At 41.7% G+C, this 546,586-nt stretch overlaps 3 protein-coding genes across 4 annotated transcripts; 2 read left to right on the top strand and 1 right to left on the bottom strand.

Moving 5' to 3' along the window:
• Positions 1-53,313: 53,313 nt before the first annotated feature.
• Positions 53,314-393,084, bottom strand: LOC126278060 (reticulon-4-like). 2 transcript variants are annotated; one of them, XM_049977879.1, is made up of 6 exons: positions 391,490-393,052; positions 102,061-102,096; positions 68,181-68,391; positions 63,808-64,016; positions 55,291-55,396; positions 53,314-54,957 (listed from the first exon to the last, which is right to left on the bottom strand). In XM_049977879.1, exons 1-6 carry the CDS (start codon positions 392,676-392,678, stop codon positions 54,903-54,905), a joined length of 1,806 nt encoding a protein of 601 aa, XP_049833836.1. In that variant the 5' UTR covers positions 392,679-393,052; the 3' UTR covers positions 53,314-54,902. The 2 variants fall into 2 exon arrangements, with proteins under 2 accessions (XP_049833836.1, XP_049833837.1); XM_049977880.1 differs by lacking the exon at positions 102,061-102,096 and having other exon boundaries at positions 391,490-393,084.
• On the top strand, positions 366,359-474,428 carry LOC126278061 (serine palmitoyltransferase 2-like). The gene is made up of 12 exons (XM_049977882.1): positions 366,359-366,435; positions 393,043-393,235; positions 393,536-393,730; positions 400,427-400,581; positions 414,420-414,565; positions 422,379-422,597; positions 425,646-425,809; positions 425,887-426,048; positions 426,151-426,277; positions 445,223-445,358; positions 464,968-465,097; positions 469,943-474,428. The coding sequence occupies exons 1-12, from the start codon at positions 366,374-366,376 to the stop codon at positions 470,045-470,047; spliced, it is 1,794 nt and encodes a 597-aa protein (XP_049833839.1). The 5' UTR covers positions 366,359-366,373; the 3' UTR covers positions 470,048-474,428.
• A 20,634-nt stretch (positions 474,429-495,062) lies between these two features.
• Positions 495,063-496,958, top strand: LOC126278550 (KRR1 small subunit processome component homolog). The gene has a single exon (XM_049978732.1). The coding sequence runs from the start codon at positions 495,688-495,690 to the stop codon at positions 496,732-496,734; it is 1,047 nt and encodes a 348-aa protein (XP_049834689.1). The 5' UTR covers positions 495,063-495,687; the 3' UTR covers positions 496,735-496,958.
• Positions 496,959-546,586: the final 49,628 nt, after the last annotated feature.

The following is a 546,586-nucleotide window of genomic DNA, read 5'->3' on the forward strand; positions in this document are numbered from 1 at the left end:
AACATGTACCACAGGAGGACTTACAGCAGCGGATCAAACCATTGTAATTTATAACAATATAACTTGGTGATATGTCTGCCTGTGTCTGTATATGTGTGTGTGTGTGTGTGTGTGTGTGTGTGTGTGTGTGTGTGTGTGGGCGCGCGCGCACGCAAGTGTATACCTGTCATTTTTTCCCCTAAGGCAAGTCTTTCCACTCCCGGGATTGGAATGACTCCTTACCCTCTCCCTTAAAACCCACATCCTTTCGTCTTTCCCCTCTCCTTCCCTCTTTCCTGATGAAGCAATCTTGGGTTGCGAAAGCTTGAAATTTGTGTGTGTGTTTGTGTGTTTTTTATTGTCTCCTATCAACATACCAACGCTTTCATTTGGTAAGTTACAGCATCTTTGTTTTTAGACATAAATTAGTAGTAGCTTATTCATGATAGAAACTTTTCAAGTAGTGTATGGAGCTGGTATGTGTCATAATTCTATATTTAATCTTACATTTTTCTTTCAGAAAACCCATATCATATTTGAATGTTATGCAAAAAACATCGAGATGGTAAATGGCTGGATTACATACAAAGGATGAGTGACCAATGGCAAAAGGCGAAGCGGACTGAGAGGAGAAAAAATGCTTTAAGTGTAAAACTTTAATTGTTTTTACTTGTTTGAAAATTCTTTTTGCTGGCTTTGTTGAAATGGAGGACAATAAGGATGATAATGAGGCAATTTATGCACCAATAAGTGATGACCTTAACAGTGTCCACAATAATATAAGGGTACGTTCACATTTTCGTGGGTTCAAATCAAGTGTGTGCGTTTTGGATAGATGGAGGAACAGAAAAAGTCGACTGATGAACATAAAATCTGTCTCGATCAAAAACTTGATTCTATTGAAAAGAAATTAGATGGACATGGGAACCAAATTCGTAAAACAAAAGATAGTGCAGAAAAATGTTGGGTACAAGTAGACAAAAATACCAAAAAGGTGTCAGTTACAGAGGGGGAAATTTCTACCTTAAAACAAGTACAGCAGAATTTTGAAGAAAGATTAGATTCTGTAGAAAGAAAAGACAATTTTGAAGAATTTGCAACCTCAGAATTTCAACAATTAAAAAAGTTTAACAAAGACGTGGTGAAAAGATTTACCAAAACCAATAAAAGCATACAAAATGTTGTCAAAATTGCAAACTAAAAGAAGGCATACGTACATGTTTAGGGCGCATTTCAAATTTCAATTAAAAAATCCAGGAAACTGAGGACATTGTTACTATGAAATCTCTCAGCAACAACAATCAATTTTGGAATAATATCAATATCAAAACCCTTTCAGGAGAAGGGTATATAGATCCTGTTGACTTTATGTTTCAAATTAAAAACAATTTTGAAAGTAATATGGGTGACAAATTAAAAATCAAATTCTTTAAAAAATTCTTGGATGGTGAGGCTCTTTTGTGAGCTAACGAGACAATCAAACCTGATATGTCTTTTTCTGATGCTGAACATGCTTTTATGAACAAATCCTGGTCAGAAACTAGACAAGCCAGAATCAAGTCCAAATTCTTAAATGGTCAAAATTTCAAGCAAGGCAATGGACGTATGAAAACATTTTTTGAACAGAAGTTAAAAACATTAGTGCATTTAGATAAGCCATTAGATAAGATGATACAAATTGACACCTTGAAGAGATGTCTGCCACAGAGAATACAGCAGAGTCTGGTCTATGGGCCTGATAACACTATTGAGGAATTTTTAAGATATATAGACAAATTAGACTTAGCCTGGGAAAAAATGAAAGGCAAGATGACAGTAGAAATAGAAACAACAGAGCTTTCAATGATAATTTCGAACATAGGGATAGGAGGAGAGATTTCAGAAATGAAAATTATAGCGAGAATACCAAGGGAACCATAGATTCAGAAATGATGACAGATGAGATGAGGAAAGAAATGATAGGCAGAGACCAGAGAACAGAAATTTTGAACCAAGAAGTAGCCAGTGGGGACAAAGTCAAGGAAATAATGGTAACAATTTTGATAATGGAAGGAATGTTCTGGGAAACTAAGACCTGCCTCTTTTGGAGCCTGGCGGACTTAGGCAAACAGAAATGGTAATTATGATCAGGCACATTGTGGTGATTTCAGAAGGGGAAGAGGTAGAACAAACAGAACATACCAAAATTATGTACCCAAAAGACAACCTGAAGTGAACAGAATAAATTTTGATAGGGAATTTTGGGAAAATTTTCTATCTGAAAACAAAGATAAGCAAAGAAGGAAAAGAAAATCTGAATTTAAAATAGAGGAAAACATTTTGACAAATTTCTTTGATAGTAGTAATGTAGTAGTAGTTATGGTAGTGATGAGAACAGAAATGATGAGTATGGTTCAGTGAAAATGTTGAGTGATTGTGAAATGAGTGAAAGAACTGATACTGGTGTTGTATGTGTGGAAACTGATGATCATGTATTTAGAAATGAAAGTGAGGATGACAGTGATATTCCACAAAAAAATTTCAGTAAGCAATAAACTGGAAAAAGATGAGAATGATCATAGTGTTGAAGTTGTTGGTGTATTTGAAGAAGTGTGTAAAGATGGGAATGAATTTAGTGTAGAGAATGATATTAAATGTGATGATAATGTTTCTGATAATAATGGTGATGTTGATGATAATGTATTGCTCACAGAATTGGACAGAATGGTTATGCAGAAGTTACGGTTGATGATTTTGTGCTGAATGATGCTGGAAACTCTGATGTAAGCTTGAGTGATGATTTTGAAATAAGTAGAAAAGTACATGATAGTTTAATTTTGCCAGTAGATGTTAGTGATATTGTGTCTGAATGTATTAATAAAAATGAGAGAGAAGATTTGATCAGTGATAAAGTAGTGAAAGTAGTTGGTGACTATAGTAACAGATGTGGAACCAGTGGATGTATTGAAACTGTAGAAGAAAGGCATGATTGTGACAAAGGGGTGAATTTCCAGGATATAGAGGAGGATCTGTTATTTGAAAATTAAGTCAATGTAAGTGGTAAAGAACTTGGAAGTCCATATGTTGTAGTATAGATTTTTGATTGGATAGGAAACTGTCTTTTGGACACAGGTAGCCCAATTACAGGATTATCAAAAAAGCTAGGAGAAAGGATCAAAAATAATGTGAATTTCACCTAATTTCCAGTAACAGGGGTAAGAATAAAAGGAGCAACAGGAAAAAGTAGTAAATTGATTACCAGACAAGTCTTACTAGAATTTAAAATTAATGACATGCAATTTGTACAAGTATGTTTAGTAATTGATGATTTGAATGAAAATTTTGGGTATGAACTGTATAGATAAGGCAAAAGTAAATTTTATCTGGGCTGACATGAAAATAACATTTGTTGAACCAAAGAGTGGAATTCATGGGAAGCTAGTACTGTAATGGAAGATCATGGCCAAAGTAATCTGATTAGGGAGGGTGCAAGAGACCAATGGTGACGGTTCTTGTGAGGAAGGGGAAGAATTGAGCATTAATGAGAATAGCGTTGACTTCTATAACGAACTGGTAGCTAAAAAAGTGTATGAAACTAAAAGCCTCAATGTAGAGAACAGAAGAGAACTTGAGGATTTTTTGTGGGATTACAATGACATACTTGATGTAAAACCTGGGAGAGTAACAGGGTATCATTGTAAACTGAAATTAAAAGTGCATGACCCATTGTTCTTTAAACCATATGCTATTCCCATCTGCAAAAGAAAAGAAGTAGAAAGAGAGCTTCAGAAAATGGAAAGGTGGAAAATGATAGAAATACAATAACCAATTAGAAGTGGTTTCAAAACGAGATGGGGGTATCTGTTTCGTTCTGGATTCAAGACATCTAAATAGATACTCAGAGAGGGAAACTGACCATCCTGAAAGTATAGATGAACTGCTTAACAAGTTTGAAAATGTAAAGTATATGACTAGCCTTGACTTAACTTCTGGCTTTCATCAGATTAAACTGGAAAGAGATTCTAGAAAGTAGACTGCATTTTTGTTTAACGGAAATAGTTTTTAGTACTGTGTTGTACCATTTTGTTTAAATGTGTCTGTAGCAGAATCCGTTAGAGGATTAGACTTTGTTTTGGGTAAATAACTCTTGGAAAAATTAATCATACATGTGGATCACATTTTAGTATCAAGCAAGACCTGGGAAGAACATACACAAATTTTAAAGGAAATTGGAGATAAACTGAGGCAGGGGAGTAGGACACTAAAATTAGAAAAACGTAAATTTGCAATGAAACAATTAAAATTTCTTGGCCATTGCATGAGTGAAAAAAGGATTTTACCTGAAGGAGAAAAGATTGAGGCCATCACAAAATTTCCAAAACTGAGGAATAGAAAAGATTTGAAGTCATTTTTTTAATTAGTAAACATTTATCAAAAATATGTGAAAATCAGGCACTTAATGTACCATGTTTAAACAACCTGCAAAGAAAAAATGCAGCTTGGGATTGGTCTGATGAGTGTCAAATAGCTTTTGAGGAAATTACGAAAGAGTTGATAGAAAGTAAAATATTTTATAGGCCTGATTTATCTTCACTATTTTGCTTGATAACTGACAGTTGTGATTATGGTTTGGGGGTACATTTGTTCCAAGAAAAGGAAATAAATGGGAAAATAGAACATCATTCTATAGCATTTGCAAGTAGAACCTTACAGAAACACGAGAGAAATTATATGATTACAGAAAAGGTACTTTTGGCAATAGTATGGAGATTTAAAAAATTTAAAAATTATTTGTTTGGGCATGAAGTCAGACTTTATACAGATCATAAAGCATTAACTTACATACAGGAATGTAAATTGTATCATGGGAGGATTACCAGGTGATCAATGTTCTTACAGCAGTTTAGATATACATTTCATTTCATAAAAGGAAAGGAAAATGTTATTGCTGATGCCCTGCCAAGAATGCCAGTGGGAAATGTAAACGATAGTGAAAATGATAGTCACGGTAAAATTTTCAAAATTATGTACTTTAAAGATGTGAAAGAAGAAAAAGAAATTAGGAAAATCCGTAATCAATTGCAAAGATACCAAAATTGTGATGATCATTGGAAGCTTGTTAAGAATTATATAGGAAAGAAAGGTCATGAAAAAGTACAAATGTACTACCAAGTCTTCAAAGGTATTCTGTTTTATAGACACAACCCGGACAGTAATGTATGGAAAGTTTGCTGTCCAGGTTCTCACATCAATACTTTGATAAAATATACACATGAAAGTTTCAGACAATATTGTGCATTGAAATGTATTTAAAAATCCAAGAATGTATATATTTTCATAACATGTCTAGAAGGATTAGAACTTTTCTTGCCAGTTGTCATCAGTGTCAAAGAACAAAAGTAAGTAACAAAACCAACAAGGGTCTTTTACAAAATGTGATACCGCATAAACAGTTAGATTTAGTGGGAATAAATTTATATGGTCAACTTCCGAGAGCTAAAGGAGGATTTCAGTATATTTTTGTTATTGTAGATTTATTTTCAAAATATGTAAAATTTTATCCTTTAAAGAAAGCAACTAGCAAGAAAATAGCCACCAAATTTGTGAAAGACTACTTCATTAAAGAGGGTATACCAAAAGCAATTTTATCAGACCATGGGAGCCAGTTTACTTCAGTGTTTGGAAGGAATTTGTAGAAGAATATAATATCAGACATATCCTAATTTCATCTTATTCACCCAAATGTAACCTGACTGAACGTTATATGAGGGGAAATTGGAAGATTATGTAGAACTTACTGTCAAAAGGATCACACTTAGTGGTTAAATTAAAACAATGATTTTGAAGATGTTATGAATAGCTTACAACATCTACCACGGGATACTCTCCTTACAAGATTATGTTTGATCAAAAGATGCCTTACTTAATTAAAGAACTTGTACAGTTTCCAGCTTGTAAAAGCATTACAGTAGCTGAAAGAGAGGAAGTAGTTAGAAGGACCACGAATGACTGTTATGAAAAAAGAAAGAAATGGCATGACAAGCACATAAAAGACACGGAATTCAAAGTTGGAGACCTAGTTTTGACAAAAAGTTACACCAAATCTAAAGCTCTAAATAATGAAATTAAAAATTCTTTGATATTTATGTAGGACCATTTGAAACTGTTGAAAACCCACACCCAAACGCATACAGACTTTATATCTAAAGTCCAAAAGGTTATTTGGACTTAGGAATGTTACACAGCTGAAATTGTACAGACAGCCTTAATTACTCATTTAGCATCATGATTTTTGTTCTTTGATATGTGACACACCATCAGAAATTTATCTGAAATGCCTCTTACATTACACTATCAACATCATACTGTATACTTTAGCAAACCCTACGGTAAGTACTTTAACCAAGTGAAAGTGAAGTAACTAATAGAAAGAAATTTATTCTAATCTCTGTCATCACTGAATATTTCAATTTTTTTAAAAATTCTTGTATCTATCATGAATTACGAATTTAAAAAGTGATTTGAGGAGTTGAGATTACATTCTGTGCACTATATAGTCAAGGCAAAATCTGGAGGTGAAAATCCTCTCAGAAACACTTTTCAGTAATTTTGCAGTTAAATGTAACAGGTAGGGGACCTGTGGTGCTTTCACAGATACACCATGTGGCATATGGTGCCTTGCCCCAGCCAGTGACTCCATATTTATTTTCTGGAATCACTCCCCTCCTACTATCCTATCTTGTAAGTAAAATCAGTTAGTATCTTTCTACTATCCTAGAGTATACAGAGTGCAACATGTAAGGCACAAAACTATATCTTGTCCAGGCACTTAACTTACAGTGTGGAGGAACAAAACGACCCAAATTTCAATTTTTTTTATTAACCAGTATTTTCAAAATGATATCCATTTCTCTTATTAAGATTCATCATGTAGAGACTTGCTACTGTGTACCAGTAAAATATGAATGGAGTAATTTAGTATATGGTCCATGTTGCAATCCAGTTATTGTAGGAAATGTGAGCAATCATGATAGGATTTGACTGACTGTTTGTGTGGTGTGGGTTTTAAATATCTGACAGATGTTGTTCAAAAATATTGTATGGTACCCTAAATAATGAGTATAGTTACCAAAGCAAACTCAAACATACATACCATGACTCCATTACACTATAACCATGTGGTCAAAGAAGAAGGCAAGACATAAACACAATCTCCATATTTATTCTTTCAAGGCTATGAATTCTGATGATACATGTAGTGACAGGCATAACAATTTCGTGAGGACAATAAGAACAGATGCTATTTCAAATGATGACAACCTCAAAACATCCTGACAAAACTTCCTCAGGAGGTTGCAAGCTCTTTTTTGTAATTTGGGAGTGGCAAACCCAAGGCTCTGAGCTGGTGTAACTCCTTCTTTTTCTTTCAAGTCACATTATCTCTTACTTTTCTGTCCAAACTGACCCTCCTTCCATTATCCATGTCCTCCAATAGTTAGTAACTCAATGATTAGTTAATAGAGAGAAAATGTTTAAATGCGTACAGCTGGTCAGAAAATGTAATAAGGCAACACATGTATGATTTTTGAGGAGAGTTGATCTGAATTTTACTTATGATGTCTGTGCAGTTTTAGTGAAGTTCTGTTACTTTACTTTTTGAATATGATGCTCTCATTGTGCTGATAATTTTGTGAAAAGTTGAGAAAATGATTAGAGTTGGTGTGAAGTTTACTTGTGATGTCTATGTAATTATAGTGAAATTCTATCACTTTACATCTTAGATGTGATTACAATTAAGTTAGATTGTCTATAGTCTCCTATATGTGTTCTGATTTAAGATTGAATAGTCATGCTAGTTTGTCCAGTTACTAAACCAATTACGTGAAAGTCACTGGATACGATACTGACTCACTATCAGATATGAAAATATTCTATGTCATGATCTTGTCTATATTATTCATTAGAACTACTGTGTAAATGACAAAGGAACATTTCTCAGAACAAAATTGATGAAGTTTATATTATTTGAATGCCTCCATCTGTGGAGTACGAAGACAATAGAAATTTGTGTTGGAGCGTTAACCTGAAACTTTGTTGTTCTACAATGGTCGAGTGCTACACCATTAACTCAAACAATGGACTCGGGTTTTGTGTCGCCAGACTGTGCTCACCAACATGTGAAGTGTGAAGTGGATAATATTCAGAACTGTGTACCTACCTACTGGTCATATAATGTTAAAAGCGAGCTACATTTGCACATGTACTTTGACTCTCAATGGGCCACAACAACAGTTACTGCCTAGCTATGCGCAACGCCGCCATTTGTGCAAAATGCACCTGGGCACTATCAATTGTGACCTGTTCTGGTTTTACCTCATTTGCAGAGTAACGATGGAGATTTTTGTGCACAAACTTCTCCTTGCTCACCCTCACAGACCTGTTGCTCAACTTTTCGATCACGTGGGTTCGAGTACATCTTTCAGCATTTCGCCTTCTAGGGGCGTCTTACCACAACCCAGCGATCTTCCACAAGTTCCACCGGTAATTTATAGTCCAACACCATGGGGCGTGTTTTCAATATGTGCAGAGAACTCACACTTTTGTCACATGAGTTACCAATCCATCCCCTCCCCCTGCCCCCCCCCATCCCCCACCCTTCCAGGGGGCCCCAGTTCTGACCGCTCCGCCACTTAGCTCTCCCACAGCTCCGCCTGTGTCTGCCACAGGCATTCTGCATTATTTCTGAGGTGGGCAAATTCAAATCAGTACCTGTAACCTATGGTCCAGTTTATGGGATCCCTACACGTTTTGCACAACCGCTCATTCCCATGGTACTGACCGTGCCAGCCGCATCAGGTTTTTGCGACAACATTCTTGCCAGTAACACACCCACGCCTACTGTGCCGGCCTACTGTACGGCCTCTCCTGCCGTGGACCTGCCGGTTTTCCACGGGACACCGAAGCCGCCTTCGTCCCCTCCCCCAGGTCATCTGCTGAAGCTACCACTTAATACGAAGAAAACCTTGTATCATGGTTTGCACTTGTCAAGCATCTTTTCAAGTTGCATCACGTGCCCCATGACCACTCTAAATTCCTGTGTCTCGTCACGCACCTCCATGATCACTAGGACTTAATTTGCGATCTACTCCTCTCGCCACCACCTCCACTGAAGTATGAGTTCGCAAAGAAAATGATCAAGAAAGACTCGCCTGCTCACCACAAGAATTAATCATCAAGATCTTGTACGAGGAACACCTGGGGGACCAAACTCCATCACAACTCTAGCACCGCCTTCAGTTACTTGTTAGTAGGCATACCATGCCAGACCTCACTCTGTGGGCGATGTGGTCTCACAAATTGCCTACAGATCCACCTGCTACCACACTCCTTTGAGTCAATCGGCTCTCATTTCTGCATCGCAGACCAACTGTATTCATTGCTATGACAACATAAACCAGCTCGCCACTCACCACTTGTTGGCACAACTGTTCCTGCTCTGCTGGCAGAAGCAGGGCTCGCTCTGCCTCTGTGCCTTCTACATCATCTGGCAGTATCTGCTTGCTCTCTCCACCGTCCGAGCACTCCAGGATTGCCCACGCACCATACAACCAGTATACATGCCAGAACAAATCAACAAGGACAAGCCTCCTCCGCTGTCGCAATCACCACCACTACCACATCCAGGTCATCCGTACTACTGGTACCACAAGATTTTCGACTATAGTGCCAAGAAGTGCCAATTACCTTGCCAGCACCCAAACGCCAACCACAGGGAACGTCCTGCAGGGAATGTTACAGGTGTCATCATAATTTGCGCTCCATCCACTTGTCCAAAGTGGTTGATTGTATGTGACTGACATTTCGTCATGGCTCATTTTTCTAGTTGACACTGGTGCTGACGTGTCTATCATACCTTCATTGATGCCCCCCCCCCCCCCCCCATCTTTTCACCAATGAAGTCACTTCTACAATCTGTCAACGCATCAACGTTACAAACCTCAGGTTCTGTCAAAGTTACGGTGCACCTATCTCCTTCTTTATGTTTTCTGTGGACTTTCTACATTGTCAACATCAATTAACCAATTCTCGGTATGGATTTTTTGTCCCATTACAAACTCTCTCCGAATGTAGTTCAGGGCTCAGTGCTGCACCATCCCACTAATACTGTGCTCCCACACTTACTTTCCACGTTCTATTTCTCTCGCGAAATGTGAGTGTTCCACCCTCGCGGGCAACATTGTGGTCTGCGTCACTAACATACTGTCAGAATAAAACTCAGCAGCACCACTCTGCCAGGAAAACAACGAGCTGAAACAACGAATAGCACACACTTACAACGAGCTCATCCACACTGATCAGTCTCGTGTGCAGGTCTCAGTTTCTTCCATCACTGCCAGAACAACACACAAGATAGTTCCCACTGCCAGCCCTCCTGTTAGGCACAAGGTTAGATGCCTCAACCCTATTAAGTTACACACAGGCCGGCAGCAAATTAGCTCACTTTTGGAGGCAGGAATCCTGCAATCGTCAAACAGTAACTGGTCTTCACCGATCTACCTCGTCATCAAACATGACGATTCTTTCCGAGTGTGTGCCGACTACAGACGTTTTAATGCTTGTACCGTCATGGACAATTACCCCGTGCCTAAAATTAATAATTTCACTCATATGTTATTGGGCGCTACAATCTTCAGTGTTATCGACTGTAAACATGCCTACCAACAGATTCCCATAGTGCCGGATGATATCACTAAAACAGCTATTATCACACCACTTGGTTTGTTCCTATTCAACTTCATATCATTCGCCCTAAAAAATGTGGCACAAGCATGGCAGCATTTCACTGGCTCCATCTCATGACAGTTCGAGTTTTGCTTCGCATATCTGGATGACATACTCATTTTAAGCAAGTCAGCCGAGGAACATGAAAAATCATTTATCAATGGTCCTCCAGACCTTGAACTCCAGCGGCATTGAGGTCAACAAAGAAAAATTCCAGTTGCGTCAGCCTTCCATCACTTTCTTGGGTTGCACCGTCTCCACCGACGGAATACAACCTCCCAAATCTCACGTGCACACCATCACTTCACTGCCGCCCCCGGCTACTTACAAAGAACTCCAACATCTCCTGGGCACAATAAAATACTACCATCATCATATGCCTTCTGCTGCCGCCATGCAGGCCCCCACCTATGCTGGAGGCTTCCAATGCATTCAAAACTTCTTTAGCTCACGCTGTGACACTCGCTCATCCCAAGCCCTCGGCTGAGTTGTTCATCACTACGGACGCCAGTGCCATTGCAGTGGGAGCAGTACTACAGCAACACAAGGCAGACACTTCAGTCTTCTCTAAAAAACTATCAACAGCTCAGAAGAAATACTCCGCTTTGATAGAGAACTCCTTGCGCTCTACGAACCCATCAAACACTTCCACCTCGGTGTGGAGGGTCGCTCGTTCTTCATCCTCACGGATCACAAACAACTCGCAGATGCTTTCTGCAACCCCCCCCCCCCCCTCCCCCGAGAGGACCCACCCCGTCGGCGGTTCCGTCACTTTTATCTAGTCTCCCAATCGATGTTTGCTACATCAAAGGCAGATTTTTTTCACAGATCAATACTTTTCATGCATCATTGACTTATCCAACCTGGCAGCCCTAAAAGCCTCCGACAAGAAATCTCAAGCTCTCCTCATGGACCGTCAGACCTGGGCACATAGTTGCATCCTCTGCCAACACAACAAAATTGGCCACCACGCCACCTCATCTCTGGGCAAGTTCAACATCCCTCCGGGAAGATTTCGTCATGTACATATCGATCTTATCGGTCCTCTTCCACCATCAGAGGGCCACAGATAGATTCTATGCACAGCTGACAGCACGTCCCGCTGGTAGAGTCAGTCCCCTTACCTAACATCACTGCCAAGACCGTGGCCAAGGGTTTTATCTCCTCATGGATTGCTAGGTTTGGTTGTCTGACCACCATCACCACTGACCAGGGACGGCAGTTTGAGTCTTCCCTGTTCACCATTTTATGCAACGTCTGCGGCATAAAGAAAATTCACACCACAGCCGATCACCCACAAAGCAACAGGTTAGTGGAACAGTGGAACCGCACTCTAAAAACAGTGCTCAGGTGCCATGACTGCCTCTGGTCCAAAGCACTTCCATGGGTACTGCTCGGTCTCCATTCAACTTTCAAGCCCGACTTACAGGGAACTATCTCAGAATTTGTTTTTGGGGAGAAGCCCGTCCTACCAGGGGAACTCATTCATTCAACCTCAAGTACCTGAGGACTCCCCCCAACCCCCCGGATTTCATAAGTCGCATCCACACCCACTTCAAACATGCCCACCTTTACCCACCTAACAGCCACTCCCTGCTGGCCACTTAAGTGCCAACGGCTCTCAACACTTGCTCCCATGTAATTCTGAGAGACGATTTAGTCCAACAACCTCTGCAACCATCTTATCTCGGCCTCTTTAAAGTCCTCTGACAGGGCAATACAACTTCCAACATCATTGTCAAAGGCTGTCCACAAACTGTTTCATTACACTGACTCAAACCAGCATTAATGGACCCTTAGTTCCCTCTGCTGGCTCAGTCGGATTCTGTTAACGATTCTCCTGCCAGTCTACCTCCCACCGAGGAGTCTGACAATGTTTCACCTCAGGCCACCACACCATTTTGTTCACCTGACACCTCCTCGTCACCTTTCGTGGGTTTCTCAGACACGTCACCCTCTACCCCGTGAGGGGGTTTCGCTACTGCCTCATCGACTACGGATATTGGGATACCCTGAGTAAATGTGGGTGACGTAAGCCCAAGGATATTTAAATCAACTGTAGTGTCGAGATAAGAATGGACGTGACATATAAAAACCCTTAAGTAAAAAAACATTTTTTGCACTTGGATCATCAGCCCAAAGAGACATTCCACTCTGTTTATTTATGGATCTGAAACTTGTAGTGATTTAATGTGATATTTGCTTTCCTTATTTCTATATTTTCATGTCTATGTACTAATTATGTTTGAGCTGCAACAGGTACAGAGGAACTGAGTATTTCTATACCTCGTTTTAGTCTTTTCATGTTTATGTATCAGTTATGTCACACGTTTCTATATTTTCATGTATATGTAATTAATTATGTTTGATCTGAACCAGATATTTGAGGAACTGCTTGTAAGTTAGATGGTCATACCTAGGATTTGTTACTTGAATTAATTAACACAGTGTTAAATATGTCAATTACTCTGTCTTCCAGAATGATAATTGTTTACCCTTCCTCGATCAGTCAATAGGGAGTGTTGGGGTTAATTTTCGGGGACTGGGAAGGTGAAGTTGTGGCAAGTCCGTTCTGCATGGAATGCCGAACACATTTCTCCCTCTGGCACCACAGTGAAGTACTGGAACAGTCGGTGTCCCGGGAGGGGGGGTTCCTGTCTTTGGGGGCCTGTCATCTTTTCTTCTTCAACTCCAATACTCCGAATCTTCTATTTCATTTCTTACTTCTCACCAGAGTACCAAGCTATCCTTCCCTCTCTCCAAATGCATATGTCTCTATTGCTGAGACCCTTCTCATTTATCATGTCAGCTCTTGGTGTTGTTGTTGACTAAAGCCTATTGTAAAGGAGGATCCAGAAAACAAGCCAACATTTCTGCAAAATTAAATATACTAAGTTCCAAAAAGTCACATGTATAGATAATCTTTGATATAATTGATGCAACACTTTCTGATAACTTGGGAGCAGATATACAATTTTCAACTGGATGTACTGATTACATATACTGAGTTCCAAAAATGTCCGGTGTACAGGTAATCTTTGATATAATTGATGATACACTTTTGCTAATTCTGTTTTGAGATGGAAGATTTAAAACCATTTTTCTGTCATGATGTGCCATTTACTTATGACTGAATTATTGTGTATTGACACCCAAAGTGGTGAACATTTATGAATGTATAGTGCCTAACCATATTTTTGTCGTGATGTGTCAGTCCCTTATGATTCAATTATTGTGTATAAGAAATTACTTGTACTATAGCACAATAATGTATCTAATGAACCAGGGAGCCCTGAAACAGTCTGTGTACTGTGACTTGGTCAATATTTGTACAGATGGTCAAGGTGGACTCTGTGGAGAACTGTATTTGGTTGGCCCAGATGGCGGTGTTTGGAGGTGTAGCTGTTCAGTATTATCTGTAGATGTTAGTGTAAAGTGCAGAGATTAGTGAAGTTGCACTTTAGAATTTTGTATTAGTATAAATTTTAGTGATATTCTATCAAACAACAAGTTAAATTTCAAAATGAGATTTAAGACAGGAAATGTTCAATATGTTGTTGTTGTTGTGGTTGTGGTCTTCAGTCCTGAGACTGGTTTGATGCAGCTGTCCATGCTACTCTATCCTGTGCAAGCTTCATCATCTCCCAGTACCTACTGAAACCTACACCCTTCTGAATCTGCTTAGTTTATTCATCTCTTGGTCTCCTTCTACGATTTTTATCCTCCACGCTGCCCTCCAATACTAAATTCGTGATCCTTTGATGCCTCAGAACATGTCCTACCAACCGATCCCTTCTTTTAGTCAAGCTGTGCCACAAACTTCTTTTCTCCCCAATCCTATTCAATACTTCATCATTAGGTATGTGATCTACTCATCTAATCTTCAGCATTCTTCTGTAGCACCACATTTCAAAAGCTTCTATTCTCTTGTCCAAACTATTTATCGTCCATGTTTCACTTCCATACGTGGCTACACTCGATACAAACACTTCCAGAAATAACTTCCTGACACTTAAATCTATACTTGATGTTAACAAATTTCTCTTCTTCAGAAACGCTTTCCTTTCCATTGCCAGTCTACATTTTATATCCTCTCTACTTCGACCATCATCAGTTATTTTGCTCCCCAAACAGCAAAACACCTTTACTACTTTAAGTGTCTCATTTCCTAATCTAATTCCCTCAGCATCACCCGAATTAATTCGACTACATTCCATTATCCTCGTTTTGTTTTTGTTGATGTTCATCTTATATCCTCCTTTCAAGACACTATCCATTCAGTTCCACTGCTCTTCCTAGTCCTTTGCTGTCTCTGACAGAATTACAATGTCACTGGCGAACCTCAAAGTTTTTATTTCTTCTCCATGGATTTTAATATCTACTCAAAATTTTTCTTTTGTTTCCTTCACTGCTTGCTCAATATACAGATTGAATAACATCGGGGAGAGACTACAACCCTGTCTCACTCCCTTCCCAACCACTGCCTCCCTTTGACGTCCCTCGACTCTTATAACTGCCATCTGGTTTCTGTACAAATTGTAAATAGCCACTCGCTCCTTGTATTTTACCCCTGCCACCTTCATAATTTGAAAGAGAGTATTCCAGTCAACATTGTCAAAAGCTTTCTATAAGTCTACAAATGCTAGAAACATAGGTTTGCCCTTCCTTAATCTAGCTTCTAAGATAAGTCGTAGGGTCAGTATTGCCTCACGTGTTCCAACATTTCTATGGAATCCAAACTGATCTTCCCCGAGGTTAGCTTCTACCAGTTTTTCAAATTCGTCTGTAAAGAATTCGTGTTAGTATTCTGCAGCCGTGACTTATTAAATTTTCAAATCTGTCAACACCTGCTTTCTTTGGGATTGGAATTATTATATTCTTCTTGAAGTCTGAGGGTATTTCACCTGTTTCATACATCTTGCTCACCAGATGGTAGAGTTTTGTCAGGACTGGCTCTCCCAAGGTCATCAGTGGTTCCAATGGAATGTTGTCTACTCCCAGGGCCTTGTTTCGACTCAGGTCTTTCAGTGCTCTGTCAAACTATTCACGCAGTATCATATCTCCCATTTCATCTTCATCTACATCCTCTTCCATTTCCTTAATATTGTCCTCAAGTACATCGCCCTTGTATAGACCCTCTATATACTACTTCCACCTTTTTGCTTTCCCTTCTTTGCTTAGAACTGTGTTTCCACCTGAGCTCTTGATGTTCATGCAAGTGGTTCTCTTATCTCCGAAGGTCTCTTTAATTTTCCTGTAGGCAGTATCTATCTTACCCCTAGTGAGATAAGCCTGATAAGCATCTACGTCCTGACATTTTTCCTCTAGCCATCCCTGCTTAGCCATTTTGCACTTCCTGTCGATATCATTTTTGAGACGTTTTTATTCCTTTTTGTCTGCTTCATTTACTGCATTTTTATATTTTCTCCTTTCATCAATTAAATTCAATATTTCTTCTGTTACCCAAGGATTTCTACTAGCCCTCGTCTTTTTACCTACTTGATCCTCTGCTGCCTTCACTACTTCATCCCTCAAAGCTACCCATTCTTCTTCTACTGTATTTCTTTCCCCCATTCCTGTCAATTGTTCCCTTATGCTCTCCCTGAAACTCTGTACAACCTCTGGTGTAGTCAATTTATCCAGGTCTCATCTCCTTAAATTCCCACCTTTTTGCAGTTTCTTCAGTTTTAATCTACAGGTCATAACCAATAGATTGTGGTCAGAATCCACATCTGCCCCTGGAAATGTCTTACAAATTAAAACCTGATTCCTAAATCTCTGTCTTACCATTATATAATCTATCTGAAACCTGTCAGTATCTCCAGGCTGCTTCCATGTATACAGCCTTCTTTTATGATTCTTGAACCAAGTGTTAGCTATGATTAAGTTGTGCTCTGTGCAAAATTCTACCAGGCGGCTTCCTTTTTCATTTCTTAGCCCCAATACATATTCACCTACTACGTTTCCTTCTCTCCCTTTTACTACTCTTGAAATCCAGTCATCCATGACTATTAAATTTTCGTCACCCTTCACTATCTGAATAATTTCTTTTATTTCATCATACATTTCTTCAAGTTCTTCATCATCTGCAGAGCTAGTTGGTATATAAACTTGTATTACTGTAGTAGGCATGGGCTTTGTATCTATCTTGGCCACAATAATGCATACACTATGCTGTTTGTAGTAGGTTACCCGCATTCCTATTTTCCTATTCATTATTAAACCTACTCCTGCATTACCCCTATTTGATTTTGTGTTTATAACCCTGTAATCACCTGACCAGAAGTCTTGTTCCTCCTGCCACCGAACTTCACTAATTCCCACTGTATCTAACTTTAACCTTTCTGTTTCCCTTTTTAAATTTTCTAACCTACCTGCCCGATTAAGTGATCTGACATTCCACGCTACGATCCATAGAATGCCAGTTTTCTTTCTCCTGATAACGACATCCTCTTGAGTAGTCCCTGCCCGGAGGTCCGAATGGGGGACTATTTTAGCTCCGGAATATTTTACCCAAGAGGACGCCATCATCATTTAATCATACAGTGAAGCTACATGCACTGGAGGAAAATTACAGCTGTAGTTTCCCCTTGCTTTCAGCCGTTCGCAGTACCAGCACAGCAAGGCTGTTTTGGTTAGTGTTACAAGGCCAGACCAGTCATTCATCCAGACTGTTGCCCATGCAACTACTGAAAAGGCTGCTGCCCCTCTTCAGGAACCACACATTTGTCTGGCCTCTCAACAGATACGCCTCCATTGCGGTTGCACCTACAGTACGTCTATCTGTATTGCTGAGGCACGCAAGCCTCCCCACAAACGGCAAGGTCCATGGTTCATGGGAGAGAGGTTCAATATGAACAGTTGGAATTTTGTTGAATTGAACTATATTATTCAAAATAATCAATTACATGAAACATGAGGGTCATACAGAGTGAAACATGAGCCGCATTCCCCCCCCCCCCCCTCCCCCTGCCCCGCCCCTCCAGTAAAGAACTTCCGATGAGCAGAGAACTACACTGAGCTTCAGTTCAGTGCTCCTCATTGCACATAGATAAGACTGAACACTTTGGTATATTATGGTCTATTGCTGTGCATTACTAAGAACAACTTGGTGCACCTACCTCAATTAGGAGGTTGCAAGTACAGTTTAATATGGATTTTTGAGTATTGTAGTATCCAATACTACCGCTTGTTCCACAATGCATCAACAATATTGAGAAAGAGTTATACACACTAGTCTCTCCATTGCATTCAGCAGAACCTGGAGGCTCTACTGACAGATATAATTATTCAGAAGCAAGGCCAATTCAGCTAACTTCCACTGGATAATTTTTCTGATTGAAATAGATTTACCTCATATTCATGCTGAAATACAAGCTACAGACAAATTCTGCAAATTAACTTGTTCCTTCTTTGTGCTATTAATTAATATTTTGCCTAATCTAGTTGAATCTGATACAAAATACACAGACACAAGCGCGCGCGCGCGTGTGTGTGTGTGTGTGTGTGTGTGTGTGTGTGTGTGTGTGCGTGTGTGTGTGTGTGCGCGCGCGCGCGCGCGCGCGCGCGAGTGTACACCTGTACTTTTTTCCCCTAAGGGAAGTCTTTCCCTTTCCTTCCCTCTTTCCTGAAGAAGCAACCATCGGTTGCGAAAGCTAGTAAATCTGTGTGTGTGTTTGTGTGTTTTGTTCATTGTGCCTGTCTGCCGGCACTTTCCCGCTTGGTAAGTCTTGGAATCTTTGTTTTTAATATATTTTTCCCATGTGGAAGTTTCTTTCTATTTTATAAACTAATAGTAGCTTTTTCATGACAGAAACTTTTCAAGTGTCAATTTTGCTTTATGCATGTAGTAGTTGCTCTTACAAATTGTAAGTTTCTTTAATACTGCGAGTCATGTAGCTCTCCACTTTCACAAATTTTGAACTTCAACTGTTACAGTTATAACGTCTTTTTTGTAGGCACCCTGGCGTGAACACTCCCATTTATCTTCCATATCAAATGACTGCACTTTTTGAACTTTAGCTGCTTCTACAGGATGACCATAATAGGGATCTGGTATTCCAAAGGCTCCTTTTACACGCCTCACATTTCTTGATTTGTCTACCACGTACTTTGATACTGACGGAATGTGAGTCAAAATTGTTTTCTTTGAAAATGTCTCTGGAGTAATAGCTAAAACTTGCACCTTTTCACTGTAGGATGCGCAATATTCAACAGCTGAATTGATATTTGTGAAAAATTTCTGGCAAAAGGTTCATTTTTTTCTGAAGATGGAATTTCTATTTTGAAGAGTGTGGTCAGTTTTACTGTAGTGTATTCACCCATAGTTTTAGTAATTTCTCTGCACTTTCTTTAAGCATAGAGCTTATGACTTGACTTCACTGACCACAGTTTCTTAACAGGACCAACACGTACCTCTCTAGCTGACTGATTCAAGGTATTTAATTCTTCCTCTATTGATGTAAAATTTGCGTCACTTGCACCTTGGGAAGCTTCACCTTGTTCAGTTACTATCATTGTTGTTATTCTGTCAGAACACTTAGAACACAATAAGTCATCACTGGAAACATCTTCACTTTCAAACAGTCTTCAAATGAGAACACCTATTCCCAACCTGAACAAAGTCTGTATCTTGTTTGTCTTATATATCACTCTTTTATGGATATGTAAATAGTCAGCACACTTCACTCTCCAGTCAGAAAACATTTCAAAGTCCTTTTCACAGAACACACTGTGACTGTGTCAACTGGCAAATTCCTCACATAAACACAGAACTCATTTGATGGTCTCAGATTTCTTAGAAGCCTCTTCAGTAAACAGATTAGCACTGAACAGCTATAAGACAGAAATCTGCAATGAACAACCATGACAAAGAAACTACAACAAAGTGTAAGAAATATCTGTCAATAATTTCCTGTCAGAAAGGCCACAGTTCGTAGTAACAGACAGGAAGCCAAAGATTAAATCAGCAGTAATATCTGGCATTTCCTCAGAAATGTTATAGGCTCTCTGCTATTCCTGATTTACATAAATGACATATGAGAAATTGAGCAGCCCACATGAGTACTAAAAGATATCCATGAAATTGCCGTGATATGACAAATCACACAAATCTAAAGACTGCAAATTCAGCTAAATGCTTAGGGATTACAACTCTGAATAACAAAATTGGAATGACCACATATATAATCATGGAGTACACCACATAAGGAAAAAAATTCCCGGATTTCCTGCTTAAAAATACACTTTCTCAGAGGTGAAAATACACCTTTTCTGTGTTAAGTGACAGTATACTTTTCCATGTAACTGTAAAACTTCTCAATCCTTTGAATGGTTAGGGTTTTATACACCGGTGTAGAACTTGCCTTCACTTGAGAAAACATAACTAAAGGGGGAAAAAAACACGTTTTGGAAAGATCTTTGATGTGCACAAACATGTACACAACATATTTTCGTAGAACAAAAGTATAAATTCGAATTCCACCAAACACCGCATGTTACTTTCTGAAGAATTGAAATCAAGTTTGCGATGTGCTTTGGTAAGCCAGTCACAGCTCAAGTCACGTGACCTCTTCAGCCGACGACAGCAGATATTCAGAGCATAGGACACGTCATGTAGTCAGCGAATAGGCCGGTATTACACTATCGGATTTCTTTGTCAAAGATTTGATCAAATATTTGTCAAATATACTTGAAAAAGATTTTTGACGTGGCGCTAAAAAGAGGTATTACACTGTCATCATATTTTTCATCAAAGTTCAAGATGGCTGACAACAATAACTTGCTGTTAACTGCAGCAGTTGCATGTACCACAATTTCACTGTGTGCACATGCAGAAGAGAAGCGGGGGGGAAAAGAGAACTTACCTGGGTGAAGCCGTGGGTTTCAAGATGACATGATAAAAGCATTCAACAAAACTTGTTACCTGAGCTTATAGTGGACGATGTCAAGTCGTACATCAATTACGTAGGAATGGATGAGCATACATCTCTGTATGTGCTGTGAGATGTATCCTTATGTCACAACACACAATACTCACTTACAAACTGTTATATCTGCAGAAGACAGGCTCACTTTAACACTCAGATTCCTTGCTACAGGAGAGAGTTAGGTTACGTTAGTTTAGGTCAGGTCTCCAATCTTCTTAATCTATTTTGTATTCAGAGTGCCTGGCGATCTAAAGTGCTTCATCAGCTTCATACATCTCTATTAATTTTGTAGATGTGGGTACACACCAATTGTATTTACCGCCAATGTTTATAAAAGCACTACAGGTAACAGAATGCTGCAGCGATGCTAGCGCTCCACGTGGCAACATGTCACATTGCTGTGAACAGAAGACAAGTGACTTTTTTGATCAAATTTAGAGCGAGGCCCTACATTTGATCAAATATTTGATGACATTTGACAAAGTTCCCCAGTACACCATCAACTTTCTTAGACAAAGATATTGAACAAAGATATTTGATAGGGTAATACAAATACACATACATAGTGTTGCTACAAGAAAAAAAAGCTTTCACATATGATGATCTTTTTTCGCATGTCGACTTGGAATTCTTCTAAATGGCCGTCCTCAAAGAGTTGATTTTTAAATGAGAGTCAAACGCTCTGTGATTTAAGAAATCTTGTGTGAACGGAAATTTACTTTGAAAGCAACGCTTTTCAAACAACCATTCGCAATGTTTTCCTGGAACTTGTTAGAAAGAGGTTTGTTTCAGCAGTTGCCAGAGAGCACCAGATAATAGGCATCACCGCGCTTGGGCAGCTACGATGACGCAGGAAGTCCGTTGTTCGTACGTGTAAAACATTGAAAGACCTTACATTATGTCATAAAAGAAACAAGACATTAGAGGATACTCCAGGAGCATCAGAATTTCATGAAATATACTAAAATGCATAATTCAGCTTAAAGTTTAGATTCGTATGTCCAGATTCGGAGGTAAATTTTTTTGGTGTACCAGTACTGTGTTCTCTCATGTTTGGTTTTTTATTATGGCATAATGCCACACGTTCTAGAATATGAAAACATGTACTTGAAATGCAGCAAAGAGTTGAAACTAGCCAATAGTGTTGAATTATACACTTCGTTTCAAATAAATTGACTGCCTCAGAGGAGCGGAAAAGATTAATAAAAGCCAAATTTCTTTAGCAAATCGACAAAAATAACTTCATTATTCTGCAAGGCGATTAATGTTTGACTGTCATAAAGGTGGTAATAAAATAAAATCTGATACTAACAACATATTTTAGTCTTCCGTAATTATGTGAATGTATTTTAATTCACTTGATAGCTCCCGGCCATAGAAATCCGTTTTGTTTTCATTTGACGTGAGAGCAATAAATGAAGAGGAAACAGCAAAATCACTAAACGTAAACCGGCCGGGGTGGCCGAGCAGTTCTAGGCACTACAGTCTGGACCCGCGAGACCGCTGCGGTCACAGGTTCGAATCCTGCCTCGGGCATGGATGTGTGCGACGTCCTTAGGTTAGTTAGGTTTAAGTACTTCTGAGTTCTAGGGCACTGATGATCTCAGTAGTTAAGTCCCATAGTGCTCAGAGCCATTTGAACCATTTTTTGAAGTAAACATAAACACGGGTCACGTGGAGACTACCCACCTCCCCACTAAAATAGAGATCTACAAACTGCCTATTCGCTTCTGTCTTGGGTTCTTCAGCCGACGTTCATCTAATGATTTTTCTGACGTTTCGCCAGCACGAGTGGCTGGCATTGTCAAAGCTTCACCCTCCTTTGCCGGTGGTGAACTGGAGCCGAGCTCGTGGCCGCAGACTATATGTAACTGGTGCGCCACCGTCCGAGGGCCTCTCTGCGGTCATTACCGGTGTGGTTCTCCTCTTGCTACCTGCGATGGTCGTTCGCTGCAGTACAGGAAGCCAGGATCCGTTTACCTTCTTGTTGAAACTGTTCATGTCTTTTTGTATTTCTACAGCTTCTCTGGAAAAGCGTGTGTGATAGTGCTTCTCTACAGCCAGAGCTTCCGTGTCGGCAAATTTTATTGCGTGGTCAGTCTCATTCAGTGCGTGCTCCGCCACGGCCGATTTCTCCACCTGCTCCAACCTGCAATGTTGCATGTGCTCTTTGATCCTGGTGTTAATTCATCGTCCAGTCATTCCGACATAAACTTTTCCGCATGTGCATGGTATACGGTATATTCCCGACGTTGCAAGTGGGTCTCTTTTCTCCTTCGCTGATCTAAGACACTCTTTGATCTTCTTTGTCGGTTTGAAAATCGTCTTTATGCCATGTTTTCACAATATACGTCCGATTCTGTCCGTCACTCTGGGAATGTATGGCAGAAAGGCCGTAGCCGACATTTCTTTTTCTGGTTCCTTACTTCGCCGAGTGTTTGGATCTGTTACACTTCTAATATAATTTGTGGAGTACCCATTGCTCCTCAGAACAGTTTCCAGGTGTTGCATTTCTCGTTTGAGGTGTTGTGTCTCACATATTCGTCCTGCTCTCGTTACAAGCGTACTAATCATGCCTCTTTTCTGGCTCGGGTGGTGGCTTGACAGTTTGTGCAGGTATTGGTCCGTGTGCGTCGGTTTTCGATACACGCTGTGTCCTTTGAGACCAGCACATCTAAAAATGGCAGTTTCTTGTCCTTTTCTACTTCCATAGTAAATGTTATGTTGGCATGGAGGCTGTTCAAGTGTCTTAGGAAGTCACCAAGCTGTTCTTCACCATGGCTCCACACCACGGAAGTATCATCGACGTACCTGTACCACACCTTAGGTTCGCAAGTCCCCAAGTCCAGTGCCAGTGCTTCGAATTGTTCCATGAAGAAGTTGGCCACCACTGGACTGAGAGGACTACCCATGACGACGCCTTCAAGCTGTTTGTATAAATCACCATTCCATGTGAAATAGCTCGTGGTGAGACATGCATGGAAGAGCTTTTTGATGTCTTGCGGGAAAATGGAACCGATGTGCTCCAGAGCGTCACTTTCGTAAATAACGAAACAACATCAAAGCTGACCAGGACGTCGTTTGGTGCAAGTTTCAGCTTCTCAACGAAATGACCTGAGTCCTTAATGTATGTGTCGATCTTCGCCACGTGTGGCTGGAGCAGAGAGGCCAAGTGTTTTGTCAGTTTATACGGCGGTAAGCCAGGAGCACTAGCGATCGGTCTCAGTGGAATGTTGTCCTTATTGATCTTGGGTAATCCATACAGCCGAGATGGCGTTGAGATTCTTAATGGCTTGTACCTCTTCTTTCTTCAGGTTGCAAGCTGGTGGTTTTGCTCGGCACAGCATCCTGGCTGTTTCAGTGCGTATTTCCTCTGCCCTTTCACAAGGAAGGGTCCAAATGCCTGCTTCGGTGTTGGCAATGATGTCCTCCATTGGTATAGTTCTCGGGATGATAGCGAAATTCCCTCCTTCTTGAAGAACAGTCACTTCCTCTTTGGTCAATTGTCATTCAGTGAGGTTGACCACTGTGTGTGGCACGTCCGGAACCGCCTTGTCGGACTGCTTCCGACTTCAAACTTCCCTCGGTGCAGCGCTCGAGTTCGTTCTGCATGCTCCTGTGAGTGATGCTGTCGATCTTGTCCCAGTCGTCTCGATGCATTCTGCTACTTAGTTGATAGGAAATGTCCAGAAGTTCCTGATCCGTTCTTGCCAAGTCTCTCCGTGTTGTATGTATTCGCTCACGAAGAAAAGCTCGTTCCATTCTGTCGTAGATACGATGTGCTTGGACGGTGGTGAATAGGCGCTTCTATCTCAAGAACTTCGGTGTAGCACATTCATCTCGGCACCGTGACAGAAAAGCGAGAGAGGACATCAGTCGCGCTTTCTTCTTCCGTCGTTGGTCAAGGCATGGGTACAATCTGCAAATCTCCTCCCCGTAGAGGTGTAATAAAAAACTGTAAAGGCTTTCGTGGCCACTTCCCTTTCATACCCCTCGACTCTTATAACTGCCATTTGGTTTCTGTACAAATTGTAAATAGCCTTTCACTCCCTGTATTTTACCCCTGCTACCTTTAGAATTTGAAAGAGAGTATTCCTATCAACATTGTCAAAAGCTTTCTCTAAATCTACAAATGCTAGAAACGTAGGTTTGCCTTTCCTTAATCTTTTATCTAAGATAAGTCGTAGGGTCAGTATTGCCTCACATGTTCCAACATTTCTACGGAATCCAAACTGATCTTCCCCGAGGTTGGCTTCTATCAGTTTTTCCATTCGTCTGTAAACAATTCGCGTTAGTATTTCGCAGCTGTGACTTATTAAACTGATAGTTCGGTAATTTTCACACCTGTCAACACCTGCCTTCTTAGGGGATTGGAATTATTATATTCTTCTTGAAGTCTGAGGGTACTTCGCCTGTCTCATACATTTTGCTCACCAGATGGTAGAGATTTGTCAAGATTTGCTCTCCCAAGGCTGTCAGTAGTTCTAATGGAATGTTGTCTACTCCCAGGGCCTTGTTTCGACTCAGGTCTTTCAGTGCTCTGTCAAACTCTTCACGCAGTATCATATCTCCCATTTCATCTTCATCTACATCCCCTTCCATTTCCTTAATATTGTCCTCAAGTACATCGCCCTTGTATAGACCCTCTATATACTCCTTCCACCTTTCTGCTTTCCCTTCTTTGCTTAGAACTGGGTTTCCGTCAAAGCTCTTGATATTCATACAAGTGGTTCTCCTTTCTCCAAAGGCCTTCTTAATGTTCCTTTAGGCAGTATCTATCTTACCCCTAGTGAGATAAGCTTCTACTTCCTTACATTTGTCCTCTAGCCATTCCTGCTTAGCCATTTTGCACTTCCAGTCGATATCATTTTTGAGACGTTTGTATTCCTTTTTGTCTGCTTCATTTACTGCATTTTTATATTTTCTCCTTTCATCAATTAAATTCAATATTTCTTCTGTTACCCAAGGGTTTCTACTAGCCCTTGTCTTTTTACCTATTTGATCCTATGCTACCTTCACTATTTCATCCCTCACAGCTACCCATTCTTCTTCTACTGTATTTCTTTCCCCCATTCCTGTCAATTGTTCCCTTATGCTCTCCCTGAAACTCTGTACGACCTCTGGTTTAGTCAGTTTATCCAGGTCCCATCTCCTTAAATTCCCACCTTTTTTCAGTCTTCAGTTTTAATCTACACTTAATAAAAAATAGATTGTGGTCAGAGTCCACATCTGCCCCTGGAAATGTCTTACAATTTAAAACCTGGTTCCTAAATCTCTGTCTTACCACTGTATAATCTATCTAATACCTTTTAGTATCTCCAGGGTTCTTTCCTGTATACAACCTTCTTTCATGATTCTTAAACCAAGTGTTAGCTATGATTAACTTATGCTCTGCGCAAAATTCTACCAGGCGGCTTCCTCTTTCATTTCTTAGCCCCAATCCATATTCACCTACTATGTTTCCTTCTCTCCCTTTTCCTACTTTTGAATTCCAGTCACCCATGACTATTAAATTTTCATCTCCCTTCACTACCTGAATAATTTCTTTTATCTCATCATACATTTCATCAATTTCTTCGTCATCTGCAGAGCTAGTTGGCATATAAACTTGTACTACTGTAGGAGACGTGGGCTTCGTGTCTATCTTGACCACAATAATACGTTCACTATGCTGTTTGTAGTAGCCTACCTGTACTCCTATTTTTTTTATTCATTATTAAACCTACTCCTGCATTACCCCTATTTGATTTTCCTACTGCCACTGAACTTAACTAATTCCCACTATATATAACTTTAACCTATCCATTTCCCTTTTTAAATTTTTTAACCTACCTGACCGATTAAGGTATCTGACATTCCACGCTCCGATCCATAGAATGCCAGTTTTCTTTCTCCTGACAACAACGTCCTCTTGAGTATTCCCCGCCCGGGATGGGGGGACTATTTTACCGCCCGAATATTTTACCCAAGAGGATGTCATCATCATTTAATCACACAGTAAAGCTGCATGCCCTCGGGAAAAATTACGGCTGTAGTTTCCCCTTGCTTTCAGCCGTTCAAAATGCAGTGCCACACCTCTTTACACAGCATTATTCTATTGTACGTCACCATATTTCGCTCTGTGGAATTCAAACGTATAATACACTCCTGGAAATGGAAAAAAGAACACATTGACACCGGTGTGTCAGACCCACCATACTTGCTCCGGACACTGCGAGAGGGCTGTAGAAGCAATGATTACACGCATGGCACAGCGAACACACCAGGCACCGCGGTGTTGGCCGTCGAATGGCGCTAGCTGCGCAGCATTTGTGCACCGCCGCCGTCAGTGTCAGCCAGTTTGCCGTGGCATACGGAGCTCCATCGCAGTCTTTAACACTGGTAGCATGCCGCGACAGCATGGACGTGAACCGTATGTGCAGTTGACGGACTTTGAGCGAGGGCGTATAGTGGGCATGCGGGAGGCCGGGTGGACGTAACCGCCGAATTGCTCAACACATGGGGCGTGAGGTCTCCACAGTACATCGATGTTGTCGCCAGTGGTCGGCGGAAGGTGCACGTGCCCGTCGACCTGGGACCGGACCGCAGCGACGCACGGATGCACGCCAAGACCGTAGGATCCTACGCAGTGCCGTAGGGGACCGCACCGCCACTTCCCAGCAAATTAGGGACACTGTTGCTCCTGGGGTATCGGCGAGGACCATTCGCAACCGTCTCCATGAAGCTGGGCTACGGTCCCGCACACCGTTAGGCCGTCTTCTGCTCACGCCCCAACATCGTACAGCCCGCCTCCAGTGGTGTCGCGACAGGCGTGAATGGAGGGACGAATGGAGACGTGTCGTCTTCAGCGATGAGAGTCGCTTCTGCCTTGGTGCCAATGATGGTCGTATGCGTGTTTGGCGCCGTGCAGGTGAGCGCCACAATCAGGACTGCATACGACCGAGGCACACAGGGCCAACACCCGGCATCATGGTGTGGGGAGCGATCTCCTACACTGGCCGTACACCTGTGGTGATCGTCGAGGGGACACTGAATAGTGCACGGTACATCCAAACCGTCATCGAACCCATCGTTCTACCACTCCTAGACCGGCAAGGGAACTTGCTGTTCCAACAGGACAATGCACGTCCGCATGTATCCCGTGCCACCCAACGTGCTCTAGAAGGTGTAAGTCAACTACCCTGGCCAGCAAGATCTCCGGATCTGTCCCCCATTGAGCATGTTTGGGACTGGATGAAGCATCGTCTCACGCGGTCTGCACGTCCAGCACGAACGCTGGTCCAACTGAGGCGCCAGGTGGAAATGGCATGGCAAGCCGTTCCACAGGACTACATCCAGCATCTCTACGATCGTCTCCATGGAAGAATAGCAGCCTGCATTGCTGCAAAAGGTGGATATACACTGTACTAGTCCCGACATTGTGCATGCTCTGTTGCCTGTGTCTATGTGCCTGTGGTTCTGTCAGTGTGATCATGTGATGTATCTGATCCCAGGAATGCGTCAATAAAGTTTCCTCTTCCTGGGACAATGAATTCACGGTGTTCTTATTTCAATTTCCAGGAGTGTATTTTGTAATGGATGCCATCAAACTATGTTCAAGGACAGTGGAAATTAAAAAGTCCTGTGGTGCCTCTCCTGCTTCCAGTCGGCCAGTTTGACAACCTGCCCCTGTTAAACAAACACGCAATTAATACTGAATGGGATTATTTGTAACCGGCAGAACAAGAATACTTCAAAAAATTTGCACTCTCTGTTGCCTATTAGCTAATAACTTGCTGTTTCGTCTGACATAAAATTAAATATATTGTACATAGATCCAGTAAAAACAAGAGACAAGCAAGACAGTACACATTTCTTCAATTCGTAAGATCTGTCATTTTTTCATGCTACAGCTTTATATGGCGTGCTTTCCTCTCTGGAAAAGAATCTAGTACCTCATCAAAGTTTGTCAGACGTTTGGCTACATGAGAAAACGAAATGTTCTCTAATTCTGAAAAAGCTGTTAAGACAAATAGTACCCAAAACAGGTGTGGTTTCTCGATCTGATTACGTGTATTTTGCCAATATGTGTTGGATAAAACTAAATAGGTCTGCCTAATATCGCAGCACTTGCAACACACACAAAATTATACTGTTTTGGCACAAAAGGTCATTTTTATAACCCAACAGAATATAATTCACAAAATATCAATACAAAATGCCCATTAGGTCTACTACAAACAAAAAGCTTTGTTAGGAAATAGTTCCACAGTTCATTCATACGCTCGAGTTTCTCAAGCATGAGCTCAAAAAATAGTGGTATAATTTTTTTATATAAATTTGTAATCGTCATATTCTTCCATAATTTATGTGATGTCCCCGATTCATCTCCTGCTTCGTTCTAATAAACAATCTTATCATCACTAATTCTGTAACTATTTCTTCCAGTGTCAAAACTTATTCTCTGGTTAACTTTACTAAGCCTGCCACAATCACCGGTTTAGTTATCCCGCGTTTATTCTCCGCTTAGGCCTTACTATGTGTTCGTACAACGCATTTTCCACGCTGCTCCCAAAACAGATCTTAGCTGCCGCCAGCCGGAGACAGTACAACTGGCCCTTACTAGCGTATCCAAAAATTTTCTGTCAGAATTTCATTTTCTCTGATACAATGAGAAGATAATACGTAAACCTTCTTACCTGTAATTCCTGTTAGTCGTTTATTTCCATTCTGGTAGTATGAATCTATGGATTTCCCTAGTAATTATAACAATGCTGATCATTCGCAAACCCAGCCAACCACATAAACAGCAATTGGCATTACCCATTCAGCTTTATTCCGCTCAGGTCGTATAACCCCGTCCCCTTTTGTCTGCAGGAAAGTTTATTTCTAGATGCGACGGGTATTCCCCTAGCAGACACATTACATACACTATGGATGCATTTAAAAATCAACTTATGATTCATTCAGAAACCAACTTAGAATGTATTCAAAAATCAGAAGGGATGTGTGTCAAAATCACATGAATAATCAACAGAGCAACGTGCCCTGGATGCTAGGTTGGTTTTTTTCCCCAAGATTTTGAGTTTTGCAGCGTCTCCCCCCGCCCCCCCCCGCCTCGAAATTGTCGCCCGGAGAAGTTACCCCCGTTGGCCCCCCACCCCCCTAAATTCATAAATCTGGTATTGTTGCGCATGTGTGAATCTGGCAGCTTGGGTGCCCCAGCAAAATTTTTCCGAGTATCTGGCTGCTTGCTGCTACTGCTTATACAGCTACACTTCTGTAGCCAGAAGCGGGAGAAGGTACTACTCACACGCAACTCAATTGCGCATGTTTAATAGCTCGTTCGCAACTGCTCAAACGAATCTAATGTAAACAGTTGTGACCTCACGCTCATCTGAGGCAATTTGTTTTTATGAAGCATTGCGTAGTTTTCCTGGAGCGTTTGACCATTTTGCTGTTGGCAAACGCTTGTATGAGCACTGTGATTTGTTGTGTATGGCGCATTTCCTTTGCAACAAAATTTTTATTTTCGTTTTTTTCCCTCTCGTCCATGTTTTATTGCTGCAGTATTATTCTGCAGTAGAGAGATATAATAATATCTTTTGTTAGAGTACTGGTACTCACCAGTCAAAATTACCAAAATTTAACTGTAAACAAAAACAATGAGAAGTTCCCGGAATTCTATATAATTCCCAGGATGTTCCCTGTTTTCTCGCGGATGAAAAAATTCCCAAGTTTTTCCCAGAGCTCCCGGTTGTCCTGTGTCTTACACCCCGATATTGTTGTGGGGAAAGCAAACCAAAGACTGATTTATTGGCAGGACACTTAGAAAGTGCAACAGGTCTACTAAAGAGACTGCTTACTGTAGTGCCTCGAGAATTTCGGGGTGAATCCTAGAGACCCTCGTATTTCCACCGTCTCGAACACGCATTATTTTAGAGATGAGTGTGGTAAAGTAGAACTGTGTCTACTGCAACACAACTGTATGTGAGTGAGTGTGTGTGTGCAGGGCTTACATGTATCGGACAGATGATCGGGCAGGTAGTCACTGAGCCCGCCTAAGGGCGGTTCCCACTAGGGCTGCAGCGCGTCAAAACCGTGCAGCAGCGGTGTGGTTGGAACGCCGTCAGCGGCGTGGCGCGGCGGGGTCTGCGTCGCGGTTTGCCGATGTCGAACCGCTGCCGCTGCCGCGCTCCAGGTATGCGCCGCCAATCACAGAACTTGCTGAGCGTGATGTCAGGTACAGAACCCCAGAGGCCAATGAGAAATACAGGCCCCGGTACGTGAACGTGACATCAAACTAGGCATCTTGTTTTGCTAGTGGAAGCAACGTGTGTGTGAAAGAGGATTGCTATTTGCTGTGTTTGTTTTTCGTACTACAAAGGTGGAGTTTAACTAATTGCATCAACAGAACACGATTGTATATGTGTATGTGTGGTGGTGATGCACCGACAATTTGTTATATTTATGGTGTTGTGTGTGAAACATTGATAATTGTAAGCAAGGTATGTTAACCTCAAATGCATCTTCGTTTACTACTTTAGAAGATTCTAACCGTCTGTGTGTGTTTATCCTGACATGATTTCGAGATCTTACAGCTCACTGTAACTTCGAGATAATGTATTGAAATACGGTTTCATTTTATTTCTAGATCTGGAACTCTTGAAATGCCATGTCGATGTAGTGTGTTCGGCTGTCGGTCTAATTATGATTCGGAAACAGAGAGAACGACTACATTTTCCTTGCCATCTGATGAGAGTCGACATGCACTGTGGCATCGAAATATCCCAAAAGACTTAACAAAACTAAAACGGCCAAATATTTGTGTAAAACACTTCGATGAATCACGTGTAATTCAAGTGGACATGATTATGGACAGAGGACAACTGAAAGAATTTCCCATAATAATTCCAAAACTCACCGAAAATGATGTGCCAACTATTTTTCCCAACACTACCTCATACGGTTCTAAATCAACTACAAAAGTGAGATGTCTTGCTGATGTGAAAGACGATAATCTTAATAAAGCTATTCAAGACAGTACTGAGTCAAACAACTTATACCTCCAACAAAATTCACTTTCGTGTCTCAATGATATTTCTGTATTTCTAGAAGGCCAGAAAATTTGCAGCAACAAGTGGTCTGTGATTAGAGATGGAAATCTGCATATCTGTCTTTTGGGATTAGATGGGGGAATACCTTGTGTTACTGCATTCATCGCTGTTAATAGTGATTTGAGCTTTAGAGTACATGTTAGTGAAGGAATTCATTTTGCAATTATGCATCCATCAATGATGTGAAGAAATTAACTTCCATAAAAGTTTTAGAAAATGTAGTGTCAGTGGTTGAGAAACGGGAAATTTTGCCTAGTGCTACAGATAAATTACACTGTGCTGTCAATTGCTTGCAGACTATCCCAAATTATGATGAAAATGCACAACTGAAATTTATTGTAGAATAACTCCAGGTATCACAAATATAAAAAACAACAGACATTATGGCAACAACACCATGATAGTGGCATCCTGCTTGTATGTACATTGTCAGTGCATACAATGCCTTGAGGACATGTGATTTAATGTTTTTACCCCACCCACGAACCCTGCAGAAACTAATTTGTAATTACCAGTTAGGCACTTCATCAGTTGAAATAAGTTCTTATTTAGAAAACAGGGTGAAATATTTAGAAAAACATGAGTTGTTAGTGTCTCTGTTGTTAGATGAGATTGATGTGGAGCCACAACTTTCATTTAAATCCGGCTCAATACATGGGAGTAGCTTTTTTCATCCTGAGACGTATGCCAAAACAGCACAGGTTTTTATGGTCTTTTCTCTTTTGTCTAAATATGTTGATGTTGTAGCAATTGTACCAGTAGCTAATATGACAAGTGAAGAGCTGAAATCTTTGATCATTAATGTTCTGTGCATGGTGGAAAGAGTGGGCTTCAAAGTTGTTAGTTTGATAGCAGATAACAATAGTGTAAACAGGAAGGCATATGAACTATTCACGCCCAGTAGAATTCTCCAACCCAGTATTGAACACCCTCTAGATTCTTCCAGGAAACTTTTTTTCATGTTTGACGCTCTACACATTCTGAAATGTGTCAGGAACAATTGACAGACAAGAAGAAGTGTTAATAAAGTGTTACAGTTTCCTGACATAACTGATCATTCAGTCATATTGACAGCACAGTATAAGCATTTGGAGTGTGGTATATGAGAAAGAAAGAAACTCTTTATTCAAATATGGCCACACACTATCAGCTAGAGTGCTGTATCCATCATCTATTCAGAAACAAAATGTGAAATTAGCTTTGAAAATTTTCAATGATAATAACATAGTAGCTTTGAAACATGCAACAAAGGATATACCTAATGATATTGAGCACAAAAATCAGACAGTGACTTTCCTTCAGGTGATTGTGAACTGGTGGAAGATTGTGAATGTTAGAAGTGTATTTGACGGCCAGAGATTCAATGATCCTTACGAAGAAGCCATCAGGAAGAAAACAGACAATCAGGTAACATTTCTAAATAATCTGTGTCATTGGCTAAAAGTTTGGAGGGTATCTGTACCAATAAGTGATGCTTTAACATAACAGACATTCCAGTCTTTAATATTAACAACTGAATCTTTCCTGCAGATAATTCCATACTTATTTGAGAAATATGACATTGACTACATACTGCTAGGAAAATTTCAAAGTGATGATTTAGAGGGCCACTTTGGGTGCTACCGACAATTGAGTGGGGAAAATTACTACATTAGCTACATCCAAGTTTTAGAAAATGAAAGAAAATTAAGGTTAAAAAATGATGTACTGTTTGCAGCTCAAAATGATAATGTACACTTGAAACACACAATTCCTGCCCACAGCAGCTAGACTGTGATATTGACATTAGAATTTTTTCTGATATTATGGACGTCACCTTCGGTTTGGATGATGTTCCACCTAACATGTTACCTATTTTGACATTCATAGGAGGTTATGCAGCTAGGAAAGCCCTTCAGAAATCTAAGTGTGACAAATGTACTGAATGGTTGCAGCTGAACAAAGAAGTTGATGTAGATTCTTCTTACAACTTTGTGAAGGAACTGGACAGGGGTAAACTGACTTTGCCTACAGAGACAGTAGTGATCACAGTTGGAATAGTGTGGCATACAGTCTCTCTGCTTGTGAATGACTTTATTCAGCAATTTGTCATGTGGCAGCTTAGGACTGACACATAAGTTTGAAGCCCTCTACAAAGATACCATTTCTTTTTTGGTACTTTCTCATGTTATCAAGTTTCACATATATCTCACTGTTCTTATTGTACAATTTTATTTCATTATGTAGCACACTATTTTTGATTTTTTCCTGTGGATGTGTAAATAGTGGCCAGATGTGGTTCAATGTTTGTGAAAGCAACTGTTGGTTGGGTACTGGTCAATATATTTATTTATGTATCTCACTGTTTGAAAATTGTATTCACATGGAACTGTCAGGAAACCCAAGTTTTTAAACAGCACTCTGCAGTGAGCTCTCTAGTTAATGTTTAATATAATATGTATAACCTTTTGTTGTAGTTGTAAGTGTTTCTATATTCTGCCCATTTACCTCCCAGAAGGTTCAGTTTTGTGATGAAAATTTTCATATCACTGCCAGTAGAATGATGTATATATAATATGGTTAGGATTTGGAACATATTTGTGTCCCATATGCTTATGGATGATATTTCTATACGTTTTTCTTCACTTAATGAAATAATGTCATTTTTGACTTCATACATAATGCCTTCCTTAACATACATGACCCATCATCCCACATAATGGTTCTGCTATACTGAAATGCTAGATTATAAGAGTTTAAACCACTAGGACTTATTTAAGGTGTGCTACATCAATCTTCTGTGATTTAAACGAATGAGTTGTCTATAGTCTGTAGTTCCACTTGTAGTTGATGGATTTTATTTCTCATGGACAGAATATTTTGGTGGAGGATTAAGAAACCTTACCTTGAAGGTTTCTTTCTCTTTTTGTCCTTGAGTAAAAAATCCTTTGGATGAAGAGCAGGCATGATTTTCTGTTTCCTCACAGTACTACACAATATTGATTCTATTGACTTCTCATCCTTCAAAAGTGCTGTTGATGTTGTTACTGCTGCTGATGGTGATGCTGCAGCTTCTGGTGTTGTTGAAGATGATGTTTTCAGTAACTTACAGATAATGCCATGGCCACACCATGGATTGTCAGGAATTTGTTTATTTCCTCTGTGAAGCATTTTTTGTCATTCTTGCATCTCCAACCTCCCATTCAGTTCATTTCACATAGTAGGAAATAGAATGTAAGAGATTCAATTCCTGCCATTATATTTTTGTCTCTATTCATGCTTTACTGATAATGAACAGGACACACTAGTAGCCCACTCACTTGATTGCTTGAGTTTTCATTTCTTTATTTTTTGTTCAGCCTGCATACATTACACAGATAATCTACAAATACACATGTTGCGTATACACATGTTGTTTCTGTGGCTGGTTTGTTACATTAAAATTACATTGAACACAGACGTGTCATTATGAGGTAGCATACATAGAGTGGAGCAGAAAATAAGTCTTGGTACAAATGCTTCCGTGTCTCCACACTTGGCATCTATACCTCAGATTGCATGTCCATATAAATATACAGCACGAGAAAGCAAATTCTACTGCAAATATTGTTTGATAAAGTAGTGATACTGCAGATATGGTTGTAAAACATTTTCAGAGAACTTTGTGTCTAATTTCTTTTATATAGTCAGGCATTTACTCTGCTTTTAGCATATGTTTTTGTTTTTATTGGTGTCATATCCATGGCAGAAACAGATTTTGTGATCATTTGGCTAATTCTGTCATATTTTCTACAATATCTGTACAGAATTTATTAGAGATGTAAACTGCCTCTAAATTTTTGAGAATAGTATCATTAAATGAATAATAAATTGACCTAAGGCAATATTGTATTGCCATGAAATGTATAGCACCAATAAGTTGGAACATCTTGTTTCATTAAAACCTTCAAAGGGGCAAGTAGGGTCACTTGTATTGGAAACTTCAAAGCTTACAGTAAGATGTAAAATTATATTTACAAACTTATCACACTACTGCAGTGAGCTTAAAACATGCCACAAATTTACCTGCCTAATGTTTATAAACTTACCAACCATCCTATTATCTTACCTCAATTAATATCAACTGTTGTGAGTAATGAAAATGTCTGTTTTTAAAAGCATTACAAATTTGTTACAATAAATTATGTATGTGAAATGTCTGTTCTTGTTCGTTATTGTCTTGATACCTGGTTCGTGCTATGCTACACTTGAGTTAGGAATGAAGTGAAAAGTGAAAAACATCTGCTGATGTTTATTCTTGGTATATTCAAGTCTGTGGGGGGGTGGGGGGGTTATTAGGACGGAGAGACCTTGGTATAAATTCGTGTTGTACAAAAAGCATAAACCTAAAGAGATTTTAATGTTTACCAAGTAGTGCTTGTTGTGATTTGTGGAAAATACCTGTAGTACACTGTCTGATGATAGTTTATCTCAGGTATTGCAGATGTAAGCCAACAAACACATGTGGGTATATTCAAAAAAGTTTTCAATACCACTGTCCTGGATATAGGGCCCCTTGTAAATTGAAATTGTCCTTTCAATTTGGAAATTCATTTCCTTTTATTCAGTTCCTTGTCCATCAGTTCCTTCTATTTGTAAATGTAGGTGCTGCTTGACAGTTAGGGGGCTAGTAGAGAAGTAAACTGGTAATCCAAGATGGTAAATGTTCAATTTTATATTGGAACTACTTAGAATATACAGTGAGCATAAAATTAAAAAAATAGAGAACTTAGATTATGCATTTTTTAGTGTCATCTTCAGACACAAACCAATATATATATATATATATATATTGACAGAGTGTAATTTTTTTACTTTGTACCCTTGTGAATGTCTATTAAAAATTACTACACAGTCAATACTCCAAGTGGAAATTTTTCCATTGTGGAGAACACTGAAATGATGTATCAGTTCTTCCAAAAAAACTAATAGCCCTTATTCCATAAACATAATATCTGCATCAACACTGACTTCCTCAAGAGACAGGTAAGTGACAAGTTCTTGTCAAACTACAGGTGAGATTTTTGTTTTTGGTAGAACTGACCGCCAAACAACTGCAAAAATATGTTAAAAGTTGCTTTATTTTGCACAACCTGTTTCGAGGAAACCTCTTCCTCATTATCAGGTGCCTTTTTCTAATTGCAATGAATAAAATATGCAAGAAAAACACAGGTGAGATTTTGCTTCTGACAATTCGATACATCAGGTTTGTTCAAATACAAGAACGTAATAATTCTTGTCTTAAAGTATTTAATAGAAGCAATTTTATTATGCCTCGTAGAAACAACGTGGCATTTGTGCAAAACAGGAAATAAGGTACATCTATTACGTTCAGGGGATCGCCCTACAAGTCTTGTCAAAACTGTGGCATAATACAAAACTTCGTCGAAATCATTCTGTAGAGATGAGCATCTCCTGTAATTAAATTTTCACTCATTAAAAATGTACCGCCTTGGACAAAAATCGGCGAAATATATCAGGAAAAATATCGGCTGCTGACATTTTCTTTCATGTGAGGAAAACACACCTACTGAAAGCAAAGGCGGTCTACCTATATTTCTCTGCACCTTGCGTGAATGTAATCTAGAACGGAAATGCCTATGACACGTCTATCTTTTAACTTGTTTCGATCACTGTGATTTGAATATTTCGCTGTCTGTTAGAAATGTTCATACACTTACAAATAATGTTATGAATGGAATTACATGTGAGAGCCTATCGAAAATTAGTTGTCTGTAACAGCATTTTAGAAAAAATTCTGATCACATTCTTTCCTTTCGTTCATGCAATTATTGTTTTGTGTTAATTACTTTACCGGTTACTGGCGACAAAAATGAACCACAAGCAAAAAATTTGTAAAACCACATACATCTAGACGTAAACTGTGCTTGGTTAGTAAGCAAACAAATTGAATAAACTCTTAATTGGGATGCATGTGTTTTATTTGTCATGCCAGACCTGCTGTTTTTCAGCTATTAAATACGTATGCCTACAACTGTGTTCTTGATTGCTAGGTTTCTAAGTATATCCTGCATCGAAGTTTACCAGTATGCAGAAATCCAGTATATGTGTACCCAGCACAACTTTAATTCATATAAAACTTTCACGGGCGCCTTTTAGACAGAAGTGCTATCTGCTCTGAAGTGACAAGATGTTAGGACGCTGCCGGTCACGTGACACCCTCTGTGACGTACGCGGCGCCGCCTGTCTTTCTCGTTGGCCTCGCGGAACCCCGGGCCACACGAACTTTCGCCGAACCGCTGGCGCGGACGCAGCGGCAGCTACGAAATACTTATCATCCGATTCCGAGGAAACTATTCGGTAGAAAAATTTGATTCTTGTGTATATTACAGCCTGATATCTTCTCTCGATAAAGGACCGAATTTCTTTTCGTTATTCGTCGTGGTTACTTGCTGTATCGCATTTACGTAAACCTTTACACGAAATTTTAATGTGTGTGCAGAGGTAAAAACGCATTGCGTGGACTTTGCGTGCAATTCATTTTAGGTAATACATCATTGCGTATGAAATTTATTCGACATATCGAAATTGTTTTTAAAGCTGAGAGCAGAACGATAGCTATCACCGTTCTCTTGATATTGAATGATATATCAGCGGACGGGCTGTTAGGTTAGCGGTGACCGCGCGCGGGTCGGTCGCGATGCGACCGATACTTCGTCCTGCTCGTCGTTAACTCTGTGGTTGTATCAACCGCAAATTTCGTAAACGGGTCAAGAAATCGAAACGTGTTTTTTTTGCAAACGATAACTTGTAAAAAGTCATGTATTTCGTCGCTTGATAAATATACAAAATCTATTTATCTACCGAGATAATGAAAGTAGCTACAGTTTTTCAGAAGGGATAGATGATTTTTTTTTTTTTAACGGCATTTAATAGCATGTGGAATGAGAAGTTAAACCGAAACTAATTTGATGGGATGTCATAAGATGTAATTTGCTAAGTATCTACAGCTATTGATCATTTCCGTTAGTAAGTAACAAACTTTTTTTTTTTTTTCTTGATCCGTGTACTTAATTTGTTCAAGACGCGTTTCGCCTTTGACTTTAAGGCATTTCGATGGAATCTAGAATGATATAGTTTTGTCTTGATATGTGATACTTGCAGATTATAAAACAGTTCACATCTTTTTTTTACGTGAATAACTGATTACTTACAGTGAATCGTGTTTTTGACGGACATCTGCGTTTCCCCTCACCTGGTCACATACTGGAGATTGAACTAAAACTTAGATTGTGGAACATAAGCACATTTTCATGTTCGCTATTTTTTTCTTCCTTCTCTAGCTGTAGACATTTTACCGAGAACACTGATTCGAAGTCGTAACTACAGTGTGTTCACCTCATGTCCCTTCCTGTTTGGTTTGTTTATGTACATGTTGCCAACCTAAAGAATTATGTGCTGAAAACTAATGTTTGTTTATTTCTGTCCTCCTTATATCTGTGTGTGTGTGTGTGGTTATAGAAAGTTGAAAGTGAATGCAGTAGTTGTCAGACAGTGGTTGAAAGATTTGGTGTTCAGCTGATTTCAGTTTTGGTTCAGATGTTTTGTGGAGGAGTGCATGGAAGATTAATTCACTGCTTACATTAATAGATAAAATAGTAGAATAGCATTTCAACAGATGATTATTATCAGAATACTATCACCCAACCTCTTTGTCCTCACTCTTTGACGCCTCATAATATGTACTGTCAACTAACCCCTCTTGTAGTCAAAGTTGTGCCGTAATTTCCTCTTCCTCCTCTATTTAATTCCATACCTCTTCTTTAGTTACATGATCCTTGTATCTAATCTTCAGCATTGTTATTGATCACCACGTTTTGAAAGCGCCCATTGTCTTCTTGATAGAACTGTTCATCGCCAACATTTCACTTACACACAAGGCTGCACTCCAAACAAATACGTTTGTAAAATAGTACCCAATCGTTAGAATTTATATTCGATGTGAACAAATTTTATTTTCAGAACGCTTTTCTTTCAATTCACAGTCTTCATTTTATATCCTCTCTACTTCTGCCTTCTCAATTACTGTTTGCCTTTCAAGTCACTGAAGTCTTAGAAATGCAGTTTGGTTTCTGTACAAGTTGTAGATAATCTTGTGGCCCTGTGTTTTATCGATGACGTCTCCAGAGCTTCAAAGAATGTTTTAATTAAGATTGTCAAAACCTTTCTCTAAACATGCAAACGCTATAAACACAATTTCGCAGTTCTTCAGTGTGTCTACTTAGCTAAGTGGTAGGATCAGTATTGTCTTGTGTGTTAAGACATCTCACAGGAATCTAACATTGTGCTTATCTTAGCTTGTACAACCCCTCACCCTCTCCTCTCTACATATTCCTTCCACTTTCTAGCCTTCTCTTATTTGCTTAGTTCTAGCTTGCCAAATGAGTTCTTGACAGTGCTTCTCCTTTGAACGAAGTTTTCTTTGTTCTTTCTCATTTTCATTCCACTATGTTTTCCAAGTGCAAAATCGCGTTGCAATTTTGGACTTTCTGTTAACGTCATGTTTAGACATTTCTATTTCGCCGGCCGGATTGGCCGAGCGGTTCTAGGCGCTACAGTCTGGAGCTGCCTCGGGCATGGATGAGTGTGGTGTCCATAGTTTAGTTAGGTTTAAGTACACTCCTGGAAATGGAAAAAAGAACACATTGACAGTGTCAGACCCACCATACTTGCTCCGGACACTGCGAGAGGGCTGTACAAGCAATGATCACACGCACGGCACAGCGGACGCACCAGGAACCGCGGTGTTGGCCGTCGAATGGCGCTAGCTGCGCAGCATTTGTGCACCGCCGCCGTCAGTGTCAGCCAGTTTGCCGTGGCATACGGAGCTCCATCGCAGTCTTTAACACTGGTAGCATGCCGCGACAGCGTGGACGTGAACCGTATGTGCAGTTGACGGACTTTGAGCGAGGGCGTATAGTGGGCATGCGGGAGGACGTACCGCCGAATTGCTCAACACGTGGGGCGTGAGGTCTCCACAGTACATCGATGTTGTCGCCAGTGGTCGGCGGAAGGTGCACGTGCCCGTCGACCTGGGACCGGACCGCAGCGACGCAAGGATGCACGCCAAGACCGTAGGATCCCACGCAAGTGCCGTAGGGGACCGCACCGCCACTTCCCAGCAAATTAAGGACACTGTTGCTCCTGGGGTATCGGCGAGGACCATTCGCAACCGTCTCCATGAAGCTGGGCTACGGTCCCGCACACCGTTAGGCCGTCTTCCACTCACGCCCCAACATCGTGCAGCCCGCCTCCAGTGGTGTCGCGACAGGCGTGAATGGAGGGACGAATGGAGACGTGTCGTCTTCAGCGATGAGAGCCGCTTCTGCCTTGGTGCCAATGATGGTCGTATGCGCGTTGGCGCCGTGCACGTGAGCGCCACAATCAGGACTGCATATGACCGAGCCACACAGGGCCAACACCCGGCATCATGGTGTGGGGAGCGATCTCCTACACTGGTCGTACACCTCTGGTGATCGTCGAGGGGCACTGAATAGTGCACGGTACATCCAAACCGTCATCGAACCCATCGTTCTACCTTTCCTAGACCGGCAAGGGAACTTGCTGTTCCAACAGGACAATGCACGTCCGCATGTATCCCGTGCCACCCAACGTGCTCTAGAAGGTGTAAGTCAACTACCCTGGCCAGCAAGATCTCCGGATCTGTCCCCCATTGAGCATGTTGGGACTGGATGAAGCGTCGTCTCACGCGGTCTGCACGTCCAGCACGAACGCTGGTCCAACTGAGGCGCCAGGTGGAAATGGCATGGCAAGCCTTTCCACAGGACTACATCCAGCATCTCTAAGATCGTCTCCATGGGAGAATAGCAGCCTGCATTGCTGCGAAAGGTGGATATACACTGTACTAGTGCCGACATTGTGCATGCTCTGTTGCCTGTGTCTATGTGCCTGTAGTTCTGTCAGTGTGATCATGTGATGTATCTGACCCCAGGAATGTGTCAATAAAGTTTCCCCTTCCTGGGACAATGAATTCACGGTGTTCTTATTTCAATTTCCAGGAGTGTAGTTCTGAGTTCTAGGGGAATGATGACCTCAGAAGTTAAGTCCCATAGTACCCAGAACCATTTGTTTCCCATGGCCTACTTTATTTGCGGCATTTTTATATTTTTCGCTCTTGTCAAATTTAATATATCACGTTTTATATAACGATTTCTACTGTACCTTCTTCCTGTTCACATACTCTGCTGCATTCACCACTTCTTCTCTCAAAAATACCCATTCGTATTCCAGCGCTTTCCTTCCTCTGTTTCAGTCAGTCGTTGGATTACGGTAACTTGAAGATTATCAAAAAACTGTGGGTTTTGTCTTACTCAAGTTCCATGTCCTTAATTTGCTACCGTTTACTGTCTCTTTAGTTGCAAAATGCAGCTCGTAACCAATCAATTAATGTAGGTTTGCGTTTGCACCGGAAAAGTCTTATAATTTAAAATCTGGTTTCGAAAACTTTGTTCCAAATATGTATTATTCTTTCATGATTCTTAAACAAGGTGCTGGCGATGATTACTTTATGCTCTGTACGAAATTCTATCAGGTGGCTTCCACTTTCATCCCTTCCCCCAAGCCTTTCTGTTCTTAGTGTTTTCCTGTACCTGCTACCGTATCATATTTTAAATTTTTGTCTTGCTTAACATCTGAATAATCCCTTTTGTCGTACATTGTTTCAATATGCTAGGAGATAGTGAACAATCAGGAACGGTAGACATGAAATCTGTTTATGGTGAAATGAGAAAACATGAATAATGAAATATGACATAACGATAGTGACAGCCCCCGGAATGTGTACAAGTCCCGCCCAATCACCCCCCCCCCCCCTCACACACACACACACACACACACACACACACACACCAATCCATATCCTAAGCTCCGCCCATGATCTGTTGTTTGTATCACAGATATGCCAGTCATAACAAGGGAGAAAATCAGTAATTAGCACGAAATACAGTTTTTCCGGTACCATTGAGAAAAGAATTAGAAATGTGTTCATAGAATATGCGAGTTGAAAAATCATCAATAAGAAAGAGAAATAAAAATGGTATCCACACTGTATTTTATTTCATGAGCTTTCATATGCACTATATCAAGAAATTTGGTATTTGTTAACTGCAGTGAGTGCAAATTTCCGTCACATCGCGTAGTGTAAGACATTCTGTTGGGAAATATTAATTGATAGTATCACCAAGGATGCTGTCCATTATCTCGATTGTCTAAAGTCAATGTTGTGCACAAACAATGGAAAGTCGATGTCTTGCTTTGTTTCTGATTACCTCATTGAGACTAAAGAATATAAGAGTGATATAATGTAGAAATGCCTAATGCAAGCAGTCACATATTTATACAGTGACATTCATCATTAATATTTGCCTGTGTAATGGGTGAATTTTTACTTGTGAACTCTTATGACTGCTTGCTTATAGCAGACACGAGATTACTTTGAGTTCTTCTTCAGTGTTTGAGAGCTTTAGAGTTGCCTATTGTTAAGTATATGTACATAATTTCGTCAGTGTCATTCCAACACATCTTATCGTACTTTAATGTCTGTTAGGTATCAGTTTTGACAGTAGTTGGCCACAACAGTCAAGATTAGGTACCTTGTGTATGATAACTTTATTGAGAGTGCATATCTGTGTTTCATTTTGACAGTATTACACAAACTGCTAAGAAGTACTAACAGCACAACACTGTTAGTACGAACAACCGCGGTAAAACAAAAAACGACGAACAAAAACAAGACAGCGACGAGGACTACCAAAGATCATATTGATGCGCTCTTGGTTGGTGTGGCGGGGGGGTAAATGAGCGGGCCTGTCTCTAACGTTTCCTGAAATATGTGAAACAGTACATTGTACAAAAAATGAAAAATCCACATGTCTTCACCCAACTTCGTCTTTTCTTCATGTAGGTGTAAGATATAGCTAAACAAACGCACTGGGCGTTTCAGTGGGTTCCGCCCCGTACCTCATTGGCTGTCCGTCATTGGCCACCGCTAGCGTCTGCCGCTTCCAGATGAGAACGCCAATTCCGCGAGCCGCAGCGTCAAAGCGGAAAACTCTTGCCGCCTGTACCCTGTATTAAACAGCACCAGCTCCCTCGACCCCGCAACAGGAGTAGCGATCTATCGAAGTCTAATTCGACCGATACTGGAATATGCGTGCCCTGTATGGGGCTATGCAGCCAGACCGACGATATGGGGCTATGCAGCCAGATCGACGATAGATCGCTTACAGAAGGTCCAAAACAGAGCGCTAAGACGGGCCTTACACGTCCCCACGCGCTTCCCCGCAGCAGACCTGCACGAAGCTGCAGACATAGAGCCACTAACAACACGATTCCGTGCCATGGCAGAGGCTTTCTACGCTACGGCACGGAATTCACAAAATGAGCTAATAAACACCCTTGGGCAATATGAGCAGAATGGGGACAGATATAAAAGACCGAAGTCGCTACTCCTGCAGTAGCACAAACAGTAAATTGACAACTCTCAAAAAACAGCTACTCACAAAAGCACAGCACTAAAAAAAAAAAAGTCCAAATCCGACAACAACCTCCACCAACACCCCCTCTAACAGAGGACAAAAGAGAGAGAAGAGAGAGCCGTTGCCGCACGCCGCGCTGTAGTGGGAACCGGCCTTAACAAGTTACACGTCCAGCGCAAGGAATAAACGCGACGTAATCCGTTCAACGTCAAACGTTATTGTGTGAACATTTGAATGTTATTGAAAGAAGAGAAGAGACAATTACTTACTCAGTCTTTCACTTACTTTCGTAAGGTTCGGACAGTTGTCTTGTTAAACTTGGAGAGATTTGAAAGCTGTATTTATTTAAAAATGAATGTGATGGCTTCTGACGGTCCGGAAGGTGTCGAGCTTACGAAAAACGTTTTAGTAGTATGAAAACTGCGGTCTAGTGAAACAAGGGACACAACCCGTCAACTTTGACCAATGACGTCATGCATTACTCATAGATAATGTTTCACTTTCATCCATAGATAATAAAACAGTTTTGTGTACCGGATAAGCGCTATCATTGTACATTAACGTAACTGAATGTGATTTTAAGAGAGATCGCTACACATTGCTCAAAATATTCTTCGTGTGCATTTATTATATTAATTGGTTGTTTCTAATTCATCCGGTACTTAATTTCATTGTTAGTGACACTGAGGTAATTTGGACTATTAGTTTATTTTAGAACAATATCTCGTTTTCGTTTGTAGGTGTGGATTTATCTGTTCCGATGAACCTTGATGATTTACTAGAGGTTATGGGCCACTTTGTTTTTTTGCAGATTTGTGGTCTCATTGCTGAGTATATTCGATGTCGTGAGTGCGGCGAACATATGCGCCTCACAAGTGTATCTCGTCGCCGTACTCACGACTTATTCGTATGGCGCTGCAGCAGAGATAGGTGGTGGCGATCCATCAGGAGAGATACGTGGTTCACAAAATCTAAACTCGCCTTGAGAGACATTATGAAAATCACTTACTGTTGGTGTCCAAGATATTCTGTGTGGCTGTGTGTGCATGAATGTCGTGTGAGTAAGCGTACAGGTATGGACTGGTATTCTTTTTGTAGGGAAGTGTGTGGGGAGTACATGAAAATAGGGGGCCGTTGGGGGGGTTGTGGTCGAAATTGACTAATCACATTTAGGCAAAAGGAAGTACAACAGGGAGGGAACCTCCGGTGGGATTATGGATTTTGGGGGCAGTAGTTTCAGGTCAGGAGTGTGACGATGTAGTGTTCAAAGTAGTACCCAATCGAAGGAAATAAGTTTTGGTTAGCTTAATTGATGACGCCGTTGCAGAGGGTTCCATTGTGATTTCAGATGGGTTTTCTTCATATAGGGATTTAGGGGAAAGGGGTTATCAGCATCTCGTAGTTAATCACAATATTGAGTTCAGATTATCCACAGGGGCTTGCACAAATAGCATAGAGGGTTACTGGTCAAATGTGAAACGCCAGATTTCCACACTTCAGTCACCTAGACGAATATTCATGCGGACGTAGTATTCCCCCCAAACATATTGCCCGTTTAATATTTTATTAAACATGTTGGGCAACTGTACCGCCCGAAATATGTTAGCTAATTTCACATTAGGATTGGGGGATATATATATATATATATATATATATATATATATATATATATATATATATATGTGTGTGTTTTTCGTTGATGTCTTTCTAGGCGAGCTTCTGTTCTCTTAGGAAATTCCCGTCTGTTAAGTTCACTTTTCCATTTTCTTCTTTTACTGCAATTGACTATTTTGACGTAGTTCATTATTGCTTTACACCAATACGTATGTTTTCGTGTAGTACAGAACGCAACAGCAATTTCGCAGTTGTCGTTCTTTCGTTTCCCAGCATTAGTATTATTACTTTTTTTTAATGTGTACTAGCAGTACTGAAGACGAAGCGACCAACACAATTTAAATTTGTATCCCGTCCCTCAGTTGGCCTTTACACTGACACTACCTATTCGAATAGAACGACATATGTAACATTGATAAGGTTTACCAGTATATGTCAACTGGAGAGCAGGATACAAATGTTGTTTATAGCTGCATAGCTCAAGTAAAGAATGGGATACTATTAGTATCGAAGGCGAAAAAAAATTAAATAAATACACTGTACCCCACAGTGAAGTACGGTATAGAAATTGTGTATTGGTCGTCTTATTGCCTCTTCGCGTAGTTCAACTGAGGTACAGCCGTATAGGTTGCAAATGTAACGTACATGCATTTCCACGTTTTCGTTAGCTTACATATATAGAGGTCAATGGAATTATGGGATACAAGTATTATGTACGTAGCTCGTTCTGCCCTCGGTAGTACTAATACGTAAGAACAGACTGTTAGCGACAGCGTAGGCGAAATAAACAACACATGTAAAATATGTATCCCGTGCTTCATTTAGGGTTTAGTGAAGCAGGGGATACATAGTTCAACTGAACAACGGGACACTAATCCTAGCGAAAACGAAGAAATCTACGTACGCCAAACTTTTATCCCGTACTGCACTTACGCAATACAGTTCGAATGAGGGTTGAGATACAACTCAATATGTGACGTGATGTATGCTATGCTACCAATATTTTCCATCCATTTTTTCCCTTTCATTTTCCAGAGAAATAGGATACAAACGCGCGATAACCGTAACGTGAAAATACCACTGGCCTTTGTATATGTCAACTATATTTTTCGTCTCTCGTATTCCTTTCTTTCTGAACAGCCCGGTCAGTTCTTTCATCTGTGCAATAAATGCTCTCTGGCCAATTCTGAAGTCACTTAACGTCAAGGCCGACGGGTTGTACCCCATGCTTCACAAGACCCCAATTTTTATCATATTTTCGTTTGTAGGCATCGATTAATCTGTTCCGATGAACCTGGAAGATTTGAGAGGGGCTATGGACGTAGACATGTTGGCAACGATTGGTTTTTTACGAACGTGTGGTCTCGTTGCCGAGTATGTCGATGTCTTGAGTGCGGTGGACATATTCGCGTCGCAAGTGTATCTCGTCGCCATACTTACGACCTATTCGTATGGCGCTGCAACAAATATCGGTCGTGGCGGTCCATTAAACGAGGGACGTGGTTTGAAAATCTTAGTTCGCCTTGAGAGACATGAAAGTCACGTACTGTTGGTGTTTGAGATATCCTGTGTGTCCATGAATGTCGTGGGAGTAAGCGTACAGTTGTGGATTAATAGGTACTCTTTTTGTCGGGAAGTTATGGTCGAAATTAATCAGCACATCTTAGTTAATCACAATAATGAGTTCAGATCATTATCCACAGGGGCTTGCACAAATAGCATAGAGGGTTATTTGTCAGCTGTGAACTCTCTCGTAGGGAAGGGGAAACGCCGGTTTTCCAAACATCAAAGCCACTTAAATGAATATTCATGGAGGCGTAGTATTCCCCGAACATATTGCCCGTTTAAATGTTTTGTTCAACGTGTTGGGCAAATGTCCCGTCCAAAATATGTTAGCTAATTTCACATTAGGATGGTTTGTGTGAGTGTAAAAGAAGTTCCCATATGGTAAGTTCTGTTTCACAGCTGTCGTTCTTTCGTTTCCCAGCACTAGTATCAGTACGATTTCTTCAGATCTGTACCAGCAATACTAAAGGCGAAACTTCCAACTAAAATTTGTATCCAACCCTTCATTTCACCTTTACACTGACACCACCTATTTGATAAGAACGACATATGTAACATTGATGAGATTTACTTATGTATGTTAACTGGAGAGCAGGATACAAATAATGTTTAGATATACAGCTCAACTAAAAAATGGGATACTATTGTCATTGCTGTGATCAGAACACTAACTTTCAGTCAATACTATTAGCATCAAAGGCGGGGAAGGAGAAAAAAAAAAAAAAAAAAAAAAAAAAAAAAAAAAAAAAGTGGAGTACGGGATACAACTTTTGTGTGTCATCTTATTGCCTCTTGCTCCATCTGCCATCAGTAGTACTATTAACGTAATAAGAGACTATTAGTGGTAGCGGAGGCGAAAGAAACAACACATGTAAAATTGGTATCCCATGCTTCAGTTGACCTATATAGTGCAACTGAACAACAGGATATTAATGCTAACAAAGAAACTGACGTACGCTTAACTTGTATTTCGTATTGCAGTTAACCAATACAGTTTAAATGAGGTTCAAGATACAACCCCACATGAAGTATGTGCTACCAATATTTCCATCCATTTTTCCCCTCATTTTTCACAAAAATTATATGATACATACACGCAATATTCGTAATGTGAAAATAATTCTTGCCTTGCTATATGTCAACCATATTTTTCATCTCTCATATTTCTTTGTTTCTGAACAGTCTTTTCAGCTCTTTCATCTGTGTAATAAAAGCTTTCTGGACAATTTTGATGTCATTGGTCAAAGCTGACGGTTTGTACCCCCTGCTTCACCAAACCTAAAAACATGTGTGATGAAAATACAATGAGATTGAGTTCAAAGTGTTCAAGTGTACAGAGTTATTTTAAAAGTATAGGAAATTCCTCCAATGTAGCATCTCATCTTCGGAGAAGTTGTGCAGGACATCGCACCTGGCTATCCTGAAAAGAAGATTGGCAAAGCAACTCCAAGTAAGTTTGATGACCAAGGGAGAGTGGGAGTCTTTTACACCAGTACCACACTGCCACCCTTAATCATCAGAAACCGCCAGATAACATGCTTTTCTGCCCTCTTCTGGAGTAATTGTGTGCTGTATGTGATCCACATCAAATGGGATTGACAGACGACATCGAAAAAGTCCAAAGAAGAGCAGGTCAGAGTTTATTATTGTGAAATGGGGGGGGGGGGGGGGAGTGCCAAGAATATACACAAATTGGAGTGGCAATCATTCATTCAAAGGCATTCTTTTGTTGCAACAAGTTCTCACAAAATTTCTATCACCAACATTCTCCTTAGATTGCAAAAATATTTTGGCGGTGCCCACCTATATACAGAGAAATGATAATAAAATAAATCAGAATTCGCACAGAAAGAGTTAAATGTTTGTTTTCCCCACCTGCGTTCAAGAGTGGAATGGTGGAGAAATACTGGTTTGATGAAGTGTCTGCAAAGCTCTTAATTATCAATTGCAGACTAATCATGTAAATGTCGAAAACTTGATTCTTTTGTTTTAAAGTTCACTTCAGAGAGCTTTAAATACAATACATTAATTGCCCTCATTACTGTCAAGCAATTTAATAGTTTCCCAAACTAGATTTGTTACTGGTTTAGTTGATACCCAGTTGTCCACTTCCCACTCTGGCTATGAAAGCTCAGACAAAAGTTTTCCCCTCAAATCTAAGTTTTTCTTAATTACCCTGATTACTTGCAAAGCTAACTGGCTCAGTCAGGCAGCAACTATGCACAGAACTCAAACTTCCTGGCAGATTAAAATTGTGTGCCGGACTGAGACGGGCAAGTACACTTGCATTATGTCTGTACACTTGCCTGTGAAAGGCAAGGGTCCCAAGTTAGAGTCTTGGTCCAGCACACAATTTTAATCTGCCAGGAAGTTTCATATCAGCGCACACTCTGCTGCAGAGTGAAAATCTCATTATGCACAGAACTGCAAATGACAGTGCCTGGAGAGAACTGGGACAGTTGTTTAAATACTGCATATGAATTTGAGAAGTATGGAACTCTAGGACATAACAGTTTGGTCCCTTATGAATTCACACACACTAACATTTTACGGAACACCTATAAGTACACAGGTATCAATATCTATTAATTCCTTTGTTCTATTAAACATAACTGTTACCAAATCTTGGTTGTTTACAGCAAGCTTATTCATATTAAGGGTTATAATGAAGTTTTAATTAGATATTATCTAGGAATACATCTACAGCTTTACAAAATTGATCTGAGCAGAGGTATGTCAGCTAATGGGAATATAAGAAGCAATACAAGACAGTGTAGGAAAACAGTTCTGCCACAATAAAGCAGCTAATGGGCCAGATCAGGTGACCTTTGTCACCAACACTGTCTTTTCAAAAGCAGCGAGCTTAATCCAGACATTTGGAGTAGTATACCAGGTGCCCTCTAACAAGCAGAACACCCAATCTGGAGAGCTCTAATGCATACGCATTGGATTTTCACACATTGCTACAACCCCTCCTTTTCTTCACAAAAATGTGTCCACTTCCATCATGAAGATGATTGTTTCAATCTCTGATAATTGCATCTATATTCACAATTTTCCACTAAGACTACTAAAACACAAATGAAAATATCGCAGGCCTGATCATCCTGGTACACTACAACACAGCTCACAGAAGTTAACACTGACATCCCTTCTGCATAGCAGTGCTTATCGTCATGCAGACCTACAGCAAATTACATTTCAAAAAGAAAATATTGTAATGTAAAAATGTTTCACATTCTAAATGGTCTCAATTTGTTATTATGAAGACTGGTTTTTCATCAATTTACCTTTATGGTTCCCATCTTCACTTAATATATTACTCTAGTTTACTGCAAACAGTCCAATCAAATGAGTCCAACCTCATGCCTGCTGTAGGCCAAGACCTGCATCTGTTGTGCTCCTTTCAGAATGTACAATATTGTATCAGCTGCATTTGTGCTCATATGACCTAATGGAATTCACTTCGAAGTTCATCACACCTTTTGCAATATGCATACATCCGTACTAATTAGACTGTAAGCTACCATTGAGGATTCTTGGCAGGTTATGTCTTACAGAATTGAATATAGTGTGGAAAAGTTTGGTAGAACCCAAGTAACTTAAGAGTAAGGAAGACCACTCATCACCATGCACACACAAAAGGGAAGTAAAGTTTGCTAACTTTCAGAATACATCTGTCAAGCAAGCACATGTGTTCCAGTTGGAGAGGCGTGGGACAAGATGGTATGTGGAGACTTTGATTGAGGGGAAAGTGAGAGGACAGACAAAATGGAAAATTGATGGAAGGTGTCGAGTCGGGGGCTAATGACAACTGACACTGAGGGTTACGAGGACAAAGGATGTGTTGCAAGGAGAACTCTCCTCTGTGAAGTTGGTAACAGCTGGTGCTGGAGTGCAGGATTTTGATGGCCTGTGTTTCAGAGCAGCCACCAAATTCCAGCATGTTGCTCTAAGTTGCATGTTATGCCACTGGGTGGTCAACTGTATTCTTGGCCGGTTTAGTGGTGGCCAATCATTCTAGTGGACAGTTTGTGTCATATTGACAAAGAGCTGTGGAGTGACTGCAGCAGACTTGGCAGGTAAATGACATGGCTGCTTTCACAGGTGGCCCTGTCACTACATTTACATGCGACATCTTATGAAAGATGAAAACCAAGTTTTGGAAACAGTTTTCCACTGTCATGTTTACATGTTAAGGTTTGAATTAGATTTACTAGCCCAGTTAAATATGGTGCCTGGAAAACAACTGATACAGTTTATGATTTATTGACTCAGACAAGGTGTAAACAACGTAAGTGTAATATTTTTGCTTACCTTTTTTCGCTGTGCAGAAGGCCACTCTTATTAGCCAAATTTTTTTAGAAGCAAGACAGAACCTGACAGCAAACAGATTTCAAAACTGCATGCATTTGGATGGGAACAAAAGTGTACAGCAGAATTGGAGGACTGACAACCAGAAGCAGATTTACAGAATAATTTTGAAGTGTTTACATGATCACCCAGAAGTGGTATTGGGAAATCAGTTTATGACATCTGATTTTGGGAGACCCAATCGATGCTGGCGGTTAAACAACGTTTAGGGGTGTAGAGGATATGCCAAGCCCATATGCCGAACATCTGGTAAATCCCCAGTGTCTGGGTGATAAGGTGTGGCAGCCCCACCAAGGCAATCTGAAGCGGTGGGCCCTTCACAAAAGAGAGAGAGAGAGAGAGAGAGAGAGAGAGAGAGAGAGAGAGAGAGAGAGAGAGAGAGAGAGAGAGAGAGAGAGAGAGAGAGAGAGAGATAATATGTAAAGGGGGTGTATATGGGACAGGATAAAGCTGTAATGGAACTTTAGTGAAATATGCTGGGTGGGTGGATTGGGCAGATCTGGCATCCATGTTGTCCACAGTTGCGTGATCCCTGTGTGTTGTAGGGGCATGGTGATGGACCAGGCTGTCTCTCTGGTAGGGTGGGTGATAGAATCTCACTTTAAGACAGAGGATGGATACCGGTGTGGCTATCAGTGACTCAAATTTCTGCTATCAACCAAGTGCTCTCCTTTACCTATGGTAGATGCTACACACTAAGTCAGGTACCCACACTTCACATTTAACAGCTTTATGTTACAAAGAAATACAAAGGGAGCACATATTATGCAACTACAATGATACATTCTTCTGGGTCACAGTTTAACGGGATATTAGTCGTTAGAGAAATATTGTGGCGTTTATATATAATATGTTCTTACTGTCATTTATTTTCTGAATCCATAAGCAACCCTACTAGCAACTGTAACAAATACTGAATAGGACAGTTTCATGATGACCTGCAAATTGTTATCCAGTTGTTAGCTGACAATGTCCTAATGCGCCAAAAGCTAGTTTGCGACAGAATAAACAATATTGTGCACTTTATCAGGAAAGTATTTTCTATTTAACATGATCGTCTACCTTTGTGATGCACAGACAGAAAATTCTGCTAAATTAAAATGTTGGACAGTTTATATTCAAACGTATGTAAGGGTATTATTGGTAGTGTTCTGTGTCCAGTGTTTTGCTAGCATTTCTACCAACTTAAATTTATACACTGAGTATCAAAAATACTGAAAACAGCTTTGTGAAATCAGATCCTCGAAGGTGTTTGTGATCCTCAAGACACCGCCAGACAGTACCAGAGTATTTTTTAAAGCAGTAGATGAATTTATGAAAAACACTAAGTCTGCTGTTGTGAGGACCATGCAGATATTACAGGTTTTTTTTTTTACAGTAACCACTTCAGCATTACAAAAATCCACTACACCATTGTAGAATTCAGACTCTACATTTAGATTGCAGAACTTACACATGTTCCTGGTAGAATTCTTTTTATTTGTGTACAAAGCACATCAATACAACTTAATATCTCCAAATTATACTTGACAAAAACCAGAATGAAACCAATACATACAGATTTCTTTCAACAAAACATTGCACCAATTCTCTTAACACTAGACCTGAATTAATAACAGCTACTTTCATTATTACGAGTCTAGATGCTGTATGAAAAGCATTAGGGTGTATTTATGTCAAAAAGACAAATATGCAGTATTATCACCATATCTTTCCAATTTAAATAATCCCAACAATTAATTAGGCTAAGAATAATCATCTATACATGTGCATTTGGCAGAATACTCGTGTGCTCGCCCACCAACCATTAAGCGAATTATGCGGAGGGCAGTAAGTAAAAAGATCAATAAAATTAACAATTTCACAAGCCATCTGATACTGTCCCCGGATTTCATATAGTTTTCGTACATATAGCAGAGATTCCACGTAGCTTTGTTATTTTTCAGTCACAAAGAGATAGAGACAGCAATGTACAACAATTTTCAGTGAGAAATTCATTTAAGTGACATCTCACAGATAGCAGCATAGGTGCTCAATTTTATATAAAAATTTGTGGCACAAATAGTATCTTCTTACACCAATCAGCTGATTCAGTTTTAAATTTGTGTTAAAAGCATCATTATTTAATGAATGTTCACCATTAAGAGCTTCATAAACCAAATAAGCAGCAAATAACTTTACAGCAACATATTCTGTTAATATTCACTTTTCACGTGAAATATTTGCAACACTTTAATAGATGAAACAAGAATTTTTTGCAGCTTACAGCGACAACTACATGCAAACCATTGCATCCAGACCTACTTTTAACAAGCAACACACACACACACACACACACACACACACACACACACACACACACACACACACACACACACACAGGGTACAAAATTTCCATATCATCATTTAAACACAGTAAGGTTGCGAGTTAGTTATCTCTCTCCAGTTTTTTGTCCAGTACCTATTCCTATTACGCAGAAAATTACAAAGACACACATTCAACCACACTTCATGCAAGCGAGGATTAATGCACCCAGTCTATAAAAATTTAAGGGCCTGTTCACACACGCAACCAGACTCAATCCTTCAGAGGAAACTTAGTTAAATGGATAATAAAAATACCATTCTCTCACACGTGCACACTTATTTTTCACAGGATATGCTACAAATCTGAAGCAGCATGGGGAACTTTGATAACAACTCTTCATTCTACAGTAGAGAGAAAACATTTAAAGAGTTTTACACTTACATGCTCTTACTCATATTTCAATCTTTGTGTTCAAAATTGAAATATTTACAGTAGTCTGAGCCAAGTGGAATAAATTACAATGTTAATAGAATGGACAGAATAAATTAGAAACCTAAGAAACCGTATGAAATTAATACAGCAATCACATAGTTGGTCAAGGTTTATTACTGTGTGATGATGACATTCAAACACATGGAATATATATGATGACTGCACAGAAGAAAGTGGTTGTTTTGTTCCAATTTCATTGCTGTTTTTGCAGTTCACTTTCAAATAATTTCCTCTGAAAAGTAAGTATTTATTCTTTCTTTTCTTCTGGTTTCTTCCCACCAACACGGATGGTTGCTTTAATCCTGTAACAGAAAATTAAAATTTGTATTATTTCGCACGCATGCATGCACAGGTGTACATTCCATCAGTTCTGTCAACCTTTCACAAACAATTCCATAACAATATTTGACTTAATTTTATGAAGTGATGTTGAAAGCTATAGTCACTGCTGTTAAGAACAGAACCAGATATTAAAAGCAAAGAGATAGTTAATATTTACACACTTAAAAAAAGTTGTGAATATCTATTATTTATTGGCACTTAATCTCTCATAAGAAGACAACGAGTAACTACACAGATGCAGTTCATAGTAGCTGAAGTACTTTCTTTGTTAGAATTAACTACAAATTACTTACTTTGATGAGATCTCTGCTATTTTGCTCCTCACTAAATCAATGTTCTGGTCAATCTGCACTTTGTTTGTTTCATAAACCTTTGGCAAGGTGAACAAGGCTACAAAAGCTGGAAACAAGAAATATTGAAATTTTATAATGACAGCATATAATTTGTGTAATCACACAAATACAATTCTCTTCTCTCTTAACGTTTTCCTTTACCTATCATAAGAACATATAAGGCAATATTAATTGGGCAAGGAGGGGGGATATTTCGTGCTAACCAATAACCACTTTGTTTTCAAGGGAGGAAACCATGATTGCTTATAGAGGTGTAGTAGACTCCCTAGAGCGTATCTTTTCATTTTCACAACAAAGACTCGCCATGTTGAATTTAGAATCCTGTCACATTCCTCTACAGTGACTACCAGCTGATCAACAACTCAATAACGATCTGCTAAAAGAATTTCAGTTTTTATTTCCCTCTCACACTGTTCCATGTCGTCTCCCCCTGACCAAATGCCATTTTTTCCATGTAACTCCATATCAGTCTCATTTACTGCTTCTCTTCTCAACTGAAGGAACCCCTTCTATCTCCAACACTTGACACGACTATCATCATTACCACTTAGGAAATATTTTTCTTGATTTTTTAGTGAAAGGCCAATTTGGAAATTTTTCTCTGCCAATATTATGAAACCTCTGAAGGATTTGTTTCAGTCACATATACTGACGTCTGAATATCAGATTTTTTGATGCTTTTTAGAGGAAGGGGAAGGAGAAAGGGAGTAATTTGGGATGTTTAAAGCAGGTGACAAGGTTGCCGAGTACTTGGCATGAAGTTTGATAAAGAAATGTGGTAAAGAGGGAAAAGGATGTATTTTTAAAAAGAACCCATTACAGCATTAGACTGATTTGGAAAATACTATACAGAGAGATGACAACAAATTTGAACTGCACTCCTCTTCAAGGTAAGCTTAGTGCATTAAGAATTTCAACATCTTACTCAGTTTTTCAGTTTAACACAAATTTACAATTAACACATGAATAAATTTTGGCTGGGAGACCTAACTAACAAAAAAACAGTGCTCACAGCTGCAAATTAGTCATGAAAAGCTGAAAGTTAACATTAAATCCACAGTAAGTAACAAAATCTGCGTTGAGAGTATAAGTAACAGTGTACAACACTCTTGGGAAGAGTTTTACTTTACAAAATTCTGTTTCTTCTTTTATGTCAATGTGCAGTAATGTTACTAGTGATTATATTATTTCCACAGCATCCAGGAGGGGGGAGGGGAAAAAGGGGGGGGGGGAATCAATTTTAATTAGGGACACCTTTTGAAAGTCTTAATTTCAATTCTTTAACTGCAGTTTAATTGGATAAAAGGTAAAGAATTAAGTTACACATAATGACAATGGCTGATGAAGGGTCCCCCTACATTATTATCCGTAACAGACCTGCTATTCAGTAAATACTGGGGTGTTCAACCTGAAATATTATTTAAGTTTTTAATAGAACATTTTTGGTACTTAAGAGGTAAATGAGCTTTATTTGGAAAATTAGGAGAATTGTCATGTGCTCCACTTCAGTGACTTTCACATAACTTCTCCATGGAGATTATACTTTAATCACTTATCAGCCAACAGCAACTTACCACAGTTGCTTTGGAAAAACTTGTTGCTACATCGACTGTTCATGCTCCACTATCAAGTGGAAATGATGCTGTAGTTGCTGCTCTCACTGTATCATGACTCTGCTGAAGACTAGGATGCTTATGAAAATTGGTTCCACCAGCATTTTGTCAAATTTAAGGTAAATGAACGGGATATTTAAGGTTTTGTTTTGTTTCTGTGTCCTCTCGTCTACTAGTTGTGTCAGTTTGCCGTCCTCTTATCACAAGTGCACCTAGTTTATTACTGCTCAAAGTTTTACCAGTGCCACAAGCTGCCCATCAATCTTCTTGGGCTTGGATGGCAGAGCTGCTGGGTTTGAGCCATAAGAATCACATCATTGCTATAACCTCTGAAAAATCCTATGCAAACACTATGGTTTGTGACCATCATCCTCCTCACACCCAACAAGGAAGTTCGTCAGAGCCCTTCGATGTGAGGATCTGTCCTTTGAAGACACTGCTCTGTCTTTTGAGGTATACCGTGCAGTAGGCCACTAAATCAAATAATTCAGCACAGCTGTTGTTGTTAGTGCACCACAGTGGAATGTAGCAACAGGCTCACCAAGCAAAGAGGAAGTCTGTCGTACCAACCAGAAAACCTGGCAGCAATGAGCAACCCCATCGGCAACAACAACATGCAACACATCCGTCATGCCCCTTTCAATTTGTGCAAGACGAGAGATCTGTACGACACAGGAAGTCATCACATCAAGTGTCGCAATAAAGGCCGTATTCAGTCTTCCTCTGAACAAATGTTTCATTGCTGTCAGCAGATCAGAATAAACACTTATTGAAAGATCCATCACCAAAAGCAGACGCCACAGCTGCTGCTTGACTGTTCAATTCTCCAACATACACACGGCTGTCCAACACTGTCTGGTAAGTTAAATGAACAACATATTCCTGTTATTGATCAATTTACTGCCACCACAGCTTACAAATCTGTAGCCCATCCAATCATCTATTTGACAGTCTACTAAATTCATACAGAGAATTTGTCTGGTTTAGACGATTACGTTGCTTTTGAATATTCTATTACTGACAGTTTCAATCTTATCATAGGATCATGTCCTTCACTAAGTTCTAGATTAATTGTGTAGCTCCGCAGCATTTTTTTTCTTCAGGCGTAGTCCATACCAGTGTCGTCCAGCAAGCAAGTTGAGTCCAAACTGGATCAGTTGGCATCACTATACATCAATCAATGTCAATGATTGAGTGGACTGTCATTAGCGATTTTTTTTTTTTTACAATCGGTTCAGCTCCGATTTTGCAGAGACTTTAAATTTACCATAAAAGCACAGTATTACTTACACACTCCTCTGCTTCTAACTGATGAATTACATGCAAAATTTGCCGAGGGTCAATTCTTTCCCAAAAATAACTTAGCTGAGGTCCTATTACATGATGCTTTGGAACAACTGCTTGAAGTGAAGACACCTTTCAGTCTTTGTCAATATCAACATTTGATGTTTAGGGTGAAAGAGTACAGCTATTTTTCCAATGCTTTTTGAAGCAACTCTCGGCAGAGATTCGTTGCTGTATTAACTATCTTGACGACATTGTAGTAATGGACACCTTGCCAGGCTAACATTTACGTAACCTCTGTTCTCTATTGTTTAGCAAACCATAGGCACTAAGTGTAATCTTACTAAGTCAGAATCTTTTAATCCGCTATGGTTTATCTCAGTCCTGATTTTTCCATGCAGGGTGTTGAACACTGGAACTGCATGAAGCTGCTATTACAGCTTTGCCTCGTCCTACCTATCTGCAGCAACTACTGCATTCATTGCCGAGTTATCTTACTATCACAAGTTTCTTCTGGGTGGAGCTATTCTGGCCGCTGCTTTGTAAAAAATGTCTAGTTCAAGTAGTAGCTGTCCTATCAGCATGCATTTTTACAGCTTAAAAACGAATTACACTCGGCACCTTGCCTTGCGACCGTCCAACAGAGTAAACCTTTATGTCTAGACCATGGACACATCCCACTATAGGGAGGGAGCCATTCTGGCCCACCATTACACATGTAGCTCTGAGCAATGTGTCGCATGTGCATCCAAAACACTCAGCACAGCTCAGAAGCAGAATCTGCAAGTCGAAAAGAACTCTTTGCAATTGTCTATGGCATGAGAAAATTTCATGTCTTCTTATTTGGTAACAAATTCAACCTAGTCACTGATCATAAACCTATAGTTAGTGTGTTTCACCTTTCAGCTGGTTTACCTGACAAAGCAGCTTATCTTCAATGGTGAGCCTCATTTTCGTCGATATACAATTACAAGATGTATTTCCGATGTATGTCGCAGCATGCAAGTGCTGACACATTGTCACGGACTACACAGGCAGACGATGGAAAAACTTTTGCTGAAAATACCTTATTCTTATGTTATTATGGTGGGAATTCCAAATTTGACACTGAAAAAACTGTATCACCCACCATTTCTTCACATTTTACAGTTCAGTTTATTAAATTAAAGCGATTTTTAAAGATTTCAACAGCTTTTATATAGTTAAGATAACCTTAAAAGGAAGTGTAATTAATGTAGATGATGTTGGTAGCACTGCTGACAACATTTGATGGCAAAAAAAGGGTCAATTCTATTTTTGTGTTGACAGATAGTGTTTTGTTCACTATCAAACTAACCTCACTTTCCCCGCTGCCTGTACATATGCTCAGTACAATGTCTAATCGTAGTTGTAACAACTCTGACAGTTTGTTATATTTGTTGTGATTCTGTGATTAAAAAGAGCAAACAGACATTACAGATGATTTAAATTCTATTCCAACAGAAGTATTTTCTGGTGTACATTCCGATTCAGATGAACGAGATGATGGTGAATTCCATTAGCCCAAATTGTTCACTCAGACCGAGCTTAACAATTTGGTTAGGGATATGGGCGTAACGAAAGAAGAAGCTGTATTGCTTGGCTCTAGATTAAAAGAAAATAACATATTGGCAGTTGGAACCAGCATATATATGGAGGGAGAGGGGGGAGGGAGGGGGAGAGAGAGAGAGAGAGAGAGAGAGAGAGAGAGAGAGAGAGAGAGAGAGAGAGAGAGAGAGAGTCAAGTACTTGGGAGAATGCATCTCAGCATGCGAGAGCAAAACCTTGACCATAAACGCCAGGTGCACCAAGTTCGAGAGGGCCTATCATTTCTGTAAGAACATCTATACCTCCAAGTACCTATCCAAGAACATAAAGTTGAAGAACTACAACTTGGAAGTAAAACCCACTGCAGTCTATGGCTCTGAGTGCCTCGGGTGATGAATCGAAAGGGCTCACTCAGGACACTAGAACTTAAAGAGAGGAAGGTCCTGAGGAGAATACTAGGACGCATAAGAGAGGAAGACAGCACCTACAGAATCAGGCACAATAACGAGCTCTACGAACATCAGGAAGACATAGTCACATTTATGAGGAAAAGGCGACTGACCTTTTATGGGCACAAGACCTGCCTGAATCACTTCAGGCTCACCAACAGGATCCTCACAGTGACAAGTAGGGGAAAAGTATCCAAAGCCAAGTGGATCACCTCTGGTATATCAGACTTGGAGGGGCTGCAGATCCCATTAAAGACAGACAAGAACCGAACAAAATACCGACAGGTCATCCTGCAGGGAGTCTTCCCACTGTTTCCCACAGGCAAAAAGTATACAGGCAACACCAGATCTAAGTGGACAGATGAGAGGAAGCAGGCTCACAGCCAGAAGATGAATGGATACTGGGCGAAGAAAAAGTAGAAGACCATAGCTGAGAGTTAAGACGAGCCCCATGGTCCCTAGTAGACCAAAAAGAAAGAAAGAGAGAGAGAGAGAGAGAGAGAGAGAGAGAGAGAGAGAGAGAGAGAGAGAGAGAGAGAGAGAGAGAGGGGGGGGGGGGGGGCAATTTCCCAAGTTTTTCCAACAAGGCGATTTAGTGTACTGCTCAGACATTCCCAGTCTGATGAATGAGTTTGGTATTGAATACAAAATGTAAGACTGGAGGCTATTTATTGATTCATCCAAAACTACTTTAAAGGCTGTTTTATTACACAGTGGTACCATGTATGCATCTATACTTATTGGACATATGAATGAAAGCTATGATAACCTAGAACTAGTGCTAAATAAAATAGGCTATTCTGCTCATGGCTGGATGATGTGGCGATCTAAAAGTAATACACGTGCTCCTTTGTCAGAAAGGTGGCTTTAGTGAATTTCCATGTTTCTTGTGTGAATGGGACAGTAGGGCTAGGGATCAACACTGGTGCAGAAATAACTGGCCTGTGAGGGAGTTTTTAAAACCTTGTGAGAAGAACATTCCGTGCAAAAGCATTGTAGATCCAAAAAACATACTACTACTGCCTCTACATATAAAGTTAGGCCTAATGAAACAGTTTGTAAAGGCTTTGCCTAAAGATGGACCATGTTTTAAGTATCTCTGCCAGAAGTTTCCACACCTTTCAGAAGCTGAACTAAAAAGTAGTCTGTCAGACCTGGCATTAGAAAATTGATGTTTGATGTTAACTTTGAATCCACAATGACCTTAAATGAGAAAGAAGCATGGGTATCATTCAAGCAAGTCATTACAAAGTTCGTAGTACAAGAAAGACGCAGAATATGTTTCTATTATAGCTACAATGTTAAAGAAGTTTAAGACACGGGTGGCCTGACCAACCTCTGGGCTTTCTTGTGAAACTTCTATGCTTTCTATCATCGTCTTTTACTCTAAGATAGGGTCATTCTCTCCACGGTAAAAATTACTACTACTGTTTCAATTCCAGCAATGCTGTATAAGAAGTTCTCCAACCTGTTATATGAAAGTCACTGGGAAGCATCCCTCACCAAACAATTTGGCTGTGAGCACTTGTTCTGGCCTGGTATTTGTCAGATGGCGAGCCTGGTCACAGCACCCACACTGTCTTGGGAAAGAACCCATATCAACTTAGCTTTAACTTCTCTAGACACTTCTTTAGTGTTGGTTGTCAATGCCTATTGCCATCTTTCTCATGCCTTTTGTTGTCTATCTACTGCTGCAGATGCAATGGCCAACAAGCTGCCAGCAATTTTTTGTATCAAGTGCCTACCTTAAATGGTGGTTTTTAACCATGGTCCTCAGTTTTTCGCTCAATCCTTCGAAGGTTTTTGCTCTCACAATGGCAGCTGCTTCATTTTGACACCTCCATCCAACCCAGAATATAATGGTGTGGTAGAACCATCCTATGGATTCTGGAAACGAAGACAGGACTCCAATTTGGGAACGAGCCCAGCTGAACACTTGCATGGTTAGCAGCCATAGATGCTGCTCCATCTCCTGCTGGTGCTGCTGCTGCTGCCAGTTTGCACCCAGAACTGTGCTACTGGCCCAAGGATTCAGACAGCAACTGCATTGGACTCTAGGCATCACCGATGCCAACAGGCACTATGAGTACCACGTGTTGATGCTGCATGTCGACAAGTGCCTTGTGGCGCACCACTACCATCAGCTACACCCTCAGGTGGGCAATGCTGCTTCCTCTGCGGACTGTCATCTTTTCCACTTTTAGCACCATTCACTGCGGGCAGCACATGCCATGCCCGCCCACCCACCCTCCTGATGTGGTCACCAGCTGCTCCGACAAATTGGCAACACACTGGCAACATGGCTCGATATCCCAACACCTCTGCAGTGCCTTCTCTTGCAGGAATGCTGAGGCTTCATTGGCACAGCTACAGGTGCCTCCTATGCCAACCACTGCTGCTGCCACCTCCACTCCCAGGTGCCTGCCAGTTACATCACCTCCAGACACTGCAGCTGCCCAGCTCACAGCCCCTCACATATGATCCTTGCCTACAGGGTGCCGGAGTTCACTGCCTGCTTTCCTACAGGAGAAGTAGTAGTAGTGTGTGTGTGTCCATGCTAGCACCATTTCTGGCTCTACCCCCTAGTTTACATGGACCGGAATCTGTTCACACCCATGACAACAAATTCTGACACTATGGATGTGTCAACCATATGAATGTTGCAGGAGGAACCGACCTCAGGGCATTCCTCTCCCCCCTCAGGAGCAGTGTAGTAACTATCATGTTATTACGCACTGTTCAGGGGCTCCAGGAACCCCACCAGAGGCCGCCGACCACAGCTGGCACCCCAGTCACCTGCAGCAGAAAGCTAGCAGACCTGACACGCAAATACCCTTTATATTGTCACTTACCGTCTCTTACCAGCCACTATTGTATGTGTCACGCAACTAGAACTGTCTACATATGCTGTCACAGTGACGAAGTAAATAGTTGATTTCTCATAATCATGTTTTTTAAATACGTTCAGAGTTAGAAAAAGGTACCTTATGCCCTGCAGGGAAGTTCCACATGGTAGAAGTACATTTCAATGGAATACTATCGTTTAACTGAAATTAAAATTGGATCTTCTGTGTATTAAAAGTAACTGTGCTAAAAACTAGAAGCTGCCCAACATACCATAGTAGCCATGATTGTTTATTACAAAAATGTATGTAATATGTTTCATAGGAAAATTCTGTTGTAAAATATCACAAAATGTAACAACCACCACCAACCCCCCTTCCGTAATTGTTTTAATTTCCAGTTTATGCAGTAGAGTCTAGGTGTGTGTGTGTGTGTGTGTGTGTGTGTGTGTGTGTGTGTGTTAATCTGTGTAACTTGTATGGACTCTTAACAGCAGCACACCCATCGGAGATTACACCACTTTAAAAGAGCAGTGTCAAATGTTCTGCAATAACATAAATAATATGGCTCAAATTAATCATGCATTTTCAATGTGAAAGCGCATCTAACAAAAATGGTAATGAAATAACTTTAAGATGAGTTCCAATGCACAACTGCATATAATGTTCTATGGGGTATGTTAAATTGCTGACAAAAATTACCTATGATGATTAGAGTCATGCCATTGAACCACGCCCCAACATATGTCAGGCACCACAGTAGAACTCCAAACTTAATTGAGTCTACAAGGTCCTCTACCAGGAACAGCCGCCTCAGTTCACATGCTGCTGCATTCAGATGGGCAACAGCTAAGTCAGTCATCTCACGTACTTTCTCTTGCGGCAGGGTCAGATCCAGTTCCAGTATGTCCCTATAAAACAAATTCAGATTATTTATTTGCCACTGACCGCATATCATAGAATAGGCTCTCAGTGACAGCATGTTACAAATACAAAGTATTTTAATATTCATGTTACACACATGAGGGCATGTTGGAAAGTAATGCCCTCAAATTTTTTATGTGGAAACTCAAAGCTTTTTTAATGAAAAACTAACATTCTATACCTCTATCCTTCATGTATACACATTTACTTCTAAACAGTCACTCTGACAAACACATTTCTACAAATGAGAAATCTGTTTATTGATACAATCACCATAGAATGTCAGACTGTTGACAGAGCCACAAACTCACCTTAGCTTGCAATGCTGGATCACTACAAAAGTGAAGTCTTCAAAGGTGTTCTGAAAACAGATGAAAATCAGATGGGGCCAATTTGGCCTATGCGGAGGCCAACTGATGGTAGTGAATACAAGGTGTCTGTATCAGATGTCACAGCACTTACGTGGTCCGGCATTGTGATACTGAAGAAGAGGTTGCTCCACATGTACAAAATATTACAGCACACTTTCTCAACATGCTACAACTGGGAGCACTCTAGTAGCACAGCAATGCAACTTACGTCAGTTAGGTGGGAATGTTGACCGAGTAGTAAGCACTACATGTAGCAACTCAACTGGTGTTGAGATCAGAATAAAAGACTGAGGCATTACCTTTCAGCACACTTTCATACAAATTAGATATCTTACTTGAACCAGTTATGCAAATTTAAATCAGAATCTTTAATATCAGTTTCAACATTACAGTATCAAAGAATTCCCTCATATTGTAGAATATGCTTGTCAACTAAGCGGCTTAACTGTTTAATGACGTGTTCAGATCAGAGTACGACAATTCAATCAGAATTCACAATTCATTTAAGAACTTTAGGCAGTTCACTTTTTGTGATTTTCCTTTGTGTCCTGCCTGTGCCCAAGACATTCTAGTGTCAAAATATCAAAGTATGAAGCAATGGAAGGACAACAACACAGTTTGAACTCTTGATGCAAAGAACAAATCTTGTTAATAACTTCAAATAAAACAAATTATCATCATCAATGGGTTACTTGAGGTTTCTCTGCAAGCATGATAGAGTAGGAGAAAAGGAAATACATTTTCAAGCTACATGATTGTTTATCACTTAAAGTGCTTTTTTCTAACAACAAAATTCAGCCTTAGAATTTTGTATGTACATGTAACTATGCATCATACTTAACAGTGGAATCAGAATGGAGAGTTCTTGTACCACAACAATCTACAAAACAAATATACAAAGAAAGCACAACTTACAATATGCAAATGCAAAATTCTTTTTCATGGCCACATCCAACTAATGAGAAACTCTAAATGGATTAAACATTAAATATAAATATCTCTCACAGACTGCTGGAATGTTAACATTTCTTCAAAAGGAATGAATTATTAAACAGAAGACTTATGAGATTTTTATTAAAGAATGGTAAAAATAATCATTTTGAATTGCAGCACGTGAAATATCTGCCTGACACTATTCAAGCGCAAGAAGTCAACTGCAACATTTGCTTAAATTGTTTCATTCCTGTGCATTCTAGTTGTGCAGTTGCACATGTAGAACACACAGATTTGGCAATAACCAATGCTACCTTCTGTAACAGCATTTGAAGACTGGCACATTACTGGAACAGCACACCACTATGATTCTACTTATATTTTCCAGCAAGCAGTAGAAAAGTTCATTGCACACAAACTTCAAGCAACTTGAAATTATCTTTCAAACAATTATCCTTATTCTTATCCAACAAAAAGAGAACTTGAAATACAAGAGAGAACAACAGGACTAAGTTGATTGCAATCACAAAACTCCATTTCCATTTTATTACAACAGGAAAAACTACTTGACACTTTATGTTTATGCGTAACTACACAGACATGAGAACACTCGCACCAATGGTCACAGCAAGACTAATGAAAGTAACTAAAGCAAACATCACAAGCGAAGACTGATAAAAAGCATTTTTTTTGGATGACTGGTTTTGGCAGAGCTATACTGTTGTCTAATTTTATGCTTCTGAATTTTTACAACATCAGTGTTACTAAACCAGTCGTCATCCTATATACGACTTTTTTTTAGCGGTCTTGGCTTGTGAATTTTCCTTCAGCTGCCACCAACTGCAGATTGTGCCCAGACTAACCATGTCAGTATTATTAACTTATGGAAGTGCGGTAATGAAATTATTACATATTTGGAGTCTGGAGCTGAACACGCTGTGCACTGGCTGTATGGTTTCAGAGTTAAAAATTCTACTTTTTAATATAATACTTCAATGACAAGCTTCGTTTTCTTTAGATACTCTGTGCCGTGCACTTCACGCTAACAGCACCTACAGAAGACCGGGTTAAAGTGTGATATGGTACAGCCTCCACATCCAAAATCTAAGGTTGTGGTACAGACTGATCTGTAATGTAACTGAGGGCTAGATTAGGTCGAAAGGTGACTATTTGGTTGAGAGTCCTAGCTAATGTATGTGAAAACCAAATAAAGGTTGCAGTAAAACACTGATCTGTAATGTAGCCTCATGTCTGCCTTTCCTCCAATATCAGTATTTGCACCACGAGAAATATTTAACATTAGGAAACCTTTAAACAATACTGTAAAATCTATCAATTTATTCCAGCGCGGTTGACATGATTTACAGTTCATGTCAATCTCTGAATGCCACTTTATGACTCCTTACCAATACAGTCCAATAGAGCACACAGAAGCTTGTAAGCTTATATCTAATGAAGTGGTAATCCTGGAAGAGATTTAAGGAATATTCTGTCATCTTCAAAAACTCAATGTTACTAGCATTCATTATGTTCAAACACACAAACTGAATGTAATTAGGAAATGTCAAAGTAACTCAATACTTAAGTGGAATGTACACAGTAAAACTAGATAACTCTTTACTGTGCAACAACTGGCAGTACATTCTTAGAAATATGGAATGAGACTATACTATTAGATAGTCAGATAAATCTGAAACCAACTTTTAAAGCAGCAAAATATGAAATGTATTGCAGTATTTGAAAGTATGACTTTTGAGTCATTAGTACTAGCCAATGCTAACAAGAGTAGCAGCATGTGCAGTATTTACACAGCAGGGCTCCAGACGGCACACCGTAACTCTTGACTTTCAGCATAATACTGTTTATTACTGAACTTTAGACTCTAAAAACCATATTTAATCTGATATGACCAGTGGCATAAATGTCTGAGATTGACTATAATCATAATCCTCACTCCTGCCATGACATTCCCTTTTCAAATAAGTACCAGTACATTCACAACTGACAGAAAACCGAATGCTCACCACCTAGGTTCCTCTTCCATTAATTTACTAATAACTGCTGGGGTGCAATTTAATCATTTAAGCACTGTACAGCTTTATTTGGAACACTTCTCATGATCTGCACTTTCAGTCAATCTAAATCCTTTGAATACTGATTATTTCAGACAAAGTTACTGTCACCCCTCTAAAGCAATGGAGCCAAACAAATTGACGCAAGTTTTTTTGACACACTCAAACACAGGCCAGTATCGAACGAGCTACCTTAGTATCTGGTCTATTTTGTTAACGCCGTTCCTGTAATAACTTTCCCCTGATTGATAAATCCTGCTAATCAAAGCTTGCCCATTAGGTTCTACACAATGACTTCGAACTTTGCTACATGCCACACATTTTTCACTTAGCAGCTCACAAGAAACACCATTTCCTGCAAAGTCTTGAAAGAATACCCAGATAAATTCATATAGTGGACGTCCTTTGTGTTGTTTGTAGTTCATGCACAATGTATGATCATAAGCATTAAAATACTTAGACTTGTGCATCATGTAATATGGGTTTTCAGGATTTATTTCGCAGTTTTGATTATGACAGAGTGCATTAAAAATGGTATGAATGTAAAAATTAGGCTTGCTACCCATCAGTCTGTTGCCACACACATTTGATTTGGTATTCAAGTTTGTTTGGTTCCCCAACTAGACAAAATTACCACCTTGCAACCTAACCTACATATTGTGCTGTTCTACAAACCAAATTGTCATCACAAGCGATATTTCAGAGAGCCATTACTTTTACAGTACTACTACTGCAATAATAATAATAATAATAATAATAATAATAATAATCTCACTTGAATGGATGTCCATCTGAAGTGGTTTTCTGAACTGCCTGCAGCACAGTCTTGTAAACACGGAAACTAATTGTTCCCGTCAGAATTGCAAGTGAGAGATAAGCGATAACACTGATGAGTGAGACATAAGTCAGAGACAGCAAAATTCCCAGAACACTTCCAAATACAATGCCAGACTTCTTTGGGTCCCTCCAGTAGATGAGCTCCACAACTGCAATGAGAAACAACCAGTCATAAGATTCAAAACTTGAAAAGGTATTTTTAATTTAATAATTTACTTATAAATCTTATAACAAAGGGTGTAATAAAACAATCAAAGCTACTTCATGTGATTTTAATTGTGTATATTGTTGACTCTTATGTAGTTGAACTGGACAAGAACAGATATTAGCATACCCACTCAAATTTAGTAAATGGCTCTGAGCACTGTGGGATATAACACCTGAGGTTATCAGTCTCTTAGAACTTAGAACTACTTAAACCTAACCAACCTAAGGACAACACACACATCCATGCCCGAGGCAGGATTCGAACCTGCGACCGTACCAGTCGCGTGGTTCCAGACTGTAACGTCTAGTACCGCTCTGCCACTTCGGCCGCCTCAAATTTAGTATTTGAGTTTATAGATACAGTAAACCCAGGAAGAGAAGGGTGACATCATAAATTATTATTATTATTATTATTATTATTATTATTATTATTATTATTATTATTATTATTATTATTATTATTATTATTATTTTAAATTTGGAGTAACTGAGTGAGTGCATAAACCTGACGCGCAGAAAGTATTTACAAGTTAAGGAAGGACAGCCCCACATTTAATGGTGAAACATTTGTTCTTTGGAGTTGTTCTTACCCACGTCATGGAAAGAAAAGTAATTACAGGGTCTCCCAGACCTGCACTCTGTTCAAATAACCTCTCAAAAGAAGCCAGAGGGGTTCCAATGAAAGACTACGAAGAGCAGAAATGTGTTTTGAACAAACTAGTTAAGTGTCCCACACGGCACATTTTCTATGAAAACAGTTTATATTAGTAAATGTAAACAGTTAGTGTGTATGGTTACATGTTTGTTCTTTCTTTATTACTATTACTGTGATATTATAAATGTCCTTAATGAAACATCCTTAAATTCAACACCAAAAGTTAACCGAAAGAAACACCTTTGCCTTGTTTCAAGAACATTATTGTTTTTATACAAATTCAGTTTTGAGATGTAATCCCATTCTCTAGCACGTAACTGAGCTCAAAGATGGTAACTAAGGAAAGACCAACATCTCAACTTTTTAGCTTATTGTTTCTTGACAATCTATAAAAAATGCCCAGTGACAACTTGGACACAGGTTACAAGCCTACAACATTCATTAGTGCAGCATTTATGAATGAATAAAAGTACAATGGAGTTATGTTCACACACATGGGAATTTGTACACCAATGTACAAATGAAGGCACCAATGTGGTTCTGTGTACATGTCAGATATCTGTATGTTAACACCTCTGTTATTTAATATATAGTATTTCTAATTGAGTTAGTTTTGTACCCTTTCCTTCTGAGTGTACAACTTCTATATGTAATACATATTTATGGCTTTGGTTTAAGCATTATTATGTAATGGATGAATCTGCCTTCCTTTATATGAAACTTCTATGGTGTTCTCTAATCCCAGTGCAGATTGTCCTCCCAGTCTATCCAATATGGACTGACTTAGCAGATGACCTTATAAAACTTTTTAAACAAGCAGAACATCAATGTGTTTGCCTTCAATACTACACATGAAGAATATTTCTGCCTTGCTGCTTGTTATATTTTGTTAGCTGGAAACAAAGAATTTTCACATCCAACGCTGTTCTCAAATGACAATTTCAGTGATGAATAATGAATGTCTTTTAGTGTTTTAGATTTCTATTTATTGTAGTCTGACAATATTAAAATTTAAAATAAACTGATTGGCTGTAATATTATCACTGCTTACTTTTGTATGATCAACACACTAAGTGATTTATTGCTCTAGATCATAGACTGAGTAAAATATGTAGATATCTTAATATGTTAGTTTGTTTCCCAAACCAGTAAATCTGCAACGGCTTCAGTTGCTAAACGTATCTGTTTCGCTCTATTCACAGATTCCTGTTGATGTGCGAAGTTCTATGATATTTTTCTTGAAGATTTAATATAGTTCATTCTTTGAAACAGAGAGTACATCTGAAATGAGTGACTCATTCATTTACAATGTCATCTACGAGATTGACAATGCTTTTTCATAGGCAAAATGGATATTGTATTGTTTGACCCAAGTTGTTTCCACACATGTTAGTAATATAAACGAGTACAAAATTTATTCGGGTACTGGAGAGTAAACATGACAATTTTGAAATAATTAACTACCTAGTACAACATATTGCATGACGCAGCAAAGGGGAAACAGCACTTAAGACCCAAATTTGTATTATTCTGAGACACGCGCATCTGCCAATATGAAGGCAACTCCTAAAACCCAACGAAAAGATGCAAGTAACACTGTCGATGTGTCTGAGAAGCTAGAAATGAGGTGAAAGCCATAAGAATTCTCTCTAATCAATGACAATATTTCGTTCGATCAGTACAGATAGAAGTTCATGTTCATGTTGCAAATGCTCGACATTGTTCGCCAAACCGCTCGAGGGAAGTTTCAGACAAGGAAATTTGGCGTCTTTGCTGAAATCAAATTGTTCACAGACAGAAGTGACCCCACGTGAAAACGAGCAGCTGTTGTGCGCTACACGTGGCAGCTGCGCCTCCCGTCAAAAAAACACGTGCGGTGCCACAGCGGCGTGCGGATGACAAAACGAGGGAGGCTTACCTGGCCCCCTGTCCACGTACTCCTCGGCCATTTGGCCCTGCGACAGCTGCTGCTTCGGCCTGCGACCCATAATGAACACGCACGCAAACACGTGTGGCCCTGCGACACGCACGCGCTCGACAGAACTGCGGCTACGCGCGCCGCGAGCGCCGACCCCACATTTCGCTGCCCACTCCAGCCGCGGCTGCCACCGGACCTGTCCGACTCCAGCGCCACCGCAACACAGACCAAACCACGGTGCGGCGCTTACTTTGAATTACTTGAAGCGCCCCAGTAACGACTTGCACTTGTCTCCACACCGATTATCACCCAGTATCCCAAAAACTTTCTTACAACCCCTTCTTCAAAGCATTAACAGCATGCTTTGATCTCTAACGTGCATCTCTTGCAAAGCCAGTGCGGACTCCGCACGCTAGGAGGCTCCACAATGAAACTTTTAGTCGCTAGACTCCCAATTTATCGGCAATTTCTCTAGCTTTGGTAAATTAGTCATTTTTATTTTTCGCGCTTTATTATCACGACATCTGGTCGACATTCCTTAGCGTCCAAGCCGTTAAGTGTTAGTAGGCAAACTAATTTGAAAGTGCGTATTACAGCAGGAACTGTAGTAGTTTTGACGAACTGTATCAAGTAGCCACTGAACGGTGAATGAAACAATACAGTGGAATCTCGATATTTCGAGTCTCGGAACTGCGAGTTTCCCATAAATCCCAGCCTCGCCGATTAAGTTTCCCCCCACCTGCACATACCATAACATCTACCGAACCATGCCTCTTAGTTCTGTCGTTGTCAATGGCTCAACGCATTTGCTTCTCCATGTTTGTAATTGTTTATACAAGCAAACCTTTGGCTGAAGGTGTTTTTTAATATCGGTACAGTACAGTGTTTCGTTTTGTTTGTTGACTGCTTTTGTACCTCTAGTATTGAGATTTCACTGGTTTTCGTTATAAAATCAATGCGAATTAAGACAGCTATTTCAACGCTCCTGTTGGCCCACAACTTAGCTCTAACTGACGTGCCAATCTGTACATGAACAGTACACACACTTCATTTCGTAACGAAAATAAACTTGAGAGAGCAGATACCTTGCAAAACGGCTGGCACTGTTTTCGGGAGGTGCTTAGGGGAATCCCTTACTCTTGATGTCTCGCATGCAGAATATTACCATAGCACAGTAAGTAAGGGCCCGCAGTGATCATACTGACGGGGACAATCAGTGGAACCATCCTACGAACAAGAGGCAGTTTATTTTCGGCAAATATTTGCCAGCTGCCTAGGGTACCCACGTGGGAGCACCGTGTTTCACAGTATATAGGACAGCAGTCTGAAGGACTACCTGGGCAATCATCATGTACTACCCCGGAAGCGACTCAAGCTAGTGGGTCAACATGAGAAAACCACCCAATTATTACAAGCTGGTACGAGAAGAGGTAATTAGGGCCAAGAGTGGGCAATATAGCATTCAGAACAACTTATTCAGCTGTAGTACAGAGGAGCTTACTGAACTTTTCTCGCATTGGACTCGGGTTGTGTAACTACAGCCACATACTAATCGCACTGTTGAGGACACAGGTGCCTTCATGCACTACATGTAACTTAAGCTAGGTCAGCTCCGAGAAATGAATCTTTAATAATAACGGAGCGCGCCAATTTGGCTTTTGTTAATATATTTCACTGACTCAACTTTGGTGCCTACATTGACCTTCACTCAAATCAGGTGTGTATATGCTTCTTACAAGGAGATCTGGATATTTTTAATGTGGGCTTACGTACAAGATCCATCCACTTTTCAATTCAAGTTACCTGTCCTCCACAAATCTATATTTTATGGAATGATTTTCTACAAACCATATTCTGTCCTCAAGAATTTCCGAAAGTAACGGGCAAACGCTGTGCTTCAATAGCTAGGAAACATACTTTAACAGATTTTAACACGTCTTCTTGATTTCGCTTTTGTGATACAGTTTCACTTCGGGCAAGATTTCTTTCATCCTCTAGTTACGATCTTTTATGACCTAACATTTTTGTGAGTGTCTCTGAGATAGAACAGCTAAGTGCAAGTACAGTAGAAAAGACTTGAGCCACTCTTTTCTCCATTTGTAATTAGGAAAGGAATAAAATAAATTACACTGGCTACAGTAGACATTTTGGTCACTAGGTAATCAACGGTATGTGCAGCGTATCTCTAGAGACGCTTGACAAACACAGAAAGTATCTTTACACATCATGAAATGAGCAACAGACGACTGTACAGCATACAAATAAGTTTGAAAATCATTTCCTAACTTTTTAGAAATCTCTATGTCCTGATTCTTTTCGTATTCAAGCAACAAACAGCTTGTTGGCAGTAAAGAGCACCTGTCACGCCAAAAGAGAAACCGCCGCTTTGTTGTTTATATTCCTTTAACATACGAGATTGATATGGTATCTTAAAATTTGCAGGAAATGTAAAACCATTTATAGAGAACACATAATTTTATATAGAAATGTGTCCTTATGAGGAACTTCACAAGTACAGGTGTTACCAAACTGCAATCAATGCACATCGGCCAAGGCGAGTTTGCCAACATTCTCAGCGGGCGGGTGCTGTGCAGGGTCTCCGACTAATTCAGCGGCTGCTATGGTGCATCGTGTGCACGCGCTTTTACGCTTTTAAAAAATCCCACACGCAAAATGACCACAAGTTTATATTCATACAGGTATCGACGGGAAAGTGCAAAACAGCAAACTCCGGCGACCTATGGATGCGGCAGCGCAATTTGACCACGCGGCTGGCAAGGGGCAGTGAGAAAGACATGTTGATGCCATCGCATGAAGTCTTTGCTGATCTCGTTTCGTGTACGCTTCGCAGACAGGCGCGTGAACAATACACGCAGATGGTTGGAATAAGAGGCGAATTGCTCGTCATTTTAATGGGAGCGATGTCATTATTCGACGATGTAGGCAGGAATGGGTGCACCATGGCCGAACACAGCGTCAAGACGGAAGCGGCACCAGGAGAGACGACAGGACGTGAGTGCCAAGTAACCATCAGAGGCACTCGATCCCCGGATCCACCATTATAATCGACCCGACGTGCAACTGGTGCTTTAGTGACCAGAAGGAACATTAACAGGCGGCTCATAGAAAGGCCACTGAGCTCACGACTGCCCTGACACACATTAAAGGCAACAATTAACTACCATTGACAACAAGCCTGTTTGCAATGGTGTCTGCCACATTAGGCCTGTAATCTCTGGCTGGAGTGGAATTGCCTTCAGTTATGAGTCCCGCTTTGAACTTATCACCAATATCCAACGAGGACGTGTCTGGAGACGCCACAGTGGCAGGATACCAAACTGACTCGCCCACCATACAGCGAGTCAACCGTAATGATGGTGCCATTTTATTTCATAGCAGGATCCCTTTGGTTGTCATCCACGGCACCCTTACAACACAGTGGTACGTCGACCATATTCTACGCCGTTTTGTTGCCCTTCATGGCAAGACATAGCGGGCTTAAATTTCAGCAAGAAACTTATAATGCCCGTCCACACACAGAATTTCCATAGCTTGTCTCCGTGCTTGCCAACCCTACGTTAGCCAACAAAGTCGCCGGGTCTTGGTTCAAATGGCTCTGAGCACTATGGGACTCAACTGCTGAGGTCATTAGTCCCCTAGAACTTAAAACTAGTTAAACCCAACTAACCTAAGAACATCACACACATCCATGCCCGAGGCAGGACTCTAACCTGCGACCGTAGCGGTCTCGCGGTTCCAGACTGCAGCGCCTAGAACCGCACGGCCACTTCGGCCGGCTCGCCGGGTCTTCCCAAATGACAAAAGTCTGGGACATTACGGGCTGGACCCTCCAGCCAGCTCGGGATTTTCACGACCTAACGCGCCAATTGGGCAGGATCTGACACCATATCCCCAGGAGGACATCAAACAACTGCAACAATAAATGCCAAGCCGAATAATTCTTGTGTGTGGACCAGGTGGACCAAAGCATTATTTATTTGCCCAATTGGTGAAGCTCTTTCTCTAGAATAAATTATCCAATTTGTCTGAAATTGTGACCATTTGTTTGACATTTACATCGCATCTACCGATTCCCATCCTATTCGGACAATTCCTTAGTAGTGCAGTTTTCTTTCTCCTCTCTAGAGTGTATATCCTTAAAAGATAATTCTGTTGTATGTTGATATTACGAAAGTACTGACCAACATTAGTAGTGCACTTTATTTGCATCTGAACATTTGAGCCTGTCCAGTGTTTCGGCACTGAAAGTCCAGTCTACTTCAGCATCCACCATAAACTGCATCCACAGATCCTGATACATTAAACTCAATTTTTTTTGTTCTAGGCGAACTGCTTCTTATGCGCACATCCAAAATCCTGCGTGCCCCACCCATGCTACCCCATTCATTTGTAGTCTATTTTTTCAAATTCGTTTACTTCTACATTCATGACGATTCTTAGTATTTAGACATGGCTTTCCTTTTCCTTCCCTCTTCTCATTTTATTAATTCAGAAAAGTATAGTAATCTGAAAAAGAGACTAATAACTTTATGATACTTTTATGTCTGTACAGTGTGATCAGTCAACAATTATTTCAAAGATTTGCTAGTTTCACTTCATTTGAAACTATCTTGTAATCCTACTGCACATCCAAGTACTAAGAGCTTATAAATGATCTAATATTTCTTCAAATAGTCCACCTGACCATTCAGTATTGTGACGAGCAACTGAACTGTGGGAAACCCCGTAACAATCTGTTTTGGCGTTTCTGTATATGCGATCTTCAGAGCGCTTGACCAGATGTGGTCTAACTATGCTACCAAAGATCTCTACGACGCACGAAGAGCTCTTCAGGCTATCCATCACATACAACCAGAAGAAAAATATTTTCAGACAATCCTCGATATTCTATCCCACATTTCAGATAAAGGGCAAGGAGGTGCTATACTGCTGTGTACTTAAAAGACTTAAGGACACAGGCTTGGAAAACAGTTTCCCACTGTGCTACTCAACACCCGCGGTTTGTCACCTTGCTGTTTAGACAACGGGTCATGCAACTGCGGGAGGAGTGACGGCTCGGGATGAGGAAAAGCTACAAAACAACGCAGCTATTACGTTCCACCTTCCGACCACTGATGCGGGATGAAGTGTCAACGATCCTCGGGCGCATGGATTCGCCTCCGACGAGAGGACCCACCAACGTGCAGTGCTTGTAGTGTACAGATATGACACCACACTGTAAACAAATGTGTGATATTCACATCTGATGGCTGCAACTGGCATTACCAGCTCCTCAGCCATCTATTTTAGGTGGTGATGAGACTAATGTGGACCGTATTTCACCGTTTTTGTGATGTATGACCTAAGTTTATTACGTAGAAGAGTTATTGTATTTTCTAAGTGGCTGGTCTATCCTGTTTTCTTGCACCTACCACCCTTCGCATTTCCTTAGATGTTGTGTAGTTTTAGTTTATGTGGTTTAACAATAGATTGAGAATGGAGGAGAATGGCTATGATTTGTAATTCTTATTTTATATTTGGTAAGTACTTTTAAACATTTCAGCCACATTTTTAATTCACTCTTGATTGTGCTATAACCACCATTAACCTTCCTACTCCTAAATATCTAGAATCTCTCGCGCGGTGTATATAGCCCCGCGTACCCGTAAAATCGCGCATGTCATTCCTGTTTAATAAAGAAGAACGGGTACAGTGAGTTACAGATACAAAAATACGTAACAGCCCTCTATTCGCACAAAAAACTGCACGCACATTCAGATAAACTGGAATTCGAAATAAAATTTGTACCATATCACCTAGTAACCAAGATACGATTATCTGTAGATATGCAATTGACTCGCCGAATTTCTGACTAATGGAAACCAGTGCGTTAGACACGTGGATCTTAACTCTTTAACAGTAGTAAACATATATATAATCGCTGGTCTTGACTGTTTACTACACTCAAATTGTGCTGGTATTAATACATCCAATAGTTGCTCTGACACGTATTGTTTTTAAGTCGGTTAGCTTGACATATCAAGTAACAAGTGAGTAATGGTACAAGCATTAACTGATGGCCTTAGGCGCACTCGTCATTAGAGCTGGTTTTGTGATGAACTAGCATTTCCTACCTAATCATTAAGCGTTCTGATTTTAATATACACGACCGAATTCAGTTCATAGTTACATACAATTTCGCTGATTGTATGCTTTGAAATTTTGCTTCTGACAAAGAATGAACACTGCACATAATACTGTTTCACAAATTATCACGAATATGTTGGCCCCAAGGATAAATTATTTCCGCTGACACTGAACATGCAGGAAAGTCACTGGAACACTAATGCAGTAGGCATATTAATTGCTCTGTTTTATTGTGAGGAGGATCGCACTGACATTCATGAGTAGTTCGTTTAAATCTGTAAGAATGACTTAATGGAGGTGGCATAGTTCCATGTCAGATGAAGTTCCGGCTGGTTCTGCAATGAATGCTCGTAAGAAGTTACAGTAAAGGAGGCAAACACTGAGGATTTGGAGAAGAGGCTGATGCAGATGATGTAGCTACTACATCTACCATATCAAACACTACAATGATTGATGGCAGTCCGGGTACCAAATGGACCTGTGTTGAAACGTCAGCAGGTTGCTTATACATCGCCTGTGCTTTAAGCATTTCACGAAAGCCATTGAACTTATTTATGCTGACGTGGCTGCAAATGCCGGTTTATAAACATGGTCTTAAGTTGACTGAACTCCAGTCCTTTGGGACATATTTTCCTCTTGTGTTTACTAACTGAAGCTGACAACTACCTGTTTTTTTTCCACATCTACCAATGAAGCTAAAATGTACGTTTGTGTGTTCATTCATTCCCCCTCTGTTCCACTCGCGGATCGCGCGAGGGAAAAACGACTGCCTGAACACCTCAGTACAAGCTCTTATTTTCTTTATCTTTGAATGGCGATCATTGTGCGGCTTGAAAGTTGGTGGTAATAATATATGCTCTACATCCTCGGTGAAGACTGGATTTCGGAATTTAGTGAGCAGCCCCTTCTGTTCAGCGCGTCATCTGCAAGTGCGTCCCACTTCAAACTTTCTATGAGATTTGTAATGCTCTTGCGACGGCTAAATGTACCAGTCATGGATCTTGTCGCTCTTCTTTGGACCTTCACAATCTCTTGAATCAAACCCAACTGGTAAGGGTCACATACATACGAACAATACTGTAAGCTATTTCCTTTGTTGAAGGACTGCATCGCTTCAGGATTCTACCAATAAACCGCAATCTAGAGTTCGCCTTACCCGTTATTTGTGTAACGGAAATTAGATTACGTAACAAGACATTTATAGTAGCAGATGAGTTTTGTTGTTTTAACAGGAAAATAACTGATGACCGAAGTAATCGGCAATGGCAAGGAAAGCGTTTCTGAAGAGTAATCTCTTAACATCGAGTATACATTTAAGGATCGGGAAGACTCTTCTGAAAGTATATCCACGTATGGAAGTTAAACATAAGCGATAAACTGTTTAGGCAAGAAACTTGTGAAATGTGATACCATCGAAGAATGCCGAAGATCAGATGGATGGGCCATGTAACTAATGAGAGTGCGTAATATAAATGGGGATAATACTTGACTGGAAGAAGGGATCGGTCGATAAGACATTGAGACATATAGGGATCACCAATTTCGTACTGGATGGAAGTGTAGGGGGATGAAAATGAGTACAGTAAGCAGATTCCGAAGGATGTAGGTTGCAATTATTATTCACAGATGAAGCTTGCACGGGGTGGAGCAGCATGGAGAGCTGGATCAAACCAGACTTCGGACTGAAGACAACAACAACAATCATCTGTTTCAGGCTTCCCCATGGTTACCTTCTTGATCAGAAATGAGGCAACAGCTTACCTCTATTCAATAACAAAAGTACTTGTATAGGACAGTAACGTTGTTTCGCGATGGAGGTTTCGCAGTACCATTTACCTACCATAGCAGATCGCATTCGTGGTCTCAGTGTTTCTGGTTATTAACTGGGTAGGGTGTTCTTGGGCGAGGGCCAATCAGTGCTGTAACGACGAAGACAAGCAAGAGCCCAAATAACTACCTGACGCCACACTGCATTACCGCGTGTAGTTTTACAGGTAACGTGCTTCTACCATACTACTACTGATCCGACAGGACAGATTTTCCAACCGTTTGCCACACGCTGTTCATGTAGAACCACGACAAACAGTATTGATTCACTGTCTTGCAAAATGAACAGGAGACACTTACTAAACGCAAACACTGCCAACAACAAAAAGCAAGGTTGACAGCGCCGATGTACGAATGCTTGTCCTCGAAATTTAACAAAGTGTCAACCTATAAAAACTACCTTGCAGACGAAAGATGGCGGGCATGAAAACCGCGACGGTCTTGGCAGCCGAGAAGATGAATCCGCTAGCAAGAATAATAATAAAGCGGCTACCTGTTACTACATTTCGGGAGCCAAGCCGTCCTAAAGATAGGCCACGCAAAGCGCTGCCCGCCAATACTCGTATGCGGCGGCCAGCGGCAGGGCATTCCTCGTCGCTAGCTGGACGCCTGCCTGCATCGCCGCAAGAGCTCAATGGTCGTTTGAGCCGTGACCCGGACCCCAAAAACGCTGTCGCGGCAAAATTTCCCCCTATCGCCAGGCTTTCCGTATTTCACAGTCAGCTAGTTACCAACCAAGCACATCAATTTTCCGCCATTTCAGTTATATTTGACGAGAGAGAGAGAGAGAGAGATATTAAGCTCTCTTAATTCCAATTGGTTACATCTAACTTGGAGAAACCACATCCTGGGTGCGTTGTTAAAGGAACGCATACACCTCACGAGACATTTACCTGAGACTTATCAAGAACAGTGATTGGTGCCTGGTTAAATAAAAATTCCTCCGTAGTCACGTGTTTTATGGAACATTATTCGTTAGTGTAACTGTTTTCCGCGTTGCTAAAGAAACCTAAAAATACAACGTCCGTGCGACGAACTTCAATGCAACCGATGAATTTCTGATGCCCTCTAACTTTTTACAGTCAAGCATTTTGTTACACTTATTTGGGTTACTTTCAGTTTTTTTTACTTTTAAATTGTGTATTCAACACGAGTTCTCCCTCACAGCTGATGGTTACAGATCTCTTACATCTGAAACAACTTTCTTTCAATCAAATGGCATTAATAAGGCCAATAATCAACACCCGATTTATGCAACACTTAGATGTCAGCAAGAAAGCTGCGTCTCACTTGTTTCGCAAGATCTGTTTCGCTTAGCTTAGTACCTCAACACACTGATCTCTAACCGCACACGTGGATGAAGTTCGGGCCGCGGTCTGCTTCCTTGGATGTGCCCAAATCATTACTCTTACGGAATATTAAAGGCAGCTTTCTATTTAGAACTTTTCATGCACAACAGTCTACACCAAAGCTGAAAGCCTATGTTTTAAGGTACCTGAAAAATGGTGCACGCCGTTCGGAACAATTGTTAATTAAGGGTTGTTCATATGCAATCGTTTCTGGATTTCTTCTGAATGAGTATTGACAACGAATCGCGGAGAACATGTACAGGGAGGCAAGAGTTGGTATTGAGACACGCGTGAACAATGGCTAACACCAAGCTCACTGAATCTCACAGCAGATAGTTCCGATGGCCTGTTTCTTTGGTCACTAGACTACACCTAAATGCACTGACTGCCCAAAAGGCTTACCAAAGCCCATAAGAAAATGAAAACTGGACGAAGTAAAGAAGCTTTCGGCTTCAGTGTGTCGTAACAGTAGTACTCAAGATTCCGTAAGTCTTCTGTAATGTTATCATCGAAAACATTTCAGTATATTTCTTTGACAAAAAGATGTATCATCAGATATTTGTCAATTTCTTTGACAAAGATCTTTGAGGTGGCGCTACAAAGGGGTATTACACTGTCGTCACACTTTTCGTCAAATTTCAAGATGGGGGACAAGTTGTTACGCGCTGCAGTTGTTAGTACCACGATTGCATTGTGTGTGTATTTCAAAGAAAATCGGCATAAGAAAAGGAAACTTACATAAGCATTACGTAGAGATAATAGAAGCATTTAGCAAAATTTTTTAACTGAAGTGTAGAATGTCTAGTCATACATATAAATTACTTACGAATGGATGAGAGTATTTGCTCAGTAAAGTGGCTTCTCAATAAGCTCTTGTGAAATGCTGTATGTGTAGAAGACAGGCAAACTGCAACAATGCGATTTCTTGATACGGGGCAGAACTACTTTAGTTTATAGCACTCGAAAATCACATTGCACGTTAAACAAAACAATTCCAGGAAAGTTTGAAGCGATTTATAAAGCACTGAAGGCAAAATTTGTCAAGGGAAATAAATGTTTGGTGCACTAAATGGGCAATATGAACCATTTTTATTTTTGAATAATTTAATGGAATTAGTGTTCTAACAACTACAAAATTAATAAAAAGTACGAAACAGATTAACCGCTTTTTAACTAGGGGCATCCAGAGTTCAAGAACAGAAAGAATGGAAAGCTATGAAAAAATATATTTTAGAGTGACCACAGCCTCTAGTCCGGCTTGCTGAAAAGCGCCCGCATGTTTCCAGATGTGAACGTTGATGTCTGTAACTGACTGTGGACATGAAGTCGCCTGCAACGTATTCCACCTGCCCATCAACACACAACAGCAGGCACTGTGCCCCTTGCTCACCCCCCATCCCAATCGAAGCCAGTTTGTTAAAATAAAGCCGAAGGAACGCCAAATAGATGTTGCGGTGCCAGCGCCGAAAGCAGTTACATTTCACATTGCAATGAACAGAAGAACGAAGGACTTTGATCAAATCTACGGCGAGGCCCTATATTTGATCACATTTGACGACAGGCGTAACCAACCTTACGAAGTGTCGAAGATGGTACCTGCGGTGGACAAGAGCACAGTTGTCGCAGCCTGGCAATTTGTTCGCAGTGTTCATACTTCGATCGATGAAGACAAGGGAAGCTAGGCAATGGGGAAAGTGTGCATATAGCAGTTACAAAATGCAGCTGTTACATCTAAGAAATCCTTATAAAAGGCCACTAACTTCTGACGGAAGTATGGCAGAATACAAAGTAACTGCTGAAGAGCATGGAAGTTTACTGTGACTTCTCGTAGTCATTGGGGACTAAGCACAAACCCAAGAAGGGAGGATAGGGAAGAAAAAGGCCTATTCAAAGAAGCTATTCCAGCATTTGGCACAAACGTTCTATTGGAACTACGAAAAACATCTGGGTAGGGGGGGGGGGGGCGGGAATTGGAACCGATGTCCTCCCTAATGCGAGTATCCGCTAAGGACCACGGCCACCTCACGCGGCAACACGATGTTCCAGACGAGGTGGCCAGCGAAGGTGTTTTGTTGTCAAATGCACAATTTCGACGAGGAAACAATATCTTAATCTTGTTCCTTATATGCCGCTCACGAACAACTGTCGCTCCCAGGCCTGTATTCATATATTGCTTTGGTACAAAGCTTTTTGGAATTAACGCCAGAGAACGGTTTCTTCCTCATCTCTTGTGCATTGTAAGGTAGTGCTGCTCAGTTCGTACTAGCATGAATTTCACAGGTTAGTTTCACAATCTAACACAGCGGCTGCCTAATGTATTATTTCCGAAACCGTAATTGTAACTACCTTTCACTTGCGTGAATTTTAATGGCCCAAGGAACAGCGAAGTGTGTAAGCATTTATGACTTAAAACCCACATAAATATATCCATGAAATACTATGTACGGTTTATTGAAAGCGTTCTAGTTGGGTTTTTATATACAATCCCAAACGAAATTCACTTCTTAACAGATTGTTAGTATAGTAAATACTTTTTGCAGCGTCTGAAGAAAAACAATACAGTGAAAACGGTAACACTCATTCCAACACTGCAGAGTTGGAATGGATCACAAGTTGCTATTTCATGTTTTCTGTTTTCAATGATATGTTATTCGCTAAAGACAGTTTTGTACCTGGAAAAGCTATCCTCATCACATGACACAGGAACGCGGTTCAAGGCGTTGACGTTACTGCAGGCCAACTTTGGTCCACTGTCTTACAATGTTGTGGCAATCGCAGGTATACTAATTCTGGGAACTAGAATATCCAGGATGTCACTGAAGACCACTTTGAAATTTTTTGTTTACTTTGTCAGCCATATGACGATGAGCTGAACCCAACTTGCTCTGTACATGTTGGAACAAGATCTAGGGCGTCACGCAGTTGTGTACCAGCAGCTTCCAATCATGTGATGGCTTTTGATACTGAAGTTTGCGTTGACATGGGCCAAGTTCCCAGACGAGGTATCTGAAGACCCCTCTCACAGTTTTGACAGATTCCTCGCTTCAAGCTCACAAAAGATTGTCTTTATCTTTGTGTATTTGGTGCAGTAATACTCAGCAGCATTAAGCCACCAACCTCATCGTTTAAGGCTGAGAGGCAGTGAAGGTGTTCGGTCTTTGAATTTCTGTACCCACAACTGAACTTACACATGGACTTACTTTCCAAAGGAATTGAATTTGTCCTCACCACCTTAATTTAATCGCAGCTCTTCTGCACCTCTGTGTAACACTTGTCTAAGCCAAATTACGTACACCATAGCGGGATAGAGAATCTTAAAGCCTCTTCGCTGCTTTAGTATGTATGAAGCAAAGTCTGTCACCAGCAACAAAACGTTGCCTCTGTTCACACCACGCGGCCACACTAGCTTCCGACGACTGAAACAAAATGACACTTGTGGAGTTGTGCTTGTCATGTAAAAAGGAACATTTCTCCAGACCTGTCAACTTTTAGAACACCCACTTTTCAACAACGCCCACGCCACATCGTTGTGTTCATATATGTAAATCCCGATCTTTTGGTCAGCAACGCTAATGCGTGTTTTGTCGAGTACCACCTCCTAGCACGAGAAATAGTTGTTTCTCAATGTAGATTCATCGTGAATTGGATGTGTAGTGTAGTTCACCACCAATTATCTGAAGAGTTGATTTTTGCTTCTCTAAGGGAATGTTGCCAGGAAGACCATCTCAGGCAAGTCCTTTAACGATTGGACTTTTGAAATGGGACCTGTCTGGTCAAATAACAGCATTGGTCTTATTTTTAGCACTTCTTTTCACAGAGCTGCTATGTATGGCGGTATTGCAATGTTGTTGCACAATGAACCGCTTTATTTTCTGTATCAACTCCCCATTGATTACAAAGTATTACTATCCCATCAGTGCTGAACTTTTCTCCAAAATCATGAACAAAATCACGCAAGCTTAATGCTGTTGAAACACTATTTTTCGACATGTTGAACCGCACCGAGATTTTTTTTGAACTGAATAGTGTAACCCTGTTTATCATCTTTATTACGTCGGAAACTGTCTTTGTTCGCTTCGTGAGAGTTCTGTCGATTCCGCGTAAAAATCTTACGTCAGAGAACCAAGGAGGGTGTTACGCTGCTTGTCCACTGCAGTCCTCATAAATAAGGCTTTGTAGTCACTTTTGTTTGTGACAATACCACCTGAAACATTGTCATGTGAGGAACATTTTCATGTTTTTATTCCTGTGTCCACAAATACGCTACAAAAATGCATTTTTGGCAAAATTTGGCCGAAGTAATGCGGGTTCTGATCGTTACTTACCTCACTATGAATGTTCACTAGCTACAGACAAGAACTGTTGTACGTTTATACACTACTGGCCATTAACATTGCTACACCAAGAACGAATGCAGATGATAAACGTGTATTCATTGGACGAATATATTATACTAGAATTGACATGTGATTACATTTTCACGAAATTTGGGTGCATAGCTCCTGAGAAATCAGTACCCAGAACAACCTCTGGCCATAATAACGGCCTTGATACGCCTAGGCACTGAGTCAAAAAGAGCTTGGATGGCGTGTACAGGTACAGCTGCCCATGCAGCTTCAACGCGATACCACAGTTCATCAAAAGTAGTGACTGGCGTCTTATGACGAGCCAGTTTCTCGGCCACCATTGACGAGTCGTTTTCAATTGGTGGGACATCTGGAGAATATGCTGGCCAGGGCAGCAGTCGAATATTTTATGTATCCATAAAGGCCCGTACAGGACCTGCAACATGCGGTCGTGCATTATCCTGCTGAAATGTAGGGTTTCGCAGGGATCGAATGAAGGGTAAAGCCACGGGTCGTAACATCTGAAATGTAACGCCCACTGTTCGAAGTGCCGTCAGTGCGAACAAGAGGTGACAGACGTGTAACCAATGTCACCACATACCATCACGCCGGGTGATACGCCAGTATGGCGATGAGTGCACTCTTCTAACGTGCGTTCACCGCGATGTCGCTAAACACGGATGCGACCATTGTGATGCTGTAAACAGAACCTGGATTCATCCGAAAAAATGAAGCTTTGCCATTCGTGCACACAGGTTCGTTGTTGAATACACTATCGCAGGCGCTCCTGTCTGATGCAGCGTCAAAGGTAACCGCAGCCATGGTCTCCAAGCTGATAGTCCATGCTGCTGCAAACGTCGTTTAACTGTTCGTGCACATGGTGTTGTCTTGCAAACGTCCCCATCTGCTGACTCACGGATCGAGACGTGGCTGCACGATCCGTTACAGCAATGCGGATAAGATGCCTGTCATCTCGACTGCTAGTGATGCGAAGCCGTTGGGATCCAGCACGGCGTTCCTTATTACCTTCCTGAACCCACCGATTCCATATTCTGCTAACAGTCATTGGATCTCGACCAACGCGAGCAGCAATGTCGCGATACGATAAAGCGCAATCGCGATAGGCTACAATCCGACCTTTATCAAAGTCGGAAACGTGATGGTACCCTTTTCTCCTCCTTACAAGAGGCATCACAACAACGTTTCACCAGGCAACGCCGGTCAACTGCTGCTTGTGTATGAGAAATCGGTTGGAAACTTTCCTAATGTCAGCACACTGTAGCTGTCGCCACCGACGCCAACCTTGTGTGAATGCTCTGAAGAGCTAATCATTTGCATATCACAGCATCTTCTTCCTGTGTTAAATTTCTCGTCTGTAGCACGTCGTATTCGTGGTGTAGCAATTTTAATGGCCAGTAGTGTATTACGACACTGAAAATCTGCAATGCACGTGAACGGTAACGGCGTTCCGAAAAATTGTTTCGTTAAAAACCTAGTATTGCCCTAAAGGAAAAAAGTAGACAGTGAAAAACTGACGACTTCCAGCGAAGCACCGTCGACGACAATGTCATTACAGACTGAACACTGATCGGGTGACATGGAAGGAAACTAGTTCCCCTCCCCCTAAACCCCCGATTTCTCTCTCCGCGCCCCCCCCCCCCCCTTCCCGGTTTCTTGTTGGATGCTTCGATTTCTCCGAAATGGATGTGCCATCTCGTTTGGTACAACAGACAAGTTGTTTAAGGCATCGTTATCAAAGTCGCAAAAAGAGCAAGTCTAAACAACAGTCTTTCCTTTAAATACTGTTCTACTCCATAGTTGAAATAGCTTATATCAAGCCTTTTCTCTTCGAACAGTTCTTTGCAGTGCATCTAATTCCCCAAACTAACTTCGACTAGAACTTTTACTATCAAATTTGTTTAAGCCCTTCACACCACTGTGTCATAATACTGAATCTATGAACTACGATGTGACGCGAGGAAGTTCGTCTAAGTTTAGGGTATTTCAACCTTAATGTGAGCTGAAGTGATAATTTAAATTTGGACGTCTACCTATATGTAGAATCGTGTGCCTCTTGTAGAAATCCTGGAGGCAGCTGCAGCGAGCGCCTGCACCTGCGACTTCCCCTGCGCAGGCAGCCAGGGGCCACGTGACCTTGGACTGCGTACACTCCCTGCCTGACGCACACTGCGCTTTCCCTCCCACACACGTTCTGACGTCATAACACAAACGCAAGCGCAGCGTGCTGATGACACACGAAACATTCATTACGCTTTTCCCTGGCGCATGACAGTCATCTTTCACCTAACGTATATATGTCTAGTGAACAGGAAATCTTATTGAAGGAGAAACAAAATACACTACCTATATTCCAGACCACAGAACATGATCTAGCATCTTTGTTGCCGTGATAACGACGTACTTTCTGCAGAGGCACGTAACTCTTATGACGCGCGCAATATCTAACATTCTAACAAACATGTATTATTTGAAATGTTACTGATCCTTACAAAAGTGCGTGAAGTGAACCCCTAACCACAGCACGATTCTCCGAAACATTACTCTGATGCGGAGGACGTCTCGGATGACAACTTTCGTACGGTGTGCTCAGTTTCCACTGCCGCAACTAAAAATTAACCGACGCATAATTCTGCGAACAGCGTATCGTAATATGCCGAAAAAGCTGCTTCGCAGCAATTTAATGCTACAACAGAAGCTTTAGCATTACTGTCAGTTCCCTGCAGTATTTGGCAAACTGTATCCCATTTGTTGCTCTGCTCCGACAGTCCTCCCTCGACTACTTAAGAACAACGTTCTTCCGGCTGTCCAAATCAACACAGCTGATCGTCTGAGACATTATGATGTGACATCGTGGGCTGGAGAAACCACCTTGTCATGCCTAGAACAGAAGCGCTAGGGTACAAGACGCGATACTGAAAAGCAAGCTGGTCCGCGCACAGCGAAAGCGTCCCACTGTTGAACTGCCTGCCATTCATGGCGCTCGCCGGTTAGCCAAAGCCAAGGTCGTACCGGACAGTCGCTGCTTTGCAGCGTTCCGACGCCGTTTCCACCCACCAGTTGCCAAGTAGGCCAACTGTGTAAACCTACTTCTGCTACAAAAATTGTGCTCACGGCGTTAAAGGAACTGCTGTTTGCCCCTCTGTAGTAGACCTACCTTGGTCCAATGATACTCCCAGAAGTTACTAGTAAGATCACTTTAGTGCAAAAGCTGCTTCTGTATTAGCATCGCAAACATTTAGTCAGATGGATAGATCCAGGTCCCCAAACACCCGACAGCGGGTGGGTGTAGCTTTAAGACGGCGGGAAGTCTTAACATGGGATTTAAAGGTGCACCAACAAAACCTCATAGAACCGTCACTAAAAAAATATAATGAATGATACTTTAAACCTGAAAGTTTTCTCAACAAGTCGAGATTACGAATCACTGCTGTCCTTACATCCTTGTACGTAGACGCGAGCTTAACGGGGTTCGAAGTAGGGCTTTTGATAAAATAGACATATCTATATTAAGTATCTATATATATCCGCGACTTTTTATATCCTGGTAATCTATACATCGTTATCGAAATGGAAATATGGTGTGCCATTATTTCTCTTTTATATTATATTTTTTCACAATTGGTAAATATTTGGAGCTGTAGTACAACTATTTTACTTTCACTGATGTAATCTTACTCATTTTTTCTGCTTTTATCACTGGTTGTGAAGCGGGTATATGTGGTACAAAGTAGTCCAATTGCACTGGGGAGCGGCGGTGTGACTGGAGTAACGAAACTTCCCATGCTAAGAAATAGCACACCGGTTGCGTAAAAAAAAATTAACGCAGCTAGTGTGCTATTTCTTCACATCTGCATTCTTGAAAAACAGTTGCTGAAAATGAACAAAACTTTAAATGACAAGATTGGTCTTTGCGGTGGGCGGAGACGTGCGAGGGGAAACGCTGACTTAATCAGCGCTCGGCGGTACCAACAGGAAGTGCAACGTTTAACTTCATCTCGCATTTTGGCAGAACTGCTAGGTCGCTGGCGTTTGCAGAAATAAAAATGGAGAAGTAGACATGAAGTGTTCCGGACAAATCCGATACGTCACGAAATCGAACGACGGAGCCATCGGACACCTATTACTGTGCTACTTACATGCTGTTACCGTTGTTAGGGTAGCGGTTATCGCCAAGCGTGGATGTGCATCGTTTCCTTTCAGCTCTGGCTCTAAGGGTGATAGCTTGTTGATGTACACAATATCAATTATAAATACTTAAATACACAGCTTTAAACGCGGCAGTATATTTACAATCTGCAGCCGATTTTTCCGTTGATATACCGATACTTCATTGTAATTTTTTTTAAATATAGATACATTGGATTCCCGATATTTTTAAAAACATCAGGCTTTCTAGTTAGAGTATGGCAACACATCTTGGAATGACTAGTCACTCCTTAGGATCTTCATACATTTCTCGAAGTGTCAAGCGAATTATCTGGTAGCATAAATAGTTTAGAATGACGCAAAACGTTGCACTGGCCGTAGATTGTTTCTTGATTATGTCGAAAAGTTTTTCGAAGTAGACTTGTTACATCACTTAAGTTCGTCGAGACGATAGGACTGAACGTTGTTTCTGGAAACAATGAGGCTATGGGGCAGTGTCTGCGCCAGAAAATAGGCAAGTTTACGGAGTAGGTGCGTGTTTGAACTCTCACGGCAGGTAACGCTAGATCTCTATATGAACATGTTTTTTGAAATTTGTTGTAATATACCTGTAAGATACACTAGTATACTTAGTTTACGAACTAGTCTTTCAAGTCAGATTCTATAAAATTTCCGCTTATACAGTTTTAACAGCATCAGAAAATATTCCGGAAATACGTGTTCGAGGCTACAAATAAATATCCCCATTTGTGAGGTAGAATGCTCTCCGATAGTTCTCGGGACTGGCTGTGGAGCACACCATTTCCGTGCAATGCTTAGCCTTCCCTGAGGAAGTGCGCCCCCTTTGGCGACTCATTAATGAAGACAAGTCGTTTGCGACAGAGCGAAGGTCCCTGCTGGCCGCGCCGTCGGTGACGCAACCATTACGTGGGCGGGCAGACTCCACCGCGCAGTCACATGCAAACCAGGCGCCATTTTACATGGGAGTTACCGTCCGCAAAATCGAAGTTACGCCTCTCGGACCCACGTTTTTCCGCAGTTTTCGTAGATGTAACTTAAAGTCTTCATAAAATATAATATGCCTAATTCTGAAAATTCTCAAACATACGCTTTGTGGTTTTAATAAGAACAAAATCAACAGTGAAGTTCTATGCGGAAAAGGGTAAAATGCCAAACAACTCACGCATTGCGTAAATAGCTACAGTACACGAGTAGAGCCCAATGTAGCGCCCAAAACCAAACTCCTTCACCATAAGTTTTCGTTCAACTTTTACTGTGGGGGCTGAAATCTGTGTGTCGCACTGTGGACATAGTTGGGCCTAGTTTGTATCTGCGGGAGCCACTAGCAAGTGCTACATTAACATTCCGAGGAAAGAAGTCACAGGAAGTCGTTCCGTGTTCATGTCACGTCTTATGACGTAACGAGAGTCTAACAAGCAGCAAAGGAGGGTCACCTCGCAAGCTAGTCTTAATATGTACGTGGCTTTGCTTCTTCACAGTGTTAAATCTGTTCAGATTGCAGCGGACACACACACACACACACACACACACACACACACACACACACACACACACACAGAGAGAGAGAGAGAGAGAGACCATGAAATTAACGTCGTGTTGTTCGTACTGGATATTGGTCGTACTTCTATATGTGAAAAAGATGAGCGCCGTGTCCGTGCTGACGTCCTGGCTACGACAATTATAGACAAGAGCGCAGACACAAAATATTAACTTTTTAAAACTAGTTTGAACCGATTTAATAGACATGCGTCGGGCATACCACTCGCAGAGCTATACGAACCTCTACAAGTGTTTACAACTTCAGGACTGAGCTAAAAAAATTGGGTATAGGCATTGTCATTTTTACAACTGAATATGCAGGATGTCAGAATTTCGCATTTATTCCCATAATTATCAATAGTGATCTTTTACAGAATTTTCTAGGCTTGCAATGGCAGTTTCGTCACGACTACCTACCAAGAGTGCAATACCAGTAACACACTGGTGCACCTTATACACAACGCACAGAGTTACCATACATTACTTTGATACTGACCAGTTTGGAAATTTAATACAAAAGTTACTGACTTATGAGAATACTAAAGACTATCTGACGAAACTACAGCACTTTACTATTTCAGAAGTGACATTATCAAAAACATAAAAGTGAAAGAGCAAGTTGTTGAACTTTTCTTCATCGCGCTTACGTTACATAGCTTCAAAACGAGGTAGCAGAAATTGATGCCTTGGAAATGGACTTCTGTGGCGTCGCTAGTCACCGATGAGGGTGATAGTCTGTGTAACAGCACATGCTATTTGAGAAACTGTCCTCACACTTTCCAAATCAAATCATAACATCGTCATAACATTTTCTTCCTTTTATTTCGCTTCGCCGAAGTGAATACTGTATGGGAAGTCCAATGCTCGTCGAAGCCCTCCAACTGCTGCGATCCTATGAAGAGCCCGAGACCCCACTGAATCATTTCTGGGTTATTTCGAAAAATATGAAGTCCCTCTATTAATTCTATGCAAGCAATAGCCATCTAAGCTCCCAAGGGCTTAAATGAGTAGCAAGATACAGAGAATCGCGCTGCTGGCACGGTGTCAACGCGGTCACTTGGCACAGGTACAAGACATTCCCAGGCGCGCTCGTGCCTTTACTTACAGTCCTCCTTCGTGATAGGCCTCATGCCGGCGCCTCTGAGTGCACGTCAGTTAGTCGTCGTGAGCGGTTCGTTCCCTCAGCGGAGTAGGGAGGCGCGACTGGACTGTACGGGCGGCGCTGCGTTCGCTGGTCCCACGCACTGCCGGCCGGCGGCGCTCCGGCCGCTCGGCTCGCCGCGCCAGCTGCCGCGGCCGCGCCGGGCACTACGCCCGCCATCCTTGGCACGGATCCCGGCGCCATCGCTTCTGCTAAATATAAAGGGAGGTGGACTCGCCGGACCGCCGCGACGCTACGGGGCGGCCAAAGTCGGGGCCACCGCCCGGGGGGATTTGCGAGGAGAGGGATCGTCGAGTAGGGCGCTAGCTACTTAGTGCCTCCGCAGAAATGCGAACGGAGCGAGCCATTGCTGACAGCGCGGCCCCACTCGACAGCAGGTGCTGCAGCGCTGCCGATCAATAGCTCGCCCTGACCCGCCACGGGCGGCAGCACCGCCGCCGCAGATCGCCCCGGGCTGCACAAATATCACTGCGCAACCGGCACGCAAAGCCAGACCGCGAACGCTTCTCTCTTCTTCGAGACCAGATTCGCGTATCTCAGGTAGTGTACTGCTGTCGTCGGCACATTTTGCAGATGTTTGCGTTGTAACACTCATTATCACCGTGGTTCGTATTAACTGGTCGTCGGTGTTACCTCAGAACGGCTTTTCCACACGACGAACGTCGTGGTGCATTCGCCCACTAGATGACTGCGTATTTCGAATTTCACTTAAAAATTATGATTTAAGCAAAGACAAAGCTCTCTGCGTCGCTTATACTGTCCCGATTCCAGTCTCTGCGGACACCGGAATATGGCAAAACTCACGTGACAGTTGCAAAGAACACATGTTTAAGAAATAACCGTCGAGCTACATGTACATTTGTAGAAGTATGATTGTTGTGTGACAGGACCAAATTGCTTTCATCGAAGCCATTCGAAAACCGTTTTAAAAGGTAGTCGATGATGCTGACGATTGTTGCTTCTTCGCTGAACTAGCACATGGCTGAATGAAAAGAGGGGAGGGGGAAAAAACATAACACTTATTTCTCTAAAGGAGCAAAGTTATCGGTAAATGGTTGTGCTCTGAGGGCCCCGTTTCCTTCAACATGGCAAATAATTGTTATTTAAATATGGTCTTTTGAATGGGAAAATTTTTTGCCACTGAATTCGAAAAGCCCTTAGGAAAGACGAGCTCCGTGATGTAACGCTTGTTGTTGCGTAAGATTTCGCTGAAGTAACAGAAACTTGACGAAACAAAAGGCAGCCGGCTGGAACTCGCTGTTTATATATACCTCCAACCTCCTTGCTTCCTGCAACGGCGGAGCTTATCGAACGAGTCCTCGGCGGTGTTTACACTGTGATATCGAATTTGAGTCACTTTGCCTCTATTTCATAATATTTCTCAGGTTGATTCGCAAAGCGTTTGAACACCAACTGCAACAATAACAATCTTTTATATTATTTAACAAGGTAAGTCTCCGAATACAGGTTCAATTTGAGAAGTTGTATTACTTTCGCAACCAGTTTCGGCAGTTCAATATGCTATCTTCAGGCCTCTTATGCACTTCATGTACCATTCAAATGTATCGATATTGGCACACTAGTCATCAGTATGTGGATATCGTGAATTGATATTAAAAGTGCTGCCTTCGAAGACTTAGCAACAACCATCATTTTACACTGGAAGTTGTGAAGTCTCACTTAAAATACGTATTCACGAATTCCAGATACTGATGACTCCAGTATGCCAACATCGATACGTTGGAATATATATACATGAGGTGCGTATGGGGCCTGAAGATGGCATACTGAATTTCCGAAACTGGCTGTGAAAAAATTTCTCAAATTGTACGACTGTTTGACGATTTTCCTTGTATATTTGATAAGCAGTGGTTCCGTCACAATCGTTATATTACTCTCGTCGTCCACAGCTTTTGACGCTGTTCGTCTCGTTTGACAAAGAGTTAACAGCATTAATCATGTAAGATAATTACGTACCCATTTGCTCATAATATGCGGAACATGTGGCTTTGATGTCTTCACCCTTTCGAAATAATTGATATATTACACGCTTCATGTTATGTGGAATTCACTGAGGATCTTTCATAATATGCTTCGCCATTTACGAAGCCATCTACGGATCAGTACACATTTTCTGTAGTTATGTGAGATTTCAATAAAGAAGGATGGAACTGGTAATCCGAAGACTGATTTGAATATCGGTGTATTTTACTAGGCATGATCTCATTCGAGATGACCTCGTCCTCCGATTTTTTCAACTGACAGCTAGTTCTACGTGGGACCTAAAATTTTTAGGCGTTTTACTATTAGCCACATAGGTCTGTATGCTAGAGTCGTTTAATAGTGTCTTCAATGCCTTGAAGAGGCTTTGTCAACAAACTTACCTCGCAGGTGTTAAACGATACAGAAAAACCAGTCCTGATTGGAAGATGCGTATCAATTGTCAAAACTTGTTATGAAGTGTGATCCGTGGAATGCAGATTTCAAGAAAAATTGAATTAACTGCAAACAGCAGCGAGTTTTTTGGCACTCTTGGTTGTGTCCACTGCGATCATCTCATGTGATTATGACGCCGATGTTCCCACGTTTGTGCGCTTGAAAATGAGATTTTATGCAGTAAACTGGCCATCAGTGCTGAATAAAGTACTCTTTTGAACTAACAGCCTCGTGAAAATGACGTTGTTTGTTCAAGAATACATACATCATTTATACGGTTGGTAATAATGAATGCGCGACAACATAGAACGTCTCGAACTCCTAAGAAATAACTTTACTTCCATTTACTAACAGTTTTCTCGCGCATATTAGATGCTTACTACACTAACACGATTTTGGTTATAAATATAAGGAAAATCGCTAAGAGTGTGCTGACTTTTCTGTAGCTCTTTCACTTTTACCAACTGAGAAAGTCATCGTCCAATTTAGCGTGCGGAGACCTGTTTCCATTCAGATTGCAATAACTATGATGTACAGGGGGGCTTCATAACATTCTTATATTTAGCGTTTAGAATTATTAAAATGTAAAATCTTTTATATGGACGCACGCACAAGCCGAAAATATGCAAAAAGAATCACAAATTAAACATTGTGTAAAGGAAAACACAAAGTAGATCGGAGTGAAAGAATTCTGCAACAAAGTAGCAGTTATTCATGAGCTGCAGTTCTACAGCAAATGTGTGTTACCATTTCAGTACTACGGCTCTCAATAAAATACCGACCTAGTAACATAAAAAGCTGCCTACTACGAAAACTGTTTGGCATTACAAATTCCATGACAGAAGAAAATGATTCGTTTCCATATGAAAGGAACTGCAAGTTTACAGCAAGTGGATTCGCAATTGTAAACCAAGTCGTAAGAAATACCACTGACGTCTGTCACCGTTTCCATTTGCCAGATGCACTCCACTTTGCTAGTGATTTTCGCTTCTATTTTTACACATAAATGTGTAAACTTTTCATGGCTCTAGATTCCCGTCCAAAAGCACGTAAGCTATCTTATTTGCAACAAGTAACTCATCAAAAGTTTAAATTCAGTGACAATGAGATGAGACGTTTATCTTCGATTGGAAGATAATATAGGATAGAAACGATATTCACAGTGTTACAACAATACATAACAGCATCACAAGAGTTAGCATACAGCAGAAACATGACATCCTGAGTTTTTTTTTACTGTGTACACACAATCTGATCAGAAGTATCTGAACACTCATATAATGGAGACTGTCGCGCCAGTATATATGGAGTATTGTATTGTCAGTAGAGAACCAAGAACAGCAGAATGTGTGTCAAATGTGCTCAGTGACTTCCATCGTGGGCTTTATGTCACTTGAGCAACAAATACATTAGGGATATTTCACACCTTTACTAGTTGCTCTGGTCCATTGTTAGTGATGTGACGAAGTGTAAACGCCTAGAAATAACCAAAGTAAAATCACCACCAGGTAGACGTCACGTGCTGACGGACAGGGCTTGTCGCCCACTGCGGAGGGTGGTCGTGAAAAAAAAAAGCAAAAAACACGAAATCAGCGAAAGTAATCGCCTTTGAGTTGCAAAGTGCGTTCAGACGTCCGTCCTCCACAATGACGATGCGTAAGGAATTAGAACAGCAGGCTAGCAGCTCCTATATGCCCGATCTTCCTGTATTTAATGGTACACGAAGTTTGAAGTGGTGTAAAAGGCGATACCACTGTGCTGCAAAAGTCTGGAAGCGATTGATTTGGTGTGAAACCCTGCGGCAAATCAATGAAAGGATTGGGGTTGGGCGAATGCCTGGACAATGTTTCCTGCCATCGTGTATAATGTCAAAAGTGGAGTACGAAGGTAGTGTTGCTATGGAAGGCAGTTTTTGTGGTTAGGGTGTGGTCCCATTATAACGCTTAAAGAAACGCTAAATCCAGAAGAATACCAACACATTTAACAGCATTAGGTACTGCGCACAGTAGAGAAACAATTCGGAAGGGAAGCTATGATTGATTATCAGCATCACAGCGTACCCTGAGGAAGCATCTATGGGACAATGATTTGCGGACAACAGCATTCCAGAAAAACTGACCGATACCGAGTCCGAACCACAACCCAATCGAACACTTTTGGGAAGTGTTTGGACGTCAATTTTTCTACAGACTCCAGCTTCTGGTTGACTAGATTCTCTGGTTTTGGCTTTAAGAATGCGCTGCCATTTGTTCACAGACATTCAGACGCCACTGGAAGTGTTCCCACTCCAGTTCAAGCCATCTTTAAGGTTAATGGTGGACCCCTTACGCTGACTTCCATTAATAGGCGTCCGGATACTTCTGATCAGATGGTGTAGGCTCTATTCTGTATCAGCGTGTCATACGCTGTCTGAAGCGTTGGTTTCATCCTCGTAAATCCACTGCCGAGCTACTGTGAATGATGGACTAACCGCAACAGCTATGTCGGTAAAGTTGTGTTCTGAACTTTATAAAATTGATGCTGTTTTGAGTTGAAGCGCTTCGCGCCAGAATAAATGACATACGTTTAAAAAACAGTTATACATCGACAATTGCTTCTTAAGTTTGCTTGTCTGCATCATGAGAGAATGCCTCCGAAACAGATGTTAGACAAACGCAGTAATGACAGGTACGCGAGGATCCCAACTTCAGATGTGTTTGCTGAAGAATGTTGCGTATACGGCTAAGATCGTAAAACCAAAGATCTTCGCCCTGGAAGGACCCTGTACATCAGTAACGAAGTTAAAGACTGTGCGTTTGCTGCTTTGAAACCGGATCATTTATAAATATTTAATCCCTTAGTGTTCTAAGTCGTTTAAGGAGCATGTGCAAATTGTTGACACTTGCTACCGTCTGCCTGAGCTCTATCGAGGGAAAAGCCTTTAAGGTAAACGACCGTTCAAGTGTACTTTTTCATCGATCACGATGTCATGAATGATGGAGCACATGTTTGATAAGAGGCCACTTAACATTTCTAAATGTACAATTCGTAAGTCTTTCGCGACCCTGAGCTGACAGGGCAAACACGCTAATTCCCAGTTTGTGATTCTTTGAGGTCAGTCTCTAACGTGTTGGAGACTACTGACCACAGCCGTGTCTAGCTGCCCCAACCAGGCTGGCTTTTCGAAAATCATAGTTTCATAACTGAATGCAAAAAAGTTGACGTTTTATGTGAAATAATGAAACCTGGTGCACGTATTTTTTCTTCACAGCTTACGAACTCCTGCAGCGTACTCTAAACAACCTTGCCAACATGTGGGCCGGACCACATGCTGCCTACGTTCTTTCTACTGGGAAGCCTTTACACCACCTCCATTAAGTTTTGATCTCCATACGATTTCCATACTTCTGGTGTCTTGGAGAAAGACACTCGCGGCCGTCTGTTTTCTTCGTAACAAGAATGGCACGACTCGCCAGAATCAAGCCGCGAAAGTATCCAAGAAAAATCCCATTGAGTGATAAATGTACTAACCGTTTTGGCGATTACTTTTGGAATAACGAACGGGCTACTTACTTTTTTCGATCTGTCTCATTTGGCTATCCCTTACACAAAATGCTTCACTGAATCATTTTGTTCTAAAAAATTTAGACAGTTTTTACGCACGGCCATACAAAGAAACATATTACAATGTGGACACCGCCGTTTCTTTTGAGCACAGTTTCCCCTTCTAGCCGTTGCTAACATCGTAGCACTTTCAGATGTGTGTGACAAGTTTTTCCTCAGTAGGACTTATCTTTCCGGCGAAGCCTCTCCCATTAAGTCTGCTCAGTCTAAGAAATGGGAAGACTCGGGTGCCGTCTGCTTGATTAATTGTCGCTGCCCGTGTCGTCCTCACGTTCCGTCCACAATGTGCTACGAGACAGCTGTATCGTATTGTCCAGTCACAAATCCTTACAGCTGTATCGTATTGTCCAGTCACAAATCCTAATTAAGATCTATGAGAAAGTATTTTTCGCGAAAGCACCACAGCAGAAGAAAATCTCGAACTCTGGAAAACAAACGAGCTACAGTGTGAACCGGACGAACTTAATTCAGCAAGAATATTTTAGGTTGTATATACCCAGATAACAGTACGGTTAACAAGATTCAGTGCGATACGAGTGTACGTAGGCCTCTATTCTTTATCAGTTGCCATGGCCCATATTCTATATATTCGTTTGAAATCTATAACCTGCGCTCAAATGACTGCGACGAAGCCACGACTATCAAGAATTCGTTTTTTCTTATGGAGGATGTCCTTTCAGAGGATCTGTACTGCGCCTTAAGGTAACTCTCCCAATTTCGGTGCTGTGTGAATATAGTTGCATTTACTATTTTGTATGATCTCTAATTCCTGACTTCTCCATGGATGTTAAAATGAATTAAGGGAATATGGAAAGTGTGTGTAATTTACTATTAGAGCAGCGCCAACACAGACTTAAGATGATTCCACAGGTGACAGACACGTGACAGCCGGAATAGATGAATCAGTCAAGATAGAACGCACGACGAAGTCCTGGTCAAACGAACATTCCAAGACAACCACGACATGTAGAACTAAAATGTTTAGTCCTAGTAAAGCTTGCTCGTATTTGCTCGACTAGTGGTACGTTTGTATCAAGTTCATTTTATTGTGAACCATTTAAGAAAAACACACTATGGAAAGAACCAAGGCCATGCAAATTATACGGTGATTCGAATTTGTTAGAAAACTGGGAGCATTCAACTGCCAGCTACTCGATACGCATGCATTTCTGTTTATGATACATTAACTGCTTTTTCATGTACTGTTTAACCTTGAAGCTCAAAAACTAACGAAAAAATTTATAGTAGATGATAGACTGAGGCGAATTGCTGGGGGAACACTCATAATTAATGTTCAGATAGAAACAATGGACTTCTACCGTGTGAAAATGTTTCAAACTAAAGTCAATGAACCAAACAGTAGTAATCAACTTTTTTTTTTGCAGAAATAATGCTGGACGACTGCCTCAACTTATTTATATATTAGAGCTCTGAGCTCCTGTAAATTTAACTATAGCTGCATCTTACGAATGCAAGACTAAAGTTTTTCGAAATGAAAATCGAAGTTTTCAGTACGGGGAAGGGCAAGAGCATTACAGCTTGTATCAGCAGTAGTAGCAGAATCCAGTCGGTAGACTGGCTTTATGCAGCTCTTGGTGCTAGTGTATCCCGTACCAACAACCGCTTCACCTCTGTAACTACTCCAACCTAAATCCATTTGAAACAACTTTCTGCAGTAAAGCCTTCGTTTCCCCTCTACAATTTCCAGCTCTCCCACTTCCCGCCATCACCGAAGTTAATTACTACTCGTCTTCAGATTTGCCCTATAAAGTACTGCCTTTTTTGGAAGTCAAGCTTCCCCATTACGTTAGTTTTTCGCCGATTCGATTCTGGACCGTAAAACAGGTATTCTGTAACAACCTTGTTAGGTATAAACATAGTTCCTCTTAGTCGCTCGCCATAACATTTGAGAATTTGTACCGGACTGGGACTCGAACCCGGATGTCCCGCTTATCGCCTTTACTACTACGACTATCCGTACACGCATCCCAGACCGACCCAAAGCTCGCAATAAGCGGGAAATCGGGGTTCGAGTTCGAAATTCACTACATTCCATTAAAACTTTTTTGTTGATATTTGTCTTAATTTCTTATCAAGACACTATTCATTCCCTTTAACTGCTCTTAAGTCCACTGCCGTCTGTGACAGATTTACCGTATCAGCAAACCTCTTTTGCTCCTGTAATTTCTTATTCGAACTACTACTATGTTTCCTTTAACGCTTGCTAAATGTACATATTAAGTAACCTGGTGGGAAAATGCTTACATTTCTGACCCACTCCATTATCTGCGTCATTTACCATGGCAAAGGGCGTTGTATTCACAAAAACTGATGATCGATGTTTGCTTCGTGTTTTGACAAAAGCAAGCGAAAAAAGTGACAGCGGAACCGCTTTGTTCAATGTAACTTCCATAGAACTACTGAATACAACACTAAAAGTGAACTTTGGCAATTTCTGTAATGAATAATAAAGGGCAGTTCAGTAATTCCCCATTGAAGCTTATACTAGTAGTAATTTCTTTGTAATGCTCCTACAATCTTATCACCAGGTGTGGTTACTCGAACCAAATGAAGCCGTTTGATGTATACAGCGCATCCGCATATTCAGGTCAGAACGACGGTTGGCATAGGTTCTGGATATGAGAGTATATTTTAATTCCAGCTGTTCTTCTTAACGGTCACATGCATACGTTGCCGTTCTCAAATGTTGCCGCGGAGACCAGGAGGAGTGAGCGAGGGGGGGATCACGAGGAGAGAAAACCAGTTCGTATCGTAACCTGGTAACTGCAATTTTCCAGAGTAAATCGTTATCTGCGTACGTGGCTGATAACTTGTTTAATCACTCACACACATAGTTCCATTTCAATGCAACATGTGCGCGCGGACAATCACTACATAACGACGGGCTGAATGTTATCTCTGAACGACAATGTAACAAAATCCTCTACTAGAACGTGTCACTCTTGCTACCGAGGGAGCTTCAGGAACGTATTTTCTTGGTAACTTTTATTAAAGGCAAGACGGTTTTATTGGAAGAATAGTACACACAAATTCTACCCGTCCACTTTTACGACCTATCAAACAGTGATTCATACTGAGTATTTTAGAGTAACTACGTTAACTGAAATACCGAAGTAAGAGCGCTGGTGCTTCTTACAGCATTACTGTGAAGCTCCGAACGAAACTTACCTCTCGCCCACCGGTGCCGTTCGCGCCATCTGTTAGCACACTGAGCAATCACAACTTGCCTACCTTTCGATCAGAGTTCTCCGCGATATACAAACAGTTTACATGTATTGAGTGGTACTGTACGAACCGTAAATCTACAGGGAAGCTTAGCATGTCTTTCCTCCAGTTACTCCTCGACGTTAGACGCCTTTTCCTCACAGGCAAGTGTGCTGTGAATGCATGAACAAATGAGTAACATATTCGGACTAATAACAAGCAATTCGTAATGTGTAGTGTCAGATAACTGTATGCGCTGACTTATCAACAAACAGCCATTTCGTTAAGTAGCAGCACGTTGACGCCTGAAATGTTCCAGAAATGGTAGCTTGTTTTTAACCACTCCCCACCCTTTTGTCTTCAAAATTGAACAATTTCACATATTTTACAATTTCATTTGTTTATGTGGTTCACCTGGGGTCTGCAATGTGAGATACAGCACAAGAGAAGCTCAAAAATTTACATTAAGAACGTGATAGTGAACAAGAAACATGTTTTTGGTTGACTGGAGAATTGACAGTACATGGAAGAAATCAGGCACAGAAGCTGGACTTATAAGATTGTTCAAAGCACAGAGGAGGAAGAATCTTTGTTATTAAACAAAATGACGGCCAATCAGTTTTCCAGATTAATAAGCTTTCCTCTGTAAGACAACTGCCTTCCTATACGAGGATACTATGAACTAAGTTACTTAAAATTTAAGCTGCTGTTTTCTGGAAAGATTTGGGAACAGTTGTTACTGAAGTTTGGAACGATAATGCTGGCAAACTATTTAAAATTATCTTTCACTTTTTAACATATTAAATTATTAACATCGATATTTTCTTCCAGCATCAGTACTGGGGAAAGTTCCCAATACTGTGTTCTATTTGTGTATCATATCACTACTATAGCTTCAGTAATGAATTCACACGTTACTGTCGTCACTTAAAAAATCAACAAACAAGGTTATCTTGAAATGTGACAACACAAAAGCTGAAGAAGCTATTTTATTACCAAATTATGTAGTCTGATGTGTGTAACATGCTTATCAGTAAGTTCATTTCCATCATTAAAATAATAAAATAGTTAAACTATTAATTGCAACGCACCAGTAAAATAACTAAATTTAAAATTAGTAGGTGTTATGGTAGTTTAAGTATGTTACAACGAAACTTTATAGTTAACGACACTGGAAAGCAAGTCCAAGACAATGTATGTTACTTTATTACATTACCTTTTGGATGAAGTCTGTCTGGCTTAAACCATGCGTCTGGAAGAGAAGTGAAGATAACTGTTAGCGAAAAGATTTTATGATACAGAAAGATTAAAAGAAGAATTAGTTGCATCTACAGGAATGCACTGAGGGCACTATCGAATGCTTCAACAGTGTCTCATGAGCACAATTTATCCAATTTCACCGTTCTAAGTAAGTAGGCCCCTCAGTGCATTCAACACAACAGGATAAAGCAGGTTTAGTATTAAAAGCTTTTAGCCTCAAATGCACACGAAAATAATCATGCATAGCATATATACAGACGTTTATTTACAATATTAAAGAGCCAGTTTGAAAGAAGACAAAAGTACTCTCAGTTAAATGCCCTGCAAACTTACTTCTAAACACACCTCATTACATTTACAACAGGTTTTTAAATTATCTAGAATAGCACACGGCTTATTTCACTACACATCCTAAGTATAACTGATCCCACAACAGTAGCATTACTGTATCCATAATCTGGCCACATGCTCACGATTTGGAGAAACAGATGGAGGAAATTTTAACTTTGACACATCTGCACCAGGCCAACCGTATACGAGAAACTAGGTGAATGTCCATGAACAAAGCGATAATTTGTACGGTACAGAGTATCTAACACTTATCAGTCCCATGTGAAACAATAGTGCTTACTCAGCGGTGGGTGAGTAAATTTTTAGAGATAAAACCAGTATGTGCGTGAGGCATTTTTCTTGTCGGCGAGTTGTTCAACGAAACAGACGACTCAATACTAGGAGTGCAACCAGCAGTAACATTCACAATTTGTAATCATGCCATTGTAGCTAACCTCAGCCACGTCCATCTTAGTCATCTATACTTTCTAAACAATAACTTCATCCAAGACACTCCTTAATAACGTGAACGACACAGTAAGAAAGAAGCACAAACTCTGTGCAAAACCAACTACTGTTTTACTTGACAGCCTCTTATATGCTAAGCAGAAAACAAAATTACGTAGAACGCCGTGAACCAGTATGGTCTGCTTACTTCGACCAGGAAAGAGAACTACTCCAAACTGAAAACAAACCTCCGAAAACATGCCATGGTTAAAGAGCGTAACAAGCTCATACAGAAGTGACCGTATTTATACTATAGACTAAAAACGTGAACAGTTAAGCAGCGATGGGAACCATAGTCCCAAATTGACTAAGGAAAAACGCCCGCAAAATTTTTTTCAATCGGCCAACTTCAAATCGTTCCAAAACTTATCAGCGTAGTATTTTGGACATCGGGCGAGATTTGTTCGCGCGTACGTGCAATTTATGGATCGCTCAATAGTTTATTTTGAAGAGGAAGCAAGTGTGTGCCCTCTACTTATAAAATTAGAAATGGGCAAAATATTGCCTAGATGGAACAATAAGACCAAGCTAAGTAAAATATCAGTTCAGTGGGTCTTAGAGTGAAATCACACATACAAAAATTCTGTTATGTATTTCATCTGCTGTGTCATGTAACTTGCAATTATTTTACCTCATATGCCAATCAGAATGTCTTCTCCTATTTACAAAGTTTTTATTTACTTGATATATTAATCGAGGAAGGCTATCAATCATTGCTCTCAGGCGTTTCATTGGCTACGTTTAATTCAATCAACGAATACGACCAATGAATATGCGGCCGGTCATGACAAACTATGTACGACCACCTTGGTCACTGACTATTACCCGATAATTGTGTGCGTTGCTCGTGATTTCAGTATCAGCCGATTTTGATGATGAACGTAATCTAACACTACGCAACAGAACTACATTTTGACGCCTAATCTCTCTGCGGAGCAACGTAGACGAGGACGGAAGACCTATTTCTATTAGATGGATTCATCTTAACACAAGCAACAATATTCAGGGAAAGTATATAATAAAAATACTTGACTCCTACAATGTAACACTGTTAATTTATAAGGCGTTATGTCGCACCATTACGATACCCGCTGACCCATCTCGCCTGTTTTAAACAATTTTTCCTTTTCTTTTTCAATGTAGACGGAGGGACGGAGGGAGGGAGAGCTAACTTAAGACATCTACAGTTTGATCGGTAACATCTTCCAGGTTGTGTTCAACAATATGAAATTGTCATTCTGACACATTCACTCTTCAGCAGTGTTCGCTATGTTTGAAACTTCGCAACTGTGTCCAGACCGCGACTTGCACCAGGAACTTTGCTTTTTCACAGGTACTCGGGTTGAGAGGCATGCCTGTACAGTTCATTCAACAAGTGAACAAGATTCAGTATTCGAGTCACGCTTCAGCACAAAATTTTTGATCTGGCAGCATATTGTATGAAATTGAATTATTCCAACAAACTAATGTGGTTTCGAAATGAAATGTAAAACACGCTATTAGAACGACTATTCGCGCGAATGGTGGCAACTGATTCGTTATTTTGTTAAGGAATGAAGGCCAGCAATATTCCACAGTACGACAAAAGCGACACTTAAAAATGTGTCCGCTTAATTTTCAGCTGTGTTATAACAGAATCCCACACTGATGCGCCATAAATAACGAACTCTGCTGCATTACATCAAACTGTCAGGTAGCAGTAACGTTGGCTGCAGTGGCTACAGCCGCAGTCCCATTGATTTTCACTCCCTGCGGTCGCGATGCACGTGAATAGTTAAGTTTTTGCTCCGCTGCTTTCCGAAACACACTGGAGTGGCTGATACACCTCTAAAAACAGTAAGCGCCAGAGACCAGCAAAACCGTTCGTCATGCCTTATAAAAACTACGAAAAATGCGCGCGCGCGCGCGCGTGTGTGTGTGTGTGTGTGTGTGTGTGTGTGTGTGTGTGTGTGTGTCTCCATCACAACACATTCTGAAGTTAATGAACGCGATTACAAATGCAGACTGAAATACATTGTTCTCAACCAATATGTGAAAATAGTGAACAATCGAGAGCAGGTAATAAAACACGGCGTAGAGCGTGGCTAGAGTCTATAAAACTTAATGAACGCAACGTTGCTACTTTCTATCCCTACCGACTCTCTCTCAACGATTTCTCACTACTACTCTCATCAAACAAGGAAGATCATTGTGCCAGGGCCTAACAATATTCGCTGTCGTCCCTGCATGTGTGCCATTTATTTCTCTACGAATATATAAGTTATATTTAGTTACCCGACAGGAAGTTAGGCCTTTCACTCCATACTTTTTCGTGTCGAGAAGTTCTTGAGTCTGACAATGCAGTGGCGTCAGTTACGGATTCAATTTGCTTCTTTCTTTAGTAACAGGTACAAAATATCTTGTCTCACGGGCCCAGCAGCCAGTGAACTTGCCAAGTGGCAACGAACGCTGAGTATCGACCAAACTTACTGGCTAGGGAGTGTTTTGTATCGGGTGCTCAACAACTGACAGGCCTCATTGTATACAGGGTGTTACAAAAAGGTACGGCCAATTTTTCAGGAAACATCCCTCACACACACAGAAAGAAAATATGCTATGTGGACCTGTGTCCGGAAACGCTTACTTCCCATGTTAGAGCTCATTTTATTACTTCTCTTCGAATCACATTAGTCATGGAATGGAAACACACAGCAACAGAACGTACCAGCGTGACTTCAAACACTTTGTTACAGGAAATGTTCAAACTGTACTCCGTTAGCGAGGATACATGCAACCACCTTCCGTCGCATGGAATCCCTGATGCGCTGATCTAGTCCTGGAGAATGGCGTATTGTATCACAGCCGTCCGCAATACGAGCACGAAGAGTCTCTACATTTGGTACCGGGGTTGCGTAGACAAGAGCTTTCAAATGCCCCCATAAATGAAAGACGGTTGAGGTCAGGAGAGCGTGGAGGCCATGGAATTGGTCCGCCTTTACCAATCCATCGGTCTCCGAATCTGTCGTTGAGAAGCGTACGAACACTTCGACTGAAATGTGCAGGAGCTCCATCCAGCATGAACCGTATGTTGTGTCGTACTTGTAAAGGCACATGTTCTAGCAGCACAGGCAGAGTATCCAGTATGAAATCATGGCGGTGAATCGAAGAAGTAAAGTACATACTGACGAAACTAAAATGTGCTCTAACACGGAAATTAAGAGTTTGCGGGCACATGTCCACATAACATCTTTTCTTTGTGTGTGAGGAATGTTTCCTAAAAGTTTGGCCGTACCTTTTTGTAACACCCTGTACAGTTGACAACGAGGAGTTTGGTAAAGACGTCACACGGGCCGTGGCATTCAACGCGCCGTTTCAACGTGCTTCTGTACGTGTGCCTCACCCTGTGAACGAGACCGCAGCGCGCTCCAGCGGCAGTTGGCTGTACCTGGCTACCAAATCGCACAATTTGTTTACGAAATGGACGGGTGTAAAATTTGTATGTTTACGCTATTAAAACGCACATTTCCTCCCTCGCCCATATGATAGTCGTTTTGTTCCGTCTCTAGGAAACTCAACTAAGAACATGATGTAAGGCGAAACGAAAGTTTCATGTCCAGTCTGTAAGGACATTCAGCTTATTAGAAGATCCATTGCAAACAGCAAGATAAAATTTACTATAATCTCGAACAGAATTTAATTATTTCATCATTTACACTTTACAGTAATACCCTAAGGTCATTCTTACTTTACCACTGCTTCTCTACAATAGCACAATCTTAAGAACATGGGAAACAAGACTTTAAACAAATTGCGAACTATCTTAAAGCATGTAATGGAAGCTCTTTTTTACATAAAGCCAATCCAACGAACAATACATAGAGTGCACTTATATTTACATCACATCGGATATTACGGAACTAACTTCAATTAAAGCAGTGACAGAAACCGCGATGGAGAATAAAAAACATTTCTTGAAATTAGCAAGACGCGAACGAGCTACACCCTGCACACATCAATTACGTAACGTTACGTCTATTATTCTATATTATGTCTTGCAGGATTTAATTGCCGATACGTTATTAACTGCCAATAACAGTACACCGCACGAAGAACACTTCCTGATGGATCTTTAACATGCCGTCAAGGCGTTGGCACGTTGGTGCCCGCTGTAGCATTAAGCCGCCCCTCGTAAAGCGCGCATCCAAGATAGCGCGCGCGGGGGGTTGCAGTCATGTACCAAACATAATAAAGTATATTTCTGATGTACGAAATTATTATTATTATTATTATTATTATTATTATTATTATTATTATTATTATTATTATTATTATTATTATTATTACTTAGTGGAGGGGGGCGGGGCGGTGAGGATAACGAAGTAGGTGGTATGCGGGAATACAGAACGCGCATCGGTTCCCAGCTCAGGTAGTAAATGGACTTTGCGGCCCGAAGACGACAAAAGATTTCGCCACAACGCCGGAGGGAAGTCTTCCTACGATACTCCTCGCAGCAGACCGCATAGCTAAGCGACCGAGTTCTGCCGAGCAGCCGAACCAACGGCCATCACGATATAAAAATTGTTTTACGATTTGGTTCGGCTTTAAATATGTTTTCTATCCACACCCAAAATGCCGCCCCGACGAAGTCCGTAATATTCGGCCCTAGGCGAGCTTACAGAAGACGCGATTTTTCATATTAAAATTCTTTACAACAAACATATTTCCCGCGTATTATTACACAAGATAGCACCAACAACGTGTTTCTGACACTGCCAATGTGCTGGCGTTTTGGACGGCATAAGTTCTTGTTGTTGTGGTCTTGAGTCCTGAGACTGGTTTGATGCAGCTCTCCATGCTACTCTATCCTGTGCAAGCTTCATCATCTCCCAGTACTTACTGCAACCAAAATCCCTCTGAATCTGCTTAGTGTATTCATCTCTTTGTCTCCCTCTACGATTTTTACCCTCCACGCTGTCCTCCCATACTAAATTGGTGATATCTCGATGTTTCAGAACATGTCCTACCAACCGATCCCATCTTCTAGTCAAGTTTTGCCACAAGCTCCTCTTCTCCCCAATTCTATTCAATACCTCATTAGTTATGTGATCTACCCATCTATCTTCAGCATCCTTCTGTAGCACCACATTTCGAAAGCTTCTATTCTCTTCTTGTCTGAACTACTCATTGTTTATGTTTCACTTCCATACATGGCTACACTCCATACAAATACTTTCCGAAGCGACTTCCTGACAAATCTATACTCGATGTTAACGAATTTCTCTTCTTCAGAAACGAGGACACTCATCATAAAAACCACTGAACATGGACTTCAACTGAAATCCAATAGCGTGTCTCCCAATATTGTAAATTAGTACTGGAAAGATAGTTTGCACGTGACGTAGGTGGCGTTTTTAGACCCCATTCGTCTACGTACAATTGCGCGTTCAGGATACCTGACACGCTTGATATTTCTCAGCACATTTGGTAAGATTCCGCAGCGTGCTTTTTCCACGCTGTGGTGTCAGGAACTAGGCACGCTCTACGTTGACGTTCGAATGCACTGTCCCTGTAACGACGGCTGTACGTTTCCCTTTGACACCAGTTACATTGAAGAGAACGTTCTGAATGCGTAAAATTGTGTGTGTCAAACATGGGGATGCCCTACTGTAAGTATGTAAAATGCAGTTATAGCATGGCGCACAGAAACCTGTACGCCAACATAATTGCAAAACAGTGTGCTCATGCCGTAGAAGGTGGTCAGGCGTTAGGAAACTAAGCAAATTCTCAGATGATAGGTTTTTCTTAATTAAAGTTGCTTTTAAGTTTTCCAGAGCCAGATAAAATTTTATAGTCCTAATGGATCTTTTGTATCTTCAATGAATTTTCTTCCCGAACGTCAAAGGGACTGTGACATACATATCCAGACATTTCTAAGATAGCAACACGTCGTCAGCATAATGCACACGATGTTAATTTCTTTGCGCATTCGGTGTTACAGTGCGACTAACTAGAGTCAACGACAGTAATTTGGATCGAGCAAGCACAGTCTTGGGTCAAGTAGTGTGAGCAACTTTAACTGAAACAGATACTGTTATCTGGAATTGTGTGTCACTGCGACTAACTAGAGTCAACGACAGTAATTTGGATCGAGCAAGCACAGTCTTGGGTAAAGTAGTGTGAGCAACTTTAACTGAAACAGATACTGTTATCTGGAATTGTGTGTCACACCTGGCATTACACAACTTGAGGAAATTTCACATTATCTCCATCACCAAAAATATTCTGCCGACATTCTATTTTACATACTACTGTGCTTTTGTTCGAAATTTTTATTGCTGACAGACGACGTAACGTTCGATTGTCGTCAGAAGATACCGTGCACCTGCAGCTGAGAAATCATTCTACCAATACAGTTTAACCTCTACATCAAGGGAGCACAAGGGATCAGGATTTTTTTTTGTTTTAGATGTTTCTTACTTTTTGACGTTCAGATATGGCTTTCTTATTTCTAGAAGTTCTCCTTAACCCAGCGTCACCAAATGCATCTGGTGGGTGGGTGGGGGGGACAGGACAAGGAATTTGGAAGTAATAACCTAGAAAGGAATAATTTTTCATGATACATACGTTTTTACTTTGAGCTTTCACAGCTTCCTACTTTCGTAATTTTAAATGTTTTTGAAGCTATGGATTCTGAAAGTATTATGTGGATTACACTATTAGAATTGAGAAATCATCAGTCCACTGTTTAAACACAACTTGATCGGTCTATTTTCTCCCCCCCCCCCTACAAACCCTTTTTTTTATAAACAGCGAACCGTCATCTGAAGTGGTCTGTATCCCCAGTTTAGTAGCTAATCAGAGTCATGAGCCTTTCCCTTCAACAATCATCCTCTTCTATCGCAGCACTTGTCTTGCATGACCATCAGCTAAACCAAATTCAGCAAGCACCTTCACGATACGACGCCTTCCGAGCCCACGAACAAGACAATGCCCGGACATCAACTTCCTGAATAAGTATGAGGAAATTGAGCTCTAAATAATCAGCCTTTTAAGATTTTGGAGCACTGAAGTATAATACATTTTGCAATTTAAACCTTCCCCCCGTTAACTGCATATTGCTGTTCTGCTTTACTTTTATTTCAATTCCGTAATTACTTTCATCAAATCGAGACAGTAACATTGAATTATTTTGTAAGAAAATTTTTATTAACAACCACATCAAAATCAAAATTTAATGTGCATATGCGAAATGTTTTATTATACGAAAAACTATTTGAAGAATATTGCATTGTTCAATCACTATAAGAAGAAAACTATTTCTTTTATGTTTTGCATTTTGTGCCAAAGTTGCAATTATTGTGAACATCTGGACAAGCCAGCAATTACCCTCACTATGAACACACCCATGCTGGCCCGCCTACCAGACCAATAGTCGTTAATCCAATGCGCGGATTCAGTCCGTGTCTTGTTAACCTCCCTGTCTCATCAGCTAGGGAGCATATCAGGCACATCGCATGGGTACTGCGGGAAACGATGTTGCCATTTCAAGCATCGTGATTATAATCTGCAACTTGATACATGATAACATCACAGTAATTGTAAACCCAAGTCCTGGTTCATCAACACATCGTGCATAATGTGCTCCAATTACACCAATACGAGTGTCTCAGCCGGTAATGTTCCTGATTTCAAATGTCCAAGTATTTAAAGTAGTTCAGAAGAGAAAGCCCTTTTGCGTTCTGCACATTTGTATGCAGCTGCTACGAAAATGATGAACACAAACTTCTGCACGTTCTTTAATTACCAAGAATCTTTATCATGGACGATTTTTGGATCCAATACTATCAACCAAAAATAAGGGAGCGAGTAACGATTGGCACCATTCCTTACACATACGAAAGAAATTGCGATAATATCTGAGTGGGGAATGTTACGCTGATCCTTTGAGACAAATATGGCGTCAGCATGCAGTATTACGTATCACGACGGCCACTTACTACCATATCACACGACGGCAAACCGATTTCTATCAAACCCACACTACTAATAAGTCCATCCAAAATCACTGCAATATGTCACTGCACGGCCGCCTTCTGGCCCATCTAACAGTTTTAACTACCATATGCCTGAAGTTTGAGCGACTTCCGCAACCATCGTACTCCCTGACCTTCATTCGTAGAACTGCTTCCCCTTATTACGACCACCCTAAAGAACTCTTGGCGGCAGTAAGTTTCAGTATGACAACATACGGCAGGGAGCATGTAAGTGGTCGGGGCGACCCCGTAATTCCCTTGTGTGCAATCTGTGTCACTATGAAGAGGAAGGCATCAGACGCGGCCAATCCTGAAACGAAAGACTAAGATTTTGGCCCGACATCCACCTCTCTTTTTAGAAAACCAGCCCTGAAGTTCGTAACTCGCAATCGACTCAAAGTTGACGGGATAGATAGGTAACCGAAAATTGAGCATTTATCAGCATGTTCTATAAATCGGCAAAAGAAGCTTCTGCAACTGCCGCTGCCGTCGCAACCGAGACATCTGGGCAGGGAGCAGAGACTGCTCGATTTCCAAAGGCATTCTGCAGATTTTTTACATTTGTATTTTCCGAATCTAAACTGCTAGGAATAGAGGGTTTAATAAGTAAATGAATCAGAAACAAAGTAGGCAATACTCTCAAACGAATTGGTTTAGTAAAGAAATAAAATGTGTACCCTCGTTGTTTGAAAAAATTCCGAGGAAGACTGCTGCGAATTCTTAACGAGGGACCACCGACAGCCGATCACGCGACGCTTCTTTCTAGATGGGCGTGGGACAGAGCTCTATTTCGAGGCTTCAAAATCGCCATGTGCAGCTGGAAACGTGGCGGAAATGACCCAACCGAGCGGATGGGACGACTCATGGCGTGAGTCATGATCAACTGAACTGTAGCAACGATAGTGGCTAGGTCATCGTATGCGTGATACGCATCAGTACTAAATTCCGGAAAAGAAATATTTTAAATGTAAACCAAGTCTGCTTTCCGTCGAACCTTCAGAAAGAAGGTAATTGCGGGGAGATTATATTGATCAGATGTTTTTCTTGGCGCGAGTGTATTTGCTTAGTAAGCTTCATGTAAGTGTCTTTCACGTGCTTGTTCGAAGGAAAGTGTGAGAACCGTTGTAAGGCGACCATGATTCACGTTTTACTTCTTTACTAATCCAAGTTGTTTGAGAACTCTCTTCGCCTACCTTATTATTCCTTTACTTACCTTAGTAACACTCCCTACTCCTACCAATCTGGGAAGGAATATAGGTTCTCTCCTCCTCCTCTGCCAGATACCTCAGTCACTATGCCAGCGTCGCTTTCGTCGTACCGCGTTGACCTTGTAGGTACATTAAGCGGCAGTCTGAACTTTCCTTCCTTGATTTCCACGAAAATTGAGGTTTACGGATACACACGTTGAAAATGCTCAATTACATATCGATTCCGTCCATTTTAATTCAACTGCGCGTCATGAACTTCAGGGGTGGTTTCCTAAAAACGCGGGCACGTTGTGCCAAAATATTTTAATTGAATTTTAGGTTTACACAAGCGACCTACTCAAAATGAATCTGAACTGTTGGCCGTGTCCGAAGCCTTCTCCTTAAAGGTGGGCGCTGGCGTCAAAAAGCCTTCGAAGTGCGATCACATACCTGTTCAGATATATCATGGTTTTTTTCTAGATGAATGTATGGACGTGTCTGTCGATTTCTGTAAGAAACATGAAATTAACCAGGATACTTATCTACACAGTTTTGGTTCTCGCTAACGAAACCTCTCTGCGAACTTGGGAGGAAGCGTTCAATCCCAGCTCACTGGTAAACACCTTAGAAAGACGCGATTCACTCCATAGCCGCTTAGGCCCTGGAGTAGTGCCTGGCTTTCACCGTGGACAAAAACCAAAACCATTATCAAAGCCGCCTAAACATCCCGGCCAACTTGAGGCCAATTCGTGTTATCTGAAACCACCGTAATGCACATTACACCAGCAAACTATGGCCATTCGGTTCATCTGGCGCAGGAAGTTCATGACCTGAGCGGACGCCTCGAGCCCACTACCAGCTGCTGAACCCTCCACCAGCATTATGGAACACAGTTGCTGGAGTATGTCGCCGTAATTCATGGGCCAGGTTTCGAGGGACAGTGCGAGCCAATGCTATTTTGTGACAAACTCTATATAAATCACAAAATTTATAAACAAAGTAAACTACAGATTTACTAGAACGCGGTAATTGTGATGGAACACACAATAACGGTATAGGGAAGTTAACAGGCGAGAGGAACTCATTAACATCCACAGGGAAATCTTTCAAGTTGGATTTGAATACTTTGAGTCTGTCAGTTTCATTTCTTCAGGAAGGCTACTGTATATGAAACCTGCTGGATGGTGTACGTATTTCTGTGCACTTCTTAAGAGATGACTGGAAGTTTAGTTTTTTTTCTGAATGAGTCAATATAGTCAAGTATAAATCCCCTGACTGAGCAAGTACAGGAAAGGCAGAGTCAAACATTGAGATACACGAACAACGGCGTACACGAAGTTCGCGAACTGTCACAGCAGATCAGCCCGAGCGTCATTATGTACGGCAAGAATATTCTTGAGTGCACGGAGTTGATCTTAACTATAATACGGGAGATAATAGTGGGAACATAAGCGAAGTACATAAGACGTCACATTTCAGCAACAAACAGTTGATATTGTTGTAATGAAGACAGCATTAACGTGGTAGACTGTGACGCTGTCCAGAATCCTGTACTGTGACTAGAACGCCACATGGGAAGCGACGTCCCACAATCCAACTGCAGCTAAGTCACAGGCGTTTCCTTCCTCTCCTTTTTCTCTCAAAACATTTCAGGGAGACAGTAGCATCCTTTGAAAAAGATGCTTGACTGTCTCTCAACCATCAGGACCAGGCACTCTCACCAAAAAAGAAAAATCATGGCGCGTGAGGGACACACCTCAGAGCTCCAGATGCAACACGACTAAATCTGCTGGCATGATAAACAGCACCCGATGAATAAAGGAATGGTAACCATAAAGAAGCAAACTTGATACACTTATTTACGAAAATTGCAGCACCTCTAAGTAATATCCTAAAACACTTCAAAATCAGATTAGCAGAACAGTAGGACCATAGGAACTCTAAGATTGCAGAGAGAGATGGCGTCCACATAGGCCCAGAAATGTCTTGTGTATCTGGACAGATAACGCAAAACTGTCAGAGAGAGAGAGAGAGAGAGAGAGAGAGAGAGAGAGAGAGAGAGTCGTACAGAGGCAAGCCGACCACACAAAGTGACCACAGGGCGGGATGACAGCCTTCTTGTCAGCATGATCTCAACCAAAAGAACCGCTTTGCCAACAGTGTTGGCTCGATGTTTGACTATTGTAATGTGCGTAGACATGTCTACGCCCACAGTAGGATGCTGCTTGCTGAAGTCTGGACCGGTGGCGCGCAAGGCAATGGGTCGGCTTCCAGTGACCAGACACCACCACTACCTCAGACCGAATTGGGCACGTGACATCGTCCTGCCATGCAAATTAAGAAAATGTAGTGCTTTTTGGAAGAATCACATACTAACTTGTCCTACGCTGACGGCCGCGTACGTGTTATATGCTACCATGGCGAACACAGGACGGAATGCATAGTTTTACGGCCTAGCGGGCAAACGCCAAGAGTTACGATTTTGGAATGCCATTATTATATCTTGCCTCTGAAGTACCGAGGGGAATCTGAATTGCAGCCACTATATGAAGGACTTTTTGGAGTCTGACACGCTTGCAGGCACCTCCACATATATCTGAACAGGACAAAGCCAGTCCACATGTGGCGAGGAATGTGGACTCGTGTGGCAGTGGAAGTGCATGTTCTGTAATTCTGATCATTTGTATGTAGTTACATCCCTAATCCGTGGAATAAATTTTATTTGAATCACATCTCCTATTGTGTGTTGCAATTTTCACGAACAGCAGTGTATTTGTGCACCGAACAAAAGGGGAAAAGCAGAAGGCTGCGGACTTCAGGACACTGAGGCCAGACTGCTTGCTTGCGCACGCCGGTCCTGTTCCGCATTCGCTAGCAACCCAACCCCATGGGCGGCGCCTGGCGCGGGCAGCGGCAATCGATCCCGCCGACGCGACGCCCGGAACGAACGGGAAAGTCCACTGCCTCACCTCTACCTCCGCTTCCTCCCTATCACTCTGACATTTCACTTTTTGATTCCAGCTGACACTCTACGCTACTGCTGTAGAGTTTTCCTGCTTTTACTATAGTCTAACCGAAATATGGTGCTGTGAAAGAGCATCGCACTGAGGTACCCATCGCCTCCATCTATATCAGTATCCGGCAAATCAGCTTATGGTGTGTAACGGAGAGTGCTTTTGATAATACTATCCGATCCCCCTCCCTCCCTGTTACAATCGCGAATGGCGCGTGGAAAGAATGATTGCCGGAAAACCTCTGTATTAGCTCTATTTTCTCGTTCTGGTAATTTTGCGATGCATGTCGAAGTCATATGTTGTCAGACTCTTCCTGGAACGTACTTTTTCGGGTTTAGCACCTTACGACGAAACGCACTGCTCTTCGTTGGCTCTTGTCTCTTCTACTAGTCGCACGTGGTAACTGCTACACAATCATGAACAAGAATCAATCGAACAAGTGTTTTCTAAGCAATTTCTCTCGTGGGTTCTCTTCTTTACGTTTTGTCCTCTGAGTCAGTCCGTCATCTTTTCCTACTATTTGTTTTACATGGTCATTTCAATTAAGGTCGTTTAATATTTTCCTACTCCTAGGTGTTTTACGGGGTATACTTCTGCAGCAATTTGTTGGTTCGGTTGGAGAAGAGTAAAGGGACCAAGCTAAAGGGTCGTCACTCCCTTCAGCAATTTGTCGTCAATGGTGTAGTTTTACCCAAGGGATTTTCTTCTATATATGCGCAATATGTTACATTCATTCACGTTAAACTTCTAGTGCCAGTCCCTGCACCATTCATCGATCCCCTGCAGGTCCTTTTGCCGATCACCACAGTCTTCTGGCGTTGCTACCTTCTTGCAGACACCCGAGTATTCTGCGAATCGCTTTATGGAACATCCACAACTTGCTGCTAGATTCTTGGAGTGTGTTTTAGAGTGTAACGGTACCGCCACACTTCCTTAGGGTATTCCCAAAATTACCTTTACATCTGTCGATTTTGTTCCGTTAAGAGCGACATTTTAAGTTCTGTTTGCAGGTAAGTCTAATTAGTCGCAAATCTGGTCCGATACTAGGTAAGCTCTTATTTTTTCAAATATGTCTCATTCCTTCCGGAAGTCTAGGAACAGTATCAAAGAGAGCGCTGACGTCTATAGCAATGCTAATCTCACGGAGGAATACAGCGTGCTGAGTTTCGCAACATCTGTTCGCAAAATCCATGTTTATTTTTACGGAGATTTTTCGTTCTGCAAAAACTTAAAAATACGTGAATATGAAACACATTCTATAATTCTACAACGATTCACAGCGATATAGATCTGTAATTACGTCCATTTGTCCTACGATCCCAACTGAAAACGGGAATGACTTGTGCTTTTCTAGATAAACTCCTGCTAGAATGTGAGCAATTTCTTTGCATAGCCGTTTTAGAATCTTACATGTACATCTCATGTGGTGCTGATGCCTTTCCACTACTAAGCTCTTTTTCTACTATACGATCGGTTATCCCGACAGCAGCCATTTTGACGTTCGAACGATGATTGAAAGGAAGGACCGTACTATTGTCCTCCCTGGTGCAATTATTTAGGAAGAATTAATTCAGTATTTCGGTCTTCTGTCATCTTCCGTTTCGGTGTCAGTGTGGTCCCTGAGTAACAGATTTTTTCGATCCACTTACTGTTTTTCGTGAGACCAAATCCTGTTAGGATTTTTAGTTACGTAGGTTGGCAAAACCTTACTTTGAAAGACACTAAACATTTCTCTCACTACCCTCTTCACGTTTATTTTTGCTTCATTCAGCTTTTGTTTTGTCAGTTTTCGACATTTCTTGAATTTGTAATGAAGCAGTCGTGGCAATGACAAGGAATCGACAAGCTTACTAGCTAGCCTCAAATACTATGACCATAATGGCTACCAGTGGAAGGCCCAACTTCAACATTTTTATTATTTACAACGCAACCTATTTCGAAGCTATGTGACCCAACTTAAACCAATGATTTATAAATACTTTCCCCCATACTCATATTTGCTATTTAAATTTACGAAAATCAGCAGATTTTGTCTTACATAATTTCGATAGGAATTTTTTACAAATCCATTCTTTGAAGTGACGAGGAGTTAGGACAATACGGTTTCAGAAGTTTATTTTTGGCATGGTACAACCGGAAAAAAAATTACGGGTATGTGCAATGCCATTAGACCATTTCTCACCTCATACTTTGTATCACTTCATTTCCATGCACACTACAGTGTTTCTGGAGGATGTTTTCTTGGTGGGATGGGGTTACAAACCTAATAACGGCTGGAAACGATTGTTTATAAAAATACTGAAATAAATCTATTTTGTTATACACCACTAACTATATCGATTTCTCAGCTGTCCAATGGTATACAACATGTCAAGCCATCTATTAACGGAGACCGACTCTGCCCGTCTCGCAGCCGACAATTTAATAACGGACTTAAAACCTTCGACCAGCTGTGAGCCGGTTGCAGAAGCCAATGGGTTAAAGAAGCTCTGTGGAAGTACGCCTAACCCTAGCAACTAGCACGGTTCCAGCCTTCATAAACATGAACAAAAATGCCTACAAATTCCTTGGAAGTTCAGTCCAGTCTTGTCAGAGAGAACTATCGTGATCACTAGAAACCGACTACTCTTACTTAGCGACCAAGTCCGTGTGCGCGATTTTCACCTGCAACACCTCTGTCTCCATGTCAGAACACCGAACAGATAGGTAGCCACCCCAAGTGACATCACGATAATATGTGAACATTGTCTCTGGCTTTGGTAATGACTCAATCCAGCGAAGAACAGTACATCACAAGCTTCTACAGACGTAACATTGAGGGAACCCACTGATCAATGAATAGATCCCACAGAACTACCAAATTGTGGCTAAGTTGACGGTTACGTTTCACTCGCTTTCCAATGAGTCGAAAATATTCTCTGTGGGATTAAGATTGCGTAACTAGCGCAAAGTCGACGTATAATAAGATACCAGAGTTTTTATCAAACCAAGAATCCATCGAGCAGGGATGTGTACACACCTGTTATCTCTTAGGACTGGAGTGTCCAAAGCATAATCAATATCGGTAGGTTGCACAAAGGTCACAGAGAACGTTGAACTAAACCTCCATGTTCACTGCAACCTTAGTGAGTGGATCAAAATTACGGTACGAAAGACGCCCCAAAACATCAGAGAATGATCTCCAGCGTGAACTACGAGAGCTATTCAGAAAGTACGCAACGATCGGTAGCGAAATAAACTACAGCGACAATCTAAACTTATTTGCAACAGTTACGTACACCTTCCAGCTACGTCTCTACATAGTCGCTGCTCCGATTAGAAAGTCGTCGAGCGCTGTACCAACTGTTCAACACTCGTCTTGGAAGGCAGCCTCCTGTGCTTTTCGACAGATTAGATTAGATTAGATTAATACTTGTTCCATAGATCATGAATACGACACTTCGTAATGATGTGGAACGTGTCAGGTTAATAAAAGATGTCTGTACAAGAAATTACATTACACAAAATATTGCATGACACTAATGATTAAGTTTTTTTTTATATCTAAAAATTCATCCAATGAGTAGAAGGAGTTGTCATCTAGAAATTCTTTTAATTTATTTTTAAATGTTAGTTGGCTATCTGTCAGGCTTTTGATGCTGTTTGGTAGGTGCCCAAAGACACTTGTGGCAGCATAATTTACCCCTTTCTGTGCCAAAGTCAGATTTAACCCTGCATAGTGAAGATCATCCTTTCTCCTGGTGTTATAGCTATGCACACTGCTATTACTTTTGAATTGGGTTGGATTATTATCAACAAATTTCACAAGGGAATATATATACTGTGAGGTTACTGTGAGGATTCCTAGATCCTTAAATAGATGTCTGCAGGATGACTGTGGGTGGACGCCAGCAATTATTCTGATTACACGTTTTTGAGCAATGAATACTTTTCTACTCAACGATGAATTACCCCAGAATATGATGCCATACGAAAGCAGTGAATGAAAGTAGGCATAGTAAGCTAATTTACTGAGATTCTTATCACCAAAATTTGCAATAACCCTAATAGCATACGTAGCTGAACTCAGACGTTTCAGCAGACCATCAATGTGTTGCTTCCAGTTTAACCTCTCATCAATGGACACGCTGGATTGCAGCTCGTTGCCTGTGACAATGTTCTCATAGCCTGCGATTCATCAGAGTAGAGATGATAGAGGGAGCCCATTCCGGGCTCTATGGTGGATGATTGTACACTTCCTAACGAAAACACTGCAGGGGAGTGTTCATTGCCCCTGTAGTGAGGGACCGAGAGCTGTGAAAAATGCACGACGGGTGCGGTGCGTTGGGTTGCATGAAATCAAGCGAAACCCAGCGGGCACCCATACTGGGGGAGGAGGAGAGGGGGGGGGGGGGGGGTTGTTGGGATGTTTAAGGGGGACTAAACAGCTAAGGTTATCAGTCCCCAATTCCAAAAAACCGGCGAAACAAAACTGACGGAACAGGTAAAACCCCAAGGGGGGAGGAGACGCCCCTCCCCCCAGTCACTGAAAGAACACCAATGTGGCAGCAAACACTAGAGACAAGAAGAGGACACACGAACACCGGACAGAAAGAAACGGAAGAAAAGAAGAGGGTCGGAGACTGGTTGACTGACCATGGGAACAAAAATTGGGAAAGAGTCAAGCATCCGAATACACACATTAAAATCTGCGACCAATGAGACACTCGAGGACAAGATACACAGAAAGGGAAAGGGACAGGTCCCCCCCTAAATGGAACCATAAAAAGGACTACCACGGGTAAAATTTAAAACGTCGTCAGCCATGGAGGCATCGTCGCATAAAACCAAAGGCAACGTGCCTGGGAGATTAAAAGTCTGCCGGAGGGTGCGCAGGCGGGGACACTCCAACAAAATATGGGCGACCGTCAACCGGGACCCACACCGACACAGGGGGGGATCCTCCTGACGCAAAGGAGAGGGGGGGGGGAGGACTAGGCATGTTAGTGCTCACTGCGTGCTCAGAAATGAAAAGAGCAACCTGACGCGATCAACAGGTATACTACAGTCAGACTTGTGCAAAGCTTTACTGGATTTTTCACTGTTTCCATTTCGTGACCTATCGGGCCTTCCTTTCCGAACAGCCAAAAACGCGGCTAAAATGCCTCCTTGGGTCGTCGATACATTCGGCGCCTTGGTCATTTGAAAAAGACAAAAAATAGCAACCCGTCGGAGCACAGCACAGGCCAGGCCGCCAGCTTGCTACTATCCTCTTCGGTGTTTGGTGCAAAGAAGTAGTGCAGCTATATGTGGCGCTGTGCGCTGTGATCGAAGTCCAATGCACACAGTTCTCTTCGCAAGGTTCGCTCGGCTATTAGTTGAAATGGACCTGCATTCACTGACCACAGCGATTTCTGGTTGTTTAAAACTAATCATCTACGTGTACATAAATACTCTAATTCAGAATTTAGCTGTCGGAAGGTTCATCGAACCACTTTCCGATTTCTCTAGCGTCCGATTCTCGACTAGCACGTACGAAAAATTAAAGGGTAAATCTTGCCGTGCGAGGACTGATTTATTTCATTACGGTGTGATAAGCAGGCGGGAGTCAGCAAAATATTCTCATTCGGAGGAGAAAATTTGTGGCTGAAATTTTGTAAAAGACTTCGCCGCAACGAAAGAAGTGTTTTAATGACTGCCACATTAACTCGCGTTATCAGATGCGAAACACTTCCCTATTCCGCGATAGTACAAAACAAGCTGTCGTTCTTTGAACTTAATGTCCATCAAACCTACGTGGTAAGGATTAAATGCCGTGCAGTAATACTTGAGATTAGGACGAACTACCCTAGTCTACCTAGTCTTTTAGATTTGTTGCATCTTCGAAGTGTTCTGTCAATAAAACCAAGTATCCGGTTCGCCTTCTCCGTATCGTTACCTATGCGGTCGTTCCAATCAGTAGGTATTTAGTTCAACTGACAGCCTTTAAATTGTGATTTATCATGTAACCGAAATATAACGCAATTCTTTTCGTTCTCATGAGGATGAACTGCTTTTCATTCTTTAGTGTCGAAAGCCACTTTTCGCACCATGCAGATATATTGCATAAATCATTTTGCAATTGGTTTTGACTTTACTGGACTGTAAACGGCAGTATTAACTGCACACAATCTAAGAGGGCTGCTCAGATTGCATCCTAAATCTGTTTGGACCTATTAACAACAGCCCAGATGCTACAGCACTGCCTTCGGGAACACCAGATTTCACTTCTGTTGATATGTTTGCTTTTCCACTAGTTACTACGAACTATAACATTTGTCACAGGAAATTGTGAATGCGGTCGCAAAACTGCGACCTCACTCCTTAAGTACGCTATTAAAGGGTAGCCGCTTGTGAGGAGCGACATCAAAAGCATTCTGGAAATTTAGAAGTATGAAATCGACTTGACAAACCACTGTCAAAAGAACTCAGTGGGTATGGAGTTACGGTCACGAAAACAGCATCCGAGCTGAGTCAATGTAGTGGAGTCTTCGATCTGATCAATATGATTCTCAGTTGTGGTTGTCCATATCAGTGTTCGATTTGTTACACAATGTTTTACGATAGTATATATTCCAGAACTCTAATGCACATTGAAGTCAGTGATACAGGTCTGTAATTCAGATCTCGCCTGCTGATTCCATGCAATCGACTGTCGCATACACATCACTTCAAAGCCGTAAATTAAGTTAGGAATGGATCACATGGTCGCCTGGTACGAGTTCTACGTCATATACTGTACTCCAAAGAGACCCGTGTCCTCTTATAGTGACTAATATTTTGTACGATGAGCTATCTAACCAAAATTCCTACGGTGGGAAACTTTTTCCATGTACTTTCGTAGAAGTTATACCAGTAAATCAACGCGCCATACAGTGACGCAGACAGGATTTTCGACCGGGACAATGAAAGTGTTATTTCTGTTTTAAAACATCAGAAAATTATTTTCCTGTTACGAGAATCTTTGTCATGAAATCATGCAGTAACCCAAAGAGATTTAGTGATCTGTACTGACGCCAGAACATTACTACTACATATACTACTACTGCCGCCAACTTTGATCCAACGGGAACAGTTAAATTCTATGACAAATAGGTTGTTACTTCTTACACTGTCTTCCCGCCGAACAGAGATAATTATAGACTCAAAACTAGAGCTTGTCCTTAATGAAGATTCATCCCTGTATCTACCGAAGATGTTTCAAACATCTCTGTCTGGAGTTCCAAAACCTCACTTGCACATTTTGCGTCTTCGAAGGTTATCTCCCTTGTTATCTCCCGTCTCACCCAAGCCTTTATTTCTTTACTGACAAAATGTTAGAACAATTAACCCTCGCACATTTGCTACGCGTCTTAGTCACCTTACCCCCTCGGTATCTCTGCGTCTGCAGTATAATCAATTCCTCTTCCAATTGTAGCCGTTTAGCTAGTATGTCGGAAAGGTTTCATTTAGGTGTGTTCTCAGATACGGAAAGGGAAGATTACAGTGTAACGAGTACCACAAACTGGCTGTTACTACGCTCTATTCTGGGCCAATTTGCTGAAGGGAAAGAAAAAAAGAAAAAAAAACGCGACCCACAATTACATAAGAACAAAATCTAATTTTTGTCATCAGGACAAAGTCTACAAATATACATGGAAAAAGGAAACAGTTGTTTCTATATGGAAGTTTAATCGTTCCTACTGGCAGATATGGGTATTTTGCTAGATCTTATTGTAGCGTCCCACCATCATCGACTCTTACTACTTCCTTCCCTGTGGACTTTCCACGATACCTCAAAGGTAACAACAGTGAGGCCTAATTAGTCGTGTCCCCACGAAGCGCCTGCCTGAGATGTACCCTCTGCCGTGGAGAGCCCCGTGCTGAGGTTGCACAACGAGCTGTGACGTCACCAGGCAATAATGAGCTGGCCAATGCTGGTCCTTCGCTTGGCCTTGGCACAGGCATACTCTGCAGCGCAAGACATGGCAGTCTTATCTTACGCGGCTGCTCTGCTTCAAAGTCCGCGTAAAAGACATCAGCGACATCAGAACAGGAAGACCACGAGACGCTGAACCGGTTCAGATCCGCCAGTGGCAAATCACACGGTCGCTGAAGTCACCGGAAATTTTCCTGTTGGCGCGCAAGCAACTGTACTTAATAACTTTGTAGTCCGCACATTTGGACAGCTTATTCAGCTATAACGGAGAAATCAATCTCTCTACAAAGGTGACAAAACATGTGCTCAAATACCGTGAAGTATGGTAATTTCAAAGCCACCTCACACTACAAGACTTCTCTGTGACTACACCTATCACTACAGAAACAAGTTTTTCCAGCTTTACTCGTTTGATTCTTTTAGTATCAAATTTCATTATATTTTGCAGGTTCCAAAGTATGACATTCAGCTTTCTGAAAACCTATTACTTCTCAGGTTTTCATTCGCTAGCTCCACACCAGACCTCCTTGCAGCGAAACTGACTATTAATAATTAGCATTTCTTATTTTCTACCAACGGCGCTATCACTGTCTGCATACTAAACAAGACAAATGTAAGTCCGGAAGAACGCGAATACCCCATCTACAATTCATACGGAAATTTTCCACTCGCATTCCTAACTCTTATCTTTTCGTTAATAGAGCTGTGAGAGATAAATTACATTAAGCGTATGGAAATTCGAAAATTTAAATATACGGACGAATGAACTTTGTAATAGGCGTAAACCATCAAACGAAATGGACTTCGAAAACCATCTACAGGTTTCCCAACTAAGTTTCACAATCGATACAGTGGCTAGTGCAACAGTCACATCGCCCTTCCGGATATGGGAGGTAAATTACGTAAGAATTGTCGAATCGAAGATGTATCCTGGTTATAAGAAACGGCTTATATAAAACATTGAAATCTGCGCTGACCTAGGTCTACTGTTGGCAACCATGTAAGCCTCAAACCACGCCACGTAGGTTTCAAGAAGCGGCTGTCTATCATACTAGTACGCTGAGTGATATATTACTGGAAAAAATGCAATACGTAGAGTAACTACGTAACAGGCCGACGGGACCACCCCCCCCCCCCCCCCCCCCCCAACTACCAAAGGAAGCTGCACTTACACTCATTATCAGGAGATTTAATGCAGAAACAAAGAAACGACTGCAAACTGCTGACGTAACCGCACTGGGTGGGTTCTTACACAGGCAAACGAGCCATTTATGTTATGACAAGAACATTTACTCAACTCCAAACTACGCCTACAAAGACCCGTGAAGTCGCCATATCCAATACCACCGTAGAAATATCCTTTCTCGTCTTTTATACTGATGCGAAAACGATGTTTTCGTTTGAATGACACATAGGTTAGGCCTGATGATGAGTGTGTGTGTGTGTGTGTGTGTGTGTGTGTGTGTGTGTGTGTGTGTGAGAGAGAGAGAGAGAGAGAGAGAGAGAGAGAGAGAGAGAGAGAGAGAGAGAGAGAGATTACGCCAATCATACCTTAGTAGCGAATGATTAGTAGAAGCAATTGGTTACAGTTGTACAAACTGTTGATGTTCCGGTGTTAACATGACGTCGCCAAGCGTAATTTCAGTTTTCTCAGGCCTGTGTCTAAAAATTTTAATAAGCAGTGCCACAAATCACATATGCTAACCGAAGTTAGCTGATCGACCACCGTCTCAAAGTCCACAATTCAAAGTGAGTGAAACCGACAATTTTAAAGATGCCATACATTATGTTTTATTTATTGGCATTTGGTGTGTGCTAGCTACCGATATCACCTTATAATTACATCCGATAATTTGTATATATAAAGCACACTGTAAAGAATTGTATGTGTAGATTGCAATCTCTTTAAATTCCACGTTTTTTTGCGTTTCCGGAGGCATCATGGAAGTACTAATGAGAAATTTAGTGTTCAATTTGTTTAATCTTTTGATCAAAGTTACTTGCTAATGGACATGTCACTTCGACGAAGAATCATTTTAAAAAACATTCTGAAGTATCGTTCCAGTCGAAGTGTACGGTTACGTGGGTGCTTAAAGCGTGTACCGATTCTTAAATCCAAACAGGGGCTTGCCCATTTCGCAATACAGGAAACTCGAGATTCAGCCGACTGTACAGAAGATAGTAGGAAAGTTCTGAAACAAGATGCAACATGAAGTCGCAGGAGGCTGATTGTTGTGTTCCGAGAATACTTCACACTCACATTGTAGCCGCTGTGCTAAGTCTGTGGGCGCAGTCGTTCATTAGCAGCGTTAGTTCGAAGTGCCTGCTATGGCAGCTCGGTCACGAAGTGAGATTCGGGCAGTCTTGCTGAACAACTTCGCGCGTGGTTTAAACATACACTAGTGCGTTGAAGAAATGACTTTCGCATTCGTTGGCGTGTGTCCACATCGTACAACTAGGTTTAAGTGGTACAATATTCCAATGAGTAAATTTCACTCTTGGGGACGAGAAGGCCACGATCGTCAGTTACGGAGGAAAACAATGACGCTATGACAAAAATGCTTGAAGTCAAGCGAATGACCTATAAGCAGATAGAGGACAGCTTAGGTCTACATGCACCGGCAATTCTTTCGATTCTGTATGATCATTTTCAAGTACAGGAATTTTGTCTCTGGGTGCCTTTGAGACTGCCGGAAGAGAGATGACACGGCGTGTGACTTGATGCCGGGAGATGTTAAATAAGTTTTCTAAGGGATAATCTCAGTATGTGATATCTTGACAGGTGACTTTACGTGCCGGCTAAGATTCAAAACAAAGTTTGAATATTTGAAGATGACACGCCCATAGCTGTCACAAAATCGTACTCAGTGAAGAAGAAAAGGCTTTTTTTTTTCAAATCCAGTGGACTTGAGAAGTGTGTTGTTTTGGACACGCAGAAGATAGTCACAGCTAAGTGGTACACTCAGAAGCGCCTACCCGAAGTAATGAGCGGACACTTCGTTCCTCTATCATGACAACGAACGCTCCAGCTCACCGCGCCGAAGTATGCACCGAATATTTGCAGAGTACAGGACTAACTTCTTGGACACCCTCTTACAGTCCAGATCTTGCTCCTTGTGACTTCGCACTGTCCCCGCATGTGAAAATAAAGCTGAAAGGGATGCAGTTCTCAAGTGATGAAGACCTCATGAGGGTCTTACTCCATACAGAAACTTGAGAGAACTGGTTCAGGGACAAGCTGCGGGGGATGGAGAGGAGTATCCAGTGCGGCGGAAATTACTACGAAAAAATTAAATAAAGCGCTACTGCAGAACGATACTAGTTCTCTTCGTACGAGCGCTCTACACTGACACCGTATATTATGGCTCACTCACGGCAAAGCACATTTAAATCTAGTGGAATTACTTCTTCCACTGAAAAGCCATGACTCGGTTAAAGTCAAGTATGGAGACTATGTTCAGGAGTTCATACTGGACATTCACCTATTCTTTAAATTTTTTCAGCATCAAAGCCATAATTTTGCTATGTTTGGAAAAATAAGTCTTCACTCTGTACTGGGATGTGGACAGAAATGCTCTTCGGCCTCGCCCCAAAGCGTAGCACTTCGTGATTCTTTTCTGGAGGTTGATTAATTTTGAACACGCTCCGCTTGCACTTTTAATCATTTGATCTATAAACTGCATGTAGGCAATGGTCTGTACAAGGTGCAATGTGTGAATTCCTGGAAACTGAGAAAACGAGTACCGCACAGACCCACAACTCACGTCAACCGAAATTGATAAATATGTATGGTGACCCTTCTTCGCCAATATTGTGAAGAAATGGGCTGCCGAGTTTAAACGAGATCGTGGGACCGTTAATGATACAAATGAAGAAAACCACATGCCAGTCAAAGACCATGTTCGAATAGGGGGAAAAACATTCGCGTAGTCGCAGAGTTTTGTACAGTGGCAGGAGGGAGTGTCACGAACGACATAATAAATGTCGTGACCAAAGGGGTGTAGGCGTGGGAAGTGGAGAGTTTAATGCCTCTTGCATAATTGCAAAAACCGCGGCTTCTAGTTAAAATGTTTCCCCACCACGAAACTGAACATTAAAATTCCTACAAAAATGTATTTTTCTCTATGCCTAATAGTGCCTTGTTGCACTAGATGGAAATACCTCACATCATTAAAAATATTGATTCAATGGTATAAAATTAATGCTTATTGATATTGTTTTAATGGTATAAAACTGATACTTGTTAAATGAAGTGGATTAAGAAGAAATATTAAATGTGTTTACAATATCTAAATCCTATTCAAGTGTCCGACAACTATGATGCATATATGCAGGCTGAAGCGATGAATGAAAAATTATAGCAACTATTTCCGGGTTTCAGACAGTATCTCCCGTTTCGCTAGATGCCAAGGTGTTATTCCAACACAGCTGAATAGCATCTGCGTGAATACCAAGTGGGCTGAGGCGTGAATGGAAAATTTGGATTAGGGAAGGAGACGTGCTAGTGTATCCGTGGATTTGTGCAAAGCCACAGTGCCAGTATAGCGTGGTGGTTTGCGGATTGGCCTAGTGAACAGGAGACCTGTGTTTGAACCCCAGCCTTGGCACAAATTTTTATTATTCACTTCAGTCTGCAATATACACCTTTACGTATGTCGATCTTACAACCTGTTTCTTCTATGCAGATATTTTCACTCGTTATCACCGGGTGGCAGTCCGTACACCAAAAACTTGCCCAAAATTTCATTATCTTCTCCTATTTTTTCCGTTGACACACTTTCTAGCGGCAGATTTACTAACACGGACGACAGCAAACAGTGGCGCCTGTCCGTCTACACTTTGCTCTTGGCGCGACTGTCCCGTCAAGTGACATGTTTCAATTAATGCTACGATCGGGTCGATACTTTGCTTTTGTGGCCTTCGAGTAATGGCTGTGAAATTAGTTATTTGTACCGTCCTTTGCTACAAGCAGTGACTACCCTGCCGCCTCAATCCAGCGTTAATAGGTAAGGGCCGCGAACGACAATTCTGGGTGCTTCACGATGTTCTCAACTTCCCATTCTGCACTTGAGCGGAAAAAAGTTAAAATTACAGGAAGGGGTTACACACTGTTTTACCCTGCATGCTGTCGCAGGCATTTACGGCAAAAAACATCGGGAGCCGACTGCGACTTCGGCAAAGCCGAGCCACTTGTGCTGGCGGAACAATGCGGACCAAACGAAGGATCAGGGTACAGTCGTCGGCTCAATGCATTCGCCCTTCACGTGCCCGCTGACCGCCAACTGCGTGACCACGGCATGGCGCACCGATAACGTGAGTAGAGGAGAAACTTCGGAATGGCACAATCCACAATACTCTGCATCCTGGAATTTTACCGCAGTATTGTAGGATACAACCAGTTATCTACGGTAATTCACAACTGACACTCAGTTCTCTCTGTACTCTCAGTGAACGTCTCTAACAACCAACATCTTTACGAATAATATTTTATTTATATCCAATAAACATGAAAACCGAGTCAACAAGTGATAGGATATTAAAGAGAGACTGTATTGATGTATTTTCTTATAGTTGTAAGAAGTTTTATTAATATTCTTAACTTACTGGATACTGTTGACTTTACGTCTGATAGGGGAGAAAATTGCAAGTGTGTGCTGAAACGTAAGAAGTCTTATTTAAAGTTTGCGACATTGAAACAACTTGTCAGTCTCTGATCCATTAAGAAAAACTAGAAAATGGAACAAAAAATACAACGAACAAACCTGTAATATTTGAATATAACATTAGTATTGTGCTGCTCGATACGGCGCCATCGATTAAATACCGATGCGTAATGTTGCAGAGCGACACGTAACGGTGTGAGCCCGTCAGATTGTTGGTCGGGAAGGCGAATGCTCGACTTCATTCATGGGGAGAATTTTGGGAACGTGTAGCTCATAACAGGGACATTTCATAAATAACACACACTAACTTTTTAACTTACACCTTTATTTTTTCAGTCTCTCTTTACAGTCCTTCACCATAGTCTCCCTGATTCTCGATGACTATGGGCTATACTACCGGTAGTTAACCCGGCAGTGGTTGCATGGATTACACATGTAATCCACCTGTGGAAATTCAAATAAATTTGGAAGCACAGAAGCGACAACGCTTCGAGCTTCTGTGTACTTTAAGATGAATTGTTGGGGACCCTCTCAATGTCACGTGTGGTTGCCTCACACGACCTCGTCGAAGTCGGCCGTCAACCACTGTAGTCCGCGCAACCTGTCACGTAAGTATTTTCGAAAACAGTTTTTTTCGTAGTCCACTTTTTCCACTTATTTGTTGGAATACGTATTCCATCTATTCATTTTTGTTTTACAATATTTTATTACGTAAATTTGGATCATAGGGAAGAAGCTCGGATTCTGACATGGCTGAAGGAGACTGAGGATGAGAAAGATATTCCCGACCCAAGCTCCAACGATGAACATGACGCCCTGGAAGAGCAGGACCATCATGCTGCGCCTGAACAAGAAGGGGAAGTACCAGGTGAGGCAAATGAGAACAGTCCTGAATTTTCATGTGATGAACCATCCCAGAGAAGCAGACAGGTCGATTTTTATACTGGTGTAGATGACAATCTGGTCAAAGTCTCCTCTCACTATAGGAAGAACTAGAGCTCATAACATTGTATGTGTTCCTCCTGGTCCTAAAGGAACCGCACGACAAAACTACTATCCACGATTGCATGTCCCTGTTTTTGGACGATAATATGTATCATAACCAAATGCACTAACATAAAAATAGACTACATCAAAAATAATTTTTCTAGAGATATTAAACATACAGATCCAACTGAAATAAAAGGACTTCCTGCGATTCTGTTTAGTGAAGTCCTGAAAATAAGCCGATCGAGCACAAACATACTGGAACTGATGCAATTTATTTGCTAACTGTGCGAAGATTTGAATTTATCAGGACTTTGCGATTTGATGATATTAAGGATTGTGAAGCGCGTGCAAAAATTGGCGAACTGGCCCCAGTACGTGAAATATTTCATCTGTTCCTTACAAAGGTTCAACAGTACTTTGTTGCAAGTGCTGAAATGACTTTCGTTGAACAACTTTTTTGCTTTCTGGGGACGCTGTCTATTTAGGCACTACATTCCCAGGAAGCCAGCATAATATGTAGTGAAGGTATTTGCGCTCACAACCCCTAAACTTTCAACTTGGAAATATAGGCATGAAAACAACCGGAAAGGCCGGATCGCTTGAGGAACGAAAGGAGTGATGTAATTAGAGTCTTACGTCCTGTGTTCGGCAAAAACAATATAACAATTGGCAATTGGTTCTTTTGGCTCCATGTTGCCAAGCAGCTGTTTGGAAACAGAATAAGCACGGTTGCCACCACACGGAAAAACAAAAGCGAACTGCCCAGGGAATTTCGTGTGGCAAAAGGAAATCCAATAAATTCATCAAAATTTGGCTTCTACCCTCTTGCACATTGGTTTCTTACGTGCCAAAACCTAACTAAGTAGTGATTTTGATGTCAACAACGCACAAAGACGCAAAAATTGTCGCCGATATACGATCTAAACAAAAACCAGAAATAACGCACTACAACCGTCCGAAGAACGGTGTGGATCTAGTTGTTGGTATGCTTTATGGTGTAGCCAAGAAACTCTAGAAGATGCCTTCTTACTGTATTTTATGATTTGCTGAAACTTAGTGCCCTCAATACACTTTGCATTTATACAGCGAACCGAAAATACACTGTTATTCAACGTAGAGATTTTCTTGTTTACCTGTCTTGGATGAAGCCTCTGGCTCAGCGGAGATTAGACAAAAATTGTTGCCAATAAGTGTGTCCTTCAAAATAAAGGACTTTCTTAGCATTCCTCTTGGGGAAAGTAAGCCAGCAACTTCAGGAATGACAGGATTTCTGGGGGGCGCTGCTAAGACTGCGGAAATCAAGGAATAGAAGTACAAGAAAAGAGTGTAAAAAATGTTTGACCCGGTCATTCCAAGATCGTCTGTATTTCTTGTTCAGAAAATCATGATTAGATTTGTTTTCACACAATGTGTTTTTTGAAAGTAAATCAAAGCAAATGATGCTCTCTTCCTTGAAATTGTGACTTGATGTAAGAAGTTTTTTCTTCTTCAAGTATGAGAACGTATGTATACTTTTGACAGTTGTTAATGAACATTACTATGGGCAATACATAAAACAATATTTGAAAGTTCATTGGCCTCTTTAGTTGAGAATAGGGCATGAATATGTAATCCAAGCTACCACTTACGTTTCTTTTTAGAGCGCGACCACTGCAGGGTTAATTAAACCCCGGAACTGTAAGACAAATCTTCAATATTAGGTAACACCACCATTCAATACAGCCATTCAGAATGTAAAGAGAAACTCCGGTTTGGAAGGCAAATCCGTTCAAAAGATCTCAGGCTCAAAGATCTTAGTCGACACACACTATCCTGTTGTTATCGGCCCTACGAAAGGGCGGGGGCGACTCAAACCGAGAGTTATTCCTGCCTGATTCAGCCACAACGTAGCCCGTTTGTCACCAAACGGCGACAGCTAAATGAAGAGAGAGAACCGTCGATCACGAAGTAACGCTCACAAACTTAAATTACTAAACCTGTCGACACAGTGGGTGGGAAAATGCCTAGCTCCTTTGTCAATCTATTTACGAATATACCGCCCGACCCACGAGCTGACAAAAATTATTCTGAAACGCAATCTTTTTGTCGTAGTTTCACGGAGTGACGGAGAAACGGCTTTCTATGAACCTCCATACGAGCTCTTATCTTCGTGTTCATTACGCAAAATGTACGTTAGCGGCAATAGAATCTTCCAGTCGGCCTCAAATGCGGATTATCTAAATTTCCACAAGGTGGTCACCACCTCCCTCCAGACATTCCCACTTGAGTTCAGGAATCATTTCTGTAATACTTTAATGCTGTTCGAAACAAGTAACAAATATAGCGGCACGGCTCTGGATTGTTTCGATATCTTCTGTAACGGACCTTGCTCGAGTTTCGGGTACTATGACTGTCGAAGGCAGGAGGTCGTAAATCAAGATCGAAAGTTTACACGGCTAAAACCAGATCGAAATCAAAAGTGCGTTAAGTTAACTTTGTGGTGAATTTACAGTGGTCTGTAGTACATTTTTACGTTTCACGTTGGGTTAATCATTTTCGCGTTGGTCGTATGAGCATAGACTATAATCCACGACCCGGAAGGCCAAAAACGTCAACATATGAACAAAGTGCGAAACTTGGGGACGATGTTTTTGAATATCGCAGTGCGACTTGGTAGGAACATACTGAAGCCACGAGAATTCCCCAACAATATTCCGTATTCTGACAACTGATTTGAAGAATAGAAAAATTTCTGCGGGATGAGTCCCACAATGTGACTACTAAAGAGAAGAATAAAAGCCAGGGCATTGTAAATTTGCTCTAACAAAGATTCGACCTTTAAGGTCAAGTATTCTTGTATCGACTTGTCGCCACTGACGAAACGTACATTAGTGACTTTCAACAGGAGTAGAAAACACAGTTCAATGACTGGAGAACTTCAGATTCTCAATGTCCAAAGAAATTTCGACCCGCTCAATAAAAGCGCAAATGATGTTTACTTGTGACCACCAAGGAATTATACAGACTGCAATATGGAGAGTATCACAGCCGTCCAATACCTTAAATTCACGCAATACCTGCGCAGAAAAATGCTCGAAGCTGGGCCACTCATTCACCGCGACAATGCTCGCCAGCACATCGCCAATGTTGTAGCCCAAAAACTGCACGAATACGGATGGGAAGTGTTGCCGCATCCCCCCTACAGGCCGGTTAAGAGTTTACCATGCCTCAACTTGTTCCCGAAGTCGGTAAAACCTATGCGTAGACGTAGTTTCTTTGGAAGAGCTTCCTGCCACCGCTACCAGAGCCATTGGAAAGTTAACAGAAGTGGTGTCCTGGATAGAATAATAGAGCTACCGACACGTTGGGATTCAGTTATGGAGAAGCAGAGGTGACTGTACTGAAGGACTGTAAAGATGTATCGAAAAAACTTGAGTAAAAAATGTGCATTTATGAAATATCCCTCACAGATGAGATGCACTTTTCTGAAATTCTCTCCTCGAAAGGAAGTCCAGTATTCGCCTTCCCGACCATCAACCTGAGGAGCTATTCCACTTCGTAACTTCGTATTACTCTGCAACGTCACGCCTGGGTATTTAATCGATATTATTTTGTTTCTATGCATCCGAATTAAGTTTTTCCTACATTTACAGCAAGTAAAACAAATTTTAAAATCTGTGTCATCTTGCATCCTCCTGCAATCACTCGAGGACGACTCCTTACAACCACACGACACCATAGCGTCATCAGCTGACAGTTGTACACTGCTATTCACCCTGTTCGCCCGCTCCGCAAGTACTCTGCCAGCCTAGTAGCTGCTTCCTATGTATAGAGCACCCCTGGTCTATCGACGGGAGTCCCACAATTCATCTCGTAACGCAGGTCTAGAAATCTGAAGCCAAGACAGTCATAGAATCAGCGGAGCCTTTCGTCGAGATCCTTCACTCGGGTCTAAGCGGAAGGACACCAATTCTATGCTTGCACCCCACGCGCGAAGCCAACTGTCTTCACCACTTCCGTCGGCTGTCCGCACCAAATGAGGATGGCCTCAGAGGCCAAGATACAGACTTCATTGGTCCCGACGAGACAAATTGCAGACTACTGACCCCCGATAGCCGTAGGCAGGTCGCCTCCACATTTCGGATGAGGCTTCACGCAAGACATACCGAACAAGCAACAGCTTTCTTTTCAACCCTGGACGCTATTTCCTAAGGGGCTCCGTAACGCTCCTCATGTTGGAGCTCACGATTAGTGAACCTCTCCCCGTGTGCCTGCTCGGACCCTGCAGAAAGAGGCTACCTGCCCACTCATAACGGACGCACGAGGCCAGACGGCCAGCCTCCACATCCTCGAACGACCCGAACGCGTTACAACCCGCAACTCAGCCTGCATCCCGCGATGGGTACGCTGCTCGGCAACAGAGCCCGTGGGCGGAACAAGCGACACCTCAAGTGTTCCGTGCGACACCAGAAGCAGCAGCCTGCAGATGGATGACAGTGGTCATAATCGTCTTCAGTTCTCGCGAACTGCAGACATTTCCAGTTGCGTCCGCACGCACCACGTACACGCTCTAGGGAAAAATTCAAGTACGTGACCTGCCAGTTTCCTGGAGCTTCACCAGCGGAGGCTGGCAGCTGATTGGCTTTTATTAACGATTACTGGCTGACCAAACTGCGCTACAGACTGCGTGAATGTACTACCCGACACGATATTATTGCATTTACTCGTTTGGCCCTTATCGGAAAGATGTGATGACTTTACAGTAAAGAAGTACAGTGGCGACTAAAGAAAAAGCATGACAAAGATTTCGAGACAGTTTGGATATACTGACGGATGTTTCATCGTATCTCAAACTGGCAGTAAGCCGAGTGAAGCGATCTCTCAGGTGCAGTAATAACGCGGTCAATTTTTTTTCACGTTGCCGTCACTAAAATGTGGTACTATATCCCTGAAACACAAAAACACCCAATAAATTTATGAATTAAACTATGCAAGCACACCAAAACAAGAATTAAAATAGGAACACGACAAATGCTAAATATGGTGCTTCAACAAAGTTTCATGGGCGACGAACTGGATGCTGTGTGTACTGTTTTGGAAGTCAACTTCTCGTCGGCGTGACTAATGAACTGAAAGTACAGAGGGCTTCCACAAAAATTAGCGTAAAACAATTGATTCTGAATTCAAATATTTTGGATAACTAAACAACGGTTGGTAACTGATCTTTCCAGGTACGTGATGTCTAGACTGAGTAATGCGTATAAAAGTGTGTGTAAATTGCTAAGTTGAACTATTACTCCTGCAGCGTCGATGTTTATGGCCATTAAATCAATACTCGATCTTAAATTTCTCTTCTTCAGAAACGCTCTCCTTGACATTGCCAGTCTACATTTTATACCCTCTCTACTTCGACGATCATCAGTTATTTTGCTCCCCAAATAGCAAAACTCATTTACTACTTTAGGTGTCATTTCCTAATTAACAATTCTAATAAACTGGGAGAAAATTGGCTGCAGAACATTCGGATACGCCTATTTATCTACGTAATCTGTTTACATTCTGGAAACATTCTTGTTAACATAACATTAAGATGCATGTCGGCACTCGCGCAGCATCTCTTCCTCCTCGTCCTCTTACCCCCTTTAACTTGCGACGATGGCGTTTTATTGTTTACATGAATGTGTTAAAACCAGGTGGAGGACGCTAACTAAACCAATTGAGGCGCTTAGCTCTCGTTGTTACCAATGTTCATCACAGCTTACACTCAGCTGAAGTGTGTGTACCTGCACGAGTGACTGTGGTACCATGACGGTTAAACACACATTAGGCTGCATGCCGAAGTAAGTTACGTAATAATGCAGCATAATTCAGACTTCTTAGTGGCAATGGAAGGAGACCTTAAGACAACCACCTTGACCGACGGGTTGCTTCTTCTGTTACGTGTTACCCGATCAACGTCTAAGACGCTCTGCGTCATGGGGAGTAACACTACCCGCTACTCACAAGCCTCAGCGTCTTGTTAGCAGCTGACAAAACCGGTCCCCTCGTCACACACAATGTCGCGAAAGCCTCGCCAGCAGAACAGAAACCGCACGTGTGAGCATGGCAGAGTGGAACTAAAGTATCAATGTGCACACGAACAGAATTTAAAAAAGCCGACCGTGATCACCGGCTACATGTCTCAAATACCGCAGTGGCCGTACATATATTCGGTATCAGTTGACAGCGATCGAAATTCACGCACGGTCTGTAAAACCGATCGTAATGTCAGTCGCCGAACCGCTTAATACTTACGCAATGCCCTTGACCGATTCAAGGGCAGCTTGCCTACAAACAACAGGTAGGACGAAAAAGGGCAGTTCAGTCCCTGCTGCAAAAGCTGGCAACGTTGAACGCGCCAGCTGATGGGTCTGTTGGTGCGCAAGGTTGCAACGCCTAAGACCAGACCAGATGAAGTGAGGCAACCAGAAAATTATAACAAGGAATAGCTCACAAACCCATGTGAAAGCACAGATGCCATATCTGGTTATTCGTGAGATCCCAAAACAGGATATTGTTGAGACCAAGCACTTTCAGGCGTTTCCCCTTACATCTCCAAGACCAGAGCGAACAAAAGTAGAACGAGCACATTGAACTAGCAGCAGGAAAAATCAGAGTTTTCTAGATGTGGTTAACGCTCCTTAAGGACGTATATGGCGGGGAACCTGATTCACTCTGAAGCGTCCGATCAAGGTTCCGTCCAACCTGTGATACTGACTCACACAGCAGACTGACGCCATGGCGCAGTGTTACTGACTCACGTCCTGCTGAATCAGTCGCTGAACCCAGCATGAAGCAAATATATCCGAAATTGAAATCAAATACATCCGAAAGTAAGATTTCGATGCACAATATTGTCACCAGAAGAAAAAGCCAGGAAATACTCTACCCCTGATAATGTGTCTACTACTTATCCATCGTCCTGCAATCAAAAGATGTTTTTAACAATTCAACCGTGTTTCAACATGTTACACAGTACTTTATACTTTCCATTGTTTTCATGCTGGCTGACCATGATCAAGAACTTTGTACTAAGCTGTATTCCTAAAAACCAACAAACCCCCGAACCCATTGAAATAATCTGGTAAAACGAGTAGCCCTCTTCTAAACGAACACCCATTAGCCAAAACAATCGCCACTTAAAATATCACTGAAGAGGCCTGTGTCATCAAACTGTGCGAAAACGAGAAATAAAAACGATAAATTCCAGCTGCAAGTATTAAAAATCAAGACATTCGATTTAGGGGGCAGCCGCGAAAAATACAAATAAGATACTTTAAAGTGTCTCATTGCTTTGAAATTAATTACCCCTCCAAACTTTCAAAATTTTTATACTTTTAAACTTAGGACTTGGTTCATAGCTGCTGGAAAATAACTATATGAGAAGGTAGCTGACTTTTCATTGATAAACGTACGGGTGCACCTGCAAAACACCTATTTTGACAATAGCGTTCCTTGTAGACAGCCTCCACGGTGCTTACTGCCCATTCTACTGTAAGATCAGTTACAATGATATAGTGGTCACCGTCACCAGAAACTATGATAGGAGTAATGTGTAATGCGACGACCTTAATTTTTTTCACCACCACTACCGCCACCAAAAACTTTGTGGATCGAGAAGCACAACCACTATCAACCTACTATTAGCGTCGAACACCCACTAATAAGCGCACGAAGCATCAGCATCTACTTCTGCATCCATACTCAGCAAGCCACCTGACCGCGTGTGGCGGAAACACCCTTGAACGGGACAGCACTCAAACCCACGACCTCTGCAACACCGCGCCACGCGCATGCCCTCCCTGCTCGAGCCCCTGTTCCTCCGCCGGCCGTTGCAGAAGCCACATCCCCACCAGTTGCGCAGTGAACCCTCACAAATGCGCCGCCGGCCCGCCCTATCCACTTGTGTCACCCAAGAGCTTGTGCGGCTAGGGTGACATTTATAACGGTACGTGCACTTCCCACCCTTCATCACAAAGGGCGCGGTCCCTTTTCACTGCCGCAATTGAGTCAATTGCTCACACGGAGGCTTTGTTTGCATAAAATACCGACCAACCTTAAAGTAACAATGCGCCAGTTTCGTTTACTGCGACGTCGTTTGCGTCCAAAAAGTGAGAATGCATACAACACACACACACACACACACACACACACACACACACACACACACACACACACAAGCTCTAGGCGACTGATGACCTCAGAAGTTAACTCGCATAGTGCTCAGAGCCATTTGAAGCTTTTTTGTAACAAATGATCAAAGATACGTCGGTCACATCCGTCCCATCCTGGAAATACACCAAGTGGATTCATGTGTCGCATGCAACATACTGCACGCGCAAACTAAGTTGACACTCAGCGCAAAGGCTGTCCGGAGCGGCTGTAAAGGCACATCCCGTTTATAGGCTCTCCTATCAGCCACCGCGCCGAATGTCTACTTAGCGCGAATACTACAGCGACAGCGAAATAAAAGTTGTGTAAGTACAACCATGCTAAGATTTACGCCAATATTATCAAGGGCACCGTTTCCGTGCCTCCCCGGTCCGCGTAAAACCTTGACAAGAATCAAGTTTGAGGTGAAGCATGTAGAGAGTAACAAAGTGCTGGGAGAGAGAAAGTTTACAGATTAACATCTCTCCTAGAGTGATGTCTTTAGGAACGCAGTTCAAAAATTGCACCACCACCAGTCAAAAATGAATCTGCTGCAATTATGAATTCTTACGGCAATTCGGCTTAGGTGAATTAGGGAAACCGATAGTTGATAGATGTCCCGTATCCTGCACCTCGCGATTTGAGAATAGTGTCATTAGCTATTTCACGCATCCAGCGTTTGGGAGTTTCCGGCAAAATCGTAAGCCTACTGCAACAGCTCCAAACATAACTTCCAAATCAGAGCACAGTGTTTAAGTGTGTAATGTATTACAATGGGTTCAGGCAGATTTTTGAGGTTCGCTGCCCATAAGTTTGCTTTGGCAGCTCCCACGAAATTTTAAGTAGCAACTCTGTCCCCCTCCCCCCAAATATTTGCTATCATAGAATCCTATCAAGAATACCTAGAATACTGATGACACACAGCCATATTTATTTTCCTCGTCAACGAATAGGATCACGCAGCCTGTCAGTGGAAAACCTATTGGTTAAGAGTCAGCGTAATGCTGGATTTCCATTTCTGAGAGCTCGTTTGCGATCATGTTGCAAGTGAAAAATTAATTTTTAAAATGTCTTATATGCTCCTGTCATTTAAATTTAAACCATCTTACTGATATGTTTAGTTTCTGACTTTTGTAGTCTCCCTTAACCTCCGCACTCCTTCCACCGAATCGCTTCCACTTGCTTTGTCCTGACCGGCAACTACGAGAAGAAGCGCAGTCATGACGTTTGGCACAGTTTTGTACACTAATAACGCATTCTAGATTTAACACATTCAGCTACGAACGGGTATTATATAGCTACTGTACTCCAAGTTTCCCCTTCTGGGTGACAAACTTCGAACGAACGACTCCCATTACGAGACTATAACAAGCTCATTTAGCTCCTCCCATTTCAAAATAAATACATATTTGTTGCCAATGCTGAACCTTCCTAATTGATTACTCGCTAGCACTGACCTTTCTCAAAGCTTCACAAACGTTTTCAATTTTGGCGCGCAACCGCTTATTGAGCGCTCTGGATGCGCATGGCAGTGACGTCATACGACTTGGTCACGTTATTCCTAGTAGAATGAATAATTTTATGTCCCATTTAACATACCCAATTCTGAAGTGTTTTTACTAGTAAAAAGGAAGAATGCAATTTCTTGAAAGTTGGCATGCAGTAAGTGCTTCAACCGCACCCTTTCCAGTTCTCTGTGGAGGTTATCGATTTCGGCACGAATCCTTTACGGTTCCCTGTGGCAGTTATCGATTCCTGCACGAATGGCAAGTGACAATGCGCTTTGACTCCGTAAATGATGTACAGATTTCAGTTTAGGCGCAACGAATGCTGTAAAAAGGAGAAAAACCGCTTAGCTCTGAAACGAAATTAGACGAATAGAAAGTTAACTAAATTAATTCTTATAAAACCTTGTATTTTCTATTTCTCACCCTCAATTTATACTTTCATGAGGAAAAGCAAAGATTTTCCATTCTTCAAATCTAACCAAGAATCTCCTCTCTAAGTTTTCTCGAACGTACCTGTATACTAAAATACTTAGATCACCAGTCTTAGCTCGACAAAGTAAAAAAAAAAAAAAAAAAAAAAAAAAAAAAAAGATCCCGCAGTTAAAAAAAAAAAAAGACTTGTCCAGGCAGGAAGTTGTCAACTTACCACTAGGACAAGGAGTCAAATATTGTAACTGCTGAGGCAGTATTTCACATGTGCTGCATCGGCTGTTAATTTCTCTTAACAACATCTGCTGGTACTGGTTACGTGAGAGGGTTTAGTACACTTACGTGGGTCTAGCGTACTCCACAGGTACTTGTGGCTGCCATCTGAGCTGGATACAACCGGAGGCGACAGCGGTTTAGAAGAGGCTCCATTCCTTAGCAACGTGTTCACGGTGTCCGCTACGAGCTGTTCAGGGGCCGTATATGATTCAGACTGCATTGTCTGTGTGATGATTGCACTAGTCACTGACTACTGTCTGTGAGGACACACGTAATCCTGGCCGCTCTCACCACTACCCGGCGAAGACAGAATACTGGCCACTGACGGTTGCTTCTATCGACCCGAGCCGCACGGCCTTCCCCCACCACGCCGCCGTCCCGTGACCTCCCCACTACCCAAGACTCGGATACGGCATTTTCCCGCCAAATTACCCGGCGACCCAGCAACGCCATGACTGATTACTGACATCTACCTACATACGCTTTAAAGCAAACGTATTGCAGTCATGCCAGGATCTGTTGAGTACGTGTGATTTTTCTATACACTAATTCTGAAACAAAATCGCAGTGTCCCCAAGTCCAATGGTGATAAGGAAAGACGACGTGCACGCCAGCACGTCTGCCATCTATTGGCTTCATGCGGTACCTGGAAGCACGCTGACCTGGGAATGTACTTGTCATTAGTTGACTGGAACCAATTTGTGAGCTAGTGATATTCATAAATTTTTTATCTGAAGCAGACAAATACTTTCACCAACAACGTTTGAATTATCCACTCAGGGGCATGAATACTACACATCGCGAGAAACACATACACTTCTCAATGGGCCTCCAACATCACTGGCAAATTTAAAGAACAACCGATGCCAAAAGCGGAACTACAATAACCCTCGCCACACTTATTTATTGCTGTTCCTACTCTCAACTAAGTTACGCCATTAGCTCTACATTTATAACGTATTTTAACTTTCTTCAGAAATTTTCTTGCAAAATTGACTATCGTAATGCCAAGTCGAATTAAATACATTTCGCTACTGCTTATTATTATTTATACTTCATAGAAGTACTGAGAACCTGTAACAACTTACGGATGCGAGTGCTGGAAAGTTACAGGAAAATATGAAAACGGAGTTTTAAAATTGGACTATCTTAGAAGACTATGTAGACGTATAACATACGATTAGGGAAGTGACCCAGGCGCAAAAAAGCGCCAGATAGAAGAGCGCCAGCGTGGTATGGGCACATACAATCGGCGCCGGATCTACAATATTTTCGAACTGGGGCAGAAACTTTAGAGGCGCAATCCTCTGGGAAGGATGACAAAAGAAAGACTGATGGTTGCCTATTTAGAATGGTACAGATTTCAGATTTTCAATTGGTACAGATTCGTGTATAAACTGGGAAAGAGTTCATTTTCTGCAGTTTAACTTCGTTGGTACCTTCCCAAGCCTAGCAATCTAAGAAAGAAGTTGGAGTTGTGTACTGAAAATTGGGGCCCGATTAACCATCTCTAGAGTTTTATCAGCGAACACGGTTGCGAAACGATTCAGCTATTAGCAACTATGGTTGGGAGAAATTTAAATACTGTAGGTGCGTGCTCCATCTCTCCACGTTGGGGTAGTGTTTGTAATATATCTGAATGTTGTATACGGACACGCGGGGAGGGTCGGGGTGTAGAAACAGAACTATATTCTTCCATCCGAAAACGGTTTCCCCTGTTACCGTATCTCATTCCTCTACTCGTACAGGGCAAAAGAGTTTGCTAGATATCTACACCAGTAAGTATATTATGGTGATCAACACCAACATTTCCACCGCAAAACCATCAGTTAATGGCACACGCATAATATTCTATATTTTGTCAGCCGCACGTTTAGAATTTCCATATCAGCAGACGCCGTCAGACAAGCTGCATTCCTGGGCGTTAGTCACCTGCTATACACCTGCCCAAACATGTTTACAAACAGCCTAATCTTCAGTCTCTTACGGGCGGGAAATAGCTAACAACCGTACAGCAATTTCCACATGTTTCGAGGAGGCAGTTTACGAACTCTGGACTGGGCGAGGCGGATTGAAAGGCAAAACTAATCTTAATTCATCATTACCCGTTTGAAATTCAATACTGCTTTAGGGATGAGGGAAAAAATGAAATATTTTAAAACATTGTTCGGCACAGAAAACCAAACTTGAAAGATGTAAATGCTGAACTTAAGCACCGACGTGTTGCTTTCTTTTAACTATAGGTACCCTGTGAGGCATATGTGATGGGCTACGTACAGGGTGTTTCAAAAATGACCGGTATATTTGAAACGGCAATAAAAACTAACCGAACAGCGATAGAAATACGCCGTTTGTTGCAAATGCTTGGGACAACAGTACATTTTCAGGCGGACAAACTTTCGAAATTACATTAGTTACAATTTTCAACAACAGATGGCGCTGCAAGTGATGTGAAACATATAGAAGACAACGCAGTCTGTGGGTGCGCCGTTCTGTACGTCGTCTTTCTGCTGTAAGCGTGTGCTGTTCACAACGTGCAAGTGTGCTGTGGACAACATGGTTTATTCCTTAGAACAGAGGATTTTTCTGGTGTTGGAATTCCACCGTCTAGAACACAGTGTTGTTGCAACAAGACGAAGTTTCCAACGGAGGTTTAATGTAACCATAGGACCGAAAAGCGATACAATAAAGGATCTGTTTGAAAAATTTCAAGGGACTGAGAACGTGACAGATGAACGTGCTGGAAAGGTAGGGCGACCGCGTACGGCAACCACAGAGGGCAACGCGCAGCAGGTGATCCAACAGCGGCCTCGGGTTTCCGTTCGCCGTGTTGCAGCTGCGGTCCAAATGACGCCAACGTTCACGTATCGTCTCATGCGCCAGAGTTTACACCTCTATCCATACAAAATTCAAATGCGGCAACCCCTCAGCGCCGCTACCATTGCTGCACGAGAGACATCCGCTAACGATATAGTGCACAGGATTGATGACGGCGATATGCATGTGGGCAGCATTTGGTTTACTGACGAAGCTTATTTTTCCTGGACGGCTTCGTCAATAAACAGAACTGGCGCATATGGGGAACCGAAAAGACCCATGTTGCAGTCCCATCGTCCCTGCATCCTCAAAAAGTACTGGTCTGGGCTGCCATTTCTTCAAAAGAATCATTGGCCCATTTTTCAGATCCGAAACGATTACTGCATCACGCTATCTGGACATTCTTCGTGAATTTGTGGCGGTACAAACTGCCTTAGACGACACTGCGAACACCTCGTGGTTTATGCAAGATGGTGCCCGGTCACATCGCACGGCCAACGTCTTTAATTTCCTGAATGAAAATTTCGATGATCGCGTGATTGCTTTGGGCTAACCGAAACATACAGGAGGCGGCGTCGATTGGCCTCCCTATTCGCCAGACGCGAACCCCTGTGACTTCTTTCTGTGGGGACACTTGAAAGACCAGGTGTACTGCCAGAATCCAAAAACAATTGAACAGCTGAAGCAGTACATCTCATCTGCATGTGAAGCCATTCCGCCAGACACGTTGTCAAAGGTTTTGAGTAATTTCATTCAGAGACTACGCCATATTATTGCTACGCATGGTGGTATGTGGAAAATATCGTACTATAGAGTTTCCCAGACCGCAGCGCCATCTGTTGTTGACAATTGTAACTACTGTAATTTCGAAAGTTTGTATGCCTGAAAATTTACTGTTGTCCCAAGCATATTGCAACAAACGGTGTATTTCTATCGCTGCTCGTTTAGTTTGTATTGCCGTTTCAAATATACCGGTCATTTTTGAAACACTTCCATGATCGATTTTCAGCCCCATGTAAACGCACTACTACTATTGAAACGAGCTTAATTTACGTACCTCGATTCATACATTGCACTCCATCAAGGCTTGATCTTTTGTCCTGTGGTGAGGTTATGTCAAGTTTTAAATACAGACAGTCCCATAAAGGAAGTAACAATTTAATAATGAATCACGTAATTTATTTGAAAATTACTAGTGTTATCTCTGTAAGTTCCGATCGCCATTGCGATCTCTCTCTCTCTCTCTCTCTCTCTCTCTCTCTCTCTCTCTCTCTCTCTCTCTCTCTCTCTCTCTCTAACTTGGTTGTTTCAATGACACTGTGACAGGTTGCTACATTCTGTTGGAACCATGGGTTCCACATTCATTTCTTGTAACTTCAGGCATAAAAACTGTATTATTATATGGCGATAACGATCACCACTCATATACCGCTTTTCCAGTCTCGCGTTCAAAAAATTATGGCCCAATTAGTCAGCCAGCCCATCAACCGCACCAAACAGTGACTTGTTCTGGATAAAGACATATCCCACGGACCAGGCGATGGTTCTCTAAGCCCGAAATTCGCCAGTTTTGTTTATTCACATAATCATTAAGCTGGAAGTGTGCCTGGTCACTGAGAATTTTTTTCTTATGAAAATTCTTTTGATAATACCCAGTCGGCAAATGTTCGACGTTTGAAATGGTCCATCGGGTTCAGCTCTTGTTAGGCTGATCATAAAAAGATGCAAATGCAGATCTTTTGTGAAAATAAAATGCAAACTGCTTCTGGGAATGGCTAATTGCTGATAACGGCGGTAAATCGACTTCACTGGACTCGCTGCGACGCTCTTACTGGCGAGAGCAACGTTCTGTAGCGACCGACGTAACGAAGGCGTCCAGGTGACTGATGTTCACTGTCTATCCCGCATCTTTAAATTTCCTTACTTTAGGCGCAGTTCGCCTTCCAAAAATCACACATAGTCTTCTGTCTCCTACAACAGCATTCATCGTACCTGAAACGCACATTCAAACTCTGTATGCGTTGATGCAGTTAATGATAACACGCACTAATGCCAACAGACAATGGCAATCAGTAACCACAATATCAACACGTGACAGTGGCTTAAATTACAGGTCCGGGAACCTAACAAAATGGAAGAGGCACTCAGTTTAGAAATTGCGTTCTTTACGGGTCGCCCCTTAACGTCGAGTAACCTGGACGGCCTGATTCACTGAAGAGAACAGGTACCATGCTGACTAAATTAAAACCGCGACAATTGATTTCACGGGGACGTTTGTGTAGAACAAGTGACGATCGTTGGCCGGACTAGCAAAATTGCTTCGGGCTGTTAACATGTAAGCACGACAGGGAGCGACTTTCAGAAATTCGGTTTCGTGTTCCGTGTTCGTATGTAAACGTATTGATAGTGACACCTAGTAACCATCCAAGGAGGCTAGGTGGCTATGCAGTCATCTGGATTGTCTCGACATGGCCGCAACATTTACATTGTTACCCAGTCCCCCGGGCCTTGGTCAGATGTGAGCAGTGGCAGAACACAACGGACGGCGACCTTTGTCGTGTTCAGAAAGCCGTGTAACGTTTTTATGATTACTGAATGATTGTTACATTTACCACTATCGCCTCCACTGTGATACGCTGGTCTTTGACCATTACAGCCTCCACTTCTCTCCCGATTCCCGGTTCTCCACAGAAAATAACCTGCCACTACCTTCGTCTTAGTTTCGTTTGACCACACAGCAAGCGCCTGCACGATAATGGGAATGGGAAAAACCGACCAGTTAAAATCGATACTGGCATTGCAGTTCTAAATAACCATTATTTTTCCGTATTTGTTTGGTCTTGGTTTTAACAGTGCTTTATTTTTTACTATAACCGTGTAAAAAACCTAAGTATCAATTATCCATAGCAGCAGTGCTAAAATTTTTTGTTTTTAAATGAACCTTTTTAAAAACGAGTAATTTTTATTCGTAAAATTTCCACTGCTTCGGAATATTGCCCTATAATAGAACATGGGAAAGGCGATTAGTGCTGTTTCAATAACAATGCCGACAGCAACGAGCAACAAGTATTACATTACATTAATACTTGCTCCATACATCACGAATATGGCACTTCGTAATGATGCGGAACAGGTCAGTTTAACATACGGTTTCCTAACACGATATAACCGATTTTTTTTTTCAATTACTACTTCATATCTAAAAATCCATCTATTGAGCAGGAGGAGTTGTTATTCAATAATTCGTTTAATTAGTTCTTAAACGCTGGTTCGCTATCTCTCAAACTTTTAACTTTATTTGGTAAATGACTAAAGGCGTTTGTGCCAGCGTTATTTACCCCTTTCTGTACTAAACATTTAATCCATGATGGTGAAGATCTCCTTTATTCTTCTGATGTAGCTATGGAACTTTCTGAATTGGGATGGGTTATTAATCAACTTCTTAACTGAATATATGAATTGTGAACGTACTGTGAGTATCCCTTATAAATGACTGCAACGTGATCTGGAGTGGGCTCCAGCTATTATTCTGATTACACGGCAGAAGAACTGGTGCAGTGTCACTGAGGTAATAACGAACAGTTACCACGTGGCGTGACCTAATTGAGGATATGCGTCTACAAGCAATGAGCAAGACTTGCCCCATCGTCTCCACATGGTAGTTTCTCAACCGTCTTCGTCGCATATCATTTGTATGACAGAATGGCACCATCCCTCGTCTCCAAAACTCTGCTGCCTGTCTACATAATATGCCTCTATCTGTCTGGTAGTCCTTAAAAACTGACATATTAACACAAATATACGTGTTTTTTAACCTCAGTTTTCATCCTTTGGCACTGAATATTCGCAATGCCCAAATAATGGTACATCCTCGATGTAACATGATTTTGGGTAGGGTTTCCAAAACTTATAATCAATAGAATATTAGTGATTTTTTGTAGTATTCCACCATTTACCAATTTTCGAGACGGTGGAGAGAGAAACGTTTTCTTTATTTGCTTCTTTAACTTAATATTTTTTGATTCTTTGTATCATGAAACGAGAGTCCAAATTTTGCAATCTTTGTTCGATTTTTGCTTTTATTACAGCAAATAACAGGAATAAAATACCTAACATCGTTTATTTCAGAAACCGGTTATTTGAGCAGTTTTGATACTCAGGTTAAACTGGCGCTGAAAAACTTTATAACTGAAAACCGGTTGTTTTAGCGATAACCGCCATCACTACAGGATAACCCATTTTATCAATGTGTTACGCCGTTTTGTTTGGCACCTTCAGCAGCATGCTACGGTACTGTGACGCTGGAATTTCGGTGTGTAAAAACATGAACCTGCGAACAATTTCGGTGGGAGGGGAGTGGAATGAATGAAGACTGGAGTTTGAAGTACCATCGAGGAAGAGATCGTCAGACTAAGCACGAGCTCGCACTCGAGAATGAAGGCCGCGTCCTTTTCAAGGAAATCATTTGCCCGAAGTGCAATTTAGGAAACCTCAGGAAACTTAACTGTGGATCTCCGACGAGCGTTCGATTCCTGCTCGTTACCTCACTCAGTGGATTGATGGTGGTGATCGCTGCCGTTAAATTTATCGAATACACGAGTGTTCGGTCACGCGGACACTGTAGTAAAACTTATGCTAGAGCAAAAAACTCAGCTATCACTGTACTGAGTACACAATAAGAATTGGGCTGGTGGATAAGTTCGTTACGTTTTGTCATAAGTTTAATAAACACAACATATACACGTAATAGCGACTACAATAATCAACAATATATTCTTCACTATTAACAAGTCCACGAAGACTGGGGTAACTTTTTGACTCCGCAACGGTAGAAGCCACGCAGTTTTGAGGCGAGATACTAGTCGAGCCACGTTCGGGGCGCATTTTCATTCCGATAGGGAGTTCCTTGAAATATGTGCAACCGAGAGCGGGAAAGGTGAAAATCTGAAGGCACAATTTCAGGCGACAAAGCGGGAGCGGAATGACTTCCCAACCCAACACCCATACAGTGTTTTTTTGTCAGTCTAATAGGACGCGGGCGACCGTTATCGTGGTATAGCATTACTCCACGGAGCCTTCCCCTGCGTCTGCAAGACATCTCAGCTGTTGACAATAAATGTCAGCAGTGTGGGTTACACTTCGGGGAAGCAATTCGTAGTACAACACACCGTCGCTGTCCTACCAGATGCAGAATATTCTCTTTTGTGGATGCGTGCAGGTCTTTGTACGGACAGTTGCTGCTTTGATTGTGCTCAATCTTTCTTTCTTTTTCTTAAGTCACCATAAAGACACCATTTCTCGTCGACAATAACGATACGGGATAGTAATGGACGGTGTTGTCACGAGCCATACTTATCTTTGGAATCATTATCTGCGAGTCCATACCAACCAAAGAATTCCTTATTTTAACGAAATCTTAACTGAAGAATATCCTGCACAACAGACCGCCGTCCTGGACAGTTTAATGAAAAATACGTTGCCAGGCAAACATTGGCTTATCGGTACCGGTATGTCTTGTAACGACTGCCTAGCCATGAACCCATTTAACATAGAGAACATGGGAATATAATGGGAGTATAACAACCCAGGAATTAAACTACTGCATGAACATATGCGAAAACTACACCAATATCAACATCATCTCATACATAAAAAAAGAGCAATTTAAATCCCCGCTGGCATAACCGCTACGCAATTTTCAAACACTTCATCACATACTCGTGAAGAAACACAATGTATTGCACTACCGAATTTCTATTTTCGAGATTCTAGAACAATCTGGTAGCTTTTATTAAAATCTAATACACGGGAAATTGGCGAGCACATCAATGCGAAGTTTGACGTGATGCATGCAACAACAATGCATGGTGGCTCCAAAGCAAAACAACAAATTTAATGAACACAATAACAGCAACCATTGCTCATCACTAAAATTTCTTTTGGATTTGATTATTCGAATTCCTCTGGGTGTTGCACCGCGTCATTGCATAAAACACCGGCTGACTAATTTAAGTGCTGTTACTCACGGAGGTCCAATGTGGGCCGTAATTAAAGTATAGCAGAGAAACACAGTTGGCATATTAATGAATTAGTGCGGAACCGATTTACTCAGGAGAAAAATAGTTCCAATTGTGGCACCTAGGTTCCACCCAGGCGCTGTACACTGTTTGTATTACATCAACACAGTCGTCTGAAAAGCCGTAACGTGGATAAACAGTAAGGCTATCGAGAAGAGAGATCGTGCGCTGTTAGTGAAACTCTTAAGTGAACGGCAGCAATTACAGTGTTGCATTGAGAGAGTGTAGCTGATTGCACGGTCTGAGGAGCGGTCCGGTATCATTAAATCGTTTAAAGATAACAGAATTCGAAAACACGGGTGAGACTGGTGTGGCACCTGAAAAAGCAAGGAATCCTATCCCAGTGGAAGTTACCGACGTGCTTGGTGTTGCTATAACCGACTACGCAGCACGTGCCCGGGATAGGGCTGGAGCTCATGCAGTGACACGAGAACTGTCTACCCGATGGTCAACCATACGGAAAGCTTAGCGCTCTATATTAAAACGGTACCCGTACAAGACGCACACGGTGCAATAACTAAAACGCACGATCCCCAGTAACCTCTTCGGTTTCCGACACGAATCTAAGTTGAAGGCATGCGTCTGGACAATATTCTACGTACTTGATATGGATTCGCAAACACCTTTGTTCTCGGTCCGTTCTTTGAAGAGAGAACCTCAGAGAGCCTTAGTCGTGTGTACTGTGATGTCTGTATGTTGCCCAGACCTCCTTGTACAGCATGTGATTCCTGCTTTGGAAGAACGCAACGGTGTGGGAACCACTGTTTCCATGCAAGATGTGGTAACGTGTCGCTCGCCCAGTGAAATATCTGCTTAATGTAACCTTCCACGAACGTGTCATTTCCAGAGGTTTTCCTGGTGCATGACCTGCAATATCTCCCTATCCGAATCCCTGTGACTTTTGGCTTTGGGAATATTTAAAATAGAAGTGTTACCAGGGACACGTTCGGTCTCCTCATGTTGCTCAGATTCCGCCAGTGTTGGTGGGGACAACTGTTGAGCACGTCGTTTTACGTATGTAGCATCAGGTCGACGTCTACGGCGCTCATACTGAACAAATGTTGTAAGCGACGGTTAACAATAAAAAATCAATATGCCTTTCACACATGTTTGACCTTTCCTGGCCACGTCCCATTCCTAATCCATTACATAAGTAAACATTTCTGTACGCCTGTCATGAATTCGCAGCGCCAGATTTGCACGTAGTTGCCATAATTGGAATTTATTTTTTTCCGTAGCTGCACTTTATTTTGTAAGTGGTTATAACTAAACTATAAAACCGAAGTTTCGACTGTATTACAACGGTCTTCTTGAGGGTAAGAGTGATTGTGCAGGAGGAAAGGTGCTCCTCTATTTATTGCGGACACTGAGTGTTGATACATCATATTTGTGAATACGTCGGTTTTATGGTTTATCCCTAAAGAACTTTATACAATGACACGGTCCAACATTCAGGAGAATTTTAATCACTATGACACCGGCTGCGTAACCCTGCGTAGTTGTGTTTTAAACTTATCTATGCTACTTTAAACAGCGATGCAGTGTGTACTTGTAGGGGGAAAAAGGGAAGCACTGTATCAATATTAACAGCGCATATGGTAAGCCCCACTATGCAAGGGAGGAAAAGCTGAAAGTTGGAATGAGTTTATATAAAGGAAACAAACTTGACAGTATCATGGAAAGGGACGAGGAAGCCAACGAAGACAATATGCGAGACATAAATGTGCGACCATAATTTGTTGGAGCACTGAAAAACCTATATCGTCACAAGAGCCCTGTAGCAGACAACCATTCCTCAGAATTATTGATATGCCTGGAAGAACAGGCCTTGACAAAACTATTTTCATATAGCATGCAAGATATGAAAGGCAAAGGTTACAAGATGTACATAATAATTCAAATTCCAATAAAAGCAAGTGCCCATGGTTGTCAGCATTACATAACTATTATTTTGGTAAGTCATCTTTGCAAAATACTGACAAGAATTATTTACAGAAGAATTGAAATACTCTTTAGAAACTGACATCGGGGAAGATCAGTTGTGATTCTGTAGAAATGCACAAACACGCAAGTCTTAGGATCAGTATTGTCTCATCTTAGAAGGCAGTTAAGTAAAGGCAAATCTACGTTTATAGCATTCGTAGATGTGGACAAAGATTTGTGACGATGTTGACTGCAATACAGTCTTTGAAATTCTTGTACAGAGTCCTGACTGGCAGGTATAAAAAATCGGAGGACATGGAAGAGAAGCACTAGTTGAGACTGGAGGAAGGCAGTATTGTGACCTACTCCCGGTTTTATTTAACCTGTACACTGAGCATGCAGTAAAGGAAAACAAGGAGAAATTTGGAAAGGGAACTGAAGATCAGATAGAAGAAACAGATAATAAGGGTTGCCTATGACACTTCAGTTCTGTCAGATACGGCAAAGAACTTTGAGGAACAGCTAAACGAAATGGATGGATGGTGTCTTAACAAACGCTAAAATTAACATGATAAAAAGTAAAATTAGGAAATGTGATAGTATGAGCAGCAGAGGAGTATTGCTATTTAGGTAGTAAAATAACTAAGGATGGCCGAAGAAGAGATGGCATAAAATGAAGAATGGCAATAATAAGCAAAGCTTTTCTGAAATAGAAAAAAATGTAACCATCGAATATAAATTTAAGTATTAGCAAACGCTTAAAGTTTTTGTTTGGATTTTAGCCTTAAGTGTACAATGAACAGAGCAGACAAGAAGAGAATAGAAGCTTTCGTAATTTGGTGCTACAGAAAGATACAGCAGACGAGATGTGTAGATCGAGTAACTGTGGAAGAGAATACCGAATCGAACTGGGGAAAAATGGCACGACTTGCCTATAAGAAGGAAACTGTTGGAGGACGGACACACACACACACACACACACACACACACACACACACACACACACACTACTTCCGATGAATATATCGGATCTGCATACTCTCCAGTCGACACACTAAGTGTACTGGCACGCGCGCACGACACAATCTTTAAGCAAAAAGACTCCGCTTGGCAATACCTGAGAACTTTTGGGACGATTTCAGAAGGAAAATTCTGCTGATTGTATTTGACAGGCGAAGCGCATGTCCAGTGACTGACTGATCAGCAAATTTGAAAGACAACCTTTCGCAAATATGAAGTGCATTCAAAAAGAAACGAACCGGAAACAACACCGGATAACGATGTCTTCTTACGGAAGAAGGTGTGGTCCCTGTAACATCGCCAAGACCACAAACTCGCCGCTAGAGGAACATGGACACACGCACGTGGCGTCAGGAGCGAGCACCTGCACACGTCGACCGTCCACCGCACTGTCACGCAGGCTTCAAAAGAAGTGCAATGAGATTTAGTGCATCGCCTGACAGCGAGAAGAGTACGGGGAACGGAAATTCATCAACGAATGGCAGAAGCGTACCAAGGGCAATGCATGTCCGTAGCAAGGTTAACGTATGGCCCAAGTGATTCAAGAAAGGGCGGATGTCGCTGACCAGTAATGCATGATCAGAAACCCACACCGCATCACCGACACTACCCGTGCAAACCCAGTAGGCACTCAGTCCGGTGGCTGATGGGAGAGATCGTAAAGGCACCTTTCTCTGTTTACGGTCGCTTCCATTAGCAAACGCGCCAAGCATCAGTTTAGCGGGTGGACGCCTTTAACAGCAAGTTACGGACGCAGCCATTGATCAACATGTCGGAATTTTAACGGACATGCAGTGTTCTCTGTACACTAGAGCCATTCTTTGATGAATTTCCGTACCACGCACTCATCTCGCTGTAACGAGAGGCATTACACCCCTTTGCTCTTCTTTTGAAGCTTCCATTTCTGTTTTCTGCACTATTGAGTGCAGCGAACGATCGACTCGTGATCGTCCTCGTTCTGTCGCCGTGTGGGTGCGCGCATGTCCCTCTAACGGCAAGTTTGGGACCTCAACGCTCTTAAAGGGACCACATCATCTTCCCTAGGCAACGGCATGATCTATTCAGCGGTTTTAATTTTACAGCCGCCGATTCTTTTCTTATTTAGCTGTACGCTATTAGCGCGAATCATCTTTGCGCATATTAACCTGGATGACTAGCAAAGTTTTCCTGGAAAGAATGAGTCTCAATTGAGAGCTTCCTGGAGAGCTGCACAGCCAGCTGTCACCGGTAATTACCTTTCCTGATGCCTTTGGCTTTCATCGCCCAAATAGAGTGCATTTTCTTGTGATACCAACCAGTTAACCATCGCTCCCTTTATCTTTAAGCAACAACAGACTATGAACACTTAAGTTATTCTCTTAGCACAGTAGTAAACAGAATCTCAAAATTTCAATACCCTTGCAACATCCAAGAAGAACGTCTCATACCAATATGAATCCAAACTGAGAACTCGTGGAACAGAAGTAGGTGTCTCTTCAGATTTTCTTAAAGTGTTCAAAGATGCAAAAAGAATGATTTCCTTGTCAGACCGTATCACTGCTGATTCATCGGACGAAACGAAAATGCAAGCAAGATCCAGCGTCTCGGCCAAGTCAACGTTTGAAGACAGTAGGCAGACCCAAATGGCTGTAAGCTTCTGTATTCGTCAGACATGGAGGGTGGTTGCACAGTGTAGACTTTTAGGACCGACGACAACGAATCACACAAACGCCAAGTTTATAAATTTCACTTTAGTAGTGTGCAATACATCGGGGTGGCTTTATGAAAGAAGATTAGGGTTTAATGTCCTAAAAACTACAAGTCTAGTGTCTTATACTGCACCTCTTCGATCGGTCGCAAGTTTCAGAGAGGGAAACACTAACAAGGGAACCTCCCCATCGCACCCCCCTCAGATTTAGTTATAAGTTGTGCGCAGTGGATAGGCCTTGAAAATCTGAACACAGATCAATCGAGTAAACAGGAAGTTGTGTGTAACTATGATAGGCAACATCAAGGGCAATGGGAGTCAATGAGCGCAGTGCTCCCATGGTTAGCAAGAGCAGCTACGGAACCACAGATCCTAGGTTCAAGTCTTCCCTCGAGTGAAAAAGTTTAATTTTTTATTTTCAGTTTATGTGACAAACTCTTATGTTTTCATCACTTTTTTGGGAGTGATAATAACATCCACAAGAAAACCTAAATCGGGCAAGGTAGAAGAATCTTTTTACCCATTAGCTAAGTGTACAAGTTAGGTGGGCCGACAACATATTCCTGTCATGTGACGCACATGCCGTCACCAGCGTCGTATAGAATGTATCAGACGTGTTTTCCTGTGAAGGAATCGGTTGACTTATGACCTTGCGATCAAATGTTTTCGGTTCCCATTGGAGAGGCACGTCCTTTCGTCTACTAATCGCACGGTTTTGCGGTGCGGTCGTAAGACACAGATACTAAACTTATTACAGTGAACAGAGACGTCAATGAACGAACGGACAGATCATAACTTTGCGAAAATAAAGAAAGCAAAATTTTCAGTCGAGGGAAGACTTGAACCAAGGACCTCTCGTTCCGCAGCTACTCACGCCAACCACGGGACCACGGCGTTCCTGAGCTCATCTCCTTGATGTTGCCAATGTTGCGCATGGACTACTCAGTTTGTATATTTTACTAATTTTTTTCATAGTTCCACACGACTTCTTCCTGTTATCTCAATTGATCTGTGTTCAGTTTTTCAAGGCCTATCCACTGTGCCAACTTATAAATAAATCTGAGGGGGTTGCGATGGGGAAGTTCCCTTGTAATCAACGCCACAAGCCGTTATTTTAGCAAAACAATGCACAGTCCCACGCGGCGATATATCTCCCCACAATGACCATTATGAATTATGGAAAGCTAAATGGTTTCTCAAGGAGCTACAGTGGCCAAAATCTTCCTTTTAAACTGAATAGTTTCTTCAAAATCGATTGAGAGACGTTACACAACTAAGAAAAGGGGGGAGGGGGAGAGGGAGAGAGGGAGAGGGGGAGGGGAGAGAGAGAGAGAGAGAGAGAGAGAGAGAGAGAGAGAGAGAGAGAGAAACCGATTCATTTTCACGAGGAAGTAATAGCTTTTGAGGAAAATATAGGTTAAAAACCATGTGGCGTAGTCATACGAGTATATACGTTCCAAGTTTTTTTCTTCTTCTTCTTCTTCTTCTTCTTCAGTCTGAAGATCGGGAAAGCGGTTCAAGCGGACGCCTTTCCCGGCCCAACACCCTGTGCCTCAGGTGTTAATGTTATCACTCGTGCGCACATTTTGAGGAAGAGGCACGCACTTACACAGGTGCGTCTACTTGCAGTCAGTAAGGCAACGGCTTCCCTCAGGTTTTTAATGAGTTTGTCTTAATAAGAATATCTTTGCTGATACGTGTACTACAGCGATCGCACTAAGTGTCACGAATGTAAACTAAGGTTCTTATGCAATCGAGAAAATACCCAAGGTTTCCACGAATTACAGACCACGTTAAGCTGGACACTCTCGAAGTCTAATCTTATTAAGTTTTTGTTGTTATTCCTCCGTGCTCACACGCAACACCAAGCGAACAGGTTGTGTCATTTCTGTCACAGCATTGACTCCAGGAAAAAAACAGGCTGTTACAATTCCACCCTGACTGAATCTGGGTACAAAGAGAAATTCTTCTATGGTCTACCCATATTATCTTTCCATGGAATGTGAAAAATTAGAAAGTGATTGATGGGCAGGATATTAATCGAATCTGTTGCCTCTAATTCAATATGTATACATTTGGTGCCGGCCAGAGTCACCGAACGGTTCTAGGCGCTACAGTCTGGAACCACGCGACCGCTACGGTTGTAGGTTCGAATCCTGTGATGTCCTCAGGTTAGTTAGGTTTAAGTAGCTCTGAGTTCTAGGGGACTGATGACCTCGGATGGTAAGTCCCATAGTGCTCAGAGCCATTTGAACCATTTATACATTTGGTCTGTGCCGGTGAACAATGAGCATTTGTATCTCAGTTCGCTCAATGACAATCTCATTCGTAAATCACCTCTTGTACCTAGAAAAAAGCGCTTTCATAAACTAAAATTTACGACATATACCTGCATGTCCGAAGATTGTAAATAATATAATTTAAGTCCGCACTCATTTTTGGCCAAGTCGTTTTTAAGATACAGTAAAGTTCACGGAACAGCAGGAAAGTATTGAAGTGATTTTGCCTTCACAAATCCATGAAGTGATTTCTCCGTAGGGAATGCAAAGTGATGCGGAATTAACATGAGGATTGTTTAAGAAGTGAATTTTATAAAAAGGAAGCAAGTATTTAAATCATCATAATGAAATACAAGATGACTTAATGCGATATGCAGTTATCCAACTAACACAAATATTGCTAAAAATGACACTAACAGAATGTAAATTGCAAAGAAAGCTCCAAGCAATTTGCCAGATGCTGGCCAGGCTGCAGCATCGTGCAGATGCACAAAAACTGGCGCAGGAACAATGTGGCTAGCTCGCTACATTTGTGTTCTTTTGAACTCTACAATGCTTTTAACTGATACATTTCAGCCTCAACAGCTACTTCCATTGTGGCAAATTTAGTTCTCTTATTGGGTTTCTGCGTATTCAAAGTTTGAATCCTTTTTAAATGCATCGGAGAATGGTCGATACATATCTGTCACAGCAGCATGCCTACAAACGAAATATAAAGTTAGGAGAGTGAGGCGTCCAAGACCATGATTCTTATCCGGATCAGGCACATCGCGCTGAAGAGTTCAGGAAAGACCGCAGCGATTTGAGCAGAAGTTTTCAAATTTCCAAATCTACATTTGGAAGACAATCTTGTTATAGATTAGGGTCTATTTCCTATACAGCAATGGTATATATGACAGACTAGAGTCCTTCAAAAACGAGTAATATGAAATATAGAGCCTATGTCACATTCTGAAAATATGACAAACTTTTGAAACAATGTCTCACTCCAAAGCATACAAAAAAACCGAAACGTCTGCATTACAAAATTTATTTATCCTGGGCTATTTGTGTTCCTATATAAGTAATACATGAACTATTCCTATATTAATTTAAAACTATTCCTATATTAATGTAAAGCTTTAGAGTTTTGGATGAATATTACACATTCTTCAGCATGATGTTAACATTGCCTGCGACATGATGTGACCTTTATGCGATATAAATGACAAATTCGTTTTTAGTTAACTCTGTTATACCAAACTAAATAAACGCGTCGAAGACTTCGAAACATTTCAGCACGTTACTGTTTCAGAATAAGTCTAGTTCGCTAAATGATATGATGCGGAAAGTATTAAGCAACAAAGCTGAAGACAGCCAAGTTATTTGTTAGCAAAATAAATTACAACTACAGCGGAGAAGACCGAAATGTCGCCTATGGCAGTCCAGGAAAAGAATGCTTAACGCGAAGTACTGGGGGGGGGGGGGGGGGGGGGGGGGGAGGAAGGAAAAAGAAAGCCTGAGCTGTTGCTGCCAACTTCAAACACAGTGCCATGTTCCAAATGAAATTGAACGTACTTTTTCAGACGAGCGTTACAGATTTGTTGATAGATGACAAACGTCTTTTAACATCTTAATAGAAAGGAATTTGTCAATGCAGAAATCACACTACTGTCCAGATGAGATACGCAACGAGTGGACATATTCGTATTAAGTATTAGGTTCGTTCAATACTGACTTGCATTCCCCCTGTAACTCCTGCATAGTAGCAGTTTGGAATGTATTCGATGCATGCATGACGACTGACTACATGGTGTTCGGAAACTCCCGATACAAATTGGTAGGACGTGTAGAGGGGAGTGCATAGGAACCAATGTCCGAAAACGCTTCAGCTTCGATGTGTAACGCTTCCACATCCGCAGAGGGAAAGAGGTCACTTGAAGATATGCTTATCCTGGTATGCAATATGGCAGACGTGTACAACGTAGACTGTTACCTGATAATGTCTGCCTTGCAGTGATACATACTCATTACCTGTGCGTTTCCAACGTACGTCAAGATACAGTAAACATTACTCGGTACACGGAATATATAGACATCATTCTCGTGTATGACGAAGCTCGAGGTAACGGAAGAGCTGCTTGCCTATATGGCGAACGTTGTCCGCAACGCAGAACGCCGTCGCACAAACTTTTTGCCGGAGTTATGCAGCAGCTCCGAGAAACAGGTTCCTTCACATCGAGGAGACAGGACTGTGGTGCTCCACGGCAAAGGCGCACGCTTGAATTTCAAGAAGATTTACCGCGTCGCGTTGAAGAAAACCCGTCAACGAGTACTCTTAACGACTGAGCGTGATATGAGTGACAGTCACAGTATCTTCTGGGACCTTTTGTGTGAGCAACAATTACGTCCTTATCACTTACAAAGGTTACACGCTATGGATCCAGCATAAATTCCATAACACGTTGCCGAACTGCACGGGTTCTTGCACTGCTGAATGAAATTCCCTGTTTCTACAACGAGCTTTGTTCACAGATGAATGATGAATGTAAGTTCACAACGTATTGTGTTCTGAATTCAACAGCAGCCATGTCTGGGCAGACAAAAGGCTCGGGCCACTAGAGATGGGTCGAACTCGTTCATTCCCGTGAACTACTTCATTCATTTCACTCTTTGCCGTGAAGGGTTCAAATGTAGTTCATTCATTAAGTACGGAAGCCTGGCGAAGTTGCCCAGATCGCCGCTAAGCCGCGACTTCGCTCGCTTCGCCTCGCTCGTACAATAAAGCTTCGTAATACTTCATAATTTTACCAACAGATGGCCGAACTATGCAGCAACGTGCACGCAACGTTTTATGCTCTTACAGCGTCTGAATTAACTTAAATAGAGCATGGTCGAAGGGGACAAAGGAAAGATAAACAGAGAAGCCCGTGCCATATAAAGAAGGTATTAAATTTAATCTTGCTCGACATTTTCTCATGAAGCGCCCAAACGAGTCTCTATCTGCCAAATGAAACATTCATGGACTGAAAACTAGGCCTAACAACGAAATGCAGTCCAATTTTATGTTCCTTTAAAATTTAATCCAAAATAGAATGAGTATGTTTACCACTGTCAAAGTCTATATACCTACGTTAAGTAATTATTCAGAAGTTTTCCTGTATATTTTTTTTTAAAAGATAATAACCCTCCAGATTCAAAACGTTAACTGTCACCTGTAGTCATTGGTACGGTTTGAACCTCCCCAACCCCTCGTTCCCCACAATCACCGCGCGATTCGTCGAAAGGCAGTAGAGGGAGGACTGGAGTGAAGGGAGGATGAGTGACGTAGCGCCAATGTAGTGGGAGCGGGAGAAGGAAGAGAGTGAGTGAACTAGAAAAAAGTGTGGAGTGTGCTATCTGTGAAGAGTTTAAAATACCAGTTCACTGAAATTGAGTGGTTAGTTCACACTTCACTGGAGTGCAGCGTTCATTTGAACGACTCATTCACGAGCTCCCCATCACTACGGGCCACGCATGTTCATGGATTTCAGCACCGGTTTGGTATTAATGTGTGGGCAGATATTCTTGACGGTCATGGGATTGGGACATACCTCCTTCCACTGAAGCTAACTTGCCCTGCATACTTACTTTGCCACAAAACGTCCTGGATCCATTCTTGGAAGCTTTGCCGCTGAATGTCAGTCAGGAATTTCGGTTTCAGCGCGATTGGTGCACCACCCCACTTCTCACGTGCGGTTCAGACACATCTCATCAGACGATATGGTAACAGATGGATAAGCCGAGCTGGTCCAAACGCGTGGCCGGGTCCCTGCACTGGAAACTGAAGAAAAATCAGGTGGGATGGATAGAGAGAGAGAGAGATAGAGAGAACCACACGCTTCATAGGTACCATGTCTGTAATAACGTTGGCGGTCGCCACGTCGAGTCGCAGGTTGTAATGCAGTGTGTTGGGTTCTCTTTTGTATTGGAATAATGTGAACATGTAATACTTAAGTGTAAATATTAAAAAATGTGCGTAACTGGTAAACTGATCTTTCGTTACGTTTCCTTTCGAATTGTTACCTGATGACAGTACTGCGTCACGCCTAATTCAATTCCTCCAGCAGAAGCGGATGAGTTATGAACATTGGTTCCTACTCAAAATATTAGATGCTCACTCCCTCTACAAGTCCTAGAAGTTTGTAGCGGGAGTTTCGGATCTCCTTCGGTAGTACTGCCTAAGGTGTGCAGAAAAGAAATGCCGGTCTATGGAGCGGAAGCGTATTGTCAGCCCTAGTCCCAAGAAGTCACGGCTGGGACTATTCGCAGAAAAAAACGGCGACTATGTTCTGGGATCACGAAGCGATCCTGATGTTGGATTGCTTCCCTCTCAATACGACCCTCAACAGTAATAGTTACTGCAGTTCAATGCACCAACCCCGCCGACGCATGCAACATGCCGCCACGGAAAATGGGGCCGCGGCGTTCTTCTCCAACACAATGCGTGGCCACATGCCAGTCGCCAGACCAATGCCCCCTGCGTGAATTAGGGTTTACTGTGCTACCACATCCTCCATATTCGCCGGATCTTTTTGCAAGCGACTATGCCCGATTCGACGCAATGAAAGGGGTGATGTGGCATAGCAAGTCCACGAATTAATGGCGAACTTCATGCAGTTGTCCACCAAAGGCGTCAGGCTGCCCCCCAAAGAATAGTTCACTACGCAAATACGTAAGCCGCCAGAACGACGGCAAAAGTGCACAGACATTGGTGGGGAATATCTGTCATTATGTGGGTCCATTTGTTCAGTAAATGCTTCCTGTGCACACAAAAACTGCAGGGCCAATCATTTCTGAAAGCTCCAAGTATTTTTTTCGCTCGAGGCGTTTACATACTTTATCGCGAAAACTGTTTCCGAGCCAATACAGTAATCAGCCGGAGCTACATGCTGCATTTTAGATGATCATGAAGTGTCTATTTTTGTTGCATTAAAATAACAATTCTGTATATACGTTTAACCAGGGGACGATATGGTTGGATCAATTTGACACTACACATTTCGTTTTGTGAAAAGATTTTTGTTCCGCTGTTGAACGCTATTTCCTCAATACTTGGAAACTATTAAACTCCTCTCACTATGCGCGCCACCACGAAGTCGCTTACGCCCGCGAGAACGCTAAGAGTAATTAAGACCCTTCCACAACCGCAATGTAATAATTTTGCGCCTTTTTCAATTTATTATTTGTTGCACAGATCAGAACGGGAGGCTGAACTCAAACATCGATAGCGGCCCGAGCCAGCAGACAGTGAAGACTACTTTCTGACAGATGTTAACTAAAATGAATATCATGTATGTGAGCGGAGTCACAGTACTCATACCGAGTAAGATGCAAGTGAGGGTTGTGAGAGCGAAGACAACATACCACTGTACGAGTTGCGAAACACTACTCAGGATCCAATGTTATCAGAAATAGTCGAGCGATCGGAAAGTTGGGTACCCAGTTCGTTTTGTTTGGTAAAGATTGAATCTCACCGACTGGACCAGCATTGTCTTCAGTGATCAGTCCCGCTTCGAACTGGTCCCCAATAAACCAGAGAAGACGCGTCTGGAGACGCGCCGGACAGCAGTAACCATGACTCATGGTCCATTCCATCTTCTCTCATAGCAGGACACCTCTGGTTTCATCCGCGGAACCCTTACAGCACAGCGGCCACTTTTGTTACCCGTAATGGCAAGAACATCAGGGACTTACATTCAGCAAGAAACTCTCAATGCCCGCCCGCATGCGGCGAGAGTGTCTACTTCTTGTCTTAGTGCTTGTCAAACCCTACTCTGGCCAGTAACATCGCTGAACTCTCCCCAAATGAGAAACTTTGGAGCATTATGGACAAAGCTCGTCACCTAACTCAAGCTTTTTAAACGATCTAACGTGCCGACTGCACAGAATTTGGCACTACTCAGCATAGCCAAAGAAACTAGTACACTTGCCTAATATCCTATAGGAACCCAGCGAGTACGCAGAGATCAGCAACACGACGTGGTATGAACTCGACTCATGCATGAAGTAGTGCTTAAGGGAATCGACACGGTGAACCCTGCAGGGCTGTCCATAAATCCGTAAGAGTACGAGTGGATGGAGGTCCCTCTCTAACAGTATGTTGCAAGACACCTCCGATATGCCCAATAACATTCGTGTCTGGAATTTCGTGGCCAGCGGAAATGTTTAAACTCAGAAGAGTTTTTTTTTTTTTTTTTTTTTTTTTCTGGAGCCACTCTGTAGCAATTCTGGACGTGTGGGGTGTCGCATTGTCCTGCTGGAATTGCTCACGTCCGTCGGAATGTACAATGGACATGTATGGATGTAGGTGATAAGACAGAATGCTTACTTACGTGTCACATGTCAGTCGAATCTAGACGTATCAGGGGTCACGTATCACTCCAACTGCACACGCCCCACACCATTACAGAGCCTCCACCAGCTTGAACAGTCCCTTACTGACATGCAGGGTTCATGAGGTTGTCTCCATACGCGTACACATCCAGCCGCTTGAAACAATTTGAAACAAGACTCGTCCCTCCAGGCAACATGTTCTCAATCATCAACAGTCTAATGCCACAGTCGACGGGCCCAGGCGAGGAGTAAAGATGTGTGTCATGCACTCACAGAGGTTACACGACTGGGCATGAGGCTCCGAAAGCCAGTGTATGTTTACTTGAATAGTTCGCACGCTGACACTTGTTGATGGCCCAGCACTGAAATTTGCAGCAATTTGTGCAAGGGTTGCACTTATGTCTCGGTGATCGATTCTCTTCAGCCGTCGTCGGTCCCGTTCTTGCAGGGTCTTTTTCCAGCCGCGGCGACGTCAGAGATTTGATGTTTTACCCGATTCCTAATGTGGATTCCTGATATTCACGGTACGCTTGTGAAATGGTCGCACGGGAAAATACTTCATCGCTAACTCGGAGACGCTGTCTCCCATCGCTCGGGAGCAGACACTAACACAAAGTTTGAACTCACTTAAATCTTGATAACCTGCCGTTGTAGCAGCAGTAACCCATCTAACAACTGCACCAGTCACTTTTCTTATGTATGTGCTGCCGACCGCTGCGCCGTATTCTGCCTGTCTACATATATCTCTATTTGAATACGCATGCCTGTACCAGTTTCTTTGGCACTTCAGTGTATATCCATCAGGAGGGTATCCAATAGCTGTATCAATCAGTGCCAAGCCGAGCAACAGCTTGCAAAAGGGCCAGATGTGGAGCAACGCGTTACTGGCTTGCCCAATTCGTAAAGCTCTCTCTCTTGAACAAATCACCCAATTTGTCTGAAATTGCAGTGATTTGTTTGTTTGTACACGTACAAAACATCTATTTCCGCCCCATTCTGAAAATTCCCCCCTAATGAGTTTTCTTTACTTTTTCTGTTCTTAGAGTGGATTTTGGTTGACAATGACACGACAGCGTTTTCATTTTATTGAAGTCTGTCTTCATTTTTCACCATAAACCCACAAGCGAAGAAAGCAAACTATTGGACAACGTGGCACGAATACGTCCGGTATTTGAAACGTTCGAAGAAAACTGCGAACAAGCCTATGGCCTAGGAGAATACACAGCCACAGACGAAAAGCTGCTTGCATTTTGAGACAGACGCAAATTTAGACAAAACGTACCACTGAAATCGGCCAAACATGGCATAAAAATATTATCCTTCATCGACGCAAAGAACGTTTGTCTTCTCCCTCGAAATATATACTGGAAAGCAGTCAGATGGACCAGTTTCCGTAAGTAATAAACCATTTGATGTGATGAATCGTCTGGTACAGTCCATTTCAAAAACCGGCCGTAATGTGACTTTCGATCATTGGTTCACGAGCTATGAACTATTGTCACATCTGCTCAAAGAACCCAAATGGACTTCTGTGGGAACAGTTCGCAACAACAAGAGAAATCCCTCCGGAGTTTTGCAAAGCTCGTGGTACAGATGTCTATCCATTATCTCACACGAAAGAAAAACAAAGTCGTCTTGCTCATGTCTAGTCTTTACCACAATGTTCAAATTCATGAGCCCACACGCACAGACGCATAATGTGTTCAAAAAAGTGTAATACTTTGAGAGATTGTAGTACTTTTCGAAACAGAAAAGTATTAAACACTGATCAGAAAATGCATATTTTTCTGAGATAAGCAGGTGTTTACAGGTGGTGTTCAACGCAGCGCCCATTCATGACTTCGGCGTACGAAATAATGAACCCTTTGAAGTGAACCAGGTTTTTGTTTTACTTACTGGCACGCATTGTAAGCGCGACACTGTAGGGTCCGCACATCGTTAGTGTGGCGTAGGCCAATTTCTTCAAGTGTCGCCATAACCAAAAGTCTAGATGACTGAGGTCTGGGGAACGAGCAGGACAAGGATCCCCCTTTCTCCGACCAATCCGGCGGTCCTGAAATGAATGCGTCAGTTGTTCGCGCATACTGTGACCAAAGTGTGCTGTTGCACCATCATGCATGAACCAAATTTGTATTCGTTGCTGCAATGGCACAGCCTCCGGCAAGGTGGTCACATATTAACGAGAAAGTCCAGATAATGAGCTCGGGTTAATCTTTGTGATAGCACGTATGGCTCTATTGATCTATTGCCAAGTATGCCTGCCTATACGTTGATTGAGAATCTGTATTGATGCCCTCTTTCCTGAATTGCTTGGAGATTTACATCTGCCCATACAGCCTGGTTCTCTACACTACCTCTTGTGAATTCCGCCTCACCGACAAATAAAATCTTGGATGCGAATAATGGATCTGCTGCACACTTCTGTAATAGCCACTGACAAAACCGCCGTCTGCCATGACGATCCTGTAGCCTTAAGGCCTGAACGCGCTTTGATGATGTACAGCGATTGTTCATGAAATACTCCCCCACATAAGAACAGTGATACATGCCATTTGCTGCTGCTAATGATCGCACATTGGTGCCAGGGGTTTCTTCCACCGAACGTAGCACACGCTCTTCCATGTCAGGTGTGAGGACTGTGTGGCGCCTTCCACTGTATATCTTATGAGGTGCAAGACAGACGCTGGAGAAGTCTGTCTTAAACTGCTCATCAGATGGCACTCGGCGCTGTTGATACTTTCATGCGTAGAGCGCACAGGCTCACAGGCTACGTCATTCGTTCAACCATAGCAGAATATCATATGCGTCATTTCACTTGTCTTGCAGTTGGCTTCCATAGTTAACAATTGGTGGAGGGGAGAAAATGTAAATGTACTGCACCATTTGTACGTACAAACAGCGCAATAACGAAAATACGTAAGTGAACCCGAGTATGGAAGAAGTAACACACGTACCCAGGATTGACAGTACTATACAATAAGGCACACGAACACGACGAAAACTAAAGTAGTCTACAAAACGACTCGGACTACACTATTGGCTGCAGACCACGTATTGGTAGACAGAGTACTTTGAGTACGACAAGGACATGCGCCAATGTAACGGCTGTGTGCTAATACAGGGTGTTTCAAAAATGATCGGTATATTTGAAACAACAATAAAAACTAAACGAACAGCGATAGAAATACGCCGTTTGTTGCAATATGCTTGGGACAACAGTACATTTTCAGGCGGACAAACTTTCGAAATTACAGTAGTTACAAATTTCAACAACAGATGGCGCTGCAAGTGATGTGAAAGATATAGAAGACAACGCAGTCTGTTGGTGCGCCATTCTGTACGTCGTCTTTCTGCTGTAAGCGTGTGGTGTTCACAACGTGCAAGTGTGCTGTGGACAACATGGTTTATTCCTTAGAACAGAGGATTTTTCTGGTGTTGGAATTCCTCCGTCTAGAACACAGTGTTGTTGCAACAAGACAAAGTTTCCAACGGAGGTTTAATGCAACCATAGGACCGAAAAGCGATACAATAAAGGATCTGTTTGAAAAATTTCAAGGGACTGGGAACGTGACAGATGAACGTGCTGGAAAGGTAGGGCGACCGCGTACGGCAACCACAGAGGGCAACGCGCAGCAGGTGATCCAACAGCGGCCTCGGGTTTCCGTTCGCCGTGTTGCAGCTGCGGTCCAAATGACGCCAACGTTCACGTATCGTCTCATGCGCCAGAGTTTACACCTCTATCCATACAAAATTCAAACGCGGCAACCCCTCAGCGCCGCTACCATTGCTGCACGAGAGACATCCGCTAACGATATAGTGCACAGGATTGATGACGGCGATATGCATGTGGGCAGCATTTGGTTTACTGACGAAGCTTATTTTTATCTGGATGGCTTCGTCAATAAACAGAACTGGCGCATATGGGGAACCGAAAAGCCCCATGTTGCAGTCCCATCGTCCCTGCATCCTCAAAAATTACTGGTCTGGGCTGCCATTTCTTCCAAAGGAATCATTGGCCCATTTTTCAGATCCGAAACGATTACTGCATCACGCTATCTGGACATTCTTCGTGAATTTGTGGCGGTACAAACTGCCTTAGACGACACTGCGAACACCTCGTGGTTTATGCAAGATGGTGCCCGGTCACATCGCACGGCCAACGTCTTTAATTTCCTGAATGAAAATTTCGATGATCGCGTGATTGCTTTGGGCTAACCGAAACATACAGGAGGCGGCGTGGATTGGCCTCCCTATTCGCCAGACATGAACCCCTGTGACTTCTTTCTGTGGGGACACTTGAAAGACCAGGTGTACTGCCAGAATCCAAAAACAATTGAACAGCTGAAGCAGTACATCTCATCTGCATGTGAAGCCATTCCGCCAGACACGTTGTCAAAGGTTTCGGGTAATTTCATTCAGAGACTACGCCATATTATTGCTACGCATGGTGCATATGTGGAAAATATCGTACTATAGAGTTTCCCATACCGCAGCGCCATCTGTTGTTGACAATTGTAACTACTGTAATTTCGAAAGTTTGTCTGCCTGAAAATGTACTGTTGTCCCAAGCATATTGCAACAAACGGTGTATTTCTATCGCTGCTCGTTTAGTTTGTATTGCCGTTTCAAATATACCGGTCATTTTTGAAACACCCTGTATCTGCAACCAAGTGGTGCGCAATCCTTCCTTTGAACACGTGTTTATATCTGAAAGTATGAGCTTCCATAACTATGTTTACTGGACTTCTTTTTCTTATTTCGATGAAATGTTGCTGATGAGCTGTCTGCGACATTTGATGTACACCGCAGATAAAAAAACCGTGGCCTCAGCCAATGTTCTATGGAGTATTGTGTATCAGTGGTATAAACGCTGATACTGCTCATCGATGAAGTAACAGTACAACCCAAAAACATCGAAATTTTATCTAAACATTTTTCCTTACGCTCCCCAGAGAAAACACAAGTGTCCGAAAAGAAGTGACTCAAATTTCGAGCATTTTATGTAAGAGAATCAGAGGAATATCTTCACATGAATTGACTGCCATTGTCCCAGGTGTACGAGGAAGATGCCAAAATGTCCCCATGCCAGACATCGTGAGACACCTCTCACATTTGCGAATGTTGTGAAGCACGTTAGCCATGAACACACTATTCCTTTCTGCTACGACGAGAGATGATTGGTATCTCATAAGTCTAATTTATTAGCGATTCTGTGACTGAAGGAAAGTCAAATATTTATAAAAAATGCTAATTACTGATACAATAATTGTTATTGATGATTTTGAAAAGAAGTAGCGAAAAATCGTACTTAGTATTATTTTTAGCTTATGTATTCTAATTATTAAACATTTGTGCGCATTAATGCTGGTTTTTATGAAACTCCTTTAGTTAATGACTAATTCATAAGTTTACTTCCCGTCCTTTGTCTGATACTTCAAGAAATATGACCAACAGGGGTCGTCATGGCCCTCCAAATCCTTTATATACTCTGGTACCACATCCTCGCCGAGTTAAGGTTTACAAATGCAGGACTCTTTCCTCATGCGATGAGCGGTAACATTTTGAAATCAATAATTTTTCCTAGGGCCTTGTATATTCAGAAGTAAGGCTCACGACTTCATCGACTGGCAAATATTTTAAATTGTACGTCATACAAATTTTTGCAGTCTTTAGAAACATACACAATGTAAATTCGGTATTGCAACATGTTAGTAGATTTATGCAAGTACAATTGCAAAGATCGACCTCACAGTGAACCAATTGTTATTTGGGCTCGCTCACTCACTCTCTTTCAAACACATGGACTGCAAGTTTCAAATTCTGCAATGCTAACAAGTGACTTTCTGCATATTAATTGCAGCGGTACATATGCTCTTGTCAACTTTTTCGTTTCCAATATCCTGTATATTTTTCACAGTACAGTAGAACGATGAACATTGCAATAAGGTATACGTCAGTAAACGTACCGTATCGGACACACGGATTTGTGCAAGTAGAGCAGTCTGAAAGCACAAAAATATTTAAAATTCTAATTCGAAATATGAAATATACATGATGTTAAAAATTGCAATTCAATGGATAAAAAATTAATTCAAAAGTGTTGTTACTAAACTTGATATAATTACAGATCGTCATGTCACTTCCAAGACACATTCAACGATGTACCTAGATCTATGCACGAACTAACTTATGTTTCTCACGAATTCTGAAATTAGCTGCCTTTTTGAAGAAATTTTTTATTGATAATGAAAAAAATCGGCTAGTCCTCCGGAGAGAATATGGAATCACTTCAAGCCGATGTTACGCAGTAAGTTACGAAAATCTACTGTATCTAATTTTTATAACGTAAAAATTAATTTTCATCCAGTTTACGTACCGTATTGTTTCTCCATTACTGCATTTCCAACGGTATTGAAACCCATCGCAAGGGCCACACAATACACAACACGTAACATCATCGATTTAATGCCTCTGATCACTAAAGTTTCACCTCAACAACATGTCTGTATGAAGATACCCACATTTTTGTCAACGCAGTTGCCGCCATCACAGATAGTATTTAACGTGCACCAGCAAGCCAAAGGTAACATCTCACAAATCTCTCAAAAATGCGTCTTCGAGTGTGTGATCACGTCGACCTTGCCATTATTAAGCAAAATTGGAAGTAACTAGGATGAACATACGAAATCAATTTATCAATTAAGGCGAGGAAACTAGGAAAAAACTTTTCTGTCAAACTGCATAACGTAATCTGATTCTCCTTATTGATTTTCGGTAAGGAATCACGATCTGTGCACTCCGTTTTACCAAAACAAAACAGTGCTCAGAATTTTCATTTTCTTTGTACAGCTACAGCCTTACACGCTGTATCACCTCCAAATACAGTATATCCTCCACTTCGACTAATCGCTGCATCCTTCTGTAAGTCTGTACTGTAGTGTACTGCGCTTCAGAGTATCTTAGTGCTGTTCGTACAGCTATGATATTCATCTTCGGTTTAATATTTCTGAGAAGGAATAAACAGACTACCGCACGATGATGTATAATAGAAAGCTCTTCCAGTTAATTGCTAAATGTCAACATTTAACACACTAGCGAGAACAGAAGTTTCTAACAAATATTTGACATTTTAGACCAACCGTTCTGTTTTGTCCTTTGGCCTGTCTACGAGCTTACAAACGATTTTGCGCGAAAATGTCTAAGTAATAAATTCGTTCAGTTCTTGCTCGAAAAGTGAACCTAACCGACGTGGCCTGACACGGCCGACTAGAGTATCTATGTCGGTCGTGTGGCGTGACAAGTGACATTAAGCCGCGTCGTGGTAGATACATGGCAGAGGCATGACATGTGTGTGACTAAACGCAAAATAGAAGTGATTCAGTGATAGCAGTGTGGCAGGATGCTGAAGATTTTCTGGCTTCAATCAACTTCATTAATCAAAAAAAGCCGCAAAGATGTTGGTTACAACGTAACTGGCATCGTAATGTGAAAAAAAAACTGGTACTTTAAAGGTGTCTTAAAAGAGTTTATGCTTTTCGAAAGATTTCGGCCATTTTACAGAATAAAATGAGATACCTTTGATTTGTTGCACAGAAATGTTAGAGCATCGATTTCCAAACAGGATACCAACTTCAGAGTCTCATCGTATGCAGAAGGGCAGCTGTTAATAACTTAACAAAAACAAGAATTAATAACACACAAATTATTATTGGTTTCTCTATCTTAAGCTGTAATACAAAACGCCGTTTTTAATCTGAAACAACCAAAAATATAGAAACACAGAAATACTTTGTTAATAAAAGCAAAATGTCTGGTGTAAAATTCTCTTTATTTCCAGTAAGATTAAGACGGAAAAATCAGTAATAACTGATTTTATCAGCTGCTGTAGATGGCCATGCAAACGAACATATTGATGAAACAGTTTCAAGAATATATTCCATTTTTTTAAGCGTAATTTACGATGACAGTGAGTAAAATAAATTCATATTCCGCGCCACTGTTATTGGTCGTAATTAACACTAACTAAACTGACAAATAAGTTTTCATTGCCTCATTTTTGAGTAAGCAATATGTTTTTAAGTATGGTTTACTTTCGATCTAGTGGTAGTGGGTAATAGAACAGTATGGCTCAGATGCAGCGGACATTTACAAAAAATGTAAGGCCGCGCAGTGTAATTTAATTGGTCTATTACAGAACTCTTTCATTGTGCCAAATTTTGCTGTCTTTGACAATGCTGATTCGGCTGTCACGGTTACGGCTGTTTAAATATAAATTTGTGGTCTGCAGCTAGCTTTTTATTTAGTTTTTATTGGTTTCTGAATTTTTACATAGTCATCTTAATGATAGTTTTGTATTACAGTATTTTAGCAGATGCTATGGTGGGGCGTTACGTTGGGTTACTAATGTACAAATTGCAGCATCATTCAAATTTTCACAGACACTGTATAAAATAAAGATGATTAATTACATGATAAGTGCGTATTGCAACGCACAGACGAAGTAGAAGTCTAGCATTTCCGCACATACAGCTAAGGTACTATTTTTGCGTATCTGTAACAAACCTAAATTATACGCCTGTATATAGTTTTAGTAATGAGTCTTCCTCGAGAATCACTAACTGTGGAGAAGCCCAGACACTTGATCAGTTCGTATAGTTCCATCCATGGTGATTTGAAAATTTTAAGCTTATCCTAACATCAATTTACGGCGATATTTCATACGGGCGTCCGTTATTCGATGCAAGTAAAGCTTTCCATATCTCTCGTTTCTCAGTTTCTGGATATCCTTATATAGTTCATGTAGATGACAATGATGAAGACAGCAGTGAGTTGTGGTGAGCACAAGATTGCTACCACAATCACTTATCCTCACTTAAAATCTGCCCAGCCAAACTTAAAACTCCAATTTTGAAGCGCCTTTTTTGATCCCCATTCATTTCTTTCATATCAGGAAGAACATTTATAAAAAAGCCAAATCTGGATCTTCCATTTTGTTACTCTCAGTACATGCAATCTTTATAGACTGATTCTTCGGCTGTAGATGTTCACACGATCAGTTGTCGACATCTGCAAGGGACATTATATCTGTTCTGATGACCTTTCTGTATCGTTTTGGTTCAATTGTAGCTGATGCACAGTGTTCGATACATGGCATTGACTTATTTCTTGCCGGCCGGAGTAGCCAAGCGGTTCTAGGCGCTACAGTCCGGAAACGCGCGACCGCTACTGTCGCAGGTGCGAATCCTGCCTCGGGCATGGATGTGTGTTATGTCCTTAGGTTAGTTAGGTTTAAGTAGTTCCAAGTTCTAGGGGACTCATGACCACAGCAGTTAAGTCCCATAGTGCTCAGAGCCATTAGAACCATTTTTTGAACTTATTTCTTGACTGATTTTCACGGTCACACTGGTTCGTAACGCCACATTCATTACCACTTTCAGTGCTCTCGTGCGCAACTTCTTGTTTGTGTTCAGGTGAAATGCTCACCGCACTTGTGACTGAAATTCTGCTCTTCATTTTGCGAGTTCGTAAATGGCTGTAAAAACTTAATGTATTCGACAAGATAGTAAGGTTTTCTTTTTTTAAATGCTGAACCAGATGCAGACTTCAAATGTCTAGTGTAGCTCCCCCTTAAATTCTCCCATCGTTCTCGACAATCTTCCACTGCAACAAATAGAAAACACAAACTTTGGAGTAGACCTATCTTGGCACTAACATTTCACAGTTATTTTCAGGTATTTTGCTACTGTGTGCTTGCTCACGGCTTTTTTTTATTGTTTTCTCCGAGGACATACAATTCTTCGAATTGTGGTCGAAACATCAAAGGCAATATGGAAAATCTGCAGTCTGAATATCTGACACCAGCTCATGTAACTGGCAAGAAATTCGATCTTCCTGAGAAGTATAGAATCTACCAGACTGTTTAGTAGAACAAACGGGAAGTTTATCAGCGTAAAGCTCCCGCTAAACCTGTTTAAATATTTTATGGTTACAAGGGTTTTCCTTCCTTAGGTACGTAAAATATGCTTTCGGCTGTTGGAAAATTCAATGAACTGTGACGCGAATAAAATTAGTATGTTAGCTACAAACATAATTTTATACAGATTGACAATGCTGTATATTCTGTCACCCGTGAAGCACTATGTAGCCAACCCTACCGAGAACGCCAGTCAACATGAAGGAAACCGGAACCTACTAACAATGTTCTAGAGTTGAGAAATCGGCTCTGTAGTTTCTGTCTTAATTGTTAGCCCAAGTGGAGCATTGTCCTGACGGAACACAGTAAGCCAACAATATGCAGCTACAATGCTAAAGGATTTAGTATTACATCCAGCAAATCCGTACAATGATTTGCAGGCGTGTTTTTATAGGAAACCACATTCGCATTTATATTTTCTTCCGATTGCACAAATAAACGAATTATAATTACTGTACCTGTTTCTGATACTTCACTTGCAATCATTTCCCAAACTTTATCTTTAAGAGCTTTCCTGTTGCTGTATTCCGCACTATTGCGGTCGTCAATACACGAGTATTTCTCGACAACACCAACAAAATGGATATTGAAATCAGGATCCTATCTCATTTTCCAAGGTTGAGAGGCTCTCACAACCACAGCCGGAACGTTCGTTGAGTGTCGCTAGCACAGTCGTGCCTGTCAAGTGAGGAGCACGCCGCATTGACCTGTCATTCACGTGGCACGTCGTACGAAGCAGTTAACGTCGTGTCTCTGCGGTAGGCGCTGTCCTGTGTGTGTGTGTGTGTGTGTGTGTGTGTGTGTGTGTTCACTGTAAGTTGCAAGCTAGATGTAAGCCTTGTGCCTTGCCGTGCCACGCCACGCGCTGCAGCAGTTGTCCCCCACTCCGATGAGCTGCTTGCCTAAAATGTCGATGGAAGTAATGTTATAGTGTACATCATGGACATGTATGTTAGCTACATCTATCTTCGAAGAAAGATCTGGAAGTGTTTTCCAACTGTCTCAATATTATCTGGCGTATCTGCTTGTTAAGTGTCAACGGTGACAGAGCCACTATAAGTGTAGTGTAGTGTAGTGTAGTGTAGTGTTGACGCCTGAAAAGAATGGATGTTCTGCTAACCTTAAAGGCATAAACAATTACGTTAGTTTCAGAGATCTAGAAATCAGACTAATAAGTAAAGTCGCACTTTTTGCAGTACCCACCTATACGGGTGTTTTTTTGTATGATCATACGAATGAATTTACAAATTCCTGGGGACGTCGTTCCTACTACTATTCTATTACCATGATTAAGGCATGTTTGTTTTCTACGTACGAAGATCTTGCATTCTCACGCAAAAACATAGCAATTTACCGCACGGTGCTAATTTAACCTCAACTTAGGCATGGCCAATTTACTTCTAGTTAATGGTATGTTAAATGGCAAGCCACCCGAACGAGCCACTTCGTCATGGTGCAGCGTACTGGCAACATTTCAAACAAGAGCGCACAGTGGAAAATCGGCGAAGAAAAGGCCTTACACTTATCTATTCTCAAATGCGAAACCTAACTTCTCAAGTTGTTTCTTATAATAAAGACCGGCGTCTGCACAATCCTACTAAACTACGATGCTTGTGTTAACGTGTTCTCTTTCAGTTCTGTCTACTGATAACAGATGGCGTTGGCCCCATCTCTGCTATAATCATGGCGGCGCAGTCCACTGTCGCTGCTGCCACCTACCGCCGACGTCGAGAAATACTGGTCACCAGGACCAAGAGCCACGCCCATAATTTCCGCGTCCGGACTTTTTGAAACTACAATTTTGCACAATATTAAATGTCCAAGTATAATAAATCTTAGAAGCCTTTTGATGATAAGTAAGATACTTACAATATTTTTAATTTCATTGAATATCCAAGCCATTTTACTATTTCTTTCATTTATGGTAGTGCCACTCCGCCCGCCGCCCCGCCCCCCCCTCCCCCCCCCCCCCCCCCCCCACACACACACACACCCCTAGTGGAATTTCGCTGACAATACGTTTCTGACTGTGCTCTAATTCGCTTCTGAGTGTGGACACTTTATTAATTTGTTCCTGCTCCTCTCATATGAGGTCCTCGTATATTCTTATCACATTCTTTTTTTTCCTGTTTTTCCTAATATATTCAGTCACTGGTACATACGACCGTAGATATTTCTTCCTTCTTACATTCAGATATTTCTTCTTATGCGCAATGTAACTGTCATTTCTACAATCGGCTCAATCTTTTGCTCGTCACTCAATAGTTACGTGGACCTGAAACTTGATCCGCGTCATGTTAATTTCGGCGAGGCTCTTGTTCCGTTTTTAAAAGTCGGCGATGTATGTTAACCACTGAAAAACTAAGATAGCAATGGTTATGAAAAGCCTGTGCAATATCTGATTCCATTTACTCGCCATTACACTCTCTTCCTAAAAGAGCAACGGTGGCGAACTCACGGCCTACCGTAAATACTTGACACACACTTTTACATATTTTTTTCAACGGTTACTTTCCATGGATAGCTGTACAACTAGTACAGTTGTTTCTTTCATTATGCACCACAGTGGAGCGACAAATCGTTTCTGCGGAAATGTGTTATGGCTTAAATCCGAGTACACAGTGTTAAGCATTTAGATAAAAAAAACTAGGGCACTTCCATGTAAAATGATATCTAATAGACTTTATCACTCATTATAGTCACTGGAAATCTTAGAAATATTGCAACAGACCGCTACACGTAGAAGATAAGAAGCTTTAGATACGCAGACAATTGCGTAACGGGGAAACGATGCAGACATCACCTGTGCAATGACGAGAAGGCTATGTAAATCTGCCTACGTCGTGTGACCTTGTACCACCCATACTGTCACGAGATTTACTGTGTAATTATGCTCCTTCACCCGAGGTAACTTCTCAGCCGTGAGTAAGGAAGCGTAGAAGATAAGAAATTGCTACAGGAGACAAAGCAGTAAGACCTGGGAAGGCAAATGTGAAAGTCTTCACGATCTGACTAACATACGACATGCCACTGACCTCTTTCTACAGAGGAGCCCAATAAAATCGTATGAGCGAGATCTAGTATTTGACTTGCAGTCAACTTGCAGTAGCGTTATACTAGTACGAAGCCGGTGCAAGAAACTCGTTGCTTGGCTCAAAAATTAAGATAGCGCCAGTGAACATGAGCAGAATTACACGGACGAATACTAGGACGCTAATGCACAATTCATTCTTAACAGAAAAAGCCAATAAAACTCAGATTTTGTAAATAATCGAACCCCCAAAGTATAGAACTGCGTGGAACTTCTAATTATTTTACAAATAGTTTGTTGGAAGTTGCTAAGTGCTGTAATTAGCAAACTCTGGATGGGTACAGTCTGACTAACTTACGCTCCGTTTTAAGCTAGAGTTGGTTTTTCACGCTTAACAATTTTTATGTCATACTCAAAAATGTCTCTTACAGTGATGTTTTCTGCACGCACGTTCAGTGATGTATGTGGATATCGTCCGCAAAATGCACTGTAGATAGTGTCAGCAGTAAAGTAGTAGTAAATTAGAACGTCATGCCTTTGACAGCACTAAAAACAAAAATTCAGCAAGCGATGAACTTTTTTCCTTTCATGATGTTGTGTGGATATCAGCGAGAAAAAGTTTCCAAAGGGTTTGAAATTACGGGTAAAGTTTGTTGCAACTAATGAAGTGCTCTTATTTTCGAATACACTGGATGAACATAGTCGAGGTATTTGGGTGCTGTGAGTTAGGCTGCCCTAATACATATGCACAATATCTGGCAGTAACACTTTCCTTCCTATATTAAATCGTTAACGTAAGTTATACCTCTGCATAATGACAGCATTCTAAATTTCTGAATTATGTCAATTATATGAAATACTGAAAATCAAATGTTTGGTGCCCCCAGAAACTGTTAAGACAGTGAACCTGCAATTGGGACCGTGCACCAGTTTAGACGATTGGTACTCTAGATTTTCGGCACAGAGATTGACGACTTCTTTTCACATTATCAGAGGTGAAAGGGTCTGAATCATAAGCAGAAACAATTATTTCGCCACGGGCCTTACCATACACTAACTGTTGGGAGTCCCTATTCAGTACAGATAGGAAAAGCCGATACTGGTATTTTAATTCTGAATAACCGGTATATTCCGTATTTGGTCTCTGTTATAACAGGAGTTTCTTTTTTTGTTTTTACTAATAACTGGGCGGAAAAACCGAAATATCAATGATCCATAACAGAAGCGCTATTTTTATTAAATAAACATTTTTAAAAAACGAGAAATTTATATTACTAAAATTTCCATTCGTTTGGAACACTGCGTTATGACAGAAAATGGCAAAAGCGATCAGCGCTATTTTAACAAAAATACGGACAGAAACGAGCAACGAACACATGGGATATGAACTGGTACAGCATTGCTGAGACAATACCGTACCTGTTACCATGTGGCGTAGCGTATTTAATGGTACTAGTGAAAATTTAGTGCCCGAGTTGACCCATCTGGTTTATACGGTAGTGTCTCGTTGTTGTTTTAATTGTTGATGTCGTCGTCGTCGTCGAGTATTAGTTGTATTACAGAATATGACCATGCCTAGTCTGGAAGTATTTTACGAAGGGCGGTGTCAGTGAAGCACAACGCACGATTTGCTTTACAAGGTTACGAACGCGATCATTCACAGTTTACAATAAAAACAGAAGTGTCTGATCTGCTGCCTGCGTCTACGTACTGTCTATCTGCTTGTAGCCTTTTAAAATGGCAAATTAACCTCTGTTTGCACCCTTGCTCACTATTCGTAATCTCCGAACAGTGGTATGATTCTCGACTACAACATGATATTTGAACAGAGGTTCCAAAAAATTAAAATAAACACTTGATGCTTTTTAGTATTCAGTGATTCATCACTTTCCTCGAAAAGCAATGAACGGCGGATGAGCTAAGTTTTATTTACCTATTTAATATTTTGATTCTCCGTCTCTTGAAACTGAGGGAGTCAATTTTTCCTAGATTTCTACGTTTATTACAAGATATAATAGAAATAAAAAACCGAAAATCGGTTATTTCATAAACCACTTATTTTCAGCAGTTTTAGCATTCGGGTTTAATTGGCGTTGAAAAACCGATGTAACCGTCCCGATAGGATGACGTACGCGGTCGACTCAACATCGGTGTGACTCTTTCGCTACTTATAGTACGCACCCACGACTTTCGTAGAACTGATGTTACGTGTTAAAAATAGACGGATGATCTACCTTTAAAAACTATCTGCCAAAGTTGCCGAGCACTTCGTGACGGATTTGCATGGTCTGCATGAGAGCGACACACAGACGCGCGAACTGCAGAGAGAGAGAGAGAGAGAGAGAGAGAGAGAGAGAGAGAGAGAGTCGCTGTGCGCTGCAGGTGATTCTCAAAACTGCGATATGACTTGTTCCAACACGGGTTAAGGAGCATGCTACTTCGATCTTACAATTCGTGTAATGCACCGTGAAGGCAAAATTAAGAGAACCTTGGGTTATTGGATAGGGGCACTGATACTGAAACCTCCCCTCGAGCCAGCCGCTACTGAAGAATGAGGTAAGGAACAGAATGGTACACTGCACGCTCTGACAAAAACACTGCGAAGCGCAGGTGGAGATTTAGGAACAAAAAATCATCTGTGGACCATATCAAGTTATCTAGAAGGGAAGAAGAGTACATTCCACGGCGGAAGCATTTTATCAGCTGACGCCCACACAAATGAGCAACCTGTCCCAACCAGTTCATTGGCGTAACACTATCGTTGCGCAACACGCGATGTTCCCGTCTACGCACACACTGCTAGCCATTAAAATTGCAATATGAGGAGACTATCAAATAAAGAATTTTTACTTATTGTGCATTAACAGTGTAGTAGAAAAAATACACGATTAAATTTGAAGGTGATTTGCGGAAGTACAGGGTTCAAAATCTAGTCAGAGAGCTGACACCTGCGACAGTAACGGTGGCTCTAACCTGGCTAGACGTCGATTCAAACTAAGCTTGGTTAACAGATACGGATATCACCATTCTGTGATACTTAACTTTATGCTAGGTGTCATTAATCGTAGTGTGAGGACTACCTGCATGCCAATTCTGAATGACTGGGGCTCAGACCATTGAAAACTTTTCACCTTTGAACTAGTCGCCATTGACGATGATTACGCTTTACACTGTCACATATGAAGTGTCAGAGCACGTATATTACTTTCATACACTTAAGGGCGGAGGGGCTGTCCATGGACAACTTCTGATGATCTCTGCCGGCCGCGGTAGTCTCGCAGTTCTAGGCGCGCAGTCCGGAACCGTGTGACTGCTACGGTCGCAGGTTCGAATCCTGCCTCGGGCATGGATGTGTGTGATGTCCTTAGGTTAGTTAGGTTTAAGTAGTTCTAAGTTCTACGGGACTAATGACCACAGCAGTTGAGTCCCATAGTGCTCAGAGCCATTTGAACCATTTTGATGATCTCTGTGATCTTCCACTAAAATCTAAAATGCAAGTTATCACAAATATACGAGACATTTTTACTTTAGGTACATTGAACACATTTCTTAAGCTGCGTTTACCATCTATTTTCATTTGATCCACTATTGGGCACCACGGTACTGTTATCATCCGACAGCTGATTAATAGTGAGTTCTATAAATACAAGTTAGTCTTCTGTTGAGCACGTTTTTCGAAAATTTGTGGTTGCTAGGTGTTTTAAAACGTATTATAGGATGTAAGTTCCCATTTTTACAAAAACTCTTATTTATTTTTACCTGAACATGTTTCGGCACCTCTGTGCCATCGTCAGTGGGTTCTGTTTATTGAAAACAGTAAAAAGTGAACAGTGAACATATTTTAGGTTGTAACTGATCTGACAAGGCGAGGCCTAAAAAAGCTTTTCTTCGTTTTTCTTCTTACCGTGATTTTACAATATATGGTTTTGCAGGACCATCTGTATGGGGTCTTTCACTGATAGCTTGTCATCTGCAAATCAAACGATGTAAATACGAATTTCATTGGCGAGTTAACACATCCCTTGGTTTATAACTGAACTGTAAATACGGGAAGGAAGACAAGAGCTGCAGATCCAAAAGATGAATGTTTAAAATGTATTTTAATATGATGCCGTCCTAGCTGGTTATATAAACTGGAACAGAACATTCCTGTATTCATAAAAAGAAAGCCGACACGAGACCGGAACATTCATGACAACCGATATCCCCCTCTCAGGCACAATCGTCAGTCATCTGTTCGAATTCATACTACCAAATTTTGCCGCATTCAGGGTGTTCCATAGCATATCATTCACTGATATTGTCTTTTGCTCACTGAAAGAAACCTCGCGTGAGAACCGTTCTGCAGAATACCGCCATTGGCACGACAGGGAATACTTTCACAGGCACAGGATGTGTAGCGTTGATACACAGTTATAAATAGGGACGACTTCAGACGTATTATTTCTGTCCGAAACGTACAGTCTTCAGGAACGTACAGTGTGTAACTGTAGTAACGTACATTTTCTTATAACTTGAGGGTCCATTACTGTAAAACATGTATAACATAAAACAAACATAATAAAAATGTGGTCCTATTACGGGCGGGGGGGGAGGATGTTACAGGAAAGCAATATATTTTTCTCGTCGACAAAATCCGACCACTCATTAAGAATTATGTATGAAGAACGCTACGTCAACCCCTATTTCCAGGCTTTATTCGATCTTGTCAGTTAGCGTGTTCGAGTTAGTAGTAGTCACGGCATACCACCATAAAAAACTAAGTTTTCAACGATTGTAAGCACGCGCTGGGCGCTTCTGACGGAACTGGAAATCTGTGAATGCTGTATCTTTGTATTGTGTGGAGTTATGGCGAGCACGCAGGCATCTTTCACTACACACAGGCAGGGACAGTAAAGAGCTAGATTTTACCTAGAGGCACGGACAGGAAAGAGCTAGAGATTTTTACCTCAGAGACCTCTCTGTTACGCCAAAAAGTAAACACTGCCACCGTGGGAAGGACGGACTCCCTCCAGCAGGCTGAACAACGTAGCCTGCAGCTGCAGCGCTTGTGTGCACCGCACGACATAGCCTGGCTTCAACCACGTCTGCCAGGCGTGGATGAAGTTTCACCGGGCGTCCTTCCGCAGATCTGGGTGAAGGTCTGTGTCGGGCGATGGGAACTCAGCAGAGCTTTCTATTCAACTGGAAAGGCAGACTCCAGGCCAGATGTGCAATTTCCACGAGGCGTGAGATACTGCCAATGTCAAAATGCACACCTACTTAAAAAGCCAATTTAATTCATTTTCGAGTGTTCACAGGTAGAAGTGAAAGTCAGGTGTTCGCCACTGCAAGCACATTTTGTAAGACAATAGAAGCGCACTAATATAACAATTTTTTTAACATTGTGTTTTGTCAATTGCGTATGGTCAACACATGTGAGTCATTTCTTTGAATGGTGTAGCACTTCTTTTTGCACTGGTAGGAACGATCCACATTAGGGGAACTATTACACTAGATACGAAACACTCATCCAAGTTATCCCGTACTGCGTAATAATTTTGTAAGAACGTCATCTGTCTGTACCGTAACTGCGTTGTCTCCCCGTTAAGAACGCAATACTTTCGTCCATAAAACTACTTCGATCATATTGTACAACTGTTCCAATATTCCGTAACCATAGATGTAATTTACCAGGCGATGATCCGGCCGTGTATAAACGTATTGCCGGGAGTCATGCACAAGACAACCAAGGCACATTCGTAAAGGAATGTTTGCTAATATTTAAATGTTGGCAGATCTGCACGAAGCTGGGCGAATGCATGGTTATCTATTGAAGCCACAAAAGTTGTGATTTTCATTCAGTAGACATTTGAAAGTGTGTCAATGCAAACAACGATGGTTTCCATAATAGTTAACCCATCCAATTGTAAAATATGTGCAACAAATTCATTTTTCTGCGCAAACAGATCTACAGTTGGCCAAAATCATCAGCAGTTTTTTTTTTTTTTTTTTTTTTTTTTTTTACTTATGATCTGGCACTAAGAGTGAATGAGAGAACGAATAAATGAAGTAACGCTTAGGCAACCGCACCGAACCTTTAAGAGCGGCCGCACGGAAGTGCATCGTGAACAGTGTAACGGCAGATTCAGTATTCACACCCATTAGTCGTGCACCAAGTGGACCAAAAATTGCAATCTCACCTTAGACGGGGGCTCTGGCCGATACATTTTGTCGCGTATGACGCACCATCACTTACACGATTATTACTTGAAAGCTCTGATAAGCTACATGCAACGTGGGGACTTACAATGTTTACTAAGACCACTACGCATACCACTGATAAGATTCAGCAGTTCCACTGGAAAATTTTCGGTCACCCACCCTACACTCCCTACCTGCTCCTCCGCGCTATTTGACTTCTTGCACTCTAAACAATCGTCTCAAACAGAAAAATGCTTTTGTCTGCATACAAATGACCGATCTGCCACGTTTTACGAGCCTTGCATTTGTCTCCACAAATTAAGTACAGCGCTGGCATAGAACGCACCGAGAGGTAATACCAATACTGAAGAATTCTGCACTGTTTTCTTTGCATTCAGGCGCGTGGGGTGCTTTCTAATATGCGTGGTTCCTAGAACAGCAACTTCAATTCGTATTACAATTACGAACAACTTAAATTGGAAAGATAACACAGAAATGTTGCGGGGAGGGCTAACCAAAGGCTGCGTTTTATTGGCAGGACACTTAGAAAATGCAACAGACCTACTTGGAGAGCGCTTAAACTACGCTTGTCCGTCCTCTTTTAGAATACTGACGCGCGGTGTTGGATCCTTACCAGATAGGACGGACGGAGTACATCGATAACGTTCAAAGAAAGTCAGCACGTTTTGTATTATTACGAAATATGGGGGAAAGTGTCACAGATATGATACGGGATTTGGGTTGGACATCATTAAAAGAAAGGCGTTTTTCGTTGCGACGGAATCTTCTCACGAAATTCCAATCACCAACTTTCTCCTGCGAATGCGAAAATATTTTGTTGGCACCGACCCACATAGGGCGGAACGATCACCACGTTAAAATAAGGGAAATCAGAGCTCGTACAGAAAGATACAGGTGTTCATTATTTCCGCGCGGTATACGAGATTGGAATAATAGAGAATTGTGAAGATGGTTCGATGAACCCTCTGCCAGGCACTTAAATGTGACTGCAGAGTATCCATGTAGATGTAGATCACTGGTATATAGATAAAGGTATTCACAGCAAGGAATTAGTAAAGTGTCACAACCCGTACGTTGGTAGGAATACAAAAATGCGTTACGAGGCATGATCTTATCGGAGACAGTATGTCATTGTGTCCATAACTACTGCCACCCTTTGCAAATTTATTAGCTAGGTTTTTGTGTGGTGTATTAATAGTTCAACTCCGAACACGGCAACTTACGATTTTCCGAACACTCTTGTTAATGCTCGTGCTGAAAGAAACGTCGATCGGACCATACACCTTTACGTTTGCAGTTTGATACTAAGCTACTGAGCCAGACACAAATTCATACTTGTACAAATTCAAGGTACATATATCTCTAAGTAGGAGAAGGGCAACACGATTCAGATGGACAAGGCGCTGAACCATACTGCCTGATCTTCCCTCCGGTTTCATCAAGACAATGAGTAACGCTTTTTGTCAAAAGCTCCGATAACGGATCAGTGACTCGCTCATTTATACTGCTGAAACGCCGCCTGCAACGTCATCACTGAACACGGGACCATAAAATAATTTATCAAAAGCTATGCTTGAGGAACAGTGTATGGGTGTCAAACAGTGGGAAGAAAGAAATTAAACAATTAGAAACACTCTAAGGGTGGCAGTACAGAGATTGCTGAAGATGAGGTACTGGTCGAGTAGGCAATTAGACGTTCTGGAACGATCGAACGCAGAAAAAAGAAAAACGAAAACAAGCAGCTGGTTTGTAAATGACTATAGAGTTGCAATTTTCTGTGACAACTGTCATTAGAGTGCGTTAGTGTTATTTATGCTGAGTGTTGGTACAGAGCCTGGTACCTTACATAAGGGGACGTGAACAGCGTCCCAGTTTGAAAGGGGGCCTCATTTGTGTGTCTCGATTTGGCCGGCTTCTCGAATCACGCAATATGCAGTCTGGGGGGGGGGGGGGGGCATTCGAATGTGTGGTATTCAAGATTCCAGTCGACGACGCTTGACCACTGCAAGGTACGATCGCCAAACCGTGCACCAAGCCCACGGTCAACAGTTCACACCAGCGACAGCCGTCCGAGAAGTAATGGACTGCCTGAAACACTGTGTCATCCCATACCAGTGATCGAAGCCCAGCAGCAGCCAGATTGGGGAATTACCGTTCACTGCATAGGCTGCCGTTAACACCACGAAACAAACTACTGCCACGACCAAGAAGCTCTGACTCTGATCGCGTTTAGCGATTAAGCGCGGTCCCGTACTACCCTGGATGACCATTGTCGGCGTTATGGCGGCGATCTGGGCCGAGGTTCTATTCTTCAAATGTTTGATAGATGTTACTCCTGCTTTCATAATGTGGGGAGCCACAGGGTATACTTTCAGGTCGGGCTGGTAGTGACTGACTCAACTCTGACGGTACAGCGGTACGTCACAGACAAAAAAATGGCTCGGAGCACTATGGGACTTAACATCTTCGGTCATCAGTCCCCTAGAACTTTGAAATACTTAAACCTAACTAACCTAAGGACACCACACACATCCATGCCCGAGGCAGGATTCGAACCTGCGACCGTAGCAGTCACGCGGTTCCGGACTGTAGTGCCTAGAACCGCACGGCCACGTCACGGACATCCTGCGTCCTTGTGTGTTCCTTCTCATGCGACAATTTTTTCAACAGGACAATATTCGTCCACACATGCCACGCGTCTATATGAGTTGGCTGATGTTGAGGTACTTCCGCGGCCAGCAAGATGCCCCGATCTTTCCCCGGCAGAGCTTGTACAGAGCAGCTCGGACGTCAACTACGCCCCAGTGACAGTATCCAGGGTATCAAGGGCCATCTTCTACAATTGTAGGGCAGCTTGCCTTAGGACATAATACAATGGCTTCATGGCACCCTTCCCAACCAAATCAGAGCATGCATATAGGCCAGAGCTGGTGTAACGTCATACTGATAATTGAGCTCATAATCCCATGTTCGAAAACTTGACTATTTTGTAATAATTGAAATACTAAATACCGTCTCAACCCATTAAGTTTCACTTTGTTTTCTTCTCCCCCCCCCCCCTTGCGTGCTTCACTTAGTCACGCAGTGTGTCTATAAAGAAAGGTAGAACAAGTCACTACGTAAGTCGTCGATTGAAACTATAATTGAAAGAATGGTGCAGGACGAGATTCGTAGAACACTCCTGGATATGAGTACGTAAAGGATGTAACCGATTTGAAGCCTGATATTTATGCCGAAACGCGCAGCTGGCAGGCAATAAGAATTGAGAGCTGCAGCAAGCAAAACTTAGGGCATGACCTAACTACAGTATAACAACACAGGTGTCCGGACAAAATACTAGTCACCCGCAGATAGATTGCTTTGGAGCGGCAGATGTACAGTTGGGGCCATGCGGCAGTGTGATTCTCCACGTGGTTTGTATGTGCCAGTCAGTTGTATTGAAACAGCGCAGGGAGGTTCGTCGACAGAATGGCAGAAGAGCTGTCATATTAAGACGTGTCCATGACTACACCGTGTCCCAATAGGTGGTACATCAAAGCGGGCTAATCGAAACGGAGACTACTGTCTCGCCTTGTCAGTGACAGTTTTGTTGTGTCCACCATAAGAGATGATCACAGCGGTAAGACGATACGGCGCGGCCAGCCTCCACTATGGCGTAACAAGACAGTTACGCCCAGACGCCATAAACGGCGGACTTGACACTGACCATATCACGCTCCTGCTGGACGTCACGCAAATACTTCTGAAGCTAACATTCCCCCGCCAATCGCGGCGGGCGGTTCCACTCAGTCGGTGTTGCATTATCCGCCCAACATCCGCTGCGTGTTGCAATGAGCGTGTGTCAAAAGTTCCCCGCCTGCCTCCGTACCTGACTGGTAAACGCGGCTCACTGTCATGCAATTGGGTTCGATTACAAGCCGGGCCGGAGATTATGTCCACTCGGGGACTTACCATCATCATCATCATCATCATCATCATCATCATCATCATCATCATCGGCGCCCAAGTCGCTCAAGTGGCGCCAAATATAAAGACTTGCACGAGGCGGCCGAAGAACCCCATATAGGTTCTCCTGGCCAATAATCCCTTACGGTCATTTCAAAACAGTGCCCCCTACCAAGACAGCATCAAGACGTATCTGCCGTCGCCGCCAGGAGACCCCGACTGGACAGTCTATGTTGCCTATGTTAGGCAACGTTCATGAGAGTCAGGATTAGCCCAGTGAATCAGTGCAAGTGATCTTTAAGCCACATTTACGCGCACATTATCATGCTAAAATTTAGTAGTTTATTAATTCCTTTAAGAAATTGAGTGTTGTTCATGTGTGTTGCCAAAATATACCCAAACATCGATGGCCTTGTGAGGACTAATTGGTGCGTCCTAGAAAGACACCTCAACAACAGTATCTACTTTCGGCGATTGGAGGGGGGGGGGGGGAGTGTTCCCTTTCGCCACATTTATATTCATACATACTGGATGCCAAGTGTATTTGGAGTGCGCACTAATTTTCACTCCATATATATTGTTGCTGTAAACGAATATAGGTCCATCTTAATTTTGGAATGAACTTTACTCAGGGAACTGCGTGCAATGGACATTTGCTGTAGGGTACCACGCAGAAGGTCATTGTCCACAGTGGCAAAGCTTCACAGCTTCAGTGACCCGAACAAACCAGACTGTACAGTAGCGTGGAGGCCTGTAATGTCGAACAACATCTGTTATCTATTTCGAAGAATGGGAAGTGTCGAGTGCATCGACGGCGCAATGAAGTGTTCAACCCACGGTATGTGGTAGATGTAATGTTTTTGGTGTTTTTCCTACCACGCCTTGGGCCCACCCATCAGAGCTACAGTGAACGTGAACCACGACGTTATTTTACCGTTTTCGGTGGCCAAGTGTTGTCCTTCCTGCTACCTCTTCATGATGTATGGCTGTGATTCCAATATTGCAAGATGCTAACAGTCGTTTTCACGGAGCTGTCTTGTCTGACGAACTTTCATACGCCGCATCCCATCTAAAACGACCCACTTAATTACACGATATTTATCATATAGAAAATATCAGAGACTACATGGAAGAGCGGATGAAATATGAAACGTAGCACTCCACTTCCCCGCAGTTCGGTAACCGCGTGGCATCTAATCTACAAGAATGATTGTCCCTGAAGAAACTTGTGGACCCACTTAGAGGCGGTGTTTCACGGTATTGATTTGATGTATCCCGCGGGTGGGGTGACGAAGACTCCGTCCTGTGAGCTTATTAAAAAAAACTGTGCGCATTGCTCCAGATGCCTGTATTCACTCAGTTGGCGCCCTCTGCTACAACAACATGCATGAACTGAAACCACTCCATACCAAAGAGTCCAACTACAATGTTCCCGCTGCCCTGCCTGCCCGTGTCCGCCTCGACCTGGCGACGCCAGCGGCATCGTGGCTCGGGCACCCGTCGCCTTATCTCGCGGCCGCGATCGTGTCTGCAGCCAGAGTTCGCGTGCGCAAGTCCGGCGGCGCTGCAGAGGCGGACTGCCGAGGAAGTCTTAATTGTGATTTATTCAGAGCCCCCCTGCGCTATTTCTGGCCGCTGCTCCCACCCAGAGGCCTTGACCGACCGGGAAACCGCCAAAGAAATTGAGGATACTGACAGGCACCGTAACCAATTCGCCCTCCGCGGCTGCAATGGACAGGACCAGAAGAGAAAGACGCTCCACTCCGCTGGGCGAGGGCATGCTCAAGCCGGACTTACCGTTTCCATCGGAGCCTCCGTCGCAGTGAAATCTGAGTGAACTGTCGTACTCACCTGAAACAGAAAGCAAGTTCCACGTCACCCAGAGGCTACACGACCCCCTCCACAAGATAAATTATACTTATGATACACTTAAGCGCCTTTTCCTGAACATGAATTTAAGTCACACGAAAACTAAGACGAGAAAAGGAAGATTAAAGATTATCAACAAACAGGTAATTAGAGACGAAGCAACTGCTCGGTTCGTAGAACATAGGGCGCAAGAAGGTCGTGGCATCGTTAACGAACAAACTCAGAATTTGAAACTTCCTGGCATATTAAAACTGTATGCCCGGCCGAGACTCGATCTCGGGACCTTTGCCTTTCGCGGGCAAGTGCTCTACCATCTGAGCTACCGAAGCACGACTCACGCCCGTTGAAAGGTAGGAGACGAGGTACTGGCAGAAGTAAAGCTGTGAGTACAGGGCGTGAGTCGTGCTTCGGTAGCTCAGGTGGTAGAGCACTTGCTCGCGAAAGGCTAAGGTCCCGAGATCGAGTCTCGGTCGGGCACACAGTTTTAATCTGCTAGGAAGTTTCATATCAGCGCACACTCCGCTGCAGAGTCAAAATCTCATTCTGGAAACTCGGAATTTTGTCTGACGGGAAGAGATAAGCACTTTATACATTAAAAAACTGACTGCACGGTACATTAATTCAATATAACTACTTAACTGTGATCAAGTACTAAATATTTATTTCCATTAGTTTTCAAGCCCTTTCAGGTCTTCAGATAAGGCCAGAAGTTAATGTTAGTAGAATAATGTTGGGCACTGGAGGTTCCTTCTTGCGGTAGTGGCATCAACTTCCATTTTCGTTGCCTATCCGTCAGAGAATTAAGTTCTATTCACTACAACACAGAGTGACCAAGAAACGGTCAGCATGCAGACTTGGGAACACACTATTAACAACCTTCACAGGTTGGTGTGTGCCAAGACGGATGAAAGAACCTGCTGCCGTGACACACACTCCATGCAACGTAGTTCGACTGTATTATGGACACTTACGCGGCCAGCACACAGCACTTCCGGCCGTTTTGCCAACTTTTCAGACGTTCAAGCCGCTACTTCGCAGTCGAGTAGCTCCCAATTACTATCACAGTCTTAAGTGAAGCTCGCGCGCGATAAACTACCTACCTACTGTCACGGTCTCTGGCTCCTTGTGTTGCTCCGTCCTCTCCTCTTGATACGTAATACTTCCAACAACAAAGGAGTTCGGTTGTGGAACAATTATATTACCGTTCGTCCCTGGCCACTCGGTCTGACAATGCAACTATTGTGTGCGACGGAGCACCCAGTGACTATCAGCGACTCTCCTCTCGGACGGGGAAAACTGTTCCCGCAACTTCCGTGTGATAACCGGGAGAGGCAGTCCACGTCCTGAAGACTCTTAGGTAGGAACACCGAGTTCATAAAGCATGTATGTAACAGCAGTCTGTCGGAGACTCCGAGACGACCAATTCGCAAATTATTTTAAGAGAAATGCTCAATCTGGGTGAATACAACGAGTGAAGTATGTAGATATACACTCCTGGAAATTGAAATAAGAACACCGTGAATTCATTGTCCCAGGAAGCGGAAACTTTATTGACACATTCCTGGGGTCAGATACATCACATGATCACACTGACAGAACCACAGGCACATAGACACAGGCAACAGAGCATGCACAATGTCGGCACTAGTACAGTGTATATCCACCTTTCGCAGCAATGCAGGCTGCTAATCTCCCATGGAGACGATCGTAGAGATGCTGGATGTAGTCCTGTGGAACGGCTTTCCATGCCATTTCCACCTGCCGCCTCAGTTGGACCAGCGTTCGTGCTGGACTTGCAGACCGCGTGAGACGACGCTTCATCCAGTCCCAAACATGCTCAATGGGGGACAGATCCGGAGATCTTGCTGGCCAGGGTAGTTGACTTACACCTTCTAGAGCACGTTCGGTGGCACGGGATACATGCGGACGTGCATTGTCCTGTTGGAACAGCAAGTTCCCTTGCCGGTCTAGGAATGGTAGAACGATGGGTTCGATGACGGTTTGGATGTACCGTGCACTATTCAGTGTCCCCTCGACGATCACCAGAGGTGTACGGCCAGTGTAGATCGCTCCCCACACCATGATGTCGGGTGTTGGCCCTGTGTGCCTCGGTCGTATGCAGTCCTGATTGTGGCGCTCACCTGCACGGCGCCAAACACGCATACGACCATCATTGGCACCAAGGCAGAAGCGACTCTCATCGCTGAAGACGACACGTCTCCATTCGTCCCTCCATTCACCGCCTGTCGCGACACCACTAGAGGCGGGCTGCACGATGTTGGGGCGTGAGCGGAAGACGGCCTAACGGTGTGCGGGACCGTAGCCCAGCTTCATGGAGACGGTTGCGAATGGTCCTCGCCGATACCCCAAGAGCCACAGTGTCCCTAATTTGCTGGGAAGTGGCGGTGCGGTCCCCTACGGCACTGCGTAGGATCGTACGGTCTTGGCGTGCATCCGTGTGTCGCTGCGGTCCGGTCCCAGGTCGACGGGCACGTGCACCTTCCGCCGACCACTGGCGACAACATCGATGTACTGTGGAGACATCACGCCCCACGTGTTGAGCAATTCGGCGGTACGTCCACCCGGCCTCCCGCATGCCCACTATACGCCCTCGCTCAAAGTCCGTCAACTGCACATACGGTTCACGTTCACGCTGTCGCGGCATGCTACCAGTGTTAAAGACTGCGATGGAGCTCCGTATGCCACGGCAAACTGGCTGACACTGACGGCGGCGGTGCACAAATGCTGCGCAGCTAGCGCCATTCAACGGCCAACACCGCGGTTCCTGGTGTGTCCGCTGTGCCGTGCGTGTGATCATTGCTTGTACAGCCCTCTCGCAGTGTCCGGAGCAAGTATGGTGGGTCTGACACACCGGTGTCAATGTGTTCTTTTTTCCATTTCCAGGAGTGTATGTTCGAAAACATAGTATACAGTCACGGGGGCGGAAGAATGTAAATTAAATATCGAGAACGGAGTGATTGAGAATACAACTTTATGCTTACATGGGCGTCACACTGACAGTAAGTTTGAAGTACTGTATGTTCAAGACATACAGGACGGTTTCCAGAACTGTGTTAAGCGTAAAGTTATTAAGTTCTCTGCGGAAAACTGTTAAAAACACCGCTTTTCTTTCTTTTTCCATCTGTTTAATGACACTAATTACTTTTTTTTTTAAATTGCCGCTGGAGCCGCCAAAACTAAATGTTGCAGCCCACAAACGAAGTGGAGTTGGCTGCACCATTCTGTTTTTGAGACTCTAGCGGCGTTTACGATACTGTGGTTCGGGGATTCCATTGCGTGGCTGGACTGCATACATATATTTGCGAAAGAGCAGACAGTTATGTACTAATTTTTTTCGGTATTGTAATTAAAATTTTATCATTACCTCCTTGTTTATGCCTGAGCTTTTCCTTCGGCACTCTGACACTTGCGTAGTATTACAAGCCCAAAGGCTTCTGGAAGTAACTGCTGTTTCCTTCATTGACCTTAGCAATAAAACATTATTGAACTCTGAACTCAATAACAGTGCTATAGTCCTTGTGGGAGCTATGGTTTTAAGGAATCATTTCCATTTAAGAGCAAATAGTACTATTTATGACCTATTTACCCAAGGCATGAGAATGGTAGTTACGTGTTCTCATACTATATCTACATGATTACTCTGCAATTTACAATTTGGTGTTTTTGTTTTAAGGCGCAAAAACCAAGTACGCCATGGAGTAACGGAGGTCCAGAACTAAACATTAAATGGCCTTCGCCATACTGCTACGACGGATAAGAAGTACAATGCGGTCGACAGTCCGCGCGTCGTTCGATAAAACGGCCGGTAACTCTTATGGCTAATACAAACGAGAACCTAAGCGGTTAAAGAGGGGGTATCCCGTCACGAAATGGCACACTGTCAAAAGTTGAGCGGAAAGTGTACAGAGTGGTGGTTACAATTAAGTGAACTGACTTTCTCTACCGTTACACTCTCGAACGACGAGCGGGAAAAACGAGCACTTGAATCTTACCGTTCCAACTCTTATTTACTCTTTGATAATAATGATCATCATCATTCATCCTTACTTAAGAGGGAGCCAACAAGATTTTTTGACACTTGGGAGAAAGTTGGTGATCGGAATTTCATGACAAAGTTCTACCGCTGCGAAAAACGCCTTTGTGTTAATATGTGCCATCCCAATACGTGCACCATATACGTGGCACTCTCTCCCCCGTTACGCAATAATACAACAGGGGCTGCCCTCTTTTGTACTTTTCCAATGTTCTGTGTCACTCTCGCCTGATGCGGATCCCACACCGCACAGCAATGCTCGAGAAGAGGTCGGACAACCGTAGTGTAAGCAGTCTCTTCAGTAGAAATGCAACATTTTCTAAACGTTCTGTCAATAAATCGCAGTCTTTGGTTGCTTTTCCCACAACGTTATCTATGTTATCGTTCCAATTTAAGTTATTTGTAATTGTAACCCGGAAGTATTTAGTCGAGTTTACAGCATTTAGATGTGTGATTTATCGTGTAACTGGAATTCAGCGGGTTCTTTTTAGTGTTCATGTGAATGACTTCACACTTTTATTTAGAGTCAACTGGCACTTTTCGCACAATACAGATAAATTGTATAAATCTGTTTTGCAATTGCTTTTGATCATCTGACGACTACACATTACAGTAAATGACAGCACAGTCTCCAAACAATTTAAGAATGCTGCTCAGATTGTCTCCTAAATCGCTTGTGTAGATCAGTAACCACAGAGGGCCTGTAACACTTTCCTGGGGAACGCCGAATATTACTTCTGTGTAACTCGACGCCTTTACGTTAATTCCTTTCTTGTGGCACCTCGTTTTGAACAAACTTTCCTATCCGCTTGTCGAACATTCTGACTTTGTAAACAGTATGTGACGCGTTCTACCTCGCGATACTTCCTTTTTAAGTCCTCTTGCATCATCATTATAGCGGACAGGGCAATAGGCAGCAGAAGAACGAGGGAAGGAAGGGCTGAAGAGGGCAGGGCCCTGATTAGTGCTGACATGGCGGATCTGCGGCGCCTCGTCCAGCGATTCTGCTTCGGCGTTACAGCTTTGCCATAGTAGAGTCGGCGAAAGACGATCCCCTACAGTTGCACTGAGTTTTGCGCGGGTGTTCCGCGTGCCTACCTCAATAATCACCTAACGTGTTTCTGTATACGTAGCTATGACGACGACGCAGTGTGGACGTAGCTCTGTAGAAGACTATTGTTTCGCCTGCAGCCGTTTGCACTTTGCAGCTGAAAGATAACAGCGCTGCGAGCTGTCTGGGGATCATCTTTCGCCGACTCTTACAGTACCTTCGTTTCTCGCAACTAGCTGGGCAGTATCATATCTGGCACGTGACACGGCCGGGAACTTCCTCCCAGAACGCTGGCGTGGGGGTAGGGTGGCGCACTTACTGGCAGGCGAGCAGTCGTTATCTTTATAAAGCGATCGCGCGGGACAAACGATTTTACAAGGAAATGGGCCAACAGTCGCACCAGTGGTCGTGGACACTCAGCATTCTAAAATCGGGAGGAATGTTGTGAAGGGCTGATCTTTTCGTCACCATGTCTGATGCTATTTCTGTAGTGCCTCCGCCAAGTTCTTGTAAGTGATAATGTTGGTAACTGCGGTAACCTTAAGTACAAATTCAGATAACAGGACTAAAGAAAAAAAAAACAATGTTTTTCTGCTGGTTCTCACCTGCACTGCTTTCACTGTCTGTTATGAAAGCGTCTTCCATTACACAAATCCTAGCACTGTCAATGCATTACCAATAACGTGTATTACAGGGGTTACTTGTTTTTACTTTAATTCACAAGACACTTTGTAGAGAGGTAATTACGTCCAAGAAGAGTACTGAACCTGAAAAATATTGACTATGGGAGTCGTCGTCAAAGTCTACCAAACGTAGCTATGTTTAACTGAAAAATTTAAAACATTTATGGACTCTGGTAGAATATTTCGTTAAAGGCAAATATATTTTAAATTTTTTTAAATACAAAGTGCCTGACTAGATTACAGTATTTTGAAAAACTGGGCATATAGTGGAGGTATTAATACTGTGTTTTGTACTTGAAACAAATAGTTGTGTTCTTGAGCCAGCGCCTTCACTATACTGATGGCGAAGTTTTTAACCGAAAGATTAGTGAAAATTGCTGGTATCCCTTGTCCACACACTACGTCTGTCTCTCTCTCTCTCTCTCTCTCTCTCTCTCTCTCTCCATATCTGTCCATCTCTCTATCTCTAGTCTCTCAAACCACTTTTCTCTTTAAATGCTTACGTCTCTCACCAATACCTAAATCTCGCCCCACTAACCTTTAGCGACTTTCAACTCATGCTAGCGCCCTGAAACTGTAGGCGACTTCCTGCGAGCTACTGGCAGCCGGTGCCACTATGGCTAGTGGCGTCTCACTGCACCAGCGCGCCACACGAAGTCAGCTGTGTGCGGAAAGTGCGCCGTTACGAACAAACTTTTTTCTATACATCCTCGTTCGCGACAGTTAGCACGCTGCACTTTTATTAAGTGTAAACGGTATTAGTCTCCTCGTCCCACTACCCGTATTGATCTTTTGTGTGGTGTCCCGTAAATCACTTACAACTGATGCCGACAGGTTCCTCCGAAAAAGGACACGGTCATACTATTGCGCCATCGTGAGTTTGTCTTACATTTCCAGTGACAATGGGGTTTTAAACCATCTTCCGTAAAACTTTTCATATTTGTACCGAAGTGAAAAGATACTGAAAGACAATTTAATTTTGCATCTTGGTTGTTACATAATCACTGTCCTTTGTATCAAATGACCAGCTGATTTCGGCGATGCAGGATTTTCAAGTTCTACGCCCATCGGCGCAATTTAACACTGTCATTCTGTTTGGGGATATACAAATGCGCATCTGTCCTTTAAATAAACAGGAACGATCAACGTGAAACCGGATACCTACCGTAACGGCTACAGAATCGATAGAGCATATTAGAATGAAATTTTCTGAATGATAGATAATTTAAAAGTTGCCTCTGTCACCATTAGTACAAACCGTAATCAAAATTATCACCCTGGGCATCGATCATCGTACTCAGAGCCGTCTCACACAAAACATTATCAGTTGCGTTGGTTTCTCGTTGAATGTTCGCCTTCATTGCATCAGTACTGTGGGGACTGGCTGCAGCAACTGCCTGATGTAACACTTTCGGGCCTGCGATGCGAATTGTTTCTTGTTGTGGAGCAGCGCGTCTATTCATGCTTTCCTTCAACTGCCGGCGATATTGTCCCCGTTACTCTACGTGGGTGGCAGTCTTATTCCAAATATCTAGGCTACTACTTAAATACAGGATGTCCACAATGGGACTCCCAACATTTTAATATCCTATATCTTTCTCATTTCAGATGATGAACCTGTGAAACCTGAAGAGGCACACACAACAACTCAACAAGTTTGTGGTGTGCAAATTTGATACGCCAAGTGGCCGTAGTGGAGCTGCAATCAATTGTTTTAGCAGAATGGAGGATATGAATGAGCGTAGACAAGTGATCTGGTGGTATGCAGTGAGAAAATCCGCGACCCAAGTGCAAACAAACTTTCGTCAAGTTTACAACAAAGCGCCCCGTCGTTCAAGACTAGAAGTGGTGTGATCAGTTTTTGGCTACTGGGAGTGTTGCGAAAGGGCATGGTGGTGGTAAGCCTGGGATCAGCGAACATCATGTGGAACAAGTGCGGCGGTCATTCGAACAAAGTCCACAGAAGTCAGTGCGACAGGAAGCACGAGAAGTTCGTATGAAACGTTCAACAGTGGACAAAGTGCTCCATCAGCGATTACGTTTGTACGCATATAAAGTGCAGGCTGTGCAATAAATCAAGCCCGATGATCGACCAAAGCGAGAATAATTTGCATGTGTCATGTTAGATCGCATTGCTGTGGACGACACATTTTTATCACGCGTGATGGTTACTAACGAGGCAACCTTCACGCGTCAGGGGCTGTCAATCGTCACAATGTGCGCATCTGGGGGTCCGAAAAATCCACATGCACCTAGGGAACACATGCGCGACATTCCGAAAGTTAATGTTTGGTGTGATTTGATGATTAATCGCATTGTTGGGCCGTTTTTATTTCAGGAGCCAACTGTGGATGGAGCCATCTACCTGGACATGTTGGAAAAATTTGCCGTGCCACAGGTAACAGACCTGCAGCCACTTGTGATGTTTCAACAGGACGGTGCACCACAACATTGGAGCCTTGATGTATGAAAATTTTTAAATGACACATTCCCGCAACAATGGATTGGCCGTGGAGGTCCAATTCCTTGGCCGCCACGTTCGCCCGACATAACACCCCCGATTTTTTTTTTTTTTTTTTTTTGTGGGGTTATGTGAAAGATCGGGTATACGCTACACCACTAAAGGACCTGCAAGACTTTAAACAGCGCATAAGAATTGTCGTCAACTCTGTCACAGAACAGGTGCTCCGCAACACATGGCACGAAATCGATTATAGACTTGATATTCTTCGCGCTACCCGTGGCGCCCATGTTCAAGTGTAATGAACCGCCCAACTGTGTATGAAAACTTGATGAGCTGCTATATGATTTCCCTGTATTTGTTCGTCAATAAATTGTGTTTCCTCTCAGATTTTATGAGTTCAAATGTTGGAGTCTCATTGTGGACACCCTGTATATTTACCTGTTATTTTGGAAGTGGAATAACCCATCCTTATAAAACGAGATAGCGTACTGCTGGTAGCATAGTTGGTAGAGTTGAGCGCTAGCCGCCGGTGCTAAGCGCCGCCCGACGGCAGGATCCAGCATGAGCCACGGTACTCGCAGGCTTTAAGCAGTCCCAAAGAAAAAAAGCAGACAACTCTGGTCAACGTGGCGGCCACAATCCACTGTCGACAACTCGCTCATTCGTGAAAGCTGCTTGAACGTGACTGAATGAAACACTGTGTGAGAGAAGGAGCGCCATCTTGTTTGCAGAAGCTATTCTCTTGTACGTCACAAGTAAATTGCCTGTAGAATTCTTCTGAAGTTGTGAGGTAAGTTTGTGTATTTCCAGTCTGTTTAAAACTACTGGGCCCCTTACACAACTATCGGAAAAGGCACATAAAACACTTTTTGTACTGCAGTGGACGCTCTAACATTTCCTAAGGATTCCTTGCAATCCAATATCTGGTGATCTGCGAATTAACGCGGCCTGATGAATTAAACCAAACTTTGTCTCACACGAAATACAACATCTCGTCTGTCCATTAAGAATGTTTTTACCAGAAGCGAGTTGCAATAATCAATTTGTTTTACTTTGTCTCCTTCAGCTATTGTCCAGCTGGTACGCGGTACGATTCAATTCTAATGCATAAAGCGTTTTACGACAAGATTTATATTTAACATCAGATTATTGGGATAATTTGCGTACTAACTTATTTTTTGGACTGTCAATAATTTACCTTTCACTAGGGGAGTGGCCTCTGGAATCCTAACGATAGCTTATCTATCTCGTCCGAACCTGTTGATCGCCATTCTTTAAACAAACCGTGTTTCCTACTCTTCACTAGGCAATCTGATATTTTTCTGTGAACACTTAACGTGTTTCGTCAAACGATGGAGAACAAACAGTGCCTACATGCATCAACTGCAGCTACCCCCCCCCCCCCCCCCCCCCCGGACTGAATAAAGCATTTTACAAAAGCACAATTCTGCCCTCAATCTGGACTCCAATGAGACGTCTACCGCACCGACAATCACAGACGGACGGTAGCAACGATCAGTATTAACAACCACATCACCTAGGCACGCTGCTTGTGCGAATATCTTGAACAGTACCGAGTTTCATGGTTGGATGAGGTTTCATGTTGCTCGCTTTGTACAACTGCTGTCGTAATAGACTTTTGCGAGAACAAGCGTTGACGAGTACTGAACGTTGTTCTCGCCTGAGTATGTATAATATTTGTATGTATATGTGTAATATTTATCAAGTCAACAACTCTTTCTACACACACTAATCGTACACGCATGAATGACGTATCTTCCTAGATGTATTATTTTTACCGGCTTCTGACATTGCATACAGTTTTATTTGCGGAAAATTCTAACACAAAAGAGACTTAAATAAAAGCCGGCCGCTGGTGGCCGAGCGGTTCAAGGCGTTTCAGTCTGGAACCGTGTGACCGCTACGGTCGCAGGTTCGAATCCTGCCTCGGGCATGGATGAGTGTGATGTCCTTAGGTTAGTTAGGTTTAATTAGTTCTGAGTTCTAGGGGACTGATGACCTGAGATGTTACGTCCCATAGTGCTCAGAACCATTTGAACTTAAATAAAAGGAGATTTAACGATTATAGGCAAAGGACGTTATTAATCTCGAGTGGTAGATTCACTTTTCATTTTATCTTTTAACAAATACTGTTTTATTTGTCCATCATCTCTGCCCTTCGTAAAAATTGACTTTTCTGTAAGAATATACTTCCCGTAATGACGAACATGCTGCAGGACCCTTACGGTAAGTAGGTCCGTCAGTATAAGCCCCAGCTAAATTTAAACTTAGGAAAGAATAAATAAAAAATAAAAAAGACGCTATTGTCATATTGATAAAAATCTGAACGCTGAACAGGACCTAGCCGATTTAGCACGCATGGTTGTAGCAAAACTCAATTTACAACTAATCCTAAGCTGATTAGCACCGGGAAAATTGTTGTACCTCTAATAAACTTCACAGCATGTGATCCAAGCAACCCCTTTCAACTGACTAGAATTCCGGTGCATTTGCTATCACTATGAAGAAGTCGCAGGGACAAACGTTTCAAATAGCAGCATTCTAGTTATCATATCCCGTCTTCACCCAAGGACAATTGTACGTAGCCTTTTCAAGGTCAGCTAAACTAACTTTTCTGTATCCATTAAAGAAAATGAAAAGGTACACGACGATTACGTATTAACGTCAAATATCGTTCACGCTAAGGTATTTTAATGTTCTGTAAAGGATTTCGTTAAAGATAATGTGCATGGAAATGTATACACAAGGATGTTTCACAAATCCATGATTAGAATTTCACGTCGTTCGGCGCATTTTTCCAACATGTTTTCTCTTCAGTCCCACAGCTACCCATATTCCAATGACTACACTTATTCCAAATACTGTTTTTATTTATAACTACAGACGTGCGAATATTCGAAAGGGTGCCGTGGCAGCCCGCCGGTGTGGCCGTGCGGTTCTAGGCGCTTCAGTCTGGAACCCCGTGACCGCTACGGTCGCAGGTTCGAATCCTGCCTCGGGCATGGATGTGTGTCATGTCCTTAGGTTAGTTAGATTTAAGTAGTTCTAAGTTATAGGGGACTGATGACCACAGATGTTAAGTCCCAGAGCGCTCAAAGCCATTTGAACAATTTTTTTGGTCCCGTGGTGTCTATAAATGACAGTTGTCCATTTGTATACATCCAAGCACAGTGACTGTTAAATTACGATGATAAGAGTAGCAGTTGAGAATAGCACATCGTCAGCTGACTGTGTGATGTACGCAATAGTGACTAACACCACGGTGGAAAATGTAACTGTTTTCCCGAGTAGAAAGGGCGGAGATGGGGTCAGACGACGCACAAATCATACACTCCTCTCTTTAAGCGTCTTTACTAATGTGACGCATATCTCTCCTCTGTTTCTGGTCGTGCGTTAAAAACTGATGTTCGCTTCTCTGGTCTAGTCTCACAAATGAATGCAGTAATAAGGCCTGAGAAAAATACTTCTAGCTACACTAATACCGTAGGACTACTGTTCTTGAGGACAACTGCCATCGTTCCACCCGAGCAGCACAGCCTCTGTGCTTGCTCAGCCGGGAAGAGAATCAGACACGGCTGCTGCTGGCAAGGACGGCGTGAAAGCTAGTGTCTGCAGTCCGGCACTTCACTTCCTTGTGTGCCACGTTGTCGTACGGGAAATGCCCGAAAAGGCGGAAGCGAAATTGGAACTATGGAACCTTTCTCCTGTATGCTAGGGCATTAACAGCACGTCGTGGAAGGCAGACATTCAAAATGAAAACCCCCGCTAAAAAAGGAGTCTGATTTCTTAAACTGGTGAGGTCACGACAGCGTACACGATGCAACACTGGGTGTTATGAATCGCCCAAGCAACTTTTGTTTTTATCTAACACACATATGACTATGAACTTCTGCGAATGGTTAGGTTGCTAGAAACGCACTGTAAATGCACGTAAAATAAAAGGAAGATTAGCTTTTAGTAGCTTCTCGATGATGAGGTCATTAAGAGACGGAGCACAAGCTCTGGAACAAAAACGGCCCTTTCCTTTTGAAATGGGAACATTGCGGCATTCACGGCCATCGACACAGGGCAACCACGACAAACCCTAATTCGGATGGGCGGTCGGGTATTCATAACCCGTTCCTCCCAGCGAGGATCGAATGTGTTTACCACTCCACCACCTAACTCTGTGAAAATGGATACCGTGTATGAGCTTCTAGACAGACTTGCCGGAATGCAGCAAACCGCGTCGAACACGTAGTAGTAGTAGTAGTAGTAGTAGTAGTAGTCTTAGTCCTTTATTTTACAAGGATACCGACCAATGTTATTGCAGTTTCAGAAGAAAAATACATATAAATAAGCATTACTGAGTTAAAGGTATAGCCTGACAACGACGGTACGGGTAATCTGCGATGCCCTTATAATACCAACTATTCAGTCACCGAGTTTGGGGAAACCACGGTTAAGCTTAATCAGGATGGCCGTATGGAGATTAAAGCTTCCATCCTCCTCAACAGGAACCCAGTCTGCTAAAAACAATGCAATTGTCTGATAATTTAGTATCTTTTATCTAAAAGCTGCAGCACCACTCGCAGATCATTGCTTTCCCAGTCTTCGAAGGCCAACGTGTAGCAAATGCTAGGCAGGGGACCCATCTGAAAATCAGTTCTGCAGCTTTTAGGCACTGGTTTTCTTGACGTGCAGAGGAATCGCCGAAATTTGTTGGGGCTGTCGGGCTCAATTTTGGTAATTAGTGTGTCACTTCCTTAATATCCACGTAGCCCACTAAAAAGCGCTTAACACAGCTGCGAGAGTTTCAATAATCGTGTAACTGCGTATTCTCTGTGGCGTTATTGATTGACTTAGCTGTCTTGTAGGTAAAGAAAAGCTCGTAAAGAAACCTCTACCTGGCCTCTAGACTCTCGCGACGCGCTAGCACCCAACTGATTGTTTCTTCCCGTGTTGCCATAGAGTCTTACTTTATCGACAAGGTTAATTCATCTGGCAGAGTGCAGTATTAAGTACATTAGCTACTAAAAAAATAAACTAGTTTCTTGTACAATCATCTGAAAGGATAACCAAGCGGTATGCACCACATATCTACCCCACACGAACTTGGGCATACACCAAGTTGTTCGTACTTTGGTGTACTTCAGCACCACCCATGAAGCACACAAACGTTTGGGCTGCGTGCAAATGAGAGAGGAAGAAGTTCCTGAAATGCAAATACTTGGTTATATAGTGAGCACTGTCATCTGCTGTGGCATAGCTTGATTGGGTGTTATGGTGGAACTGCTCACCATGATCGGGATTTAAAATTTTTCTTTAAGGATGTCGAAAAAATTCAGTGTCCGCCGGCAGGAGTCTCTTTACGCTAATTCATCTTCGCAAAGACTGGGGACGAATCTTTCGTCGTCCCCTTGCACCATCCATAGGACTGTTGCAATACATGCTAATGGCCGCCACTTTCATCCACGAAAATTCATTGCCTGACTGCAATGAGGCAAAGTGGACGAGATAAAACTAGCCGATCAACAGAACAGACCTGCACTCGACCAAACTGTAAATACGCATGGACTGAGTTTATAAAAATTCTTTTGGAGCAAAAAATTTCAAAAAAATTGTGATATGGTTCCATTAGCATAAATGTAACTAACTAATACGAAGTAACGGGGCAAAGTAAGTACTTGGGAATCTTCTATCGACCATGACATGTTTTTGCAAAGAGCAACAACATCGTTCATCGTCGTCATACTACAGCTCACTAGCCACCGCACCAAGACGTGGAAATCTTTTGTGCCGAAAAATACAAGCAGGAAGCTAACTCGATTCATATGGCCATACCTACATTAAGAAGTACAACCACACTCTAAAAGGAAATAAGTAACAAGCGCGGAGTACGAAAGAGTTTTCCTCTTAAAGGACTGAGCAATCCCTCTGGGTGTCCTTGCCTATATCGCCTTACGACCTTATTAATACTAGGATGAACTTATCGTCTATGAGCTGGCGTACAGAGAACGGACAAAATTTATCAGCCGATTCGCAGAGACGCCCATATCACTCAGACTTTGCAATTGATACTTCACGCGAAATTGCGCCATCCGTAATCAATACAGACATCCACCATACAAAGACGCTGCAGTGATTCACGAGTGGAAAACAGTGGCGAGCAGAAGACGTCCTGTGACGATACAGACAGGGAAGAACTTAGCGGTCACTAATCCACGACGAATTTACGTGCCAACCAATGAGCAACGGTTTAATATGTCTTCCTCAAGAAGAACACGAGCAGTGATTGTTACGGGAGCTGCACTTGTTCGAAGAAGAATGCTAAGTAGTATTAGATCGGTTTTGCGACCACCATTTTGCACCATTGCTTGTGCATAACTGGAACGAATTTGCCAGCGCCAGACCTTAAGAAGGTGGTAAGGGTTGTCGCGATGAAGGCTGAAATCATCGTTCTGATACTATGCAAACATGCAAGGAGCCTGGAAACCATTGTGTGTACAGACATCCAAGATTGATTCCGTTGAGCAGTCTCTGAGAAAGGTAACGACGATTACTCATTCAAAAGCAAGTCCCGTACATAATGGCTACCAGAGCCTAGAAAACTGAATTTTTAAAACCATGGCGATACGCTACTCAAGAAAATGCACTACCATCTGCATTATTTCATCACAAAGCGCACTTCAAGTTTCTCTTATTTATCGAAAAGCTCTGATCGACAAAGTACACGTTAAAGGTACTCATCTCCGACTTGAGGCGAGAGGGGTTCGAATACCGTTAGTTCAAATGCTGTAAAGCGTTTGTTGACACAGGTAAATGAAATGGAACTCTGAAAAACCCTAATTAATATACAACAGAATACATTTTCCATTATGCAATCACAGAGAACAGTGATTCAGTTCCAATTAACTCAAAAGACCTTTGCACATCAATTACTACACTTAAGTGGTACTGAAATGAACGATAGGACCTTTTAATCTTTACATACAGTTAGTCCAAAAGGTTTCGATAATGGATTAATAAACACAGAAACATTAACACTGTGGCATCAATGCTTCAGGCGTTTTAGTCCTTTGGCACGATGTTTAATTCGCACGTAACACCGGCCTGAATTTCTTGTACTGTCGAACCGGTGACCTTTCTTGTGCATCGCTCCACTATTATTTTTTTTTTTTGTAGGTAGGCAGGTACTGTTAACAGTCAGTATCTTGTCATCGTGATTTTTTCCGGAAAAGAACTGCATTTCAATTGAGCCGCGATCTTGTTCGGGTGTCAAGGTGTGTAGGAAGCACTTCACCCTTCTTCAAAATATTCTAGCGAATGTCTTTAACACTTGATTTGGAGGTGTATATCGGATTTGTAACAACGTTGGTACATTAACGCCGCATGTCCAATAATAAACACTGCCTGCTCTCAGCTGACTCGCGAATGGACATCACCTGTTGTCTACAGCTGTTGTTAGTTCAAGCTGCCTCCGTAGCTACTGCGCTGACGTCGTTCATACGTCAGTGATCAACTCAGTCTCCGAATTTTTTTCACGGACGGTGTATTCGCGACCCAAGGTCTAAATTACTTTGGTTCAAATGGCTCTGAGCACTATGGGACTTAACATCTGTGGTCATCAGTCCCCTAGAACTTCTAACTACTTAAACCTAATTAACCTAAGGACATAAACATCTATGCCCGAGGCAGGATTCGAACCTGCGACGTAGCGGTCACGCGGTTCCAGACTGAAGCGCCTAGAACCGCACGGCCACACTGGCCGGCCCTAAATTATTTTGCATAAATTTAAAATATTAAGGTTATTTCACACTATCTTAAGTGAGGAGCTTGTCTCAACTATGCATTTAAGCAAGGAAGTGCTGCAGACTTTATCGTCGCGTCCACGAAGAGATCCTTACACAAGGAGCTCAAACTGATTAGAGGAAGAAACCTAACGCTGGTCAGTCAGGCGGGGATCTGAACCGCCGCCCTCCCGAATACAAGTCCAGTGTCTTCCCAATGTGCAACATTTAGGGCTCACTCGCGAAATTTAGAATAGCTTGCGGCTGAAAAAAATTCTTAGAATTCTCGTGGTGTTATATTTGTTTTGATAGATCATTTGGTAATGCACTTTTTAGGACTTTGCAATCTTTTTCTACTTACACGAAGCGTTGATATACAAACATGCTTGGAGGCGGCACAGTTTTTTCCTCTCTTTTTATTCGGAGTCGACTGCATATCACTGTAGGCACAGCAGATACACTAGGAGCTCAAAAGTATCCTGACACCTAGCTAAAAATCTCTTACATGTTCGTGGTGCCCTCCATCGGTACTGCTGGAATTCAATATGGTGTTGGCCCACACTTAGCCTTCATGACAGCTTCCACTCTCGCAGGCATACATTCAATCAGGTGCTGAAAGGTTTCTTGTGGAATGGCAGCCCATTCTTCTCGGAGAGCTGCACTGAGGAGAGATATCGATGTCGATCAGTGAGGCCTGGCACGAAGTCGGCGTCCCAAAACATCCCAGAGGTATTCTACAGGATTCACGTCATGACTCTGTGCGGGCCAGTCCCTTACAGGGATGTAATTGTCGTGTAACCACTCCGCCACGGGCAGTGCATTATGAACCGGTGCTCGATCGTGTTTAAAGATGCAATTGCCATCCCCGAATACCTATTCAACAGTGGGAAGCAAGAAGTTGCTAAAAACATCAGCGTAGGCCTGTGCTGTAATAATGCCACGCAAAACAAGGGGGTGCCAGCCAGCACCTCCATGAAAACCACGACCACACCATAACACCATCGCCTCCGAATTTTACTGTTGACACTACACACGCTGGCAGATGACGTTCACCGGGCATTCGCCATACCCACACCCTGCCATCAGATCGCCACGTTGTGTACAGTCATTCGTCACTCCACAAATCTTTTTCCACTGTTTAATCGTCCAATGTTTACGCTCCTTACACCAAGCAAGGCAACGTCTGGCATTTACCAGCGTGATGTGTGGCTTATGAGCAGCCGCTTGACAATGAAATCCAAGTTTTCTCACCTCTCGCCCAACTGTCATAGTACTTGCAGTGGATCCTGATTGCAGTTTGGCATTTCTGTGTGATGGTCTGGATAGATGTCTGCCTATTACACGTTACGACCTCCAACTGGCGAGGTCGGCCTGTACGCTTTTGTGCTGCACGTGTCCCTTCACGTTTCCACTTTTCACAACATCATTGGAAACAGTGGACCCAGGGATGTTTGGGAGTGTGGTAATCTGGCGTACAGACGCATGACAAGTGACATTCAGTCACCTGACCACGTTCGAAGTCCGCGAGTTCTGCGGAGCGCCCCATTCTGCTCACTCACGATGTTTAATGACTACTGAGGTAGCTGATGTTTATTAGATGGCAGTACAACGCACCTAATATGGAACCGTATGTTTTTGTGCGTTTCCGGATACTTTTGATCACATAGTGTACATTGCAGGTGGCATATTTTACTGGTAGCGTAAACGCTCCAAGTACAGGGAGTCCAAAAATCAATATATACACTCTTTGAATCTCTAGCCGAAGCAGATAATGTTTTGGTGAGAAATAATTTAGACGTCAGTCAAAAACTCAGCAACGCTTCCATCTGTTGCAGAATTAGAAATAAACATTGCGTTGTCGTTTAAGAAACGGGAGTAGGTACTGAAATGTTAATGGAAAACAAAGAGCGAGAGTTGAATTTCGAACACACTCCACGATTAACAATTGTAGGATTCTAGAGAATTTTTAAGTAGATTAAACCATGAACGATGTGAAGGGACGTAGAGGAAGAATGAGACGTTAAACAGACAACGAAAGTGTTGATGCAGCGCTGGGATCTGCAAAACCAGCATTCATAGACACACATGCACTCATATGGAAACCTTACATTCTTACACTTTCCCATGCTCTGTGTGAGAACGATACCGATAGGTGAAATTAATTTTGTGAGTGGTTGTTCAACGTGGGTTACGAAAATGGACGTTTTCAATATATAATTCTTTGGTCGAATGAAGCGACTTTTAAACTTAACCGAACAACTAACCATCGTAACTGCGTATACTGGGCTAACGAAAATCCACACGTAAATTTAGAAAGGGACGTTACTCTACCAGCATTATCCGCCCGTTGTGGTATGCCTCGATGGTTAATCGGACTGCATTTCTTTGGTGGTACTGTCAAACGTTACCCTTATCTACAGTCCAACTGAAATACAGGTAACTTTACGTCTGTCACTTGCCAATACAGTATCGGCACACCCGCTGCCGGTTACCGCTCAGCTGTAGGAGACACACAAACATGGCGGGTCACTTCACATATGCTGTTAATAGGTAACGCGGAACAATGTTGGAAGCGGCCGCCGGGAGATAATGGAAACTGGGGATTCTCTGTCGACAGCTGATTTTAAACGACCAATAACTGAACTGTAGCAGAAGGCGGATTTCGTAATCCTGAATTCAAACTCGCGTCCTAACCTAGCCACAACATCGTGATGGGCACTATACCCGAGAAAACAGCGATCAACAATCTGCGGCATAACTAAAATAATGATCTGTCTGTTCACGGCGTTTAAGGTTAACCTCTAGGAGCGAATTCACGACAAAAATTTCTGGCTCTCATTGGTTACGTAAAATATCCTCATACTGGCTACATGGCACGCAACGTTACTGGCTGGAACTTTGTTGCTAATTATAGGCGAAACAAGCAGATTCCAAACGAAAACCGAATGATAGGAAGAAAAATTAGAGCAAATAAAAGTGGCAATACGGTGATGAAAATGACGCGGCAAAGTAATTAGAAATAAAAGATTCATTAAAATCAAGCAATTGAAAAAGTGATAAAATCTTTATTAGTTTTAAAAAATAAAAACAGCTGGATTTGATGAGATCAGCGTGGCGGACGCTCTACACTACGCTAGGCCATTATATCGGAAAATGCTTCTGTATTTGTCTCTGGCATCCCAGTCACAACGATTAACTGGCAGCTTTCAAAAATTACGTTTCATGCAATGTTGTGCGAAGCTTATCTACTGTAAGCCGATCCCTGTGGTTATAGTAATTGTAAAAATGTCGCTGAATGGTGTCTTTTGGGGAAGGATCCAGTAACGTTTGGTTAACGCTGTGTATGGCACGTGTGAATTTTGTTAAGTGTGTGTGTGTGTGTGTGTGTGTGTGTGTGTGTGTGTGTTTTTTTTTTGTTGTCAGTGTGGTTATCATGTGTGATCGCAACGACAAACAGTTGGGGCGTGACGTTGAACGTTCTGATTGGAGTAAACCGGCTCCAGTGCGTTAAATGTCAACTATAACGTAATTTTAACCAAACTGTAGTAATGTTGCACATGACAACTCCAGGTTCGAACGCTTTTGACAGTATGGGGCGCAAAAAAGAAAGTGCTGTGTAATATCTAGCTCGATCACTTGATTTAACCCCTTAAGACTATCTTTGAGGTACTGTCAAAAACACAGTGTACGCCGCAAAACCACAAACACTTTGTGATCTAACAGAGCAAATTGAGGAAGCCTGCGATACTACTCCATCAAGACGAATCCAGCTGATACGACGGCCCATTTTAATTTATAAATGACAATTAGTTGAAACCCTCCTCTGCCGACAGGTGTTGTTGATATACCTCGATGGGGACAGATGAAAATGTGTGCCCCGACCTGGACTCGAACCCGGGATCTCCTGCTTACATGGCATACGCTCTATCCATCTGAGCCATCGAGGACACAGATGAATAGCGCGACTGCAAGGACTTATCCCATCGCACGCTTCCCGTGAGACCCACATTCCCAACTGTCCACAGTCTACACACGTAATGTACCTAAGACATTTGCCCATCCACTCATTACTTGCGCACACCAAGTTGACGATTCCCCTAAGAGTTCGGGCAACCTGTGAGCATTCGCACAGACGAAAGTCAATGGCTGGGTAGCGTTTAATGATATACATGAAGATAGTAACTGTTCTCGAACTCTTACGGAAATCGTCACCTTAGTGTGCGCGAGTAATGAGTGGATGGGCAAAGTCTACCAGGTACATGACGTATGTAGATTGTGGACAGTTGGGAATGTTGGTCTCACGGGAAGCGTGCAAGGGATAAGTCCCTGCAGTCGCGCTATTCATCTGTGTCCTCAATGGCTCAGAGCCGGCACGGTAAATCAGCGTGTTCGGTCAGAGGGTTAGCTACCCTCTGTAATAAAAAAAACTGAGTTAATTGATCGACAACGAACTTAAACGGATGTCTTACGACGTCCGCCACGAGCAGATTCAACGAACAAATGCGAACAAAATTGGATTAAAAAAGTGGATAGAGCGTCTGCCATGTAGCAGGACATCCCGGGTTAGAGTCCCAGTCGGGGCACACATTTTCAGCTGTCCCCATAGAGGTATATCAACAACACCTGTCGGCATCTGAGTGTTTCAACTAATTATGATTTATTCTAGAGAATCTGCACGGTTATAAATGGTATCTGTTCTTTCGAGAACAGTTACTATCTTCATATATATTTTATTTATTGTCGACGATATAATGCGGTGGGAAGTGGTCATTTTCGGCATGTATCACCTCAACTAATTGGACACCAAGAACGCTTCGTTTCTATCTGCTTTAATTAAAGAGATATTCTGTCTGGAAGACTGTATGGATTATTTTGGGGCAGCCTTCATTAAGTTTTATTCGGTTCGACAGTCGCTAGTGGAGAGGCGGTGTAGAGACACTCAGTGAATTATTCGCACTGACGTACGCCACACATGAGTGTGTGTGTGTGCACACTAGCTGGCAGCAGGCTGATGTAGGCTACTGCAGAGGGCGATGCGCCAGCGCGCACTGCGGCAGATCGAAGCCGCTGCAGCCTCTGGCGCCGGCTAGACTAGGCGCCCAGCCGGCACCAACAGGCATCGCGGCTAATGGTCCAGCACCGGCACCCGACGCTCGCCGCTACGTCTCTCCCCAGGGAGACCGCACGTGCACGTCGCCACCGCATTAGTATTAATAAGTCCTGACAAGTACTTCTGGAAGCAGACAGGAATTATTTTCACTCGGTAGCAGAGACTGGTTACCACGATCAGGGACAGAGCACCGCGCCAAGTCGACCAGCCGTCATGTCATCCACTGCCATATGCCCGTTTTCAAGAAGGGACGTCGAACAGATGTGCAGAACTGTAGACCTATATCTCTTCCGAAGTAAGAGTGATTTCAGGTGTGCCGCAGGGGAGTGTTGTAGGACCGTTGCTATTCACTATATACATAAATGAACTTGTGGATGACATCGGAAGTTCACTGAGGCTTTTTGCGGATGATGCTGTGGTGTATCGAGAGGTTGTAACAATGGAAAATTTTACTGAAATGCAGGATGCTTTGCAGCGAATTGACGCATAGTGCATGAAATGGCAATTGAATCTCACTGTAGCCGAGTATAATGTGCTGCAAATACATAGAAAGATCCCTTATCGTTTACCTACAATATAGCAGGTGAGCAACTGGTAGCACTTAATTCCATAAATTATCTGGGAGGACGCATTAGGAGTGATTTAAAATGGAATGATCGTATAAAGCAGATCGTCGGTAAAGGAGATGCCAGACAGATTTATTGGAAGAATCCTATGTAAATGCAATCCCAAAACAAAGAAAGTAGGTTACAGTACACTTGTTCGCCCACTGTTTGAATATTGCTCACCAGTGTGGGATCCGTACCAGATAGGGTTGATAGAAGAGAGAGAGAAGATCCAACGGAGAGAAGCGCGTTTCGTTACAGGATCATTTAGTAATCGAGAGAGCGTTACGGAGATGATAGATAAACTCCAGTGGAAGACTCTGCAGGAGAGACGCTCAGTAGCTCGGTACGGGCTTTTGTTAAAGCTCCGAGAACATACCTTCACCGAAGAGTCAAGCAGTATATTGCTCCCTCCTACGTATATCTCGCGAAGAGACCATGAGGATAAAATCAGAGCGATTAGAGCCCACACAGAAGCATACCGACAATCCTCCTTTCCACGAACAATACGAGACTGGAATAGAAGGGAGAACCGATAGAGGTACTCAAGGTACCCTCCGCCACACACCGTCAGGTGGCTTGCGGGGTATGGATGTAGATGTAGATTTGGATCATGGAGGCCCACGGGACCAAGCGCGTCGCTCTCCCGGTATTTTGTCGCCTTTCCAGACCATGGTGCCGCTACTTCTCATTAAATTATCCTCTCGATTGACATCATGAGGACGAGGGGACTACGTTCCAGTCCTGCCATCAAGAAAAAAATCCACGGTAATACTGGGAATTGAAGCCGGGTCCTTCGAAAGGCAGCCAGACGCGCTTACCACTCACGTATGCAGATGGACACAAAATAATGTACAGCTGCTCAAATTAATCCGGAAGCGTGATACGCCTAGAGTAAAACGCATGAATGTAAGCTTTTTAAACAATCTTATCACAAGCAGACCGAAAACTGATGGTTTCTCCGTCGAATTTCCTCACGGAAAATTTGCTACTATTTACACAACTTTCAAACTGTACTCTGCGCTAGGCAAGTACCGAAAATGCTTGCAGGACAACTCTAAGGACAAAGAATGTGGAGGGAACGAGTGTGCCTCCCGAAGTCGATCTCGGGAAACAGTCTAGCATCATCGTACTCTACAATGGGCGTACAGATACCGCTGACCTTACCAGAGATTAGACTCGGCACTTCCGTCAGGAAGCTTTCCACCTGCCCACATCGCATCCAGCGACTACATACGACTCTATGCAGATTAAACAAAGACTTTTGGACAAGAGCAGAAGTGACCAATCGAGACCACCGTCCTCGACTGGTGCAATTCCCATACAGGAAATTCCTATGCAGAGATGGTTCACGAGTTCCTTTACTCGAAAATGGTTCAAACGACTCTGACCACTATGGGACTTAAAATCTGAGGTCATCAGTCCCTTAGAAGTTAGAGCTACTTAAACCTAACTAACTTAAGGACATCACACACATCCATGTCCGAGGCAGGATTGGAAACTGCGACCGTAGCGGCCGCGCGGTTCTAGACTGTAGCGCCTAGAACCGCTCGCCCACTACGGCCGGCTTTAGTCAAAATTTCATGGAGACAATCACGCATCTGTGAAGATGGCTGAACCTTTGTTACTAGGGATGAGATAGTACATCGTTCAACGTTATTTGAAATCTAGTTTAACTGCATCTCCCTGCAATATTTATTGTGAGAACACAGAGCTGTGTGTTACACTGCTTTTCTTCCTTCCTGAATGCTGCTTATTCATTAACAGAAGCAGCCCTTTCTTTCAGGAACGTCACAACGTTCGTCTTTAAGAAACACTTTACTATCCTTCAACGAAATGCCGTTAACTATATTGATCTCTAACTCCATGCACTCGCTCTCGCTGTGTATGGGCGGCCATCGTCTTGCTGAATTGTAAGTCCAGGCTGGAGAAAATGGGTCGTGGAGTATCGTTGACGTATCGCTGTGCTGTAACCGTGCCGCGGATGACAAACAAAGGGGTCCTGCTATGGAAAGAAATGGCACCCCCACACCACCAGTCCCCATTGTCGGACCGTACGGCTGGTGACCATCAGGCTGGCATGCCACCGCTGTTCGTGGGATCTCCAGACACGTCGCTGGTCATCGAGGCTCAGTTCAAAATGGGACTCATCACGTAAGACAATTCTACAGGGTGCCGCACGAAATGTGTTACCATTTTGTTTTTAATATAAACTTTATTGTCAATACAATCTGAAAGGAACATATACTACAATGAAGAGCCGTCCATGGAGATTTGTTCTACAACAGCACATGCTCAATATGTCCATTTCGTTTCCTAACTTCCTTCAAACGAACACTGAAGTTAGTGATTACACTACGGCACATGTCTTCCGTAATTTCACAGCAAGCTTGAAGAATAAGTCTTCTGAGATCATTAAATCACATGGACGTTTCGGGAAACTTTTTTCCTTTCGGTACCACCCAAACAAAAGAGTCACAGATTGAAGTCTGTACTATTGGGGGGCCAATTTTGTCAGTCATTGAAGTGACCTGTAAACTTGACTGAAATAATCAGCATGTCGAAATGCTCGTGTAAAAACTCCAACACAGTGTTTGCAGTATGTGGCCTTGCTCCATTCTGCATGAACCACTGCGTGTTGACGGGATAGGCACTAGCAAGCTGCTGTGGAATGAAGCTATTGCGAAGCATGCTCAAATAACGCTCGCTGTTCACAGTTTCTTCAAAGAAACAGGGTCCAATAAATCTTCGACTGGAAACTGCTGCCCACGCTGTAATCCTCGGAGCATAATGTCGTTCATGAAGCACTTGTGGGTTTTCAGTGGCCCCAAAGGCGTACATTTTGTTTGTTTAACTACACCGTCTGAATGAAAATGCGCCTCGTCTGAAAACCAAACTTTGTTGAGAGTTTCTTCCCTACCCTCCGCCCACTGAGCAAACAGTAGTCTCTGCTGCTTGTGTTCTTCAGTGAGCAGTGCACAGGTCATCTTGTATGGGTACATATGTAGGTCACTTAAGAATGCGTTGAACAGAGTGTGGATATTCCCAGTTGCACTGCTGCCTTTCTAAACGATTTCCCGGTACTTCTCTGTTCAACAACTCGTACCGCTTCAAGATTCTCCGCCGAACAAAGAGGCTTAGGCCGAGGTCGCTTCCCTTCGAATACTGTTCCTTCCTGTACAAATTTATCGTACAACCTGTGAATGGTCTTCTTGCAAGGACCCATCGCGTGTTAAACTGTTGTCGAAAACGCCTCTGAGTCACAACGAGGCTTTCCGTTTCATGAGAAAGTAACAATTGCCGATGATTGCTATGTCGTCGGTCTTCCATTGTCAGCCATTGCTGCTTACTAGTCTCCTAGCGGCAGTATCATGAATTACACGTCATTTCGTAACTCATTTGTTTTTCCAAGCTCTGCTGGTACTGCTGTAGAGATCCCATCGGGATATCTAATGTGCGTCGTAAATTGTGAAAGAAACAATTAGGTAACATTTCGTGCGCCTCCCTGCAGAACAATCCATGAGATTCAAGGCCAGCTTTTTTGGCATTCATGGCAACCCATCCTGGGCTTACATTCCACTTCAGCGCTCTTACTAAACGGAGAGGAATGTTTCTTAATGTTTAAATGTACTTAGCAAAAGTTAAAATATGGGATACAACTCTCATCTACTGTTCCATTCTCACTCACTCGCAGTCTCTCTTTCACACGGAATAACGTAATACCTCAGACTCTGTCACTACTTTTATATCATCCACTGTTGCACTAGATGGACTACAAGCACGTAATAGCTAAAAAAACTTAACAGGGAGCTCCGGCTGATGCACCGCTGTGGACAAAAAGAATGCAGCACTCACCGTGAAAACTCTTTCAAATTTTACCTAATAACCTTAGGTCAGATAGGAAACAAAATCTTAAAACATTGCCCAGATGTCTTTAATAGTTTCCTGAAATAGAGGGCTGATCAGCTGGTAAGTCATTTGCAGCCCTCATATCTACGTACAAATCACATTCTGCTTCTGTAGTGTACAGATACCTGTACACGACAAGCGCACACTGATGGGTCCTCTCGCCGGAGGTGGAATCCATGCGTCAGAGGGTGGTGCCATATCCGGGGGCGTCTTGAGTTCCTCCAGCATCAGCAGCCGAAAGGAAGAACTCAACAGCCATGTCCTTTTTTCACCGACCACAGCGCCTTGTTCCACACAGTCGTATGCTTCGTTGTCAGAAACGCGAGGTAACTTCACGTACGAGAATACCGTATTGGGATACTGTATTTCATCAACTGATCCGTCTGCTGTTTGGTTATTCTGAACTCCCACATGCCCTGATACACAGCAGTATGATAGCACCATTTCCCACCGTAGGTGTGAAAGGCTGTCGAGGATTCTCCATCCAAATATATTTTTTCTACTTGGTCTATATGACGGATAGCTGAACGGCGCTTACGGTATCGGTGCAGAGGTAGCGTGATTACAGCACAGTTTATCTGCTCAAGCACTGTCAATATCGCATAGAATTCAGCTTCATACACAGCTAGGGTAGGTATTAGCTAGGTAGCGTATGCAATGCTAAAGGTTATGTGAATATAATATTAAGTGTTTTTTTTTTTTATGCGACGACCCCATATCTAGAGAGACGCAAAGCCGTGGGTCCATTTGCCTGCCAGCCGGAGCTAGATAGCGCGACAATCCGCCTCTCATTTGGCGGGCCATAATTCAGAGGTCCATCAGCGGCGGGAGGATTGCACCCGCGCGCCGGCTGGTGCAGTGGACAGTCGGCGACCCGGTTTGATCCGGCCGGAGGCAGTTTATCAGTACGCTGCCGGCGGCGCCCGGCTCTCGGATTTAGGACGCAACAATCTGCGCGCCCGCCGGGATTTAGCGCAGAACAATCGCGGGCTCGCCCACGGTACTCACAAATGGCGCCGGCGGCGGAGCTCACTAACTTGTCTTCTGGGCCGCCTCTCCTATGGTATTAAATCACTAGACGCATGCTGCCGGATTTTGCTTCTCGCTTACGGAAAGGAGCTCAACATAGATTTGCAAGATCCATAGGTGAGTGGTTTTCTTCAGTAACATGAAAATTCTATTAAAATAGCTTTAACGTTAAGCACCAGGTGTACTGGAATGTAATGAGCGTTTTTGTGAAAATGAAACACTAATTTAGAATTGTAAAGTAAAAACATTTTATTCAAAGTACTGACCTTTGCTTTCTACAAATTTTGACCACCTTTCTGGCAATTTGTTGACACCATGCCAATAGAAATGTTCGTCTCTTGAAGAAAACCTACCAGCCACCCCAATTTTCTACTTCTTCGTAGGAATCGGAGTGTTCCTCAGCCAATGCGTGTCCCATTGATGAAAACAAATGGTCGTCTGGAGGGACTAAGTTTGGTGAATACGGCGGGTGGGGTAGCAGCTCTCAGCCAAGTGTTTTGATTGTATCCTGGACCAGTTTTGTTTTGTGTGCAGGTGCATTGTCGTGTACAAAAATACTTTGCCATGTCTTCTGGCCCATTCTGGTCTTTTTCAATCAATGCATATTTCAAATTGATCATTTGTTGTCTGTAGCGATTAGTATTGACAGTTTCACCGGGTTTTAGAAGCTCAAGATACACAACACCTTTCTGATCCCACCAAACACAAATCTTTGTCTTCTTGCCGACTCCATCTGGTTTTTGCAGTCGATGTTGGTTGTCCCGGATTAACCCACGATTTTTTCCGTTCACAATTCTTAAAATAAATCCTTTTTCATCGCCAGTAACAATTTGATGCAAAATTGATTTTCTTTCGTGTCTTTGAAGCAAAATTTGACAAATCGTTTTTCGGTTTTCTATCTGTCTTTCATACATTTCACGTGGCACCCATTTTCCACACTTTTCGATCTTTCCCAAGGCTTTCAAACGTCAGAAATTTTTTGTTGTCCAACATTTAGCATTGCTGCCATTTGCTTCTTGTTAAAAGAAAGGAAAAAATTCCTTGACGTCTATTTTTATGTGCTGCACCATGACTCTGCTGTCAATATCTTTATTCATGGCTTGTATGTAACTTCTATGTTTTCTTTCAGTAAATGTGGTTTTTTTCGTATCCAGGGTGTAATTATGAAGTTAATAAAATGTTTTCTTGCCTTTAAAATAATATTTTTATCAGGTTATGGGCCCAGCACTCTTCCACTGCGCCGTATCATCTTCATCCAATATTGCTTGCAATTCGGCATCTTCGAACTTTTTTGGTGGTCTTCCACGTTCTTCATTTCTTACATCAAAATCACTATTTTTGAACCGTTGAAACCATCTTTTGCATGTTGCTTCTGATAGAGCATGATCACCATATGCCTCGACAAGCATTCGATGCGACTCTGCAGCACTTTTCAAATGAAAACAAAAAATTAATGCTTTCCGCAAATCACTTTCTGGTACAAAATTCGACATTGTTAACACGATGAAAACATATGATATTGTTTGTTCCGTGACTTTATGTATACTAAATACCTTTGACAGATGAATACCAACCAAACAAAAAAAATTAAGGCTGGTTCACAACAAATGTTCCCTATCGACACATTTGTATCGTAACGCTCATTTCATACCGGTACACCTGGTATAAGTGTAAACAAGTTTGTTCGGAGCCCTGAGAGAGCGAACCCTGCTCGTTCTTTGGTTTTTTCTTAATTTCATAAGGCTTAGTCTTTCATTCCCCCGTTGCCCTTGAATCTAAACCAATACAAGTTTACGGGTATGCAGACGGTGCGTAACTCTTTTGAACAGTTTAGTAAGCGGATAACGCATGCGCTGATTCGACATTGTTTACTAATACAAAGTGATTCCCCGAGTATTTCTTGTTGCTGTGTAACTCCGATGAGCGGGTGGTGGGCGCTTTCCTCGGCTGCCGTGAAAGGGACTTTACCTCGAGGTGTCGGCTGCCTGCTGTGGGCAGGTGCCGGTTAGGTGCCTTCTGGCGTAAAAAAAAACTACGCTATTTGTTGTATAGGTCCTCCACTGTTCGTGATGTGTAACACGTTTGTGTGAGGGGGTAGTCAAGTGCAGCCCAGACACCCGCCACAGTGACACCATGGAATTTTCTCTTCAAAAATAATCACTACACGCGTTGAGACATGTATCTCACTGGGAGGTCAGTTCCCGTTTCGCAGGAAACGGTCCGCATCCAGAGCCGCTCCTACTTTTGCACGTCGTCGTCTGACTGATATCGAAGTCCATGCATGTCTTTCTACAGGATGCCACTGATGTGAAAATCCCACGACGATAGGTCCCGGCTGTACGGAAGATTTTGCAGTGTTTCACAGCCAGATCGCCTTCTTCCGATTGGCAGTGTGGGAGCGGGCGTTATCTTGCAACAGGAGGATTATGTTTGACAGCACTCCTTGACGTGCTGACTTACCAGCGCGTCACTGTTTCTGCGAAGTGTCTTCATAGCACTGCGCATTAATTGTGGTTCCACGCTCGTGAACTCGATATGCAGAGGGCCCGTGCAGTCGTACGAGGAGATTATGATCCAACCGGGAATTCCTTTGTCGGGGGAAATGCGGGATGGCTCCAATACTGACTCTGCCACTTGTCCTTGGGCTCTCGCAGTGGCGTCGGACAGGATCATCCTGCTGCACGGTAACGCCCACCGCCCCCACACTGCCAATCCGACGAATCCTAGTATCCGGCGAATTGGTTGGGAAACACTGCAACATGCTCCGTACAGCCCAGATTATCCATCGTGTGATTTTCACATCTTTGGCGACCTGTAGACAGACGTGCGTGGACATCGGTTCCACACGGAATTGCAGGAATGGGGTGTGGGTAAGTCAGCGGCAGACTGCGTTTCGCAAAATAGGATATCGTCTTGTCTCTCAGTGGTATCAATGTCTTAATGCGCGTGCTGGTTAGTTTTAAATGTGACCATTCCGGCCGGCGTTCCGTTTCCAGTTGACTGCCTCTCATACGAGGACGTTATACATCACGAACCGCGAAGGACCTATACAACAAACAGCGTGTACTATTTCTTTTCTTTTACTTTACGTCAAAATATGAAACATCATGTTTTGCAGTTGGTCTGCTGCTGTGAAAAGACATCTGTGCTCTTTACTAACATCAAGAATGTAAATTCTCCTGAAGACTATGGTGTGAAGAATCCAACGTCTACTGGTACAGCAAACTACAGTAGACTCCCAATCATCCGACATCTGACAGTCGGACACGCTCGGTAGTCCGACGCCTCATCTTATGTCGGCACTGCATTTGCTCCAGACACAGGCAGGCACACACTTGTCGCGACAGGCGCCTGCTCCCGTCTGCCCCATGCCTCACACCATATAAATTTAATCTTCGTATATCCATAATTGAAACGGACGATTTGGGATGTCAGCTAGTATAATATATGTTTAAAAAATGACGAAATTCCTCCAGGTGTATTAAGGTGTTGGTTTTATTGGCAACTAGTTTCGATGTTGTTAGATCATCTTCAGGCCCATACTTGTTGACAGCAGGTACTACCTGCCTTCCGCACGGAACACGCCTATCTCACCACTAACTTCTAGTGTCAGACACATACGATTGCTGTATGGGCCTGACGATGATGGAACAACATCGAAACTAGTTGCCAACAAAACCAACACCTTAATACAGCTGGAAGAATTTCATCATTTTTTAACATATATAAATTTAATGCGTTATTGATAGTGCTCCTTCCATGTTAGTGCATTTGGGTCCAGCTACATGAATTAACTGTTCTATTTTAATTTTTGTGTTGAGAAAAGTTGTGTGGTGGCGAGCACAAGTGGAGACGTTAAACGTTAGCATAAAACTTTAACTCTTATTAACTACTGGGAAATTATTAAAAGGAATGACCATGGTGAATCTCCAACTCCACTTCTAAGGCTTTTGATATCGGACAATCTACCGTTTACGTAAAAAATAGGGGTAAAATAGAACAATTTATAAAAACTGTAGAAGATGACTAAGAGAAGAAAGAAAAAAAGAAAAAACCTTCGCCTGAGCGAATACCTCAAGTTGAGGAAGCTCTGTGCGTTTGGTTTGAACAACAAAGAAGCAGACATGTCCCTGTAACTTCCTGGCAGATTAAAACTGTGTGCCGGAACAAGACTCGAACTCGGGACTTTCGCGGGCAAGTGCTCTACCAACTGAGCTACTCAAGAACGACTCACGCCCCGTCGTCACAGCTTTACTTCTGCCAGTACCTCGTCTCCTGTCTCCTCGCCTCATTCTGGAGACATGTCCCTACTTCGGGAGCTATTTTAAAACAGAAAGCCCAGCTTCTTTTATTTGTGAAACAAAGATGATTTTCGTGCCAGCGATGGCTGGCTTGAAAACTTTAAGAAGGGGCATGGTATTAGTGTCTTGCAAATGAACGGAGAAAAACTATCAGGTGGCATGACTGAAGTTTCTCAATTCATTCAAGATTTAAACGCCAAATTCGACGGACTAGGCGTTACGCCAACAACTGTATGATGCCGATGAAACAGGCTTCAACTGGCAGCAGCTCCCAACAAACTTTTATAACGGAGGAAGGAAAAATTATTCAGGAAGAAAAACCTCAAAAAGAGCGTATTACGTTAACTGTGTGCGCAAATGCGCTGAAAGCCATATATTAAAGTCTTCGCTGTGGGCAAAGCAAGTCCTCATGGGCATATAAAAACATAGAAGTCGCATCTCTGTAAGTGATATACAAACATCGAAGCCTAACACGGGTTACTGAAGATTTTTGAGACTGGTTTCCCAACTATTTCGTACAAGAAGTCAAGAAACACTTAAAGAGGAAAAAGGCCCTTTTGTTGTTAGATAATGCTCCAGGATACACGGGCACGGACGAATTGAGAGTTAAGACGGTTGATGGTTACATGGAGGCTTTGTATCTGCCAAAAATATTTTGCACTGATTCAGCCTATAGATCAAAATGTTTTCCAAACATCGAAAGCAGAATACAAAAAGCGCCTACTGACTGATATCGTCAGCCAAACTGACGCAGACATCACAACAGTCTTGAAAAAATTTAACATCAGGCTTGCCATTGCCACTGCGGCGTTAGCGTGGCGCGAAGTCAAACCTTGAACTTCGATAAAATCTTGGGAAAATATTTGGCCAGTGAACCCACTTCTTCCAAGGAAAGACGACAGAGATAAGAACTCTGAAGATAATAACGAAGTTGCCAAGGCTGCGCTTATACTTTCTGATGAAATTAACATTCCGCAAAAAGATGCAGGAGAGTTGAGAAGATGGGTGTTCACTTGATAACCTTGATTCTGAACTGACAGAAGAGGAGATAATCCAGGAAGTTGCGGCTCATGCTGTACACGACGACCCAACTGTCAGGCGGCCACCGAAGTGAAATGCACTGGCAGCTGGCAGGTTGGTGTGAAGAGAGGGAACTTGGCTGTCAAAAGACATTTAAGAAAAAGCCATGACGGACTCTTTACGAAAGAAAAAACAACAAATTATACAGATTTTTAAGTGATAAATACGCCCTCTGTATACATTTGTATGCATGTACGTATTTGTATACATCTGTAATAGATACATACATAATACATTTGTCTAACATGTATTTAAGTATTTTTTATAACATCAATGGCCGTAAAATACATACGTATGAACTCAACATCTATTGTAACAATAGGCTTATTAAGGTACGTACAGTAGATACTCAATATTTATACAAAACAAATTTTCTAGCCTTAGAAGTCTAAATTCAAGTTTAAAAAGTCTACCTTTGGAAATCAGACATTTTTTTGTTAATTCGACGTCTCCTCGGTCCCGTAACTGTTGGCTTATCTCGAGTCTACTGCTGTGACTGCCAGCTGACCCACAACGTTAATAACTGTAATATTCCGCACCCGTCCTAAGCGGAATAACCATGCACAAATAATGGGATGCACTTGCCAGTCAAATTCACTGGGAGAATCTTCAGGATATGTCCTTCATCAATCGGCAGTCATCCTTCCAACACACCACTCGCTAAACGAACAGGGGAGGTAGCAAATTGTAATGGTGCCAGATGTACTCTCCGCCATGCACTGTAAGGCGGGTACTTGAGTAATGATGTGAATGTGATTTCAGTCTCACATCTTCGAAATACACAGATAATTCTTATGCAGAGTTTAGCACTCATCAAACAATTAATTACTCGCTCAACAAATATAGCAGCACACTACAGTGCGAACTTTCACGAGTCGTGCGGGCCATACACGTAATGTAATTCTAAAAGGCAAAGAATATCAGAAACCAACGAATCCGTTGATTGTGTGATCACTGTTATGTTCACTAACGCTGGAGTGACATGTCTACTTCTCAATTACGACATTTCGTCCATACAGTTGGCTTGCACGTGTCCTGTACCCTTCGGGAAGTCTGACATCTATTCTGCTGTCTCACAATATCAGAATCAAATCTATGGTCTAACATTTCAGTAACGTTATAAGTTCGTTATTCTACATGGGATTCCGCAGCAGATTTGTTCACCTATGTTCTGTCACGGAACAACGGTTCTGAATGAACCCTGGTGCGCAGTAACCATGGCAGTTACGAGCTTACAGTTAGTACCGGCTGGCAACTGGCTTGCTTCATCACATCCAATCTTCTTGCTACATCGCAACTGCAAACCACGATTGTTTCCATCCATGCGGCACATCCTGAAGAATGGACTATCAAATCCCTACGAGGTCTTTACTCTCCTGAACAGAATATGTTTCACATTGAAGATTATTAATCAGTAGCGCGCGGACTAGATGTACGAGGATCCCACAGATGCAATTACAGGTACTTTTACCGAGTGCTTTCTTTTCTTAAGCTCGTACTGTAAACTGAAGTTTCCCCTTTTAAGCGTACATCAAAAAATTTGTTCGATTGGAGTACTGAGATTTCAACTGTTCACAATTAGCTCAAATTCTGCTTATCCACTACTTTGCTTTTTCGGCAAAAGCTTACTGAGTAATCGGGAGACTGGTGTCTGACTACTTATCAGCTCTATCAGCCAGTCATGCGGAACTGCATTTTAAGCTAACCATATTTCCATATACTATTTTAATGTTGCACAAAGTACTGTCCCGTATGAATTTTAAATTTAATTATAAATAAAAGAAATGAAATGTGAAATTCTTTTTAGCAATAGCAAGAAGTCGGAGAACGTAGCATTTATTAATGCCAAATGAGCAACCAAGGGTATGCCATGAAGAGACCCTCTGCCTTGGCGTACATAATATCTACAATCCACAATATCTACAATCCACAATCAAAATGTTAATTCGGATTATTGACTACGATATACTTATTGAATAATGAAACAATCTGTTGTTTCGTTGTCTCAGTCTGTCGTGACTTGCAACCGTGATGGCATCATTAAATTTTTGTTTTGTGGAGACAGATAATGGTAAACAACTACAGGTCGATCAATTGAGATACATCGATCTTTCCAATGACAATGCCGCTGCTTATGCCTCGCATGTAATTCGTTGTTCAGTTTAGTAAACATCCACAAAATTCTGGACTGAACGTTATTACCAAACTAAAGAAAAGTTAAGTGTGTGTAGAATACTCATGAACTATCTGGAGAACCCTCCTCCTGAACGGGACTTCGGATACAAACGACATAATATAGTATTAAGAATACCCATTAAACTGAGGAAAATACAGTCCAGTAACAAAAGATTCTTGTTGTCTACGAAACGAGGTTATTGAAACTAGGAGTAAGTCAGAAGTAGATTGGCGAAAGCTATGGTAGAGCTGAAAAATATTGTCCATGGTAGAGAAATGAAGGAATTGTACGGAAGACACTTGTTTTGGTGAGTACCGTTTTTCGTTTCAGGGTCACTTCCTTCAGCACTTGTTCGATGCAAGCTTTGTAGCAACTACTTCGTCGTGCTTTACTTTTTTCCTCTCTTCTCCGCTCCAACAGACTGGTGCATAATATCAACCGCTTTATCGTATGCTCGACTAGTCTACATTTTTGATCTTGTACCTCATTTAACCTGGTAAGTACCCTCAATGATTTTTTCGTTTCATGGTAGTAGTGTACGTCGCCAGCGCTACATTTCGAGGTATTAAATTTTAACGCCTATTAAAACGCAACATTAGGGTTTACGTCCCGTCAATGAGGAGGTCACTATCATAATTGACGACGTGCCTTAGCAAACATGTTATCTAGGTTGGTAGAATGAACGGAACAAGCGCTGCCTCCAGCACTGTTCTTTGGTTAGTGACAACTGTTCCCGATCTGACAAGCATGTCATCTTCAGATCCAACTTAGACCTAAAGATGATCTGCTATTAAGCTCGAAACTGGTCATCAATTTAAAAACAAAAATGTCGCCGAGACCGTGTCACATGTTCTGTTTAGGGAAGGATAAAGAAGTAATTTACGGCGGAGTCAGTACACAGAAGAAACTAGTCCCCAGAGCACGAAAGGATGTGCTCAAGCGCACGAGATATAGCCACCAGCTCTGCAGTGATAACACTGCAGCCATCGGGAAAGGAATGCTGCTCAAAATGTCTTCCATGGACATACGCGAAGCCGACGTGACCATCAGCCATCGAGCCGTCGGTGAAAACCACTTCATGGCCTCGGTACATGTCAAGAATCTAGAGGAAGTGGCAGTGGCGAGCCGCGGGGTGAACTGAGTCCTTAGGGCCACGTGAAAGGTCCAGGGGAAGCCGCGGCCTAGGTGTACAACATGGAAACATGGAGGTGTACGCGAATGGACCTCGAGTGAATGTGGCAAAAGCAAGGACTCCAGTTCAGATAGAAGGGATCAGACGCGAACTTCAATTGTAAGCCATGACCTGAACCGACGATGCGGGAAATGAACTGCTGTGGGTGGGAAAAGGAGACGGTAATTCGGATGCGCAGGGTAACTACGAACGTGTGCAACGCAACTGGCGAGCAGTTGCGCACGCCTGACCTGCACTGGAGGGATTCCAGCCTCCGTCAGGACTGGTCACTGGACTAGTACTAAAAGTTCCCGTCGCTAGTCGAACGCCACAGTGGTGCACTGGGTAGAGTAAGCGCAACTCTGAGGGCGCCGCCTAACCATGAACCACACTCCCACAGTCAAGGTGGGATTGAACGTGGGCTCTGTAGAGCTGCAGTAGCGTAGAGCGATCTGCACCCAGTTGGTGTTGCTCAGGCAGCGGAGGGTATTGAGGTGCTGCCAAAATTCCGCTTAAGCTGATGAAGGTGAAGAAGCCAAGTCAATCTGGCGTCGAAAACTAGTCCTAAGAATCGAGATGTCTCCACTACAGTGAGGGGGGTCTTCAGTAAGACAAAGTTCTTGTTCCGGATGAACGGTACGACGCCGACGGAAGTGCTTAACACACGAATTTGCGGCCGAAAACTAAGCCATGGACTAGAGCCCATGACTGCGTCTTGTGGATGGCTCCCTGTAGGCGCCGCTCAGCAACACCAGTACTGGTGGAGCAGTACGAAATGCAGAAGTCGTTGCATACAGAGAAGGTGAGGCCGATGGCCTTACAGATGCTGCCAGACCATTAATGGCCACAAAAAAGAGAGACACTCGATACAGAGCCCTGCAGGACCAGATTATCCTGTATACGGGGACGGTCTATGGGAGGCACCAACGTGAACACAGAAAGTACGGAGAGACAGAAAATTCTGGACAAAAATCGGGAACAGGCCTCGGAGACCCCACTCGTATAATATGGCAAGGATATAATGTCGCCAGGTCGTGTCATACACTTTTCGTAAATAAAAAAAGACGGCAGCAAGGTGTTGGCGTCTGGAGAAGGCTGTTCGGATGGTAGACTCGAGGGATACAAAATTAACACTGGTAGAGCGATCCAGGCGGAAACAGCCGTGGCACGGAGCCAGTACGCCACGTGACTCCAGGACCCAACTCAACTGCCGACACACCATACGTTGAACCAGCTTACAAAGAACGTTGGTGAGCCTCATGGGCCTATACCTATCCACATCAAGCAGGTTTTTGCCGGGTTTGAGCACTAGTAAGATGGTGCTCCCCGCCAGTGCGATGGAAAGACGCCATCGCACCAGATCCGGTTGAAGATGACGAGGAGACGTCGCTTTTAGTCAGATGAGAAAAGTTTACATCTGACTGTGGATATGGCCTGACCAAGGAGCTGTGTCAGGGCAATGTGCAGGGGCACTGACGAGCCCCCACACTGTAAATGTGGCGTTATAGGGTTAACTGTGACGTGTAGTGAAAGAACTTTCCCTTCCATTCGCCGTTTGAAAGTGTGAAAGGCTGGAGGTAATTCTCCGACGCAGAGACGCGAGCATAGTGCTCATGCGAAGTGCTCGGCAATCGCGTTTACATTGGTACATAACACACAATTTATGTTGACACTGGGAACACCTGTTGGGGGTCTGGTACCCGAAAATTCTATTGATCTTTGCCTAGACTTAGGAAGGTGATGTATGGCACCCAATGGTCGAGACATATCTCTCCCAACAGTCCTGTTTCCGTTTTTTGATAAGCTGGCGAACGCCGACACGGGCCGTTTGAAGGGTATGAGGTGCTCCAGGGAAGAGTGCCGCCTATGTCGCTCCTTAACTGCCTCAGCGACCTCCGGCGACCACCAAGGGACTGTCTTTCGCCAGGGGCACCCTAAAGAACGAGGGATCGCATTTTCCGCCGCAGAAACGATCGTTGTAGTTACCTGCTTAACCACCATATCGATGTTACAATGTGGAGTAGACGCAACGGTGACAGCAGAGGTGAAAGTTTTCCAGTCCGCCTTGTTTAAAGCCCATCTGGCCAGGCGTCCTTGGGCCTGACACTGGGGCAGTGACAAGAAGATGGGGAAATGGGTCGCTACCACACAGGTCGTCATGTGCTCTCCAGTGTACAGATGGGAGAAGGCCAGTACCGCAAACCGAGAGATCAATGGTCAAATATGTGCCATGTGCCACACTGAAATGTGTGGGGGCACCTGTATTTAAGAGGCAGAGGTCGAGAAAGAGGTCGAGTTGTGACACTAAATTTCAGACATCTCTGCCTTGGCCAGTAAGCACGGTAACACCCCACAAGGGGTTATGAGCGTTCTATCTCCGAAAAGTAGGAAAGGTTTAGGGAGTTGATCAATTACTGCAGCCAATGCGTTCAGGGTACTGCACCATCTGAAGGAAGATATACTTTGCATACAGTTATTTCCTGCGTCGTCTTTATCCTGACGGCCACAGTTTCAAGAGGGGTTCGAAGGGGCACAGGGGCACAGGTTCACAGCATATTGATTTCAGGACATCGACACCAATTCCACCTGACACACTATTATAGTCACTACGGTTCTTTTAATATCCCGGTCCTCATTTCTGGGAACCAAATTTACTAAAGGGCAATGCAGAAAGCAGGTGTAAAGCTTAACAGTTGCCGCAACTCAGCCAGGTGGTGGTGGTAAAACCCACTGCAATTCCACTGGAGGATAACGTTATGGTGAGACTGGGAAGGCATGAAGCACGCAAGGTGGCAGGTTATGCCTCGGGTTCACCTGCTGCCACCAACTGAGTATTTGTAGCCATTTATATTGTGGAAGAGGCATCAGTGAGATCCAGGTCCACTGGAGATGCCAAGATCTCCACCACATCCTCAGATGCAGTATTGATAAAGCGCGGTGGTGTTGGGGCCACCAGAGGGTCCTGTTTCTTAGAGACTACTACTAAGTTTGATTGCTCTCTCGCTTCTCGTTAGGGTCCTGCTGGGAATATTTATCTGAAGCAGCATCAGGCACGGAGGAAGACCATGAAGCTCTTTGTCCAGCAGCTTTTGTCTCCTTGAGCCACAGCCGAGTGTCCGCCGTGGCCTTAGTGGAGACCTTGGAGAGAGGGCCCCAAGGGACCCCTTCCGCACGAGAGGAGCTGGAGGTGGCTGTTGCTTCTCTGGCAGGGGAGAGGGGACCGATGTCCCCTACGTTTGGCGGGGCCTTGCTCCCGAAGTAGGTGCTTTGGGAGCAACGGAGGAAGATTTGCCGCCTACCACCAAGGTGGCGGATGTATTCTGGTGGCCCAGAGGGCCCACTGTTCGTGGCACAGAGTGGGGAACCACTGACATTTGGGACGGCTCTGGTGACGTAGCTGTAAGGTATGTCGATGTCAACCGAATGGGGTGTTATCTTTCAAATTTATGTTTAGCCTCTGTAAATCAACTGGTCCAGGGTCTTCAACTCCGTATTTTCCGCTCCTTTTTGAGTACTGGGCAGTCTGGGGAGGAGGGAGAGTGGTACTCCCCACAGTTCATGCAAGTGGGAGGCGGCGCACATGGCATATCTAGGTGCAATGGACGTCCGTAGTCCCGACATGTGGCGCTGGAAGTGCAGTGGGAAGACATGGGCCCAAACTTCCAGCACTTAAAGCACCGCATAGGGGGAGGGGGCGGTTTAACGTCACAGCGGTAAACAACGAATCACCCTCGAAGGCCAAGATGAAGGCACCAGTAGCAACCCTGTTGTCTCTGGGTCCCCTGTAAACGCGCCGGCTGATATGAACACCCCGCCGTTCTAAATTGGCGCGGAGCTCGTCTTCAGACTGCAAGAGGAGATCATGATGGAGTGGCGGAAACAGGAATATCGCCCAGCTTGTCATATGCGAGTAACGCTCGGGATTCGGCTGGGGATGCTGTGTGTATCAAGACTACGCCGTTTCGTATCTTTGCCAATGCTGTTACTTCTCCAAACTTATCCTCAAGGTGTTCACCGAAAAATTGCGGCTCCGTAGATAGGAGTCACCATCAGTTCTGCTACAGACTAAGAATCGAGGCGAATATGGCTATCTCCGTTCTGTAGCCCTACGCTCCTCCCATGATGTAGCGAGGGAGGGAAACGATTTAGGGTCGTATCTGTCAGCATTGTACTTATCTTGCCCTTCTTAGAGACTGCTGGTGTCATACGGTCACCACCAAAAGATGGCTTAGTCAGTTTCATTGCAGGCCATCTGCCCTGATGCCACTCACTCCGATTAGGGGCTCTCCCCACAGGCGCCACCCAGCCACAGTGAAGGCCAACTGACATGACGGCCACTGCTGGGAGTCCTGACGCTCCAGGAAGATAGGCATCTGCTCCTTAGCACACATGGGGAGTTCACAGCTCAGGCATCAGCAGTGCCATCTCTGTGTTGTCAGGGGGGCTACCACCAAATGGGTACATAACGGCCCCACCACAACGGACTGGCTACCGTGCTCGATACTGGGCGCAGAGAAATCCAATATTGTCATGGGGGCCTAAGAGGACAGGAGAAAACAGAAGAAGATGACATATCCCGAGAGTGTCCTCGCCCAAATAGTTGAATCGCAGGTGGAGATGCAAAGCCATGACAAGCGATTCAAGAGATCGAATCTAAGGGCACTACGGGTAACTCGTGCTCCACGTATGGTGTCCTTCCCCATATGGCCCGCAATTCTATAGAAGCCTCTTACGACAGGTAGAGAATACCTCTGGCCTATTCTAACCACTGGATCCACAGACGGAGATACAACGAGGAACGACTGCCTATCAGACACGCACGCGCACAGTGTATCTAGTATCAATGAGCGTGCTGCCCGTGTGTAGCATAATGGGGAAGGTGTGTGATCTAACTGAGTTCGACCGAGGGAGGATTGTGATGGCCCGGAAGCTCGGCACGAGCATTTCGGAAACTCATTATAAATGATGGGCGTCATGGGCCGGGCAGACTGGTAAAACAGGACAGACGACGAACTGTGGCGGAACTAACATGTTTTAATGCTGGGAAGACTACAAATGCGTCTGAATGCACAGTGCACCAAACATTCCCAACGATGGGCCTCCACAGCCGACCGTCCATGCATGTGCCAATGTAAACAAGACGACATCGGCAACTACAATGAAATGCGCTCGTGACCATGGGCACTGGACGTTGGCGCAGTGGCATATCATTGCATGGTCTGATGAATCCACGATACGTTCTTCATTATGCCAATGGGAGGGCGCGATTGCGAAGCCTTCCGGGGAACAGCTCCTTGACCCCTGCACTGCGGTACGGAGGCGGGCTAGCGGCGACTCCATTATACTTTAGGGTACGTTCACGCGGGCATCCGTGGGTCCTGTGGAGCCCAAGCAAGGCACCGTGACGGCGAAGGAGTATTGTATACTGATTGCAGACCACGTACACCCTTTCATGACGATAATGTTTCCCAGTGCCAGAGGCATTTTTCAGTAAGACAACGCGCCATGTCACAAGACCAGGAGCGTTATGTAGTGGTATTAGGAACACAGTGATTAGTTCCAGTTGATGTACTGGCCCCTCCATCTCGCCGGATCTGAACCCGATCGAATACATCTGAACGTGGGCGTCGGAGCTCATAGTCCGCCTCAACGGAATTCCAAGCCACGACCCGTTGCCGTCGTTATCCGTGCCAAAGGTGGGTATTATGTAGGTGGTCGTAATGTTCTGGCTGATTTGTGTACGTATATACACTGCGCGTCCGACGATGCCTCACCTGCACATTTCAGAGCCATACACGATTTACCTCATAGCGGAGAGGCATGCAGCTATCAACAACTTTAACCACATATTTGAGGTGTCAGCTTCTGGTTGCTCGTTAATTATAAACCAGCTTACATCTTTGCTGCACTGGTATTCAAGCGATATCTGGCAGAGGGTACGAAATGCAGAATCATTTTATGATCTTATTCCTTATGGTGGGAAGGTCTGGAAAAGGTGTTTATTTTAACCCTCTCTATAGCCCTTAAATATAATTAGAACATTAGGTTGCACACACACACACACACACGACGAAGTAACGCGTGTAAATTCCTTTTAGAGTATTATTATTATTATTATTATTATTATTATTATTCTTTCTTATCTCAGATGTTATGTCTGGTGAGAAGTAGAAAGTGACGCGGACCTTGATCAAGCGTGACTTCCTTTTAACTGTACAGTATATGTTATATTGCATTTAGGAATTTTCGGGTAATTGAACATGTAGCAATAATTACGGATTTCTGTAGTTGTATATACAAGTTTGGATGTAGTTGTATTGCATTGATGTACTGGTGGATATTGTGTGGTATGACTCCTGTAGTTGACAGTATAATTGGTATAATGTCAACTTTATCCTGATGCCACATATCCTTGACTTCCTCAGCCAGTTGGTTGTATTTTCAATTTTTTCTCCTGTTTTCTTTCGTATATCTGTTTGTTATGTGGTGTTGTTTTATCTGTTCCACTATATTTTGTATTCATCATTCTCCAGTACATTTTGTGGTGCATACTTGTATGTGGGAACGTGTATTATTATTATTATTATTATTATTATTATTGGGAAATGGGAGTCATACTACACCTAAGGGTGTTCTGTAGAACATGACAAGATGGGTCAAGTTGCACCTCCCAGAGCACCCCCCTGAGAAGGTCGACACCTCATCCGAATGGCACTGCAGGACTGATCTGCGTCCTCCTCGGCTCTGGAGCAACAGTGGTACAGTGTTAACACATCGTACGCTGTCAGGGGTGACAGTCCATCGCCTTTTATGACGGCATGGGTTCCGTAGGCGTCGTCCACTTTTACGCCTACCTTTGACAAATGTGCAGAAACATGCTAGATGGCAACTGTGTGTGGAACGACGTTACTGGCGACGGAAATGGCATCAGATAGTGTCTTCGGAAGACTCCAGGTTCTGACTGATTTTGGTTCGCCGCAAACAGGGAGTGTGGCATCACATTAACTGCATTCGCACAAGACATACAGCGCCAGCTCAAGGCCTCCTGGTGAGGCGTGCTGTTGTGTGTAACCACGAATCACAGTTGGCACGTGTACACCGCACTGTGACCAGTGTGACCAAGGTCAATGACATCCTGCGATTCGTAGCCGTACCCTTTCTGCACAACACCCCAGACGCCATTTTTCAAGAAGACAATGCACCACCCTGCCTTCTTTGTGTGGTAGGGTGTCAGCCTTTTTCCCTGCCCCACCAGATTTGTCGCCAGTCGAAAATCTGTAGGATGTGGTGAAACGACGGGTCAACGTTGTGACCCAATGCCAACTACCACAGATGAAATTTGGAACAAGGTGGTGCAGCATGGATAGCTATATCACAGGACGCCATGTGCGCCTTATAAGCGTCGATGCTATCACGCAATGGGACAAGCCAACAGGTCTCATGGCGGAGTTGTGCCTACTAGGCAACAGATTTATCCTGAAGCGAGGTGACTGAAATGCTAATCATTTCTGCACAACATACCTATGTACGTGTCCTGTCAGTATGAAGACCGTATCTAGTTGTTCACAGTGTTCTGACTTTTTTCTGAACGTGAGTGTACAATGAGCCGTAACAATGAAACATGCGTCACTTTCCGCAGTAGCCGATAGGGCATTCCACTTTAATTGTAGCATAAAGTCCCTCTGTTCGTGATCCCACTGCTGATTGTTCGTGAGGCATACGTGTCCAAGGCGCGTTCAGCCTTTATTACTGGCACAACGTATGTACTGTTGCGTATCTTTTATTTTCGATTACTTGTGCGACAGAACGTGTGCCCAAATAATCGAGATAGCCGCAACTGAACTAGATTTTTCTGTAATAATGCAACGTTGTAGTATCTACTATACGTCCATGGTGCATCGAATGTGATCAAATATAAGTGGAAAGTGCCTTCTTTTGTCATGGCATGCGTGAAAAACGGAAATTGTGTCTGATACAGAAATGCCTTTGCAGTTATTATGAGTAATACGATTTATTAAATGCAAAATATGCTAATTACGAATCTTGTCTTCTATCATAAAGCTACTTACAAAGCACGAAAACCATCAAAGCCAAAGAGCCCAGAATTTTCTTCCCTCTGCGGGACCGAATGTACGCCAGTTTTGGATCACTAGTTTTCGATATCTTAAAGGTCCTTTGTCGGATGGACACCGACTTCCTTAATTGCTATCCTCTGAGAAACTACGCGTATCAGAGCTTTCGTTCCCTTCAAGAGATACTACATCCAGAAGGATGGTGTATGTTTATGCCACTGTGGTGAGCATTTCGCATAGGCATTGTCAAAAGATTAACCGGAACACACTGATGGAGACACTACTGACTTCTACGCGGAGGCGTAATGATTATAAGCATCAACCGCACGCTTTACAGCTGGCGGTATTATAAACTGACAGTCCTTATCCGGTAGACAACGCAATCGTTGTTATAACTACTGCTTTCTCACATTCTGCCGTCTGGACGACAGAGCAGTTGAGCTCTACTGCACCTAATTTCTCTCGAAAGCCACAAGGTCGCTCTCACTAAATAAAAAATTTTAAATGCGCACGGATGGCGGGCGAAATAAATCAATCTCAAAACGAATCAAGAAGTAAAAGGCAAATAAGGCAAATACGTGACCATTGAACACTAAGTACAATTAGAAGTATCAAATCAATAATCGTGTAAGCTATCTAAAGGTGAGGAAGTGGGGGGAGAGAGAGAGAGAGAGAGAGAGAGAGAGAGAGAGAGAGAGAGAGAGAGAGAGATAAAAACTTTTTAATTCTCATTATTTCCATTCTTAAAGTTGCCGCACATAAGAGAAAATCAACAGCACTCCCACGGTAGTGCATCTGCTGAAAACTGGGTAGGTCAGTCAGTAAACGCGGCCTCTCGACTGGTTTAAAATCGGTAAGCTTCTGCTGGATAAAGATGGTTAAACTTCAGGCGCGTGAATGCACGCGCGACACACGTGGCAAAGCACTCCACCGTCACTTTCATGATACATACACCGAAGGCGACGATTACAGAAGAGTATACATTGTGGTAACTGGAACCATGTTGAATTTTCGAAGCCTCCAAATGCTGTGGCAAAACGCTACGAAACCTAGCACATGCGTCCACGGAATCTTTCTCCGCGTTGTACCGGAGTCCGCTAAGCATCAACAGTTGGAGGGCTTTGACAGGCTTCCTACCAATGAAGTCAAAGGGGTTTTTGACGGGGGAGCACGTCGATGAACGTACGGGCTAGAGAAACAGTGATCTCAGTCAGTCTTGGAAGGCGGCTTTCTACATTCCTCGGCTTGTGTAGCGGGGCACTGTCCCAGTGAAAAGCGGCTCCAGGGGCTGCTTCATCGACACACAGTAACATCGGATCAGAAGTTACACGAAACAGTGTGTATACCCGCTCAAATTGTCCGCAATATGTAGGAGTCCATTTCGCGTGTTGTGGAGAATGGCGCGCCTACTTAACTGCACTTTGATTTGTCGGTTATGCCGCTCAACAACAGCGGCTAATGAGTGTGCGGTCATTAGCGTGGGACACTGCCAAGCTGGACTACTGAACTTGTCGGGAAACTTTGCCAACCACTGCATGGCTGGCCGTTGGCGGTTGCGGAGTCTAAATTCTGAATCCGAGAACGCGGCATGATGGCGCCTACGTTCCGAAGTGTTACAGCAGGTCAGAAAGAATTCACTTTTCCGAGGCCTACCTTTATGCCACGTCTGAACTACAAGGAAATATTGCGCACTTTGATATCGTCGAGGCACACTGGCACTTTGATATATCCTCGCATTGCTTTTCTTCAAACTCTGACCTTGCCGTCACAGAGGAGTGGTCTGGTACCGAACGGTCATACTACTTATCGCACTAGCATTGTTGTTCACGTCCTTGAGGTTTCGATTGATCCCAGCCCTCTCCCTGCGTGTTCTAACTTATTCGAGCGACTTTTTTCGTTTTAGTGATAACATTTTCTCTTTGCTGAGCTACAGTTTCTTCACTATTCCCTCCCTTCCCCGCATCTCCCTCTCTGCGTCGGTTTTATTCCTTTCCAAGTCTGCTCATAATTCAAGAACGATCCAGGATGAAAAGAGCTACCGAAAAGACGAGACCATCACGTAAAATAAAAGGGACGCCGAGCGACAGAGCTGCGGTGGGTGAAGGAAAAGACGCGGCACCCTCCAGAACAGCGGCGGGAAGCCGTGGTTAGATGTTTGCTGTGAAGTTGCGAGGAGCCGTCCGGACGGGCTGGTGTGCGTTATGCCGACCATTAGCGCGCACCACGGCTGCTAATTGCTACCCGCCTTCCGCTCGCCGGATGCTTGCCCAAGTCAGCGAAGAAATGGGGATGCTTCTCTGCTTCGAAGTCAGCACGCACAACGCTGTCAGTTTCAGTATTGTAATACCGATCAGGAATCGCACTTCTGGCAACAGGGGGATACGAAGCAACGTTTTACTCCCAACCCCTGACTTGCTACAGGAATACTGTCATAAAAAGCTAATTGGCCACGTAAATAGCCAGTAGAGGGCGAAAGATATTGTGCGAAACGTCTGGTTAGGATCCTCGCTGTTGGAGCACAAACTCTGGCTAAAAAAGTCGAGGGGAGGAAGTAAACTTCGCGTTGCAACAGGAACCATCTTCGCTTTTGCCTCGTTTGGGGGAACGTATGGCATGGTTTTAATTTTTTTAATATTAACTGCGCGATCACACGGCAGGCTTTCGTCTGTATGTCTGCCCTTCTAACGGGGATCGGCAGGTGAAGCTTCCAAATAAGGAAGTGCAATTCATTAACATATTTCCACTCACTTTAAAATACACACACACGGGCTTCGCTGCTTCTATACCAGTGGTCGTCAAATGTTTTTGGATAAGAACCAATATTGCCATTGTAGGTTAGGGCGACATCTCGGGCCGCATAGGAAGGAGGACAACAACAGAACACAACACAACACAAGAGGGCAGTCAAATAGCTTATATCAGTAATCATGGCTTGCTGAATTGAATATCTAACCCCGTTACACATTCTGAATCTAGATTTCTTAAGGCGTCTCAACAAAAAAAAATTTAAGAGAAAAAAAAAAGATAACCTACTGGATCTCTATGCACTTACTGAAGGTTACATAGTGACCACTTTTCCCCACCTTAGGGTGTTCTGAGGTTAGTGCCACCGCAACAGGATCCCATGTCTGTTGTTCTGATTTCCCGGCATATTTTCTAGAAATCATCAAGCCACAAGTATCTTAGAGAATGACAAGCGGCTGCAGCAGACAGTTTTCAATCGGACTTTTCTATTAGACCAAATATAACACAACAGAAAAATGGTTCAAATGGCTCTGAGCACTACGGGACTCAACATCTGAGGTCATCAGTCCCCTAGAACTTAGAACTACTTAAACCTAACTAACCTAAGGACATCACACACATCCATGCCCGAAGCAGGATTCGAACCTGCGACCGTAGCAGTCGCTCAGTTCCAGACTGAAGCGCCTAGAACCGCTCGACCACGACGGCCGGCACGGTTTTAAGTAATGTAAATTAATTTAAGATTCTCACTAAGGGGTAGGTTAGCGGAGGACAGCTTTGCATACAAAAGGAATTAGAAATGTTTTATCTGTTGTATTATGCATGTTTCCTGGAAGTAACTACTCATACTGGGGTAAATACCTTGGCCACTTTTTCCGACAAGTTGTGTGGCAACTTTTCACGATCGGACGCATGTCTGCCTTAGTGATCCACAAACTATCATACTGAAATAATGAACATGGAACCACATTTTTACGCCAGAAGACATTGTTTAAACATTGATATTGTGAAAATTATTTCTTTCCACAGAAGTGAAGGAATTAGAGTAATGTAAATCACTTATTTTACATCAGACGATTCAAAAACAAAAGAGCTTTTACTAAAAAGTAACGGAACAGGCGTCCGTTGTCAATCTCACTGACAATACCGATGTATATCGGAACTAACCTGCAACAAAATGGTGAATTTTTGCGAACTGTCCACGTATCAATCTGCTGCGACCGCTTCTTCAGGAGTCTGGTCTGACCACAATATTTCTGAAGAATTAAATGAATGAATTGAACAGAACTTCGTTTTGCTTTGTTCTCGTCGAAGACGTCGAAAAAGCCGAAAAGTATCCACGATGTCCTTTCCTTTAATTGTAGCCCCATATTCTAGAAAGCCAATGAGCAGCGAGCCCTGATAGTCAAAGAAAAAGGTGATTATGACTTTCCCGGCACCTAGTACTATTACTGTTTCGACTATGTTACAAAACTTCTGCTGGGAAGCTCTTACACACCGTTCATACAGTCCCCGATCTCCTCCCAGGCGATTTCAATATTTCGGGAGCCCTGACTAAAGACATTCGTGGCCATCTGCTTGCTTCGGACGAAGAGGTGCACAACTGGGTACAACCATGGTTGCATAGGCTACCGCAAAAATTGTCTCATGAAGGCATAGAACTTCTCATCTCTCAGTGGCGTAAAAGTCTTTAGTTATTGCGATTACTTTTGAAATAATTTAACGGTTTACTTACCTTTTTTCGCTCTGTCTCGTTTTCATTTCACTGCCGTCATACGATTCCTCTAACAATTAAAATATTATTGCTATTTTTTCTCTTTTTTAATAGATTTATGTGACTGCATGTAATCGCTTTTCCTAGAAACAAGAGGTTTCTTGACTAATTAGGCAGTGCGCTTGTGTTGAACTTATTTTCTGGTGCTTATATAACGAAAAAAAGCAAGGGGTTGAGGAAAGACGGTAATGGTGTTTTAAATGTCAGTATAAAGTAGATATTCCCGACTTTTGCCATAAAGCTAGGTACCTTTATCCCTTATCAACAGTCCTGTTTGCACAAACGCTGTTATCTACCGGGTAGATAAAAAAAAACCTCCTTCCAAGTCCTATATTATTACTAACGCAAAACCAATCTCTCTCAATTTCATTACTTGTGTCTCAAGAAATTCAGAGAGTAGAAAGAGTTTCTAAATGAGTAAGGTATCTGTAGCATCTTTCGATGGAATGATACACTGGGCTTTCAACTTCCTGCAAGACTTCTACACACTGTGCAGTATTTTTATTGTTTTTATACAGGAAACAGACATATTTTCTCTCGATTCACGGAAGGTTCCAGTACCATAAAGCTACGAGGTGGTTTACATGCAAGTGTGTCCTCACAAAACACTATTTTCTATCTAAATTGAGGAACTAGTTAAAATTTACTATCTTACTTCACGAGGACAGCACAGAAGTTTCGACGTGACAGAGACCAGTTAGGCACGTCACGACCGTCCTCTGCGCACGTTTAGGCCAGTGCATTCATGTCATGCTCGAAGTCTGTACACCCTCCTCTCAGATCAGATCGTGTCTTGGACGCTGTTCAGTTAGGATTAGCAGACATCGCTGTCGACTAAAGGCGAGGAATTCTGCGTGACAGTCCAGTTCCAAACACCTGACGGAAACTACGATTTGTAACACTTCAGATTTCTTTCTCACGCATTACTCTCACGAAAACAGTGAAGCTTGTAAGAAAGTGTCTCACACAAACGAAAGAAGAGAAAATGAATCACTTACTGCTTGCCGAATGAAATTAGAAGTCTCTGCGAGAGGCAGTAAGAATGGAAGATTGCGGATTGCTGCCCCGTCCACGACGGAGCCCTAGACGCGATTGAAGAAGAGCAGGCCATGACCGCTCCCTCCCTTGAAGCAACCATGTCTGAGGGCACTGTGATGCCAAGAACTCAAGCACATGCTGGAGCATCAAACTCAGCAACCTTCTCTTGGCACACAATTTAGACGCCGCTAAGGCGGCAGCTTAAGGGATGTAACACCTATGAAAACAACACTGACTAGTAGGGTACGGATGATTTAATCTGGTCAGACTGAAAGGTTAAGCCTGCCAGATATCGGCATTGCATCATCATAATACAATGCCGCAGTCCGTATCATACGATCGCAGTGTTCGCCATACCGATAACATCACGGTACATCGGAGGAAAGCCGGTGGCTTTACAAAGTCCAGTTTATCGCGGCAGCCAGCGACGCCAACTTAATTCTATAAAACAGGATCAGGAGAAAACCGGGAAGGTGACTTTTTCCTTTAACCACTTTTCGACATTATTCACATTGTAGAATTTTGTTTACCTTAATGATAATATAGAAGTAACCATCTTACCGAGGTCATTCCGTTGTTAGCGTATGTAAAAATGTTTCTCCCGCTAACTTAACAACAGATCAGTTACTTTCCGTTCGTGCCCGACGTGCGTCAGGTGCTTGTTCAAATCTTCAAATGTCTACACGAAAGTCTGCCACGAATTTCACCACATTTCGTTTAGTGTCTATGTCTTCGTTGGCTGCGTAAAATAAGCTATTTAACAATATAATGCTGGCTACTTTGCAGGAAATGCACAGGCATTTTCAGTGGAGAAACAAGAGCCAAATTCGCGTAAAGCATACATATATTCGTTTTTCCACATAATGATAATCCATTTCGCTGTCCCTACCGACACAACGACTCCACCAACATTAACGGTACAGCTTATCCCTCTCATCATTGACCCCCAATGAACACTTTTCCTCACACACTCTCCATATTCTCACTGCCTGCCAACTTACACTCGACGGTGTATTACGTAATTAGTGGAAGACTCCCTCTGTGACATCTTCTCTGCGATAACTGGAGGTAGATTATTATCGGCCGCTCGTATGTTGTACGTAGGGACTTCAGAAAGTACGTTACTCAAGTTGTCCCACGCTAAGACTATTGCGCAACAAGAGAGATTAAGTGTCTATGAGTAGTTTCCTAGTTTTCTGCAAAGGAAGTGAAATGGCGCGGCAACTGGAAACGTAAGAACGCGGGACAGACTTATTTTTGTGGTCAAAGCTTTTAAATTACACATAAATTCACGCTGGAATTCTGGGATTACGTTGAATAACTAGAATGTCGCGTCGTGTCTCGACCTCGTCAAATGACGCGAAAAAATTGACCACAGTTGCACAGAGGTGGGTGATGCTGATCAGGGAGTCGCGATCTTTTACCAAGAAATTTCGATCTCTTCGGCAAGCTGAAAGTTTTTTTTGGGTGTGGGGGGGGGGGAGGAAGGGGGAGAACGCAGTTTTCGAACGATGAGGGCGTTCACACAGCGGTTCTCGATTGTCTCCCCGACCAAGTAACGGATTTCTACGCGTAAACGACTGGCAGAACATAGTAAAAATGAATGCTCTAGAACTACCTGCCATAAGGTATTTTTTATTTTTTAAATATTTTACACGACAGGCCTGCTTCGGCTTATTGCCATTAATTGACCTGCGGAAATAACACTGACAAGATTATATGTATGTAAATCGTGGTACAACGTTTCGATCGTCGTTCGCAGAAGCCTGCTGACTGATCACACGTTATGTCACGTACCCGTGTCATTTTGAACAGCAGTGCAGTTACCTGGACTGTCATAATTATGTTTTAACTCACTTTCCGAAATCCCATCGCTTGAAGCAGATTTTTTTTCATAATGTCCGTGGCTTTGCAGGTCATCTTAGCCAACAGTGAATTAACGGGGCAGCAGTCTTTAGACACAGTATGAAGCCATTTCGTAACAAAACTTATCTTTAGTACCCTGACTGTAAAGGAGAACTATACAGTTCAGTACTTCGTAAGAATTTGTTAGTCACAACCGTAGTTGGTAGTGTCAACAAACCTGCAAAACAGTAGTTAACATACAAGTTAACTAGTTACTCAATTCAAAATTTGCTCTAACGGGGGGAATTTATGCTTGCAGTTTCCTAATTCACTGCATCGGTCACTTAAGGAAAAGAATGTGCTGAAGGCGTGAAACTTCGATCGCGATGCGACTTCATACACTACTGGCCGTTAAAATTTGCTACACCAAGAAGAAATGCAGATGATAGACGGGATAGACAAATATTATACTAGAACTGACACGTGATTACATTTTCACGCAATTTGGGTGCAGAGATCCTGAGAAATCAGCACCCACAACAACCACCTCTGACCGTAATAACTGCCTTGTACGCCTTGGCATTGAATCGAACAGAGCTTGGACGGCGTGTACAGGTACAGCTGCCCATGCAGCTTTAACACGATACCACAGTTCATCAAGAGCAGTGACTGGCGTATTGTGACGAGCCAGTTGTTCGGTCACCATTGACCAGGCGTTTCCAATTGGTGAGAGATCTGGAGAATGTGCTGGCGAGGGCAGCAGTCTATCATTTCCTGTATCCAGAGAGGCCCGCACAGGAACTGCAACATGCGGTCGTGCATTATCCTGATGAAATGTTGAGTTTCGCAGGGATCGAATGAAGGGTAGAGCCACGGCAGCACATCCGAAATGTAACGTCCACTGTTCAAAGTGCCGTCAATGCGAACAAGAGGTGACCGAGACGTGTAAATAATGGCACCCTATACCATCAAGCCGGGTGATACGCCAGTATGGCGATGACGAATATGCGCTTCCAATGTGCGTTCACCGCAATGTCCCCAAACACGGATGCGGCCACCATGATGCTGTAAACAGAACCTGGATTCATCCGAAAAAATTACGTTTTGCCATTCGTGCACCCATCGTTGAGTACACCATCGCAGACGCTTCTGTCTTTGATGCAGCGTCAAGGGTAACCGCAGCCATGGTCTCAGAGCTGATAGTCCGTGCTGCTGCAAACGTCTTCGAACTGTTCGTGCAGATTGTGGTTGTCTTGCAAACGTCCCCATCTGTTGACACAGGGATCGAGATGGGACTGCACGATCCATTACAACCATGCCGATAAGATGCCTGTCATGTCGACTGCTAGTGGTGCGAGGCCGCTGGGATCCAGCACGGCGTTTCATCCAAGTCGGAAACGTGATGGTACGCATTTCTCCTCCTTACACGAGGCATCACAAGAACGTTTCACCAGGGAACGCCGGTCAACTGCTGTTTTGGTGGTGGTGGGTGGTGGTGGTGGAAGTTAGTCCGACTGAAGAAAGCAGTTTACAATCGAAGGAGGACTGAACCTTGGGTCTTGTACAACTGAGCAATTACGCAACAGCTCACAGAATATAGCCATTTTAACACTATTTTAAGTCCTTTTACGTCTTTGCGTCTCATTCAGTACGTGGCCAAATACTATAAAATTGCTATCAGTTCGAAATTGTGACGAAATGATACTTTTCTCAACTGAGGCAAAGTGAGAACAATCTAAACGGCAAAAATGTTCAATAAGAAAAATTTATAGAATAATTTCTAGTCTAAGTCAGTTATGAGGTGGCACAAATGTGGTGGTCTTCGGTATAGTACGACTAGTGGGAAAATGCTTTCAAAGAAACGCTTTGTAAGACGCTGCAGAGAAACACGTAACAACAGAATTTACTATACATACAAAATACGAGAGGGGATTATTTTCTAAATGGAAAATTGCAGCTATTTATGATTTCAGTACTGCTTAGTGAACCGACACACCGTGGCTGTAATGAGGAAAATACTTGGCATTTGACGGTGGTTACAGGCATATGGCTGCAAGCAGTAGCACTGGAAAGGCATTTCCCTCGTTTGCGAAATTAAACGTACGAGGAATTATCCTGAAAGTTAGTATTACATGACCACCACACATCGACGGCCATGTGTGACGCAAAGTTGATCCACGCTCTTCAGTTCTCACAGCTTGAACGTAGACGGTCTTCTTGAATGTATGTCAAAAGGTTTGTCAGCTCACCTCAGCCAGGTGTCTTCTATTTGCTTACGTTTCGATGTAGTCTGTTACTGATGCTATAAAACTGCTGCACTTTGTTATAGAGGCTACTGTTTAAGTGGATTATAAATACTTATTTCTTCATGGTAAACGGATTAGTTGCCGGTCTTATTAAGGGTGGTTGTCTTCGCTCAGTACTGTTGCGTTATTAAAGGAAACTATCATCGAGGAATTTATTGATCTGTAGCAGAGGGTTGACGAATTTTCTTTGTTTTGAAAACAGTGGTCGGCATACGCAGACCGACTGGACGAGTATCCCTCGTCAGATGTGATAAGCAACAATGGGAGTGGAAGACGTCGTTTGAAACACATTACATTCATTTCCCATACACATCTTATTTGTTTGTGCATACGGAAGTGCTCCAGTTACAGAGACATGAGCTGAAGGCGGTAACGATTTATCGCACAGCCAAACGCACGGAGAAACGCAAGAATCGTTAAAACGTCTAATCCATCAATTTTATGATTGATGTTGGCTACTGTCCGGAGCTGTAGGAGAGAAATCCTGACTGACTTCTCCGCGTATTATACACTGAGAACTCAAGTGCAGCCCCAGTGTTGTTCACTAAAAAGACGTTGCATTCTTGTATTAGTGTCAGCGGTGTTGAGAAAACGCTGAAATTGCTAAAATGGAGCAAGGCAGCATAGCCCGACGTAATTCCAATCATATTCGACACAATAGAATGGGTCAGCGAAAGAAAATGTTAACCCTTCTGTTCATTTAGATAATGTTATCTGTAATCCAATGCACTTCATGCTGGTAACAAATAATTCCACATGTCTCGCTAGGAAGCGCTGTCTTATGTAAGTTGGTTTGTGCACTGAAGCGCCAGAGAAACTGGTATAGGCATGCATATTCAAATACGGAATTATGTAAAATGGCAGAGTATGGCACTTCAGTCGGCAACTCCTATGTAAGAAAACAAGTGTGAGGCGCAGTTGTTAGACTGGTTACTGCTTCTACACTGGCAGGTTATCAAGATTTAAGCGAGTCTGAACGGCGTGTTTTAGTCGGCGCACGAGCGATGGGACACAGCATCTCCGAGGCAGCGATGAAGTGGAGATTTTCCTCTACGACCATTTTATTTCACTTATGAACTGTGAATGTCAGCAATCAGGTAAAACATCAAATTTCCGACATCGCGGCGGCCAGAAAATGATCCTGCAAGAAGGGGACCAACGGCGACTGAAGAGAAGCGTTCAACGTAACAGAAGTGCAACCCTTCTGCCAATTTCTGCAGATTTCAATGCTGGGCCATTAACTAATGTCAGCGTACGAACCATTCAACGAATCATCATCGATACGAGCTTTCGGAGCCGAAGGCTCACTCGTTTAGTCTTGATTGCACGACACAAAACTTTACGCCTCGCCTGAGCCCTTCAACACCGAAATTGGACTGTTGATGACTGGAAACATGTTGCCTGATCGGGCGAGTCTCGTTTCAAATTTTATCGAGAGGATGGACGGAACGTGTGTGGAATCCATGGATCCTGCATGTCAGCAAGGGACTGTTCACGGCTCTGTAAACTGTATGAGCAGTTTTTTTTTTTTTTTTACGAAGCTGTATGACCAATTTTTCTTCTGCCAAGACAATACCTGAATAACGAACTTTCGCATCGGCTAGATTGCACGAACAACTGTAGCCGATGAGATGCCACATTGCCATCCATAAAAAGTCCACCGTTGTTTGTTAACATGAATTCCATAAATGGCTGTACTTATTCTCGAAGTAGCCGAACGCAATGTTCTGCCAATGATACATTATGGAGCCACCACAATCTTTCTCACTGCCTTGTTGACAACTTGGATCCATAACTTACTGGTGTCTGCGCCACACTGGAACCCTAGAATCAGCTCTTAACAACAAAATCGGTTATCTGACGAGACCACAATTTTACAGTCGCCTAGGGTCCACCCGATTTGTTTATAAGCCCAGGAGAGGCGTTGCAAGCGATGTTTTGTTAACAAAAGCACTCGCATCAGACGTCTGCTGCCATAGCACATTAGCGCCAAATTTCGACGCACTGTTCTAACGGAGAATAATGATGTTGATGATTGGTATGTCGGGCGCTCAACTGCGAGGTTATCAGCGCCCGTACAAAACCGCAATCTTTGCACAGTCCAATCTCGCCACTTTCACGGATGATGATGAAATGGTGGGGACAACGCAAACGCCCAGCCCCGGGCAGAGAAAATCCTCAACCTGGGACCCCTTGAGTCCTAACGAGTACATTCGTCTTGCGTCCCACATTGATTCCTGCGGCTACTGCGCGCAGTGCTGTTTGTCTGCTAGCACTGTCAACTCTACACCAACGCCGTTGTTCACGCTCGTTAGAGGATATACCGTTGGCCATTGCTCTTTCCGTGGTGAGAGGTAATGCCTGAAATTTTGTATTCTCGGCCCACTATAGACAGAGAGCAGTCGGAGGTTGGTCCACACGACAGAGGAAGATGTGGAATTGTTAAAAGAATTAGTGAATTAAATCCAGCTAGTTGTTTTGCTATCCCGAAGAACGCGACGACACGGCTAATTTGAGGTAGTTTCCTGACTTGATAGGCCGCAAGTGTCCCTTATCAGACTGTTGATCTCAACTTGCTACCTCAATGCGCTATCTCAAAATGGCCTACAAAATGTACGTAACCTACAGCGCATGCGCATCGAGCGAGTTTTTCCAACATTCTCGCGCGCTCTCCGCACAAGCCATTAGTTCTAGAGAAAAAATGAATAGGGCCTTTTTTGCAGGAAATTTAATATACTTTAATTTTGTAGCCGACAAGTTTTCACTGCAGAGAGCGGTTTTCGAGTAATTCAAGAAAAACGTACGAAACTGATATTAAATGTGGTTCCATCTCGGAAACCATTCGAAATAAGACATACGTCCATATGAAGTTTTTTGTTAAGAATCACTAATACTTTCACCCCTCAAAGCATGTGCCTACCCTCCTCTGTGTGTGTGTGTGTGTGTGTGTGTGTGTGTGTGTGTGTGTGTGTGTTTGTGTGTGTGTGTGTTTGTGTGTGTGTGTGTTTGTGTGTGTTTTGGTTTCTCGTGGGAGTAGCGACCTTCGCAGTTTTTTTTATAGCTGCCGGCTGGGGTAGCCGAGCAGTTATAGGCCCTGCAGTCTGGAACCGCGCGACCGCTATGGTCGCAGATTCGAATCCTGCCGCGGGGATGGATGTGTGTGATGTTCTTAGGTTAGTTAGGTTTGAGTAGTTCAAAATTCTAGGGGACTGATGACCTCAGATGTTGAGTCTGGTAGTGCTCAGATCCATTTGAACCATTTTTATAGCTCTTCAGTCTTCTTAATCCGTTTTTGTACTGAGGGTGTCTCACGTCGATAAGCGCCTCATCAGCTTCATACATTACTATTAATTTTGTACATTTCTATTGATTTTGTACATTCCTGTTAGTTTTGTACATTTCTGTTAATTTTGTAGTTGACGGCACACACGAATTAAACTTCGCAGCGATATTTACAAACACACTACTGGTGACAACGCTGCAGCGATGCTAGCGCTCCAAGTGGTAACATTTCACACTGCAATGAACAGAAGACAAGCGACTTTTATGATCAAACCTATAACGAGGCCCTATATTTGATCATATTTATTTGACTACAGGCGAGATTTGACTGGATTCCCTATTACACCGTCAAATTTCTTTGTCAAAGTTGATATGTCAAGTATTTATGTCAAAGAAATGACAGTGTAATAGCGGCCTAACAGGTGGGACTTTCCCCCCACTCTGCACAGAGCCAGTGGCCGGTGTAATGGGGCGGCAGCAAGTGGTGACCCAGTACGTTCTGCGGGGTCGGCAGACACCCCGGATGAGTCACTGGGCCCCGCCGCAGCTGGTATCGACCAAGCCACGCGGCACTGCGCTGCGGACACGCCACGTCCCGTGATACGGCGCGCTGACTCACACGATCCCGGGACTCCAGCCAGCCAGGCTGCTCCCTCCACCCCTTCGGCCGTCCGACCTCGCGCCGCCGAACATAAATTTATGATACCTCGTACTGCATGCCCCAGACCAAGTCCCAAATCCGGAGAGACTTGTGTGACTTATTTTTTGAGGGAAAATCTAAACACGGGAACTTCAGTACTCCACGACACTTATTTCATGAGAGGCAAACATTTAAAGTACCCGTAACGGCCAATAAAATAATTTGCACCGATTTCACTTTTCGTTAAACCTAGATCGCATTTCGATACGAGTGAGTCGTCTCTCCAGATGCGTCCTGGTTATGGATGAATCGGAACCCAAAAGGAATGAACTGCTTTCGATTAATTCTCTCCTTTCTTTGCTGTGCACTTGCACTTCGTAACATTATAGAGGAAAACACTTTACTTAATGCAATGACAATTTTTGGCACAGTTGTAACTTTTCATTCCACACATGTTAAGAAACTTCGATATGAACATATTTTAAGCGCCATCATTAACACGAACGCGACCGCGACCATGCACTACACTACACCCCACTCTCGCCCACTGTTAAGGGTGTAAGGACTTGACGCGAAAGCCTTTCGGGTCGGGTAACATCCTCTTTGAAGGCTGTACACGGACAGTCGAGTAAAACAGTAGTAACATTTGGCGTTCACCAAGGAAGTGTTTAGGCCCTCTCTTGTTCCTCATCTACATGAACGACGTAGGAGACAATCTGAGTAGTCCTACACTGTTTGACCACTACGGTCGCAGGTTCGAATCCTGCCTCGGGCCTGGATGTGTGTGATTTCCTTAGGTTAGTTAGGTTTAAGTAGTTCTAAGTTCTAGGGGACTGATGACCTCAGATGTCAAGTCCCATAGTGCTCAGAGCCATCTGAACCAACCTAGATTGTTTGCAGATGATGCCGTCATGTACCGTCTTGGAAAGTCATCAAATGGTCAAAAACAACTGCAGCATCTCTATTGTTCGAAAAGTGGCAACTGACTCTAAATAGTGAAAACTGAGAAGTCACACATGAGTGCTAAAAGGAATCCCCTAAGTTTCGGTTGTACGATAAATCACACAAATCCGAAGGCTGCAAATTCAACTAACTACTTATGAATTACAGTTACCAAGAACTTAAATTGAGGCGATCACATAGATAACGTTGCGGGCAAAGCAAACCAGAGACTGCAATTCATTGGCAGAACATTTAGAAAATATAACGGGTTCACTAAAGAGACGCTCACATTCGCTTCTTCTGAAGTATTGCTGTGCGATGTGGGATATGGGATCCACATCAGATGGGATTGACGGAGGACATCGATAAAGTTCAGAGATTGGCAACTCGTTCTGTATTATCGCGAGAGTGTGCCACGGATATGATACACGAATTGGGGTGACAGACATTATAACAAAGGCTTTTTCGCTGCAGCGGAACGTTCTCATGAAATTTCCATCACCAACTTTCTCCTTAGAGAGTGAAAATATTTCGTTGGCTTCACCTACACATGGAGAAATGGCTGGGCACGTAATTGTGAACTGCAGAGTAATCATGTAGATGTAGATGTAGATACATACGAAGCTGAAAGCCACGGTAGCACAAAAAAAAAAAAAAAAAAAATACAGCGACATGCACACTGACAGATTTACGTATTTATCAACGTATGCTATTACATACTGATCATTAGGTTTTGCTGTTCTCGCAGTGGCCGTGTTTGCCGATAAAATTTACTGGATACAAGGTCTACCTGTTATGCGAATCACTTTTCCATATAGACCCAAACATGTTTCAACACCCTTGTGCTATCCTCAATGGGTTTTCCTTATTTAAAATCATAATTTTCGTACATAACACTATACTGTAAAATTAAGATTTAAATAAAACTCACTGAAGTTGGCACAATGGTGCTGGCACATGGTGCGTAATTGGTGTTTTGCGTAACTGGTGGACCTTATATGCAGTAATGTTTTATTCTGCTATAGTTCGTATACGTCGCCGGTGTATCAACAGTTACGGAAACATAGTTTAAGTTCAGAATTTTCGGAAAGTAAATGGCAATCTCAGACGAGAGGGGAAAGAAAGGGCTTCGGTTTGATATTTACTACCAATTCAACGGGGCGCTTGAAATGCGATGGTGCTCCTTTCTCGGTTAGGACAAATTTGTTATTTTCTTACAGAGTTCGTAGGAAAAACAAAATCTCTGAAAGATACGTACATACGTGAAATTTTTTATGAGTATGTATCGCTTAATCCCAAACTCAAAACGTTGTAATTCTGCTGTTTTAAGCAGATGTTGACACGAGCCTTTACAGTTTCTTGTTAACCTTCCCTCTTTTTCCTTCTCTATCTTAAGGTTCCCAAATACTACAAACAGAATGTTCAAGCAGTGGCCAACTGACTCGGTTGGACACTCAGAGCGTACAGCGTACAGTTGCATACTCTGACGCGTAGTTTACTTTGCATTACCGAACTCGACACATCAGTGTTGTATTGTCTCCCTCAATGCTGGCGCTGTTCGACTCCTCTTCAAACGTATGTTGCACTGGAACAAGAAACTGGAGAACCGAATCGAACTAATGTGGGTTTTGTTGCACAGACGGCAACAACATATCCCACTGACCAACCAGGCTGCACTGGTATAGAGTTAACTATACGTACCACCAATTATTTGATAATCTCAGCCAAGTCTTCGTTCATCTTCCGCACAAAACGTTGTGTACAAAACTTTTCTAATGGTTCAAAAATCAGGCTGTTTCCTTTTTAATATAACTGTTCTATTATGACATTTTGAATACACAGCCACGAAATTACACAATTTTTAATATACTTGAGTAGCAGCTGAAGTACCTATTTTAATAGTTTCAATACTGCAGAGTTTTCAAAACACAGTAGCTGACTAAATATCCGACAACACAGTTCATTTCTTTCTTAAAACCGGAGCGACTGATACTAAAATGTTTCCCGCCATTCGTTTTAAGTAAGTCTGGAATGCCACGTAAAATGTTAATCTGGATAACGGACAGGTATTTTAAATTACCTTTCTCCAGAATGTCAAATATTTCTGACAGCCACAACATCTCAGAAAAAACCATCATACACTGGACGTTTCAGAATCTTGTAAATGTGTGGCGACGTTGCAATATGTACATTCTACCGGTTCGATATATATAGAGATATCGTAAGGTGTTTGAACGAGAATATCACACCCGCCATGCTTGCTACAAGGACTTGAGCCATGTATATCTTTCACTATGTAGGTCCCCGTAAAGTATCACGTTACTGGATAAAGAGCATGAAGTGAAAAAAAATACTTGCTTCTGATGTCGTACCAATACAAAACAATTAATTGAAGTCTGGAGTGGGCAATTTCCAATTTCCGAGAAGAGTCCGACATCGTATTACTTCCTACCACATACGCTCACGAAATGATCATGACGAGAAATTTGAGCTAACACTTCGCCACACACCGCTAAGTGGCTTGCGAAGTATGAAGTAGATGTAGATATAAAGGGAGATTCACGTAACATTGTTTTCATTTAAGGATTTTTTTTCTGTTTGATGCCGTAATTATGATATTCCGTTTTCCTTACCAACTTTACACTGTTTATTGCTTAGCACTGCATAAATCATATGTTTAGTCTAAGTAACGCAGTTTGCTACAAATTACGATGTACTGATGTGACGGTACAACGCCGTAAATTTCTTTAATATCGTACAGACATCTAACTCGATCTGACGGTTAGCTTGGCGGCGGCAATGATACCAAGGTGCTCTATTTCAGTTCCTGTAACTACTTTAAAAAAAAATTTTCCCCTGTTGAGGATGAATCAGAAGCTAGTTGAGTAGAAGTAGCACAGAAATTTACCCGTAAGCAGCCGAATTGGCTTCACGTATGAAGGTCTGCCTTAGGCTGAATTACGCAGGACACAACGTTATGGCTACACTAATATACCGACGCAGCTGGTCCGATTCTTTCACGACTCAGCGAACTTCCTGCTGTCACAAGTCAATTCTCCAAGCTCCCTCCCACGTTCTCCTTCGGAAGTACACTTCATTAGGGAACTCCCAAGCTAAGCGCGCCCTGCTGTACTCACCGAACTCCAGCAACGCCATTACTTCACGTGGCTTCCAATTTTGAGTACTCACCTACAACAAGAGAAACATCAATTGTAGTATATCCACATAAATACAAGAAATTAAATGTTACAACTCGACCGATAGGAAGATGTAAAATAACAGACTAGTGTTGCAGTTCGAAAGAAAGAAAAAGAAGAACACCAAAAAGTTTCTTAAGTACGCTATGGTAAGAATAGGAGCATAATAAAATTATTTCTTTGTTAAAATGGTAAATCAGAACAGGAAAGACTCTAAAAGAAGAGAAAATACGGATGTACATCGACAGATTTCATATTTAGTGCGTGCACATCAAATCACGACCTGGAAGTTATACTTTTAACACATGACGATTGCGCGTACTGTGGAAAACACTTGTTAGTGTGGCTCCATGAAATTGCTACCTGAACAAGTTCCAATAAGTTTCCCTTACGTCGGACCATTCCCGGTACGATGATTCATTTTACAAAGCATTTCTAGTTCACAGGTTCACAGTACAAGTTTAAACGAGGAAAGATTCTCCAAATCAGTTCAAAAACAAGAAAAATACCCTCAAAACGAAGCCACAATGTCAATGAAAAAAACCGTAACAGGTATCGGAAGATAGAGGTTTCAAATTCAGAACTAATTAGACTCTTTCGATAAAAGATTCAAACTTCGTTGGTTGTCGAGTTTAATTCAGGACTCAGGTATGTAGATGTAGCACACCATGAATTTTTATGCTTGTTCCTTGTGTCCATTTCGTTGTGTATCGATGACTGACGCCGTCTTATGTCGAGAGTAAAACAGTAATACGTATTCCTGTTGTTTAAACAAAGTTTAACACTTTCATAGATTTTTGAGTATCGACACCTAGTTCCGTACGACGTGATTCGGCAATAGGTGGTGGTGATGATGGTGGTGGTGATGATGATGATGACCACCACCACCACCACCAATATAGTACGTACGAATTATTTTTTCTAATTATATTTGCAAGAAATGCGATGACCTAACAGTCACTATTGTCGAGCGTGCCTACAAGATTAAGTGGAAAAGTTTAAATGCTTTCACCCAGAAATCTCCTGCGTATTACAACATTCTGTACTTGTGGGTGTGTTATGTCGGGTGTGGTGGAAACAACTTCTTTATTTATGACATACAGAGCACGAAACAAAATGAAAGAAAGGACCAACGAAAGTTAATCACCTAACCTCACTGGCTTACTCAATAATAAAAAAAAAGCTCTTTGGCAAATGTGATCAAAAAAAGAATAATTGTAGAGCCACCTGGCGACGGTAAGCGTCGTAGGGACTTTAATATTGCTACTAAAAGGTGACAAACAGAAAACTCACTAATGAACTTCATTAGATAATCTTAGACCTAGTATACATTTCTGTAACAGTAAGTTTCAGAAACAGACTCTTAGGCTGATGCAATGTTCGTTGACTTCCGGAAGGCATTCGATACAGCTCTTCACTGTCATTTAAAGAACAACTTACTAACTTAGTGTCGGAACAGATTTATGAATACTAAAGAGTTTTTAGCATATAGAAGTCGCCTCAGTCTTAACGGGACGGAATCTACTGATGTAATTTCGGCAGTATTTTTGGGCTGTTGCAGTTTACGACGTATATAAATGATCGAGTGAATAACGTCGAAATCTGTATGAGGCTGTTCGCAGACAGTGCTGTTTCGAATCGTTTCGTTGGAAGGCCAGAATACTAGCGAAATGCAGGAACACATGCACAGGATCGATGATCGCTACGGGGACTGGCAGCTGAAGCTGAACTTCAAAAAATGTAGCGTACTGCTTACGAACAGGCGAAAACATCCGAAAACATCCATCATTGTTCGTGTACGTTATTGCCGATAAATCACTCGAGAAAGTACATGTCACAGAAAACCGGAGGAGTAACCGCCCAGAATGACCAACAGTCTTCTCTTATCCTTCCTCCTCCTCCCTCATTTCACTATGGAGTCTGCATTGTTATTTCGACTTCGGTTATGTTCGTGGTAGTGGGCGGCCAAATACCCTTCCCCTTCCCCTTCCTCTCCCCCCCCCCCCCCCCGAAAGCCATTTGTACACCTTATCTGTCGACGCCTAGTGCACGTCTAGTGCAGATCCCATGTTCAAGTGTGTTAAGCTTTTCTAAATGCTCGAGTACAGTGTGCAGGAGCAAAGTGTGTAACGGTACGGCATTTAATTAGTTGGACGTGGAAAACCGCCTAATATTTTAGGAAAAATTGATACCAAGCACAATATCGCAGGAAGAATCTTAATGAAATTTAAATCGTCCATGGAACAAGTAGTTCAGAAAACAAGATCGAACCTTAAGTATTTGTCACCATTCCGGAACCACTACCGGCTTAGATTAACAGATGATTGAGGAAAATCTAACGAAGAATAACATGTTTCGTTACGGGATCGTTTAGCAAACGCAGGAGCTTCACGGAAATGCTACACGAACACCAGTGTCAGACGTTACGAGGTAAACGTTTCTTATCGAAGATTTACTGTTTAAATTCTGACTGCGTACACTGCAACAAGAGCTGAGCAACATCAATTCCTCGCTCACGTGTCTCGTGAGATGATAGTGACGAGAGAAATTAAAATTCCTAATGACACTTTTTGGGCAGACTTTCTTCACATTCACCATTCACCACTGGATCAGGAAGGGGGTAGTATGATGCAAGATATAAAGATAGGAGGAGGTAGGCCATTCCACTTCCTGGCGAGCAAAGAATTCCCAAACGTCCGACCGTCGCCTTAAGGACACTAGTAGCTTTTTATTATCATGTGCATCCAAGGAAAATAACGCATTTCTTGGCGGTAATGACGAAGGGTCACTATAATTACGCAGTGGTATTATGTATTAATACTGCTCAAAATACTACAAACGTTATTTATCATAGTTTTCCTCCAAAGATGAGCACTTGCTTCGTTAATGACTAATTCGATGAAAACGCGTGGAAAAAAATTAATATAAAAACTGCACGTGCGTGTTCATTTTCAGACTAAAGAATATTAACAAGGTTTGAGAAACGAACTTTTAGAGTTACTTCGAGAAAGAAGCTATTACGTATAGTAATCGCCAGCAATAACATTTCATACTGGAATGGTGAAGATATTACAGAAAGCAGAGATGGAAGCGGAAAGATAAGAAATCCATACACGAATAACAGTGAAATTAGTTGTAACTCAGAAATTACCTTAAAATAAACAAATTTAATGATTTGTTTACGCGGTACTAGAATACTCTACGACGATGAACTATTCACTATATTGTGTAGGAAATAAATACCGTTGCTTAGGTTTGTTAGCTTTTACTCCAGGATACTGTAGGTTCATTTCTCGCGGAATTAGCAATTTTTTTTTTCGTGTTCTCAAGATGTGTTCTACCTATTTCAATGTAATAATATGGTACAACTCGCGATTGAGCTCTTATGACTTCAAATTTCGCATGTCGCACTAAAGCTTTAACGATAAGAGTAGAAGTCTCACTGGCTGCGTAGCTAAGTTGATAAGACTGAGCCTGACGTGTTTAAGGTTGAGTGTTCGAAATCTGTGGACTACTTTTTCAGTCTTTAAATTTTATCTAAGTAATTTATCGCGGCGATTTATGTAACTGGTATTTATCACTTTAATCTGTAATTTATTTCATTAATAATGAGAAATGTTGCTTTACAGTACTTAGTAAATAATTCTAGGAATAATAAAAGTAATTCCTTGGAGATCTGGAAGGCCTGCAGAACACTGTGAAATAGCAAATTTGAAAAGACGAGCTTTGACGATTTTAGGAACTGTCTCACCGAAAAAATAAATAAAGTCGACGAGTCTACAGGTAGTTTGAGCTCATTGAAATGGTGAGTAAGGATTTAGAAATACTGGAATTTAGGACCGAGATTGAATTTTTAATAGAAGTAAGTGCAAAGAAAGAAGCAGCACCAGAGAAATAGGGCGTAGTCTTCTGAAGGAAGATAAACGGTCTTCGCCATGTTCTTTTGTTAAAGCGGACAAAAACGTCACCCGACTTTAAATAAGAATCCCAATTACACGTTTGACCTATGTGTTGTCAAAATGTTTACATCGCCACAAATACCATGTCTGCTGAACGAAAGCAAAGGATAAAGCGCAAATCAGAGGCAACTGCCCATGCGTCGACTGCGACAACTCAATCGGCAAAAGCATATGCTTATTTGCAAAATCGAAAAAAAATTAAGTTGCGAAAGGTTTCAAAAATGGAGAAAGGATTTGGATGCAGACCGAGTACTCTCGAAGATATTCTACGTTTGCTAAAGGCTACGCAAGACACTCTTACTTCGCAAGAGAGACTAGCAGTTTTGAAATTTGGCGAAATGAATGTTTATGTTTTCATATGTTAAGATTCGTCGGAAGACATAGTAATCGGTGCACATTCCAAAGTTCAACTTTAAATAAGCTTTAAATAAGCGGTGGAAGCAACCCGTTTGTTACGACTTCCACACAGTGATGACTAATTTTCCTTCAGAGTATCATTAACGCAGTTGAGGAATCGGGAATAAAGGCAGTAACTGATCTGTGATATGTGATACGAACAGACAAAATTTAGAACTCTTGAAGAAAGTTGTGTCGATACACACAAAACAACGTAAATCCAGCTGACAATACCAGGAATGCGAGTTTTCTTCGCTGTACTTCATCTGTTACCCTGTATGTAAGTGGCAAAACGCTGACAAACAGCTAGGTTTTGCAGGAGCAAAAGATGTAATATCTGAAGGAGGATTTGCTTGTCTTCATAGAAATGGATTGTGAAAATAAAGAATGGAAAGTCTCTGTGCTTTAGTTTGTAACTAAAGTTTCCTGAGGTTCATGAGACAAGAACATCTACAAGAATTGGGTATCTGAATCGAGAAGCAAAGTTGGAAGCCTTGAAGAAACGTGCCATAAGGAGGAAGCCGGTATGGGTTTCATCTTCATCTAGTGAACAGCAACGGAAGTCTGGAACAGACTACATTAAGATCTGCTTCTTGATAAAACGTGCTATTTTTGATCTCTTAAAGTATCATATTTGTTTCTAATATGTAATAGATCTGTCATGCCACTTTATTTGCCGCGCGGTCTCGGGCGCCTTGCCACGGCTCGCGTGTCTGCCCTCGTCGAGTGGTAACCTAACCTAAGCTCCCTCGTAAACTACTTTACGTCAGATTAAGTATTGTGTAAGCCTGGGGACTAATGACCACAGCAATTTGGTCCCATAGGAACTTACCACTTGATTTGTGCAACGGTATACCGAACCAAACCGAAACTAAAATGAACGATTAACAGACCACAGCGTCTGTGGTGCGGCGCCTCTGTCGTATAATCACACGGCTGCGCTACGCAACCTCACAGTGACGTCAGGGGGCTCCATCTAATAAGTGTTTCTGCCGGAATGGTCGTGTCGCCGCCGCCACCCCCCCCCCCCTTTCCCACCCTGGATGAAATAGTGGTATACGCGTACTCTCGTCGTACACCGGAATGGTGTTTGCGGAGTTCGTAGATCCGTGGTGGCGATGATGGATGTAATGTTCGAATATCCGTAGCTGACGCCGTTAGAGCACTGTGGGTGATGTAACACAGGGGGGCCCCACGGCGGAATACGTGGTGAACCCTTCACCGGCGGGCTCGCGTGTTAACTGCGCAGCTCTGGCCGGCCGTCGCCATTACGTAGACGTGGAGGACAGACGGCGCACCTCGCTAACACAGGTGGGCGTGGCCGGCCGCTGACTCACCCAGCGGGCGGCGCGCCGCCGAGGCGCCACGGGGGCCCCAAGACTGTACACCTCTACCACTGCATCCTTGCTCCTCTGTGGTCGCACTACCTGGGAGCATGGTCCAGTACCTGTTTCCGAAATTTTAATTTACTCATACGGAAATATACTAGGCGTAATCAGCCTTTCCTCACCACCTCGAGAAAAGAGTCGACTCCTTTTACCTCTTTCCAGAAGTACATATCTGCATATATCTTTCACAAAAAAACTCCGAGCGTCTAAAACTTACAACTCCGTTAGAGGATCCAAAACAAAAAAGCGCAGACAATTAAAAAAATGGTTCAAAGGGGCTCTGAGCACTATGCGACTTAACTTCTGAGGTCATCAGTCGCCTAGAACTTAGAATTAATTAAACCTAACTAACCTAAGGACATCACACACATCCATGCGCGAGGCAGGATTCGAACCTGCGACAGTAGCGGTCACGCGGTTCCAGACTGTAGTGCCTAGAACAGCACGACCACTACGGCCGGCAATTAAATGGGGTATCTTGTGGGAATTCATTTTCTGCATTTGAAGCAGAACAACGCCGCAACAACGTTGAGATGTTGGGGGTGATCGTGGTTACGTGGGGCAAAAAATTCCAGGGTACTGAAGTCTGAACCAGGGAGAACGAAATGATATATATATATATATATATATATATGGCCTATCTCTCTCTCTCTCTCTCTCTCTCTCTCTCTCTCTCTCTCTCTCTAACACAATCTAAGTGCGAGGCCCTATGTCGAACACAGGTGTAATACGATCGATGCGATAAAGGAGGAAGTGGAAATCAGTCGTGGATGAGTTTTCAACGTCTTGCACGACATTTTGATCGAGAAACACTGTCGCCAGCTGGGCTCCGCCACTGAACACACCCACCATTCAAGAAGCCCTCCGAATCGAGGCAACATTTCCACTGCTGCAACCGTATCGCGCCAATCCAGATGCCTTCTTTAGTCGTTTAATCGTCATGGATGAGTGCTGGGTGTATCATTATATACACCGAGACAGAGGAGCAAAGCCTGGAGTAGAAACAGATTCACCACCGTCGAAAAATGGGGAGATACAATCATCGGCCTAAGTGATGATAGCTTTTTTTAATTGTTTTGAGACTGTCACTGACTGCTAATGGATTATGCTTGTAGGAGCAAACTGTGCTTGGAAGATAGTACCGAAATATAAGAAGAGGTACGGAAGGCTGTCAATGTGAAGCGTCGCGGGGAAAAGTCCAAAGCAGTGCTTTTTTTAAATTTATTTAATTACAACATTCCGACGGACGGATCAACATCAACCGTGTCACATGCCGTCACTTCATGACACACAGCGGAAACTTTTGGTATTTTAACCTGGACATTGCCGCTAACTCCGATAATTAGAAACTTTCCAGAATGAGATTTCACTCTGCAGCGGAGTGTGCGCTGATAAAACTTCCCGGCAGATTAAAACCGTGTGCCGGACCGAGACTCTAACTCAGGACCTTTGCCTTTCGCGGGAAAGTGCTCTACCATCTGAGCTATCCAAGCACGACTCACGCCCCGTCCTCACAGATGTACTTCTGCCAGTACCTCGTCTCCTACCTTCCAAACTTTACAGAAGCTCTCCTGCGAAACTTGCAGAAGTAGCACTCCTGAAAGAAAGGATATTGTCGTGTTGCCAGAATGAGACTTTATAGCTGTGAGGACTGGGAGTGAGTCGTGCTTGGGTAGCTCAGCTGGTAAAGCACTTGCCCGCGAAAGGCAAAGGTTCCGAGTTCGAGTCTCGGTCCGGCGCGCAGTTTTAATCTGCCCGGTTTTCCTTATCAGAAACTTTACGCCCCCACCTCTTCTCCTTGCCGGCCAAATACTCGCAGTCAATTTTTTTTCCACCACCATGATTCGATCCAGCTAACCCCCCCCCCCCCCCGCCCCACACACACACCCCCACCTCCCCCGAGCACAAGAATCCGCTAGCGACCTCGGCCACGGAGGCGATTTGAAGCGGTACTTTTGCTCTGTGACAACGTCCCAGCTCATCCTGCTTAGGTTACAGTCATGCCACCCAATGATGTTCCCATCTTTCTTCAGGTGAAGGAACCATTGCGCAACAGGCGTTTTCAAGATTACAATATTTTTGAGGTGGAACATTTCCTGAACAGCCAAATGGAATAGTTATACATCCAAAGTCTCCTATATCTATATCAATACTCTGCAATTAGCAAATGCCTGGCACAGGATTCTTCGAACAATCTTCAGTCTACTTCTCTACAATTACCCTCTCCAATAGCGAGTGCAAAAACTGAACCCTTAACTCTTAGTTCGCGCTCTGATTTCTCTTATTTTATTATTATGATAGTTTCTCCCTAGGTTGGTTGACGACAAAATACTTTATTGTGGAAAAATACGTTGCACTGAAGGATGAATATGTAGAGAAAAACTAACACCATTACCAATTTTCATGGTAGTAGCTTGCTGTTTTCGAGGTGATAAATTACAACCAATCCTCATACTACTTTCCTGAGAGCTCGGTCGTCAGTGAAATTGCGGCAAACTATATCAAACGTTGTAGAGCTGCTTTAGATCCCAATGTCAGTGTAATTTCGTTCAGTAAATTTAAATTTACATAAAACAGTAGGCCTACTTATCTTGAGTCCACGATAGTGGAAAATCGTTCATACACTACCATCTAACAAACTGTTTTCTTTTTCACTGAATACTGCATTTTTCCTACCGCCAGGTGTTGCTCCATCAAACAGGCTACGATATTAGAAGCTGCTAAGCACTGTGTACACTCCAGTCTGTGGAACGGCAGGCAGGCTAGTAAGTAAAAAAGCAAAGCTGTCTGACTAGGCACAGTCCAATTTGAAGCAGTTTGTCCTTGCCTTGCCCCGACCTCTGAACTGACTGACCAGTCATTTTACGGGGGGACCTACAGATTAACGTTAACTGCGAAGTACGCGGAGGCGAGAAGTGAAAGAAAAAAAAATCCTAGGGCCGACGCAACTGGAAATAATCATTTCAGACCTGTCTGACTCATTCAGTCATCTACGTTCACGTAATTATTTTCGGTACTCATGTGTAATGTGAATGCCCCTAGGGAAAAGTCAGAAAACTTATCAAGTTCTCTTTTTAAACATCAGTACATATCCCTTCCGACAGTCCCGTCAAACTAAGGCGAATTGTCGACTACAGTCTCTCTGTCACGTCACACAGACGATAACTTTTACGTCATTTTTTGTTAAAATAATCTAATATAGCGAATATGCTGCCTTCTTGCGTTTTTAGTAAAAGACAAGTGGAGTGGCACTGTTCACCCAGAGAGCGTTTGTTGTGCTTTGACCTGACCACCTAGTTGGGAAGCGTAATGGCATTTGCCTCAAACAATTCAAGGTTGGAAAATTTAACTCTGAAAATAGAACTCCCCCTCAGTTTCGGTAGCAGATATAAGGAAAGAGTGAAACTAAACAGGGCGTACAGGACATTCAATCTGCTGGCACGAAAGAATGCGCGCCGCCTTCATCTGACTGCCACTAGACACCTGTTACAGACACCCATCAGCTCTCACAGGGCGTGGTATTCTTACATTACCTCGCTCTCAAATGAGGTTGTCTGCCGAGGCGTAATCTACTGCCTGCTACGCCACTGGAATTCTCTTATGTCGGTTATACACGCCGTCTGGCAGTAGCAACTCTACACCATGTTCGATTCCTTCCTGTAAGTCAGAAATATTACTAACTTGGACCACTCTTAGACTGACATAGAACAAATACAACAACATTTACATTTTCTGCATTAATTTCATCTAGACTGATGGAGGAAATAGGAAAGATCCAAAGAAGAGCAGGGCGTTTCCTTACACGTTCCTTTAGCATGCACGAAAGCGTCACAGACAATCAGCCAATTCCAGTGGTTGACGCTTCAAGAGAAGCGTTATGCATCACGATGTGATTTATTGCTAAGGTTCCGAGAGCGTACGTTCCTAAATGAGTCAACGAATGCATTGTTTCCTCCCACGCATATCTCGCGAGAAGACCATGAAGGTAATAGGAGAGATGTTCGAGCCAACATGGAGGCTTACCGGCAATAGCTTTTCCGCCAACTATTGGTGACTTCCAGCAGGAAAAAGGGTGGACGGGGAGTGACGGTACCCTCTGCCACACACTTCAAGGTGGTTTGCGTAATGTAGCTGTAGATGTATTGCTAAGAATACTTGTTAAACGTGTTTAACCTTTTTCACACTGATGTATTCGTTACTTCCTACGCAGCAGCTGTATCGAGAAGCAAGTCCTCTCGCGTCAAAACTATTGTGGAAGATAGTGGTTTGCTACCGACAACGATCATCCGGGTTGTTCAAGACTTTGCTTTGGACCTACAACGCAAGACTATGTTCTATTTGAATATTCACAACTGGAACATCCTATCCTGCTGTCTTCTGGTTGCCCATTATTTCAACGTCTCTCGCGCCTGCCTTTCACCTAGTCTAAGCAAAACCTTAATGCGAACGTTCGCTTCCTGGCGCGCATTAAGAACGCTTTTGCTGGAGCGGAGTTCAGTAGCTGCTATTAAAGAACATTTCCTCCTTACTTCGCACACTAGTGTACTGTATGAAGTCAATTTATAGACAATGCTTTGACATAGCCCATTCTATCGCTTTCTTCATTACTCCACGGTTACTACAGCGACAGTGTAGGGTGCTGCTAGCTTGCGATTGCGATCGAATCAGTAAGTTGGATTAATGACAGATTTGGAATTAGCAATGAAGCCGATTTGTTTAACGGAAATTGTTACAAAACCAGGAAACTAAACAATACATAAGCTACTAAGAGTTTCGTAACACAAGCGAATTTTACTTTTCTTTATTTATAACTGACAAACACACAAATTACTTACAAAATCGTGTCGAAGTTTAGCTGATTTATTCCTTACTGTAACACCGACTGAACGCGAATTTTTTGTGTGGCTCTAAAGGCCAGAACAACGCATGTTGACGTCTGCAAGGGTGACAAAACGCTCCCCTCTTCGGCACTGAAACCAGAGTCTATTACAACAGGATGTACTCGCTGGCAGCTTAGTGTGCTGCGGTGGGGCAACGAAGTTCCACCTGTGCGGGAATGCCAGCGCCATAATGTTAGAACGTGCGACACCCCCCCCCCCCCCACACACACATACACCCCCCCCCCCCCCCCCCCACACACACACTAAGTGGATTGCTCGATAAGTCGATATGAAGTATATCACTATTTACAAACAGAGGCACTAACCTCGGCAACCTGATGTCATAACAATACGAATGATTTCTCGATTTTATCGTTTAACTAGGTGGTACTTCTGCTTATTTCCTCGCAAAGTTTCCGACCTCAGCGGCACTACCAGAATTATGAACAGGCCGTGTCGGGAATAGTGATACTGTGTTCTGTGTCCAGGCATCCGGCACAGAATGACTTAGCATTCTTGAAATATCCTTATATGCCACGAAGGCCCACCCAATTGAGTTGGTAACCGTGCCTGGAACGGAATGGAGCACGATGCAGACACAAAACGTGTCTAACCGTGTTCGGGTACGCATAATCCGTAATTTCCTGATTAACAACGATACCTCTCCAGACAGCGCATGCATCAACCAGACACTGCCGTAACTAATGGCGGTCATCTACCGCTGCATCGTATGGATGATCGTTCATGTCATTTCAGTGACAAAATCTTGTTCAATCTTCACCATTTTTAATGATCTCAAGTTTCGTTAAAGTAAACCCGAATGATTAGTGTCGTTATTAAAACGTTTGATCTTTGTCGTATAGTTTTCTACATTTACTTCCCTTCCTCTCATAACAGCAATTGTCCCAAGTATGATATTTTTAACTTATACTTGTTTTCATTAATATAGTGTACATATAAACGCAAAGAAAACTTGCGCCACCGAACACTTACTTGGGCTGTTATGGATAGCCACCCACAGCAGCTTCTGTCGCCCTAGGTGGTCTGCCAATTTGAATCGCGTACTTTAAACGTCACGTAGCCGTTACTGAAAGTTATTTAGCAGTACCTGTTACTCGAAACTCAGACCGACCCATACTGGGCCCACCTTCCAAAACAGGTTTCTCACTTTCTTCTTGGTAAGAACTATTACAAAAGAAATCACTGCCTTCATCTAAAAAAGTTACCGATAATCAGTAACGATATGATAAGTGGCACGTGCTGTGGCAAACCCTTGGTTGTAACTCTTCGATATCGAAGGAGATTATCTGAGGTCATGAGATAATTGAGATGACAAGCAACCGTGTCTCGCGCTGTGGCTGAGTTTTCTTGCACTATTTATGGTAGCGCAAACTCAATAATAGTAAAAGCAAAAGAAAAATATGCACGACAGATTTACGAAAACAACGATTAAAATGAAAATTATAAAGTTTTTCCTTAACATTTAATAGTATTTTTGCTAAGACTGTACGGTGAACATCGTGAAGAGGCACCCGTCTGAGTTTCAGCTGCCTCTGTACTACGCAAGTAGGAGTAGTCGGTACTTCTGTTTGCCTGTTCTAGCCACTGATTTCTGCAGTTTGATAAGCCACATATTACAGCACCAACTGAACTAGCAAATCTGTCAACTGCTTGAAACACCGCAGTCGTGCGCACGCTTTCCAAAATACAGGGTGGCGCAAGTGTCACTAGAAACTGGGCACTGATTTAAACAGAAAGGTTGAATTTATGTTTAATTAAAAATACAAACAATACTTACAGTTATATTTTAGTTCAAGCTCTTTTCCGTCTTCATTAATACATCTCTGACGTCTTTTTGGAACACTGTTACATACTCTATGGCATAGTACGGTATCACTGTCCAGATCATGAAACGCGTCGTCCATGTAGTCTTAGTACAGCAGTGGGCTGAGGCTTGAGAATAAACGGAGTCCTAGACGACACCACATAGCAAAAAAATCCATCGGCGTGATATAGGTGAACGTGGAGACATGTCAATATCTGGTCTTCGACCAATCACATTTCTTTGGAAAGTGTGATTTGTACGACGGCAGTAGCATAATGTGATGGAGCACCACAGTGTTGGAAGTAAATTTCTTGAACGTTTACAACACACGTCAAAGTCCTGGTACCACGTAATTCTGAAGCATACCCAAATAGTTCTATCCTGTAACTGTTCCTTCAAAAAAAAATATCGTGCGAGTACGCTAAACGATGATATTGCCCCCAAAACACTCATATCAGACTGATTTATTGGTCTAACAAAAGATTGTGGTTGTCACTATACCATAAGTAAAGTTATGTACAAACTGACCGCTTAACTTAAAATTGGCCTCATCAGACCAAACAGTTTCACTGAATAGGTTAGAATTATGTTTCTGTTGTTTAAGAATCAATTCACAAAACTGACGACGTAGATCTGGATCATCTTCAATATAACCCATCCCGTAAACACGGACTGTAAACTTTGAACATCTTTTTGTCTAACATTCTTTGCACTGACCTTCGTGATAAATCCAGCTCGGTTACTAATCGTCTGATTTTCGCGGACTTTGGGTCACAACTAAATATACGCGCGATGAATTTCCCTCAGTTGCAACTGATGTGGGGCGGCCAGATCTTGGGGCATTCGTAATAAATCGATATTATTCAAATCAGTCTTTTATGTCCTACACTATGTCTAGATGGTGGTCCTGATCTAAAGTGGCTTCCCCATTCATTAACAACTACAGTAGCAACGCTTTTATAAAAAAAAATTTAACGGGAAACTCCTGTCTTCTTTCGTTAACATCGCGACAATTCGTAAAACTATAGCTGTAAACATATTTCACAGATCCCGCTTTCAACACTTCACTAGTTGGATTATTGTGTTTGTTTTGTTTGTCACTACACTGTATACCAAATTGACAAGACATAATTATCACTATTTGGTAATAAGTTAACGGGTTGTTGCTTTCGTTTTCCTATAACCAGCTGTCCAGTGACTCTTGCGCCACCCTTGGTGTTGCTACCACCACTCCTCATTTGAAGAATGTGTCCTGTGATCATCATTCTTTTCTACTCTTCTCATCACTGCCTGTTCGATGTTTCATGATCGACAGAAAAAGGATAAATCTGGTTATGCTACCTTTATTATCGCAGAACTGTTATTTTAATGCGTGACCTATCTCCTAAACTTGTCACTAGCTAACCGACTGCGCGAAACAATCTAAACGCTGTAGCGGGATCGGAAAATTCCATCTATATATATCTCTCTCATTGCTGCTACTAGATTCTCACTACTTCCGCGCCTGATTCCCTTGGGGAAGAACAAGAGAAAAAACCCGAGTCAGAATATACTTCTCATTACGACAGTTCCGTGAAATTTTCCTTTAAAGCAAGTAGTTCAGAGGCAGCAGTCATTATCAGTACAGATGTTCCGGAAACTGACACGTTCGCCTACATATTCTTGTTAAGTAGGCATGCACCAAGGACGTATCCCAAATTGTCGCCATTCTTTTTAATTGTCTGACACTTGAGCTTGATTCTCTTAATACCTGAACTGTCAGGCTTCAGTTATCAAAGAAACTGCGCAGTAGACGTAGCCAGCTTAATCCAGTGCAGAGAGGACGGATTTCAATGAGGTGACATCTCTTGAGTTATTTTTATTGCTCTATCTTCATTCAATGATACTGTTCAATACTGCACAATGTTCCACGAGATCTACAGTACGACGCAGGATTATGGTTTCATGCACCTATTTGTCATACTATTGCACAATCTAAGCTTCTTTGTTGTTCAAGGAAGATGAAATTGTTGGATTCTCCCAAGGAAATTTGTCCCCTAAAATATATTTACAAATAACCAACCAAGGCCCAACACACGTAGAAGCTACACACGCTATTATTGGTGTTTTGCCCTTAAAGAGCGCATTTGGACTAAACTACATGGCCAGTTCCTTTCGCTGCCTTCTTTGCTGCCCAAAACTTCCCTCATTCGCTCGCTGTGTTTCTGTTTCCGGTCCTCTGTCCATGCTTCTTGTCGGCTTCATCTTGATTGCCTTTTTGGTTGCCCATATTTCTTTCATCTTCTGGCTGTGATCTTGCTTGCGTTCTTCGGTCCATTTTGCGCCTGTTCGTTTGTCACATTGCACCTCATGTAGTTTACTTTTCTTAATGATGTTTCTGAATTTTATTCTGTGGTTTATTGTGTCTGCTTTTATGCTGAGTTGGTTCAGGTCGTTTTCTACCTCTGCCACCCATTTGTTGATTCTAGTGGTTACCCAGTCAAAGATCTGTTTGGTCAGCCTGTGTGATGGCATTCTGTGCAAGTGTCCATAGAATTGTAGTTGCGTTTTCTAATCTTTTCCGTGATTGTCTCCGTATGTTTGTACAGTTCCTCTGTAGGTTTCTTGATCCACCTTCCATTGTCGTTAGTTGCACCAAATATTTTCCTGAATATATATATATATATATATATATATATATGCGATCGTGCTTCAGCAACCCAAACCAAGTTTGAGTATGCTGAACACGTTCGTACAACAGCTTTGTGAACTCTGAGTATTATGATACGAACTACCTTAAACCTAAGCCTCAGAAACGGACAAGCAAATAAAACTTTTAATTTTAATTTGGAGGGGACCAAGTTGGAACACTGCTTTTTGCCTAAATACCTTGGCGTCACTTTAACATACCGCAAACACTGCCTCAAGACTAAGCTGAAAGTGCCAGCCCGAAATAACACTATTTGGAGACTCACTGTCAGTAACTGTGACCCTAACCACAAGCAAGAGTCTCCGCCGTAGGACTCCGTTTCTCTGCTGAAAAGTATGCGTGCCATCTATGATACAGTTTTGTCTACGCAATGCAAGTGAGTGAAACTGCAAGACTGAGAACTACATGTCCGATACCGGCACCCGCAGTTTATTGCTTCGCAGCTACCGCACCAGCCGACAGACGTCGTAAAGTAACTGCAGACGCTGAAAGGAAGAAGGATGAGCCAAATCATTTACATCACTCCACAGCTACCAATCACTAAGACCAGAGTTGAAATCCAGCAGAAGTTTCCTTAGTTCAGTGCCAGCACTAACTACACCTACACGTGCTGCCAGAGAACACGTATGTAGGCAGACAGATGTGTCCAACTTCAAGCGTGGATGAAATCTAGCGCACGCGGAGGGAAGAGAGACACATCGGATCACCTGTGCCACTGCTCCGAGTCCTAAAATTGATGAAAAGCTGGTGAATGCTAAAGGCGGTGCAGTTGCTGCTGGTACCACCGGACGAAGATCATTTAGTTCGTTATGTGATCTACAGAAACTGTGGATTGTGTGTTTTGTTGTTGTTTTAGTACTATCCGTTAACATGGTACAGTTACGTAATGTAGAGTTTAGTACGGCTTGTGACAAAAGAAAGTGGGTAACTTAATACGCTGCCTTTCTGCAGATGCTGTAGTAAACATGCCGAATGGTCGCGAAATCTAGGGAGACCTTCAGAAGATTAGTGCTTGGTGAAGGGACTGGCAGTTTACCCGAGATGGTTCTTTTACGTGTCGTCTTATACAAGAAGGTGTGTCTTGGTTTCTGCATTTGAAAATTGTGTTACATAAAATGTGAGTGATCTAACAACCTCTTTAACAACAGTGCAGAGCGCAATATCTACTCACTCGCCGACTAAATCTGCGGAAAGTAACGATATGAAATCTTTAAAAAAATTAATGTGTGAAGAGTTTTCTCCATTTATTACATGACAGTCTTCAGATGATGAAAGAAAGCAACTTTTACCTTAAAATTTTATAATCTCTCATTGCTTTTCTCAAATGCAGTATACCTGACAATGGGATGAACTATTGTAGTGTCCGATTATCTCGGATTTGTTTCGTATAGTATTCCACTGATCCACACTTCTTGCAACCCATTTTTATTAAAATTTATAGGTTTTTATGTCTCCATTAATACAGCTAACTACAGACAATTTCTGATAACTAGAACTGAATTCTTACAATTTCGTAGCACGTTTTTTTAGCTGGTTTAGGTAAGTCGTATACGTTATTTCCGCTTAAGTATGCAGAGAGATTGGTTAGAACGAAGATTTGGGTTCGGACAGCAAGTTGTACTGGTGGTCATTTAAACTGGAGATTAAAACATAAAGAAACAATACTGATACGGAAGGTACGCACTACACAAGTAACTCAATAGTGGATTTACACGTCTCATAAGTGCTACCAATACATGTGGTGCACTGGTTCTAGATGGGTCAGTCGACGGTAACTGCATGAGTCGTCTAAATTAAGAGGCGAATTCTAATTTACAAGAATCTTCCATTTATAAGTGACTGACCTGATTTGATTTATCTACATTACATATTTACTTTTTATGCACACAGGGATAGAAAGACTTCCTTCTATACTCTGTAGTCTTTTGTCGTCTGGAGAGCAGAGTTGTTGAAAGAACATATTAACACCACCAAACGCCGAATCAATTATGCGGATTGTTTTCTTCGACTGTCTTAGAGAACAAGTGGTTCACATCCTCTGTGTTTCCATATTAACAAAGCTGGTGACTCCGCAACAAACGCGATGCAGGTAGTGTAGGAAGTGTGCATGACTGAAGCTCATCCGTGCAATATTGGATATGAACATCCTGCAGTAACTGCTCTTCGCATATCAAGGTTTGCTTGGCATTACTGGTGATCTAATTGCATAGTTTCAGTCTCTTGATTTCGAAGTTGTGGCTATTCTTTACTCTATTCATTTCTGGTTAGTCATCTACAGTTTGTAGGTAGCCAGCAGCAGCACATTCGAATTTTACCCCCGGAATAGTCTGCTTGTTAGTTCACATTCGCCAAGGGAGCCAGTTATCAGTTTTATCTGTAGGCATTACACCGACAGACATTTCCGTACTAGAGAAAGTAATACGTTGTTTCATCCACATACCGTTTTCCGTAGAAAACTAGTTGTTCTTGTGGTGTTCAGTCCTGAGACTGGTTTGATGCAGCTCTCCATGCTACTCTACCCTGTGCAATCTTTTTCATCTCTGAGTAACTACTGCAACCTACATCCTTCTGAATCTGCTTAGTGTATTCATCTCTTGGTCTCCCTCTACGATTTTTATCCTCCACGCTGCCCTCCAATACTAAATTGGTGATCCCTTGATGCCTCAGCACATGTCCTACCAACCGGTCCCTTCTTCTAGTCAAGTTGTGCCACAAACTCCTCTTCTCCCCAATTCCATTCAATACATCCTCATTAGTTGTGTGATCTATCCATCTAATCTTCAGCATTCTTCTGTAGCACCACATTTCGGAAGCTTCTATTCTCTTCTTGTCCAAACTGTTTATCGACCATGTTTCACTTCCGTACATGGCTACACTCCGTACAGATACTTTCAGAAAAGACTTCTTGATACATCAATACTCGATGTTAACAGATTTCTCTTCTTCAGAAACGCTTTCCTTGCCATTGCCAGACTACATTTTATATCCTCTCTACTTCGACCAATATCAGTTATTTTGCTCCCCAAATAGCAAAACTCCTTTACTACTTTAAGTGTCTCGTTTCCTAATCTAATTCCATCAGCATCATCTGACTTAATTCGACTACATTCCATGATCCTCGTTTTGCTCTTGCTGATGTTCATCTTATATCCTCATTTCAAGACCCTGTCCATTCCGTTCAACTGCTCTTTCAAGTCCTTTGCTGTCTCTGACAGAATTACAAATGTCATGGGCGAACCTCAAAGTTTTTATTTCTTCTCCATGGATTTTAATTCCTACTCGGAATTTTTCTTTTGTTTCCTTTATTGCTTGCTCAATATACAGATTGAATAACATCGGAGAGAGGCTACAACCCTGTCTCACTCCCCAACAACTGCTTCCCTTCCGCGCCCCTCGACTCAAGTATAAATACTAAAACCACACAATACGAGAGTATCATGACAAAGATATTATCCAATACAACCCATCTCGATTCGCTTCGATCAGCCAATCGCAGTGCTAAGATCTGACAGTTGTCAATAGCCGTTTTAAGTGATTGGTACCGAAACCATTTTCAACTGTGCTAACTGACATCGCATAGTAACCGTTCAGCTCACCTCCCGCAGAGTATTCACCTTCGAGAACAATGCGAATCGTGACAGCCGCTCTCTGGCCGCGAGGCAGACCGGATGGAAGGCGGGAGGTGGCGCAATGACGCACACTTAGGGGCGGCGATCGATCTGCGAGCCGCGCCCCCGCCCACCCACGCGGTGGCCAAGGGCCAAGCCGGCTGCCACCGCCGGGGCGAGCACGCCGCAGCTTCAGGCTCTTTCTGTGTCCACGAGAACAGGCTGGCGCACGAGCTGCGGAAACTCTCCGTTGTCAAACACGGCTGTCGGATGCGGCAGCAGGCACTCACCCTCTCACACCGGCTGGAAATCGTGGATTCCCGCACATGTACTCGACGAAGTGCCAAAGCAGTTCATCAGGCATGTCTAATGCATGAGCTGATCTCTTAACCAGATGTTGCGCTGTTGGTGACGGAAATTTTTCAGTCATGAAAACGAAGACCGCCTATCGTAGCAGACAGATTAACGTCTTACCATACCGCACCAGACAGCAATCATCCTTAAACAAACTTAACTCTCATCTATTGAACAGCATCATTATCTCATAAACTGAGGTCTTGACTATTTGAAGTTAAGCATATTGCTGTTCCAGTCTTCAGTCCGAAGACAGATTTGATGAAGCTCTCCATGCTACTCTATCCTATGAAGCCTCTTCATCTCCGAGTAACTACTGCAACCTGCACCCTCCTTAATCTGTGTACTGTATTCCTCTCTATGTACTTGTACCTCGCCCCCCTCCCTTCCTCCTAATTACCTTCAGTACTAAATTGGTGGTCCCTTTGTGTCTCAGAATGTGTCCAATCAACCGAACTATTCTTGTAGTGAAGTTCACCCACAAATTTCTGTCTCCGAATTCTAATCAGTGCCTCCACATTAGTTACGTCATCAACTCATCTAATCCACATACATACTCCGCAAGTCAATGTACAGTGCAAGGCGGAGCGTCCTTTTACAACAGCTACACTACTGGCCATTAAAATTGCTACACCACGAAGATGACGTTCTGCAGACGCGAAATTTAACCGACAGGAAGAAGATGCTGTGATATACAAATGATTAGCTTCTGCCGGCCGCTGTGACCGGGCGGTTCTAGGCGCTTCAGTCTGGAACTACGAGACCACTACGGTCACAGGTTCGAATCGGGCCTCGGGCAAGGATGTGTGTGATGTCCTTAGGTTAGATAGATTTAAGTAGTTCTAAGTTCTCGGGGACTGATGACCTCAGATGTTAAGTCCCATAATGCTCAGAGCCATTTGAACCATTTGATTAGCTTTTCAGAGCATTGGCGCCGGTGGTGACACCTACAACGTGCTGACATGAGAAGTTTCCAACCGATTTCTCATGCGCAAATAGCAGTTGACCGGCGTTACCTGGTGAAACGTTGTTGTGATTGCTTGTGTAAGGTGGAGAAATGCGTACCATAACGTTTCCGTTTTTATAAAGGTCGGATTGTAGCCTATCGCGATTGCGCTTTATCATATCGCGACATTGCTGCTCGCGTTGGTCGAGATCCAATGACTTAGAATATGGAATCGGTGGGTTCAGGAGGGTAACACGGAACGCAGTGTTGGATCCCAACGACCTCGTATCACTAACAGTCGAGATGACAGGCATCTTACCCGCATGGTTATAACGGATCGTGCAGCCACGTCTCGATCCCTGAGTCAACAGATGTGGACGTTTGCAAGACAACAACCATCTGCACGAACAGTTAGACGACATTTGCAGCAGGATGGACTATCAGATCGGATACCATGGCTGCGGTTACCCTTGACGCTGCATCAGACAGGAGCGCCTGCGATGGTATACTCAACGACAAATCTGGATGCAGGAATGGAAAAACTTTTTTTCGGATGAATCCAGGTTCTCTTTACAGCATCATGATGATCGCATCCGTGTTTGGCGACATCGCGGTGAACGCACATTGGAAGCGTGTATTCGTCACCGCCAGACTGGCGTATCACCCGGCGTGATGGCCGGTCATCTCTTGTTCCCGTTGACGGCACATTGAACTGTGGACGTTACATTTCAAATGTGCTACGACCCGCGGCTCTACCCTTCATTCGATCCCTGCGAAACCCTACATTTCGACAGGATAATGCACGACCGCATGTTGCAGGTCCTGTAGGGCTCTCTCTGGATACAGAAAATGTTCGATTGCTGCCCTGGCCAGCACGTGCTCCAGATCTCTCACCAATTGGTAACTTCTGGTCAATGGTAGCCGAGAAACTGGCTCGTAACAATATACCAGTCACTACTGTTGATGAACTGTGGTATCGTGTTGAAGCTGCATGGGCAGCTGTACCTGTACACGCCATCCAAGCTCTGACTCAATGCTCTGGCGTATCAAGGCCTTTATTAAGGACAGAGGTGGTTGTTCTAGGTACTGATTTCTCATGATCTATGCAGCCAAATTACTTGAAAATGTAATCACATATCAGTTCTAGTATAATATAGGTCCAATGAATACACGTTTATCATCTGCGATTCTTCTTGATGTAGCAATTTTAATGGCCAGTAGTGTAGCAGTTCCCTTTCCCGTTCCTCTCGCAGGTAGAGCGCGGAGAAAACTTTATACCCGCCTCCGTAATAACCCTAATTTCTCGTAACTTATCTTCGAGGTATCTACGCGAAATATATGTTGGTGGCAGTAGAATAGTTCTGTAGTCAGCTTCGATGGCCGGTTCTCTGAACTACTTCAATATTGTTCTTCGAAGTTAATGTCTTCTTCCCTCTAGAGATTCTCGCTTGGGCTCCCGAAGCATATCCGTAACACTTGCATGCTGATCGAACCTACGGGTAACAAATCCAGCAACTCGCCTCTAAATTGCTTCTATGTCGTCTTTCAATCCGATCTGGTGCGGATCCCGAACAATCTAGCAGTACTCAAAAGTACGTCGCACTAGCGCCCTGTATAGGGTCTCCTTCACAGATTAACTACTCTTTCCTAAAATTCTCCGAATAAACCGACGTCAACCATTCGTCTTCCCTACCACAATCTTCACATGCTCGTTCAACTTCATATCGTATCTCAACATCATGTCCAGATATGTAATGGACTACTAATGCTGCATCCAAACATTACGGGTTTGCTTTTCCTACTCAAACAAACTAACTTACATTTTTCTATATGAAGGGCCACCTGCCATTCATCATACCAACTAGAAATTTTATCTCTTATCAACCTACAGTCACGTATCTTCGACACCTTCCTGTACATCACAGCATCATCAGCAAACAACCGCAGATTGCTGCCCACCCTGTCTGCCTGATCATTTATGCATATAAACAACAACAGCTGTCGTATCACGCTTTCCTGGGGCACTCCTGGCATTTCGGTTTTCTCCGATGAACACTCGCCGTCGAGAACAACATACTGTTTAAGAGGAGTTAAAACGGAAGAAAATTTTTTCACATTTTCCGATTTTTATCTCATAAAATCGGAAATTTTCCAAATAAAATGATACATATATCATTTCTAAACTGACATGGGGAAGTATTTTATTTTATTTTTTAAATATAATCCACACGGTTGAAAATGTAAATTTTTCCGTGCATAATTTCAAGATCTAATAAAATCAGTTTTTTTTATAAAGAAGGCTGTGGATTGCTTTGTTATAAAGGTCATGTCCAGAAGAGGATGGACACCAGGTTGAGGAAGCTGAAACAAAGTTTGAGAGACATGAAACTATCTGATGGTAAAACCGTAAGAGGCAGGCTGACAGACAAAATGGTTGATGAATCACAGCAGTATTATGGGATGGCCATTAGAAACAATACTAAGGATTTGTTGAAAATGAAGCAGGCATTATGGGCTACCTTCTTCCACAGACTGTCGGCTGATGAAAATCCATTACACCGCCTTTGCCCTCCTGGAGCTGATGCATGGTGCTATTACCGCAATACTCAGTACTCAAACAGTTCATTCAACCATAAACATTCCATCCCAGCAGCAGTCATGGATATCGTAAAACCTATTTACAGAGACCTGTAGAATCCTGAATTACTGAAGAAGTATCTGCAAGGTCGGACTCAAAATCCCAATGAGTCGTTCAATAATCTTACATGGACTCGCTTGCGAAAAAATTTTTTTGTTGGAATGAAGACACTAAAGTGGGAGGTCAGTGACGCAGTTATTGCTTTTAATGACGGCGAAATTGGTAGGGTGGGAGTGTTACAGCATATGGGAATTAATCCTGGAGCATACTGCATCAGAGAACTTTAACGGATGGACAAGGTTCGCATTGATGAAGCAAAGCATGCAGCACAGTTGGTAACTAAGGAATTCAGAAAGAAGAAAAAACTTTGAAAAAGATCTAGAGGATAATACAGTATGGTGCAGGGTGCTTCTGAGTGACTAAAAATAAAAAAAATAAGCACTTACTGAGTTACAGTCTCTTCAAACTTTAGAATCCGTTCCTGGAAATTTACATTTTGTGTTGCAGTTCTTTCTAAATCTCAGAAATTACTTCGAGTAGAGTATTCAAATTTTTAGAGAGTAATAACACACATATCCTAAGTCTACTGAGCTAAAAGAAGAACATAATGTTATGTATAATTCGTATTATTTAGGGTGCTTTCATAAAAGCAACCAAAATTTTAACCGTGTGATTAAAAAAAATTTCTGACAGCAGTGGCTGAACTGCAATTATTGTAGTTCAATAGACTCTGAACACACAGTTCAATGTCCTGTAAAAGTTTCACGTCAATGGCTACAGTGGTTCCTGAAATACAGGGAAGCCACATCACTAATTTTAACATTGTCGGGATATGGCGTTCCAACTCCCCTTGAGAAGTCTTCGAGCCACTCATATATCTGAGAGCTTATTCCATACGAACGTATCTTCGTTAACTTTGACTGGGGTAGCGTGTCGAATGATTTTTCAGAAATCTAGAAATATGGAATCTGCCCGCTGCTCTTCATACGTAGTTCGCAGACAAAAGGCCAAGCAGAGTTTCGCTTGAGCGATGTTTTCTAAAAACATGCTGAGTCAAAGACAAAAGCTTCTCCGTCTCCGCAAAGTTTAATATAATCGGACTCAGAATATGCTCCAGAATACTGTAGCAAACAAATCTTCAGGAGATTTGTTTGTAATTTTGCGAGTCCTTTCTTTTACTCTTTTATACAGGAGTCACTTGCGTTTTTTCCAGTCGCTTGGCACTTTACACTGATTCACGATCAATGCAAACTAAGTAAGGGACCACGATCTGTAAAACCGAATTGGGATTCCGTCAGGACCTGGATTTTTTTTCCCTTCAATTCTCTCAGATGATTCCTTACACCAGGGATGCTTATTATTATGTCATATACACGGGACTCCCTGTAATGGTGAAACTAGGACACGTTTGTACCAGTCTCTTGAGTGAACGGTTTCCTAAACGCGAAATTTAAAACGTCAGCCTTCCTTTTGCTACCTTCTACTGCCAAGCGAGACTGGTCAACGAGTAACTGGGTGGAAGCCTCAGACCCGCTTAGAGATTTTACATAGAATATTCTCTTCTCTGTAGCGCTACATCACAAAAGCTATTTTTGTGTAAACTGATTATTGTCAGGTTTTACTTTCAGACATAGCTACGCTCCATAAATACCTTCAGAAAGACTTACGAAAACTTAAATCTACATTCGATGTTAATAAATTTTTCTTCTTCAGAAGCCTTTTCTCGCTTTTGCCAGTCTGCATTTTATATCCTCCTCATTTCGGCTTACTTTACAAAGAAGTTCATGTGTCGAGTATCTGATGAACACGTGATAATTTAGAAATTATGTTTAAAGTTTGTTGGAAGTAGATTATTTGTCTCATTATCGAATGCTGATTAATTTGCCCTCCGTTTTAAGCAAAAACGCTAGCTTTTCAAGCATCTCAGTGTTTATGACATCTCCCCTGAACTGGAGGTCGTGCACAGAGTTCAGTGGCAACAGCAGGTGCTGATTGCAAAATGTGTTGCGAACAGAGTTGGTACTAAAGAAGAAATGGTTAAAACGTCGTACCCAACGCGAGGTGTTACTTCAAGAACAGCGAAAATTTAGTAAGCGATGAACTTTCTCCCTTTCAGCACTTAGTATGAAACATTTACGAAAATTTTTCTCGTTGATACCCTCGCTGAGTGTAATTTGTTGGAAGTCACGAAGTGATATCATCTGACACTGGATGATTACGGTCTGGTTAGTTTTGAGTGTCACGAGTCAAGCTGCCTCACGACGTAAATTATGTAGCTTCTGACTGTAATACTTGTCTTACGGTGTTGAACCTTAGACGTAACATAATCATAGCTCTTAACTAGCTGATTATGATCGCATTTTAAATTCAGTTATATGAAATACTGGAAATCACATTTTCGTTGCCCCTGGAAGCCCTTACGCAGCAACGTGCAAGTGGCACTGTGGCCCGGATCAGCTGTTCAGTAATACTGATATAGACAGACAAGAACCTGCTCCTTTTGCTTCTCCTCGACGATGTTTCCAGTTTCAGGCTCACGCAAGGCGGGAATTCTGACCTTTCCCCTGAAGAATTACAATTTAAGGCTTGCTTTAGTGTCCTGCTCACCGACATGAACAGAACAGACTCATTTCTGTTCTGTGCGCCTTTTTCAAAGACCATTTCACACCTAATCCTGCTTGTGTGTTCCTGATTTTATCTTCAGGTGTTACAGTGTTTTATGATGAAAGAAACTTCATTCCCGATTTTTCTAATTGCCTTAAGTCGATCTTTCTTCCTGTCTTGAGCCCAGCGAACTGGTCCGTATAATAAACAGGTAACTGTAATTACTTCATAATTTTCCCCTTATGCCTCTTTCCTCACTTTCCATTTGTTCTTGCAAGCTCCTCATATCTATATTACTAACACGGTGAAACGTGCGTAATTCCACATGCTGGTTGCCGTAACGGCTTCCCAGGGCAAAAGATCTTAATATTCCATATTTAATACTCGTGCTGTTATTCGCCAAACTTAAAAATTTACATTGCCCTGAAGGACGTGTAATAGGGTGAAAGTTTAACACACTACGTCACGTATTATAGTAGTTTACAACGTCACGCTGACTGTGAGGTAATTTACTGTATGAGCTCAATGTCGCTTAGGACTGCTACATCTAAACGCCGCAACCCACCTTATGGTATACTGAGTACGGTGCTTAACTGTTCCAGTTGCAGCCGGTACGTGAAAAGAACGAGCGTTGGTTGGTCCCTGTCTGAGCTCCTGTGCCCGATTTTACTTTCATTACCTTTTCCGCGAGATGTAAAAGCAACGTGAAAGTTCAATTCTAGTTGAGATGTAAGTTTCTGGCATTTTAATAGTAAACTACACCATGATGCACAACGAGTACTGTGCTGCGTCTGTCACAGGAGACGCAAGATCGTGTCCGTGGCGCTTGCGAGTTTACTCAAAAGCAACCACGGCAAAAACGGGTTGGCCCGCTTTTATTCCCCGTGAGTGGGAGATTCTTCCAATGAATCTCTGTTTAGTATCTGCTTTTCTTATCACACCAAACTCTCTTCAGCGCGCTCCGGAGGAGTACCTATCTGCCAGGCTGGCGTCGCCTACGGCACGCACAAAAACGGTGAGCTAGGCAGCTGCCGGAAATGAAGCCATGTGCCAGATTGCGCTATCTTGCAGCCCACAAAGACCAACGGCCGTGTCAGGGTCGCGCACCGTGGAGCGTAGCGAACTGTCCGAAGCATCGAAGTAATTACTCATGCAAGGTTGTGAGCCTTTTTGTTCCTCATGCTGCACTCACGTACTGGGTGTCATTTGTCCAGTTTCTGCCTGTCTGTATGAGATCTTGTTTGTTCAGGAGGCACTTGATGATTTAGAAAAAGGTATAAAGGTTAATGGAGTGTATACCAATATTCGCTATGCTGATGACACGGTGCTGACAGCTGATAATTCAGATGACCTTCAACAACTCGTCAGCATAGGAGATTACAGCAGTACTCTAGGTACGAATATTAACATCAAAAAGACTGATTTTATGATTGTCACACGACATTCAGACTCATTCAAAGATGCAAATCTACGATTTCAAGGGCCTGTAATATAAAGAGTCAACAAGTTTAAATACCTCGGAATCTGGCTTTGTGAAGACTGGCGAACAGACTTGGAAATAAGATGTCGCATAGAGAACGCCCAAAACACCTTCATAAAATTTAAGAATATTCTTACAAGCACAGACCTAGACCTAGACCTTAGCGTCCGATTTGTGAAATGCTACATCTGATCCGTGCTTTTATATGGCTCTGAAGGATGGAAACTAAATATGACAAGAACAAAGTTGTTAGAGCCTTTGAAATGTGGATTTATCGCAGAATGCTTAAAATATCGTGGACTGCAAGAATAACCAACACTGAAGATCTGGAACGAATGAACAAGCACCGAAAAATGTTGACAGCGCTTAAAAGAAGATAAACTGCATACCGAGAACATATAGTACGGAACATGCTTCTGCAGTTAATAATTGAAGGGGAGACTGAAGGAAAAAAGAAGACAAGGGCGAAGAAGAACATCCTGGTTGGACAATATAAAGCAGTGGACAGCACTACGAAGTGTATACCAGCTATTCAATACGGTGGTTCACGGAAGAAAGATGCAACATGGGGGTCAACACCAAATATCTTATACTTATTTTCACTTCGGCAGCATTTGGCGATAACAAAAAGTAGCTAAGAAACACTGCCGTTTCTCTGTAGCATGATTGAGTTTGTAGTTTGAGTGAAACTTTAGCTCTATCACAAAATAATTTGGTAAGGTAGTTATCTCTGGGGAAAAGCAGCGACAACCACCGCCAAAAAAGAAAAAACCTCATCTGATGCGCGCTGTTCCTACGTTAATGTATTTACTTTGCGATGGTTGTCAGTGTAGTTTCAGGGCGTTCGAAAGTGACGCTATTGTTGAATACGTACGGTACTTCTACATCTGACACACGAACTCTTGCAGATTGTGCACTAGGTACTGACTGAAGTGTGCCGAGCACAGCTTTCAAGTCCTGCGCAAACAAATGTCTCATCCGTCGATAGGAAAGACGACATTCAACGTAGGACAATTTCTTATATAGGAGTCTACACCGAGCCTACCGTATGATTCAGTGTTCTGTGTGGATCGTGACAGGAAAATGACTGGCTGTTGCACGAACTACTAAAGGACAGCGTTCGAAGTATTTTTCAACTGTGCAATTGAAGTTGTTTCGCTGCTCACTTTTCGAAATCTGCAGATCCCTGCAGTACGAAAGAGTCTTCTTATACGTACACAGCCGTCGTCAGTTCTCGTTGAACGGTTGGGAATGTTATGTCAAATGTAAGAGCAATTTTATATCGAAAAGCATTCGCACAGTTAATAAATGAATTTCAGTTTACCGTCCCGTTGATGACGAAACTAGGACTGCGCAAGACTGGGACACCAGGACTTCTTACACTGAATCGTCCCTGAATTGAACTGGACAGATTCTGGATCACCACTGAAAAATTTTAGAAAGGCTGGCTGTGCGAGGATTTAAGCCCCACTCCCTGCCCCATCTCGCTTTCCCCAGCAAATAGTGTGTGTGGCGTGAATGGAGTGCACTTCTGTAGGGGTAACTGAATGGATGCATAAAATTACATGTCAACTTCGCATCGTTAAACTGTCGGAAAATCCTAGAATTTCTTTAAGGATTTTGCACGAAAATTATCTGGTATCAGAGTAATGAACACCGAGTTGGGAAACTGGAGTCGCGTTATATACGAGGTGTGTGAGAAAAGAATGAGACAGACAACGCTGCGAGTGATCTGGCAACGTTGTTTTCTTCTGCTTGTGTAGACCTGTGCGTTTATGCCTTCCCCGTGCTCAGTCCGACTTTCAGCTCCGCACAGCCATCACCACGAATGGTTCGGTTGCGTCAACACAGGTTGTTGAGACCGATCCCGAGACAAAGTGGCGAAGTAAGGCGTGGCACAATGAGGCATCTCCTCAACCAGATAAAGCTCTAATGAAAACCTGATTTGCTCTTTTGACAGTAGAGGTACCGTGGGGGTTGGGTTGTTTGGGGGAAGAGACCTAACTGCGAGGTCATCGGTCTTATTGGATTAGGGAAGGATAGGGAAGGAAGTCGGCCGTGCCCTTTCAAAGGAACCAACCCGGCATTTGCCTGGAGCGATTTAGGGAAATCACGGAAAATCTACATCAGGATGGCCGGACGCGGGTGAAGTACCGTGCATAATGAATTTGTTCCTCCAGAACGAGCTGGCAACGAAGTGTTTTACTAGGATGTCCTTGAAAGGCTCAGGACAAGGGCTAATCGACTGAGATCGTACATTGCAGTGTATATTCTATCATGGCAACGGTCCATATCGCACAGCCGCTTCCAACACGGAATTTTTGACCTCAGAAAGACTACTATTATTCCACAGTTTCCCTATTCACCTTATACGAGTACCCGTGACTTGTTTTCTCGAAATTGAAAAATGACTGGAAAGTATGTCATTCTAGCACTGTGGAGAACATTCAGAAGACTGTGACCGGCATGCTACAGACCCAACCAGCTGAAGTATTTCAGCGTTGTTGCCAAGGCCGTGAACAACGACTGCGCCTGTGTATAGCTACCGAAGGGATCTACTTTGAAGGGGTCAATATTGATTTAAAAAAACTGTACTAGGTAAAAGTATCAGCCATTACTTTTCTCACACAGCTCGTATGCCAGACAGCACTGGCTGTCGCCGGAAGGATTTGCCCAACGGCACGCACTAGAGTGGACGCTGCTACGGCCACTTTAAGACGGCGGAGTGGCGAGTGGTGGGCAGGAAGGGCGGCCGTAGTGCAGGAGTGCAGAGGCGGTGGCGGGGCGGGATCAATACGCGTGGCGGTGCAGACTGCAGCTGCAGCGGCGTCGCCAGCGCAGCGTCTGGTCTGAAGCAGGCGGTGACCGCGGCGGACGCGTCGCCGCCTCAAGGGCAGGTTAGACGGGCACCCAACTACCGGGCGGTCGCTGCTCCTTGTATGGCGGCGTGCGGCGGCCGAGCCGAGCCGAAGCAGAGCAGTGTCGCGGCCATTGCTTGCCGCAAGCTCTTTCTACTTAATACACCGTTGCCCACTGCTCGCAGAGACATCTCTAGCACCTGCAACGCGAAGCTTATGGCTGCCTGAGGCTCTTCGCCTCTGCTGGCTGTTAGCCTTTTGGCTACTACAGATGCCATCTTCGCATTCCATGATGTGGTGCTTTTGTCACGGTTCTAACTGCTCAAGGCGTACGGCCGATATGAAACACCCAATTGTTCCGAAAGTATGTGGCAAACAATTGATTTTTGCGCGTCTTCAGACTAATATAGTCGCTTGATACAGGGCTAAACTTTTCGTTATATGACATAGCTACCGTGCTGCATCAAATTAACTAAAACATGGTGCGAAATTTAAATATTTTGCAGAGGTAAAAATGCGCGCCTTAAGCTTCGCGTATAGTCCATTTTAACTGATACATTGCAGTGAATGAAATGTAGACAAGTTATAGAAACTTTATTTAAAATTGGGAGCAGAAGAATTTAGTTATCTGGTTAGTAGGTTTTATTATCACAAGGAGCCTCGCGCGCCACATGCCTTTCACGTCCTTGTGCACTGCGAAACACGTGGTCATGATAAGTGTCATACCTCAAACGATTCCAGATGTCCAAACATGGGACCTTTGTTTTTTCTTCTTTTTTTTGCACATGACAGCATGTATTGAGGCACCTAAGTTGTATGATAAATACTAACTTTTTTTCGCCGTGATATGGAAGTAATCGTCCGCAGCTGTCAGAGGTCGGCGGCTCTGGACGCTTTCAGACATCCATAGCACTACAGGAACGGCACTGCAGAACGTCTGTATACACGACCAAATCAGCGAAAGAATTAAAAGTGGAACACTGTGAAGACAGCATAAAAACATGTCAAAATGTGCTGAGACGCAATTGTTAAGAAAAATATTCGATACGTCGCACAGTTTCGAAGTTTATTAGTATGGAAAGTAGCTATTCAGGCCGTTGCGCGCGCAATTTCAAGCGGCCTGCCACAGATGGTGTCGCCAAATGTATACATTGTTTGGTTTCCTGAACCCGAAAAAGAGAGATGAAAAAAGATAAAAAACAAACAAACTGGACATGGTACGGTTGTAAGGATCGAGCCCGAGCAGCCTCAGCAGTATCATCTACATTATGAGAACAGACACCAATTTTATCTCCTGGGCCACCGTATTTTTGCGGGCGCAACAGCACGATTGGCTAACCTCAACTTGCCATGGATCACCCTCACAAGCTTTAGACCGTTTATGATTACGCTGTGTAAGAAAAGAATGCGTACTAGGTCTCTCATCCAGAAATCGGCCTTTGCATGTGATTTGAGCGTGAAGACAATGTTATGCTTCGTGTAAGGAGGAGAAATTTCAATCAGCACGTGTCCGAATTCGACGGTGGTGGAATTGTTGCCTACGGAGATCGTAGTTTTTTATTCCATGATACTGCTGCTCACGTAAAGTTAGCCCCCCCCCCCCCCCCGACTATTATATTAATATACGAATGTTTGGGATCAGAAGGGGATGGGGGGGGGGGGGAGAGGGACGCCATGAAAGATGTAGCCGACCACAAGAACCTACCAACTGAAAGGACTTTTACTTGACCGTACAGGAACACACAGCCACGTCACGTACCTTGAGACAGGAAATGGGCTTCAGAGCAGAATCTGAATGTCCACACGGATACTGCGAATGAAGTCTCGAGCATCACGAACTGTCATTCTAAGCTCTAGGGGACTGATGACCATAGATGTTAAGTCCCATAGTGCTCAGAGCCGTTTTTGAATCAAACTGTCAACACGACCACCAATGTCACAGCTGAAACGACAGGCGCAGCCTCAATCGTGCGCTGAACGATAGGAATCAACACAGCACAGGCATCACCTCGTATTATGTAGCCGTCTGTGCAGCCCCGAGGAGAACGAACGTTTCATATCACATTTGTCATCGCCATACGGACCCAACACCAACGCGTGACTGTATGCAATGTCACTCGATGCATAACATGAATCACTTCTGCTCCGTATAGCCGTTTATATGGACAACAGTCTTTACTCTTTTGACTAGTTCAGGACAATGGTTGTGCACTATCTTCGAGGTGTCCGTGACATCTTTCAACAAGATAACGCAAGACCGGACGCTGTCCGTGCCGTCTTGAGCTACCTCTATATCGAGAGTAGCATGCTCTGCAGATCTCTAACACGCTGGAAACATCTGGTCATGGGTGACACACACTGGTATGCAACCATACACCTGCCAGTACAACTGAACTCTGCAATAGAGTAGAATCAGCATGGAATGACATACCCGTATCTGCCACCGAAGTCCAATTTTAAACTCTTAGCCCAGCTGGGCTCTAGCCATCGTTGTTGCCAGAGACAGCACTCTGTGTATTAAATTTTGCACCCTGTGTTACCCCGTATCACGTACAGATTTAATCTGTGTCTTGTTCCTATGCACAAAGAGTATAATTTCATTATTTGATATCCTTCCTAGAGTTGCACATTTTAACGGCTAGCAGTGTATTTGAGAAACTCTACAGAGGCACTAGCACCACCCGTTCCGAACAAGAAATCTCTGAAATAGGGTGTAGCGGAAGACTGCTTACCCAGAGACAAAGATGGATCGATAATCAATTTCCAGTCGGTTTGCAGTGTAGTGTCCGCAGAGGCACAGCATATATAGCTATGCTATCAGTTTTTACCCTTCTGGGGTGCTACTCATTTATTCATCTTTACGTATCATTCCGCTACTCCCACAGAATTTCACGTACACAACACACTGATATTCTTTCGTTATTTCTACAACATTGATACAAAAAAAATTTGGTCGATACAACAAACAAATACTTTATTCGCCTTTATTTGAAGCTCAAGTTGAAGATTATTATTGAATGTAGAGAGAACAGAAAGGTGTCAGGTAATTGAATATGGTGAATGTTGTTAAGGCAGCAATTAAAAACTTCACAGCGAATCTGGCATATCTCTAAGAGGAAGTGTTAGTTCAGAAACCGTCAATACTTCGGTATGTCTTACGTCTCTTTGATGACGGTTCAAACCCGCGTCCGGCCATACTCATTTAGGTTTTCATTTATATCCCTGAATCGCTTCAAGCAAATGCCGGCATGGTTCCTTTGAAATGGGACGGGCGATTTCCTTTCTCATCACCCTCTAATTCGAGCTTATGTTCAGTCTCTAATGACCTCGTTTTCGACGGGACGTTAAACACTAATCTCCTCCTGCCCCCCCCTCCACCTCTGAGTCTTAAGCGATCTCACCTGCCAATTGAAAATATATAGTCATATAGCTGAAGGAATGTCCTTGCCGTCTGCTAAGTATCAGCAGTTTCTCAACCAATTATGACGGAAAAGCAGCTATACAAGGAACACGAATTTTAGTGCTGTTCCACAATTTTTACAAGCCCATTACTGTCAGACGTGAAATTCAGTAATTTAATAAAAAAAAAAAAAGAATACGGTTAACCAACCAGGAAACTAAAGTAGCTTACGTTGAACTTAATGCAAACCAATAAATTGCGAAGCACATTTGTTGTTGTTGTTGTTGCTGTGGTCTTCAGTCCTGAGACTGGTTTGATGCAGCTCTCCATGCTACTCTATCCTGTGCAAGCTTCTTCATCTCCCAGAACCTACTGCAACCTACATCATTCTGAATCTGCTTAGTGTATTCATTTCTTGGTCTCCCTCTACGATTTTTACCCTCCACGCTGCCCTCCAATACTAAACTGGTACATTTATAATAATATAATGTATAAAAAGAAAAAAATATGAAAGCAGGAAATATTTGTAATCACAACTGCGCAATTCTGCGAAAAGTCTTAGGATTGATAACTTGATCTCGCAAAGCACAGAACTATTTCCTATTAACTATGACACAGCAACACGAACTACTACTTTCACGACTTATTTTTTTCGTTTGTTTTATGTGGGCTCCAGAGTTTAATCTGCTTGCTTCGTGAAGACATTAACTTCATTACAGCGGATGCCAGCGTGGGACTGCACCCACAGCAGAATTATTGTCTGCCCTCTCCGTTCACAGTGACTATACTCCAGTACCACATCCAAAATGTAACGGTTGGTTGTTTTATTCCGTCTTCGGTGGTTAATGCTTTTAAGAACACTGCCAGTCGGACACGGTTAATATCTTTAAGAAGGAAGTTGAAGATACGAACTAAATTGCATCCAAAATTTACAGTGTCTCCACCTTAAAAATTGAAGCCCCTTTTAGATAGTTTAAATTTTACTGACTGAGCTTTCAGAATGAGCTTCATGTGCTCTTTTCTACAAGTTGTTTGAATACTTTATCCTCAAACACCCCCCCACGAACCATGGACCTTGCCGTTGGTGGGGAGGCTTGCGTGCCTCAGCGATACAGATGGCCGTACCGTAGGTGCAACCACAACGGAGGGGTATCTGTTGAGAGGCCAGACAAACGTGTGGTTCCTGAAGAGGGGCAGCAGCCTTTTCAGTAGTTGCAGGGGCAACAGTCTGGATGATTGACTGATCTGGCCTTGCAACATTAACCAAAACGGCCTTGCTGTGCTGGTACTGCGAACGGCTGAAAGCAAGGGGAAATTACAGCCGTAATTTTTCCCGAGGACATGCAGCTTTACTGTATGATTAAATGATGATGGTGTCCTCTTGGGTAAAATATTCCGGAGGTAAAATAGTCCCCCATTCGGATCTCCGGGCGGGGACTACTCAGGAGGATGTCGTTATCAGGAGAAAGAAAACTGGCGTTCTACGGATCGGAGCGTGGAATGTCAGATCCCTTAATCGGGCAGGTAGGTTAGAAAATTTAAAAAGGGAAATGGATAGGTTAAAGTTAGATATAGTGGGAATTAGTGAAGTTCGGTGGCAGGAGGAACAAGACTTTTGGTCAGGTGAATACAGGGTTATAAATACAAAATCAAATAGGGGTAATGCAGGAGTAGGTTTAATAATGAATAGGAAAATAGGAATGCGGGTAAGCTACTACAAACAGCATAGTGAACGCATTATTGTGGCCAAGATAGATACGAAGCCCACACCTACTACAGTAGTACAAGTTTATATGCCAACTAGCTCTGCAGATGATGAACAAATTGAAGAAATGTACGATGAAATAAAAGAAATTATTCAGATAGTGAAGGGAGACGAAAATTTAATAGTAATGGGTGACTGGAATTCGAGTGTAGGAAAAGGGAGAGAAGGAAACATAGTAGGTGAATATGGATTGGGGCTAAGAAATGAAAGAGGAAGCCGCCTAGTAGAATTTTGCACAGAGCACAACTTAATCATAGCTAACACTTGGTTTAAGAGTCATGAAAGATGGTTGTATACGTGGAAGAACCCTGGAGATACTAAAAGGTATCAGATAGATTATATAATGGTAAGACAGAGATTTAGGAACCAGGTTTTAAGTTGTAAGACATTTCCAGGGGCAGATGTGGACTCTGACCACAATCTATTGGTTATGACCTGTAGATTAAAACTGAAGAAACTGCAAAAATGTGGGAAATTAAGGAGATGGGACCTGGATAAACTGAAAGAACGAGAGGTTGTACAGAGTTTCAGGGAGAGCATAAGGGAACAATTGACAGGAATAGGGGAAAGAAATACAGTAGAAGAAGAATGGGTAGCTCTGAGGGATGTAGTAGTGAAGGCAGCAGAGGATAAAGTAGGTACAAAGAAGAGGGCTGCTAGAAATCCTTGGGTAACAGAAGAAATATTGAATTTAATTGATGAAAGGAGAAAGTATAAAAATGCAGTAAATGAAGCAGGCAAAAAGGAATACAAACGTCTCAAAAAAGAGATCGACAGGAAGTGCAAAATGGCTAAACAGGGATGGCTAGAGGACAAATGTAAGGATGTAGAAGCTTATCTCACTAGGGGAAAGATAGATACTGCCTACAGGAAAATTAAAGAGACCTTTGGAGAGAAGAGAACCACGTGTATGAATATCAAGAGCTCAGATGGCAGCCCAGTTCTAAGCAAAGAAGGGAAGGCAGAAAGGTGGAAGGAGTATATAGAAGGTTTATACAAGGGCGATGTACTTGAGGACAATATTATGGAAATGGAAGAGGATGTAGATGAAGACGAAATGGGAGATACGATACTGCGTGAAGAGTTTGACAGAGCACTGAAAGACCTGAGTCGAAACAAGGCCCCCGGAGTAGACAACATTCCATTAGAACTACTGACGGCCCTGGGACAACCAGTCCTGACAAAACTCTACCAGCTGGTGAGCAAGATGAATGAGACAGGCGAAATACCCTCAGACTTCAAGAAGAATATAATAATTCCAATCCCAAAGAAAGCAGGTGCTGACAGATGTGAAAATTACCGAACTATCAGTTTAATAAGCCACGGCTGCAAAATACTAACGCGAATTCTTTACAGACGAATGGAAAAACTGGTAGATGCAGACCTCGGGGAGGATCAGTTTGGATTCCGTAGAAATGTTGGAACACGTGAGGCAATACTGACCTTACGACTTATCTTAGTAGAAAGATTAAGAAAAGGCAAACCTACGTTTCTAGCATTTGTAGACTTAGAGAAAGCTTTTGACAATGTTGACTGGAATACTCTTTTTCAAATTCTAAAGGTGGCAGGGGTAAAATACAGGGAGCGAAAGGCTATTTACAATTTGTACAGAAACCAGATGGCAGTTATAAGTGTAGAGGGACATGAAAGGGAAGCAGTTGTTGGGAAGGGAGTAAGACAGGGTTGTAGCCTCTCCCCGATGTTATTCAATCTGTATATTGAGCAAGCAGTAAAGGAAACAAAAGAAAAATTCGGGGTAGGCATTAAAATCCATGGAGAAGAAATAAAAACTTTGAGGTTCGCCGATGACATCGTAATTCTGTCAGAGACAGCAAAGGACTTGGAAGAGCAGTTGAATGGAATGGATAGTGTCTTGAAAGGAGGATATAAGATGAACATCAACAAAAGCAAAACGAGGATAATGGAATGTAGTCTAAGTCGGGTGATGCTGAAGGAATTAGATCAGGAAATGAGACACTTAAAGCAGTAAAGGAGTTTTGCTATTTGGGGAGCAAAATAACTGATGATGGTCGAAGTAGAGAGGATATAAAATGTAGACTGGCAATGGGAAGGAAAGCGTTTCTGAAGAAGAGAAATTTGTTAACATCGAGTATAGATTTAAGTGTCAGGAAGTCGTTTCTGAAAGTATTTGTATGGAGTGTAGCCATGTATGGAAGTGAAACATGGACGGTAACTAGTTTGGACAAGAAGAGAATAGAAGCTTTCGAAATGTGGTGCTACAGAAGAATACTGAAGATAAGGTGGATAGATCGCGTAACTAATGAGGAGGTATTGAATAGGATTGGGGAGAAGAGAAGTTTGTGGCACAACTTGACTAGAAGAAGGGATCGGTTGGTAGGACATGTTTTGAGGCATCAAGGGATCACAAATTTAGCATTGGAGGGCAGCGTGGAGGGTAAAAATCGTAGAGGGAGACCGAGAGATGGGTACACTAAGCAGATTCAGAAGGATGTAGGTTGCAGTAGGTACTGGGAGATGAAGCAGCTTGCACAGGATAGAGTAGCATGGAGAGCTGCATCAAACCAGTCTCAGGACTGAAGACAACAACATCATCCTCAAACAGAGCTATCCTGTTTAATTAAAGTACGTACATTATTTCAAAATCGATTTATTAGAACAATAAATGCCAAACTAAGGGTAGCATCACTTCACGGAAACTTGTGAACACAATTTTACTCTGATGATAATCACACTGAAGTAATTCTACATTGACAGGAAATGATCGAATAAGGGCACATCATACAGAAAACAGATTTTGAAATGATATGTGAGATTATCATGCCTATCCAACCAAAGATCTGAGTTGTTACAATGGGAAATAAATTCTGAAGAGAACTCACTTCCCTGTATCTAGCAAAATAGTTTTGAGACTATGGTGCGCACACATTCTGCTACGATTTGTGTATAGACACTGCATCTTATGTCAACGGAACAGAAGATGATGTAACTGAATTAAGAGTTTGACAGAGCTCTACATGATCAGATTTCGAACAATTAAGCGAAAGTATAGCATATACATATTCGTAATTACAGAAATGTGTGAGAGGTTACTTTCTGATATTGCGGACGTTGGAAACTTGGGGGTAAGTTCAGGGGAGAACGAATAACCTACAGAATCCAGTTGGGAGTAATGAAACCGGAATCTCCAGAAGGACAAGTTCGTTTTAAGAGGAGTATAGAGAAAGGTTGCAGCTTAGCACAATTTCCAAAGTGAAAAACTTGGAAAGAAACATGTCAGCGGGAAGCAAATTTAAGTTTTGCATACAATACAGCCCTTCTGGAGAATACTTAAGACACGGTGAAAGGAATGGAAAGCGCAGGTAACGCATTAAGTATAACTCTAGCATAGATAGGTGATGAGTTTTAAGAAAGTGAAATAATTCTAGCTATGAAGAAACATTACACAGAATGGATAAAGCACGGAATATGTCAGACGTAGACTGTCACAGGCGAGAAATCCTTTCTTCAATCGATGAGCACTGTGTCACAGATGTTAATATGGAAGTGTGGACCACAGGTAATGTGGAGAAGAAACTGGAAGCTTTTCAAAAGAGATGTTATCTAAATAAGTTGCAAAAGCGGACAAGTGAGGTATAATGAAGTATTCAGGAATAAGTAAAGGACCAAGTCTGCATGGTGTCTCAAACCTTCTGGGTCAAATTTAAACAGACGACAGTTGGTCCACAAACGGTTATATTGAGACGGGGACCCAGTGGGTGGAAATGCTTGTTTCTTGAGTTATGGACATACACAGCGAACACCGTGTAACTACAACGTAGCTCACAGTAATTTTTTAAAGTGACGACCTCCAGTCTCAATGCATGCAAGGCAACGGCGCATGAAGTTCTGCTGCACTTTTTCGATGACGCCTGGTGTATGTTATACTGGGAGAGTGGCAGTCTGGACCCTAGCAAGCGGGTCTTCATACGTTTCTACGGGGTTTTCGTACACCAACGGACCCCAAATGTTGGAGTCTAGACGTGTGGGATTCGGCGATCGCGCTGGCCATGGAACAGGACCTCCGTTCCAACCCAACGGTGAGGGTACGGTTGTCCCGGTACTCGTGGATATTAACACGGAAGTGGACTGTTGCAAAGTGATGTCGAAGCCACATCCTTTCCCGGACAAGGTGTACAGTCTCCAAGAACTGTGGCAGCACATTGCAGTGCACGTATTGAGACTGGCAGTTGTCACCATAAACTATTACTATGAGCTACGTTGTTATGCGGTGTATGCGTGTATAAATACAAACATTCATTTCCGACCACTTTCTTTTATTTTTATAATTTTCATTCCCACACCTGAGGTGGTGGGCGGGCCACTTGAGAGAGTCTCGCTCTATTTGGCCTTAGCTTAACATTTTTGCTTGCTTTTTCTTTATTGACAATGTTCTTACAGCTACCTCTTACATCTAATTACTTCTAATATACAGTTCTTGTTACACATTTTTCATATATTTACAATTCTAGCTGCCCTTGTGTATATTGTTTCGACAATCGGACATTTTGATATTTGGACATGGGTACAGTTCGCTGCTGTGTATTTGAACTTTATGGAATAATGTAATGTTATAGAATTGACAATAAGAATTAAGAACTAGAATAAGGTTAACAGAGAGAAATTTTGAATTTAGGTAAAATTATGACATGGTTGGTACACAATTATTAGGGTTATAAATACTTCGATGGTTGACAAAGTGAACCATTTAAGTTGGAATTACAATGTTTATGAATAAATGAGTGACCAGCTTGATGTTATTCCTGGCCTATGGCTGTGCAATATTTAGATTGTGCAATATTTAGGTTGTTCACGTGTGTGGGAGTTCACACTGCATCGGCATATAATGCCAGTAGGTGCGGTGGTGCTGGTGTTTCCTGTGCTACTAGTATCATCTGTGCCGAGAGTTCATGGTCGTGAATAACGTCTAGAATGTTGTGTATGATTGTTCGGGGCGGAAATGTGTATTAGAACTTCGGTTTATTTTTATGTTTAGGTCTGTTTGTGACGAGTTTGGTGAGATCGGGGCGACTTGTTAGTATGCGCCGGCCGTAACGTGCGCGGAGGACCGTGAGTCTCGACTGCAAGGGTGTGACCATTTCGTCGTACGCTTCTTGTCGGGGACGGGGGAGGAGGGGGGGAGGGGGGAGGGGAGGAGGGGGGAGGGGGGGGCGGTGGGTGGTAGTCTCGGTATACTACGTAGTAGGCGTCTTTCGGTCTGATATAGTCTTTCTGTTTTTGTTTGTGACATACAAGCTAGGGGGGGGGGGGGGGGGCGCAACTGCATACTCGAAGAGGGGACGGACAAATGTGTGTTTTGTAGGTGTTAACTGCTGTTTTATCATTGCAGCCATGAAATTTTCCGTGGACTCGTCTAATTGTCTTACTCTGTTAAGTGTCTCTTTGACGTGGTCGTCCAGGCTTAGGTATCTGTCTAGACTCACTCCTAGGTACTTGGCTTTGTCGGTCATATTCAGTCTGGTTCCCCACACCGATAGACCACTGGTTCCCTATCTCAATAAAATCGGTTATCGATCCACTATCACGTGTTTCAATCTGACGCAAAAGGTTTGAAACACCCTGTATAGAAGCCCCTTAACGGAGGAAGGAACAGCTTAGTAGGTTGGTTGGTTTTGGGGTTTGATGGGGGCTAAACATCGAAGTCATCAGTCCCCTGTTCCCAACAGACATACTTGTAGAAGGCCTATACAGTAAAAACGTAACCTCTGCACCCAGAGGGAGGGAACACCAAGGGGTACAGAGCTAAAATGAACACCGCAATAACACAAAATAGAAGACACTTAAAAGGAGCAGAGCAAATAATTGACTCGAGTAAAAGAGACTACAGTGGTTGATGGATCAGGTAAAAGCTCAACTACTGAACTACAAACGAAGGAACTCCAACTGGAAAGCGTTGACAGAGGTACCAACACAATTTGTTACCATAAAAGACACTATTTTGGTATCCACGTCACAATTAAAAGTCGCTGGAGTGGGTGTAGCCTGAGAAATCATGCGAGTGATAAAACCAAGCTGCACGGATAAAACGTAAAACTGAGTCAGCTATAGAGGCATGTCACCTAGAATTAAAGGAAGTGCAACTGGTAAATTAAAGGACTGCCGCAAGGGGGCTAAAAGGGGGCAGTCCATCAGAAGATGGACCACTGTCAGCCCTGCATCACAGCGACATTTGAGCGGGTTCTCACGGCGAAGGAGATAGCTGTGGGTCAACTGCTTATGCCAAATTCGGAGACGGCACAGAACAACTGAATCCTACGCGTGCTCCTCGAGGATGAGTTGCATACGGCCGTGCACGACTTTACCACGCGGAGCTTATTTGGCGACAGCTTAGTAGGATGTACAGTAGTAAACTTTAGGCTGAAAAAGAGATGTAGAAAGGAAGAAGAATAGGAACAGACGAAGAAATGAATATGCTAAGCATAGAATAGAGGATGTCACGACCAGATGACAAAATTAGGAGAAGATTATGAAACATACACGGCATCAACCCTGTGTGAAGTTTGCGAGATGAGTGCGACGCCGGCCGGAAGGCAACGGGACGCCAGGTGGCTAGACGGCAGACATCTGCGCTCAGCAGGCCGTGGTAAGCTGGACGGGAGCATCGGCCGCGGCTGGCACACTTTCCCCTGCGCCCTGCTGAACGATGCACGGCGCAGCGGCTGCAGCGCGCGTGGCCGCTGCCTGCTTCAGTCCGCACTCTATTACCGTCTACACCAGAAACTGGTTTTCTTTGGCGTACACCCAACAGTGGCCTACTCATTTTCAGGTTCAAGCTCACTTTTGACGTTTAAGTGTGTATATTCTGGTCACAGTGATAGTTGGCCGAACTTCCTTGTTTGACAAGGTTAACCTCTAAAAACAACGAGACTAATAATCCGCAAGCAATGGCTGAGCCCAGAACGGATAGATCATGTCTGCAAGTGTGTCTCAATGGAGCAATAGTAAAGGAAGATGGCGCTAAATACTTACACTGTGGGGCATGTCAGATACCAGGTTATTTTTTAGGTTAGGTATCAGTGTAGACGCATTAGCGTCCTCGTTTTGGATTAGCTTTGTGTGAAGCGTGGAAACCCCTTAGCTGAGATATCAATTCGGGTGTCGCTTTGAAGAGCTTGCGAGGGCCCAAAGGTGACAAAAATATACGCTGAAATTTAATTGAAAATTGGAATATGTAAATTTGAATTAAAGTAATGAAAGGTGTTGTCTCCTAGGGTTCGTAAATATGCTCAGAACTATAGAAAACGCCAAGTCACAGGTAAACTCGTGTAGAAAGGGATCGAAAAAGCCTGATTTGTCCAGTGCCGTGACAATGCGAGAACTACGGCAACATCAAACGACACGAATCAGTGAGCAATGCCTTTGTGTAGCTGGCCTATCAGGCATACAGCGGCCAGATCGTGTGTAGGCGTCGTTGGAATGCCCTTATTCTTTCAAACTTCCTCACTCTTCTGGAAATGACTTAAGTTTTTGTCTCGTCGTCTTTCATTTCTCGTTTGCACTCTTTTCACTGGGCCCTCTGTGCCATTTTGACAAATGTGTTTTCCAACTAAGCCTCCTTACTCTTCCTTTAATCTTTCTGGGTCCAATTTCTCTCTTGGTTTTCCCTACTATCACTCTTCAAGTTTATTTGCAAGGCCGCCGCCACCAACAAGTTTTCGTACGAATGTGTGTGTGTGTGTATTCTAGGGTATGCTCTTGCATTTTAGGTAGTTTTTGTACATAATCGGAATTTTGGCATAATTAATTTGGTATCTATCGTCGTTCAACGTGGATATCCAAGTATACCGTCTTCTGTGAACAATTACAAGAGAATTTTATCTGCAGAAATTATCCATCCTTCCACCCCTGTCGTTTCTATTTCCCAATCCAAAGCTTCCAATCACTCCCCGTCCTTTTCCCTCTCCTACCACAAATCCCCATTACGATAATGCAGGAGTTTTTTTCCTGGTTTATCCGTAACACTCTTAATCCACTACATCAGTATGTTGACATGTTTGCATGCGTATGTGCAGATGCGATAAACTTAAGATTTATCCATTCTGTAACCATTGTACTACTCTGCGAAATAATTGAATTAACGCGAATAATAATTAAATTAAATATTAACACGAAAAACATGTTCTGATTTTATCCAGATGTTTTCACGAAAATCGACGGTGCGTACCGGAACTGAGCGCGCAACCTTAGTCCCGTTTGCTTTCATATGAGGTGGTTTTGAAGAGACTTCTGCCTTGAGAGAATCATTTTCCTCTGTCCTACTTTCCACTCGATAGCTTTAACACGCATTCCAATAATATACTAACATTTCTCTGAACAGAGACATGAGAACTTACGCTTACGCTAGACATCATAAGCATTAAGTTGTCCGTACCTGTAACATGGAACGCACTGTACAGGGATCGATCAGTCCTGTACTCAATACGGTTTTCGAGCGAGCACAACCAATATTACTGATAGCGGCAGCTCAAAAAGACGGCAGAGACGGTTTCTCGAAGACTGGCAGTATCAATCCCAAAGCAACTCCGCACTGCTGTTGCGTCTTCAACTACCCACCGTCTCCACGGTGTAATCAACTTGTTTGCTACCGAACTGATTATTTTCATTTACAATTATTTTAATGTATTGATTGCAGCGCGCTGACATACCACCCTGTAATTTCTAATGCGTTGCGCACTTAAAACGGCGTCTCCTGGACTTTTCCTGAAAATTCAAACAGATATCGGCTTCCATATCACTACTATTCCCGTTATGTGGAACTACATAACACTATTAGCGATTGGTACGATTTAGAAGGTGAAAGTTCTTATATTTTTTTCTTAGATTAACTTTTAGTCATATGGATAGATCCGTTGCCAAATGTGTTTCCAATTTCATGCGTCTTTGCGAAGGGGAAATTCAAAATTTGAACTTTTCTTATATTTTTGCAGTGACAATGTGCTTTGTAAACTAAACATCTCGCGCAGTTAAGTTTTATATCTTTTAATTCAGTCAGATAAATTTCCTTAGTTATTTGACTTAATTGTATCTGGTTAACTGTCTTTGCCGGAAAGTAAAATAGAACAAAAATCTCGATTTTCATGAAAAATTAAGTAGAGATAAAAGAACTTCAATATTGCGGTGAACAAGAAACTCAAAATCCAATCAGCAGTAGACAAATTTCTTTTGAGCCAACTACAGCAAAACGTTTTAACAGTTTACGTCAAACTTTACAATAATTCCATGAGTAACATCACTGCATCCTCTATCGAAACCCGAGACCGTTCTCGTTGTTGTGTTACGGGGTGGTGAGCCATCGATTTCCCTCTTATACTTGCTTTAGTCGTTTTACCCAGTTGTCTCCGTCTTCAGACCAGCCCGACTGTCTGAGATCCACTGCCCTTATTGTTAGTGTCAAACGAACGTCAATCACCGCGGCCGATCCAGTAGCAGATTTAGTTGACCCACTGCCCTCCCGGGCTAGAGTGAGCCGAAGTCGCAACACACTGAAGTAACACTCCCACTCTTCCAGTCAACTGCATCTTCTGGAACGACAGCGGAATATACTGCAATGGATTTACGTAAGTGTGGAAGTATGCCGCACGTATTAGATATTATCTTGTTACAGGATAGTACTTTATGTTTTGTGATGAGCATTTACATGCAAATTGCATACCTCCAGCAAACATAACCAAAAAAGATGTACTATAGACCAAGCCATCTATGGATGCTAACATATTAGAAACAAGTTCTTTCTTCATCCTGCTGATGAAATATTCGGAACTGACTACTACAGTTTATACTAAAGGTACAGACAGTTCTACACAATTCAAAACATCTTTTACCACTATACGCTACCTACTGTTTACTTAAGACCTACTCAGTTGAGCCCTGGTTCGGATATTGTGAACAGTGGATCTACATTCTTATAGATTAGATTAACAGGACAATACATCTATATTTATACTCTGCGAATCGGTGAATTGGGGGGCAGAGTACACTTTCTGTACTATGATATACTAAGCTTTTTTCCCGCTGGGAGCGTGGGCAGAATGTCTGGATACACGTTTCTGTGCGAGCTGTTATTTGGCTAATCGTGTATGTCGGAGCTCTACGGGAAAGATACGCAGGGGCAAAGAATTTTCGGGCGTATCTGACCTGAAAAAGAAGATTAAATTTTTCAAGCAAAAGCTCGCGATATGTGCGGGGTATTTCTTCGAGTACCTGCGGGTTATGAGTTTTGAACATTCGCTACAATCTCTCGCCAGGGATTCGAGCCAACAATTGCATTCCCCTTCACACATACTACGTCCCCTTTTAGTCTGCCGTACGGATCCCATACACTTCGGCACTATTCAATAACGGGCGATACAAATGTTTCGTACGCCATCACTCTTTTAGACCCAGAAATCCCACCAATGAATTTTAGCCTTTCGCTTTTCCTTTAGTTACATGTCAGCTTCATCGTTCCATTTTTTTATCGACGAAGTCAGTTTTACTTCCACAGACCATGTATTTCCACAAAAAGTGCTTTGTAGTGCACCATAGGCCTCAAGAAGGTACCCCGATATTTTTCATTTTGGACGCACTGCGTGCGCTTTCTACAATAATTTTTTGTTTCAATGCGCCGCACGTAATGACCACACCCAGATACATTAGTATTTCTACGGTTGATGCCTTTAGTCTGTCTCTGGCAAAGTCGTTACGTGTACACCGTATACATATACACCAAGAAATAGAGTGATTACCTACGCAGGTTAAAATGAAGATGATTTATGTAGCATCAAAGAAATCACAAATATTATTCGGTACAAGATTACTATGATCTGCTCCTTAGCGCTTCTTTGTTGCGGCCCAAGTTACGTGCACACCTGTACGGCATGGTTTAGTAGGGCCGATGGAGGTATGTACGTTTTGTCAGCTTCAATTTTCTCGCTTTTGTTCTACGTATAAGGAAAGATTAACTAATATTCCAATACCTGTTGCTGACTCGTCGAGAAGGCAAGGCCAATAATACCTAACACGATTTCTTTCCTGAGAATTCCCGGAATTTCACTGATGTGATGGGAGACTGCGATCGTTAATCTCCAAAATCATGTCATCGCAGACTGAGCGTTGGTTCACTTTTCTGTTGTGGGGTAAGCAACATTTCGACAGTGGCTACACTGAACATCGAAATTACAATCCTCCCTCCCAACCAAAGATTATGATCTCCGCAGACAAGAACGAAACGTGATAAGAATCGAAGGGATCAACCGTAAATGCTATTGTATCTCACTGTTTAGAGGCACAAAACGCGTGGGTGTTTTCAGCTCGTTACTAAATACAAATAAGTAGGAGGCCGAGTTGATAGGAGCTGAAGAAGTGCAGGTTGCAATAATATGCAGTACGGCACAGTGTTAGAGAGAAGGATTATTACTCAAGAAACACATAGTACATACTTATCTCCAGTAGTTTGTAGGACTGCAGCTGCGGCTATGAACTAATACAACATATTCTCAGGGGCTAAGCCTGTTGGGCTCTGCTCAGAGAATCAATGCAAACATTACAGAATTGGCTGGGGGCCGATTATGAAACTGCGTCTGCCTAGATTGAAATCCATCTAAGAAGTGAACGAGGCACACTCCAGTTCCGTGGAGCTGTACAGCCCGATAGAGTGCGCTGTGCTCGGCACACGACGGGCTGCTAACGTTGTGTTGGCGCGGCGTTGAAGTATCTGGTGCAATGATACTACAAAGGCCTATACGAATTTTAAAATTTTTGGGGGCCCGATAGCGAAATTTCGCATTTTACCACCAATAAAAATGTTTTCCACTCTGCCTCTCAAAACAGTCGAGCTTAAAAAGCGTCGCTTAAGGAAATATTTCTTCGGAAGATTGCGACGTGCTGGTTACAAATTTAGCAACAAGACTCTAGGTTCCCTCGATCGATTTTTATAAGCAACCAGCTGCAAATCCCAAGCAGTAACACTTTGGTGAAATCCCTGCAAATAAAACTCGGACTGACAGATGGCTCGCATGACGACTGCCGTTGACTGCTAGGATGTTTGTCTGCGGGGAGCTGTGTAGGTTTTAGTACGATAACCCCGGTGTTATTTTTCCTGTTCGATTTCTTGAATGCAACCTGTGCTGGCAAATCAGGACTCCCGTCACCGCCTGACATCACAACTTGAGTTAGAGGTCAATCTCTGAAGAGGAAGGAGTGAAGAGAGTACACTGACGGAAAAAAAGTTTCGAGTTGTGCGACATAAACGAAAGTTGGTAGGCGTGTTTCTATATCTGAAAGATGATTTCGAGCGAGCCAATAAGATTGGCGCGGCTAGCGCCACTGAGGATGCAAACCAGGTTTGCTTTAAATACATGCCTACCGGTCGTGAGCGTTCTTTGGGACTGGACGTAGTGAGTTGGTCTCAGTAAAAATGCCTTTACAGCGGCAAAGACGCCGTTATCAAGATCGCAATATGTTTGAACGAGGTCGTGTAACAGGACTATGACGATGTGGATGTTTCTTCTGTGGTACTGCTTGGTAGGAATGTATCCACTGTGCAAGACTGCTGGCAGCGGTGGTCACGAGAAGGTAGGCTCGTAAGAAGACCGGGCTCCAGACGGCTACGTGGCACTACAGAGAGGGAAGACGATAGTGTTCGGCGTACGGCTCTGGCGCTTCTTACTGCATCTGCAGCAGTTTGAGCAGCTTTAGGCACCACAGTGACACACAGAGCTGTTACAAATTGTTACTTCAAGGCAGGTCCGAGTCAGACGTCCTGTAGCGTGCATTCCACAGACCTGAAACCACGGCCGTTCGCGACTTCAGCGGTGTCAAGCGGGAGCTCTTTGTATGATTAGGGCAGGGTGGATGTGTGTTGTATTTGTGTGTTGAAAGTTGGTTCTGCCTCGATGCCAGTGAACAACGCGTGTTGGTTAGGAGGCGGCCAGTAGTGGGCCTCCAAGAAACCTGCCTGCATGATAGACACACTGGACCTAGACTTCGAGTTACTGGTGCGCGATTTCGTATGATAGCAGGAGCACTCTCGTGACTTACCCACGCACCATGAGTGCAAATCTAAACGTCAATCTGGTGATCCGATCTGTTGTGTTGCACCTGATCTGTCTCTAATAGAGCATATATCGGATATCATTGGACGACAACTCCAGCGTCACCGACAAACAGCATTAACCCTCCCTGTACTGACAGATCAAGTACAACAGGCACAGAACTCCATGACACAAACTGACATCCCGTCAACTGTACAGCACAATGCAAGCTCATCTGCATGCTTACATTCAACATTCTGGCTGTTAGACCGTGTTTTTAATGTACCAGCATTTCGCATATGCAGTGGCTTATCTCACTCTCATTAAACTGTGATCGTGCAATGTTAATCACAAATGTGAAGTATGCAAATGTATTCCCCAAATTTCATTGTTGTACATCAATTAGTTATTGGTGCTGCGATTGTTTTTCGGTCAGTGTGTAATCACTGTAAACGACGCATATAGGGGATAGTAGTGCTTATACACTACTGGCCATTAAAATTGCTACACGACGAAGATGACGTGCTACAGACGTGAAATTTAACCGACAGGAAGATGATGCTGTGATATGCAAATGATTACTTTTCAGAGCATTCACACAAGGCTGGCGCCGTTGGCAACACCTACAACGTGCAGACATGAGGGAAGTTTCAAACCGATTTCTCATATACAAACAGCAGTTGACCGGCGTTGCTTGGTGAAACGTTGTTGTGATGCGTCGTGTAAGGAGGAGAAATGGGTACCATCCCGTTTCCGACATTGTTGCTCGCGTTGGTCGAGATCCAATGACTGTTAGCAGAATATGGTGGGTTCAGGAGGATCATACGGAACTCCGTGCTGGATCCCAGTGGCCTCATATCACTAGCAGTCGAGATGACAGGCATCTTATCCGCATGGCTGTAAATGGATCGTGCAGCCACGTCTCGATCCCTGAATCAACACATGGGGACGTTTGCAAGACGACAACCATCTGCACGAACAGCTCGACGACGTTTGCAGCAGCATGGACTATCAGATCGGAGACCGTGTCTGCGGTTACCCTTGACGCTGCATGACAGACAGGAGCGCCTGCGATGGTGTACTCAACGACGAACCTGGGTGCACGAATGGCAAAACGTCATTTCTTCGGATGAATCCAGGTTCTGTTTACACCATCATGACTGTCGCATCCGTGTTTGGCGACGACGCGGTGAACGCACGTTGGAAGCGTATATTCGTCATCGCCATACTGGGGTATCAGCCGGCGTGATAGTATGGAGTGCCACTGGTTACACGTCTGTCACCTGATGTTGGCACTGACTGCACTTTGAACAGTGGACGCTACAATTCATATGTGTTACTACCCATGGCTCTACCCTTCATTCGATCACTGCGAAACCCTACATTTCAGCAGGATAATGCACGACCGCATGTTGCAGGACCTGTACGGGCCTTTCTGGATACAGAAAATGTTCGACTGTTGCCCTGGCGAGCTCATTCTCCAGATCTCTCACCAACTGAAAACGCCTGGTCAATGGTGGCCGAGCAACTGGCTCCTCAATACGCCAGTCACTACTCTTGATGAACTGTTTTATCGTGTTCAAGCTGCATAGGCAGCTGTACCTGTACACGCCATCCAAGCTCTGACTCTGTGCCCAGGCCTATAAAGGGTATCAAGGCCGTCATTACGGCCAGAGGCGGTTGTTCTGGGTAGTGATTTCTCAGGATCTATGTACCAAAATTGCGTGAAAATGTAATCAAATGTCAATTCTAGTATAACGTATTTGTCCGATGAATACACGTTTATCATCAGCGTTTTTTCTTGGTGTAGCAACTTTAATGGCCAGTAGCGTATTATGGGAGACATCTCCATTACTACAACAGAAGGCTGCACCCTATAGAGACACTTTGCCGCCAAAAGTTTTTTTTAACGCTCTGGGACACGAGCCGCCACTCGGGCCACACGAGGTGCCGCGCAGTGGGTGTCGCCGCTCCGCTGTGTGCCGCGCCGCCTGCTGGCCTCAATAGGGCGTGCTGCAGGCTCGCCGCGCCGCTGGTATGCGGGGCAGCTGCGGGCACGCGCCAGCGCCGCCCGGGCCGCGCGCTCCTCCTGCTGTACCACGTGCGCTACTGTGGCTACCACCCAGTACTTAACGTCTTACCGTGACAGACGGCGACGCAGAGGGATCGGCTTTTCGAAACCATCTGTCTGGTGTTCTACGATAACGTACCCGATATAACACCCTGCAGCCATTCACTCTGGTGGACCCTAGTTTGCAATTAAGTATTAAATACACTCCTGGAAATGGAAAAAAGAACACATTGACATCGGTGTGTCAGACCCACCATACTTGCTCCGGACACTGCGAGAGGGCTGTACAAGCAATGATCACACGCACGGCACAGCGGACACACCAGGAACCTCGGTGTTGGTCGTCGAATGGCGCTAGCTGCGCAGCATTTGTGCGGCGCCGCCGTCAGTGTCAGCCAGTTTGCCGTGGCACACGGAGCTCCATCGCAGTCTTTAACACTGGTAGCATGCCGCGACAGCGTGGACGTGAACCGTATGTGCAGTTGACGGACTTTGAGCGAGGGCGTATAGTGGGCATGCGGGAGGCCGGGTGGACGTACCGCCGAATTGCTCAACACGTGGGGCGTGAGGTCTCCACAGTACATCGATGTTGTCGCCAGTGGTCGGCGGAAGGTGCACGTGCCCGTCGACCTGGGACCGGACCGCAGCGACACACGGATGCACGCCAAGACCGTAGGATCCTACGCAGTGCCGTAGGGGACAGCACCGCCACTTCCCAGCAAATTAGGGACACTGTTGCTCCTGGGGTATCGGCGAGAACCATTCGCAACCGTCTCCATGAAGCTGGGCTACGGTCCCGCACACCGTTAGGCCGTCTTCCGCTCACGCCGCAACATCGTGCAGCCCGCCTCCAGTGGTGTCGCGACAGACGTGAATAGAGGGACGAATGGAGACGTGTCGTCTTCAACGATGAGAGTCGCTTCTGCCTTGGTGCCAATGATGGTCGTATGCGTGTTTGGCGCCGTGCAGGTGAGCGCCACAATCAGGACTGCATACAACCGAGGCACACTGGGCCAACACCCGGCATCATGATGTGGGGAGAGATCTCCTACACTGGCCGTACACCTCTGGTGATCGTCGAGGGGACACTGAATAGTGCACGGTACATCCAAACCGTCATCGAACCCATCGTTCTACCATTCCTAGACCGGCAAGGGAACTTGCTGTTCCAACAGGACAATGCACGTCCGCATGTATCCCGTGCCACCCAACGTGCTCTAGAAGGTGTAAGTCGTCCTGGCCAGCAAGATCTCCGGATCTGTCCCCCATTGAGCATGTTTGGGACTGGATGAAGCGTCGTCTCACGCGGTCTGCACGTCCAGCACGAACGCTGGTCCAACTGAGGCGCCAGGTGGAAATGGCATGGCAAGCCGTTCCACAGGACTACATCCAGCATCTCTAAGATCGTCTCCGTGGGAGAATAGCAGCCTGCATTGCTGCGAAAGGTGGATATACACTGTACTAGTGCCGACATTGTGCATGCTCTGTTGCCTGTGTCTATGTGCCTGTGGTTCTGTCAGTGTCATCATGTGATGTATCTGACCCCAGGAATGTGTCAATAAAGTTTCCCCTTCCTGGGACAATGAATTCACGGTGTTCTTATTTCAATTTCCAGGAGTGTAGAAAGGTGTGTACAGACCGATTGCGTAGTCTAATGATTATAGTTCAAGCCCCAATGCAGGAAGTTGAGAGTTAAAATCTCATAAGATGCCTTGAATATTTTTTATCGAACTGACTGATCATTTTTTATTCATTAGTTTAAACGTAATTTTTTATTTGTATTTCTTTGTCAGTGCATTTTAATGTCCGTATTAACTTATTCAATTGCTCTTATTTTTCCTCGCATCTTTCTTTTTGCAGCTGGAATCTCTGAACTTCTGAATTTAATTACTTTTCTTTATCTATCACAGTATTTACATCTTTTAAAATGCCCACCCATCGTTTAAAAAACAGGAGACGAAACATTCCGTTTTGGCTGTGCTTTGCTGTCGTAAATCTTGTAACTAGAATTGAATTTTCATTTTCTCGAGTGGTGATCCTCACACAAACATTTAAAACATAAAATTTTAAAGCTTCCTGGCAGATGAAAACTGTGTGCCGGACCGAGACTCGAACTCGGGTCCTTTGCCTTTCGCGGGCAAGTGCGCTACCAACTGAACTAACCAAGCACGACACACGCCTCGTCTTCACAGCTTTACTTCTCCCAGTACCGCAACTCCTACCTTCCTAACTTTATTGACGCTCTCCTGCGAACCCTGACAAAAGCGAAGTCGTGCTTGGGTAGCTCAGATGGTAGAACACTTGTCCGCGAAAGGCAAAGGTTCCGAGTTTGAGTCTCGGTCCGGCACACAGTTTTTAATCTGTCAGGAAGTTACATAACAGCGCACACTCCGCTGCAGAGTGAAAATCTCATTCTGGACATAAAATTTTATTTCATTACGGACAAAGTAACTCAGATGAATTTGTAAACGAAACAAGTGATTGTAAGTGAAACTAAATTCACGCAAAATTGGGACTAGAAATAATGAATTACTTTTGTTTCAATTTACTGGCTTTCGAGCTGTGATAATTTACCAATCTCAATTGTAATGTCGAGTATGATGATACGAAAGTAAGGGCGACAACACCCAATCGGACCCTGGCTCATTCGCTTAGCAATCCGTCGCTCTGATGCCGCAGCTACTGAGGCTGGCGAGAAATAATGAATGTAATATAACATGGCCTAATAGGATGATGAAACAGAAGAAATTAAATCCATATCATGATGTACAAACATTTCAACATCACACGCTCAGAGGTTCCAAGAAGAACAAGCGTTATCGAAACACTAAATGAGAGCAACTTAAAGTTAAAACGGTGATGAAAATGTGAAAGGAGCAACTTTCAAACCAGTTAATTGAACAAAATGATAGAAGTCATTTTGTAAAACATTTTAAAATAAATATCGAAGCAGCTGATTAGATTTAAACTCACGACCTCCAGCCAATGAGGTGTGCACTATAAGAATTTCACTACGCAATCTGTCTGTATATTATTTCGTTTTTAAAACCGTGGAGCATCACGCGAAACTCCGATTTTTTTTTCGTCGATCACTCGCAAACGAGGGCCCACCAGAGTGAATGGGTGTCGGGTGTTGTACCTGGGACCTTACCCTGAAACACCGTACAGATGGTTTCAAGAAGTCAATCCCACCGTTGGGAACGTCTCCTTGTAAGCACGATAAACTTTTGTCGAATGCCATTTGGACATCATTTAGCGAACAAACCGGGCTGAGATTTAAGATTGGCAGACTGAAGATACGTCTAACCAGCTTCCTTTAAGTTCTTACTTCTCTTCCTCGCGAAATGGAAGCGTTTCCACTCACACGTTCAACACATCGAGCGAAGTGGCGCAGTGGTTAGCACACTCGACTCGCATTCGGGAGGACGACGGTTCAATCCCGCGTCCGGCCATCCTGTTTTAGGTTTTCCGTGATTTCCCTAAATCGCTCCAAGCAAATGCCGCGATAGTTCCTTTGAAAGGGCACGGCCGGCTTCCTTCCCTAATCCGATGAGACCGATGACCTCGCTGTCTGGTCTCCTCCCCCAAAACAATCCAATCCACACGTTCAACAGCCAGAGCGAGCGCAGAAGAACAATCCTCATCGATTACGAATATTGGAAGAAAACCACGATATTAGTCGCTTCATTTCTACATTTACAGCCTGCATGTAATTTTACTGGTAACACAAGGGTACTCCGGATACAAATATTCTTCAGTCCCTTTTCTGTCCAAAGTCCTAATTGTGCGTGTGAAGATCTATTCGCAAGACACACTGTAAGTTCCAGTTTGGTAACTGTGTCCTTTATGTACGTGGTAGGCAGTAACATGTACACAACTGTATTTTATCATACACCTCTGTGGTACACATGTGTCTATGCTGTATCTGACAGTGGAGTTTGATGACGCCTAGCTTTTACAAAACAAACTCTTGACGAAACGCGCCGCTTACTTTGTATTATCTCTCTGCCTTCTAATAACCTGGTAAAGACGCAGGACTACAGATTAATCCTCAATAGGCGAAAATAAATTTTGGAAGCTTCCACTACTTATAGAATTTTTGCAATTAAAGTCAATCTATTGTAGTATCTGTTTTTCCCACAATAGCTTTTACGTAACAACTTCACACATTTCCTTTCCGTTGTTGCCTTACTAGTCCATTATCGGCAATCGTATAATGTTGTTATATTGGTTATTTCCACCAACTGATGGAAGTACGTACGCTACAGGGTCAACGGCCACTGCAAGAGATGCAGTGTCGCCAACACGTACGAGGGGCGCTTGAAAAGTCCGTGAAAATTAAAAACTACTTACGAGTTTGGGGAAAACCTTTTTTTTTATTTTTCGACAGTCTTCTTTTAGACTTATACACTTCGTCCAACGCCGATCTAATTTGTTGATCCTTTCCGAATAACAGGAATTGTCCAAATCTGCAAAATAGCTATTAGTTGCTGCAATCACCTCCTCGTTTGAATAAAATCTTTGTCCTGCCAGTCATTTCTTCAAATTGAGGAACGAATAGTAGTCCGAGGGAGCCAAGTTTGGAGAATAGGTGGGATGTGAAACGAGTTGCAATCCTATTTCCATTAATTTTGCGACCACAACTGCTCGGGTGTGTGCTGGTGCATTGTCGTGATGGAAAAGAACTGTTGTGCGGTCGTTTTCATTGCAACTCGGTTGTCAAATGGTCCAACAACGATCAATAATATGCACGTGTAATAGTTTTACCCTTTCCAGATAGTCTATGAGGATTATCCCTTGCGAATCCCAAAAGACACTAGCCATAACCTTTTCGGCCGAAGGAATGGCTTCGCCTTTTTCTGGTGCAGATTCTCCCTTGGTAACCCATTGTTTAGACTGTTTGACTTCAGGAGTATAGTAATGTATCCATGTTTCATCCACAGTGACGAAACGACGCTTGAAGTCCTGCAGATTCTTCCTGAACAGCTGTAAACCATCCTTGCAACAATTCACATGGTTCCGTTTTTGGTGAAGCGTGAGAAATCGGGGAACCCATCTTGCGGATAGCTTTCTCATGTCTAAATGTTTATGCAAAATATTATGTAGCCACTCATTCGAGATACCCACAGCACTAGCAATCTCAAGCACCTTAATTATTCTGTTCTCCATCACCATATCATGGATTTTATCAATTATTTATTGAGTCGTAACCTCCACAGGGCGTCCAGAACGTTCAGCATCACTTGTGTAAATATGGCCACTCCGAAAATTTTGAAACTACTTATAAACTTGTCAACTTGGACAGGGAGCGTGAACTCTTACGATCTGAACGAAGATTATCCGTGAAAATATTTGCAGAACTGAACATGAATCGAGAAACGGTGCACCTAATAATAACTGAAGATCTTGGTATGAGAAAGATTTGTGCGGAAATTGTCCCCAAAAATCTCACACCACAACAGCGAGAAATACGGAAAAATGTGGCAGCCGATCTGCCAGAGCAAACGGAAATCAGTCCAGAATTGTTGAGCCGTGAAATTCGGTTTTTTCAGAACGATCCACAGACTAAACGCCGAAGTTCGCAATGGTGCTCAAAGGTATCACCCAGACCGAAAAAAGCTCGCATGTCAAAGTCAAAAGTGAAATGCATGCTTGTGTGCTTCTTTGATTCCAAGGGAATTGTTCAGAAAGAGTGGGTGCCTCCTGGACAAACAGTTAACCAATATTACTACAAAGAAATTTTATAAAGACTTCGTAAAAGAGTTCATGTCCATGCTGGTAATTGCATTCTGCCTCACGATAATGCACCATCCCATACTGCTATCACCACAACAATTTTTTACCTCAAAACAAATTTCCGTACTACCACAGCCACCTTATTCACCAGATATCGCTCCGTGAGACATTTTTCTATTTCCAAGAGTCAAAACTGCGGTCAAGAGACTCCATTTTCAAACATAAGATGTCCAAAAAGCTGTAACGTGGGTCTTTGAGGATATTACAAAAGATGTGTTCCAGAAAGGTTACCATCAATGTCAGAAGCGCTGGAAACAGTGTATGCAATCAGAAGGGAATTACTTTGAAGGAGACAACACTAAACTTGACTAAAACGGCAAGCAGCATTTTTTTCCACATCAGTCCAATTACTTTATTATCCCACCCCGTACAAATTTTTTGCTCTTTGGGCACGGTATGTGGTTCACTGAAGGAACTGGTGACAACAGGACTATTAACGTTGGTACGTAGGATGTGTGAGTCTGGCTATTTACCACCTGACTTTCCGAAAAACATCATCCACACATATCCGAAGATATCAACAGCTGACAAGTGCGAGAATTTTAGCACAATTAGCTGTACACACATCCAAGCCGCTGACAAGAATAATATACATAAGAATAGAAAAGAAAACTGAGGGTTTGTTACGTGACGATCAGTTTGGCTTTACATTTCTTAAAGACATCGAAGAAGCAGTTCTGACGTTGCGGTTGATAATAGAAGCGAGACTTAAGAAAAAACACGTTCATAGGATTTGTCGATCTGGAAATAGCGTTCGACAATATGAAATGGTCGGAGATGTTCGAGATTCTGAGAAAAATTAGCGTAGGCTACAGCGAAATATGGGTAATATGCAATATGTAGAAGAGCGAAGAGTGAATAATAAGAGTGGACGACCAAGAGCAAAGTACTCGCATTAAAAAGGATGTGAGACACACTCACACATGGAGTAACTTATCTGAAACCTAAAGATCAAGCAGACACAGAAAACCCAGCTAAATATCGCCCCATAACATGCCTACCAACAATATACAAAATATTAACTTCAGTCATTACACAGAAATTAATGACACATACAACACAAAACAAAATTATAAATGAAGAACAAAAAAAACTGCTGCAAAGGAGCAAGAGGATGTGAAGAGCAACTGATAATAGATGCAGAGGTTACATATCAAGCTAAAACTAAAAGGTCACTACACTACGCATACATTGATTACCAAGAAGCTTTTGATAGTGTACCCCACTCATAGTTACTACAAATATTGAAAATATACGAAGTAGATCCTGAACTGATACAGTTCCAAAACGTAGTAATGAAAAATTGGAAAACCACACTTATAATTATGGATATAATATTACTGGAACATACCAACCCAACATCACACATTTGCTAGACACTGACGATCTAAAACTACTGGCAGCAACAACTCAACCAATTACTAAAGATAACAGAAGTATTCAGCAATGATATAAATATGGCTTTTGGAACAGACAAATGTAAGACAAATGTAAGACAAATAGCACAGTCAAGGGAAAACACACTAAACAAGGTGATTACATATTGGATAACCACAGTGACTGCATATAAGCGATGGAAAAAACAGCTGCCTATAAATATCTAGGATACAGACAAAAAATAGGAATAGATAATACAAATATTAAAGAAGAACTAAAAGAAAAATATAGACAAATAGTAACAAAAATACTGAAAACGGAATTGACAGCAAGAAACAAGACAAAAGCTATAAATACTTATGCTATAGCAATATTGACCTATTCATTTGGAGTAGTGAAATGAATTAAACACAACTAGAAGCACTCAATACACTTACACGATCACAGTGCCACAGATATAGAATAAATCACATACATTCAGCAACAAAAAGATTCACACTAAGCAGAAAGGAAGGAGGAAGGGGATTTGTCGACATAAAAAACCTACATTATGGACAGGTAGACAATTTAAGAAAACTCTTTATAGAACAAGCACAAACTAGCAAAATACACAAAGCAATCGCTCATATAAATACATCAGTTACACCATTGCAATTTCATAACCACTTCTTTAAACCTTTAGATCACATAACATCAACAGATACAAAGAAAGTAAATTGGAAAAAGAAAACACTACATGGCAAGCACCCGTATCATCTAACACAGCCACACATCGATCAAGACGCATCCAACACATAGCTAAGAAAAGGCAGTATATACAGTGAGACAGAATGATTCACGATTGCAATAAGAGATCAAACAATAAACACCAGGTATTACAGCAAGCGTATTATTAAAGATCCCAATACCACAACAGATAAATGCAGACTTTGCAAACAACAAATAGAAACAGTAGATCACATCACAAGTGGATGTACAATACTAGCAAATACAGAATACACCGGAAGACATGGCAATGTAGCAAAAATAATACATCAACAACTTGCCATACAACATAAACTAATAAAACAACACATTCCCACATACAAGTATGCACCACAAAATGTACTGGAGAATGATGAATACAAATTATACTGGAACAGAACCATTATAACAGATAAAACAACACCACATAACAAACATGACATCATACTCACCAATAAAGAGAAGAAATTAACACAACTAATCGAAATATCCATACCCAATACAACAAATATACAGAAGAAAACAGGAGAAAAAAATGGAAAAATACCTCCAACTGGCTGAGGAGGTCATGTGGCATCAGGATGAAGTTGACATTATACCAATTATACTATCAACTACAGGAGTCATACCACACAATATCCACCAGTACATCAACGCAATACAGCTACATCCAAACGTATGTATACAACTACGGAAATCTGTAATTATTGATACATGTTCAATTACCCGAAAGTTCCTAAATGCAATGTAACATATACCGTACAGTTAAAAGAAAGTCGCGCTTTATCAAGGTACGCGTCACTTCCCATTTTTAACCAGACCTAAAGTCTGAGAAAGTAAAGAAATAATAATAATAATAATAATAATAATAATAGTTAATATTCGCTGAAGACATTGCTGTCTTCAGGGAAAGTGAAGATGAATTACTGGATCTGATGAATGGAATGAACCGTACAGGACATGATTTGAGAGTAACTCGAAAAGGGCTAAATTAATGAGAAGTGCAAAAATTAGAATAGCGGGAAACTTATCGGAATTGGAGATCACGGAGTAGACGAAGTTAAGGAATTATGCTATCTACGCAGTTAAATAACCCGTGACGATCGATGCGAAGAGGACATAAACAGCGGACTATCACTGGCAAAAAGGGCATTCGTGGCCGAGAAAAATTTACTACTGTCAAACTTAGGCCCTGATTCGAGGAAGAAATTTGTGATCGATGGTTGTTGCTTTAGGGCGCAGATCTACTACGCTTTATTTGCTAAATTATGTGATAATTCAGATGGCAAACATACTTTAAAACGTAAACTGTTATTCAAAATCGGCATTGCGTTTGAAAATGGTCCACTGTCTGAGTGGACCAAACAAGTGACAGAAGGGGCAAGATTCAAAAGGAGATGAGCCAGTATTTCTAATTTGGGTTTCTGGAACGTTTCAGCAGTGTTGCAGCAATATGCAGACGGGCATTGTCGTGCAACAACACAGCAAGGTTTAGGTGTTCGTTTTTCCCGCTCGCTGTTCGGGAGTGGAATAGTAGAGAGATAGTATGATTGTGGTTCGATGAACCCTCTGCCAAGCACTTAAATGTGAATTGCAGAGTAGTCATGTAGATGTAGATGTAGCACCTTTTGACAGCAATCCTCGGCGTTAGCTTCGAATTGCAGGCTTTAGCCTGGCAGTAAGCATCTCACCGTAACGTACACTGTTTATTGTTGTGCCCCTTTCGCCATATGTCCCAGTACTGGACCGTGTGCGTCCCAGAAAACCCTAAGCATCAGTTTTCCTGCGGACGGTTGGGTCTTTAACTTTTCCTGGCACGGCGAATTTGGACGTTTTCATTCCATTCGTAATGATGGAACCATTTTTCGTCACCAGTAATGATCCTGTCTAAGAAGTTGTTCTCTTCGTTACCATAGCGATTCAAATGTTTCTTGCAGATGTCCAAGCGCGTTTGTTTATGCAACTGAGTTGTTTTGGGACCCACCCTGCACAAACTTTATGACATCCGAGTCTGTTGTGGATTGTTTCGTAGGCAGAACCGTGACGAACTTGCAGACGATGTGCCACTTCGTCAACAGTTAATCGTCTAAGAGAATCATTTCACCTGAACACTCAATGGTTTCCTCATTTGTGGGTAAACGGTCGTACGGCTCCTCCATCGCGCGTAACACTTGTGCGACCATTTCAGAATTTTTCAATCCATTCGTAGACACTCCGTTGTGGCAAAACACTGTTCCCGGCTGTACCGAAAGTGTTCGATGAATTCTGGACCCTGATACGCCTTCCGACCGCAAAAATGTATCAATGAACGTTGCTCTTCTTTGATGCAAATAGATAGCGGAGCAGCCATGATTAACAAGCACGGCATCGATAATGGAACTAACCTAACAGCTTGAAAATTGCAAAGATATAACAAGAAATAAAGTATCCTTCATCAATGGAAAACGATAGTACTACCAAAATGAAGAACAGTAACTAACGAGCCGTTGCCGGCTCGTGTTGATGCCGTTTCTTTGGCATTTTCTCACAATCGAGTGGCATCTTATTGCTCCCAGAGTTACTACCATAACGAGTTGCTGACCTGCCTCCGTCAGTGGCGGCAGCAGCAGTGCTTATCGATACTAGTACTGCTGTACCATCTTTGGTGTGACCGCTATATTTCCGTGTGGTGGTACGTGTGAGGTAGGAGGCCGGTTGCGACAGAGCAGCGAGGCAATCTCCACGGCGCGAGGTCAGGTCGCGGCCCCTGGCGGCGTGCACGCGCGGTCGGATTTGTGAGTCACTAGCTGCGAAGTTCGTCGCCCACCGAACCTGGATACTGAGGTTGAGTTATCAGTTAACCTGTTATGCAAGCTCAACTGCTGTGACATCTCTTCGTTCATTGCCGGTTGTTGCTTCCCGTGCGGTTGCCGCAAGTAGCTGGTGTGCTGGAGTCGACAAAATTTTGCAGCCCTCTTCCTGTATGGTGTTTAACTAATGAATTGATCGTAACTTATTAGTGAAATTCACGAACCTTGTGGCGGTTAACGTTCCGGTTACCTGCCCTGGTCATTAGCATAGTTTTCCGTCAGTGTATTTTCCTCGCCATGTTGATGCTGTCCAGCACGGCGCGTAGTTCGACAGCCTTTATGTTCAATTTCTTTTGAGTGGTTATTGTACCTTGATTGTATTTAGATGCCAATTGTCAATACGCATCTTCGTCCTCGTTGATATTTTCGGTTGTCGTGCCGTAGGTCGGGTGAAAGGGAGTTGATAGGTTCTTCAGCCATCCCTAGGTCGTGTTGCCATCCTATTATTTAGTATCACGTTTGGCTGTCTGTCTCACTTAAACTTATGTTAGTTTCCTCCCCAGGCCGGGCTTTGGAAGACTTCTGAGCACCACTGTTCTGTTTTGGATTGTGATTTTCTTTTAGTCTCAAGTACTGTGTGAGGCGTTCAGCCGTGTATTAATTTAGTTTGTTTTAATGTTCAGTATATGGCCTTCAGCCGAACTTTATGTGAAATATTTTAAGGTAAGGCCTTCAGCCGTCTTAAATTAAAATTTGAAAGGTCATTTGTTAAAAACCTTTTAAAATTTTCTTACTAAAATTGTTATCCAGGCCTTAAGCCCTCGGTTTTTCTATTATGTACCTAAGGCCTTCGTCGTGTGTTTTCCTTAGGCAATTTTAATAACTTGTGTTCTGGCCTTCAGCCGTATTGTTTCTGAATTCTTTTAAGGGCATGTGTGATTAGGTGTTTTAGCAAAATAAAGTTTGTATGTTTGTGCAACTAACAGCAACTGATTTGGGCCCCTTTCCACAACCTGATCGACTCTGTCCTGCAAAACTAGATTTCAACTAAATTGCGGATAATAGCTGACTTACCCTCGTATTTTCTCGAGACGAGAGGGGGCGAGAGAAAGTCGTCCAAGCTGTTGGGAGGTGTTTAATTTCCGGGAGTTTGTTCCCACACCTGAGAAGACTAGTGTTCGGCCCAGAGGGACAAAAGGTTCGTGCGTGCAGCATCGGAGATCATCTGAAGGGACAAAGTAGCTAAAACGCCTAGATAGACAGCATCCATGGTAACAGCATCGGCACTCCGAGTGACCAGGGACCCACATGAACATCACGTTGACTTTCATCAGTGAGCGAGTGGATTCCGTGGATTCGAGGTATGTGTGCAGTGCACAGAGGCTATGGAGGGCACTAACTGAATGGGGACATAATTCGCAACTGAGAAGCCTGTTTCGTCGGGTGTTCTGAGTGGCCAGATAGAAGGCAGAAAGCTCTGCAGTAAAATTCGAGCACTGGTCAAGAAGACGGTATCTAAAATGTTCGTTGCCAGTGACAAAGGCGCATCCGACACCTCTGTCGTTCTTAGAGCCATCAGTATAGACAAAAGTGCTACCTCCCAGTTGTGTGCAAAGTTCAAGAAACTTACAGCGATAGGTCGAATCCACAGTAGTGTCAAGTGAACGAAGTCCATGATGAACGCAGACCTCTGCACGAACCCAAAGTGATGGAGGGCTCGCAGCCATCGCGAACGTGGCAGGTAGTGCGAGGTATACGAAAGCGAACAAACCTGCGTTTACACCTTATTGGCGGTGAAGGGAATCATCAAAAATGGACGCATACGATGGATGGTTTGGTACAGAGCACAGATGGCAGGTTTATGTGCTGAAGAGAATATCACGCCGATAAGACGGCGGTCGGTGTTTGGTGTAAAAACAGGGCGGAGGAGATCAAACTACGAGGTCATCGGTCCCTTGTTCTGAATAAAACAATGCTACGAAAGTGTGAGAATACAACGGACGAGACATATAACACAAAACGGAAAGAAAGTAAAAACCACAAGAAAGAAGGAAAGGCAACCAACACTAAAATGATCGAGCGAGATGGCGCAGTGGTTAGCACACTGGACTCGCATTCGGGAGGACGACGGTTCAATCCCGCGTCCGGCCATCCTGATTTAGGTTTTCCGTGATTTCCCTAAATCACTCCAGGCAAATGCTGGGATGGTTCTTTTGAAAGGGCACGGGCCGACTTCCTTCGCCATCCTTCCCTAATCCTATGAGATCGATGACCTCGCTGTTTGTCTCTTCCTCCAAACAACCAACAACCATCCAACACTGAAAGGAACAAAAGAGGACAAGAAAACGACAGAGACTCTAGAAACAGGAGAGAGTAAAACAAGAAAGCAGATTACAGTGGCTTGGCTGGTCTACCAAGAGAATAAAAAGGAAAAAGCCAGCCACCCAGCAACACATTAAAACCTCCACCCTAAAAGCATCAGGGTGAAGGACACAGAGGGACAAAGGATGTGTGCTAAAAGCTACATAGAAGCATAAAACCCACTATCACGGATAAAACGTAATACTAATGCTGCCGTTGACCCATTGTCGCCCAACACCGAAGGCAGGGTGCTGGTAAAGTTAAAAGTTCGCCGCAGGGCGGCTAAAAGTGGGCAATCCAGCAAGAGGTGGACAACTGTCGTTTGGGAGCCACAGCGACACAGAGGTGGGTCCTCGCGACGGAGTACGTACCCATGCGTCAGCCATGTATGGCCAATGCGGAGCCGGCAGAGGACAACTGATTCCCCACGAGAGTACGGCATGGAAGACTTCCACACATTCGTAGTCCCCTTAATGACATGCAATTTTGTTGTGCATACTGTTATGCCATTCCGTCTCCCAAACCCGGAAAACCCTGCGGCGTAAGACATAACGCACAGGTCAGCTTCGGAGACGTCCATCTGCAGAAGCGATTTCCGCGTCGGTTGTTTGGTCAGCCTGTCGGCAAGTTCGTTGTCGGGGATTTCGAAGCGTCCTGCGGTCCACACATTAACACCACTGAATGGCGGGACCGTTGAAGGGCATAGATGGACGCTTGGATGGGCGCTACCAGAGGATGGCGAGGGTATCATTGGTCGATGGCCTGTAGGCTGCTCAATGAGTGAGTACACAGGAGAAACGACTCTCCAGGGCATGAGAGGATGTACTCAAGAGCACGAGATATGGCCGTCAGCTCTGCAGTGAAAACACTGCAGCGAAGTGGCAAGGAGTGCTGTTCAATATGTCCTCCATGAGCATACGCCAAGTAGAAGTGACGATCAGCCCTCGAGCCGTCGGTGTAACCCACGTCAGAGCCACGGAATACGTCAAGAATCGACAGGAAGTGACAGCAGAGTGTGGCGGGGTTAGCGGAGTTCTTGGGGCCATGCAAAAGGTCCAAACGAAACTACAGCATAGGCGTACCCTGTGGTGGCGTATGCGCGAACGGACCGCAAGTAGAGGTAGTGAAGGACTCCAGTTCGGAGAGAAAGGACCGCACGCAAACCGCGATTGTTAGCCCTGACCTGGGCCGCCGATGCGGGAGATGACTGCCGCGGGCGGGAAAAAGGAGATGGTAATTCGGATGTTCAGGAGAGTTATGAATGTGTGCAATGAAACTAGCGAGCAGTCGTGCACGTCTATCTGCAGTGGAGGGACTCCAGCCTCCCCTAGTACGCTTTTCACCGGACTCGTTCCAAAAGCTCCTGTCGCAAGTCTAGCTCCGCAATGGGTCAATGGGTCAAGCAAACGCAATGCTGAGGGCTCCGCTGAACCATAAATCACGCTCCTATGGTCAAGGTGCGATTGAGTAAGGGCTCTGTAGAGCTGTAGCAGCGACGAGCGATCTGCACCCCAGTTGGTGTTGCTCAGGCAGCGGAGGGCATTGAGGTGCTGCCAACACTTCCGTTTAATCTGACGAAGATGAGGAAGCTAAGTCAAATAAGCGTCGAAAACCAGACCTAGGCATCGTTATGTCTCCACTACAGTGAGTGGATCGTCATTAAGGTAAAGTAGTGGTTCCGGATGAACGGTACGACGGCGACAGAAATGCATGACACACGTCTTCATGGCGGAAAACTGGAAGCCATCGGCTAGAGCCCATGACTGCGACTTTTGGATGGCTCCCTGTAGGCGACGCTCAGCAACACCACTACTGGAGCAGCAGTACGAAATGCAGAAGTCCTCTGCATACAGAGAAGGTGACACGGAGGGCTCTACAACTGCTGCTAGACCGTTCATGGCCACTAAAAATAGACACACACTAAATTCAGAGCCCTGCGGGACTCCATTCTCCTGGATATAGATGGAAATATGGGAGGCACTAACTTGGGCGTGGAAAGTACGGAACGACTGGAAGTTCTGGATAAAAATCGGGAGCGGGCCCTGGAGACCCCACTCATACAATGTGGCAAGGATATGATGTCGCCAGGTCGTGTCATATGTTTTACTTAAGTCAAAAAAGAAAACAAACCAGGTGTTGGCGTCTGGAGAAATTTCTTCGGATGCAGCGTTGAGAGAAAGGAGATTATCAGTGGTAGAGCGACCCAAGCGTAAACAGCCCTGGCACAGAGCCAGTAGGCCATGTGACTCCAGGACCCAATCCAACCGCTGACACACCATACATTCCAGCCACTTACAAATAACGTTGGTGAGGCTGATGGGCCGATAGCTATCCACATCAAGCGGGTTTTTACCGGGTTTGAGCACCGCTATGGTGGTGCTCTCCCGCCATTGCGTTGGAAAGACGCCATCGCACCAGACCCGGTTGAAGATGACGAGGATATGTCGCTTGTAGTCAGATGAGAGATTTTTAATCATCTGGCTGTGGATCCGATCAGGCCCAGGAGCTGTGTTGGGGCAATGTTCAAGGGCACTGAGAAGCCCCCACTCTGTAAATGGGGCGTTATAGGATTCACTGTGGAGTGTACTGAATGAGAAGACTTTCCCTTCCAGCCGCCGTTTGAGAGTGTGTAAGGCTGGGGGGGGGGGGGGGAGAATTCTCCGATGCAGAGGCTCGAGCAAAGTGCTCGGCAATCGCGTTTGCGTCGGTAGATAACAATCCATTTATGATAACAACGAGAACACCTGTTGGGGTCTGGTACCCGAAAACACGTTTGATCTTTTCCTAGACTTCCTTCGTTTGATAAGTTTGCAAACGCGGGCACCGAGCCGTTTAAAGGATATGAAGTACTCCGGGGAAGAGTGCCGCTTATGGCGCTGTAGAGCTCGCCGAAGCTCCTTAACTGCTTCAGCGACTTCCGGCGACCACCACGGGTCTGCCTTACACCTCGGACACCCTAACGAGCGTGAGATCGCAGAAACAATTGTTGTTGTCACCTGCTAAACCATCGTATCGATGTTACCGTGTGGGGGAGATTCAATGGGGACAGCAGAGGTGAAAGTTCCCCAGTCCGCCTTGTTTAAAGTCGATCTGGGCAGGCGTCAATGGGCCTTACACTGGGGCGGTGACAGAAAGATGGGAATGTGGTCACTACCGCACAGGTAGTCATGTGCTCTCCTATGGATAGATGGGAGAAGTTCTGGGCTGCAAATTGATAGATCAATGGCAGAGTAACTACCATGAGCCCCAGTATTTGGAGGCAGAGGTCGAACTGAGACAATGAAGTTTCCACATCCCTGCCTTTGCGAGTAAGCACAGTGCCACCCCACAAGGGGTTATGAGCGTTAAAATTTCCAAAAAGTAGGAAAGGTATAGGGAGTTGATCGGTCAGTGCAGCTAATACATCCAGGGGTACTGCACCATCTGAAGGAAGATATGCGTTACTGACAGTTATTTCCTGCGTCGTCCTTCTCTGACAGCCATAGCTTCGAGACGGGTTTGAAGGGGGCACAGTGTCATTACAGACAGAGTTTGGGACATAAACGAAAACTCCACTTGACAATCGATCACAGTCGCTATGTTTCCTATACTATCCCTTATAGCCGCGGAGGGCAAGGGTCTCCATTGTTAGGGACCAGGTTTCCTGGAGGGCAATGAAGATAGCAGGTGTAAAGCTTAACAGTTTGCGTAGCTTAGCAAGGCGGTGGAAAAAACCGCCGCAATTTCACTGGAGAATGACACCATCATGAGACTGGGAAGGCATGGAACGTTCAATGAGGCAGTTTATGCCGCAGTCACCTGCTGCCATTGACTTATTGTCTGAGCAATCTATATCCATTGTGTCTGATGGTCTGGCAAGATCTAGGTCCTCAGCGGACGCCACAATCTCCACCCCATCCTCAGACACAGAGCTTGTAGGTAGTGGTGGTGTGGGTGCCACAGCAATTTCCTTGGTCTTAGGGGTCTTGTTTTTGGATTTCTCTCGCTGGTCGTTGGGTTTCCCTGGCTGGGAGGACTTAACTGGCTCCATCTCCGGGACTGAGGATGAGTGTGAAGCCCTACGACCAGCTGCTTTTGAGCTCTTCAGCCACTGGCGGGTGTCATCTTTCCCACTAGCAGAAACCTGGGAAGGGAGTGACCGAAGGGACCTCTTCCTAGCGAAGAAAGCCGGAGAAGGCTTACGCTTCTCCGGCTCTCCAGCTTAGAAGTGAGGACGGACGTCCCCAAAGTAGGTTTCGTGGGAGCAACAGGGTGAGTAATTCCCCCCACCATCAAGGGGGCAGGTGTAGTCTTCGTAGGTCAGCCGGTCCAGGGTGTTGTACTGAATGATTTTCCTTTGTCTTGAGAATCCTGCGGTCTGGCGAGCAAAGCGAATGGTGCTCTCTGCAGTTAACACAGATGGGAGGCGGGGCACAGATTATTGGAATGTAACGGGCGTCCGCAATCTCGACATGTGGCACGGGAAGTACAGTGGGAAAAGAGACGGCCGAAATTCCAGCACTTAAAGCACCACATCGGGGAGGGATATAGGGCTTTATACGACAGCGTTAAACCGTCATCTTGACCTCGGGCAATGTATCACCTTCGAAGGCCAAGATGAAGGCACCATTGGCAACCTAATTATTCCTCGGACCCCGGTGGACACGCCGACAGAATGTACACCTCGCCGCTTTAAATTGGCGCGCAGCTCATCGTCAGACTGCAACAGAAGGTCCCTGTGAAATATGATACCCTGGACAATATTTAAGCACTTGTGGGACGAGTAACGTCCGTGACTGGGCAGAGGATGCTGTTTTGATCAAGACTGACCCAGATCTCATTTTGGACAATCCCTCCACCTCCCTAAACTTGTCTTCTAAACAGTCAACAAAAAGCAGAGGCTTTGTAGTCATGAAACATTCCCCATCAGCGCTCTAACATACAAGGTACTGGAACAAATAAGATCCGTTGCCATCCTTAGCCTGACGTTCCTCCCATGGTGTGGCCAGGGAGGGGAACGATTTGGGGTCGTAAGTCTGTGCGTTCAATTGAGCTCGTGAATGCTTAGAGACTGCTGGTGCTTCACCACCAGAAAGAGATGATGGCCTACGCTTCATTGCGTGTCATCTGCCCCGATGCCACCCACTCTGACGAGGTGCTCTCTAGAAGAAAAGTTTCATTGGGTACGCGAGCGCAAGACTTTAGTGGGCCTACAATTTTATCCACGGGACGAACTGGTTCCAAGAACAAAGTTATGACCTGCTTCTGTGCGTGACACCGTGAGGTGGTAGCATGCAACTGTAAGATTCATTGTGTCTTTGGACTCAGTCTAATTCCGTTTATTAAAAGGAGGTTGCGCCGATGGAGTTTACGTGCTCGTCGCGGCTAGATCCCCACGATTGCCTACATCTGTGATGGTGCGCCCCTTCTTTCTGCTGCCTCCAACCCTAACAGCACACTCACCTGAGGTGATTGTTCACACCTCAAGGCACACCACCTGAACTCCAGACAGAGGGAGCAACCGGCAGTTGGGAAGATTAACATCTCAGGCAATCACCCGTCCCTGGGCCTGACGTTTACCAGGGGGTACGCCCAAGTCTTATCTGTCGACCCAGGTGCTGCCAGTTACGCATTGCCCACTCGCCCTTTAAGTGTGAAATGTGTGAGCTGACCTTCAGGCAGACACAAGGAGGAAGAAAGAAAAGGGAGACCTCAAATGCCGAAGCGGATTAAAGACAGGAAAAGTCAGAACAAAAAGGAGACTGGCAAAAATGAAACCCACTTCAGTCTTTCGACACTTTCATAAGTTCTGGTTTCCCGATTCCAGGAGACAGTTTCCCCTACGGAGGGGAGAAACAATACGAGGAGGATCGGCAAAAGGAAGGAGTACTGCCAGGGCAGGGGCCCCATCTATGCTAAGCATTTACTCGCGAAAGTTTTGAGTCCCCTGGGGAGAGGGGGAAGAGAAATTTCTGAGAAGGTGTGTTTGGAGAGCAGTATTGTTTGATAGTGAAACATGGAGTGTGGGAGAACTGGAAGAAAATCTAAGCATTTGAAATGTGATGCTACAGAAGAACATTGAAAATTAGGTGGACTGATAAGGTAAGAAATGAGATGGGGTTCTCTGTAGAATCGACGAGAAAAGGAATATATGGAAAACACTTGCAAAAAGAAGGGACAGGGTGGCAGAATATCAGTGCAGACATCACGGAATAACCTGTATGATACTAGATCAAGCTGTAGAGGGTAGAAAGTGTACAGAAAAACAGAGATTGGAATACATCTAGGACAATTTAGGGCGTAGGTGCTATTCTGAGATGAAGAGGATGGCAAAGGAGAGGAATTTGTGGCTGGTCGCATCGAGCCAATAGGGAGACTTAAAAAAAACACGCCTTTTTTCCACGCCTCTATACAACCAACAATGCGGTAAGTAACTTTACTGATTTGTTGCTAAGTGCAGCGTAAATTCAGATGTGAGTTTTTTATATACTTAGGAACACCACGGAGATCTATATCGCTTGTTTAGCTTTCTTGCAGCTCGTTTTATTCTCTAATGCTAATTTTTGTATGTCGGCATTCATGTTCTTCCTTATACACTTACACAGTTCTGAATATTCTATCCTGCCCAAGAAGTTTTAATTTTCATCTTTCGTCTTTTTACGAGTAAATCTTTGGTTCCCGCCCTTCCCTGGTTATTTAGTAATTGTTTCCAGTCCATCTATTCGTTTTGCATTTTCCATTATTTCAGCTATATTTTCTTCTGTTGACTCTTCTAATCTCACTCGAAGGGCATACTGAAAATCTTTTTCCTTTCGTTTAATTTATGAATACCTATAATTTCTTTTCTCTGTGATATTAGTTTTCTTCGTCCTTGTTGAGTATTAATGTTCATTTTCGCTCTTACCAGTCTATGGTCACTACCAGTATTAAATTGATTTAAAACTAAAATATCTGATTATTTTTTGTGATTTGAGGTGATAAAAGCAATTTCTTTGTGGGTCCCTTGATTCAGGCCTCTGCATTTCCTATTATGGTGCTTCCTAAAAAAAATGTTAATAAGGAATAATTTATTTTCTTCCGCAAATTGAACTAGCCTTTCACCTCTCATCGATCCCATGGCTGCCTACTGAGACATCACCCTTTTTTTTTTTTACCGACCTTGGCATTTAAGTCACCAGTTACCATTTTGAAGTGGCAGTCTCGTCCTTGGAAGGTATAACAGAGACGGTCAGGGAACTGAATTGAGAATCCCTGCAGGAAGATTACGTTCTCGTGAAACCATGTTCGGTAAATTTAGAGACCCCATTTTCAAGACACACTGTGCGACTATTATCTGAAATATGTATGTACCCAATTAGATGAGATGTTTTATAGTGAAGTTCACTTTTCAAGAACATTTGTGGTAACCAGGAGAATATTTAATATTAAAATCAGTGATATTCTTAATTATCTCGCTAATAACTCTTGTGAAGCTATATCCCTGTGTTACTTTTTGCTATAAGGGTGATCTAGTGGTGAGGCGTGTGCCTGAAAACAGAAGTAGTAGGACCTAATCCTGGTCGGAATACTTAAATTTATAGTTGACCTTCAATATAGCCTTCACCTCTCAATGTGATCAGTCGCCAGGACGACACGTGGTTCTTTTTCCACGTTAAATTGTTAAGTTCCGTTTTTGCAGTTGGACAACTGTAATAGATTAGGGACACCCGAGCCGTCCACTGAGTCACACGAAATTATTATTAATGAAAGGCTCTGAATACAACAAATGGCCGAGGTCGTTGGTAATACACTAATGTGGCCATTAAAATTGCTACACCAAGAAGACAGCTACGGTCGCAGGTTCGAGTCCTGCCTCGGGCATGGATGTGTGTGATGTCCTTAGGTTAGTCAGGATTTAGTTGTTCTAAGTTCTAGACGACTGATGACCTCAGATGTTAAGTCCCATAGTGCTCAGAGCCATTTTTGAACCAAGAAGACATACAGATGATAAACGGGTATTCATTGGACAAATATATTATACTAGAACTGACATCTGATTAGATTTTCACGCACTTTGGGTGCATAGGTCCTGAGAAATCAGTACGCAGAACCACCACCTCTGGCCGTAATAACGGCCTTGATACGCCTGGGCATTGAGTCAAACAGAGCTTGCATGGCGAGTACAGGTACAGCTGCCCATGCAGCTTCAACACGATGCCACAGTTTATCAAAAGTAATGACTAGCGTATTGCGACGAGCCAGTTGCTCTGGTCAATGATGGTCGCATCATTGACCAGACGTTTTCAGCTGGTGAGAGGTCTGGAGAATGGGCTGGCCAGGGCAGCAGCCGTACATTCTCTGTATCCAGAAAGGCCCGTACAGGACGTACAACATGCGTTCGTGCATTATCCTGCTGAAATGTAAGGTTTCGCAGGGGTCGAATGAAGGGTAGAGCCACGGTTCGTAACACATCAGAAATGTAACGTCCACTGTTCAAAATGCCGTCAATGCGAACAAGAGGTGACCGAGACGTGTAACCAATGGCACCCCATACCATCACGCCGGGTGATACGCCAGTATGGCGATGACGAATGCAAGCTTCCAATGTTCGTTCATCGCGATGTCGCCAAACACGAATGCGACCATCATTTTGCTGTAAACAGAACCTGGATTCATCCGAAAAAATGACGTTTTGCCATTCGTGCACACATGTTCGTCGTTGAGTACATCATCGCAGGCGCTCCTGTCTGTGATGCAGCGTCAAGGGTAACCACAGCCATGGTCTCCGAGTTGATAGTCCAGGCTGCTGCAAACGTCGTCCAACTTTTCGTGCAGATGGTTGTCGTCTTGCAAACGTCCCCATCTGTTGACTCAGGGATCGAGACGTGGCTGCACGATCCGTTATAACCATGCGGGTAAGATGCCTGTCATCTAGACTGTTAGTGATACGAGGTCATTGGGATCCAACACTGCGTTCCGTGTTACCCTCCTGAACCCACCGATTCCATATTCTGCTAAGTCATTGGATCTCGACCAACGCGAGCAGCAATGTCGCGATATGATAAAGCGCAATCGCGATAGGCTACAATCCGACCTTTATCAAAACGGAAACGTGATGGTACGCATTTCTCCTCCTTACACGAGGCATCACAACAACGTTTCACCAGGCAACGCCGGTCAACTGCTGTTTGTGTATGAGAAATCGGTTGGAAACTTTCCTCATATCAGCATGTTGTAGGTGTCGCCACCGGCGCCAACCTTGTGTGAATGCTCTGAAAAGCCAATCATTCGCATATCACAGCATCTTCTTCCTGTTGGTTACATTTCGCGTCTGTAGCACGTCTTCTTCGTGGTGTAGCAATTTTAATGGCCAGTAGCATATGTAGCAGTCGTAAGAAGAAATTGGTCTGATGTGGGCCACAAGTAATTCCTATCGCGTGTCAGAAGACTAAAGAAATGCCTGAACATGATTATGTACTGTGGAGTTTTAAAGAGCCGAAGCCAGAGTAATCCGATTAAACGTCTGTGAGCACGAGCGGAGTTCACCGCTGCAACTGGAGCTCGTCGTGGAGTGAGTAGAAGCGAAGTCCGACGTTGACGGTATTTGTCAGTAGCCCAGAAGTTGGTCCAGAGTAGCGATATCACAGCAGTTCATCACCAGCAACGACCAAGTCCATTAAGTGTGGAGAGGGAGGTGTTTTTCCGCCAGGTCGGGGCACCGCTAACGAAGCTGGAGGCGCGTTTAGACGGGGACTGTTAATCGGCGGCGTGCGTTTGTTGTGCCACAGGAACTGGCTGGGCGGTGGGCTCGACTGGGTCTGGCTCTCGCCCCTCGGGCGCCGCGGCTGGTCGATAAGGCGACGCCACAAAGGCCCGCTTGCTCACGACACGTCGCAGTTAGGGGCCGTGCCACGGGCCAAAGGCGCAATCATGCGCCCGCCCCGTTGTACACGCGGGGTGTTAGCTCTCGCGCCTTCACTTACTTCGTCATTACTTCTCTTCTGAGAAGCCAAAACGAACAAGCATTATAATAATTGCGTCAACTGTGCACTCCTATTGTGATCTTCAGTCCAAACATTCGTTTGATGCAGTTTTTCTTTACGTTAATTATTACGTACAATCATCCCCCATATCTCCATGCTTACTGCAATCGATACAGTTTTCTGTCTGGTAACTGTAATCAGTAGTGAGTCTCCCACTACAATTTTTGACCCTCCACCGTATTTGCTTCCATAACCAAACTGACAATTACTTCATGCCTCCGTAGTGATCAGTTAATAGTACACACCCTTTTAGTCAAGTTGTGGCATACACTTAGCTTCTCCTTTGATTCAGTACCTCTTCAATAGTCATCGAACGTAGCCACCTGATCTTAGGACTTTTTCCGTAGCACTACATTTCAAAAGCTTCTACTCTTGTCTTAACTCTTCATAGTCCTAGTTTCATTTCTGCAGAAGCCTACACTCCACATAAATACCTTCAGAGAGTGTTTCAAAAAAGGTTCAAATGGCTCTGAGCACTATGGGACTAAACATCTGAGGTCATCAGTCCCCTAGAACTTGGAACTACTTAAATCTAACTAACCTAAGGACATCAAACACATCCATGCCCGAGCAGGATTCGAACCTGCGACCGTAGCGGTCGCGCGATTCCCGACTGTAGCGCCTAGAACCGCTCTGTCACTCAGGACGGCATAAAGGGTTTCCTGACACTTACACATTTATATTAGATGTTACTGAATTTCTCATTTTCAGATATGCTTTTCGTGCTACAGACAGTATGCCTTTTATGTCTCCTCGGTTTACGCCGTCGTCGGCTATTTTTTCTGCAAAAATGGCACAAGTAATCTAATTTTTGGTAGTTCATTTCCCCTCCGCTAGCCGAATTTAATTCTACTACAGCCCATTACTTTTGTTTTACTTCGTTGACATTTTATCATCTCTTTTCAACACACTATCAGTTTCGCTCAACTGCTCTTCCAATCCTCTGCCGTCTCTAATGGAGTTACAGTATCATCAGCAAATCTAGAAGTTTTTAAGTCCTTTCCATGAATATAAATTACTTCAATTTTTTTGGTTGCTTTCACAGCTTAGTCAATACTCATACTGAACGATATCGGGGATAGGCCACAAATCTGTCTCACTCCCTTCTCCATTACTGCATACTTTTCACGTCCTTCGACTCTCACTAAGTGTACTCCAGTCAACATTCTTAAACGCTTCTTCTTGAACTACGTATGCTATGAGTCCAAGTTTGCCTCTCTTTTAAGATTACTCTTAATGTCATATTGTGTCGCGTGTTCCTACATTTCAACACGAATGTCATGTAGCACACATATTTTTCAACAAATAATTCGTGTCAGTAATTTACAAGCGCGACTTATACATTCAATAGTTTTATGGCATTCACACCTGTCATCATCTGGATCCTTCGGAACTGAAATTATTACATTCTTCTTTAAGTCTCATATCTTGCATACCAGGTGGAATACGTTTGTTTAATATGTTGTCCTATTGATCTCAATCATTCTGAGGAAATGTGCTGCAATCCATGGGCCTTCTTTCTACATCGAACTTTGTTTTCTAGTAAATTATTCTCGCAGTATCATTTGTCCAATGTCATCCAATAGGGAAATTAAAGAGATCTTTGGAGGAAAAAGAAGCAGCTGTACGAATGAAAATCAGTAACTCAGATAGCAAGCCAGTTCTAAGCAAAGAAGTGGAAGTTAGAAAGCGGAAAAAATGTGTAGAAGAGCTGTAAAAGAGAAACTAACTTTAATAAAATATTCTAGAAAGAGAAAAATCTAGTAAAATCAAATAGGACTAGTGGCAAACATCTGCAGTACATCACAATGTTTAAGTATTTGGGGTTAGTACCACGAAGTAATATGAAATGGGACAATTAGATAAAAGCAGAATTCATGAAAGCGAATGAAGATTTGTTTCGTTTAAATCTCTCTGGGGAAGTGAAATTCTTTATTAAAGTCATGATCCTGCAAGCATACCAGCAGAGATCTAATGGAATCAGAAAAGCGCTATTACGATCGTAACAGGTTGGTATGGCTCATGCAGGAGAGTAAGAGATGCTTTGTCATCTTAAACTAGAATCCCTCAAGAAAGGCGAAATTATTCTCGAGAAACCTTTTCTATTAACTCTGGAGAACCACTATCCCAGAAAGATTGGGTGACCATTATGCTGCCCCCATATTTTATCTCTCATGCAGATCATGAGAGTAAGGTGAGGGACATCAGGGCACGAAGAGAAACATATCTAATTACACATTCATTTCGTGCTCTCAATACGCCCACGGAATAGGACACACAATGGATACTGGTACGAAGTACACTCCGCTACGCACTAAGTATTAGATTGAGTATATATGTACATTTGTTGGCAAATTTAATCCAAAAATTCCTCATCGACACCAAACACTACCTGATGTTTCTCAACATAGTGTCTATGATACGTATGCAGCGTGCTGTTATACTGCTTTGCTAGGTATGAATCGGTACACCGACAACCAACGCATTCCTGGTAGTGTTTGGAGCCATGTCTCTTTACCTGTTTGTCAGAGAAAGAGCTGGCATCTACGCAATAAAAACGAAGTTGCGACAAAGTGAATTAATGTTTGGACCTCTGGAAGATCATCGCATCTCCGACTGTTACGTTTCCATTCAGCGCCCAGCCACTGCAATTAATTTGTACTAATTCTCTCTACAACGACTTTCACGAAAGCACTTTAAAAGGCCGGTCGTCAAACTGTTTTATGTTATTAGAAAGAGGTGACCAACTCCTCCATGGAAAACATCCCCGCTTCTGTCACTTCTGATAATAGCTTTGCACCCAAGTCGATAAACTGCACTGTACCGTCCACGGAATTCTTGCTCCAATAATATTTAACCTGTTTTTTGCAAGCTATCGTGAATGTGAAGCCAGATGAAGAAGAAAGTTGGGCGCATATTTAAGAAACAGCGCGAGTTGATGATGATGATGCTGCCTCTTCTACTACTACTACTACTACTACTACTACTACTAACCCACTAACCCCCCCCCCCCCCCCCCCCCCCCCACACACACACACACACTTTACACTGTATTGCTGAAGCTATTCCGGATGTAGTTAGCTAACGCCGGATGTTGCTTTGGAGGAAATACGCGAATAAGATAAGGCTTATGTCACGCAGTTTATACGAGACACTGGAGGAGGAAGTGGTTTTCAAATGTGTGCGTTAACTTCAAGCGTAAATCTGACGGATTTATGAACTGGAAGGCTTCTGATGTTTGTACAGATAAGTAGGTTCCACGTCGTCCTCAAATGAGAGCAGTCCTTTCCAGCAAATACTTCAGTTTCCGCGGTCTGTGAAAACAGCGTTTTTATAATCGGATATTATTTCTGGGCAAAACCCGCCAAGTTAGCAGAGAGCGCTAATGCGCTGCTTTCTGGACTCTGGTAGACGTGCCAGCCCCGGATCGAATCCGTCCGGCGGATTAACGACGAGGGCCGGTGTGCCAGCCAGCCTGGATATGGTTTTTCGGCAGTTTTCCACATCCCACTACGAGAACACCGGGCTGGTCCCCACGTTCCGCCTCAGTTACTCAACTCGCAGACATTTGAACATGTTCGCACTCTCTCGCACTATTCCATGTTTTACATTAGACGCATACAGCTGGGGTGCACTCATTATGTGCCGGGGGTATGGGGTGGCGGCAGAAAGGGCATCCGACCACCCCTTCAAATTAACCAAGCCAAATCCGTACTTAGCCCTTCCGACCTTGTACACGATGCGGGACACAGGCAGCAGCAAAAGGAAGATTATTTCTTGTGCAAAGCGTTCTGTTTTTCGCATACGTTGTGTATTTCAAACAAAAATACGAAAAACTTGTGCGGAAGTGGCGAACTGGAAGAGGCCTGGAATGACGCAGAAAGAAAGTACTGTCACTCCAGATAAAGTGTCCATATTTATTTGGAGAAATGCAGCTCATTGCGGTGAAACTAATATACCACGCTTCTGCAATGTGTTCCAAACTAAACGCACGTTTTTAATTCTGGCGCAGTAGCATTCCTCATGTCACAAGCTGACTATGAAAGATTTCGCCCAAAAAGGATGCGACGTTTCGTAAATTAATAAGTACGTCATCCACTAATTCTTGTGGTTAAAAAAAAAAAAGAAAAAAATATTAGAGTACGGCTCACTGATGTCAGAGGAAGGGCACTACAGACGGAGAACTAGGTCCGAGCACACGGATGGAAACTATTGGACACGTCACTACCCGGGCATTCTTCTTAAATGATTTACGGAAACTACTGAAAATATATGGTCGAACACTGGATGGGGCAAGGGTTTAGCTTCTAGAAACCGAAAAGTTAACTTGCTTTGTAGTTGAAGGTCGTTCGAGGATTTGTTTCAGCTCACTTTACCGCGGACATGCGAAGGCTCCAGTGATGTCTTAACTGCAGCCTCTACATATGAACAATTTTTCCTCATTTACAGGACTTTCCGTCTAGATGATATCAAGATTGCCAGACGCGTCGTAACAGCTCAGTTTCTACACGAACTTAGGCTATCGGTCTTTTATAAGAGACCATCCCAAAACCTCTTGTGTCTTCGATGGGAGTTACACGTCTTACCATTCATTTTACATTTATTAAAATATTTGTTCCAAAACCAGGTTGGAGGTGTTTGAGAAGATGATGCGAATGCCAACATGCATTCGGACATCAATCACCAACCCGGACGCTGTAAAACTCTACAGAAGCGCAAAATTACGGCTTTTGACAGGAGATATGTGCTCTCCAATACCTACATGGGCTTCATACTGAATATTTTCGCAAATATATGACTGGCTGAATGAATATTAGACTAACAGAGCTCCGCATTTTATACAAGGCAGTGAATTTTCCACAAAAGAAGCAACACCTGGACTGTTTCATGGAAGGGTAATACAAATCGTCGTTGCACGATTGTAAAGAACTGTGTAAATAATGGCAGCTCCTCTTAAATGTGGACCTGTGTAACACACCGTCTACAAGAAAGTTAAAGAACCCAGTACTGATCATGAGATTAGTGGTGAACATCGTGAGAACGTCATATAGTGAAACCATTTACGTGTGGTGCCAAGGAGCAATACGAAGCGGATTGATTACCTAAAATCAGATCAGTAGTGGCGAATGAAAGATTTGTTGTAGGGGTTTTGGTAAAGTGTGTTGCATCTGTAAAGTAAATCACATAGAAGGTGCTTGTGCGACCGATTCTAGAGTACTGTTCCCGCGTTTGAAGTCCATATAAAGTAGGCGTGACAACCAACATAGGAAGATAACAAACGTAGGATGTGTTTAGAGATGAGCTGCTAGGCTCTTAACAGATCCCTATTGCCCATATAGAAGTGTGATGGGGATTTTCGACGAACTTACAAGGGAATAAGGGAATCACTGGAAGAAAGACTCAGTTCTCGCAAACCCCGGTGGAAAAATTTGGAGAACATGTATTCGAGGATGACTGTTCGCCCATTACGCTGCCACCAACTTTATCTCACGTACGGATCATGAGGAAAATATGAATTAATTAGTGTCCGTACTGACGTATTTAGTCATTTTTCCTTCGCCCATTACGCAAATGGACTAGGAAAGAAAACTGATAACACTGGGTCTCTGTCTAGCTGTCTGAGAAGTACAAGTATTTCTGAATTCTGATGTAACTTATCTTCAACCAGCTTCACGCTGTAAGAATGTGTATTTTCCAACTCTTAACTGTATAGTGTGCCGTACTTGCGCTGTTATCAAGGACAATTCCCAAGTGATCTCCCCTTACAGGATCTTTGTCATTTACAATACAGTAACACACTCCGCAAACAATCGGTATAGAGTACTAGTCAAGCGTGTCAATGGCTCAGTTAGCGGGCTTTGTCAGATACACGATAGCCAAATATTCAAGTGTCAATGAAATACGACGAAACTCTAGCCAGTGTCGCCAAGATGAAACCAGTAACTTCATTAACCAAAATACATATCAAAACAATGTCTCGTGATAGGGAGTAATAGCCAAAGAACACGGCCGAAAAACGTCTGAAAATTTCGATGCGAACGAGTTGTGTTGCCAATAACAGCCAGACACAAATTACGCTCATTTCTCTGACTGCCTAGTTAACGTTTTTATCGACATTGTCGCTTTGGCCAGCGGCATGTAATCATGATGGACTGTGAATATGCTAGATTGCAGCGTGTGATGTGCAGCGGAGTAATACACCGTGATTATTCCAGAACCTGTTCGCAGTGTCTCTTACGTAAAGAGCGCCTCCCACGCATGCAGATCTCCCACATCCCTGTTGGCACTCTGCCCGTGTAAGTTCGGGAACACTTATTCCGCGCCTAATCGTATATCTGAAACAAATTATTTAACTAGAGAGAGAGAGAGAGAGAGAGAGAGAGAGAGAGAGAGAGAGAGAGAGAGAGAGAGAGAGACCAGACGTCAGATATGGTCAACTGACTATACCACATCTGGCAGGTAACTTGTGTATCACCTAACATGAAGGACTACGATAGTGAGCTAAATTATCAATTCTGTTTTTGAGAAAACCACTCCTACATTAAAATCTATTTTAAACCGGTGCGATCGATAGATGACTGAAGATTGAGTATTTCTGATCAAACATAGGGCCCGAAAAAAATACGTGTATTCTCAGAGAAGCTAAGAGAAAAAAAGGTTTAAGACTCCCGGTTACGTACGCATACTGCTACGTCCACTAGAGGTTAAGCGTCATTGGCCGAGCGACCTAGGGTACTGGAGAGGAGGATCTGTGTTCGATTCCTACATGCGTTCTCTGCAGTATTTTTTCATACGTATTTTTCTCCTGTCGGAATTGGTGATAATAGGAGGGTTAGTAACATAAATAAATGAGGAATAAGAACAAGGTAAGTAAATTTCTGAAATAACCTTGATTAGTGAACTAAAATTTTTATCCTCATATGATAATCCCGAGAAGAACTACTCCGAATGCGATCATAGGATAACGGAAAGCTTTACCTCGTGGCTTCAAACTTGCAATTCGCTTCTAGAAACCGAGAGAGAATGATACAACAGGGCGGATGTAATAATGATGCGTAACTTTAGTCGTTATTAAATGTCAAGGTCGCTATCATGAGGCAATGTTATCGTACATGTGCTGCGGAACAAAGAAATGTTTTTAAACCTAAAACAAGTCAACTTTCCTCTATATCTTACGAGGAAACTATGTCGTTCCACTATCAATCTATTCGAGGAAATGTCAGATGTGTAACAGTTTAGAAGAGTGACTGTAAAACGAACAGTATTTAAATTTTGTGTTTCTCTCAAGCAGCTTTGGTAAGTGAGGAATTACTTACTGTTATTCGTTATTGATTTAATTACTTTATTTACCGTTCTATCTACACCAACTTCTATACGGAGAAGACACACGAGAAAGAACTTCAGAACGCAAAGGCTCCTCCGCCGCTCCCCAGACAGCTGTCTTGACGGCTCGTCCAGCACAGCTTTCCAGCACGGCGTTATCCTTTTCAGTACCGGAAAATACGCAGCAGTTTTACAAGTTTCATTTCTCGATTTCTAGCAAAACCCCATACGTGATCCCGGAAACTGCTCTCTTTCCAATAGAGTACGTTAGTTTTTTATCAGATTGCGCGTTATTAATTTCAGGGTTGATTGTCTTACAAAACTGGGTGGCGCCGCGGGTTTAGCGAGCTAAAATATCTTTGATGTTCACAAACGACCTACAAAACAGCTCAATCGGTTGGCCGTATCCAAGGCCTTTCCATTTTAAGATGGGAAGTAGATCAGGGATTCAGAAGTGCCAAAGCTGTAACTTACTGTATGAATTTCATATTTTCATTCGCTTTATACTGCTCAATCAAATCTTTAGAAATTACTCGTCAAGATATGAGTGAAGTTTTTAAAGAGCACACTTTGGGCCATTTTCCTCGTCACTTCCACTCAGAAATCTATTATGGCGCCAAATGCCAGCTTTTTCCCCAGACTCTTTCCTTCTTGAAAGACAGTGCCAACTGCCGCGACTGTTAATGCCAGCAAGGTGTGACTGGGATGACTCATGCGCACATACCGAGACAGAGCGACGCAGCTACACGCAAACAATTCTTCATTTCTTCTGGGCGACACCACCACGTCAGTGAGATAGCTTCCATTCACCCTGTCTGCTGCTACTATTAAAACATATCAATTTTAAACATCGTACGGCTTTGAATTCGAGAACAGACAAATCTATAGAGCCACTCCTCTCACAAACAAACAGCAGGTAGTACATCTACGTCATTCTTTTTCCTTACTTCATGACCTTTTAAATTTATTTTCTCATTTATTAGGTCTTTCGATGTTTTTCCTGTAATACGAATTATAATCTGAGGCTAATTTGTGAAGTTGTTTTTGAAGATTCGTTCACACTAATTGCTGCGATAGTTTATTTTATCTTTAACTGGCTCCACACTATAGCTCTTTGCGTAGTATTTTCACTTCTTGGAGAACAACTTTTTGCTTCGTAGAAGCATCATTTCGGCACTTTGTATTCGACATTTTTAACCACCTTTCGCTGCAATGTAAGAGGAGCGGAAACGCCTGTGTTTTATTCAACTTTGTCCTCTTTTCTTCTTCGATAGTGCCGAATAAGATAGTACAATGTGTATTTTCTGCTTACCAACAACGGGTACGTTCCGTAAGGAAACCGCATCAGATTAAACAGAAGATCGCTGTTGAACACTGCCGTGTATTTTATTTCAGAGGTCAAGGAACGCTGAACACGGTATACGTACAGACAGATTACTTATCTCTGATACCCGCCAAGTGTCGTATTAATACTCGACACCAAATTGCAATACAATGTGCACGAAATTAGCAGAGCCGGCACAGCACGCCATACAGGCGCCCAACGCCTGCCTAAAGAATCAATGCTTACCAACTTTTTAAACAGTGAACTCATTTTCTCAAGTGGAACTTGAGACATTAACTTATCTTGCCTTCAAATAGTCGCGACATTCATGCGAACAATGTCTGCAGTAAGGTGAAAATTAAGGGAACTGCCACTGGTTACCGAAATATTTCCTTACGCACTTCTGTTCGTGTCATCCTATGCAGCATATACACCTTACTCTTCATAGGTTATAATCAACATGCCATATAAACAGATATCCCGAGGAAAAGATAATCCTACATTAAAGAAGACTGCCATGAATAGAGATTTACAAATTTTATTTTCATATTGTACTCTTAAGACCTATGAATTGGCGATATCTAATCCTCGCAAGCATCTGCTCGAAAGCAACAGCAAGGTGACAATGCAACTGCTGCCTCATCCGCTGCTATTAATCTTCTAGTATTGATTGGCGACTCCATGGAGTGCTGTGAGCACAACGACCGTATATGTTAAATTAAAAGGAAGGTCAGCGTTGGCCGTAATATTCATGGTTTATTGATAGCAAAATCTATTTTCAATCACATAGTGATCATCTTCAGTGCTGGAAGTTAAAAGTTTCACACAGCGACCAGTGAATAAAAACAATCACAAATACACAAATATTACGGCCATCACTGACCTTCCTTTTAATTTTTAATCGTTTAGTACTTCTCTCCCAGCCTTCTCGCCTTTCATATCACGTCCCACTAATACACTAAGACACCTTTCGAACTGCTCGTAAATGTTTAATTATATTGTCAAGTATCGCTAAGAAGACCAATATTACATACTTGATACTCTGGTTCTCCACATGACAAAATTCTCACATAAAATTACGTTTGACCGAATATTTATCAGTTTGTTTTAATGCTTAGAAGTTACTTAGGTGCACGTGACCTAACAGGAATTAAACGATTTACTAAATAACGAGAGTGCAGCTGTGTAAACTTCAGTATTTATAAAATTTCGGCGTGCGGGATTAGACGATCGGTCTAAGGCGCTGCACTCATGGACTGTGCGGCTGGTCTAAAAAAGATATTAAAATTAAATTTACCAAAAATAGAAAAACTGAGAAGAAATTCAAAGGACGAGCGACAGAGGTCTTCCTAAAGCTAGAGAGAGAGAGAGAGAGAGAGAGAGAGAGAGAGAGAGAGAGAGAGAGAGGACGCAACAGACGTTGCAAAATCTCGTAAAAGGAACATCTCTCTGGACGAAAGCGGAACAGGAATTTTACCTATACTCTGCAGTGTAAAATGCTTTATCCCCTTAGACGACTTGCATCTTTCAGTGTTGTTCCGCGGTTTAGTCCATCGCATTCCTGCGCGTCATATTTTGTCAAAGCCATACCTCGAAGATACCTCAACTGGACATCAATGGGTTTGAGGATACACCGAACTGGTCTCGTCGACATCTGCCTACCGCCAATATGAAGCGTTGCCTCACACTTGCTGGCGGTTTCAAACAAATGCAAGCTCTGACACTTTGTTCCTTGTCAATAGTTCTCGGTCTCCAAGTTGAAGCCAACGCTGAGCACATACGATCTGTCCAACGCGATATAAGGGTACATACAGAAGATATCATAGTGCCCGCATGAATCTGGGCGGCCACACACACACACACACACACACACACACACACACACACACACACACACACACACAATGCTCCACTTGGTAACCACTTGAGAGACAAGAGCAGACGTTAATTACATGGTGAAATTTTCCTTATCTCCGATAAGGTAGAACAAAATGAAGAGCTCTGTGGCCTCGTCTTCCAGACGCTGCATGCCCAGCCTTCAGCGGAGATCTGCTTCGTGGTCTTCCTCTTGTGCTGTACATAATGTAAGTGTACAAATGCAATACTGCGTACTACAATGGGCTCAGACCTAATTTCCATATAAATGACAGCTTCTCCTGCAAAGGTCTCACAGGTAGAGCTTAGAAGTTTTTATTTTTATTTTTAGAGTTACACGTTCCTTTGACAGTGAGATTTTGGAATAATTACTCCCCGAGATGTGATTAAAACACTAAAGAATTTTAGTTCACCAAATGTAAAGTTATTTTCAGTGAGATGTGGTTTCCGAGAGAAAACATTCTGCAGAATAAAAATCAGGGAACGCGTTTTTTCCTTTTTCCATGGTGACAAGCAGACAGTTTTGTGGCTATCTTTGCAGTAATTAAACACTGCTCATTGCATTCAGTTCGAATTCTACTGTCTCCGTCCTCTTGTACAACAGAGTCGTCAGCAGTATCCATAGGCTCATAGATCATACAGTCAACGAGCTGAACTCTGAGCAAACTAAGTCCAAAATATTTTTCACGCTACCCAGTTTCTAACAGCGTTTGAGTGAAAGTCAAAGATTTGGTAAGTGACCAACAATTCGTTCCTGGAATGTTCCAGAGTCTTGACATCCTAAGTTTTACGAACGTTAAGCTCCATATAGTGGTCGTGTCTAGCAAAGACTATCTGTTGGAAATTACGGTTACAGTAACATCGTACACGAGTTGAAACGGTATAGTTGTTTTCAATGTGACGAACTACGAAAACTTCCATTGTATCAGTTTCATCATTCAACAATGACAAAATCCGAAATATCTGATCATTTTTTGCAGTCCGTTTACCATGTTGAACATCTGCTGTGCTCTAGAGCGAAAGCGAACCACCCTCAACCCCCCCCCCCTCTCTCTCTCTCTCTCTCTCTCTCTCTCTCTCTCTCTCTCTCTCTCTCTCTCTCTCAATTTGCAGTATTATCATTTTGATTTCCTGTTGAATGAACATTGACTTTTACATACTTGTCGGTAAAACTCATACTGTCTTTTTATCATCTCCTTGTACGAAGTATGGTGGATGAAGCAAAAGGATTAAACTAAATCTGACCTGCAGCCTTTCTGGGAAAGGAAGACGAGTCACCTGTTTCTCGCATAGTGTAACTGAGCACCTGCGTACACTGTCCAAAGTCGCCGACAAAGAATTATACGCCCGTGCCGACAAGTTGCCCAAATACTACGATGCAACGACGCTGTGATCAGAAAACCAGGCGACGACAAATTTTCGTACAGCAATATTGTTAAAATTCCAACTTTAACTCCGTTTCCAAGATACTGTCTACAATGAACCATCCGCTCGTATAAAGATTTTACTCCCACCGGCGATGCACACCTCAGGTTCCCCCACCCATAGCAACAGAGAACAGTGCACTACACCCCACACGCACTAGCGAAGGAACGCTGCTAATTAGGAGACATACTTAGGAGTGGATTACCTACAGGTTTTTTGGTAAATGAACGTGGCTTAGGTGATATGTTGCGAACAATACCATTCGATTGATTTTTAGATGTTACAAACTAAGCCTGTTTCGATTAATTGGTTTTTCAACGAGGAATGCAATAATATTCAGAAGTGAAAAAACGCAAGAGGCACTTTACCGCTACACCTCCAAAATTATATACACGAACCAAGATGTTACGGCGGATTTTGTTTTTGCTGTTGATAGTGAGTTCATTACACATTACGCAAATCACTGCTTTCCTTCAGGTTTCATATGTATCATTTGGTAGTACTAGAAGGCGGCACTGTAGATATGCAGGGTGATCCAGCACGCTTGTCATTTTCATGTTTTCTTGCTGGCGAAGCGCTCCTGCTATATAACGGACAGGATCTTTTGTAGGTAACTTAACGGAGTTAAATTTTGTACTGTATGTAAATTTTGTACTGATATGCGTTTTCGCTGGAGTCCGTAGTTTTCGAGTTATTCAAGAAAAACGTAACAAAACCTACCTTCAAACGAACCCCCAATTCCCGCATTGGTCCCCCCCCCCCCCCATCAGGATTTCTAGTATGTTGTTCATGGCACACCGTCCTACCACTGCACAAAAATTTACACCTGCACGAATTATTTCCCATATTCGACATGTTTTGGTCTTCATTGACTGGCGTTATTATGCCCACAGACTTCGTCGAGCGCTTAGAAATTTTAGAACTTAAGTTTGAGAGAGTTTGGCTCGAACTGTCAACATAATTTGTTTTAATGTAACGTTTACAAAAGTCTTTTCTTTCATAACCATCACGGGCACGTTTAAATTGATAATGTTACATGAATAGCCGACTACGCCGGTGGCGTAATAGCCCAATCAAGAGAGATCAAGAAAGGTGGGATATCTGGGATGATTGGTGTAGTCTAAATTTTTTATGCGGTGGTAGGGGGAGGGGTTTCCATGAACAGCACACAAGAAATCCTGACTGGTGAGGGATGACTGTGGGGACGGAGGTGCGCCTGAACAACACTTGTTTTTCTTGAATAGCTCTACAACCATGGCCTCCAGCGAAAACGTGTACCACAGAAAATTAAGCAGCATTACATTTCCTACAAAAAGGTCCTGCTAATTTCCTTCCATACGACTAAGACTTTCTGCGTAGCGAGCGTGAGAATATGAAAATCTCCCGTGTCGTTTATGGCCAACTATAATACAGCGGGATACTTAAAAAGAGAGATAGGGACAGCTGGATCAGTCCCTATGCTAGAGAATTTCCTGTCTTGTTACCCCAGTGTCCGCTCTACGAAAGAAGTCTGCTAGTAGATGCTGCAGCTGGTAATTCTACTACATACGCGCGGCTGCCACGCCTGCGACGGCTGAAGACGTAGCAGACACTGACTGTGCTTATTAGCTTCGGTCATCCAAATACGGATTTCGAAGGTTCAATCAATGATCGAACACCGAGAGGGACCAACTGGATGTAATGAAGTTATTTATTTAAATCTCGTCTGAAGTGCATCAAAGTCATCAATCAAAAGTGGATTACTGTTCACCAATGCGACTGACCTGGGTTCCATTCCGTGTATGGGCGGCGATATTTCCTCGTCGCAGTCCCTCTAGGACGGCCCCAGGTCAACACAGTCTGCTGTCAAAATGATTCCGGGAATATTTTCCGCGGATAAAAGGCGACTGGGGCGAGAAGCCTGCTACCCCTCGCCCCTTGATGCGGGGGCGAATAGAAAGGCTGCACTCTAGCTGTATGGTCTCGTCACGGTATTACGCCAGACTTTTTGCACGAAGCCTGGAGGAGACTATCAGTGTGGCCCTATCACACTTGTCGTTTGTATCCCTCTCCGACAACCAACTATAAACAGAATTGGGAAGGCCAGATTACAAGCACGGGCCTTGGCCTCTAGAGTTCGACTTACTATACGTATCGGCTCGTGTAACTATCATTAACCGCGCATGGTATCAGCTCTGGAGAAACATTTAAAATGTAGAGGGTCTTTTTCGTCCCCAAAGTGATTCTAGCAACTAAATGGCGATAAAATGTAAAATATTTCCACAAAATGATGACTTATTGCGAGATAAATGCACGTTGTAGGCATTACAACTCCATTGTTGCATACTGTAAGTTGGAAAAAAAGGATCAATGGAAATGTTCCTACCACTTCTCCTCAGGTGATCAACTACAACATGTACCCCAAGTCGTTTCCCTTGATTTATTTCGTTTCATTCAGCAGATTTCCCTGTATGCAGTTGTGCGTTTATGAGACTAGTGGTCTCACAATCTACAGCTCCGCACACTTTTATCCTGCACTGTCCAAGTTTTGAAGGAATGTACACCTCGGACACAGTCCCCTGGAAGTACACAGTTGCTCATGAACTGTGATATAACGCCCAGGGATGTATGACGAAATGCATGCATCAATGAACATTTCGAACATAGCCCTATAGGTTCAGCTTTTGATCCATAAACTGCTTTTCTTTCTTCCCTTGTTAGTTTATGATCGAACCGGAGGCACATCAAAGCACCACGAAATCTTGAAAAGCTCGTCTCATCGTGGCTCGTCTGTAGAGTCAAGTTCACTAGTACTACATGATGTGTGCAAGCAGGCTTCTAAGAGTATAATAAATGAAATGCACTTATTCCACGTCACCTTGCACCACAAATACAGAAAACCGCAGATTGCCTCAGACTTCATATCGCCTGCAGAGTGTAATAGTAATGTATACTAACAATCATGCGGATGACAGATCCTTTGGATCCTCTCTAAATCCTCTATCAATGATGTCCGCGAAAGATTCCAGACTGGTGTACAATATTCAAGTATTGGTTGAACGAGAGTTTTGTAAGCTACCTCCTTTGTGGGTAGACTACACTTCCTGTTTCTTCCACTGAATCTCAGTTTCGCAACTGCCGTAACTGCCATTACCTTTAAGTGGTCGTTTCAGTTTAAATCGCTCCAAATATTTAGTGACTGTGACTGACTGCCTGCCTCCAGTGACAGTTATACAATTCTTCAACGGGTCTTGCAGTTGACCCTCGACATAAAGAAATGTGACAATGTACATAAATAACCACCGTGTCCCCGCATCAACGGTCGATGGTCCTCTGCAGGTTCTTCCTGTATCTTGCTACAATTTTCACACACACACACACACACACACACACACACACACACACACACAAAGAACAGACATTGTGGCTACGAGGGACGTAACAAAGGTACGGAGTATAATTAGAGACGCTGTGACATGCAGCACTCCTTGCGAAGCCACGCAGGTTTACTATGCGCCATATTTTCCAATGTCTTTCCCTGCTTGTTTTGAAAACGAAATGGCATGCATACAGACTTTTACGATAATCTATTGCCGAATTTTTTCGATATTACGCATAACGTTGGCGCAACGTCTAACTGCAGGCACAAAAGCAATAAAACTATGATTGTGCACTGAGGGGACAAAAGTCATGGTTACCTCGTAATATCGTGTCCGACCTCCTCCTGCCCGCCTTTGTGCGGCAACTCTACGTGGCATGGACTCAACAAGTCGCTGGAAGTCCCCAGCAGAAATACTGAGCCATGCTGATTCTATAACCATCCGTAACTGGGAAAGTATTGCCGGTGCAGGATTTTGTGCACGGACTCACCTCTAAAAATGCTCGATAGATTTCATGTTAGGCTCTAATTGTCCAGAATGTTCTTCGAATCAACTGACAGCAATTGTGTAGCCCAGTGACATGGCACATGGTCACTCAAAAAAAAATTTTTTTGCTTGGGAACATGTCGTCCATAAATGGCTGCAAATGGTCTCCAAGTAGACGAAAAAAACCATTTCCAGTCAATGATCGGTTCAATTGTACCCGAGAACCGAGTACGTTCCATGTAAACACAGCCCACACCATTATGGAGCCACCACCAGCTTGCACCGAGCCTTGTTGACAACTTCGGCTCAGGGCTTCATGGGGTCCGCACCACACACTAATCCTGCTATCAGTTCTTACCAACTGATATTTGGACCTATCTAACGAGGCCACAGTTTTACAATCCAACCGATATGGCCATGAGCCCGGGAAAGGCGTTGCAGCCGATGTGCTGTTAGCGAAGGCACTCGCATCGGTCATCTGCTGTCCTAATTCATTAATGCCAAATTTCGCTGAACTATCCAAATGGATACGTTCGTCGTACCACATTGATTTCTGCGGTTATTTTAGGCAGTGTTTCGTGTCTGTTAACACTGCAACTCTATGCGAGCGCCTTTGCTCTCGGTCGTTAACTGAACATTGTCCGTGGCGAGAATGCATGAAATTTGGTATTCTCGCAATACTGAATACCCTAACAATTTTGCAAATGGAATGTCCCATGCATCTAGCTCCTACTACCATTCCCCGTTCAAAGTTTGTTAATTTCCGTCGTGCGCTCATAGTCACGTCCGTATGCTTTTCGAATAAATCACTTGAGTACAAATAACAGCTCCGCCAATTTACTGCCCTTCCATACCTTGTGCACGTGATACTGCCGCCATCTGTGTAAGTGCATATCTCTCTACCACGACTTCTGTCACCTCAGTGTATCTTATTTCAACTCAGTGCTGTTAAAAATATTATCTTACTAGGTTTTGTGTTATAAACAAGCACAAAAAGAACTTACACGTGTTTAAATGAATGTGTGAATTATTTTACGAAAGGTATGGTGTCACCGCCAGACACCACACTTGTTAGGTGGTAGCCTTTAAATCGGACGCGGTCCGTTAGTATACGTCGGACCCGCGTGTCGCCACTATCAGTCATTGCAGACCGAGCGCCGCCACACGGCACGTCTAGAGAGACTCCCTAGCACTCGCCCCAGTTGTACAGCCGACTTTGCTAGCGGTGGTTCACTGTCTACATACGCTCTCCTTTGCGGAGACGACAGTTTATCATAGCCTTCAGATACGTCATTTGCTACGACCTAGCAAGGTGCCACATTCAGTTACTATGAATGTATTCGGAACAAATATTGTGAATCATGTACCGTCAAGAGCGACGTTCATCATTATTGGATTAAAGTTAAGTATCAAACTAATTACGTCCGCTTTCTGAATTCTCATTCCTCGTCATGTTCCAGACCTCACGTCAGTATAGTTCTTCCCTCCACACGCCAGCCTGCGTGAGTTAAAACGCGTGCATTTCGGCCTCCATTCGTAACAATGTTGGCTCTTCTGCTAACACAAGAAAGGTTTATTTCCTTACGCACTATCCTGTACCATGCCCGTTTGTTTTGAATTCCGAAAACATCGCTGAGAGTTGCTCGATTTTCTTCACTCTGGTCGCGGTGTTGCCTCTTTCTGGTATTCTAAGCTCGCACTGAGTTGTGACGAGGAAAGAAGTCTGACGTGTCCTTTTCAATGGGAACCAAGCAACTGACTTCTGCCTGATGTGACTTAGGGGGTGGCCGAGCTGTGACTAGACTTGCTGTTACAGGTGGGGGCAAATAAAAGTGGTCCAGACATTTTGAAACCATCTGTAGCACCATTAACGGAGGGAAAGACTTAACGTCACTTCCAGCATGATGGAGCAACTGCCCATACAGCCGGGCGAACCTTACTATATGGATCTTATTATAACACTGAAAGTGCCACACCAGCTGCAATTTTAGCGTGATGCTATAGGCATCTGTTACGTAGCAAACATAAAAAAACTTTGCCCCACCACGAGAAGTATAGCGCTTCTCATTGGATAGACCATTTTTGTAGGCAGAGCTTAAGGTTAACATTGAGACCCTGACTGATCAGTTGAAAACACAGCCAGATAGCTATTCTTAAACCAACTTCGGTAAATTGTAGTAAGAAGTAGTTAGAGTTGCTTCCGAGACGGCGAGGTTTGTGGAGCTGCGCCGCCCACCGCTCCCTGACGTTGCCTAACCACAGACAAGGTAATGAACGCACGCGATGCCGCGTAAAAGCGGATAAGGCTTCACTCAGAACTGCAGAAGTCTCATCTGCTACACCCCTTTTTTGCGTAATACTAGTGTCGATCATCAATTAAACTTCCTGCTATTCACATTTGCTACTAGAAGTTAAAATCTGAAACGCGATGATTTTTCTGTTATGTAGTAATTGAGAAGCCACGTCAGCCACTATAATTTACGACAAGTTAGATAAGTAATTAAAGATAATTGAGGGTCACTGCAGACCATTTTGATTGTTCTCTCTTTTATGAAACTTCAATCTAGATTATATATGTGATATGGCATACGTCATCCTTCGATCGATTGTAGAACTTGGAAACCCATTCAGGGAATATTCGTTCACATTTTTGTTGAACGCAGCTGGTTTTTATCATCCTGTATTGAAATATTTCCTTTTATCAATAGTGCAATTTATAAACTATGTTTTGTGAGTAGAATAAAAATTCCAGTGGTAAACTTAACTACTTTCTCGACGTTATTCTACCAGCTAACTAAAAATAAGGAAGCCTTGAACCCCTTCCACTAAATTTAGTTAGTATTAAGATTCTTCTACAGGGAGTGCAGTGGAGCTGACGCTGAAATCATTAAGTATTTGATTATATCATCGCTAGTCTCACTGAACTCTTCTGAACTCTACATGCCATGTGTGGTCTGGCATCTCCTTACCAGCAACAAGTCCCAGGTTCAAACTAGTCAATTTACTAAAAAACACGCTCAGAGCGTCGTTGCGTGAAAGTGGTAGGGAGACACGATATAGAACAGACAGACACCACGCAGAATGTTAGACCATGCCCGACAGTTGCTAGCAGAGGTCAGTCTGTTCCCACCACCTAGGTCACCTGGTCTGTCAGGGTATGTGTGGGGATCCCTCAAGTCTAAGGTGTATCGCAACAACCCTCAGCCTTTAAGAACATTTCGGTTGAGACTGCAGAAATTCCAGCAGTCCACCTACGATCTGCCTTCAGCAACTTACTGATCACGGCCCTGAAGTGCCAAGAGATGAACGGTGGTCACTTCTGCTATAATCAGATCGGTGCCGTGTTTTCTTCCCTCTGCTGTGTTTCTTTGTGCCCTGGAACTCTGTTCTCTGGGACACTTATTTGCCCGGGACGGGCTGGGACTGTGCGATGAGGCCGCGGCGCAGCGCGGCGACAGAGGAAGCTGGTGGGCGGCGCTGGACCGCGTGCTGCGGCGCGACGTAGCACGGCCGGCGTGGCGTGACCGGCCGGCAGTCGCGTCGCCGCACGCGCCAGCGTCGGTCAGCCCCCACTGTCTGCCCGCAGGATACGCCGCGCGACGCGCCTCCACACCACGTGAGTACACTCAGAGACAACCCCCAACACTCTTCTCCCTCTCACCAGGGGCGGGCGACGCCCTAGCTACGAGGCTGCTGCAACCGTGCCCTCCGAACAACACCCGTTCTCACTCTAGAGCTTTCAACTCACCGTCACAGTACTGTTTTTCTTCAAATTATCTCGGCAGATAGAGTACGCCACCTTTCGGACTTGCTTCCGAGATAATATTTCTTATCCCGATATTTCGGTTGATAACCATACAGCCATCCTCAACGTGACTTGAGGGGATCTCAAGTTGATTCCGTACTTCTAGATTTCCGGAAAGCTTTTGACACCGTTCCTCACAAGCGATTTCTAATCAAGCTGCGGGCCTATGGGGTACCGTCTCAGTTGTGCGACTGGATTCGTGATTTCCCGTCAGGAAGGTCGCAGTTCGTAGTAATAGACGGCAAATCATCGAGTAAAACTGAAGTGGTATCAGGTGTTCCCCAGGGGACTTCTGCTGTTCCTGATCTATATAAATGACCTGGGTGACAATCTGAGCAGTTCTCGTAGGTTGTTCGTAGATGATACTGTAATTTACTGTCTAGTAAGGTCATCCGAACACCAGTATCAGTTGCAAAGCGATTTAGAAAAGATTGCTGTGGCAGGTGGCAGTTGACGCTAAATAACGAAAAGTGCGAGGTGATCCACATGAGTTCCAAACGAAATCCGTTGGAATTCGATTACTCGATAAATAGTACAATTCTCAAGGCTGTCAATTCAACTAAGTACCTGGGTGTAAAAATTACGAAAAACTTCAGCTGGAAAGACCACATAGATGATATTGTGGTGAAGGCGAGCCAAAGGTTGCGTTTCATTGGCAGGACACTTAGAAGATGCAGTAAGTCCACTAAAGCTTACACTACACTCGTTCGGCCTCTGTTAGAATATTGCTGCGTGGTGTGGGATCCTTACCAGGTGGGAATGACGGAGGACATCGAAAGGGTTTAAAAAAGGCAGCTCGTTTTGTATTATCACGTAATAGGGGAGAGAGTGTGGCAGATATGATATGCGAGTTGGGATGGAATTCATTAAGCAAAGAAGTTTTTCGTCGCGGCGAGATCTATTTATGAATTTTCAGTCACCAACTTTCTCTCCCGAATGCGAAAATATTTTGTTGAGCCCAACCTACATAGGTAGGAATGATCATCAAAATAAAATAAGAGCGCGCTGTTCGGGAGTGGAATGGTATAGAGATAGTATGAGTGTGGTTCGATGAACCCTCTGCTAAGCACTTAAATGTGAATTACAGAGTAATGATGTAAATGTAGAGTCGCTGGCAAATTGTAAACCACATGACAATAGTGTCGAGTAAAACGCGCATGCATCAGAGTCAACACTATCTGAAACCAGAGCGTCTGTCATAGAACTGTGTGACTAAGTAAAACAAATTAAGCGCAGTCAGCACTTCCACAGTGTTTACGAATTACGTGCTTGATTATTAAAATAGATGGCGTGTGCTTGAATGCCAGGCAGTGAAGGCTCACAACAATAATTGCTCAGAGGCCGCACACGTGAAATTAGTGGTTTTCCACAATTCGTCGAGCTCGAATCCCCCATCTCGATCGAGCAGAATATATGCTTATTGCACTTACACAGCTTCCCTAATCACTGATACACCTGAAAGCGCCAGCCGGGGTGGCCGAGCGGTTCTAGGCGCTTGGTCTGGAACCGCGCTATCGCTAAGGTCGCAGGTTCGAATCCTGCCTCGGGCATGGATGTGTGTGATGTCCTACGGTTAGCTAGGTTTAAGTATTTCTAACTTCTAGGGGGCTGATGACCTCAGAAATTATGTCCCATAGTGCTCAGAGCCATGTAAACCATTCTTTTTAACACCTGAAAGAGACGTCCAGTAAAAATAAATACACGAAACATGAAATTAAAAGAGTTCTGCATGCGAGAGCGCCAGACTAACCAAAGGAAAAGCAAGAAGAAAGATGTGATTTCTTATACTTCCCCGGTGATTCGTAGTTATCTCATAGAATCGCGTGTACTGCGGTGGTCCACGCCTTCTCAACACGATATTTAGACGTCTTAACTCTGCGTCTTCATCGGGAGTTTCTCGGAAACACCTGACGATGAAACTGCCTTACGACATCGAAATATCGTCTTGGGAAGACGCGGACCACCGCAGTACACCCGATTCTACGTGACAGGAAAGTGACCTGTTTTTAGGAAGTATGAAATTCCTCGCGAGTGTGGTAAAAGGCATATAGGACCAACAAGACGCACTGTACAAGAAGGGTGCATCAAACAATAACAGTACACCCGCTTTCTACAACCCAACAATTCTGCAGTGGCTGAACATTTTATTTCCACTCGCCATTCCATGACTTGCCGATTTGAAGATATTGGCCACAGCCTCATCGTGCTGGGATCGAGGAAGCATTGAAAATACAATTCGCAGCAACCTGCTGAACCAGCTCAACAGATCATGGAAAACCCGTCATTTCATCTCTGCACTTCTTAGAGGAATTATTAAGCGAGTTCTCACCGCCTGGGATTCTAACATATGCCACCCATTTAAGTAATCAACCACATAATTCATTGGCACTGTCGACTTCACAACTCTCCGCTTGCTTTGTTTTATTCTTAGAAGACGAAGTGTCTTTTACTCTTAGACGCATAATTTTTTATCTATGACCGACGCTCTTGTTAACAGTTATCTCTGGCGCACATGCATGTACTCTACAGTGCTATGTATAGTCTTAAGTTTTACCAGCGACTCACCTTGGAGATGGCGTTAGGTTATCAGCCGATATATCGTAATAAGAAAACACTATCTACGATGCACGCCCGATATATGATGGAATGTATCATCGTATTGTTAGTCACGTTCACATGGACGTCCAACGCAATCAGGAAATTTCGCTGAAGCGGCGCGACCGATTTCCTTCCGAAATCAGAGCTTGTGTTCCGTCTCTAATGACCTGGTTATCGACGGCACAGTAACTAACTTTCATTTTTATTTTACCATGTTGGGTTAAATGAATCCACCAGCGAGGAAGGAGTGAGTCGCAGTCTCTTCTTACCAACATTCCACACTGTCAGTGAATCTGGTGCACTTTCACGAAGAATCGGTTATAAAAATGTGGTCTTGGTTGGGGAGCCTGAGGAGGATTTTGTTGAGCGAAGCAGGCTCTTCGGTCCACCTTTCTTCCTTTCTGCTTCAGGAGATTTTGAGTTACAACTTCATGTCTTCACTCACAATTTAGTTCCCGGAGAGACAGCTAAGTAATACGCATTGCGGAGAAAAAAAAAAAAAAAAAACAAAGAAGTCTATCAATTTTTACCGGCCATGAGGTGGCTGATGCACTGCATTTTGGTCCTTCAGCCATAGTGTAAGGTGTGTATGGTTCAGTTACCTGCTGACGAAGAACGGAGAAAGTAATGTGCATACTGCTGCCGGATGTTAGAAACGGAGTACTACGGCCTACTTAGTATCGTGGTACCAAACGCCGCTCCACCTACGCAACGAGCTGAAACCGAGGAAGCATGCTCTCATAAAGGAGTTGGCGCTCAAAGTGAATAACTGTCGTTACCAAGTAAGACGAAAAAGTCTGGTATCTTACGGTGTGATAAGATTAATTTTATTCCCTTTTTAACCATCTTGTGCAAGTTACGTAACTCTGCTAGATGGTTGGAGCACGTTACCTCCGAACTTCGTCGTCAGGCACTAAAGGCAAAGCATCCCCGGTCCCTCGCCATTTTTACCATTAGGATGTAGATGCTGCAGTTCATTCTACTAATAACGCGCCGTGTAAAATAATGATCAGCATTACTGTACACTGTGCTTGAAGCTGACGACACGAAAACGGTGAATACGCTTGCAGCCCAAAGAGAAAAGAAGTGAGGCAAGGGCGCTGGCATACCATATTAGCGACGCGACAGGATACAGGAGAAGACCCGCACGGGTAGCAGGCGATAACACTGCCTGTGTCAGCGAAGCGCCTGTATCCAGCTGACACTGCTATACGCTCGGGTAACTGCGGGGAAAAAAAATCTCACACCTGGAGTGGCTACTCCACGAGAGGTAGTCAAAGTTTAAATTGTAGCCTAAAAAGTTATCTAATTACTTTTTCTCTTTGTTGTCATGTACTTATCCGTAGCCAGGTACTTAGTGAAACCGTCGCGCCGCTACCTCCCATCTGTACTTTATCAGTAGACCGCACTATTTTGTTTGGCTTCCTCTCGCGATGTGCTGCTATACTATGGAGAAGGGATTTCACTTTGTACGAGGACTACAGGTATGCACCTCCAAACAAAAAAATTAAGTGGATTTATGTTTGCGACGTGATAATTAAAACTTTATGGCAATCTCGTACAGTCCGCCACCGGCTTCTCTGTTTCTTGTATTATAAATCCCGTTTGTGCTGCATAGTTTTCAATTTCCGGGAAGATAGAAGGCACCGTGTGTCCCAGTGTGTTACGGTAAGGCGCTTACTGCACCGACGTGGTTAACTAAAGCAACCACAAAACTGTTCCGAGTCTTGTGGCGCATGATTAACAAACACAAACGTTCGCTCGCTGACGTCTCAATCTTCGAAGATTTCCTTGTACCCTTAGCGGGACTTCCCATTGCGTTTGTACCGTGATTATTCTAGGAGCTTTCGAAATGTTTTACGTCACCGAGACACTTCAACGAAGTTTTTCAGCAGCGTAAGATACTTCGCATTTAGCGACTCAGATTACCCTCCTTTTGCCTGATCTTTCCTTTAACGGTAGATCCAAGTCGCAGTCGGGTTCTCTGTCGTCCTTGAGACAGTTCCTTTGGAAGTGTGCGTTGCATTCGGCTAAGTGGGGATTAAATTTCGTCTGTGGTGCAGTGCTAAGTCAATGTGGAAATGAGTTGCTCTTCTTTCGCTAACTACGATGTAATTCCTCCGTTACGCACTATTTTGTCACTTCCAGACCGCAACAGTAAACTGCCGGCAGTGTTACAACGCGCCAGTTCAGGCCTGCGCTGTATCTTCGGCTTAGAAGACTGATAGACACACCTGTTTCATTGCATCTCCTAAGCAGATTAGGCATCGCTGCCAGGGCCATTGTACCTTGTACGGTTTCCTGACTGCGGCGTGAAGTAAACGGCCTTGGAACGGCCGGGAAGTGAGCCGAGTCCTCGGCACGCCTTTCATTAAAGACAACATTTATCCACTAGATAGTAAAGACTTGGTCCAATGACGCATCAAGGTACTGATCACAAATCGTTTAACGAAAGAGCCACATTTAAGAACAGTAAAGCACTGCCGAAAGATTTTGGATGACGTACAGTAACCACGATCTGGTGAGTCTGTACCACAACCTCCTCCTCCTCCTCCTCCTCCTCCTCCTCCTCCTAACTGAGCGTTACTAGTTTAGTCTGGGACCTTGTAGTCCACAAATTAACGGTGCCAAGTGTGTGAATTTACGTCTTTCAGCCGACTGCGAAGGATAGCTACGGACAAGATTTGCGAGATAATGCCTACAGTTTTAAATTTGGTACACTATCTCATTTGATGACGTTTTTGTGTATCTTAGATGGCTGCGCCGTTATTTGACGAACCTTTTGACGACTATTTGTTTCAGAAAATAAAGGCCCTGTAAATGACTTTGGGACCGGCGTAACCACCAAACTACACTACTGGTCATTAAAATTTCCACACCACGAAGAAGACGTGCTACAGACGCGAAATTTAACCGACAGGAAGAAGATGCTGACATGAGGAAAGTTTCCAACCTATTTCTCACACACAAACAGCAGTTGACCAGCGTTGACTGGTGAAACGTTGTTGTGATGCCTCGTGTAAGGACGAGAAATGCGTACCATCACGTTTCCGACTTTCATAAAGGTCGGATTGTAGCCTATCGCTATTGCGCTTTATCGTATCGCGACATTGCAAACGGCCTCGTGTAACTATCAGTCGAGATGACAGGCATCTTATCCGCATGGCTGTAACGGATCGTGCAGCCACCTCTCGATCCCTGAGACAACAGATGGGGACGTTTGCAAGACAACAAACATCTGCACAAACAGTTGGACGACGTTTGCCGCAGCATGGACTATCAGCTCGGCGACCATGGCCGCGGCTACCCTTGACGCTGTATCACAGACAGGAGCGCCTGCTATGGTGTACTCAACGACGAACCTAGGTGCACGAATGGCAAAACGTCATTTTTTGGACGAATCCAGGTTCTGTTTCCAGCATCGTGATAGTCGCATCCGTGTTTGGCGACATCGCGATGAGCGAACATTGGAAGCGTGTATTCGTCATCGCCACACTGGCCTATCACCCGGCTTGATGGTATGGGGTGCCACTGGTTACACGTCTGTCACCTGTTGTCGCACTGACGGCACTTTGAACAGTGGACGCTACATTTCAGATGTGTTATGACCCGTGGCTCTACCTTTCATTAGATCCCTGGAAACCCTACATTTCAGCAGGATAATGCACGACCGCATGTTGCAGATCCTGTAGGGCCTTTATGGATACAGAAAATGTTCGACTGCTGCCCTGGCCAGCACATTCTCCAGATCTCTCACCAATTGAAAACGTCTGGTCAATGGTGGCCGAGCAACTAGCTCGCCACAATACGCCAGTCACTACTCTTGAAGAACCGTGGTATCGTGTTGAAGCTGCATGGGCAGCTGTACCTGTACACAGCAGCCAAGCTCTGACTCAACTCCCAGGCGTATCAAGGCCGTTATTACGGTCATAGGTGGTTGTTCTGGGTACGTATTTCTCAGGAATTATGCACCCAAACTGCGTAAAAATGTAATCACATGTCAGTTCTAGTATAATATATTTGTCCAATGAATACCCTTTTATTATCTGCATTTCTTCTTGATGTAGCAATTTTAATGGCCAGTAGTGTAATAATAGTAATGCATAAGAAATCTGTGTCACAAATAAGGAAATAGTTACGTGCTTGATGACCAAGTTAGAGGGCCATTAAAAGTCGTCTGTATCTTATAAAGCTTCGCGGTCGTTAGGTCTCCACATCGTTACCGGTCATAACATTATGACCATCACCTAATAGCCACGTTTTTAAAGGAAAAGGTGAAACCGTTGTGGCGTGTTGGGAAAGTGGAAGATGGAGCAGTCGCTAAGATTTATTTATGATTCGTGGGCATCCCTAACTAATCTTTACACTCTTCGAAGCACGAAAAGAATATTCTGACTTTTTGCATGAATACCAGTCCTATTCGAAATGCCATTTTTTTGTCTGCATCTATGCTCTGGATGCCACCTTGCTGACAATGACAGATGGTGCTTCTGATACTACTGTTACACCTCCCCTCCACACACTTCTAACCATCCACGCCGACCAATTTTTTTTTTCTAAATACATTTGCTAATGGGACTTGCGAAGAACGACTGTGTACAACCTCCCTACGATCTCCAGTTTCTCTGCTTTTCTCGTCGTGAACATTCTGCAAGACGTAAGGTAACGGGTGCTAATAACGTCCCCCTAGGAATTTCCCGTTTCCACAGTTGGCAAGAAATGTTTAATAGTGCGTTCATACGTGACCTCAGTCCACAGTTTAATTGAGTCTAATAGGGATGAGCAATGAGGTGAGCTAGTGGAGCAGTCAAATTAACAGCCTGTTTTTCATCGTGTGAACACTAGTTTGTATTCAAATATTGGGCTTTATTTCAGCCGTGTGTTGTAATTTATGGCGTTTAATCCCTATTATCAACGGTCTGGCCTCTGTTGCTTTAGCGTCCATTGTAAGAAATTTGGTTATGTTCGTAATTTCATCCCCTTTGCAGTTCCAATTTTTGTCCCGAGGACGAAATTTGGAACATATTAAAAATTAATTTTATTTGCCATTTACAGGTATTATTTTATTTTTCTAACTGAAAAAGGGAAGCGGGGAAAAATGGATTCGTTGCACAAAATGCTTGGTTTGTTATCACGTAACAAGCTCTTCATCTACCCAGACACACGGAGTCATGTATGACAATGTTTAGAAGGCTGGAAAGAAACTGAAAACAGTGTTAATTTATAGCTTTCAAGTGATTTACAACACAACGTTTTGGCAAGGTTATAAGGGAAAAAACTATTTAAATTAACTATCATGAGAATTTTTATGGGGGACCAAGCTGCGAACACTGTTTTCCATTTCTGTTTTTGCAGCGTTTTAGTGTAACAATTTACTTGTATGTTTCCTGCTTACGGAGAATGAATACAGGAACACACACACACACACACACACACACACACACACACACACACACACACACACACACACACACACAGAGAGAGAGAGAGAGAGAGAGAGAGAGAGAGAGAGAGAGAGAGAGAGAGAGAGAGAGAGAGAGAGAGAGAATATTGAGAAACTCGTCTTGGGATGTGCACTCTCAAAATGTCGAAAGTAAACCTCTTCGTGATGGGCAACACCGCTATTGGAGCTTCTACCACTGCAATCTGTTGGCCATTTCTGTAACGCTCTAACGCCAATTAAACAGTTTTGTTACGAAATGGGTCGCTCTTTCTTGGATCTCTTGTCTTTTTATTACTCCAACCAAATAAGGACCAGAGACTATAAGCATTACTCTAGTATGAGTCTAACATTGTTTTGTAAACCACCTGTTGTCGGTGTTTAATAGCAATTCCGTAAGATTCATACCTGCCATCAGCTTTTCGAAGAATTTGATGTAGTCATGGCACTTTTGGTAGAGGGCGCGCAAAGTAAGTGGCCAGTACACGTGCAGTCGGCAGGGCACGACTGAGGAGACCGGTAGTAGTGGGGGGTTACGGACAGGTGCTGTAGGAGAAATGCTGAGAGCTGGCGGGGAAATGCTGTTCTACACTGAAGCCTACACTTACATTTTTTGTAAATATGAAATGGAGCCCATCATCGCCCACATTGGTATGGTGACCATTCAAAAATATCTGTCACCTCTGCTTTGGTTAGTACCAAAAAATGAATTCCTCTGAAAATACAACAAAAGCAGTGATTTATTTTCTCCTGGCTTGTGAACCATTTGTAACTTACAGAGAAGCGTCAAGAGTGGAAATTTTAAGTAAAACCACACGTTTCTCTCGTTGCATGTTAGAATTAGCTTCTTTTGTCAAAACACGAGAGTTTACACAGTGTCGCCTCACTGACAGCTTGTGCACTGTGGAGACGCAACTGCGAGAGAATTCTGAAACAGTGATTTATTAAGTTTACAAAGTAAGGAACAGAAGAAAAGTAAGGTCGATAGCTTACAAAAATAGACATCCTCTGTACAAAAATGAACTTATAATGTCTTCACTAGTGTTGTTCCAAAGCCCATAGCATATCTTATTTCACCAGCTACCGATGGTCCTTAAGACGTTAGGTAATGAAGTTTCGCATAACAACTATATGGAAAAATACTCTCCTCTTTGCGTGCTATCATTTGCCAAAATTCCATTTCGATAAATCACGCCGTTTATGGAATGAGGAATGTTGTGGATATTTAACGCTGGCTTCATTACGTAAATTAGTCCGCTACTTTCAGATAAGTTTTCCTCGAGATTGGTGACGGAAACCTCCACACAAGTCTGAAGAAAAATTCGATATATCAGCTGAATTTCATATGCAGCAACGTATTACGTAATATGCACCAAACGTAAAGTCATAGCGATCCCTACCTTCTATTACAAACTTTTTCAAATTTCGCGGCATGTCTGACAAGCAAATACCTCAGTAACTATGACCATTACGGAAATGATGGCTTATCATCGTGAACCTGACATATGAGGATGCAAGTAAAGCAAAACTGAATTTTTTTAACGAATAGTTTCTGCAATATCTTTTTTCAGTTCTGTTATCGCTGACAGGCTAAAATGTCGCAATGTCTGCCTCTTCTTCCGAACAAACCTGTTATCTCGCCGCCTGCTTTGGACGGCCATCGTATCCAGTGCGGACTCGTGCTTACTTCTGTGTGTTTCACGGCAGTTCCTGTTTGCACTGGTATGCTGCCTACTAGAATAGTCTAACCGTGGTAGATTTCTTCGACTATTTATGCGAAATACGTCACTTTTATTTACGCCCGTGGTCAACTTCCAGTCCCTGCATCGCTCTTCGATCATTTGCAGGTCTTCCCGCATTTTGCTAGTTTCCTGACGTCTCAACCCGCAGACCCACAAAGGCATCGTCTGTATATACTAGTACACGACTGCCAGCGCTACGCACTAGATTTGTAATACACCTCATAGACAGTAACGACACTACAACACTTTCCTAGGGTACTCCCGTAATTACCTTCACGTTCGTAGGTTTCGTTCTGGTAAGAATGGCGTGTCGACTTCTGTCAGGAATGAAAGTCTGAAGTCAATCATAATCTCATCAGATACAAGGTAACCTCGTAGTTTGTCCACTACACGACAGTACAAAACAACTCTTACACCGAATGCCTTCCGGAAGACAAGGAACACGGTGTCGAGTTGATCGATCGCCTTGTCTACGGCACTCTGGATATGGCCGACAGTAACAATGAGTTGACTTTCGCCAAAATCGCTGTTTGTAAAAATCTATGTTGGTTTTTGCTGAGAAGATTTTGTATCTCGAGAAATTTCACAATGACCATAACTCTACGACAAACTGACGTCACTGATAGAAACCTGTAACTATGTTCCTCTGTCCTGACAACTCTTCTTGAAAACTGAAATCCATCACAGGTGAGGCTGGTCAGGGATAATATCTATCTTGTTCTCACCTTTGATGGTGTCTACTGTTACAATCTCGTGTATGTGTGTGATGTTCAACACAACGCAACATCACCTATACAAACCTATTGTCTCGTTGCACACGAGACCAACAGCGATTATCCTGGAAGCGGCCGTCCTCAGACACGACCATCAACAAGTGCTCCATTCTACTAGTTTCCGCTGCATCACAGTCTATTATCCCGTGCCGTCTACAATCTGAAAATATTTCTTTTGCGTCAAGTAGACGCCATGTGTAAACTTCACAAAATTTGCTGCACCTAACTAGCCTTACTGGTTAGCGAAACACCTAAAAGATTAATTATTATGTCAAAGCAATTCAGATTCAAAGGCTGACAAAATAAACCAGTGATTATATGTGAATGGCAAAAATAAGTAATAGCAAAAATATGTAGTAACAGAAATAAAAGATTTCTTAGAGAAATGGATCCCCTGGATTCAGGTTTTGTTTGGTTGAGAAGAATACTCGCATACAACATATTGTATTCGGTGTTAAAGTTACAGTTTCCACGTAATTCTCTAGCGAGTGACGGTTAACGTTAAATTGTGTGGCAGTGATCCACTTGGAATGCCGGAGGGTACACAGCTGTCAGTCTGTTGAGAACTTGAGATTATCTTAATACGGCCGTAGATACTGACATGGAGTCGGGCAAATGTGGCAGCACTGTTGCATGCGACGCCAAGCGGAAAGGCACGTTAGCACGCAGCGGTCCACGTGGTATCGCGCTTCCGGACAGGAAGCTATATAAAAGGTGGTGGAATAAATGCCGCCCTATAGCGTCCCCATTAAGTATATACCTCAAAGGAAATACGTGTGATGGCTTCGCAGATAAACCGTCAGGCCGTAAATTCGTATTTGCCTACCAATTGTGTTCGACACACACTATTAATTGGAGCTACTCTTTTGCGTAGTGCTAGGAACGTCCTTTAAACACCGCGGCCGGCAGAGGCGTTAGTGAAGCAGAAAATGTTACAAAAATTATGCGGCGGGCACATCCCCTGATTGTGTTACAAATAGAATGTCGCGCACAAGAAATTGTTTTTTTTTCTTTCTAATAACGAAAATCTGGTTGGAAACACTAAATTTGTATCCTCTATCGCATGGGAGAAACTAAGAAGTGCTGCCAAGCACGACTAATAAGCGCACTCTACGGACCAGTGCCGTAAGTGTAAGTTGACCGCTGAAACCGCAAGCGGCGAAAGCAATCTGTAGTGATCAAGTTCAACCTGGCAGCCACCCTCAATGAGGGAGAAAGTATAATGCTGGCTTTTCGTGGATACGAACTCTCTTCATCAAGAATACTGCGAACACTGTGCCATATTACCTGAAGGAACAATCACAGATAACAGCGAGCTATGTTATCTCCACATGCGCGATCGCTTTGCTGATATGACCTTGATCTTTTATTTCTTTAAATGAATTCTGTCATTGAAGCAACCGTTTTAAGATAATGAGAATACGGCGGAGATTTTAAAGATTGCATAGGAAAACCAGACGAAATAGTCCTCTCCAAACGATAGTGATCGCTTGAAGGTCACTTTCGCAGCCAGTTATAACAAGTGCCTCATCTGGAGATTAATTTGTCTTCGTAAGTGTCTGCCTTCCTCTTCAGTCAGTTACATCAGCCGTTCGCCGATTGGGCGTAGGGATCACTCCTCTTACTCGACTGGATTTCCTGTCCTTTCAGAAATTTACAATACTAACCTACACTACGAGTCTGAAATAAATGTGCATCTTATAACGGAAATATTTACAGTGCGTTACACAGGATAGCGGACGATCAACGAAACTAATGTTAACATCAGATATGCACGAGTGAGCTTAAACAAATTGTAAGAGAATAAATTAATCTTGTTTGCTGATCAAGATATTGTCCACGTGAAAATGTCCTCTGGAAGATCGGAAGGAAATACTAGGTGACCTAAGCTGTATTTTCATTTTGTGTACCGACACAAACTTCTCGAAATGTGGATAAAAGCAGGGTAAAGCGCACAAAAAGTCTGACGCGTACTGAAATTTTGTTTTAACTCTTTGACTCCCATAAATCTTTGAGTCCCACAATGATTTCTGTGGCTATTTCACGCAGTGTTGTATCACAGACCACCCTACGCAAACGCCGCTGCTCTCTGTCATTAAGTGAAGGCCGTTGGGCACTGCGTTGTTCGTGGTGAGAGGTAACACCTGAAATTTGGTATTCTCGGCACACTCTTGACACTGTGCGTCGCAAAATATTGAATTCCCTAACTATTTCCGAAATGGAATGCCCTATGCATCTATCTCCAACTACCATTCCGCGTTCAAAGTCTTAATTCTCATCATGTGGCCATAATCGGGTCTGAAAACTTTCCACATGAATCACCTCAGTACAAATGACGGCACCGCCAAAGCATTGCCCTTTTATATCTTGTGTGCGCGATGCAACGGCCATCTGTTTAAGTGCACATCGCTGTCCCGGCCACGTCAGTGTACATTGATGAGCAGAACCATTGTGACTACTTGTTTAATAGCTTGTTAGTCCGCCTTTGGAACGAAATAAGGGTGTCCGCAAAGTCTTTCCCTGATTACATAAATTGATAACTAAGGCTAGAAGTAAGATACAAAAATGAAACTTGTCTAATTTTTTACAAACTATCGAAGTTTTTTTTCACACATCAGTAAACTTCCACTTCCATTGTTGCCCAATGACAGTATACGTCGATATGACTTTGCGGTCGAAATGCTATCACATATTGAGGACGCTGATGGTTATCTCAGACGAATTGCCTTTTCCGACGAAGCGACCTTTTTTGTCAGTGGAGTAGTGAATCGCCAATAATGTGCTAATTTGTGGTTCACAACCCCCTGGCGAGGTCATGAAGTGCACCAGAGGTAGTCCAAAGGTGAATGTTTGGTGCGCGCTATTACACGATCGAATGATCGGGCCATTCTTCTTCGGTGAGGCTACCATCACATTTGGAGTGTATCTGGACATGTTGCAACTGTATGCTGTTCCTCAGCTGCTTCAATATCACCCCGATGTCTGGTTTCAGCAAGACGGTGCACCGCCTCATTGGGGTTTGGACGTCCGTGCCTATCTCGATATGACCTTTCCTGGGCGATGGATTGGTCGTGATGTGCCAACGGTTTGGCCTCCAAGCTCTCCTGACATAACCCCATTAGACTTTTTATGGTGCTATGTTAAGGACGAAGTCTAACGAACACGTGTACCAGATCTTGAAACCCTGCGGCAACGAATAACCACAGTCGTTGAATCGATCCCTCCAGTGATGTTGGCTAATGTGTGGACGGAAATTGAATATCGCCTAGATGTGCTACGTGCTACCAAGGGTGCTCATGTTGGAAGTTTATTGATGTGTGAAAAAAAAAACATAGTTTGTAAACACCAGTTAGACACAATTTTCATATTTCTATCTTACTTCTAGCCTGAGTTATTAATTTAGGCAATCAGGGAAAGACTTTTCGGACACCCTTTGCGTCACTACGCATCAGGGATCCGACAGTTTGTAGGTAGGTATATGGAGTTACGTGGCATTAGATGCCTAGGCACAGGTCATGTAATTCGCGTAAACGACGGGACGCTGATATGCGTATGCGGCGATGGCCACCAACAGCTACCCACGTGGGTCGCATAGGAGTCAGGCGAATATGATCGACAAGATGTCAACCTGAGTTCACTGCAATGCTCCTCAAAACACTGTAGCATGGTTCTGCCTCCGGGAAACGGACAATCATACTGCTAGAAAGATGACGTCGCCTTGGGGAAAGCATCAAACATGAAGGAATGCAGGTGGCTCGCAGCTGTCGGCGTGTCTTCGATTACTACCAAAGGTACCATGCAAGCGCAGGGCAATGTCTGCCACCAGCCGGCGTACGTGGCGCGCTGCACGTTTCGAACCGCTGTTCACTTCAATGACTGCGTTTGTCGAGACGACCATCGACCTAGTGTAGCTATAGTGTCACTCATCCGAAGAGCCGACACGTTTCCATTGATCGACGGTCTATCCTGATAGTCCCGTGTCCACTGCCATCGTAATTGATGATGTCATTGCTTTACATGTGAACACGTAGAGGTAGTCTGCTGCGGAGCTCCATGTTAAACTTTGTACAATGAACGGTGTGATCCGACAAACTTTTGCGTGCACCAGCATTGCGCTCTCGGCAGATGCCACAGATCACCATCTATCCTGCTTTGTAGAGCCAACGGTCTATGAAGAGTCGTGGACGACCGACCATTTAGCGCCTAGTGATATTTTCACTTTCCTACCACTTTCCGTAGATGCTCACGACAGTAACAAGTAAACATTCGACCAGCTTCGCCGTTTTCGAGATACTCATTCACAGGCTCTGCGTAATAATAATCTGTTCTTTGTCAAAGACGCTTGTTTCAATGGATTTCACTATTTGCAGCCCGTATCCTCGCTAGAGTGATTCCCCGTCCGTGTGCGCTCCGCTTAGATAATTTGTTACAACATCACATGCTCGTAACGCCACAAGGCGGCATCCAACGTCGCGGTGAGCAGTTGTCAAATGGTTTGGTTATCCGTGTATATTCAGGTGTCTACGAGCTCAGGTTTTCCACCACGTCCGTGACGCTCTGCCATGTTCAAACCCGTGCCCATTCGTGCTACCCTCGATTATCTGCGTTCTACACTGAAGCGGCACAGTAACTGGTATAGACATGTGTATTCAAATACACAGATGTTAACAGGCAGAACATAAGACAACTATGTGGCGTAGCTGTTAGGTCGTGTACTGCTGCTATAATGGCATCTTTGAGGTAGCGATGAAGTGGGTATTTTCCCTTACGACCATTTCACGATAGTACCGTGAGTATCGGGAATCCGGTAAAACATCAAATCGACAGCGCTGCAGCCGGAAAAAGATCCTGGAAGAACGAGACCAACGACGACTGAATAGAATCGTTCAACATGACAGAATGGTTCAAATGGTTCAAATGGCTCTGAGCACTGTGGGACGTAACAGCTATGGTCATCAGTCCCCTAGAACTTAGAACTACTTAAACCTAACCTAAGGACATCATCACAACACCCAGCCATCACGAGGCAGAGAAAATCCCTGACACCGCCGGGAATCGAACCCGGGCAACATGACAGAAGAGAAACCCTTCCGCAAATTGCTATAGATTTCAATGCTGGGCCATAAACAAGAGTCAGCGTGCGAACCATCCAACGAAATATCAATATGGGCTTTCGGAGGGGAAGGCCCACTCGTGTAACCTTGATGATTGCACTACACACAGCTTTACGCTTCGCCGGGGATCGTGAACATCGACATTGGACCGATGATGATTGGAAACACGTTGGCTGGTCGGACGAGTCTCGTTTCAAATTGTATCGAGCGGTTAGACGAGTGCGGGTATGGAGACAACCTGAAGAATCCATGGATCCTGCATGTCTGTAGGGGACCGTTCAAGCTGGTGGGGGCTCTGTAATGGTGTGGGGCGCGTGCAGTTGGAGTGATTTTTAACTACGACTCTGATAGGTGACGTTCTTTAATACCCTGTCTGATCACCTGGATCCATTCACGTCCACTGCGCATTCCGACGGACTTGGGCAATTCCAGCAGGACAATGCGACACCCCACACGTTCAAAACTGCTACAGAGTGGTTCCAGGAACACGCTGAGTTTAAACACTTCCGCTGACCAGCTGACCACCGAACTCCATAGACATTAACATTATTGAGCATATCTAGGATACTTTGCAGCGCGATGTTCAGAAGGTATCTCCAACCCCACGTACTTCTACGAATTTATGGACGACCCTGCTGGATTCATAGTGTCAATTCCCTCCAGCATTACTTCAGACATTAGTGGAGTCCATGCCAAGTCGTGTTGCGGCACTTCTGCGCCCTCGCGGGGGCCCTGCACGATATTAAGCAGTTGCACATTTCTTTGTGTCTTCAGTGTGTATCCCCCGATAGTACTATTTGGTCTGGGTTGAGCAATATTCGAAGACGAGTCGCACGAGTGTCTTCAAACCAGTATCCTTTGTAGACTTCCTGCATTTTCACAGTATTCTGCCAAAGAACCCAAGTCTACTATCTGTTTTAGCTACGATTACGTGTGCTTCATCTTTAAGTTCTGTAAGCTGTGACATATATTCCGGCATTCATTCATTGAATCCTTCTACAGTTGCGCGCGCTCGCGCGTGTGCGTGTTTTAAGCTTTACATACGAATCAGAAAGTTGGTGACACTGTACTGGGAGTTTAATCTAAGGTGAACTTTCGACAAGTGCTGCAAGTAAAAACTACTAAAACTGTAATATGCAGACTCGTGGAGAGACGGGTGAACTTATCATCCTTACTTCGACAAATCCTGTAGGAAATTTTGTTGTACCAATGGCAAATTTACGGGCAACACGTTTCATACTGAATTTTCTGTTCAGCTGAATGTTTGGTGTGTGCCGTTTAAGTAACTACATTAAAAAATTATATTTTCGTATGGTTTCGTAATTAACAACACGTCCGTTGGAACTACGGCTTAGTGGTTCATTGGTAACAATGACAGACTCAGGCTGGGTAAATGAAAGTGTATTTTCGAAATGGTTGCATCATTTTCAAAGTCTTAGTATTCCTGGGAGATGTCTGTTACTTCTGAATGGACACACTTTCCATTTAAGTTTACAGGCAATGGAGTTTTGCGAGGAAAATGACTGTCACACGGTTTGTTTACATAGCCATACAACTCCTTCACTTCAGCAATTAGAAAGGTAATTTTTCAAGCCGCTGTTGTCATTATGATAACGAGTGTAATACTTTCGTGAGAAACAAGCTGCGGAAGGAAAATTAACAAAGATATTCAAAGCAGCCTGGTTTAAAGCAGCGAATTAGCAATAAGAACGTGTAGAGAAGAGTGAACAGAGAGGCGTCCTCTTTTTAGCAGTGCTGGGAAGCAGCGTTTCTCAGGGACAGGCCAGGTTGTTTACCCGGCGCCCGTCCTCCGCGCGGCAGTTCTAACCGGTACCGCAAACCCCAGCGCCTCTGCGCACGTACACCTGAACCGAAAAAGCCTGGGGCCAGAAACTGTGCTCGCCGCCCAATCACTGGCAGTCAGCACTAATAAAAATTACTTTATTATACCTTACGTTGCCCAGTTACTTATTTCTCCTCTACTCCTTCCCTAGGAGTGCTAGTGGTGTCTTAGTCCCACAGCATCTTTTTCCATATGGTTCGTTAGATTCACTTTGGGTGAAATTAGTTCAGCCGTCGAAGGTTACACTTAACATGGAAGGATATCTTACAGACAACCTCACCCTTTAGCATTAAAAGTTGTCAATGCACAAAAAACTAAGGACTCCACACTAATATCGTTTTCGAAAATTTTCCATGAACCGATAGCTGCAGGCGGTGTGTACTCATTTACTAAATTCTTATCGTCTTAGGTCCGATAATTAGTATCTTACGACCCAGATGTAAAGAAAATAGCACAACATAAAAATTCTAGGCGTCTAAAAGTAATTGTAGTGTACGAAAACCGACTTCCAAGGACTCAACTACACGACAGGGTAAGCTCGTGACAGTGGCTGAATAGGAACACTGGTTCCCTAGAAGAAATCCACTTCAAATAAGAAGGTGCTAATATCTCCAGATAATAGTCTGTACCTCATGTATCAGAAAACCGCCAAATACGAGTGCCAGTTGGGCTCTGAATTTCTTCAAACAAATACCAGTTGTTAAAGGAACAAAACTCTTCATATTTCTAACATTTTCTTTAAATATCGTGTAATTATGTAACATTTACTCTGGTTATGTATTCGCTCGTGGTGGATTTTAAATCCGAGGTCTGAAGTGAGGTTATAGTTCTTGCCCTGTTCATGGAAAATAGTGTCAGTGTAACCAAGGGAGATGGAACTACTTTTACGTCTAACAAGAAAAGCCATTAGTGCAACAGATGCTAGGTTCTCGGCATTCGGTTTGGGATTGCATTCTGACATTTTAAGAAAATTGTTTTTTTCTTCGCAGAGCAAAATAGAATCGAAGTTATTTCTACAACATCAAATGGCAGAAATTTTGTTGGCTTATTGGTTTCCGTCAGTGCAATCCTGAAACAATACACAGGAAGGCTGAAGGTCTCTTCATGTCGCTTTCCAGGACCTCCTTACGCATTAATGAGACTGTCAAATGAGTAATACACCAAACAAAATATTTGCAGCGAAAGATTACAAAGCTGACTATTCGCAGACACGTGGAGAGACGGGTGCACTTAGCATCCTTGCTTCGACAAATACTGTAGGAAATTTCGTTGTACCAATGGCAAATTTACAGGCAAAAGGTTTCATACTGAATTTTCTGATTCAGCTTAATGTTTGGTGTGTTCAGTTTAAGTAAGTGCATTAAAACATATTTTAGAATGGTTTTGTAATTAACAACACGTCCGTTGGAACTAAGGCTTAATGGTTCTTGGTAACAATGGTAGACTCAGGCTGGATAAATGAAAACGTATTTTCGAAATGGTTGCCTCATTTTCAAAGTCATCGGTTTCCTGGGAGATGTCTGTTACTTCTGAATGGGTACAGTTCCCATTAAAGTTTACAGGCACTGGAGTTTTTCGAGGAAAATGACTGTCAGACCATTTGTTTGCATAGCCATAAGACTCCACTTCAGCCATTAGAAAGGTCATTTTTGAAGCCGCTGAAGTCATGATTATAATACTTTCGTGAGAAACAACCAGGGGAAGGAAAATTAACAAGTTCTCTTTTGAAAAGATATTCAAAGCAGCCTGGTTGAAAGCAGCGAGTGGATTCACATCAACAGGGATTAACTATTAAATGCAAATGTTCTCTCTGAACATGATTTTCTTCCTGGCTGCAAAACAAAGATAGCTGCTGAACATGTTACGGTGCCAACAGTTCCAGAAACCGGTACCCAAAACCAGACAGAATCTGTGTCACCTTCGGAATCTTTCAATGACCTCCTTTCACCGCTAAAGAAACAGGCAGTTCTTTTAACATCTCCCGAAAGTGTTGGCGCAGAGAGGGGAAAGTGAAGAACGAAAAGGGAGCGTAGAGAAAGAAGAGGGAGGGAAGGCTGCTTCCAAAATAATCGTCAGAATCACAGAAGACACAATGTGTGCATTTTGTTGCGTAAAATACGGTGTTCCCATATCATCGAAACTGGATTAATTGCCAAGGTAAGGGAAAGTATCATCAAAGTGCAGAGGTTTATGGAAAAAAGTAATGTTTTGTAGTAGATATGTTCTTAAAAGATATAATCCGAAGTACAGACGTTGTCCTGAGACGCCCAGTATACCTCTTTAACAAATATGACAAGTACATGACAAAAGAAGCAGAAATATTTAAACACGGTCCCGATGCACGTAAGTGATTGTCCTAATTCATCCTCACTGGCAATAGTAAATAGGGAGATTAGTACCTAATTGGTATCTTTAATACATTCTCTGTGTACAGCATTTAATTTCAGAAGTAATACGCCCAGCAATTTCCCAATACCGCTTCTGGTTGGTCATGTAAACAATCCAATTTTGTTGCTGGAAATGCGATTCTAACTGTTGGATTTCCTCCTCCACAATCTCTCCCCTCGCTCCCCCCCCCCCCCCCCCCCACCTCAACCCCCAATGGAATCGCACAATTATTTTTGAAACGTACTTTGCAGATTGCGTTTCGTTTTTAAAATTTTCTATATTTTTGTCGTATCCCTGAATGTGTCCGATTCCCTGTTCTACACCGTAGGAATCCTGAGACGGGAGTTAAATTTATCTGTGGTATTCAGCTGTGTGGCATGATGTTATGGTTCAAATGGCTCTGAGCACTATGGAACTTAACATCTACGGTCATCAGCCCCCTAGAACTTAGATCTACTTAAACCTACCTAACCTAAGGACAGCACACAACACCCAGTCATCACTGGCATGATGTTCGGTCGCAAAATACGACTGAAGTAGCTGGCTTTCGTGCTGATGAGGAGATCCCACTGACACACTGTGCAGCACAAAGAAGAGAAACAATAATACACACTTTTAAAGAAATGTAAGTCAACACAGGCAAGAAATAGCAACAGCACGTTTTGGAACGATTTTCTTATCAGTCCGTCTCATCACCATCCCAATGTATAGTATGGGTACCTTACTCCCACAGCACTTTAATAAAAAAAAAATAGTCATGTATACCCAACATTTGGTCGAATGCGCTCCAGACGTTCCTGAATTACGCTTCTTTGTCACGCTGTTTTCCATCTCCCCCTATGGAAAATAGATAGCTCTTACTCACACACTGTCTCTTTAGAGACAGTAAATGACATGCCCACCAAGTTTAGTTGAAATCTATCCACTGGTTTAGGAGGAGATGTGGGGCACATTTTTTTGTAACACACACACACACACACACACACACACACACACACACACACACCAAAACATACCTAATTATCAAGTTTCCTTCTCAAGGGACAAGTATTTTGATTTATCAAGAAAGTCGATTTCTTCAGGTTCTAATTATCGAGATAGTGAAAATTAAAGTCACATTACATCGTAGCTTAACCGTAAATAGAAATGTGCTGAGTCGGTAATTCCTTAGCACAAATACTGGCTCGCGATGTAAATCCAGACCAGAAAAGCAGGAACGTGGTCAGATGGCAGATCCGGCTTACAGGTCTTCCCTTATCCGGCTGGGCGGGAAGTGCTCCAAGATGGCGGGAGGCCAAGCTGCGAGGCGGTTCAGTGTAGCGTGGATCCGGCGGAATCCCAGGCACATCTGCTGGATTCCCTGAGTAATGTGTTGCCTTGCGCGCAGCATACTGTCGTGTGCCTGATACTGATACTATACGTCACCTGATTAAGTTTCCGAACCTGGAAACCAGGCAAGCAATGAAATTCAGTTCAACAAGACTACGTCAGGAGTGAGAGAATACAGCGGTGACAAAAGATGTACGAAATCCTGATAATATCCTTGAAAGAAAATGTAGTAACTTATTCGTCATTGTAGAGTTACTGGGTGTTCAAAGCTTAAGGGGCTGCTATCGGATGATTAACACTTTCGATGCCTGTAAGCGGAGAGCGAAATACGGCTGTCACAGTGTACGGCAAGATGGCAGCGCAAGACCCTCCGCTACGTAGCCGCCGCGTCTTAAATGGAGACGATTTGAATCCTTCAATGTTCCCCACACGCAGAACTCAAGTAGATCTATAGTCGAGATTACACCTGCGACAGAACAGTGGAGGGAAGCTCACGACGAAGGCACGACATGCATTTAGGCCTGTAGCTGCAGCAACCAAATGCTTTTACCACACCACCTCAATCTCAACCACAACCACACTTCCTGCTTTCACTGTGCTGCAGTTTCGGCCGGCTTGATGTCGTATGGGACCGTCCATTGCGCTCCGCGATTCCTTATGTTTTCATTTTTTACAATCGCCGGGTTAATATTTTATCTGCAATTACAGTTGCGTGTAGTGCGACACTGAACAACGTTAGAATCAAGTTAGTTAAAAGTTGTTCAGTCAAAATGTCGGACGTCGGTCTCCAACAGTGGACTGTCGAAAGAGGCCAGTCAAGAAAAATAATATGCACTTTATGTGGCTACATCGTCAACAATGCTCTTGATAATGTTCCCATCCATTCTCTTGTTGTCGACAAGGCTCCAACAATTGTAAAATGACAGGTGGTGTTTGGTCTGTGCGTCGTAACTATAATAAATTTAAAAAGGTGGATCTTCTGAATCAAATCTCTTCATAAACCACTGTTCCCGATATATACAAGTGGACGAGCTCGCAAAGATATACTGAAATACCGTTATTAGGCTGCCTCCCTGTTACTGCCATTTCAATCCAGTAAAAATGGTATGGACTCAAAAGTTTGCGTTGTCAGCAACAAAAATTACGCTATCTGCAAAATTACGCTGTCTGCAGTTGGGGCACTCGGCAACGAAGCTGTGAGTGGAGCCATCTCTGAAGGAAGCCGCCAATCTTACGCAGCGTATAGTGAAAAAAACATAGCAGAATGAAAATATTTAAAAAAGTCGTTATGGGAAATTACGTGTCATAAAATAACGGCAGTGGCAGCGTCACTTCAAGTACGTGTTCTTACGACGAGTGTAATGTCAAAGTTTATCCATTGTCACGAACAGGTGGATTGAACTGAATGTTCGGTGTGTGATGTTTAAGTAACAGCCGGTGTCAACAGCAGAGTCTGAAATTCATCTCGGGAACTAAGTATTAGTAGCGCAAAATAAACCCGTCGTTGTTTGCACTTTAATAGCTTAAAAATGGCTGTTGCATATTTAACTATAATGAATACCTAGAGCAGCTCTTTCAGCAGATAATGACGCCAGTTCCATTTTTAACATCAACTAGTTTGTGAACTGACTGGAATTAACCTTTGCAACTGTTCTGTGCGACATGTGGCGATTCCACTCTCTGCCAACCGTGCGCCTGCGAAAGTGTCAATCTTAAAGCAAATTCAACCTTGAGAACCGTGCTATCAAACCACTCGGCACTGATGCCTTCGATACGGGTCGACGTCACTGCAACGTGACACTCCTGAAGTACAAGGTTTCCTAATTCACCATACACGTGATTAGTCTGCCCTGATGTGTGCACACCGACAGATGTTTCCGGTGAATGCGTAAGTGTTGCAAAACCGCAACACCTGCTGATGGATTTTTTTCAGTTGGTGGTGCTCGAGATCGTTGCTCACAAACATTATGGACAATATAGTTAGCTTCAAATTTCTCCAAAATACCGACTATTCTTCTTCTTAGCAAGGAAACTCGCAGCTACTTTATTCTTTCCTTTTAGTAGCTCCGGTTAATTCTTTTATGCCTTATCGACCGATGCCCCAACTTTCAGCTACTGGTAAATCCTTGCTTTTACTTAAAAATGCCCATGTTGTAAATGTTTAATCGCGCGCCAGCTCTTGTGAGAATGCCGAAATCTTAAAAACTAACGTGGTAAAGCAGCAAACATTTGATAACAAAACAATATTTCATAACGGTATCCATCCACGACTACTTATGTGGAACAACTAGTTTACTTTTTTCCATTCTATTGTGAAAATTATTTTTTTCAACTTTACGAAATGATCTTCTGCCAACAACCATTAACAAATTTCATACAATTTTTTTTCCGCCAAAGGAAATCTTGAAGTTAGAAATAACAAGAAGTAGTCACTTCGAGCTAAAGAGAAAATGGGGGCTGGGGGATAAAGGGCCATTTCGAAGCCCTACATATTCACTTTGTCAGCGCTGCAGTGAAGGACGATGCATTAGCCTGGAAAAGAAACTTTTCCGCGTGCCAATCTTTATCATTTTTCAGTCTACGCATGTTTCAAACAAATCAAAAATAGGGTCTGGTTATAGTTACGCACTTTTCCAAACCATCCCTCACGAATATACGCTGGAAATAATTTAGACGGCCGTCACGTCACTAGCTAACAAAATGGTCTTTTGCTGCTTCGGTACTCTTGCGGGTCTTTATCCAATCTTTTGACTATTTTAACTATCGTGTAATGATGAATCCAAGTTTCATCCACAGCCATGAATCAGTGCAAATAGGCCTGTGAGCCGTAATTAATACATGGTCAAACACCGCATTGTAGCACTCTTCCGAGTGAGATTTTATTCAACCAACGAGTACATAGCGCTATCAATTTCAGATTTTTGTGGACGCTATTACGTGCTCGTTCGGTTGAGGTAAATATGGTCTCAGCCAGGTATCCCGCACACTTTCATTTTTTTGACCTGCATTTCGACACCATGCATTTATTTAATTATCTCCGTGCGGTGATCTCTATTGGGCGATCAGAGTTCTGGTGTTCTACAGTGCTTCTAAGACACGATTAAAATCATTAACGCAAAAATGAATTTAAACCTACTCGTATTAATCACAACACCAATAAGGCAAAAAATTAGTTCTTTAACACGAACACTGTCTTAAATTCCTTGAGAAACGCAATATGGTAATTTGGAGAAACTAAGTTGCTCTGTTAACAACTAAATGCTCCGACAGGTTTACACTAACGTACCCTGGCCGCCACTGATGCCAGACGCTTACGAGCTTTGCCCAATCCTGATGGCCGTTCATCATGCAGCGTACTGGATTCCGTTGTTTCATAGGCGATCAAAGAAAGTGGTGGACATCTGGAACATATATATTCCTATGGAATGGCCCATTTGCTGCACTGATCGGATTGTGTTCCTCCTACTACTTATAGAAACACTGTCAAACCAAACGCAACGCAGCTGGCTAACTGGAAGGTTCGGTTAAACACTACACTGCCCATCAAGCGTAGTCCTTGAAGTCAGAGATATTTGTAGTGAGAAAGCCCAACATTACGTATCTCTCACAGTGACAAGTGTTCTCAGGATATTGTGTTAACTACCAGAAAAGAAAACTGATAAGCTGAAGGCCAATCTTGACGTACTATACCAAGATAAAAGGTGATTCCTAAAGTCTGCGAACATTACGTGGCAGACTTGTCGCGCACCCAATACTGAACGCTGCTGGCCCACCGCTCCAAGCTAAACTTGTCTCTACATCCTCAATAGCGAGGCCACGACAGCTATTAGCAGCAGAAACAGCGCTCATTTTCTGTAACACACTAAGAACGGCGCCAGCCAGTAGAACAAATTCGCCCCCTTTTGCAGCGCGCTCTCTTCAGCGGGCTGCAAGCCGGACGAGATTATCCCTTTACGTAAGCAGGAATCAGCACACTAAAGCCGCTTGGTCTGTCTGGCAGTTCATGGCACTGTCTGCTGCTGGTAACACCTCTGGTATGCGAAAGAGCAACAGCGGCTCCTTGTGGTGAGTGTGGCTTTCAAACCATTCTGTCTTTCAATATCAGACACTTTCTAATCAATGTTAAATGATCAGTAAGATATTTCCATAGATAAGAATAAAAAGAGCGTCGTAAGTGATAGGTTAAGAATTTTAAAATGTGGACCACGTCACGTAGAAAAAACTGAACTGAGGACAGTTCATAATTTACGGGGCTTGGGACTCGTGCAACAACACTCAAGTACATTCATTACTCGGCAAGCAAATCTAAATGTAATCTTTCAAGCGCTGCAGATTTAGCTCTTTCTGTACGTCCAACTGATGATTCTCCTAAATAATCAGCCGATCAAATTAAACAGAAACAGAATACATGTGAGGAGGATTCTCGATGCTGTTCGGGAGATGAACAGCTCATATGCACGGATACATTATGTCTTGAATGAAGTTTTGCTTGCGGAGAATCTGTGCGCGCAATGCGTATCACTTCTGTTGATACCCTATCAAGAAGCTTGATACGGACTATCAGAATCATGTTACGAAACATCTAAGGGTAATGAAAATGTTACGGCGCCGTTACGTGAATTTAGATAAAATTAGTTTATTACACGCACCCGACAAAACTCTTAAAGAAGTTGTATGGCGGAGAAGAAAGCAAGAAAAAGCATGAACAGTTCTGCTTGCGGCGGCCGATATACAACTTCCCAGTAGTGCCTTTAGATGAGATCAGCTTTTGTCACCCATTCACTGCATTGGTATGAATCTTTCTCCACCAGGGCTCTTCTCGACAACGTACTCTTCTGCGCAAGAAGTGCCCGTACCGTTTGCCTGGAACCTATAAAAAAGCAATCAGTGCTACTTTCAAGCTACCGCTCATACAGTGTGCGGCCCTTATCCTTGAGGTTGACTCCACATGACAATCGCATCCTCCGAATGATGATTAGAGCGCAGAAATGAACAACTTCGCAACGATAATGGACGTGCTCATATGTGCCCCCCCCCCTCCCCTCCCCCACTCTTTCTGCACGCGCCTGAGGAGGGCGGGGGGGGGGGGGGGAGGGGGGAGATCGTGGCCTACCAAGACTTATTGTTACTCGAAAATTGCTGCTCGCGTTGATCGTGATCCCCCGACTGCCTTGCGAATATGGAATCAGTTTCAGCACCTCAACATCTCGCAGGACCACGACAGCGTTACCTGACTAGCACCCGCGAAAATCGACATATGCTCTAGACTCGTCACATAAGTAGCAAGGAGAGGCACTCAGCAGTGGGATCTACTTTTTGAAACCACTTATACGGTGATGTAGGTTACAGATCGCAAGTATCACGCCCTGGCTGGCTCTCGTTTACAAGTAATCAACGGAAAAAATTCGGATTTTATGTGACGCTCACTAGCCTTAAAACAGTAGTAAAGTAACTAGTTGCATCGTGCAATAGATGTAGATAAATGCCTTCCTGTGCAGAAGGTCGTGGTTTCGAATCACGTCGTGCGCTTTCATTTTATTTTTAAATTTTTCTCGAAATGCCTCATTCTTATTTAAATAATTGGTTTACATGTATTTTTTATAACTATTCCTCTTTCACATTTCAATAACTGTATGATTTTCTTCACTTGTTCTCTTATTTATATCAATTTCTCCACTCGGAATTATTGTAAATGTGAATTTATGTTTGCTAATATTTAAATATATGACAGTGCCGATCTATCGGTTTAAAAACAACAAAAGACGAAATAATCTATATCGACTTTGCAATGTTATGAGAAATGTATTTTTTCGTTACTAGACACGCAATGTTTTTGGGTCAATGGGGAATGGTAATCGTCTTACATTTAAAATATAGCCTAAATTCATATTGCACTATTGACAAAATAACGCAGATGATTTAAACAAAAAGAGGCAGTATAAGTAAAACGAAACTGAAGCAAAATGAGGAACAGAAATGATGAACACAATAACAACATGAACGAAAAAAATACAAAATAAACCGAAAGAAATAAAGTCCCAATTAATATATAATATTAATCACTTTAACAAGAATTTAAAGCGCCTAAAGAATGATAGGAAGAGAAATGAGAGTAAAATGATGTGAAAGAAAAATTACGTTTAAGCCAATTAACTGAATAAAGCTGACCAGGGCGGCCGCGCGATTCTAGAGGGTACAGTCTGGAACCGCGCGACCGCTACGGTCGCAGGTTCGAATCATGCCTCGGGCATGGATGTGTGTGATGTCCTTAGGTTACTTAAGCATAAGTAGTTGTAGGGGACTGACGACCTCAGAAGTTAAGTCCCATAGTGCTCAGAGCCATTTGAACCATTTTTGAACTGAATAAAAATAATGAAATTTATTTCAATAAAAATTTAAAAATGAAGTTATGGCTTTCAATAAAAATTTAAAAATTAAGTTATGGTAACTGAGTTGTTGTACCTGACGAGATTCAAACCCATGACTTTCTGCATGCGATAGCTAGTCCTATCCATTACACCACGCAACCAGTCAATATTATAGTTACATTTTAGTACTACTGAGTATCGCCAAGAATTGCGATTTTTTTTCCGTCAGTTACTCGCAAACTATATTGAATGGCTGCAGGGTGAGATACCTGGGATCTCAACCTACAACGTGGTGTAGATGTTTTCAGAAAGTCGATCACACTGCTGGGGACCTCTTCTCTTGACTCAGCAAATGCAGTCGTTTACAGCAAACAGGCGGCAGAACGTCAGGAGCACCACAGACTGTCGCAACGATAACCATGTTAACGGATACTGCCCACGCGGCAACAGATGTGCGCACCCAAGGTCAACACTGCAGGCAGGAGACGCACCACATTCTTTCTCAGTGTAGTCCCGGTTCTGCTTACAGCATTACAACGTAAAGTATCCATGTTTAGAGGCACCGAGGCGAACCGACGTTGCCAGATTGAATTCGTACGTCATGCGGACCCAGCAAGACCACCACTGGTTCCCATACCTGGTAATTAAGACAGGAACCACTAAATTTCGGTCCTGAGATTGTGCTGTTTCTTCGATGCATCTGTACCACAATCTTTGGAAACGTCGCGTGTTGCTCGTGCTGTCATCAAGAACAGAGGGTTTTCGACTGCTGCCCTGGTCAGCAGATTCCCCACATATTTATGTATATACCAAATATTCTTGTGCATTATTCCTAATTTCCTGTATAAGCACCATAAACGAAATACCAGGTGTACCGGTATGAAATGGGCGTTTTTTGTGAAAATGAAACACTAATTTTGAATTGAAAACTAAAAAATTTATTCATTCAAAGTACTGACCATTGCTTTCTATACACTTTGACCACCTTTCTGCCAATTTGTGGACACAACGCCAATAGAAATGTTCGCCTTTTGAAGCAAACCAATCACACACCCAAGTTTCGCATTCTACGTAGAAATCGAAGTGTTCCTCAGCCAATGTGTGTCCCATTGATGAAAACAAATGGTCGTCGGAAGGGGGGGGGGCAAAGTCTGGTGAATACGGCGGGTGGGGTAGCAGCTCCCAGCCAAGTGTTTCGATTGTAACTGAACCAGTTTTGCTTTGTGTTCAGGTGCATTGTGTAAAAAAAATTACTTTGCCATGTCTTCTGGCCCATTCTGGTCTTTTTTTCGAACAATGCATAGTTCAAATTGATCATTTGTTGTCTGTAGCGATTAGTATTCACAGTTTCACCGGGTTTTAGAAGCTCAAGATACACAACACCTTTCTGATCCCACCAAACACAAAGCATTGTCTTCTTGCCGAATCGATCTGGTTTTGCAGTCGATGTTGATGGTTGTCCCGGATTAACCCATGATTTTTTCCCGTTTAGGATTCTTAAAATTAATCCATTTTTCATCACCAGTAACAATTCGATGCAAAACTGATTTTCTTTCTTGTCTTTGAAGGAAAATTTGACAAACGGTTTTTCCGTTTTTCATGTGTCTTTCATTCAATTCATGTGTCACCCCTTTTCCACACTTTTGGATCTTTCCCATAGCTTTAAAACAGTCAGAAATTGTTTGTTGTGCAACATTTAGCATTGCTGCCATTTGCTTCTGACTAAGTATCATCTTCATCCAATATTGCTTGCAGTTCGGCGTCTTCCAACTTTTTGGGGGTCTTCCACGTTCATTTCTTACATCAAAATCATTATTTCTGAACCGTTGAAACAATCTTTTGCATGTTGCTTCTGATAGAGCATGATCACCATATGCCTCCACAAGCATTCGATGCTACTCTGCAGCACTTTTTTTCAAATGAAAACAAAAAATTAGTACTTTCCGCACATCACTTTCTGGTACAAAATTCGACATTGTTAACACGATGAAAAAACATGATTTTGTTTGTTCCATGACTTGATGTATACCGAATATCTTTGACAGATGTCATACCAACCAAACAAAATAAGATTAAGGCTCGTTCACAACAAATGTTCCCTATCGACACATTTGTATCTTAACACTCATTTCATACCTGTACACCCGGCAGTTGTTTGCTATCCTTCTTGTTGTGGCAGTTGTTATGGCCAACAGTGTCGCTCTCACTAAAGGCTTTTGTGAACGGTATCGTTGGTCGCACTCAGTGCTGACTCAGTCCATCAAAGACTGCCTGGATGCCTCTGCTACATTAATAAAACAGCGAGTGCGTTCCCAACGTACATCTTTAGGGTAACGTCTTGTTCTTGACTCGCACAAGAACAAGGGTTGCTGCATCGCATGGCCTTTCAACCATTATTCCAGTATTTCGGGAAGCTTCCGACCTCGAGCGACACCTCTCCTGCTGCTGCGGCAAGGCCCGCACTGGCGACGAGCCAGTCCAGTCACGGACACGGTGCAGTGAGTCAGCGACGAAAGCTCCGGAGACGGGCGTCTATAGGTCTGGCCAATGACGTGGTCAACAAGGCGCGTTGCGCCGTCTCCCAGTAATCCATAGTTGAGCTGACTATCCTCTGCAGATAAAACACGTTTCCTATCTTGCTGGGAGGTACACCACATTTCCTGTGGTCACATCTACGTTGCACCAGTACTGTTAGCCGCCCGACTGTAGAGTTGCTCAAAGTCCCGATAAATACAAAGATGACTTAATTCACTGTAACTATCAGATTATCGAACTACTCACTACGGTACGCACGCGCCGAACGATGATAAAAGATGTGTTATTTCTAATATTTCAGCCACGTTGCAGATGCGCCTAGAAGTTGGGGAACAGGCAGAGGTAGAAAACTGAACATTCTCATGCTGGGAAATGAGCACGAGCGATCTGTTATACTTGGTAAAAAATTTCCAATAGATCGCAGAAATATTTATTTTTGACAACCGATTTAGATGGGCTTTGCTGTCATTTTCTCGCCTTCAAACATTACTGCAAACGTTTACATTGTGTGCCAAGTTCTCAAAATTACTGGATAAAATGCTGAACCTTAGCAAAGGTATGTTGACAAACATAGAATTATTTGCTAAATTTTATCCACTAATATCACAACTTAGCATGAAGTTCCAACTCACAATGAACACGTTTTGTAACAATTTTTGAAGACCAGTAGATGACCGCAAAGCCTGTCGAAACAGGTTGGCGAAAATAAATATTTATGCTATCTTCGCTGTAGAAAGTTTACTAAGGGATACAAAAACTGCAACATTTCTATACTTTGTTTATAGTTTTGTTTCTGTGCCGCCTTGCAGCGATGTGTGCTCTCACTTCGATGTTGAAGATATTTTCCTACTTCCGTCCTGATTCTACGGAAACCAAATTCGTCATCAGTCCATCCCGAATGTATTTTCACTCTGCAGAGGAGTATATACTGATTTGAAACTTCCTGTCAGGTTTCACTGTGATCCGGATCGGGACTCAAACCGACAACTTTTGCTCTACAGACTAAGCTATACACAAGCAAATCCAAAAGTCTTTCTCCCAGCGTTGCTAATCCGGAAAGAGGTGCAGGAAAATGTAGCTCGAAAAGGAGAGTACTGGCAGGCAAAACTGTGACGTGGGTACTGAGAAGTTTGCCTAGATCGCTCACCGACCAACAGCGTTGCCTTACACTTGCAAGAGTGAGTGTCACAGTCTCGCAGCTTTAAACATTCTTCACAATTTTTAAATGTTTTCCCTCGTTGCTCAATTGCTTCTGTTTCCTTGGGCATCCAATACATAGAACCCAGGAAGACACATACTGACTAGTAAGATCACAAAATTGTCTGTAAAACGATGCAGCACATCAACCTTATGAAACCTCTGGTAAAAAAGTTATTTATTAACAATAACAAAAAACTAATATAAAAACTTACGTGGGATCATTAGGTATGTACCACATGTAGTATACATAAAACACATTAGAGGTCACTGAAAAGGTTTCATAAATAAAAAGCGAAACGTCTATGGCACAATAAAGCTTTTCGTTTAGTTACATGGTCGAGCCACATCGCCAATAATACTTAAGCATCTACATTCTTCAAAGAATTTTACTTCGAGTCTATAGCCCTACCTTTTCTGGAAATAATTCTTCCATGCGCGTTTTATTTATATGCTCACTACTAGCTTCTATAGCATGGTAAGGAGACACACATTAAATACGATTTGTCGTTTTTGCGCCAGGCAGTAAAATGTAAGCTTCAACGCGGATCGACACTTGGTAATAAGGCTACAGTCTTTAAACTAGTAGCGAGTACGTCAACAGCCTAGCTGTGATGTTATAAAAGAAAGTGTTAGAGAGTCCGTAGTTTAATAAATCTAGTCCTGCCTTTGCCGCAATCAGTGAACAAGAGATGAGAGGAAAGACAGTGGGCGACAGTAAGCAAGTGGGAAGATGGTCACATGCACACTTTGAAGGTGCTTAGTACATGCAGAATGGAGTACTGTATGTCTTCCTAAGCTTTTCGGAAGTATTAACTGGAAATGGCGGGCTTGTACGAGATCGTGTTTAAACGAACCGCTCCTGCTTTTGCGGTGAAACCATTAGCATTTATTGGAAAGAGCTTAAATCAGACTCCTCCGGATCTAGACCCCATATTTTTCTCTTGCAGTCTATTTTTGGTCTACGGAGACTGCTGTGCCTCCGACCACCTCAAGGTGGTCCCAAGCAGTCTAAAGAAATTTAATACAGAAGCTTCTAGGCACATGATATTTCGCTATATCTTCATCCCATTTCGTATGGACTTTGGTAATTAGCAGTTACCACTAAACCGTATGGAGGCTCTCTCTGCTGCTGTAATGCCACGAAGTGACTCCTGTAACGTATGCTATGAAGTGGAATCTCTGGAAACCCTATGTTTAAACAGAGACTCAAGGCCAAATCATTTGAAATTTTTAATCAATGTTATACAATATTTATTTTTACGAATATTCAAGCCTGTAAACATTTCTTGTTGATTTTATTGCACTAAATAAAGCCTGCAATACTATTTTTACCACACTATCACTTTTTGCGGTTTTTAAATAGTACACAAACGAATTTTTAGGGAACTGAATTTTACAGTCTGAAAAATTATAATACTCCTCTAGTAAGTAAAGTGCCAAGTCAAAATTCTAGAGATTAAATTCATTGTGTGACCATATTAAACTCGCACATAAAAGCTGCCCTCGATAGGCACAAAAAAGGGGAAGTCTGCAAATTTGACATTCAGTGCCGGAATCTACATTTTTCTTCACGACCAGCCAGAACACGTTCGATTTTCACGAACACTTTATGCATTTTATTGGAGAAACAGAAAGGTGTCTATCACAATTGTCCGGAAGTCAGTCTGCTTAATGATCCTCAGCTAGCAGAACTGATTACTTGCTATTGTGAAATCGTCTTTTTCGTACATTTCTTGATCTGCATGACTAACAACTTCCTCTAACCATGAACTAACAATTCCATCAAACTTAGTATCGTTAAAGCTGACATTTCTGAGATTCAGTTGCGTACTATACTGAGGAAAACTGGTACGTTGTACACGAGGCGCGGTCCAGGAGATACCAACAACTTAAGAATAACTAGGGTTGCCATCCGTCCCGAGATATCGGGCCCGTCACCGTTATGGAACACTTTTTCTCCAGACAAGATCCAGTTTTGGCACGATTTTGCGAAATACTGTTACAAGCTCGGCTCACGTACTGAAGTAAAACCACATGTAAATGCAGCCTCAGTCTTATCTATGTCAATAAGGTCGTCCCATGTGAAGTCACATGTTGCGTACCCTGTATCGACGATGCATGCACCTTCTACATCTAGCGCCATCATACGACGTAGTACTAGTTTTCTCCAGTAATATGGGCTGTAGCCTTGCGGAAGAATCTGGCAGTTCGAATTTCAACAGCGATCTGATAAGACTATTCTTTCTAAACGTAATACGAACAACGAGTGCAAAAGTATCACTTTCATTTCTATACCCCAGCGCTGATGACCTCGATGTTGAGCACCCGTAAGGACCCCCCCCCCCCCCCCTTCTATACCCCCATCTCACTGTGTCCCGACGAGGTCACAGCAAGATACGGGAACCCTAGACAGTAACACGTGTTAACAAACAAAGAAGATAATGTAGCCGACAACTAAATGTAGGGCTGGCGATTTAAGGAGGGTACGGGGGTGGGCGTTATAGGAGCATTCCGCTAGAACTGAACTTTGAGAGCGACTTCGAAGATTTTCGCGCGGTTCTGGGAGGATTCATTAAGATACAGTAAAACTTTGCTTCTTCTAGGGACGCAGGTTTGACATCAAACAACGGCATGAAGACGTTCGACTATCACTTCGTCACTGTAACGTGTTTATGCTCGTTTCTCAAAATGAGTAGTAGTAAGCGCTCTCTCTCTCTCTCTCTCTCTCTCTCTCTGAATTGATACTTTCAGGGAACAAAAAATAAACAGGTCGTTACAAAAATTTTCCACTGAAGACAGCGCATATATTGTATAGTCTTGTATAACAAAAACTTGGAAGGAATGAACTAGTTCTTTGTGTGCGTTATGTACGCCATTAATCGTGTCTGGCAGAGGTCCCGCGTTAACGAACAGCAACTGTTACATCACACAAGCGCTGCTGTAAGTTGCCCAATTTCATCTTTCTTTACATCTCCAGTGGGACACCATTTCGTCCGTAGAGTCTGTTGCTTATGCAAAGAAAGTATTGGGGAACTAAAACTCTCCGAGATGCCGCCAGGCAGTCAAGTCAAAGAAGCAGTACTACCACGGTTATCGCTATACGCAGTGGTATCAAGACACTACATTCTTTTAATGTTTTCTAAATTTGGCCATGTGGTGGAAATAGGTGGATAAATAGATATTGCAAGTAACCCGAATGATTTGCCTTCAGCAAGACATTTTTGGTAAGTACGTGCAAATCCTTTGGTGTGGCCATTATTTTTCCATTTATAACAAATATACAAACATGCGCTTCAAGTCTATGAGGCTATCATATCTTATTACGCTTCTCCTTGTACCATCTTCATATATGACTTTTATGAGGAAACAGAAGTGAAAAATGTTCAGTTACCCGAAATACGTAAGAGTGCTTGCGATCCTTTTGTTAACAGTCTGATGTACATTGTAAATGTTCGCACGTCCTAGGCTTTGGGTCCGTCCTAGGCTTTGGGTCAAAACATCGTAAATTTTTCTTGTGTTTGACATGTACAGCAGAATTAACCTGCAGATTATGAGCTTTGATCTATAAGAGTGCTGTTCAATCCACACTTCTAATGACACAGAACGTAACCAAACCACACCAGAAGAAACGTGTCTCTTCAACAAATATTGGCAACAAATTGTTCGCATACGATGGGCAAAAGTCACATCAAATTAAGCCCTATAGAAGCTCTCACGAACACTAGTCAGCTTCATAGAAAACAACTTGTGAGACACCCTGAAGAACTGAAAACTAAGATATCTAACACGTACAGATCCGATACTACACTCCTGGAAAGTGAAATAAGAACACCGTGAATTCATTGTCCCAGGAAGGGGAAACTTTATTGACACATTCCTGGGGTCAGATACATCACATGATCACACTGACAGAACCACAGGCACATAGACACAGGCAGCAGAGCATGCACAATGTCGGCACTAGTACAGTGTATATCCACCTTTCGCAGCAATGCAGGCTGCTATTCTCCCATGGAGACGATCGTAGAGATGCTGGATGTAGTCCTGTGGAAAGGCTTTCCATGCCATTTCCACCTGGCGCCTCAGTTGGACCAGCGTTCGTGCTGGACGTGCAGACCGCGTGAGACGACGCTTCATCCAGTCCAAAACATGCTCAATGGGGGACAGATCCGGAGATCTTGCTGGCCAGGGTAGTTGACTTACACCTTCTAGAGCACGTTGGGTGGCACGGGATACATGTGGACGTGCATTGTCCTGTTGGAACAGCAAGTTCCCTTGCCGGTCTAGGAATGGTAAACGATGGGTTCGATGACGGTTTGGATGTACCGTGCACTATTCAGTGTCCCCTCGACGATCACCAGAGGTGTACGGCCAGTGTAGGAGATCTTTCCCCACATCATGATGCCGGGTGTTGGCCCAGTGTGCCTCGGTTGTATGCAGTCCTGATTGTGGCGCTCACCTGCACGGCGCCAAACACGCATACGACCATCATTGGCACCAAGGCAGAAGCGACTCTCATCGCTGAAGACGACACGTCTCCATTCGTCCCTCCATTCACGCCTGTCGCGACACCACTGGAGGCGGGCTGCACGATGTTGGGGCGTGAGCGGAAGACGGCCTAACGGTGTGCGGGACCGTAGCCCAGCTTCATGGAGACGGTTGCGAATGGTTCTCGCCGACACCCCAGGAGCAACAGTGTCCCTAATTTGCTGGGAAGTGGCGGTGCGGTCCCCTACGGCACTGCGTAGGATCCTACGGTCTTGGCGTGCATCCGTGCGTCGCTGCGGTCCGGTCCCAGGTCGACGGGCACGTGCACCTTCCGCCGAACACTGGCCACAACATCGATGTACTGTGGAGACCTCACGTCCCACGTATTGAGCAATTCGGCGGTACGTCCACCCGGCCTCCCGCATGCCCACTATACGCCCTCGCTCAAAGTCCGTCAACTGCACATACGGTTCACGTCCACGCTGTCGCGGCATGCTACCAGTGTTAAAGACTGCGATGGAGCTCCGTATGCCACGGCAAACTGGCTGACACTGACGGCGGCGGTGCACAAATGCTGCGCAGCTAGCGCCATTCGACGGCCAACACCGCGGTTCCTGGTGTGTCCGCTGTGCCGTGCGTGTGAACATTGCTTGTGCAGCCCTGTCGCAGTGTCCGGAGCAAGTATGGTGGGTCTGACACACCGGTGTCAATGTGTTTTTTCCATTTCCAGGAGTGTAAAATGGTTTATTAGTTGCAATATACTCCTGAAACTTTAGTGTCTATATATTTGCGTAAAGGAAAAACAATTTGGATAACATGTTAGCAGAATCCAAACCAAACCATGTTTTTGTGGTCTTCAGTTTGAAGACTGGTTTTCTGCAGCTTTCCACGCCTGTCTATCCCTTCAACTCCGAGTAACTAATGCAACATACAACCGTTTGAACTTTCGTACCATATTCGCGAATAGGTATCCCTCTGAAATTTTTATACCCACGCTTCCCCCACAACCAAACTGACGACTATTCAGCACGCTTCTGTAGTACCACATTTCGATAGCTTCTATTCCCCTCTAGTCTCAACCGCTTATCGTCCACGTTTCACTTCCGTAAGAGGCTAAACTCGATACAAGCACCTTCAGAAGACGACTTCCCAACACTTCAACTTATGTTCGATATCAAATTTCTGATTGAGAAACACTTTTCTTGCTATGCCAGTCTGTCATCGCCTGAAACACACACACAATCACAAAATCAACGGGATACTTTGAAGTTTTTATTTCTCCTCTGTAAACTTTAATACATTTTCCAAATTTTTCTTTAGTTCCATTTACTGCTTGCCTAATGTATTGATTCAAACAACATAGGAGATAGGATACAACACTGTCTTTTTCTCAGTTACGGCTTCCCTTTCATGCCCATCTACTCTTACAACTGTCGCCTGGTTTCTGTACACGTTGCAAACAGAATATCGCTTCCTGATTTTACCGCTGCTATTTTCAGAATTTCAATGAACATATTCCATTCAACATTGACAAAACCACCTTAAATCTACAAATGCTATAAATATAGGTCTACCTTTTCTTAAACTACCTTCTACGCTAAGTCATAGGTTCAACTATTGATCCGCGTGTCCCTACATTTCTTCGGAACCCAAAGCGGTAAAGTTTACTCCCTCACGCCGGCTTCTAGCAGACCATGATGATCAATATTGTGGCTAATTACTGTCATTCGGATGAACAACTGAACGGCGCCTTCAGTACGCAGACTGCTGCTTGCTGAATATATCGACTCTAATCAGAAATTTCCATACTGATACCAATAGAAAAAAAATTTTCTTCCTGACGACAGAATTACTCAAAAGGATCGAAACGTTTTAAAGAAAACAATCCTCTGACATTCCATAGATATCTACTAATCAGGGATAATAAGGGAAAGCAAATATAATTACTTGTTTCATAGCATATCCGCGCACATATGCTATCCCCGTCCTGATAGTTTTAACTTATCGAACACGAAATCCTCTACATCCCGGTGAACAATACATTTGAAGTAATGCTCTAACTTTCCTTCAAATCTTACGTGTTTCCATAGGACTGACCGGAGTACAGTATTCGTTAAGATGTATGGCTGACAGCGCTTGGAAGATTCCCAACGTTTATTTGGCTTGAATCAGAAGCCTGAAATATCTGTGAGCGTATGGGAGACTTCCGGTAGTGCTATCTATTTAAGCTCCCACTGCAGGCGAACGAAGCGATCTGACAGGTTACAGGCGCTGTCAGACTTCCTGTACAGCTTTTATTTTTGTTATTTTTTTATTCGATACACTTGTGGCTATACTGCCTTAATATAAACGTAGGGATACCATCTGAGACACTGCACGTATAACCATTTTACTTTTAGCCTCCTTCCCACACCAATGAAAGAGCCGTGAAGGTTCCTTCAGTTTCGATGCAACTTTCGCGCTTTAATCCCACAATCCAGGGTACTGGTCACTATAATTTACTTTAAGAAACCTTCGACTTACCTCAAATTGACACACTGTCAAAGGACTGTATTACGGCCGTTCACCTCCTCCATCAGTTTCCTTTAGTCGTGTGGCACGAAGACCAAAACTATACTAAATACATTTCGGGAATTTCAGCTCTCCACAAAGTTGTATCTCGTACTTCGCTTCCGTTTATGACTCTTTCAGGAGGAATAGTACCAAGTGCAGGGACTTTTGAACAGTGAGTTCAAAACTGGTCTCAGGTTTTCGACCTGAAACACTGATAGTGTATTTTTAAATCGCAAACAGACAGCAATAGATGTAGGCGGAATGATGCTCTCGGGCCTAGCGTAATCTAACAAAGATTTCCTAGTACTTTAAAACAGTCAAAAAAATCATAGTAGTAAGCTTACGGAAATATTGCACTACAGGCACTTTCAGATCAAATGCGTTTCTTCGAAAGAAATGAACGTGGCACCAGCACACACGTCTATTGACGTCAAGTTGCAGTCACTAACACTCGCTCTTCTGGGAATAATCTTATCTCGTAACTCTTCCTCGTAAGGTAACTGTTGCAGCTGACAGGATATTTAATGTCAGTCAAGCTTACCGGAAGATTAAATCACTAGTAGTAGCGAGCAGTCATGTTTTCATGACACCAGAACAGAAACAAGGCCAGGAAATAACTTCTCGTAGACCGCTTGATTGAGCGTTAAAATCGTGTGACGACTTTGACAAACTAGGAATATGATAAAATCGAAAAGGAAAGACGATAAAAGTTTAACGCGCAGTCGATGAAGAGGTCGTTATAGTGTGATCTGAATTAAGTGGCATTTGTCAGCTACTGTACTGATCTGTTGATGTCATCAGTACACGGGCGGGTGTCTGGCACTGCTGGCTTCCAATGTGTCGCCACTTTCGCTGAGCAAATCATCGTGCTTGCTAGTTCTCAGTAGGCCGTTGCAGTAGCAGATTAGTGTGACACTAAATTTAAATTATCTTACTACGTGCGATGAGAGTAGTCTACACAAAGGCATAGGGGAAACGTTCTTGAGTTCTATACCGTACGAGGATACCGGAATTTGAACGTGACTTTATGCTTCTTTTGTGCTAAATATTGATAAAAATGCAGAAAAGTAATCTTTCAAAGCTTATACAGACAGTCATCAATCTTCTGAATGGTATGACACGGCCTGTCGCGAATATCTTTCCTGTGTTAACCTCCTCTTCTCAGAGTAGCATTTGCATTCAAAGTCAACTACTTGCTGGAGATATTCCAACTGTGTCTTCACCTACCGTTTCAATCCTAGCATCTTTCTCTATACTGTTTTCGTCCTAAGAATAAACCTGATGTAAACATTACACGTGTTCTTCCACGTTTGCTCGAATCTCTCAGGTTTTCATTTCAAGTGGAGCGGAAGCCAAGCTGCTTTGAGTACAGTCAAGAAGTATCGTCATAAGGATACGTTTTCACGCTGTGTTACAAGCACGTAGCCTGAGTAATAATGCTGGACAGCATCTTTACCGGCGCATTTAATTTTGACAGCACTAGCCGGCCAGCTGGTCCAAACAACCTGCAATGATGTGTGCAGTTGCATTTAAGACGTACTATAAAAAACGAGCAGGAAAACAATGTTGCTTCGAATGTCATTTAATTTTTAAAGAGAACGTGACCAGCTGGAAAGCATAAAATGCTCTCCATCTCACCTAACATAGTATTCTAATTACAAACAAGAGTGATGAAAAATCATAACTTAAAAATAGGGTAATTTTTCTTAGTGAGCTGTGTGTTACGCAAAAGCATACTGCAGAGATTTCACCGTATTGTTGGATACTGAAGCCACTGAAAATATCAATTGAAGAGAGTCGACTGGTAATCTCTTAGCTCCTTCCTTACCCGAATCTGACAAATCATTTCAATTCTGGAACTGTACATAACGAGCCTACCAACAACAATACACGAAGCCACCCAGGCGTCGCATTTTCTCCTCTTTTTTTATGAAGTGCCGTTCTATATCCCACCAGCGTTTGGAAGTGACATGGGAAAAAGCTACGTGCGTTAGTTCCAGACAACTGGCAGCTTAAAGGTCTTTGTTATTTCTTGCGACAAATCCCTTAACTTTGCTCCATAGGAAAACCTAAAATTGCAGAAATATGTACGGTGTACCTGATGGTGTGAAAATGACTGCTTCATATTTCTGCCACAGGTACCACTCTGGCTCGTGTAAGACTAAACACTGGACGTAGTCCAAATAAAGAGTATTTGGTTTTTCATTTTAGTCCTAAAAAACTACATTATGTTTCCTTAATTTAAGCAAACTTCATTAACAATTTTTCATAAAATATTGATAGTTAAGAATTTACATTTGAAATGAAAACAGGAATTTCGCGTGGAATATGTAATTATACACAAGAAAAGTATTATTCATAAAAAAGATGAATTTTGCTATTACGAGATGTAGGTATTTCAAACTGAGAGGAAAAGGATGATCAGTGTGAGACTTTAGCCAGCGATCCCGCAACTGTACGCTATTGATTCCGCTAACATACAGTGTGCATCTGCAACTCAACTGTAGAACTTCCTATTTTTCCTGTAAATTTATGAAAAACCTTAAGAACAACCCACTTGATAGTTTTTAACCGAGTGCTTCACTACGGAGTAGGAAACAGCCTCAGCCATTTTCATATTGCGTATTAAAAGCGCGACAATCAGAGGACAAGAGTACAGAGATTGTGGCTGTACATGATTTTTGAAATAAAAACTACATAGCTAAAGCGCGATTAAGAAAAACTTTGATGAAATCAACCTATTAAAAAAACATGATTCTGTAGCACCACATCTCAAATACTTCGATTGTCCGTTGTTCGGAGTTTACCCACAGTCGATGTTTCATTACCACGCTGTGATACAAACTTACAGTCTCCGAAATATCTTCATCGACGGCCGGTGTGACCGAGCGGTTCTAGGCGCTACAGTCTTGAACCGCGTGACCGCTACGGTCGCAGTGTGTGATGTCCTTAGGTTGGTTAGGTTTAAGTAGTTCTAAGTTCTAGGGGACTGATGACCTCAGCAGTTAAGTCCTATACTGCTCAGAGCCACTTGAACCAAATATCATCAAATTAAGACTTAAGTTTGATACTAGTAGACTTCTCTCGGCAGCCCTTTTTGCCAGGGCTAATATGCTTTTTATGTCCTTCCACTCTGTGTTACTGTGCTTCGTGAATTAACAGAATTCCTTCGCTTCGTCACCTTAGTGGCCCCAAATTTTAGTGTTGCGTTTATCGCTGTTTTATTTCTTCTTTCTCCTGATTATTCTCAATCCATAACATGTCCTCATTATACTTCATTTCATTCAACGAATTTTATAATTCTTGAAGTATACTGATGATAGCAGTATCATCAGAAAATCTTATTACTGATACTCTTTCAACTACAACTTTAATTCCACTCGTCAACTTCTACTTCTGTCTTCGTTTTTTCGATGTATAGATGGAGCAGTAGGGGTGAAAGACTACATTCCTCTTTCTATCCTTTCCAATCCGAGAACTTAGTTCTTTATCTCTCTCTATTATTTTTCCTACATAATTTTCCAGAAATCTTCTGCTAAGAATTTCACATCTGTACGCCAGGTTGAACAGTCCAAATTCTCCCGCAAAACTCACCCTTGTAGAGAGAATCAAGAAAGCTTGAAAAACGTTTTTGCTTATTTATGCTCCTCAAGAATGCAATTACTTAAATAGCTACCTTTAGCGAACTGAACATGTAAGGCTACTTTGTTTACATTTTGCCAGAGCTCGTACTAATTTTTCACTCTAAGAAAAACCATAGCCCGCTGGCTGATAGGAGGTAGCTGTTTCGACTGAAGTCGGTCTCTCAGCATTGTTAGCTCTCTCATTTCGACCAAGCTAGTGAGTTTTATGTAGCAGACGACAACGTACTCCGTGCGTCTTTATGCGGAATTGTGCTGTTAGTCTCAAACACGGTTAAGTGTATGTCATTTACAGATGATCGTAATCACAGGTCGACGTCAACACGAAAATATGGCTACAACGATGTGAATACTAGAAAATACCTCTGAAAGCTGATGTTGGCAGCGAGTGGAAACAAGTGAATATCGATCGTAAGTTAAGACACCGTCTTCGACTCATGTCACAAAAATTTTCTTGAAGGGAAGAACTGATACCGTGGCTGATGAAATAAGACGACTACGGTTCAAAATACCCTCTTGTGATCACACAATAGTTTTCTGCGAATTTGATCGAGAAGAAAGTGTGTGGAGACAGCGAAGTAGGGAGTTTCAGGTGGGTAATGGGCGAGGCCGAGCTCTGAGGGCTGGGCTCATTAGCCGAGGCTCATCGCATCGCGCCGAGGGTGCTCGTAGCCTCGAGGATCGCGCGGGTCCTTGGCCGAGAGTCCGCCCGTTAAGCTTCAGCTCAGCTGAAGAAACAGTCGCCTCTAGCCCCTCCACGTGCACTTCTACCACATTCTAAACAACAAAGTGTAATGTGCTGCGAATACATAGAAAAATAGATCCCTTATCATTTAGCTACAAAATAGCAGGTCAGCAACTGGAAGCAGTTAATTCCATAAATTATCTGGGAGTAGGCATTAGGAGTGATTTAAAATGGAATGATCATATAAAGTTGATCGTCGGTAAAGCAGATGCCAGACAGATTCATTGGAAGAATCCTAAGTAAATGCAATCTGAAAACAAAGGAAGTAGGTTACAGTACGCTTGTTCGTCCACTGCTTGAATACTGCTCAGCAGTGTGGGATCCGTACCAGATAGAGATAGGGTTGATAGGGGAGAGGGAGAGAGAGAGAGAGAGAGAGAGAGAGAGAGAGAGAGAGAGAGAGAGAGAGAAGATCCAACGGAGAGCAGCGCGCTTCGTTGCCGGATCATTTAGTAATCGCGAAAGCGTTACGGAGATGATAGATAAACTCCAGTGGAAGGCTCTGCAGGAGAGACGCTCAGTAGCTCGCTACGGGCTTTTGTTAAAGTCTCGCGAACATACCTTCACCGAAGAAGTCAAGCAGTATATTGCTCCCTCCTACGTATATCTCGCGAAGAGACCATGAGAATAAAATCAGAGAGATTAGAGCCCACACAGAAGCATACCGACAATCCTCCTTTCCGCGAACAATACGAGACTGGGATAGAAGGGAGAACCGATAGAGGTACTAAGGGTACCCTCCGTCACACACCGTCAGGTGGCTTGCGGAGTATGGGTGTAGATGTAGAATGGGAAGTGCTACACGCGATTCCAGTGACTAAATGCAGCTGGTATAAGTGTGAAGTGCCGAGTGTAAACACCAACCGTCTGAAGATAAGGTTTCAGTGGCTCGAACGATAGCTAATGGAAGAATAAATGCTGTTAAAAAGCATTATAAAGCCAATGGTCGGAGTATAAAAGTATCCAATATCACAATTGTTATAGCGGAGTCCTATCATTATAGTTCTTCCACCTCAGGCGTCGGTTATTACAGAAAGCTGCGGAAGACAATTGCGGCCACAAAAGCAATTATTATATTTTGTTTTCCTGATGTGATGTTTCCCAGTACACTTCTTTAAATTTACAGGGCGATGTCAGAAGCTAGGGCAAAACTGAGTCTTAAAGTGATGAAGCTATTACGATGTTGCTAGGCAAACCGTTACTGTTGGTTAAACGGATTTTGAATCTCTTAGCAGTCTCTGGCGAAGCCATTGTGGACTCCGCGTGTTGTGGTAACGATGATACTGCTCCCTTCCAAGGCCGTCCGTCAGTTTTAGATTTCGTACTGCTTATTCTGGTACGGAATAGCAAACTTAGATTTAGTGCCTGATTATTTTTAAGTTCAGAGTTTGGAAGTGTTGAAACAGACGATAATTTTAAGTATCCTGGAGAAACTGTGCAGCTAAAAGCTAATGAAACAATCTAAAAACAACGGATGATACAAGACTGCTGTTGAACATGACTGGCAAGCTGCAACTGTGTTGCGGAGCAGGATCGATCCCTACCATTCGGGTGCAGCGCAATACAAACAAGGACGCCATATGGGATGACTTAACTCTTCCGCTTGGCAGAGGATAAGGTGACTGACAGCTATTTTTTAAAGGGCACTTAACTCAGCAAAAAGTTATCGGAATGATCTCGCTTTGATTCTGTTCACATTTTCTTTGTGCTCTTTGTTCGGCTGAATGGCGAATAGTACCACCACATTTACGATCATTTTCAGAAGTGCGATTATTCGGGGTACCAAACAGAATTTGTGACTGGACTTTTTGGTCCGGAGGATGACATGTTATCTTGGACAGTGTCATTGTCGAATGTATAATTAACTTCGGTGTATCCCAGGAAAGTGTGTTGCGACCCTTTTGCTCATGTTGTATATTAATTCAAATGGCTCTGAGCTCTATGGGACTTAACATCTGAGGCCATCAGTCCCCTAGAACTTAGAACTACTTAAAACTAACCAACCTAAGGACATCACACACATCCATGCCCGAGGCAGGATTCGAACCTGCGACCGTAGCGCTCACGCGGTTCTAGACTGAAGCGCCTAGAACAGCACGGCCACACCGGCCGGCTGTATATTAATTACGTCGCGGACAAAATTAATAGTAACCACAGACTTTTTGCAAATGACACAGTTGTCTGTAGCGAAATGCTGCCTGAAAGAAGCTGCATAAATATTCGGTCACATCTCGATAACGTTTCAATGTGGTGCAAAGATTGAACTTTCAGAAACGTAAAATTGTGCGCTTCGAAAGAAATATCAGAGGACTATAGTGTCAATGACTCACAGTCGGAATCGGCCAACTCCTACAAATACCTGGGTGTAATACTTTGTAGGGATATGAAATGGAATGATTTCTCACATGCTCAGTCGTGGGTAAAGCAGGTGGTACGCTTCGGTTTATTGTCAGAATACTGGGAAAATGCAATCAGTCTACAAAGATTGGTTATAAATCACTCGTGCGAATCACTCTTGAATGTGTGTGGGACCACTATCAAATTAACAGGGCTTATTTAATGTACACACTCGTCTCGAGGCAGGTGAAAATTTCTGACCCCGCCCCGAATCGAACCCGGGACAACGTGCTCGGGAAGCGAGAACGCGACCGCGAGACCACGAGCCGCGGACGGAAAGGGATAAAGCGCTAATAGCTGGTACAATGGGACGTACCCTCTGCCATGAATTTCACAGTGGTCTGCGGAGTATATACGTAGATGTAGATTTAACTCAACTTCGAATGGGGCCAGCAGTGGGGAGAAGCAGAAAAACGATAGGGTTACTGCGGGCCTGCAAAGCAAAATCAATACCGCACGTTAACGGGCGCGTGTGAATATAATCAGAGGGCAACATAGCTGTTGGCTGCCGTAGCCACACATCGTGATCGGCAGCTGCGAACCGACAACGCCGCTCTCTACCATGCTGAACACTGCTCGAATGTCAGTAACTCGATATTGTAAACCCCCACATACGTGTATTCAACGATGTTGCAGGACTTGTCCCTAGTTGCGACTTATATACAGCCTTTGGGATATTACGGAAGTAACATTCTTCACGCCTTAGCAAAGAAATAGTAAAGGCCCATTCCTGGAAGATTAACTCCCATGAATAAAACATGGTTTCAAACTGTGATTACTTTATAAACGAGTTAATGTGCTAAATATTAGACGTTAAGCGTCTGAGCGTCAAAAGTTTACATTCCCAAATACTGGATGAATACAGTCCTGGTATTTGCGCGCCGTTATTTATGCAGACTCAGGACAAAACACAGTTTCTAGCTTGTCTTATTCTGTTAAACTTATAATACACCTCTTAATGAGCAGATTGTGATGCGAAATACTGAAAATCAAATTTTTCTTGCCCTCGAAAGCCGATAGACTGAAAACTCGCAACTCTTATGAGACTTACGTAGACATCCCACCTCCACACTGGAGTAACTGCCTTGAAAGGTTTAAGGAAGAAGGACATAAACCTAGCTGTTGGATAAGGTTTCTAAAGGTATTCGATAAATAAAAAGTCATCACAGTAAAATTTTCGAAAAACCGCGCGTATGAAGGCGTGTTGACAGTCTATCTACGAATCACTTCGTTTCTGCAAATACTGAAGATTCCAGCACTGCCTTTTTTAAGAAATCCTATGAATGAGTACACGGGCATATGTCTCACAGGCGTCCGCAGCTCGTGGTCGTGCAGTGGCGTTCTCGCTTCCCGCGCCCGGGTTCGATTCCCGGCGGGGTCAGAGGTTTTCTCTGCCTCGTGATGACGGTGTTGTGTGATGTCCTTATGTTAGTTAGGTTTAAGTAGTTCTAAGTTCTATGGGACTGATGACCGTAGATGTTAAGTCACATAGTGCTCAGAGCCATTTTATGTCTCACAGGCAAACCAATGCGGTAAAGCGGCAAAGTAGACAGAAGAACACCCGGGGAAAGCTCTTGGTACTGTGCGCTCAGACATGTATCGGATGAAAAGTATTGCCTTTGCAGTGACGCTCTTTTTCTACTGATCAATGCAGGCAAGAATCAACTTGCCGGACAGTTTCGATATGCCAGCACCGCACTTCCCCTCTCCATATCCTTTGGAGATCCAGCATTTCTCGCAAGATGACTGCAGAATAAATTTTATTCTGTTTGGGAAAAGGATACAGTGCAAACCTGTAGCTCTAACAGCAGGCCTGGCTAGTTCAGTCGCAAAACCACCGTGGCAATTTTACTGTTCTGAAGACAAAAACTAAAAGGATTATATGGGCTGATTGAGGTTTAATGGTATGTCATCGACGTCATTAGGGGCGGCACATTTTCATATATGACACGAAGGTGGAAGGAAATTGGCTGAGTCCTTTTTGAAGAACTACATCGCGAAATTTGCCTTAATCCACTAGTGAAGAGATTATATACGAAAGAGTAGGTGCATGTATGGATGAGACTTAAGCACGCGTATTCTCTGAAAACAGCACTTAACAGTAGAATATTTGCTGTTCGTTAACTACCGTTGACTCACGAAATAGAATGTCAATTGTGCCTCACTGTCGTTTGTACTTGCGAAGAATCCATTCTCATCCGTTTATTGAAAGATACTGACATGTTTCGGATGTTAAGCAACCATCTTGTTTCATCGCTCTCTGAAATTTAAAACCGGATGCTTCACTTCCGAAACAGATTGTTGATTAATTGCTTGACAAATATTGCTGTGTGTCTGTTATTGCTAACCATCTGTTTTCGCCAGCAGCGATTTCAAAGCGCCATATACTTTTTAAATCAAAGTTGCACATTGAGATTTCAGACAGACATCCCCCTCAGGTCATCAGTATAGGTGTCCTCGTTTTAGTGTACCACCTTACGGCAAAAATGAAAACCGATTAAAGTACTTTTAAAATAGTGGTGCACGTCATTATCATGTAGTGTTCCATAAATATGTAGATCAACAGCCAACAATCGAGTACTGCTCTTCAGACAACCACCTCTCTCGCACCCCGCAGTAAGACCCCAGCCTTCGTAAGTTTCAAACGCAGCGATGACTACAAATCCTGTGGGCAGCGGAATGAGTCACAGATATTTGTAGACTAAAATACAACGAGATGTCTTAAGGATGCAAACGGAAACGTTTCAGCACAATCGACAAATCATACCGTTTGTACGCGTTATAACTAGAATTACACAACATTCGGCCCATAAGTATATCGCTGGCGCGTATTCAGAAGTATTAAAGCGAGACCAATGTCCTTCATGGTGGGTTTTCCCTATAGAAGACTGTTTTAATCCAGCAATACTAACGGTAGACATTTATCTGATAACGATACAATACGATACTCTCTGAACACCTGCTTTTCCTAGTCACTTTTTAACTCGAGCCCTTGCTTGTCATAGGCGACTGGAAACAATACTGAAGTGAGAGTTCAAAGGGCACTTCAATATATTTAAACCAGAAATAGTATTTAAAAAAAATAGGGCAAGAGACTAGATACTGCTCTCTGGAATTCCACACATTTGGGGATTCCAGCTAATACAATTGTAATTTTCAGAAAATCATTACATGATAACAGAGTTTCAGTTCCATTCAGGTAAGACTGTATGGCCTGGAAAGTCTGTGATACATCCAAATGTATAACGCTTGGGCAAGCCAGTGATTTTTGTTGCACTTTTAATATCAGTAGAACTGAAACAACCACAGTGGCCAATGCCACTTCCAAAATCACATTCAGAACAATAAAGGTAGTATATATTTATATATATGGTGGGGCAGGCAGCAGGCTAGTTATTTTTTATGCACAGATCATTCATATTTCAGTTGAGGATTTTTATATGATACTATAGATTCCACAAAACTCAAAAGGGGGAGTGAAAAACAACACAACTTGTTTGTCAAAAATTGCTATCACAAATAGGAATTCATTTAGAAGTTTCTGTGCTTGTAAAATGCAATGATTTACAGGAACTGGCATGTTCTTACCCACCAATATCCATTCAGTAGATGATAACATGAAGTTTTATGCAAATTTCAAGTCCAAAACTGAAGGTAATGTTGTGCTTGTGGATCCCATAGCTTACAGCCAGGATTATTTGCCTTACAAAGCTGAACATTCTGGCTAATTTATGAAGTATGTGTAATTATTGTATGACATAATTATACTCTGCATCTACACTTTCAATTTGTTTCCTATGACAGATCTCTGTCTTACAATTTCATGATTACATGCTTATGGTTCAACTTTTGTAACAACATTACGAACCAAAACTCAGAATTTTCTAAGTTCACGAAAATAGATTTCCATGTACAAATGTGAAGAAAGCCAAGTATGCCATAAATCATTGCCACCCATCAGTCCTTCGACATCTACTTCTGGATAAATGCCTCCTCTAACATTTTCCATGCAATGAAGCTTTCAGTTGTATACATGGTGCATAAATTCATCAAGTAAGTGTTACTTGAAATTTCTTTCTTTCACTTGACAGAAGTTACCACAAGAACTGAACAACTCTATTTAAAATAATGTATTTAGTATCAGTGAATCTCTTAACAGAGATATCTAAAAGTAAATTTTTTGGAAAGTGCTTTTTCAAGCAAATTATTTTGATTAACATTCAAGGCAAACTTTGTTACAAGAGTTTCTCTTGTTAGCTTTAATTTTCTGAGCTGTCATACTTTTTAATTTTAGATCAGCTACATTATAATGCATATATAAATTCTGGAACTTAGCTCTTAAAAAATAGCACTGGTTCATACAAAAAAGTGTAAAGGAAAACATACTTTGCAACATTAGCAGAATTACTCGACAATAAGATTTTTCTCAAAATAGCAATGCACACAATTACATTTATTAATAATGAGATAATCTATGTTAGTAAATAAACAGTCATAATCTTTGAAGCTGTCACATGTAGTTTGTTTAAGCAACAATAGATTCCTGAAAGAGTAAAATCAAATTTCATAGTGGCAGCTTCAGTCTTGAGCCATCAAGACATTTCATGAATTTGTACCAAGGGCAAAGTCAGTGGAAAAACCTTTTAGTTCGACAAACAAGAATGGAACTGCTTAGTAGTCTACCACATGCTTTGACAACCACAAAACTTAACAGTCTGTTCAGTATTTGGTAGATGTGTAGCAGTTTTTATGTCAATTTACCATACCCAAGTTAATGGCACTCCTGATACAAGAAATAACCAATTCCCCCACCCCCAATACTACAATCCGGTATATACATCATTAGACTTAGGTAAACTTCTTGAATTTGTTTAGGCCAACGAACTGGTGTAGTTACATGTAGATGTATAATACAAAAAGTTTTTCTTATACTGAGACGCAGAGCTGTAGGCTTTCATTATACCATAACAAGGAGGGTTATTTGCGGAAAGAAACTTGAGAAAACTTTTCACAGAACCGGTAGTGCAATGGAAACAGATCCGAGAAATTTTAGAACCTTTAAAAGCTGTAAAAAATGGGGCAGAAAAACGGGGTAAATTTTGACAGTACTGCCTGCGAAATGAGAGGGTGCGCACATACAAGTCATTGATAGCAATCAAAAATCAGTAAACATTGAAAAACTTTTCACTTACCTAAGCCAATTGATGTCAATGCGAATGGTGCTATTACAGGCTCATCATCGACTTTAGGGGGCGTTTTCTTTGCTTCCGACTTAATTGTGGGTGGTACTACTTCGGGTTTGGTTTTGACTGGTGATTTTTCTTCCAACTTCTGTTTTCCTGTTACTTTGGCAGGAATTCCAAGCTCCAAGTCATGCTTTGTTACATTGTCATCTGGCTTTGTTTCTTTAACTTTCTTGTCCTCTAGCCTGTCAGATGCAGAATTGTCTTCACTGCCTGGTGCCGGCACATGAAAATCACCGTGTACATTAGGTTCTGGAAAACCGAAGTCCTGCTTTGAAGCGTGTACCTCTTCTGGAAAATCTTTAAACTTGTCTTCTGCCTTTATTTGTTCTGGTATGGAATCCGTATCTTTGAAGCTGTCATCATCATGGGCTTCATCTTTCAGGTGTGCAAAAGCTGGGTGAAACTCTGGCTCGGCTGGCTTCTTTTCCTCAGTTTTTTGTTTTGGTAATTCGTCGGTTTTTGGTTCTATATTCTCCACTTCAGGTTGAAGAATATCTTCATTTCGTAAGTTTTTCTCTTCCCGCATCCCTCCTCTCTCCATTTCCATAAACGCTTGGGACATAGCACTTGCATCAGACCCTTTGGGTGATATTTCAAATCTGTTAAATAAATCTAGACCAGAACCCTTCTGTGTGGGTAGATCGAACAAGTTTTCGGGAGCCTGCTTGTTTGATTCAGTCGTTGCAAAGAGGGATTTTTCAGGCTCCACGTTTAACTTCGGGTCGAGTTTTGTCTGCTCATCATGCGATTCAAAATCTATCAATTTGTTTGAAAACTCAGCCTGCGGAATTTCTTCAAGTGTCTCCGGCGTGTTGCCGGTTTCGACAGATCCTACCTTTGAATCACCCAAAAGCGAAAACTCTGAAGAATTCTGGTTGTTTTCAGCTTTACCAACAATAGTAGAAGAAACAATATCCTTGCCAGAATTGACAGCGGGTTTCATGTCCTGATTAACATCAAAACTATGCTTCCCGGGTGTTTCTGACAAAGGAGAAGATTCGGGTTCTAAATGCTCAAAATCATCAATAGATTCATGATCTCGTCGCATACCCGTTGCTTCAGTGGAAACAGCCGAAGACACGATGTCGCTGGCATGCTCCTTGTCCTTTTCCACGTTAGTAGCAGAGGTTTCCATTTTCGGTCGTTAAAACTTCAGAAACTGGCGAAATCTGAGTCGTTCGGTCACTGTATCACTATCCACTCGGCGTACTCACGTTACAGAACGGAACTGCACATCCGCTAACCTGAAGCTGTCAAATGTCACAACCGAACGCCGGCAATTTCATTCACACACTCTGTAATCCAGAGGATGAGTCAGATGCGTCGATGTCCACACTAGCACTTTATGTAGTACACATATTCGTGCAAAACAAAAGAATATTTATGAAATAATGAATAATTAATAGATTATTTTAGTACTGAATGGACAGTGATGTTTAGTTTGTACTTAAAATTTATCCATACTTTCAGTTGTTATTTTGATTATTACGCTTGCGCAGTGAGAGCCACAAAGTTATGCCGCCCAACCCTGGCGATCGACGCACGCGCACCACACTCATTTCAAATATGGCCACGAATGGTGTTGCTGGTGTGGTGTGTTCTGCCAAAGAAGATGTAAAGCTAGAAAAATACGACGTATGTAAACAAAATGGGAAACCCGTATTTACGGAAAGAAAAAATGGCCTCATTCGGGTGAGTACTGTACACTGTGTGTTTTGAAAATATTTACTAGTTAAAGAGGTTTCATCTTAGGACTTGAAGTTTCACATGTCAGTATGTAGCGCGTTGCAGATAAGTGCAGAATAAGATTTTCGCGTCGTTTCTGTCACAGCGGAGCGGGTTTATGGGAAACAACACCACATTGTAGTGACTTTTATGTTGCTTTCCTGTTACTGTATGGGTGTCATACCGGTGTTTGTTTTCTGTGATTGATTCTTTGCTAATTTTACCGACACCAGAAAACTGTTAATCGCAGCACTGTTTGTTTTACAGGATATGCAAGATGTCAAGAAAGTTGATGAACTATTTAGTAAGGAAAAGCCAAAAAGATCGAAAGAGTCTTTCGAACAGGTGCCACTATATACAGCTATTATGACATTTATAGGATTTTATTTATTAATGTTTCTCGGCTATTTCAACCAAATTTTTTTCACGCCAAAAGTTGCCAAGGAGAAAAGCAACAGAGAGGTACGTATAGTATGAAATCACATGGTAGGTTATTTAGGTTAGATGTGTGTTGCCTTCAGGAACAGAAGCTAAGTGACAGCAGTGTTATTTTTTACTCCTGAAATCAATGAGCCTGTGATTGGTTTACTTGTATTTGTTACACCCAAAACTTTAATGATTATGATTGATACACTGGGCTATAACCCTGAAGATGTTAACGGCGTTTTGCACAAATCAGGACCTCTGTCAAGGTGTATCACATAGAATGAGTCGTGCTGCATTTCAGTAGATATTTCTGAATTATTTTCTTGTCATTAAAAAGTCTCCTCTTTCAGGGAGGTAGTTTTTAGTTTGTAGTTCATACAGAAGTATTGTAAAATATGAAGTTGCACTTGTCATTTTAATACTGCAACACAAGTGTGTGTTCTGAGACTCTGTTTACGAGCAGTATGAAGATGTGGTAAACTCCTGCAATAGACTTCAAAACTTTTAAGAATCAGAAGTTACCACCATTGTTTATAAGTATAGGGACCTAATATGAATTACATACGCCTCAAAAGAAAGAGTAAACAACATTTTTGCATGTGCAGAATCTTATATTATTGTGCACTTTTAGCAAATGATCACTTTGCACGTAATGAATTGCAGTGATTTCAGGTTGTATATCTTTTTAAATTTAAGGAACTCTTGAGTGGCATTTATAGATATCAAAATTTAGTTACCTCTAGAGAAAAGAACTATCTTGGAAAATAGTATTTGTCGCAAGAGAGTTTAGGTTATTGGGGAACATTTGGTAGTTGAGAATACATGAAGTTTGGGGTGTGGCATAATCCATAGAAGTGATATACTCTCATTAAACAGGAGTTTTATATGTGACACTCTTAAGTTGGAAGAAGTCAGATCATAAGTAACATACTTTTCTTAAGAAAAATAAGGTCCCTGCATATTGATGCTTTGCAGTGGATATTTAGGACATACAAGAAGGCATACCGTCACCCCATAGTGAGGTTTCTCTTTACAATTGGTGTGCTGCTGCTGAAAATGTATTTTTTTTTTTTTTAATTAAACAGTGCAACAGCTCTTGAACTCCAAAACAGTCTAATGTAGCTCAGGTGTGAAGAAAAGTGTATTGTGTGCTGTATAGTAAACTAAATAATGTTTAGTTTTTTCTTATTTTTGTGATAATTAAAAGTGTGGGAGTGACTGTTTTATAACTGAAACTAAGGTGGAGTGAGTTTATATGCGTGCTTATAGTATAATTTCCTTTCCGTATATAGTTGCATAACATTAAAATGGGAGATTAACACTACAACTTATGTAAGTTATAACCTTCCTTCCAACGAATTGATTTGTGTAAAATGTTCATCATAAAAAAATAGTTATTGTGTTTTATTCCCGAGGCTGCTTGGGACAGGAAATATGTTACCACTGGGGAATTATTCTGTATTGATTATGCTTGCCAAAGAATGACAAGTATTAACTGTCAACAAATTGATACTTAATTTTGACTAGGGTTCTGGATAGGCATTACAGTAAGCATGTATCCAAAGTGAGGATTTAATATTCAATGTATCAAAAGCACCAACAAGTAGTTAAAATACTGGAAAAACCCTGGTAATTTGTTTAACCAAAATCATAAAATGCATGGTAAGTTTTTGAAGAAGTGAACATTTTCTGGACACTACCAACCCAAAGGGAAAACTTTTCTTTGTGTTATAGTGAAGGAGTTAAGTCTTCTACCAGGTTTGCCTGACTGGATGAACTTCCTATTGCATTACTTGACACTTTTGTTTTCAGTAAACTCTGATAATCTAATAGTTATCTTTGTGGTGAACTTGCAAATTTCCTCAGCTTCCAACATGTTGTGAGAAGCATTCATGTGAATTCTATACCGTACTGTGTGTTAAAATTCAGATTGAAACATACTGTGTTATTTCTATATGTGTAGTCCTTAGGGAACAGCAACAATTAGGGTATCATGAACAACGCAAATCAGGAATCTGTTGCATAGATGGTGTTTTTATTTATATGTTTTGTTTGTAGATGTCATTAATAACTTTTTTACCGAACATCATTTATTTGTTTTGGATCTTAGGTTAGATTGTGTTTTTAATTAGACTGGGCTGGTCTGGTGTAGATTATTAATGTGTCGAAGATTTTGATACTATTATTCTGCTTTGACCAGTGACATTGCCGGTGTTATAAAGTGAAGGTTATGCTGGTGGGCTCCTGTAGTGGAGCCCAAGGTCTAAGTTAGAGTGGAAAGCAATACTTCGATTGTTAGTTAGCAAAACATATGACTGCATCACAGGAAAAATACACTATCTATTCACGTTTAGATTCTGGTGACACGACCAGTAGTGTAGCTTGAGGTGTAGGGTGTATTGTCCGATAACAATTTTGCACATTCCACAGTTACATGAATGCTATTAACAAAAAATCCTATCTACTGACTTTGTTATATTTACTCACTTTTTTTATTTGGCTGATATTTTTAAGTTTATAATGTGTTTGAAGGAGTTAATAACAAGAACTTCCTCCCCGAAATCCCTTATTCCTGAGCAGGAGACTTTTGATTGTTGGTTTTAATTGGACTAATGTTTTAATGTTGTTTATGATGTCACTCGTAGCTCATATTTTGAGGCACAAATCTTCACCATGTTAATGGTGTTATCAGCCTGTGTGTATGGTATATCTTCGTTCACTGATCTCAACAATTATCCCTATTGTTGTGTATTAATTAATCCATAAGACATAATATATAACCTGATGGAGAACCTTAAAGGATGAAGAATAGGGTAAATTATACATTAAAAGAGGCAGTGGCCTCTAAAGGCTATAGGACTACTGTAATTCAATGTATATGCTTGTAATATGACTTTTGTTGAAAGTGCACACATTTAATACAGAAACTACCCTCTTCAAAATATTACTGGTTTTAGTAATATTCCCACTTGCTTAACATTCACTCCCCCCATGAACCATGGACCTTGATGTTGGTAGGGAGGCTTGCGTGGCTCAACGATACAGGTAGCCGTACTGTAGGTGCAACCGCAACGGAGGGGGTATCTGTTGAGAGGCCAGACAAATGTGTGGTTCCTGAAGAGGGGCAGCAGCCTTTTCAGTAGTTGCAGGGGCAACAGTCTGGATGATTGACTGATCTGGCCGTGTAACACTAACCAAAACGGCCTTGCTGTTGTGGTACTGCGAACGGCTGAAAGCAAGGGAAACTACAGCCATAATTTTTCCCAACAGCATGCAGCTTTACTGTATGGTTAAATGATTATGGCGTCGTCTTGGGCAAAATATTCCGGAGGTAAAATAGTCCCCGATTCGGATCTCCAGGCGGGGACTACTCAAGAGGACGTCATTATCAGGAGAAAGAAAACTGGCATTCTATGGATCGGAGGGTGGAATGTCAGATCCTTTAATTAGGCAGGTAGGTTAGAAAATTAAAAACAGGGAAATGGATAGGTTATAGTTAGATATAGTGGGAATTAGTGAAGTTCGGTGGCAGGAGGAACAAGACTTCTGGTCAGGTAAATACAGGGTTATAAATACAAAATCAAATAGGGGTAATGCAGGAGTAGGTTTAATAATGAATTTAAAAAATAGGAGTGCTGGTAAGCTACTACAAACAGCATAGTGAACGTATTATTGTGGCCAAGATAAGACATTAAGCCAATGCCTACTACAGTAGTACAAGTTTATGTGCCAACTAGCTCTGCAGATGACGAAGAACGTGAAGAAATGTATGATGAGATAAAAGAAATTATTCAGGTAGTGAAGGGAGACGAAAATTTAATAGTCATGGATGACTGGAATTCGACAGTAGGAAAAGCAGAGAAGGAAACATAGTAGGTGAATATGGATTGGGGCTACGAAATGAGAGGAAGCCGTCTGGTAGAATTTTGCACAGAGCATAACTTAATCATAGCTAACACTTGGTTCAAAAATCGTAAAAGAAAGTTCTATACATGGAAAAACCCTGGAGATACTAAAAGGTATCAGATAGATTAAATAATGGTAGGACAGAGATTTAGGAACCAAGTTTTAAATTGTAGGACATTTCCAGGGGCAGATGTGGACTCTGACCACAATCTATTGGTTATGACCTGTAGATTAAAACTGAAGGAACTGAAAAAAGGTGGGAATTTAAGGAGATGGGACCTGGATAAACTGAAAGAACCAAGGGTAGTACAGAGTTTCAGGGAGAGCATAAGGGAACAATTGACAGGAATGGGGGAAAGAAATACAGTAAAAGACAAATGGGTAGCTTTGAGGGATGAAGTAGTGAAGGCAGCAGAGGATCAAGTAGGTAAAAAGACAAGGGCTAGTAGAAATCCTTGGGTAACAGAAGAAATATTCAATTTAATTGATGAAAAGAGGAAATATAAAAATGTAGTAAATGAAGCAGGCAAAAAGGAATACAAACGCCTCAAAAATGAGATCAACAGGAAATGCAAAATGGCTAAGCAGGGATGGCTAGAGGACAAATGTAAGGATGTAGAGGCTTATCTCACTAGGGGTGAGGTACATACAGCCTATAGGAAAATTAAAGAGACATTTGGAGAAAAGAGAGCCACTTTTATGAATATCAGGAGCTCAGATAGAAACCCAGTTCTAAGCAAAGAGGGGAAAGCAGAAAGGTGGAAGGAGTATATAGAGGGCATATACAAGAGCGATGTACTGGAGGATAATATAATGGAAATATACGAGGATGTAGATGAAGATGAAATGGGAGATATGATACTGCGTGAAGAGTTTGACAGAGCACTGAAAGACCTGAGTCGAAACAAGGCCCCCGGAGTAAACAACATTCCATTGGAACTACTGATGGCCTTGAGAGAGCCAGTCTTGACAAAATTCTACCATCTGGTGAGCAAGATGCATGAGACAGGCAGAATACCCTCAGACTTCAAGAAGAATATAATAATTCCAACCCCAATGAAAGCAGGTGCTGACAGATGTGAAAATTGCCGAACAATCAGTTTAATAAGCCACAGCTGCAAAATACTAACACGAATTCTTTACAGACGAATGGAAAAACTGGTAGAAGCCAACCTCGGTGAAGATCAGTTTGAATTCCGTAGAAATGTTGGAACATGGGAGGAAATACTGACCCTACGACTTATCTTAGAAGCTAGATTAAGGAAAAGCAAACCTACGTTTCTAGCATTTGTAGACTTAGAGAAAGCTTTTGACAATGTTGGCTGGAATACTCTCTTTCAAATTCTGAAGGTGGCAGGGGTAAAATACAGGGAGCGAAAGGCTATTTCCAGTTTGTACAGAAAGCAGATGGCAGTTATAAGAGTCGAGGGGTATGAAAGGGAAACAGTGGTTGGGATGGGAGTGAGACAGGGTTGTAGCCTATCGCCGTTGTTATTCAATCTGTATATTGAGCAAGCAGTAAAGGAAACAAAAGAAAAAATTGGAGTACATATTAAAATCCATGGAGAAGAAATAAAAACTTTGAGGTTTGCCAATGGCGTTGTAATTCTGTCAGAGACAGCAAAGGATTGGGAAGAGCAATTGAACGGAATGGACAGTGTCTTAAAAGGAGGATATAAGATGAACATCAACAAAAGCAGAACAAGGATAATGGAATGTAGTAGAGTTAAGTCGGGTGATGCTGAGGGAATTAGATTAGGAAATGAGACACGTAAAGTAGTAAAGGAGCTTTGCTATTTGGGGAGCAAAATAACTGATGATGGTCGAAGTAGAGAGGATATAAAATGTAGACTGGCAATGGGAAGGAAAGTGTTTCTGAAGAAGAGAAATTTGTTAACATCGAGTATAGATTTAAGTGTCAGGAAGTTGTTCCTGAAAGTGTTTGTATGGAGTGTAGTCATGTATGCAAGTGAAACATGGACAATAAATAGTTTGGACAAGAAGAGAATAGAAGAAATCTGGTGCTACAGAAGAATGCTGAAGATTAGATGGGTAGATCACATAACTAATGAGGAAGTATTGAATCGGATTGGGGAGAAGAGAAGTTTGTGGCACAACATGACTAGAAGAAGGGATTGGTTGGTAGGACATGTCCCTGAGGCATGAGGGGATCACAAATTTAGCATTGGAGGGCAGCGTGGAGGGTAGAAATTGTAGAGGGAGACAAAGAGATGAATACACTAAGCTGATTCAGAAGGATGTAGGTTGCAGTAGGTACTGGGAGATGAAGGAGCTTGCACAGGATAGATTAGTGTGGAGAGCTGCATGAAGCCAGTCTTAGGACTGAAGACCACGACAATAACAACAACAACAGTAGTTGTCAAATGGTAAGTTATTGACACACTGCAAAACGGGCGTGTGTACAAAGTGCATTGTTGTCATTTTAGTTACTAATTGTGATTTACAATTTATGGATTTAGTTAATCAGATACTTGGTAAGATGGTTGGTTGATTCGTGGGGGTTAAAGGGACTAAATTAAAAAGGCCATTAGTCCCTACTTTGTAAGACGTGGCGTAAATGATGTTACATTCACTGTTTTTTTTCGCAAGCAAAAAGAGTTTCATCGGACATTATTTAATGTCATGCTAAAAACTAAGTGAATTATTGTGGAAGAGTGAGAAAGGTATAGCATTTATTGTATTCGTCCCATTATTTGTCTCAGGTAATTGATAATGTACTTTAAGTGTTTTGTAAATATTGTCACATTAAAGCTCCATTGTGGGTTACAATTAATAGTGGTTTAACAACAGTCTTTTGAATTTCAGGGCTATGCACCATTATATGACAGATTTGAGAGCTTTTACTTGCTCTATGTGTATCGCAGAGTGCGTGATTGTTGGAATCAACCAATTTGCAGTGTTCCTGGTGCTGAGGTCACGTTAAAAGACAGAATTACGAGGGATTATGGGTGGACATTTGAGTAAGTTTTCAGTTTTGGTAGGATGCCAATGTATTTTATTATTAAAATTTTATAGTCTCTCTCTCTCTCTCTCTCTCTCTCTCTCTCTCTCTCTCTCTCTCTCTCTCTCTCTCTCTGTTTCCTGCATTGTGGTTTTGTTGTATTTCACAACATTGCTTACTAAGTAGATACTTTTTAACAACATGACACAGTATGCATATTATGTTTCATATTTGTTGCTGCAGTGTTCAAGAATTATATTACGTCAAGACAGATATACGGAACTTTAGATTTATGGCTGACAGTAGATATAATTATGTTTATGTATTGAGATCTGCCTATTTCGAATATCTGTTACAAGACTTGGAGTGCTAAAAATAGTGAAGTTCACAAAATAGATTCTTTATTTTGGAATCTTGCTACTAATTTACTTAAGAGTGCTGAGTTCAATAGCTGCCAGAATGCTAGTGAGTTATTTATTTTGTAGTTTCCTCAGCCTCTTCGTCATACCTTGCTTTACTCCTTTAATGTCAGCTGACATACATGATTGTGGAAGCATGAAATTAATGTGGTATATGAAAATAGTGGATAGAACAAATGCAGTGGTATGGATGAAGACACTTGCTGTGTGAAGTGTCTGATAAATACATTTGATACATGCAAGCAAGGGACTGAAAGTTATAGGTCAGCTGTTGAACTTGCATTGTTGTTAACCACAGATAAGTTATTTGAGTTCTACAGTTTGAGATTAATTATAACTTTGTTTTAATAATATTGTCCTCGCTTTACGTGGTAGTGTTTTAGGAATCCAAATACAGGTACATTTCACTTAATGAACAACATGTTGTGATGGCTAGATTCTACAATAGAATGTACATCAATAACTGAATGGTGACATTTGAAAGGAAAATATTAGTTCTGAATTTATTGTTGTTGCAAATAAGTTAATAATGTTTGAAATGGGTATCATAAAATTGAAGAATTAAAATGACCTACAAATTTTCATTAAAGTAAATTTTGTGTTGGGCTAAAGTGTTGCTGTATTTATTTCTTTACAGTGAAGGAAAACTAAAGCAAAGTAAAATTGTCTTTCCTTATGCATTAGGAGTGGGCTAAAAGCAAATATGTTTCACTGACATAAATCTATGTAGAAAGTTGGTGACATTAAATAAATCAGAAATGGTACCTATGGTTACCTTTTTTTTTTTTGTAAAGTGATGTTGAACATAGAAATCGTAGTCTCTCATATATGCAAGTGAAACATAAGTAATGTTCCTTATGAGACTGAGTGGTCCTTGGGAATACCAGGGATTGCGATACCACACGTGTTTCACCCATGATATCATCAATGTGGCGGTTACACCTATATAAAGTTAATAAAATATGGCGACCATGACATTGCAGATAAGAACAACTAAAAATATTTAATTATGGAACTAATGTGAAAGTAATGAGAGAAGCACAGGTATTAGGGGGTTTTGGGCAGGGACAAACTAAATACACGACAGTCCTAATAATGATGATGTTGCAAAAAAATACAAATGCAAAAATCAACAAACTGACAACCTTGACAGTCAAAAAGCTACAATATCAAAAAAACTTGAGAAAAGGAATCAGTAGTTGACCTACAGAGGTAAAACAAAATCAGTTATACCATGAACCAACAAAAACCTCCAGAAAATATGTACTAAAAATTTCACTTGACGTACATAGCTTAAACAAAGCCTACAATATGCATCAACTATAACTAGCAGAACTAACTTTTATCAAAACCAAACCACACAAAAATAACTAGAGCAAACGCCACTAGAAACCTCTAAACACGAACTTCAGGCTACTGCAACATAAATTTCGAAACACACATCACGAAGAAAATTGCATGCATAAACACCTGCATTACACTTCTGACAATAATGACAATAATGATGATGATGATAATAATAATAATAATAATAATAATAATAATAATAATCCCCCTGGATGTCCGTGAAAAGAATAGGCCTCTGGTATGTTCTGCCAGTCGTAAAAGGTGACGAAAAGAACAAACTACTAATAGGGCTAACCCCCCTTTTAGTGTGATTAGTTGGTTCAGGACATAACTAATAAAGCCTCGGACAAGCGCTGTCATGGTCGGGGATGACGCTTGAACCCTATGCCCATCCACAATGGTAACGACACTGTTAGCCACACGGAAAATGATTTAAATCCAAATAGAGGTGTTTTGCAGGATATTTTTTCTGCAATCACTCTAGAAGGGAAACAAAGACAGAGGATGAGATGGTCAGGTGAAGTTAACAGACACCTCATGTTCTGTTATTACCAAGCAACAAACTTAGGAACCAACACAACTGGATACAGATCAAAGTATACACAACATTTATTACCAGATACCCAGAATTAAAACGTTTAACAGAACGACGACTAGCTGATCAGGTCTGTGTAATAATCAGAAATAACAGGATACCCCAGTCAGAATTAGAAAACAGCAAACAAGAAGTACAACAAATACTGGAACACAGTAATGTGCAATCAGAAGAAGAAGAAAATACAGTAATGGATTCGAACATCCCAGAGCAAACAAACGAAGAACAACACGCATCAATTAAACAATCGGAGGAAAACGAAATCTTAAGACAGCCATCAGAACAAGCACAAATAGAACGTGAAGTGACACATGTTAGATGTACAAGATAAATTTCAGCTGACATATATAGAATACAAAGACGCAAATACAGACATTAGACCATTCTTGCATAGACCCCCAAATAACCCACAACTCGAAACAACACAAAAAAAACTATCAACACAATCATACACAATAATATAGGCAGAGATCAGAACCAACCAACACACAGAAGAGACCCACAGAACCAGCATGGCAACACAGGCTACAGATCAGAATAGAAAAACTGAGAAGAGACATCGGACAGCTAACACAATTTATAAGAAATGAAATTGTTGTTGTTGTGGTCTTCAGTCCTGAGACTGGTTTGATGCAGCTCTCCATGCCACTCTATCCTGTGCAAGCCTCTTCAGCTCCAAGTACCTACTGCAACCTACATCCTTCTGAATCTGCTTAGTGTATTCATCTCTTGGTCTCCCTCTACGATTTTTACCCTCCACGCTGCTTTTCAAAACTAACTTGGTGATCCCTTGATGCCTCAGAATATGCCCTACGAACCAATCCCAACTTCTAGTCAAGTTGTGGCACAAATTTCTCTTCAGTTCTGTTCAATACATCATTAGTTATGTGATCTAATCTTCAGCATTCTTCTATAGCGCCACATTTTAGAAGCTTCTATTCTCTTCTGTCCAAACTATTTATTGTCCACATTTCTCTTCCATACATGGCTACACTCCATACAAATACTTTCAGAAATGACTTCCTGACACTTAAATCTATATTCAATGTTAACAAATTTCTCTTCTTCAGAAACGCTTTCCTTGTCATTGCCAGTCTACATGTTATATCCTCTCTAGTTCGACCATCATCAGTTATTTTGCCCCCCAAATAGCAAAACTCATTTACTACTGTAAGTGTCTCATTTCCTAATCTAATTCCCTCAGCATCACCCGATTTAATTCGACTACATTCCATTATCCTCGTTTTGCTTTTGTTGATGTTCATCTTATATCCTCCTTTCAAGATGCTATCCATTCCATTCAACTGCTCTTCCAAGTCCTTTGCTGTCTCTGGCAGAATTACAATGTAATCGGCAAACCTCAAAGTTTTTATTTCTTCTCCATGGAATTTAATACGTACTCCAATTTTTTCTTTTGTTTCCTTTACTGCTTGCTCAATATACAGATAGAATAACATCGGGGATAGGCTACAACCCTGTCTCACTCCCTTCCCAACCACTGCCTTCCTTTCATGTCCCTTGACTCTTATAACTGCCATCTGGTTTCTGTACAAATAGTAAATAGCCTTGCACTTCCTGTATTTTACCCCTGCCACCTTCAGAATTTGAAAGAGAGTATTCCAGTCAACATTGTCAAAAGCTTTCTCTAAGTCTACAAATGCTAGAAACGTAGGTTTGCTTTTCCTTAATCTAGCTTCTAAGATAAGTCGTAAGGTAAGTATTGCCTCACGTGTTCCAGTATTTCTACGGAATCCAAACTGATTTTCCCCGAGATCAGCTTCTACCAGTTTTTCCATTCGTCTGTAAAGAATTCGTGTTAGTATTTTGCAGCTGTGGCTTATTAAACTGATAGTTCGGTAATTTTCACATCTGTCAACACGTGCTTTCTTTTGATTGGAATTATTATTTCTTCTTGAAGTCTGAGGGTATTTCGCCTGTTTCATACATCTTGCTCACCAGATGGTAGAGTTTTGTCAGGACTGGCTCTCCCAAGGCCATCAGTAGTTCTAATGGAATGTTGTCTACTCCGGGGGCCTTGTTTTGACTCAGGTCTTTCAGTGCTCTGTCAAACGCTTCACGCAGTATCATATCTCCCATTTCATCTTTATCTACATCCTCTTCCATTTCCATAATATTGTCCTCGAGTACATCGCCCTTCTATAGGCCCTCTATATACTCCTTCCACCTTTCGGCTTTCCCTTCTTTGCTTGGAAGTGGGTTTCCATCTGAGCTCTTGATGTTCATACAAGTGGGTTCTCTTATCTCCAAAGGTCTCTTTAATTTTCCTATAGGCTGTATGTACCTTACCCCTAGTGAGATAAGCCTCTACATCCTTACATTTGTCCTCTAGCCATCCCTGCTTAGCCATTTTGCATTTCCTGTTGATCTCATTTTTGAGGCGTTTGTATTCCTTTTTGCTTGCTTCATTTACTACATTTTTATATTTTCTCCTTTCATCAATTAAATTGAATATTTCTTCTGTTACCCAAGGATTTCTACTAGCCCTTGTCTTTTTGCCTACTTGATCCTCTGCTGCCTTCACTACTTCATCCCTCAAAGCTACCCATTTGTCTTTTACTGTATTTCTTTCCCCCATACCTGTCAATTGTTCCCTTATGCTCTCCCTGAAACTCTGTACTACCCTTGGTTCTTTCAGTTTATCCAGGTCCCATCTCCTTAAATTCCCACCTTTTTTCAGTTCCTTCAGTTTTAATCTACAGGTCATAACCAATAGATTGTGGTCGGAGTCCACATCTGCCCCTGGAAATGTCTTACAATTTAAAACCTGGTTCCTAAATCTGTCTTACCATTATATAATCTATCTGATACCTTTTAGTATCTCTACGGTTCTTCCATGTATACAACCTTCTTTCATTATTCTTAAACCAAGTGTTAGCAATGATTAAGTTGTGCTCTGTGCAAAATTCTACCAGGTGGCTTCCTCTTTCATTTCTCTCCCCCTTTCCATATTCACCTACTACATTTCCTTTTCTCCCTTTTCCTACTGTCGAATTCCAGTCATCCATGATTATTAAATTTTCGTCTCCCTTCACTACCTGAATAATTTCTTTTATCTCATCATACATTTCTTCAAGTTCTTCGTCATCTGCAGAGCTAGTTGGCATATAAACTTGTACTACTGTAGTAGGTGTGGTCTTCATATCTATCTTGGCCACAATAATGCGTTCACTGTGCTGTTTGTAGTAGCTTACCCGCATTCCTATTTTCCTATTCATTATTAAACCTTCTCCTGCTTTACCCCTATTTGATTTTGTGTTTATAACCCTGTAGTCACCTGACCAGAAGTCTTGTTCCTCCTGCCACCGAACTTCACTAATTCCCAATATATCTAACTTTAACCTATCCATTTCCCTTTTTAAATTTTCTAACGTACCTACCCGAGTAAGGGATCTGACTTTCCACGCTCTGATCCGTAGAACGCCAGTTTTCTTTCTCCTGATAAAAACATCCTCTTGATTAGTTCCTGCCCAGAGATCCGAATCGGGGACTATTTTACCCAAGAGGACGCCATCATCATTTAATCATACAGTAAAACTGCATGCCCTCGGGAAAAATTACGGCTATAGTTTCCCCTTACTTTCAGCCCTTCGCAGTACCAGCACAGCAATGTCGTTTTGGTTATTGTTACAAGGCCAGGTCAGTCAATCATCCAGACTGTTGCCCCTGCAACTACTGCTAAGGCTGCTGCCCTTCTTCAGGAACCACACGTTTGTCTGGCTTCCCAACAGATATGCCTCCGTTGTGGTTGCACGTATGGTACGGCTATCTTCATCGCTGAGGCACGCAAGCCTCCCCCCCCCCCCCTAACGGCAAGGTCCGTGGGGAGGGGGGGGGGAGAAATGAAATATCAAAATCTCACAACATGAAGTGATAGAGCAATTAGATGAAAAGAAACAGAAATTACAAGCCCTGGCCAAACGACTTAGAAGATACAAAAAACGTGAAAATAGAAGGAAACGAAACCAAACATTCAACACAAACTAGAAGAAATTTTATCAGACAATAGATAACACATTCATACATTAAAATAGACAATCCACCAAACATAACAGACATGGAACACTTCTGGAGCAATATATGGTCAAACCTGGTACAGACATGCACGGTGGATACAAGCAGAAACAGACACATACAAGATGATACCACAAATGCCTTACGTGATAATTTTGCAACATGAAGTCACCCGAGCAATTAATTCTACGCACAATTGGATAGCCCCTGGAAAAGATAAAATAGCAAACTTCTGGCTAAAGTAGTTCACCTCAACACATTCACATCTAACTAAATTATTTAACATATATTAAAAACAAAGATTCTAAGACTTACCAAGCGGGAAAGTGCCGGTAGATAGGCACAATAAATAAAATACGTGTGTGTGTGTGTGTGTGTGTGTGTGTGTTTGTGTGTGTGTGTGTGTGTGTGTGTGTGTGTGTGTGTGTGTGTGTGTGTGTGTGTGTATATACCTATCCTTTTTTCCCCTTAAGGTAAGTCTTTCCACTCCCGGGATTGGAATGACTCCTTACCCTCTCCCTTAAAACCCACATCCTTTCATCTTTCCTTTTACTTCCCTCTTTCCTGACAAAGCAGCCGCCGGTTGCGAAAGCTCGAAATCCTGTGTGTGTTTTATTTATTGTGGCTATCTACCGGCGCTTTCCCGCTTGGTAAGTCTTGGAATCTTTGTTTTTAATATATTTTTCCCATGTGGAAGTTTCTTTCTAAATTATTTAACAGTTACATTGAAGACCCATACACAGTCCCTGATAATCTTACGCAAGGAATAACTTACCTTAAACCTAAAGATCAAGCAGACATGGCAAACCCAGCAAAATATCGCCCCATAACATGACTACCAACAATATACAAAATATTGACTTCAGTCATTACACAGAAATTAATGACACATACAACACAGAACAAAATTATAAATGGAGAACAAAAAGACTGCTGCAAGGAGCACGAGGATGTAAAGAGCAACTGATAATAGATGCAGAGGTGACATATCAAGCTAAAACTAAACAATGGTTGCTACACTACGCTACACATACATTGATTTCCAAAAAACATTTGATAGTGTACACCACTCATGGTTTCTACGGATATTGGAAATATGCAAAGTAGATCCTAAACTGATACAGTTCCTAAACATAGTAATGAAAAATTGGAAAACCACACTTAATATCCAAACAAATTCAAATAATTTCACATCACAGCCAATACAGATTAAGGGTGGAATATACCAAGGAGACTCATTAAGTTCTTTCTGGTTCTGCCTTGCTCTGAACCCACTATCCAACATGCTAAATAATACAAATTATGGATATAATATTACTGGAACATACCAACACAAATTCACACATTTGCTAGACATGGATGATCTAAAACTACTGGCAGCAACAACTCAACCAATTACTAAAGATAACAGACGTATTCAACAATGATATAAATATGGCTTTCGGAACAGATAAATGTAAGAAAAATAGCGTAGTCAAGTGAAAACACGCTAAACAAGATGATTACTTATTGGATAACCACAGCAACTGCATAGAAGGGAAGGAAAAAACGGATGCCTATAAATATCTAGGATACAGGCAAAAAATAGGAATAGATAATACAAATATTAAAGAAGAACTAAAAGAAAAATATAGACAAAGACTAACAAAAATACTGAAAACACAATTGACAGCAAGAAACAAGACAAAATCTATAAATACTTATGCTATAGCAATATTGACCTATTCATTTGGAGTAGTGAAATGAATTAAACACAACTAGAAGCACTCAATACACTTATACGATCACAGTGCCACAGATATAGAATAAATCACATACATTCAGCAACAAAAAGATTCACACTAAGCAGAAAGGAAGGAGGAAGGGGATTTGTCGACATAAAAAACCTACATTATGGACAGGTAGACAATTTAAGAAAACTCTTTATAGAACAAGCACAAACTAGCAAAATACACAAAGCAATCGCTCATATAAATACATCAGTTACACCATTGCAATTTCATAACCACTTCTTCAACCCTTTAGATCACATAACATCAACAGATACAAAGAAAGTAAAATGGAAAAAGAAAACAATACATGGCAAGCACCCGTATCATCTAACACAGCCACACATCGATCAAGACGCATTCAACACATGGCTAAGAAAAGGCAATATATACAGTGAGACAGAAGGATTCACGATTGCAATACAAGATCAAACAATAAACACCAGATATTACAGCAAGCGTATGATTAAAGATCCCAATACCACAACAGATAAATGCAGACTTTGCAAACAACAAATAGAAACAGTAGATCACATCACAAGTGGATGTACAATACTAGCAAATACAGAATACACCGGAAGACATGGCAATGTAGCAAAAATAATACATCAACAACTTGCCATACAACATAAACTAATAAAACAACACATTCCCACATACAAGTATGCACCACAGAATGTACTGGAGAATGATGAATACAAATTATACTGGAACAGAACCATTATAACAGATAAAACAACACCACATAACAAACATGACATCATACTCACCAATAAAGAGAAGAAATTAACACAACTAATCGAAATATCCATACCCAATACAACAAATATACAGAAGAAAACAGGAGAAAAAAATGGAAAAATACCTCCAACTGGCTGAGGAGGTCATGTGGCATCAGGATGAAGTTGACATTATACCAATTATACTATCAACTACAGGAGTCATACCACACAATATCCACCAGTACATCAACGCAATACAGCTACATCCAAACGTATGTATACAACTACGGAAATCTGTAATTATTGATACATGTTCAATTACCCGAAAGTTCCTAAATGCAATGTAACATATACCGTACAGTTAAAAGGAAGTCACACTTGACAAGGTGCGGGTCACTTTCCATTATTAACCAGGCATAACGTCTGAGAAAGGAAAGAAATAATAACAATAACACATTAGAAATGTATTCACCACCAAAGTCAGCTGACACATAATGCAGTGCTGACACCTCAAACATTACATCACAAGACCATAACTGGAGAAATTTAATTTTAGCAGCCATATTGGCATCCATTGTAGCACCTAATAAAGGACTAGTAAATTACATTGTAAGATCCATACCTACCATCAAACAAAAAACAGAAGTACAGTCAATTTCAAACCATTGACAACACAATTAATAACAATCTCAAAACCGAAGACAGATTAGAGCCGATAACAAACGACATTATAATGGCGCCCAGACAAGCCAACAGAAGCAAACTTCCAAAACACAAGTAACACACTGCACTAAGTCCAGTGCCATACTATCATCACTCACAAACAGTTTAGAAATACAAACATCCCACACTAGAATGCGCCACTTCTTACTTCAACATGCCGCTTGAAACACGATTCATTTGAGAAACCACACCACAGTGACTTCACATAATGCAAGTGTTACGTCATGGGTTGAAGCCAATGGGTGATACTGTAAACTTTGGTTAACCCAGTTTGTCTTGAAGATACATTGTATTAACTACCCAGTTTTCCCATGGGTGTAATATTATAACGGTTTTTTAGGTGGTGATGAAAATGTTCTTGTATACACCCTTCTTTAAATTAAACTTCTTTGAAAAACCAAACATTTTATATAATTTTTGATACTACCATTGATCATATAATGAAACATCACTTCCTCAAATGAAAATTGTCAAGATCTCTAAAATATTTAACATAATGTAATAATAATCCATACTAAGCTTACATAAAGATTAGAACTGTATATATTGTACGATCAAATCCTGAACCCTTGTTTCTTGCTTTTACAGTTTAGGCTATCAAAATATGACTCTGAATGTCCCTCGGAGCTTTCTTCTTTCTGTACCCATCTTTTGAGTCTTCATTAGATAACCTTATTCCATTAGAATATTGCTGCTGAAAGATAAGGGCCATGCAGTTTTAATCTGTCAAGAAATTTTGTATCAGTGGATACATTATTTAACAAATAGGGAATATGTATAGAAAGTGATGATGTTATGGGAGAAAGGGGGAAGGGGTGGAGGGGAGGTAGTGCTCCAAGACTTAGTCAGTCTATGGTCTCAGTATCTGTATAATATTAACCATTTGGTTGCTGTTGTCAAGTTAACTCGTCATACTCTGCCTTCCCAATGTGCAGTTGAAGAGTTTAAGTGTGGCCTCTGGGTTTTCTTTCTGTGCTACTTCCTTGCCGACCCTGAGTGCTGATAACAAATTTATACACGCAGCCAGTCCACATACGTGAGTGCTGTTGAGGAGTTTCAGCATACACCAGATTTTGTGCTCCATATCTCGGTAGCTTTTCACAGCTATGGCCACTAATTTTTGTTTGAATATTGTGTTTGTTGTGATCTTGTTATGCTAGTTTAGCTTTCACTTTATGTCTTACTGTTCATCACTGTATTTTTATCGACATATGTTCTGCAAAGAAAATGTCACATCACCATGGTTACACTGAGAATAACTGAAATACCCACAATACGAAACAGTGAGGATGACTTATTTGATGTCACCATAAGCGGTAAGACTGCCACAGATTCTTAATGCAGCAGTCCTAACCTGTATACGTAGGCAGGTGTGGCACTGCAGTCATATTTTTTAACAAATGATGTAACTGATTGTTCTTCTGAATCCAAAGAATCTGACATTGATGGTAACTTTTGGATTGGATTAGAAACTATTAAGAAAAAATCCATCTTTACATATCTACAGATTTCTAACAAGGCTAAATACACAGAGAAGCTTCAAGGTCGCAGACTAATTTTTACACATACTATAATAATGTTAATCTCGTCATTAGGAAGAGTTGGAAACCATATTACTTCAAGTTTTTGCTTGTCCATCCTTGTGATCGGAGGTCTGAGGAATGTTGACCGTTGACTTGTGTAAAAAGATGAAACCCTACAGACATTCTTATGATGATATTTATTGTATGGCTACTAGTTTTGGAGCGTCAGTCTGCTATCTTGAGGCCTTAGCTGGTGCTAAAGGAGTTAACACCATCCGTATACACAATGCATCAGTGGCCAACATAACTGGTTTACCCAGACTGCCTACAGCTGTGATGTTATCTCTCTGACAATCAGTTGACTCAGTTGATAGCTGATGGTTGGAGAGACAACATCCCAGTTACATGTAGTCTGCATAAACCAGTTATGTTGGCCACTGATGCATCGTGTATGTGGATGGTATTAACCCCTTTAGCTAAGTTCTGAAGATTGTGCACTGAAGGAAAAGATCTGGTAGCCATGCAGTAGATGACATAACAATGGCTGTAGGTGTTTCATTTTTTTTACATATTACTTCATCTCACCTAAGACTTGCAAAATGATCACAATGAGAAAATTGTAGAAAATAGAGCTGATACAGAAGTTTACTGACGACATTCATCCCACACGTAATTCACAAGTGGAACAGTGAAAGGGGGGGGGGGGGGGGAGATCAGATAAGTGGTGCCAGAGGTACCATGTGCCACAAATCATTAGGTGTTCAGTGGAGTGTAGATGGAGATGATAAACCTTACACAGAAGGAGACATTGCAGAAGAACTCTAGACATATCCAGCACAAGATAATGTGGGCCCCTTGGATAAATGTGCCTCAGATAGAAATCCAGATGCAGGTTACTTAGCGTAGGTAGAAACATCAGGTTATAATGACACAGTTTTCAGTTCAGGTCATTATATTATGCACTTCTTTATCATTTATCTAAATTAATAGCTTAAATGGATTTATCTGTAAGCAGCATATTGGGGTCTGGAGAAATGTGAAATTTTAATTAGCTGTTGAGCACCTCCTCCCTCCACAGGAAGCAAGAGTTTCAAACAGCTTGAATGCATCATATTATAGTAACATTGCTAAACATTTACATCTGCTCTGCTGTCCGCAGCTTGTGGTCCAGTGACTAGCATTGCTGCCTCTGGATCACGGGGTCCCAGGTTCGATTCCCAGCTGGGTTGCGGGTTTTCTCTTCCTGAGGGCTGGGTGTTTGTGTTGTCGTCATCATCATCATCATCATCATCATCATCATCATCATCATCATTCGTGACAGTGGGTTGATTGGATTGTGTAAAAAATTGAACCATGTAAAAATTGGGACTTTGTACGGGTGCTGATGACCGCACAGTTGAGCGTCCCACAAACCAATCATCATCATCATCATCATTTGCTCTGCGTATTGAGATGAATGTTTCTGAGATGATGAGAAGAAATTTATAACTAGAACAGTGGTTGTTCTCATTCACGTACAGTGTGTAAGAATTTAATTCGAGCAAATTGCAGCTAAAAAGGATTTTAATGAAAGATAAAATGTTTTATAAAGTTTTTACATTCACATGATATTAAAATGTGAGGTGACACATCATATAGCCAAATCAAAATATTTCTTTTAGAGGATAATTCATTAATAGGAAGCATGATATACTAATTAATGGATCTTGTTAACTAAAGATGCAACAACTCACATTTAAAATACCAGCTAGTGAGAAATATCTCAACAAGTGGAATGGAAGCAGAAGTAGCCTCTGTGGTCTGTTTAATGCTTGCTAAATGCTTTATTAGGAACATATTGAGGAACAAATAGTACAATAATTGTGACCATAGATCCAAAAACAGAAGGATCATATACAGTAAAAAATTCGAGCAGTTCATGCAAGACATTAAGAAAAGAATTATAAAATTTTAACAAAATTATGTGTGTGTTTGCTTTGATGTAATTGAAGACATTGTTTGCATCCTACGTTTATTTATTTGGATTGAATCTCAATCAACATTTCAGTTAGACTGGCTCCTTTAGGAGTAATTTTACAGATACAGTAATGGTATAAACCAGGTGCTTAAGCAAATTGTGTGTTCCAATTAGTCCATCTCTAATGACCTATTTGTCGACAGGACATTAAACACTAATCTCCTCCCTCTGTTCCTCTTGTTCCTGTTCCAATTTGATGGTCTGCTTGCCCAAAAAAGGGTGAGGATTTTGTGTGTGTTTGAGAAGAGACTATCTGGGAAGTGAGTATTTTAAGGTCATACTTTTAAATAAGGCATCTGTGTTTGGGGGGGGGGGGGGGAGGGGGTTGTACGCACATTTTGCATTCCTTTTAGACTGCCTGTGAAGTTTACAATATGTATTTCATTCACTGATTCCAACTAACATTTACTTACATGCTCCTATTACTTCTTACAATATGATCATCTCTTACATCCTGTTAATGGTGTTTGAATGTGGTGCAAGACTTACATATTTTTTGTGCCATAAACCTAGAATTCAGATGATGCCTCTTACTATTAATATGTTCTTCATGAATTGTTAGCAGTTTGGTGTGGCTTCATTGTCTGTTTCTCACATTTGCTTTTTCATGTTTCCTATTCTGACCAGTTTTTGTGTAATTGTGCAATTAATTTGTGTTCTTGTTTGTTTACAGTAATGGAGCAAATAATCAATAGTCATAACATTTTTAGGTTTACAGGTACTGAAACACAGTGCCTAAATTTGGGCTCTTACAATTACCTAGGATTTGCTGAAAAAACAGGCCCATGTGCTGATGCTGCTGAGAAGTCTATAAATGAATGTGGCATCTCCACATGCAGTCCTGTACAAGAGATAGGTATAGTACACTAATAATAATATGTCCTGTTGTCTTAATGTGTACTGTTAGGTACGAGCTGTTTCATTTTATGTCTGTTGGGAATCATTCATTAATGAACGGCTACGAGAATTGTATCATTGCTATTAGTTCGTTGCTACGAGATTTATTGTAAACTACATATCAGTTTAGTTTAACAATGGAAAATCCAGAATGGAATGTAACAGTATGAGAAGGAAAGTTGCTACTCACCATATAATGGAGATGCTGAGTCGCGGATAGCCACAACAAAAAGATTTTCATACACAAAGCTTTTGGCCAATGGCCTTCGTCAACAATATGAGTGTGAGCGCGCACGCGCCCGCCCACACACGCACGCACACGCACACACACGCACACACACACGCCCCTGCGGGGTCATCTTTTGTTGTGCCTATCTGCGACTCAGCATCTCCGTTATATGGTAAGTAGCAACTTTCCTTCTCATAATATTGTAACAGTTTAGTCTGTTTTTATTTATTTTTTATTAATAAACAAGAATTAATTAAACTCCAGGCTGTTTAATTTCTCTTTCCGGATGAGTCATCATGTTTCATAGATTCCCTAATAAAAACCATCTTAAGTGCTGTGGAAGAAGACAAGTTATACGAGGGCTATTCAGAAAGTAGGAAACGTTTTGGCATTAAAAAAAAACTAAGTCAAGAAATACATTTTAATACATCTCAAAGAGCGACTGACATACTACTTTTCCACGTAGTCACCAAACACGTCGAGATACTTAAATTATAGCGGTGGACAAGCTTTGAAAGACCTTCGTCGTAAAATTCTGCCGCCTGAGACTTCAGCCAGTGAGTCACGCCCGCCTGGAGTTCCGTGTCATCATCAGAGCACTGCGTTGCAAGTCAGTTCTTCATCTTGGGAAACAAGTGGAAGTTGCTTGGTGCAAGATCGGGGCTGTAGGGCGGATGAGAGAGAATTTCCCGTTTGAATGAATTAAGGAGTTCTTTATTGCAGTTTGCCATGTGAGGTCAGGCATTGTCATGCAAAAACAAAATTTTGAACGTCAGCTTTCCTCAGCGTTTGTTTTGAAATGCTCTTCTAAGGCTGTGCAAAGTTGGGCAGAAAATGCTGAGGTGTCCACTCGTCTCTTCATCATGAACTTTGGATCGGCCATTTTTAAACCGAATGCACCATTTCCAGACAGAACATTCACTCATTATGTTGTTTCCGTACACTTCGCACAATTCATGATAAATTTCTATAGGTTTTAGGTTTTTTGCCAACAAAAACTGTATCACAGACTGCACCTCACAACTGGCAGGATTTTTTGATTGCAACCCCCATTTCAAATTCACATATTGAAAAAACCAGATGCAGAGACTTTCCCACTGTCACGGATTGTTACTGACTGAGCTGCCGAGCACGCACATACCAAAATATATGCGATCGGCGTGCGTCTAGTGGCGTCATATGAAACGTTCCTTTCTTTCTGAATAGCCCTCGTATATTAACTTTAGGCAGTAGTAATTAGACATTGTACTGATTAATAACTATAATTAAACTGCTGTGAAATGTTTGTGCTTACTTAGTTAACTTTAATGTCACAAAACTAGCAGGTAAATCGCTCCTCCCTCAGTTGTATTAAATAGCTTCATTTTTCCTGCTATCTTAGCTTAACATACATGAGCTCATTTCTCCTTATTGTAAAACAACAGTTACCTATGTGCCATAAGAAAGAGACATGTTTATGTTCAAACATTACTACTTGATTGCCACTATCACATATGTTCAGGACTAGAATCTGGATAATCAGATAATTTGTAACTCTGATTTAGAAAAGTGATTTTAATTTTGTAGCAAAATCTTAAGGATTCTCAAATACACTCTAAACTCAGGCAAAAATCTGTATCTAAATTGTGTTTGTTGTAATGTGATTGAGCAAATAGTAGTTCAGCAGAATTACCATTAACAAGTAATTTGTGGATGTGATGAGGTGACTACTGTACTTAGGTTTGTTGGGAGGATTCGGGGGAAATGGGTCACATCTGTAAAGCAATCTGCAACTAATGCACTAGTAGCGACTGCTTCAGCATCTGGAGTTCTTATAAAGCAGACATTGAAGGAATTCAGGGACGTTAAAGGTAGGATTGTAACAGTTATGTATAGCTCATAAAACAAATTGAAGCTCAAGAACCTTTTAAATAATTGCGTTATTTGCTCCCTTGACCACACTGTTTGTGCACATCTGTTAGCCACCTACATACACAGATGTAATGTATATGGATAGCGCATTGTCTACCATGCACTGTTAGACCAGCATTTAGAATATATATGTTGGTGTATCCATTTACATTGCATTTCATTTAATTTATCATTATTAAAGTATATGTGTGTTTCTAGATCTACATATATACTCCACTAGCCAGCAAGTGGTGTGTGGTGGAGGGCACAGTTCGCACCAAAGTCATCTCGCCGCCCTCCCCCCCCCCCCCCCCCCCCCCCCCCGCCCCCCCACCCCCTCCTTTTTCTTCCACTCCCAGATCGTGTGAGGGAAAATCGACTGACTGAACGCCTCGGTACAAGCTCTTATTTCCCTTAGCTTTGAATGGTGATCATTGCACAATTTGAAAGTTGGTAGTAATAATGTATGCTCTGCATCCTCGGTGAAGATTTGATTTCAGAATTTAGTGAGCAGCTCCTTCTGTTTAGCATGCCGTCTATCTGCAAGTGTGTCCCACTTCAAACTTTCTATGAGATTTGTAATACTCTCGCAATGGCTAAATGTACCAGTCACGAATCTTGCCACTCTTCCTTGGACCTTCTGAATCTGTTGAATAAGACCCAACTGATAAGGGTCCCATAGAGACGAACAATACTCCAAGACTGGACAAACTAACTTATTGTAAGCTATTTCCTTTGTTAAACGACTGCATCGCTTCAGGATTCTACCAATAAACAGCAATCTAGAGTTCGCCTCACCCGTTACTTGTGTAAATTGATCATTCCATTTGAGATCTTTTCGAATAGTCACACCCAGATACTTGATGGACGTTATTGCTTCCAAAGGCTGGGCATTTATTTTGTACTTGTACATTAATGGGGATTTTCGCTTTGTTATACACAGTAGGTTACACTTACTGATATTGAGAGGTAACTGCCAGTCATTACAACACACATTTATTTTCTGCAAATCCTCATTGATTTGTTCACAACTTTCGTGTGATACTACTTTCCTGTAGACTAGAGCATCATCAGCAAACAATCCATTAGGTTATTTCTGCTTTTTTGATATTGTGGGGAGAGTGAATCTGTGTAATAGGCCCTTACTGTGACCCAGTTGTAGACGTATTGAGCTATCATGTGGGCCATTAATTAGAAAGCCTGGATAATCGGTAAGTGTGACAGTTTTTGAACAGTCTGTACAGGTCATCAAGAAGTGGCTTATGTTTGTTAAGAACAGGAATAATCCCAGTATTAATTGTTGTGAGACTCCATATTTTATGGTTCCTCGTTTCTGAGTTCAGTTCAGAAATGCAAACTAGTGAGTGCACGTTTAGGCTTTTTATTTTGAAAGATGGCTGCCTCCATGCTAGTTGGGTGCCTTTAATGCAACATTTTACTTTTCAGAGTAAAATTTTATGACTCACAAAGTCAAAAGCCATGGCAAGTCATGGAATGTGCCAATAAAAAGGATTTTTGTTGTTAAGCTCTGCTAGGACTCTTCTTCTCTTTTTCTTTCTTTCTCTCTTTTTTTTTATAGTTTAGATCAAATTATCTTTTCCTGTAACAGATCTTTTATGAAAGATGGTCTGCAAAGTAGTTAATGAAGAAAGATCCAGAGTGAGCATATTACACTAGAAACAGTATTGTAGCCAAAAAATTACTGTATCCATTTTTACTGTTGTCACAATGTTCACTAATTTTGTTAGTAATTGTAGTTTTAAACTGGTTGGATGCGCGAACAAAGCCTGCTTGATAAAAGCTAACACAACTGTATGTACTTCTTTGTTGGCACGTGCAATATTTATTTACATTGTGAGAAAATAATCATTGAATATGGTGGTCATTGATTTCAGTATGTCATCATTTCTGTCCCAACTATTATCTGGTAACAGTGTCATTTACCTAACTGTTTGTACTAATATCACTACTCCAGATCTCATTTTCTGTTGCTTCTTTACTATTTTATTTTTGATATACAGTACATGTGTTTCACAGTTTTGATAATCCTGGAAGGTCATAGCACTGGTGACTTTATTATTATTTATTTTTATGGCTCACATGCAGTTTAAAATTACAGGTATAGGACATTAGAAATAATATATGTAACAGGAATATGAACATACAAAACTACATATAAAGCTAACTAAATGTCAGTATCTAGGTTCCTAATCCATATAAGAGTCCTATCAGCTTTCATGGGGTCGTTTCAACTCCTCTGGTAGGAACACAAGGGGTATTCATTCCTAATGTGACTGATAGTCTGGTTCGGAGCCACACAGTCACAAACTGGAGGCTGTTGCACGCCATTTGTAAAGAGGGTCTGCACATCAACCATGCTCAGGGTGAGCACTGTTAAATTTGACCCACAGTTTCCTGTTGAGTTCTGTGTGAGCAGTATCATAGTTATACTTTCAGAACCACTCAAGCTGTTCAGGATTTTCAGTAAGTAGACAGCTCTGGTCCCACAGGTCTCTCACCCTGATATCACTGGCATCTAGCTGTTTTGCTTGTCAAAATGGTGGGGTTATTGAACCGAGTCTATTTCATCATAAACGTGGTATGTCTTCCTATTTGGGTAATTCCAGGTTATCCTTTAGCTTGTTGTATTTCTTAAGCAAGGCCTCACTTCTGCAGATTGCAGATGGATCGATGTTGCTCAGCAGAGGAATCCAATAAATTGGTGTTGGTCGGATTGCTCCAGTTATTAACCGCTTAGTGTGGTTCAACTGGACACTGATCAAGTTGGTGTGGCAGCTGTTTAGCCATACACTTCTCAGCTGATGAGAAGACCAGCGTAATGGAGGATTTGCACAAGGTATCTGCTGAAGCTCCCCATGTCATTCCACACAATTTTTGAATAACATTGTTACGGCTTGTTATCTTGGCAGCAGTATATTAAAGATGTTTTTTATATGAAAGGGTGCAGTCAAGGGTGACACCAAGGCACTTATCGTACTTGGTATGGCAAAGAGAGTTTCCATTAAGTTTGACTCTGAGCTTCGCATTAGCTTGTTTGTTTGTTAGATAGTATTCACATACTTCGGGTTTATTTGTACTGGGTTTAAGTCGCCACTTTCTAAAATAGGTCCTCATAATGGCTATATCGTCTGGGAGAATTGTCTCCGCTTGTCCAAGATCCTGGGTTATATGGGCAAGAGCGATATTGTCTGCGTAATAGAATTTTGTTGACCTGGTATTGGGGAGATCGAAGATTAAGTTGAATAATAGAGGGGCTAAGACGGAGCCCTGTGGTAGATATTACTTAATTTCCTCTCCTTACTCACATTTTCTCCCAAGTAAACATGAAAATATCTATTGTTTATCATGGTGTTGATGAGAGTTACAGTTTTTTGGCATCAGATTGTTTTTAGTAATTTGTATACTATCCCTTCTCACCAGACTTTATCATATACCGCAGTTAGGTTCATGAACATGATAGAAGTCTTCGCGTTTTTTTGGAAAATAGCCTCTATGAAAGTTGTTAGGGTCAGTACCTGGTTGCAGTAACTTCTCTGTGGCCTGAAACTCACTTGCTGAGCTGAGATATATTCCAGAATGAAGCCACTAATTCTAGTGTAGATGAGCTGCTCCAAGAGTTTATAAGTACAGCTCAAAATGGAAATTGGTCTGAAACTTTTGAGGGTGGTCATCTGGTATACGTGGTTTCAAAATTGGCACTATTTATGTTCTCTTTAGATCGTTTGGCAGTGATCTATATATCTAGGATGTTTTTTTCCACCATTACCCATGTTGATCAGAAATTCTGGGTGTATATTATCCAGACAAGGTGCTTTATCATGCTTAATTTTTTTTCAAGGCTTCATCTAGTTCAGTCAGTGTAAATGGTGAAGAGAAATTGGATTTGTTTGAGCACTGAGCTTATGTGAGTTCTTGTTTTATTTTGGAAGTATGTTGTTTGTCATTGGATGATCTGGTATTTCAGCTATAAGGCTAGTGATGTGGTTACCTGAAATACATGGTTTCTGCCCCCCCCCCCCCCCCCCCCCCGTTTATTGGAGGCTCTATCAAGCTTACGCTGAAGTCTCCATGCGTTTCTATGTGAATGTCTGAATTTTACATTTTCTTACTATCTCACACCTTTTACTCTTCTAGCAGTGTCAAGACTTTGGAGGAGCTCATTTGCAATATCACTGTTGCCAGTTTTACTGTACTGTTAATAAAGTTGTTGACAATGTTCGTTCCAGCCTAGTATGTATTCCTTTCTGTACCGACGATGGATAAAGTTCTTACCAGCGGTAAGAACAGCTCCGACGAATTGAGCGTAGTTTTTAGGTTTAGGTGGAATAAAACATGTATTTATGTAGGTGGTCAGCAAAACTCCACCACTCAGCCCTGTGGAAGTCCCATCTGGGTCATGGGATAGATGTCTATTGGTACACAGAGCCCCATATTGAGTATTACTAGCCTGTGCTGGCTGTGTGGGAAATTAGATATGACTTCTTTGGCTATAGGCACTGGGTGCCCTCTGCAGTCCTGGGACACAAAGCAGAGATCCAGGTTGTAATCTCTTCGCCAAGTGGCCAATTTGAACATTCCTAAATCCTTGGCATCATAAACCAGGTACAGATTTTCATTTTCAGCCCAGTCACTGAGCGCAATACCAAACTCACCGTCGTGTGCATACTTACAGTGCCCATGGCTATTATTAAAACCTCCAGCATTAATCAGTGAGAGGGCAGTAATTGGCAGAACATCCAGTGGCCACAGGACGTTTGGTGGCTTGTAAATATTATTTCTAAAGGTTTCCTCCACTTGTGTAGAGACATAATGGATGTTGTTTTCTGTATTTGTGGAAATGAGACGAGCATGCTCGACAGTACTCCTCACATAGGTGGCAACACCATACATACTGTGATGTGTAGCAGCCATAAGATTGTAGCCATGGATCCTACCTCTTTCACGCAGGCCTTCCACAGTTGGAGCATGGGTTTCCTGGACTAGAACTATGTCAATACCATTATCTACAAGGAGTTTAGATAGGTACTTGCTTTTAGCTCGGCTAATGCCTTCTATGTTTAAATGGCATACTCTGATTGAAGGGCTGAGTCTTTTAATCAGTTGGTCCTGAAAATTCATTTTTAAAGCTTTTTGCTTTGCATGTTTCTAGCTAGGAAATCTCATATCTGTTCTGGCTGCCTATTCATTCTAGATCATTTAGCGTTTCTCGGGGTGCATGTGTAGTATTCTACTATAGATGCGAGCTAGTTTACACCTCAGTACTGGTGATAACGAGTATCTACTTTTGATTACAGCTTGTACTTTGAATTAGATAGAACTCTTTCTTGTTGCTACAAAATAGTTTAATAGCTAGTGTTGTCAGTTCACTGCCTTCATCTTAATTTAGTCTTGGTCATTTTAGGGAACAGGACCTGACCTGCCTTGTAAATCTCTATAAATTTTTCATAATGTCTAAAAAAAAAAAATACTATATTGATTAATCGTTGTAAATGCTCAAAATATTAAAACCATTGTGTTACATCTGGCACATTCACCTATTTTCGTAGTAAGATTGTAGAAAGTGTGCTGAAAATTATTTTTTCAAAGGTACTCTGTTGATTTTGTGTTTATTAATGATCACCATCTATTACAGGTACAACACCATTGCTCGTGGAACTGGAGCAAACAACAGCCAGGTTTCTCAGAGTAGAAGATGCCATTGTTTTTGGGATGGGCTTTGCAACTAATGCTCTTAATTTACCCAGTATTGTATCAAAAGGATGTTTGGTGCTCAGTGATGAGAAAAACCATGCATCTCTTATTTTGGGTTTACGTCTTTCTGGTGCCACCATCAGAGTCTTCAGACACAACAGTAAGTAAAACGATTCCCTGTCTTTTGTTAAGATAGTCTTGCGGTATATCTGGCGTTATATTACGTAATTTTGAGATATTAATTTCTGTGCAACTCCTCTGTCTGAGTGTCAGGTTAACTGCCCAGTTCAGCAATTTTTGTTAGTTTTACAATACCAAGTATTAGGTGATACAGAAATATGAAATATTCAGTGAAGTGTCTATGTAAACTTAGAACTGCAATCCATCACAATGGAACTAGTAGTGGGTTTCTAATTATCCACAACTTTGTACTTGGAAGTATCCAAGTGCCTTTGGCATCAGGATGCTTTTTAATGCTTTATATTTTAATCAAATGACCATACTCATTTGAGAATATGGTTGTGAACTGTAGCCTTTATACTGTCACTACCTTGTCTCAAATAAATTTAAATTGTAAATGTGACTAGTCTGGCCTTGGTAACCAGAGACTGTGCTCTTGTGTGTGTTTTCTGACAAAGGCCTGTTTGGTTGAAAGCTTTGTTTGACAGTCGTTTTGTTGTGCCTATCTGCAACTCATCATCTCTGCTATACAGTGAGTAGCAACTATATAATATTGTCATTATTCTGTCCTGGATTTTCTTTTGTATAACTTTAATAGTTGTAGTTCTTATTTAGTAGTTTTTTAAGTCATAATGGGCAATTTCATCTCAAATCATAGAAGACATGTCAATTCATCACCATGAATACCTTTGCTTTAAAGCTCCCTCATTATGTGTTCAAATTTAGTTCTCTCTCACACTTATGGGCTTCCTTTCAACATAAATAAACCACCTCCATTAGGACCTTGTCTAGTATCGCGGTGCGGGTCCCCCACATCATTCCCCTATGCTCTGTCAAGAAGCATAGGACTTCATTTCCATATTGTTTGTTTAATATGTTAGTAGTTACTGTAATCAAAGTGGCCAGTATTTTTCTGAATAAAGTGTCAGAAATGTTTCAACATTCTGCGTATTTCGCATCATTGAATTTCTAGTGTAAAATATGTATGTAGCAACACTGTTTCCAGCTTTCCTTCTGTTTACAACAAATAAGTGAGAACTTGCACATGCATCATTCTGCAAAGGGTGTTAAGTTAGATTTTAACTTTTTGTTCGGTACAGTGTCAGTGAGGAAGTACAGTAATGAAAGAGTGAGATTTCTGGACTGTGAAAAAAGACACAAGAAGGTGGTGTTTAAGAAAAGTGAAAAACACTTCACAATTGTTGGAAATATGTCAGAGGCATTGTAGAAATGTCTTGGTCCTCAAGTAACTGTGTTACCATCACATGCATTGTGCAGGAATTGCTATACTCACTTATACAAGAAATTTAGTGATAACCCACCTGAATGATGGTAGCACTTCAGTTGTGATCCCTAATACATCTCCCTAAACACACAGCCAAGACGATAAGCACAAGAAGAAAATGGTATGTACAAAGAAAAGTAGAGCAACCTGAAACAAGCAACATCTTCAAAACTTTGTGAAGTGTATAATGTAGACGCGCCTGATGCAGAACTTGAAGATAGAGACTTGTGCACCCAGTGTGATGTATGTTTTCAAAACCTAAACATTGCTGCCTCGGCAGCCACCCATACTGAGAAAGTACATTTACAGACACTGAGACCAGGTAGCTACTCCAAGAAGCAAATACAGAAATACATATAAAGTTCCTCGCATTATTTAATTTCAAAAGCTCGAAAATAAAGAATGGAAAATTGACACACCCAGATTCCTACTGCGGGCATCCGTTGCAAGATAATATGCTTAATATTGCTCTGGACTATTCTGTAAGTGAGGACTTAGACTGCAGCCAGAAAAGTCGTAATCAGGCTGATGTTATCTCTGGTAATGAAAATGGTGAAAAAGTTGAAAAGATACCGAGACATATGACAAGATCAGTAAGAGAAACAAGAAACATATCTTCTTATGGAAAAGGAGAACCCAAATTTAAAAATTGGTCTCTCAAAATTATTCTCCTTACAACCAAAATGGATAAAACACCAGACGTGCTGTCACTTCTAGTTTTTTATTTTTAAAATTTTTCCTTTTTTATTTTTTAAAATTTTTCCTTTTTTATAACACTTTCACAAATACCCTCATTTAGATAGTTTTATAAGTTTTTAAAAAAATTCACTGGAAAACCAAAATATTTTAGTTTTAAAGAGGTTTCTTGCAGAACTACAAAATATATATCTTTGCCCAAACTCTTTGCCTTTACAGATGTCTGCTTGTTTGCTGCATCAGTACTTGACAGATGCACTAAAATCCGTCACAATCCATATGTATTTATTTACTTTTATTTGCAAGCAAACATCTCTTGCAATTTCCATTTCCCCCATATACATCAAAATCTCCTCTGTTCCTCCATCTATTTGCTTCAAGTGTTTCATTCTAGAAATTTTTATTACCAAATTCATTAGCTGTGGATTACTGTGGTAATTTTGTTAAAGTGCTCATGTCCCTTTACCTTTGTGTGACAATGAAAATAAGTTGTGAAACTTTAAGAAGGTAGAACAGCTGGCCATTAGGTTCCTTCAGGATGCAAAATTCCAAGTACTACAGGTAGGTCCATATAGAAGTCAAATTAACTTTACAATTTTCGCAGCTATTAGAGGCTTCTTCGGAGAGGGGAGAGGGATTGATAGAGAAAGGTTGGATTGGATGAAATGTCATTCAGGCCTCACAATGAAAGGGACTTCCATGTTGATGAAGATAAATATGACAGCTGCAAGTCAGTTCATTCAGAGGAGTTGCAATCGTATTTAATCAAAAAACTGTAAGAAAAGTCTTAAGCCACAAAAGTTTCTGTCTTTGTCAGAATATTGGCCAAAATAGAAAGTAGCAGATCAGTTTTGCATTAATTCATGGTACAGTCCTTGTCATGTGGGGAAACTATTGTAATGTATCTAACATATACAATATTTGATTAAATTGGTATATTTCAATGACTCATTATCCTTAAATCCATCAAATTGAGTTAAAAAGTTTGACTTTGAGACTTGTTTTGATTCATTATTTCTAAACAAACTATTTTAATTTTTTTCCCAGATGTGAAACATTTGGAAAAGTTGCTGGAAGATGCCGTTGTTTATGGACAGCCTAGAACATACAGACCATGGAAAAAAATATTGATAGTCGTGGAAGGAGTTTTTAGCATGGAGGGATCAGTAGTACACCTGCCAGAAATCATAAGATTGAAAAAGAAATACAAGGTATAAAATTATGAATTTTGAAATATTTTTCTTTTCACATTTTTCACAAAAATGTTCATGTTATTGTCAATTTTTAGGCTTACTTATACTTGGATGAAGCACACAGTATAGGAGCGATGGGAGAAAGAGGAAGAGGGGTGTTAGATTACTATGGCTGTGACCCAAAAGATGTTGATATTCTCATGGGGACATTCACTAAAAGTTTTGGTTCTGCTGGAGGGTATATAGCAGGATCAAAGGTGAGATTAACTGTTTTATTAGTAAAAAATGATGAAAGGAAGCGTTAATCCATAAATTGAAAATGCTGTTTTGTAATACAATTTCTATATTTTCATTGGCAGAAACTTATCAGTTATCTTCGTGTGCACAGTCATGCTGCATGTTATGCAGCATCAATGTCACCACCTGTTATTCAGCAGATACTCACCTCAATGAAAATAATAATGGGCGAAGATGGCAGCAGTGAAGGTGAGAGAATTTAATACATTCTACTATATGTGCATCAGAAATCAATCAAATTTTGTGGAAATACTATATTAGCGAACTAAAAATATGTATAGGAGGCGTATCTGAAAACCTAGTCATTGCTTAAAAATATGAATTGCAGGTAGGGTTATAAATGTAAATATGCTTAGTTAGTTAGTTCAATGGATCATTTTGCATGACAACTCATAATGCCATGGAATGAAGTCATTTTACATTCGTGTCACAAATTAATTTGTACATATGGTTACCTTCTGAACATCTTTCAGTAAAGAAAGAAATAGCAAAAATTAAATGGGAAAATTGGGGTTGACATGTTGGTGAAGTAGAATGAAGACAAAACAAACCATACAATATTATGAAGCACTTGAATAAACAAGAGTGAGATACTTCACAACTAAATATAATTTCTCAAAAACGGTAAAGTACTTTAAATGTGCATGGACTGATAATGAAGAAGAACCAGAAGTAAACACTAAAACCAATGACTATAGATTTATAACAGTGGGAGAACTGTAAAAGTGATTAAGAAACAAAAAGTCACATGGCACTGATAATATAAATATAGAGCTGATAAACTATTTGCCTATCAGGTAAACCGTAGAATTTCAATTGTTTTGAGTGTTTGTTGGTCAAGCAGATGTGCCATATGAATAGAATGAAGCTTTTCGTATGCCCTACTTATGAAGGAGGTTATAAAACACAATGCGCAAACTACTGAAGAATAAGTGTGTTAAATTCTTCGTACAAACTGGATGCTAAAATTATAAACAAGGTGTTAATACCGATAGGGGAAGCACTGTGTTAGAGGTACAAAATAATTTTGGAAAATGTGGGTCATGTTATGATTGTTTTTCACTTTGTCAGAAGTAACTGAGAAAAGAAGAGAATTTAGCTTTCCAACTCATTACAGTTTTGTTGATCATGAAAAGGTGTTTGACAAGGTAACATTGTAGGCCATTGCAACTCCTGGAGGAAATCATCTTGTCTTCTGTTCAAGTTGTCTACACCCGTGGTCGAGCGATAAATAGTGCATTGTCTGAATGTGATGTCTTGCTGTTGAAACCACTCATTGCCTTAATTTTTATGCATTTCATCTCAGTGCTGAAGTCCTAAGTGTAATGGTAGCACAGCTACAATGCTTTTCACTTTCTGACATTGGTAATAACAATTAGTCCAGTGACATTTTTGTGACAGATTTCTTGGCAGACTGTCTGCCTTTGAACACCGCTTCTGCCAGGGCTCTCCAGGACCCACTTGCTGGCTCCTGGGAATGGCTGTGTTCCCTTACATCAGCTACTGCTCGTTGCTACTGTTCCTGATTATAACCTTCAATCACCAATAATTACATGGATATTCAAACACACTCACTTAGAAACAATAGCTGGTAACATGATAACAACTCAGTATCTCTTACTCGACTCCTGTGCCGTGACATGTGGCCGGCATTGTTCGTAGCTAGGTGGCGCTCCCGCACTCAGCTGAGTTGCGGAGCGCCTCTATCGCCGTTTGTGCGTACTGTCATGGTGCCACTGTTAAATGTTGTGGCACTGCACAACACATTCCACCCCTTTGGGGGGGGGGGGGGGGGGGAATGGACAGTGTGGAGACATCCATGGCCTCTTGTGAGGCCCCGAGAAGATCCTGCGGAGAGACACGAGAGTACGGTCGAAAATGTCCAGGACGGAAGCTCGTGTGTGGAACGTGCCTCCTGGACAAGATGATGGGTGAAAACACTGGAGCAGCATCCATAGGTTTCGTGGACCTGTGGGTGTGCTCCAGTGAGATGGGTCCCGGAGAAAGCGGTGTCGCGACTGGGGCTGGTTCCGGCGTACTCGGAAGCGGGAGCGACGTTGGCTGCATCAACACGTATGGTAGATCGGCAGCAGCGACAGGACTGAGTTCTCCGGCTGGTGGAGGTGAAGGAAAGGGGGGTGGCACTGCCGTGGCCACCACTCGTGGGCGCATCTGGTTGTAATGACGAAAAACCATGCCGTCGTTCGTACATATTTCACAAAGCCGGCGGCCGCGAAGAGCCTTGACCACCCCTGGAATCCATTTAGGGCGAGATCCATACCCTCGTGCCCACACGTCGGCGCCCACCGAGTATTTTCCCGCACTAGGGGACACAGCACAAGGCCTGACAGGGTGAAGCAGGTGCAGTAGAGTGCGCGGTTGGCGGCCATGCAAGAGTTCAGCAGGGCTGCGATCACCCAGAGGCGTGAAGCAATAAGAACTCAGAAATTGCAGCAGAACGTCTTCTGTGGAAAAATCACTAAGGAATTTTTTCATCTGGCTTTTGAAAGTGTGGACATGGCGTTTGACCTCCCCATTTGATTGCGGATGGAAGGGCGGTGCTGTAACATGATGAATCCCTTGTCAAGTACAAAAATCACGGAAGGCCTGCGAAAAGAACTGAGGGCCATTGTCCGTGACAATCGTGGATGGAAGACCTTCTACCACAAAGATTTTGGACAAAGCCAGTGTTGTCGCCGCAGTGGTGGGCAATGGACATCGAACAAAAAATGCAAACTTCGAGAAGGTGTCAATCAACAGTAGCCAATAAGTACCGAGGAAGGGGCCGGCAAAGTCTGCGTGCACCCGTTCCCATGGCTGCGCTGGATCAGGCCACGGAGAGGGCATTGGACGAGGTGTAGCCAGTTGTTGAGCACACTGACCACACGCAGCAACCATGTGGGCGATGTCCGAATCAATACCGGGCCGATAAACGTGCGTGCGGGCCAGGGACTTAGTCCGAGGAATACCCCAATGGCTTTTATGCAACAGTTTGAGAACATCTTTGCGAAAAGAGGCTGGCACCACGACCCGTGGAGATGCGCCATCCGTGGCCAGAACACCACCACCATCACGTACAGACAGATGAAGGCGCGAGGCATGGTAGTTGCGAAGGGGATCCGATGCTCCGCCCTTGGTCCTATCCGGCCAATCCCGTTGAACAAAACTGATCACCTGACGCAGGACCGGGTCCCGCACAGTAGCCGACGCGACTTGCGAACCTGTAAGTGGTAAAACCTCGACCGCACGACGTTCTTCCTCATCAATATGTAAACAGAGTAGTTGATCATGATCGAAAACCGGGGCGGGGCCCATCAGCAATCGCGACAATGCGTCAGTGTTGGCGTGCTGGGTCGTGGGACGATAGTGAATCTCATAGTGAAAACGAGACAAGTATAAGGCCCAATGCTGCAGGGGGTGAGCTGCCTTATCCAGAAGCGACGCTGATGAGCTGAACAGAGACCAGCGGCTTGTGGTCGGTGATGAGGTGAAACATAGAAGCATACAAAAAAGTGCTGAACTTTTTTTAGAGCATAAATGATAGCGAGCGCCACCTTTTCGATTTGAGAGTAATGTTGTTGCGCATCGTTGAGGGTCTTGGAAGCATAGGCGATGGGTCGTTCCGACCCATCCTCATACTGATGGGCGAGAACAGCCCCTAGGCCATACTGTGACACATCAGTCGCCAGAACCAAGTGCTGACCCGGACGGAATGTGGCAAGACAAAGTGCCGACTGCAAATGAGCCTTCAGGCGCACAAAAGCCTGCTCACACTCGTCGGACCAACAGAAAGGGACGTTTTTGCGTAACAGCTGATGCAGAGGATGAGCTACTGTTGCCGCGGATGGAATGAATTTGTGATAATAAGCAATCTTGCCTAGAAACGCCTGAAGTTCTTTGACTGTAGACGGCCGGGGTAGAGCGTTAATGGCCGCAACGTGCTGACGTAGAAGACGTACACCCTCACGGGACAAGTGGAAATCAAGATACACAATGCAGGGTTGGAAGAACTGTGACTTGTCCAGATTGCACCTCAACCCAGCCGAATGCAAAAACCGGAAACAGGAATGCAAATTGCGAAGGTGCTCCTCAGTGGAGGCCCCTGTGACAACAATGTCATCCAGATAGTTTATGCAGCCGGGAACGGAAGCCGTGAGCTGTTCCAAAAACAGGTGAAAAACGGCCGGCGAGTTAGCGACGCCAAATGGTAACCGCTGGTACTGATACAACCCACAAGGAGTGTTGATGACAAGAACTTCCTTGGAAGAAACATCCAACAGCAACTGATGGTACGCCTCTGATAAGTCAAGTTTGGAAGTGAACTGGCCCCCAGCGAGCTTGGTAAATAACTCCTCAGGACGGGGAAGAGAATAAGTATCAGTCAGGCTCTGAACGTTGACAGTGGCTTTAAAATCACCATACAATCGCAGACTCCCGTTTGGTTTAGAAACCATCATGATTGGCAATGCCCATTCTCTGGAGGTAACAGGAAGGAGAATCCCTGAAGCTGTTAACCTGTCTATCTCAGCCTTGACAGGTGCACGCAACGCCACCGAAATAGGGCGTACCTGGAAAAACTTATGGCGAGCTGTAGGTTTAAGAGTAATGTGGGCTTCAAAACCCTTGGCACTACCCAGACCAGCAGAGAACACGGGTGAAAATTCAGAACACAATCCATCCAGCTGTTGATACGGAATATCCTCAGATATGAGGTGCACATCATCATCAATGAAGAACCTGAACAACTGGAAAGCATCATAACCGAACAGGTTTTCAGTGCCTGCTTGATCCACCACATAAAACGTGAGGGGCCCAACAACAGACTTGTAGGCAGTGGAAGCATCAAACTGGCCTATGATAGGAATTGTCTGTTTATTATAAGTTCTCAGATTCCGTGTATCTGGAGACAAGGGAGGGGAGCCCAACTCCAAATACGTCCTAGAATTAATGAGAGTTACTGCAGAGCCAGTGTCCACTAGCATGCGAATGTCTTTATCCAAAACACGAACAGTAACAAACAACTTATTTGTTTGAGAAAGCACACAGTTAACATCCATGTCCGATGCCTCGTCCTTGTCGACAGGAACTTTAGGGGACTGACACACAGAAGCAATGTGGCCTTTTTCCTACATGAATTACACGTGGCCCAGCATTTTGGACACGCGGACCTGTCCTGCTGTACGAAACAACGTGGACAAGAAGGAAGTGCGGAACGAACCTGCTTCTGTGGTTGCTGTTTTTACTGCGAGTGTTGTGGCCCAATGCGACATTGTTTATGTGAGTGAACCACCGCCACATCTTCGTTCTCCTGTGAAACAGGCAAATTGTCCGTGTCGAAAGTTGACTATACAGCGTCTACATCACACCACGCGTCTAACTGCACGCCAGCAGCGTGAGGCACTTCAAAGGATTGAGCGGTGCTTAGAACTTCTGACAACAACGGGTTTGGCAGTTGTAGGGCACGTTGCCAAACTTCTTTATCAGGAGCAAGCCGTAGAATAGCGTTCCTAACCATTGAATCAGCATAAGACTCATGATGAGCGTCCGTGCCAAACTGACATTTCCTACTCAGACCGTGTAGTTCCGCTGCCCAAGCCCAGTAAGATCGATGGGGCTGTTTACGACACTGGTAGAACGCCATGCGGGCGGCAACGACGTGGGTGTTTTTTCGGTAATAGTTAGACAATAAGTCACACATTTTGTGGAAGGACAAAGAGGCAGGTTCCCGCAGAGGGGCTAACTGAGATAGCAGCTGATAGATCCGTGGGGAAATCCAAGATAGAAATAACGACTTACACATAGGAGCGTCGACAACGCCGAAAGCCAAGAAGTGTTGCCGCAAACGCTTTTCATAATCCTCCCAGTTTTCAGCGGCCTCATCGTAAGGAAGAAATGGAGGCGGAGAAGAGGAAGACAGACGATGAGTAAGCGACGTCAACACCACCTGAATCGCAGCCGTCAGCTGTGTATGTTGTTCAATGAGCGCTTGTATAAGCTGTTCCATGTCTGCCCCGTCACGAACACACAAATCCACAACACAGTGAAAATATCTCATCCTCGTCGCCTAAAAGTGTTATAACCTTTAATCACCAATAATTGCGTGGATATTCAAACACACTCACTTAGAAACAATAGCTGGTTACATGATAACAACTCGGTATCTCTTATTCCACTGCCATGTCGTGACATGCGGCTGGAGCCGTTTGTAGCTAGGTGGCACTCCCGCGCTCAGCCGAGTTGCTGAGTGCCTCTATTGCCGTTTGTGTGTACTGTCGTGGCGGCACTGTTAAATGTCGTGGCACTGTCACAAGAAGTATAAAGTGCGTTACTGTTGTTGAATGACACTCCACAAAAATGTCTTATGATTTGCATTTCAAACTCAATAGCAACAGAGGCAAACAACCCATTTTTATGTGGTGAGTTTTGTATGACACTAATATGCGAGAAATGACTACGGCGCAAAATTAATTTTATAGTTTGTGATCCATTCGACGTTACCTCACTATGTTGTTTAGCGTTGTTATTAACCCTTTTGCTGCTGTAGGCATACACATCCTGCTACACTGTTCCCAAAGTATTATGGACGTGCATACGTGCACGGCTTGGATTTTCCTATAATGCAATGGACATGTGAATGTATCCTGAGCCGCTGACGTCTCACTGCCGCGGAAGAGTTACTTCCATATCTTGGTGAATAAAAAAGTTTCAAGTGTTTATCATACAACATTTGTGCCCCATTGCATGCCATCATTTACAGAAAACCTCGTTTCAATATCTTGAATTGTTTGAGATACGACAATTGTTATGACCACGATTCGCAGTATGCAAGGACGTGAATGGGCCTGTTGCAAACCACTGTCCTTTGGATATAACCCAATAACTTGAGAACAAAATGCTGTTGCTCTAATATTTAAATAGAATTCCAATATCTTATTTACATTCCATTCACTGCAAAGTATGAGTTAAAATCAACCATACGCAATGTTTACACAATGTGTTTTTACATCTTCAGAGTCTTTAAATTTTACACAATGTTTTACTTTAATTTGATGCAACACAGTAAGTATGGTGGATAATAGAAAGAAATTCAGTTCTTTATTGAGTGAAGATCTCAGACTGTAAGAGGAGCAAAAATAAAATTTTTTCACTTGATGGTTTTTGAAAATTCAGATGATAAGTATTTTGTATCAGCCGGAATGCCATCTCTCAGCATTTGGCAACAGTACAACTGTAATAAATGTAGCCTCAGCATGGAACGCAAATAACTCATATGTAGCAGTGAAAAGGTTAATACTTTCTGTCTTTTCTTTTCTTTTTAGGAGTAATTCTTCAGACAATTTTTATTTTGAATTTGTATGCTTTCATCCAGCTGTGAGTAAATGTGGTGTAATATTAGCTGTTGTTTGGCTTGGTATGGTAAATATATGTCATAAACTATGTGAGAATATCTTGCAGTGCATGCTGTATAGCAACACTGGCACAATGCACATATTTAGGTCCACATAGGGATTCGTAGAGAACTTAACACTGGTCAAAAGTGATATTTAAGGTATTCAATGAAATTCACACCAGCAAAAGTTCCCAATTTTGAAGCTACCCAGAGAAGAAGGAAGTTGCTAAGCTTGGTGTTAGCAAACATCTACATGAGTGCCTAATTGCTATTGCTCAGATTCACCTCATAGAATATACATTCATTTTGTAACTATTCTCCTGATATCTGGGTCCTACATGATGAAGAAAACTTAAATTCATGTCATTGATGGCAAGTCAAAGTTCTTCAGAGTCTTCTGAAGAAGCTTGGTTTTCACAGCAAAGCAGACATCTGTGACTGTTAATACATCTTACTGTATTGAACTTGAGAGAAGATTTAATGTGTAAATGTTTTCATTGTACTGTGTTAAAGAATTTCTTCTAAAAATTTGCAGCTCCATTAAATTAAGTGGAAAATAGGCTGGTACAGGTGTGCACTGCAATTTGTGAACTCGTGCCGCCTGTGCATCACAAGGCATGTGGAACCACGGGGCTGATGAGATGCTGCTGGGAGCTGGTCTCTCTCATCGCAGTATTGGTCGCTGAGCCTCATAATGCAATTTAAAGAGAAGAACAGTTGCTGATTTTGTGAAATACAGCATTCTGGTAGCCCACAAATTGAATTTTCTATCTCACAAGCGAATGGTCAGATTTGTCATGTCGAAACCTGTGTTGCTTTTTTTACCACTGTGAGTTAACATTGCAAGAAGTCTGTATGCAGAATTTTAGCTGCTGACATGACCTGGAAGTCTGTAAACAATTTTATGAAGTAAGACATTATTGTCGCATGGTTTCCGCGCTTATAACTGCCTCTTGTACAACCCTGACCTCTCTCGCTACGTTATACCAACGCCATCTAGGGACAAGGTGGCGTTAGCAACGCGCCACAGCAATGAGAGAGCTGATTCCCTCAGTGAAAGTGATCGTATGATAATTAAACATTCGTTGACAAATATGGCTGATATGTTATCTACGACATTCTTTCCAAATAGCTATGAAATAGACACAAATAAATATACGGTTTAGAACGCGTCCAAATTTTATTTCTTGTAATTACTGCAAAAATGCGAAACATTGATACAATGTTCAAAACATAGGTTTTTTGTGCAACAGAACATACAAGCAAAGACTACATATGTATGACAGCCCTGCAAATAACAGACGTTGTTAGATGTCCGTAGACAAAACTGGGCTGGTGTTGGGAATGAATCAGGCGTACTATGAGTATATTTCGAGGAGTGCCACGCATATTTAATCGAATTCTGAAACCGATGGGAGGAAAATTGATAATGTGCTACTGATTGCAGCTTGAATATTGTCACGGTGATAGATAGGAAATTGCAGTGATCAGCACACAATAATTTTCCCTCTTAGTTTTCTGTAAAATGCCTTCCACTGACGGAAAAATTCTCTGTCTAAAGGGTGAATTACGTTGGTCGTGCCTGGCGGAATCTGAAGCATCTCTACTTCTTTGTCAGGGTGGGCTCGAAATACAGCTTTTAATGAATCAGACCTTTTATGACCTGACCACGAATCAAGAAGGAGAAGAGATTTGTTCCCGCAGAACGGAAGAAAAGCATGATGCATGAAAAGTGTAACGTTTTCATTTCACACTACAAGACTGGATGCGTAGAATATTGTTCTTCTGACACGTGGACCAAAACATCCAGTTGGTTCTTGAAGACACACATATATTTTAGGCAGCAATGAACCATCCAGACTAATTATGGGCATTATAGTGTATGAATGTGTGAGTGCAGTCGTGGACTGTGCAATCGCCTCAATATGTTTTTTCTCCTTTGAATGGCAGTGTTCTCTTCACACACATTTCTTATTGAAAACCTGACTGATCTGCATTGTACACGTATGATTCACTAAAACTAGCGATCTTATTTTTTGCATTCGTAACAAAAGCTTCTAACATTTCGATTTGTGTCACTTCATTTTCCGACCTGTTTCTCGATACAAATTTTGTTATTTTTCTTGCCACAATTTTATGTGATCTTTTGAAGCGACTAATCCAACTTTGTGAAGCTGTAAATTCTTTAGCGCCTGTCGCGTTGGCAATCTCTTAACGCCCAATCTTGCAAATTTGTATTGTTCACACTAAATGACTGTTGTCTGGCATCGGTAAATAGCTCAAAAAGCCGCGCATTTATCTCCGTCGCAGTTTCCAGTCGACTATTACGTCGTCCAGTGACTTGCTTTTTCCATCTATGCAATTCACGTTCAGAACGGACAAAGCAATACTTATTTTGAACAGTACTGACACGTAGGCATTTCTTACCACTTTCGTTCAACCAATATGTCACCGCTTTTTCTTTGTCTGATAAGGTAATTGTCGTTGCTGGTGTTACTTTCGGAGATAATTGATGATGGTACGTGTCACTATCACTCGAAGAGTCTTCATGAGTGCAACTTTCGTCGGTGTCTTCGCCGCCTGTAGATCCACAGTCTGCAATATCGAGTGTTCCAGTTGTTTCTAGCCACATATCTGCACCATTTACATGCTCGTCTGGAAGTTTAACAACCATATCGCACAACACAGTCTTCACGTGTGTGTTTTCTGTTGATTGCTTCATTTGGCCCCTGTTGTATATCTCCATGGCAAGCAGCAAAACGTTTACAGGGTTCGCCATCACCTGTGAGGGGAGATTGAATGTTCACCGTAAAGTGGCTTGCAGGGTATAGATGAACATGTACAGAACATCTTTCATATCTCTAACCAGCTTCAGGACAGTATGTTTCGAAATACGTACCAGAAATTAAAAGGAAGTGCATGCCACAGAAACGAATATTCGTTTCCCCTTTCCACCAAAACCTTGCAGCGATATTCCTCTTTAGTGAATGCCGCGATAAGACGGCCGCACTTCCCGACCATACGCACAACGCTCGCGATTCGCCATTTCCAGGGGTGGCCAGCCGTCACTGCAAGTGCCAAGCAGGAAACACAGCCATGTTCGTGTTTTTATTGACTTCCAGTTCATGTCAGCAGCTACAATTTGGCATATGGGCCTTTTGCACGGTTAAATAACAGTGCTAAAAAAATCAATACATGTTTCGGCATGACAAGTCTGCCCATTCCCTTGTCAGTCTCTCATCTTACATGGGGGTTATGTAGAAAAAGTCATTGAAATGGAAAGGGAATGCTAAGTGAATTTAACAGAATAATTCAGGGCTACATGTGGAACCAAATGCACAGCCACATTGTTGCCAAATACTTGCAACCATATTGCCAAGTCTTTGCCTTGCTAAGGGCAGCTGTACAGCAAAATGCTTGTAATGCTTGTCTTATACAGGCTCACAGATGGGTTGTGTTAAATGCAATTGTTCTTTTGTGCTGTGTAATCTCCTGTTACTTTCTAACATTCCTTTCAGCCTATCTTTATTGAAGGCACTCAATTAAATTTAAACTACATATCCTCATTTTGGAAGCTTTCCAGCATGAAACAGAGCTGTTAATGCCAGGTCTCTCTCTCTCTCTCTCTCTCTCTCTCTCTCTCTCTCTCTCTCTCTCTCTCTCTCTCTCTCTTTCTTTCTTTTTGGTCTACTAGGGACCATGGGGCTCGTCTTAACTCTCAGCTATGGTCTTCTACTTTTTCTTCGCCCAGTATCCATTCATCTTCTGGCTGTGAACCTGCTTCCTCTCATCTGTCCACTTAGATCTGGTGTTGCCTGTATGCTTTTTGCCTTTGGGAAACAGTGGGAAGACTCCCTGCAGGATGACCTGTCGGTATTTAGTTCGGTTCTTGTCTGTCTTTAATGGGATCTGCAGCCCCTCCAAGTCTCATATACCAGAGGTGATCCACTTGGCTTTGGATACTTTTCCCCTACTTGTCACTGTGAGGATCCTGTTGGTGAGCCTGAAGTGATTCAGGCAGGTCTTGTGCCCATAAAAGGTCAGTCGCCTTTTCCTCATAAATGTGACTATGTCTTCCTGATGTTCGTAGAGCTCGTTATTGTGCCTGATTCTGTAGGTGCTGTCTTCCTCTCTTATGCGTCCTAGTATTCTCCTCAGGACTTTCCTCTCTTTAAGTTCTAGTGTCCTGAGTGAGCCCTTTCGATTCATCACCCGAGGCACTCAGAGGCATAGACTGCAGTGGGTTTTACTTCCAAGTTGTAGTTCTTCAACTTTATGTTCTTGGATAGGTACTTGGAGGTATAGATGTTCTTACAGAAACGATAGGCCCTCTCGAACTTGGTGCACCTGGCGTTTATGGTCAAGGTTTTGCTCTCGCATGCTGAGATGCATTCTCCCAAGTACTTGACTGTAGGAACTTCACTACAGATAGTATTGTTTCCTAGTGGGATTGTAGAAGCAGCCTGTTTGATATTGGTGATGAACTCAGCCTTCTGTATGTTGGCCCTCATATCAGTTTTTGCCACAATACTGTAGAGGCTCTGTAGTTGATGAGTAGCCTCCTTAATGCTGTTGGCCAATAGGGTGAGATAATCAGCAAAGGCTAGTCAGAGTAGATTGAGGTTATCTTTCCTGTATCCAACTTCAGTCCTGCTTTTGGGGACAATGTGGAAGTCCATTCTGACGATTTTCCCCAGAACACAGTTGAAGAGGATGCAAGAGAGGCCATCCCGCTTCCTGACTCCTGTCTGGATGGGAAAGCTCTCGGAGAGTTCTCCCCTGAACCTGACTTTGAAGGTGGTATTCTTCATGGTAGCTTGGACCAGTCTGGTAGTCTTCCCATCTAGGTCTAGTTCCCACAGGGTAGAGAAGATGGTCTGTCAATCTATTTAGTCATATGCCTTTTGGAAGTCTACCATAATGTCAACCCAGGTGTCACCCTCTTGGCTCCTATATAAGAGGATGGTCTTGATGTTTTGAATCTGTTCTGTGCAGGACCTACTTGCATGGAAACCAGCCTGGTATTCACCATGTTGGGAGTATAGCTGTTTGGTAACTATTTTGTAGGGTGTTAGAGAAGATCTTGTAGGTTATATGCAACAAGGAGATGCCTCTGTAGTTGTTGAGGTCGGTCTTACATCCTTTCTTGTGTAGTGGATGGATCACGGCTGAGGTCCTTCCCTCTGGCAAGACCTCCGTTCTTCAAATGCCCTGAATGATCTGGGTGATACTCTGGAGGAACTGGTCATCTACGTGCTTCCACATTTCTACAACTATATCATCTTCACCTGGGACCTTCCTGTTCTTGAGGCCTTTGATGATCTTTATTTTTTCACTGTTGGGTGGTGTAGAGTCCTGGTTCCTGACAGCACGCTCGGCAAAAGCAAGTTTCTTTCAGTTGTTCTGCATTGAGGAGTTTCTGGAAGTATTCTGCAAAGGTTTTTGTGCAGTCCCTGTTACTAATTTGGAGTTTCCCATCTGGCCCTCTGAGATGTAGGGTTGGGGCTATGTATGAAGTAGTCTGTTTCTTGAGTTGCTTGTAGAGATCTCTTAAATTGTTTTTCTTGAAGTCGTCTTCTGCCTGTAATATTTGAGACTTGTTGCAGTTCCTCTTGGTTTTGCAGATGATGCTCGCTTTTGTTTTTCTTTGTGTCATGAAAGCCTGATGGTTGGGCTCATCTTTGCACTGATTCCACTTGTTAATGCCAGCATTATATAATTTCAGCACAGGGATAGCAAAGCTTGTGATATCAGTTCCCACTCATGCAACATACAGCACCTGAAATATTGAGGTATATAATTTTCAGTCACCATAAAATTTCCCCAAAATAAAAATGAATAAAACATTACTTGGGTAGTGTGGAATGAAAACTTATTTCAGGGGAATTAAACTAATTGGAAATCAACCTTCCCCCACAGGTGCTGAAACAGTAAGATATCAAACACTTTGTGTCTTGAAATCAACTGTGTCAATGTGCAGTCTTGTGCCACAACAAGTAGAATTTCATAACTCCCGCAGAATGCAGAAGTATGTTGGTGAACGGAAGCAAAAAGAAATGCAGTTAGCTAATTATTTGATGCCACACAGTAATTAAGTCATTTGAGGATTAAGAAGAGAAGAAGCTGAAAGTTATTGTTCATCAACACAGAAACTAAACTGTGCATGTGTGAAATTCTGCTCCTTTGAGCGTTTTTCACCTTGAGATCTATGTATATAATGCATATTAACTAGCCTATTCATTACTTTTGTAATGTTCCTTTCTTGTTTGGTCCATAAATGATGTAAAGAATCCAATTCTGTGTCACTGATGGTTCCTGTGAATCTTTCCAGTGACCTTTTCTGTGTGTTGTTGCTTGATATTCTTAAAGCAGACCACTATGCCTGCTTACAGGGTAGGGTATTGGATCGAAGTTACCAGTCCCGAAAGTGAGTGAATGATCGCAAGGTGCCAAACATCATCAGCAATATTTCCAAGTCTCAGTTGCACTAGCATTGTGAAGAACTTTGTCAGTAACCCACAGGATTCTCACTGCTATCTGCAGCCTGCTTCTGCCAACCTTCATTGGAGCTGCGCTACCAGATGCTGAACTAAGGGCAGCCTCAAACTGACAGTAGATTACACCATTGAAAGTTGCACACTTGTCCTATTCAGCTTAGGGTGAAAACTCATTTTAACAAAACTAAAAATATGTGCAAAAAGATCTTGTTCAAAGTGTCAACAAACAGTAAGATAATGTGCAAGATTGACCTCGGCAGACTGTATCTACATCCAGTCTCGTGTCACACTCAACTATAATATCAAGAATACCACCAAAATGTAGAGACATTATGGAAAGTAGAATAATAACCAGTGCCACAGAGTAATAAATCAGATTGTGGATTCACAGAGAAAATTTGAATTTATGGTTATTGAAGCAGAAACATACCAGAAGAAATAGGCAAATGTCCAGATTGTTGTCACTGATAGTTGCTTTGAGTTTGTTCAGACACTTTCCACTGGTTTTCTGTTGATGTAAGTTGATACTCATGGAGCAGACAACTATGACTACAAGTGCGACTTTAAGATTCATGATGTATGTGCGATAGTTAGCAGCTCAATTGAAGTAGTGATCAAAGGAAGTGATAAGATACAGCTTTCGCAGCAAAATTAGAAGTGATTTCGAAAACAGCTACTGTTTTAGAAAGTGAGCACTTAACAACTGTGTGGACAAGGTGTTGCTGCAATAAACACTCTTTCATTGCCATAAACATAGCTGAATAGATAGAATGCAATGTGAAATGCGAGAATAGGGCGAACTTTTACATGAAGCAATCTTTTTGGAATCTAAAAAGTTTAATTTACTAAGACAATGTGATATCTTTAGTGTGAATTATTCAGAATATTTCACGGAGTTGACAAGAAGTAGTGAGGCAAATTCAGCGGACAATTAGTTCCACACCCACAAATTACTGTCATGACAATAGAGTTGAAAAATAATGGATATGTCCTTGTAAAGTCTTGACTACACTAGTTGCAAGAAGAATGAATTTTCATCACTATGACCAAATCTGGACATCCAATCCAACCCAAGATAGTGTGCTACATTGGATGTCTGGGTCTGATCGTGTTGAATTCCAGGTACGAAAATACATTCTTCTTTTAACTAGCATATTCAAGACTCTCATGGGTAAAGTAAAATGTAAAGGGAAAAACTTATTATATATTTAAAAGTTTGTTGTCATAATGCTTAGTTTATTTAGAGCTTAGTTCTTTAGTTGAAGTGCATTAATGTTATGAGTAATGCATAGATTTTGTTGAAGCTAATAAAAATATCCAAACTTGCTAGAATTCGCTGTACTGGGTTCCAATGATCTCATTGTTAAGTAGCGACTGTGCAAAATTTCTTTGGTCACCTGTAGTCTAGAAATATACTTTACTTGCTCTCACGGAACGAACGGAATCTGTAGTGGTGCAGGTGTAGTTCTGCAATGAGATTTCATAAACAAAAAAAATGGGACAATAATGAAATTTGTGCAGATTTGGCTGTTGAAGCATCCAGCTAACATCATTACGAAAATTGTACGGGCATAGTTCATAGCCTTAATAGTAAACCAGTCACTGTTCAAAAAAAATATTTTGTACCTTTTTTACTAAGAAAATATATTCTTAAGTATTTTACATCAGTTTGGAGGCAAATATTAACTATTTGCAATGTTGGAAGTGAATTAACTTTTGGAAAACTTTATCTACTGCAAACAGAACCCTTATTACACAAATTGGGATTAATACCAATACGTGTACTCTCTCATCAAATCTCTGCTTCTCTTCATTACCTTAACATGTCAAGGAAATTTTCTCCACGGTGTAGCACTGAAGTTCTAAGACCGTCGATTCTAAAAGCATAGGCTCTTTCACGGGCAAGTTCTGTTTCTTGGTTTGCAACTAGTAAAAACTGTTTGACAATAAAAATGGCAGTAATGCCTTGTCCACACAGCCTTTAAGTGCAAACTTTCTAAAGCAATAGGTGCTTTCAAAATCGGTTCCAATTTTACTGGAAGTCTGTATCTTGTCTGCTTTCAGTACTACTTTAATTTAGTAACTAAGTCACAAGTAAGTGACAAATCTTCACTGCCCCCCCCCCCCCCCCCCCCCCCCCCCCCCAATGTCATATGTCTCCTGGTGCCGTGGTAGAAGTAGTCATAGTTGTCTGCTTCGTGAATACCAGCTTACATCACTAATAAAACAAAAGACACTCTGAACAGCTTCAAAGCAACTGCCAGTGACAACATTCTATATTTTGTTCATGATCTCAGTATCAAACAAGATGGGATAAATCACAGACAAAATGAACAAGCTTGTCAGTATGCATCAGCTGTCGTAAATCTGAAGGTGTAAAACATGTGAAAGTGCACAACTGCACATTTGCCTATTTCCTCTGTTTAGTTTTTGCTTCTGTAATCATACATTCAATTTTTCCTTATGAATACACATTCTGATTTATTACACTGTGTTATCAGTTATTGTTCTATTATCCATGATATCTCTACATTTTGGTGGTACTCCTGACATTATAGTTGTGTATGACCCAAGACCAGACGTAGATGCAGCCTACTGAGGTCAGCATTACATAATAGTTTACTATTTATTGACATTTTGGACAAGATCCTTTTGCACTCATTTTTAATTTTGTTAAATTAAATTTTCATCTCAAGCTGAATAGGGTAAGTCTGCAACTCGTCTACATTTTTCAGTGGTGTACTCTACAGTCGATTTGAAGCTGCCCCACTAGATTGTCGTCTGGTTGCGAAGCTCCATTGAGGGCTCATTGGAGCAAGCAGTGGTTAGCAGTGATGACATTGTGAGCTGCCCATGAAGTTCTTCATAATGCTAGTGGAGTTGAGACTATATTTGGCACCTCGTGATTCTTCACTCGCTCTGAAGAATCGGTGATGGTTGATCCTGCCACATTGTTGTAATATTCTCTTTTCACACTGGTGAAGTAATCTGAACAGTCCATCACACGTATATTACGTCGGGATCGTAAACTTAATTTTTCAACCCTGGCAAGGTCATTCTGCACTTAAATTTCAACTGGTTTTTATTTCATGTTGTGAACTGTACTACATTATCTACCATCAGAGCAAAGACAGAGAGCTAAATGAAACTTACATTTACTCAATGCTTGTCACATGATCTAAGGAAAGGCTAGTTGTTTGTTCAGACCTTGTTGGATTACCGACGTGTATCACTAAAGTATTTGCCTTTTTTCTCTGCAAATAGCCAGAATTTTGATTCTCGACCTTCTTCTGTTATTCGGTAAGCTACTTTTAATGTTGTTCGTTCACTCACAAGAGGTTTTTTATCTTTATTTGATACAGATGCACATGACCAGTTAATCAGGAATAACGAAATGTTGAATGTTTCCCCATGTATAATACGCACATTTACTGTGGTATCCGATTTCCAAGGCAACAGGAAAAGCCCACTAACAAGTAGACGGTGAGAGGCTGGTGATGTGGGCAGAACTCTGCAACAATTTCTGTTGATTTAACAATGTGAAGAAAGATAAATTTGTGTCACAGTGTATTACTCAACAGTTGAATACACAGTGAGCAGTTTCGACCACAAGATGTTACATTTAGATGACATGTTGTTACTACTAGTCCTTGGATGTAGATGTAGCATAACACTTTGAACAAAAGAATGGCTTCCTGTTGGAACTACAGTAGCCTACAGTGTTGCCAAATTGTGCAGATTGCTGAACAAATCTATCAGAGAGGTCGTGTTGTTTATCTTGTGTTGTGATTGACACAACATAGACTCTGTGGCAGCCTGCTGCTGGCTGGTTTGTATGTCAAAATGTGTTCCATAAAATATAATTTATGGAAAGAAACCTTAAATAAACTTAACAACATAATTGCTGCTGTGTGGTTGCAAATGCTGGACACGAACATCTGAATTACAATGAATCAAACTTATCAGTGACGAAGTTACTCCACATCGTAGTAGGATATTCATTACCGAGCCATATATGAAACACTGGTATAAGGCAAGAACTAACTGTTGAACCCATTACAGCTGTAACTGAACAATATAACTGAACTGAAAAGACCATGTCAAATACATTTCTAATAATAGGATGAATAAAGTTACAGTACTATATAACCCAACAGAAAAGAAAAATATTAGGTTTCCCTTAACAAGATGCCACAAGAAATTCTGAGTTGAAACAGCCCAAAACGCTGAATCTGAAGAAATCGCTGATGCCAAGGATGGTGACCATGAGTAAACATTGTAAAACACATTACAACCCACTTTTTTTCTTTCTTCTTCTTCTTCTTCTTCTTTTCTCTCTCTCTCTCTCTCTCTCTCTCTCTCTCTCTCTCTCTCTCTCTCTCTCCAGGCGTTAAGTGAACTACCTTGGCTTCCTGTAGGTTGGGAACGGAAAGGAAAACTTAATCATTGTAATCAAACGTATGTACATGTGTGTAATCTTTGGCCCAAATTTGTTCTTTTTCTGCCCATCAGTATCAAAGTTGTGTACTCGTAGAAGTTATTAATAGATGACTAATAATAGTGGCAGTGACAAATATCTGTTAGTTTTTCCATTCATCCAGCACTGATTTTCATTTGTCAATTTGCATAAGGGATTTGTGGTTGAAATACCTTCCAGTAGTTTGTTTAAAGCAGCTAGCCACTTATGTCAGGTAGTGATGTCCTCTCTGCCCTTATTGGCATGAGTTGCTCTTTCTTTTTAAATATTCCCACATGAAAGTTGCCTATCAATAACATCATTACTCGGTCAAGGCATGAAGCCTCAAAAAATGTGTGAGAAGTTATTAATTTTGCGAAGTGTCATAGGACCATTAATTATTCTAGTCAGTGTTTACCAACTTGAGTTAGTCATATATCGAGAGAAATATGTATGTTACCCTAGTACTTCTCCCTCCTCGATAACAGTTCAAAGTAATTCCTCAGTTCATTGCTACTCCCCTTATTACAAGGGGAATAGCAATGAGCTGAGGTGTGAATTGAAACATGTGTGTTTACAATTTTTATTCCGCTACACACTTTACTGTTGTGGAACATGGGGCAGACAAGAAATGATTTTAAGCATTAATTATTGCAGTAAATTCATAATTATTTGACGGGGAACTGTAAATGCAATTGAAAAATGGTCTTATCTTTGTTATATAAGATGTCTCGCTACACAGATTTCAGTTACAAGATATTTTAAAAACATGCTTGTCTGTCTGGTTTCAGGAATGAGACGCGTTAAGCAGCTGGCAAATAACACGAGATATTTTCGTCGTAGATTAAAACAAATGGGAGTTATTATTTATGGTAATGAAGATTCTCCCGTTGTCCCGTTACTGGTGTACATGTTCTCAAAAATTGGGTAAGCAAAGCTAAACAACACTGTCCCTACTTAAAACTATTGTAAATTTATGTTGTTCATGATATAATAATTGAGCAGTCCTTGTCATATTATAAAGAAGTGTTTTGTTAGAAGCTTCCTGTCTTGGGAGTGAGGAGACAATGGAAAAAAAGAGAATATGAAGGAAAAGAGCATATGAAAAATATTTTAAAGTTAGCTTGATAGCGGAAAGTTGTGAGCATTCACTTTGATTTAAAATATTCTGCTGTCAACAAACCAGTGTGATACCTGTATTGAGCTTTGCTTGGTGAAATATCAGAAATGTCAGTAAATAGAGGACAAGTCTAAGAACAACTGACCTCTAAAAGATGATGAAACTGAAAAAGGAGGTTGAGATCTGAGGTCTACTACAGAATGTCATCGACATATTGACTGTCTTGGTGAAATTGAGAAAATTATTGTTGAAGGCAACCCTAAATGATAGATTCAGCACTATTGATTATTTCATTTGTAAACCCACAGGCCTCTTCAAAATTAGAAAGAAATATAGCATTTGCAAAAGATTTTCTTGGCATACCGACCAGAAATCTCACTTAGATGTGCTTGCTTGTCAACAGTCAATAGCTGGAATTGTTCAAGGGATGTTTGACGGTAGTCCAGTCTCTTTTGTATCTACATTAATGAGATTCAGTATTTGTTATATTTCACTTCCTTGCATTTAAAATTATTTTCAGATGATTTTTCTTGTAAAATGCAGTATGTACAAACTCATTTTATTGGACTTTATTCACATTTGGTGCCAGTGACCACATCTTGTTGTAGTTGAATCAAATGTTTCAATAAAATAGCAATAAATGTTTTTTATAAAAAACCCGGAATAGTTCACTTTACGTAAATGTTGTAATCATTTTTGAGGATAGTAGTTGAATTCAGAGGAAGAAGCAGGTATATTGAAGTCAAGGTTGAAATATTCACATGTTGTCATAATTGGTTTCACAGTTGGAGCTCTAGAACTGTGTTTGTTGCATAATGACTTTCTTATAGAGAGGTGTGTAAGAAGGTGTGGTGTGGGGTGAGGTGCAGTGGCAAGCAGCAATGTACCATGTGATGCTGCAGCCAGTACTGTCATTGTGCCTCATAAGTCTGTAGTGTGTGCTTTGGGGTGCCTTGAATTGATTTCATGTTAGGTTAGGTATGGTGAAGATACTTTAGAGCTCACTATTGGTGTCAAAACACAAACATGACAAGCAACCATGTAGGACAAGACACATTGCTACTTACCATAAGGAACACATTTTAAGTTGCAGACAGGCACAATTAAAAGACTCTTACATAAAGCTTTCAGCCACAGCCTTCATCAGTATAAGAGACCACACCATTCATACGAGGGTATTTCGGAAAGTAAAGATACATTGTACGCCAGAGGAAGAGTTTTGGTGAGCAAGTTGGCAACACTGCTATTAACCTTGAACTGTTAGCTTTCTCCTCACGAGCAATTGGCAGTTGAATGTTGCTTCTGGTGGAAGTAGATCGTGTTTAAAATGGCTGCGCCGATTCAGAATCCCGCCAAATGCGAAGTGCGCTCCGTCATACGTTTTCTTCAAGCAAAAGGTCAGCGACCAGCAGATATTCACAAAGAAATTGTTTCTGTTTATGGGAACATTATGGATCAACAAAATGTAACGAAATGGTGTTGTCATTTCTCTGAAGGTAGGACCGATGTTCATGATGAACAAAGAACAGGTCGGCCATCTGTGATCTCTGATGCCCTTCTTCGGAGAACAGAGGAAGCAATTCGTTCGAATAGACGTCTCACATTGAAAGAATTGCTTCAGATCATACTGGACGTGTCAATGACAACTCTTTATGATGCTGTGACTGTCAAGTCAGGGTACAGGAAATTGTGTGCGCGCTGGGTTCCAAAACTGTTAACGGAAGAACACAAAAGGAAAAGGATGGGCTTTGCACTCTGCTTCCTCACACTCTATGCTGAAACAGGTGATGAGTTCCTTGACCACATTGCGACAGGTGACGAGACGTAGGTTTATCACCATGCACCTGAATCCAAGCAACAATCAATGCAATGGCACCATTAGAATGCACCAAAAGCCAAGAAATGCAAAACGTCGATTTCAGCAAATAAAATCATGGCTTCTGTTTTTTGGGACAGACAAGACATTCTTCTGTTGGAATTTATGCCTCCTGGAATGACAATTAATGCTGCTGCATATTGCCAGACTTTGAAACGTCTTTGAGGGGCAATTCAAAACAAACACAGGGGAATGCTGATAAGTGGAGTCCGCTAGCTTCATGACAACGCTCGGCCTTACACAGCCTCGTAACCAAAGCACTACTCAAACAATTCAAATGGGATGTATTGGACCATCCGCTATACAGTCCGGACGTCGCACCCACCGACTTCCATGTCTTCCATTACCTGAAGTCACATCTTGGTGGAAAATCATTCCACGGCGATGAAGAGATCAAAGATGAAGTTGGAATGTGGTTCCAACAACAGGCGGCAACCTTTTATGACTGTGGGATACAAAAGCTTGTGCACTGACTTAACAAATGTTTGGATACGGGGGTGATTATGTCAAAAAATAACAAATAATACAGTTATATATTAAAAATAAAGATTCCAAGACTTACCAAGCGGGAAAGCGCCGGCAGACAGGCACATGAACAAAACACACAAACACACACACAGAATTACAAGCTTTCGCAACTGGCAGTTGCTTCGTCAGGAAGGAAGGAAGGAGAGGGAAAAAATGAAAGGGTGTGGGTTTTAAGGGAGAGGGTAAGGAGTCATTCCAATCCCGGGAGCGGAAAGACTTCCCTTAGGGGAAAAAAAGGACAGGTGTACACTCGCGCGCACACACACACACACACATATCCATCCGCACATACACAGACATGTGTGTGTGTGTGTGCGCGAGTGTACACCTGTCCTTTTTTTCCCCTAAGGGAAGTCTTTCCGCTCCCGGGATTGGAATGACTCCTTACCCTCTCCCTTAAAACCCACACCCTTTCATTTTTTCCCTCTCCTTCCTTCCTTCCTGACGAAGCAACTGCCAGTTGCGAAAGCTTGTAATTCTGTGTGTGTGTTTGTGTGTTTTGTTCATGTGCCTGTCTGCCGGCGCTTTCCCGCTTGGTAAGTCTTGGAATCTTTATTTTTAATATATTTTTCCCATGTGGAAGTTTCTTTCTGTTTTATTTAAATAATACAGTTAATAAGATGTAACCGATGTTTTCTAAATAAATGGTCTATTTAAGGACTGCAAGCCGTTGTATCTTTACTTTTCAAAATGCCTTTGTACATACAAGTAAGCACACCCTGTGCACACTTGACTGCCAACAGTTAGCAGTCATGTGAACATGATGTGCGCTTGAGGCTGGCTTGTTGTGTGTATGAATAGTTTGTCTCTCCCTTTTACTGGTGAAGGCTGTGGCCAAAAGCACTGTAGTACAAAGTGGTCCAAAGCTTTTTAAGTCCCTTATAAAATAAAAGTGGGTGAATAAACACAAAAAATAAAGTACAAGAGGGGCATTGGCGACCTGTGAAACTGTGTTAACAATGAGGTGTGCGTGTTTTTTTTTGTTTTTTGTTTTGTTTTTTTAAGTCACCGTTGTACATACAACTTACAATTTTCAAATCAAAAGGGGATCATGTGTTGTATCTCACAGACAGAAATAGTAGAAAAATAAAGTCATCTTTCATTTGAGCATAACTATGTTCATTCTTGAGTTACAGCACACTGTACAGTACAAGGTAAAAAGCACAAGAGGGAGGCTACAGGATGTGCTTGATGCATTGCCCAGCATGCTGTGGTTGTATGATTCACCGAACTTTAACCATTATGTGGCTGCATGGGGCCATGTTTTTTATTTGAATTTTCTTTGTGAGCTGCTTAGAATCACAGCCTGCCCTGAAGTGATGCATTGTTCAGCCTGGAAAAACTATTTAAAAAGACAAGCTGCACAATGCGTCATTAGGGTGCAGAAAATGTTTAATCTCCTGCTGCAAAGAGGGTTCATTGTAACAGATCTGAAAAGTTCTCTCCTAGTGTCTATGCATTTTAATGGTTGCCACCAAGTCTGAACTAGCACACAGTTCTTGACATAAAAACATACACTGATGAGCTAATACATTATGACCACCTGTGTAACAGCTCTTATGTCCACCTTTGGCACATGGAACAGCGATGGTGTGTTGTGGCAAGGAAGCAGTAATGCCTTGGTACGCCGTTAGAGGGAATTGGCACTACATCTATACACACAAGTCACCTAATTTCCATAAATTCCAAGGTGGAGGAGGCGGGGAGGGGGGGGGGGGGGCAATGAGCTCTGATGCCATGTCCATTCACATCCTAGAGTTCATGGCAGGGGGAGGCAGTATGTCAATTGAAACTCACCACTGTGTTCTTTGAACTACTCAGTCACACTCCTGGCCTTGTGATATGGTGCATTATCTTGTCAAAAAGTGCCTCTGGCGTTGGGAAACATGACTGTCATGAATGGGTGTTCGTGGTCTACAACCAGTGTACGATAATCCGTGGCCATCATGATGCCTTGCGTGAACTCCACTGGACCTATGGATGCACACGTGAAGATTCTCCAACCATAATGGAGCCGCTGCCAGCTTGTCTCTGTCCTGCAGAACAGATATCACGGAGCTGTTCCTCTGGGAGACAATGGATTTGCGCCCTCCCATTGGCTCACTGAAGAAAGTATCAGGATTCATCAGACCATGCAACTCTCTGTCACGGTACCAGAATCCAGTGCCAATGGTCATTGTGCCCATTTCAGCTGTAGTTGCCAATGTTTTGTTGTCAACATTGGCACATGCATGTGTTGTCGGCTGCAAAGGCGTTAGGAGTGTTCGGTGCACTATGCGTTCAGACCCACTTGTGGTCTGCCCAGCATTAAAATCTGGTGTTAGTTATGCCACAGTTTGCCATCTGTTCTGTCTGCCCGCCATACATCAGATGTCTGTAATGACAGGTGACCGCCCAACCCCCACAATGTGTAGATGTGGTTCCACCTTGGTTTCACCACGTGTTGGAGACACCACAGCACTCTTCAAACACCCAAGAAGTCATGCAGTTTCTGAAATGCTTGTGCTGAGCCTCCAGACCACCACAATCTGCCCTTGGTCAAACTCAGATAACCACGCGCCTTCCTCATTCTACACGCAGATGGCACGCTCATTGATACTACATGCAGTGTGTGTGTGTGTGTGTGTGTGTGTTTGACTAGCAGTCATTTCTCGTCAGGTGGTGCTGCTATCACCTGGATGGGTTTATTCTATAGTAGATCAGTCGTTATAATGGTCCGGCTGATTGATGTGTACTTAGAAATCGCGACATGCTGTCTGAAAACCGTAACATTCACCAGTCAGTAAACAGTAAGAAAGTTCACACAGTGATTATCAGTTCAGTATCCTTGCTCAAATACTACAGTTCACCATTATTCAAGAAATTTCCCAACTGTTGACTGCACATCACGCTGAGAGAGAGCGAGAGAGAGGGGGGGGGGGGGGGGGGGGGGAAGGCCCATCAGAAGAAAAAATTCACGAAAAGTCATTTCCTCAACATCGCTAGAACACCTAAGCATAGGTCCTGATGCTAGTAGATCTGAACTAAGACTTCCCGAGATACACACACACACACACACACACACACACACACACACACACACACACAAAAATATCTCATGCTCGCAGAATGTGCAGTCATTCCTGTTGCTGATCAGCAACATGGTAATTTTGCTCCTTGACCAATCCTCAACTCTAAATTTACTTCAGTCACTTTCTAGTCTTAGTCTTTTCCAAAAAGTATATAAGTTGAAAATGATCTCATCCGTACTTGTCTTAAGGACAAAAGTGAAGATCTGGCTTTTATAATCCTTAAATGGCTGCTTTACGGTAGGCATATATACAATTCACTGCTCAGTTACACAGTACAATTCACACTCAATTTCATAATTAATTATTAATGAATCTGAAGAGTCATACTTCGCTTAGATGCTGGACTAAATCAGCCTTCCACTCCGTCAAACAGTATAACAAATGAAAATAAGAAAGGCAACTGGCTGAAAATTGAGAACATTTAGGTAACTTTCACACTGTTATGAACACAGTATTGTTTAATTCATGATTTAACAACAAAGTGCTTGTTTTAAACCAGCTTTTGGTGTATTTATGAAGATGTCTTGGAGGTTATTGTTTTTTAATGGGAAGTTATAAAATTTATCTTTTAGATAATTTAGACTATCTCCAAAAAGTATAGAACTCAATGTTCTACAGCAAGTAGCTATTGTTCTGACAGGCTGTATAAAATTTCAAGCTTATTAGAGTACTGGTAGGTTCCAGAAAAATTTGCCTTCATGATAAATGCAAATATAGATGTGAATTCTGCCTCAAAATGCAAAAATGCAAATTGATGCAGTAAACACTCTTTCAAAGAGAATTGGAGCAATATGAATTACCTTATAAAAGATAATTTGAAATAGCTTTATTTTATGCATATAAAGTTCAAAAAGGAAACTGGCTTTGGTCACTGGTATTGCAGAATATCTGGCGAAGGCCAGTTTTGAAGGAGAATGCGTGTAAGAACATCTTCGCAAAATAAAGAGCACACCTATGCACGAACACAGTGACATGTCATTGTGGTTGTAAGTTACATTTGGGTTCCACATCAGACTGTGGACGATTGAATAGTCTCTAAGATAAATACCGCATATGGCAAAGTAGGACTCAACTGTTGGACTAAATACAGAAACGCTTAAATTTGTCTGTTAGCTAAAGTTGGTATTATGCAAAATTGTGGACACTCTGGTGTGGCAGTTTTAGGTGAGCTGTGTTTTGAACTATTGTTGCATAAGATATTGATGGGAGTATGGCTTTGACCTGTTTTGTTTACAACATTGTCAAACCTCAGCAAGCAGTTGCGCAGTAGCCGTTACCAAATGCTTTGTGTTGTCCATTGCTCATTTTTTTTCTTTCCTTATTTTGAAATGAGCAAAAGAGATTAATCCTGATTCATCATGGATTGGATACAACTATCACAATACCAGAAGGGATCAGTGATCTGTGTGTCGCTTCTGCTTTTGCGAAAACACAGAATAAAAGTGTAGGCTGGCTGGCCTCTGAGATGAGTGAGAGACTTGTTAACAGCCCCCCTCCCTTCCCCAACAAATCCTTACCAATCATTTATTCATATTTCTTGTTTGTTTTTGCTTGCAGCTGCCTGCTGTGTTTTCGTTGTCATTGTCATCTCCGCCATAGTGACCATGCCCATAGGTGTGCGCAGAAAATTTTCGAAGAGGGGGCAAGATTCAGAACTTGTTAATCACTATACAACTGCTTTCATGAGTCTGGAAATATACCATAGCTCAAGAACTAAACTTGTCAGAAAATATACTAAATGTTTTGTGTCAAACATTAATAGTTTAACTTCTTAAGATTTTTTTTGAAGGTAGGTTACTTTAATATCTAAAGGGAAACATATTTTTGAATCATCAGGATGAACGTAGGTTCCACCTTTTATGATTTTACAACATGAAATTACATCCCCCACATGATTAAATCCAGCACATCAAATTAGTTAGATAATATAGCTAGAAGTATTCACAAAAGATGGTTTTGTTTGTATACCAATAATGTTACTTTGACACTGAAAATTAAAGATCTAAACTATAAAGATAAGACTAAAAACTTAAGAAAGCCGTGTTGGTTTTTAACAAAACAGCCAGAAGAAATGACAGTGTCAGTAGTATGTAGAAAAACTGGATATAAACTTTAAAAGTGGTTATACAACTTTGATACCACCCATAACACTTAGGAATTCTTAAACAGTGGTTATCAAAGTACAAAGTGTTGGGTCTTGCCCACTCGTCTCATATAGGGTGCCTAAAGGATGCTGCATTGTCGGAATGCTACACAATAATTCAAGCAAATATTAGTAGTTTTATTTCTATAAAGTAGATTGACAATACTTAACCTTGGCTGTAGAACAAGTGTCGCAAGCAGTGGGCGACAGGCAATATAAATCAGAGCCCTGTGATGTATGCTATGTTCAAGCAAGTCTATCACCCAGTTTGTGGATCACTACTAACTGTTCTCATAGCACTCTCTGCTAGGCTGCGCTAATACTCCGCAAATGCTTTTCACTAATGTCCGACCGAGGCTGGCAGCAGCGGAGCTTGTATTCAGTTCTTGCAGAGGTTGCTCCTGTCGTGGTGCGGTCCTCGTTAGCAGGCTATTGGCTGACGTCACCGCACTGCCTTCTCTTGTCTTGCGTTCTTCCTCTTCGTTCCGGTGCTTGTGGTTATGCCAGAACACACAGGACAGCTAAAACAAGCAGAAAGTTACATATATTCAGTGAACTAGATAAAAATCAGTAGGTGGCATGTCTCAGTGAGGAACTTGAAACTTCTCAGCACAAGGCAGGAGCATGTATAGGAACTCTGGGTCAAGTTCAAAAAAATAGTTGACCATACGCTGGACAGATATGTACACAGTAAAAAAGTTCACAATGGGAGAGAACCTCCATGGCATACAGTCACTGTAAAGAAATTTCTAAAGAAACAGAGATTGATGCATAGTAGGTATAAAACAAGTGTAGGGCTATATGTAGAGAGATGCTGAACGAAACGTGTTTGGCCGTCCAAAGAGCAATGCGTGAAGCCTTCAGTGACTATCAGAGCAGAATATTGTCATGTGTTCTTCCACAGAACCCAAAGAAATTGTGGTTATATGTAAAAATTAATGTTCAGTTCCTAATGAATGAATGGGGCAGGAACTGAAATTGAGGGTAGCAAAGCAAAAGCTGAAATGCTTAACTCTATTTTCAGATGTCCCTTTACAAAGGAAAACCCTGGAGGACTGCCCCATTTAATCCTCGTACCAATGAAAAGAGTAATGAAATAACTATTAGTGTCATTGATGTTGAGAAACAGCTGACATTGTTGAAGTTGAACGAAGCTCGAGGGCCTGATGGAATCCCTGACATATTCTGTACTGAATTTGCAGCTGAGTTAGCCTCTCTTCTAACTATAATCTGTCACAGATCCCTCAAACAAAAAACTGTGCCCAGTTCTTGGGAAAAGGCACAGGTTACATCATCTTATAGATGGGTAGTATAAGTGCCGTAAAACTATTGTCCAGTATCCTTCACATTGATTTGTTGTAGAATCTTAGAACATGTTCTGAGCTCCTATTCTGAGCCCCAACATAGTTAGGTATTTTGAACAGAATGGGTTTCGAAAACATCAGTCTTGCGAAAGTCAACTCGCGTTTTTGTCACTTTACTCACATGCCATGCCGAAGGCTTTGGACCAAGGCATTCAGGTATTTGCTGTATTTCTTGATTTCTGAAAAACATTTGACTCAATACCACACCTACATTTATTGCCAAAAGTGCATTCATATGGGGTATGAAGTGAAATTTGTGACTAGATTGAGGACTTTTTGGTAGGTAGGATAAAACATGTTATCTTGGGTGGAGAGTCATCATCAGATGTGGAACTAACTACAGATGTGCTCCAGGGAAGTGTGTTTATATCCTTGCTGTTTGTGTTGTTTACTAATGACCTTGCAGACAAGATTAATAGTAAAGTCACCCTTTTTGGAGATGATGCATTTACCTGTGGTGAAGTACTATGTGAAAGGAGTTTCATAAATATTCAGTCAGAGATTTACAAGATTTCAAAGTGGTGCAAAGATTAGCAACTTGCTTTAAATGTTCAGAAATGTAAAATCTTGCACTTCAAAATATTAAAAATGTAATATCCTATCACTATAATATCAATGAGTCACTCTTGGAGTCTGCTCGATTTCCCTAAATTACTTCAGGAATTTCTGAGATGGGTCCTATGAAAGGGCATGGCCGACTTCATTCCTCATCCTTCCCTAATCCGGTGGGACCAATGATGTTGCTGTTTGGTCCCCTCCCTAAAATCAACCATATTTGAATCCGTCAACTTGTACAATTACCTAGGCATAACACCTTGTGGGTATATGAGGTGGAATTATGACAGAGGTTCAGTCGTGGATAAAGTAGGTGGTAGACTTCGGTTTATTATTCTTACCACACTCCATTCGTAAATGTAACTGGAAGAAACCCTAATAACTGGTACAAAGGGACTTAACCTCTGGCATGCACATCACGGTGGTTTGCAGAGCATAGGAATAGCCCCTTTCTGCAGCACCATATGGGGAAAGAATATATTGGGGACTTCTTGGCAATGATCGGTAAATCTTTACATTCACCGTAATTGCAGTACCTCACAGAAACTACCAACGTGCATAGGTAAGGGTGTAATTCACCTTGATACACCCAGCAATCAAACAAGCCCAAGTTATACAGTCATTGCTAAAGCCACATTTCCTGTCACACTTGGCAGTACTATGTCTATGGTGTAGTATAATCACAGACAATCATTCCCAGAAATTTATGAAAAATCTATACCCCAAATTCCAGGAGGGGCTAGTGCCCCTCTTGCCGCCACCGCCGCTGCCCCCCCCTCCCCCCCCCCCTCCTTTCCTGAAGTGAACGCCCAAATTGCAAATAATGAGAGAGAGATAGATAGAGAGAGAGAGAGAGAGAGAGAGAGAGAGAGAGAGAGAGAGAGAGGGGGGGGGGGGGGGAAGGGCAAGAAACTACCATACATTTTGACCAAGGGAATGGAAAGGGCAAATGTGTGTTGCAAAATCAGTTCTCATCTCTTAGAGTTTGAAGGCACTATTGATGGGAAGGGAGACAGGCTACTAGTGAAAAAGGTCTTTCACAATTTGTTCTGCCCTGTGGCATGATTGTGTTCACAATAGTTTAACATGCTGTGGTGAAGCCAGTGACACCTTTGGTGCTGCTGGAATCTGCGGAAACCCTAATGTCACTGTGTAACAGCAGTCCCTTTTCATCCTTGCTCAAGGTTATGTGGCAGTGAATGGTGGGTTTGCATTTATGTGAACAAAATGTGAATGTGGGAGCTAACAAGACAGTTGCCTCCTTATGCCCAAGTAACAGGTACTGCAGGGTATATATGACCTGGGACAACTGGGAGATCCGGGGAAAACCCACAAATTTTTTTCATCCGGGAGAAAACCAGGAAAAACCTGGGACTTTTTTAGATTTCTGGGAATTTTTCATTGTTTTTGTTTTCAGTTAAGTTTTTGTAATTTTGACTTGTAAGGATTGATATTCTAACAAAGGATATTTCTGTATCTCGCTTCTGCAGAATAATACTGCAACAATAAAACATGAATGAGAGAAAAACTAAAATAAAACTTAAATTGCAAAGGAAATACGCCATATTCAACAACAAAACACATTGCGCATACAAGCATCTGCCAACAGCAAAATGTGCCGAAGTCTTTAGGAAGACTATGCAGTGCTTAGTAATAACAAATTGCTTCCGATGAGTGTGACGTCACAATTGTTCGCATTAGATTTCTTTTAGCAGTTGTGAGTGGGATCATGCACATGCACAGTTGAGTAATACCTTCTCACTCTTCTGGCTCCAGAAGTGTGACTGTTGGATGTGTAAGCAGTCGCAGCAAGCAGCTAGATGCTACTGGGAAAAAATCTACCGGCGCACGCCCAAGCTCTCAGACTTAGGCATGCGCAGCTGGCCCGGATCTAAGAGGGTGAGAGGTGCCAATTCATTTTCTTGAGGAAAAAAAAAACCAGTGTTTCGCAAAGCGCCTAGCATCCAATGCACATTGGTCTATCGATTATTCATATGACATTGAAACACATTCCTGTCCATTTTTGAACACATTCTAAGTTGATTTCTCAATGAATCATAAGTTGATTTGTGAATGCATGCATAGTGTACGTGATGTCTCTGTCAAGGGAATCTTCTTCGATTTAGAAACAAAGTTCCCTGCAGACAAAAGGAGCTGTATGAGTTGAGTGGAGTAAAGATGAACGGATTAATTACCAGCCGCTGTCTCATTATGTGGTTGATTGGTTTTGTGTATGATTAGCATTGTTGTAATTAGTAGTGAAATCTGTAGATTCAGACTACCAGAGTGGAAATAAGATTATCAGGAATAACAGGTAGACAGATTACGTATTATCTTCACGATGTATCCAAGAAAATGAAATTTTGACAGAAAATTTTTGGCCAGATTGCTATACTAGTAAGGGCCAGTTATACAGTCCCCCACTAGCAGCCACTTTAAGTTGTATTCTGGAAGTAGCGCGGAAAACGCGTTGTACGAACATGTAACAACACCTAGCCGAGAAAAATCGCGGATTAACTTAACCGGTTATTCAGGCAGAGTTAGTGAGGTTAACTGAAAAATAAGCTTTGACATTTGCAGGAATAGTTACAGAATTAGTGATGACAGGACTGTTTGTTAGAATGAGGAAGGAGAAAAAATGGGGACGTCTCACAAATTATGGAAGAATATGACGATTCCAAATTTGTATAAAAATTTCATACTACTACTTTTCGGTCTCATGCTTGAGAAACTGGAGCTTATGAATGAAGTGTGAAACTATTTCCTAACGTAAAGCTTTTTGCTTGTAGCGGGTCTAATAGGCATTTGATATTGGTACTTCATGAATTATATTCTGTCGTGTTATAAAAATAACTACTTGTGCCAAAACAGTCTCATTTATTTGGTGTGTTTTACAATTGTTGCAGTATTAGAAAGGCCAGTTAAGTCTTATCTAGTAGACAGTGACAAAATAGATGTAATCAGATTGAGAAACCATACCAGTCTTGGGACCTATTTGTATTAACAGCTTTTTCAGTATTACTCAACGACATTTCGATTTTTCGTGTAGCAAAAGTTTGACAAACTTTGATGAAGTAATAGATCTTTTGGAGAAAGGAAAGCACACTATATAAAGCTGTAGCAAGATTAGAGAAACAAAAAATTCTAGGAGCTAACGATTGAAGAAATGTGTACTATCTGGTTTCTCTCTTGTCTTTACTGGTTTTATGTATCCCATATTTCATTTTGTCATACAAAGTGCCAAGTTGTTAGCTAATAGGGAATAAAGAGCGAAAATTTTCTGAAGAGTCACCCCCCCCCCCTTTTTTTTATTAAAAAAAAGGGAAAGGAGGGACGGGATGTCAAACCTGCTGACTGTAAGCGGAGAGGCACCACAGGAAATTTTAATTTCCACTGTCCTAAAAATGGTTTAATGGCATCCATTACAAAATATACATGTTTCAATTCCACAGAGCGAAATACAGCAACGTTTGATAGAAGAATGCTGTGTGAAGATGCGTGGCACTGCCCTTTGGCACACTTCAGACCAAATAACATGTCTTACATTCCTTCGAATACATATGTTTTATGCATCAGACCCTTCAGAAAGATGTGCACTACAGAATGAACATTTTTTAAAATTTTTGACGTCCTATCTCAAATGCTCGATGGTGGGGCTGGGGGCCAATCTAGTATTGCCCCAGTTCGGAAATATTGTTGATCCAGGGCTGATGATGTGCAGAGCAGTCTTGAGTTATAGTGGGGAAGTGGGTGATCTCCACGTGACCATGTTTACATTTAGTGATTTTGCTATTTCCTCTTAGTTTACTGCTCTCACAGTGAAATGAAAACAAAACGGATTTCTGTGACTGGGAGCTATCGAGTGAATTACAATACATTCACTTAATTACGGAAGGCTTAAATATGTTATTAGTTTCAAATTTTATTTTATTTCAATTTTTCTGACTGTCAAGCATATTAATTGCCTTGCAGAACACTGAAGTTATGTTTGTCAGTTTGCTAAAGAAATTTCCTTTTTTAATCTTTTTCAACTGAGGCAATCAATATATTTGAAATGAAGTGTTTAATTCCACACTATTGGTTATTTTCAACTGTTTGATGCATTTCATGTGCACGTTCTCATCTTCTAGCACATATGGCATTATGCCATAATAAAGAACCAAACAAGAGATAACACAGTACTGGTACTCCAAGAAAATTTACATCCCAAAAACCACATTGAAAACTTTAATATCAGGTCTAGGCCTGCTTCACTGGGAATCTGGTTATACGAATGTGCGCTTTAAATGTGCACATTTTAGTATGGGTCACAAAATTCTGATGCTCTTGGAGTATCCTCTGAAGTCTTGTTTCTTTTATGACATAATGTAAGATCTTTTAACATTTTACACTTAACAAACATACGGGCCTCCTATGTCATCGTAGCTGCGCAAGAGCGGTGGCGCCTGTTATCTGGCGCTCTCTGGCAACTGCTGAAACAAACCTATTTCTGACAGGTCACAAGAAAATATTGCGAATAATGGTTTGAAAAGGGTTTCTTTCAGAGTAAATTTCCTTTTATGCAAGTTGAACTATGTGCGATAATGTATGATGAATTTCTTATATCACAGAGCATTGATTTAAAAATCAACTCGATGACGAGCCATTTAGATGAATTTGAGCCCAGAAGATCAGACATTGACGTCATTATTAAAAATTTTACTGACACATTTGTGTGATATATCTTAAAGTGTAATACACACATAAAAGACCAATATTGTATGTGAAAGCTTAGGTTCTCTTGCAGCGTATTAACCTTAGAGACCAATGTTATATGTGAAACCTTTTGTAGCAACTCTGTGTGTATTCATTTAAACCATTAACTTTTCCTATTTGTGTGTTCGTGCTATTAAACAGTGATGTTGCTGTTGGCTGACTACATCATGTGTCCTAAGCTCTGAATATCCTCTGTCATCGGCTGGCTAGATTACCTGACATGAGCTATGACTGCTTACAAATGCGCATCGCAACTCGATTTCAATGTTTCGGAAAGTAATATGTGGTGTTTGGTGGAATTCGAATTTATACTTTAGCAGTATGAAAATATGCAGCATACATGTTGGTATAAATTAAAGATCTTTCCAAAACGTGTTTTTTCCCAGCGTTTCGTTTTCTAAAGTGCCAGGAAATTCAATACCCGTGTATAAAACCATAACCATTCAAAAGATTGATAAGTTATACAGTTATGAGAGAAAGTATACTGCCAGTTAACAGAGAAGAAGCATATTTTTAATCGGGAAATCCTGGAATTTTTTTTCCTTGTCTGCATATACACCCTGTACTAGTTGGTGCACAAATTGCCTCTTCTGATGGGTGAATGGCTTATTTTCCTGCCGAGACTGGACAAGTACAGAGGGTAGGTATGTCTGTGACTGGGAGCTCCAATGTTATGCTACTAATGAAGACCTGTCAGGGAAACAGCAGGCATGTTGGGAAAGAAAGCCAGGTGCATCCAATATGTTGGATAGGAGGTCCATCGAATGTTTGGAGGTGGTTTTGGTAGCTCTCGTTAGCACAAATTACACGTGCTGCCTGGTTTTAAGCCCATCTTCCATTCTAAATGTGAATTGGTGGAGACAGTTAGCCTCAAAAGCAGGTGGAATCATGAGCCACTGTTTATACCATCGTACACACAATCTATGATGATCCTGTTGTGGAGCAAAGAGGAAGATATGAATCAGAGGTTCAGATTATGTTACCAAGATCTTAGAGGCAGATGTCTTGACTTCTGCTATAGTTCAAGAAGTGTAGTGATCCCCAGAGGTATCTTTCCGTAGGGTGAATGATGAGTTCAAACATGGTAATCACATCCTTTTATAGTCTTCCTGCTTCAAGAGCAATAGTGGCAGAGCACTTCAGAAGAAACTTGGAGAATGTAGTGAACTAGTCTCCTGGTCGAGCTGTTGTAATAGGAAGAAACTTCGGATTGCCAGAAATAGAACAGGGCAACCATGTAATTAAGAATGTTGCCGAAGAGGGGTATTCATCTGTGATTTTTTTCCAAAAAATAAAATAAAAAATAAATTTGAACAGTTAGTTGGAGAACTAACTTGTGAGGGCAACATCATAAACCTCGTAATAATTAACAAACCTAATTTTTTAAACCAGTTAATGATGAAGAGGGCATCACTGATCGTAAGGCTGTGATAGCATCATTGACTGTGGGTGTTAAAAGGATTCTTAAGAATGGAAACACACTATTTTTTTCTTACCAGGAATGGCCGAAAGCAAGGTGTACAAGCAAAGGTGTAGGGCACAAGTGAATAAAATTAAAAAGGATTGTACAATACATTGTAGATCTTTATGTGCATAGCAACGGTATGAGAGAGGGAAAGAGCCACTGTGGTTCAGTAGCCGTGTTAGAAATCTGCTGCGAAAGCGAAAAAGCACTTCATTACAGATTTAAGTGAAGTGAAACCCTAGTTGACAAACAAAAGATGAGCGAAGGCAGATGAGCATAAGCAGAGCAATGTGAGAATCATTCAGTGAATTTAAAAATAAGAAATTTAACCAAAAATTCTAATAAGTTTTCATCACACATAAAATCAGTTCTCTGATGAAACTGGTCTGTTCAGTTCCAATAGCGGCATCAGAACAGAAGACGACAGAGATAAAGTACTGAATTTCGTCTTCCAAAATTGTTCCACTGTAGAAGATTGTAATGCAGTTCTTTCTTTCAGTCACTGCATTAATGGAAGATATTGAAACAAGTGATGGAAGAATAGAAAATCAGCTAAAATCACTTACAAGTAGAAGTGGTTCTGGACAATATGAAATATGAAATATCTGGGAGTTTCTACAGAGATTTTGCAAAAAAAATTTGTTCCCCTACTGCGTAGCTGGAGCAGCTAAGGGTACCAAGTGACTGGAAAAAGGTCAGCTAATTCCCACAGTCAAGTACAGGCGTATATTTATGACATCAGTCTGTTGTAGAATTATGGAACATGTTTTACCCTCAAGCATTAGAAACTTCTTGGAGAATGAAAATGTCCTTTATAGATATCAATATGAATTCTGCAGACTTGACTCTATTCCATCTTGAAATCCAGAGTGCCGTGGGCAACATTTGGAAGCCATTTGATATAGTTCTTCAGTGTCATTTAGTGGAGAGAAGAGCAGCTTCTGAGTATTGGACTAGATTCCTGAAAGTATTCAGGACTTAATGTAGGTTAATTCACACAGCCACTAGTTGCTGTCTTCTACTTTGTAAGAATTAACCTACATTAATTGTACACAGACATGGTCTCACCATGTCAGTTTTAGACAAAATAGTATTCAGGACTTCCTTGCAGATAGAAATCTTCATATCAGTCTTCATATCAATCTTAAAGAGATGTAATTTCAGGTGTGTTCTGGGTGGGTGTTGTCAGCCCATTATTGTTTACAGTACATTTATATAAATGATGTGTTAGAAATAACCTATGTGAGTCTGTTTGGCAATGATGCTGTTGTGTTTAGGATGGCTGCAACACCAGAGTAATGTAGTAAAATGCAGGAAACTTGCAGAGGATTGATAGTTGGTGCAGGGGTTGGTAGTTTACTTCGAATGTATCTAAATGTAGCATGTTAAGTATAAAATGGTTATGAGACTCATTTCTGTACGCTGTTGGCAATAAATCATTGGAAATAATTAAAATGGTAAAATACTTCGGAGTAGGCTTATAGAGTCCTTAAAGTGAAATGATCTCATATAGATAGCCACAGGAAAGTAAGTTGTCAGGCTGAGATTCATAGGCAGAATTTTAAGGATCTAAAATTCATCCACTAAAGAGGTACCTTAAAAACAGTCATTTGACTGATTTTTGAGTCTTGCTAATTAGTTGGGATTCCATATCAGGTTGGATTAATAGAAAAGATGTGGAAAATTCAATGAAGAGCAGCACATTTTGTCACAGGATCATTTAATAAATGCAGTTATGAAGATGCTCAACAACCTCCAGTGGCAGAGAGCAAGACAGGAATTGTGTGTGAAGGAGGTGTTTACTATTTAAATGCATAGAGTACAATGCAAGAAGAGTTTGTTCACATATAACTGCAATAAGAAAATTGGAAAAATTGACGCTCATACAGGGGCTTGCTTACCAACAGTTTTTTTTCCCTTGAACCATTTGATAATGGAACAGAGAAAAGGCATACAGCATACCAGAAATCCCCATCACACATCGTAAGGTAGTTGTGGAGCATAGATGGGGTTGGAATATACACTGTGTCAGTGTGCCTGATGCAGTATTTGACTATACAACTGACATGGTGACAAACATGCAGTCAGGAAACATCTAAAAGGCATTGTTGGGATATTTTCATTTCTGTTTTATTGGAATATCCTTGTTAATGTGTATTAAATATTCTGCATGATGTTTTTATGGATAACTTTCATGGAAGATGTTTCAGCTAAGATTTGACCATCATCACCTATGCCTAGCGCCACTTCTTGTTTCCCGTACCGTGTTCGAACATTACAGGTTTGTTCTCCCTATTCGTTCGCATTAACGTACATTTTTCCACACTAAGAACTAGCTGCCAGTCATCACACCAACTAAAAATTTTTTCTCAGTTTCTGCAATAAACCAAATTTAGGGATATTGGTCTGTAATTCTGTGGATCCATTCTTGCGCCTTTGTTATGTACTGGAGTTGCCTGCTCTTTTTGCCAGTCACAGGGGACTTTGTTAGGTGAGAGATTCATGATAAATGCAGCCTAGGTAAGGGGCCAATGTCACAGATTACTCTTCGTAAAACTGAATCGGGATGCCATCGGGACCTCGTGGTTTATTTGCTTTCAAATCTTTCAGTTATATATCTACGCCAGGGATGCTTATTACTGTGTGCCGTCCACACGGGAGCCTTTGTGTGTCCATCCTTGTGCCAGAAGGTCCAAGGGACTACAGCTGTTCACTATTGTAAGAAAATGGAACACTTAGAGCCATCCGTATGTTGTTATTTATTGTGTAGCTACCAGTTTCAGCAGTCAGTGCACCATCTTCAGGCTTTAGTTGATGCTGAAGGGGTTATCAGTTCACAGTTGATAATTGGAGAGGCAACATGACTGTTACAAGTAGTCTGTGTAAACATGTTGTAAGCCATTGATGCATCGATATATAGGGAACGTGATAACCCATTCAGTATCAACTAAGGCCTGAAGACGATGCACTTAGATGCCAAAAGTGCTAGCTACACAATAAATAACAGCATAAGGATGGCTGTAGGTATTCCATTTTCGTATAATACGAGACTCTGCCCAGTGGTCAAATGACGGAATGTTGTGTATGGTAAAGGCAAGAGACTATGGAGTTTTAAACTTCGTTATGCAGTATCTTGATCTATATGAGTCGAGATTCATGTCTGCTTTTATCCTTTTTTTAACAGATGTGTTAAGTAATAAGTAAATACTATTAATTTCTATAATTTTCCATGCCATTACACATTCTGTTAATAATCAGTGCAGCTGCCATAAAGCTCTTCTCTCTACATTGCCGTTCAATAAAAATATAAAAGTTAATAGTGCTTTTAGTTATAAGTACAGAAACTGAAAATTTGAATTGTTTGTGTTTATTGTGTCATTAAGTATTTGATCTGCTGTACTACTCTATACCTTGCCAACAATGACAAAGCTTTAAAATTTGGAAGTGTCCCATACCCAAATACTGCCCTGTTGACTTCATATTTTTATCTAATCACAAATTTCCATGAAACTATAAAAATGTACAGAAATGTTTCATTAGACAAATGTTTTACAGTTGGGTATATTTAGTGCATAACGTGAACATTGAGTTTTCAAACAGTATCTGCAAAGCTTTGCAGTATATCTGTGTAATTTACTTTGTTTTGTTGAAAATTTTAGAGCTGTGGTTCGATCTCTGAGAGCAAGGAAAATTGCAACTGTTGGTGTAGGATTCCCAGCCACGCCTCTAATGGAAGGTCGCATTCGTTTCTGCCTTTCTGCAGCACACACCAAAGAACAGCTAGATGCGGTAAGTTTTCTGATGAAATAGTGTGACATTAATGAAGATTGGTTCTGCTCTAATACAATAAGATAGATTTAACATACCCAGCATGTGGGAATTTGTGTGTGTGTGTGTGTGTGTGTGTGTGTGTGTGTGTGTGTGTTTTAGTAATGGCAACAATATGGGAAGAACAGATTGTGACTCGCCATAATTATGGAGGTGGCATTGATTAGCGATCTATTCTTTCCATATTGTTGTTCCATCCGGGACTTTCTATTAATAGTAGTTAACATATGATAAACTAGTGAACATTATTGTGCTGAAATTTATTTTTAACTACTATGTATAAAAAAGCAGGTTCGTGTTTGACTGACTCATCATCTCCCAGCCCCAAACCACTAAGGGTAGAAACTTGAAATTTGGAGAGGGTGTGGACCTTCTACTGTAGGCATCATTTAAGAAGGGATTGTTCAAAATTTCATTCTTAAGGGGATGAAAGAATTTTTGGAAATATGTCACTATTAAGGTAGAAATGTAGAACTATGAAAATTGGTATTTGGGTTCTCAGTCAGAAATAAAAAGAAATGAGTTTTCAGCTTTTTTGGAAATTCAGTCACTAATGGGGTAAAATAGGGGGTGCTTTTTTTATAAAAACTATTAAAGCATTTTTGAAGTTAAATTTATGAAAACTAGGATTTGAATTCTTGGTTATAAGTAAAATACGTGTTTGACTGTTTTTGGAAATTCAACCCATAAGAGTTTGAAATAGGGGATGAAAATTTTTAAAAAATTACTTTGTTGTATTTAAAAAATTTTTAAGTAAAATTTATGAAAACTGATATTTCACATCTTGGTTAGATGTAAAGAAATAAGTTTCTATGGAAATATCACTACAAAATGCAAAAACCACAATTAACAAAAATAGCTTGGATTCCAGCTACCAGAATTGCATTTTGGTCAGAAGCACATTCGGAAAAGACCATGCTAGTGGTCCTCATTAGTGTGAAAAGTTTAGAAGGTGTTGCAATTTATGAACAACATAAAAATTCGATTAAAGAAAAACATAAAAAAAAAAGTTGTGCAGAGAATACAGTCTACTAGAGCAAAGCAACAGGTGCTAAGGTAGTTAAATATAATACCAAAATGTCATGGGTGGAATACAAATAATGGAAAAGCGAAGGTAACCTCTCACTGTTTAGTGGATGCATTGAGGTACATAAACAAGGTTGATAATGTTACTAAGTTTCTATTGTATGAAAGGAAAATTCCTTTTATAAAACTAAGAAAGTTTGAGACAATTATTGCTCAGTCCTTGTCTTCAGTGTCAAAATGTTTGGTACTGCCAAGCTTTTGGAACTATTAGGAAAGGTTAGGGAAGATTAAAAAGGAAAGGCAGATCACTCATATCCCTGAATTAAATGGATCCACCTGTAGTGATCATGGCACTAATATTTCAGAAAGCAGTGTCATACATGTCTGTTGGCATTACCAAACATTTTGTCTGCTGAACATAAGCAGTGGCCAGCATTTCTGTCTTGTAATTTATCACTAAGCTTTTTCTACTCTTGTTTTTATCTGTTTACCAATCACACAATGAGTTTTGTTCCTTGCATTATTTATACTGTCAAATACAGGTAGATTGTTCTTATTTAAACTCAAACAAAAGGTGGAACCAAAAGTTATTTGGCTAACAAAGCTGAGGAAACAGCCGAAGGAAGCAATATGATGAGTAAGAGGAGGACCAGCCTAGATCAAGTGAGACTCGGCAATATGGGAGGGATGAAAAGTTGGCTTGGTGAGTCACCAGAGGCTTTAAAAAAGGCACAGGAAGTTATAAAGGAGAACTAACCAAAGACAGGAAAGCTATAGAGAAACGGAATGTATGAAATGAAGGCAGTGAAAGAATAATAAAAAATAAGAAACTGAAGGGACAAATGAGAGGGTTGGCAGTGGGGAAACAACTACAAATATGCTGCCACTGGTGTAATGTTCAGAAATACTTGTGCGTGCTTGAATTCAAAAGTGTCTTCAGTGCTTTTCTCCACTGGTGGCAAGTCAAAACTTGGGGGTAGTAAGTTGTTGTGCAGCTTGCACTGTTTGTTTTACTGCCTACTCTGTACAGACATCAATGTCAACTGGATGTTAAAATCTAATCTTCCTTCCTTACTATGTACTTGATTAATTGGTCACATAGCCCACCTTTAAACTCTCCTCCTCACACTATAATCATTTTCATTTTTTCCATATTTTATATTTTGTAGCTTATGGTCTTCTCTTAGCTTGACAATTTATTCTATACAATTTGTGTACATTTTTCTTTTTTTCTGTAGCTGCTCATTTGTGTCTCAGACAAGCTGCTCTTTTTAGTGTTCTTCTGTACTTCTTACTTGTTGACTGCCACATTGTAGGTCTGACATCACATGATTTCAAATATTGTTGGTAGCATTTTTTATGGTTTTGTCTCGTACTGACTTGATGTGCCTTCATTGACATCATTCTTGAATAGTCTCATTTCCCTCAAAGCAATCCTCCTTTATCACAGGAAGAAATGTGCAGATTTGAATGCGAACGTATTTGTTTGCAATTGTCTAATGCCAGGTGATATGAAAGATTGTCTTTCTCACGATCTGAATTTAGCATCATCTCCAATATCCTTTTTTTAAGAACTGTTATTGGAACATTTATGGTTAAATTTAGCAGAGATTTAAAGTAAAATTTAACTTTACTGCCACAACAATTGCTCAGTTCACTTCCAATCTCTTCTCCAGCAGTCTTTCTTGATGTTTCTGGATCCCGATTCATGTACCTAACACCTATTTTGTGTGTCATCACTCATAATAAACCACTCCAAAGAAACACACACACACACACATACACACACACACACACACAAACTGATGAAATGTACATGTTTCACTCATGGCACTAACAAAACACTACTGTATACCGTCCGCACAAGACGTGAATCTGCATCATGCATACAGTTATCATAATCACAGAGATTGGCTTACATTAGATAAGCTTTGCACAACTTTGCGTGAAGCCAAATTTTTTGAAAGCTGCAATTTCAACATTTTGTATGGAGCACCACAGTCGTAACTACTTATGAAAGTGTCATGGTATAGTGTAATGGTTTGCATATCAGTCTCATATGTGAAACTTAATGGGTTCAAATCTTGTCAAAGGGAGTGAAATTTTTTTTATTTCTAAATCTAATCAAAACCATTTCATTATTATTTGTTTTCAGTTAATTGGTTTAAATGTGATTTTTTTCTAATTTTTTACCATATCATTTTCATCATTGTAGTGATTTTATTTGCTCTTACGTTTCTTCCTATTGTTATTTCTTACTTGGAATCTGCCTGTGTCACACATAATCTCCAGCCAAGTGCCAGAGACCACTGCTCAGTAATTAGTAACACAGCAGCTCATGTAGCTAATGTGAGGAGAGTTTCAGATAACCAGTAGCAGGGAGAAATTACAGTTTGCTTTTAGCACTGAAACTGATTTTTTCTTGTTTCGACTTTGCTCATAGACATTAGCTTTAATGGCTGTGAATGAAGAGATTGTGATTTTAGTTCCACTGCAGATAGTTGACTGCCATTTTATTGAATAACAGTTGCACATCACTAGGTTGTTGTTAGCTTAGGACACAGTTTTAAATTCAGGGCTGCAAAACACATCGTCTGCAACAATTCAGTCATTGGTCACTTGAAAGCTCACATTTCTGACATACCTCACAGCAATCACTTCCAACATTTCTCTGTGTTACACATAAACAGCATTTATGAAGTGAAGTGACCCATCGTATATGTGTGTGTTACCTATAGCCGAGCAGTAGATGGCAGCCAATGTGGCAACACCTTAGGGGAAAGCTTCAGGTGTCAACTATCAAGTAATTTTAATAGGACTGTAGTAACACTGCTTAATTTGGGTTTCATATACAATTTATATTTCCATGCATTATTTTTAATGTGAAGCTTTTTCTGTTGCACAATTGGCATTTGTCATATTGCTTAGAAGCAAAGCTACAGAAATGAAATGAGTGGGAAATTTTAATCTACAACAGAAGCTGATATGGAGAGATGAATTACTAAGAGAGATAGGAAATGAGCAGATGGGTCAGTGAACGCAGTGAAGTGGAACCTGTGATGAAAATGAAATGGATATGGGTGAGATGGCTAGCAGATAAGTGAATGGTGAATGAAACAAAGAATAGTTATAACTGTGATGAACAGAAGTGGTTGTGGGTGGGATGTTTAGCCAGATTAATGAATGGTGGATGAACCGAAGAAGTTATTAGTTGGGTTGCAAGAAATAAGAAAAGAGACATTGACTATAATGCATGGAGAACTCTACAGGCAGCCTTTATTCAGCAGTTTGTCATACAGGTGATAGTGATTATTATTATTATTATTATTATTATTATTATTATTATTATTATTATTATTGAGCTTTATGCTATGCCTGAGAGTTCTTTTTGACATTACACCTTACAAATGGTAATGAATATGACAATAGTTAATAACTTTAAAATGTAAATTAGTAGCTTTTTTATTGTGGCTATCCTCTCAGTACACACAAATTAATATTAGTGTAGATAAGAGACATAGTGCCCATGTTGTGTATTAAAACAGAAACATTTTTGAAATAACCATTTGCTCAGCCTTGTTTCTAAGAGGCTGTGCTCTGGTGTATTCATACAAAGCCATTAACAATTGTAGCACATCTGTCGTAATGTAGAATTCACATAGTGAGGGAATGTTCCATTGAGTCATTTTATGCAGTATTCTAACATACGAGCAGATACCACATGTAAGCAGCATCTTATCTGTACCATTATGTACACACATTTTTCTCCTTTTGTTACAGGCACTGAAAGTGATTGAAGAAATTTCTGACAATTTGGGATTAAGATATTCACAGCTTCCTCGCGAGAAAGGCACCATTCAGTATGGAGATGAAGCAGTGGAATGAACATAGGAAAACTGTTTTTATGAATATGCATTTATTGCTCCACCAGATGTGTTTCAGGTTATGCTTACAGTAATCACAAACTAACTTCCCAATAGACATGTGCGACGTATATTCAGCATATTCATGGCACATTGTTCATACTGTGGTTGGTGTTGCTTTTGCTGATCCTGCTGGTGCACTTCAGTGATAGTTCCATTGGTTTACTGTCATAACCTATGATACATATCAAAAAAAGTGTAATTTATATCTTCACATTTTATATAAACTGTGTGTTTTTGTTGTGTTATTTAATACAGAGTCTGCCTTTGTATGAAATAAGCTGTTTGCAGCACCATGCATTTCTTGTTTTTTTTTTTTATGAATCTGTTTGTGTTATTTGCAGTTTTTTTTATTATTGAGTGTAATTTGTCCACAAATTTTCCAGCTTGGAATTGATGTACATATACATATAAGTTCTATGAACTTTGTATCCATGTATTTTTAAATTTTTATGCCTTTTTGAAGTATATGACATGTTGTTTAACTGATACCCATATAGTGCATATTTGGATTGACTGAAAAAAATATTGAGTGAAAGATTGCAGTGCAATGCTGTACTGTAAAAGTCTAGAAAATTATACTAAAGTATTATAGAAATGCACAACTCTAATGTTTGTAATTCCTGTTTTGAATGTGTGTTCAGTTCTGAGTCTCATCAAGATAGATATATATATTTACAGTATGAAATTGTTCTTTATTGTGGAAGTAAAAGTTCTAGCTGGAAGACTGTTTTGTTGCTCCTTTGTTTTAATTATGTAAAATACTTTTTATGGATTTGCCCTTTCTTTTTTAAAATTGTATACTGGATGACAATACTTTCCTTAATGGTGCCTGTGTGATCAAAATGGTCGTATATTACAATTTGAGAGAGCTGAAAATTGGTATGATAGTGAAAATGTGACATTGGATATGTTCCTTAAGAATTCGGTGTAGATTCTTAATTATGTGCATGTTGAGCATGCATCCATTACAACTGGTGACTTGGCTGGTTTTGTGCTTGTATGTTAGTTTCAACAGTCATTAATTAGCAGAGTAAACCAGTTTCTGTTATTGGTCTGACGAACTTTTTGCCACTAGATTTAGAATGCGTCTGTGATAGATAGGTCCACAGAAGTCTACATTTAATTTTGTGGAGTGATACTGGAGGAAATTAGATTTAGATGAGGTGCACAATAAAGTTAATGTAATTTTTCGTGACACAACACAGTGTTTGTTATAGAACACCACCCTGCAGATCTGTATGTGTAAAAGCTTAGTTTCTCCCTTTGCTGTTTCATTGGCAGTTTCTAATCAAGAATTCAAAGTTTAAGCCACATAGATTCTTGAAGATCATTATTTTGCAAGACTGAATTGATTGTGGTAGGATTTATCAGCTTAGTATTCATCTCTGGCAGTGTTCTGTTTTCCATATACTTATTTTTGTGTCTCCTGGTAGTCTTTTTAATGCAACTAATCTCTTTTTATAAGAGTATGGTTTTTGGTCAGATAAGTCTTCCTACAAATGACAAGACCCACAAAAGCTACATTGATATTTGGTTCAAGTCATTTTAATAATAAAGTTGGAGGGAAATGTTGCATTTTATGTGGATGGTGTGTGTACAAAAGGGGATCCCATTGGTGTGTGTCTCACATTGGTATGGACTAGAGACTCGATTGTGCAGAATTTGAGAGGTAACTTTTTTTGTGTAATGGTCACTTGTGAGGACATTGGATAAGTGTCCACATTTGGGACAGCATATTATCTTAGTTGAAAGTAAGGAACAGAAAGAAATCAAATTTTCCATTCATCAACTACTGTATTGTCATCTAACTTGATTAGATTCATTCTGAGCAGGTAACATGGAAAAGATGGAGTATCAGAAGTCATATAATGAAGAAAAGTGCCTCAAAAAGTTGACTTGAAAACACTGAACTTTTCGAACTGTTATAGTGCAGTTAAACACCAACCATTTTAAAAATATTTGCAACACATTTACTGCGGTCTGAAGCTGGCTCTTTAAGTACAATACTAAGGCTATTTCATGAAACACACACAATAATCCAGTGGTTGTGGTATTGACTTCAGTTTTAAACAGATGTAACAGGAATTGTTCTACAGGCTTTATATGAAACTTCACTCAAGTCATCACTGCCAAAGATCTCTGTGTTTTAAAATTTTTCTCGTGGAGGATGCACACATAGTAGTAGTTTAAAAAGTGTGTGTCTTTTGCTAATGGTTTTCTAATATAACTGAAAAGCTCAACAACTGACTGTGGCAGTTCTTGTGGCACAACACTGAGAATCATGTTCCATTAAGCAGTGTGGTTCCGTCTCTCAGTCCACGATACGGAAATGCGTTTTATGGTACGAAACATGAGCTGTATATTGTGCTACATTTGAAATACAGTATTACCCCAAATGAGTAGCTACTTACTCATTTGCATTTTAAATGTTTTGAATCTAATCATATTTCCTTTTCCTAACTTGGGGTCCCTTCACAAATCTTGGTAATTTTCATGTTCAACATAACAAGAGTATTTGTGCAGTGACCTTTCAGTATTCTGAGAACCTGAAAATTGCTTACTGAAATCAGCTTGTGAAGCAGTAATTCATTTTACCTTTGAAGCATTCCTTTATTGAAATAGCAAATAGTTAGTTGTGTGAGGATGGGCTTTTAGTCTCAGAAGTGCTGTCACTCATGTATCTAGTCTAATTAACTGAGTTTAATAATGTTCATTGTTACCAAAAATGCAGTAAATGACTGCTTGTATTAAGAGTTTTGATTATATAATTTATACAGTTACTGTCTGTGTTTTCAGTCATTCACTGCAGCCAGATGTGTGTATTATACTAAAGTTAAATTTTATGTAACGTGTGTTCCAGTGTTAAGTTTGGTAGAGAAATATGAGTGCATTCGAAAGCAAGTGTTGAAACTTTGGGAATGTAAGTGGGTGTGTGTTAGTAGATATTTTAATCATCCTATACTGCAGTATGGTCACAGAATTGAATCGAACTGAACTGGAGTGTGGAAACTGTGGTGAACACTAGTTCGTATTTTACGTTTAATATTGCTGTGCAATGAACTGTATACTGGGTTGGAGAGGATGGTTGTGTGGGGAGGGGAGTGATGGCTGGCAAACAGAGTAAAATATGAAAGATTAATCTTGATGGGACAAAAAAATTTGAAACTCAATTTACTTATTGATCTACAAGAAAATAGGAAATGTGGCATTTATGTTCCAAGGGTTTGTTAAGAACAGTTGGAAGAAACAGTACATACATTTGAATGTGCTGTGGTTGTAATTTGTGTGTCTGCTTAAAACTACAACTTTTTAAAAGGAAGAAAGGATGATAAACAGGGAGAGATTAATCACATTGTATAAAGCAGTTCAGTAGCCAAACTCACACTTCACGTAAGAAACTTTGCCGTAAAAATTGTTTTACAAACTTTGCTGATTTAGTTCCTTGACTCAATTTTGATTGAAATCTACTGATCTAGTTTTATGAGTTTATTATGATTGATTGAATAATTGGTTTGACAATTTCATACATATTTTTGGCTCCTCTTGGCTTCGAATATTCTTTACTTTCTTCTTCTTCATCCAACTACCTGTTTTTGTTAATGTTGGGCTATAAAACACTGGTTTAATTGAATTGAATTACATGTTATTGTGTACGAAGTATTTTCCTGTAATTGGGGAGACTTGTCTATCAGTACAAACCGAGGTTAAAAGAACTGTGAAAAATTATTAAGATATCTGAGAAAAAAATCAGGGGACCATATGTTAATTTCAGGATATGTTACAAAGTATAAAGGGAGAAAGTTTAGAATATATAAAGAAGAACTGTGACCATCGGTAGAAAGGATTATTATTCAATTTTATTTCTGTTGAGTTTCTATAGTTGAAAAAGACTGGGAATTTTTGCATTAAAATAACTGTTTTGAAATATGTTCTGTTTCTAGTATAAAATCAAAATTTTTGTATTTATTCAGTCTGCCTTTTTTAATAAGAAAAGTCATTTTGTAATTTTGAAACCTATGCATGAACATAACTGTGATATTGATTCCTGATGTAATGTTGTGCCTTGTGCAACAGAACATAGCAAAATTAACTTTGTTACAGAGTATTAAAATGGATGTTCAGCAATATGGTACAGCCTCAGGAAGAAACAATACAAACATTTGAATGTGCTTTGTAAGTGCTTCTTTTTATCGCTTGGAATTATTTATATCTCAGTTAATAGACCAAGGAGCTGTAGTGTACAAGTAAAATTTCTCACTTATCACAGCAGCATACTTTGTTATACAACTTTGTAAGAAGAAAAATTGAATTAAAATAAATTGAAATTTGTTATGTTGTAACACACTCTTCTAGATACATCCTGAAGAAGCAGTGCAATACTGCTTGCTAGTTGTTCCTGACAAAGAATTGTTTGTTAATTGAAAACACATTTACAGAAATTGGTTAGAGAAAGGCAACAACTGTGAGCAAGCACTTGGATATTGAGGCAAATTCCTGAGCACATATTTGAATCACTGTGTACTGTTAGCACTTGTAACACCTTTTCCAAATTCAGCAGTCGTATTTAACAGCTGTAAGTACACCAGCATTCTGTAAATTACTTTATGGCAGATGGTGCTAAATTATACATGTTTAAAATTTAAGTGATGATTTTATTGAAGTACATGCAGAACATATTGTGTGGAGGGTCTGTTGTAGACAAGAAAATTTTAAACATTACAATTTAGTTAGTACTTTCAGGGTTGGTTCCAAGGCCTTCAAACTTCCTTGAAAGGTAACATTTCTGTTGGTAATGGAAGTGAATAATAGCAAAGATTACTCACTAATGACATCTAGGTAACCATTTTCAAGTGGACAAGTCTCCGAATACAAGACACTGAAGAAAACTATTTTGTATTTTAAGAGGAGGCACTACGGACCAGAACAAGGGAACGTGGGGTCTAAAATTCATACCATGAAAGTGATAAGCACTTATTCATCTTTACTACTGTGAAACACATCTTCTGCTGCATGCCCTTTGCTATTAAAAAAAAAAGACTGCAGAATGAGCAAATAAACAAGAACATATTACTCTATTACTTTGGAACAGCAGAGCCTTTAATGTAATCTGTTTTCTATTACATACGACCTGCACTTGTGAGTCATAGTAAAGCATGCTTCTGTTTGAACTCTTATGGAGACACACACTTTCTGAAAAACTCCCAGTTGGACACTTTGCTCTGGCAGGCAGTAATGACACAGACTTTTGGTGTTAGTACATCATTAATAGGACATGCTTACACCAAAGGTTTCAAGTGTCCCCACAATGAAAAATACAGTGGATTAGGATTGAGGGGAATGGTCTGCCCAAGGTAGTAGACCACCTCAACCAATCTATTGCCTCCATTAAATGTGAGGTGTTTTCATACATTTAGGATAAAATGGACTGGTGTTCCATTATGCATGAACCACATCTCCAGCTGTTGTTGAAGTGATACCTCTTCTAGCAGACGAGGCAAGTCATTTGATACAAAATGGAGATGTCTTGCACCAGTTAATCTGATTGCTAGTATTACACAGCATAATGGACACAGGCTTGACGGTTGCTTCCATTTGCCAGACCATAACAGAGAGCATATCTGCCATTTGCTGTGTGGAATAATAGGCCTCCATTATGTAGGTAAGTGCAAAGATACATACAATTCACAGACTTATTGAAACAAGAAACTAGTTCCAATAGAACTACGGAATGCACTCCACTTAACCCAAAATATGAATACAGTTTACTGCATGCTCTATCTACTGACTAATAGATGAATGTGTCATTTGTTTAGTGCATTCTGCAGGTTGTTCATAAAAGCAGAGAGCTTGGAGTGGAAGAAATGTTTTTCGTGCTACTTAAGATGAACAAGTGCTCCTAACTCATAAAGTAAGCATTTTACAGCCCATGTTTAGTGGCCATTTTTAGCATGTTTTAGTCCACACAACCACTTCTCAAAATATGGAACACATTTTTATTTCATCACCCTGTATATGTCAGATGACAACAAACAATGTGTGCATCTAATCATGTGACATATTACACAGTCTGAAAAACATATAAGCAGAAGTCTAAAAAAACTGGGCAAAGTAAAAAGTTCTCATTCATTTTGATGAACAGTTTGCTAATGATGTGTGGTATGCTGAACAATTAGATGTCATTATTTCTGTTTTACTGGGTCCACAGTCCTGCAGTATTTTAGAAAGTACATTATTTTCCTCCTGAGTTGTAATTTATTTAGTCATTACAATTGTGATTTTGGCCTACATTGCCCTTTTTCAAATGATAGCTCATGAAGTGCATCAGTGCAGCTTTCCATTTAAGAGGACACTTGTTGTGAAATTCATATTTAAACATTCTATATGTACAAGATGACAGAAAAAATACCCTTACATGAAGTGAGGACTGAATATTTAAACATGAATGACAGAGGGCGATGTCCTTTAAAAGGGAACAATGCATTTATACATTTCAATGAGTTATGACTTGTAAATGGCTTTCTAAGCCAAAAATAGTGACTAAATGAATTAAATACATTTTTAAAGTCACAACTGTAACAACAGTAAACATGTAGGTAATTTAATGAAAAACGATCAGCTAGAGGGGTGTTTTTTCTTCTTCTTTTTCTTTTTTTTCTTTTTTTTCTTTTTTTTTTTGCATTAAATAAATGTTCAAGCAGAATATGTTGTCCTTTCTGAAATAAGATGCCCTGAGTGTTTGGGTGTAATATTGGTTTTAATAAACACTGTTCTGTGCAAATATACCTTCTTAAACAAATAATTTATTCTGCGAAATATTACAAGTATTGGAGAGACTGACAGAAAAGTTGTACTTGTTAAAAATATTTCATGGAAATTATTGAATTCTACTTGCTCACATTTTCAGGAAATCAGCAAATACCCCTACAAGGACATACAGAAGTTAGTAGATGACAGCAATTCTCGTGACAAGGTAATAAGGAGAACATTAATGCAAAAGTAAGAAAAACACTAAAGAATGATTCCTCAATGGGGAACTACGTATGGTAGAGGTAAGGCATTGGTAGAAATTGTGAAGGGGCACACGTTTGCTCGTAGTGCACACTTACTGATGAAAAGAAAATGGAGTTGATTTGGCAAGGATCAAATAGGAGTAATAATGAAATTAACTATGTTTTCTCAGGTAGTAGGGAATTTATAATTTATGACAGCATATTCCAATCTTAAACCAGTTTAGAATTTCAGGTAATCAAAGACTAGTAATGCCCAAAACGAAATTAAACATAAAGGTAGAGAGAAATAGATTTATCAAGTAAGACTGAAGAAACGCTCCTCAAAGTCAAATTGAGCAAGTTAGAAAATGAAAATTATAGTAAACAGAGCACAGATACAATTTTTTAACAAAGGCTATTAGACAAACAGCAGAGGTATTGCAAGTGCGAAGATATGAAAAGAAAAAGAAATATTAAAGAAGGCAACGGCTTCTAGTAAACAATGATGGGACAATTATAGTTGGCCTACTCTGAATGAAACAATACTATCCAGAAAAGTCTGTGAGAGAATGAGATGGCACAGTTAACATCCCGAGAGAGAGAGAGGGAAAAAGAGAGAGAGAGAAACTTATATTCTTATTCTTCTTTGGCATTACAGACCTTGATGGGCCTCTGCTTTTCTCTTCCATCCTTGGCTGTCTGTCTTGGTAAACCCAGCCACACATTGTCGAGGAAGCTTTCTATTGGTCAGAAGCTGTAGCTCATCAGTTTAAGCTGGCACAGTAATGAGCATAAGAAAATTTTACAAGCATTCAAAGATTTGTTTAGATGCTTGTAAAGTACAAGAGGTTAATAAGTAACACAAATTGTTATTAAAGAAGCCAATAACATCCCAAAAGTGAAGCTAATTGAAGCTTAAGGAGTAGTAGTCTACAGTGGGTTTGTCACAGCTGTCAAAGAGTTCACGTGCCAGTTGCCAGAGGTGCTGCTGTTCTGTACTCGCGGTTGATTTGTTCCTAGTATTCCATGAAAAGTGGCAATGTTAGAACTTCCTTGTTAATAGAGAAAGAACCCTACTAGTGCTGATCTAACACAAAAAGTAATCTCAAATCCTCCTTCTGTGTTGTGTTGTGTTGCGTTAAGAAAAGTTTATTATTCCTGGTACTAGTGTTCATATTTCATGTGCTATTTTTGGTTGGCTTTCTAAAACATGAAAAAGTTTAGTCTGGATGGCTGTGCCAACATTTTTGACCCACAACATGATTCCACATGACGTGAACAGCCTAAAAGGACCAAAAGAAGCAGTACAAACTTTCAAGAATGAACAAAGAATTTTTTCCTGAAAGTGAAAAACTTAGTGCCTGCTGAAGAACCGTTAGTATTGAGATTTTCTGTAAGATTATCTCCATTCTGGCCTACAGGAAGATATAGGCAACAGAAAGCCACCACAATATCTGAGACACCTACACAGCAAAGCTGCACACAGGAACCGTACCTGACACTCACTGCAACAAACACTTTGGAGTAGCCATCTCATAGCCCAGGTTAAAGCTATAATAGTGCTTCAGTCGGAACTGCCATCAGACGCTTTTGCAGATCTAACTGAAATATTTGAAAAGTAATGAAGCTGCTATCAGTCAATGCAGTAGTAGCACTATGCACTTTATGTCATTGGCGGTGACAGTTGCAGATTTTGATTGCCCCTCAGGCCTCTCATATAGGGTCCACACTCTGGTTAAACAGATAAGTGAACTGTTTTCTTATTGCGACACCTGAGTGCATTGTCACAGGAGATAACAGTCATTCCACGAAGAACTTGTCGGCCCCGAAAGATGCAAAGCAGCTATTTGGTGTATGCTGGTATCACTGGGAATTTAGACAGTAGGCACACAAGCGCACACCAACTTGCACCTACCCAAACTGCAGTGGCAGTCGGCCAGAGGCACATCTGACTGCCGGTTGAAGTATCATTGTCTCTCTGTCAGCAATTGAAAGACTGGGTGAAAATTTCTTGTGGACTGTGGCTAAAACTTTTGGATTTATTCATAGACTTTACTCTGCAATTGTTAGCCACCAAATTCCTTCTGACACAAGCAAGTCATGTATAGTGACATGCGGTACACAGTGTATTGAGCGGGACTTGCAACTGCACCGTGCTTTCACCTGGAATTTTACTGTTGCTGACTTCCTGGCACAATATCATCTACTGTGGGATGCCACGAATATGAGAATTGTCAATAGCGTCACTGGACTACCAACAACTTGATTCTGACACAGTGCTGCACTCGTGTAGCCGAAGGAATGAAATACACTGAGTTGCTTGAAAAGTTTCCAACGACAATGTGAACACTGTGATCCAAGAGAGGTATGTCACAACACTTTGCATTGCATCAGATCAATGGCCCATCAGCTTCATGTTACTCTTGGTGTTCAGCTCCTGATCATCTTTCTACCGCAGAAGCAGAATGTGACTTGATGATCAAGGAAAGTATTATTCTTCTAATAATTTCCGGGTATGCAGCCTGATCCCGTCGACGGGATCCGGCTGCATACCCGGAAATTATTAGAAGAACAAATACGCCGGGAAAATTTCAGAAGTCACAAAGTATTATTCGCCCTTCTGTGATTGTCACCTCACCATTTAGTGTTCAACAAGTGTGGCATGCGGCACCTACGTGGTGGTTATTGTGCACTTAATGCAAGGACGATCCTGAACAGATATCCAGTACCTCTGTTAAGAGCTTCCACCCACACGTTGCATAGTGCAACTGTGGCTAGTGTGTTGGACTTGGCAAAAGCTTTTATGCAAATTCCTATTGCAAACAAAGACATTCCAAAAACAGCCATAATCATTCTCTTCATGACATTTTGTTTACGAACTCTGCTCAGTCTTGCCAAAATTCAGAGACTGTGTGTTGCAGGGGTTGTCATTCTGTTCTGTGCGCCTAGATGACATCCTCATCATTTCAGCCATTGCAGAACAGCACCACCAACATTTGATGAAACTTCTCAAATGCTTAGAACAGGATGGCATGATGTTAAATAATGTCAAAGTGTGTTTTGTAAACCACAGATTACCTTCTGGTCATCTGTTTTTATCAGTAGTGTCATTGCCACTACCCGAGAAAGTAGGAGATATTATGAAGATCCCATGGTCAGAAACCATCAAAGAATTACACTCTTTCTTGGGTTATTACTGGCATCATCTGCTCTGCTGAGCCGAGTTGCAAGAACCACTGACTGCAGCAGTTTCTGGACCTAAGACTAAGGGGAATTCACTGGCGCAATAGACAGATGCAGTGAGCTCTGCTTAGCAAATGCTGTCCTCCTAGTACACACCACACTGGATGCACCTCTTGCACCTGTGTTTGAGGCTAGTCAGCCTGTTACAGTTTAGTATTGCAACAGCAAGTCAATCATGCTTGGCAGCCACTCACTCACAACAGAAATGATTGATTTGGGGGAGGGAACCAAACAGCAGAGTCATAGATACCATCGGGTTTAGAGACGGAAGTCGGCCATGCCCTTTCAAAGGAACCATCCCACTGTTTGCCGGAAGCAATTTAAGGAAATCACAAAAACCTAAATCAGGGTGGCTGGATACAGGTTTGAAACGTTGTCCTCCCAAATGCAAGTCCAGTGTGCTAACCACTCAGTCAGCAAAAATGGAGCACTTACAGTTGGAAGCTATGTGCTGCCCATGAATCAATCAAATACTTTTGTCCCCAGTTGGAAGCCAGAGAGTTTATTGTATTTTAGGTCATGAGCTGCTTCCCTGTACCTTCAGGAAGAATGAGTGTTCACTATGACAGTATAACCATTTGGAGTTCATTGACCAGTTCAGTACTGACGTCTGCCATGTTACAGGCTTTGACAATGTGGTCACTGACTGTCAGTCCCGAGTTAGCAGTGAAACAATGTTACTGATTTTGAAAGGGCAGCCGGCCAATGTGGCCATGCAGTTCTAAGCACTTCAGTCTGGAGCCGCGCGACTTCTACGGTCGCAGGTTCGAATCCTGTCTCAGGCATGTGTATGTGGGATGTCCTTAGGTTAGTTAGGTATAAGTAGTTCTAAGTTCTAGGGGACTGATGACCTCAGATGTTAAGTCCCATAGTGCTCTGAGCTATCTGACCCATTTGAAAAGGCACAACAACTAATCAGAAACTTCTGAACAATGGGTCTTCCACCCTTCATTTACAACAGGTTGATGTGCCTGGTTCATACATGAAGCTATATTGTGACATTTCAAGAGGAAGGTCTTGTCCTTTCCTGCCACCCGCACTCTGCAGACGTGATTTCGGCAACCTTCACAGTCTATGCCTCCCTGGCACCAGATCATCAACTTGTCTGGTTTCGAAGCATTTCATCTGGCCTGGTATGCAAAAGGATTGTCAAGAATGGGCTTGTGTGTGTCCTCATGTCAGCACAGTAAGATATTGTTTCATATGCATGTACCAGAGAGAGATTTCCCACATGCGACAACATGCTTTGCACATGTGCGCATCAGTGTAGTAGGACCACTCCCACCATCAAACGGTCAGTGCAATTAACACAAGTTGATTGTTTCACTCTTTGGCCAGAAGCTGTGCCAGTTGACAATGTATTGGCGAAAAGCATAGCCTTTACATTTGCAACAAATTAGGTTTTGCACTTTGATTGTCTGCTGCACATCACTACAGACCACGACCAGCAATTTGGGTCAGAGTTGTTTACTAAACTTAGTAAATATACGGCACTCTCCATCATTGGACAACCAGCTACCACCCAGCGAGCAATAATATGACTGAATGTCGGCATCTTTCTTTACAGGCTCTACTGATGTGTCATGGCACTAATTGGACAACTGCCTACCCATGGTTTTTCCTGATCTCCGCACCACATACGAACCGGAATTGGATTCATTACCAATGGAGCTTGTGTGTGGTGAAGCACTTTGACAGGTTGGGGAGTTCATCAACTCATATTCCATACACCTGCCTAACCATGAGCAGTCAGACTTCATTTGTCACCTGTGGGAACATATTGCACATGTTCACCATCATCAAGCATCAAGGCACCAAAAAATGCCTACCTATGTACACTGTGACTAGCAAACATACACACTTGTCATGATGAACCAATGGTGTCAAACCATCATTACAGCCCCTACATACAGGCCCATACTGTGTCATCAAACGAGGAGCACAAACGCTGGACATACTGTTAAGGCCACTATGGTCTCAATCGACAGACTGAAACCTGCATACATATTTCCAGAAGCGCCGCCAACACTCATGCTGCAAAATCAGCATCAAGTAGAAGTGCAACTACCCAAAACAGAACAACTATCTGAACAAAGAACACACTATGGATGTCAAGTGCACTTTCCTGCAAGGTTTTCGGATGATGCTCCAGTTACACCAAGGGAGCTGATGTAGCAGCCAAGATCGTCGATTACTGTGTTCTTCACAGCTGTCAAGGAGTTTGCGCCAAGCACCAAAGGCACTGTTGTTCCATATCAGCAGTTGGTTTGGTGTTGGAGTTCTGTGCGATCTTCCGTGAAAAGTTACAATGTTAGAATTTGCCTGCTTATAGAAACTCTTAAAGCAGTGCTTCCTGTATATCTTCTTTTCTGTTACATTGTGTTAATAAAAGTTTATTATTCCTGGTACATGGGTGTTCATGTTTCTTGTGTTAGTTTTGGTTGGGTTACTCGAACACAAGAACATATTTAGTTCATACAGTTAACACTTGGCCGCACTGACAAATTTAAAAGGACCTCTTGAATTATTTAAGAAATATTTGCCAAAGAAGGCTATACTTGAAAACTGCAACAATGGTGCAACTGTTCTACTTCAAAAGAAAAAGGACAGACAGTATATTAAAAAAAAAAAAAAAAAAAAATCGTTGGAGTGTCATAGGGACCCTCCATGGCATAGGGCTATAGACAGATGCTGAATGAAATAGTTTTGCTGCCAAGTAAAAAATGCATGAAGCCTCAATGATTACCATAGCACAATTTTATTTGAAAGATTTCTTACAAAATACAAAGTAAGTCTGGTCATATGTAAAGGCTGTCAGTGGCAGTGAAGTTAGTGGCCAGACACTCGTGGATGATGCACGAACTGAAATTAAGAGTAGTGAAGCAAAAGTATAAATGCTGAACTCTGTTTACAAATATTCCTTTATTATGGGAGACACAAAAGTATTGTTCCAAAATACTTATCGTACCACTACAAATTTAGTGATGTAGATATTAGTGCCAGTGGCGTTCAGAAACAAGTAAGATCATTAAAATGAAACAATGCTCCTGGGCCCAATTGGATCTTTTTCTGATTCTACACAGGCTTTGCAGCTGAGTTAACTCTTATTTTAGCTATAATATACAGTAGATCACTTGGGAATGGGGGAGGGGGGGGGAGGGGGAGGGGAAATTTTGCTCAGTGACAGGATGAAAGTTCAGGTCACACCTGCCTACAAGAAGTGTAGCAGAAATGATCCACAAAACTACAGTGCAATCTCATTGAACTAAAGGCGCTATGGCCACACAAATGAAAAACCTCATTTATGTCAACTTGTTGTAGTATTCCAGAACATATTTTGAACTCAAATACAATTACACTAAGTGATCAGAAGTATCTGGATACCAGGCTGAAAATGACTTACAATTTCGTGGCATCCGCCATTGATAATGCTGGAATTCAACATGGTGTTGGCCCACCCTTAGCCTTGATCACAGCTTCTGCTCTCACAGGCATACATTCAATCAGGTGCTGGGAGGTTTCTTGGGGAATGGCAGCCCATTCTACATGGATTGCTGCCCTGAGGAGAGGTATCGATGTCAGTCGGTGAGGCCTGGCACGAAGTTGGTGTTCCAAAACATCCCAAAGGTGTTCTGAAGGATTCAGGTCAGGATTCTGTGCAGACCAGTCCAATAGAGGGATGTTATTGCCGTGTAACCACTCTGTCACAGGCCATGCATTATAAACAGGTGCTCGATCATGTTGAAAGATGCAATCGCCATCCCCGAATTGCTCTTCAACAGTGGGAAGTAAGAAGGTGCTTAAAACATCAATGTAGGCCTGTGGTGTGATAATGCCACGCAAAACAACAAGGGGTGCAAGCCCCTTCCATAAAAATGTGAACAACCCATAACACCACTGCCTCTGAATTTTACTGTTGGCACTACACATGCTGGCAGATGACACTCACCGGGCATTCGCCATACCCACACCCTGCCATCGTATCACCACATTGTGTACCATGATTCATCACTCTACACAACATTTTTCCACTGTTCAATCATCCATTGTTTATGCTCCTTATACCAAGCGTCGTTTGCCGTTTACCGGCATGATGTGTGGCTTATGAGCAGCCTCACGACCGTGAAATCCAAGTTTTCTCACCTCCCACCTAACGGTCATAGTACCTGCAATGGATCCTGATGCAGTCTGGAATTCCTGTGTGATGGTCTTGATAGATGTCTGCCTATTACACATTACAACTCCCTTCAACTGTCGGCGGTCTCTGTCAGTGAACAGATGAGAGGTTGGCCCCATTCTGCTTTCTCATGATGTCTAATGTCTACTGAGGTTGCTGATATGGAGTACCTGGCATTAGGTGACAGCACAATGCACCTAACATGAAAACTGTATGTTTTTGGAGGTGTCTGGATACTTTTGACCACATAGTGTAGCTATCTTGAACAGAAGACCTCCTTCTTCCATGCCAATTAGCATGGGTGCTGAAAATATTGGTCAAGCAAAATCCAGATTGTACTTTTCCTATGTGGTGTGATGGATTGAGGCAATTGGGTTGAAGCTGTATTCCTTGACCTCCGAAAAACATTTGGCACAGTACCACACCAGTGCTTATTGGTAAAAGAATCATCGTATGACAGGTGTGCACCTAACTTTGGGGTACCCCAGATGTGTGGTGGGATGGTTGTTATTCGTATTGCATATTAATGACCTTGCAGGCAATATTAACTGTAACCTCAGACTTTTTGCAGTTGATGCTGTTATCTACAGTGACATATTGTCCGAAAAAATTGGAGAAATGTCTAGCCAAGTCAAGATAAGATTTCAAAGTGGTGCAATAATTAGCAACCTGCTTTATGTTCAGGAATGTAAGATTGAGCACTTCACAAAATGAAAAAAATGTTGTATCCTGTAACTATAACATCAGCGACTCACAACTGGAATCATTCAATTCATACATCTAGAGTCTGCATGGAATATCATGGCTGGTAGATGAGCAGTTGACAAGGCACGCGTGGCGAGGGCGGTAGTGGTGGGGGTTACAGGCAGGCACTGTACAGAAAACCTGATTTTCAACAAAAGCCTACCCTCACTTTTTTTTGTAAATATTGAAGTGGAGGATACCCTTCAAGCTGAAACTTGCATTGTCACCATTCAGAAAAGATCTATCACCTGTGCTTCAATTAGTTTCTAAAAAGAATTCCACTGAAAATGCAAAAATTTATTTTCACTTGGCTTGTTAACCATTTGTAACTTTCAGAGAAGCATCATGAGTGGCGAATGTTGAATAAAACTTTCTTATTTCTCTTGTTGCCATGTTAAAATTTGCTTCTTTTGACAAAACACAGCAGAGTTAACACAACATTAACCTGTCTAGGATGTCGACAAACACAATTGAGAGAGTTCTGAAAGAGTGGCTTATTAAATTGATTAAGCGAGGAACTGAGAAAAAGTAAGGTTAGTTGTGTACAAAAAAGCACATCCTCGGTACAAAACAAACGTGTAATGTTTGCACTTACGTTGTTTCAAAACCAATAGCATTTCTTGTTTGGCCAGTTATTGATGGCCCCTAAAAATTGTATTCTTTCATTGAAAAAATCTGTTGTTACTGGAATAACACACATGATAATGAAGTTTTGCATAATATTTATGTGGCAAAATACTCTCCTCTTTGCATGCTGTCTCATTTCAATATAATTTTCTGGCTTTATCACTCATGTGGCACGACCACAAATGCATGTGCTATGTCAGAGATCAATTTTCTTGAGAGTGGTTGCTGGTAGAGACCTCCACCCAAATCTAAGGAAAATTTTGATATTTCACATGCAGCAACATGTTATGTAATATGCACCAAACACAACATCTTAGTGACCTCCATTTTTCATTGCAAACTTTTTTCACTTTTATGTAAATATCACAATAACTATATCCATTAATGAAATGATGGGCCCATCATCATGAAGGTGACATGTAAAGCTATAAGTAATGCAAAAATGGATTTTTTTTACCAAATAGTTTCTGCAAAATAGTTTGAGAAAGAATACAGGGTATGCATCTCGACTCTGTCATCGCCAACAAACTGAAAGGTGGCAAACGCTGTTGGCCTCCCCTTCCAAACAAACGAACGAATTTGACCATTGCTTTGGATGAAAATTGGTCACTGTGCATTGGCCAGCTTATCCCGCACAGACTCTACGTGGATGTAATAATTTTTAGGGGTATGAAGTGGAATGATAATTTAACCTCAGTTGTAGGTAAGGCAGTAGGCAGACTTTCGTTCATTGACAGGATACTGAGAAAATTCATTTAGGGTGCACACCACTTAACTTCGTGGGTGGCTGCAGGCTTCTGCACAGCCAGAAGTTAGTGGTGGGTGCACCATCTGTTGCAATGTAGCCATACTGTGCATTAGCTGCATTCCATTTGGCTATTGGCTACTGACAACACCCATTAATGTTAAGTCTGCATAAAAGAAAGGGGACAAGTGCAATGGTTTATGCCTTTGTGAGGAAGGGCACACCATCAAACAGTATGTGTTTAAAATATGGGGCTGCATAAAATATGTAACATAGAAAAATAACAATGCATGGTAATAGGATGAACAGTGACAACAATAATAGACAGATTGTGTTCACCTTGTGATGACCAACAAACTGTTGTCACAGCCATTTATTTGAAGTTGCAGAGGAAATATTTGCATAAATTAAATTTATACCTGTCCTTTTTAAGTGACTTAAGCAAATGTCTGTGCGAACTACATGTATAGTATCTTTTCTGCACACAGCTAAATGAATATATTTCAGAAAATATGAAAAAGGTCTGTCAAACATTAAATATCTTTAAAAAAAAACGTGTTTCTGTTTCTAGATACCTCACTTATAACAAATAATTTAACTTTCATCATTATTGTTTTTACTGTATACAGTTATTACCATACATAATATAAAATTAGTTTTCACTCACTGTTTGTTCGGGCTAATCCTGAGAAAAGTAAGGACAGATTTTTATAATCTTTCCAACACAAAGTTTTAAAGAAGGTTTTAGAATATTTAATCACTGACATAACTGACATAATGTGGAATGAATGAGTAATTACTTTTGAAAAATATAAAAGAAATTTTATATTTTTGCGGCTACGAGTGCAACTTTAAATAGATTTCATAACAAAATTGGTATGTTGTTGAAGACTGAAGACAACCATTAAAAGATGTCTACAATGAAGCTGCAAAAGGAATTAAAATCTTTTATGATTCCATTAGCAGCGAAACAAATCTAGTCTCAGGTTACATGATACACACTCAAGTTGTATGCTATATTTTTAAATGTAGCAATAAGCAGTACCAACACAGTTTTCCCAGGACATTGCTTCACCCTCACTGTCTGACTCAATGAATCAGAATCGTGAACATTAACACCATCACCAAGTCTCTATTGATTTCCTTTTTAAAATATTCTTCCTGCAGTGTTTCTGAATGTCTGGTGCAATTTACCCACACAGAGATGGTTACATTGCTCACTGCTTCGTGTGTGAGTCTTTCAACATCAGGAATCCGGAATATGCTTTTTCTTTCTGCAATATGTGTTTTAACTTGTCCTCATACCAGTTCAATAGGATTTTAGTGGCAGCAATATGGTGATAACCTGATTACTCAGTGACCATGCTGTCTTTGAAGTTCATCTATCTTGTGAGTACGGTATTTAGGCTTGTATGCATTTGTGAGAATGAGTAACTCTGTCCTTGTTGTGACATAGTGTAATGAGTTTCATCCTTTCTGGTTTTGAAGTAGGACCTTATTTACTTGTGCAGAGTGCACACTTGCATTGTCCATGATAATAATATAATTCTTCATTAGGTATGGAGGTAGCTGTTGTACAACTACTGCTTGAAAATAGTGAAGTCATTTCTGAGTGGTAACATCTCAATGCTATGATCTTGCTGCTTTAAATATTAATTTACTTTATGGTATGAAGTTTGTCTGCAGAACCAACATGAGACACAATAAGGCATTTCTCTTTTCCCACAGGAACCTTCAGGCCTCGAACATTCTCAGTTGTTTTGCAGCACATTGATCTTGAATGGTTCTGGCTCTTGTATGTTTCATTGAGATAATAAATATATAATTTTCCAGCTAGTTTTATCTTGTGCAGTGTTATTGAGAACACAGCCCTCTCCAAGAGCAGTTTTCTTCCATCATTGGTCTTTCCATAATTACATAACATTTCCCTTAATGTTCTAAGCATTGTACATTTTCTGCCGTTGATACAGTTGGCTTCTTTCATGAGTGAACACAATTTATCTGCCATAGCATATTGATCTTTACTATACATGTAAAATATTTTTTGCCAAAATAAATTAATTGGATAGATAAAAATCTGCTCACCAAGTGGTGGCAGAACGCACACATAAAAGAAGGTTATAATTAGGTAAGCTTTCAGAGCCAGTGGCTCCTTCATTAGGAGAAAAGGGTTGAAGAGGAAGGAAGAGGGGTAAAGGAAAAGGACTGGAGACGTGTACGAAAAGGGATAGATTTCGGGAAAGTCACTCAAAACCGCAAGTCAGAGAAGACTTCCCAGATGGAATGAGAAGGAAAGATCTACCCTGACCCATGGTTCTGGGTGACTTTCCCAAAGTCTACCCCTTTCCCTAGACCTCTACAGTCCTTTTGCTTCACCTCTCTTCCTTTCCCCTCAACCCTTGTGCCTGAAGAAGGAGAAGCTTGCCTTATTATAATCTTATTTTATGTGAGTGTTCTGCCACCACTTGGTGAGTAGGTTTTGATCTATTCTGTTAATTTATTTTGTAAAAATTGATTGTTTTCGTTGTGAAATATTTTGCGCTGTAATACAGGGTGGGTCAAAATCGCCTTTACAACTTTGGAATGATATATAAATTTGTTGAGATAGCTTACAGAATCGATAGATGTGTCATTTTGTAGGCAGACAACCTCAAGTTTCACATAAAAGTGACAAGTGTCATTTTGGTTCGATGTGACTGTCATTTGTGATATGGCAAAAACGTCCCACTAATAATCCATTTTCTTCCCACATTCACAGCAAATTGGGTGTAACTTGTTTAATTGCAGCATAGATTTGATTTTTCAGGTCGGCTAAATTTTTTGCTAGGGGAGGAACATACACACAGCCTTTAATGAAACCCCAGACAAAGAAATCCAGTGGTGTCAAGTTCAGGGAGTGAGGTCACCATGCGATTGACTGTCCATGGCCATTCCATTGACCTAGGAAGCGATTATCAAGGAAACCTCTAACTTCCATGAGGAAATGAGGTGTTGCACTGTCTTGTTGGTAGTGAACCATCCCAGTCATCTTCATTGATCTGTGGAATTAAAAAGTTTTCAGTTATATCCAAATACAAAATACCAATGACAGTTTTGTTCATGAGGAAGAAAGGGCCATACATTTTCAATTTGCTAAGTGCACAAACATAAAAACTTTATGGCTATCATGTGCTTGTTCCATGGTTGCATATGGATTTTTGCTGCTCCATATTCTGCAGTTGTTGGTGTTCAATAAGCCACTGATAAGAAATGTTGACTTGTTGGTGAAAATTACTGTGTTCAGGAAAGTCTCGTTCTCTATCCAATTCAACATTTCTGCACAGAATTTCCCATGAGAAAACTTACCGGTATCACTAATGTGTTGTGCCATTGTGAATCTGTGTGGTTTAACACTCTTTTGTGGTTGCCAGTGTTGCACGATGGACATTACTTTAATTTTTGTGGACTGTGGGCAAAACTCTCCCTAATCTCTTGAACATAGTGATCAACATGCAGGTGACCTGGAAATTTATCATGTCAAGTGAACAACCCATCTCAACAAAGTTCTTGTGCCAAGAGTAAATTGTAGGCCTGCTTGGAGGTTCTTTAACATATTCAGTGCAAAATTTATGTTAAACAGTTGTTGCAGAATTCATTTCATGAAACGAAAACACACAGGGAGCACACTCTGTACCAATGAAAGTAGCAATATTAACTGTACACTATGGTGACACTCCTGATGATGGAATAGGGTGCTGATGCACTCCATGAATCAAACTTGAGGTTGTTTGCTACAAAATAGCACATCCACCAATTCTGAAAGTTATCTCAATAAATTTCTATTTCATTCCAAAAATGTAAAGCCCTTTTCGACTCATACGAAGGGATCCAGCTTGGAGTATGATTAAAACACAATGGATCCCAGGGGATCCAGCTTTGAGTATGATTAAAACACAATGACAGTCTACACAGGAATCCACTCCTGTCAGGGCACCTGAAGAAGAAGAAGAAGAAGAAGAAGAAGAAGAAGAAGCATTGTCACCATGACGACAGAGTTCTGCAAGTGGCCATAGCTGCGGAAAGACTGAGGCCCATGATATGTCACGGGGGCCCTGCGCTTCCCCCTCCACCCAGTGTCACCCTTCCCCCACCACTGGCCGCAGGCCACTCGGAAATGCCCCGATGGAGGTTGCAGGAGACGGTTGGAGATTATATAAAGTTGGCATCCATCAGAGATCAATCAGACATCAAGAACGCCTGAAGATGGCAAGAAATCAGCTTACCGAAATATCGCATCTTTTGAACGACACTACCTGGCTGAATACCAGAGAAATTTTCAAGATCTCTGTACACCTGGAAAACCTCAGATCACACAATTTCCAATTCTTTGCATGTGAGATATAGCCATTGAGTGAAGAGGAAGAGTTTTAACATCAGTTTGACCCAATACTACACTGATCCAAATATAAGAAAAATTTATGATACATTACCCATTTAAAAAGAACTGTTCACTCCTTATCACAGTTTTTTGTTGTAATGTAGGTGAAATACACTGAAATACCAACCTTTGAATCACAGTGTTCATTGCTGTCATTCGTAACTTCACTACTAGTATTTGTTTCATCACTGTCATTCTCCTCGAGAAAGTTTTATGCATCAGAATAACATAAGTGAGTAGCTTTACTCCATCTGCAGTAACTTCTAATGTCACAGCAAAATTATTTGTTTTTGGTTACCAACTGCTGTTAATGAGGTACGTTTCATCCTTTTATAGTGCAATGTCACTGGAATGTTTCAAAAGACAGCTGTCTCATTGGTGTTACCTTTCTAGTATATAGCTGCATTTGGCTTAAACGCTTCTGGAAGTTGAAGAATTTCTCAATGATACCTTATGGCCACCTCTGTCCAACTGAAGCACTTCATTTGTTAGAGAACCCATGTCTATGCACAAACCTGCAGCACAAACCAATACTCCCATGGAAATCTGTTTGTTATATGTTTAAGGTCTTCATAATTTCCAAGCTCTTCAACTGGGTTATTTTTGGGAGATAGCCATTCCATCTTCCTTTTCAACCTGTACAAAGGAAACCCCAGATTCAAGCTCAGCATACCTCTCATCTGTTGGCCCCGAGTAGGATTTCCTTGATGAAACAGCAGTTTGCAGCTTGTTCTCTAGTGTTATCCTATTCTACTCATTAGATTCACCAAAAGCACACTTTTGCAGCTTCTCTATTACATTTATATATATACCTTGCTAACCACTGCGAGGGTACAAGGCACAGAGTGCTTTACACTAAACCACTCATTTGGGTTTCTTCCCATTCCATTCACATTGACTTCAGCTGGTTCTTGAAACATTGTTAAGTTTGCCTACTTGGGATATTTAGTATCTATCTTCAAGCATCTGCCACTGGTTCTTGAAACTTTGTTAAGTTTGCCTACTTGGGATATTTAGTATCTATCTTCAAGCATCTGCCACTTCAGGTTTTCCAGTATCTCAATAAGTTTCACCTAAGGGTCAAACAAAGGTGACAATGTGAGCTGCCCTTCTTTCTATACATTCAGTCTGTGCTTGGATTGGGTGTTGTACACTTAAGCAATGGTCTATGATAGGTTGCACTAATGTTTTGTAAGCAATCTCCTTTGCAATGTGCCACATACTTTACCTATGACTGAACCTATTTGATCATTATATGTAATATCTATACAAATTGTTAAAACTACATATTTGTATGAATTGAGTGATTTCAACTGGGACTCAGTCATATCATAGTCATGGAACACTACTTTTATGCATTTTGGGGAGTGCACAGTTTTACATTTTCGAATTTTTAAAACAAGTTGTCAGTATTTGTACCACTCTGAAATCTTATCAAGATCTGACTGAATATTTGTGCAGTCTTTTTCAGACAATATGTCATTACTAAGAACTGCATCATCTGCAAAATGTTTGAGGTTACTAATAATATTGTCTGCCAGTTAAACTAACATAACAATATGCAGAGACATGAATAGTAACACAGGTGCTGACAGTAAAATTAGTAATAACTTCCTGGAGCAGTGGCAAATTAATCCTGGCATGAAGTGTAAAAAAATGGCTCTAATCACTATGGGACTTAACATCTGTGGTCATCAGTCCCCTTGACTTAGAACTTCTTAAACCTAACTAACCTAAGGACATCACACACATCCACGCCTAAGGCAGGATTCGATGCTGCGACCTTAGCAGCGCAGTTCCCAACTGAAGTGCCAAGAACCGCTCGGTCATAGCGGCCTATTAAGTGAACGTGGAAAACAATGTAGATAGTAATTTTGTAGGAAAGTCAGGTAAAATGTAAATACTTTAGGAGCTAATGACACCACTCAGCAAAACACACACACACACACACACACACACACACACACACAGACACAGACACACACACACACACAAACCCTAAGTCTACATGGTGCTGGCTGGATGTGGATTTCAGCAGGTGGACTAAATCGGAGTGGGGGTTGTGTCATGTTGGGTGTGTAGAGTAAGAGAGAGGTAGGAGGCAAGGAGAGGGATTTGGGTTGGAAGGCTACTGGTTTGAAAGAAGGCTATTGGTTTGCTGGCTGAGAATGTGGTATGAGGAGGTGGCAGGTGCATGGGTTATGCATGTGATAGGGCTGGTGGGAAGCGACGCTTGCTGGAGATGACTTACAGACATGAACTGGGAGGAGGTGTTGGGACACAGTAAAGGGAAACAGTTGGATGGAGGTTGTAGGGACAGAGGGCTACCAGAGATTGATGCTAGGATGATAACGAGAGTGAAGGATGTCTTGCATGAATAACTCCCATCTGCATAGTTCGGAGAAGCTGGTGGTGGAGGGAAGGATACAGATGGCCCAAGTGGTGAAGTAATCATTAAAACTGAGCATGTTATACTCAGCTGCATGTTGTGCCACCAACTTTGTTCTTGCAACAGATTGGTAGTGGCCATTCATCCTGGTGGGCAACTGGTAGGTAGTTGTACCAACATAAAAAGCTGTGCAATTTTTGCAGCAGAGTTAGAATATGACGTGGCTGCTTTCACAGGTGTCCTGGCCTTTGGTTGGGCTGGATAAGCCTATGACAGCTTTGAAATAGGAAGGGCTGGGTGGGTGGTTTGTGCATGTCTTGCACCTTGGTCTTCCACAGAGATGTGATCCGTTTGCAAGGGGATGGTTGGGAGAGTGCCATAGGGATGGACTATGATGATGTGCAAGTTGGCTAGGCAATAGAACACCATTTCAGGAGAGGTGGGAATGACCTCAGGTAGGGTGTCCATTTCAGGACATCGTAATAGATAATCAAAACCCCAATGAAGGATATTGTTCAGCTGTTCCAGTTCCTGAGTGATGAGTCCATCTCTTTTGCTGAGTGGTCAGCGTGATTAACTGCTATGCTGGAAGTCTGGGTTTGGTTCCCATATAGGTTGGAAATTTTATCAGCTCTGGGACTGGGTGTTGGGTTGTCCTCATCATCATTTCATCATAATTGACACAGCACTAAGTGGCAGAACAATCCTGGTTGGGGTCGCCCAGCCAATAATGCCACATGATTTTTTTTCTTCTCTTTTTAATTGGGTGGTGAGGGAGACGTTTATTTGTAATTCTTGGAGATGGTGTGAGGATTGTGGGTGCATTAGGATTTTGTACAGGAAGTCTGTAATGTACGTTTGAGGGTGATGTCTTTCTATAAAGGCCTTTGTGTGACATGCAGCATACTCAGCAAGAGAGTTCGCAATACTACAGATGCGTCATCCACAGTTGGCTACGATGTAGGGGAGGAATTTTTTGGGGGTGAGGAGATGGCAGCTGTCTTTGTTCTGGCAACCTCTCCTGTTAGTTGTTCGTTTTGTGTTTATATTCGTGATTTCACTGTGTGCAACAAAAAATAAGAAGGAAATACTTCTCAAAAGTGTTTTGTTTTCAGTCAAACAATGGTAAAAGTCCAGTTAGTGTGGGAAGTCTACTAACAAAGTTCCAAGAACCGGGTTTAAATGATGACTCCAGGAATATACTATAACCAACTGTCGCTACAATAGAGGAATACGGGGTCTAAATCGAACCATGTCAGTGTTGATACAGAGAGTTGCTTCGACGTCATCAGACGCTTATGCAACCTGTACGCAAGGATGTAGGACTCGTTTGCACGAGGAGAACGACGACAAAAAATAAATAAAGCTGTTTGGTTTCACATTTCGAAAGAGATTTGCCATTTCATACTGTGGAGAAATATGGGAAGGTTTCATCAATCTTATAAAAGTTTTAGTGAAATAATGTATAATTAAATTTAGGTTGCCTTAATATTTTATTAATTCTTAAACATAATTTTTTGGCAGTTATATCGAAATTTTTTTCAATTGTAGTCAATATCGATAATTAGTTGCGTAATATTCAATTATGCAGAATATCGATATTTATCTATCCATGTTCCATCCCTACTGCGAAGTGCCACCGCCCACCCATTGTAAATGTGTTCTTCAGGCAACTGCCGGCAGCGAATATAAGTGTCAGGAAATTCATGAAACTTGGCTGCATAATAACAATTTACTAATTTGCTACCGGTTTCGGCCACTGACCATCAATCGACCATCAATCATCTGGCACGAAAAATTGGCTACTGTAGGTTGAATGTCGATCATACAAACGTCGGTTTCATGAGTGGTAATACCACTCCAACCTATCCTTACAGTGTAGAGCACGTGTGTAAGGAGATGTTCGATTACAGACAGTGTCACAACTTCTGTGCACATAAATATTAGGAGTCTGAATACTGAATAAGTGAAGAGTACGGGGTGCTGTTCAGAGTGATACTTCTCTGTTGCCAACATAGCTCCACGAATACCAACCTATTAACGGATAGCGGGCGATGTTTGATCAGTCACATCTACAGTAGCAAGATCTTTGGAGTGTTTTGGTAGGTGATCGGTTTTGTCGTGTGCGGTATGTTGTGGTGCATATTTTCCTTGTGTATGATTGTTTAGAACAGTAATGCAAAAAGGTATTCAAAGCATCATGGTTGCTGCTTAGTGAAGTACATTTAATTTCTCGTTTCATCTGTTGGGAGGAGAAGTTTAGTTACTATGGCAGGTGGTGATGATGAAGAGATGCCGATCCAGAAGGGACCGATTGACAACGCATGGGCGATGAAGATACCATCGTTTAAGAAAGAAGACAACCCTCACCGATTGCTGGAAGAAAGTTCATTTGCTACGTTATTTCCGAAATACAGAGAACATTACTTAAGGGAATGTTGGCCACTTGTGCAGAAATCGTTGGACGAATATGGTATCAAGGCTGAACTTGACCTTATTGAGGGTAGTATGACAGTAAGAACAACTCGACATACTTGGGATCCATATATAATAATTAAAGCTAGAGATATGATAAAGTTGCTATCCCGCAGTGTACCATACGAGCAAGCAGTCCGTGTGCTTCAAGATGACATAGGTTCTGATATAATAAAAATTGGATCATTAGTAAGAAACAGAGAGAAATTCGTTAAAAGACGGCAGAGGCTAATAGGTCCCGATGGGTGCACTTTGAAAGCTATTGAGCTACTAACTAACTGTTACGTTTTAGTTCAAGGGCAAACAGTTGCAGCCCTTGGACCTTATAAAGGACTTCAACAAGTTCGCAGGATTGCGGAAGATACAATGCGGAACATTCACCCAGTTTATAACATTAAATCGCTCATGATAAAGCGTGAACTCGCAAAGGATCCCAAACTTAGAAATGAGAACTGGGAAAGGTTTCTTCCAAAATTCCATAGCAAGAATTTAAGCCACAGAAAGAAGCCAAAAATAAAGAAGACTAAGAAGGAATACACACCATTCCCACCTCCACAACCGGAGAGTAAAGTGGACAAATTATTAGCGTCAGGAGAATACTTTCTGAAAGAAGAACAACGTCGTGCCAAGAAACGCAAGGAAAAAGACGATAAGCAAGCAGAAGCTGCTAAACGACGTGAAGAAAAACGACAGAAAGTGTTTATTCCTCCAGCTGAACCTGAAAGGAAGGATGTGAAACCTCATACAAGTACTGATGTGGACATTAATGCTCTCAAAAAGAAAGTTAAGGAAGCACAGAAGAAAAACAGAAGTAAGCCACAGTTTGATATAAGACAGTAGTGCAGTGCATCTTAAAAGCTTCAGTCAGTCAGCTCATTGTTCTGCAGTGACACCAAGTGACTTTTGTTGTAAGTTTATGAAGAACTATGTCATTGCAGATTTCACGCCATAATTTATGCCATTTGTAGTGGTGTGTGACAAATGTACAAATTTTGTTCTGTTTGAAATGATTTTCTGATAAATTGAAAAGGAAAATTTGCAATAAATCTGGATTTATGTTGGTACTGTTTGTTGTAGATGAAACATTTCCATATTTCTGTAAGTTTGTGTCACAATTGAATATAGAATTTTGCCATAGCACCTGAAAGTAACATTGCAGTACTCATCTCTCTTAGAAAAGGCTTAGGAGTGGTGTAGATTGCAGATTTTTATTTTTTGGAGTACATAAAGTGAATTAATGAAGTGCTGTACCATTATGGAGGTTGCTGTTTTGTCAGCAGTGAGAGTGACTTGTGCTTTCCATAATGGTTTGCAGATAAGTGTCTGATAAATAGTGGAGCAAAACAATAACAGATTGCTTCCTGAACATGAGTTAGTCTGGCTGTGAGACTTAGAAATGGTCAGGGGGTTAGTGCCCCCCCCCCCCCCCCCCTTCCATTACCCTTTTTGAAATCTTGGTTGAAATTATATAATGATAGAGAGGTTGATAATGTAGCTCAAGGTCTGTGTTAGATGGGTATCTGACAATTTGGTTTTGAGTTGGTGAAGCCAAAGGATATGATTAAGAAGTAAAGATTGTGGCAACAGATTTATTTGAAGTGTAGCCCTATGTCTTACATTTGCGCCATAATTACTGAATTTTTCATGATAAAAACTAGAAGTGCAATGTAATTTTAGAAATACTGTATTACATAACTCGTACAACTGTGGTGAGTATTTCATTGCATGTTGAGTAGCCTACATATAACCTTTATCAACTACATACTATAAAAATGAAAGGGAGCAGCAACTATATAACTGTATTTTTATTCATCCTTAGACTACTGGGCATAGCAATATACTACATGCCAGATACATTAGAAAAATAATATATACAAAGGCCTTTATAAACATCTTCAAAGTGGGTTGGATTAGGTGACAATAGTGCAGGAAGTCAGCCATGGCCCTATCAATGGAACCATTCCAGCAGTCACCCAATAACAATCTGGGAAGAATATTCCCATACTTTATAAAGTATGGCACCAATGTGGCTTGTGGAGGAAACCACAGTTGTGCGTGGTGTAACTATGGTAATCTCGATTAGTCTGCAGGTCTCCAAGATTAGCTCTTGCCACTGACACAGGTTAGTGTATTTATACTGAAAGTCCTGTAAATGCTCACAACTTGCAGTGAGCCCTTGTGGAGCTAAGTCACAAGACTCCAATTGCCCTTTTCTGTAATGTAAAATTTTCATTTAATCATCTATTCATGTTACTCCAAAAAAACTGTTCCTTTGTCATACATGGTCTTTGCACTTTAATCTTTCCTAAAAGTTTTATACCTCCTAATCTTTCTAACTTATTTTTTCCCCATTACCAGTTGGATATCTTGCATTTGGTTCATTTTTCAGATTTTTTTTTCCCCTTCATATTGAGGATTGGTCTGTTGGCACTGAACAGTGACTGCAAGGCATGGAAGACCTGATCAGCAGTTTTAGACAGGGGTTCTTTAAAATCGCTCACTGTTGCAGTAGTGTCGTCTACAAACAGCATGATCGTAGCTGCAGTTTCTAAGGTCTGTAGGTCATTTATATAAATCCTATGATACACTTATTTCAACTCTGCGTTAGATGTGAATCTGACATTTTGCCTGGAATCCATAATAGATGTCTTCTAACGTATGTGCCTTTTTGCTGAGTCAGGTATTTATTTTTACTTGATTCGTAAATTTGACGTGTCTTATAGGCAGTATATCACCTGCTGTGGCCATTCTAGGGTGGGGTGTCATATTGGATTGCCCCTCATTGATATCTTGGATTTGGTGACAGACTGACTTGTAGTGTAGCCTGAGTTTGGGTCACAGGAAGCATCCGATTCCTCCTGTGTGCTTTGACTCACGATGCAAGTGTGTTGTGGTGTGTGACATCGTTATGGTGTGGTGTTTTTGAGTTGGATCATGTTCGGAGATGGTGTATTGTATTTGTTAGGCTAATATGGTCTTGTGGTCAATGTTCATGTTGAAAGATATTTGTGCTATGAGTGGTGTTCTGCCTTTTGGCTTTGTGAAATCATTCTGTGAAGTAGTTGTTGGAAATATGTGATGTGTCACCAGAGAGTTATGATGATTTATTGTTTTGGGGGTTTATGCTTTCGTGTTTGTGTTGGGTATGATTAGTGTTGTTTGTTTTTTATGAAACAAAGGATAATAGTGTTTTTGTTGTTTTTTGTTAGAGATGGATATTACAACAAAAATGTAATAGTTATTCACTCTGATTTATGCTGGTCGATGATATGATGACAATGATAAGGATTTTGCAGTGGTTAGGCATGATTGGCGGCCACATGATATGTCATGTGTAATTGAGAGTATGAAGTTGTCTAGAGTTCCAGCTTTTCAGATAAGGGTCTTTATGTGTGGTGGTATTGCCATTACAGTATTTGGATGTTTGGTGACGTATCTGATAGGAGACCTGATTCGAGAGATTGAGGGAGACTCTTTTACATATGTATTATTTTTGTTATTGTTCATCTATGCATTTTTGTGGAGTTATTTTATTTTGCCTTTGGTGGACTTTTTTAATGTGTAAATGGTTTTAGTTTTTGTTTGTCGTCTTTCTTGTGGATGTTATGTTTAGGAGGGGAATTGGATGGGTTGGGGTCAGTTAATTTTTTTTTTTTGGGGGGGGGGGGGGGGCACTGATTGGGATTATTTGGAGGCGTTTTTTTTTTTTTTTTAAATATGTGTGTGGTGAGGGGGATTGGACCTGAATCTTCTCCTTCGTGGCTTTGGTTGGTAAGTGATATTCTCATGTTATTTGGTTTTAATGTGTTATTTACAGTTTGTTTGTTTTAATGTACAGGTTTTAACTTGTCAAGTGAGTTTTTGGGTTTTCAATGTGTGTGTCGAGTTTTGGAATCATTTGCTTCGTTTGAGCTATGTACATGATGGGAAATTTGCGACACATTTTGGTGATGCATGCTTTGGCTTTTTGGTATCAAGGACATTGTCTGAGCTATATAGGTCAGGTGCAATGTACAGTTAATCTACATCTACATTTATACTCCGCAAGCCACCCAACGGTGTGCGGCGGAGGGCACTTTATGTACCACTGTCATTACCTCCCTTTCCTGTTCCAGTCACGTATGGTTTGCGGGAAGAACGGCTGCTGGAAAGCCTCCGTGTATGCTCGAATCTGTCTAATTTTACATTCGTTATCTCCTCAGGAGGTATAAGTAGGGGGAAGAAATATATTTGATACCTCATCCAGAAACGCACCCTCTCGAAACCTGGACAGCAAGCTACATCGCGATGCAGAGCACCTCTCTTGCAGAGTCTGCCACTTGAGTTTGCTAAACATCTCCGTAACGCTATCACGCTTACCAAATAACCGCCGCTCTTCTTTGGATCTTCTCTATCTCCTCTGTTAACCCGACCTAGTACAGATCCCACACTGATGAGCAATACTCAAGTATAGGTCAAATGAGTGTTTTGTAAGCCACCGCCTTTATTGGTGGACTACATTTTCTAATGACTCTCCCAATGAATCTCAACCTGGCTCCCGACTTACCAACAATTAATTTTATATGATCGTTCCACTTCAAATCGTTCTGTATGCACACTCTCAGATATTTTACAGAAGTAACTACTACCAGTGTTTGTTCCCCTATCATATAATCATACAATAAAGGGTCCTTCCTTCAATGTATTCGAAATACATTACATTTGTCTATGTTAAGGGTCAGTTGCCACTCCCTGTACCAAGTGTATGTCTGTGTAGGCTCTTACTTTATCAGGCAACAGTGCGGAGCTGTATCGAACGCCTTCCGGAAGTCAAGGAAAATGGAATCTACCTGGGATTTCTGGGTCTCATGAACAAATAAAGCGAGTTAGGTCTCACGTGATAGCTGTTCCCGGAATCCATGTTGATTCCTACAGAGTAGATTCTGGGTTTCCAGAAATGACATGATACATGAGCTAAAAACATGTTCCAAAATTCTACAACAGATCAATATCAGAGATAGAGGCCTATAGTTATGTGCATCTGCTCGACGACCCTTCTTGAAAACTGGAACTACCTGTGCTCTTTTCCAATCATTTGGAACCTTCCTGTTCCTCTAGAGACTTGCGGTACACGGCTGTTAGAAGGGGGGGCAAGTTCTTTCACGTACTCTGTGTAGAATCGAATTGGTATCCCGTCAGGTCCAGTGGACTTTCCTCTGTTGAGTGGTATCAGTTGCTTTTCTATTCCTTGGACACTTAATTCGATGTCAGCCATTTTTTCCTTCGTGCGAGGATTTAGAGAAGGAACTGCAGTGTGGTCTTCCTCTGTGAAATAGCTTTGGAAAAAGGTGTTTAGTATTTCAGCTTTATGCATGCCATCCTCTGTTTCAATGCCATTATCATCCCAGAGTGTCTGGATATGCTGTTTCAATCCACTTACTGATTTAACGTAAGACCAGAACTTCGTAGGATTTTCTGTCAAGTCAGTACATAGAATTTTACTTTCTAATTCACTGAATGCTTCACGCATAGCCCTCCTTCTGCTAAATTTGACATTGTTTAGCTTCTGTTTGTTTTCATGTTAATAGCGTTATGTCATGTGTTGAGAAATTTTTGTGTTTGATTTTGTGAATAATATTTGTTTTGTAAAACTTATGTTTTTGTATTGTGATATATTTAGCTTGTCTCCACCCTAAACCCCCAACTTTCTACAGTTGACCCATTACTTTATTGCTGGAGTGAAATAGTCTCAGTCTTACATTTTTGTTTGTGTGTGCATGTTGTGATGTTAAGGTCGCCATATTGTATATGCTGGAAGTGGGGGTGCCTGCCATCTTGATGGCATCATGGTACGGAAGCACACGGGGGTTGACCGAAGCGTCCGATCCCCCCCGGCGGCTTTGATCCCTGACGTAAGGCTGTTGGGGTGTGTGACTTCATGAGAGAGCGGAGTTTGGTTTGTAAATGTGACATGTTTGTAGGTGTTGTCGTGTTGCGGTTCATGGTGCCCTATGGCGCCTATGTGGCAGTGCCATAGGGATGACCTATGGCACTCCATACGTCGCAGTTCCCGGTTCAAGAAGTCTCGGTTGGGTATGCACGAGGTTGTGTTGTTGATGTATTACTTTTGTAATAGATCCTCTCAATGTTTTTGCATGCATGAGACTGGTGTAAGTGAGTAGAGTGTGCTTCACTGGTTTTCATTTTGCCGTGAAGTATGTTCTGAGTTTATTAAGTACAGGCGTAAGCTGGGTGGCCCTGGGGTTGTAGTGGAGGTGGACAAGTCGCAGTTTGGGAAAAGGAAGTATGGCAGGGGTAAGTCTGTGGTTGGTCCCTGGGTGTTGTTTTTTTAAAAAAGTAAGATGTGATGTAGTTCTGGAGGATCTATTTTACTGCAGTTTTTGTTGAGTTGGAGTGTATGCTTGAGATTTTTTAATTTTGCGTTTGGTTTTTGTTTATGGGTATTTTATGTTGGGGTGAGGGGGGAGGTTTGGTTGTGGGGTTGGGTATGGGTCTTTGTTTTGGTTGTGTATTTTTTCATTGGTGTGTGTGTGTGTGTGTGTGTGTGTGTGTGTGTGTGTGTGTGTTCGTAAGTTTTTTATTTTTCTTGTTCTTAGTGTATTTGTTGAGTGTTGGAGTCGAGGGAAGTGTTCCATTACAATGTGTGGGTGTGGGTGTTCCAGTATCAGGAGTTGCTGTTGAGCTATATAGGTCAAGGGAAACGTCCATTTCCAAGTTGTGGGATTGGGATCTGCTGTTGAGCTATATAGGTCAAGGGGAGTGTCTGCTTCCAGAGGATATTGTGTTTAGTGGAATTTGGGGAGTTTTGTGTTGTCAGTTCTTTTTTTTTTTTTTTTTTTTTTGTTATTTTGTGTGGTTTGGTATGAGGGTGTGTGTCTAAATTTGTTTGTATTTACTTTGTCCCCACCCAAAAACCCCCAATTTCTCACGCTTGTCCCGTTATTGTCATTAGGTTTTTTGTGGAACATGTGTGTGTTGGTTTTTCGATGTATTTTCATGTTTGTTATCATGTTCACATAATGACGTCACAGGTGCCATATTGGAGTCGTGGTGTATTTTTTGCCATATTTGTGATGTCTTGGGTCAAAGCAGACGGGTGGATTCGGACGCTTCTATATTTCTGCATACGGGTGGAATCGAACGCTTCCATAATACCCAGAGTTCTAGGTTAAGTTGAAAGTTGATAGCCTAATGTTTATCTTTGTGCAATGTTTAAGTGCATAGTTTGTCAATATATTGGTTTCACATTTCCAGTGTGGGCCAAGGAAATAGTTGATGTGTTATTAAAATCATAATTGAGGTTTATGGATGTCAAATATATAAGTATAAAAAAGAGAGGGGAGAGAGAGAGAGAGAGAGAGAGAGAGAGAGAGAGAGACGTTAGCTAAAATTTGTTACTGTTTTTTAAAACCGGCTTCCAAACACCATTTTATATCCTGCTACATGCATCATCATTGGTTTGCAAAATGTGAAGATACTGCACTGCCATTATTTGTAACTTCTGCTGATCCCCCACCCCCTGTTTTTTTAACTGTATTATTGATCTGAGTAGATGGTCTTTGTAAGTCTTCTCTGTAGATATTTCTCTGTCAACTGCTTGGAGCTTGTTTTCCTGTTTCTGCAGGTCCCACTGCCGTGTACCAACACACTCCCAAGAATAAGTCTCCTCAGTTTTATAAGAAGCGACTTAACGTGGCAATAGCGATATAAAGAAAAGGCTAGATTGCTACTCGCAGTAAAGATGACACATAGAGTTGTAGACCTGCACAGCAGAAAGACTGTTAAGATAGACTTGCTAATAAGTTAGTTGCTTTCCATATGCAAACACTTGTTTTCTTATTACAGTTGTTTTTGATATCTCTGTGCAGCGAATGATGTCGTTTATAATTATCATGTCAAAATAACTGCACTTATGGAGTCAATGACTATTCTGCTGTGTTTTGCTGTTGGCAGTTCATTTCAGTTTACTGTAGCCAAAAAGAATCGCTGAATCTAATGACCTGTTATGGCAGAAGAAATAGATTGATTACAGTACATTTGTTTTCGACATGCAGAATGTGAGGTAGATGACTATTGATGTGGATATTATGGATTATGAAGTTGTTTACTGATTTTTGCATTTACTTCCTGTGTTGTATTTTTATCAGAATATGAGAAGATTACTTGGGATATTTTTTTGTATTCTTGTTATATAGTTTGGTTGTGAGTTGACAAAAGCCAGTAAATGTGACTGAAGGAAAACTGGTTGTGGTGACCAACTGGTCATTTCAAAAACTTTGTAGGATATTTATGGAATGTTCTGATTGTTGAGATGATCTTTAGGTAAGAACCTAAGAGTACAGTTTAAATTTTATGGAATATTCTGTTTTATGTGACAGCATTCTGCACAATATATTCTATTATGCTACCATGTAATTTCGTGCACTCAACAAACTGACAACATTCATCAGATGCTATTTTCTCATTGGTTCTGCCATCTTGTCAAATCATCTGGTTCGTGCTTCATCATCATGTTCACTTCCCATCATTCACTGCAAAGACAGTTACGTTTCTGACAGTTTTGATATTAAGCATTCTGTTTCTCCTTAAAGATGGACATTGGCAATGTCCCCAAATTAAAAAAAAAATAAATAAATTAAAGCTCATTAGGTACTTCTCTTAAATGTTCTTCGATTCTATAAATTCAAGCATTGAAGATATCTGTAAGTTGCATGACAAACAGCAGTTTCCGTTATGAACAAGCCTGTTTTGTTATAATGTAGGTAACTTGTTCTGGTATAAATATCAGTAATGTCAAATAGATTTTAAGTCAAAAGTAGGACAGAAACGGGAACTGCCCAATGTAACTAAGGTAGTAGCGAATGTTTCAAAGTAACATAATTCTTGTTGCTATGTTAAATGGAATTTGGGTAAGCCCCAAGTGGCAGTTTATGAAAGTTAAATATTTATACAGTTTACAGTAGTAGCTTCATCTGTTAATGCATTAGTCTACCTTGACTTCAACAATATCCCTTATTTTACTTCATCATAAAAGGATATATGGGACACCATGAATGAACAAATGAATCAATTGAAGCAGAATATATCAGAAAAATTCAATATAGAATAAATATTTCACACACGAATTACCGGCAGTATTCTTAGATTTCACATTATTCAACAGACATCTTGTGGAGTGGCAATCAAGGGTAAAAGCACACACTGAAAATAGACAAACAATGTCAAATCACAAAGTTAAACAATGTTTTTATTAGTGAAAATTAAAAAAAAATTGTATGGAGTTCAATACTGTAGAACATCAGTACTTCCATTTTAACAACGAAAGGAAGAAATTGACTGTTGCTCTAAGTAATAATATTTTAGCAACTAAAATATACAAATTTTGAGACTTATAAAAATATATTGATTCTGGTAAGCAGTCCATCAATAAGATGGAAGTTGTTGGGCACCAATAATTTCTAAGACTCATGTGAAAACTTTATGTCTTACTTAGTAGAACTACGTAAGATGTCTCCCACCTAACATTATTTCCACCTCCCTCGGTTCTTCCTCTTATCTCTCTGTCTTTTGGAATTGTAATGCCTAATTAATTAGTTTTACCTGCCTGCATGCTATTTCTGTCAATCTTAATGTAGGGAGTTGAGCAACAAGATTGGTTGTTCTACTACGGGGGAAGGGTAGTGTATCACATTATTCGGGTGACACTATGCATACATAACAGAGAGCACTGTACTGTAGGACAACATTTATATGTGTGCACCTTTCACTACCATTACACATACACGTAATTCACCACACAAAACATAACAAACAAGTAAAATAATAATAATAATGTGAACCTTCTAGCTTCCTTGAGAAAACTGAAGGTTTACAACATTTTGAGTTTGCAGCCGTGTTGTCATTTCTACTTTACATGATATTTCAACAATTTCTGTAGTTGTTTTTGTCAAATGTTGTGTTTCAAGCCATCAGGCAACTGTTTCTTCAGTGTGGTAATAAGATGTTTGTACTCTGCCTATATGTAACGGACAAACTTTTGAATGCCTACCGTACCTCATCTCCATCCATCCATATATAAAATTCACAATACAAATAGAAAAAGAGGAACAGCTACCTCTTCTCAATGTTTTGGTTAAGAGGAAAGGGGATGGAACTCAGCGACACTGAATCTATACAAAGCTCATTGATACTGACCTGTTAATTGCATGCATCACACATCAAAGAGTAATTCAGCGCTTAGAACACTGGTCACAGAGCTGCGAGACAAAGTAAGTCTCAGTGAAGAAGTCTGACACCAAATTTTTCAAAAAGAATGTGTACTCAGAGCAACAGATGAAGCATGAGGTAATAAAGAAAATGAGTGCCTGCAGAGGGAACCTACGGCAATGAAGCAACAGCCAAAATCGTATTCCTTCTATATGCAGGTACCATTTTCAGGAAGATCGAGAGAAAATTTGGAAAATTGGTTTTCATTGTACATATATCTCCTGATGCTTTTGAAATGTGACTTTTTTCAGGTATGAGCTGTGAGGTACCATTTGCACAAAGTGTATTGAACTATTCTGTATTATGTTGTGTAGAAGATTATGTAGGGTCCCAAAAACTATGTGTACCACTTAATATGTGAATGTGGTGTGTCATAAGTTAGACAGACTATGAGAACTGTTGAACAAGACGTAAAAAACAAAGGCTTTACACTCGACGCAAGCAGCAAACTAAATCACCTGAAAGTGAACGCTACATTGTCTATGAATGTGAAAAGGATGATGCTGTGAACATGAAAAGGAATGCAAAGATATTACAACTGTGGTCCAGGTGACAAAACTTGGACAGTGTATTAAAGGAAGCAATCAAGAGTAAAGTGACAGATAATTTAATCAATGGGGACAGAAGCTTATTTAAGTTACAGCATGGTCTTGGCACTTGGTTTGCTAAAATTGCGCCAAAAAAACATCTCAGTGCTCTTCCTTGGTCTTAAAGAAGTGCCTATTGAGAGTTTTTTTATTTTATTTTTTTATTTTATTTTAATTAAGAGTATCATCTTGCAGCATTTTGCAGTCTTAAACTATTTTAAATTTTGGTGCAGCCTTCTATTGCTTTTGAATTTATGTTGACTGTTTTATTGTGTAATGGTGCCAGGAAACAATTACTAGGGCAGCAGCAGTGAACTCAACACTAAACTGGAGCATACTCAAACGTGTTTTTGCAAGAAAACTGTGATGTTTGCCATATCTCCCATGTTGGTGAGGGGCTTTCTGGTTAGTTAGTACTGTGTGTGGCTGCAACTTTCGAGCGATTCTTTTATTCAACTACAAAGTAAACCTAGACAACATCCCACAGTATCATTAAACAGTAATTTCATGTCCCGTGTTCAGTAGAATGATTCGATAGGGTACCCCGAACTATCATGGCGGCTGTGTCACAGCTTGGCTTGATTGAATAATCTCTTCATTTTAGTATTGAGCTTATTGGATGGCACCAGTATCTACTGTTCACAGTTGGGTAGGATCCCAAACAGTGGCCAATGAAATCTGCGTCAGACACTTCATAACAACCAGCTGAAATATTGTGAAAAGTGAAAATGGCAGTTCAGCTGCAAATTCAAAAACCTGTAAACCAATAATAAACTTTAAAAACCCTGAAGTACTGTTGAAATTTATGGTAAAGGCTTTCTGATTAAAGTTAAACTAATACTTATTTATATGAAAAGACTTTAATGTGTCGTTCAGTCAGCAATCGAGAACATAAGATTCTGCTTTCATAATTGCTAACTGTCTCATGTGGTAGTCATGCCAACATAAAAGGCCGAACAGTGTTTACATAACATATCACCCAGTTATCAGTCAAGATGAATGGACATAGGCAAAGGGTGTATACTGGCAATATATAAGGCCATGTTGCAGAGCATGCTCTACAGCGTGACAGTCATGACCTAGGTGCCTCTTTCACCGCAGACACCATCTGGATTCTTCCCCCGGACACCAGTTTCTCAGAACTCCACAGATGGGAACTAGCACAACAACATGTCCTTAGTTCTCACCACCCAACTGGCTTTAATTTACATTAATTCCTTCTGTATCAGCATTTATTCAAAATAACTACTCCTTCTTCACTGTACTGTAGTTTTCTACATCTGTCATTTCCTGACCTGTCTGTTTCTCGCCATACCCCCTCCCACCTTTCTTACATAAATGCACTTAGCTTTTCACTCTCATTAACTCATGCACAATGTTTGACTAGTAATCCTTATCTTGGTGTACTACCCTGTCTTTCACTGTTAAGCTCTCAGGTTTTCAGATCTCGTCCAATGCACTCCCCAACAATCAGATTTTCCTTCTCATCTCGTCTGGTCAGTCTCCCCTGAACCGGGGTTCTGGGTGACTTTCTGAACTGTACCCCTTTTCCTAAACCTCTCCGGTCCTTTTCCTTCACCTGTCTTCCTTCTCCTTCAACTCTTCCACCAGAAAAAGGAACCACTGCCTCTGTGCGCTAAGTCCGCCACTGGCATGCTGCCAAGATTGCGTAACATGTTCGGCGGGTTGCGTTGGCCGCCTTTGTAGGCGTAACATGCTGTTGCATCCTTGAGCCCCCGGTTCTAGATGTACCCTAGTCCGGTTCTCAGCTACGCTACAGATCAGTTTGCAAATAAACAATTTATTTATGAAAATATACAGTACAATCACCAACAAACTTTTCATAGTCACAAACTCCTTTTCCTTTTACCCAAATGGTAGGTGCGAAATGAAATAATGCCATTGTTCGTGGAGGTTCTGGAGTACCCAATTTTGGTGGACTCGAAAGTTTCGTTGACAGAGACATTATTTCATTTCCCACCTACCATATGGCCGAACTTGCTAATAAAGACTTTGGTAAATCTGCTTATATGTCGCCATCTGCTTTGTCTTTGTTTACTCGTAATAGGAGGAAATTATCTGTTAATGAGGCTGTATTCATTTGGGTAAAAGGAAAAGGAGTTCGTGAATATGTAAAGTTTGTTTGTGATTGTACTTGGCCCCCACTAGCAGTCGGACGCGTATACTTAGTACGGCCGGTATACGCGTCCGCTATAACACCAAAAGTTAAATCTTGTGTGTGTGTGTGTGTGTGTGTGTGTGTGTGTGTGTGTGTGTGTGTGTGTTTTCTCCTGCCACCTCCTGGTGAGTAGGTTTTTTACTTATCCGTTTACATTATATTGTCATTTTATGGCTATGCTTCAATCAAACAGAAGGTGGAATGATATATGGCATCTGTTTACTAAAAATTCAAGCAACTGGATGAAGTAATTAATGATACAACAAGAATAATTAATGATACAACAAGAATAATTAATGATACAACATAAATACAGGCTTCTACCTAGTCACTTGTCGACCATTCTGGCATGACAATAGAATATAGTAAGAGGAAAGCTGAAGTTCTAAATTTTGCGTTTTAAAATCAGTGATGCAGGAGGATTGTACAGACACAGCATCATTTGACAGCTGCACAGATTCTTGGATGGAGGACATAGCAATAGGCATTTCTTTTGTAGAGAAGCAGCTGAAGGAGTTGGAATCCCAATTCAGTTTTACAGAAAGTATTCTACAGCATTGGTGCCTTACTTAGCTTGCATTTATGGTGAATCTTTCACCCAGCAGAAAGTCCCAAGTGACGGAAAAATCTGCAGCTGACTCCTGTATAGAATAAGGCTAAAAGAACAGGCCTGCGAAATTACAGGTGTCTTTAACATAGGTTTGTTGCAAAATTGTTGAACATATTCTCAGTTTGAATATAGTGAATTTCTGTGAGATGGAAAAGCTTCTGTCCACCAAGTCAGCATGGATTTAGAAAGCACTGCTCATACAAAACTCGGTGTGCCCTTTCCTCACACGATATGATGTGAACCATGGATAAGGGGTGACAGGCAGATTCCATATTCCTAGATGGCAGATTCCATATTCCTAGATTTCCAGAAAGCGTTTGACACAGTGCCTGACTGCAGAGAGTTAACATTGGTAGAAGCATGCCAACGAGCTTCCCAGATATGTGAGTGGCTCAATGACTTCTTAAATATTAGAACTCAGTATGTTGTCCTCCATGTCGGGTACACATCAAAGACAACCCAGCATAGTCAGGAGTGCCCCAGGGAAGTGTGACAGGACTGCCCTTATTCTGTATATACAGGGTGTGTCTAATTATAGTTCCAGTTTCAAAATGATGTTGAAAGATAACCACTGCCCCGAATGACATCAAATTTGAACAGTATATGATTGATGCCGGGAGGAAAGGAAAAAAGAAAAGAAAAGTATTTAAGATTTGACTAATAGATGGCACTGTAAGTGTCAGAATATGCACACCAATAGAAGTGTAGCACACAGCTGTTCCTCAATTTGCATCCAAGATGCTCAACATGACAGTCTCCATGAAGGATTTTGACAAAACTGCTTTTTGAGAGGAACTTTTGAAGTGCAGAGTGGCAGAGGGAGGAAAGCAGTTGATTTGAAGTTTTCACTGCAGGAGGGGTTAAGCGTGTTGTGCAAACATGCAGTGCATGGGGCATTGCCTGGATGTTGGACATGCCTGAGAGCATGATACATAAAATCCTATGAAACATCCCACATTGCTATCCATACAAAATTCAGCTATCTTCAGGAGTTACCTTCTGCTGACCTGCCAGGAAAACAAACATTTGAGCTGGAATTTCTTGCTCACACAGAAGTGGACAATGAATGCCTACGGAACATTATAAGGACAGATGAAGCCCATGTCCATCTCCAAGGACACATCAGTATGCAGAATATGGGCAACAGAAAATCCACACACACATCAATTGGCACTATTTCATTGTACAAATGCAACTATGCGGTACAAGTTGACGGCATTTTTTAAAATAGGCCATATTTTTTCAAGGAGATGAATCCTGTGGTTCCTATTACCTTTTCTGTCACTGGTAAATGCTTTGAGAGTCTTTTGCACACCAATGTCATTCCAACCCTTCAACAACATGGCAGTGTGGGTGGGATAATTTTTATGCAAGATGTTGTTCTGTACATTGCACAGCCAGTGAAGCGGCTGCTGCAGAGCATTTAGGAAACGCTAGAATTATCAGCTGTCATTTCCCTACAGTCTGCCCATGCAGATCATCTGATTTTAATTCACGTGACTTCCAGCTATGGGGTTATCTGAAAGATGTTGTTTTCAGTGCTCCAGTTACAATCATAGCTGAATTGAAGGCATACATTGCACATCACATTCTGACTGTGATCTTGATACACTCCAGTCTGATGTGTAATGTGCTCTTTCTCGATTTCAAATTGTGATAGAAAACACTGGACAGCGTACTAAACATCTCTTGCACCAGTCTCAGGACAATTAGTCACCAATGTCATGGGATTTTGGCCCCAGGAAATTAAAAATCGAAGTCATTTTTTTTGTGCAGTAGTTGTCCTCAGGATAGTTAAAAACAGATTTTTCCCATCAGATGTGTTACAGCCTTGCCATGGTGGATATGTTTACCTAACTAACAGTGCCATGACTGTCGACCGCCGAACTTGTGCAGTCACGCACATTGAACAACCAAACCATAGCTGCCGTAATGTGATTTGTCTGTTATCTGTAGCTGACCCCTTATGTCAAGATGCTTACAGCTCCATCTATTAGTAAAATTTTGGTTATTTTTTTTGTTCCATGATGTTTCCCCATGTGTCATTAATATGCTGTTCAAATCCGACATAATTCTTAGCAGTGGTTCCTTTTTATCGTGTTTTGAAACTGGAACTTCAAAATTATGGACACCCTGTACAACAATGATCTTCTGGGCAGTGTGATCAACAATACAAGGCTGTTTGCTAATGATGCTGTGGTGTACTGGAAACAGTTGTCATTAAGTGATTGTAGGAGGATACAAGATGACTTAGACAAAATTTCTAGTTTGTATGATGAATGGTAGCCTGCTCTAAATGCGGAAAAATGTAAGGTAATGGAGGTCAGTAGGGAAAACAATCCCCTAATGTGTGAATACAGCATTAGTAATTAGCTGCTTGACACAGGCATTGTGATTAAACATCTAGGTCTAATGTGATAAGAAATGGAACGAGCATCACAATACTTGGTTAGTGAAGCTGAATAGTAGACTTCATTTTACTGAGATAACTTTAGACAAGTGTGGTTCATTTCTATAGGAGACCACAAATGGGACAATTGTGCGACCCATTCTTGAGTTGTGCTTGAGTGTTTAGTGTCCTTTGTTGTTGTTGTGGTCTTCAGTCCTGAGACTGGTTTGATGCAGCTATCCATGCTACCCTATCCTGTGCAAGCTTCTTCATCTCCCAGTACCTACTGCAACCCACATCCTTCTGAATCTGCTTAGTGTATTCATCTCTTGGTCTCCCTCTACAATTTTTACCCTCCACGCTGCCCTCCAATACTAAATTGGTGATCCCTTGATGCCTCAGAACATGTCCTATCAACCGATCCCTTCTTCTAGTCAAGTTGTGCCACAAGCTCCTCTTCTCCCCAATTCTATTCAATACCTCCTCATCAGTCATGTGATTTACCCATCTAATCTTCAGCATTCTTCTGTAGCACCACATTTTGACAGCTTCTATTCTCTTCTTGTCCAAACTATTTATCGTCCATGTTTAACTTCCATACATGGCTACACTCCGTACAAATACTTTCAGAAATGACTTCCTGACACTTAAATCTTTACTCGATGTTAACAAATTTCTCTTCTTCAGAAACGCTTTCCTTGACATTGCCAGTCTACATTTTATATCCTCTCTACTTCGACCATCATCAGTTATTTTGCTCCCCAAATAGCAAAACTCTTTTACTACTTTAAGGGTCTCATTTCCTAATCTAATTCCCTCAGCATCACCCGACTTAATCCGACTACATTCCATTATCCTCATTTTGCTTTTGTTGATGTTCATCTTATATCCTCCTTTCTAGACACTGTCCATTCCATTCAACTGCTCTTCCAAGTCCTTTGCTGTCTCTGACAGAATTACAATATCACTGGCGAACCTCAAAGTTTTGATTTCTTCTCCATGGATTTTAATACCTACTCTGAAATTTTCTTTTGTTTCCATCACTGCTTGCTCAATATACAGATTGAATAACATCGGGGAGAGGCTACAACCCTGTCTCACTCCCTTCCCAACCACTGCTTCCCTTTCATGTCCCTCGACTCTTATAACTGCCATCTGGTTTCTGTACAAATTGTAAATAGCCTTTTGCTCCCTGTATTTACCCCTGCCACCTTTAGAATTTGAAAGAGAGTATTCCAGTCAACATTGTCAAAAGCTTTCTCTAAGTCTACAAATGCTAGAAACGTAGGTTTGCCTTTCCTTATTCTTTCTTCTAAGAAAAGTCGTAAGGTCAGTATTGCCTCACGCGTTCCAGTATTTCTACGGAATCCAAACTGATCTTCACCGAGGTCAGCTTCTACTAGTTTTTCCATTTGTCTGTGAAGAATTCGTGTTAGTATTTTGCACCTGTGGCTTATTAAACTGATTGTTCGGTAATTTTCACATCTGTCAACACCTGCTGTCTTTGTGATTGGAATCATTATATTCTTCTTGAAGTCTGAGAGTATTTCGCCTGTTTCATACGTCTTGCTCACCAGATGGTAGAGTTTTGTCAGGACTGGCTCTCCCAAGGTCGTCAGTAGTTCCAATGGAATGTTGTCTACTCTGGGCGCCTTGTTTCGACTCAGGTCTTTCAGTGCTCTGTCAAACTCTACACGCAGTATCATATCTCCCATTTCATCTTTATCTGCATCCTCTTCCATTTCCATAATATTGTCCTCAAGTACATCGCCCTTGTATAGACCCTCTATATACTCCTTCCACCTTTCTGCTTTCCCTTCTTTGCTTAGAACTGGGTTTCCATTTGAGCTCTTGATGCTCATACAAGTGGTTCTCTTATCTCCAAAGGTCTCTTTAATTTTCCTGTAGGCAGTATCTTACCCCTAGTGAGAAGCCTCTACATCCTTACATTTGTCCTCTAGCCATCCCTGCTTAGCCATTTTGCACTTCCTGTCGATTTCATTTTTGAGACGTTTGTATTCCTTTTTGCCTGCTTCATTTACTGCATTTTTATGTTTTATCCTTTCATCAATTAAATTCAATATTTCTTCTGTTACTCAAGGATTTCTACTAGCCCTCGTCTTTTTACCTGCTTGATCCTCTGCTGCCTTCACTACTTCATCCCTCAAAGCTACCCATTCTTCTTCTACTGTATTTCGTCCCCCCATTCCTGTCAATTGTTCCCTTATGCTCTCCTGGATACTCTGTACAACCTCTGGTTCTTCCAGTTTATCCAGGTCCCTTCTCCTTAAATTCCCACCTTTTTGCAGTTTCTTTAGTTTTAATCTACAGGTCGTAATCAATAGATTGTGGTCCGAGTCCACATCTTCCCCTGGAAATGTCTTACAATTTATAACCTGGTTCCTAAATCTTTGTCTTACCATTATATAATCTATCTGATACCGTTTAGTATCTCAAGGGTTCTTCCATGTATACAACCTTCTTTTATGATTCTTAAACTAAGTGTTAGCTATGATGAAGTTGTGCTCTGTTCAAAATTCTACCAGGCGGCGTTCTCTTTCATTTCTTAACTCGAATCCATATTCACCTACTACGTTTCCTTCTCTCCCTTTTCCTACTACCGAATTCCAGTCACCCATGACTATTAAATTTTCATCACCCTTCACTATCTGAATAATTTATTTTATTTTATCATACATTTCTTCAATTTCTTCATCATCTGCAGAGCTAGTTGGCATATAAACTTGTACTACTGTAGTAGGTGTTGGCTTCATATGTATCTTGGTCACAATGATGCGTTCACTATGCTGTTTGTAGTAGCTTACCCGCATTCCTATTTTCCTATTCATTATTAAACCTACTCCTGCATTACTCCTATTTGATTTTGTGTTTATAACCCTATAGTCACCTGACCATAAGTCTAGTTCCTCCTGCCACCGAACTTCACTAATTCCCACTATATCTAACTTTAATCTATCCATTTCCCTTTTTAAATTTTCTAACCTACCTGCCCGATTAAGTGATCTGACATTCCACACTGCGATCCGAAGAACGCCAGTTTTCTTTCTCCTGATAACGATATCCTCTTGAGTGGTCCCCGCCGGGAGATCTGAATGGGGGACTATTTTACCTCCGGAATATTTTACCCAAGAGGATGCCATCATCATTTAATCATACAGTAAAGCTGCCTGCCCTCGGGAAAAATTACGGCCGTAGTTTCCCCCTTGCTTTCAGCCGTTTGCAGCACCAGCACAGCAAGGCCGTTTTGGTTATTGTTGCACGGCCAGATCAGTCATCATCCAGACTGTTGCCCTTGCAACTACTGAAAAGGCTGCTGCCCCTCTTCAGGAATCACAATTTTGTCTGGCCTCTCAACAGATACCCCTCCGTTGTGGTTGCACCTACGGTATGACTATCTGTATCGCCAAGGCACGCAAGCCTCCCCACCAACGGCAAGGTCCATGGTTCATGGGGGGAGGTTTAGTGTCCTTATAAGGTCAGATTAAAGGAAGACATTGAAGCAATACAGAAGCATGTACTAGATTTGCTGCTGGGAGAGTCGATCACCACATGAGTGTTACAGTGTTTTATGAACTCAAATGGGAGTGTCTGGACATCCTTTTTGTGGAACACTATTGAGAATTTAGAGAACCAGCATTTGAAGCTGACTGCAGAACAGTCCTACGGCCATCAATGTATATTTTGCTTACAGACCACGAAGATATGAAAAGAGAAATTAGGTTTCATACGGAGGCATATATACAGTCATTTCCCACTTCTCTATTTGTGAATGGAACAGGAAAGGAAATGACAAGTAGTGAGACAAGGTACCCTCTGCTATGCCACCATACAATGGCTAATGGAGTTTGTATGTAGCTGGACAGAAATATAGCATATGAGAAACAGGTCACATCACGCAATTATCCATAGTGAAGTACTACACGAAAAAAATGCACACATACATTTAGTCAGATGAAATGCATTTGCAGCTGCGACTAAAGACAGCCATCAGCTATATAAGGTAATGATGACGATAAATATTTGTGCCAGAGCAGGACTTGAACCTGGATTTTCCACTTATCATGAGCACATTTCACATATTTCATAATAGCTGTAGTCACGCATACATATTCAAAGGAACATTACATTGCAATTCTGGATAACATAGGCACTGTAATATTGTGTTTAGTCAGATTCAAAAAGATTTAAAAGTAGTGCAAAGACTGACAAATTACTTAAAATATACATAAATGTAAAAATTTTTACTTCACTAATGGCAAAAATGTAATATACTATGACCACGATATTAATGAGTCATTATTGGAAACAGCTTATAAACTGTCCAGTCACATTAATGTGGCTACCTGTCAAAAACCTGACTAATCACCTTTTGCAGTGTGGACTGCTGTGAGACATGCAGGAAGAGAATCAATTAAGTTCTGGACGACAGTGATAGGGATATGCCAACTCCAGTACTGTGCCCAGCTGGGCTAGATTTCTCGGTTGAGGATCCATGATGTGATGTTGTCCTACAGACTCTCAATTGGGTTTAAATCCATGGAATTTAGTGGCCAGGGGCGTGCGGTAAACTCAAACTGGTGTTCTTTGAAACATCCACAGGCTTTGCGAGCTGTGTGACGTGTTGCATTGTCCTGCTGATAGATGACATTGTGCTCAGGAAAAACAAACTTCATTTAGGGGTGGACATGGTTCCCAAGGATAGAGACATACTTCTGCTGATCAACTGTGCCTCTCAGAATGATGAGATCATGCTGGGGATGCCACAAAAATGTTCCCCAGACCATAATGTTTCCTCCTCTACCTTAGGTGTTGGCTTTCAGACATTTCACACCCTTCGTGCCAATGGCCATCTGTCTGACAGAGAATTGGAGCATAAAATGTGATTCATCTGCAATGGCCACTTGTTGCCACTCATTGGATGTGCAGTTATGGTACTGGCATACAAATCGGAGCATTCATCGCTGATGAATAGCAGTCAGCATGGTTGCATGAAACGTGCCTGTGCGGAGGCACATACACAGCAATGTTCGCTGAACGGTTGTTGAGGAGACACTGTTGGTGGCCCCTTGGTTCCTGTGAGTAGTCAGTGCCCAATGGTTGCAAGCCTATTTACCTGTACACATCTCTGCAGCTGTCATGGGCTCCTGTCAACTATGATCTGTGGTTCACCACAGTTGCCTTGGTGCTGGATTTGGATAGTGCCGTTTTGCCATGCATGGTATACTTTAACCAAGTGAACAGTTTACAACCTTAGCCATTTCAGAAATGCTTTCATCCTTGGCCCAAAAGCCAATGATCATACCGTTTTGGATATCAGATAAGTTACTCTGTTTCTCCATTACGACAACAGGTGTCCCCGTGCTTTGTCTACAACCACTGCTAGTGCCACATCACCTGTCGTGTATGATTGGTTATTGCAAGTACATATTTAACAAAGGCAGTGGTCACATCAATGTAGCCTGACCGCTTATAAGTATCTGCATGTAACAATTTGTGGGGTTATGAAAAGGACTGGTCACGAAGCAATACGGGAATGCTGAAAAACCTGAACCAACTGATACCTGATGATAGACATCAATTTTTCACAGTTTTAAGGACCAGTATTAAGTCAGTCTGTGAATATACTGCAGCCTCTTCATTGCGGCTCCAATAGAGACCAAAAAGATATGATTTGACTAATTACAGCATCCAGATAAGCATTTAAATACATATTCTTTCTACAATCCATACACAAATGGAGCAGGAGAAAATCGTAATACAGTGCACTTCACAGTGGTTTGTAGAATGTGGATGTAAATGTGGACTGATGTGAAGAAATGAAACCTAATTTTTTAAGCTGTGTTAGTTAAAAATAGAAGTAGCTCATAGTTTCAGGAATTCTGTGAATTTTCTTGTCTTAACTTTCTCTATTAATAATTCAGTCTCTAACTTAAATCTTGTTCTGAGTTAATTAAAAGGATGCTAATAAACACACAAAGTTTCAATTTTGGACATTTGATAGTCCCTCTTGCATGATGTCATCCCTCACATCAGGAGGTAATGGGTCACATTGACAAATTGCTTCATAAAAATAAAACAAAACCCTGACTAAAAAACCATAAATACAACATCTTGCAGAACACCATATTTAATGTTTCCCCACTTAGAATTAATATTACTCCAACAGTATCACTTAATATGGCTCACATTTTCTGTTGTTAAGGTATGATTCCATTCTTTCAAGGAAGTGCCATTAATCACAGCATTTTAGGTAGAATTTTGTTGTGTAAACTAGTTTTCAGCATCTCACAGTCCACATGATGCCAGCAAAAACATTTCATTCGGTCTGCAAAAACATTTTGTTCAGTCTGCGAAAATATTTCATGCAACCTGCAGAGACATGATATACAGAACAAAACTACCAAGATATCTCATGTGTTTCTCAAGAAGAAGAAGAAGAAGAAGAAGAAGAAGAAGGACAGCAACATTTACACCAGGGTTGACTATGGTGTGTCAAACTTCACGTGTGCACAATGTGCTGCCCATGCGCAGTCAGAGACTTGGCCTATCTTGGCACTACTTGGTATGCCACGACTTTGCTCAGTCCTTCTCAGCAGCGTGACATTTCATTTAGCAGTGTGATGTGATACTTTCTTCTAGCTTTTGGTGTGGCTTATTTTGGTCAGCACATCTTTCTTCAGTTTGGCAGAATCATGTTGTAAGCACTGTTTATTCTTTGCTGTTTGGTCATGGTGTAAAGGAAATTTACAGATCCAGTATCTGTCTGTGCAAAAAGTGGCAGTCTAGCAATCTACCATCACAATCCTTTAAAAATGAATGGGAATCACAGAGGAGAAGGATGAGAAATCTCAGTACCTATTATGTAGTCTCATTTTGATGAGTAACACAGATTTGCTGTGAAGTGACATTGCAATAAAATGTAGAAAGAATTTAAATGTTTATTTGACAAAGAAAGAGTTAAAATCTATAACAAGTTAATGAAGAATATGGAGACATTATGTATCATTGAAAAATATGTTGGTTAAGTCAGAGCAAAAGCATCGCATATGTTTTTGATTTAAGACTCGCTATTGTTGAAGTTTTTTGAAGGAAGAAGGAAAGCAAGAAGACTGTTGTGGACTGCAGTCCATGCATTTGAAATACAGTTGATTACACACTGCCCTCTGAAAGACATTGCAAGGTGAGAAACAACTTGTTTCTGGTTTCACAACGAAAGTGGATGCCTTTAAAAAGAAAACTGCATATTGGAATGAACAACATCTAACAAGGAATAATGTCCATGTCCCTAAGCACACTGGCATAAAAAAAATATGAATTTTGAACATTCCATTGTGGTGTTGGAAGAAGTATACAAATAGCCTTCTAAACATTTGAGGGGTTTAATTTGAAAGCTCCCCTGGGCATCTGCAGAAGGAGTTGGTCAATCTGCAATGTAATTCCCATTTAAAAGACAAATTCTTTTATGTTAAAACTGTCCATAAATTCTACGACGTTTTCTTTGGGGAGAGTTTCCATAAGGAGATTGCAAAAGTGTTATCAATGTTTCGGTTAAGATATGTGTGTGAAAGGCTTTCTTCAATTATGAAACTAAATAAGTCATGATCATGTGGCAACATGAGTGACAAAAATCTGTGGAACTGACTGCATTGATCCATGTGCCTACAATCTGTACCAGATAATAATTTTATTATGTTTAATTTTTTCGTGATCTATGTTGATGAGATATATGAAACAACGCCATGTGCGGCATTTTTGCAGTCCTCCCCTCCCCCTCCAGCCCACTGTGGCATGGTAGTGGGACAAACGTGCATGTGGCAAGAGAGATTCGTATGTATGCACAAACCCCAAATGCAAGCCAAGTTCTTGGTCATTTCTGATTTAGATATAAGATCCAATAGCACCTACACAGTTGATGGGTTTGGGTTGAAAATCAAGCTCCATTTACATTGTCAGTCACAGTGCAATGTTGGAATATTAGTTTTGTTATGGCCTATGCAGTGACAGGACTACAAAAGGTAGCCTTGCCCTAACTTTGTTGGATATTTATAGTGCAGAATATGGTATTGAATGTTTAGAAATCAATAATGGTTTGTGTTCTTCTGTATGTCTACCAGCTGCAGTGCAGCTGTCGAGAACACATTACAATGACCAATGATTATATCAGTATAGATATTTAAAGTGGACATATTTGTTTCATGTTGTGCAAAGTAATAGTATCCTGGTAAAAATTATCTACAAAAAGAAAGGTAAAGCTCTAATTGAATCCTAAGTTGGCTTCAACACATCAATGTTTTAGGAGGCAAGGTCTATAACACGAGAAAAATCGAAAGAGAGTGTAGGATCTTCAGCGGATAATGGACAGAGATACAATTTTTGTGCAACACAAGAATAATATTTCTTTGTTTACTTTGTGGAGAAAGTGTGTGTGTTTTTTGTGAAGGAATACAGTTTGAAGTAATCCAGTTACAAGTTTCACGTAATCCAGTTACAAGTTTCACTCATCATGCCATATGATCATGCTTTTGATAATAATAATAATAATAATAATAATAATAATAAGTGTAGCTGGGGTACCAAGTCAAATGCTTTCCAGAAATCGAGAAATAATGCACCTAGCTGCCTGCCTTGATCTATGGCTTTCAGTTCGTCACATGAAGAGTACAAGTTGGTTTTCACTTGATCAATGCTTATTGAGATGGAGGAGGCCAGTTCAAGGTAGCTGATTTTGTTTGACTCAGGATCTGTTCTAACATTCTACAACAAATTGATGCCAAAGATACTGAACGGTAGTTTTGTGGATTGTTTCTGCTACCCTTCTTGTATACAGGTGTGACCTGTGCCTCCTTCCAACTACTGAGCATGGTTTTTTGTTTGAGAGACATACAATAGACTGTAGTTAGAAGAGGCTAACATGGTCGCAAATTCGGTATAGAATCTAACAAAGGTTCCATTGGGCCAAGGAGTTTTGTTCAGTTTCAATGACTGTAATAAAAATGAAATGGCTGTGTGCGAGACATTTAAGTTGACAAATGGATGATATATGAACCTAGATGTTTTTGTGGGATTCCAAGAGAAAACAAAAGAGTAAGGCAATAATGTAATAAACAAAAAATCAATGGAATTAGAAAACAGGCTGGAAAAATACAGATGCCTATATCTGAAGACTGTAAAAACAATAGAAGTCAGAGGGTGTCAAATGGATGATGATGGAGTTCAAGTAAGCATTTTCTGATGATTAATAGAATCTTCCTATTGATCTGCTATATGAATTGTCAGCCCCTTGGTTTACTGTGCAGTTCCACTCAGCTCACTAACAGTATGACAATAAATCAGAAAAAAATGTAAAACATTTTGATATCATCTACTACAGTGGCTGCTTGGTCTAGAAATGTTTGATATGCAGAGGAGGGTACACTGCAACCAAGAAACATATTAAATGTGCAAACGAATTTGATACTTGGTGCAGTGACTGATGGGAGCGACTGTAAATATGAATGCTTTTACGATTACTCCCATCACCCATTGTGCTGAGTGTCAACTGATTCTGCATGGATGCTACAGGCCTGTGTTTGTGTTGTGCAAGTTTTTCATCATTCTGTTTCACACAGTTTTTCTAGAGGTAAAGCTAAAGAATGATTATAACTCTCATTATCTCTATACAAAGCTTGGTGACAAATGAGCTCATGAATCTGTGATCAATATGAAATGAAATTCTGCACAAGAAACGACAATGTTGAAAAATATTACAGGTGCTTCTAAAATATTTCTGTTTGCTGATGACACTAGTTTGGTAGTAAAGGTTGTTGTTTGCACATTGGCACTGTTTCAAATAGTGCAGTTCATGACATAAGTTCATAGCTTGTAGAAAATAAATGAACGCTAAATCACAGTAAGACTCAGTTTTTACGTTTTCTAACTCACAATTCAATAAAACCCTACATTTTAATTTCCCAGAATGGGTATATAATTGGTGAAACTGAAGAGTTCAAATTTCTAGGCGTTCAGATAGATAGTAAACTGTCATGGAAAGCCCACGTTCAGGATCTTGTTCGAAGACTTAATGCTGCCATTATTACTATTCAAACTGTATCTGAAGTAAGTGATAGTTCAACACACTTTGCTTATTTTCATTCGATTATGACGTATGGCATTATATTTTGGGGTAATTGTTCCCATTCTCAAAGCATGGTTTTGGTTCAGAAAGGGGTGGTTTCAGCAATAACTGGTAAGTTCGCGAACCTCTTATCAACCCCTGTTGATTACCCCGGGTATTCTGCCATTGGCTGCTCAACAAGTATATTCTTTATGTTGACAATATCACATTATTCCCGAGAATTAGCAGCTTTCACTTGGTTAATACTAGACAGGAATCTAATTTGAATTTGGATCGCACTTCCTTGACTCTTGTACAGAGAGGTATGCAGTACACAGCTGCATCCATTTTCAATAAGCTACAACAAGAATTCAAAAATCTTAGCAGTAATCCCCGCACTTTCAAATTGAAACTGAAGAGTTTCCTCATGGGTCACTCCTCCTACTCTATCATGAAGTTCCTTGAATAATTAAGCTGATTCCTGTATTATATTGTTGATTGTGTTTACATAAACATATGGTTGTCTCTTTTAGATTCATAAACATTATATTTTATCTGTTATTACTTTTATGTTGTAATTTCATGTACTGACAAGTTCCATGACGGCAGAGATCAGTTTGGTCCTATAGAACTAGACGTGTAACATAAAAATTAAAAAAATGTAGGTCCTATTATCTGCCGTATAACGCTCGGAATTTTTGACAACTCAGCAGTTTGAATTTAGTCTCCCCAATGTAATGAAATAAATGTGTTTTTAAAAATAAATTATTATTGCTCAGAACAAAAAACCTTTTTCTATTATGGAGGTAGTATCAGTTACCGTTGATGACCATGCAGCTTCGCTAGAATGAAATGTTAATTAAATGGACACCCTAGCTGCAAACAGGCGTTGATATACTTCATTGGGGACATTTTGAAAATGTGTGCCCCAACCAGGACTCGAACCTGGGATCTCTTGCTTAACTGTTCTTTCGGGAACAGATACTAGCTTCATATATGGTTAAAATATGGCTTCCTGGCCACTGACCTTCTTGTGCAAACGCACACACTATGCCCGAACTCGCACGGGACTTGGTAGATTAATCTGCCAGGAGTAAGGAGTATGATGGGCAAACATCTATTAGGCGCACTACCAATGCAGTGGTGTGGACATGTGGGTATCACGGTGATTGTGCAAGGGATAAGACCCTGCAGGCGCACTATCCACTGTGCCCTCGGTGGCTCAAATGGATAGTGTGTCTGCCATGTAAGCAGGAGACCCCGGGTTTGAGTCCCGGTCGGGGCACACATTTTCAACATGTCCCCAGTGAAGTATATCAACGCCCGTTTGCAGCTAGGGTGTCCATTTAATTATCGTTTCATTCTTTTTCTATTAAGTTTTATGATCATATGTATCTTTGTGGTCTGCCAGGCTGTTGACGTGCCGATACCAGACTTGGAGAACTTAACTACACCGAAATGGGTGAGAAAATAATGATACTCTTTCAAAACTGAAAACATTTTGGGCCACATGAAGCAACATGTCATGAAGAGATGATATGATCACTGCAAAGTTTCATACGATTACAAAATGTTTTAGGGTTAGTATTGCACTGTTAAAAGATGTTGCAGTATTTAATACAGAAATAACTGCTTTTCAAAACGCGTGTCACAAAATCTACGCATTTGCTTACACCACTCGTTTATATGCACAGTGATGTAAGTCACGACTCCTGTGTCGATGATTTTCGCGATGTTCAAATTGATGCATGGTACACATCTTTGAAATATCAACCGCCACAGAATCCGAGTGTTTATTTGGCCCAGAGTGCAGCATAATTTCCTTACGATACCGGTACCATATCTGAAGTCGTACAAACTCGGAAAACGTTTATAGTGTGTTACGGGCCAACAAAGGTATTGTACATCCGTAGCAGTAAGTAATTTCAAGTGCTACGTTCAAATTTTCTGTTCTATTAAATGATGAATTGCCATAATCGCCAGCACCGGTACCGTTTGTTCTCTGTACTACCATTCCGCAACACTCCTGTCCCCTTGTTGAAAGTAAGTTTCTATCGATGAAAACCGTATAACGCTCTGGCAGTTCACAGTTTTCTTGTAAAAGAGACTAAGAGAAAAACAAAGTTTATAAATTCCAAAGAAACTCAGTCTATTAACTTTGACAAAGTTAATTTTGTTGACATTGTCAATGAGAGTTAGAGACAAGATATATGTTTCTTTTTATTAACAGGTACATGCGGCATGAGCACTAACGCTATTGTGCGATTATTGTCGCGCATGCTGCGACATCAGTACCCGAAAATTCAAGTAAGTACGAACGGACAACATCGAGACATTACAACAGCATCAGCACTGTATACACGTTTTTTTGCGAAACATATCAAAGATTTAAAGACTAGCACGCACTGGTAATTTTTAATTTGAAGTACGCTCACGAAGGATGATACTATTTTTTTAAAAAACCAAGCGTCAATTGTCAATATGAATTTGTAAAAGACGGTCATTATTTGTGAGCTAATGAGACGTTCAAGAAAATATCATAAAAAAGAATAGTGGATACCCTTGGGGTGTTAGGATAATAAGTGAAAGTTTTAAACAATGTTTCATAAACATCAACAATGAAATTTTTCCAATATTTTCGAATGATTGTCAAAAGTTTTGATGAATTACTTTGCATTTTACTGGCATTGACATACAAAAGTGCGAACATGAGATGTCTGTCCCAGCTGAGCAGAGGTTGTCCCAAGTACTTGAAAAAAATATACGACTGATTTCTTTCCATCCTTTAATTTTTGTATTTACATGCAAATGATTCTTTAATTTTTTGTCGAGAACTGCTGGTCTTTTCCTGCTCCTTCTATAAGAGTGGTATTATTGATATCGTCTTCGAGCACAGTCACGTCGTGCGGAGAAGTTGATATTTGCATGTCGCTTTGTCATTTATGGGGAATAGAGAATGCACGGAGAGTGACAATTTTATCACTCGTCAGTGGGCGGCTATCAAAACCTTACGGCGCGGTGACGGTTCTGACACGGGCTTGTTCGCAAGTTGGCAGGCAAAAAGTGTTACCCATCTGTCACGTCGTATCTCTCAAACATTTTATTGATGAAAATGGCAGTGCTTTCTTGAAAGAAATATCATAGCATTCAAAGAGAGAGATGTAAAATTGCGGGAAGTCTTAATTCTTGGTAAAGTGTCTGTCAAATGAACCCTTTGTTAAGGAACCAAAATGAAACTTGAAGTTTTCCTTTTGTTGAGAAGTCTGTATTAATGTCTGTCTACGTAAAAATGGATGAATAAATGTTTGGTAAAAGGAAATTACCGGTATGCAAAGGGAATTTGTATCGGGTAAGTGGGTATTTGATGTCATTGAACGTGGTATGGTTCTGGCTAATCTTTCCAGATTATAGAGTAGCTTACAGAACTTCTGATTTTAACTGAATGGAATATACTTCCAGGAGCCATCATAATTTTACACTGCTTTAAATATTACGATTGGCTATCAGGCGAAAGATTTCAGCATGTACTTACAGTAGTTTGAGAATTGGATGTAGATGATTTTAAAATTGTTATGAGATTCCAATTTATCCGGCGTATCGCCATCACAAGTTTACAACAGCATTTTGACTTTTCAAGCAGAGCTGCCCTGTGGGCTACGCTACACCACCATTTGTCAATATCCTCTTCATAAGAAATAGATAATAAATGTGTTTACAAGAACGGCGACCAGAAATAATCGAATCGCGCACTACATTATAGTAATAGTTCGAAAAAAATAAAAGAATCATTTCAGCCAGTATGAGACTTACATAATAGAACAGAAGAAAAATACAAATAGTTACTGACGTGGATTGTACTAAACTACTTAACATGGAATTCATGAACGAGTCTGGTTCTTCCCATTCCTCTATTTGATCAGATATGAATCGAAGCGCAATGAAGACTGCCATGTCGATTTGTTGCAGACCCTGTCCTTTCAATGGAATTCGTGTTGGCGCCTATTTTCAGGTCGTTAAACGTATATTGAGGTTCGGGTAAAAGTGTACTTGCGGTGTCTGCAGCTTTTGTGTTTGTGTGCTGTGGCTGGTAACTGTTTGTGCGGCAGATGATGGGAATACGGTGCCACCACTGAGAAAGTAGTGTTCGATAAAAGTCGTCATGCGGAGTGTATGACATTATGAAGTGGCATAATGGAATACATAGTGCAAAATGTTATCGTATAAAACAGACTATTCTGTAAAATTTAAACTGTACAATAAGGTTCCTGGTTAGGTTAGGTTGACTAACTACAATCTCGGTAACCACATTTCGAAAATACTCCATGAAACTTTCGAAACGATCATTGGTCTTTGCTACAGACCACTCCGTCACCACAACCGGTTTTCTTACACTCACATTTGTTGGTTTCGCCAGCTCACAATCAAACCGTTACATTTCAACCTAACCGAGAAGTCGGGCTACACTACAGATCAGTCGGTTACCACAGAGTTTTCTTTCAGTCACGTTCGTTAGCATCGCCAACGCACTACCAAACTATAACCTTGGAATACGAAATAATATCTCAAGAAATACTGTCATATTCCGAGAAACATACATTATAAGAAATACGTACAAAAATCAGTAACCAACTTTATAATCAATAATAACCAGATTAATAACTGTCAGTCTCGTGCTGTCCATGTCGAAAACAAAAGTCATGAGTTCGTATATTCCGCTGAAACAAGTCATTATATTCACCGATTCCCATTGGCTACTTTGAACTATGGACATGGCCGTTGGTGGGGAGGCTTGCGTGCCTCAACAATACAGATAGCCGTACTTTAGGTGCAACGACAGTGGAGGGGTATCTGTTGAGAGGCCAGACAAACATGTGGTTCCTGAAGAGGGGCAGCAGCCTTTTCAGTGGTTGCAGGGCAACCGCCTGGATGATTGACTGATCTGGCCCTGTAACACTAACCAAAATGGCCTAGCTATTGTACTGCGAACGACTGAAAGCAAGTGGAAACTACAGCCGTAATTTTCCCCGAGGACATGCAGCTTTACTGTATGGGACACATACCGAACTATCAGTTTAATAAGTCACAGTTGCAAAATACTAACGCGAATTCTTTACAGACAAATGGAAAAACTGGTAGAAGCCGACCTCGGGGAAGATCAGTTTTGATTCCGTAGAAATGTTGGAATATTCGTAGAGGGACACCAAGAGATGAATACACTAAGCAGATTCAGAAGGATCTAGGCTGCAATAGGTACTGGGAGATGAAGAAGCTTGCACAGGATAGAGTAGCATGGAGGGCTGCATCAAACCAGTCTCAGGACTGAAGACCACAACAACAACAACAACTTTGTTCTCTATACCACTCGATTGGATGTTACTGCGGAAATAAACTGCCAACGGCAGCATATACCGGAGGAGCTGCAGACAACGAAAGTGCAGCTTAATTCCGGAAAGTGCATGGCATTGTACCATTTATTAGGGCACAGCGGACACACCAGGAACCGCGGTGTTGGCTGTCGAATGGCGCTAGCTGTGCAGCATTTATGCACCGCCGCCGTCAGTATCAGCCAGTTTGCCGTGGCATACGGAGCTCCATCGCAGTCTTTAACACTGGTACCATGCCGCGACAGCGTGGACGTGAACCGTATGTGCAGTTGACGGACTTTGAGCGAGGGCGTATAGTGGGCATGCGGGAGGCCAGGTGGACGTACCGCCGAATTGCTCAACACGTGGGGCGTGAGGTCTCCACAGTACATCGATGTTGTCGCCAGTGGTCGGCGGAAGGTGCACCTGCCCATCGACCTGGGGCCGGACCGCAGCGACGCACGGATGCACGCCAAGACTGTAGGATCCTACGCAGTGCCGTAGGGGACCGCATCGCCACTTCCCAGCAAATTAGGGACGCTGTTGCTCCTGGGGTATCGGCGAGGACCATTCGCAACCGTCTCCATGAAGCTGGGCTACAGTCCCGCGCACCATTAGGCCGTCTTCCACTCACGCCCCAACATCGTGCAGCCCGCCTCCAGTGGTGTCGCGACAGGCGTGAATGGAGGGACGAATGGAGACGTGTCGTCTACAGCGATGAGAGTCGCTTTTGCCTTGGTGCCAATGATGGTCGTATGCCTGTTGGGCGCCGTGCAGGTGAGCGCCACAATCAGGACTGCATACGACCGAGGCACACAGGGCCAACACCCGGCATCATGGTGTGGGGAGCGATCTCCCACACTGGCCGTACACCTCTGGTGATCGTCGAGGGGACACTGAATAGTGCACGGTACATCCAAACCGTCATCGAACCCATCGTTCTACCATTCCTAGACCAGCAAGGGAACTTGCTGTTCCAACAGGACAATGCACGTCCGCATGTATCCCGTGCCACCCAACGTGCTCTAGAAGGTGTAAGTCAACTACCCTGCCCAGCAAGATCTCCGGATCTGTCCCCCATTGAGCATGTTTGGGACTGGATGAAGCGTCGTCTCACGCGGTCTGCACGTCCAGCACGAACGCTGGTCCAACTGAGGCGCCAGGTGGAAATGGCATGGCAAGCCGTTCCACAGGACTACATCCAGCATCTCTACGATGGTCTCCATGGGAGAATAGCAGCCTGCATTGCTGCGAAAGGTGGATGTACACTGTACTAGTGCCGACATTGTGCATGCTCTGTTGCCTGTGTCTATGTGCCTGTGGTTCTGTCAGTGTGATCATGTGATGTATCTGACCCCAGGAATGTGTCAATAAAGTTTCCCCTTCCTGGGACAATGAATTCACGGTGTTCTTATTTCAATTTCCAGGAGTGTATAATCCAGTATGTTGTGTTCGCTTAAATTTGAATATTATAGGATAGACACTGATTAAAGCAGAAAAGTTATTTTATTGTCAACTTCGTACACATGCATATTACCCACATGCCTAGATAACTTACATTCTCCTTATTATTCTGATTCCCAACCTCCATAACAACCTTCAGCAAATATTGTGCTTTACCAATATCCTGAACATTTTCAGCAGCCCATCTTAAAATAAAATCTTTGTATTCAATAAATCTATCCATAAGTTTAACTGTTTTAGTTAACAGTTAGTAAACAGTTACCAGTAACAATAAATATTTTGCAAGAAAATGTTATGGTAATTGGTTCATAACAACATTTCTAAATGTCTCAAACTTTGATCTATGCAAAGCTTTGGTAAATACGTCCGCCAACTGTTCTGTGAATAAGGACGTTTGCTACCACACACCAGCTCTGACTAATGATGTCATACCATGCCCCAAAATGTAACACACACGATTTCAAATTGTCGACCAATACTCGAAAACGTTTCCATGGTGCACGAATATACTTATGTCTTGGATTCTTCGACAGACGTTAGTTTGGTGATGTTTCTAATGTTTCACCAGCACAAGTGGCTGGCATTGTCAGAGCTTCAACCTCCACTGATGGTGGCAAACTGAAGTCGAACTTCTGCCCACAAATTATATGTACCTGCAGCACCAACGTCTGAGGGCTTGTCCCTGGTCATAACCTGCAACAGTCTTTCGCTGCAGCACAGGAATCGAGGATCCATTTATCTTGAGGCTTTCCTCTTTCTTGTCAAACTAATTGTCATGTTTGACGATTTCTATGGCATCGTGGAACAAGCACTTTCTGCAGAAAGCACTGTCCTTCGACATATTGTGTAATGAGACGAATCACAGTCATACGCTGACGTTAGAATGTACTGTGACTCGTGATTGGGGGGCATATTGTGCTGCTGGGATCTCCATGTAGATATACAGCTAAGCGAGTGTGGTAGCACTTCTTCACATTGAGAATTGCCATGTCCTCCAATTTTTATTATGTGGTCACTCTCGCACTGCGCCTGCTCCTCCAAGGCCAATATCTCCACCTGCCTCAAACTGCAGTACCATTTATGTTCAACGGCCCCAATGTTAATGGATCGTCCAGTGTTAATGGATCGTCCATTTTTCCACCTGCCTCAAACTGCAGTACCATTTATATTCAGCGGCCCCAGTGTTAATGGATCGTCCAGTGTTAATGGATCGTCAATTCTTCTACATGTACAGGCTGTGCGGTATATTACCGACATTGCAGGTGGCTCCCTTTTGCCCTTTGGCAGTCTGAGATACTCTTTGATCATATTGGTCAGTTTGTAAATAGTCTTTATGTTGTATATGCGCAAAATACAGCAATCTCTGAACGTCACCATGTGGATGTATAAAAAAAGTCGGACCCACTGTTTTTCTTCCAACATGTCCCTTTGCCGAGAATGCGATTTGTAGACACTTCTTATGCAACAGGAGGAGTACCTGTTGCTCGTCAGAACTCGTTTTGGGTACTGCATTTCACATCCAAGGTGCTGTGGTTCACATATTCGTCTTGCATGTGCTATGAACGCATTAATCATTCTTTGGTGGTTTGGGTGATGATTAGACACATTATGTATCAGTCTATGTGTACCGTTTCGACCCACACTGTGGCCCCATGTTCTCACCATTCCTCATAACTAGCACATGTGGGAAGGATAGCTGTGGGTCTGTCTCGACAGTAAATTTTATGTTGCCATGGAGACCTTTCAGAATTTTTAGGAAGTCACTGAGCTGTTCCTCATCCTTGCTCCATGTGATGAAGGTGTCATTGATGTATCTGTACCACATCTTCGGTTTAGAAGATGCCGAGTCCAGCACCAGCCTTTTGAAATGCTCATGAAGAAACCTGCCACCACTGGACCAAATGGACTACCCATGGCGATACCTTCAGCTATTCGTAGAAATCGTCAGTCCACAAGAAGAACTTATGACACACATACATGAAAGAGCTTTGTGATATCACGAGGGAAAATGTAACGGATATGGTCCAGAGCATCATTGAGTGGCATTTTGGTAAACAAACAATATCAAAGTTGACCAAGACATCTCTGTTCCAAGTTTTAGTTTCTTCTGCTTCTCAGTGCAGTGCCCAAGTCCTTTATGCATGAGTCGGTTTGTCCCACATGCAGCTGAAGCAGAGGCCCAGTATTTCGCCAGTTTATATGCTGGTGAGTTAGGAGCGCTAACGATCAATCTTAGTGGTACATTATCTTTATGGATTTTTGCTGCTACTTACAGCCAAGGCAGTGATGCATCGTGTTGGACACGTTCTTGTGTACAACTAACCGTGAAAAATGGGAAAAAATCTGAAAATTTTTTCATCTGGGAAAAATCCTGGAAAAGCCTGGGAGCTTTTTAGAATTCCAGGAATTTTTGGTTTTTATGGTTTTCAGTTAATTTTTTTGTTATTTTGACTGGTAAGAACTAAGCTCTAACAAAGAATTTCACTTAAGCCCGCTACTGCAGAATAATACTACAGCAACAAAACACAAGCAAGACAATAACACCAAAATAAAACTTTCGTTGTAAAGAAAGAGCGCCAAAACAACACTGTTCACACACAAGCGTCTGCCGACAATTAAATGCGTCAAAGGCTTCAGGACGAAGACTATGCAGGTTTTCATTACAACACATTGCTTACATTTCTAACTGGTCATAGAAAAACATTGCAAATGGTGATTTTAGACGCGTTACTTTCAATGTAAATTTCCTTTTGCTCAAGCCGAATTATGCTGCGGGTGAGGAAGAGCAATGAATTTCTTAAATCACAGAGCGCTAGACTCTCATTCATAACTTAACACTGAGGACCAACCATTTATGTTCTTGTTTGAATTTTTTCTGGCACACTAAAAAAGACCAAGCTCAAAGGTTGGTTTATCGTATTTATTTTGTGTTCCTCCATAGGTTACAAATTATGCAATAACGATGGAAAAAAGTGTAATTATCCTTGAACAAAGATCAAAGTGAGTTTTTTTAGCAATTTCACTCGTGACAGGCGTCTGTATGGAGAAGTTGAAATGCTCAATGGAACCTGTTTTCAGCCAGGACACCCACGAAATGTTCAGTGTACTTCAGTGAAATTTATAATCGTTCTTGTCAGAAATATTCGGCTGTGCTCTTTGGATCCTGTGTAACGGTAGCCTTGGAGAAAAGCGGGAAAAATTTGACAACCGATTTATATGTGAAAGCTTAGCATTTCTTGTAGCTTTACTGCATGTATATTAATTTAAACTATCAACTTTTCGTATTTGCGTGTTCGCGCCACTTAACGGTGACGTTGGTAATTGCTGACTACATCATATGTCCTATGCTCTAAAGATCTGCTTTCATATGTCCTATGCTCAAAAACTGGAACATAGGGTGCCCCCAAGGATCAGTCTTAGGACCTCTCCTATTCCTCATATGTGTCAATGATATGAGCTGTAATAGTCAAATGTTGCAGTTTGCAGATGACACTACCCTTATTGCCAAAGGACATATAGCCGCAGAAGCTCTTAGTGCATCAAATTTGATGTTTGAAGATATAAAAGAATGTTTCATCATAAGCAAAAAAAAAAAAAAGATCAATGAAGAAAAAACCCCAACGTTTGATATGCAAGAAAACATGGAGACTGTCAGACTACTGGGCTTCAAGATGGACAGCAAACTCTCCATGAATGATCACCAAACTTGTGATATACCTCCTGAGGAAGCTGAAGAGGGTAATAACTGACCAGTTTCTCACAACAGTCTACCATGCACTCTTCCACAGCCACATTAGCTATGGACTGTTGTTGTGGGGACACACCTCAGGCTGCAAAGATGTGTTGCTACAACAAAAAAAAAAAAAAAAAAAAAAAAAAAAAAAAAAAAAAAAAAAAAAAACAACAACATCAGGATCATATCCTCTAGCAAAAGACTGTACCACTGTAAGCCTGTTTTCACCATGCTAGGCATAATGACTGTTTTTTAGCCAGTATGTGTTTTTGCCTCATTTCTATAAAAGAAAATCAAAGGAATTTTAGCATAAGACAAAAAATACATAATCATGACACTCGCTGTAGGACGAACATTGAAGTGCCAAGGTGTCGTCTATCAAGTACGCAAGACAGCTTTCCAACAGTCGCCCTAAAAATGTACAATCAACTGCCTCCGGAAGTGAAATCCCTGCCACCTGAATTATTTCAAAAAAAATTGCTCAGGACTTGAAACAACGTCCACTATATTCTTTGGAAGAGCTTTTCAACAGTGGTTCTAATGAATGGGCAAAATAATAAACATTGTTATGTTTTATATATAGTTTTGCCTAAATTTAATCTTCTTTTTGTGTTCTCAGTTAACTGCACGTTTAATTTTGTGTTTTACTTAAAGTACAGATTTTGCCAAAACGAAACTTTATGTGTGTGATCTACATGGTTTTGTAAACATTTTGCTTTATGGTATTTTCATTTGCTGCTATGAAGTTTACTTTCCTGTTTAGTTATATTTCATTTTCTCTATGTTCTATGTGTTTTTGTGCACTGCATAAATATTTACTTTTATTTGTAATATAAATTTTGCATATGAAGTTGTATAAATGTTAGTTGATAAACATTGTATTTGTGATGCAGCTGTCCAGCCATGGCTGGTAAACGATGAAGATATAGTAATAAAGTAAATATCTGCTTTCATGAAGCTGGCGAGGTCACGTGACGTGAGCTATGATTGGCTGACAAAAGCGCTTGGCTGTCTTGATTTCAGTACTTCAGAAGCTACTCACAGGAAGCTGCTGCGCTGTATGTGATGGAATTCGCGTTTACACTTGTAATACAAAAATATGCTGTGTAAATGTTGCCGTGCATCATAGATATTTCCAAAATACGTTGTTTTTTATTGGGTTTCATTTCCGGAAGTACTTTGAAGTTTTATGCCGGTGTATAAAACATTCGGCATTCAAAGGATTGATAAGTTTTACAGCTTCGGTGAAAAGTATATTGTCACTTAACACAGCAAAATGTACTTTCACCAAGGATACAGTGTATTTTCACCTTGAAGAAATATTTTTAACTGGGAAATCCAGGATTTTTTTCTTGCCCATATATACACCTTGCTTGATTAATCAATCCATATTCCCTGTGATCCACTGTGCTGGATCTGCACTTAGCTTTCAGTATCCCATTGGATTGAGTAGCTCCAGAATCTTTTGCAAATAATCTTCCATCTTCATTGTAGTGATTACATTTCTATTGCCGGCAGGCAGTACCTATATAGTCTTGTCAGTGGTGAGGTGCCTGATAGCTTGCAATGCTTCTTTCTTCAAGCTGCAAGCTGGTGGTTTTGCTCACTGCAATATCCTGGGAGTTTCAGTTGTTTTACCTCAGCTCTTTCGTAAGGAAGGGTCTGGATGGCCACTTTGGTGTTAACAATGATTTCCTCCTTAGATGATTTTCTGTGGATGATAGTGAAATTCCTTCCATTTTGAAGGAGAGATTGTTCCTCTGCACTGCATGAAACTGACCATGTAATGAAATTGGCCAACATGGAAAATGAATGACTGTTGCACGCAGCAAGGGGAGAACTGCAGCGGTAATGACTTCAGGTTGCCACAATTAGTGGAGGGTGAAGCTTCAGTTATGCCAGCCACTCGTGCTGGTGAAATGTTAGAAAAATCATCAGACAGACTTTGACCAAAGAACTCCATACATAAGCCAACTGGCTATAAGTACGTAGCCCAGCTTCAAAGACAAAGACGAATAAGGAAGCCACACTACACAATACCAAAATGCAGATTGACAATTTGGGTTGAGCTATAGGCGTATAGTTCACTATTGATGACATAGTCGTCTTGTGTGAAACAGCAACTGTATTAATATTTATGATAATTCTCATCTTTTGTTCCATCCGAGTTGCACATTTGTAATCAGATTACATGTTTCTATCAGTTAGATCATTTTTAGGTCCAAAATAAAGTAAAACTAAATATATGTCATCTTACATTTTACACTAATTAGAAAAAAAAAGCGAATTGTACATACACGTAGAATTTATAGAAGTAGGTGCATCCGTAATCAGTCATGTCATGTCTAATCAGTACATCAAAGTACAGTGTTTAACAACTGTAGTCAGTGTTTTAAATAGGTATATGTTGGAGGTAGGAGAACGGGGGGGGGGGGGGGGGGGGAGGGGGGCGAATTGGAAATGGAATTAGGCTGACTGGGGGAGGAGAATGGAAGCAGGGAGGGGATGAGGGGGATATCATGAGTTTGAGAGGGGTCTTGCTATAATTATAGAATGCATAATTATGTGAAAATTCTTTTTAAAGTACAAAATATGTCCAAACATGAGCATGTAAAATGTAAACAGCATAAAACAGTAAAACTATAAAACAGAATGAGGGGGATTAAGAGTGGGGTAGGAAGGCAGAGGAGAGGGGAGGGAGGAATACTGGCAAGGGTTGCTGATGCAACTACTTAGGTAAAGTCTACATTTATCTACAATTCCTTTTTCTCTAGGTGGTATATATATTAGGTGGTATATTAGGTGGTATATATTAGGTGGTATATATTAGGTGGTATATTAGGTGGTATATATTAGGTGGTATATATATTAGGTGGTATATATATTAGGTGGTATATATTAGGTGGTATATATTAGGTGGTATATATAGGTCTTGCTATAATTATAGAATGCATAATTATGTGAAAATTCTTTTTAAAGTACAAAATATGTCCAAACATGAGCATGTAAAATGTAAACAGCATAAAACAGTAAAACTATAAAACAGAATGAGGGGGATTAAGAGTGGGGTAGGAAGGCAGAGGAGAGGGGAGGGAGGAATACTGGCAAGGGTTGCTGATGCAACTACTTAGGTAAAGTCTACATTTATCTACAATTCCTTTTTCTCTACTTGTTGTAAAATATTAGGTGGTATATATTACAATTTTACTTTATGTCAGATCTGAAGATAATTTTGAATGATCGAAACGTGTAATCCAAATAAAAATGTGAGGTTGAAATCGAACAGTAAATGAGAATTATCAGGCCAATGGAAGCGTCCGATTCCACCCGTCTGTTGAACTGTATTTGATAGTGCCCTCTGGTGATGGATGTGGACGTGATGAGTTTAACATGTGGTATTGGGTTCATTTGAGTTTTAGTTATCATTGTGCTAACGTGGCTTTAAGTTTTGGTGGTTAGTGCAGTGATGTGTGTGTGTGTGTGTGTGTGTGTGTGTGTGTGTGTGTGTGTGTGTGTGTGTGTAGCAACTGCGATCTTTTGCCTGTTGTATTTATGGTAGGTCGGTTGTGTTTTAATTCATATAGTGAATATGGGACATTTCGATTTTTGAGTTGTTTGGGATTTGTTTCCAAGTTTCAGAGTTATGGGTGTTGGTGCTTTGGTATCGATAGCTGTGGTTGAACTATATAGGTTATTGGAAACGTCCGATTCCACTTTTTTTGGGTATTTATAGTTAGTTGCATCTGAGGTATATAGGTTTAAGGGAAATGTCCAATTCCTGTAGCGGAATGTTGTAATTTATTTTTTTTAAAAATTGTTTGTTTAAACAATGCGGTGTTTTTTATTGTTGTATATTTAGCTTGTCACTGCCCTAAACCCTCAATTTTCTGTAGTTTCCCCATTTGTTGCATTTTACTTTCGCAGTGAGACGTTACTGTGTCATTTTTATCTTTGTTCACATTTTCTGGCATCTGTATGTAGTGATGTCATTGTCACCATATTGTATACGCTGGAACTAGCTGTTTCCACCATATTGATGACGTCATGGGTCAAAGCAGATGGGCAGAATCGGACATTCCTGTAACACCTGCCTAACTATCTAGGTACCTAAAACTGAAAGTCTGAATTCACCACTACAATGCTAACAAAACACAATATCAAGAACCTGAATTGAAAATTGAAATATATACCTTACCTTGCACCCCCCCCCCCCCCCCCCCCCATGAGCCATGGACCTTGCTGTTGGTGGGGAGGCTTGCGTGCTTCAGCGATACTTATACCGGTAGTTGTACCGTACGTGCAACCACAACAAAGGGGTATTTGTTGAGAGGCCAGACACACTTGTGGTTCCTGATGAGGGGCAGCAGTCTTTTCAGTAGTAACAGGGGCAGCAGCCTTTTCAATGGTTGCAGGGGCAACCGTCTGGATGATTGACTGATCTGGCCTTGTAACACTAACCAAAACGGCCTTGCTGTGCTGGTACTGCGAACGGCTGAAAGCAAGGGGAAACTACAGCCGTAATTTTTACCAAGGGCATGCAGCTCTACTGTATGGTTAAATGCTGATGGCGCGATTTTGGGTAAAATATTCTGGAGGTAAAATGGTCCCTCATTCGGATCTCTGGGCGGGGACTACTCAAGAGGACGTCTATCAGGAGAAAGAAAACTGGCGTTTTATGGATCAGAGCGTGGAATGTCAGATCCCTTAATCAGGCAGGTAGGTTAGAAAATTTAAAAAGGGAAATGGATAGGTTAAAGTTAGATATAGTGGGAATAAGTGAAGTTTGGTGGCAGGAGGAAAAAGACTTTTGGTCAGATGAATACAGGGTTATAAATACAAAATCAAATAGGGGTAATGCTGGAGTAGGTTTAATAATGAATAGGAAAATAGGGATGTGGGTAACCTACTACAAACACCATAGTTAACACATTATTGTGGCCAAGATAGAAACGAAGCCAGTGCCTACGACAGTAGTACAAGATTATATGCCAACTTCCTCTACAGATGAGGAAGAGATTGATGAAATGTAGAATGAGATAAAATAAAGTATTCAGATAGTGAAGGGTGACGAAAATTTAATAGTCATGGGTCACTGGAATTAGATAATAGGATGGAACTTGATAGTACAAAAAGGAAGAGAAGGAAATGTAGTGGGTGAATATGGATTTGGGGGTAAGGAATGAAAGAGGAAACTGCATGGTAGAATTCTGCACAGAGCACAACTTCATCATAGCTAACACTTGGTTCAAGAATCATAAAAGAAGGTTGTTTACATGGAAGAAGCCTGGAGATACTGGAAAGTGTCAGATAGATTATATAATGGTAAGACAGAGATTCAGGAACCAGGTTTTAAATTTTATTTTAAGGCATATCCAGGGACAGATGTGGACTCTGGCTGCAATCTATTGTTTATGAACTGTAAGTTAAAACTGAAGAAACTGCAAAAAGGTGGGAATTTGAGGAGATGGAACCTGGATAAACTGAAAGAACCAGAGGTTGTAGAGAGCTTCAGGGAGAGCATTAGGGAATGGTGGGGGAAAGAAATACAATAGAAGAAGAATGAGTAGCTTTGAGAGATGAAATAGTGAAGGTAGCAGAGGATCAAGTAGGTAAAAAGACGAGGCCTACTAGAAATCCTTGGGTAACAGAAGAGATGTTGAATTTAATTGATGAAAGGAGAAAATATAAAAATGCAGTAACTGAAGCAGGCAAAAAGGAATGAGATCGACAGGAAGTGCAACATCGCTAAGCAGGGATGGCTAGAGGACAAATGCAAGGATGTAGAGGTGCATATCACTATGGGTAAGATAGATAGTGCCTACAGGAAAATTAAAGAGACCTTTGGAGAAAAGAGAACCACTTGCATGAATATCAAGAGCTCAGATGGAAACCCAGTTCTAAGCAAAGAAGGGAATGGAGGAAGTTGGAAGAAGTATATAGAGGGTCTATACCAGGCTGATGTTTTTGAGGACAATATTATAGAAATGGAATAGGATGTAGATGAAGATAAAACTGGAGATATGCTACTGCTTGAAGAGTTTGACAGAGCACTGAATGACCTAAGTCAAAACAAGGCCCTGGGAGTAGACAACATTCCATTAGAACTACTGACAGCCTTGGGAGAGCCAGACATGACAAAACTCTACCATCAAGAGAGCAAGATGTGTGAGACAGGTGAAATACCCTTAGAGTTCAAGAAGAATATAATAATTCTAATTCCAAAGAAAGCAGATGTTGACAGATATAAAAATTACTGAACTATCAGTTTAATAAGCCATGGCTACAAAATACTAACATGAATTCTTTACAGATAAATGGAAAAACTGGCAGAAGCTGACCTCGGTGGAGATCAGTTTGGATTCTGCAGAAATGTTGGAACACATGAGGCAATACTGACCCTACGACTTATCTTTTGAAAAAGATTAAGGAAACGCAAACCTACATTTCTAACATTTGTAGACTTAGAGAAAGCTTTTGACAACGTTGACTGGAATACTCTCTTTCAAATTCTGAAGGAGGCAGGGGTAAAATACAGGGAGCGAAAGGCTATTTACAATTTGTACAGAAACCTGATGGCAGTTATAAGAGTCGATGGGCATGAAAGAGAAGCAGTGGTTGGGGAGGGAGTGAGACAGGGTTGTAGCCTATCCCCAGTGTTATTCAATCTGCATATTGAGCAAGCAGTAAAGAAAACAAAAGAAAAATTTGGAGTATGAATTAAAATCCATGGAGAAGTAATAAAAACTTTGAGGTTCGCCAATGACATCGTAATTCTGTCAGAAACAGCAAAGCACTTGGAAGAGCAGTAGAAAGGAAAGAATGGTGTCTTGAAAGGAGGATATTAGATGAACATCAACAAAAGAAAAACGAGGATAATGGAATGTAGTCATATTAAATTGGGTGATGCTGCAGTAAGTAGATTAGGAAAGGAGACGCTTAAAGCAGTAAAGGAGTTTTGCTATCTGGGGAGCAAAATAACTGAAGATGGTCGAAGTAGAGAGTGTATAAAATGTAGACTGGCAATGGCAAGAAAAGTGTAGGGTAAAAATCGTAGAGGGAGGCCAAGAGATGAATACACTAAACAGATTCAAAAGGATGTAGGTTGCAGTAGTTACTGGGAGATGAAGAAGCTTGCACAGGATAGAGTAGCATGGAGAGCTACATCAAACCAGTCTCTGGACAGAAGACCACATCAACAACAATAATAGCTTACCTTGAATGATTGATACCAATAAATAAATCCTGAAAGAAATAGCACTACACATATAATGAAAAATCATGAGAACTAAGAAAATGCAGTATTAACAACCTCATCTAAGCTATATAGCTCTGCTTGAAAAGCCAATACAATAAAGAAATCTTAAAATTAGGTCGACAACACAACTAGTGAACGATCACGAAAATTGACAGAATGCAGTATTGGCAATATCAGTTTAACTATGTTTATTTACTTATTTATTTACATTTTCTTTGTGTGGAGCCATCTTAATGATGGCTTTTGCAAACATCAGACTTAATACTATGGTTATATTTACACTTACAAAATGCATTATATTCTGTAGCTGTTGCTTCTTATGTCTATTTTTTACATTTATCACATTACAACTGATATGCTAATGCCTCATGTTACAATCACTGTCTTAAAGTTTGTTGTTGTTTTGTTAGTATGGGAATAGCTACACTTTGTTCTTGTGTTGTGATCATGTACATCACTGCCCTTGATAGCTTCTGTTGGTTGGCTTGTAAAAAATACAACTATTTTGAAGATGTACAGAGAATATATTGTAAGATATTCATCCTGCAGAAACACTTCACAACATGAATCTCTATGTCCCATCCCATGTATATGTCTTGTTGCTCTTTTCTGTAGTAGTAGTAGTATTCTTTTTAAGTGTACATCAGCTGCAGAGCCCCATAGTTCAGTTCCGTAATTGAGAAAGGGGTAAAGTGTTCCATAATATACTAATTTCAATGCTTGGCTAGGAACTATCTTTGCGAGCTGGCTGAGAAGGTGTATGGCACTACTGACTTTTCCACATTTGAAATTAATGCGGTATGTCCACCGCAAATTTTCATACACACCCAGGAATTTACAGTTACAGAGATAGTACACACACTATTCATATTGTTGTGGTGAGAACTGCCTGTTGTAAATGACAGTAGTGGAGATTTGGTGACATTCACCTTCAGTCCCTGATCACTGAAGTATTTTGTTACTTCTTTTACACCACTAGAAGAGATTCTAGCTCATTAGATTCACTCCCATAGAATAAGACTGACATGCCATCTGCATAGCTTACAATGTGGGAGTTAATGGGTTATGCAATGTCATTAATATATACAGGGTGTCCCAGCTATCTTGTCCACCCAAAATATCTCTGGAACAATAACAGCTATTGGATAACGACTTTCACCGGTATCAATGTAGGGCTGGGGCCCATGAATGTACATATTTGGAAACATTCTAAAACGAAAGCATATGTGTTTTTTAACACAAACTTATGTTTTTTTAAATGGACCTCCTATATTTTTTCTTCAGCAATCCATGGAATGACAAAGCACATACACAATGGCGTTGATTACATCGCAATATTCCCAACACATACCGAGGTATTGAGATGTGAAGTTGACGCTTTAAACACCTGACATGCGCTGCTAGCACACGTCCTGAGGCTCAGGTGTGAACCCCATGCTGCCAGTAATCGTGATGTGATTGACATGTGTAATCACACCTCCATAGTTATCAAGAGGTCCTACATTGATACCGGTGAAAGTCGTTTTCCAATAGCTGTTATTGTTCCAGAGATATTTTGAGTGGACAAGATAGCTGGGAAACCCTGTATAAGGAAGAGAAAGGGTCCAAGGATTGAGCCCTGTGGTACACCTAATACAGATTCATTGCTGGACTGAGAGTTCAAGATTTTATTAACTAGTTGTTATGACAATTTAGTGCTTTATGACAAATTAGTGTTGTGCTTAAGATTGAGCAGGTATGTGGTTAGAAGATTCATGGCTAGATCCTCAATACTATAAGATTTTGGCTTTTTAAGAAGTACCCTATGGTTTACCATATCAAATGCTCTTGTCAGGTCTAAAAATATACCTGCAGTCTGCATCTTCTGGTCCAACAGACAATAAACTTCATGGATGAACTCTGTAACTGCTGTGGTTGTACTTAGCTCTTTTCTGAAGACATGCTGTGAACCTACAAGCAGTTTATGCTTTGTGAAAAAGGCACTTAGCTCAGAAAGGATAATGCTTTCGAATATCTATAGTTGGAGACATCTTCCTAACTTCCCTTTTCATACACTGGTTTCACTACACTCATTGCCCTACGAACCTCCTGCTCATTCACTTCCACAAATTCAAATTTGGTACACTGGGTGAGATGGCATGTAACACAAAGTAAAACACCAAAAGAAAAAAGGGAAAAACTTAAGTAACAAAAGCAGCTTCATTAAAATAAAAAATTAAATTTACTGATAAAATTTTTCATGAATGGGAGATTAAGACTCCTGAACAATACTGTGCCAAAATAACAGTTCATGAACCAATTTACAAACATCCAGACAATAACATAAACCATGATAACTGAACACCATGCCACACATGAAACAACCATCACCTTAACTGCCCCTTCCAACTCAACAAGGAACTCAAACAACACTGAACTACAATGCAACCCAAAGTGTTCCCATCTACCAACCAGAAACAAATTCACAAGAAATATATTGAAATAAGAAGTAGTACTTACTCAGTGATGAAAAATGAGTCCACATATTGCTCTTTTCTGCTTTAGAATTTTTCTATCAGTTTGGAGTTGAGACACTCATCATTGGCAAACCTATTCTATTCAGTGGAGAGTATTGTAAGGGCATTAAGCCATTGCTCAGATGTGATCTTCTGAAGAAAGGTGTTGGTCCTCTTGAGGGATGAAAAATATATTTCAGATTTAGCAGTTATCATCGGTGTGGTCACTACTCTTTCTGTAACTTTTCTTATCTGAGAGAAGGTGTCCTGCAGATTGTTGTTCAAATGAACTGGAGTAATGATACAGCTCCAGAAATATCCCTAAAATCTGGTTATTGATGTAATACCAAGAGCTCCATCTTCAGCCTTTGTTTCTCCAACATGGTGTAAGCCTGGACAGCAACATTAATTTCTCTGGTGGGAAACAGCTTGAGTATTCTTTACACTTTGGGGAATTCTACTGTAATGCTGTGTCTAAAAAATCCAGGGCTTGGAAACAGCAATGAGCTTGTCTGCTAATCCTATCACAGACTTCTTTTGCATCATAATGTCAGCAAAGACTTATCTTCTGGGGCTTGCTCTGAGAGAGGTAGTGACTGTGACTGCAGTATCATTGTCATCGACTGAGGCTCTCATATTATTAATGATTTGTATGAAACAGGATACTGAGCTATTTACTCTTGCAGCATCAACCGAGTTTGCCTGTAACTGACCACATATGGAATCTATAAAGAGCTTTACTTTTTGGAAGTATGCCATCCAAAAGAGGACTCCGATGTGGTCCAACTGCTTGACAGTAGGTTTATTGGATGGTGGTTTTCCCAGTGCTGATAAACATTCCAGCAGCAAGGATTTATTTTCAAGCACCACATTTATGGTCTATGATTTAAAATTCCAACTAGTAGCTAGCCTGATAGGAATCCTTTATGCCACCAATGTCTCTAATGTGGAAAGTCATTCCTGCAACCTCAAAATGTAGTCTGAAAAACCTTACAAATTTAAAAAGAACACATTAAGCTAGTAATTTTGTGAAGCAATATACTCCGCTGTTACATGTTATTGGTGCTCATGGCAATGTGTGAATGAGCATGAGGATACACTATTTTGATTTGTGTTTTTGCTATCTTTAGAAACATTCATTACACCTGTTCCATCATCAGATTGCGGGATAATTTTTGTGCTGTAACTTTGAACAACAGATGTATAACTTTGGAAAACATGTTGTTAGAGCACCAGCATTATGCCCTTCAGGATTGGGGTGAAAAAATGGAACCTTTCATATTGCACACTATTCTTTTCATAGTGCACCACTAATACTAACAGTGTCTTTTTACAAATTTCTGTTGTTTCATCTGCAGTTATAGCAGCACACTCAGTCCATTTTATTTCTTTCAAAATAACTTCATGGCAAGTTTCCAACATATAACCTAGAAACTGATTTTGGATGGATTTTGAAGTACACTTAAAACCGGATTACCATCTAAGTGTTCTTTCACTGCATTGCCTATATCAGAAATTAAGGCAGTCAAACCCAAAAAGACCCTGGATTTTTTATGATTCTATCTTGTAGTGCCCTCTCAGAGCCAGTTTGAAAGCACCACAGAACTTTTTAGAATCAGTAATTCTAGAAAGCACATACATTTTTTTCCTGCTGAGTGTATTTCACTATTTCATCAAGATAGGTGCAAAGTAATATAGGTGTGATACTAGCTTTACATAATACACTAAGATAAAGATGTTGTTTATATGTTAATGGAATGTATTGCCACTCACCATGTAGACGAGATGCTGAGTTCCAAACAAGTACACAAAAAAAAAAAAAAAAAAAAAAAAAAAAAAAAAAAAAAAAAAAAAACTGGAACTTTTGGCTGAAGGACCTTCTAATGTTGAAAACACACACACAAATGTAGAAAACACGCGCGTGCTCACACACACACACACACACATACACACACACACACACACACACACACACACACACACACACACACACACACACACACACACAAGCAGACATTTGTAAAGGATTTGTGTGTGTTTACAAATGTCTGCTTGTGTCTGTCTGTGTATGTGCGGATGGATATGTGTGTGTGTGCGAGTGTACACCTGTTCTTTTTCTCCCTAAGGGAAGTCTTTCCGCTCCCGGGATTGGAATGACTCCGTACCCTCTCCCTTAAAACCCACATCATTTCGTCTTTCCCTCTCCTTCCCTCTTTCCTGAAGAAGCAACCGTCGGTTGCGAAAGCTAGAAATTCTCTGTGTGTGTGTTTGTGTGTTTTATTTATTGTGCCTATCTATCGGCGCTTTCCCGCTTGATAAGTCTTGGAATCTATGTTTTTAATAAGTTTTATAATTAATAGTTTAACATTGTGAGAAATACAAAAACACTGATGGTAGCAATGTGAATCAAACCCAAGTCGATGAATTGCCCATCAGTGCTCTTGCCCATTGGGCTACAACACTGATATGCCAACTGCTCCTAAAAAATCCCTCATACTCTATGCTTACACAATGCACATTTCAAGAAAAATACTGACTTGATGCTGTGAGGAATGTGGCATTCATAGTGCTGGAAGGGATGGCATAACATTAGAGCCTGCACAGCTGAAAACAGACAGCTGTGTTCCATTTCTGAGTTGATTGCAGTGTGGCTGACCATCATTTCAGCACTTGATGCTGGTTTCTAGTTATCATAAAGATAGCGCTAAAATAAATGCACACATTCAAAGAGAAGTGGCCTACTTTTAATGTGATTTCAAGCTTGCGTTACAACAGAAATGGTGTATTTAAGTGCAATATTTGCAGTATGCTGTAGCATACTAGCACAAGATTTGTAGCTGCCACTGAAGTGAACACATATATTTGATACATCACTTCTCACCATTACAGTTTGATTATGTACATAATATAATACAGGATCAGCTGTAGAAAGAGAAGGATTTACTACAGAAGAAACACACAATGAAAATTTAAATGTAAATTTCGAAAGGAACTTACAGCAGAAAGGAAAGTGGAAGATGTTCATACATTTTTAACTGTGTTGCAAATTTATCAGACGGAATTTAAACAGCTATAGAGAACAATTGTCCAATAAAGGACTGCAGTACAATATTAGTCAAAATCAAGACAGTAACATAATTAAAAATACTATAGCTGAGATCAAAATGCCAAAGGAGTTAACCATATTGAATAAGAGTTAACAATTTAATACAGTAATGTGGGAGTAGACATGCTTCAAGTTTGATGTATCGTATTGTTGTGGTTGAAATATCAATAGTTGATGACCCCAAAGTGAAAATGGACACCCAGCAGCAGGTAAATGTGAATCAACAGTGCCTATAGCAACAGACATTGTTTTGTCCAGACAGCAGTGGGATGTTCTGCTTAGAACACATACAAAGGTGAACAAATGAAACAGTCCATTAAATGAACAGACAAATAACAATACACCTTATTGATACAAAAAATATACTTATCTTTAGCTCTCCTCTGCTGTGGCTGTGACAATATGTGTGGAATTGATTACACGGTTAAATGACTTGCTGTTCAAATACACAACAGGCAGCCATAGATGCTGAGCAGCATTTAAGTATTAGAAGAGGCAAGGCTTCTAATAGAAGAGGTCATACCTGTGCAGTTTGAAACAACTGTATTTCCACCAACCTCTCCCTCTGAAATCAGTAAAATAATAAACTCACTGAAAAATAAAAGCTCTTATGGCATTGATGGCATTTCCAGCAAGATACTTAAAGCTTGTTCCCCACAGATAAGTAGGATTCTCAGCCACATATGTAATAGCTCTTTGGAGCAGGGTGTTTTCCCCGATAGACTGAAATATGCCATTGTAAAACCATTGCATAAAAAGGGGGCTACGTCGGATGTCAACAACTATCACCCAATCTCTCTCCTGACAGCTCTATCAAAAATTTTTGAGAAAGTAATGTATTTAAGAGTAGCCTCCCATATTTGTAAAAATAAAGTACTAACATAATGTCAGTTTGGTTTTCAGAAAGGCTTTTCAACAGAAAATGCTATATACGCTTTCACTGATCAAATATTAAATGCTCTGAATAACCGGACATCACCCATTGGTATCTTTTGTGATCTCTCAAAGGCCTTTGATTGTGTAAATCATGGAATTCTTTTAGATAAGCTGAATCTTTATAGTTTGAGGGGGGCAGTGCACAAATGGTTTAATTCATACTTAACTGGAAGAATGCAGAAAGTTGAAATAAGT

This window comes from Schistocerca gregaria, chromosome 6, assembly GCF_023897955.1.
Source record: "Schistocerca gregaria isolate iqSchGreg1 chromosome 6, iqSchGreg1.2, whole genome shotgun sequence".
NCBI classification, from domain to species: Eukaryota; Metazoa; Arthropoda; class Insecta; order Orthoptera; family Acrididae; genus Schistocerca; species Schistocerca gregaria.

What these genes read in the sequence shown, in the direction of transcription:
- LOC126278060 (XM_049977879.1), bottom strand. Translation starts at nt 392,678, where the DNA reads ATGGAAACCTCTGCTACTAACGTGGAAAAGGACAAGGAGCATGCCAGC. An exon ending in AGACAGACTTCATCCAAAAG is followed by an intron (nt 68,392 to 102,060) that starts GTAATGTAATAA and finishes TTCTCATTGCAG; the next exon opens with TTGTGGAGCTCATCTACTGG. An exon ending in TCAGATGGACATCCATTCAA is followed by an intron (nt 64,017 to 68,180) that starts GTGAGATTATTA and finishes TTTGTTTTATAG; the next exon opens with GGACATACTGGAACTGGATC.
- LOC126278061 (XM_049977882.1), top strand. Translation starts at nt 366,374, where the DNA reads ATGGCACTGTCTGCTGCTGGTAACACCTCTGGTATGCGAAAGAGCAAC. An exon ending in CGAAGATGGCAGCAGTGAAG is followed by an intron (nt 426,278 to 445,222) that starts GTGAGAGAATTT and finishes GTCTGGTTTCAG; the next exon opens with GAATGAGACGCGTTAAGCAG. An exon ending in CCAAAGAACAGCTAGATGCG is followed by an intron (nt 465,098 to 469,942) that starts GTAAGTTTTCTG and finishes CTTTTGTTACAG; the next exon opens with GCACTGAAAGTGATTGAAGA.
- LOC126278550 (XM_049978732.1), top strand. Translation starts at nt 495,688, where the DNA reads ATGGCAGGTGGTGATGATGAAGAGATGCCGATCCAGAAGGGACCGATT.